Source organism: Balaenoptera ricei, chromosome 7, assembly GCF_028023285.1.
Source record: "Balaenoptera ricei isolate mBalRic1 chromosome 7, mBalRic1.hap2, whole genome shotgun sequence".
NCBI lineage: Eukaryota > Metazoa > Chordata > Mammalia > Artiodactyla > Balaenopteridae > Balaenoptera > Balaenoptera ricei.
In genome coordinates this window covers 42,818,054-43,394,769 of record NC_082645.1, presented here as the reverse complement: position 1 = coordinate 43,394,769, position 576,716 = coordinate 42,818,054, and the positions used below count along the sequence as shown (strand labels likewise).

General features: G+C 39.2%; 3 protein-coding genes and 1 pseudogene across 17 annotated transcripts; 2 read left to right on the top strand and 2 right to left on the bottom strand.

Annotated features, from left to right (window-relative positions):
• Positions 1-3,413: 3,413 nt before the first annotated feature.
• Positions 3,414-4,213, top strand: LOC132368492 (polycomb group RING finger protein 5-like; annotated as a pseudogene).
• Positions 4,214-114,968: 110,755 nt separating this feature from the next.
• ARL6IP6 (ADP ribosylation factor like GTPase 6 interacting protein 6) lies at positions 114,969-151,375 on the bottom strand. Of its 6 annotated transcripts, XM_059927884.1 has the most exons (7): positions 150,795-151,375; positions 150,351-150,651; positions 148,812-148,865; positions 136,286-136,418; positions 121,906-121,930; positions 118,895-118,939; positions 114,969-116,390 (listed from the first exon to the last, which is right to left on the bottom strand). In XM_059927884.1, exons 1-7 carry the CDS (start codon positions 151,089-151,091, stop codon positions 116,355-116,357), a joined length of 891 nt encoding a protein of 296 aa, XP_059783867.1. In that variant the 5' UTR covers positions 151,092-151,375; the 3' UTR covers positions 114,969-116,354. The 6 variants fall into 6 exon arrangements, with proteins under 6 accessions (XP_059783867.1, XP_059783869.1, XP_059783868.1 ...); XM_059927886.1 differs by lacking the exon at positions 118,895-118,939 and having other exon boundaries at positions 150,795-151,373; XM_059927889.1 differs by lacking the exon at positions 121,906-121,930 and having other exon boundaries at positions 116,309-116,390; positions 150,795-151,373.
• PRPF40A (pre-mRNA processing factor 40 homolog A) lies at positions 150,979-206,122 on the top strand. 8 transcript variants are annotated; one of them, XM_059927879.1, is made up of 26 exons: positions 150,979-152,152; positions 153,297-153,428; positions 166,108-166,188; positions 167,382-167,412; positions 169,232-169,248; positions 182,966-183,076; positions 184,455-184,575; positions 184,809-184,862; positions 186,457-186,481; positions 187,142-187,513; positions 189,986-190,094; positions 190,590-190,654; positions 191,017-191,181; positions 192,237-192,345; positions 193,204-193,354; positions 194,342-194,475; positions 198,913-199,027; positions 199,184-199,287; positions 199,398-199,514; positions 199,832-199,969; positions 200,181-200,276; positions 202,504-202,590; positions 202,677-202,773; positions 202,857-202,918; positions 203,563-203,694; positions 205,070-206,122. In XM_059927879.1, exons 1-26 carry the CDS (start codon positions 151,751-151,753, stop codon positions 205,160-205,162), a joined length of 3,120 nt encoding a protein of 1,039 aa, XP_059783862.1. In that variant the 5' UTR covers positions 150,979-151,750; the 3' UTR covers positions 205,163-206,122. The 8 variants fall into 8 exon arrangements, with proteins under 8 accessions (XP_059783862.1, XP_059783865.1, XP_059783859.1 ...); XM_059927882.1 differs by having other exon boundaries at positions 150,980-152,152; positions 199,196-199,287; XM_059927880.1 differs by having other exon boundaries at positions 150,981-152,026; positions 199,196-199,287.
• Positions 206,123-211,883: 5,761 nt separating this feature from the next.
• FMNL2 (formin like 2) lies at positions 211,884-519,366 on the bottom strand. 3 transcript variants are annotated; one of them, XM_059927874.1, is made up of 27 exons: positions 518,811-519,366; positions 341,606-341,689; positions 315,141-315,221; positions 309,804-309,880; positions 300,418-300,501; positions 296,860-297,012; positions 280,196-280,304; positions 276,668-276,744; positions 274,924-275,017; positions 247,722-247,796; positions 243,862-243,972; positions 241,147-241,296; positions 239,425-239,526; positions 237,415-237,727; positions 236,875-237,072; positions 231,712-231,836; positions 230,871-231,073; positions 229,185-229,419; positions 228,046-228,114; positions 227,845-227,925; positions 226,268-226,397; positions 224,117-224,280; positions 223,090-223,191; positions 220,331-220,429; positions 219,506-219,629; positions 215,909-215,955; positions 211,884-213,963 (listed from the first exon to the last, which is right to left on the bottom strand). In XM_059927874.1, exons 1-27 carry the CDS (start codon positions 518,925-518,927, stop codon positions 213,925-213,927), a joined length of 3,243 nt encoding a protein of 1,080 aa, XP_059783857.1. In that variant the 5' UTR covers positions 518,928-519,366; the 3' UTR covers positions 211,884-213,924. The 3 variants fall into 3 exon arrangements, with proteins under 3 accessions (XP_059783857.1, XP_059783855.1, XP_059783856.1); XM_059927873.1 differs by having other exon boundaries at positions 213,878-213,963; positions 215,862-215,955; XM_059927872.1 differs by lacking the exon at positions 215,909-215,955.
• Between the last annotated feature and the right edge of the window lie 57,350 nt (positions 519,367-576,716).

The following is a 576,716-nucleotide window of genomic DNA, read 5'->3' as shown; positions in this document are numbered from 1 at the left end:
AGACTTTACAAGGATGGAGACAGAGGCCGAAGGGTCAGGTTAGTCGAGCAGAGGGCTCAAAAGAGCATGACTATAAAGTTTGGTCAAGGAGAGAATCGTCACAGTCACTCATTTCACCCTCACAATAATACCTTAAGGCATATGCTGTTAATTTCCCATTTTAAAGATGTGGAAACTGAGGCACAGAGAGGTTAACGACTTGCCCAAGGTCCCATGCCTGGTAGGATGTAAAACCAGGGTTTTTTTTAATTGAAATATAGTTGAATTACAATATTATATTAGTTTCAGGTGTACAACATAGTGATTCGATATTTTTATAGATTACGCACCATACAAAGCTACTACAAAATTATGGACTATATTCCCTGTGCTGTACATTACACCCATGTGACTTTTTTATTTTATAACTGGTCATCTGTACCTCTTAACCCCTTCACCTATTTCGCCCATCCCACCCACCCCCTCCCCTCTGGCAACCACTACTTTGTTCTCTGTATCTGTGAGTCTGTTTCTGCTTTTAAAGCCGGGATTTGAATCCCGGCAGTCTGGTTTTAGACTTTGTGTGTCTTGCAAGGACGGTACTACTAATAGTGACATTTATTGAGCAATGACCATGTTCCAGTCACGGGGCTAATTGATTTGCATGCTTGATCTCACAGAAGTCTGAAAACAACTCTGTAAATTTGGTTTTACTATTATTCCCATATTACATATGACAAAACTGAGGCTTCAGGAGGTCAACATAGGTCATATAGCAAGTAGCAGTGGTCATATAACTATTGGGAGCAAAGGTGGGATTTAAACCCAAGGGTTTTTCTTTTTTTTCACTCCAGAGCCCATATTCCTAGCTTTCTCTTTCTAATCTTTTTTTTTTTCAGTTATTAAATATGTATAGAGCTTCTAGTAGGCACTGTGCAAGCAGTAGGGCTATAAGAGCAGGAAAGACCAACCCTGCCTTCCCAGAGTTTAGTCTATGGGAAAGATAAGCAACCTTTGGCAATTGCAATCTAGAAGAATAGATGCTGAATAGGACTAGTTACAGGTGCTGTGAGAGTAGAGAAGAGGCACCTAACCCTGGTTTGAGGGACTAGAGTAGGCATCTCAGAAGTCACAGAAGGCATGGAGAGCAAGCAACATCTAAGCACAGGTCTGTCTCACCAAAAAAAAAAAAAAAAAAAAAATGTGGAATGGGCAGGGGTTGGCCAGGTGGCTAAATTGAGGGAAATGTGTTCCACGCTGAGGAAAGAGCCTATGCAAAGACTTCAAGGTCAGTATGAACAGAGCACAGGGTGAAAAGGAACACACTGTGATGTGCTGGAGAGGTAAGAAGGGATAGGATCACGAAGGGTCTTGTTGGCCACTGATGAAATTCACACTTAATTCTAAGAGCAGCAGGAAACCAATGAAGAGTTCAAGCAGGAAAATAACATGGTTCAATTTGCATACTGGGATGACCTCTCAGACTGCATCATGAGGACTAGTTATCTGGAAGGAGAGCTAGACTGATAGAAGGAAGGCCAATTATGAGATGGTCAGGAATACAGACAAGTGGGCAAGTGGAAGTTACAAGAGTGAGACATAAGTGGTTTTGAAAGTGATTTCCCAAAGTAATTCAAAATTTCTAGGACTTGAGACTTCCCTGGTGGCGCAGTGGTTAAGACTCCGCCTGCCAATGCAGGGGACACGGGTTCAAGCCCTGGTCGGGGAAGATCCCACATGCTGTGAAGCAACTAAGCCCGTGAGCCACAACTACTGAGACCGCCCGCCACAACTACTGAAAGCCCGCACGCCTAGAGCCCGTGCTCCGCAACATAGAGAAGCCACCGTGATGAGAAGCCCGCATGCCACAACGAAGAGTATCCCCCGCTCGCCAAAACTAGAGAAAGCCCGCACACAGCAAAGAACACCCAATGCAGACAAAAATAAAATAAATTTATTAAAAAAAAAAAATTTCCAGGTCTTGGTAATTGGTAGGGCTGTCAGAGAAGGAATCAGATGACAAGCAGATATGCAGCTTGGAAATCTATTCAAAAAGGAAGGCAATATAAGAGAAACAGCAGGCTTAAGAGGGAAAATAATTATTTCTGTTTGAGAAATGCTGAGCTGTATGTGCTCATGAGACACCCAGATGGACAAGTTGCTTGCGTGGATGGTAAGATTGGAGCTCAGGAAGTTCTGGAGATAAAGATGTGGGAACCATCCTCATGCAAATAATAGTTAAAGCATTAGGGCTTATGGGATCACCCAGAGAAAGTGTGCAGAGGAGGGAGGAAAGTAAGAATGGGAGACCAGTCTTTAAAAGTTAAAAGAGAAGATTTCCAAGAGACTGAGAAAGACTGGCCTGAAAGATGGGAGGAAAGCCAGGTGTGGGCATCACAGGGGTCAGGAGAAAAGATTTCAAGAAGGAAGGAGGGGGGCTTCCCTGGTGGCGCAGTGGTTGAGAGTCTGCCTGCCAATGCAGGGGACACGGGTTCGAGGCCTGGTCTGGGAGGATCCCACATGCCGCAGAGCAACTAGGCCCGTGAGCCACAATTACTGAGCCTGCGTGTCTGGAGTCTGTGCTCCGCAACAAGAGAGGCCGCGATAATGAGAGGCCCGTGCACCGCGATGAAGAGTGGCCCCCGCTTGCCACAACTAGAGAAAGCCCTCGCACAGAAACGAAGACCCAACACAGCCAAAAATAAATAAATAAATAAATAAAAATTAAAAAAAAAAAAAAAAAAAGGAAGGAAGGAGGGACCACCATGTCAAATGCTGAAAGGACAAGTAAAAGAGGACTAAAATTAGGTCCCGTGGGTTCACCAAAAGAATAGATTTTTGTAGCTTACAAGAAGCTGCTAGAAGACAACTACACTCTTGTCTTTTATAGAGCTTTGAAGAATTTATGCTCATCTCCTGAGTTTGGGGGATGTGTATGACTGAAGGCCTCAGGGAGCAGCAAGAGGAGAGAGTGAGAATATTCAGATTAAAAAAGAGTTTGGAGGTGGTCCAGTGGTTAGGGCTCTGGGCTTCCACTGCAGGGGGCATGGGTTAAAACCCTGGTCAAGGAACCAAGATCCCACATGCCTTGCAGTGCAGCCAAAGAATCACGAGACAGCTTGCTTCCTCTACTCTGCTCTTCACGTGTGTGAGGATACAACCGTGGTCGGCCACCTGCAAACCAGAAGAAGGCTCTCACCAGCACCCAACCATGGTGCCTCCCTGATCTCAGACTTCCAGCCTCCAGAACTCTATGGGAAAGCAGAACCACCAAAAGGAGTGATGACCAGCGATCTCATGAGAAGTCTGGATTTTATTTCTCATGCCTCAGGACATCCAGTTGGGAATGCCATACCAGCTCCTGGGATCAGACTTTCATCCACTTAATACCCCTGTTTGCCTGAACTACTAGAGCCAGTCCTAGCTAACCACGAATGGCTACCCAGAGGAAACACCTGGTGAAAGATTTCAATCCTTACATCAATCCTTACATTTCAATCTTTACCTGCTATATCTGTAGAGGGTATCTGATCAAGCCAACTACAGTGACGGAATGCCTCCATACCTTCTGTAAGACTTGTATTGTCCAGCACCTTGAAGACAGCAATGATTGTCCAAGGTGTGGCAACCAGGTTCATGAGACAAACCCGTTAGAAATGTTGAAGTTGGATAACACATTAGAGGAAATTATATTTAAGTTTGTCCCTGGACTACAAGAATAAGAACTTGAGTGGGAGTCTGAATTTTGGAAGAAAAACAAGCCTCAAGAAAATGGACAAAATAATACTTCAAAAGTTGACAAACCTAAAGTAGATGAAGAAGGTGATGAAAATCAAGATGATAAAGACTATCACAGAAGTGACCCACAGATTGCTATATGTCTAGATTGTTTACAAAATAATGGACAATCAGGGGACAATGTAGTAAAGGGTTTAATGAAGAAATTCATTTGGTGTTCTACACATGTAACTGTGGGAACTATTAAAAAATTTCTAAGTTTAAAACTAAAACTTCCAAGTTCTTATGAGTTGGATGTGCTGTGCCATGGTGAAATTATGGGGAAGGATCATACTATGGAGTTCATCTACATGACAAGATGGAGACTAAGAGGCAAAAACTTTCATTGTCTGAACTGCTCAGCTTCACAAGTCTGCCCTCAGGATGGCCCTTTGTGTCAGTCATACCCCCATACCCCATAGTATTGCAGTATCGACCAAGAATTGATTTTGGTTAGACCACAAGGCCTAGATCCCACTGAACGAATCCTGCACTATGTGTTTACTCATCGACAGACTGCACAGTGAATGGTGTGTGGACTGGAGGGACACAACCAGATTTTCAGCATGCGAATAAGGCCGTTGTCTGTCTCTAGATTGTCAGTTGCATTTATGTTGTTTCTATTAAGAGCAAACCAAGTGCCATTCTGCTACTGAACCATCTGCATTAAGGTATCTGTGCTGTCTCACAGTGTACAAGTCATGGTTGAAATCAGTTAGGTGTGCAGCCACGATTCAGTCTTCTGAATATTTTGCTTGCCTGTTCTAAGACTGTTCTAATGCTTGATTACACTAGTAATATGGCTCAATCTTTGTGGTGTTGCTGTTTTCACATACTTACTATTTGATTAATTCTTGTTTAAATAGAGTACTGTACAAGGAACTAATAATTATTATAACTTGAAATTATTCTGTATGGGAAATATATTTAGAAAAGTGGTCCTTGAGCCACTGTCCTGTTTTAAAAAAAAGGAGTTTGGAGGTCAAAGCAAGGACACAAGCACAGCCTGGAAGCAAGCTTGTGTAGAGGCTAATACTGTGCGGTTGTCTAGATTGGGTTTACCTTCTTTGCCTCATCAATAAAGCAGGTTGTTGTGAGGTTTAAGAGAGCTAATTGGTGTAATAGGTTTAAACAATGCTTGGTACACAATAAGCATACTGTGTTAGCGCCTCTTAATATCTCTTTATTTTCTGGGGTCTCTGTAAACCTTCAGAATTCTGATGAAATCTTTGAGAAGATGAGCCCCTAGTACCAACTGAGATTGGATTCTCTCCAATCTGGCAAAAAAAATTTAAAAAGTGTTTAGAGGTAGACTTATGTTGATCCAAAAGAAAAAGGGGGGAAGGGTAGAGAGGACTGGCTATGTCACTACAGGAAGCAGTGAAGTCTGTGAAAATAGACCAGGCCTTGGAAACTACCTGTGGCCCACAACCTAGTTTATAAATAAAACAGCCACACCCATACTATTACGTAGTGTCTATGGCTGATTTCATGCTACAATAGCAGGGTTGAGTAGTTGCAACAGAGACAGTATGGCCCTCAAAGCTTAAAGTATTTAGTATCTGGCCCTTTACAAAAAAAGTTGCCAACACTTGGTATAGTCAATACTTTCAAAATATTATGAAAGCACTATAGAGAAAAAAGTTAAAGCACTTGGTAATTTAATTTACTGTAAATTCTATATAAATTAGTTGTATGATTTGGCTGCTCAAAAGTGAAATTAAACCATAGTTGGATTGCTACAAATATAGGATCCAGAATGATGGAGGAGATAGCTGACCAAGCTGGAAATATTATGCTGAGCTAGAAGCAGTACTATTGCAATCTAGAGCAGCACTGTCCAAAAAAACTTTCTGCAAAGATGAAAATGTTCTTAAATCTGCACTGTCCAATACAGTAACTGCCAGCCACCTGTGGACACTGTTTGAATAAGGAACTGAATTTTAATTGTATTTAATTTTAACTAATTTAATCACATGTGACTAGTGGCTACCATATTGGATAGTGCAGATATAAAGTGTTCAGCATCACAGAAGTACTTGTGTAATAAAAAGAAAACAATTTAATTCAATAGACCTTTTTAGTCCTTTGTTCTGGGGATACAAAAGCAAGATTCAATTAAAATATAGCAAGTATATAGATGCCCACAAAACTAAAATACATGAATATAAATGCCATTATGATAGATAAAAACTGAGTACCCAGTATGTGCCAGGATTTAGGCAAAGTTCTCAACATTTACTATTTTATTTAACCCTTCAAGATATCGGTGAAATAAATAATTATCATCCTAAATTTCATATTTTAACAAAACACTGAGCACTAAAAAAGATGAAATATGCAAGATCACAAGTGATAACTGAGTTTCAAACATAAATCTGCCTGACTCTCACACCAAAGGTTCTTTCTACATAACAAAGAATGAATTATATATCGTAGGAATACAAATAAGGGAGAAATGTATTCTGCTTTTAGAGGGTCAGACTTCTGGGATAGGGAGAGCCAAACATAGCTAGGGAGGATAAGAGATATTTAAGCTGAATCTTGAAAGAGAAGGAGTTCTCCATAAAGATAAAAGGAAAAGACCATTCAAGGCAATGGGCAACAGCATGAGGAAAAGACACAGAGCTGTTGAAGGGCCCAAGAGTTGTGGGTAGAGCATGGGATCATGACCTTCAGTAGATTACTTTTTGTGTTCCTTCTATATGCTACATACTGCTATACTATATACACACATTATCCTAAGCATTGTGGAACGTAAGATAAAACAAATGATCAAGACACAATCCCTGCTTTTCACAAACACATAATGTAATAGAGGAGACTAACAAATATACAACCAGGCTGGTTGAGATACTAGAGTTACAAATTACCCTGAGAGATCAGGGATTGAGCCTCTAAATCATTGGAATGTGATAAAGCCTCAGATTAAGTAAGCTTTAGGTTTGTATCAAGTATAAGACACTAATAAGGATGGCAGGGGAAAAAAACCAACCAGAATGGTCAATGTAATGCTAACAGAAGGAATTTGTGAGGAATAGGGAGATGTCTAGTCTGAAAAAAGTCAAGGTGAGAAGCACATGACTTCTATCTTTCAACGTATGAAGGAACATCATGGAGCAAAAAGACCAATCTTACTCTATATGACCCTAGATAGTTCCACACAATGAAAATTTTGCTAGCAGATGACAGGATTCTCTCCTTGACCGAACTTTGGTCTGGCTTCTCTGCGTTTTCTTTTTGTCTAGATCCAAACTTGGGCTCTATCCTTGGCCCATTTAGTCCAGTGTTAGCAAAAATAGTGCTGGGTCTGTTTAGTGAAAATTCCCCACCCTTGACAGCTGATCAAATTCCTGACCCATCACCCCTGTAGGGGTGGAAAACTTTTCCCTTCTTCCCTCTAGGTTTGTTGGCTGGTCTAATAATAAAATTGACATAAGACAGATTAACAGGAGAAAGACAATTCTAATTTTGCACATACAAGAGCCCCATAAAAATATGAGACTCAAAGATGGGACCAAAGCAGACAACTTTTTTATACCTTTCACACAAAGAAACAGTAAATCTGTGAAGAATTGAAAAAACAAAGTATGGGCTTGGGGTAGTAAATTAGTGAAGAAGTTAACAGTTTGCTTTTATAGTCTTCTCAGCCCTTAATTCCCTCTCTCTGGTGATGAGGACACCTTTACCCTCCTGGTATAGGAAGGGCACCTTTCACATGGGAGATTTATTTCCTTTTTTCAGGGGGACAAAGAAGGGTCAGAGTGTGTTTCTTGCACCAACTGTTTCTCAAGTAACTTTAATTCAAAACGATCAGTATGCCCAAAATGACATATTTTGGAGTGGCATATTCTGCTCCCCTTTGCCCTCAATATATTATCACCCTGCCTTGCCTGCAGCAAGAATCCTATCAAGTCAGTTTAGCCAGAATCCCCCTTATCCTTGATGTTCCCTGTTGGTAACTTTTATCCACTGACCCCCACTCTGCTCCTTGTCTATAACACCTATTTGTCCTTCTTATATCTGGAATTGAGCACAATTCTATACTGAGGTCTGTCTTTCCCTATCACAATAGTTCCTGAATAAAATTTGCCTTCACCAGTTTAATTTCTGTTCAGATGATTTTCTTTGACACAGAACAGTCTGGAAATGTCACGAGTTGCCTCAAGAAGACATCTATCTCTAGAATAGTCCAAGAAGAGACAGTGGAAAGATAGTAACCATAGAGGTTGTCCAGAGACACTGCTCTAGATTCAAAGATGATCTTCTGCCCCTGATATTCTGGGATTCTAGCATAGAGCTGGCATCAACATTCCACTAATTTTTCTTGTAGCTCAACTGCAATCACTTTTCTGATCAGTTCTTCAAATTGATTCGGAGATTGTGTATATTTATTTGCAATAATTTAGAAGTATAATTTGTTATTCAGGAAAGAAATTCATTGTATTCTCCAAATTTTTTATCCTGGTGAATCTCATTCTGATACTAAAAAAGAGTTGCTCTAACTTAAATGATGCTGTCAGATTCTATACTTTAGAAAGCAGCACCCAGGATCTCTGGACTTCAAACCCAAGATATTGGCCTTTTTAGGACAATCTCAGACCCCCTAAACAAAATGTCTAATATAATATGCATTCTGCAGTAATAAATTAGCATTTCTTTTCAAGTACTTTATAATTCAGACTTTTCACTAGTCCATAATTTTAGCCTTCTCTCATGTCCCCACACTCCCTTTGCTGATTTATCTGCCTGTCTCTAAGATCCATTCAGCACCCTTCCTCTGCCCTGCATGGAGGCTGATCCATGCAATAGTACTTCCCAGGTTCCCTTGACAAGGTTCTTGTTAGGTTTAGCCAATGGGAGGCACTGGTGGGAAAACGGAAAAAACTTTCTCTTTGTCTCTCTCTCTCTCTCCTCCTTCTTTTCTTCTCTCCCTCCTTTTCCCTCTCTCTGATTTGGATCGTATTTCCAGCAGCAACTTGTCTCTTCTGTGGTCCTAGCTCCTGCCAGTCTGCCTCACCATGGTTACTGCTCCCACCAGGTTGCCTGGCCCCTGGAGTCCCGTACCCACTACCTTCTCCCTTTGTCCCTCCAGCAGTGGGGTGACCAGGATACAGCTCCTGTTTTTGCTAATCTCTGGCTTGACTCTCTGTCCCTTCCACTCTGTGTGTGTTTGGGGAGCAGAGGGGTAAAATATACAGAACATAATGTCCACTTTATTCTTTAACTTCTCCAATAACTTCGTATCTGAAAACTTAGTTTCCTATACTAAATTCTGTTAAACTACCTCTGTGTTTCTATTTTCCTGGCTGGATATCACCCCATTCTCTAATTTAACAGAGGTTTTGTATAATTCTAAAGTGTGGGTTTAAATATTGAGTAGAAATCACCAAAAGAAGCTGTACTAATTTAAAGAAAACCTGTTTTTTCACTTGGTCTACATCTTAAGTGATGGCTTTTGTAGCCTCCTCTCTTCCTACAAATCTAGTTTAAAGTACCTCTCCACAACACAAAAGTAGCCATTGCATCATCTTATACTTGAACACTTATTACACCTTGAAGTGTCAGATATTTCATTTTGGATTCTCCTATTAGACTTTAAATCCAATTGAATTAATACAAATCCTTCAATAACAAAATCTATTTGGAAAATCACTCACAGGAATCCCTTTATCTCTTTTATTTTATTTTCCATTCTTATTTTTTTCCTGCCTATTGCCTTTTTCCCCTTTCCCCCATGGAAATAAAAGACATGATCAGAGCAACGTTTCAACAGCCCACCAACATGACCTCTATCTTCCTTCATGTTATAAGAAGGAGGTGTTGCCGTGGCAACTCTGGAAGAAACGTGCTTGACTTTCTGGACTGCAATCTCCAAAAAGAACTGTCTTTCAGATCTTAATCTATCCTCAGGTGAGAGACCTGATATTGTTTTAGATAGGATTTCTTTCTTTAATGTGAGACCCATATTTGAAGGACAATTATGGATTGTCCCCGGCCCAGAGATGTTTGTCAGGTGGGCACTGTTCACCTGCAGACCATTTTGTGCTCAGTTGCCTCTCATTCTGCTAAATGCCAGGACCATTCTACTGCCTCAGAATCATGAATTTTGACAATTAACAATTACCGAGCCTTTATTATGTAAAATGTTGCGAAAGAGTGGCCAGTCTAAAACTCTCTCTCTAAATGGATAGTATTCTCTTATCATTTCCTTTTCTCTGACCATTGTGGTCTTTTCTGCTTTCTTTTTTCCACTTTATATATTCTTAATACTAGACTCCTGTCTCTGTGAACTCACTGTCGGACCTGAATTGAAGAATAGTCCATTGGCCCCTGTGTCAAGCATGTCTGTATGCATCAGGGGGAACAGATGAGGTGAAAAGTCACCAACTTTGGGAGTGGAGAAATTGAGAAGCGGGGACAATCCATGCCATGGCAGACAAATTACAGTAACTTCTATGTTGGATGTACCTCGCCCTCCCTCCCAGACTGCTACTAGTTCAGGAGCTAGAAAAAAATAAGGAGAAAATGACAGACTCTTTCTTAAGGAAACACTGTTTTTGCGTTGGCCTCCTTAGCAAGTTGTAAATCCTAGGCTACATGGTGCCCTCACTTTCCATCAGCTGCCTGGCTCCAGCCCTCTCCTCTTTCTTCCTTTAGCTCTAAACTGAGAGCTAAGAGATGTACCAGCACTGTTCTCAATCCTTTATATACATTTTTCTTCTCTCATCTTCACAAATCCTGGCCATATTCCTGATGAGGACAAGTAACTTGTCCAAGGTCTCTTAAGTAGAAAGCTACAGAGGCAGAATTTGAACCCCAGATGGTCTCGTCCAAAGATTCTTTCATATACAACACATTGTATCCCCAAAGGAGAAAATCGGAAACACAATATGAAAAGTCTGTTTGCTTGTCTAATTTCCCACTGGCTTATAAGCAATGTGAGTGAAGAGATAATTCATATTCACTTCTGTAGCCCCCATGCCTGGCATATTGTAAATACTCAATAAGCATTTGTTGAAGGATGAATGAATTTTTAAATTAATACCCACCTCTCTTCTTTATCCTGAGCCAGAATAGTGCCAAAACCTCTAAAATGGCCTATTCACCTCTATTCTTGAGACACCTCTGAGATTCCACAGCAAGACATGATTAATTTCACACTATTATTTTAAAATTTCTCAATAGTCCCCTCATCAAAAGGATAAAGTGCAAGTTTCTCTTCTCTTATCTAAGAGTTTTATCTCTTCCCCCTCCTTCCCACAGCGTACAACTTACCATCACCCCTTTGCTGAATTATGATGGAAGTTGGAGTTATTGACAGCTTTCCTAATAAAGACCTTTGAGCTTTTGTGCATACAATTTCCTCCACCAGGAAGACCCTAGTCTCCCCCCACCACATACACACAGTCCTCCCTCACCTTATTTGCCTGGCAAACCCCTGTCACCCTCTTATGAACTGAATATGTGTCCCCCCAAAAAAAATTCTTATGTTGAAACTCTCCCCCACCCCACCCCAATGTGATGGTATTAGGAGGTGGGGTCTTTGGGAGATAATTAGGATTAGATGAGGTTATGAGAGTGGAGCCCTCATGAATGGGATCAGTGCCCTTATAAGAGTCACAAAAGAGTTTGCTTCCTTTCTGCTCTCCATCAAGAAGTTAGCAGTCTGCAACCCAGAAGAGGTTCCTTATCAGAACCCAACCGTGCTGGCACCCTGATCTCAAACTTCCAGACTCCAGAACTGTAAGAAATAAATGTCTATTTTTTATAAGCCACCTACTCTACGGTACTTTGTTATACCAGCCCAACCTGACTTAGACACCCTCCTTCGAAAATTAGCTCAAAGCAACACCTCCTTGGGAATCACAAATTTCCTGAGAACTCAGTGCTTTCTGCACCTTACACAGATGTCCACTACAGAAATGTTATATTGTGTTTTCACTGTCCACTTTTTCACTTTTTTGTAAGCTTGCTAAAGGAAAGGACCATGCCTTTTCATCTCAATGACCCCAGGACTTAGTGTAGTGTTTGGTGCTGTGAGCCTACAGAAATCAGTATTTGTCCAAAATAAGAAAGAAGGAAGGAAAGGAGGAAGGGAAGGAGGAATGACTCTTAATTTGGTTGATAAGAGGAACCTATGGGAATAGTTATGTAGTGAATGCATTTTAATCTTTGAGGCAGAGGTGGGCAAGACAGTTGTGAGGTTTGGAACACTGCATGACATAATTAACTCAAGGACTATGTAATGTCTCCCTAATCATAATAACAATGATTAGGGAGACAGAAAATCAGGAAAGGCAAAGGGCAGCAAGACAAATTTTTATATACAACTTTATCTCAAGCTGTCCCTATCTGAAAGATTCATCTCCAAACCCAACAGTATGGCAATACCTCTGAAATCATTAAATTTATTGTTTTGTATGTTTCTTTTCAAGTCAAAATATTTTGAGATATAAAATCATGCCTTTTGCAAAGAATGTGATATTGTCTTGTCAACTGGTTTTTCTTACTGCCACTAATCAAATAACTCAAGTACATATTTCTTAGGACCCGAAGCACAAAATATATTAGATTTAAAGAAAATCAGAAATTAAAAATGCTTATACCCTCTGGTTCTAGGAAAGAGGAATTACATTTTGCCAATTATTAAAGGCTTGGCTTATTTTACTATCTCCCATTTGTAATGTTTAATATTAAAATAAAATGTGGATAACATTAGCAGAAATGTGGTAATACTAAGTAAAAGACAACAAACTTAGTATAGTAAAAGCAGGTTTCCCTGGCAAAATCCAGACTCTGAAACATTGTTCAAGAATGATATTTTTTGGAAATAAAAACAAAAATACACAAATGGGACCTAATGAAACTTCAAAGCTTTTGCACAGCAAAGGAAACCATAAACAAGATGAAAAGACAACCCTCAGAATGGGAGAAAATACTTGCAAATGAAGCAACTGACAAAGGATTAATCTCCAAAATTTACAAGCAGCTCATGCAGCTCAATATCAAAAAAACAAACAACCCAATCCAAAAATGCACAGAAGACCTAAATAGACATTCCTCCAAAGAAGATATACAGATTGCCAACAAACACATGAAAGAATGCTCAACATCATTAATCATTAGAGAAATGCAAATCAAAACTACAATAATATATCATCTCACACCAGTCAGAATGGCCATCATCAAAAAATTTACAAACAATAAATGCTGGAGAGGGTGTGGAGAAAAAAAGGGAACCCTCTTGCACTGTTGGTGGGAATGTAAATTGATACAGCCATTATGGAGAACAGTATGGAGGTTCCTTAAAAAACTACAAATAGAAGTACCATATGACCCAGCAATCCCACTACTAGGCATATACCCTGAGAAAACCATAATTCAAAAAGAGTCATGTACCAAAATATTCATTGCAGCTCTATTTACAATAGCCAGGACATGGAAGCAACCTAAGTGTCCATCGACAGATGAATGGATAAAGAAGATGTGGCACATATATACAATGGAATATTACTCGGCCATAAAAAGAAACGAAATTGAGTTATCTGTAGTGAGCTGGATGGACCTAGAGTCTGTCATACAGAGTGAAGTAAGTCAGAAAGAGAAAAACAAATACCGTATGGTAACACATATATATGGAATCTTAAAAAAAAAAAAAAGAATGACATCTTTGAGACTAACGCTAGAAAATGTCATAAATACACATGACTCAACTCGAAAGAAGGTAGAAAGGAAATTCAATGTCATGAAGAATTTATTACTACAAACTGGATAATAAATACCATTTGTTCTTTATCAATATTATAACTTTGACAGTTTTATGTGGATATTTATGTTGGCGGTATTAACACCAGGCTTTTCTTCCTCTTGGTGCTGTGGTGTTTGTTTTGCTGTTGTTGCTGTTGTTGTTCTGGTATTGATTAGAGCATTTAGTATAGCAGGTGGTACAGCTGTTCGTTAAGTGATGATTATAGTCATCTATTAAGAAACTACCACGTTCCAGTGATTTTCTCAATACTATTTCTGACCTTTATAACAATTCCTGATGGGAACTATAGTCAGTGCCTCTGTGTTATAGATGAGGAATCAAGGGTTCAAATAGATTAAGTAATTTGCCTGCAGTTCCAGACTTCATTAGAAAGGACCTGGAGCTTGGGCTTCATGGAACTCATGGGACATGAGACTCTAAATCCTATGTCTGTCCCACTGCCATTCACTCTGGGATACCACCACTGCTCTGGATGGAATACAGAAGAGCACGTCAGCTGTTTAGTGAAATATGTTTGGAGAGAAAGCCTCTTTCCATCACAGAATTGAACTGGAGAAGCCCATTTTGAAAGTCCAAACAGGTTTTCAAGGGGGTAAAAAACACTAAAGTTAAGATAAGCTATTTAACATAATCTCTTTAGAAACACTACTTTTTATTTTCAGAATTATGAGCAAAAGAATAATGAAAGAGACCAAAGGGGTCCTTGAGACTAAACACAATTAGTGACCTTTTCTAATTAGACCACGCAGGGGGCCTGGACAGGAATGATTGGCACCAAGCCTGCCTTGGCTGCTTATAAAACCAAGAAGGGACACGATACTCTTTTTGATATGTCAACTTGGCTAGGCTACAGTCCCCAGTTTCTCAATCAAACACTAGTCTAGGTGCTGCTTATGAAGGCATTTTGCAGATGTGATTAAAGTCCATAATTAGTTGACTCTATTCTTTTAATTTATTTATTTATTTATTTTTGGCTGCGTTAGGTCTTTGTTGCTGTGTGTGGGCTTCTAGATGCGGTGAGCAAGGGCTACTCCTCGTGGTGCGCAGGCTTCTCATTTCCGTGGCATCTCTTGTTGCGAAGCACGGGCTCTAGGCCACGTGAGCTTCAGTAGTTGTGGCGCACAGGCTTCAGTAGTTGTGGCTCACGGGCTCTAGAGCACAGGGTCAGTAGTTGTGGCACATGGGCTTAGTTGCTCCGTGGCATGTGGGATCTTCCTGCACCAAGGCTTGCACCCATGTTCCCTGCCTTGGCAGGCGGATTATTAACCACTGTGCCACCAGGAAAGCCCAATTAGTCGACTTTAAATGAAAGATATTATCCTGGATAATTTAAGTGGGCCTGATTCAATCAGTTGAAAACCGTAAGAGCAGGACTAGCTACCATGCCCAAAGCTATAATGGTTGGTAGTTTTTTTATACCTTCTTCATGCAATAATGGCAATTGTCTTTAGCCAAGCCATATACTAATCTTAAATACCACTAATTTCACTAATGAGGGATTGATTGTTAAATCCAGCATGCTAACTAATTAAATACTAATTTTATCTATGAACAATGATTTCTAACATTCATAATGCTGATTAGCAAAATGTCTAATGTCGACCAGAGGTTGCAGTGCTTGCAGTAGCCACCTATGGAGAGCAGCCATTCTGACTAAATGCTAACTAAATGCTAACTCACCACTCTACTGCTGAAACATAGCCTAAACTAACATAAGCCCAAAACAACAATGAGGGCTTCCCTGGTGGCACAGTGGTTAAGAATCCACCTGCCAATACAGGGGACACAGTTTCAAACCCTGGTCTGGGAAGATCCCACATGCCACGGAGCAATTGAGCCCGTGTGACACAACTACTGAGCCCGTGGCCACAACTACTGAAGCCCGCGTGCCTAGAGCCCGTGCCCCGCAACAAGAGAAGCCACCACAATGAGAAGCCCGCGCACCACAACGAAGAGTAGCCCCCGCTTACCGCAACTAGAGAAAGCACGTGCAGCAACAAAGATCCAATGCAGCCAAAAACAAAATAAAATAAAATTAATTAATTAAAAAAAAAACCACTGCTATGCTGAAATATTTTGGACTAAATTGTAGACATCATAATAAGTACGTTAACCAAATATCTAAAAGGGAAACCAGGTTTCCCTAAGATATTGTGCTGCTTTTGGTGTCTTTCATGTTGTGAAAGACATTACTAACCAGCAAGCTGGCATGTATGGGGAAACCCGTCTACATCTAATTATTTCTTGAAAAAAAAAAGAAAATTCCTACTTCTGGACCTTGACAGGTTGAGATAAGCAAGGATGACACAACTCTCTCCCTTTGAACAAGTTCAGATTGTCATTTGGGTGGAGTTTTACTTATATCATTTTTAAAGTTTGCACTCTTTCACATGAGAATATATAAACCACTGAAAATGTATTTATTAAATTAGATCCATTTCACATTCTTAGGGAATATATATATATATATATTAACTCAAAACACAAAGCTAGCGTGACAACCCTCAACCACCAGAAATACGAGAAAAGAAAAAATGAATCTAGAGAAAAGAAGTATAGGAGGATCCTTTCTGTTCCTGAATGTGAAAATAAGATAGACAAAGAACTGCCAAGCTATTCTATCATGGGTACTGGCAGTCTTCCCCAAAATTCTCCATCAAACAACTCATTTCTTATCTTTACAAAAGCAAACCTCCACAATTGAAGACTGGGTTATTCATCAAGCAGAGAGCACAGAATGTCTTTCATTTGGCCAAATGTCTACAAAGCATATTGTTACATCATGAGCTTGGGCACCAAAGAGTCAGACAGCTGGTCTTACTCCAAGCTCTCTTTTTACCTGATCATCAAGCACTTGATAGGAACCTATTTGTGAAATTCCATGGCGAGAAAGACACAGACCCTACTGGCCATTACTTTCACCAGGCTTAGGAAGACAATCACAATATGCAAGGGCCCTTGAAGATTTGTTTGCTAATTTATCTCATTGACATTTATTGAGCAGCTGCTACTTGGCAAACTCAGGACTAATAGGTGGGAGCTCAAGCATGTGGAAGACTAATTCCAGAAACCCTCAAGGATTTCACAGTCAATTGGAGAAGATAAACACAAAATGACATTAGACTAAATGAATAAGTATATTAGATGTGCATAAACAAAAGTTGTGTTTGTGAAGATCAGGCAAAATGAGGCTGGAAAAAGTGCTAATTTCTTCCCCACTTTGAAGAATATGGCCTAAGGAATGTGGCTCTGAGTTCCCTGTAACCTGTGAAAAATCAGTTTTTGTCACCTATCCTTCTTCTGTCTTCACTGTCACCCTTTTCTCCTTCATACCCAATACCAATGCCCTGAAGCAATCTCTCTGGATTCCCAAAGCATTAACCCATTCCATTTCTCTACTGCATCAAAACCCCCATGAGCTTAGGGAAACTAACATCAATCAATTAGAACAAATCTCCTAAGACCAATTCTCACCAATGATTAAATTAGTGATGTGGCATGTTAATCCTCTCAGGAGATGATGAAGTATTAATGCAGAAAAAAAATTTAAATCAATGGAAATACACTCAAAACAGTGGAAATATTGGTTACCCTACAGACTGATAGTTCAAAATAAAATATATATTGAATATCTAAAATATCACAAAGTGTGATACACATCCCTTTTGATGTAACCCTAATGGTACATAAAATTATTTCAGGTGTCACATGGAAAACATTTTTATTTTAACAGGTATGTTCATGTATACATATGTATATGTGTATATGTTTCTGCTGTTATCTATACTTATATGTAATTATGTTGAAAATAGAAGTAACGTACTAAATGATGCTAGCTTTGTATTTTAGGGAAATAAAACTGAGAAACTGCATATACAAATGGATAATGACCAGACCATATATAAAAATAAAACTCTGACCCACAATCTGTACCAAGCAGCACAAGAAGCCTACCCATTGTCTACAGTAACCAGCCTAGGAAGTCAACTTACTATCTACAAGTCAAAACTAAGAAGTCAGACCACCATCTGCATCAACCAGTCCAGGAAGCCAAACAATAACCCCTGTAAACAATGGGCCCAAAATGGCCAGAACTTGTTTAATAACTGAGAGCTTCCCTAATTTTTGCCCCCATTTCCAACTTAGGACCAACCAAAGAGAGCTAAATATGCACCCCTGATCAATCGCACAGAGTACCCAAATTCTAGTTAGTCTACCTACAGCTTCCCCATGCCAACAGCCTCTAATCAACGCATACCTGATTTTTTCCACTTTTCCATTCCCGTCTGACTTTGAGTCTGTGCCAAACACAAGTGATGGTGGCTGACTCCCTTGCTATAGTAAGCTCCAAATAAACAGTCTTTGCTTGTTCTCATTTGAGTGGTCTTCATTTATTTCCACAAAACAAAAGTCTCCTTCTAAAACAAATGTACTTAGCCGTGAAAAGGGAAGTTAATTAAATAAAAATATAATTAAATAATAGTACAGATGGTACATGAATATTACAAAAAGTATCACAGTGGTACATAAACGAAGGAAGTTTGAAAACACTGCCTTCTGTGCAAAGCTTATGCTAGATGTTACATTGCGCACAAAAACTTGCAGGGAAATGCTATGACAAGAATACCAGGGGCATGCTCCCACCTCAGACCTTTGCACTGGTTGTTTCCTCTACTTGGAATGGTTTCATCACACACCCATAAGACATGCGTCTGTCTCTTCTTTGGGTCATTGCTCAAATGTCCTCTTCTTTGTGAGTTCTTCTCTAACTATTCTGTTTTTAATAGCAATACCCTCTATCCTATCCCTCCCTCGTATACACACACAGTCTTCACCATCCTTTATGTTTTATTTTCACCACAGCACTTATCATCATCCAATATACTACATATTGTATTTCTTTCTTACAGCTTGGCCCCAAGGTAATTCCCTAAGGGCAAGGATGTTTTACTTTCTTTTTCTTTTCCTTCAATGCTGAACCCTCAACACCTAAAAAAGTGCCTGGCACTAATAAAGTCTTTAATAAATATTTATTAATTGAATGAAAGTGTGAAGGAATACCATCAGCTTTGGAGTCAGTAGAACCCAAGCTCAGTTTTAACTCTGTCACCTACTAGCTGTGGTAGTCATGGAGGTGTGTCCCCCAGATCCCCTTCCAGGGGCAACATGTTATTCCAGCTGTCAGCTCCTCAGGGTTTGCCTCAGCTGCAGAAAGTCACCTTACTTAAGGATACACCCTGAAAAGGCAGCCAATATTCTGTGACTGCTTGAGTATATAGGCTCAGCAATTTCATCCCAACATGAGCTACTACTCTGATGGGTAGAATATGCTCCAGAGCTCCCCCTAGTGCTGGCCACAGCTTAGTGGTGCCTTTATCACGTATCAGCTTCTCCCTCTGCCCAAGCAATCCTATTTCCCCCCAAGCCTCCTCCCTTCCTCAGGTGTTACTCCCTAATAAATACCCTGCACACCAAATTCCATCTCAACATCTTCGTCCAGAGAGCCAACCTGCAATACCAGCTAAGTACTCAAGAATTCAACCCATGACATCAACTAGGAGCCCAAATTTCCTCAGCTTCCTTATTGCCCAGATTCTTCAAGGAGGCACTGACATGTTCTCAACAGCCAGCTCAGAAGCAGCTTGTGCCTCTCAAGGCTTCTACACACTTCTGCAGATCTATGTGGAGAAGACCTAAGAATCATTCAATGTAGCCCAGACTCCAGAAATGAAGTCTGAACCTGCCCCAAGTTTCCTGCCATGTGGGGACTCTAGTCAAAGCTTTCCTTCTACCACAGAGAAATAAGGGATCTTTGCCCTGCTGCTATTTATCTTCCTTCCCAGTTGCCACACTCAACATGAAAGCATTTGTTTTTATTCACAATGTCTGTCTCCAGGTTACAATCCCCACAGGCACCCTCATGAGTTTATAGCTAACAGAGCTCAGAGTCTGGCTTCAGGACTCTATAAATAAACAACAGAGAACTGATAAGAATAATTACAGCAACTAATCCTTGCCTTTCTAGTGGTTCCCATCCATTAGAATGCCATAGGCACCAGGCTGTTACACTGTGGTTGCACATGTCCTATACCTAGCTAGGTACACTGGGCTGGGAAGCAAATTATTAATCAACCATTGGATGAGTACAGTGTACATTCAGTGCAAATTTCTTCCAGGTTCAGTCCAATGACCTAGGAGTGAAAGATTTAAAGGCCTACTTATGAGTCCCCTACAATAAAAAATATCAAAAAATACAGCTTTCTCCATTCAAGGAGACAATTAGATTTTAAAATATGTTTCAGTGGGTATTAAGCTAGATAAGGAAAGGAAAGTGCAGAAAGCACTTTTTAATTAAAATCAAATTATATGGCTGATGACTTTACAGATAAATTGGCATGGCATATTATGGCTGTTCTCTCATCACTGAGTTGAGAACAAATCTGAATGAATCACAAGAGTCTAAACTAATCTCTCACAGTAGAAATAAAAAGAAAAGAAAAAGAGGCCAAATTATTTGTGAAAAAAGCATTGTGCCTTCTCAGGGCTTTTTCCTGTTTTGTGCTCTGTGTAAGGTACTAATGCCAGGTTTGCATGTCCCAGGAACCTTTGAGCTGACACTGGTACATTTTTGGAGAACCTTATAAAGTTAACTACAATGTTAAGTACTCTATGAGTAAGAAACAATAAATAGCTTTTCTCCACAACTTGCAGGGGCAGACAGCCTCAGTGCCCAGTTAGGGACATCCCAAATGCAACTAACTCACTGACATGAATGGGCAAAATGCCTTGATATTGTCATCACTCCTTTTTCATTTGAGAGCCTCTATCATCCATTTGTCCCCAAGACAGAGAACCTCCTTTTCAGGCACAATCCAAATGGCTGGTGAGGATGATGTGACTTGACTGTCTAGGGAAATGACTGAAAAGGAGTAGTACTCCAATCCACAAAGGATAAAGTCATGGCATCCTAAGACAGGCAGCTCTTCCATTCCAGGAGCTGTGAGATGGGAAGACTGACATAAAACAGCAAGAGGACAAAAGGTTTCAGGAGCCCACACTCATGCCAAAACAAATAAAAACATGTGAAGAGCCACTTCCTACCAAGAGACATCAAAGACCTAGTTATTTAATCAAAATTCATTCTTAGAAAAACTACAAACTCTTTGTGGAGGAAGTCATGGTAACCTTCTAAATGTTTAGTTAAGACAGAGACAAACTGTAAAGACGACAGCCTGAAGTCAATGAGAAAGGAGAACTACTGGATTTTCCATCCAGCTCCCTTTTCCTACATGGGACTAATAATTTTCACTGTGTGAAAAGAGCATTACAGTGGTTTTGCAATGTAATATATTTCACCTCATATCCTCAGAATCTATTCTTTTCAAACTGAAGATGACAACCTATTAGTAGATCATGAAATCAATTTAGCATATTTTAATTAAATTATAGAATAAAGCAGGATAGAATAGAATAAAAATATCAGAATGCATCCCAGTAAGGTATCATCTTGAACACTGTTTGCGTTATAAGTATACATGTATGTATGTATGAAACCTGCGAGTATATAAGTATATGTGTATATTAGGTAACAATGTAAAATGTATTTATTACTCAAGATCTTGATTTTAAAATATTAAAAGCCACTCTAAATCAATTTGGATAAGTTACTAACCCTCACCCCTTTGCCACCACACGAATATCAGGGCCTGGATTTCATCTTCACAACTCTCACATACAGCCCATTCACAAGCCGATTGAAAGTCCCTTGTGGGCTGCACACCTTACAAGGCACAGTGGCGGGAAGGCCTATGACCAAATCATTAGAAGACATGGTTCTCTGTACTTCAGGCATTTCCATTAGAAGAAGGAGGCAGAGTGGAAGAGAAGGCAGAGAGAAGAGGAGGGAACTGGGAAGGAGGAGGAGGAAGGGAAGGAGGAGGAGGGGGGAGGGGAAGACAGGGAAGAGGGAAAAGGGAGAGAAGAGGGAGAAAGAAGAAACAAACACTCCCCATGATGCACCTCATACTTCAGACACTTTCAACTACACCCTGTTTATCTAACATCTAGACACCCAGTGCCCTTATACAAATACCTCCTATTTAAAATGCCTAACACGAAGAGTAGCCCCCGCTCGCCGCAACTAGAGAAAGCCCAGGTGCAGCAACAAAGACCCAATGCAGCCAATAAATAATAAATAAATAAAATTAATTTAAAAAATAAAGACCAATATAAGGTCTTTGTAAAAAACAAATTGTATTAAAAAAAAAAATGCCTAACAGCACATTTGGAACTGAGACAATATCTGGACTTCTAAAGTTTGTCTGATTTTTGGCCATGTATCCATATGAAGAAGAAAAGAAGTCTGCATATGTGCTCTGAGCAGAGCAGAGGTCCTTAACTGCTCAAGAAGTCACAGGTCCATGAACTTGGATGGGGGAAGTTACATCTTTATTTGCACAAATATCTTATTGATTATTTAGCATGTACTTCTATTGTAAACGTAGGCAATGAACTACAATAAAATTAAGAGAGTCTGAAACTTTGTCAACAATAGAAATCATGGATAGTTTCATAGTATATTACAGTTATTGCAGATTTCCAGAAATATTGTTTATATTCATCACTACTTCAAAATTAGAGTAGTTATTATTTTCTGCTACATCTTGTTATTTAATGTGTTAATAAAGGACATAAGTTGTAATTTTTTTATTTTGATAACTGTATTTCAATGTAATTGGTTTCTTTTGTAACCCTGGATATTTTATTTTATGCATTTATAGCATTATTCTGTGGAGTCTATAGGCTTCTGCAGACTACCAAAGGGATCTGTGGCATAAAAATGGTTATGTGATTAGAGACTTATTAGAAAGAGCAGTGCAGAAAAGTACATAATTATAATCCAGAACAATCAGCCTTTGGTGGAACCGGAGTAAGTTATTAGGGCTATTTATACTAGAAACACTTGAACTGCCTAAAAGTTCTTAAGAACACTTCCAAATTCTCCCCACTGGCAAGGCTAATAAGACACTATGGAGAAGAAACTAACATTTAGAGTCACCTTGGCTGCCTGAGACAGAGCTCCCAGCACTCAGGTCCCCGAGTGGGAATAAGCTGGTCCTGGAGAACAAGCTTGCATCCTGAGTGGCAACCATGGCCACCAGTTTGTTAAATCAGCGGGACAAAGGCCATAAATGCAGTAGCTATGATGAACCTGTAAACTGCCCCCTGATACCTAGCAAACTATAGTCTCTATGGGGCAGTTCCACAGGCTGCCAGGAATTCAGACTTGGGGGATACCTTCAAATATGTGACAGGCACTACGCTTCACGTATTATCATGTAATGCTCTAAATTCACCCTATAAGAAAGACTCTAAAATTATAACTTCCATTCCATACTTTGAAAAAACTGAGGCTTAGAAAGCTTACTTAGATTACCCAGAGTCACAAAGTCATTTACAGGTAGAGTCAGACACAGATTCCTGCCACCTTCTCCAGACCCTGCACTCCACTAGTGTCCACCCTTCAACTTGAGCAGGGGCAGACATCTGGAGGCCAGTGAAGTAAAACTGCCTACCTATTTAATGTGGCTGTGGACATTGCAAACTATATGCATGCTAGAAATTCAGTGTTAGTCATCTTGGGTTGTTCTAATAAAATGCCATAGCCTGGGTGGCTTAAACAATAAACATTTATTTCTCACAGTTCTGAGGCCAAGATTATTTCTAAGATTATACACAATTATTTCTAAGACCAAGATCAAGGTGCTGGCAGATTCAGTTCCTGTTAAGAGCCTGCTTCCTGGCTTGCAGAGGGCTGCTCTCTCACTGTGTCCTCACACGGTGGAGAAAGAGCTCTGGTTTCTTCTTCTTCTTATAAGGACACTAACTCCATCATGAAGACCCCACCCTCATAATCTCCTCTAAACCTAATTACTTCCCAAAGGCCCCATCTCTAAATATCATCACATTGGTGGTGAGGACTTTTTGACCTGGAATAAATAGACTACCAGATATTTCTCCAGCAAAGATGGGTTTATTAAGGATCAGTAGAGAATTACAATTCAGAATCTATAACCATGGTGAGCCATGTCCAAGTCCCCTCCCTCACAGCAAGGGAAGGAGCATGCTTTTATAGAGCAGAAAAGGAAGTTGGGAGGGCCATAGTAAACAGAGTCCATGGCTTTTCATTGGCTGAGTTCTTGCCAGGAAAGAAGTCTTTCTTCTTGGTCGGCTATTATCACAGATTTGAGAGCTCCCCCTTCTGGTCTCCCAACTCTTCTTAACTGAGGTTTTTTCCTTAACTTTTTTTACAGACTTCAACATATGAATTTGGGGGAGACAGAAACATTCAGTCCACAACATTCAGCTAAGTAAATTTTGCCTGGGAAAGATCAGAACACACGAGCAGTGGAGCAGAGATATTCTGTCCTGACCCTACAAGTAAACAGGCTTAATTTCCAAGCCTGTACCTTCTCCTCAAAGGAGGCAGAGATCCTGGAAAGAGAAGACAGAGAGGAAAGACCATCTACCCAAGAACTCTCTGAGTGTGTGCTGGAGGGGGAGGGGAGGGGGTTGAGGACATAGAAATATAAGAATAGGCCCTAGCGCTGTTCGCCATAATCCTTTTGGTGGTTCTTTCTCACGTCTCAGGTAGCTTCCTCATACACATGTTCTGATGAGTACAATGCTGACCCCTGCGTGGCTCTTTTCTGGTACTCTCTCCTGGAGCTCCCACTCTGCCTCAGTCTCCCTGGACATTCAGCTCCATTTCTTCAACTTGGGGTATCTGCCAGGCTCCACCTGGGTTCACCCTCTCTGTGCTGCCGCCTGGATACTCTCTCAGCACAGTAAGCTGGGGAAATCATAGGGCTCAACTTACTTGTTTTTCAACTCTCAGAAATCACTTTTCTTCACTGCCTGAATGAAAACTTGAAAACTGTTCTTTCATATATTTTATCCGACTTATTTCAGGTGGGAGGGTAAATCTTTACTCAAACTCTTTAGTCAAAATTTCTTACTGGATACCAATGAAAATTGCTTCCTGTGATTTCACTATAATCTTTACTAAAAATGAATTCTTAAAACTGGGGTCAAAGAGACTTTGTTTCCTTACTGCTCATCCTTACATTAAACCTCCATTACCTAAGATAACCTAAGAGAATGTCCAACATAGTAGGAATTAAGAAACTGTAGCAGGTTGGTGGGGAATATACACAGTAATTTTTGCATTCTTGAATCACACTCATTTGTGCACTGGAGTTAAAGTAGAATGACAAAAAAAAAGAAAAAAATTTAAAAAGAAAGAAGGGAAACTGACTCTAGAAGGAAGAGTCCAGCAGTCTGCAATCCATAACTACTAGCATATGTTGAGTCACAAGCTCCTCTTTCTCTTTCTAAGTCAGTGGGGTTCTATCAGTAGAACTGATACAGCTACTTACTAACCAGGGATGCTGAGAAGATAAATCTGGATTAATTAATCCAATGGTTTCAGAAAGAGTTACAATCTTGCTACATCATAAAAATTACCCAGAAACCACACTAATGATGGGCTGTTGAATTCAGAAAATGAGAATGTCAACGCGCAACACAAAAATGAAAGATACTGCTTTACAAAATGTATTGCGTCCATTTATTCTGTCAGGCAAAGTTGGGTTCCTCTCATTTAGGACAGACTGCTTGGTAGCATACCAGCCCAGTATATATTTTATAGGTAGCAATAAAGTCTTATTAGTATAAAATCTCATTACAACTAATGATGCTTAAATCCCTTTTGAAGTAGGTGAGGTTGTCTGGCTTTAGAGGGAGTTGGCAGGTAGATGGATTGATAGTGAAAAGAACTCAAAAAGGTAAATCATGTCATCAGGGCCTGCATGGTTCCTAGTCTCTGCAGCCAACTCTCCTCACAGCTGCAGCCACTTGACCTTCAGCTTCAGGTCCTCTCTCTCTCCAGCCTTGAAGTCAGTGGTTCTCGAAGTGTGGCCCCAAACAGGAGCCTCAGCAGCATCTAGGAATTTGTTAGAAATGCACATGCTCAGGGGGGAAGACCATGGACCTAAGATGGAGCTGACAAAATGGAGTCAGTGTGGTCCAGCCACACAATAATAAATTCCCTCTTTCCACATTCTCTTATTTTATGATTGTTGTTCTTTTATAATTTCTTTAGATCCTGAATTCCTTGTTTTTTAGTCTTTCTTCTTTAATAGTAAACATTATTGAGATTATATACATTTTTTCTGAGTTTGGCTGTATTCCAAAGACTTGGGGTTCATTGTTATCCTTTTTATTGTTTTTCCTATGGTCTGTAGTCTATAATCAGGGGCTTGTTTAACTTAATTTTCAACGTTGAGATTTTTTTGTCTTTTTGTTTACTTTTATTTTATTGATTATGATCAGAAATATGGCTTACAAAGCTCTGCATCTTTAAATTGGCAAAAAAATAGTTAAGGAATGAAATGAGAAAGTGACTGGCCCTGAGCACGAAGTAGGGGTTCAATACATGATTGGGCTGAAAGGAGATGGCAGATGATGGAAAAAGATAGAAAATGACTGTCTTGCATCACTTTCTACTCCAAAGCATATAATACTTGAAACTCAGGCTGGGGCTGGGCCTTGGGCTGAAAGGAGATGGCAGATGATGGAAAAAGATAGAAAATGACTGTCTTGCATCACTTTCTACTCCAAAGCATATAATACTTGAAACTCAGGCTGGGGCTGGGCCTTGTAACCTACTGACAGATTTCTCAAGGAATGACAGCTTAATGCCTGCCTGGACTACTGAATTCCTCGGTTCTAGGCTCCCCATTATTGAGTTGTCTTTACTTGTCCTGAAGGTACTATTCAGAGGTAGTTTAATTTAGCAAGAAAGAACTCAGGCTCTGAGGTCAGACTGCCTGCTTTCAAATCTTGACTTTGTCCTTACTGGGTATGTGTAATTTCTTGCTAATTTATCTAACCTGTGTCTTAGTTTCCTTTTCTGAAATTCAAATGTAACAATAGTAACTTCTTCACAAAGTTAATATGAGAATATATGAAATAATATGTGTCTTAGCCAGAAATCTTTGAAATCTAATTCAAGAAATAAAAAGGTGACCCATAAAAATTGCTGATTTTAGGTACAGGTGGGTCTAAAGTTCAAAGACGTCACTAGGCTCTCTCACTTTTTGCCTCTGATTTTCTGAGCTCAAACCTCATTTCTCTTACTATAGAGGAGTCTCCTCCATCTACCTGTGGAATATAGCCACAGGCAGCTACAAACTTAAATTATTCCAGTTTAACAACCCAGTAAAAAATAGAGATTATCTTTCTTCAAGAATTTCTATATCAATCCCAATTTAACTGGCTCTTCTTGGATCATGTATGCACCTTTTAACAATCAGTAACAAAATAAGATCCTGTTTAATATGCCTATACCTGTGCCTGACAGGAGTGAGAAAAAAGCACATGGACTGTGAGAGGAGCACTTACCCTAGGAAAGTTACCAGAAAAGGGAGGGAAAGGGCATACAAAAACAAGCAAAAACAAGGACTCCCATTATAATTTGTAAAACACTTAGCACAGTGATTGGATATAGTAAAGACTTAATTCATATTGTCTCTCTTATCATCCATATATTGAAACTTCTCGATGGTACTGGATACCATGCAATACCTGTGGCTCCAGCCTAAACTTCTTCCAGCACTAGAGTTAGCATTGTTCCCCTGCCTGTGGTCAACCTGCCACTGGGTCTGGTTCTAGTTCTGAGTCTCTTCCAATCTGCTCTGCCCCATGCAACTAAGTCCTGCTAAAAGCATGTGACTGTTTTCCGAACAATGCTGTATGTGGTACTTTAAAAAAAAAAAAAAAAGAGACTTCCCTGGCTGTCCAGTGGTTAAGACTCTGCGTTCCCAATGTAGGGGGCACGGGTTCCATCCTTGGTCAGGGAACTAAGATCCCACAAGCCATGTGGCCCGGCCTACAAAATAAAAAATTTAAAAAATAATAATAAAAACTACCTTCCAAGAAAAAAAACTTTCTAACATGCACTCTCTCCATGAATCTGCTTCATTAATATTAGGATTAATTAATAAATTTTAATTTACTTCTATTTATATTGAAAAATATACTGGTACTGGTGTTATCCATCCACCATAAAGAACTAGAAAAACTGAAACAGAAGAAACAGATGTTTTCAAATTTTGGAAACACGGGACTGAGATCTTTTAGAAAAAGGAGGTAAATGAGATGAGCCCTAAGACCACCCTGCCTGTCTGTCTAGGAGTACTTTTTTGAACATGACAAAAAGGAAAAACCAAAGCAGATCACAGCAGTCATGCTAAATTATAAATTGATAAGACAAAGTTTGGACTTTGAGGAGAATGACACAGCTGAAATATTTGGGACAGAGTACAATATGAGGGAGGACTTCAAAGAAAGTGCTCCAGAAATCGACATAGAAATCCCCTTGAGTCTGCTGTTGAGTACAAACTCCATCAGGCCAGGTAAAGAACTACCAAGAAGCTGTCAGCTAAACCATTCCCAGAGCTTACACAGAACTCAGAGATAGTCAAGTTCTAATCAGTCAGAGTGGAAAAACCTTGCTGAACACTTGGGACATGGAGTAGAAATCTCTGGAGAGTCATGACTTGTTACCAAAGTAACCCAATCCTAATGTAAAGACTACCCCAGAGGTACCCTAAAAAACTTTAAAACAAGACTAGAAAGGACAATGCCAACCTACCAGTCACTTAACTTCCTAGTAAAATGAAGTTTGACATTCTTTAAAGAAAGACAAAAATCCAACACAACACTAACATTCACAATGTCCTGGATTCAATCAAAAATACCTGGACCAGGTTTCCCTGGTGACACAGTGGTTAAGAATCCACCTGCTAATGCAGGGGACATGGGTTCGAGCCCTGGTCTGGGAAGATCCCACAGGCTGCGGAGCAACTAAGCCCGTGTGCCACAACTACTGAGCCTGCGCTCTAGAGCCCGTGTGCCGCAACAACTGAAGTCCACATGCCTAGAGCCCATGCTCCACAACAAGAGAAGCCACCAAGATGAGAAGCCCATGCACAACAATGAAGAGTAGCCCCCGCTCACCACAACTAGAGAAAGCCTGTGTGCAGCAACAAAGACCCAAAGCAGCCAAAAATAAAATAAATAAATTAAAAAAAAAATACCTGGAGTGGTGAAAAAGAGAAAAGTGTTACCCATAATAAGGAGACAAATCAGTAAATAATTACAGACACAAAAATGGCAGAGATGATGAAATTATCAGGCAAAGATAGTAAAACAACTACTATAGATATTCACAGGGATTTAAAGAAAAACATGACCACAATAAAAAGAGAAATGGAATTATCTTAAAAAGCTAAATGGAACTCTAAAGATGAAAGATACAATTTCTGAAAAAAAAAATTCATTGGATGTGAATGACAGCAGATTAGGTACTGCAGGAGAAAATATCAGTGAACTTGAGGACATAAAAATAGAAACTATCCAAAATGAAGCACAGAGTAAAAAATACATATTTTTTAAATTAACAAAATCTCAGTGACCTGTGGACAATAACAAGCAGTCTAACGTGTGTGTAATTAGAGACCCAGAGGGGAAAAGAGAAAGAGGGGAGCAGAAGAAATATTTATGAATGAATGAAATAATTGCAAAAACTTTTCTAATCTTGATGAAAACTATAAATCTCAGAACCAAGAAACTCAATAAACCATAAGCAGGATAAAAACAAAGAAAACCACTTCAACGCACATTATAATCAAATTGCTGAAAATCAAGGATTAAAAAAAGCTTTTAAAGGCAGCCAGAAAGGAAAACATGACACATACACCTTAAATATATTTTACATATATGTTTGTTTATTTGTATTTATTTATGTATGTATTTATTTATTTTAGGGTTATAATATTGGATTGGATATTTTCCTTTAGCTCTTTTTTCAGCTTTACTGAGATATAATTGACACATAACATCATGTAAATTTAAGGTGTACATGTGGTGATTTGATAAACACATATATTGAGAAATGATTACCACAATAAGGTTAGTTAACACATCTATCACCTCACATGGTTACAATTTTTTGTGTGTGGTGTATACAATTTTTATTTGTCAATTATACCTCAATAAAGTGGGGAGGAGGACAAAAAACAGTAGATGGGGGACATACAAGATGGAGAAACAAATATAAGAGTGACAGTGGACTTTTCACCAGAAAATATGCAAGAGAGAAGATATGCAATAATGTATTTAAACTGATAGAAACACAAAACAGAAAAAGACCCATCAACCTAGCATTCTATATCTATTGAGAATATCCTTCAAAAATAGAGAAATAAAGACATTTCATTCATTTTATTTTCATTTTTGTCATGCAAACAAAAACTGAAAAAAATTCACTGTAAACATCTGCATGTCAAGAAGGATTTAGGTGGTAGGAAAATAACACCATATGGAAACACAGATATACAAAGAGCAATAAAGCATGCTGGATATAGTACGATGTGGGTAAAAATAAAATTATTTTTCTTTCTTTAATTGAGATATAATTGACATACAAAATTGTATAAGCTGAAGGTGACATTTATATATCATACTGCAATATATTTTTCTCGTTTTTTAATTTTTTAAGATTACTGACTAGTAGCAATAAGAATGACAAGGTATTGTGGAGTTTGTAATACATGTAGAAGAGAAATGCAAGAAAACAACACAAAGGATGGGAGAGGGTAAATGGAATTATATCTTTGTAAGATTCTTACGTTATATGTGACATGGTATAATATTATGAAGGCAAAGTGTGATAAGTTAAAGTAGTGGTCCCCAACATTTTTGGCACCAGGGACCGGTTTCGTGGAAGACAATTTTTCCACAGATGAGGGCTGGGGGGAATGGTTCAAGTGGTAATACAAGCAATGGGGAGCAATGGGGAGCAGCAGATGAAGCTTTGCTCACTTGCTTGCCCACTGCTCCCCTCCTGCTGTGCAGCCTGGTTCCTAACAGGCCACGGACCGGTACCAGTCCGTAGCCCAGGGGTTGGGGACCCCTGAGTTAAAGGTACATACTATAAATCTTGGGAACCAGTAAAAGAATAGAAAAAAGAGACAGCTAATAAGCCAATAGTGGAGATAAAATGTAAGACTAAAAAACAGTCACTTAATCCAAAAGAAGTTAGGAAAAGACGATAGAAGGAACAAAAAGCAGAAAGGACAAATATAAAACAGTAACAAGATTATAGACTTAAACTGATAAATCATATTGATAAATATAATAAACGTAAATGGTTAAGTACTCCATTAAAAGCAGAGATTGTCTGGCAAGATTTCTTAAAAGCAATATTCAATTTTACATTATCTATAATAAACTCACTTTAAATATAAAGATGCAGGTTAAAAGTAAAAGGATCATAAATGATATGCTATTTTACCATAATCATGAGAAAATTAGAGTGATTCCATTAGCATCAGCAAATTAGGCTTCGGAGACAAAATGTTACCAGTGGTAAAGAGGGTTGTTTCATAATGATTAAGGGGTTAATTTGTCAAAGAAGACACAGTAATCCTAAATGTGTCTGTACATAATTATAGAGCTTTAAAATACATGGAATAAAACTGACAGAACTGAAAATAGGAATAGACAAATCCATAATTACAGTTGAAAATTTAAACATTCCTGTCTCATAGTTGATAAAACAAGTAGATAGAAAATTAGAAAAATATAAAAGACTTGAGCAAGACTATCAATCAACGTTTCTTAATTGACACTTACAGGACACTATAGCGAAAATCTGCAGAACAGACATTCTCTTAAAGTACATATAAAGATTCACCAAATAGCCATAAATAGGTCATAAAACAAGTCTCAATAAATTTAAAAGGTAATAAAAGTATGTTTTTTGACCATAGAAGAATTAAATATTTTTAAAATAGTACATAAAAACACCCAAAAAACTAGGAATAGAAAGGAATTTCCTCAACATGATGAGACCATCTATGAAAAAAACACAGCTGATACTATACTTAATGATGACAGACAGAAAGCTTTCCCCTAATATCAGAAACAAGACAAGGATTCCCTTTTTTTTTTTTTTGGCTGCATTGGGTCTTTGTAGCTTCGCACGGGCTTTCTCTAGTTGCAGCGAGCGGGGGCTGCTCTTCGTTGTGGTGAGCGGGCTTCTCATTGCAGTGGCTTCTCTTGTTGCAGAGCACGGGCTCTAGGCACGTGAGCTTCAGTAGCTGTGGCTCACGGGCTCTAGAGCACAGGCTCAGTAGTTGTGGTACACAGGCTTAGTTGCTCCACAGCATGGGGATCTTCCCAGACCAGGGCTCGAACCCGTGTCCCCTGCATTGGCAGGTGGATTCGTAACCACTGCGCCACCAGGGAAGCCCCCCACTTTCATCATTTCTATTCAACATTGCTCTCGAAGTTTTAATCAGAGCAATTTTCCCCAAAACAAAACAAAACTAGAAGTTAAAGGCATCCAATTTGGAAATTAATAAGTAAAATTATCTCTATTACAGGTGACATGATTTTACATGTAGAAAATCTTAAAGAACCTGTAAAAATCTATTAGAGTTAATAAGCAAATTCATCAAAGTTGCAGGATACAGATCAACATGCAAAAATCAGTTATATTTCTATAGCAATAAACAGTTCAAAAAAGAATTAAGAAAACAATTCCATTTATGATAGCATCAAGGAAGATTAAAATGATTTGGAATAAATTTAACCAAAAAGCTGCAAGACTTGTATACTGGAAACTACATAACATTGCTTGAAGACATGAAAGAAGACCTAAATAAATGGAAAGATGTCTATGTTCATGGACTAGAAGACAATATTAAGATGGCAATACTCCTCAAAGCAATCTACAGATTCAATACAATCCCTATTGAAATATCAATGGCATTTTTTTTTTTTTGGGAGATGGAAAAGCAGATCCTAAAATTCATATGGGATTTTAAGGGACCCATATGGCCAGAAAGACTCTTGAAAAAGAATAATAAAGTTGGAGCACCAAAACTTCTGGATTTCAAAATTTACTACAACGCTTCAGTGATCAAGAGAAAGATACTGGCATAAGGATAGACATTTAGACCAATGGAATAGAATTGAGAGTCCAGAAATAAAGCCATACACCTATGGCCAACTGATTTTCAACAGGAGTGCCAAGACTATACAATGAGGAAAGAATAGTATCTTAAGAAAAATATTTGGTAAATCTTTATAAACATAGATTTGGCAAAGGATTCTTATGTATGACACTAAAGACACAAGCAAAAAGAGAAAAAAAACAGGTAAATTAAATTTCAACAAAATGTAAAGCTTTTGTACATCCAAAGACACTATCAAGAAAGTGAAAAAACAATCCACATAATGGGAGAAAATAATTACAAGTCATATATCTCATAAGAGTTTAGTATCCAGGGACTTCCCTGGTGGTGCAGTGGTTAAGAATACACATGCCAATGCAGGGGACACAGGTTCAAGCCCTGGTCCGGGAAGATCCCACATGCCGCAGAGCAACTAAGCCCGTGTGCCACAACTACTGAGCCTGTGCTCTAGAGCCCGTGAGCCACAACTACTGAGCCCACGTGCCACAACTACTGAAGCCCGCACGCCTAGAGCCCATGCTCTGCAACAAGAGAAGCCACCACAATGAGGAGCCTGCGCACCACAACAAAGAGTAGCCCCCGCTTACCCCAACTAGAGAAAAAAGCCTGCCCGCAGCAACGAAGACCCAGCACAGCCATAAATAAATAAATAAATAAATAAAACTAAACTAAAAAGAAAATTTAGTATCCAGAATGTATAAAGGACTCTTCCAACTCAACAACAAAAAGACAAAAAACCCAATTTAAAAAAAGAGCATAAGACTTGAATAGATATTTTTACCAAGAAGATATATAAATGGCCAACAAGAACATGAAAAGATGCTCAATATCATTAGTCATTAGGGAAATGCAAATCAAAATCATAATGAGATACCACTACTCATCCACTAGGATGGCTATAATCAAAAAAGTAGAAAATAAATGATGGCAAGATGTGAAGACATTGCACACACTGCTTGGTAGAAATGTAAAACAGTGCAGCTACTGTGGAAAACAGTTGTGTAGGTCCTCAAAAAGTTAAACATAGAATTACCATATTCCCATCAATTTCACAACTAGGTACATGCCCACAAGAAGTGAAAACAGATATTCAAAAAAAAAACTTGCCCACAAAGAGCTATAAGTTGGAAACCACCCGAATGTCCTTCAACTGCTGAATGGATAAACAAAACTATATCCACACAGTGGAATATTACTCAGCCATAAGAAGAAATGAAGTACTGATACATGCTACAACATGGATGAACAGTCAAATCATTGTGCTAAGTGAAAGGAGCCAGACATAAGAGGTTGCATATTGTATGATTCAATTTTCATATGAAATATCCAGAATAGGCAAATCCATAGAGACAGAAAAGATTAGGGGTTGCCAGGTGCCAGGAGGAGGGGAGATTGGGGAGTGACTGCTTTAAGGACGCAGGGTTTCCTTTCAGGATGATCAAAATGTTTTGGAACTAGAAGTAATGATGGTTGTACAAAATTCTGAATGTATTAAATGTCAGTGAACTGTACACTTAAAACTGATTGATTTTATGTTTATGAATTTTACTTCAATAATAAATCAATAGAAAAAAGAAAAGTAGAAAATCCTCACTTATTTGGAAATTAAACATAAAACCTCTAAATAAGCCTGAGTCAAAGAAGAACTCAAAGGAAGATTAGAAATATTTTAACTGAGTGATAATAAAAACACAGCATATCAGAATTTATGAGATGCATCTCTAGAAGTGCTTAGAATAACACTTATAATTTTAAATGCTTGTATTAAAAATGAATAAAAGCCTAAACCAATGATCTAAGCTTCTAACTTAATGAGCTAGAATAAGAGGAACATATTAAATCCATAGTAAGGGGAATATAGAAAATTATAAGGAAAATCAATAAAATTTAAAAAAAAGAGAAAATTGGTGAGAGCATAAAAGACTTTTTTCTTTGATAAAAATCAATAAATTTTATAAAATTCTAGCTAGTCTAATCAAGAAAAAAGAGAGAAGACACAAATCAACAGTAATAAGAATCAAAGAAAGGATGTTTTTACAGATCCTAATATTAAAAGGGTATTAAGATTATCATGAATACTTCACACCTAATTCGACTATTTAGATGAAATAGACACATTTTTTAAAGACACTGGATTGTCTTTTACGTATTTTACAAAATTGGTACAACAGTAATTCTCAATCCTCATGCTCTTTCAGAACTTTCCTGTCCCCATCAAGAGATGGAGTCCATGTTTCATAATCCTGAAACTTGGCAGAGCTTTGCAACTGCTTTTACTAACAATACCACAGAACTGGTGCTATGTAACTTCAGAAGATAGGTCATAAAAGGTAAATACAGCTTCAACCTGACTCCATCAAAATACTAAAGTTCTGTTATTTAAAACATAGCATTAATAAAATAAAAAGACAAGGCACAAACCGGGAAAAAATATTCACAATACATAATATTTGGCAAAGGATTGGTGTCCAGAATATTTTGAGAACTCCTACAACCCAGTAAGAAGATAATCAACCCAATCTAAAAATGGGCAAAAGATTTGCACAGACACTACATAAAATAAGATATACAATAAGCACAATAAGATATACAATAAGATATACAAGATACACAATAAGCACATGAAACCATGCTCACAAAAAAGAATATCATATTCCATTTATGTGAAAGTCTAGAACAGATAAAACTAATCTATAATTTCAGAAAACAAATGAGCTGTTCCCTGAGGCCAAGAGTTGCAAAGGCAATTGACTGCAATGTGACATGAGTAAACTTTCTCGGTTTGAACACCTTTTATATCTTAAATGCAAATAATTTTACACTTAAAAATGAGGCTCTATTGTTCTATTGTTACATTGTATTGTTATGTTAAATTTACCTCAATGAAGTTATTTGAATGTTTACATCATTAAAGTAGTTTAAAAGATAAATTTAGGGATTTGATATTTAACTTTTAAAATCTAATGAACTATTATAATGTTAACATGTAGCACTGACTACATATGGATAAAGCTTCTAATATCTAAGGTATTTTTTCCTCAGTGCAAGATCTATATTTTCCCATAAAATGAAACACAAAATAATTATCTACAAAGAAATTTAAAACCTTAACTGTGTTTTTATATGTCCCTGATTCTTCCTGTACATAAAAAATTGGGCACGTGATCTAAAAGGACTTGGGGAGAAAGAATAACTTTCTACACTAAGCCATGAAACACATTTGGTGTCTTCCCCTGACACTGCAGTACTTTAGATCCCAGAGAAATTGAAGGGATGGCAGGCAGGGTATTTTTTCATTAGGTTCATGCATCACAAACCACCAATACTACTTAAGATCTATTTTTCCCTCTTCTTCCCTTTCTTAGAATTTTCCTAGTGGTGCTAACCATGAAACAAGCTGGCCTTACAGCAAACCCAGAAATGAGAGGGAACTGTGCAATGACTTAAGAACAGCAGCTTCTGAATAGATGATTACTTATGTTACTAAATGGAGAGACACCAAAAAAATGGATATCATTAAACATGGTTTTATTTGAATAGTGAAAAGATCAGTGTATTACATTGTTGTAATAATAATAATAATAGCTAACTCTAATATCACTCTTATTATGAGAAAGACACTATTTTAAGTAATTTATGTATATTAACTCATGTTAATTCTCACCATAACTGCAGAAGGCAGGTACACGCTTCTTATTCCCATTTTATAAACAAGCAAACTGAGGCACCGAGAGTATAAGCAACTTGCCCAAGGTTATACAGCTAATAAATAGCATAGCTGGGATTTAAACCCAGATAGTGTGACCCAAAATCTGAACCCTTAACCAATATTCTATAGCGTCTCTTGATGTTTATCATACTAGCATTTGACATCTATTAAAAGCAAGGATCTAGATTCTGACTTGTGTTATTATGAGATGAGTTCTAGATTACTCTCCTGGCCCATTCTGTGTATGTAGGTGTGTATAAACAATTATATCTTAATCTATTTCTATACACACATACACATTTGGACAATATATGTATCAGCTAGAGACCTGAGAACACAGGAAGAAAGCAAGATAAAAGGTGAAAGCCAATAACCATACAGTTCACCCAGGAGTTCAGGCTACACATTCTGAAAGATTTCTTCCTTCTCTCATCTTCTGTAGCAATTTCTTTCTACCACAATCATGATACATTCCATATACTGCATTTAGTATTGTAGTTATTTGTGCATTTCTCTTAATGCCTCTACTCCACTTTAAACTGGGGCCACATCTAAGACATGTAATCTAGTTCATTACCTTTCATATAACAGCTGCTAATAAACATTTGTTGATGTTTCCTCTGATACTTATAGATCTGATGCAGCTGAAAGATATCTGACAACAAAACTCACTACCAATAGTAGTCAAAACAGGAAGGAAAATATGTGAGCGTGCAAGAGGGCTGAAGACATTAGTTTAACTCCAGTCATGATCATACAATAGCAGAAAGAGCCGAAATAGATCTTGATTTCCTCCTGCCTCTGCCATGAGCTGTGCGACCTTGGTGGACTTACTTATCCTCCTGAATTCCAGTATTCTCATCTAGTAAACATGGTTTGACAGTTTTAAATAAAATAAAGACTGGAAAGGTCTTAGCTTCATACATAAAAGTCAATGCTTATGGTACCAAGAATAGAATAAAGACGGGATAAATTCATCCCTCCCACGTATCACTTCTTCATTTTATCCCCCCAGAACAGGCATCACAAATTAAATGCAGGTAAAAGAATAAAAAGGCCTGAGCATGCAAGACAGTATGAGTGCCATGTAGGAACAGAGATTAAATGTTGCCATTTCTTCCCATGATGAAAGTGAAACAGAAGTCTGGGATTTTATGTGGAATTTCTCCACCTTTAAGTGTTAATAATGAAGTCAACATTATTCAAACGCTGTATTCACCAATATTGTGAGGTCAAATAAAATTTGTCTGCCATCCTGTGCCACGCAATAGGCCACAAATGTGCTACCTTTACTCATCCAAAAAGACAAAAAAAATGCTAACATCTGCGAGACAAACTGAATTTAGTATGCATAAACAAATACAGTTCATATCTATGCGAGCACACACACACATTGTGTGGCATTCACATGGTTCTTGGGACGTATTGTCAGAAACCACCTGCCTCACTTTATTTCTCTTCTGATTATTTCCCAACATGATGACATGAATTTAGCTAACCCCAGCAGGGGGAATTATTATAAGTTTCTCCTCCATTTAGCTAGATAACAACTCTTCAACACAAGGTCAGAGTCATTCTGCCTTAGCCGCTCTCCCATGTTTTTAACAACTGCCTTCGTGCCCAGGTGGTCTGAGTCATAGCCTTCCTTCCACACATACGTGCTTTGCCATTTTTTTTTTCTGGCTCCTTTCTTCTTAAGAGTTGAAGTAACAAGATAAGTGACAATTTTTTAAAAGCTAATTAAGAGCCTTTCTGCCTATGTCCTACTTAATTAGCTTCTGTCAACCTTGATTATACTCAAATTTTAAAAATTACACTTTACTTATATTTATTCTGCTTGTATGCATAATGTGAAATAACAGAGGACATTTATCGTTCTGAGCTTTTCCAGTGAACGACTACTATGTTGTAATAAAGGAATTATCAAAATAATATAAATGCTAACCCAGATACTCTTTAACGTGAATATATTTCATACCAATGAACTCCTATAATTGCTGTGCACACTTAAAGGCAGAAAGTTAATTTTTCTCTGGCATAATTGCTCCTGGTGACTGCTTTGGAATTTCTTAGTGTGAAGATGACCAATGCGGAGGGAAGTTTCTCTGCTGTGTACTAATGCTTCTCAGACTCTGGTGTGTATAGGACTCCCCCATAGAGCTTGTTAACAATTCAGATCCCCTTTGGGCACCTGTGGCTCTTATCCCGAGTGTCCCTTATCTTCTCTAATCCTCGGTATTCTCTTGTATAAAATGGGAATTACATTCACATTAAAAGTATTTGAGAGTTTAAAAGAAAAGAAAGAAAAGCCTTAGAACGGTACCAAATATAGAACACCTTCATAGTCCCAAGATTCTGATTCAATAAGCCTCCCTCCCCGTGGTAATCTCCTGCAGGTAGTCTGGGAACTGAGTATATTTTGAGAAACTCTTCCCTTGTCTCTAAATTGTGACCCCTTGGCGTGGCTCTGTCCCCAGCAAAGCCCATTAACAATTCGTGGGAAGGAAAAATAGAATCTGGGTAAGAAAATTAAGTCTAACCTTTTTCTTTTTCCTTTGTGCTTGGTCTAGATGCACTTGCTCATAGGGGGCTGCGTGCAGAGGCCTCGCGCCCAGCCCTTCACACCAGAGTTCCTAATGCGAACTGGCTTCTGCCGACACTGTAGCTTCAAGGGCCATGTGCAGAGCCACAGGCAGACACGCCAAGCACCTCACAGCAGTTCAAGATGGCGGCAGCAGGCCGTGTGCAGAGGGACTGCGCTCCGCCCCGCGATCTGGAACGTGAGCACCGCAGGCAACTCGCGAGAGCCCCGCAGGCAACTCGCGAGAGCACCGCAGGCATCTCGCGAGAGCTCACAGCCATCCCACCCCACCCCACCCCACCCCACCCCCCTGCAGCGAGATCCCTATAAAGTAGCCCTGACCACGCTTTGTGCGGGTAGGGTGTGGATGAGCCAGCTGGGACTACTCCGTTCTTTGATCAAAGAATGAAGCTTTCCTTTGCTTCCGAAACAAAAACTCATTCTATAGGCTTGAGTGACACCAGGAAGAAGGACCCTTGCTGGGGACGGACTCCAGAGGGTAGGTAACAGCTCTACCTCAGAATTACCTGCGGAGCTTTTCAAACTATTAATCCTTGGGTTTCATTCCCAGAAATTCTAACACTGTATGTGTGACAAGGAGCCCAAGCATTATAAAAGTTTTGAAAAAATGATTCCAATACTAGCCAGAGTTGAGAAACATTACTTCACAGCAGTGATCTCCAAATATTTTTCTCCAGGTCCATAGTGGAAAAAAATCCAGCATATATCTGTAGTATATGTATATCTGTTTATGAAATATAAGCCAATTTTACTGTATGATGTATTATATACTTTAAAAATATACAAAAATGGAAATTTTAAAAATACAATAGAACAAAAATATCTTAAACTTTGTTTTTATTTACTAATGGCATCAAAACTCTTTTGCCATCAGTTAAAAAATTATTTTTAATAAGATTCCAGAACCTTAGTTCTTAAATGTTTGCTAACCATGATGGCTTTATCATACTACTAGCTATGATTTCATGGCATAATATATATATACTCTTACATCTCAGAATAGCTGAAGGCCCAGGAGACGCTCAATATATAAACATGTATCTGAAAAACATACATCATTAGTAATAGTAGATTTAAATTCATATTTCAAAGAGTCTTCTTGATAATTTTTCTAATCTTTTTCACTGACTGCTTACTAGACTTAACTAGATCTGGTTAGTGTCACTGTTTTTATCTTGCAATGTAGCTGATGAAGAGCTTGTACCAGGAGGCAAAGAAGTATTGATACTGACATTTTCTTCTTGTTTGCTTGTGTTTGTATTATTTCTAATCAGTGAGTTTTTTGCAGGAATCTTTTGAGGCTATTGCAATGCCTACTAGGGGGTCTTAAGGCTCTACTGAATATTCATATTCTTTAACTATTTAGGCCACACTTGGCTTCAGATTCATTCAGAAGGATATAGGCTAGGAATACAGCTTGCCAGAGGTCAGAGCTAAGCACTCCTCTTCTGTGAGAGTCCTTCAACACTTCTTGCCACAGTCCAGGGAGTGGTCTCTGCCCTTCCTATATGACAGCTCAGGTTCAAGTTTATGAGAGCCTCTATATTGGCTTGTTTCAGGATCTACCCTGGTAGCCAGTGTCTCTTGAAGCAACTCCATAGGCATAGCTTCTGGGCTTCTTATGGGGACATAATCAGCTCTAAGATCACCACTCTCAACCAACAGCTATGATGCCCCCATTAGGAACTTACAGTTCCCTCAGTTCAGCTGTAGCCTTTTACTTAGTCGTTTTTACCAGTAAGCAATGTTGCCTAGCAACCTATTTGACTTACTACCTTTATCAGGACTCTAAGTGAGGAGCTAGAAAGCTAACAAAAGGGCAAGTTCTTATGCAGAAGGAGAAAAGTGTTGCTAACCTTTTATTCACATCACTGAGAAATCCAAATTTGAGGCAGTTAGTTTAGGTAAAACCAGAAGATATAATCTTTAAATTCACTTAACTGAGTATACATGGTACACATCAAACTGCAGTTTTCAAAAAGCCAACAAACAAGTGAGGGTGCCTCTGTTATCTCTGCCTTGGGGACGCTCACATCCAAATAACTCACATACTATACACAACATGGGAACACTTGGTGCTTGGATGGACTGAGGAAGGATGGTGTTATTCACATATTAAATACTATATTTTCTTATGTTTTAATAGACTTCATTTTTTTAGAGCAGTTTTAGGTTCACAGCAAAATTGAGAGGAAGGTACAGAGATTTCCCATATACCTTCTGCCCTGATACATGCATAGCCTCCTCCATTATCAGGCTTTCCCACCAGAGTGGTGCATTTGTCACAACTGATGAAACTACAATGATACTTCACAGTCACCCAAAGTCCATAGCTTACATTACAGTTAATTCTTGGTGTTGTACATGCTATGGGTTTGGACAAATGTATAATGACATATATCCACCACTATGGAGAACATGGTAAAATTCTTTGTCATGTGAGGCTTTGACCAACATTGTAGGACATTTAGCTTCTCTTGTTCTAGCTTACTAAAACTGATAGTATCCTCCCTCTATGGAACAACCAAAAACATGGTGGATACTATTTTCTTATCTTTTGGGGTTAAAAAAATATAGGTAGATAAATAGATAATAGATTTTTAAATAGATAGATAATAGATTATAGATAGATGTAGATGGATGGATGAATAGGTAGATAGACAGACAGACAGATAAGAATACTAACATTTTGTTTCTTAACTCCATTACGTTGCCTCTCACTCTCACTGAGTTAAATCATCTCCTCTTTGGAGACATTGTTCTTAGCTCTACATGATCTGAGCTCTGCTTGCTCCACCAGCCTCATCCAATCACTCTTACCCTTATTCTTTGTGCACCATCCTTAGTGCATGTTGGCTTTTTCTTTTTTCAAGTTCTTCTAACCCAGTGCTTCTCAAACTGTAATGTATATATAAATCACCTGGGGATTTTGTTATACAGACTTTGATTGAGACTTAAGGAAGTCCCAACAAACTTCTGGTGATGCTAATATGGCAGAGACTAGGACCACATTTTGAGTAGAAAGTCTCCAGCCCAGTTATTCATATTCCTGGATCCACATCAGAATCACCTGGGGAGCTTGTTAACCTGCTGATACCCATGTTCTACCTCCAGCAAGGCCATCCTCTTTCTCCTCTGAAAACCTCCTCATATAGACTTCTTTCTCCTCTAAGGCACTTCACCCAACACTCCCACCCCACTCTTTCAAACCACAGTTTAAATGTCGCTTCCTCAGATGCTCTCAGCTTGGATAAGACCCCTGTCTTATTCCATTTGGGTTGCTGTAACAAAAATACCATAGACTAGGTAGCTTATAAACCACAGAAACATATTTCTCACAGTTTTGGAGGCTGGGAAGTCCAAGATCAACGTGCCAGCAGATTCAGTGTCTGGTGAGGGCCCACTTCACACAGTGGAAGGGGTGAGGGAGCTCTGTCAGGCCCCTTTTTTTATGAGTATTAATCCCATTCATGAGGGCTCAGCCCTCATGATGTAATCACTTCCCAAAGGCCCCAGTTCCAGCACCATCATCACATCAGGCATTAGGTTTTAACATATGAATTATGAGGGGACACAAACATTTGATCTATAGCAGCCCCTCTGTTACAGTCTCTCTTAGCACCTTAATCTTTACCTCATGACGCTCATCAGCATTCCACTTAAATAACAAAATGTGTAAATCTCTGTTTGCCTTCTGCTGATTTCCTTTACAGCTGGAATCATGCCTGCGCACTTTGTTCATTGTTATATCCCCACTGCCTAGCACTGTGCCCTGCACATGATAAGAACTGAACTCATATTAAGTAAACAAATCAGTCTTTTTTTATATACATCTGAGTTTGCCAGTGTAATGCCAAGTAAACTAAAGAAACATGATTCCTACATTTCTAAACTATATAAGGAATATATAGTCTTATTTTTTAATCTCAAAGATGACACTGTTAACAACATTACTACTATAGTAATCAAAAGTCAAATATTAGGCACCTAATTTGTCAGTCAATAGTTGATGGTAAAAAAGATAGATAGGACCCCAGACCTAACAAATATTGTAGGGAATACAGATATTCAAGGGTTTAGGGTCCAAGCAGATCTCAGGAGACTTACGCCAAGCATCCTCTTCTTTTCCATAGTGGGGAGGAGGCTGAAAATAACAAGCACCACACACTGATTTAAGCCAATTCTTGTAATTAATGATATGCATTAAATCAAATAATTTTGAATAATTAAACGGGGTATTATGAAGCATATAATGAGGGCCCTAAAGCAAGTCTAGGGGAAGTGGAAGCTTCCCTAGGGAAATACATTGGGACTAAGATCTGAACAATAGTTGATCCAGGCAAAGGACGACAGGTATAGAGGTTTCAGACAGAGGGAACAGCATGTTCTAAGACCTTATGGCAGGAGCCTAAGGAAAAAGACCTGAGTGAACAGAGTCCAGTGGGGCTGGAGCAGATGTGTGAGATGAAGCTGGAGAAAGAAACAGGAAACAGGTCATGCAGGAGCTTGTAGAGAATTTTGAACTTTACTTTGAGATCAATGCAAAGTCCCTAAGGAGTTCTAAGCAGGGGAATAATGGTGTTCTGATGGCAATGCTGGAAGATCATCCTGGCTCCAGTAACTATAAATATGTCAGAATAAACCAGATAAGCCTTTCCTTCTCTTAATGATTATTATTTCATTTTTATTTATTTATTCTTCTGCAGTTTTCTGAACCATAAAATATCTCTGTCCTTTGTAAATTTCTTGGTGATTTATCCTGAACCTTAAAAAGCTTGGCTAGAGCATTCTGATAATTATGGTCTTCAGATTTTCCCTGAATCTAATCAGAAAGCCATAATTCAATCTTTGTTTCCAGTAGAGCATACTACCTTAAAATATTATTTTATCCATTTTGGTAGCAATATTTTAATTAAATATTAAAGTTGCAGAAATTAAAGTTATACATCTATCTCAAAAGACACAGAAAAGTTATCTTAGTGTCTGGGAAGCATTACAAATGACTATTAGGTTTGAGGAGAGAAGGTGTACTTATTAATATCAACACCTGAATTGTGACAATGTTTCAGGTGTTTTAGATCATCAGTGCTGTATATCTCCTCTTCCCCATACAGAGAACATGTACTTTGATTAAATATGGATTTAGATATTAAAAAAAATGAAGAAAACCTGTTTCTTAGCAGCACAATTTTTTGTAAGGAAGATTTTTTTTTTAATTGAGAGAACATTTATTTAACTATTTGAGTGGGTAGAGATGGGGATAGTAAGTGTGAGACCCTTTGCCCCAGGAGCATGTTGTAGTCAATAGGTAGTTCTTCCTTTGCTCTATCTGTTTTGCACTATACCAGTAGTTTTAAATTCTATCTAGCTCCACTGGTCCCTTCTTATGTTAAACATTGGGTAATATCCCTTTAACCTTCAAAAATTAAATTATTAGATAATATTTCCAATCCACACACATTTCAAGCAATTCAATAAAATTTCCTAACTGAACTATAAATAGGGTTGCCAAATAGAGTGACAATTTAGGACATACTTATACTAAAAATTTATTTGTTGCTTATCTGAAATTTAACTGGGCTTCCTATATTTTTATTTGTTACACGTGGCAACCCTAATTATAGAAAAGACAATATTTGAATAGTATTTGAGTGTGTAACTGCCCAGCCTTGACTACACTGTAACGCTTAAGGAGGTAGTCAGATGCTTGTGCCAATGTTGGAATCACCAGATTGCGGTAGCTGTAAATGCAGACTGATATTGGTAGGTTTCATTAGGTTCTTAAATGCCATAAGTGGTATAGGCATTAATGATGTGATTATCTGAAATGACAAGCACTCTCTTAGAAAATTTTAAGACTAAGCCATCAACTTCTTTTGATTTGCATAGTAGTTGCATTCCTGAAAAACATGGTGTGTATTAAAATCATGCCACACACCATACACACAAACACACATATGCACACACACATTTAGGTAAGTTCTAGCCTCAGATAATTAGAGCTTCTCACATACATGAATATCCAGCAGGACAGTCAAGAGTCATGGAAGACATGGTGCAATTCTTTGTTATGTGGGACTTTGCTGCATATTGTAGGACATTTAGCTTCTCTGGCTCCAGCTCATCAAAACCAGTGGTATCCTCCCTCTATGGAAACAGTCTAAAAACACTCCCACAGATTGCCCCTAATTGATGGTAGCAGTCTCACTGAAGCTACTAATTTAAACCATACATAAAGAGAAAGTTAGAGGAGAGTTTTTCTAGGGCAAATGAGGGAAGAGTTTGGAGAAAGAACAGAGATAAGCAGTTGGAATTTAATCAGTTCCTTCTCTTGGTACATCCTGAAACCACTGGTTAGCCTATAAAATCTTTAGTAAAATATCCATTTCTCTGTTTCCGAGAGCTTGAAGTGAGGAGAAAGAAAGAGGCTCTGAGACTTATATTCCCTCTTCCTCTTCCAGGACCTATGCTGTGAGGACAGGGAAGAGGGATGGGAAGGGAGAGTTATGGGAAGACTACTTGTCAATATTAGAAAGGGGTTTCCCACCACCTTGCTCTGGTTCTACCAGCTAGGGCTGAAAGCCTCTGCTGATGCAGCAGTCACTGCATAATCATGGTGCATGGTTTTCTTGGAATGATGTAAAACTTTACTCTGGCCCCCTCTATCAAGGAGGCCCCTTTTAGAAATGATAGCTGTGTCTCTCATGGACCTTCCAAGGATACAATGCCCAACCCCTTCTCTAGCCCACAGCTCCTGCCCCTCCTGTAATCTCTGGGTTCCTTCCTTTGGAATCCTCTTCCACACTGTCCAAGGATCTTGGATAATTGGACGTCTTAGCAATTACCCCACCCACCTCCACTTCCTAGACGCATTGTAGCAGAGTTACTTCAGGAAGCATATGTTACTCCATTGGCCTCCCTGTGTTAGAAATCTCCAGGCCCCAATGAGCATTTATCCCCAGGTTCAAACGTACCCCCAGATCTCAGAGGACTAATGTCAAGCATCCTCTCTTTTTCATAGTGGGGAGGAAGCTGAAAATGACAAGTGTCACACACTGGCCTAAGCCAATATGGATCTTCATAGAAGATATCTGTAGTCTCCTGTGGTTAGAGGTAAGTAAGGACTAAATAGGTCCTTCCCCTCAACTTTGCTACCATGTGGTATGCTACAATAAATTTGCTACCCATACAGGCAAGTGTTATAGAAGGCAGGAAAACAGTCTTACAACCTGTACTGCAAATCTAATAAAATTCTAGCTTTCTGTCCAACCATGCATGAAAGGTTCTCTTGAAGCAGACCCAATGATATTCAGTTAGCCTTCTGGTCAGAGTCAAGTAACAAAATCTTCCATTACGAAATTGAAAACAGTCTCTCTATTTCCTTGGAATCCTAAATCTAGGGGGCCATTCCAAATAGTGTAGGCTCTTGAATTTCCTGAGTAGTTATATCCTGTTCATACAAGGGGGAAACTGGCTGTACAGTATTACTGGTCTATCCACATATCTTGAGCACCACTGATTTCACTAACGAAAATTTTCTAATATTCATTATGCTAATTAACGAAGGTAAGTGAAGCCAATGTGCCTTCTGAGAGTAGTTTCCTGATTAGTCAGTCATTCAAATGTTAACTAACTACTCTGGGAGTGTGCATGCCCAATTAGAGGACTTCAAATACTAACTAATCACCCATAGGGTTAGTAGATTAAAACTAATTAGCATACATATGTCACACTCTTTGTGATGAAGTATGTTAAAGTAAATTTAGTTAGAGTAATCAGACATCCTGGTTGACGTATTTTACAACTGTTGTTCAGAGATAATTATGGTATCCCCTTTCACTTTCAAAAGTGTCTCAGGTTGGGCAAAAACTGTAATCACCCTATAATATAAGGGAATTCCTAGTTTCACAGTACATTCTCCAAGAACTCTCCCTCCATATAACTCTGAAGACATTCAAGTTGTGCCTGAAGGTTCTACAGCACATTAAGCATTCTGTGGATAACAAAATGCTAGCTTGCTCTGCTTGGAGGATACTCCCAACAGCTATGAGGAACTCTCTAGGAGACCCCATCCCTTGGCTTTAGAGAGAAGAGATCATTACCCCATAAGAAGGAAGGGAAAGTAAACCACTCATAACATTTCCTCCATCTCCTCCATGTTCTACTTACTTTGAGTTGGGAGACCTGGGCAAGGCAGATAGTTGGTGGTACTGCTGGTTATACACTGTCCCCTGGTTGTAAGCCCTGCAGGCAAGACACTGACCCTAATTGCTGGCGCTCTTTAGGAATATGCATTACTTCCTATCTTTGGTCATCAGCTTCAGACATCCCAGTTTTTAGCCAGCAGTTCCACAGCTCTTGCTCTTTCTTTAAATTCTGGGCTCTGTCACACCTTCCTTGGTATGCTATAAGAATGCTGAAAACGAAACCTGAATGCATAAGGGTCTGAGGAAACAGGAAAAAACCCTGCTCTATTTATATAGACCCATGGCCTCCAAACTTCAAGTGAAGACATTTCAATTTGGTAGACTGCATGCTCATTTAATTCCCAGGTTTCTGGTGACTATACAGGGAGGGAGGTACCCTGGAGCAACTGAGAGGTCATACCTCACCTCTCAAAAACACTGTTCAGAAACCAGATTTGAATCCACTCTTGGTCTCACCGGTGTGATTGGGTTCCTCAGCTCTCTTCCTTTGAATATTTTATCTGTGGGGGAGTGGTGGCAGTGGAAGTAGAGGTAGTAAGGAGGCTGCTTCACAGAGTCAGCTGGAATTTGGGCTTTAAGCTCATATTTGAAGGTAACTGGGGTCTTCACAATGGGTCTCAATTTTCCTGCATTTTTTGCACAGTTAGCCATTATAGTTCTTCGTTTGTTATGGTTGTTGTTTTGACCATATCATATGTAGATTTTCACCCTGGGCACCCAATTCTTTTACAACTGTCCTTAAGAGTAAAACATTCGATGCAAACATTTTAGTGATAGAAGGGACCATAGAGATCATGTGTTCAACTCCTTTATTTGAGGACCACTGTGATATAGAGACAAAGGAATGAGGATCTAGTATCAGAGAACTTGTGTTCAAATCCCCATCTATCATTTATTAATTCATTGTTAAAAGTTCCTCCTCCAAACAATAATATCATACAAAGTTATTTGAGGATTAAGAGGTATAAAAACACATCACAAAATTATGTTAAAAAAATAGAAAGAAAAATAGAAAAATGTAAATGTACTTTGCAGATGATTAAATATCAGCACAAAGAAATGATATAAATTGTCCAGAGTAACACACTACTTAGGGGAATAATCCAGGTCGTCTGACTCGAGTAATGATAACTGACATTGATTGCTGACAGTGTTTCAGGCATTATGCTAAGCCCTCAATACATACATTTAATTTCATTTATTCTTAATAGTGTTATTAATATACTCATTTTCTGATGAAGAGACTAAGCTTAAAATGGTTAATACACTTATCAATGCCCCATACATATAAGTAGCAAACATGTATTCAATGAAAGTTTGCCTAATAGAGAAGCTGAGCTCTTGTAGCTAAGTCAGCAGGTCTCAAATTTCCATACCAAGAATCAAATTAAAAATACTAACCACATGATTCATCTTTAGGTTTGAGAACCATTGTTAGGGGCAATTGCCTCATTTAACATATGGAAAACACAGTAGCACAGTGCCTGGAACAAAGTAGCTATTTCTTAGTTCTTTCCTCCTAATATGGTTTATCAGAATTGTTCTGCCATCCCATGTGGGGTGGGGGAAAGAATGAGAGGGATTGCAGGTGGGAACCAGACATATGGTTAATATGCAGTGAAGTAAAAGTGGTAGAAGCACAAAGAGAATGCAGTGGCATTTGTGATGGTGGAGGGAGGTGGGAGTTCACACATACAATCAACCCAAAACACTTCCCATCAAAGCTAACCTTTCCAATGGCCATGCTTACATAAATATAACCACAGACTCACACAGAAATTTACCTCTTTGTTCTCTTAAGTCTTCCCTGGCTGTTAATTTTAACCTTATTTCCCCTATATCAAAATAGGATCAGGGGTTTGAAGAAACCTATCACTCTCCATACATGCCTTATAATGTCCCATGTTGCCTTTGAGTTTGTGTTAGACAATACATTTCATAATCTGTAGTCACTTTTAAAATAAAAACATTTCTAGGTTTCTTGCTCTACAGGGAGGAGTGTGAGAAAACTAATAAGTTCTTTTCCCAACACTGATGAAGAACACAAGTAGAAGTGTTACCAAGCAAAGGGCTCGCTACCTGACATGCATAGAAACCAATACTATGGCACCCACCAGCTTTTGAGAAAAGAAAAAGCTTTATTGCTAGGTCAACCAGCAAGGAAACAGGAGGCACAGCTCAGATCTGTCTCCCAGATCTGGGGTTCAGTCAAACTTTTCTGAGTTAGGGGAGGAGGAGTGGTATGCGGAAGCGCTGGTGGGGCAGGTTTCCATTGGAGGGCTTTGGAACTTGGCTCTTTAGGGTAAGGTATGGTGAAGGGGCTTCAGCACCGGATCTTCCTGGACAGCGGACCCTTCGCTTCTGAAAGGGTTCTGGCTTGTTCCGGTCATGTCCCAGTCCTTTCGCTCTGGGGGGTTAGACATGCTGGTTCCAGGTGCTGTTTGAGGTAAAAATTTTCTCTTCTGTATATGCTTTGGCTGCATGACTGGTGGTTTTGTTCTGTTGTCTCTGAAAAACAACTCAGTATCTTGTTAGAAACAGGCCAGTTAGGGGCTGGTTCTGAGGTTACAAAAGGACCTCTGGTCTTAAAATGGATTTAATTAGCTGAAGTAGCTCACCCTGGGAATGGCCCTCTTTCTATCCCAATATGAGGGCACTTTCCTGCCTCACACATGAAAAGACTGCTGGGATACTCCCTGAGACAGCATTTCCTTGGCTAAGTTGGTATCACTGTTTTCTTCTGAGTGAGTTTTAGTTAGATACATGTATCCCTAAAATAATGGAATAAGAGACCTCTAGGGTGAAAAGTCTTTCTTTATACAATTCTCCAAATTGACACCTAATGAGATACATATTTCTCCTATAGAAGCAAATCATCAGTTTTAGAACAAGCATCCTGGTTATGCAACCTCCCTCAACTGTACAAGGGACTGTGTCTCCAAGGCAGCTGGCTAAGAGTCAGAGACCAGGATGCCCATAAACTCTCCTGCCTTCCTGACTAGATGAAAGTTTGTTAAAGCAACTTTTAGCGGTTGACTCAAGAAGGAAAGAAAGCATGATCACAGAAGAACTTGAAAAGGTTATGAATGCTCTACCCCTTAAAAAGGCATCAAACATCAGGCTTTAAGTGGATGTTCTTCCAAACATCCAAAGATTAGGAAAACTTTATATTATATATACAGGGCATAGAAAAGATAGAGTCTTAACCTATTCTCAAGGCTAGCATAATCCTCTAGTTTCATAACACCTATGTACATAGATATAAAAGTCCTAAAGAAGATATTAATAAATTTAATATATCACTTTATTAAAAAGAACAATACGCTCTGACAAAGTAAGGTCTTTCCAAACAGTGGAAAGCTGATTCACCTTTGCTCATTAGCAAGCCTATCAGTACAATTCACTACATTAATATAGTAAATTAATGTATATATATATGTATATATAATATATTCTTATATAATCATCTCAGTATATGCTACAAAGGATTTGATTTTGTTAAATTTGATAAATAGTAATTATAAGCAATTATAAGCATCCTATTTAAGATTGAAATATTAGAAATAATCCTACTAAAATCAAGAATAAGCACAGAGACTTCCTACCCCCAGCACTCTTTAAATTTGTGCTGCAGGTCCTCACCAGTATAATAAAATGAGAAAAAGAATTTAGAGGCATAAATATTGGAAAGTGACCCAATCCTAGACCTACCTGTGCTCAGATCCACGCCTGAAACACCTCGTGTTTTCTCTGTGTCATAGGTGGACCAACCCCTGCAGGGTGTGTTTCCTATGCTTCCTTTTCAGCTGGTGTCCAGCTAAATCCAACAGGTGGGAGGCACTGGTAGGAGACTGACGGTAGGGTGGGGAAAGGGAGAAGGCTAGGGATTTCTCCCACTTCCTCTCAGCCTCGTATAGCTTCTCTGGCAGCAGCTTTGACTCCTACATGACTCCCAGCGGACTGGCCCACCAAGCTTGCAGTTTCTTTAGGGTGACCCTGGTCCCTAGGCTGTAGTAACCCTGCCTCCTCCCTTTATCTCTTCAGTCTAGGGCTGTGGCTTCCTGCTGTTAATAACCCCTGCGTTATCTCCTTGTTACTGGTGTGGTTTTTCAAGGACCCATCACCTCTGTAACCACCTTCCTGTTTTAAATTCCCTTTGTGGTAAATACTTAAAGTGGCTTCTATCTTCCCAGTAAGAATGGCTATACAGAAAACTGTTAGTGTTTGTAAATTCTACAGTTTTCTCCTAGACTATCCAAATGAATCAAATGAAAAACTGTTAAAACCAATGTGAAAATTTAGGAAGCCAGTGATACAAGCTCAATAACAAAAATAAATTAAAGTTTATATATCAACAATATTAGGTAGTGGGAAGCAGCCACATAGCACAGGGAGATCAGCTCGCGCTTTGTGACCACCTAGAGGGGTGGAATAGGGAGGGTGGGAGGGAGATGCAAGAGGGAGGAGATATGGGGATATATGTATATGTATAGCTGATTCACTTTGTTATACAGCAGAAACTAACACACCATTGTAAAGCAATTATACTCCAATAAAGATGTTAAAAATATATATATTAAATCAGAAAATGTAATGGAAACATTTATTCTATTCAAAATCATAGTAATTAACTCATTCATACCTGAGAATAACACTGAAAAGAAATATGTAAGACTTACGTAAAGCAAAGTAACAAACTTTACTGCAGGACAGAAAAGTAGATCTAAATAAATAAAAGATATATCATGTTCCTGAATGTGAAACTATGGTAGTATGAAGTTGTCAATTCTTCCCCAATTAATCAATACATCTGGGGCAATACTAATAGAATAGTTTGTGGAACTTAAAAATCAGATTTAAAAGTTCATAGTGAAAGAGCACAATATTGCCAAAAATATTTGGAAAGAGAAGAACAATGAGGGAGGATCAATCCTAACTGCTATTAAGTCATACAATAAAGCTATAGTTACTAAAACAGTGTACCAATGCCAATGGGGTAGAAAATAGTCTAGAAAATTGTGTGTGTGTGTGTGTATGTGTAACTAAGGTCAAAATTCCAAATCAATAATTGAATTTGGACCAAGTGACTACTCCTTTAGGGAAAGATAAAATTAGATCCCTACCTTAGATCCTATGCAAAAGTTAATTCCACCTTGTCTAAAAAATAAACTATGAAAAGAAACTTAACAATTAATAGAATAAAATATAATTATTTTTATTTCAATAGGAAAGATATTCTGAATTGACATACAAAATTCAGAAGCCATGAGAAAAGACTGACCAATTTGAATATATAAAATTTTAAATTCTGTATTAGTAAAAGATACCATATATAATATTAAAGAGAAGCAAGAGAGTTAGAGAAAATACTTGCAACATATATAGTAAATAATTGCTATTACAATATTTAAGGGCTTTTGCAAATCAATAAGAAAAAAATCAACAATCCAACAGGAAATGAGCAAAAGATATGAATGATCAGTACAGAAAAATAATGTACAAATAGTGAACATAAGAAATTATTCTCTGCTTCTTGAGTAATCAGGGAAATACATACTAAAGCAGCCATAAAATTTTATTTATTTTCCTAAGATTAACAAACATTTAAAAGATTGGTAACTGGAAGTTGTGGAGAGGATGCAAGGAAACATACATTATTATATACTGTTGATGGGAGTAAAAATTGGTAAAGCCCTTTTAAAAGGTAATTATTAACATCTGCAAAACTTTATAAATGAACAAACACTTAGACCCAGCAATTCCACTTCTAAGGTTCTAATCTAAATAAATATTCTCATATGTACTAAAAAAAAAATGTCCACTGCAGCACCATTTGTAAGAAAAAAAAATTTTGAAGGAAAAATACTGTGTTCATAGGGAGTATTGAAAAAATTATGCTATAGTCATAAAATGGACTAGATGTACATGTGTCAACATGGATAAATCTCTGATACATATACTTAAGTGAAAATGAAGTATAAAACACACAATTTTGTATGCAATATAGTTTCTTTTACAATATAGATGTGTGTGTACATATATGTATACGTATATACATATATATTTATATATATGCTTTTACATATATATATGATTTCTTTCTTTTATAATATAGATGTGTGTGTGTGTATTGAGAGCAAAGAGAACAGAGAGGGGCTTTGACATTACATCCTAAATGCTTCTTTATTGTTTGACACTTTTAGAAATGAGGAAAATTAATAACATGTAAAAAGTACTAGTTAAAGTCACATATGTGACTTTAGTTACCATGTATTCCCTTTCTCCTACTGTATAACAACTGAGGTCTAGTGAAAGACCTTGGACTTGGAGCCAGTTCATGAATGGGAATTGTGTGGGAACAGAGACCATACGGGCCTTTTTCACACAGCAGATGCTCAGTAAACGCCTGGGTTAGAATCCCAGCTGTGTTAGGGGAGCTGCAGCTTTCAAGTGCTTGTTATCTGCCGGACAGTATTCCTAAGTGCTTTATACACTCTCGGTCATACCTATGTTGCTGCTGAATAAACCAGTGTCCAGGGCTGGTATCACCCAAGAAGGGAGCAACAAAGAGCTAACAAGACAAATCTAGTTCCATGGTCTCAACCACTGCGTTATACTGCTGCCTGCTGAGAAGGTTACACTCGCACATGATCATTGCTACCATGCCTAGATTTCATCCTAACTCTAGATTGGGCAGGAGGAACAGGAAAGGCAACGTTATAACAATTTCTTGGTTAGCCTGCTCCCTCTGAGGAATGATGTGTTTCTGCCCGAGTCCTGAAAGAGGCCCAAGGCCTGGTGGCTGGGACAGATGGCTTCAGCTGGCTTCGGACTTTAAGCAGGTGAGAATTCTACATACAGGATAGGCTGCTACAATGAATCCCTCTGGGTTTATGGAAAACCCTTCACTTCCTTGCTACTTCCTGACAAAGTAGCAACCAGGCCCAGAGATTACAGAGGAAACCAGTTATTTTTCCTACTTCATCTGTACTTTCTAATTTTCAATTAAATGCAATGCATGTAAAAGAAAACTAATGACAGCAAACATTTTTTGAGTGTTTACTGTCCATGCATTATTATTTTTAAAACTTAAAACTATTATCACATTACTTCTCAAAAAGATCCTATCAAATGGTTGTTATTATTATCCCATTTTTACATTGAGATAATTGAATAACAAAAGAAAATCATACCAATACCAACCCAAATCCACAGTTAAATCAACTTATTCATATTTATCAAATCTACTAAATCTACCCCAAGCCCAGGCCCCTAATATCACCGAGCAAGTAGTAGCATACCAGTCCTTAGAGCATTTTCTGGTATTGTCCCCAGGACACCAGTTTGACCTCTGCTAGCATTGTGACTCTGTACAGGTCACATAAACCTCCTGGGCTTTAATTCCCTCATTTGTGAACTGGCGTAAATAATCCTGAATTTATAGGATGGTGTGAGGGTTAAATGAGACAATATTTGGACACTGTTCTAGGCTACTTCCCTTATGACCAATTAACAAAGTGGATTTATTAATTTGTTCATTCAAGGTAACCAGCAGTAGCCCTCCTAAGTCACACCTTTCTCACTCCTTGCCCCTAGATGGAGTTTCATTGATAGCCTGTGGCTTCCCAGTACCTAGCTCAGTGCTTGGCATGTAGTAGGTGCTTAATAGTAATAATGTACTACAATAATAATAAATACTATTATTGAGAGTCTATCACGTGCCTGCCAGCCACTGTACCAGTCACTTTATATATTTACTCACACACAAATAATCTCATGAAATCCTTCTTTATACCTATAGAAGGGTATTTGTGACAGTCTGTGTGTTGTTCACCAGGTTTTTCCAGCTCTCATGGTTAGTAACACAATTCCTGGCCCCTTGTGGTTGGGTGGGGTCGGTGACTGGTTCTGGCCAATGCGTTGTGGGCAGAAATGATAAAAATGCCCCTCCAGATCTCTTTTTCCCTCTCCCAAAGCAATGGGAAATGTTCCAAATATTCTGTCATTCTGGAGGGCAGCCCGTGTGGTGTAGAGAACACAGCCAGCAATGACGGACACGTAGCATAAGCAGGAAACAAACTTTTGTCATTTCAGGCTACTGAGATTTGGGGGCTCTTACACCCAAACGTATAATGTAATCTATCATGACAGTATTATCATTTCAAATATATACAGATCAGGAAATTGAGTTGCAAAAATATCCAACAGAAATATAAAGAAGCTTTCTGGGCTTCCCTGGTGGTGCAGTGGTTAAGAATCCACCTGCCAAGGCAAGGGACACGGGTTCAAGCCCTGGTCCAGGAAGATCCCACATGCCATGGAGCAAATAAGCCCATGGGCCACAACTACTGACCCTGTGCTCTAGAGCCTGTGAGCCACAGCTACTGAGCCCGCACGCCACAACTACTGAAGCCCGCACGCCTAGAGCCAGTGCTCTGCAACAAGAGAAGCCACCGCAATGAGAAGCGCACGCACTGCAACGAAGAGTAGCCCCTGCTCGCCACAACTAGAGAAAGCCTGCGTGCAGCAACAAAGACCCAACGCAGCCAAACATAAAATAATTAATTAAAAAAAGAAAAAGAAATATAGAGACGCTTTCTAAGGTCACATAATTAGTTAATAATAGAATCCAGATCATAACTCATATATATCTGACTCTCAAGCCTTTGGCCTTAACCCTTAATTTGCAGAGGTTCTCAATGACTGTTGAATGGACACATGAATGAATAAATGAGTAAAAGTGTAATTTATTTTATAAACTTGGCTATACATATTATTTTAGTATTAAACTCTGGATATAGTTCTGCATGTACCATAACTGTCTGATAGCAACTTGGAAAAGTCAGATAGACAGACTATTGGTGCCACAGGCAAAGTGCCATCTCTGCCTAGGTCTGAATCTAAACACGGCTACTATCAAGGAGACGATCCCTCCTTATTCCGCTTGACCTAGGGAACGAGGGAGGTGGAGGGAGAAAAGAAAACAGAGAAGCTGTACCTGATATCTTGCCTTCTGACCTCCCCCCAGAGCAAGCCTTGACTTTGACATCCGCAGCCTGACATGGCAGGAGCTGCTTCAGTGGTACTGACACAATTCTACTCATGGGCATAATCCATGTGGCATAGTAACCACTGTCACAAGAAGTATGGAGAAACAGGCTCTCATTGTATTTACCCAAAAAAAATGCTGTGATATCAAGGAATAATAGTCTTATAATATGTGCAGATAATTCACAATACCAGCAATCCACATAGGACATCAAAAATTACTTGTATTTGATAAACAATCAGAATGTAAGGCTCTTTCTGACATTGAGTGATGAGCTCAGTAAACTGTCAGATCTTATGATTGTGCTACTGGTTCAATACTGTGAAAAACTTTTTGAAAACATCTTCCAGTCATCATGTGCTTATGCTTTGATCAAGTCATGCAGAAGATGTCTAATGAGTGATATTCTTTTGGGCTGAATTGTGTCCCCCAAAATTTTATGTGTTAAAGTCCTAACCCCTAGTACCTGAGAATGTGACGTTATTTGGAAATAGGGTCATCACAGATACAGTTAATTAAGTTAGGGTGAGGCCATATTGGACCAGTATGTCTGGTGTTTTTATAAAAAGGAGACATGTGGGGACAAACAGGCATATACAGAGAACACCATGTGAAGATGAAGGCAGAGACTGGGGTGATGTGTCCACAAGCTAAGGAATACCAAATATTGCCAGCCAACCACCAGGTGAGAGAAAGATATGGAACAGATTCTCCTTCATAACCATCAGGAAGAACTAACCCTGCCAACATCTTATCTCAGACTTCTACCTCCAGAACAGTGAGATGATAAATTTCTGCTATTTTAGGCCACCAGGTTGTGGTACTTTGCAATAGCAGCCCTAGGAAACTAGTACAGATATTATTATATAAAATTTCATGCCATGTTAGTTTTCTCATCATAACTGAGAAAGAAAAGGGACAGCATCTTACCAGTCCTAACATTGAAAAGACAAAACACTTATTAGAGTCTTTCATCTTGAAAATACCATGTACACTTCCAAGGACAGCTCTGTACACATCAATTGCAAACATTCTTTAATTTACTCAAATTGCTGCCTTTATCATAAGGAAAACACAGCTGGCACCCTCAGAAACTATGATAGAGTGAAAGTAATTGGGTAAAGAGTTCTAAGTAATGGATTCGATTTTTTCATGCCCCTTTTTAAATAGAAATTTGCATCTTAGTTAAGATTTCTATGCTTATCAAGCATGTCTTTAAATTAGACACAAAATTCTAAGGAAAAAGGAAGAGGAAAGATGTTTTTGTTACCTTCAAGACAGATGTGGGAAATAAAGAGAAACATTTTGTACAGATTACACAGGATTGCTTACCCTTCTGCCCCTTTGAAACCAAGCAGAACCCTGGGGGGACTTCCAGGGTACAAAAGCCCATAGGCCTTCCCCAAGTTCCAAAGAGCAGGCTCAAGCAGTTAATGATTAGGACAATAGAGTCACAGGACTCCTAGTTCCTCCTGAAAGGATATAGATAACAACTGATGCACATCTCTGAGCTGTTCTGCAGAAACTAAGACCCCCACTGGTAGAGGATGGTGACTCTATGCTGACCACAAGCACTATATGTGATCCCAGACTACTTGGAACCAGAAGGTTGATGACTGACATTCCCTAACCATCACCCTGTTACCTCACCACCAATCAGAAGAAGGTCCACCAGCTGATCATGCATCCTACAACCCTCTTCCCTAATACTGTCTTTAAAAACCCTCACCTGTAAGCCATTGGGGAGTTCAGGTCTTTTGAGCATGAGCTGCCTGTTCTCCTTGCTTGGCGCCCTGCAAATAAACTCTTACTTCTTTGCGGATACTCACTGTTAGAGTTTGGCTTTCTGCACTGTGGGCACAGAAGCCCTTGCTTGGTAACACCTTTGTGTTCAATGGAGGGGGAGTGGGGATTGCACAGGAGTAAAGTATAAGCATTCTCAAGTTTGAGAAAAGAAAAATCTAACATGTTTTAATTTATCAGATTTATTTATTTTCTATAAACTTAACATTTTCCAATGTAAGAGCAGAAACTACATATATATGTAGTTTATATATATATACACACACACACACATATATATCTAATATGTATGTATATACTGTATTCAGTTTAAGTTAGAAAATCCAAAGGAAAGAGTTACACATGTCTAGAAAACTGATTATAGTAGAGAAGGTTGGAGAAAGTGGCTTTTCTCCTGCTGCTGCTGTCAGGAATGTGTTTAGCCCCTTTATTCCCCCTCTCAAAGCTTAATCACATTGCATGTTAGAGACTGCTCTCTGGTATTTCATTACTATAAGTGTTGAGATGACATTAACTGTACTATTTTGCCACTTCCTGGGACAAGATCAAGATTGAAGGGCCCCTGTTCCTGAATATGCAATTTTAAGTGCTAGTTCTTTACTTTTGAGTGATCCCAGACCCCTTTGAGAAGCTGATAAACATTATGGACCCACTCATGAGAAAAATGCACAAGCACAAATATGCCCAAAATTTGGGAAACAATTTCAGGGGTTTTCTTAAGCTCAAGCATGGATCCCAGGCTAAAAACCCTTACGTAAAACGTTAAACCCCCACCACGACACAGATTTCTAATTTCAGTTCATCTTTCAATACCAGCTTAAGTATCACTCCTACAGGAAGTCATCCCTTAATACTGTAGCCCATGCTGATTACTCCTTTCTCCAAACTTCTACTGCATTGTTAGTATCCACCAACTTAGTCTTTTATTGATTTCTATTTTCTTCCTCCTTAATTTTGTTGCCAAAATCTTGGCTCCCTGTACACCGAGGCCGAAATGAGATATGGAAACAGTTTTGGAGGAGAAAGAAAGGGTGGCTTTATTCTTTGCCAGGCAAAGAGTGGAACACAGCAGGCTAGCACCTCAAGAACTGTGCCCCCCTCCCTGGGGAATAGGGAGAGGTCTTATAGTCAGGGCTCCTGGTCAGGGGTATGCAATAAGGCTCAAGGCAGTAACAGTCTTGCACTCTTCTTTCTTCTGCAGAGTTTCAAAAGGGTGGGGCTGCTGACAAGATTAGGGTGTGTGCAGGGTCTCAGGTGGTCAGTCTCCTAACCTTGATGGTCCCTTTAATCTTGCCTCAGTTGGTTTCCTGGCTGCTCCTCCCTTGATTTGCAACTATTTGAATCTGCCCTTTGGAACTCAGGGAAGGTCATGGAGGCTGGAGTCTTGCCTACAAGAAATGGGGGACAAAAAGTCCTCTGTGCCTGGGAGTCCCATAGGGCCCCACTCAGTTTCAATTTCTTCTTGCCAATTGGATCATAAAGTCATTGAGGAAAAGCATCTTGTCTTAATTACAGCAACTTGCCAAGACCTCAGCATACACTAGGTGCTTAACAAATGTTTATTGCATTATGACTCGCTTCCTTGACTAAGACACACCATAATTCTTCTATCATTTAGGAAATAAAGGGGCTGTAATATTGTAATATAATAAGAAATGTATATTTGGTTATCCAGGCTCCTGGCCAGAGCTCCTACAACACATGTAATTTCCTAAGTGATAAGAGTTAAAGGAGCACCTTTTGTTATAATACCTGGGTTTTGTCCCCAGTTCCTGAAATAGCTCCAGAGTGTTAAATGTGAAAGGAGGGTCTTTCATTATTTATAACAAGCCCCCTTTCAACCACATCAGAGTTTATGTTAATGAAGTGATTAAAAAAGCCCCTAAGAATGGGGGGTGCTGGGACTTCCCTGGTGTCGCAGTGGTTAAGAATCTTCCTGCCAATGCAGGGGACAAGAGTTCAAGCCTTGGTCCAGGAAGATCCCACATGCTGCGGAGAAACTAAGCCCATGCACCACAACTATTGAGCCTCGAGCCACAACTACTGAGCCCGCATGCCACAACTACTGAAGCCCCCGCACCTAGAGCCCATGCTCCACAACAAGAGAAGCCACCACAATGAGAAGCCTGTGCACTGCAATGAAGAGTAGCCCCTGCTCACTACAACTAGAGAAAGCCCAGGCACAGCAACGAAGACCCAACACAGCCAAAAAATTAATTAATTAATTAATTAATTAAAAAGGAGGTGACCGTTAAAATTTTTTTTAAAATAAAAAATAAAAGAGACAACACGCCCAAAGTGGAGTCACTTGTGCTAAGCCCATGTCACCAAACCAAGACGTAATACCTAACCTAACTGCAGATTCAACCTCCCTCAGGAATGTAATCTTAACCAGCCTGGTCAGCACTTATGAGGCAATCCACCTCATAGACTTCTTTCATCCCCTAAAGGAAGATGACCTTGTCTGAAACAGTCCACTCTTTCTTCTTCCTCTTCTGCGTATAAAAGCCTTCCATTTGGTGTGGGTCCTCAGAACGTCTTTCTTTTTACTACATAGGATGCTGCCTGATTCTTGAATCATTGAATAAAGCCAATTAGATCTTCAAATTTACTCAGTTGAATTTTTTAACAGATTTAGTGGCAGTGGTGGGATCAAAGGAGACTTATGCCAGCTTTGGGAAAATGCAAAACACAGTCATGGTAGCCATGAACCCTTTTGAGTTCTCTGTTTTTCTTGCTGTTTCTGAGGTCTGGCTGTTAAGTTCCTCTCAGTTCTGAGCTTAGCTCTCTGTGTCTAGCTCCCAATCTAATTGGCTTTTCACAGTTCCCCATTTCTTGGAAACCCAAGTCCTTGGTTCTGTCCCAGATTCCAAAGTGGGAACTACTGGGGGCAGCTGTAGTTCCCTATTTGTTTGGAATTAGCCCACAGTCCCCATTCTTTGGGGTGTGCTGGTTCAGTTCTTTTCTCAATCCCCAGATTCCACTTTGGAAACTATTGGTGATAACTGGCCAGAGTCAGACTGGGTCTGATTTTAAAACTGGGCTGGGTCCAACTTAAAAACTGGACTGGGACCAGAACTAAACTGTGGTCAGACTGGGTTTGACTTGAGCTGGAGTGGGTCCAGTAAAGGCTATTGCTAATGGGAACATCAGAAGCCAAATAAAAAGGTGCAAAATTGGTGGGCATGGGTTGAGCATTTAAAAGCTGTTAGAGTGCTTGCCACCTAACTCTAAGACACCCCCATGTTAGGGTAAGTTGATTACAGAATGGGTTAAATTGACACTAGGTCACCTGTCAACCTCAAGAAAATTTCTGTGCAACAAGATACACTGTGAAACCATGCACAATTCCCAAACCATTGGCACATCCCTTTTAGGTATTAGTTTGGCTCCAAGAGGCCCAAAGCTTAGCTAAAAGAGATAGAATCCTCAAACAGGATAGGATAGAATCCTTCCAGCATACTTGCTTATTTTATGTTTAAGAACTAGAGTCCTAGAAGCCATAAATATCTAAAATAGCACAGTCTTACAGCCTAGAATTAAAACAGCCTAGAATTAGGCAAGATCATTAATTTGTGTGCTGAGAACGTAGCTTGGTAACTGTTAGTTTGGGGGCCCTCAAAAATAGTGAGGCAGAAATGGGGGTTGCATCCCATTTGTGGTTAGAATGGCAGGACAGAAACATCGGTTAAACTCCATTTGCAGTTGAGGGTCCTATCAAACTGTTGCCACTCCCTCAAGGAAATAACCATGGCTATTCTGAGGAATGATTCAATTAGATAAGATTATTTAAGAAATGGGCTTGAAAGTAAAGTTTCTCAAATTAAGCAAGCAGAATGGGATACCTATTTTAATTGGTATGCAGAAAACTCCAAAAGTTTTCAGAATTCCAAAATAGCTTCATTAAAAGATTCAATGCAGGAGGAATTTCAAGATGGCATAGGAGTAAGATGCAGAATTCACCTCCCTCCCCACAAATACATCAAAAATATATCTACATGTGGAACAACATCTACAGAACACCTAACGAATGCTGGCAGAAGACCTCAGACTTCACAAAAGGCAAGAAAATCCCCAAGTACCTGGCTGTGTGGCTGACAGGGTCTTGGTGCTCTGGCCAGTGTCAGGCCTGGCCTCCAAGGTGGGAGAGCCGGGTTCAGAACACTGGTCCACCAGAGACCTCCTGACCCTACATAATATCAATCAGCGAGAGCTCTCCCAGAAATCTCCATCTCAATGCTAAGACCCAGCTCCACTCAATGACCAGCAAGCTCCACTGTTGGACACCCCATGCCAAACAACTAGCAAGACAGGAACACAACCCCACCCATTAGCAGAGAGGCTGCCTAAAATCATAATAAGTTCACAGACACCCCAAAACACACCACCGGATGTGGTCCTGCCCACCAGAAAGACAAGATTCAGACTCATCCACCAGAACACAGGCATAAGTCCCCTCCACCAGGAAGCCTTCACAACCCACTGAACCAACCCTAGCCACTGGGGGCAGACACCAAAAACAATGGGAACTACAAACCTGCAGCCTGTGGAAAGGAGACCCCAAACACAGTAAGTTAAGCAAAATGAGAAGACAGAGAAATACACAGCAGATGAAGGAACAAGGTAAAAATCCACCAGACCAAACAAATGAAGAGGAAATAGGCAGTCTACCTGAAAAAGAATTCAGAGTAATGAGAGGCAAGATGATCCAAAATCTTGGAAATAGAATGGAGAAAATACAAGAAACGTTTAACAAGGACCTAGAAGAACTAAAGAGCAAACAAACAGTGATGAACAACACAAAAAAAGAAATTAAAAATTCTCTAGAAGGAATCAATAGCAGAAGAATGGAGGCAGAAGAGCAGATAAGTGACCTGGAAGATAAAACGGGGGAAATAACTACTGCAGAGCAGAATAAAGAAAAAAGAATGAAGAGAATTGAGGGCAGTCTCAGAGACCTCTGGAACAACATTAAATGCACCAACATTCGAATTATAGGGGTCCCAGAAGAAGAAGAGAAAAAGAAATGGACTGAGAAAATATTTGAAGAGATTATAGTTGAAAACTTCCCTAACATGGGAAAGGAAATAGTCAATCAAGTCCAGGAAGCTCAGAGAGTCCCATACAGGATAAATCCAAGGAGAAACATGCCAAGACACATATTAATCAAATTACGAAAAACTAAATACAAAGAAAAAATATTAAAAACTGCAAGGGAAAAGCAACAAATAACATACAAGGGAATCGCCATACGGTTAACAGCTGATGTTTCAGCAGAAACTCTGCAAGCCAGAGGGGAGTGGCAGGACATATTTAAAGTGAGGAAAGGGAAAAACGTACAACCAAGATTACCCAACAAGGACCTCATTCAGATTTAATGGAGAAATTAAAAACCTTACAGTCAAGCAAAAGTTAAGAGAATTCAGCACCAGCAAACCAGTTTTACAACAAATGCTAAAGGAACTTCTCTAGGCAGGAAACACAAGAGAAAGAAAAGACCTACAAAAACAAACCCAAAACAGTTAAGAAAATGGTAATAGGAACATACATATCGATAATTACCTTAAATGGAAACGGATTAAATGCTCCAACCGAAAGACATAGACTGGCTGAATGGATACAAAAACAAGAGCCATATATATGCTCTCGACAAGAGGCCCACTTCAGACCTACAGACACATACAGACTGAAAGTGAGGGGATAAAAAAAGATATTCCATGGAAATGGGAATCAAAAGAAAGCTGGAGTAGCAATTCTCATAACAAACAAAATAGTCTTTAAAATAAAGTCTATTACAAGAGACAAAGAAGGACACAACATAATGATCAACGGATCAATCCAAGGGAAGATAACAGTTGTAAATATTTCTGCATCCAACATAGGAGCGACTCAATACATAAGGCAAATGCTTACAGCCATAAAGGGGAAATCGACAGTAACACAATCATAGTAGGGGACTTTAACACCCCACTTTCACCAATGGACATATCATCCAAAATGAAAATAAATAAGGAAACACAAGTTTTACATGACATATTAAGCAAAATGAACTTAATTGATATTTATAGGACATTCTATCCAAAAACAACCGAATACACTTTCTTCTCAAGTCCTCGTGGAACATTCTCCAGAATAGATCATATCTTGGGTCACAAATCAAGCTTTGGTAAATTTAAGAAAATTGAAATCATATCAAGTACCTTTTCCGACCACAATGCTATGAGACTAGATATCAATTCCAGGAAAAAAACAGTAAAAGAACACAAACACCTGGAAACTAAACAATATGCTACTAAATAACCAAGAGATCACTGAGGAAATCAAAAAATACCTAGAAACAAATCACAATGAAAACAAGATGATCCAAAAGCTATGGGATGCAGCAAAAGCAGTTCTAAGAGGGAAGTTTATACCAATACAATCCTACCTCAAGAAACAAGAAACATCTCAAGTAAACAAGCTAACCTTAAACCTAAAGCAATTAGAGAAAGAAGAACAAAAATATCCCAAAGTTAGCAGAAGGAAAGAAATCATAAAGATCAGATTAGAAATAAATGGGAAAGAAATGAAGGAAACGATAGACAAGATCAATAAAACTAAAAGCTGGTTCTTTGAGAAGATAAACACAATGGATAAACCATTAGCCAGACTCATCAAGAAAAAAAGGGAGAAGACTCAAATCAACAGAATTAGAAATGAAAAAGGAGAAGTAACAACTGACACTGCAGAAATACAAAGGATCATGAGAGATTACTACAAGCAACTATATGCCAATAAAATGGACAACATATTAAGAAGAAATGGACAAATTCTTAGAAAAGCAAAACCTTCTGAGACTGAACCAGGAAGAAATAGAAAATATATACAGACCAATCCAAGCACTGAAATTGAGACTGTGATTAAAAATCTTCCAACAAACAGACGCCCAGGACCAGATGCCTTCACAGGTGAATTCTATCAAACATTTAGAGCAGAGCTAACACCTATCCTTCTCAAACTCTTCCAAAATATAGCAGAGGGAGGAACACTCCCAAACTCATTCAACAAGGCCACCATCACCCTGATACCAAAACCAGACAGAGATGTCACAAAAAAAGAAAACTACAGGCCAATATCACTGATGAACATAGATGCAAAAATTCTTAACAAAATACTAGCAAATAGAATCCAACAACACATTAAAAGGATCATACACCATGATCAAGTGGGATTTATCCCAGGGATGCAAGGATTCTTCAATATACGCAAATCAATCAATGTGATACACCATGTTAACAAATTGAAGGATAAAAACCATATGATCATCTCAATAGATGCAGAAAAAGCTTTTGACAAAATTCAACACCCATTTATGATAAAAACTCTCCAGAAAGTGGGCAGAGAGGGAACCTACCTCAACATAATAAAGGCCATATACGACAAACCCACAGCAAACATCATTCTCAATGGTGAAAAACTGAAAGCATTTCCTATAAGATCAGGAACGAGACAAGGATGTCCACTCTCACCACTATTATTCAACATAGTTTTGGAAGTCCTAGCCATGGCAATCAGAGAAGAAAAAGAAATAAAAGGAATACAAATTGGAAAAGCAGAAGTAAAACTGTCACTGTTTGCAGATGACATGATACTATAAATAGAGAATCCTAAAAATGCCACCAGAAAACTACTAGAGCTAATCAATGAATTTGGTAAAGTTGCAGGATACAAAATTAATGCACAGAAATCTCTTGCATTCCTATACACTAATGATGAAAAATCTGAAAGAGAAATTATGGAAACACTCCCATTTACCGCTGCAACAAAAAGAATAAAATACCTAGGAATAAACCTACCTAAGGAGACAAAAGACCTGTATGCAGAAAACTATAAGACACTGATGAAAGAAATTAAAGATGATACCAACAGATGGAGAGATATACCATGTTCTTGGATTGGAAGAATCAATATTGTGAAAATGACTATACTACCCAAAGCAATCTACAGATTCAATGCAATCCCTATCAAATTACCAATGGCATTTTTTGCAGAACTAGAACAAAACATCTAAAAATTTGTATGGAGACACAAAAGACCCCGAATAGCCAAAGCAGTCTTGAGGGAAAAAAACGGAGCTGGAGGAATCAGACTCCCTGACTTCAGACTATACTACAAAGCTACAGTAATCAAGACAATATGGTACTGGCACAAAAACAGAAACATAGATCAATGGAACAGAATAGAAAGCCCAGAGATAAACCCACGCACCTATGGTCAACTAATCTATGACAAAGGAGGCAAGGATATGCAATGGAGAAAAGACAGCCTCTTCAATAAGTGGTGCTGGGAAAACTGGACAGCTACATGTAAAAGAATGAAATTAGAACACTCCCTAACACCATACACAAAAATAAACTCAAAATGGATTCGAGACCTAAATGTAAGACCGGACACTATAAAACTCTTAGAGGAAAACATAGGAAGAACACTCTTTGACATAAATCACAGCAAGATCTTTTTTGATCCACCTCCTAGAGTAATGGAAATAAAAACAAAAATAAACAACTGGGACCTAATGAAACTTCAAAGCTTTTGCACAGCAAAGGAAACCATAAACAAGACGAAAAGACAACCCTCAGAATGAGAGAAAATATTTGCAAACGAATCAACGGACAAAGGATTAATCTCCAAAATATATAAACAGCTTATTCAGCTCAATATTAAAGAAACAAACAACCCAATCCAAAAATGGGCAGAAGACCTAAATAGACATTTCTCCCAAGAAGACATACAGATGGCCAAGAAGCACATGAAAAGCTGCTCAACATCACTAATTATTAGAGAAATGCAAATCAAAACTAATGAGGTATCACCTCACACCAGTTAGAATGGGCATCATCAGAAAATCTACAAACAACAAATGCTGAAGAGAGTGTGGAGAAAAGGGAGCCCTCTTGCACTGTTGGTGGGAATGTAAACTGATACAGCCACTATGGAGATCAATATAGAGGTTCCTTAAAAAACTAAAAACAGAATTACCATATGACCCAGCAATCCCACTACTGGGCATATACCCAGAGAAAAACGTAATTCAAAAAGACACATGCACCCCAATGTTCATTGCAGCACTATTTACAATAGCCAGGTCATGGAAGCAACCTAAATGCCCATCGACAGACAAATGGATAAAGAAGTTGTGGTACATATATACAATGGAATATTACTCAGCCATAAAAAGGAACGAGATTGAGTCATTTGTTGAGATGTGGATGGATCTAGAGACTGTCATACAGAGTGAAGTAAGTCAGAAAGAGAAAAACAAATATCGTATATTAACGCATGTATGTGGAACCTAGAAAAATGGTACAGATGAACCAGTTTGCGGGGCAGAAGTTGAGACACAGATGTAGAGAACAAACGTATGGACACCAAGGGGGGAAAACCCCGGTGGGGTGGGGATGGTGGTGTGATGAATTGGGCGATTGGGATTGACATGTATACACTGATGTGTATAAAATTGATGACTGATTAAAAAACAAATACTAGCAAACAGAATCCAACGACACATTAAAAGGATCATACACCATGATCAAGTGGCATTTATCCCAGGAATGCAAGGATTCTTCAATATACACAAATCAATCAATGTGATACACCATATTAACAAACTGAAGGATAAAAACCATATGATCATCTCAATAGATGCAGAAAAAGTTTTGACAAAATTCATCACCCATTTATGATAAAAACCCTCCAGAACTAGGCATGAGGGAACAAGACAAGGTTGGCTACTCTCACCACTATTATTCAATATAGTTTTGGAAGTTTTAGCCACAGCAATCAGAGAAGAAAAAGAAATAAAAGGAATCCAAATCGGAAAAGAAGAAGTAAAACTGTCACTGTTTGAAGATGACATGATACTATACACAGAGAATCCTAAAGATGCTACCAGAAAACTGCTGGAGCTAATCAATGAATTTGGTAAAGTAGCAGGATACAAAATTAATGCACAGAAATCCCTTGCATTCCTATATACTAATGATGAAAAATCTGAAAGGGAAATTAAGGAAACACTCCCATTTACCACTGCAACAAAAAGAATAAAATACCTAGGAAAAAACCTACCTAAGGAAACAAAAGACCTGTATGCAGAAAAGTATAAGACGTTGATGAAAGAAATTGAAGACGAAAGAGACAGATGGAGAGATATACCATGTTTTTGGACTGGAAGAATCAACATTGTGAAAATGACTATAGTACCCAAAGCAATCTACAGATTCAATGCAATCCCTATCAAACTACCAATGGCATTTTTCACAGAACTAAGACAAAAAATTTCACAATTTGTATAGAAACACAAAAGATCCTGAATAGCCAAAGCAATCTAGAGAAAGAAAAACGGAGCTGGAGGAATCAGACTCCCTGACTTCAGACTATACTACAAAGCTACAGTAATCAAGACAGTATGGTATTGGTGCAAAAACAGAAATATAGATTGGTGGAACAGGATAGAAAGACCAGAGAAAAACCCACGCACATATCATCACCTTATCTTTGATAAAGGAGGCAAGAGTATAAAATGGAGAAAAGACAACCTCTTCAATAAGTAGTGCTGGGAAAACTGGACAGCTACATGTAAAAGAATGAAATTAGAACACTCCCTAACACCATATACAATAGTAAACTCAAAATGGATTAAAGACCTAAATGTAAGGCCAGACACTATAAAACTCTTAGAGGAAAATGTAGGCAGAACACTCTATGACATATATCACAGCAAGACCCTTTTTGACCCACCTCCTAGGGAAATGGAAATAAAAACCAAAGTAAACAAATGGGACCTAATGAAACTTAAAAGCTTTTGCACAGCAAAGGAAACCATAAACAAGATGAAAAGACAACCCTCAGAATGGGAGAAAATATTTGCAAACAAAGCAACTGACAAAGGATTAATCTCCAAAATATGCAAGCAGCTCATGTAGCTCAATATCACAAAAACAAACAACCCAATCTAAAAATACGCAGAAGACCTAAATAGACATTTCTCCAAAGAAGATATACAGATTTCCAACAAATACATGAAAGGATGCTCAACATCACTAATCATTAGAGAAATGCAAATCAGAACTACAATGAGGTATCAGCTCACACCAGTCAGAATGGCCATCATCAAAAAATCTACAAACAATAAATGCTGGAGAGGGTGTGGAGAATAGGGAATCCTCTTGCGCTGTTGGTGGGAATGTAAATTGATACAGCCACTATGGAGAACAGTATGGAGGTTCCTTAAAAAACTAAAAATAGAACTACCATATGACCCAGCAATCCCACTACTGGGCATATACCCTGAGAAAACCATAATTCAAAAAGAGTCATATACCACAATGTTCATTGCAGCTCTATTTACAATAGCCAGGACATGGAAGCCACCTAAGTGTCCACTGACAGATGAATGGATAAAGAAGATGTGGCACATATATATGATGGAATATTACTCGCCATAAAAAGAAATGAAATTGAGTTATTTGTAGTGAGGTGGATGGACCTAGAGACTGTCATACAGAGTGAAGTAAGTCAGAAAGAGAAAAACAGATACCATATGTTAACACATGTATATGGAATCAAAAAAAAAAAAAAATGGTTCTGAAGAACCTAGGGGCTGGACAGGAATAAAGACGCAGACATAGAGAATGAAATTGAGGACATGGGGAGGGGGAAGGGTAAGCTGGGACGAAGTGACAGAGTGGCATTGACATATATACACTACCAAATGTAAAATAGATAGCTAGTGGGAAGCAGCTGCATAGCACAGGGAGATCAGCTGGGTGCTTTGTGACCACCTAGAGGGGTGGGATAGGGAGGGTGGGAGGTAGACACAAGAGGGAGGGGTATGGGAATTTATGTGTAGTATGGCTGATTCACTTTGTTATACAGCAGAAACTAACACAACATTGTAAAGCAATTATACTCCGATAAGGATGTTAAAAAAAAAAAAGATTCATTGCGAAAGCTAACGAAAAATTAGACACAAGAGGTACCTAAAAACAGTAAGACTGACATAACTCCTACTGCTTCCCTATATCCTCCTTTGAGTATTCATTCTAGTAATCTTCTGTCTGAATTGCCTTTGCACGAGCATAAACAAAGTCCACCAAGTTAATGACCTTATAGACATCTCCATATCTACCCTTAAAGAGGGCCCCCATATGAGTTCCTCCCAAATTTGATGGGACTCTGTGGGATTTTATGGTAAACTGCAATGTTATTCTCCTAAACAGCCAAGGGAAAACTAAAATTAAAATTAAAGGAAAACCTTGCCAATTTCTGGTAGATACCAGAGCTGCAGATGTGAACCCAGGAAAACTGGCAGAAGCTGACTAAGGGTGAGAATTCTTACCATAGTCAGCTCTCTTAAATGTGTAGTACCACTATAGAAAGAGGAAAATGAAATATCTTCTGCATCTATCCTCTTTGGGGATGTCTCTTGAGTCCAAGGAGTTGTTCAGTACTGCTGGGAGTACTTACTGTCTGCCCCAGCTGAAACCTGACAAGATATTTTAAAGGTTTTTTTGTGTGTGTTTTTTTTTAAGTATATCAGTGGTCAGAAGTTGGTCAGAAATTGGAAGCTGATATTCACAGCCTGATAGGAATTTCTTTCTGTCCTCCTCCCTTTAGCTAAAATGAAACTACATACCCAGAGAAAAAGAAAAACCTTCTAAAGCCTTTATGAACGGATTTACTAAAACATTCCAAAGGCAAACAGTTTCTAAATCCAGAATATAGAAATCTTTTGATTTCCATCTTAGTTAGAACTCTTTTCCCTAATATAAAACAGCAAATTAAGGATAATGTTGTTGGATGGGTGGATCAACCTACAATGTCATTTAGGCCACAACCCAATTTTTTGAGGAATTGAGAGCAACTGTCTTCTTACAAATCTTTGCAAAACTAGAAATGCAACTCTAGAGGCAGTTCAAAGTTCACCGATTCCTTTTTACCAACTCCAAAACCTTCCCTAGTTATCTCAAAAGGCTTGTGAGTATTGTAAAAATTCTGGCCTTAGGAAACCAAAGTCTTTCTAGCAGAAACTTGCATTCGTAGCCTGTGCCTTTGAGACGTAAATGTTCTACAGACTTCAAGGGGTAACTCTTATCAGAAGAAAACTGAAAGTGGGAAAGGTCATTTGAAACCTAGGCTACTGAAGAATCTTTTAAAGGTTCTCTCCACAAATATTAGTAAAAAACTTCAGCTGTCTGAGCAGGTAAACTTAATTTATTCTTTCTACCAGAAAGACAATTTAGATCAAACTTCTCTTAAAGCTAATGAGTTTTATGCCTGATTCATGGCAGTAATTTAAAAACAGAACCTATAACGTCTCTGTTTACATCTGTCTGTATGTTTATTTGTATATATATTATATACGTGTGTGTGTGTGTTGTGTAGATATGTGGTATTTAACTCCACATGTTATTGCCAAAATTAATTTGTAAACGAGCTATTTAATTGTCTTTTAAAAAAGTAAGCACTTGTATAAATTAAATATTCCAAAAACTCTCAGAAATATAGAAACTAACCCAAATGTTTTTTCAAGTTCACATGATTTAAAATAATCTTTAGTAAATAGAAGCTAGTTTAAGTTTGTTGGTTTAATTAAAACAGGTTATCTGCATTCTACCTAGGTTTACTAAAAGCCCAGTAAGTTCAAATTGTCTCTATTACAAAATTTGTCAGTAAGAAAAATAGCTTGAAATGATGGCTGACTTTGTCTAATGTCACATGAAGTTTTTGTGGGTAGTTTAACATAATTGTTAAGAACAAGTCAAATATATGTAAGTAGAATAAAAGGTTTTTAGGTGAACTTTTCAAATAGTTTCCCCAAATCTTTTTGGTAACCTGAAATCTTAAAATTTTCCTTAAATTAAATAACAGATAGTTATTAAATATCTAGATGATTTAGAAATAAGATAAAATATTGAAACATTAATTACTGAACATAGGTTTATCCATTTGGGGGTTAATTTTACAGAGAAACTAAATATATTTGGGTCTAGTAGTAAACATATTTTGTGCCACACTGAGAAATTTACTGTGAGATCATGTAGAGAATGGACCTGTGGACACAGTGGGGAAGGGGAGGGTGGGATGAACTGGGAGATTAGGTTTGACATAAATACACTACCATGCGTAAAACAGATAGCTAGTGGGAACCTGCTGTATAGCACAGGGAGATCAGCTCGGTGCTCTGTGATGGCCTAGTTGAGTGGGATGGGGGTGTGGGGAGGGAGGGGATGTGTGTATGCATATGGCTGATTCACTTCGCTGTGTGGCAGAAACTAACACAACATTGTAAAGCAGTTATACTCCAATAAAAAAAAAATTGCTATGAGAACACATATGTTCCTAAAAAATATATTTTCTGCTCTTTATAAGAGATTGTGAAAGATTCCTTACTTTTTAAAATAATCTGCCTAGGGACTTCCCTTGCAGTCCAGTGGTTAAGACTCCGCACTTCCAATGCGTAGGATGTGGGTTTGATCCCTGGTCAGGGAACTAAGATCCCACATGCCACATGGCACAGCCAATAAATAAATTAATTAATTAAGTAAGTAAGTAAGTAAAATAATCTTCCTAGAAAACAAAGATTTTGTGTTTTGTCAAAAATAATTTTCTGTGTTGTCTTAAATTTATTTATTTATTTATTTATTTTTGGCTGCATTGGGTCTTCGTTGCAGTGCGTGGGCTTCTCATTACGGTGGCTTCTGTTGTTGTGAAGCACGGGCTCTAGGCGCATGGGCTTCAGTAGTTGTGGCATGCGGGCTCATTAGTTGTGTCTCGCGGGCTCTAGAGTGCAGGCTCAGTAGTTGTGGTGCATGGGCTTAGTTGTTCTGTGGCATGTGGGATCTTCCCAGACCAGGGCTTAAACCTGTGTCCCCCTGCATTGGCAGGCGGATTCTTAACCACCATGCCACCAGGGAAGACCTCCGTGTTGTCTTTACCAGGTCTTTGATTACTTAAGGAAGCCGAATCTTCTCTATTAAAAAAGCTAAGGTGTTTTTTTTTTTAACAATTATTTAACTTTCCGCATTTACCTGCAAAGTCTTTGTCACTATGGTTAAATGGATAATTAAGTATTTTTTCACAATGACCTATGATCCTATTTGACCAAGGACTTTAAAACCATTTTGATATTTTTGACAAATTTCCCAAAAACCAAACTCTAAATGAATTTGACCTTGAACTAATTTAGGGATTTTCCACAGGGCCCCTGGAACATCTCAAAAGATTTGTTATCTCTTCTTATAAAAAGGGAGATGTTAAACTCATTAGGCTTACTTGACATGTTAAATTACATGGAAAGCATTGTCAAATAAGAAGTAATGCTAAGCCTTCTTTATGTTGTATTTATATTGGTATATGTTGTATGTGTTCCAGAAATTATGTGAAATTCCTGGGAATCTGATATGTCCTGGTATATTGTTATCAGTCATAATTCCAGTTATTATCTTAAAATGTTACAGAAATAACCAGATTTCCTTGTCCATTCCATTATAATGAACTTGCATCAGATCTTTAACAATGGGCATCTTTAAGTCTTATGTTATTTACAGAGAGTTACTGTTTTACTCTGATGCTTTGCAAAAGTGTTTCTGCAAAATTATGTCATCTTCAAGGAGATTCATGGAAAGACTTTACAAGTACAGGTTTCTGATAACTTTAAGACCAAAAAACTGAACAGGGTAAGAATTTCAACTACAAAGCTACATTAATCAAAACAGTATGGTACTGGCACAAAAACAGAAATATAGATCAATGGAACAGTATAGAAAGCCCAGAAATAAACCCATGCATCTATGGTCAATTAATCTATGACAAAGGAGGCAAGAATATACAATGGAGAAAAGATAGTCTCTTCAATAAGTGGTACTGGAAAAATGGACAGCTACATGTAAAAGAATGAAATTAGAACATTCTCTAACACCATACACAAAAAATAAACTCAAAATCTATCAAAGACCTAAATGTAAGGCTGGACTCTATAAAATTCTTAGAGGAAAACATAGGCAGAACACTCTTTGACATAAATCGCAGCAGTATCTTTTTTGGATACACCTCCTAGAGTAATGAAAATAAAACAAAAAATAAACAAATGGGACCTAACTAAACTTAAAAGCTTCTGCACAGCAAAGAAAACCATAAAACGAAAAGACAGTCTACAGAATGGAAGAAAATATTTGTAGATGAAGGGGTCGACAGGGATTAATCTCCAAAATATACAAACAGCTCATGCAGCTCTATGTCAAAAAAACAAACAACCCAATCAAAAAATGGGCAGAAGATCTAGACATTTCTCCAGAGAAGACATACGGATGGCCAAAAAGCACATGAAAAGATGCTCAACATCACTAATTATCACAAAAATGCAAATCAAAACTACAATGAGGTATCATCTCACACAGGTCAGAATGGCCATCATCAAAAAGTCCACAAACAATAAATGCTGGAGAGGGTGTAGAGAAAAGGGAACCCTCCTACACTGTTGGTGGGAATGTAAATTGGTGCAACCACTATGGAGAACAGTATGGAGGTTCCTTAAAAAACTAAAAATAGAGCTACCATATGATCTAGCAATCCCACTCCTGGCATGATATGAGGTGCATAATCCAAAAAGATACATGCACCTCAATGTTCACTGCAGTACTATTTACAGTAGCCAAGACATGGAAGCAACCCAATGTCCATTGACAGAGGAATGGATAAAGAAGATGTGGTACATATATACAATGGAATATTACTCATCATAAAAAAGAATGAAATAATGCCATTTGCAGCAACATTGATGGACCTATAGATTATCATACTAAGTGAAATAATTCAGACAGAGAAAGACAAATATCATATGATATCTCTCATATGTGGAATTTAATCTTAAAAAATGCTACAAATGAACTTATTTACAAAACAGAAACAGGCTTGCAGATATCAAAAACAAACCTATGGTTACCAAAGGGGAAACATGGAGAGGAGGGATAAATCAGGAGATTGGGATGAACATACACACACCATTATATATAAGATAGGTAACCAGTAAGGACCTACTGTATAGCACAGGGAACTCTACTCAGTATTCTGTGATAACCTATATGAGAAAAGAATCTAAAAAAGAATGAATATATGTATATGTATAACTGAATTACTTTGCTGTACACCTGAAACTAATGCAAGATTTTAAATCAACTATACTCCAATAAAATTAAAAAAAAAAAAAAACTAATGGAAAAACTGGATTCAAGCAAAACAAGTATTATATGGGACTAAATGAACTGAAGAGGATGACTATACTTTTTATGACTTTTTGTTTGGAAAAATTGCTAGTTCGTTAATGTTTTGTTTTTCCAGATTTAAGGAAATCTTTTATCTTAAGCTATCTATGACATGCAGCAATTTGGTAAAGTATACCTTTGTAAACAAAGATGAAAGATTTACTTTTTCTCCCTACCTGATCCCTCCAGAATTTGGAAACTCTTAAATATTCTTTTCATGGCAATACATGAAAAGTTATTTGCATAAGTTATTAGTTATTTGCATAATTTAATAAGAATCTGTTCTCCTTAGGACACAATTAAAAACTTTGGCCATATTCCCAAGACTTTGACTGCAATGTCATATTTGAGAGAGATGTGCATAGACTCAGATATGACAGTTTTAAGAACTAAGGTTGACTTTACAGAGCCAATAAAACCCCTTGGAAAAACCAACCTGGTACCTTGCTTACAAAGTTGCAGGGAAGCAGTCTTAAAGTTTATATGGTTAATCACTGTTTTTGCTGCACTTTCATAAATAATCAGGCCAAGTATAATACAAATAAATTAGTTTTACTGTGATTATCCTGGAAAAAATAAATGGGGATAATTGTAGAAGAAAAATTATGTTTGCACCTTTGTAGATATTAAATTCGAATCCTATTTTGAAATTTTGTTATATACCTGTAAATTGGACTGGATCCCGAATTCTTTCAGTTTCCTCAAATATCTGGCTATGACTCTCCAAACTAACATTTCTGATTTTCTCCCACCTTTTTTCTTGGGATCATTAAGAACAAAGTCTGCACTTGCAAGGGACTATACCAAGTCCTCCTTACTACCCAGATGGCAGCTAAACTTCAGGGACTTGAACCTTGGAAAAAGGATCCACCTGACATCTGGCCCTAAGCAAATGTTGGAGACCTCTAAATAAAATTGACTAGGAAGAGAAGTAGTCAACATCGAGGTAGACTGCTTCCTCCCAAGACACTGAATTAAGACTTCATACTGGGGCTACCCTAGTGGCGCAGTGGTTAAGAATCCACCTGCCAGGCTTCCCTGGTGGCGCAGTGGTTAAGGATCTGCCTGCCAATGCAGGGGACACAGGTTCGAGCCCTGGTCCAGGAAGATCCCACGTGCTGCGGAGCAACTAAGCCCGTGCACCATAACTGCTGAGCCTGTGCTCTAGAGCCCGCGAACCACAACTACTAAGCCCGTGTGCCACAACTACTGAAGCCCACGCGCCTAGAGCCCATGCTCCGCAGCAAGAGAAGCCACCGTAATGAGAAGCTCGCGCACCACAACGAAGAGTAGCCCCCGCTCGCCAAAACTGGAGAAAGCCCGCGTGCAGCAATGAAGACCCAACGCAGCCAAAAATAAATTAATTAATTTAAAAAAAAAGAAAGAATCTGCCTGCTAAGGCAGGGAACATGGGTTTGAGCCCTGGTCTGGGAAGATCCCACGTGCCATGGAGCAACTAAGCCTGTGTGCCACAACTACTGAGCCTGCACTCTAGAGCCCACGAGCCACAATTACTGAAGCCCGCGTGATAGAGCCTGTGCTCTGCAACAAGAGAAGCCACTGCAGTGAGAAGCCCGTGCACCACAATGAAGAGTAGTCCCTGCTCGCTGCAACTAGAGAAAGCCCGCGTGCAGCAGTGAAGACCCAATGCAGCCAAAAATAAATAAATAAAATAAATAAATTTATTTTAAAAAAAAAGACTTCATACTGTAACTAAACATGAAATCCTGTCTTCTTCTATTTCTTTCCTTTACTCTGGCATTGGCCTGGAAAGATAATGCCATCTCCCAGGCCATTGCCAAGGGGGGTAATCTTTCAGACTGCTGGATTTGTCGTCAAAAATTCTGATCTGTCCAAGATGGTAGAGACCCCCTTGTCCATTTCCCTGTCTTTGATTAACAGTCCCAAACTTGAGGAACTTTATATCCAGGCTCTGTGCAAAGAAAGGGACACAGGCAAAAGTAACCAGAATAAAACTGCCTGTTTGGCCTACAAATCCTTAAAATTTTACTGGCCTCCATGACTGTCAGCTTTCTAGTCCTGAGCCACAGATTCAAACGGGAATTACCTGGAGGCATTCATCACCTGGGATCGCTTCCTTTGGCAGGACCCTACTTCCCTAATTAGGAGTAAATGTAAATGAGGCCATCATCAGGAGCCACTTCCTAACTCTTGAGAGTATTGTGGAATTTGATGTAAAAGCAATAGCTGCCCAACAAAAATCCTTAGATTCTCTGGCCAAAGTTGTTCTTGATAATAGGATAGCCCTTGATTATCTTTTAGCTGAGCAAGGTGTCTGTACTGTGGCCAACAACATTCTGCTGCACCTGGATTAACTCTTCTGGGGAAATTGAAACTCAGTTACGTAAAATCATTGAGCAAGCTACTAGGCTTACAAAGGTGATTCCTTCAACAGAGTAATTCTTTGACTTATTTGACTCAGATTTGTTTGGGTCTTGGGGACCATGGTTCCAAAGTGCACTCCAAACATTGGGAATTATCCCACTTATAATAATCATAATAGTCTCCCTGACACACTGTATTGTCTGAAAGTCTTTAAATGCATGCTTGCAGCCACAAACCACCAAGCAAATGCTCTCCCTAAGACTGGAACGTCAGAAAAGGAACAAAGAGAATGACTGACTTAAAAATTGTGAACCTGAAATTATGGCCTGTGAATATCATAGAGATTAAGCAAAAAACATCATGACCTGTGAATACCACATGAAGGATCAACAAAACCTGCAAGAACGTCAGAGCAGTAGCACCTTAAATTTTGGTCACATCTCTCAGTTAATCTGAGAGTCTGATCAAAAGGGGGGAATTGTTAAAAAAAGAGGCAACAGGCCCAAGATGGAGTCACTTGTGCTAAGTCCATGCCATCAAACCAAGACTTAATACCTAACCTATTAACAGTTTCAACCTCTGCCAGGAAAGTAATCTTAACCAGTCAGTCTGGAATTTCCTGGTCAGCACTAGTGAGATAACCCATCTGATAGCTCCCTTTCATCCACCAAAGGAAGGTGACCTTGCCTGAAACAATCCATTCTTTTCCCCTTCTGCCTGTAAAAGTCTTCCATTTTGTAGAGCTCCTTGGGGTTCCTTTCTATTTGCCCAATTCATGAATCATTGGATAAAGGCAATTAGATCTTCAAATTTACTCAGTAAATTTTGTTTTTTAACAGTTCTTAGACTAGTGTTAATACTCTGTTTTATTATTGTGTAGTCTAATTTCTTGAATATATTTATAATATTTTACTGGCTACACAGGTTTTTTTTTTTGTTTGTTTTTTATCATTTAAAAAAGTGACTATTACTCACTTCCAATTTCTTGAACTTAACTCTGTTCACAAGCTATTTTAGATTAAAACTGTGTATTGGGACACACTGAATGGTGCAGAAATTCAGGCACTATGATTGTATATTTCCTCATGTGATCATTTATTTCATATGGGATCTTGTGTTTAATTGCTTGACTCTGGGTACCAGCTAAGTCTAAAGATGGGAGTACACATCCAGATGTTAGCACATGGAGAAAAAGAAGAAAATCTTGCTTCTTTTAAAGCAGAATTGCCTCTCTCCTTTCTCCCCAACCCTCACCCACATACTATTTTTGAGTGTTAATACTTTGCTTCCTGGAGTACAGAATTTGCTTCTGGGAAGGGAATACTGGACTAAAACTTTAGGGACAGACTTGAGTAACAATGGATAATTCCTGAACCTGAATTGATTTCTCAGGGGCAAAAAGCTGGCTAGCCAGCATGCTTTGCTTTGCAAAGTGAAGTGTGGACAGAGCTGAAGGGCTCCAGAAAACAGATAAGGTTTTGGAGGCTGTGGAAGAGATTAGGGCATGAACGTAAGGATACTGTCGGCCAGAAAGAACCTTTGGGAATAGATTAAAAATGTATTATAGAGATTTTACTAAGTATCACTGTGGTATATGCAATCTAAACTCTCTTCTCTATTCCCCACTAAATCTTCAGTAAAAATCTACATTATTCTGGGGAGAAGGCCTATTTTTTATCATGTGACATCTTGCTAAAAAGAACAGCTAAATGGGTGTGGGCAGTAGATGTCCATGAGCCTTACCAAGGTTATGTACTAGTGATAAGTTACATTGGGAGGGGACAAGCAGAAGGAGTGATACTCTGCAGACTTTTCTGAAATACTGGTACAGTGTGCATTGATGAGCACCTGTTGTCTTTTTGGAGCTTTTGATCAGGTTCTTTGTCATATTCATTTTGCCTAGTTGAAGAGATTTACAAGAGCTTAATCTCATTCTCCAATAACTCTACACTCTATTGAATAATCACAGTGCTTCTTCCTTTCAAAAAGCACTTTATAAATATTAATCCCCATATCATTCCCATAAATTCCACTTTTTTTTTTTTTTTTTTTTTTTTTTAAATTAATTTATTATTTATTTATTATTTTATTTTTGGCTGTGTTGGGTCTTTGTTTCTGTGCAAGGGCTTTCTCTAGTTGCGGCAAGCGGGGGCCACTCTTCATCGCGATGTGCGGGCCTCTCTTGTTGCGGAGCACAGGCTCCAGACACGCAGGCTCAGTAGTTGTGGCTCACGGGCCTAGTTGCTCCGCGGCATGTGGGATCTTCCCAGACCAGGGCTCGAACCCGTGTCCCCTGCACTGGCAGGCAGATTCTCAACCACTGCGCCACCGGGAAGCCCAAATTCCACTTTTTAAATAAAAGGGAAAAGACAGTTGCTTCCCATTAATTATCATATCAGAAAATTTATTGGACATTTTCTGAAGAGCTTGACTATGTATGAGGGAAAAATAATTTTCCCTTTACCCTTCTGAGTTCTTAGCTGAAAACCCTGTAGTAAAAGATTAGCCAGAGAAAAACATAGAAGTTTATTAACATGTATTCATAGGAGATACTCAGGAAAAATGAGTTACGCCCCTAGGTGCCTTTAGAATTCAGGATTAAATACCATCTTAACAGGGAAAGCCGAGGAGGGATGTACAATTCTTAGGGGACAGTAAATGCTTTTTACAAAAGATAAAAAGATGAATGGGCCCTCAGAAGAATACATGGGAGGAATGATAGTTTGTGACAAAGTTTGTCTGGGTGTGGTGTCAATTTTTTGTCTCCTGTCCTGTGATAAATTAATCTTCCCTGGTTGATGAAACTCCTTCCTGGGGAGGGGATTTATGACAGTTAAGTTCCTTTTGGAGGATTTATCTTTAGACAGATAAGGGGAGTTAGAAAAAACCCTCTCCCTGTGTTTGTGGTTTTCCAAGTACCTATAGCTCAAAATAATCAAAATACCAAAGTGGCATATTTTGCGGGAGAATGTCCTGAACTCCTACCGTCATATTTTGGGGTGACATTCTGCTACCCTTCAACTACAAATACAACTTCTACCTCTTGGGATAGGGAGCCCCAAAGCTGAAAAGCCCCAAAGCTCCAAGCCTTCATTCATGGTAGTGGGCTCCACTTGGCATGTGGAATTGAATGAGTCATCAGTTCTAGTCCTGTTTAGGACACGCGCCCAGTTATGTGATCCTGGGATGTTGCCTTACTTCTCTCATCTTAGGAGAGAAAAAAATCTCTTCTTCTACCAATCTTACCCCGTAAATTAGACTGGCCGAAATTAGATTAACAAGAGAAAAACAACAGAAGTTCATGAACATGTATGTTGAACATGTACAAGTGGGAGCACCCATTGATGAGTCACCCAAACTGGGAGTTAGAACTTGAATTTAAATACCAACAAAGGACAAGGGTTTGGGGTTTCAGGGTGGTGGTAGCAAGTTTGGGGAGGGTGACCAAGAAAAGTATGGTAAACAAGAATCATTTAGTAAGGTTTGTTGTGCAGATTTAAGTCTGGCCTTCTCCATTCATATGAGTTGGTAGAAGTCCTCTTCTTCCTGTATGGGTGAGAAAGAGACATTTCTACAAATGGAAATCTTGTTTATAAATCTTATGTATATTTCCTTTACAAAAGAAACACTGTGCCCTGTTTTAGAGCTTTTGCTGAGTCTACTGGTTCTCCACAGCCTTTAGCTCAAAATAATCCACATGCCAAAGAGGTATATTTTGGGTGACATATTCTGGTACCTCTCACTACCCCTCTTCTGTGACAGAGACCTTCCTTTGTATCCATTTTACTTAGGGAACTGGATGTAGAACAGTTCACTCAGAGAAATATTTTAATGAGATATTAAGGTACGTTCATGGGGAATTAGGAGATTCTTCTGCATAACAGGAGAGAGAAAAAGGGAAGTTCCCTGGAGAAAATTCAGGGAATTCCCTGGAGGAAGACAGAAGCCAGAGGGTTTGAATGTTCTTGCCAGAATGGAAAGCAGAAAAGAAGACTATGATGGTGAACCTCTACCAGTCTGGGTTTAAAGCTCAGCTTTACCCCCAATTAGCTGTGTGATTTTGGGCAAGCTACTTACTCATTCTGGGCTTCAGTTTCCTTATCTGTAAAATGGGAATATTAATAGTATTCATCTAATAGAGTCAAACATACAAAGTCCTTAATAAGTACTATATAAACCTCCCTTTACTGTAAACTTTCCTCTTCTTGAGGCCAGAATTTAGATAATGCCAGAGAGAACAAAATTTTGAAGGCAAATTTTAAACTTATTAGCTGAGAGGATAGCAAGTAAACCTTATATGTCTCTATTGTGCAATTTTCAGTGGAGTCCATATAATTCACTGATGTTTTTGTGCACAGTTACTTTATTATGTTTGTTTTAAAAAAGAACATTTATAGTATTGATGCTGAATGTATAGGCCCTTTTTATTTCATCTGAAAGTACCCACTTGTGGAAGATACCTTCTTTATTACAGATAAATATATAATAAAGTCCAAGAGATAACTTCTGGGGCTGAGTTTCACGGGGTGTCTGTCATTGCTTTAAAAGTAAAAAAATCAATAAAATAAATATAAATTGCATTTTAAAAGTCATGATTGGATCTGAGAAAATCATTTGTATTAACCAAATTCATAGGAGGCCAATTTAAGTGTTGATAAAGGAAAGTACGTCTGTCAGAAAAGTCTGGGGCTTCCCTGGTGGCGCAGTTGTTGAGCATCTGCCTGCCAATGCAGGGGACACAGGTTCGAGCCCTGGTCTGGGAAGATCCCACATGCCGCGGAGCAACTAGGCCCGTGAGCCACAATTACTGAGCCTGCGCGTCTGGAGCCTGTGCTCCGCAACAAGAGAGGCCGCGATAATGAGAAGCCCGCACACCGCGATGAAGAGTGGCCCCCACTTGCCTCAACTAGAGAAAGCCCTCGCACAGAAACGAAGACCCAACACAGCCATAAATAAATAAATAAATAAATAAATAAATAAATAAATAAATAAATAAATAAATAAATAAATAAATAAATCCACAGTTTAAAAAAAGAAAGAAAGAAAGAAAAGTCTGTCACGAGGCCCAGGATCACTCAGCAAAACACATTATAGATCGGAAACTAATGTACTGATTCAGAGTCCAGAATTAAACATAAGAGAACTGAATGAGCAAAAGTGGTATTTTCAGCAAAGTACAGCAATCTGCTTAATGAATTGCTTTGTAGGCTCAAGGAATACTTCTTTCTCCAGAAACAGGACTGGTAATCAGATCACCCTTCTCCCAGAACCGTAGCAGAGACACAGAATGGACACATCTTTGATTCTTCAGGTTAGAGGAGAATAGGGTATGTTACTGAATGAATCGGGTCCCGCTGCTTGCTGCTTACGAAATCTATTATATACTCACAAATGGTAGAAAGGAAAGGTGCCTTTAATCAGAATGTTGGCAATCTGGAGAGATGGTGGACTCAGTGTCCCCCAAAAACCACCTCCAAAGATTCTGCTCGGCCATGAAAGTTTTTAAAGGGAAACAGAAGTAATCTCAGTTAATCACTGATACAGGGTCAGAATTGTCGCCATCCCCCACTGCAGGCAGGCTTGTGTGCAGGCTTGTCGACTCCTCATGATCTTCCTCTAGATCTTCTTGTTCACACAGTTTGGTCACACAGTATGTTTGCGAGATTACTGAAGGGGAAACTAGAGAAGAGATCCAGTCATTTGTTAATTATTCTCCTTTCTACTTCCTTGATCTACAGAAAGAACCGACAAGTTAGGCAAGGTGTTGTACAACATTGTAAAGTAATTATACTCCAATAAAGATGTGGAAAAAAAAAAGAAAGAAAAAAAAAAAAGATTTGAAAGGTGTGCTTGGGCCGGAGATAAGTAGAACATGGGAGTGCCAGGTTTAAAAGGTGGTCCAGTGGTTAAGAATCCACCTGCCAATGCAGGGGACACGGGTTCGAGCCCTGGTCTGGGAAGATCCCACCTGCCACGGAGCAACTAAGCCCGTGTGCCACAATTACTGAAGCCCACGTGCCTAGAGCCCGTGCTCTGTAACAAGAGAAGCCACCGCAATAAGAAGCCCGGACACCACAACGAAGAATAGCCCTGCTCGCCGCAACTAGAGAAAGCCCGCACGCAGCAATGAAGACCCAACACAGCCAAAAATTTAAAAAAATAATAAAACTAAATTAATTATAAAAAAAAATTTTTTTTAAGTTAGTTACAATATAGCTTTGCTAAAGGGACAAGAAAAGGGGCTTCTTGCTGAGGACAGTTTCCTGTAAAGAGCTGCTTACAGGTAGTGGAAAAGAATTCACTGCAAACAGGTTAAAACCTATGTTTGAATCTTGACTGGACTACTTACTAGCTTTGTGAACGGGCAATTGAATAACCACCCTGCCCCCCTAGGTTTTTAATGCATCAAATGGAGAAGGTATAGCAGTCACTTTATAGGGACTGAATGAGACAATAAATGTAGTGCTTAGTACAGTGCAAGGTACATATGTTCAAAAAATGTTAGTTGCTATTGATCGTACTCCAACTATGACATATCCTTGTCCATAATAAAATTAATTGTATCATGGCCTTTATTGTATCATTTACACTTTACTCTCCATGGTAGAATTTTGAAGACTCCTTATTTCCTTAATAAGCATTGGACAACATAAGTGGTATTTTTTCAGTTCATCTTAGCCAGGTAACTTCAAAGAGATGAACAATCTCATCCATTTTCCTTTCTCTTTCTTATGAGCTTTATACTATTTTAAATTTTAATCACACTCATTATCAAGTCACTTTTTCAGAATGGCCTTCCCTTTTATCATTCTGAAGTCTTTTGGCTCCAGGAAGGCAAAGTCATGATTTTCTTATTGCCACTTATCTCCAGCACTTAGCATTGTGCCAGGCACATAGTATATATATTTTTCAAATGAAAAATATAGATGTATCATTCTTTCCTGGTTACATAAATAGCCATCTTCTCGTACAAGTCCCATATTGAATTTTTTATTTAGAAGTTATGTTTTTTTGGTTTTTGATTTTGGGTTTCTAGGAAGTCTAGTTTGTGCTTTACTTGAAAACTTAAGAGTTCTAATCATTGCCTTGCTCAAGTTGTTCTCTATCTCATCTATCTATTTCTTTAGAGGCCTATTCAGATTGTTCCCTTTGTTTATCTCTTTTTACTATTAAGCCTGCTTAGATGTGCTGCAATTTTTCTTCATCTGCCCATTGGGACTTTGGGAACTTTGATGTGGCTGACACATTAAGTGAGGTTGATCACAAGAGGTGGAAGGTCCTGTGGGCTGGCACTGTATCCACAAGAAGGTTGTCAGTCCTCTTTCAAGGCATCAGAATGAAACTACTCTGCTGTTCTCTCTTCCACCTCAAGGTAGAGAGGATGATCCCACCCACCGTTCAGTTCCTCTTCCATTTCCTGGACCATGACCAGTTGACCCTCCCCTGGAAAGTCAAAGATCCTTAAGGCCAGCTCTCTCCAGGATACCAACATGGAGCATGCTGTGCTGATCTCAAGGCTCTCATTGGACCCAGAGGGAAGAAAGCCCTGTAACAATCTTTAGTGGGCACCTTCTGGACCCCAGTAGCTGCTAGGCTCAGGGTAATTGGAGAAGACAGAGTTAGAGGTCAACTCCAATTTCACAGAGTGACATTTTTTGATCTCTTGACCAAATTCTGAATATTAACCATATTTTACAGCTTTTTATGACTGCAAACCTCTCCAAAATTAATTATTCTCACTTATTTGGTTATCTTGAGAACAAGGGAAAAGAAAACTGTATAAGCTGGAAAAAGAGCATAAGAGAGAAACCTTGCAAATTGCCTTTTTATTTTCTCTCACTAGACACAAATTATTGCATCCTGGCCAGCTGGCTGTCGATGCTCTTGAGGACAGGGGCTTCTCTTTAGAGTCTAAGTTAGTATTTAGCACATGTATGATGCAATTGGTCATATTTACGCAGTTGACCAGTAGTTTTCAAAATTCGTTTTTAGCCTAAAAGGCTTTTGTTCAAACAAAACTTAGTGGGAAATCTCAGTTAGTAAAAGAGAAGAACTACTCTGGCTGAAATGAGCATAAAGTACCCAGACCACTCCTGTTTGGGTGTCTCTGGGCACTGAGAGGGCTTCCCAGAAACCCTTTTATTCTGGGGGTCACAACACTACCGTAGACAAATAAGGCTCTTAAATGATTGTCATACTTATTTCAGCTACAGTTACTTTCAATATCAAACCCATCAGCTGAACCACTGGATTCAATGAACTCATCAATACTTAGATGGATAAGTAAATGAATGGGTCATTACTTTTATGAGCAGTTTAATCTACTCATTAAATCAAAATGATAAAAAGTCAGAAGATTGAATGTAAAGCTGGGCAACAATTTCAAAAGAAATTTAATCAATTATTATATATTTAATGTATAATTTTTAAAGAAATTTAATCAATTATTACAACTTAACTAACCAGAATCCTTAACAAACTGAATTTTTCCCACATTTATTCATTAGCAAAGATGTAGATGGTAAGGAGATGCTAAAATCAGTCAAAATCAGTATTTATGTGTTATGCTGTCTATCCAACACAGCTCTTAGCACTATGAAGGATACAAAGATGTATAAAACATGGCTCTTAGAGTTAAGCTTTATACATATATAAGCTTTTACAATTTACCTGAGAAGACAAAACGCACATATATGGAATTATCTGGAAAGAACCGTGTTAAATTCTATGTAATTATTTTTTTCAAGTAGGTAGTTTAATTATTTTAGGGCTATTCTTTGTAATCCAAGCACCATTAAGTAAATAGATTTTCAATGCAAGTTCTTAGAATATACTCTGGAGTCAGTTAAGATTGAGTTCAATATATTATGGTTTTTTAGTAATATAACTGTACCACAAAGCATAAGATTTAGAGTAACAGACTTGGGTCATTATTTAATCCACAAACATCAAAGTTTACATCAGTTAAGAATTTTAGGCAAAAGTGATAGAGCAAAGCCAAATCATAGGCACCACACCTAGAAGGTTTTACAATCAACTCTTAGCAAACCTTCAAAGAAAGAATAATTCCTACTGTAAACAAATTCATGGAATTAAAAAAAGGAGGTGTTCCTGAACTAATTTTATGAGACTAGAATGATACTGATACCAAAACTACTCCTGGACAATAAAAAAATTTTAGGCAAACCTCACTTATGAAATGAGCTGTTAATATACCAAGTTAAATATTGTAGTATTTAACTAATCTTGCAATATCATGATCAAGTAGAGATTAACCCCAGGAATATAAGATAGCTCATCCTTAGAAATTCTATCCATGGGTTCTAGGTAAAGATGATGGATTAAACAAATGCATTTACTTTTATTATCTCTCAAGATCCCAGTAAAATGAGAGTAAAGAGGTTTTTTGATTTGTTTGCTTACTTATTGGGTTTTTCTTTCTTTTTTTAAAAATGTAATTACTCAGATAAGAACTGAAGGGGAGATACAACAATAAAATTATGGAAATTGGGAAGCAGATAGACAAGCAGTAACTAACTTAGCATACTGGAGAAACGTGAGCTTTAAGCAAACAGGAGAAAGCTGCGAGGCAACCAGATGTATATAATAGAACTGCCAAAAGCCTTCGAATCTGGGGCACCAGGAACCTCTGAAGATAGGGTGAAAGTAAAACTGAGTAACAAAAGATTATTTACGAATCCATTTAAGAAGACCCCTCCTCATATGGCCTCATAAATATAAATATAAATATGTCCTCATAAATATAAATATGTATATATTTAACATATATACAATGGAATATTCCTCAGCCATAAAAAGGAACAATATTGAGGTATTTGTAGGGAGGTGGATGGACCTAGAGTTTGTCATACAGAGTGAAGTAAGTTAGAAAGAGAAATACAAACACCATGTGCTAATGCATATATAGGGAATCTAAAAAAAATGGTACTGATGAACCTAGTGGCAGGGCAAGAATATAGACGCAGACGTAGAGAACAGACTTGAGGACACAGTGGGGGAAGGGGAAGCTGGGACAAAGTGAGAGAGTAGCACTGACATATATACACTACCAAATGTAAAATAGCTAGTGGGAAGCTGCTGCATAGCACAGGGAGATCAGCTCAGTGCTTTTTGATGACCTAGAGGTGTGGGATAGGGAGGCTGGGGGGAAAGCTCAAGAGGGAGGGGATATGGGGATATATGTATACATATAACTAATTCACTTTGTTGTACAGCAGAAACTAACACAACATTGTAAAGCAATTATACCCCAATAAAGACGTAAAAAAAATAAAAAGAAGAACCCTCTTCAATCACACAACCAGAGTACTTCCCGACTTCCCACCAAACTGGGCAGGAGACTGAAAGCTTACTCTCTAGAGAGAGAAAAATTGGTTTCTGGGCTGAGGAACACCAGACAGAGTGAGGGCGGGGTTATAGTAAGGGAAAAAAGATGATTAACTAAAGGTTTATGTACTCAATGTTGAGATTTCTAGCCCTTTTTTTTTCTCATTTGGGCCTAGAATGTTAGTGGACAAGCCTTTATTCTTCAGTTGGGAGATGGAAGCATCCTTTTCTGCAGAATTTGACTAGCCCCAAGAGGAAAGACCTGAAAATATTGATTTTGGCATTCCTTAATGAAATGGCCCAGCCAGATGACTGTAGAGTGAACCAACATTTGACAAGACACACACACACTCTCAGAGCTTCTAGGCAGCCTTTTTAAAATATACAATTCCATGGTTTTTAGTATATTCACAGCATTATGCCACCACAACCACTGTTTGCAGAACATTTTCTTCACCCCAGAAGGAAGCCCTGTACCCATTAGCAGTCACTCCCCATTGTCCCTCCCCCAAACTGGCAACCACTAATCTACTCTTTGTCTTTATGACTTTGCCTGTTCTAGGCATTTCAAATGAATGGAATCATACAAATTTTAAAAATTCTTTCACTTAGCATACTGTTTTCAAAGTTCATCCAGTATTTCCTTCATTTGTATCGCTGAATAATATTCCATTGTATGGGTATACCACATTTACTTACCCATTCATCAGTTGATGAAGATTTGGGTTGTTTGGCTATTGTGAATACTGCATTATTATGAATAATGGTATGAACATTTGTGTACAAGTTATTTTTGTGGGCATATGTTTTCAATTATCTTCAGATATATTCAAGAGAGTGGGACCCAGGTAAAATACAAAGTCTTAGGATTCAGAGGGGCTTTGGTGTTTTCCATGTCCACACTAGAATCCAGAAAATATTGGAACAAAATCTTCAAAGTTCTGAGAAAAAAAGTTTTTCAGTCTTCAGTCAGGTTATTGGTTGGTGTGAGAGTAGCATGTAGACATTTTTAGACAAGCATGTTTTAAAAAATAAATTACCTCCCAAGCACCCTTTCTCAAGAAGTTATTGGAAAACGTGCTCTACCAAAGTGAGGGGATAAAACAAAAAAAGTGAAGATGGGAAAAGGAAATAGGATATCCAACCAAAAGGACAAGCAAAGGGAATCACCATAGTGAGGGTGAAGAGAGATTCCAAGATGACAACTGTATCCCAGGCAAAGAGAACACCCAGCAGAGACCGGGGCAAGTCCAAAGGCTCCAGGAGACATCTCTTCAAGAAGACAGAATATCTGCCATATCAGAATATATTGAGACGAGACTGAGGTTAAATTAGTGATAAATATATAGAAACTAAGCAAATAAAATAAGGTAATTACGAGCTCTGGGGAATAAATATCTGTTTCTATGGTGGAACTCTAACTGATACAGATTTTGGTAACTATAATCCTTGTAGAAGAACAGAATCATAAGAATGAATTGCCTAAATTGGTTCAGAGTTTTCTTGAATTGGGTCTCTAATTTGATTCAATTTAAAATATTAAAGGGTATCCACTAGTAAAGAGGGCATTCGTAGTCCACAGGGTGAAGTGGCAATAAAGATATGCAAAATATCACCATTGACTACTCCTAAGCAAATACCTATAAAACTTGAGGTTCTAGGTGACTATGTAGTTGATAACTTAGAACATTTTAGTCAAACTAAGGAGTATAATGAGATTCACTGGTTGCTCCTAACTACACTAGAGAAAATGGGCAAAGAAAAGGATGAGCTCAGGGCTTCAAAATCCCAGCTCAAGCTCTGCTTAAATGACCTGAAAATCTCTGTATCCGATCTCAAAACAAAACAAAACAAAACACCTTATTTCCTATAGCCGCAAGACCTAGATTTCTGAAAACTAAACCCAGAGTTTCATCCTGAAAATGGCTGAATTACAGTGCAAATTGAATTTTCAGTCTCACCAAGTATCTTCTGTTAAAGTGAAGGCATTGATCGCTAAGGAATGGGGGTCCTGACAATTAGAATAAAGACGTTTGGAAAGATCCCAATGAAGCTGAGGACACAGAACTTTTTTTTTTTTTAATTTTTTAATTTAATTTAATTTATTTTTTTATACAGCAGGTCCTTATTACTCATCCATTTTATACACATCAGTGTATACATGTCAATCCCAATCGCCCAATTCATCACACCACCACCCCCAGCCCCCTACCGCTTTCCCCCCTTGGTGTCCATACGTTTGTTCTCTACATCTGTGTCTCAATTTCTGCCCTGCAAACCGGTTCATCTGAACCATTTTTCTAGGTTCCACATATATGCGCTAACATATGATATTTGTTTTTCTCTTTCTGACTTACTTCACTCTGTATGACAGTCTCTAGATGCATCCACGTCTCTACGGATGACCCAATTTCGTTCCTTTTTATGGCTGAGTAATATTCCAGTGTATATATGTACCACATCTTCTTTATCCGGTCGTCTGTCGGTGGGCATGTAGGCTGCTTCCATGACCTGGCTATTGTAAATAGTGCTGCAATGAACATTGGGGTGCATGTGTCTTTTTGAATTATGGTTTTCTCTGGTATATGCCCAGTAGTGGGATTCCTGGATCATATGGTAATTCAACTTTTAGTTTTTTAAGGAACCTCCATACTGTTCTCCATAGTGGCTGTATCAATTTACATTCCCATCAACAGTGCAAGAGGGTTCCCTTTTCTCCACACCCTCTCCAGCATTTGTTGTTTGTAGATTTTCAAATGATGCCCATTCTAACTGGTGTGAGGTGATACCTCATTGTAGTTTAGATTTGTGTTTCTCTAATAATTAGTGATGTTGAGCAGCTTTTCATGTGCTTCTTGGCCATCTGTATGTCTTCTTTGGAGAAATGTCTATTTAGGTCTTCTGCCCATTTTTGGATTGGGTTGTTTGTTTCTTTAATATTGAGCTGCATGAGCTGTTTATATATTTTGGAGATTAATCCTTTATCCGTTGATTCATTTGCAGATATTTTCTCCCATTCTAAGGGTTGTCTTTTTGTCTTGTTTATGGTTTCCTTTGCTGTGCAAAGCTTTGAAGTTTCATTAGGTCCCATTTGTTTATTTTTGTTTTTATTTCCATTACTTTAGGAGGTGGATCAAAAAAGATCTTGCTGTGATTTATGTCAAAGAGTGTTCTTCCTATGTTTTCCTCTAAGAGTTTTATAGTGTACAGTCTTATATTTAGGTCTCTAATCCATTTTGAGTTTATTTTTGTGTATGGTGTTAGGGAGTGTTCGAATTTCATTCTTTTACATGTAGCTGTCCAGTTCTCCCAGCACCACTTATTGAAGAGACTGTCTTTTCTCCATTGCGTATCCTTGCCTCCCTTGTCATAGATTAGTTGACCATAGGTGTGTGTGTTTACCTCTGGGCTTTCTATCTTGTTCCATTGATCTATGTTTCTGTTTTTGTGCCAGTACCATATTGTCTTGATTACTGTAGCTCTGTAGTATAGTCTGAAGTCAGGGAGTCTGATTCCTCCAGCTCCGTTTTTTTCCCTCAAGACTGCTTTGGCTATTTGGGGTCTTTTGTGTCTCCAAACAAATTTTAAGATTTTTTGTTCTAATTCCGTAAAAAATGCCATTGGTAATTTGATAGGGATTGCATTGAATCTGTAGATTGCTTTGGGTAGTATACTCATTTTCACAATATTGATTCTTCCAATCCAAGAACATAGTATATCTCTCCATCTGTTGGTATCATCTTTAATTTCTTTCATCAATGTCTTATAGTTTTCTGCATACTGGTCTTTTGTCTCCCTAGGTAGGTTTATTCCTAGGTATTTTATTCTTTTTGTTGCAGTGGTAAATGGGAGTGTTTCCTTAATTTCTCTTTCAGATTTTTCATCATTAGTGTATAGGAATGCAAGAGATTTCTGGGCATTAATTTTGTATCCTGCTACGTTACCAAATTCATTGATTATCTCTGGTAGTTTTCTGGCAGCATCTTTAGGATTCTCTATGTATAGTATCATGTCATCTGCAAACAGTGACAGTAAAAGAAGAAGTTTTACTTCTTCTTTTCCAATTTGTATTCCTTTTATTTCTTTTTCTTCTCTGATTGCCATGGCTAGGACTTTCTCTGTTGGAATCCTGTTAGTGTTTTTTAAAGAGAATTTTTCTGTCTTGGGTTTAATTTGCAGCAAATGATCTGAGAGAAATGTTTGTTTTTTTGATTGCTAAAAGTTTGCTTCATAATGTTGTAAAGAAGGTAACAACTTTTCAAAACAAAGCAGGGCTACCAGAAAAGGATAAGGGCTGTTAAATTTTTCAGCTTCTTTTATTACTAAGAAGCCAGGAAAACATCTTTGGTTTATTGGCAAAGTCCTTTTAAAACATTTTGAAATTATTCTCAATTCCCTGAAGAAAAAGACTTCTTTCTTTTTCAGATATCTTTCAAATTTCAAAAATACCAGAAAACCCCATGCCTATAGTCACTTAAAATCCTGTTGTTTGGGGGAATTCCCTGGCGGTCCAGTGGTTAGGACTTGGTGCTTCCAATGCAGGGGCACTAGTTCAATCCCTGGTCGGGGAACTAAGATCCCACATGCCACATGGCACGGCAAAAAAAAAAAAAAAAAAAAAAAAAAACCTCCTACTGTTCTTTTTAAAAAATTGTAAAAAAAGTATGAAAGATTCCTTCTGCTTTCTTCAACCCACTCTCCACTGATAATCACTGTTCTGTATTAATTCTTAAAAAATTTTAATATGCTTATACACACACATTCGATTTGTTAAATAAAATGTTTAAATTAAAAATCTATAAATACCTAACAGCCTTATCATGAATAATTTTCCCAGGTATGTAAGTACATGCCTAACTTATTACTTTTTGAAAGTTAGGGTCATATCCGTTTTAAGGATACTCCATAATTTGGTTAACTGTTTCCATATTGATAAACCCAGCCTCTTTTATTCATCTTTATATCACTGATCCCAAGCACAATATCCACTACATAGTAGGCCCAGAGTAAATGCCTGTTTACTAAATGAAGAGCAATGAGTATGTATCTCTTTTCTGACATCAGTGATCTTGCACTGGAGAGTGTAAAACTGAACAAACAAGTCCCATCTAAAACTGCCCAGGGTTGCTGCAAAACTACTCTAACTCAGCTCTTCCACCATGACTATGACCTCCAACCTCACAAAAGCATTACAGAAATCAACTCTGTCTCAAAAGAGATCAAAAAATTCTTTTCATTATTATTGAAACATAACTTCCCCTCAAACACAAAACAGCAGGAAATACTAATTTAATGTGGTAAGAAAACAAGAATTGAGTTATGAATATGTTGCACGGCAGACTCTGAAATGACAAATGGTGGAGTCACCCTTTTTGAATAAAATTAACGTCCCTTATTTCTCATTCAAAAAGCAAGTAAGAAAACCATCATGTGTCTCTTTTTAAAAACTTTTTAAAAAAGGAAATACTGCCACTGTGCTGTTTTTATTAATTTAGCCTGTTCTGCTTCTTTCCCCTGGGCTAGTGCAGTGCTTTTTTTTTTTTTTAATTTGATTAATTAATTAATTTATTTATTTATTGGCTGTGTTGGGTCTTCGTTTCTGTGCGAGGGCTTTCTCCAGTTGCGGCAAGCGGGGGCCAATCTTCATCGCGGTGCGCGGGACTCTTCACTATCGCGGCCTCTCTTGTTGCGGAGCACAGGCTACAGACGTGCAGGCTCAGTAGTTGTGGCTCACGGGCTTAGTTGCTCCGCGGCATGTGGGATCTTCCCGGACCAGGGCTCGAACCCGTGTTCCCTGCATTGGCAGGCAGATTCTTAACCACTGCACCACCAGGGAAGTCTCCTGAAGAGCCTTAAAACACATTTATGTCTGGCTCCACCCTCAGAGAGTCTGGTTTACTTTCCCTGGGGCATATCCTGAGCACAGGACTTTTTTGAAGGTCCCCAGGTGATTCCAATGTACGGCCAAAGTTGAGAAGCACTCCTTTACAAAAGGAGAAGCTGGAGTGGTGCCATTAGCCCTCACAGAATTGCCTATCGCATCGCTAGTAGAAGAAAAGGGAGGCAGAAGGTAGATGGAGTTTCAGGGTGAGAGGACTGAAGGAGCATGAGGAAGAAGAAAAATAAATCTGCATCACATGGTGGGGAGCAGGTTGAGACAACATAGGCACACTCACAATATAGCTTCCCAGCAAACCTGTCCTTTGGCTCTCAAATTGAGAGATGGATTGAAATTGAGGAAAATCTCTCTCCTTCTCTCTCTCTCTCTGGAGAATAAACATGAGAAATCTTCATTATCTTAGTTCAAGCTGCTATGAGAAGATACCAATGACTGGGAGGCTTAAACAATGGAAATTTATTTCTTATAGTTCTGGAGACTGGGAAGTCCGAGATCAGGGTGCTGGCAAATTCAGTGTCTAGTGAGAGGTCTCTTCCTCATTTGCAGACAGCCATCTTCTTGCATTCTCACATGGCCCAGAGTGAGCTCAGTCTTTCTCTTCTTATGAAGGCACACTAAGCCCAACATGGAGGCCACACCCTCATGGCCTCATCTAAACCTAAGTACCTTTCAAAGACCCTACCTCCTAACACTATCACATTGGTGGTTAGGGCTTCACCATATGATTGCAGAGGGGGATGGACACAAACATGCAGTCCATACTGGTCATAAGCTCACAATTTTAGATATTGACATTGTGACAGTCCTAGAGGTGTGCCATTCAGATCTTCCTTCCAGACAGAAACTGCTGTAAGAGTTGGAGTTCTCTGATTCCCACTAGTTAACGTTGGGATCCCCAGCAGTGACCACACTGAGACTACGTTCTTTCTGGGCTGCTTGTAGCTAATGACACAGCAGAGGTACCAAAACCAACCCATGGCAGGACTCTTCTAATGGGCAATCTTTGTTCTGAGACTCCCTGAGAACTTCTCAGAGCTGTGCTAAAGTCTGAGGTTTTTATTGCCTAATCCTTCTTCCTTTCCCCTCTTTTTTCAGAGGGCTCAGATGGTATCACTGTCTCTGTTTCCTCCTGCTCCTTCACCCCTTCACCTTTCACAGGCATTTCCTCTGATAAATTTCTTGCACTCAATACTTTCTTGGCATCGGCTTCTCAGAGAACCCAAACTGACACATGATGGGACCTCAAAGATCTTCTAGGATCATATAAATTACTTCTTAGCTCAGGAATCTGAGGTTCAAATGATTTGCTGAATGCCACAAGGCTCCTGTGCGGTAGACCAGGATTAGTGATAGGTTTCACAATCCACAATCAAATGCTTCTTCTACCAAAATAGGAAAGATTCAAAGTAAAGGTGACTTCATGGCAAAATAAAGAACTGAAGGTAATAAAAACAAAATTGCAGCAATCTATACTAGGTAAGAACGCTGAAAGACTCATGGGACTCTCTAACAAGGTATGCTCGCAAAATATAACAGACAAAGCAAACACAGAGGCAAGAGCAAGAAAGCAAAGAAAAACAATAGGAACACCCAAAACATCCGAGCACAGTTGCAGGTCCTGTCTCAGTCACACAGATATATTTCATCTCCAAAACGCAAACCACCAAAGTATGTGTGAGCTATCTCAGTCTCACGGAATCTAAGTATAGTGCGTTAAACAGTGCCCCCCACCCCACTCATGGCCACCTGGAACCTCTGAATGTCACCTTATTTGGAAGTAGGGCCTTTGCAGATGTAATTAAAGGTAAAGATTGAGATGAGATCATACCGGGTTAGGGTAGGCCCTAAATCCAATAAAAATATCCTTGTAAGAGACAGTTAAGGACACACAGAAGAGATTGGAGTGATGATGCATCTACAAGCTAAGGCATGCCAGGAACCACCAGAAGCTGGAAGAGGAAAGGAAGAATTCCCCCATGAGCCTTCAGAGAGAGTATGGCCCTGCCAGGACCTTGATTTTGGACTTCTGGCCTCCAGAACTGTGAGAGAAGGAATTTCTTTTGCTCTAAGCCAGCAAGTTTGTGATAACTTGTTACACCAGACCTAGGAAATTAACATGCTGAGGCACAAGTTTACTGAGGGGTCACAGAGCAAAAAGTAAACTGTGTGACCAAATATAAAAAGGAAAAACCATCAATCTGTATGTTGTCAGTAAACAAGATAGAGAAACTGGCACAGGATACCCCAGGGGAGTTTTGGACATTAAAGACATTACATTATAGACCTTTAGGTAGCATATTCCATTCCCATGCTGGTCAGGAGTCAGTACCATGGCTTCAGGTGGCCTGAGATATAAGCACAGAGCTCCCACAGAACAGCTGCAAGTTAAACTGTCCTTACCCAATTACAAAGCCAGAGAATTATTCTATGCTCCTGTGCTGAGAATGTAAAGGAAGAATCAACCAACCTCAAAATGGCTGTCATCCAGATGCTTAGAGGTCACTGAATATAATTCCTTAATTTCCTCAGTTATAGAATGAGGTTGGATTAAATCACCCTCCAGTGGTAGCATCCTCTAATTAAGGACCTGTTGGCAAGTATATATGGGTCAAGCAGAGCTCCTTATTTGGGGGAGGGTGGTTTAACATTTATGTAGGTCTCAGGAAGAGGAGAGTATCTGTATCTTTTGACAATTTTTCAGTTAATTCTTATATCAGGGTCCCCAAGACCACCCTTAGGCTTGGTGACTTGCTAGAAGGACTCATAGGGCTCAAAAGATGTTATACTCATGGTTACAATTTATTACAGTGAAAGGATACAGGTTGAAATCAATAAAGGGAAAAGGCACATGGAGTGAAGTCCGGGAGAAACCAGGCATAAGCTTCTAGGTGTCCCTTTCCAGTGGAGTCACATGGGGACACACTTAATTCTCCCAACAACACATGTGAAATGCTACCAACCAGGGAAGTTCACTTGAGCCTTGGTGTGCAGGACTTTTATTGGGATTCAATCATGCATGCATGTAGTACCTGTGTGACTGACCTTGGCTACTCAGATTTCAACCCCTTCCACTCCAGAACAAAAACAGGCATTCACCATAAATCACAGTGTTAGGATGAATTTCTCTCATCAAACTGGTACAGCAGGCCCAAGGCCTCAGGCATATGAAAATGCTCTTATCAGGGAGAATGTGCCAAGACCTTTGTACTTCAGCCTGTTTCTGAGAGATTCCATAGCATCCATGTAATAAAGTAGCTCAAGTACATATTTTTTACCTGCACCCAAAAGTCTTGACAGATACCTTAATCTTAGTAAGTTACTGGTGTCTTGCAACACTAATCTATCTAGATTATGCTGTTTTTAAAGTTAAAATCTTAAATATAGTTGGACACGTGAGCTAGAGGTGTTTTTCTGATTTTTAAATCAGATATTCAGCTATATCACCTGTTTAGTCCCTTAAAAATATTGCATCAGACCTATAAAATATAAGAATTTTTCCTGTTTTTGTCTTTGATGGAGCCAGGATTATACAGTAATTCTGTTTTGCAAGTTAGCTTTCACTTAAAGCTATATCATGGACTTCTTGGTTTTCAGTGCCTCCATTATCTACCTCATTCTTTTTAATGACTGTCTAATATCCCACTGTGGGATGAACAAATATATTTAATCAATCCTCTGTTGTGATCATTTAGGTTGTTTTCTGCTGTTCACTATTAAAATAATTCTTCAATTAATATCCCTGAAAATGTGTAGAGCAACAGAAGTTGATTCTATGCAGCAGGCAGGGACTTTTGTTACTGTTTTCTGACAATAATGCAAGCAACTGTGATTGCTAGATAGGGAAGCCACCTCTTCTCTTACTTGTGCTTCTAAGGAAATACTCAGTATATGCTAGAGAATTTCACATCCAGGATCTTATGTAATCCTCACAAGAACTATATGCAGTTAATTACTATTCCTATTTTTTAAATTCTTTTATTTTTTCTGATTATGAAATGATATACACTTATAGGAAATTTAGAAAATGTAGAAATCCATAAAGAAAATTAATGCCACCTATAATTCAGCTGCTCAGAAAAGACCTCTGACAATATTCCAGTGAACCTCCTTCATATCTTCTTTCTGTGCAGTATTTCACATAGTTGAAATTCAGCTTTATACACTTCTGTATCCTGCTTTTAAATTTAAGATTATAACATTTCCTATGTTATTCCTCTTGATGACCATTTTAAAAATGCTGTGTATTATTCCATTATGTTTCTGTACCATATGTTATTGGTCTTTTAGTTTGCTTCTTTTATTTCCCACTATAACAAATTATTTGCCTTGAAGGATATCTTTGGTGTATATTACTGATTTAGGATAGAGCCCTAGAAGTAAAATTAGGAGATCAAAGCTCTTATTGCATACTGCTGAACTGAAGGTTTCATTAGTTACTCATTGAATTGTTCCTACCAAGCCTTTGGATATTCAACCAGGAAGAAGGATGTCTTAACCTATAGTTTTAGCACTCCTATACCCCTCTAGCTTCATGGTGTCAACATCAGCCATTTACTACACATCTTTTCTTCTTGTATTATCAGAAAAAAATCCTTCATACAAGAATATATGAATAAACAGAACAATTATAGTAAGAGCTTTGCTATAATATACTTTAAAAGTATGTTCTTTGGTTTTTCTATTCATATTTCATGGGGGGTCATATTCTTTATATTACCTATATACTTAAGATTTATTTTTTAAATACCAAGAAATTTCCAATTGTTTAAGATTTTTATTGTTGGCTTGGGGGAGTCTCTGCCTGTTGCAGGTAGCAATAAGTTACAAAAATTAAAAAAAAATTTTATCTAAGATTTTTTTCTATGAAAAACTGCTTAATTTTCCTTTTATGCAGATGTTTATATTACTAAAATAAGCTTTTTTTCTTTTAACCACTGATGCTGTTTATGAAAAACTTCTACAAAGTAAAAATTCAATTCTAACTGGGAAACAGAGAAATAGGAACTATTAATGATTTTGATTTATGAAATACACTTCTGATTCATTTTAATTGTTTGTCTCTGTAGATTTCTACCTGCCATTAGGCTTAGTATAAAAATGTGTTTATCAAGATATGTTTTTAAGAAACATTTTCTGAAATTCATTCTAGTAGGTCCTTTAATTTAAAACAATTTATTCTATCAATTTTATAAAATGTTTCTTATTGGATACCTACATGATATTTAAAAGCATAATTCTCATTTGTTTCTCCAAACCTGAATACAAATGGAAATTTGCACAATCTGAAAGTACAATTTTATATAAAAACTGATACAGAATAAATGTCATGAAATCTGTATTTTATATCAGTAGGAACTTGTAACATCCAACAGTGTAAGCACTAGCTGTATTTAAGGCAAAATGGAAAATTATACTCTGATTACACTTTTAGACTCAGCATACTGACTTTCACCTTAGGCAGATTTGTACAGCACTAAGAATTATAAATGATTATAACTTGCCTAGAAGTTGTAGTAATTACTTTCTCAGTATCTAGCTAAACTACAGACATAAGAAGTCCTATCTTTTGACATACAAATTATGCTGATAGAATTTAAAACGGTAGTTTAAAAAAAAAAAAGGCTAGAGAGGCTTTGGGGAGCTGGGGCAGGAGGTCCCAGCTGAGAGGACTGGCTTCCTAGCGGATAGGGAGACCTTCAAGATGGCGGAGGAGTAAGACATGGAGATCACCTTCCTCCCAACAAATACAACAAAAATACATCTACATGTGGAACAACTCCTACAGGACACCTAATGAACGATGGCAGAAGACCTCAGACTTCCCAAAAGGCAAGAAACTCCCCATGTACCTGGCCTTGTGGCTGACAGGGTTTTGGTGCTCCAGCCGGGTGTCAGGCCTGTGCCTCTGAGGTGGGAGAGCCAAGTTCAGGGCATTTGTCCACCAGAGACCTCTCAGCTCCATGTAATATCAAATGGCGAAAGCTCTCCCAGAGATCTCCACCTCAATGCTAAGACCCAGCTCCACTCAAAAACCAGCAAGCTACAGTGCTGGACACCCTATGCCAAACAACTAGCAAGACAGGAATACAACCCCACCATTAGCAGAGAGGCTACATAAAATCATAATAAGGTCACAGACACCCCAAAACACACCACTGGACACGGTCCTATCCACCAGAAAGAAAAGATCCAGCCTCATCCACCAGAACACAGGCACTAGTCCCCTCCACCAGGAAGCCTTCACAGCCCACTGAACCAACCTTACTACTGGGGGCAGACACCAGGATCAACGGGAACTATGAACCTGTAGCCTGGAAAAAGGAGACCCCAAACACAGTAAGTTAAGCAAAATGAGAAGACAGAGAAACACACAGCAGATGAAGGAGCAAGCTAAAAACACACCACACCAAACAAATGAAAAGGAAATAGGCAGTCTACCTAAAAAAGAATTCAGAGTAATGATAGTAAAGATGATCCAAAATCTTGGAAATAGAATGGAGAAAATACAAGAAACGTTTAGCAAAGACCTAGAAGAACTAAAGAGCAAACAAAGGATGAACAACACAATAAATGAAATTAAAAATTCTCAAGAAGGAATCAATAGCAGAATAACTGAGGCAGAAGAACGGATAAGTGACCTGGAAGATAAAATAGTGGAAATAACTACCGCAGAGCAGAATAAAGAAAAAAGAATGAAAAGAACTGAGGACAGTCTCAGAGACCTCTGGGACAACATTAAATGCACCAACATTTGAATTATAGGGGCCCCAGAAGAAGAGAAAAAGAAAGGGACTGAGAAAATATTTGAAGAGATTATATTTCAAAACTTCACTAACACGGGAAAGGAAATAGTTAATCAAGTCCAGGGAGCTCAGAGAGTCCCATACAGGATAAATCCAAGGAGAAACATGCCAAGACACCTATTAATCAAACTATCAAAAACAAAATACAAAGAAAAAATATTAAAAACAGCAAGGGAAAAGCAACAAATAACTTGCAAGGGAATCACCATAAGGTTAACACCTGATCTTTCAGCAGAAACTCTGCAAGCCAGAAGGGAGTGGCAAGACATATTTAAAGTGATGAAAGGGAAAAACCTACAACCAAGATTACTCTACCCAGCAAGGATATCATTCAGATTTGATGGAGAAATTAAAACCTTTACAGACGAGCAAAAGCTAAGAGAATTTAGCACCACTAAACCAACTTTACAACAAATGCTAAAGGAACTTCTCTAGGCGGGAAACACAAGAGAAGGAAAAGACCTACAATAACACACCCAAAACAATTAAGAAAATGGTAATAGGAACATACATATTGATAATTACCTTAAATGTAAATGGATTAAATGCTCCCACCAAAAGACATAGACTGGTTGAATGGATACAAAAACAAGATGCGTATATATGCTGTCTACAAGAGACCCACTTCAGACCTAGGGACACATACGGACTGAAAGTGAGGGGATGGAAAAAGATATTCGATGCAAATGGAAATCAAAAGAAAGCTGGAGTAGCAATTCTCATATCAGACAAAACAGACATTAAAACAAAGACTATTACAAGAGACAAAGAAGGACACTACATAATGATCACGGGATCAATCCAAGAAGAAGACATAACAATTGTCAATATTTATGCACCCAACATAGGAGCACCTCAATACATAAGGCAAATGCTAACAGCCATAAAAGGGAAAATCGACAGTAACACAATTATAGTAGGGGACTTTAATACCCCACTTTCACCAATGGACAGATCATCCAAAATGAAAATAAATAAGGAAACACAAGCTTTACATGATACATTAAACAATATGGACTTAATTGATATTTATAGGACATTCCATCCGAAAACAACAGAATACATTTTCTTCTCAAGTGCTCATGGAACATTCTCATATCTTGGGTCACAAATCAAGCCTTGGTAAATTTTAAAAAATTGAAATCATGTCAAGTATCTTTTCCAACCACAATGCTATGAGACTAGATATCAATTACAGGAAAAAAATCTGTAAAAAATACAAACACATGGAGGCTGAACAATACAGTACTTAATAACCAAGAGATCACTGAGGAAATCAAAAAATACCCAGAAACAAATGACAGTGAAAACAAGACGACCCAAAACCTATGGGATGCAGCAAAACCAGTTCTAAGAGAGAAGTTTATAGCAATAAAATCCTACCTCAAGAAACAAGCAACATCTCAAATAAACAAGCTAACCTTAAACTTAAAGCAATTAGAGAAAGAAGAACAAAAATAACCCAAAGTTAGCAGAAGGAAAGAAGTCATAAAGATCAGATCAGAAATAAATGAAAAAGAAATGAAGGAAACGAGCAAAGAATAACAAAACTAAAAGCTGGTTCTTTGAGAAGATAAAATTGATAAACCATTAGCCAGACTCATCAAGAAAAAAAGGGAGAAGACTCAAATCAATAGAATTAGAAATGAAAAAGGAGAAGTAACAACTTACACTGCAGAAATACAAAGGATCATGAGAGATTACTACAAGCAACTCTATGCCAATAAAATGGACAACCTGGAAGAAATGGACAAATTCTTAGAAAAGCACAACCTTCTGAGACTGAACCAGGAAGAAATAGAAAATATAAACAGACCAATCACAAGCACTGAAATTGAGACTGTGATTAAAAATCTTCCAACAAACGAAAGCCCAGGACCAGATAGCTTCACAGGCGAATTCTATCAAACATTTAGAGAAGAGGTAACACCTATCCTTCTCAAACTGTTCCAAAATATAGCAGAGGGAGGAACACTCCCAAACTCATTCTACGAGGCCACCATCACCCTGATACCAAAACCAGACAAAGATGTCACAAAGAAAGAAAACTACAGGCCAATATCACTGATGAACATAGATGCAAAAATCCTCAACAAAATACTGGCAAACAGAATCTAACAGCACATTAAAAGGATCATACACCATGATCAAGTGGGGTTTATCCCAGGAATGCAAGGATTCTTCAATATACCCAAATCAGTCAATGTGATCAACCATATTAACCAATTGAAGGAGAAAAACCATATGATCATCTCAATAGATGCAGAAAAACCTTTCAACAAAATTTAACACCCATTTACATAAAAACCCTCCAGAAAGTAGGCATAGAGGGAACTTACCTCAACATAATAAAAGCCATATATGACAAACTCACAGCCAACATCGTTCTCAATGGTGAAAAACTGAAACCATTTCCACTAAGATCAGGAACAAGACAAGGTTGGCTACTCTCACCACTATTATTCAATATAGTTTTGGAAGTTTTAGCCACAGCAATCAGAGAAGAAAAAGAAATAAAAGGAATCCAAATCAGAAAAGAAGAAGTAAAACTGTCACTGTTTCAAGATGACATGATACTATACATAGAGAATCCTAAAGATGCTACCAGAAAACTACTGGAGCTAATCAATGAATTTGGTAAAGTAGCAGGATACAAAATTAATGCACAGAAATCTCTTGCATTCCTATACACTAATGATGAAAAATCTGAAAGGGAAATTAAGGAAACGTTCCCATTTACCACTGCAACAAAAAGAATAAAATACCTAGGAATAAACCTACCTAAGGAGACAAAAGACCTGTATGCAGAAAACTATAAGACGTTGATGAAAGAAATTGAAGACGAAAGAAACAGATGGAGAGATATACCATGTTCTTGGATCGGAAGAATCAACATTGTGAAAATGACTATACTACCCAAAGCAATCTACAGATTCAATGCAATCCCTATCAAACTACCAATGGCATTTTTCACAGAACTAGAACAAAAAATTTCAGAATTTGTATAGAAACACAAAAGACCCTGAATAACCAAAGCAATCTAGAGAAAGAAAAACGGAGATGGAGGAATCAGGCTCCCTGACTTCAGACTATATACTACAAAGCTGTAGTAATCAAGACAGTATGGTACTGGCACAAAAACAGACATATAGATCAATGGAACAGGTTAGAAAGCCCAGAGATAAACCCACACGCATATGGTCACCTTATCTTTGATAAAGGAGGCAAGAATATACAATGGAGAAAAGACAGCCTCTTCAATAAGTGGTGCTGGGAAAACTGGACAGCTACATGTAAAAGAATGAAATTAGAATACTCCCTAACACCATACACAAAAATAAACTCAAAATGGATTGAAGACCTAAATGTAAGGCCAGACACTCTAAAACTCTTAGAGGAAAACATAGGCAGAACACTCTATGACATAAATCACAGCAAGATCCTTTTTGACCTACCTCCTAGAGAAATGGAAATAAAAACAACAATAAACAAATGGGACCTAATGAAACTTAAAAGCTTTTGCACAGCAAAGGAAACCATAAACAAGACGAAAAGACAACCTTCAGAATGGGAGAAATTATTTGCAAATGAAGCAACTGACAAAGGATTAATCTCCAAAATTTACAAGCAGCTCATGCAGCTCAATATCAAAAAGACAAACAACACAATCCAAAAATGGGCAGAAGACCTAAATAGACATTTCTCCAAAGAAGATATACAGATTGCCAACAAACACATGTAAGGATGCTCAACATCACTAATCGTTAGAGAAATGCAAATCAAAACTACAGTGAGGTATCACCTCATACCAGTCAGAATGGCCATCATCAAAAAATCTACAAACAATAAATGCTGGAGAGGGTGTGGAGAAAAGGGAACCCTCTTGCACTGTTGGTGGGAATGTAAATTGATACAGCCACTATGGAGAACAGTATGGAGGTTCCTTAAAAAACTAAAAGTTGAATTACCATATGATCCAGGAATCCCACTACTGGGCATATACCCTGAGAAAACCATAATTCAAAAAGAGTCATGCACCCCAATGTTCATTGCAGCACTATTTACAATAGCCAGGACACGGAAGCAACCTAAGTGTCCATCGACAGATGAATGGATAAGGAAGTTGTGGCACATTTATACAATGGAATATTACTCAGCCAGAAAAAGAAACGAAATTGAGGTATTTGTAGTGGGGTGGATGGACCTAGAGACCGTCATACAGAGTGAAGGAAGTCAGAAAGAGAAAAATAAATACCGTATGCTAACACATATATGTGGAATCAAAAAAAAAAAAGGTTATGAAGAACCTAGAGGCAGGACAGGAATAAAGACACAGACGAAGAGAATGGACTTGAGGACACGGGAAGGGGGAAAAGTAAGCTGGGACGAAGTGAGAGAGTAGCATTGACAGATATACACTATCAAATGTAAAATAGATAGCTAGTGGGAAGCAGCTGCACAGCACAGGGAGATCAGCTTGGTGTTTTGTGACCACATAGAAGGGAGGGATAGGGCGGGTGGGAGGGAGACGCAAGAGGGAGGAGATATGGGGATATATGTATATGTATAGCTGATTCACTTTGTTATAAAGCAGAAACTAACACACCATTGTAAAGCAATTATACTCCAATAAAGATGTTAAAAAAAATGTACTAACAACGACAAAAAAACTAGGATAATTGGGTAGGAGATTACAATAAAGATAGTACACAACAACAACAACAACAAAAAAAGGCTAAGCTTTCAGCAGCAAAGCCAACACCTACAAAAGTTTGGAGGGTGTCAGGATTTTAACTTTGAATTGCTCTTAGTAATTCATATCTTTCCTGACATATCACAGTATAAACTGAATATCCAGGTCCATTCTGGAGCTGACCCAAAGCCACTAACTGGCTGGTCTTGCAGTCTTCTCTAAAGAGAAGGAAAATATGAGTTCACTGAGTCCAGGATGGGCCCATCTCAGCAGTTAGTTTCATGTAAGCAGCTGTAAAACAATGCCGATTTCTGGGAATAGGGGGAGGAACAGGGAGTATGTTGCTGGAAGAGGTGGCAAGGAAACTGTTTTATTTAAGTTTTGTTTGCAAAGAAAAGGCTGTTAGGGTAAATGGCAGTGATTTTCATTCAGTTTAATGCTCTCTCACAGTGGTAACACAAAACAGCTCTCACTTTCCAGAACCCTTTTTTCCCCACAAGATTAATTATATCTCTGAAGTATTCCACCTTCAAAAACTGCAGCATTCATCTTTTGTGGTTTTATAAACTTTTATCAAAGCTATCTAGATTTTTAGGCCATACTATTTATAGGTAGAAACTATCATAACTTTGCAATGCACTGAGGATTTTTCTTCTAACACTACCACTTACAAGCTCTAGGGATCCTTTATTATTTCTATATATATTGGGAATTTGCCCATGTCCATTTTAATTCTATTCATTTCTTTTTTTTTTTTTTTTTTAAACTTTGGGTTTATTTATTTATTTATTTTTATGGCTGTGTTGGGTCTTCGTTTCTGTGTGAGGGCTTTCTCTAGTTGCGGCAAGTGGGGGCCATTCTTCATCGCGGTGCGCGGGCCTCTCATTATCGTGGCCTCTCTTGTTGCGGAGCACAGGCTCCAGACGCGCAGGCTCAGTAATTGTGGCTCACGGGCCCAGTTGCTCCGCGGCATATGGGATCTTCCCAGACCAGGCTCGAACCCGTATCCCCTGCATTGGCAGGCAGATTCTCAACCACTGCGCCACCAGGGAAGCCCTTCATTTCTTTTATGATGTTTTAATAAACCACTAGTGACTACTCCCCCCCCAGACCCCCCCCCCCCAAAACATGCTCTTAAACTTAAAATTTTGGTCCATCTTTTCAGCATGGATTTGAAACATTTCTTTTTCTTGAGTAGCAGAGGCTACTTTAGCTCAAAGTATGTATTTCGATTTGTTTCTAACACTTTTCCTGGTGGTCCTTTATGAATACATTGGATTCCCCCCCTCCCCGCCATGTTACCAGAGTGTCCACTGTTAAACATCTGTCATTTTTCTGCCCACTTGTATATCTTTCTGGGATGTTCTTGTAGAGTTTTCCCAAATTCCAGTATCTAGGGGAGTTTAGTGTCATAAATTTGGGTGTTTTGTTGTATACAACTTTTTCAGATTATAAGTAAAAATATTATCATTCTAAGCACTGATGGTTGACTAACCATCTTATGTTGCTGGATACTTCTTTACTCAGAGAAGTGACCTGTAGTTCTGTACAATTCAGGTCTTTATCCCAGTGACTTAATATTTAAGACTAATTTACTGTGGAGGGTGGTTCTGATACATGAATTTACGAAAATCTAATTGCATTCTGATTTTCCTTTAATTATACCACTTGTCTGCTCAGTCCTATGTCACTGCAAATGGTTAGACCTAAAGGAAATCCAAGGGTATGTTTTATTTCAAATATCACGCTATTTATACATTCCTATTACCTTTCTTTGTATTTTTGAAAAAATTTTAGCATTGTATAAAAAGGTATTTGTGCTAGTATAAGGAACACTTATTTATGTTGTTTGTAGTAAGTTTGCTTATTGTCAATTTATGTATTTATAAGATATGTAAGATCTGAAGTCATTTCTTCCAAAATTAAAAAAATTTTTTTTCCTTTACCACTTTGTAATTCTACGCACAAATTGTGTTCAAAACATGTCATACACAATTACTGAGCACCTGCTGTATGTAAGCTTCAGCCTAAGTAGTGTATACATTTAAAAAGAGTCTAAAAGACTCTCTAGGAAGATGAGTCATTATAAAATAATAAGGCTGGATAGCATATGATAATTTTTTAAATTAGTAAAAGACATGAGTCTAGGTGGCTGAAATCATGGTGGAACAAAGTTTTTTCAAGAAACTTCATGGACAGGCAGTGATGGAAAGTTGATATATGAATTCTCAGTACTTGATTTTAAACATCAGAATCTAATTTTAGCTGGCTAGGAAGAAAATAATTTTATTATAAGGTTAGGGAGTAGCTCACAGAATTGAAGAAAAGATCAGAAAACCAGGATCATAAAATGACAGAAACCAAGGAAAGCCTGGTAGCAGAGACAGCAAAAATTATGCATCAAAACAGCCTGATTAGGATTCTATTACTGGCCCGATCACAGCAGAACGCTGCTAGAAACCATTGCCAATGCCACAGAATGGCACAACTACGAATGAATTCTAAGTTTTCTGTTAGTTATGGTGCCATCCATTCACAACTCAAAACTCAGGCAGGAGCGGTACAATTGGTGACACCAAGGTTACATATTAGCAATCAGTTTGGGAGAAAGAAAATATCTACTCTCTTTAGCCTTTTCTAATGCAACATGGAACCTTGCCTTCTAACAGACACTCACATTCTCCCAAAATAAAAATGGGTTTTGGGGTTTAGTAGTCAATAAATGACAAAATACCCACTAAAGTCCACTCCTTTTCCTGCCCAATATATACATACTCACTACTTCACATGATTACACTTCAAAAAATTATCTCATCTACCATAATGTACAACCATTGCTCGTTCAATTCAGAATGCACTGATCTTTCTTCACGGGAAGAAAATTAAAAGTCTCATAGGTTACTATATTTAGTTCCATATCCAGTATCACAGGGAATGTCCATTCCTCCCCAATCCTACAGTAATCCCATCACAATATATTCTGCAAACAATGCCCTGCATTGTAGTTATAGCCATTGTCAAAAATCTTTCATACAATAATGGGAGAAACAAAGAAAAAAAATTAAAAGGAAGTTAGTTAAAATACACGCATGCCACAGGAAAGAAAGAAATACGGGTGACGGCTCTAGCTTTTTGAAACTGGTTGTGAGACCCAAAATAATACCTAGCTGGTATTACTTTGTCTAATATCTATTTCATGTTCCCTTGCTTTCATCCAGAACTCTCAACAGGTGTAGGTTTTCAATCCAGTGGGGTGACCAAAACCTCGTTCTTGAGGGATTTGAGGCTCTGCCTGTGTAAGGCTGTCGTGATATTCCACTAACTTAATATGAGAGTCTAACATGGAAGCAACTCGGGGCCTTTGGGGTTTTGTCCATACTCCTCCTGGCTCCCGTTGTGTAGCAGTAACTCAGTTTCCCCTTGGTGGGTTCTCAGTCACTCCGGTCAGTACCTTAACATCCATTTTGCCTGTGTGCCCAGTGCTTAAGGAATTTTAAATGGCCAAATATGTTCTCAGCTTCCAATTCAACAATAGCATTGTTGTACATAACATCTGTGGAAGCATTTCTCCCTTGAGCACAATAGGCAGCATATGGAGATTGGAAGAAAATGTTTTGTGGGTAGGTTTTTTTATGAACCGAATTCTCTGACCAGGAGTAGTATCATGTGGGGAATCTTTAATAATATACAAGGCCATAGTAGTTAATGACTGGTGTCTGTGACAGACCTTGCCAATCAGAGGTCCACAGGGTTCTGGCACAGAGACAAGTTCTCTTAGGCTAATAACTTCCTTCTGAGAGATAGGCTCTTTGTATTTGGCCTTTTTGGAGAATGAACACCTGATCTTGAACTCCAAATACCCTATGACTCCAGCTATCCATTCTGAACAGGATATTATCTGATTCACTTAGTCATGAATATAGATCATGGTTTCTCAACCTCGGCACTACTGACATTTTGGCTGATTATTCTTTCTAGTGGGGAGCTGTCCCAGGCATTACAGATGTTCAGCAGCATCTCTGGCCTCTATCAACTAGTTGCCAGTGGCATCCCCCAATTATGACAATAAAAAATGTCTCTAAACACTGCTAAATATTTAGCTAAATTGCTAAATTTTGCCTCTGGAAGGCAAAATTGCCCTCAGTTGAGAACTACTGACTTAGGCCATATGTTGAATTCCATCATTCAGGAGAACTAGTCCTAAAGGCCTGAGTAGTTGTATGATCACATTCCCAGTATGCGTTCTCCTGTCACACTGCCTCTTTTCATTCAACTCAAAACTATGGCCTCATGAGAGTTCCTTATGGATAACTGACTGATTCGGAAAAAAACCCAAGCTTGACTCATAGGTGGTTTGGATATTATGTTACTACCAGTCAAAAATGAGGTGGTAGAGGGCATTAAACCCCCTGTTAATGGGTGGCAGTGAAGAACAGGGAAGGAAAATCCTCCTAGGGAGTAGAACTTCAAGCAGTTCATATTGTTGTCTCCTTGGCCTGAAGAGATATGCTATGAAATAAGGATTATGCATATTCATGGAGCATGAACTAGCAGTTTGGCTGGATTGTCAGGGGCTTAGACAAGAACTGGTGCCAACTTAAGAAAGGTTGGGAAGGGGTATACAGATGGATCTCTTAAAATGGATCCAGAATGTGAGACTACGTCTGAGCTATGTTAATGCTCACAGCAAAGCCCTCACTGTGAAAGAAGCTCTGAATAATCAGGTAGACAGGATAACATATTCTGTAAATGTTAGTCTCCTTCTGTCAAGCCAGTGCTTAATGGGAGGATAAACAAAGTGCCAGGATGGCAAGGATGGAGTCTACAGATAGAACTGCACTTTCAGAGGCTTTCCTGGCTACTCTCACATCCCCTCCCCATCTTCACCCCCATACCCCCACTTTACTAAGAGCCCTTTTATGGTATCATATATTGGGGGGTCAGCCCTGCGACCTGGTAGCCAACTAACTGCATTAGAAGGGGTAACATTTTAGCAGTTTTGTCCTCATTGGTAGACATATTATGGTCTAAGATTTGCTTTTCTTGTCTGTGATACTTCTAGCAGCACCACCATTTATGGATTTACTGAATAGTGTATACATTATCATGGATTCTCACAACACTGCTCTAGTCAAAAAAACTTACTACACAGAAGAGGTCAGATAATGTACTTAATTCTTGTTTTGTTAACCTATCTCTTATCAGCTGCTGTTTTTTTTCTTTCTTTCTCTTTTTTTTTTTTTGCCACGCCGTGTGGCTTGCCGTGTGGCTTGTGGGATCGTAGTTCCCCTACCAGGGATGGAACCTGGGCCCCAGCAGTGAAAGCGCTGAGTCCTAACCACTGGACCGCCAGGGAATTCCCATTAGCTGCTGTTTCTGAACATTGGAATAATCTATTGAAGACTTAGGTATGAAGCCAGTTGAAACACAACATTTAAAGTTGGGGTCTTTGTCATACAGAGTGAAGTTAAGTCAGAAAGAGAAAAACAAATACCATATGTTAACACATATATATGGAATCTAAAAAAAAAAAAAAAGATTCTGATGAACCTAGGGGCAGGACAGGAATAAAGATGCAGACGTAGAGAATGGACTTGAGGACATGGCGGGGGTAAGGGTAAGCTAGGACGAAGTGAGAGAGTAGCACTGACATATATACACTACCAAATGTAAAATAGCTAGCTAGTGGGAAGCAGCTGCATAGCACAGGGAGATCAGCTCGGTGCTTTGTGATCACCTAGAGGTGGGATAGGGAGGGTGGGAGGGAGATGCAAGAGGGAGTGGATATGGGGATATATGTATACACATGGCTGATTCACTTTGTTATACAGCAGAAGCACAACTCAGTAAAGCAATTATACTCCAATAAAGATGTTAAAAAAAAAGGGGGGCAGAAGAATTGAATAGACATTTTTCCAAAGAAGATATACAGATGGCCAACAGGCACATGAAAGGATGCTTATTATTGCTAATCATTAGAGAAATACAAATCAAAACCACGAGATACCACCTCACACCTGTCAGAATGACTACCATCAAAAAGAACACAAATAACAAATACTGACAAGGGTGTAGAGAAAAGGGAATCCTAGTACACTGTTGGTGGGAATGTAAAGTGGTACAGCCACTGTGGAAAACAGTACAGCTGTTTCTCGAAAAACTAAAACTACTATTGATCCAGCAATTCCACTCCTGGGTATATATGCAAAGAAAACAAAAACACTAATTCAAAAAGGTAAATGCACCCTAATGTTCACAGTATCATTATTTACAATTGCCAAGATATGGAAGCAACCCAGGTGTCCATCAATGGATGAATGGATAAAGAAGTGTTTTACATACATATATATATAAATGGAATACTCAGCCACAGAAAGGAATGGATTTGCAACAACATGGATGGACGTGGAGGGTATTATGTTTAGTGAAATAACTCACACGAAGAAAGCCAAAAACTGTATGTTATCATTTATTTGTGGAATCTAAAACATAAATAAATGAATATAACAGTAAGAAAAAGATTCATAGATACAGAGAACAAACTAGTGGTTACCAATGGGGAGAGGGTAGCAGGAAGTGGCAAGATAGGGATAGGAGTAGGGGATTAAGAGGTGCAAATTACTTTGTATAAAATAAGCCACAAGGATATATTGTGCAGCACAGGGAATACAGCCAATATTTCATAACTTTAAATGGAGTATAATCTATAAAAAATTTTGAATCACTATGTTTTATACCTGAAACTAATATTGTAAATCACTATACATCAATAAAAGTTAATTAATTAAAAAAAATTAAGTTGGGGTCTTTCTGGATGTAGTGTATATTTTTATCCAACAACTGAGTTTTGATGCTGTTTCTCCCATTCCTATATTACATAGGTCCAAGAACCAAGAGGCCTCTCACTATTACACCCAATTATACACTCACAAAGTTTTTGCCTTTTGTTCCTCTGACTCTGGACTCTGTTGTTTTTAAAGGTTTTAGTACTTAAGGAAGGAGTTCAAAAGAAATTAGTTCGGAAGAATTGGAAGTTCAGTCACATTATAATTTTAGATTCTTTATGCCACCAGGTAATCACGCAAAAAAAAGGTTGCTAAGTTAGTTGTGGCATTTTACCCCTATAATACAGTTGTTGCCACACAATATGAGCAGGGAAGAGTATAGAGGGAAAACTGAAGATTCTCAGGGGTGTGTTATACTACCATACATGGTAGCAAAGAACCAACAAGATGTTAGACCCATCAGAAAAAAATTTGGTCACTCTATTAGGGAAGAAACCTAATTTGCCAAGGTAGTAGCCAAAACAAAGATAAAAGAACAGCTGCAAAGGAAGGTCTCATGACCAGTATCTTAAATAAGACAGTAACTTCTATTTTCTTGCTGTCATATACAATATGTACTTTAATAAATTTCTTTTTCCTGTTGTTTGTATTAAAATGATTTAGTGTAATTTGTAGAGTATCAATAAGAGAATGTGGCAAAACTAGAGGAATGAACATAATCTGAAGTCCTGGCGTTGGATGTAGAAAATGATAGCTGCATTGTTTGGCACGAGTTACTTTTGGAAGCTTTAGGAAAGGAATAGTGTGTCTGTGTGGAAACTGAACAGTCAAGAGTGAATTTTAGTGAATATTTATCTTTTTTGGTTGCTTGATATCCATTTACCCATCCCAAAAGAACTGCAGATGCTGCCTTCAATTATAGAAGCTAAAAGGAGTAGGCACACGACCAAGTCTTGGCCAGTTAGGCAATCTCTCCAAAGACTCTGAACCTGGAGCTGATCTTGCAAGGAACAAGAACAAATGACAAGGATTCATTTTATCATCCTGACCAGGCTTTCCCACTAACAAATAGTCCCCTTGCTTCTTCCTCCTTGACCCTCTAATACTTTTTTGATTCCTGCCTACCGGTTCTGAGTCACTGGATATCCTTCCAATAAATTCCTTTTCCTTAAGTTAGATGGTATATGTTGCTTGCAACATAGGGTCCTGATATAATGAAGTAAACAGAAATGGAAAAATGGACAAATATGGAAAAATCTCTTTTAAGACGTTTTACTGGAAGTCTGTCTTTTTTTTAAAAAAAATAAGTAATTATCTTGGTGTTTTAGAACCTGAAAAAAAATTGTTTATTTTTATTTTTGGCTGTGTTGGGTCTTCGATGGTGCGCGCGGGATTTCTCTAGTTGTGGCGAGCGGGGGCTACACTACGTTGTGGTGCGCGGGCTTCTCATTGCAGTGGCTTCTCGTTGCAGAGCACGGGCTCTAGGCGCGCAGGCTTCAGTAGTTGTGGCACGCGGGTTCAGTAGTTGTGGCTCGTGGGCTCTAGAGCACATGCTCCATAGTTGTGGTGCAGGGACTTAGTTGCTCCGCAGCATGTGGGATCTTCCCAGACCAGGGCTCGAACCCGTGTCCCCTGCACTGGCAGGTAGATTCTTAACCACTGCGCCACCAGGGAAGTCCAAGTCTATCTTATCTTTTCAAAGACCCCACTTTTGGTACTGGATATTGTTATGGACTGCATGTTTGTGCCCCCCAAATCCCACCAAATTCATTTGTTGAAACTAACTCCCCACAGAATGGTATTAGGAGGTGGGGCCTTTGGGAGGTAATTAGGTTATGCGTTGTAAAGCCCCCATGGTGGGATTAGAGTCTTTCTAAGAGGAAGAGAGCTAGCCCTCTCTCTCCCCACCCAAGTAGGATACAATGAGAAGACAGCTATCTTCACTAGAACCCAACCATGCTGGCACCCTATTCTTGGACTTCCAGCTTTCAAAACTGTGAGAAAACCAAATTTCAAGAATCTCAGGGTCACCACTGGGCTTCAGGGACTAGAGGAATGTCATCAGTAGCATCAGTGTCAGCCTTATTCTTTCCCACTGAGTTTGGCTAAACCCTGGCTGCCAGCATCTCCTGGGCTTTTATCTTCCCAGCTTAATTTACCTTAATTTCAACTTGAAAAATCCTGGGAAGGGACTGGCCTAATTTAAGTCATGTCTCTATTCCTGTTGCAATCACTGTGGCCAGAAAAGATAAGAAACTAGAATTTGCCCAGCTTTGGTTAGGTACTTATCCTCAATCACTCTGCTAATGAAGCAGGACAGTTGTTTATATCTGGATTCTATGTTAGACTGGAGAGAGAAATTTCCTAAGAAAGAGGAGTGCTAGTCCAAAAGAAACAGAGTTCCAGAAGAAGTATCTTACAGATATATATCTATATTATATATAGGGTCTACTATATTTTTCTTAATCATAAGACACAAAGATCTGGAAGAAGCTATCCAAATTTGATGATGGGGGTGGGGTGGGGACGACCTGGGAGGTGGAGAGAAGAGCCCTTTAGAGCCAAGGTTAGGCGGAAAGGTGGAGGTTGGGCGAGGAAGGCGGGAAGTGAAAATAGGTTCATACGACAACCACTCTGGGAGGAATACTTAAGCCATGGGATTTGTGTATATGTATGTGTGTATATCTTACACCTCCTCCCATATTAATCTAAACACTTCAGATAATTTAAATTAGAGCAGCATTTGGCATTTCCAATAAAAGGTTTTTGAATAGTAAAAAAATGTTAAGACTTTTAGAAACATTATTAAATCATTTACTCAGTAACAACAATCAGCAGATAACAGGAACACACTGCAGATACTCATTTCCCATTTGGCCTGAATAAGCAGTTTTGCTACACAATGCTATCCTAATGTAGGTTTTTCTGTGGCCAGGGAAAACAGTATTTAAAATAGTCCATCTTTCTAAAATTGAAGTGACTATTCTAAACAGGTATTTAGAAAGGAAGTGGGAACAATTAAGGCTTAATTACTATGAAAAAACAAAACAGCACAATTACAAAAGAACATTTAAATAGGAAAACAAGGAAACTATACATTAAAAAATTATACATGTACACACTATATCAAAATACCTTTTCTATTTTGGTAACCAAATTTTGGAGATTAAAAACAAACTAGTTCAAGCATTTCTAAACATAAAAACTTCAGGCTTATATTTATTAAAAACAAGATAATATCAGTTTTGTTGAAGTAATCATATATACACCATGATAAATATTTGGAATTGTGAAAATGGAAATAGTGAATAGCTTTAAATTTCCTGAATATTTTCATGGCTTAAATAATTAAACGTTTTTCAGTTTTTTTTGTTGTTTTTTTTTAAATAAGTTTACTTAGTTTTAAACTCAGGCCAGTGTGCTTTTCTTAAAAGACAAAATACTTATTAAAAATGGTAGGTATTAAGGTTTGCACAAGCTAAAAAATAACATTCACATTTGCCTAGATGTAACAATTAAAAAACATACAAATTCAAGATATAGTAGGAAAATATGTAAAAAAACACATAAAGAACCATAGCCCATTAAAAAATATAAATGCACCTTCTATATATCGAAAACTAAATATTCTGATTTAAAAGTAGCTTCTGTAAAATGTCAAAGTAGTAGGCCTTGTTTGCTTTCCTAATATAATGAATAAATAAGAAATATTTCTATCTCAAACAGTACTATCAGTATTTCTTAGCAAAAATGTAGTATATACATATACATGGAAAGGCAGGCATTGATACAGGATGTTCTGCATCCAAGTTTTCGAGTTTGAGTTCCATTAAAATGTTTTCTACAACTTATAAGGACAATGCACACAAAAGTAAAAAGATGAGGTAAACATCTTACACTTTTAAGCATTACTTGAAACTTAATACTTAGATATTCCCAATGCCTAGGCTCTAGAACGATGCTTAAAAAGTCCTCCATAATGATGATGATATGACACGTATCTGAACCACATAATGAGCAGCAGGTTTCTTGGTCTTCTGAGTAGGCAATGATGTTCTTCCCTGTTATTACAAAGCAATCATGACTAAGTTTTGTCAAGAATATTGCTTCAGTGTGGGTTTACATGAGGCACCAAGCTACAGTAAGAGCAGCTACAATGCCATTCAAAATTGCCATACTATAGCCCATGTGGAAAGAATGTCCAGTCAGTTTCCTAGGGGGAGAAAAAAACAAACGAAAAAAGGAAAATGTAATTTGGTATAACGAAAACACCATCAGTTTTTACCGAATATGCTTACAATCTGGAAACATGTTTCCCAAATATCTTTTATACATTAATATACAAGTTAAAAAAGAGTATTAGACATCTTCAGAATTAGTAATAGATCTTAAGCTGTCAAATGTAAGTCTTGGTTATCAAATATAATTTTTTCAATTTCATTACTTAGAGCAAAATGCTCAGTTTGATCCCTATAACTTCTTTACTGTGCCTCATAATCACATGTGTGTACCATCACCTAATTTTCAGGTACATATCTTGTTACATTACAAGCATGTTCTTTCATTTAAATTAGCATTGTGTTTCCCCACTCTCTTGTTCTCACTTATAATTTAAAATACATATTATTTCAAGTATTTGTCCTGTTTGTACCATTTTTTTAGATTACATGAAGGAATTCTACTTTTTCTTTGAGCACTAAAAACAGCACTTGTCCATATGTGAGTCATAAATCAGATTATGTCTTTTATAGACATTTCAGTTCTCAACTTAATAGGTTACTTAAGTGGCTTTCAATGAGTTCCTAGGTGTCAGCAAAGACACTGTTTAATGGTTACTATGAGCGCCATCTAGCTCATGTGACATTTGTTCCCTCTATCAAGCAGCAATTTTACTTATTTTACTACATTTTCTTAACACTCCTTGCACTAATTGTATTGCAGTAATACTCTTTGCTTACCCTAATAAGGATGAGACATGCTAAAAAGAATAGAAGGTAGGGTCCAATTGGTGTCAGAGGCAGAAAAGAATCTTCTCACAGGAGCAATCCAAATCAAGGACATATGAGGAGGTATACACCAGCAGTAGTAACAATGGAAAGTCATAAGTAATAAGGGCCCTGGGCTGAGAGGGTTATCATTCCCTTTGTCCTCTTCTTTCCAAAGCACAGATCAAAGCCAGGGAAGTACTTAGATCAAAATTAACATCTGAAGACACCTCATTATAATGATTTCCAGTCCAGTAAGATCAGTGGCAGAAAGTAAAGAAGATACTCTCTTCGAAGAACAACCCCTTTGCATTCACCTGAGACTATAGAAGACCCTGATGTATCCTGATGGCCCCCTGTTCTGGTCCATGGGAATTATTATTTACTCTCTCCACTCAATCTTACTCAACTGGGACTAGTTTAAGATGCTTCTCATGTGCCATTAAGGGCTAATCTACCTAGCTGTATTACCTACTGTACGGTAAAATAAAATAGATACACTAAATGCTTTGCTCCTTTAAAAAAAAAGAATTCCTCCAAAAATTGATTAGTGAAAAGAAATCTAATCATAACTATCAGCATTATCATTCACTGTAAAAAAAAAAAAATACTACTGACCTGAGAACATTTAAATTCATACTAACAAAGTTAATCATGGAACAGAATTTCAGGAGTTAATTGTTCTCTTCTACTAGTTTGAGACCCTGCATTCCCACAAAAATAGAAAAATCTCTAAAGTACAGTTTACTGAACTTTAGGAAATTATAATAGCTACAATGTTGATATAATTGAACTTTACTGAGATATACAAACTCAAATGCTTAGTGACCGTCACAAACCAGGCACAACAAGGAATTCTAATGGCAATGAAGAAATACTCCAGAGCAGTGGTTCTTAGTCTTTCTACCACCTCAAACGCACCATACTCCCACTGGGAACGTTGTAGCCATTGTCACACATGTACTGCCAGGCAGGGGACTAAAAATCTTTGACAAATCGCTTGATTTAAAGCTCCTTTTCAAACACCCACCATGATTTTCCTCCCTAGGAAGATACAGAGAACCCCTGGTAAGTTTTCCCTCCTATGACTCTTGTGATCTTTGAAGTCCTGTAAAAAGCTGAAGGTATCTTGATTCCCCTTTGTCAAAGCCTTTCATTTATTTCTTGTAGACGGCATGTTTTGAATTGAAAAATTATGACTAAGTATGGTGCCTATTTTACTCAATCTCTCTTTATATATATATGCATTTTACTTTTTAAAGTATACACAGTAAAGTGCAAATGCCTAACATATATACAGATCAATGAATCTTTATTACGGTATACCCTCATGTACCTACCATCCAGATCAAATACAGAACAGTTCTAGTACCAGAGAAAGCTCCTTTGTTCCTCTTCCCTGTCAATATCCACTTCCCTCCCCCAAACCCTCAGATAACTACCACACTGTCTGCTATCATGATGACTTGTTTCACCTGCTGTTGAAACTCCATTTACATGGCATCATGATGTATTCTTTTGTGTCTGCATTCTTTCTCTCAGTAGTGTTTGTGAAATTCATCCACAGTGCTGTACGTAGCACTGGTGTTTTCTTCTATATTACAGTTTAGTACTCCATTGTATAAAAATACCAAAATTTATTTATCCATTCTATTACTGGGAATTCAGGTTGTTTCCAATTTGGTGCTCCTATAAAGAGAGCTACTATGAACATGATACTATGTACACGTACCTGTGGTGGGTGGTAAGCATCTGCACTCATTTCTCTTGGGAAGTCCTAGGAATGCAATTGCTGGGTTATAAGGTAGATGTATGGTAAATGTGGCTTTAGTAGAAAGCATCAAACATTTCCCCTAAATAGTTGATTACTTTACACTTCTACCAACAACATATAGGAGTTTCAGTTGCTCCAGTGTCACCAACATTTAGTATTATCAGTCTTTTTTAATTTTAATGGACCTACAGATTTTGTTGTTGTGGTTTTAAGTTATTTTTCTCATAACTAATGTACTTATTGCCCAATTATTATTTCATATATAAATGTGACCGAGAAAATAAATTCATGATGAAATTCTTTCCAATTCATTCTCTCCTTATACCTAAAACATATTGTACAGATTAATTTCCCTAAAATACCCCTTTGCTCAAAATGCTTTTTTGTCAACTGGATATAAAATACAAGTGAGCAGAGCAAATAACAGAGTTAACAAGGTCAACTTTCCTTGATGTCAATTTTCAAAGATGTGGCAATGGACTAGCAAATGAGATACTGTGGTATAAAGGGAAAAGGACAAAACCAGGAGAAGTGAACTTACACACTTAAGATTTCATGGTTATCAAGTAAAGGACTGGATCAGATAATCTTAAGATCCCTTACAGTTTTAAATTTCTATGACTATTCAAGTAGCAGAGACAGAATAAGTAAAAACACTTGAATGAGATTATGTAGGTTTTTTCCTACCTATTAAAATAGGTTAATTCATCAACATTACCTGTGCTTAAACTGAAACAATGATGTAGGGAGTATAACTATCAATACATAAATATTTTAGTACCAAAGAATCTATCAAAGAGACACATGAATATAATGAAAATTAATATATGACCTCATTTAACATACTAATCCAAAATATTAAGACCTGACTATTCAGTTGACCATTTAAAAATAGGTAGAAAAATACACAGAGAACTCAATGACAAAACCAGAATGTTTCCCAAAGTAAATGTTAGGATTCCTAAATGTGGATTTTATTATCCTGAGATAAAGTTCTAGTCCACTGCAATACATTTCTGAAATCAAAATGGAAATGGGAGATATTGTTTAATAAAAAATTACTAGAGAAAATATGGTTACAAAGAAAGGCTCATTATAATAGAACTATTTCCATATCCTAAAAGATTAGTTATAAAAAGGTACCATTTTCTTTTGGTTCTAAAGAACTCCCTTCTAATAATAAAGAACCCTACAAAAAAGGTACTCATGTGGTTCCTATTAGTGGTTAAGAGTTTGAGCTCTGTAGCTAAACAGAGATGGTTTGAGGGCCAAGCTTTGCCACTTACAAGGGGTATGAAGCCAGAAGAATTGTTTGACCTCTGAGCCTCAATTTCCCAAAATGGAAATAAAAATAAAATCTACCCTTATAAAGTTGTTATGAGAATCAGGTGTCTGGCACATACCAAATGATCAATAAATGTTAGCCACTATCTAGTACAGAAAAGAAAGCTTAGCTACAGAAGAGATTTTTAAAAATTCTTTTCATCTTCTACTTCAACTCTTCCTTCCTTCTAAGTAAAACACCTAAATTTAGACCCATCCCCAATCCAAAACAGAGAAACAAACAATAACATACAAGCAGACTCAGGAGGTGGAGGGAAGAACAAGACTGAAGAATTATAGGTTTGTGTGCATTTCTGCTTGGTATTACCCTCTTCCTATGGTTCATAATCACTCCTCCCTTTATAATTCACTAGAAAACTCAGACTTCCACTATTTATATCTAGATTTTGTAATCTGGAAATGTACTTTCTAGCAATATATTTATATTGATATTTAACAGAAACTTGTAAAGTGAATACATCATCATATACCTTAATTATTTTCATTTATTCAGGAATGGAATACATTTCAAATTTAAGATTCAAATTAATTCAATGATTCTGGCAATTTAAGTGACTATGCTCTTACTTTTGAACCACAAATAAAAGCACTGAATAAGCCACTGTCAAAAGTTTCAAATAAATTACCTTTGTTTATTTAAGAGAGAGACCAAACAGATTAGCAGCTCTTTTTTCATTTCATGTTGTTTATTGTTTTTACTCTAACCTTGGTTTGGTTGACTCCAAACTGAATCTCTGTACTACATACTAGACTCCACTTTCTTGAAATCTTCATTCCTTACCATATTAATTCCTGTATTTCCTTTCCCTCACATATATTCCCACATTTCAGACATGTTTTTATGACAGAACTCCTGCAATTGAATACAGTAGCATCACTGCCAACTGATTTTGCTCTAAGCAGAAAGCTCTCTGCTTGCCAGAATAAGAAATTATATTAAGGTCCTACATTAAGAACCAGCTGGCTATTTGTTTCTGTGTCTGACTGGCTCAGTAGGAGACAGGATGAACTAGCTGGTACTAATCTATTCCTTCTTCACACATCTGAGCTGCCTTTTATTTCTCATTCTATACCTAGCCAAGAAATCTCTAATTCCTAAAGAATTTTAAGCTGTGTGAGCTTGGTTGGAGTAACTATCAGTTCTTTATCTGGAGTCAAAAGTTCTTAACCCAAACCCAAAATCTGAAAGAAAATACTAAACCTCACCATATTTCAGTCTCTTACCAAGCATTTTTTATGTTGCTTTCAGAAACACAAAATGATACAACAAATTACTTACATAAGTTGCTGGGGAACTGTGTGTATTCCAATTAACTTTACCAGTGTTATTTAAGAAATAAGGGTTAGAATTTAAAAGAGAAAGCTTTCTTCATTGAGGAAATGCTATGTCTCTCATTAAGAAAAAACCAACATATATTACATTCACCCTTTATACTCTAAAGTTCTTTATTTTACAATTTTCTTAACTTTCTTTCCATTATTTTACTTCACCAAAATTTACAATATGAATTCTCTGTATCAGGCATTATATATGGGAGACAGAGAAGTAAGCAAGAATCAATGTTGTCCTCAAAGATGTGTCTAGTGACATAGTGCACTAAGTGAAGTTCTGCAGACAGCATTACCTGGAAGACAAAGGAGCCATTCGATCTGTAGAAGGGGAGAGATTTTAAAGAAGAGTCAATACCTGAGCTAAAACTGAGTATGACGAATTTAGAGTTCTAAACAAATACAATATGCGCAGAAGCAACACACAATGGAGAATGCAGGAAATGGTTAATAGTTTGGTATGGTGAGAGTGAAAGACTTGGAAAGCTAACTTTCCTTCCACAGGGTGTTTAAACATGGCTCTATTATTTACAGGACTACTTTAGCCTACCTGGAAATCTAATTCCCCATCTTTAAAATAAGGTTAATAACTCCTCTCTTTAGTGTTCCTGTGAAGACTAAATGAGATACTATTAACAAGCACTTGTTGCAGTGCCTCCCATTTACTGAGCACACGATCATAAACACAATAAATGTCAACCATTATTTTTTATCCTTGACTGGCTGGAGTTACTGGGGGAGAAGGAAGAACTGAAGGTGATGCCAGGTTTCTCATTTGAGTTACTGGCTGGATGAAACACCGTTCACCATGATAGGGAACCCAAGAGAAGACACAGGTCGGTGGGAAGTGGGAAATAATGAAGTCAATTTTAGATGTGCTAAACTGCAAATACCTGTGGGACACTGAAGTAAAAACTCCCGGTAAGCAACAGGAAATACAAATGAAAACCAAAAGGAAGATTCTCAGGACAGAGGCTCAAGATAGGCTAGACAGACTCAGAAATCTTTGGACAGACTTCTGCTACTCAAAGTAGTAGCTTATGAAAAGGGATTCCAAAAGTGAGAAATAGTGATCAGAAAGCTGGACAGAAAACAAAACAAAACAGGAGGGAGTGATGCCAGAGAAATTAAGAAAGAAAAGCATTTTGAAAAGGAATGATAAACCGTTTCAAATAATGGATTGAAAATGAATGTTAAATTTTGTAATTAAGAGTTCTGCAGTCAATTCAAGGAGAAAAATTGTAGTGTAGGAGTGAACGCACGACACACGTGGTAGCAACTACAGTCACTGTGAAACAGGGACTATCTCTTCTCTAGTCTTATAAGATATTTAGCTATGAAGAGATCTGGGCATGAGGATTTTTTTCTCTAACACAGGAGAAACTTGAATGTTTAAAAAATATCCTAACAAGAATATTGGATATAAAAGGAAAGGCTGAAGATATATGAAAAAGGGAGGTGCAGTGGGAAGGGGGGTCGGTGGATCTACAACAAAGGAAGTAAAATTGGGAGAACACTTTATTCTGAGATAAGAGGAATGGGTGGTATGATGAAAGTGGATGTAAATTTAAGTTTGTAATCATGAAAGGGGGAGGGAAGAAGCAGGAAGTTCTCTCATGATGACCTTTCATGAAACTGGAAGTGAAGTCCACTGAAAACTAAAATGCAAAGTGAAGATTTGGAATAGTTACAGAAAAAAATGGGAAAGGGATGTAAGACGGACGGATGGATGATGGATAGTGCTAGCTAGTAAGATTCTAGTTCAGACTACAAAGGTTGTGAACTCTAGTTATTCAGATCTTACTTTGGATGATTCAACTCTGCCTTTTGATCCTTTTTATATGGAACACCACAGCCCTTGGCCTACTTTAGAATGGATTTGAGGTCTTCTGCTGTTTCAACATTTCGCTAGTTCCAGACTCTCTCCTACCTGACCTTTCTTTGACCTCTATAACTTTGCAAATTTACAGGGCAGGCACTTCATCCTTCCTTCTCTGTACAAGGCCTGGTAAAAGGAAGCTAGTTTTACTTATAGTTCCTAGTCTATTTCTTAACCCTGAAAAATTCTTCCCATACTTGGCAAGGAAGTAACTTGTAGACTCGCAATCTAATAGAAGTGAGTAAAATACAATGGGTTTTTTATAACTGTCTCATTTATTTTGTTATAATTTTAAACATCCTCAAATTGTAAGCTTTCCTGTTTGTTCAAACAGCCTTTAGCCGACCTTTCATCACTACTTTATCATCATCATTTATTCATTAAAACTCAGATATTCAGGAAAAGTTATTATGTTTACCATTTAGGTGTGCAGTAATTATTATAAATTAGTATAAATTAGTGTAAAATGAGATTTTTAGAAATGTGTGTTATATCCTAACAACTATAAAACTAACCTGAACAAACAAGCCCACTCCCTCTTACATTGAATATATATAAACATATATATACTTTTTGACCAAAAATTAGAAATTTTTTACAAGCAATATCTAATTTCAGAGTCGTCTCCTAAAGGAGGTCTTGGCAAACTAAGATACACCTATCCTGCCACCTATTTCTTTTTATTGGAACATAGTCTCACTCATTCCTTTATGTATTGTCTTTGGGTGCTTTGGTGCTACAATGGCAGAGCTGAAGAGTTGTAACAGGGACCACATGGCCCACAAAGCCAAAAATACCACTTGGACCCTTACAGAAAAAGTTTGCCAACTTTTGTCCTAAAACCTTCCTCTTCAAAGTGTATTCCAGGCTTCCCTGGTGGCGCAGTGGTTGAGAATCTGCCTGCCGATGCAGGGGACACGGGTTGGAGCCCTGGTCCGGGAGGATCCCACATGCCGCGGAGCAGCTGGGTCCGTGCACCACAACGACTGAGCCTGCGCTCTGGAGCCCGCAAGCCACAACTACTGAGCCCGCGTGCCACAACTACTGAAGCCTGCACGCCTGGAGCCTGTGCTCCGCAACGGGAGGAGCCACTGCGGTGAGAGGCCCGCGCACCGCAACGAGGAGTAGCCCCCGCTTGCCGCAACAAAGACCATGCGCAGCAGCAAAGACCCAACACAGCCATAAATAAATAAATTAATTTTAAAAAAAAAGTGTATTCCAGAGATCAGCAATATATTGGCATTGCCTGGGACTTTCTTAGAAATTCAGAATCTCAGACCGCACGCCAGACATGCTGATTCAGAATCTCTCTTCAGCTAGACCTTCTGGTGATTCTAAGATCCTCAAAGTGAATACTACCACTATCTGGAAATATATAAATTAGCAAAGAGATTTCCCAGGAGATCATCACTTGAAAAATCTATCCCAATTGCTTTCCACATGAAAATTTCAAAAGCTACTATAGTTTTAAACCAAAAAAATATATGTTGAACAAACACTTAAAAAACTTGTTTGTTTCATTGTATCATCATGTTCCCATACAGATTTTGACTTCTTTAAAATGTTACATGACAGATAACTCAAATAAGAAATCAGGTAAGAGACTATGCGGGAATTAAAAAAAAATAAAAAATTCTCCCATTTGTCCCTCTCTTCTTTTTGTATATATTTACCTTGCTAGGACAGTGGCTACACATTGGATGTACTGTATAAGTGTGTATGCATATATACATTTGTATTTCTTTCTCTTTTTTTTTATACATTTGTATTTCAAAGTAACCTGTCAGGATAAAATACAGCAAAATATTTTTTAGAATGAAGTGCCAGAGAACAAAACTAAAACTATCATGTTAGCTAGTTTACCAGATTTTAAGGTATAGTTATATTTACGTGGAGTGATGTATTTCAAATGCAAACACCACACAAACCATATACACACATACGTGTGTGTATATATATACACACACACAGTCATAAGGTTTTAGTAATCAAGACTACAAATATAGAATTATTTTTAAAATATGTGCTATATGATTATACTATTATAAAAACAGAAATATTTGCATGTGTATAGATTTTTTAAAAATCTGAGGTATAATCCCCAGTCTGTTAACATTAGTTAGTTCAGAGTTATTTAAAATAAGATTTTGCAGCCTTTAACTTTCTGAGTTATATAATTCTGTGATGCATGTATTAATTCTGTAATCATTAAAAAAAAACCAGTAACGGGAAATTTTAAATCAGTCACTGTCCTAGCAAATAAATTTCTCAATTATTATTTGAAATAGAAAATGCTATTAAAATATAAAGTCGTTAGAAAAATGACTACTGGCTTCAAGGTGTCATGATAAATCTGAGGTAAAGATTATCTGGAGAAACATATACTTAAAAGATGTAAAAAAAAAGTGAGGAAAAAAGTATAAATGTATACACTTAATGTTGAGCTATAATGTATCATTCTTAATACCTAGAAGCTGATGTTGAACATTTTGAGCATTTACTCCATTGCCTCATTAGCCCTGTAATTAGGCTAATGATGTGCATTATGAATAAGTATCAGTTATAAAGTAGCCAGCATTTTAATGGAACAAGTTGATTTATCAATCTACACAATATGCTATAATGGAATTCAAAATTTCAGCTTTAAGGATTATCTCATTTTTATTTTGTTTTCCCCATATACTCCTTTATTATCCTTTTAATGTCCATGGGATCTGTAGTGATGTCCTCTCTTTAATTTCTTTTTTTTAAAATTTTTATTGGAGTATAGTTGCTTTACAATATAAAGTGTGTTAGTTTCTAATGTACAGCAAAGCAAAGTGAATCAGCAATACGTATGCATATATCCCTCCTCTTTTGATTTCCTTCCCATTTAGGTCACCACGGAGCACTGAGTAGAGCTCCCTGTTCTATACAGTAGGTTCTCATTAGTTATCTATCTTATACATGGTATCAATAGTGTATATATGTCAATCCCAATCTCCCAATTCATCCTACCCCCCACTTTCCCCCTTGGTATCCATACATTTGTTCTCTACATCTGTGTCTCTATTTCTGCTTTGTAAATAAGATTGTCTATACCAGTTTTTTCAGATTCCACATATATGTGTTAACATATGATATTTTTCTCTTTCTGACTTACTTCACTCTGTATGACAGTCTCTAGGTCCATCCATGTCTCTACAAATGACCCAATTTCATTCCTTTTTATGGCTGAGTAATATTCCATTGTATATATGTACCACATCTTCTTTTTCCATTCGTCTGCTGATGGACATTTAGGTTGTTTCCATGTCCTGGCTATTATAAATAGTGCTGCAATTAAGAATGGGGTGCATGTGTCTTTTTGAATTCTGTTTTTTTCTGGGTATATCCCAGTAGTGGGATTGCTGGGTCATATGGCAGTTCTATTTTTAGTTTTTAAAGGAACCTCCATACTGTTCTCCATAGTGACTGTATCAATTTACATTCCCACCAAAAATGCATGAAGGGTTTCCTCATTTTTAAAAGACTTTTTCCTTAGCACTAAGTTTCCTAGCTATACTGCCACTTCTCTGGTCCTACTTCTGCTTCTCAAGCATAAGGTTAGTCTTTATGATCTCTTTAATCCCTTCTGGATCTCAATTCTGCAATAATTATGCCTCCATATATACACTAAAGTCCTTCATCTAGAATTTTACCAACTAGAAATTTTAATTGAATCACAACCCTATGCTTTGCTGGTGTGATATTAATAACATAATAACTACAGGCTCTGAAAGATCCTAACAATGAACAAAGTTCTTTAACATGGAATTAAAATGTATACATTTGAGATATCTCTCATTGTACTACAATTCCCTGAAAATCAGTCAGAGAGAAATAAATGTATATCTGGTTGGATGAAACTGCATACTAACCTACAGTCTACTTTACTTATATGCAGCAGTCTACTTGGTTGCAAACTGAATTATGTCAGACATGTTAACTTTATTCACCAGTGTATCAAGGTAGCAAAATGCCTTAGGATATCTATCTGTCCTGGACACTACCTTGGTTAGACAAAGTCCTTATTCATTAGAAAGTGAGGCCAAACAGTACAAAAAGTACAAGAAAAATGGGGTTCCCAAGCCTTTAGATTTCATGAGTCCTTTTAAAAATGATTTTTTTTTTAAAAGGAAGTAACTGACACCATGTTTTGTTGTCAAACTTGTTTTGCCAGGAACAGGTTTGAAAACCACTACAATCTACTATCAGCATAATTTCATACAAGAAAGAGCATCTTATCAAAAGAACAAAAAGGGGAAAAACCAAAAGGATAAAAATCTCAAGATAAATAACAATTACTCAAGAAAAGATAATTGGCAACCAGTGGTAGGCCATAGTCAGATATCCAGCTTGAAAAATCTCAATTAAGGAAAGGAAAGAAAAGCTCTGGGACTATATCTGCTTTATCATCTGATGCATCTGTTGCTTTAACTAGTAAAGTTATACTTATTGCCTATGAGGGTAGACGTCATTGTTTTTAACCCATTTTGGAGAGAGGAAATTAAGGCTCAGAGACACCAACTGACTTTCTCAAAAGCTCTTCTGGCAGTATATGGTGTAGCCTGCATTTGGAAGTCACCTCCTGACTTATAAGCCCTTTTTAATATACCAGGCTGACTCGTAATATATAAAGATTGTTGAACACACATAAAGGGTTCCAAGTTCAACACTGCCACGTGCTATCTCTTATGTATTTCTTATCAGTGCTATTCTGTACATATGGATACCCGTGTCTTTTCAGCAGCCCAGACATAACACATTGTAAATTAGCATAAGCAAAAGCCATACCAAACAGGTGCAAACACTTACTAGCTATATTACTTTATTAAAGTAACAAAGAAACCAAGAATATTTAATATGAGTTCTTATAAGATTTTGTTACATCTATTTAAGTCTCCATTCAGAACTTTAATAGAATCTATTTTATAAGACACGCATATATTTTAACCCTTCACTTCAATAAGCCACAGTGTGGTGCCATCAATACATTCATTAATAGTGACAGCATTACAACTGATGGCTCCAAACAGTCCCTAGATAATGAATCTTCACGATACTCAAATATCAAGGCCAAGTTCTTGATCTATCTCTTTTGTCAGTAGTTTTTCTCTCCTACTGCAATTAGCCATCTGACATCTGTTTCATCAGTCCATGGCAATAAAGAATCTGATTTGACAAAGAGGCAGCCCTCCGAAGTCTGTATGAAAGAGTCACAGCATCAATTTATTGTGCTCAATGTTAAATCTAGTGTGCTTAGAAAAGAAACGTCTAATTTAAATACTAAATCACCCACTTTTCCTGACCTTCAAGACTTATATTACTGCCCAAGAACCCATAACCCCTTTTCTGATTTTACTATTCTGTTTTGTACTATATTTTAACCCACAAGAATTAAAGCCCCTAATGTCAAGAAGAGCAAGAAGTCAGAGAAGACCCTTTAATAACATAGAAAAATAAACGTAATGTTGAGTAGAAAAAGAGTATTATTATAATACAGCAATGCCAATCCTAAATCCTGAATCTGCTTCCCTCCTACAACAACAGTAACAACAAACACATTCATATACAAATGTAATGGAGATTTAAATATTTCAGCATCTGATTACATCCAGAACTTTACACAGAAAATGACACATGAAACAGTATCAGATCACATGTGTTAATTTTTATTCTGTAAAATAGTTACCAAAAACAGTTTACCAAAAAGCAATTCAAATGAAAATCAACTGTTCCCTTTTCTTTCTTACTTCAAATTTACTTTGCAAATACCAAATACCACTGTAAGAAAATACAATTTAAAAAAAAAAGCTGCATAAAAATAAATTTAAACTGAAGTAAAAGCATGTGTTTATTGACATTGAGTGTCCTGATATTTACCAAATACCATTAGTGGTTGGAAGAAGAAACATAAAGGTGAATAACTCAGAGTGATCTAGACAAAAAGACCAAGAGCATCAGCAGTAGATACCCCTGGTTTGTATATTTACTATGAAACACTGTAGATTGCCATTCAAATTCTATAAATTATATTTTAAGCAGGCTTTAGTGAAGACACTACCCTCTACCTTAGCACATCCCTAGAAATCATGACATAATAATAACCAATAATTATAAAGGTTCCCTGCATTTTGACCATAAGTCCCACATCAAGTAAGTCATAAATACAAGCAATAATACATTTAAAAGCAAATACCAAACTTCAAACTTCTCTACCAATATAAAAATGAATTTATGCTCTTAGTTCTATAAAACGAACATCCAACTATGCCTTCCAATCTGCCTCATTTTAGGAAATACACAGATGTGACCATCTCAGAGGCACTCAAACGACAAATACTAACTCTGATTTTGAGTCTAATTATAACAAAAATACAGTATTTTGCTTATTTCTGATAATTCAAAATGGCTACTTCAGGGATAATTTTGAGGGTTTAGGTCTCTTTTAAAAGCTATCTAAGAAAACTTAAAATGATGTCTACTTTTTCTTTTAACAAGTATTCCTATATCCTTAATAACTTGAAATACAAGCATTGGTGTTTCCTCCTTGGAAATGAGTCTCTGTGGGTATTACCAGCACAAAATAATAGTCCTATCCCTACAATGAAGTAACACCCTTAACTTATTTAAGAATACTGGCCCTTAAAAAAATTGGTCCTTGAACTCTGACTCTACATAAAAGTACTATAAGATAGACAAACTTAATGACTTATTTAACTATTTTTCGTATCACTTTTTAATGAATATTTTGACTCAGTTACAAAACTAATGAGCTGTCTACATTGTGCTTTTTGCTACACCCATCATATATATTATCATTTCCCCACTAAATTTATTTTTAGACTATAAAGTAACATTTTTACCCTAGCCAGGACCTATTATAATCACTGAGTTATTTATTAGCAAGCTGATAACTATAAACCTGCAGCCACATCACTGCACCACTAGATGGGGCTTGTGCACAGGTAGTGTGAAATGCGAGAGCAGTCATTCTGAAGTGGAGAACTCTGGTCACAGAGAAAACAGTAAAGGAGAGAACAAAGAGTGAGATTTTAAGAACAGATTTTAATTGCATTTGGCAATATCGCATAGGCAAAATTGTCATAGAGCAAAGGCCCACAGCAAGTGCCTTTAACTGTCAATAAAATGATGCTGTTTCAATTAGTGAAATTCCTCCTGTTGATTCTTTTCATAATAAAAAGGAGGTGGGCAAACAGAAACAATAAAAATAGAGTTAGATGCTAGCTATGCCACATGCAAATTATTTGGCTTTGTGCAAGGTACACATTCCTTGGGACTCCTTTAGTCCTTGGGACTCAGTTTCTTCATCTGTTAATAAAAATGATAACCCCTAAGGATGACTTAGCAGAGACTCAGTTCTCCCATAATCTTTAATAGGAATGTCTAAGACATCCCTAGAAATCCTAGAGTATTCACTAAAAAGTTGTACTTGTTAGGAAAAACGCAACTTTGGGGTACATCTCCTATCCATACCTATCTTCCTCCCCAACCAGGAGGACTTAAATAAAAGTTCTGGTGATGGGCTTCCCTGGTGGCACAGTGGTTAAGAATCCGCCTGCCAATGCAGGGGACACCTGTTCGAGCCCTGGTCTGGGACGATCCCACGTGCCTCGGAGTAACTAAGCCTGTGTGCCACAACTACTGAGCCTGTGCTCTAGAGCCCGCGAGCCATAGCTACTGAAGCCTGTGCGCCTAGAGCCTGTGCTCTGCAACAAAAGAAGCCATCGCAATGAGAAGCCTGCACACCACAACGAAGAGTAGCCCCCCCTGTTCACCGCAACTGGAGAAAGCCTGTACGCAGCAACGAAGACACAACACAGCCAAAAATAAATAAATAAAATAAATTTATTAAAAACTATATATATATATTAAAAAAAAAAGTTCTGGTGCTGCCATCAGCCCAGCCTGGAAAGAACCCAAAGATTCTTTCAAGCTCTGGGTTCTCTCTGAATGCAGTATCTTTACACGGGTAGGTCACATATTTATATGCATTAACTCCTGGAAACTATAATTAAAGCAGATCACCATAATGTGAAATATTGATTACATATACACTGCTAAATTTGCCTGCTTGGAAATCACTAACAACACCCAATGAGTAAACAGGGAAAACTAATGAGAAGTGAACTAAAGATGTTGATTAAATAGTGTAGGAGAACAGGATAATGAATTATAAAGTAGCAAGAAGTGGGCAATGCCTATATAGATACTCCAAGGAATCTAAAGTTACTGCCTCTGCCTCTTGTTATTAACACTTTAACAGATTTTCAGAAACAACTAAGAAAATAATTTAAAAGTACAATTGACCCAAATTTTCTTTTCCACAAAGTAACTGCATCCTAACAGAGAAGTTTGCATATTTGACATTGCAGTATACCTTCTAACCCAGAAAAGTTTGCAAAGTGAGCATGACATCCATCTTTCTTAAAATATGCCTTTGAAGCCCATTAAGTACCCGAATGAAAATACACCTTGCAAACTTCTTTAACCATCTTGTTATTTCCTAAAGGTCTGTGCCTATGTAAAAGTGAAAGTTTCTAAGCTGTATCTGTTATGGACTATGTTTGTGTCCATCTCCTTACCACCAAATTCATGTCAAAACCTATTCCCCAATGTGATGGTATTAGAATGTGGGGCCTTTGGAAGGTAATTAGGATTAGATGAAGTCATGAGAGTGAATCCCTCATGAATGGGATTTGGGATGAGTGCTCTTATAAGAGTCACAAGAGAGCTTGCTTCCTCTCTCTGCTCTCTGCCTTGTGAGGATACAAGGAGGAGGCCATGTGCAACCCAGAAGATGGACCTCACCAGAAACTGACCATGGTGGCAGCCTGATCTTAGAATTCCAGTCTCCAGAACTGTGAGAAATAAATTTCTGTTGTTTATAAGCCACCCAGTTTATGGTACTTTGTTACAGCAGCCTGAACTAAGATAATGTCTAACAAATATGAAACAGTAAATATAAAAATTTTTTTAATGAGTACAAAGGTTTTATTTCTCTTCTTTTTTTTAAATTAATTAATTTATTTATTTTTGGCTGCGTTGAGTCTTCGTTGCTGCGCGCGGGCTTTCTCTAGTTGTGGTGAGCGGGGGCTACTCTTCGTTGCGGTGTGCGGGCTTCTCATTGCGGTGGCTTCTCTTGTTGCGGAGCACGGGCTCTAGGCACGCGGGCTCTAGAGTGCAGGCTCAGTAGTTGTGCCGCACGGGCTTCGTTGCTCCGCGGCATGTGGGAACTTCCCAGACCAGGGCTCGAACCCGTGTCCACTGCATTGGCAGGCGGATTCTTAACCACTGTGCCACCAGGGAAGCCCCAAAGGTTTTCTTTCTTAACTCCCCTACTGAATTATTGATCCAAATTGTGATTTCATGAAATGTCTCATCTAATATTTACTACATATCAATAAAGATTATTATTTTCTTCCCTTGAGGAGTTTATGTTCCCAGGGAAGTACAACTAATTGATAGCCATAGTAAACATGGTCTTCTCAAATTTTTTTCCCACTTCTACTAATTAGTTTAAAAAAATGCCCCTGTATTTTAGTCTGCAAAGGAGAGCAAATGACTTTTTTTTAACAAACCAGTTAGACCTGATTATTTTATTCTCTTCATGCCTGATATTCATGGAGTTAGAAACAGGGAATATTTTAAATAATAATCCTAATCTTAAAAAGAAAAAGTAAAGAGAAAAGTCTCTTCATTTTATGTCTCAATTATCTTGCCTTTCTTTAGTTTCTAATTAGTTAAGCAGACCCCTGTTAATAAATTATCTTAGAACCTAGCCATCATTTGTATTAGATTTCCCTTAAAAGATATATATAATGATTGGTCTTTAAAATATATTTAAAACATTGAAAATTCCAAAGAAATATTCCAATAGAAAGAGAATAGAAATATTCCAACAGAATAGAAAATGTTCCAACAAAATGTTAAATAAAAAATGGATTACAAACATGTATATTGTGATCCCAGTTTTAATTTTTAAAAATATGCTAAGAATGGAAAGATATACATTAAAATGTTGTGGCACTTTCTCTAATTATGGGTTTTTCCATTGTTTTTCTTTTTGTTTTTTGAATTTTCAACAAAGAACTTATATTACTTTTATATAATCAAAGAAAATATTTATATTAACATCACTTTATTTTAGATAACAAAAGAATACATAACCTATTATAAAGATATTTTTATAAATGTATGATATTGCAAAATAATAAAATATATCAATCTGATTTCTAAGAAAATAAAGTCTGAAGATTTCAACTTTCTCAAAAGGTAGAGAAATTGTTTCCCTGTACAAGCACTCACTCTACTGGTGACAGAGAGAATGTACTTATATTCTGCCATTTCTGAAGTAATTGCATTATTTTCTACAAACACTAGAAGGCAGGGTTTTCACTGTAAAACAATTGTACCAATTATCACTATTATATGCCTTTCTGGGTCTGTGGTTTCTGCTAATATGTGATCAACTATCACTGTATTTATTATATGTCTTTTTTAGACTGTACTTCTATTAAGCATATGATCATTTTAAATTACAGTCTGACTCCCATGAGATATTTAATAGCTGATTTATCATATATAAAATTAACTTATCTCTACTTACATACTGAAAGGAATTCAAATATATATGTACACACAATGTACATATTTCAAAACTGCATTTTTTGGATTGTATTAACAAATATGTAAGTCTCTGATCTGACACCATCTCATATTCAATTTGAATGACTAATAAAGACGTTGAAAACTGAGGCCCATCTGGTTCTAGTCTAATAAAAAACGCAAAGATAATTTTTAAGAAATTAGTTAAATACCCTCAGAATTCCAGATCCTTAAGAGAACAGAAATGCTTTTCTCTAACTCCAAAAGCTTCTAACATATGAGTCTTAGGAATTCTGGTAGTAGTGGAAGAGAAGCTGAGAGGGAAAATGACATTCCAGGAAGAGAGAACAGCAAGAGTAAAGCCATGGCATCTCAAAAGTTCGTAGCTTATTTGGGGGATGTCAGAATAATCTGATATGTCGCTACAGGAGAGGGTACATTGGAGAAATAGCTGAAGATAAAGTTGGAAAAGTAGAGTAAGGTCACTTGGGGAAGGACTGTTAGGCTATACTTGGGAGTCAGACTTTATTTTGAAGGCAATGGGAAAGCTGCTGAAGACTTTTAAACCAGGGAGAGCTGTGACTAAGATCTGTTTTTAGAAAGGTTATAATACACAGGACAAATGAGAAGAGTGAAAGCTTGTAGTAGGGGACTTCAAGGAGTGAAGTACCCTAGCCAAGATCTTAAATAGAGCAAAAACACTGTGGGTGCTAAGACAAAGTATTCCAATAACACCTCAAAAGGCAAGAAGGACTAGACTTGGCGAAGGGCTATAAATACAGTGAAAAAGGGTTTCAAGCCTTGATAAGTGAGTGGATACTTATGTCTTTAAGACAAATTGAAGCTTTAACAATTCTAAGTGCCAGGTGCTTTCTGAACCCAGGTTGCAAAATCTACTTAATACCTGGAAATGTACGACTAGAATTCAGGGGAGAAGTGAGACATAAATAAGTAAAAGAAAAAAAAATAAAAGTAAGGTTTTTTGTGACTTATGAAAGTAGTCTCATTATGTCATCTATATTAGACTCATACCCCCTATTAAAGTAACTAATTGATGTCAATGAGCAGCAATAGAATATATATTTGAACTGAGAGCAAAATTAACTTAGCAAAATTAACTTTCCAACTGAATGGTACCCATGTAAACTATGGGATGGTACTGCACCGTTAGGTATAATTTAGTCAATTTAGATTATTAACTAATCATTATCCACTCAAAATACACATAAAAAAGGTATTGGCAAGTATGTGATTTATGTTACATTTACAGATAGGGATTTATTAAGATGTTTAAAATACACTTATGCATTTCATTTGAAGTGATTACACTTATTTACAGAGTCCCTCAAATAGATTTTATCTCCACGAGTTGTCCATGGGGTGGGCTGGAACTGGTAGTAACAACAACAGTAACAACTATAATACTCTTGATAACATACATATCATTAACAGAATTTATTTTCTACTCTTCATTCTCTCCCCCCACTCCTTCCACCCTTAGTTTGTAGAATAAACTAGAGGCCTTAGATGCTTTTATTTGGCAATTTATAAAACCTGAGTCTTCCCAATATAAATAAACTAGATTAGAATGCTGATTACTGAATTTTATGAAACTCTTTGAAACAGAAAATATAGACCAAAGAAATTTAATGTTTCACTATGAAACGCATCTAATCTGGTCTAGACATAGAAACTGGGTGCCATAAATGCTTGCTAATTATTACACAAAGTTTAAATCTGAGGAAAATTTCAATCCAATTATTAAGCTGTTGTAAGTCTGACTATCTATGCATGAATCTTATAAAACTTTCATACTGCTAACATTAATTAGGCCTTCATATACTGTTTTAAATGAAATTCCATCCCAAAAGGACAAATAGCCATCAAAGTTTCTTACTTATTAGATTATTTCTTGAATTAATTTTTTTAGACCACCACTGAATTATCTACATACAGAGTTTAAAATATTCTTCTCCACTTACCTAAAGGCTGAGCCAAGCTGAAAACTTTGAGTCATTTGTATTTTATAGATTAAAGACTGGGGCCTCAACATATTATCTCACAAGCAAGCAGCCTCTTGCTTCTATTTTAGTAGGTTTCAGCAGAATGGGTTGGGAAAAAAAAAAAGAAGAAACAGGAATACTTACTTAAACCTGGCAGGTGAAAGAGGAGTAGGAGGAAACATTCCTGGTTCAAAAGAATCAAAATAAGTCACTGTCCAAGAAAAGCTGCAGCAGGAAAATCCGGCAGTTAGGGATATTATAAGTAGAGTCCAGAATCCTTAATGGGACAAGAAAGGGGAAAACTTTAATTATTAACACCAAAGCAATTTAAATTAACCCAGTAGATCATGTTCAGAAGATCACACGTATTTCTGATCTTCTAAATTATATGTAAGTGATAGAATCCGGCAGTTAGGGATATTATAAGTAGAGTCCAGAATCCTTAATGGGAAAAGAAAGGGGAAAACTTGAATTATTAACACCAAAGCAATTTAAATTAATCCAGTAGATCATGTTCAGAAGATCACATGTATTTCTGATCTTCTAAGTTATATGTAAGTGATAAAAGAGATATGAGCTTAATAGAAGCTCTCCCATGTGGAAGTGTAAAATATTAAAGCACAACTAGAAGTCATATCATTGAATATTTTAATTCAATTATAATTTACTATGTGGAAAAGAGTACAAATTCAACTTAAAAATGTAACTTTTAGCTTCAGTTTTATAAAATTCAACTGTAGAAAAAATGGCAAAACACTTCACTGTTAAAATGTCTTGACCTTTTTCATTTAACTTTGTGATCATAGCTTGCTGCCTTTTATTACTTAGTACTAAGCAATCCCTTTCCATACCATGCACTTTTGACATATGAATCAATTCTAGAGTGTCTACTCTTTACAGCTTTCCTATAAACATTACAAACCAATTCTGATTATTTAACCTTGCTCAGTATATGAACAAAAGTTAATGTCCAATTTATAAATGAGTTGGGATCCTAGATTTTATTTTCAGTCACACTGGAGCTGCATTTTGTAAGGGATATCAAGTCAGAAGCACAGTACTACAGGAGCTGCGAGAGAAAAGGGTTGGAATAATGTGGGGAATAAACAAAGTGACAATAGAGGGAACAATTTAATTTGAAGGATTTTAGATACACACTCAAACTGCCTCCTTAAGACAGTTTACTAAGCCACTACTACTGATAAGTGTGTGTGTCCCAGGCCTCAGTAGTACACAGAGGAAGGAAGGTTGAGAAGACTACAGTAGAGAATGGCTTACGAATTACCAGATTTCCTGGCTGCACAAAATGCACAACCAAAGATAGCTTTATTTTAGGAAGAAGCAGGAAAGAAATATGTGCAATGGACCGTCTAAGCCATTTGAAGCTCAGTAACAGACTGAGCTGCTAAAAGATAAACTCAGAGGAATGAAGTATTAAAAAACAAAACCAAACAAAAAACTATAGCAAAGTATTTCTGAAAGATGAACCTAAATTTTTCTCCTGATAGTCCCCCTTCCCTTACCCCCTTTTAAAAAGATAATGGACTTTGTGTTCACTGCCCCAGAAGAAGGATGTGGCAAAGAAAGGAGAAGCAGCCCAGTACCTCTTTGGTTTTTATGTTGCAAAATAATTAAGGGAACTAGTAGGATAGATAGAAGCAGGAGGAGGGTAGATAAAGAGAAAACGTCCTAAATAGATAGCAAGGATCATCAATTGACTGGGGTGTAGAAAAAACGTTTGTGTAGAACAGGGAGAGAAAGTGAGGGTTTTATCTACAGGTGAGGAAGCTTCCCCATTTTGAAGAGTGTTGTGTGTGTGTTTGCACTTGTGTGTGTATATGGGGAGTCCGTAGTGCTGCTGGGGCTTCCTGGTGGAGCCATCAAGCCACACAACACCAGAGAGGAACTGGAGTGCTGTACAGTATCCTGGCAGATGGACCCAGAGCCAAGCTTGCAGATGCCTCTAAGATGGGGCATAGAAACAGCAGATGGTCATGTGCCTGGAAGGTGCTACACCTGAAAGGCCATCCTGACCAGAATGCAAAATGTTTCAGCAGTAACTCATTTGAGCAAATGTCTTGAGGACTAGATTGCACTCCTATCCCAATATCCTTGCACAGACTCTAGAACCTTGACCAACCTGTGACTGAGTAGAGAGAACCTTAGTAAAGACTGAGGTGCAACCTTCCTGCCAACCCAGAGACTATATGTTTGGGGACTGCTGTGGAATGATGGAAACTTCTCAGTATCTAAAAAAGTGAGAAAGACACAAAATATCCCAAAATAACAAAATGTGAGGCTCCCTAAAGTGCATCAAGCTTTTTCACATAGGTGCTTTAACAGAACACCTGCCAAATTTAGTACAAAAATATTCTTGAGTTTTCAGAAATGACTACTATTCCATGATCTAAGTGCTTGCCTTACTTTGGACATTTTAGTTATTTTATATTCATTTTGAATTAATCAACAGTTACATCCCTGATAAAACTCAGGTCACAAGGACAGGGCTAAAAAAGTACATTGCAATATTGTGGTCTAGAAGTGCTTATGCTTCTGAAATTACTCAATTCATGTATGAACAAGCAGAAGAGCCACAGAAGTTGGCAATTTGCAACTAAATTTTTAACGAGGCCCTACCTTCAGAATCCTGAAGCTAAAAATTTGATAACTTATGTTTTGTAAACCCATTTTACCAAGAGTTAACATAATTTTTAAAAGGTACCTAAAAATGAAGCTAGTCTTCCTTCCCCAATTTACCAACTCCATTCCTGAAAGCAATCATTTAAGAGTTTATTGTTCATCTTTTGTAAATTTATAGGTAATGTAGATAGTCATGTACAAGAATGGGGCCAGTTATATACAAGAAATGTATACTATGTATATATTTTCTCAGTTTATTTTATGCAAATGAGATTCTCAGCAGAAAAATCGTCCTGAACTTTTTCACACAATTTTGGAGACCTTTCATATCACTACACATAGCCACAATTCCATTGCATATTTTTAAATTAATTAATTAATTAATTATGGCTGTGTTGGGTCTTTGTTGCTGCGTGCAGGTTTTCTCTAGTTGCGGCGAGCAGGGGCTGCTCTTCATTGCAGTGCACAGGCTTCTCATTGCGGTGGCTTCTCTTTGTTGTGGAGCACAGGATCTAGGCACGCGGGCTTCAGTAGTTGTGGCACGGGGGCTCCGTAGTTGTGGTGCGTGGGCTCTAGAGTGCAGGCTCAGTAGTTGTGGCGCATGGGCTTCACTGCTCCGCGGCATGTGGGATCTTCCTGGACCAGGGCTCGAACCTGTGTCCCCTGCACTGGCAGGTGGATTCTTAACCACTGTGCCACCAGGGAAGTCCCCATTGAATATTTTTATTATTCCACTTTTTCACTATTAAAAACAATGCTGCAAGTAACATTCTTGTACTTAACTATAGTTACACAAGGATATCTGTAACAAATTTCTGAAGGAAGAACTGCTGTGTCAAAGGATATAGGTCTTTTAAATAAATACACACATCCTTCCTTCTTCTCTACAGTTCAGTTTTCATCAGTTGATGATATGATGGGAATTTATCTCTTCCATCCTCTTGAACTCAATATTTTCACCTAAAGCAAACATAAGGGTAGGTGGGAGGGACTTCCCTGGTGGCACAGTGGTTAAGAATCCGCCTGCCAATGCAGGGACACAGGTTCGAGCCCTGGTGCAGGAAGATCCTATATGCTGCGGAGCAACTAAGCCCATGTGCCACAACTATTGAGCATGCGCTCTACAGCCCACGAGCCACAACTACTGAAGCCCACGCACCTATAGCCCACGCTCCGCAACAAGAGAAGCCACCGCAATGAGAAGCCCGCGCACCACAACAAAGAGTAGTCCCCGCTCGCTGCAACTAGAGAAAGCCCATGTGCAGCAAGGAAGACCCAATGTAGCCAAAAATAAATGAATACATAAATTTATTTTGTAAAAAAAGGGTACGTGGGTAACTCCTATTCTAATCCCTTTACTGGAGTTGTATATTCACTTATCTAATTGGGGAGATCATTTTTCAAAATACATGATTTTTGTTTCAAAGTGTAGTTACTTTTCTAAAAGTATGGTAGCAGCTTTATGTATTTCTATAAAAGCTTCTAGGAAAGAAAGATTATGATATGTTCTAAATATTTTAATGTTATTTAGCAGTTTCAGGCTTACAGGGATGAGATGACTTTTAGAAGTTTTATGAAGTCAGAAATGTGGAAGGTGGTCAGCACATGTTACATGTAAGCAGAAAAAAACAGAAAAACAAAACCCTCCCATATTCCCATACTGGGAAAGGTTTCTTATTAAAACAATGTTAAACAATCAATTACACATTCTTCATAGGATGTATTCCTGCCATAAATAAACAATGGGATGAAATGTGACAGCACATTGCTAATTTCAAGGACTGTTTTACAGTTTGACATTTGAAATGTTTAAACAAAGTAGTATACTATGAAATACAATGCAGTAATAAAAAAGAATGAGGTAGATCTATATATACTGATACAGAATGAACTTCAAGATACTTTAATAAAGCTACAGCATATGCATGATTCCAACTGTTTTTTCTACAACACCGACAAAACCACATATTTTAAATTATCATATATATTCATATTTCTATATACCATATATAGAAAAAGACCTGAAAATATCCACAAGTATACTGTATACTTGTATATCGTGTACAAGTAGATTAGTGGTAACCTTTGCTTTAACTGTCGGAATTTTTTTTGTAGTGAGACTATATTATAACTTACATAACTAACTTATGAAATTAAAAATGAAAATTAAATAGGTCATTTTATGAGTTGTAAAAGCTATAACCAGCTGGCTACTAATAAGTTTCGATGTACTCATGCATAAAACTAATCAACAATTTTTAAAAATTTTATCTAAGCAAATTTTTGCAACTTTATCAGAAAGCTAGACAGACTTGGATCTTCAAACTTATTATTTCCAAGTACAGAAGCAGAGGAAAGAGGTCTTCCTCCCCTACCAGTGCCCCCTGAACACACAGTTGGCATACAGCAGCTACACTGACAAAGGTCTCCACCCAAGTGCCTGTCCACCTGCCACTCAGCTTGTAGGAATTCCACCCCCCTTCCTACTAAAAAGGGTAAAGAGTAGAAGGGGACATTCTGACTGGACCTGGTGAAACTTGAAAACTGAGTAACATCTGTAGTTTCCAACCATGTTAAATCATCATATTCACATGGGAAACTTTAAAGAAAACTTTTTTATTACAGACAATTTCAAACATACACAAAAGTAGAAAGAAGAATACAATGAAACTCCATATACCCATCACTCACCTTGCAACAATTAACTCATGGCAAATCTTGTTAAACCTGTATTTTCCCCTGAAGCTTGTAATCTTCATTATACTAGGAAAAATAGTTATCACTATCATCTTGTTCCAACATACATTTTCCCTTATTTTTTTTAAATAAATAAATAAATTTATTTAAAAAAAGACAATTGTATCATAAGTAGTCATTTATTAAATGTCAAATCAGTCATGCAGAATAGTCATCAAGTACTATTCAAAAAAGGGCAAGAAAACTGGGGTTTCAACTCATCAGGAAATTCTTCACGACTAAGCATGGTTTAAGAAAAAGTATAGACTCTGCATCAGACTCTGGGGCCAGAATTCCAACTTTGACATTTACTCCCTCCATGAATTTGGGTGAGTACTTCAACTTCTCCAAGCCTCCTTTTGCCTACCTGTAGAATGGGAATAATGATGCCTACTTCGAAAGGTAAGTAGAAAGGATTAAATGAGGTTATGTATGTAAAGTATCTGGGAGAATACCTGGTTCATGGCAGATGTTCAACAAAGAGTAGCTGTTATTGGTATAAAGGAAGAATAACTTCAGCTGGCCTTTGAAGGATGGCAGGGGTGGGGGAGGGAAGGTAGGCACAGCATGACCAAGGCCTGGAGGTGGAAATATCTATGTTGGGTTTTGCAGTAAATAGTTCAGTGAGTCTGGCAAAGACGGTGAGAGTGGGAGGCATGATCAGCAAAGTGGGCACATTTAAGAGGGTGCAGCCTTGAATGCATGGCTAAGGAGGCTAGCATTTATTCTTTTTTTTAAAATTAATTAATTAATTAATTTGGCTGTGTTGGGTCTTCGTTGCTGCACGCGGGCTTTCTCTAGTTGCAGCGACCGGGGGCTACTCTTCATTGCGGTGTGCGGGCTTCTCTTGTTTCAGAGCATGGGCTCTAGGCGTGCGGGCTTCAGTAGTTGCAGCGCATGGACTCAGTAGTTGTGGCTCACGGGCTCTAGAGCACAGGCTCAGTAGTTGTGGTGCACGGGCATAGTTGCTCCGCGGCATGTGGGATCTTCCTGGACCAGGGCTCGAACCCCTGTCCCCTGCATTGGCAGGCAGATTCTTAACCACTGCGCCGCCAGGGAAGTCCCCTAGCATTTATTCTTGTTGGCTAAGAAGACAATGAACGTGGAGCAGTCCTAGACACAACCTAGGTTAGAACCGAGTGCAGACAAGCCCAGCAAGAGGTACAGTCCTCACTGCTCTAAAGAGCTGTGTTTTGCACCAGGTGCTTCTCACACTGCTCTATGCCTCAGTTGAGGTGAACTGATGTAGCCTTGGACTGGAGAGCAGCCTGTTCAGTAAGCTGTGACTTATGCTTAAAAAACCTGTTAGCAAAACTAGCTGTGCTAATCCAGATTCTTCTTTCCGGAACAAGAACAAGATAGTAGCTGCTAGAGCTGAGCAGAAATGTCTTGAGGCAGACCTGGGGCCGCGGTGTCTGCTTGGGACCATAGGTACCCTGAGGCTAGGAGGATGCCGGGTGATAAGAGAGCGAGGAACCTGACATGGATGGATGGTTGGTCAAAACACACAAAGGACCTGCCAAAGGTAGATCCTAGCAGGAGCAGTCCTCGCACCCCTGGCCTCTGCAGCGTCCTCCAGCGTCGTGCCCATCCCGGGGACCTTCTCCTGGCCACTGGCCACTGGCCACCCGTGGCAAGCCTCGTCGGGGCATGCTGTGTAGAGACGTGTCCTCCGACGTGCAGCGCAAGGCGCTGGATAAGATGTTCCAGAAGCAGAAGTACATCAACAAGCCTGACCGCAAGAAGCTGGCGGCCAAGCTGGGCTTGAAAGACTCACGGGTGAGGGCAGTCTCCCCAAAGCCCCTCCCCCCACGCATCGTACAGATGGGAAGGTTCTCTGAAACCGCTTAGGTCCCACTGAACAGACGGGGTGGGGTAAGGTCTAGAGAGGGAGTAAGTGCACGAGCCAGCTTCGTGGAGGCTTCTCGCTATCTATTTTCCCTTATTTTTAATCATTTAATGAACAATTTACAAAAGAATAAAAAGCCTGAAAAAAACTGTTAGAAATTTTAATAGATATAGTAAACTCAAATTTTTATTCTGAGTTTCCCTGATTTAAAAACAAACAAACACACTATAAATGGGCATTTCCTCTAAGTGCAAATAACTGCTTACTAACTTCATGCATGTATCTGGAACATAACCATCCTGTAAATACTGATTTTAGACTTCAGATACATCTCTAATTGGTTATAGCTTATTATTACTTTTGCTTTTTATGCACTTGCATCATCAAAACACAATGCTTGAAGGAATTTTTAAAATCTTTCATGGCTTACAAGACATGGAAGACAACCATCTTTGCTCCATAATTTGTAAAACATTTTCACTTTTAGATTTATTAACAATTTGAATGCTCAATCCAATGATTTTTTTTCCATTCCTTTCCAGTCACCTGCCATTAGCATTTCTCCACTTACAAACAGTATCAAATAAATTAGCGTGCACAGATTCATAAAAGATAAAGACTGTTATACATTCTTTTAGCAAAAGGGGATGGTTCGTGTTTTTGTCTGAAGTCCTTTCTGTTGAATGACTAACTGGATGAGAATACTATAGTTTTCTGAAAAGAATCAGATAGAAAATTATCTTCAGCTTCGCCTGCCATCAGGTTTCTTTCACAACTACTCAACTCTGCTGTTGTAGCATGAAAGCAGCCATAGTCAGTATATAAAACAAGAGGCAAGGCTATGCTACGATAAAACTTAATGTACAAAAACAGGTAGCAGATCAGACTTGGCCCAGGGGCCACAGTTTGCTGACCTCTGCTCTGGAGGATTCCATCATGTTATTCTTTTTAGCATAGTTGAGAATAATTGATGAGTAATATTAAATGATTCCTAAAATAATGAAATAGCAAAATGTTTCCAGATACAGGAAAATAAGTTCATTAAAATCTTATAATATATCTTAGGTTTATAAAAGGGGCCAATACACCAATATGGTAATTTCAAGATCAAATATGCTTTATTCTATAGAAAAAAATATAACTCAATTTTCTCTTTATTCTCTGGAAGGTCCCCTAAGAAAGAGTAAATGATATGAAATAACAATTCTTACAAATAGAACTGCTCAAGAAAATTTAAAAATGAAGACTGGGTCCAATGGACCCTGATGGCATACTGAGCATGCAGCCCATTAAGTGACTTTAACTTTGATTCAGGAGATAAGGATAGGGTCTGAAATTTTATAAATGCAAAAAAAGAAAATCTTCAGGGTTTTTTTTGTTTGTTTGTTGTTGTTGATACACCTGGGGGATGGGAACTACTGGACCAGTAGTTCTTGTAAACTAGGAGCATCAGCATAACCTAGAAACTTATTAGGAATGCAAATTTCTGGGCTCTACCCCATACCTACTGAATCAGAAACTCTGGACCCGGTGAAGCCCAGTAAAATGAGTTTTAACAAGTTTTCCAGGTGATTCTGATGCTAGCTAAAGTCTGGCTTTGTTAGCCTCAGAAACATCCCTCCTGATCACCAAAGTTGGGCCAGGCAGTATCATACTAACAATAACAAACCAATTTCTTGAGATTTAGAGGTCCTAATGTCTGGTTCGCATTACTGCTTTTACGTGTCAAGAGGAGATTTGCAATGATTTCATGACTAATAATTTAGCTGCACACTGATAATTCTTGCTAATAACCTGTACTGCTTTTGCCTTGCTACCATGCCTAAACTATCTCATGGTTTAGAAGGGAATATTTTATACTGATGGATGCAGGATAGTTGGGAATACCAGGTGAAACAACACGTTTTTGGCATACTGTAAAAGTTCAGCAGTGTTGTTAATTGTTGAACGTGTCATCCGCACTTCCATAAACTTGTGCTTTCTTTTTAAACAAAGTTTTTCTCATTGGGAGTTACGGTCATTCATTATAAACAACAGAGATTAAAAAAAAAAAAACTAACTATAATTCCAAAACCCATTTTGGTTGTATCCTTCTAGTCTTTTGGGGCTTTTGTTTTTCTCTTCTTTTTTGCCTTGGTTCTTTTACTGATATGAGTAAGCAATATACACAATTTTACAAAGACTGTGCTGCAGAATAGGATAACATATTTGTAAATTTTTAAATTAAATATTAGAGTTACTCCACCCAGCTACAGATAGCACTGTATCATTTCCTTAATAGACTGCGGGCTCAAATTACAAGGTTCGTACATTCCCTAAAAAGCTCAAGTTCATGGTTTCAATCATCTTTCACTGCAAGGAAGAAACTGAGTGAGTTGCTCCCAACTTGTGCCTTTCTAAGAGAATGGGTCATTTCGCAACACACCCTTTCTCTTGGAAATTTTTACCATATTTCTAATGTTCTGTATCATGAAATTATGATGGTAAAGTCTCACTTATCACTCTGCAGAAGAAAAGTAATAAATCATCAACTCTTTAAATGAGCTGGCTTCATCTTTGATTGAACTCAGTATATGTCAGTCATCTCTTCTCTGTAAATGTGTAGAAGCCTGGAAACATCTCAGGCATAAAACAGGCAGTAAATGCGCAGCTAAAAAATGAGAATAGCCCTTGACACTGCAAGATGCTAGGAATCTACTCCTAGCCACAAAAGGGACTTAAAGGTAACTATTAACCAGTAGGTGTCAAGAAATGACAGGCACCAAAGATCAAGTTTAAAAGCTTTTTAGACATTGAAAAAACTCCATCAAATCTGATTACAATTTCTGTATGACGCTATTTACAATGTTTATTAAAGTACTAGGCCTACATTTAACTTGATAACAATATCTTAGATTAAGTACTTTCTGCTAAAGGCAATTCCTTCTATTTTTCTTATGTACTTATTTCAAGTTTGCCTCAAATAAAAGGTCATTTTATCATACTTTATATTGACTAGGAAAAAACGCAAAAATTGGAAATAGGACTGTGTGAAATGTGATAAAATTTGGGAAAATGTGACAGATACAAAAGCCAAGGTGCAAAAAAGAAACAACTCAATGTCGTATATGATTAGTGCAATCCATTTGGCCGGAAAATAACTTCAAGGAGGAATGATAGGAATGTGATTTTAACTAAATAATCAGAAGTTTTATTTTATTAATCTCCATGAAAAACAGGCTTACAATAGTGGATGGTTTGCAGGATAATTATAAAAGGAAAGCTCTAAGAACTCTGCAGTGTGACTCTAATGCCACCCAGGGAAGATTTGGGGAGATGAGTTCCAAAATCAGCTGATAGTATTAATCACACCTCCCTGGCTGGACTACCTCACTAGTGAAGATGAACACTGTGACAGCCTAATCCTGTTAGCCATTAGGATCAATTAACTCCCCAAAGGCACTGATACAATGCTCATCACGAACCCTTTTTTAAAAACTATAAACAGGGCTTTCCATGAATATTTCTTTCAGAGAAACAAGGATGACAAGAGAATAGCAGTGTCTCAGCTCCTTAGTTTCTTAACAGGCATTTAGGCTTATATATTGTTAGCCTGTTAGCTTATATACTGTTAGCCTGTTAGCCTGTTAGTCCTTAGTCAACTCTCAAGAACTTTTAAGTAGTTTTGAATACATTTTTAAAAACTGCGATTCTGGCCCTGCAAAAGTATTTCTCAAACTGTGGTTTATCAGAACTTGTAAAAAAATGAGGATTCTTAGGTCCTACCCTGGGGCTGAAACAAAGTCTAGAGATGATTTTTAAAAGAAAGTCTGGTGATTCTTACACATACCAAAATGAGAATCACCGCTATAATCTGCTTTTACTGAGCTATGCCAACCTTGGACTAGGATTAAACTGCAATAAAAAATATTTGTCATGTGCAAAATTTTTATCAGTCTGTCTAGAAAGAAAACTGTTTCATGGAGAGTAGTTACTGGGCTCACATTATTTGTTTCTAAAAACCAACCCACTTTCAAACGAGAATTGAGGCAGTATGCATTAAAATTTAAACATTAGTCACTGAAATATAAAGATAACAACATGTATAGACTACTAATTATGATCAAAAAAAGGTAATACACAATCAACATTACATTTAGCTGTGAGGTTCCTAGTAAACAAGACAAAATAAATACAATGAAATACAACAGTAAAAAAAAACAGTATCATCTGATAAAAGGCTGCATTCTGATTTTTCTGAATGGATGACTTCAACAATGTTTATTACAGATTCTGGATTCATGTGAAAACTTCTACATCAATTGTAAAAACGTAAGGATACAATTTTATAGGCATTTCCTCAGCTGTAAGTTGGTAATCTTGCCAACTATTAAATAGCAAGTTAGAATTCATGTCTAGTTCTTAAGATTCAGTTTCTACTGCAGCAAGAGTTGACAGATCAATAAATGCTATGAAAAGCCTTAAAATCTTGGTTGTTTTTTAGAGATGAAACAGTTTAACAACACACACTGACAAAATGGGTAACTAAAAAGTACGTGTTTTCTGATGCAAGAAGTTGAGACAAGCATAGACAAGTTTTCATGGGACATCTAGCAAACTAAGTTGTTGTAATTTGAAGATAAAGGTTCCCCTTCTGCAAAATCAGGTGAACTATACCTTGTATCACCATGAGGACCTTAGCCTTGAGGAGGCAGTTTAAATAGGTTAGGTAAGATTGGAGGAGGGAGTAACATGCGGCTTAGGATCTCAACCATTTCCCACCCCCCCCCCACCCCAATTCAGAGTGGTCAGCCAAAGAAATTACAGCAAACAGGAGCAAAATATGCCAGACAGGTCAAGTTCTGAAGTCTTCATAATCATTTCGGCGCAGAGAGAAAAAAAGATAAATAACAACTGAATTTTTCACTACAAACCTGTAAACTGCAGCATTCTACAGACATACTACAGAAACTCAGGTTGACTCTTTCCTAGTCATGATTAACCTGTGTAAATATGCCCAATGCTGTTCATATTTTTTGAAAAACCAAGTTGCTTATAAGGGGATCTGAACTTAAAACTTCTCATGAGGTCGGCTTAAGATGTTATCTTTGTTAAGTTTGTGAGGTAAGGTTTTTTTGTTTGTTTTTAATTCCTGGGAAGAAGTGTAGAGAGACTTTTCCAAAATGTAACTAAGAAACATTAAGTATTCTCTGAGTCTTTGTTACATACAGTTGTATTCAGAATGTATTCCTAGTATGTCTGGTATACACACAGAGATACCCCCATACACATGTAAAAAGAAAATCTAACAAAAGTTACCACACACAAATGCAAATGAAAAAGAGTGAAACAAAATTGCACAGGGAATATATTAAGTATTTAACCAAAATTCTGTATAGTTTAAGCATAATCTAGAAAAACAAAAGTGAGCTCAAAAATCAAATCAAGTGACAATAAAGTCCATACCTAACAGTCCAGTGTGTACATCATCTTCGTTCTTCAAATTTTCAGCATGTAACTCTGTAAGTACAAAAAGGGCTTGGGTTAAAAAGACGATTTTATAATTTGAAGAGTAGCTCAAAGACCAGAAAGGCATTGTGGAGTTGTGGAAAGTGCTCTGGAGCCCGAAACAACTGGGTTCAAATTCTGATTCCATTTACTAGCTAAGTGACCTTCAGGAAGCAAATAAGATGTCTTTATGAGTCAACTGCCATGTATATAAAATGGGAATTTTTATTCCCTGGACATTTTATGTAATGCGAATTACTAGGTTTTGAGTTCAGCTCCTTTCTCCACCCTCCAAAATAAGCACAGCTCAATGTATTCTGCAATGTACTTCAACTTAACCAGGTTTTGTGACTTTATGAACAAAGGCAATCTCTCAGAGCAAAAGAGAATTAAACTACCTACAAGACAAAACTCTGAGTTGCTTTGAAAAAATGGGGGAGGGAAGTGATAGAGGAATGAAACATTGGCACCCAAATATTTAACATTGACAATTTACACCCAATATCACTGTATGAAGAGGTAAAACTCTCACATTAACTTGCCAATCTGTCTTGTGCATGAAAATCAAGCATGGTAAAGTGTTAGATGCCATCTACAGCCCACTAGGGGCTTGGAAGCAATGAGGAAAAATAAAAACTGGAATTAAATAGATTTAATTCTACTTAGTGAAGTAAAATACTCGAGTGGCAATGTGTTGGGTGCTTTTCATACAACAGACTAAGGTATTTTTCTTGTTTAGCCAAAGTCACACACCACTGAGAACTGAAACTTAAACTGAGGTCTCTTTCCACTGCAACATAAAATATCCAACCACATAATACATCCATATAAGCACTGGAAAACATTGCAAGGCACATCTCTTTCTATTCCAACCTGGCCAATATCTCAACTTAAGACACGGAAAATAACACCATTAATCAGAGAGAGAACCTACTATCTTGCTCCTACAACAGAACTTCACCACTACACTGGGTTGCAAACCTAATTCAAAACCCAAGAGTGTCTATTTTACCTATGCAAGTAGAAATTTGGGTTCTGCGATGGAAATCTTTGTCCTTCAGCAATTCAACGTGTACAGAGGAATCGGCGGATTGTACATCTTTAACCATTTGTGGATTAAACTCTTTGAACGTGTATAGCCTAATAATTACACTTTGCACCGTCTTCCTTTAATGACGGTTGTTTTGCATTTTGCTTGATTTTGCCAATATTTTACCGCAAGTGTTCACCGACTTTAAGATATTTTTTCAAGACTACCCACTTATCAAAACCCTTTCTTAAAATGGGTCTCCTGATCACGGACCAAGGTCCTCTACCGTTAAGAAAAGAGAAGACAAGGGAGAAGATCAAAGAAAGGTGCGGACGAGGACTCTGGATGAAAGCGGCTACCAGCTTGCCGGCCTTTGATGGAGCGAGGGAGACGAAGGGGAGAGCCACGTCCAGGCTCAACTAAAGTAAACTCTGGACACACTTCAAGGCCCGGGCTTCATTCCGTACCTTTTACGATCAGGTAGGTGATGGCGAGAAGGAAGGCGAGGAGGATGGCAAACAGCAGCGAACAGAGAACTGAAAGGACCTGGACCGGCCAGCGCCGGGCTTGGACTCTGCCGCCCGCATCCGCCGAGAAAATGCCATTGCGTTTACCGGGCAGGGCGGGAGACCCGTCCCCATCTGGCCGGAGTAGCGAGTCCTTTCTAGGTTCCGACGACGCCCTAGCCGAGAACTCCGCCCGCAGGTCACGGGCCACTCGGTTGCATCCCTCCTCCTCGTCGACTTCACCCTCACCCCAGCTGTCTCCCTGAGTGAAAGCGGAAAACGCCGGTTGAGCAAACGGGACAGCAGTGCTTAGACGGCGGCGAGAAAGGGCTGAGCGCCTCCCGCTCTCCACGAACGACATGGCGGGAAAAACAGTCAGGTCCGCAGAGGTCAAGCGTCGCCTACCTGCCCCGCCCCGCGGTCGCAGCAGCCAATCAGCGGCCAGGCCCTCCACGGCCTCCACCACCTGGCCCCGGCGCGCAGGGGTGCACAAGGGTGCGTGGCTGGGCGAGGAAAGTGCCGTGGGGCCCGAGGAAAGGCTGGGCGCCCCCGGACCAGAGCATGACCCTCAAGTAGTACGAAGGAAGGCGCGCAGTGAAGTGCGCGGGGAGAGACAAGCCGAGGCCCAACGTAGCCGAGTGTCCTCTCCCTGCAGTGCTTAGTCCGGGCCAGCGATCTCCGCCACCGCCGCGTCACCTCCATGGAAGCTCGCGCCCAGGGAGCCCCAAAGCCGCACCTCCCCGACGCTCGGTCCTAGCGCCCGCCCATGCCCCTCTAATACACGTTCCCGAACCTATTTGCTTTCTCCCTTCTTCCCCTCTACACCTGCACTCGCCCCGGCTTCCCTCATTAACGGCAGCTCAGCTTCCCGCGCCCTCGCCTCCCTTAACTGCCCTTTCCTCCTTCCCTGTCGCGTTGTTCTCCCCGCCCCTACCACAACTTCCCTCCACACCGCTCGGCACGCCTCCTACCCCCACCCCGGCGCGCGATCGCCAGCTGGTGCGTACTGAGCTCGAACCCGCTCCTCACGACCCCTCCTCTCGCCTTCCCCGCCCCCTTCCTCCACCTTGAGCCCCACGCGCGCGCATCCGGCCCCGGCCACCGCTAACGCTAGAAGCTGCTTACTCCACCCCCACCCCACCCTACCCAACCCCTGGCGGCCTCAGGTTTGTGGGGCGTACGTGACTCGGGCGGGGGGTGAAGGTGGCAGGCCCCCACTGCCCCACCCCCTACGGGGTGAGGCTGTCTAAGCTCGGGAAGCTGGGACACAGTTGTCTTCCCTTCCCCGGGGGAAGTTGGTGGAGTTTTCCCGGCAGAGGAGTCGGCGCAGAAACTTCCTCCGTCCCCCTATTCCCCCCTCCATGCAGGCGACGCCGAGTGAGGCTGAGGCTGGGGGCGAATCGCCGAAGAGCTGCGTGTCGGCAGCGCAGTCTGATTGGATAGCGGGGAAGCCTGTCAGCTTATTGGCCCCGCTGATCCCGCCCCGTAGCGCAGGGCAGCCTTTAACCTTTAGCCCCAGTGGGCGCCAGCCACTCAGATCGCTTCTTGTTGGTATGTGTAGCGGCAGTGGCCGCCGGCGGAGCAGTCTGAGTCCGACGATGAGGCCGGGGACAGGAGCCGAGCGTGGAGGCCTCATGGTGAGTGAAATGGAGAGCCATCCTCCCTCGCGGGGTCCCGGGGACGGGGAGCGGAGATTGTCCGGCTCAAGCCTCTGCTCCAGCTCTTGGGTCTCTGCTGACGGCTTCCTGAGGAGACGGCCCTCGGTAAGGGATCGGTGGGGCAGGGGGAAAGCGGCACAATGAAAAACGGAGTCAGAGACAGGAAGCTTTCTCCAGAAGGAGGAGAAGATGAGAGTGGACGAAGGAAGAGCTCGAGATGGTGGGATATGTTCCGAGGGAGAGAACTGGGAGGGCGGGGATGCACAAAGGAAGGGAAGTGGGATCGTGGAAGTTCCCAGTGGGTTTGGCCTAGGCAGATGCGCGGTGGAGGTGCTGGGCCCTAGGCGGGGTGAGCGTTTTGGAGAGGTAGGCCCGATTAAGCAGGCGGGGGGAAGGCGGAGACTTGATTCGGTAGACTTTAACAGAGGCTGCCAGAATTTCTTCACTAGTAGTAGTGTTGTCTGCAGCGGGGGGACAGCTGGGAGAATTGGCAGGAGATAATTTCCTGCTTTTAAGACCTGTAACAATGGACACACAGGTAAAGAAAGTACTTGTCTTATAAAAGCGCGTTAAGATGGATGAATTAGTTGTTTGCATTTAGTGTTCGTGAGTGACAGACCTCATTCTTTGGGTTTTTTGTTTTGTTTTGTTTTTTGCAGGAGTAATTTTAGCTGTGTTAGAGATTCTCTTAGGAAATAATATGTTTGCTTGTTAGGAGGGAAGTGTCCCCGGGTACCCATACTGTTTGTTTTATGTAAGACCAGCCCTCATCTGAGTTAATTGGGTAAATTCAGCGTTTTAAAGCTTAAAATCATCTTAGAAATGAATTTAAGAATAAATGAAGTTATGAAATAAAAATAGTTGACTATCTGATATCTGTGTGAAGTAGGACAAAGTTGTGGTTTTCACCATAACAGTTAAGTTGGCATTCACATACATTTCCTCCCAGTTTAGCAAGCCAGTTGGTAACTGATTAAATCAGCATGCTTTTAAAAAAAAACCCTACGAATCAGGTGTCCAGTGATGATTTTAATTTTTCCTATTTTGTTCTGGAATTTGGTCAGGTGCAAGCTCATAAATACTGGTGTTGTACATTTTATTTAAGACAAGAAAGTATAAACTAATTCAGTAATTGAATCACACACATTAGCCAGATATTATGTCATGCATATAACTGATTTGTAGAAATCAGATTTTTGAGAAGCATTTATTGGTACTTGCTAATTTTTAAATTGTTCCTCTTTTTCAGATGGGGCACCCTGGCATGCATTATGCCCCAATGGGAATGCATCCTATGGGTCAGAGAGCGAATATGCCTCCTGTACCTCATGGAATGATGCCGCAAATGATGCCCCCAATGGGAGGACCACCAATGGGACAAGTAAGAATGTTTTGTTTTGTATTTCTTTTACTTTTGCCTGTGGTATTCTTGTGTCAAAGAATTTCAAAATCTGGGTCAATACTTACAGCTGTTTAAATTTCAGTTTATTCCAGAATAATGTTTTTAAATGAAATGTTGTATAATCATGACAGTAACCAAATTTTGACTGCAATAAAAAATCTGTATAAGAGATTTACTTTCTACAGCAACAAAATTGAGTTGTTTTTGTTTTGTTTTTTTAAATTTAAAAGTAGCAAAGTACATGTAGGCTTTTTAGTTTAATGATTTTCCCCCCAAGTATGTCAATTGAAGTAAATATGCTATGTCAATATAATTTTTGTTGGTGGACCTTGTACATGCATAGAATCTGAAAACAGCAGTTGTTTAGGCCTTTGACTTAGGATTAATTTTATTCCTGAAAAAGCTTCCTGGTGTGTGTGTGTGTGCGTGTGCGTGTGCAGTGGGGGTGGAGGTGGGAAGGTTCTACTCTGATTTGGTTCTTCATAGGATGGTGCCAAATAGGTAGTTTATTTTCCACTTATACTATTTTGGGTTTTTTTGTTTTTTTAAATGATTATTGTTTCTGCACTTCTGCTTTTGAGCTGTCCCTTCCATCTCCAACATAAATTGTAAACATTTTGTGGGAGTGATTTGGACCAAAAGGTTTTAATGCTGACTCAACGAATTCAATAGAACTTAATTCCTAGAAAAGCATCCAAGAAAGGTAACAGGTTCAGTTACCGTAAATAATTTTATGCCCCCTGTTAGGTTCTATAATACACATATCCTTTGGTGGCTGGGTTCTTTCCATTTAGTGTTTCAATAAATCATCAAGTATTTAGGCTAACAAAATATTTTGGAAAGCCAGTCAATTAGGTATGATCTTTCTGCCAGCTGGGGGCATCATTTGGTTTGGTAATCATTTAAGCCTTGGTTTGAGTTATTGGTGAAATTGTAGTGGAGAAAGGAGCTCGCTCTGTGTGTATGTTTGTTTTTTTTTTTCTTAAGAATAGAAGGGCTTAATGTCAAGTGGTTTTTTTCTTTTTTATTTAAGGTGTTTAAGAGTATAGCCCTTAATTTTGTATAAAAAGTTTTATTCAAAGGCACCAGGCCCAAAAGATTCTGCCTGTAGGAGTTCTTTAAATAAAAGAACTATTTATTCTGTTACTCTAGGATAACACAAGTTTTAAAACTCCCTAGGTGATGGAGAAACAACTCTGATTCCTCTTCTGTTTCTTTCCATCTCTAAGCAGCAAGGAGCTCTTCTTGTTTTCTCAGTAGAGCTGCTCTAACTAGATAATGAGCTTTAAAAAATATTTATTCTTTAAATGCTCTGGTTCTTATTTAAAATTAGTTTCTTTCCACAGAAAGATAAAATAAAACAATTTGCTACTGCCAGATGCTTCTCTCTTTTCTGGGGCCTTCTGTTTCCATTGGGCCAATCAAGGTAAGTTTTGCAAGGGATTGACCTGCTTACCCTTGCTGTGTTGGTGCTGTTGCACTACCAAAACCAAGATACCAGCTAGTCATTTTGAGTAAAATGCAGATTTTATTTTTTAAGTACTCATGTATCTCGTTGACATAAGCTGGTCACAGTTTGCTTTATGGCCCTTTCTCTTTAGCTCTGTAGTGACCATCTTCCTAGTAAGGTTATTTGCTACCTGGTACACATCCATTCAAATACTCTGAATTTTACCTTGTGGTTTTCTTCTGCTTCTTTCCTAGACCAGTATATGCCATGTGCCTTTAAGCGTACCTGACTATTTAGATGTTTAGAAGTCTCTCTGTTGGCTCCTGTTAGGATAACAATTGAATGACTTAAGAACCCAGCTCTGGGGAACTCAAGAGAATCCCCATTTTTTTTTCCCTTAGATTATTCCTTTTTTTCCTCTTGATATCTATCAAATATGGGGCCCAAGTCTTGGTAAAACAAATTCTTGTTTTAGCTTTGATAACAGAGTGGGAGGGCATGGATAATATAAACAGTCATGTATTCAGAAATCTAATTTAAAGCCCTATGAACAACTACCTTAAAATAAAAGTTGATAATTCGCAAACTTGATCCTTTTTTCTGCATCATGTCTTCTGTCTACCTGCCCTCAGAAGTATAAGTGAGCAGTAAGTGGTCAGAAGATAATGAGGAGAAGCAGGGTACCTATATAGCTCACTACAGTGACACAGAGTTGGTAGGGTTCTGTCATCCAATTTTAAAAAGTTAATTCACAAATTCTTTAGACTTTGCAACTGAAGGTTATGGAACCTTCATGTATATTGCCTAGTTCACATTAAGATCTCATTCTGGGACCAGCTGAGGACTAAAATTGGTGGCAGTCTTACTTGCTACATGATTGTGGTCTTTGGGATGTTACTGAACATGACATGAAATTTTAAAACTTGTTTGTAAAATAATATGCAGAATGGACATAACAGTCTACAGAAGCCAGAGTTTGTACTTTTTGAAATGCAGCAAATGATTTAGATTAGAGGAGTAGCATGTTTTGTTTTAGTTCAGGAGATAACCTAGAATGCCTTTTTAGAATTTAGGATGAATCTATTAGTAGTAATAGATATTTGGAAATTATCATATAGGTCTTAATAACACTCTTTCAAGTTTATCCTGTAGGTTAAACTTGCCTTTCTTATTGTACATTAACTTCAGATGGGAAAGTTGTGCTTCTGCTTTTACAGAGTTATAGGATCTTACAGTTGGAAGGGACCTTACAAGTTTATAAATGTTAATGATAAAATAATTTTTCTGCTTGGTGGCAGTAGAGATTTGTATTAAGATATAATTATGTATGAAGCTGTCTTCTTTCTCTGTGTATTGTAAATAATGTTTTGCTTTAAAATATTTTCACGTCTTATTCTTTTGTTGTCTTTTCTACAACATAAACCATCCTTTTCACAGGCAATTTGGCCTTCACTTAAGCCCAAGAGTCTTCCTGCCTGACTTTTTTTTCTTTCTTTAATTCTTATTTTTCCTCTTCTTTTAATGAGAAGAGTAGGGTAAAAGAATTAAGGTCCCTTTCAGCTCTAACAACCTATGATTCAATTTAGATCATTTGATAAGGATAGGTGATATGTATAAGATTTTATGGGTTGATGTGCAAGTAGAAACAGGAAATTCTTTTAGTAATGCCTCCCTAATTCTAATTATTCAGTATTTTTTTCTTGTTGCCTTTGTTCAATAAACTGATAAATGAATAATTCCTCTTTAAAAATAAGTCGGATTTTCGTGTTCTCGTACTAAGTAAGGCAGGTTTTTATAGACCTTATTTCTATTCCTGCTGCTATCTGAGCTTAAGTCATTACACTCTCATGCCTAGGATACTCTTTACAACTTTTGAGCTGGTTTTCTTGCTTCAAGCTTGTCCCCCAAAAAACTCTTTTTAGATTTCAATGAGTTATCTCCTTGCCCTAGAACTTCCACTGTTTTTCTGTGCCTATAGCGTAATGTCTACGTTCCACAATTTAACTTTCAATTATTTCCCATAGTATATAATTCAGAGCACGATTCTGAGCTGCATGTCTTCACATTCCCTAATATGAACGCGGGCTGGTCTTTTCATGGTATTTTGAGTAACTTTATTAGTTCATCACCAAGCTTGTGCTGTTTTTCTTGCTCTCCTGCCCCCCAGCTCTCTACTACCATGAACTTTCCTTTATTTACCTAAATTGTGCCATTTCAAGTCCTGCCTTCTCCAAGAGGTCCTCAGCAATAAATTTTCCCAGCATATACCTCCCCTTCAGATTATTAAAATAAAATCCTATGTAATCCACCCATAACTCTTACTATTTCACTTATTTTAGCACTTGTTTTGTTTTATTATGGTTTATTTGCTTTGCCTTTCCAACAATTGTAAGCTCTTAGGGGGCAGGGGCTATGTTCTGAACTTTTAAGAAGTCTATAGGTGCTGAGCACAGTTCTTGGCACATCATGGGTGCTCAGTAAATTACTTGTTGAATGAATGAAACAAACGCAGATACTCTTTCCTACAATATAAGCCAGAAAGTTAGTCAGTGTTACATGTGACTTTTCAGCGGTTAGTTATGACTTTACACTGTTACCACTTATTGTTGTTTTTAGAGTCTGCCTCTACTGTTGATTTTTCATTTGACAAAAATGGAAGATAAATAAGATGAAATAAGTAATTTTTGTTTGGTGAATAAAACTAAAGAACTTACTTCCATTTACTTTAAATTACAAGCAAATGTATTTCTGTCTGTATGACTTCATTGGTGATCATCTCTTTAAGTTTTACCAGATTTTTCCATACCCTAGGGAGAAATGATGATTTGGAATATAGGCCTTCCAGAGAAATCCAATATATTGATTGGTATCTTAGATTTATCTGACTAATTTGATAAATTGATAATGCTGTTGTTGCTTTTGAGTTATCCTCACTTTTGGGTGTTATAGGATCCTTGCCATTGAATTGGACATTAGCCAGTGAAAAAGAGATTTTTTTGTTTAGGTTATCTGCTCGTAGATTGTTGAATCTAGGTAACTTTCTTTATGCATTTATATTACCTAGGTGAGTGCATTTTAAAACATAGATTGACCCATACCTAATGTGTTGGTATAACTTTTGGGCTGTGTATATGGTTAGATTTTGATAGGTTTTAGTTTCATTATCTTTAGATAGCAACTCATTTAAATATGAACTCATCTATTCAAAAACTTCAGCTAGAGTAGTATTTCTGAGTATATTGGGATTACTTGGAGAGATGTAAAAAGACCATGTCACTTTGGAAGAATGAACTGTACCCCTCCACCCCTTTGAGATTTGCAGGGTGCAGTATTTTCTAAAGATGCTAAGAGGTCTTGCAGAAGCCTTTTAAAACTTTTTACTTAGTATTTTTCGGTTTTAGTTGGCCATCTTCCCCTCCCCCACTTCCACAGTCTCCTTTACCCCCCGTTATCTGTTTATTTTGCTTTGTCTAGCACATTGCATAGAATTAACATTGCCTATAATTAACATTTTGTGAGAAAAGCTGAATTGAGGCCACTTACCCATTTAGTCTGCTCTTAAGGAGAAAAGGGCAATGTGGAAATAAGTTAGTATTAACACACATAAAAGTAGCAGCTCATAGAGTTGTAGGAGTGCAACAAATGTATTCATTAATGGTGGAATCAGAAAGGAAAGAAAAAAGAAGGGACTTCCCTGGCAGTCCAGTGGTTAAGACACCACTCAGGGGGCACAGGCTCCATCCCTGGTGGGGGAACTAAGATCCGGCATGCCTTGCAGCCTGGTCAAAAAAAAAAAAAAAGAAAGAAAAGATCTCAACGGGTTAACCTGTTGGTTTTTATTGGGTTTGTTAGAAATGTTGATGACATGACTTCCAGTCATTATCAAGTGGTATATCAGTAGATAGTACACATTTGGCATCTACTTACATCCATAGCTATGTACTAGAGTTTTTGTTTGTTTTTTTACCTAGAGAAATAATTGGCCTAAGTTGTGAAGGTTTGTAAGGTAGAAGGAGTAGATATACACTGTCTCATTTAAAGTTGTCATTAGTCTTTCATTCTTATTTCCTATTTCCATATCTTCATATTTCCATTGTCAGGTCAATTTAGCCAGTAGACATTGCCCATTTTCGTCAATAGACATTTAAGCCTCTTCTTGACTGTGTATTAGTACAAAGATGAACACTGTATATATACCATACACTCAGGGAACTTACAGGTATCACTCAGATGCTTGGCCACACTTTTCTCATCTTTTAACTGCTGATTTGACTGTCACGATACTTGTAGACATTTGAATATTTAGTGGAGATGAATCTTTTATATTTGTTTTCTTTTTCTCCCTAGTCAAGTCATCATGTTTCTTCTACTTATTAAAAAAAGTTAAGTATAGTTAGCGGTTACTAAAGATGTGGTATTTTGCATGACAGGCTTGAAAGAAAATCTCCTTCTATCTGCTTCTTTCTTACTTGGGGCACTACAGTAAAAGTGGAAATCTGAATCTTCTCCAAATCTGAGTGTTGCTGTTAGCCATGTCTCTTAAAGGACTAAACATGCCAGCAAGTGAGAACTGAGCTGAAATATAGTTTGCTTTATCTTAGGCTTTCATTTTTTTTTTTTTTTAAACAAAATTTTCATCTCATTTATCTTAGACTTTTTTTTTTTAACAAAATTCTCAAATCTTATTTATTAGCTCCTGATCTGTTTGGGTTAAGACTTTTTAAATTACCTTTTGATTAATGAATGAGCATTAAGTTTCTGTTTGAGAACGTGGGCTTGGTATACTTTCTTTGGTCATTGGGTATCAAGAAAGTTGTTAATTCTCTGAAAGATGATTTTTTTTTAGTAGTTTTAAGATCATTACATATTTATGATCATATATTTGTTGAATATAATAGAAAATTACCCTCTCTTTCCTTATACAGAAATAAGGACTAGTCATAAAGTTGTCTACTACAAGTGTTTGAGTCTCTGCTATGTCTATGTAACTGTCTTCTGTACGAGTAATACTTATATAAACATGCTCTTTGTCCTAAAGGTGCCCACAATTGAGAAGGAGCTAAAAATTTTCATATGGACAAATATTTAATGATTTAGCTAGATATAATACTGAATCTAGTTTAAAGGAATTGGGGAAGAAGATAGTAATAGTCTTGTGTCCCTCTGTACTTGTGTTCTAGAGGGCTCATGACCAAAAGGAGGTTTAGATGATTTTTAGAGTACGTTTTATAAAATCTTTAATTCTATGTGACTTGAGACACCACAATTTGTGTGTGTATCCCCAGTATGTTTAGAGCTTTTTAAAAATCAAATGATACAATTCATTTTTATTCAGCTCCTTTTCTAAGTTTTTGTGTCACATATCAACACCCAGTGATTTTCTTTTTACATTTTCTGTACCCTCATTTAAGAAGTTTGGGGTTTAGCAAGAGACAGTGGACTAAATAATTTAAACTATTTACTTGCCTTTTTTTTCGCATAGTTTTGTTTTTTAGGGTTTCAGGGAATAGAACTGTGATACCTAATCTGTGTTATAGTTATAATTTTATCATCATGTTTGTATATAACTGATTCATATACCCTATTGAATTTGATCCTCCTCACTGAAAAGTGGATTGGCTAGATAGATGTCCAGTTTATAGATAGGAATAGGAAGGCCTAGAGAGTTGAGTGAATTGTAAAGCGACATTGAAGAGCCAGCACTAAATGTGATCCTTAATCTGGGATTGACTTCTCATTACGTGTGTTGATTCCTACTGAAGGTGATGGTTTTACAGTATTTACTAGATGCCTTTAAAGAACCAAAGTGCCTAACTAACAGATAGCTAGGGAATAGACGAGAGAAGGGGCAACATGAGAGATACTTTCATTACATGAGTTGAAAGAGAGCAGTGGTAATAAAACAGCTTTCATTTATTGAGCGCTGTTCTAAGTGCCTGTGTGTATTCATGTATTATTCCATTTAATCCCTACAACAGTCCTGTCAGATGAGTACTATTATTCCCCGTGTTGCAGGTGAGGAAATTGGGGGTTAAGTAAAGTTGCCCAAGATCACATAACTGGTGAGTGGCCAACTGGGGTAGGAATTCTGGCAGTCTGATTCCGGAATATACTCAATAGCTGTACTAGGCTGCTTCCCTGTATAGCAGTATGAGATTATGCCATGTTACACCTCCTTAGAATTTGAAGGAATAGTGTATACTTCAGTGAATTCTAAAGTCTCCAGGTTGAGAGAATTTAGCAAACTAAATAATTTTGAATACTGGCAGTTGACTTATTAAATGGTAAGGTTCTACTCCCTGTGGGAGCAGTTTGTGCAAATATTGTCTATTTTTTATCTAAATGTTTCTTATATAAGAAAATGACATGTTTTGAGTTTATATATAACTGTAGATGAAGAGGAAGTAAGGTTAAATGATTGTCCCAAAATTCAGCCACTTTGGGTTGTTAAGGACATGCTTTAAACAGGTATTTCCATTTATTTCCAATTGAATGAATATTTAGTTACATTCAAAGAAGTAGTTTTTGCATTTATTCAAAACTTAATTTTTTGCATTCATTTATGTATTTGTTTATAAGGTAAGTTAGTGATGTAGGGAATAGTTGTTTTTAAATACTGTGCTTAATGTTAATAGCCTCTGTAGAGTATATTTGTGGAATTGACTTTAGCACATTTAAAAGGAACCAAGTATAAAGGCAAGAATCAAACTTTTTAGGTAATCAATTTGTAGCTACAGGTTGGCAGCAAGAGTGATTTTTAAAAATCAACCAAATTCAAGAGTTAATATTTAGACAAAAGGTAGGTTAGATTGTGTGATTTCTTTCCAGCAGGAAAAACTTCAGGAAATAATTATGAAGAAAAGAACTTCTGAGGTGCCCACATGAAGATGTACACTTTTGTTTTCATATCCTAATAAAATTGGGCTGATGTACATTTTGTATAACTAATTTGCTGTAGCACTGATAGGATTGCTTTTATTACTGTACCTTTTTTTATAATTCAAATATCTAGAGTGATCAATGAATCATGCTTGTTTTTATCTAACATTAGACATTTTCTAAACTGGGATGCTAAGAATGACTGAGCAGATTGTGTGGTGCTCCCTAGTTTGTTTTTTGTTTTTTGTTTTTTTATAATAACCCTTTTTTCCCCCTACCCTTAGACTGCCCTTCCCGTCTTCCCTCTCCCCACCGGTAACCACTAGTTTTTGTTTTGTTTTAATTAATTAATTTATTTATTTATTTATTTATTTTGGCTGTGTTGGGTCTTCATTTCTGTGCGAGGGCTTTCTCTAGTTGCGGCGAGCGGGGGCCACTCTTCATCGCGGTGCGCGGGCCTCTCACTATCGCGGCCTCTCTTGTTGCGGAGCACAGGCTCCAGATGCGCAGGCTCAGTAATTGTGGCTCACGGGCCCAGTTGCTCCGCGGCATGTGGGATCTTCCCAGACCAGGGCTCGAACCCGTGTCCCCTGCATTGGCAGGCGGATTCTCAACTACTGTGCCACCAGGGAAGCCCTGCTTCCTAGTTTTTACTCATTTTTAATTTTCTTCAAATGGGTGATTCTTAGAATTTTCAAGAGATTCTTCTTGATTTAACTTTTATCATTAAAAGAAGAGAAATAGAAACATATCACAGAAATTGTTGGCCACTTTGAATAAAGCGTATCAAGTTGTATATCTGAGTTACTTTTTAAAGGTGCCAAAGTGTCCATTAAATTTAGATGTTTAATATTTTAGGCAATTTAGCTTACATCTCACATATATGTCTTTCACCCTTAACCATTCTTTCTCTGTCTCCTAACAACTGAAATGCTTAATTACAGCACTTAATATATTTGCCAAAGTAGCTTAAATGGAAATTTATGAAGCTCTACAAGGTTATTGTAATTTTATAACGTGCTTCACAATAAGCTTAGTATGAGCTACCACTTTGTAGCTTTAAGAATGATCTGGCTTGTGGAATTTGTTGTGGCATTACTGTAGCAACTATGTTAAGAATTTGTCCCTGTAACCATTTTGAACCAACATCCTGTTTTCATTGAATTTAAGATGTCATCATTGATGAGACACTCCATTATATTAGGTGCCCTGCGTGAGAAAAAACAAATGAGAAGTCTACGAATAAAGCTGGGATGCCAAAGGGCTATTCCCTCCGTGTGAAGCAAGAAGTAAATCTGCTATGGAAAAAAGGACAGCAAAGTAACTTGAATGTCTCAACTTTGTTTATTGGGCAAAAGGAGGGAAAAATCACTTCTGAGGATTTAAACCACACACCAATTCTCTCATAAGCTTTCAGTCTATATTCCCATTATCAGTGTGGTGTTAAAACAAGTAAATAAATAACTTAGACATTTTTAATGGTCTCAGGTTGATGGTGCTGCCAAGTGACTGGCTGAAGTCAACACAAATCCTCTGAAAGAATTCAACTTGAGTCAGATGGGTTGACACATGCATCTCCATATTAGGTGTATCCTAGAATTAATGAAAAATGGAAATCATAACATTTCCACAAAATAGATTCCTCAGGCTTTGGGAAACAGGCCAAATTCTTGTAATAGCTTTTCATAAAAACATAGTATTTTGCGTATTTATATTTTTGTTCTTTGGTTTCATGTTAATAACATCACAGTTTTGCTTTAGAATTATCTATTTACTTTTAGAATATTCGGTTGTACATAATTTAAGAATCTTGCCAATTTTCGTCAGGTTAAACAAGCTTAACTAGTTGCTACCCCTCAGAATTTACAGAGATACAGAGGGAGAATTTAGCTTTTTATTTGACATTAAATCTCATTATATAACTGATACCATGAGTTCTAGTCTAAAGGCAAATTTTTGAGATGTTTTAAAATTTGAAGTGTGGGAAGAAGAACAATTGAGAGAACTTTGTCAAATTCTGTTCTTTAATGATTTTCAAATATTGTTTGCTGTGTCATTGCCTGGTCTAGTAAACATTTGTTATATGTAAGCTCTTTTGTGCTTTGGTTTTGGATGGGCTTTGATCACTGTGTGTCTTATGAAGTAGAGTACTTTAATTTGAAATTACATTTATTTGTACAGCCATTTGTACTGCTATCGTGTGGAAATGCTCTGTTGCATGATGGAGATTTTTTACCCCCTTTTTAAATGTTTTTAATTCTTTTTTTAAGATTTAGCAGAGAATTCTTTTAATTTACATGTTTAGTTTTAAAGACATCATTCCAGAAAGTTTGAAAAGTAGAATGAAAAATAAATAACCCATATTCCATCTCCCTAATGTAACTATTATCATTTTTGGTCAATTTTATTCCAAATTTTATTGTATGTACATCTGTGTTTTAAAATTTTAATCGTAGTGTACACACAATTTTGATTATGACTTTTTTCTCTTAACATGGAGTCAGAAGCATTTTTCATGTTGCCGCAAAGTCTTTGTAGCCATAGTTTTGATATTTGCTTAATGTGGAATTTCTTTTTTTTTTTTTCTTTTAATTGGCGTATAGTTGATTTACAATATTGTGTTAATTTCAGGTGTACAGCAAAGAGATTCGGTTATACATATATATGTGTGTATCTATATTCTTTTTTTGGATTCTTTCTCATAGTTTATTACAAGATACTGAATATAGTTCCCTGTGCTATACAGTAAATCCTTATTGTTTATCTATTTTATGTATGGTAGAGTGCATCTGTTAATCCCATACTGCCAGTTTATCCCTCCCCCCACAGTCTTTAATTCTTATGAGAAAATACTTTGATTCATTTTTCTCTTAAGTTTTCAAATTTCAGGTTCTCCATTTAGATTAGAAGTCTAGGTTTTGGACATGTTATTAGCTTTTGATTTTATATGCAGACCATTTTAATAGCAGGCAATTTCTCTCTGTTGCCCACCATGCTTCTCCCCATAATTACTTAGTTCTTAAAAGAATTCAAACATATTTGCTGTTAGCCTAAAGCAGAATTGTGAGGGTGTATCTGTTGAGGGGAGAAGGGGAAAAAGCCTAGTTCTCATTCTGTTAGTTTGAGTTGTAGAGGCTTGTCACTGCTTTGTTTTCAAATTCTGTACTTTGTTTTTTTAAACTTATTTGACCTGTATTTCAGATTCTAGTCACACTTCTAGTCAAGTTCTTGTTCAGTGATGTTTAAACAGTTTATTGAATGTTTTGTGGAACAAAAAGGCTTTTTTGTTTTTTTCATCCATTAGTACCATACTACTTCATTTTAATGATAATTTAGCCGGTTTTGCTTCATGAGTTGACTTTCACAAGTAATAAACGTCAGTGTTCAAGTGTTTTCTACCTTTAGTAGGCTTTATATATTCCTGTTGACCAATATGCTTATTTCTTTTTTGTTGTTCCTATTTCTCAGATTGTTCATTTAATTTAAAACTGTTGAATAACTGGTTACCTTGTTCCAGTACCTATGATTGTTTTGTATAAGTTTATCTCCCTTCATGTTTTCCTTAAATTCGTTCATATTAAGATTAAAGTTATGATGTGAGATTATACAAATATATGTGAACATTGCGTCAGAATCCTTTGGAAATTTATGTTAATCTTCATGATTTTTATTCATACTAAGTAGTGAAGATTGATTCATAGATTTGGATAACAGTTATTGGTAGATGAGTTTAAGCCCCCAAATTAATATATTCTTTCCTCAGATATGCATGTGTGTATGTGCTTTATTAAGTTTTTCTTTATAAGAGAGAGCATAGATGATTTGAGTTAGAAAAGTCTGTTTTTTATGTATTTGTTTAAAGTCACTGAATTATAAGCACCTTTGAGCCAGAAGTTTTAAAAAGACCAGATGGCTATGAAAATTATTTAATCAGATATTAAAAATCAAAGGTGAGAAACGCTGAAAAATTTTTTTTGCCTTGCTCCCAAGAAGAGAGAAAAACATGGGTGTTGAGTTAAAATTAAAAGGAAATTAATATTCATAAATTTTAAGTTACAAATAACATAATAGTCTAAACTTTTAAATGTATTTGTTAAAATAATTATGACAATACATATAAATAATGACATAAGTATTAAAGTAGATCATTAAAAAAAATACTTCATTCATTCAACAAGCACTTACTAAGCATACTATTCATGTAGTATATAGTATTCACTGGGTTTTAATCCTAAGTTGTACATATTAGTTTTAATAACCAGATAGATTCTTAAAATCCTATTAGGTGCTTTGGTCTTATGTAGTAATCTTTTTTTACTTTTGTTCTAGATGCCTGGAATGATGTCTTCAGTAATGCCTGGAATGATGATGTCTCATATGTCTCAGGCTTCCATGCAGCCTGCCTTACCGGTAATCTTGTGAAAGTAACTGTTTTCTGTGATGTTTTGATTTCTTTTGTCTATGAGATAACATACGTATTTTGTAGGCAATGATGTTAGCTTTTTAAGTGCCTCGCAAGTACTACACGATGGGAATTACATGGACTTTTATTTTTAGTTTCTTGAATCCAGGCATTTACATTTTTTCCTATATTAATATTATAATTGTTGTACATCCTTAGTTATTAAATTAGTTCTACATTAAACAAGTCTAGAATTCTAAAAAGCATAATTTGTTAGCCAGAAGCATTTTATTGCTCTTGTAGCATTCTAATCTTAAAGAGCAGACATTTGCTTTACCGTATACTAATTAAAAATTGATAGAATGTGATTTAATACTAGATCCTAAATTTAGAAATGAGAAGATTTCATTTGAAATCCACATTTCATGAGACTTCAGCTGTGGCACATTACTTAGAAAATCTTTGATTACTCTTATCACCCTTATTGGGTGGTATAGCAATATAGAAATCATTATGATATTCAAATTAGCATGACTTATTTATTAGTTAGTTATAATGAACAGATGTGGCATACTCCACTGGGGTAGGTTTGCAGTGTCGTATCCAAAACCCCTAGGGCCAGATACATTTCAAAATTTTTTTTATATTATAAAGTAATACATTGCATATAGTATATAATAATTATGTAAAAATTTCCCACGGGATCTTGGGCCGTGCACTTTAATTTCTAACACAATATTTCTAAAGCAGAACTTAAAGATACTCATTCTCATGTGGGATAAATAAGACTGTAAACAGTTCATGTCATTCAGGATAGGTTTTGCCACTGATGAGTTTTGGTGCCAAACTTAAAAAAAAAAAAAAAAAAAAAGCTTGTTTTTCAGAGGTTTTTGGATCTTAGAATTGTGGGTAAAGGGTTGTGGATCTTTATATAACTGATAATTATATAAATAGAGCACTTAAGATTAAAGTGCTTCAGTAGGCCCAGATTACTGCAATTTTTATTTTTATTTTTTATTTTTTTTACAATTTATAACAAGCTCAGGGAACTGAGATCGCTAAAACTTAACCAAGAATCTTTGAGTCAGCGGCTAGAGAATTGATACATAGAGGGGACTGATTGACTATGCTTTAAGAGAATCGTATATAAAATACGGTTTAAGCAAGGTGAATGTTACTAATTTCATTTTTATTCTTACAGCCAGGAGTAAATAATATGGATGTAGCAGCAGGTATGTATACCATTTATAGTGATATATATTAGACTTAATTTGGACAGTAGCAACCGTATTATAGTGAGGAATAAAACAGTGTCTCTTGGGCACTATAATCAGCTCCTGATTTTTTATTTTTTTTTAAGCAATGGAAAATGGAAATCCATAAGAAATTATCATAATTTTAGATTAGGAGTTCTGAGACCAGATTTGGTCTTCAGATATACTTTGGCCCACGTGATGTTTTTAAATTTTATAATTAGTTGCTAACATTTAAAGTCTGCAGGCTTACATAAAAATTGAATTTATCATTCTATACAAAAATTGAATTTATCTTGAAAAGTTGGATGATCTGAACTTTTATTATTTACAATGGTCTTTCTCAACACAGTAGATACTCAAAGAATATTTGAATGGAAAATTCTGGTTGAGTCCATATTTGTACTCAGCAAACATTGTGGAATGGGTAGCAACTCCATACTTCAGATATCGAGCGTGTGCTCTCAGCCTTCTGGACTACTTCAGTCATTTTTCTGGTACCTGCTTGGTCCTTATAGTCATTGCAGTTTGTAAGCCCTGTGATAATATTTTTTTTTCAGCTGGTTACCAGTAAGTGTTTATTATGACTAGTGTGACTTTAACATATAATAATGCTTCAGTTATACAAGAGTAAGTAATGTTCCATGTAATTTAGTATTCCAGATGGTGAACTTTGTCCCATGATTATGCCAAAACATTTTTTCTTTTGAACATTATGGGTCGAAATATGTTTAAAATGCACTATGTGCTTTCCTGGAGGTTTATATGGGCCATAATTGATCTTTTTAAGATGTTTCACAGATTTCATTATTTAAGCTGTAATGTTGTTCTGATATATCAATACCTTAGAATAGTATTTTAGCCTATTTAGATATTTAGAGGTGATTACTATTACCCTAAATAATCCTGGAAAATTACCTTAAAGTTTTTTTAGTTACTTTTAAATGCTTTGACTCTATTATTGATGTTCCATACTAGCTTTTTTTTTTGATTGCTCTCAGCATATATGTACTTAGTTTTGTTTCCTTTTTACAGTCTCTTGGTTTTTTTACATATAGTTTTAAGCTACTAGTTTCCTAAGTTAAAGATTATTCATATGAACTTCGTGACTAATAGGGATTTCCCCTTATGTCTTAAGATGGCTTTGATAGTAGTTTAGGACAGTACCATCTAATAGAACTTTCTGTAAGTATAGAAATGTTCTGTAATCTGTAATGTTGTATACTGTAAACACAGCCACATGTAATTATTGTAATTATTGAAATGTGGCTAGTGCAAAGGAGGAACTGAATTTTAAAATTTTGTTTAATCTTAATTAATTTAGATGTTAGTTTAAACAGGGATATGTGGTGGCTAAAGGATTCTGTATTGTACAGCACATGTTTGGAACCTAGATAATTAAACTTGTTAGAAATCTAAAGCATAGAATCAGAGTTCTGACACATTACTGTACTTCAGCAGTATAGCAGAGAAACAGAAATTAGTTAAGATAAACACCTATTTAGCAAGAAAAGGAGAAACAAAAGGCAAGGGTGTGAATACTTCTCAGACAGCTCCCAAGTGAGTTTGCAGATTGAAACTTCAAAGTGCCAACTTAATTCTGAAAGTGCTTTGCACTATCGATGTTTTTCTTGTGGGAAAGAGAGCAAATACATAGGTGATATGGGACAGTCTTAGGATATTTAGTGTGATGGGATGAGGAGGAAAAAATAGTATGAATAAATATTTTAACACTGTTAACTCAAGGAGAGCATGATTTATCACATTGTAATACTGTTCCAAAAAAATTTTTTTTTAGGTACAACATCCGGTGCAGTAAGTACCTTTAGAATATATTTATTTCATTATGCTTCTTTAGCCTACTACGTTGATGCTTATTTCTGTTTTGAAGATTATCTACTAAGTTGAACCCTTTTCCTTTATTTTCTATGCCAAAGGTTGAAAATTTGTTTGAATGATTTATTTTAAAATCTAATTTTTGTGGGACTTAATCAGAGATATGGGAATCACCAAGGTTTTGTGTTTTTTTTTTAATTCCTTAAAGCTCAGTGAAGAGTTTATGTGTGTAATCTCATTTCATCAAAACAGTAGTCCTGAGAGGTAGCTGTTATTCTCATATGGTTGAGAAAATGCAGAAATCTGTGAATTAATTTTTAAGTATGTTAGTATTTTAAATTTGGGGTGAAAGACTTTTAATTGTGACCTGTATTTAAGTATTTTAAACTTTTATCTTTTGCTTTAAAATTGAATGGTTATAAAATATCCATTTGGTATTCTTCCATTATGAGTGTCTTTTTTTGTTTTTGACTAATAATAGCTTCATGTTTTTCCTGCTTAGTTAAATAATATGGGCTCACTGGGAGGAAAATGAAGCAGACTTAAGTTAAAAAGAAGAAAGTAAATTACCCTAAGTTTTTCTACCATGAGGGAACCACCATGATTAATATTTTGGTTTTGTCAGTTGTCTGTCAAACTATTTTTTTTCCTCACTTAATTGAAATATCTTTTTTGTCATATATTAAGTTCTCACATATTCTGACATCCATTTCTGGGTTTTCTTTTCCACTCTATTTCTAATTCAATATTACACCTTTTTCTGATTAGAGTAGATTTAATATTTAATAAGACAAGTCTTTCATGGTTTCTCTTTTCATTATGTTCTTTGCTATTTTCAGATATTAGCATATGAATTTCCCTGTCCCCCACCAAAAGCAGTCTTTAAATACACACACAGACATGCTCAAAAGGCAAAAATTGTGTTTTTATCTGGGATTAATTTATTTCTTTCCATTTTAAGAGAACTGACATATTTATACTTTTCAAGTAAACTTTCCCATCCAAAAATATTGTGTATTTATTTGAAAACTTGCTGTTGTTTTATTCTTTTTTGGTTTCACGTACACAAATTTCAGTTACTTGTGCTTTTCAGGCTTTGGTCATTATTATTGATCCATGGCGGTTCCCTCATTTTTTTTCCTTTATTCTTCCCTTTATTCTTTTTCCCTTTACTCCAGTCCACCCTCCCCAGTAGGTGCTTACTTCGATATATGTCCTAAGACACGTATATATTGGGAAAAGCTTATGAAATTTTTTTGTGTAGCTTTTTTTTTGTGTGTTTTTTCTTTTTTTCTTGATCTTCATCCTTATTTTATAATTGGCATACAGTATTATATTAGTATCAGGTGTATAATGCAATGGTTCAGTATTTGTATACATTACAAAATGCTTACCAAAAATAAGTAGTTAACCCATCACCACACATAGTAACAAAATTTTGTGTGCATGTGTGTGAGGAGGACTTTACTCTTCAAAGATGTAATACAGTATTATTAACTATAGTCACCATGCTGTACATTTTATCCCTCATGACCTACTTATTTTATAGCTAAAAGTTTGTAGATTTTGACCCTCTTCACCCATTTCTCCCACACCCCCAAAGCATCCTCCCCTATGGCAATCATCAGTCTGTTCTCTGTTTCTATGAACTTGGTTTTTTTGTTTCGTTTTTGAGAATCTACATGTAAGTGAGATCATACAATACTTGTCTTTCTCTCTCTGGCTTATTTCACTTAGCATAATGCCTTCAAGGTCCATCCGTGCTGTTGCAAATGGCAAGATTTCATTCATTCTTTTTTTATGGCTGAATAGTTTTCCTTGTGTGTATGTGCATTTTATATATATCTTCTTTACCTATTCATTCATCCATGTACACTTAGGTTATTTCCATATCTTAGCTATTAAAAATGATGCTTCAATGAACTTTTTATAGGAACTTACATACTATTTTCCATAGTGGCTATACAATTTACATTCCCACCAACAGTGTAGGAGGGTTCCAATTTCTACACATCCTTGCCAACATTTGTTATTTCTTGGTTTTTTGATAATGGCCATCCTGACAAGTGTGAGGTGAAGTCTCATTATGGTTTTGATTTACGTTTCTCTGATGATCAGTGATGTTGAGTATCTTTTTATATACCTGTTGGCCATTTGTATATCTTTTTTGCCCATTCTTTAATTGGATTATTTGTGGTATTTTGCTGTTGATTTGTAGGAGTTTCTTATATATTGTGGATATTAACCCCTTATCAGATATATGGTTTGCAAATATTTTCTTCCATTCCAGAGGTTCTATTTTCACTCTGTTTACTGTGTGGAAGCTTTTCAGTTTGATGTAGTCCCACTTGCTTTCTATTCCTAAACATGAGGAACTAGTTCAGAATTACTTTAACTTCCTTTTAGACTCCCTTACAATGAGTGGTGGTTTAAGGATAGCAAAACATGGTTCTAACCAGAACTCTAATGAACATTCTGTGTAATTCAGGCTATGAATATGTACCTGGCAAGAGAAATTCCTGTGTATTTAATCTGTGGTCAAGCAGATCCAAGAGAGCCACTTCCCTAGGTTTCCTCTGCTGTCCTCGCCATTCTTTTTGCCTTCTGGAGTCAAAAATTCAGGTATTAGTTGCCTTGACATTTATTAGAAGAAATTGACTGTTTGGATCTCTCTAATCAGTCATTCTGACAGGCTTTCTAAACAGAAATAGCTTTTTCTGCATAGCACCTGCTGCCAGTGCTCTGCAGGTTGAGGTGCGTACTACAGGCCTACCTCAGTTATTGGCTCAGTTCCACACCACTGCAATAAAGTGAATGTCAGTCACGAATTTTTTGGTTTCCCAGTGCATATTAAAGTTATGTTTACACTACACTGTAGTCTATTAAGTGTGCAATAGCATTATGTTTAAAAAAGCAATGTATATACCTTAATTTAAAAATACTTTATTGTGAGAAAATGCTAACCATCTGAGCCTTTAGCGAGTCATAATCTAAAGATTACTGATTACAGATCACTATAACAAATATGATAATGAAGAAGTTTGAAATATTGTAACGGTAACCAAAACGTAGCACAGAGGCACAAAATGAGCAAATGCTGTTGGAAAAGTGGCGCTAATAGACTTGCTCCACAGAGTGTTTCCACAAACATTCAGTTTTTTTAAAAGGCAATAATCTGCGAAACACAATAAAGCTAAGTGCAATAAAACCATGTAAATGTGTAAAGTTGCCAGATTACAGCAAATTCAAGTTTTGCTTTTTGGAGATTTCTGGAATTTTTAAAATATTTTCAATCTGTGGTTGGTTGAATTCACTGATATGGAGGGCCAATTGCTGTAGTTCGGTCTTCTTTTAAGTCTGTTTTATGATAGAGTTTTAAATGTTCTCCATTAAAGGCTTGTGCATTCTTCATTCTGTTAGATTACAGATACTGTATAAGATTTGGAGCCATTTTGAATTTGTTGTGCTTTATGTTATCATTTTTCTATGTGCTTATCCAGCAGGCTTGCTGAACTCTTGTTGCTTAGTGAGTTTTCTGTATAATACTACTACCCTCAAATGACAGTTTTGGCTCCTTCTCTTCTGGTCCTCATATTTGTGTCTACTATTATTGTTTCAGGAAGAACCTCTAGTGCTGTGGTGAGTGGTAGCAGTGGTAAACTGGCATCTTGTCTTCTTTCCTCTCCTAAAGGGAATAAGTTTAAAATTTCTCCATTAAATATGATGTTTACTATAGTTTTTTGGTATGCAATCTGTGTTAAGTTGAAGCTTTCTTCTATTCCTGGTCTGCTAATAGTATTCAATATGTACTTATTTTTTAAATTCTTCAATGTTTTTTTCCATGTCAACTAAGATGATCATATGATATTTCTTTTCTACTCTGTTAATGTGAAAGTACATGGATAAGTTTTCTGACATTGCCATCTTTACATCACTAACATGAACCCTAGTTATTCATTATGTGTATTTAGCGGTATGTATATGTGCATACACGTGTGTTTAATTTCTTCTGAATTTAGTTTGCTAGTATCTTTTCTAGGTTGCTTGTTTCTGGAGAATAATCTCTCTTTTCTGGTCCTTAGAACAACTTAATAAATAACTTATTTCTTAATGCTTGATAGAACACAACTAAAAACTGACCGGACCTAACACTTTTTGTTTTTAATTAAAGTATAGTTGCTGTATAATAATATATAAGTTACAGGTGTGCAATATAGTGATTTACAATTTTTAAAATTTATACTCCATTTATAGTTATTGTAAAATATTGGCTATATTCCCCATGTTGTACAATATATCTTTGTAGTTTACTTTATACGAAACAGTTTGTACCTCTTAATCCCCTACACCTGTATTGACCCGCACCCTTTCCCTCTCCCCGTTGGTAACCACCAGTTTGTTCTCTGTATCTGTGAGTCTTCTTCTTCTTTGTTATATTCACTAGTTGTATTTTTTAGATTCCACACGTAAGTGATATCATACAGTATTTGTCTTTCTCTGTCTTTCTTGATTACTTACTCTCTTGCTCTTTTTCTAGCATCTTGAGTCCTTAGCTCACTGGTTTTCAGACATCCTTAACTGTGCTGCTTAAGTTTTTTGTTTTTTTTTAATAAACTTATTTATGTATGTATGGCTCTGTTGGGTCTTTGTTGCTGCGTGCAGGCTTTCTCTAGTTGTGGCGAGCAGGGGCTCCTCTTCGTTGCGGTGCGTGGGCTTCTCATTGTGGTGGCTTCTCTTGCTGAGGAGCACAGGCTCTAGGTGCACGGGCTTCAGTAGTTGTGGCGCACGGGCTTAGTTGCTCTGTGGCATGTGGGATCTTCTTGGACCAGGGATCGAACCTGTGTCCCCTGCATTGCTAGGCGGATTCTTAACCACTGCTCCACCAGGGAAGTCCCAGCAGGCAGATTCTTAACCATGGCGCCCCCAGGGAAGTCCCTTAAGTTTTGACATAAAGAATTTTTGTTGTCATTCAGCTCTCAATATCTTGTTTTCTTTTTTCCTCATTTGATTTCTTTTTTTATTAGGTATTAAGTGGTTGGTTTTTTTGGTTTCCAGATGTCAGATTTTTTTTTTTTTTCCGAATTGAATTTTTTTTTTTTTTTTTTTTTTTAGAGAAATTTTAGATTGAGTGCAAAGTAGAGAGTTCCCAATACCCCCTATCCCACATACATACAGCATTCCCTTCTATCAGCATCTCTCCCCAGAGTGGTACATTTACTACAGTTGATGAACATACATTGACACATCATTATCACCCAAAGTCCAGTTTGCATTAGTGTTCACTCTTGGTGTTATGCATTCTATGAGTTTGACAAATGTTTAGTGACGTGTATCCCTCATGATAGTGTCATACAGAATAGCTTCACTGCACGAAAAGTCCTCTGTGCTCTGTCTCTTCATCCCCCTCCCCATCTCCACCCACAACCCCTGCAGCCACTGGTCTTTTTACTGTCTCCATAGTTTTACCTTTTCCTGATGTCATATAGTTAGAATCATACAGTATGTGACCCTTTCAGATTGGCTTCATTCACTTAATTTTCCTCCATTTCTTTTCTTTGATAGCTCATTTCTTTTTAGCACTGAATAACAAAATAATTATAATAGAGGTGAATAATATTTTGTTGTCTGGACATGCCACAGTTTGTTTATCCATTCAGCTACTAAAAGACATTTTGGTTGCTTTTAGGTTTTAGCAATTATGACTAAAGCTGCTAAAAACGTACAGGTTTTTGTGTGGACTTAAGTTTTCAACGCATTTGGGTAAACATAAAGGAGCACGATTGCTTGATCATATAGTAATAGTATATTTACTTTTGTAAGAAACTACCAAACTGTCTTCCAAAGTGGCTGTACCATTTTGACTTCCCACCAGCAATGAATGAGAGTTCCTGTCGCTTCACATCCTCACTAACATTTGATATTGTCGCTGTTGTAGATTTTTTTGCGTTTTAATAGGTGTGTGGTGCATCTCATTTTAATTTGCAACTCTGTAATAGTGTATGATGTTGAGCATCTTTTCATATGCTTACTTGTATCTATGTCTTTTTTTGTTGAGGTGCCCAGATTTTTTACTCTTTTTACAGATTTAATTTTATTTATTTTTGGCAGCGTTGGGTATTTGTTGCTGCGCGCAGGCTTTCTCTAGTTGTGTCGAGCGGGGGCTACTCTTCATTGCAGTGTGCGGACCTCTCCTTGCAGTGGCTTCTCCTGTTGCGGAGCACCGCCTCAAGGCACACAGGCTTCAGTAGTTGTGGCTCACGGGGTCTAGAGCGCAGGCTCAGCAGTTGTGGTGCATGGGCCTAGTTGCTCTCTGGCATGTGGGATCCTCCCAGACCAGGGATTGAACCCGAGTTCCCTGCATTGGCAGGCGGACCCTTATCCACTGCACCACCAGGGAAGTCCCTACTCATTTTTCTTAATGATAAGTTTAAAGAGTTTTTATATATTTTGGTTAACAGTACTTTAACAGATGTGTCTTTTGCAAATAATTTCTGTTTGTGGCTTTTTGCGTTCTTTTAACTGCATTTGGCAGAGCAGAGGTTTTTAATTTTAATTAAGTCCATCCTATCAATTGTTTCTTTCATTGATCATGCCTTTGAGAGACTTATTTTTTTATAAGGTATACCTTTTTGCATTATGATCAGAAAGCACAGTCTATAAGATGTTGATTCTTTGCAGTTTATTAAAGCTTCCTTTATGTTCTATGTCAAGACCAATTTTAGGATTTTTTTTTTTAATTTTATTTATTTATTTATTTATGGCTGTGTTGGGTCTTCGTTTCTGTGAGAGGGCTTTCTCTAGTTGCGGCAAGTGGGGGCCACTCTTCATCGCGGCGCGCGGGCCTCTCACTATCGTGGCCTCTCTTGTTGCGGAGCACAGGCTCCAGACGCGCAGGCTCAGCAATTGTGGCTCACGGGCCTAGTTGCTCCGCGGCATGTGGGATCTTCCCAGACCAGGGCTCGAACCCGTGTCCCCTGCATTGGAAGGCAGATTCTCAACCACTGTGCCACCAGGGAAGCCCCAATTTTAGGAGTTTTTTGTGCTGATAATTTAAAGTTATTTTGTTTTTCTGTATCTTGGCATACCTTTCATATAAGGAGAGGGGTATATTAAAATCTTTAACTTGAAGAGTGGGTCATCTTTTTCTCCCATATTTTTCTGTTTTTGCTCTGTATTTCAAGGCTCAGTTGCAAATAAAGGCATATATGTTGAGGATAATTTCTTTATCTGTTAACTCTTTATCAGTATACAACCCCTCTTTCTATTTAGGTGGGACAGATAGTTATAGTTATTTTTATTTCTTTTTACCTTGTAAAAACTTGTTATATTGTAAATAGAATATTTTTCCCATTTTTATTACAAGTTAGTTATTGTCATTCAAAAATTTTTGTATGTTTATCTTTTATAGTCAGCTAGATTACCAGAGGCACTGGATAATTAGTTGTTGGGGTTTTTTTTATTTGAGTCTTTAGCAGTAAAGACAAGAGAATTTATCTCATTCCCAATCTTTTTTTTTTTTTTTTTTTAATATTTATTTATTTATTTGCCTGCGTTGGGTCTTCGCTGCTGCGCTCAGGCCCTCCCCAGTTGCGGCGAGCAGGGGCCACTCCTCCCTGCGGTGCGCGGGCTTCCCATTGGGTGGCCTCTCCCGCTGCGGAGCAGAGGCTCTAGGCGTGCGGGCCCCAGCAGCCACGGCACGTGGGCTCAGCAGTCGTGGCTTGTGGGCTCTAGAGCACAGTCTCAGCAGCTGCAGCACACGGGCTCAGTTGCTCCATGGCATGTGGGATCCTCCCGGATCAGGGCTCGAACCCATGTCCCCTGCACTGGCAGGCGGACCCCCAACCACTGCGTCACCAGGGAAGTCCCCTCATTCCCAATCTTAATACCAGTCATTAATTTTATTGCCATAGTGTATTTGTCGAATTATAGTGATTGCAGACTTATGTTTTGGTCATGATTTTAATGGAAGTGGCTTTAGAATAATTTTTATTGGTCTTTGCTAAACTATCATTTAAATGTTTTTCTCTTTATTATTGTATTATTTGAGGATTTTTTGTTTTTATTTTTTGAAGACTTATGAATTGTCGTGATATTCAGGACGTAATTTGATCGTACCAAGTCTATTAGTGTGATCATGTGGTGTTTTCTTTTTTCAATTTGTTAATAGAAATACTTTCTTTTATAGATATCCCAATATTGAACTACCCTTGCACTTCTACAATAAATCTACTTTGTCAGAGTGTATATACTGAGGATTCTCTTGGCTTTTATTTAAATTCTTAACATTTATATTTATAAGTAACATTGCCTGCTTTTCTTTTTTTGATACCTTTTCTGTTGAGTTTTGTAACTGATAAAGAGCTTTTCATCTCTTTCTATGATCTGAAGTAATATTGTAATCCTCTGTTCTTTAAAGGTTGCATAAGGTTCTACTATAAAATCAACTGGTTAGGTATCTTTCAATTGCGTCTATGGTAATTGGAATATTCAAGTGTGACGTGTTTCTTCTGGGTGAATTTTGATGAAGTAGTTTGGGAGGAAATCATTTCCTTGAAGTTTTGAAATTGGTTGTGAATCTGTTCTATGTCTGTGGTTATTTTCCTTCTTTAGAGTAGTGAGGGGATTTTTCTATCTATCTTAGTGTTTGGATTTAGTCATTTTTTTCTCTTTCAGTTTTGTTCAGTTGAGCTTATACATTGTATAAATGTTTACATTTTGAGTTTGAATGTACTGAATTAATTCACAACCCAATGGTTGACTAGCTTTTTTGAATCTGAAAAGTATATTAGCTCTCTTGATAATTGCTCTCTTGATAATTATATATGTGCGTTTGTTTTCCTTATACCCAGGTTTTTGTTTTTGGGGTTTGTTTTGTTTTGTTTTTGCCTTTCAGATACTTTCAGTATGTATTGTGCTGCTACATCATTTGTTACAGCGTTTTGCTTTTTTTATTTAGTGCTGCATCTTAGACATTTTTCATTATATTAAAAATAGACCTGTATAAGAGAGTTTGTAGTATGAATGGACCGTAAGTGAACTGTCATTGGGGGGTTATTGATTTATCTCTAACTTGTCACCACTATTAGTAATCTGGTAGAGACTATCCTTGTACAGTCTTTGCAGCTATACAAATGGGATTTTGTAGAGTGAAACTTCAGGATCAAGAGATTATGTTTGCATTTTTGATTTGATAAGAACTACTAAATTGACCTTCAGAGAAATAATACTAATTCTATTCCCAACAGTAGCATAAGAGTACCCTTTTCTTCACACCCTTTTAACATTGCATACCGCTGCTCTTTGTCATTCATCTGATGAGCAGAACGTTTTCATTTTAATGTGCACTTTCTTCATTTACTAATGAAGTTGAACATCCAATTATGTTATCTGTATTGAGTTCTGTTAGTGGCCATGTTTATATTTCCATTAGAATGTCTTTTCTTATTGATGGTAACAGAGTTTTGTATGTTAAGGGCAATGATTTTTTAATCCCTTGTTTTGTAAATATATACTTCCAGTTTATAGTTTGTAAAAATGTTTACTTTTGGTTTATTGTCCAGAACTGCCATTTGTGTCATCAGTTTTTTATTAGTACAATAAGTCTGTCAGTAAGAAAATAGTTTTGGGAATGGTGTCATCTGTGATGAAAGTGCAGAGTAATACTAAGGCTCCAAAGCAATGAATATCTTAATAACTCCTGCAGTGCCCCAAAGCAACTAACCTTAAGGTTAAAAGTAATGTCCTGGCTTTAGCTCATTTAGAATATACATTTGTCTTTGTTAGGTTTTTCCCAGTTTTGCAAAGGCAGTCTAAGTCTTTGATAGGTAGCATTTGCTTACTGCTCTAGAGAGGTCTTATGTTTAAAAAAAAATAGTAATTTTGTAGGAAAATAAGTCTTATTAATAGACTATGCTAATATGACTATCAGTACTTAATAACTACTTGCATAGGTCATATTTTATACTATGAAGATAACTCTCCAGTTGTTAATTGTTGATATATTCTTTATGCCACTGTTCATCTTAAACTCAACATTCAGATACATTTGTTCTTAAATTTTTCTTTTAAAATATTAATTATTAGTTTTGGCCAGAAGCAAGACATATTATAATTTTACTTTATGTTGCAGATCAGATATTTCTAAGGAAAAAGAGTGAAAAATTTATCAGATAAATTACTTTGCCACTCCAAAATTGACTTTTATAAGTGAATTTGATGTATTGCTTAAGACATTTGTACAGAATTTATATTCCTGTCTGAAATGATTTCATTTCTATTGATGCAAACAGTTGGAGCCTTGATCCATAGTAGGACCTTAGTTTGGGCTAGGACAATGTTGTAATGAACTTAAGCTAGCTATGTTACCATGGTCATGTTACTTTACTTTCTTGTGCTCCATTTTCTCTTCTATAAAGTGGGGATAATAAATGGTACCTGTCTCATAGGGTTATTAAAAGAATTAACTGATAATTGATGCACAGCAATTAGTACAGGGCTTAATACTAAGTAGTTGGCCAGAATTCATCTGTTCTTATTGATAATTAGACTGTCCCTGAATACAAGCTTGAAACAGTATTTCAGGGTGGGTAAAATGTGTTTTTTTAGAGGCAGAAATTACTGAATTGTTCTAATTTTATCATTTATTTCCTGAATCACTATGAGCAAGTTGTTAACCCTCCTAAGCCTTGATTTTTTAATTTGTAAAATGCGGATAATGGTCTTACCTGCTTTGTAGTACAGTTGTAAAATTCAAATAAAGTAATAGATAGTGAATACTAAATTGCTTACTATTTGTTTTACTAGTTTGTATACTTCTCTTCCCGTTTTTGGTCAAGTGTACATAGTCCCTTTCTTTTTCATTCCATTATCTCATATGTTTATTTCTGGTGAACTTCCTCTTTCCTTGATGCCTTTAGCAAATGTGACTTGGGAAGTTTAAATATAATTTTGGAACTTATAGATCTCTTCTTAGTGCAATCCTGAATTGGTACTGAGTTCATTTTTTTTTTAATAAGAAATGCAGACCTCTTTATCTATCTTAATAACATCACTTAATTTATGAAATAAAGCATTATGCATACAATTGAAGAAGCTTCCATATATGTCTCTTACTGCACCACTTTTTCATTATAAGATGTTAAAATAGGTGAATAACAGCAAGCTAAATATTTTTCAGCAGTTACTTAATTTTTGCTCCAGAGAGATTATAGTTGTCATATTCTGCAGAGGTACTAGAACAAGTTAAGGAATTTAAATACACCTTTGGAATTATCTAATCATCCTTGTACATCATTCAGAAATCTGTTCTGTAAGATTCTGTAAGTGGTCGTGTCAGACTATTTACAGAATGGTCTTAACAAATCTCTATAGGAAGGGCCATTTTGTATTAAACAACCCAAATTTGGTCAAGTTCTTTTCTGTGAATTCTAATGGCGTCTGTAATTCCTTCACTTAACTCTAGTTCTTTTTTCAGAAATTACAGAAAATAATCATCTTACCTCATCTACTTTTGTTAAAATTACATTGATTTATGTCCTCCTTAAGTCGTCTATTCTTGTTCTCCATCCCCACAATTTGCAAATGTTCCTTATATAGTTTTCAATTAGCATATTTCAACATTTAACACATCTGAAATTGGAATGCATTCTATCATCCATGATGTCCTATGATCTTCATTCTCCAGGCAGCAGTTATCACCTAGTTGTGCATAACTGAACAGTAAAAGTGCCAACATCAGAAGACTGAATGTCAGTGGTTTGCAAGAAAATCCTAGAAATAATGGCACAACACTCTTTTATCAGCTAGGAATAAAATGATTATGTGAGAGAGAGTAGGAAAAGCGATGAATCACATGTGTTTAGCCACATTCCCAAAGCAGAAATCAGAAGTAGATCTGCTCCATTACTCAGTAAAGTTGATAGGGAGGGAAGAAAGGTGAGCCAGTTTTAAATAGGTAAGGAGAAAGTTAAGAACCAGTAGCAGTGGTTTTCAGTTATTTTATGGCTTGTTTTGTTTTGCTTTGCTTTTAAGAAATGCTGCATTATTAGTAGGATTCTTGGTACGCAACAGGGGATGGATGGTATTGTGTGGAAATATAATGGACATTAGCAACTTGGATACAATAAGGGGTCTGAGTGTAAAGTTTAAGGAATAGATTAATTATTTTATTTGCCTATTTTCCTTTTTATGTATACATAGGAGTGATAGGGGATAAAACCTAAGTCTAATAAGTAAGAATAAGTCCTTTCAAAAAGTTTAACGTAAATCTGAGAGATAAAAAATGTGATGGTTTGACAGTGATTTTACCTTTTCTTCCTTAGAGGAATGTACAACAATCTTTTGTTTTAGATTTGAAGAAATTTGGTATAGATCATTTTTATAACCCTTTTTTGAGCATACTTTAGTCTGAAAAATCTGGTGCCCAGAAGTGGGCTTAGTACCTTTGATCTCATCCAGTAATTCATTCATTCATGATTCTTTGTAAAACTGCTTTTTAAAAACCACTTTATTAAGGTATGATTGACATATGAAAAGCTGTACATACTAAATGTGTATGACTGGATGATTTGAGGAATAAATACACATCCATGAAACTATCACCAAGACCATAGACATCTATCATCTCTCAAAGGTTCCTCCCAACCCCTTTTATTATTATTATTATTATTTTGTGTTTGTGCACGTGTATATATGGTGACCTTATAAAACTCTTAACCAACCTTTTATTTATTTATTTTCTTTATTTTTTTGGCTGCGTCAGGTCTTCGTTGTGGCGCATGGGTTTCTCTCTAGTTGTGGTGCGTGGGCCTCCCTCTAGTTGTGCTGTGTGGGCTCTAGTTTGCAGCATGTAGGCTCTTTAGTTGTGGCCTGCGGGCTTAGTTTGCCCTGCAGCATGTGGGATCTTAGTTCCCTGACCAAAGATAGAACCTGTGTCCCCTGCATTGGAAGGCAGATTCTTTACCACTGGACCACCAGGGAAGCCCCTTAAGCAACCTTTGTTTGAGCTATCATGTCTGTTGATACTTGAGGTCTTACTAACGACTTTTGGTAGTTTCTTAGCAGTTCTTTTGGACCCCATTAGTGGATTTATATTCTGTATCAAACTAGTTTCATGTAAAACTTTATCTTACTCATCTTGTGTTGAGGCATTTGTATTCACATTTTATCCCTGTTAAATTTCACCTTGTTGATTATTAAGTTCTGATTGTCATGCAAAGGCATCCTTTCTAATTTTGATGCCTGCATCTTTATGGCATGTCAGTTTAGAACTTTGTCCAACTTGATGTAAATATTCTTTGGGTTAGAGTTGTTGAGCTCATGATCAATCCACCTATACTACATTAGCATCTCGTTCATATATTCTTTTTTATCCACAAGGCATAGATTTGTGTTGCTGAAAGATTTTCTTATGTGTAGTAGTTATAAGCAGTCATATCCTTATAATTCTGAGACTGTAGAATGGAGAGAGATCCTAAAACCTGAACTGATCCATGCTGCTTTTGAGGTACTTTAAAAATATTCTATTTTCAGTTACCTCCCTACTTGCATTGATCAGTTATTCTAAATAACTGTCAAAAGTATGCCCATTTTATACTTTTAATTTCTTCATATATTGCTTTGAAACTAATGATACTGATATTTACTGTCAGTGGCACTGTTAAATAATTTAAATCTTTTTATAATTATTTTTCTTTAGAAATCAATGTGGACTGAACATAAATCACCTGATGGAAGGACCTACTACTATAATACTGAAACAAAACAGTCTACTTGGGAGAAACCAGATGATCTTAAAACTCCTGCTGAGGTAAAAGTTTGAGGACTGGAATTTAGAGATTAAATAGATTGGGTCTTTTTTTTTTTTTTAGGATTTTGGTGAGTATTTGGCTTTCCAAAGAATACTACTACTTATATCAGAAAAGGATGCTACAAAGGCATTCAGAGGAGAAAAGGGTTTTTACAGTCACACCAATCAGCAAAAAGACAAAATTCATTCCCTTCTATAGGCAGACCAATTTTGTTTACTGATATTTACCCCTGCTCAGGAACCTTTGTCAGGTGGTATCAATTTAAGAAACGTATTTAAAGAATAAATTGGAAGAAAAAAATACTCTCTCTCTGCTTGCCCTTTATTTGTTTTCCTCTTTATAGCAAACCTGAGTGATTTCAGATATCTTCTACTGGGTTCTTAACATTTTTCCAGTGGGGCTAGGGTAATGGAGATGAAGTTAAATTACAAATACAAGTACTTCCATCTTTTAGAATGGGAAATTGTCTCTTTGGAAAATATCCCCCCCCAGCAAAAGTATGTATATTTCATTTTATGTTGTAAATTTTACCATTCAAAATATACAGATATGAAAATAAGATTGAAGGAATAAACTAAGTAAGCAATGTTACCTGTGGTTTAATAAGGAAGTCTGGAGTCCTAAGTAAGAGCTGATCTGGCATTTCAAAGCTATACTTGAAGGTTTTTCCTAGTAGGCAGCATATTCTTTTTTTTCCTCCTCTTAATTAAGAATTTGAGGAGGTAAAAATATTTTCCAGGCCACCACACTAATTATAGAACAGCAGTACTTGGGAGGGGAAGTTGGCAGATGATAAAATTTTTTATTTATCCCAATACTGACATAGATATTTGCCCAAGACACTGATTAAATTTGAGTTTTCAGTAGCATTCTCATTCCACCCTAACAGGTTCTGTATATTAGGTTTTAAGTATATCATACTTACAGTGCTTCCTTACATAAGGTAGTTCACATAGGTTTGTAATAAATTGCTTGTGAAACTGAAATCTAAGCATAACCAAATCAGATTTTGGTTTCTCCCAAATTTTATGTTTTTCCTACTTGTATTAGTATTTGAGAAGCCTGTTTGTGAAATATGGATGGTGATTTTTACCTATGGTGGGATGTAAATGGCAAGAGCACATAGGATTTGAAATTCATATAGACCTGGTTTTGAATCTTATCTTTGCCCCTTAATAGGTACATTACCTTAGACAAACATAATATATTCAAATAACTTAACATTAGTTAGTAAGTATCCTATAGTTGGTAGCTTATATTACCATCTCGCAAGCTTTAGAATTGTATGGGTTGATAATATCTAGTAAAAACAGTGATGTGAATGATGAAAGATGCTAAGTATATTACTGTTAACTGAAGGTTTTTATTTTGCTTTAGCAACTTTTATCTAAATGCCCTTGGAAGGAGTACAAATCTGACTCTGGAAAGCCTTACTATTACAATTCTCAAACAAAAGAATCCCGCTGGGCGAAACCTAAAGAACTTGAAGATCTTGAAGGTAAAACAGAGAAAGATAATTTTTAATGTTACTTTTTTATGTATATATGCCATTCACATTGGAACAGTCCTTCATAAATAGGATTGTTCAAAGGCCTTATATTTTTTAATTAAGTGATTAGAACGTTTTAAATGGTGTAACAGTTTTATGGGCTCTTATTTTCTTGTTGCTCTAGAACTCAGTTCTATAGATTTTAAATAGATTTTTATTTGATTTGATTCCACTGAAACTAGGATACCAGAATACCATTGTTGCTGGAAGTCTTATTACAAAATCAAACCTGCATGGTGAGCTGCTTTGATAATTCATTTTCTGTCATTATTTAACATTTTAAGAGTATGTCACGAATGTTCACTAACCATAATTGGATAAATCTGCAGTGAGAAATCTCTAATTCAAAGAATTCCTTTCAGTTAAGGGTTATATTATAAATGAGCTTGTAGCTTTTAACATTGTACTTTGACTTTCTTTTTTAAACAAAAAACCTCATTTACCATTGGAAAATTGAACAAAGACATCATCTACGATATTTGTAAAGACAGCTATGAGTGTTGGTGCACACATGGAATATGTGACTTAACTCAGCAGATAGCAGAGAACCTTGAACTCTTAGCATTTTAAATTTTGTTAATATATTGTGAGACTCTACATTTAATGCTGATTTTATTTTAGCACAACATTGCAAAGTAGCCTTTATGTTTATTATGGGAGAATTAAAGTAAATAAAATACCATGCCTCACTTACAAAAGGAGAATTTGCCAACATCCTCAACTATTCAGAATATCCCTGAGAATCTAGAAATACTACCTAATATAAAACCTAGGGCTTAAAATAGCAGGGATTCAGAGTAGGAATTGAGAATTTAGTTCTTTTACTCTTCTAATAGAATCTGGTGTCATAAACTATTGGCTTAGAAGCAACAGATTATAGGAGAATGGGGCTAATAAAGTAGTCTGCAACGTGTAACGACTTCTGACAGGAAAGAGAGAATAAAAATTTCTTAAAGGCACTGTGGTCTTACGTCTATTTACCTTTTCCTTGTGTCACCTCATTAGCTTGGATGGTCATTATCCAAAATATTTGTTAATTCGTAATGATAACCCCTTTAGTATGTTTTGTCAGCCATACTAAACAGATTTCCTTTAAAAGGGGATAAGTGTTAAAAATATTTTCATAGAGTTAAGCTTATATTATCATTTACATGGAGCACCTCATTCCCTAATAATGCTGAATAGATGAGATATCTTTGTTACCCCTAAAGAAAAATTTATTTTAACTAGAATGAAAGCTGAAATATTGAGTGCAGATCTTTAAAGCTCAATTTATACTTCTATACTAGCATTGGCTAATAATAATATTGTAGATAGGTAGATTCTGAGTTCATTTATGTAAGAAATATCAAGCTCATTTCTGATATAACCCTATTACAAATAGTTGGTGTGCATAACTATCTATCTACCTGTCAATGCTAGTATATATGTGCTGGAATTTCATAACATACATTTGACCCCATTTTGAATTTAGTATCTTTAAAAAAAACAAAAAACAAATAGTTTTATCCCTGGGGAAAATACTATTTTATTCCAGAATTACGCAGATACTTTCAGGGAGTTTTTGCAGTAGCCAACAGCCTTTGAGAAAGTAACACTGTTGGAAGAAGCTTTCCTAAAACTTGCTGTTATTTAAAGTTTGTTTTTATTCTTTAATTGCTGCCCTGGAATTTACAGAACCTTTGCTCTATAAATGTAGTGATTTTTTTTTTTTTTAAAGGGTGGTAAATCTTACTGTATAGAACTTTTATCTCCTTTTAAAGTCTGTTTTCATTGATTGTATTTAAAAAGCTATGTAGTACGTAACTGTTCTTTTTTTCTCTTTAATAGCAATGATCAAAGCTGAAGAAAGCAGGTAAGCAGTTTTGGACATCAGTACATATTTACAAATTTAGTATCTCCTATAACATCCTTGTTTTAACTGTCTGTATAAATAGTATTTTACATGGTAGGCCTGATAGTTTGATGTCTTCAGAGGATTTCGGGTAGGGAAAGAGATGTTTACTCAAGATACACACTTTATGCTTTCCTAGACAGTTATTAGAATTTGGACAGCATCCTTAACAAAAACTGTTACAGAAAAGTCCAAAATTTGATTTGAATTAATTTGGGAACGGATGAAGTATTGTATCAGTATATCTCCCTTCCTTTACTCAGGTTTTCCTTTTAATAGGTGAAATGAAATTAATGATATAGGTCAAATTTTATGGCATAATACAATCTGATAGGACATTTTGTAAATGAAAACAGTTATTGGACTTTTGGAAATGCAGATTGTTGCATGAGTGCCTATCATACATTATCACGAATGTTTGCTGAATTAAATCAAAGTAATTCAGTTTCATACTGTGGTTTTAATCTTTTTGAATGGCTTAATAGTTCGGCAGCACTGCCGTTTTTCCCTTACACTAGTTTCTCTTATTCATTTGATTTTATCATAATTTAAAACTAACTTTATTTGGCTTTGTGATTATTCATAATGAACTGACTAGCTTTCTCTTTTTTAAATATATAGTAAACAAGAAGAGTGCACCACATCAACAGCCCCAGTTCCTACAACAGAAATTCCAACCACAATGAGCACCATGGCTGCTGCAGAAGCAGCAGCTGCTGTTGTTGCAGCAGCTGCTGCAGCAGCAGCAGCTGCAGCTGCAGCCAATGCAAGTGCTTCCACCTCTGCTTCTAGTACTGTCGGTGGAACTGTTCCAGTTGTTCCTGAGCCTGAGGTTACTTCGATTGTTGCTACTGTTGTAGATAATGAAAATACAGTAACAATTTCGACTGAAGAACAAGCACAACTTACTAGTACCCCTGCTGTTCAGGATCAAAGTGTTGAAGTGTCTAGTAATACTGGAGAAGAAACGTCTAAGCAGGAAACTGTAGCTGAGTAAGTTTAGTAACTTGTTTTCTGCAAATCAGTACCAGACTTCATTAATATAAGAAATTGCTGGTTTAGTCAGTGGCCATTAAGTGTTTAATAAAAGCTTTTTGAGAATCAAAACATAAGCCTTTAGATAATGGATAATTTTTGAGATTTTTTGTGGGGTCATGCTTTCAAACTATTGCAAAACTAATCCACACAAGTTTAGGAAGCAGAGCTGGTGATAGGGTAAGAGACAAATTTGAAGGAGTGCCAAAAACCTTAGTAATCAAAATGCAGTATTTTAAATCAAAATCAATGCAAAAATCCCATGATTAATAAAATAAAATTTTAAGTAAAGACAGGATCAGAATTACTGATTTTCTTTCTATTTCATTCTGAAATGTGGCTTACTACAGCACTGCAGGGAAGTTGCTGTAGTTCAGTATTGAACAAACAAGCAAAAATCAAGTAGACAAAAATCAAGATAACACTTAACAGTGTATAGGAAAACTGTTAGTGAGGTTAAATTGGTACAACTTTTTAATAAGGCCAGATAGCTGCACCTCTAAGTTTACAGTTTGTATGTACCCTATGATCTAGTAATATTTCATATGGCTGTGCTTTTTATAGCTATAAAAAGTAACCTTGAGCTGTGCTTCTTGATTTTAAAGATATCCACATATATTAAAAACAATGTTAATCATGATGTCAAGATCCAAACACGATCACCCATCTTAATATTTAAGTATATTGATTTCATCTTCCTACCCCCTTTTATAAACTTTTTTGATTATTTTTAATGTTCATTTTCCAAAGTATGAAAATAGCTTTATAATTTTTTCTGATGTTTAGAAGTTCAAAAAGATATCTATATAGTATATTTGAAGGCATAAAAGAGTGACAGTTAACATTTTAATTATATCCTTCTTCCTATTTTTGTGCATTTAAAATATGTGCATATTTTAAATTTTAAAAATATATCAGAGACGTCTACATCAGTAGAGATCCATACCCTATCGTGTTGAATATTAATTATTATTTATATAATTCAACATAATATTATTTATATATACATTAATTTAAGTATTCTCCTACTGATAGACATTTAGCCCTTCTACAATAGTATTGTTTACATCTTTTCATACCTATTGTATTTTTTCACAATAACTTGTTTTTCACATTTTTAACAAACAACTGTTTTCTGCTTCCTTTTTTGTTTCCTTATTATAGTGCTTGAGTCAGTATAATAAACTTGATTTTAATTACTTTGAACATAGATCATTTACAGCTAGTAATTTTTGGCTGTGCTCTTTACAATATTTTTGATGATTTTAAATAAATATTCCAAAATAAGGTTACTTGATTCAGAGGGTATGAATTAATTGTATTTTTTATTAGTGTGTATTCCAGAATATGCATTCAACTTAAAGGTGGGGGATGGGGTTTGCTTTTTGATTTGTCTTTTCCTGCATTCTCTTCTATAAAGGAAGAAATGTTACGATTATACAATTTTTTCATAAAGATCCCTCAAACAAGTACAGTTGACAGTTCTTGGGTAATTCTTTCTGTTTGAGATCAGTGTTAGGCAGACTTTTTCATAAACCTTCAAAGAGTAAATACTTCTGGTTTTGTTGGTGATACAGTCTGTCACAATGACTCAATTCTGCTGTGGTAGTATGCAGTCAGCCATAGTCAGTATGCAAACTCTTGAGCAGGGCCATGTTCCAGTAAAGCTGTATTTACAGAACTTGGCAGCAGGCTGGATTTGACCCATGGGTTGTAGTTTGCCAATCCCGATTTAGATTGATCTCTACATCTTTTTTATATATATATATATATATATTTTTAATAAATTTATTTATTTATTTTTGGCTGTGTTGGGTCTTCATTTCTGTGCGAGGGCTTTCTCTAGTTCTAGCAAGCGGGGGCCACTCTTCATCGCGGTGCGCGGGCCTCTCACGATCATGGCCTCTCTTGTTGCGGAGCACAGGCTTCAGACGCACAGGCTCAGTAGTTGTGGCTCACGGGCCCAGTTGCTCCACGGCATGTGGGATCTTCCCAGACCAGGGCTTGAACCCGCGTCCCCTGCATTAGCAGGCAGATTCTCAACCACTGCGCCACCAGGGAAGCCCTCTTTTTTATATTTTACGCACACTTGTCCAAATCCTATTATTAAGACACTAAAATGAGGATGCTGAGTAAGTTTTATAAGCCATTTGAAAGTATTAACTTGTGGGCTAGTGAAACTAGTGTTGTAGTGTAAATGTTTATTTTAGCCTTTGTACAAGGTCTTAATAACCGAATGTTAGAGGAAAAAACTATATAGTACTTTTATTTCTTTATGTTGCATTAAATGTGTCTCATGGAGACTTTATTCAACTTGTCAAATAAGTTTAATTTGTTTACCTCAACAGCAAATAATAATAACACATTATTTTCCTAAATAAAGCAAGTGTTTATTTAAATTGTAAATACAATGTATAAATTTCTCTCTAGTTTTACTCCCAAAAAGGAGGAGGAAGAAAGCCAACCAACAAAAAAAACATACACTTGGAATACAAAGGAGGAAGCAAAGCAAGCATTTAAAGAATTATTGAAGGAAAAGGTATTTATAATAGAGATTTTTATTATAAGTATCTAATAAATGAAATTATCCTTCAGTGCAGTTTGTACCTTGATGCTTTTATTAAAAATACTAATCTTATAAACGGCTGTGACTGAAAATGAACTAAAGTTGTCTTTTTTCTTTTTTTAACTTTGAGAAACTGACTTTCAACCAAAAAGAATGTGTAAGGTACTACCCAGCACATTCCACCTCAGTATTTAATAGAAGGTTTTTTATTCATAAAAATTGTTCTGTCTTCTAATCAGTAGTCTGAGGAAGAAAGTATTCATGGTCTGTTTAAATTTCAGTTTTTCTTTTTAGTCTATAGATACATTACACAGATTTGCTTGCTTCAATAAATTATTTTTTAGACCTTTTTTCAAACTCCTGCAAAGGGAAGTGGTTGATGTTTGCAGTGAGTATTATACTTTGTTCCCTGTTGTATGACTTACTATATTTGTGTGAAATTTTAACTTTTCATTAAATGATTTTCAGCGGGTACCATCTAATGCTTCATGGGAGCAAGCTATGAAAATGATCATTAATGATCCACGATACAGGTAACAGTTTGATTTTTTTATTTACTTTCCACCTTGAGCAAACCAAGCCTAGAAAATTTAAATTATGTAAAATAATACAACTTTTCACTCCATGGTCTTCTGTTATTTTGGATACCAATAATAGAGTTGCTTTATGTCTGATAAGAACCAAAAAAGTTAAAAGGCTTGTCATATAGTCTGGGCACCCTGCTATAGATGTTAGAATTATTTTTAAAGTAGAAATTATTTTCTGTAATTATTTGCTATCTTTAATAACTTACTGACATTTTCTTAATTTGTGAATGAAATTTATTGTTTTTTCAAAGCACTAAGATTTGATCATCTTACCTTCATTTAGTCTTATACGATATTTTTCTATTTAGTGCTTTAGCAAAGTTGAGTGAAAAAAAGCAGGCCTTTAATGCTTATAAAGTCCAGACAGAGAAAGAAGAAAAAGAAGAAGCAAGATCCAAATACAAAGAGGCTAAGGAATCCTTTCAGCGTTTTCTTGAAAATCATGAAAAAATGACTTCCACAACTAGATACAAGTAAGATTTTTACTGATCATGGTGTATGTTTACTGTACTGTTTCTGTGTCAGACTTTTTACCAAGTGCAGTAACTAATCCAGATGTTCATTAAAACTAAATGATTGTGAATGTGACAGTTTCATAAGGTAAAAGATAAATCAGTAGTTAAATGTGGAATTTATAGACTTACTGAGTTATTAATTAGGGACTACAATAAAAAAGGGAGAAATACTTTATTTCAAAGTGAAAGCTTGACTCCTTTGTCCTTAATATAAGAATTCAAGATGCAACAGGGGGAGAGATATGGGAATATATGTTTATGTATAGCTGATTCACTTTGTTATACAGCAGAAACTAATACACCATTGTAAAGCAATTATACTCCAATACAGATGTTAAAAAAAAATTTTAAAAAAGAATTCAGATTTTTTTGTATTTGTGGAATAGAAATAGGCTATTTTCATTATGTATAGCATTTTTGAAAATTTACATTTATATAGCATTCTTATTTTTGGAGTGCTTTGTTATTTAAAATTGTGAGTAATTAATTATTAACATCTTTGCAATAAGCTATTACGTTCATTTTCCCTATATGTTTTCTTACTTTCCTCACTTTTCCAGAAAAGCCTTAGTGAAGAACTCTTCCATTTCTTTCAATAGTCCGATTTTATCTGTTAACTAAATTTCTTACAGTTTATTGAAGTCTGTAATTTAGTTCCATGGGCAGTTTGGTAGTCTCTGTCGCTACCCTGAGAAATAGAGATAGTCTTAATTACAAAACATCGCTCAATTGGAATTATCTCCTCTATCTCTAACGGAGAAATCAAGGCCTAAGCTGTTTTGTTCTTTTTCTTAATTATCCAAAAGTTTTTTTTTTTTGAACCAGTGAAATCACATCTTTTTTTGAAACAAAATCAACAAAATTTATACAAAAGTTTTCTCTTATAATACAATCATGAACTTAAGAGTGGGAAAGAGTGTTCATTTGGTGGTATTAAATTTAGAATAACATTAAAATGGTTTAACATTTTTATGGTATAGTATAGAGTAACATTTAATCTTTGTAACAAATAGAAAAGCAGAGCAAATGTTTGGAGAGATGGAAGTCTGGAATGCAATATCAGAACGTGATCGTCTTGAAATCTATGAAGATGTTTTATTCTTTCTTTCAAAAAAAGAAAAGGTATTATTCGCTCTTACTAGTGTTTATTGATAAAACAAGATGTTTCTTCATCCTGTTTAGGAGTTACTTTATAACATGTTCATTTTCGTTGGTTTATCTAGTTTATATGGTGCAACAGATCTATTTATTAGAAGTTACATTTAAAAACAGCTCCTATAATAATAAGTACTGATGTGAACATAGTAGGTAGAGATTTGTGCAGCTGATACTTAGATTGTCATTAATTGGCTGTCTTATGCCCACTTTGAAAAATACTTATATTTAGCTTGTTGGTTTGAAAAAATACTCAGTGTTTTTGCTTATAAGGCATTTATTTATGATTATTTTACAAGAACAGCAGTAATGTGTAATTGTTACCATTAAAATGTATTTGTAAGATAGTGTTTTAAAACACTAAAATACTATCCTACAAATACATTTAGTTTTGCTCGTGTCTGTTTTGTTATGTACTAAGTTGTATGCTATCCAGTCTTCCAAGAGACTTAGAGAAATGTAAGTATTATTGACAAAAATTTGAACATAGCTGAAAGAGGTTGAACACATTATCATTTACCTGTTGTGTGATTTGTAACTTTCGTTTGGACAGTGTCTACAATGCATAGTTGTGAGAGGAGAGACTTTGCGAGGGGGTGAGGGAGGTGGGATTCCAGCTTTAGAAGAGAGGTTAAAAAAAAAATTTGAAGGTAAGAGCCAAGCAGTTAGGCAAGAGCACTGGAAAGGTAAAGAGTGTTGATATTTAAAGTAAATGGGTAACATTTGAAATTTGGACATCAGAATGTGAAGAAACCTTCACTAATTGCAGTTTATATGTCATACTTTATTTGAAATTCAAAACATATATTCATATTTTTGATTTAGGAGCAAGCAAAGCAGTTGCGAAAGAGAAATTGGGAAGCCTTAAAAAACATACTTGACAACATGGCTAACGTGACATACTCTACTACTTGGTCTGAAGCCCAGCAGTATCTGATGGATAATCCAACTTTTGCAGAAGATGAAGAATTACAGAGTAAGAATGATGACTAAGTGGAAGGAACAGTTTTTTAAAAGTTGTCCAGCAGCGAAGAATGGTCACTTTTTTTATGCGATCACTAACTGAATTTTACATAATTGTTTGTCCATCCTTGAAAAGCTGTTTTGTTTGTTTCCAAATAAATAGGATACTTCTTTCTAATTGAGTTTTGTGATTCAGGACAAAATATTTTCCCCAAAATCTGAAGTTAGCTTTATCAGGTATTCTTGAAATATGTTTATTAGGTCAAGCCTGAAATTGTCCTTTGCCATTTATATGTGACTTAGTGGGAACCAAATTAATAACCACATTTTACTCATGTTGTCCTCTCGAGGTAATGACTTTAGAGATGTGCTTGCAAAAGGCAAAAAATGGATTAGCATTATTTTACAGTAAGCTTCCCCAAGTTCTTTTTCTGATCTACCTAGTTGCTTTTTAAATTACAGCTTTCTTGATTATCCTTCTGAATACCATACTTCAGTAAGTTTGAGGGAGGGCCTAGAATTCTGTATTTTGAAAAACTCCTTGGGTAATTCTGATACTGCTGACAAATTTATCACAACAGTTTTATTTTCATTTTATTACTTGTGTCGTATGTGTTGTCTCTGTTTCATCCTCGGATTCGAGGGCTGTGTTTTAATGAGGTCTTTTTGAAATTTTTCACATGGGAATTCCCTGGCGGTCCAGTGGTTAGGACTCCACGCTTCCACTGCAGGGGGCGCAACAGGTTTGATCCCTGGATCGGGGAACTGAGATCCCACAAGCTGCACAGCGTAGCCCAAAAAAAAAAAAAATTATAAATAAAAGAAAATAAATTTTCCTTGAACACTTCCTATTTAGATAATTAGAAGTCATATTTGAGTTTAAATATAAATATTTTGGTAAAACGAATTTGAACTTTGTAGGGAGTTAATGCAAATAAGTAAACTGCTTTCTTTACTGATATTTGACGTTTTAATTTTTTTTAACTGAAAAAAATTCTAGACATGGATAAAGAAGATGCGTTAATTTGCTTTGAAGAACACATTCGGGCTTTAGAAAAGGAAGAAGAAGAAGAAAAACAGAAGAGTTTGCTTCGGGAAAGGAGACGACAGCGTAAAAACCGAGAATCTTTTCAGGTGATTTTAAAAGCTCTGTTTTCTAGCTTAATTGTATAATATGGTTAATGACCTGTAACAGTGATGTAAACAATTTTGAGAATCTTGATCTCAGATCATTAACTTGGGCTGTTGCAGAGGATCCATACAAATTTAACTCTTTAAGTTCTATAGTTAGTTATGAATCCACTTAAGGAGAGTAGCTATTTCAGGCTAGGGGAACATAGAAGGCTGTAGCAGATTTGGTATTTAAAGTGAGCACTGATAGATAAGGTTTCACTTGGGAAAGAGGAATAGATATCATGAGGGGAGACTGAAAATAAAATATGTGTGATGAGTTATTAGTACTAATTGACTTTTAGGTTCTTGAGAATGGTTTTGCGGATGGGCCATAATTGTTAAACACTATACAGAGGAGCTAAAATTACATGTTCTTTATATAGGCCAGTGGCTTATTTTGACCTCCAATTATCACTTCTAGTCTGTCAGTAATGGAGGCTGTCACAGAGCAATGAATTTTTGCATTTTATATTTCACCAAATTTCCATTTCAATAATAATTATAATAATAGCAGTTAGCATTGATTGCTTATTGCTATGCTTTTAAAATTTATAACCTCTTAATTTTTATGATAGCCTTATTTTATGATAGTAGGTACTATTTTTGTTATGTCTTTTTATATAGGTAAGGAAATGGGCTTAGAGAGATGAAGTGACTTGCCCAAATTCAGCTACTGAGTAGTGGAGCCAGACTTTGAATCTATGCTGTGTTTTAATTACTGGGTCTCTTGCATTAAACACTGTATTAGGGTAAGTGCTAAGTTACAGTGACTTAAATAAGAGGTTTTATTTCTTGAAAGAACAGTTGTTTTGGTTTAGGGTAGAGCACATTGTCATCTCCTAAGGCAGTGGTTCTCAAAACTTAGCATGTATCAGAATCACTTAGAGGGCTTTTAGAAAACTCCCCATGGTGCCAAAGATCACTAATCATCTTAAATGCCACAGCCAATAGCATTATTGCAGTCTTCATTCCATAAAAACGTAACATTTACTACTCTCTATGGTTTCGTCTTAGTGGTTTCCCAAAGGATCATTCGGAGTATTGTTAAAACCAGGGACTGTTGAGCCTCACCCCCAGAATTTGATTCAGTAGGTCTCTTTTAAGTTGTGAATATACCTTTTAAAGGAAGTATAGTAGCAGAGGAAAATTACTGAGCTGAATATCTGAAGCAAAACATGCTAACACCAGTTATATCAATAGTAATCAGAAACGATGCCAGACACATAAAAGCCATATTTTAGGCTTAGCAAAAGATGCTTGTGGCCTTTATATTAGGATTTCTGATCCACGTTCTCCAGTTTCAGTATTGACATTGTACTTTCTCTTTTATTTTCTGTGACCCAGATTTCCTTATTTTTGTTGTGTTTTACCTTATAGTTCTCCTTATTTTAAACCATTGCAAAAGCTTCATAAGAGACATTAAAGCTCAGTGGTTGCAGAAGAGTATTAATCAACCTCCTGAAAATCTGTTCTCCCCTTCCTAGGCACATGGCTCCTTATTTAAAATCTAAGTTTTCTAGCCTCGTTTGTAGCTACTTGTGGTAACGTGACTAAATTTTCAGCAACTGAATGTGAAGGAGACGAGTAGAACCCCAGCATCATTTTTTAATTAATTAATTAATTTTTTCTTTTTCTTTTTTTTTTGGCTGCATTGGGTCTTCGTTGCTGTGCGCGGGCTTTCTCTAGTTGCGGCAAGCGGGGGTTACTCTTCGTTGCAGTGCACAGGCTTCTCATCGCGGTGGCTTCTCTTGTTGCGGAGTATGGGCTCTAGGCGCGCGGGCTTCAGTAGTTGTGGCATGTGGGCTCAGTATTTGTGGCGCACGGGCTTAGTTGCTCCATGGCATGTGGGATCTTCCCGGACCAGGGCTTGAACCCCTGTCCCCTGCATTGGCAGGCGGATTCTTAACCACTGGACCACGAGGGATGTCCCACATCATTGGTTTTTAAAAGAACTACCATTACAGCTTCTTCTAAGCTGAAATGTGGTCATGGGGATAACATACCCTAATCATGCAGAGAAAGCTAATGGCCTCGGGCAGTTCTCTAAGTATGGGCCAGCATATCACTGTCTCTTGGAAACTTATTAGAAAGGCAAGCTCTCAGAACCCCACTGAGACCTGATGAATCAAATTTGGGGCAGGGAGGGGGACTACAATCTGTGGTTTTGTTTTTACCATTTCTTCACATGATTCGTTGAGATACCACCTAAGGTAATTTACCAGAAGTGGCAAATGTTGAGATTCTTTATGAAATAAGACTGAAAGAATTATAGTTAGATGTAACATTTAAGGTCAGTGACTGTCGACATCTAGGGGAAGTTAAAGAGTTGCCAAATAGTTTAAAGGTAAATAGAGGCAAAATCAGACCTTTCTCTGATGTTTTGATAAGACAGTTCAAGAGTACTCTCAGGGTTAAGAGTGTGGCTTTTCTTTGATAAGAGAGAACCAGTCAAGAGGGAGAGAAGAAAGAATTGAAGGATAGGGGTATTCTGTTATTAAATAAAATCTTGGAAGGTTTATTCAAGCATATGTGAGTAGTTACATTATGAACCTTATATAAGGAGATAAAAAGAAGGAAGGAGATGAGGGAAAAGACATATTATTCAGTTGGCCTGAGGCAGTGAGTGGTGTTCAACTAGTGCTTTTGTTGATGGTCATGATTTGGGGAGAAGTTGCTACTAGCATCTAGTTGGGTAGAGACCAGAGGTATTGCTGAACATCATCCAATGTACAGGGCTACCACCCCCCCCCCCCCCCGCCGAAACAAAACAAAACAAAAAAGTTTACGAGCTCCAAGATGTCATTAGTGCCAGCGTTGGGAGCCTTCTCCTCTAAGGGAAGGAGAAATAACCAGCCTCAGCCATCTTTGAAGCTTGGTTTCCATCTTCTCCTCCCCTTCCCAAGGTGGGGTTAGTAAATAAAAGAGAGAAAGAGCCATACAGTTTTAGCATAATGGTTTTCAAACCTGAATTCACATAAAACTTACCTGGTGATTTTTAAGAAATAAATTACAAATATCTTTATTTTAATTCATATTTTCTTTAAAAAAATCTCAGATGATTTCTAATTTTCATTCAAGTTAGGAGATTCACTACTGAAATGGATTCAGTGTCAAAATTCTATGACTTTTATCAGCAACCTAGAAGTGAAACAAATACTAGCAAAGCAGGTATGATGAAGTAGATTTTAAGATCCTAGAGAGCATCATTGAAGATGGTTTCTAAGCTGTTTTAGGGACTCAAAAGAGGGAGTAGGTGAAGAACCTCGGTTATCACACAGCAGGGGTGGGTTGAGCTCCCATTTATGTTGAAGGGTAAGGACGAAAGGATAGAAATTAAGTTTGAGGAAAAAATTTTGGAAATAGAGACTGAATTGACATGCTTATTCCCATTTGGAGAGAAGTGGTATATTTTACATGTCTGGTGTCATTCAGGACAGTGCTACCCAATAAAAATTTGTATGCCACATACATTATTTTAATTTCTTACTAATTTAATTAATTTTAGTAACCTTTTATTTCACCCAATATATCTAAAATATTGTCTTTTAATATGCAACCAATATATTTTTTTAAATTTATTTATTTTGGTGATAAACCTTCAAAATCATTGTGTGTTATATACTGCTGGCGTTGAACAGTGCAGGTATAAGAATTTTAGGAGCAGAATTTGGCCCCTAATTTAGGGACATTTATAGAATTAAAACTCCCTAAGGATTTCAGGAAGCAGGAAATGTGGAAATTACTGAGTACTAAAGTCCCACTATGTTGCCCTGAAAGTTGGCAAATAGTAAAAAAGGATAAAGTGAGCATATAAAAATTTAAGTTATAACAGTAATATGGAAGAAAGGAAATAGGTTTTAAAATCAGACATGGGGGTTGAGTCCTAGTTCCCCACACTATATGTATGTTGCTTTAGTAAAATTATATATCTTCCTCTTAGAAAAGAAAATTAAATTAAAAAATCCTTCAGAACACATTAGGCGTTATGTTTAAAAACAAAAAGTATATTTTGCAGTAAATGTGCATGCACATTCTTTAGCCTCATCATTTGAGATAACATCCAGTGTTTTGACTTTATTTGTATATGTTATTTGCAAACTGGAAATGATGATCTATCTTAAGGGACAGTAAACTGAAGCCTGGAAAGGTAATGTAGCTTTTCAACAGTCCTTTTCTCTGAAGTCCAAAATAATTTTTTGCCTAAAAGCTGATTTTATTTTCATCAAAGAGCAAATATGCTTTGCACCTAAACATATTTGTGATAACATTGGTAGAGGAGTTTTAAATATAGCTGTTTTTAACATGTATTTTCATTCATGTTATACCAGTATTTCCAAAGTCCTTAAAGATGGCTTTTCAATATATAATGGGTTCGTTGTTGTTGTCCCCTTCCCCCAGATATTTTTAGATGAACTGCATGAACATGGACAACTGCATTCTATGTCATCTTGGATGGAATTGTATCCAACAATTAGTTCCGACATTAGATTCACTAATATGCTTGGTCAGCCGGGTGAGATTCTTCTCTTTCCTAATTTGTAGTTATGATAGTTGGAATGGGCCAGAGGGAAAGGAGGTTGTGTTGGGGCATGGGGGGTGCTTTCTTTTGTTTTATAAACAAAAAAGTAATTGCAGCTCTTTGATTAGAGCTAGCTTTTGACTTCTTTAGTTTTTTCATTAGGATCAACTGCACTTGACCTTTTCAAGTTTTATGTTGAGGATCTTAAAGCACGTTATCATGATGAGAAGAAGATAATAAAAGACATTCTAAAGGTAAATAGTATATACTTGCTATTAACTGTTAATCCGTGCCATATATTTTAAAGGGATACTGTGTTCCTTTGATTAGTGTTATTAATATTAACAAGATTTCTGTTTTTTAGGATAAAGGATTTGTAGTTGAAGTAAATACTACTTTTGAAGACTTTGTGGCAATAATCAGTTCGACTAAAAGATCAACCACATTAGATGCAGGAAATATTAAGTTGGCTTTCAATAGTGTAAGTTATCATATTTACTGTTATGAACAACTAATTAATAGTATAGTTTTTAATATATTTGGCCAAAAATACTTAAGTTGTATGTAAGCTACTGAAATAAGGGAATAAGAATAGTATTTTACAGAGTAGTGGACACTTTTCCAGGGTAAGATAACAGAATATAATGTACTTAGATGATGGCTGATGGTAAGCTTCCTTTCCTAAAAATAATTGGCTCTCTAACTTATAGATGATAGAATACTTAAATTAATTATAATGAATTATTTCAGTTAACACAGATTATACTATTATAACTGATTAAATATGTTTTCTAAAAGTTACTAGAAAAGGCAGAAGCCCGTGAACGTGAAAGAGAAAAAGAGGAGGCTCGGAAGATGAAACGAAAAGAATCTGCATTTAAGAGTATGTTGAAACAAGCTACTCCTCCAATAGAATTGGATGCTGTCTGGGAAGATGTATGTATACTTGTAAATTTTTTCCTTTACAACTGAAGATAAAAATTTTTTATTTCTTTCTCATAGTCACAGAGATAACTAGAGGAAAGGAAATAAACACTTTGAGGGGGCTGGGCTGTCACAGTTTTCGCTTGCTGCTATGATTCCTTTTAGTCATATTGGTATACTCTTCTCAGTATTCATATATTTATTCCATATCTGAATTTTTCAGATCCGGGAGAGATTTGTAAAAGAGCCAGCATTTGAGGATATAACTCTAGAGTCTGAAAGAAAACGAATATTTAAAGATTTTATGCATGTGCTTGAGGTAATTTTAGTTTTATCATAAGTGGCTGAAATATTACAAAATATATAAAAATTTTTTAAAAATTGAAGAACTTAGAATGTTCAAAGTATGTTTCTTAAATTACACTTTTAAGTAATTTATACAAATGTACTTACTACCTGGGATGATTAGGGAATGGTTTATTCTGTAGAAACTGCTTTTAAGTGAAACAAACTAAGCTTGCATGGGAATTTAAAGATCTGTTTAGTGGACACTTTTCATATTTGTTTCATACTTATACAGTGGTACAGAAATTCATCAATTTAGCAGTCAAATGGGGTGACTTAGTAAACCTAAAAAGAAATTAGAAACAGAAAACAGCTTTTAAGCACATTTCAAATATTATACTACATTAGATGTGTTGGAAGCTCAGAGATGTTCTGAAAAATAATGGAATAAGGTAGTAAGTTTTTGTTAAAATAATAAGTAATGATAAAATTGCAAGTTATTCCACTAGCTGAATTAAGGGTATTTTGATGAAGATTTCAGATGGGCACTTGTAGATAGTAAATACGCTAAATTGACCAATAATTTTTGAATAATATTATTTGCTGCCTATATGGGCCAGGCACTGTTCTAATTGTTTTACAGATATTACATATATGAGCTTAATCCTCATAACAACCCTATGAAGTTACAGATGAGCAAACTGAGGCAAAGAGAAAAAGTAATTTGCATGGAAGGGATTCCAACATAGGCTTTTGATTCCAGGGCCAATGCTTGTAACAAATATGCTGTGCTATTAGTAATAGACAAACCAATACTTTACAGCAAGCCGACGTTAGCACATACTTAATATTATAGTGCTGCCCATGGTCATTGGGCATAGCAGGTCACTTAATTGACTGTTGACTGTTGCATTGGATTTATTGTTCTTGTTGAATATCATTGTTGACAACAGTTTGCTCTGTTAACATGTCCCACATGTACCATATATTGTTTCCCAGCTGACTCTAGATCTAGTGCTGTTGGCCTATAGATCTTTTCTACTCAAAGTGTGTTTCAGACCAGCAGCATCTGTATTACCTGGAAACTTGTTAGAAATACAGAACCTCAGGCCCCATCGGCAGAAATCCTGTATCAGAATTACCATTTTAACAAGATTCTCGAGCACTAGAATGTACATTTAACTTTGAGAAGCTCTGCTCTAGGTAGTTTCTTAACATTTTCCCCCAATTCAGCAATCTCCAACAAGATTCTTTCATGATCTGTGCTGGGGGGTATTAGTGGTGAGGTCATAAATGGAGCAAATGATGGCAGCATAGGGAAGAGCTGAACATATCAGAATAGGATTTGGACCCCAATAATGTGGGCCTTGAAGTAGAAAAGGGAGAAGAGTTAACATTCAGTGACATAAAAAAAGAATGAGGACTGCCCTGGCGGTCCAGTGGTTAAGGCTCTGCGCTTCCACTGCAGGGGGCGCCAGTTTGATCTTTGGTCAGGGAAAAATCAACCTGTCAATCGAGAGAGAGAGAAAGAAAGAGTCCCTGAACCAGATTTTCTGTTTCCACTTACTTGTAAACTGAAGCAGAATTTATTTTCAAAGGCTTAGATATGTTTGGGGGCAAGGAGTTTTTACTGCAGCATTTCCCCTTCCCTACTAGCCTGATAATTATTTTAGTGAAAGAGTTAAAATCCACAGAGACAACATTTCCTTTTCTGATTTCATGTGTAGTTAGATTGCCTTTGGATATCTTAAGCTTGGTTAGGAAGGGAATGCTCCTTGGGTGAAAAGAGCTGATTTTGCATTTAATTTCTGAGACCAGCCTCCTTTATGGATGATTCTGAGGTAGTTCTTTATTTCAGTGCTGAGCCACGTTCATCAGAAAAGCCATGTATGAATATAATTATATTTTGTTGTTTTTGAAAGTAGTGTAACTATTCTGCAGATTATACCTTTATGGAGGGTATCAATTGTCCCTACTGTACCCACACCATTCTCATTGCTTAAAAAAAGTATTTTATTAATACTTTTAAACGTTGTGTTTAGATGTCCAAATGAGTGGGTACAGGATAGTTAAAATGTTCTCTTCTGTTCCTTGTTAAGTGATAGTAACTCTTTGCACCATTTCAAGGGGGGAGTACATCCTAAATATGCAAAATGAATGCAGTTTTACTCTAAGAACCTATTTGTAAAGCTTTTAAAAATTCTCCATGATCTACTGTCTAAAGTGTGAACTTCTGAAATTTTTTTCTTTTGCCCCTGTAGCATGAATGTCAACATCATCATTCAAAGAATAAGAAACACTCTAAGAAATCTAAAAAACACCACAGGAAACGCTCCCGCTCTCGATCAGTAAGGAAGTTTATTAAAAATGGCACCATAAGTGTATTGAAATATTTGTTAGCATCTTTATGAATGAAATTATTTGTATTGTGTAGGGGTCAGATTCAGATGATGATGACAGCCATTCAAAGAAAAAAAGACAGCGATCAGAGTCTCGTTCTGCTTCAGAACATTCTTCTAGTGCTGAATCTGGTAAACATATCTTTTAACTTGATTAAAATCATTGACACTTGGATGTCCTCAAATTCTGACACTTTTCTTTTTGTGCTGCTTAGAGAGAAGTTATAAGAAATCAAAAAAACATAAGAAGAAAAGCAAGAAGAGAAGACATAAATCTGTAAGCAAACTCTTAATTTTTACACTGTACCTAGACTTTTGCCCTTCACTTTCTTAGTGGCAGTAGAAATTTCTGTCTAGTCCGATGCAGTCAACAGAGTTTAGGTGTGTACCTAAACTCAAGAATTTCATAGTTGTTGTTCACCTTAATCTTTCATTAAAATCTTTTGGTGAACTTAGAAAAAAAAAATAACACAGTGTTAAGACTCCCACTCTGGTTTTTTATAGTAATCTTAGAGAAAGACCCAAGAGTGTGTGTTTGTATATATATATATATTGAGCTGTTGTTGAGAACCACAAGTTTAAATGTTTAAACTTTTTCCTCTACCCTCAGCTCTTAATCTTAGGTACACATCAGGATACACCTAATCTTAGTGATGAAGGCACACTTAATTTAGTGACGCTCTTTTAGTGGTATTTTACCCTATCAGATTGTCATCTTTCCCATAGGAAAGACCAACTTCATCTCATGAATCTTGGGAATGTTTTAGAGTCCTTGAGGTTATCGATTCACATTCCACCACTCTAGGAACACATACATACTCTGTTATATGTGGGTATTCTTAAATATTACCTATATAGGGACTTTTTTCTAATGGAATGGTTTCTTTATCAAAATGCTGACATTGTTTTTTATTTACACAGGACTCTCCAGAGTCAGATGCTGAACGGGAGAAGGATAAAAAAGAAAAAGACCGGGAAAGCGAAAAAGACAGAACTAGACAAAGATCAGAGTCAAAACACAAATCACCTAAGAAAAAGACTGGAAAGGATTCTGTAAGTATTTAGAATTCTTTCACCTCTGCATTTTCAAAGTACAAAAATGTCAGCTACTTTTCACACACAGTTTTCTAACGTATGTTATGTGATCATGAATGACCCAATTTAAGCATCCTAAATTTTATATTCCTTAAAAAAATAACATGGCATTCTGTAACAGTTGTTTAACCCACTAAGAAAGGATATATTCTTCTGCTTTGTACATTCTCACAAAGAAATACCAATGGACATTGTCTACCTAATTTAAGAATATAAATTTTAAGAGATTCAAATCAGGTTTTCCCTCCACCATGTCCACAGTTGTCATTGTTACTAAATCCAGTTTCAAAAGGTAGCTTTCCAGCAGCTTTTAATCATTGGGAGGGAAGAGATGAGGGCAAGTAGATAGGAGACTGTAAGCCAAATCTAATGTTTTATTATCAAATTACATAATTACTCTTCAGTTTCCCCTGTATGTGGTTTGTGTATGTATGCCAGAGCACAATAACACAAGCCTTCTTCACCTTGCCGTTCGTTCCACAAATGTTGTGGGCTTAGCAAGTATAATGCCTCTGAGTTACCAGTTGAGAGTTTAAATTGTGTAGGTAAGCCCTGGTCTCCCTCTGGATATTCTCATTCAGTGGGAATAGGGTGGAGGGGTTTTTTTTTTTGTTCTTGTTTTGTTTTTAAAGCTGCACTGGTGAGTCTGATGCACATCCTTGGTGAGGAATGATTATTTCCTCTATACTTACTTAGCAACTTAATAGTTTCTTCTTCACAGTAGGTTAAATGAAATCCCTGCAGGGGGAAGGAAGATAGGTGAAAAATCTACTTTTGAAAAGTTGCTTCTCACAGTTGTTTTGGTTTTTTTGTTTGTTTGTTTTAAATTTTTTCCAGCCAAACTATTGTCCTCATAAATCTGGAATGTTTGTTTATCTGGGCACAATAGTATGCTTAAAGCATAATACTTTCCTGTAATATAAAACACTTATAGGACAACCTAGAATCGGAAAAAATAGCAAGGAATATAATACTTAGGAAATGAACGCCCAGCTTCCATTAAATGGAAACAAGATGTTTCATATTCAGTTGTATAAGAGGAAGAAAAACTGGTACGTACTATTCCCCCGATCTACATATTAATGTAAACTGAAAGTAAACACCATATAAAAGTCTCATTCTAAGTTAAGTGTCTCCCCTAATGTAACCAAGGAGTACTTAGTTAACAACCCATTGGTAGGCTTTTAGGAAAGAGATCAGTTTTCATACCCTATGATGCATTTGTTTTTGTGGAAGAGAATCCACATAGATGTGGATTCTTTTTTCAAAGGTTCATTACTACTTAACCTTTTGAGTACTGACACAAATATAATTGTATTCGTTGTCTTTTCAGGGTAATTGGGATACTTCTGGCAGTGAACTGAGTGAAGGGGAATTGGAAAAGCGTAGAAGGACCCTTTTGGAGCAACTGGATGATGATCAATAAATTATACCAAATATGTTTACAGTATGATTTAAAGTCTAATTCAGACCAGGGATTCTATTTTAAGTTCAATTGAAATAACACTGGGTTTTAATTATATCACAGAAAAAAAAGTGCATTTAAGTATTGTTATTGTGGACTTTATAAAAAGCAAAGGAAATTGAAAATAACTTTTGATTCTGTATCAAGAATCATATTTTCATACAGTCGTAACTGTCTTTCTGTGACCCTTTCATAGGGCACTGCAGAATGGATTAAAGGTGGCAATTTACTGATAACTGCAGGTGTCTCTACTTTGTTCTAAAGTCTAAGTCATGAGGTGATTGATTTGATTTACTTTATAGAAGTTGGATTTTGAAGATATATTGAAAATTTTTTGATATCTAGTAGTACAAAAAAAGCACCAGCAACTGATAAAACTGCTTTTTTGTGCACTATCCAACTGGTTGAAGCCGATGTGATCTTTTAAGGTGAACTCAGACATAGGTGTTCTTAATGGAAACCTGGTAGACCCTTAACTAAACTATAGTGGTGCTATTGAGCACTACTATAATAAAGCCACCATTATTTTTTATGAAACATCTAAATACATTTTAAAAAGGCTATTGTGAGGGCATTATTTTGAAGTGATGTTTAAAAAGTTAACATCAAATCAAATTGTAAATTAGCTTAAATATATTGCCTTAAGGACCTACTAAAGAATGTGCCACCAAACTTTAAGTGATGGTTGCAATATCCTTGTCTAAAACAAATCAATGTTGACTTAAACGATTTCTTTAACAGTTGTCTTTTTCTTTTTTTTTTTTAAAATCCGATCTTTCTCTTACTTTTTTTCATTGAGGAAGTCTTTTACCTTCCCTCCTCACTGAGAAGTACTGACTTCGTGGTACACATTCTAAAGCATTTCTGATTTGAATATTTTTGTACATTTTTATCAATTATTAAATCTTCTCTTCTAGTGTGTACTAGTATTTATTTCTACTTAAACTGCTCAGCTCTAAAAAATTGTATGATCCTTTAAGGGTTAAGATACTAAAATCCCTGAAATTTTGCTTTATCTAACCCACATAGCTAAGTTACTTTCCTTTTTTAATATTTAAGAATATTATAAATCAATCAGTGCATTTGAGACCCCTGTATTTGTTTTTGATCTATGAATTTCCTACAGAATACTCTAAGAAAGGCAATGGTTTGAAGTTTAGAATACTCTTTACATGCTAACTTTTGAAGGTTGGTAATGTAATTTATACTATTTTCCTTCAGTGCAGGAGATTTTTTTAAGTAAATAAGTAAATTATCTTAGGTATTTTTTTATTTTGGACACTTTGGGCAATCCTATTTCAGGTTGGGATTCAGAAGAACAAAAAGTTTATTTTATTTTTCCTTCACCATCCTAATTTGAAAGTGGGACTGACCAGGATGACTCTTTTTCCATCCCTGCCTCCTTTGTTTCAATTAAATCTAGCATCCACTATTGAAAGGCTCAAGGCAGGTTGGTGGGGGGGCGGGGAGGGGGTCCTGAACTTTTCTCCCTGCCAGGTCATTTTTCTCCTGTGAAATATGACTGACATGACTTTGTAGAAAGTGAGAATGACTATCATCTATCTTTAGAAAATGTGAAGTAACCAATTGCTTGCTTGAGGTTAGTCTCCTATTGTATATTAGAACCAAAATATATAACAACAACTTTGGCAACAGGGAAGTTGCCTAGACTTAATTTTCATAGGTCCCTTCGTAATGCTAGTTAATATTGCTAATCATGTCAGACACTTGACATGGAAGTCAGAGTAAAATATGCATATGATATTGGCAGAAATATTAGTGATGTTTCACAAGAGAATGTAGAATCTTTTAATTACTTCCATGAATGATGATTTTTTTAAAGTACAACTTTAAAGTTTTGATTTTTCTATTTAAATAAAAAGCTATTGATGCGGTTTAGCACGTCCTCAAATTAGATTTCTTATTTCTTATAGAGATACTGTCTTATCACAACCTTAGATCCCTACAAGACAATACAAATTTGTTTCCTTATAGTTAACCCATGAAAACTATTTGACCTAAAAGCGAAACTGATAAATTGTAACGCAAAATACAACAACATCCTTGTTATAAAACAAGTAATTGAAGTGACTATAATCCTTTATTGATGCCATCAAATGATGCTTAGTTGCCAGAAAGATACTATGGCCTGAAGGTACAGGCAATGGGAAGATTTTTTTTAAAACAAAGAGTTGTGTGTGAATATTTTTAATCCATTTGATTAGGTTTCTAAATCTTCAGTCTGATAAAAGTTGAAATGTCTTGGAATATTGGTTCAAGTTGAACAGATATGTTCAAAGTGTGTTCAAACAGGAAAGCATTGTTTATATTCAGATAAGGGGAATTTCTGCTTTTCAGTTAAGCCTCAGACTTTTAGGTAAATGTTAAGGGCTTATCTTCCCTCACTATCAATCATTAATGTTAATGAACTCTTGGATTAAATTCACTAATACATTTAATAATATCATGCTTAATAGTCAAAATCCAGAGCCTCAAATATTTGATGTTTTTATTCCTCCCAGTACATAATTCCTATGTGGGAAAATTGAATTTGTATGAAAAGTTAATGAAGTATAAAGAATTCTTTGCACCTTTCCCAACTGTATTTAAACAACATAATACTTCTGAATAAAAGCAATGGTCCCAACATTTTTTTTTAACACAGTGACGGCATTTCATTATCATTACCCAAAGGAGCTTCAGCATATAGATTATTCATGGTTTTCAACAATAAAAATACTTTTTATGCCTCCCAGTAAATTTGAAAATGATCAAAGTATCACAGCTATTTCATCTCTTAATTTTTGCTAATTGGGCCCCATATTATACAGCTATAAAATGAAAGGGATTGGCCTAGAGTAAAGCAATCTTAATTCACAGTGTTAAGACTGTAAAACTTCTTGAAATATCTGTGTACATTTTTCTGGAAGGATGGTCCATAGTTTTCATTCAGTTACCAAAGGGCCTGCATCTTGTGTTAAGAAGCATTTGCCTAGATGATCCTGGTTTTCTTCGCATGTTAATGGTCAACTGAGTGCTGACTAGGCAGCCACTTTTATTTTTGCATCCAGAAAGGGGTAGCTTCTTTATATAAAGATTTTCATTTAAAACTTGGATACTATTTAAGAGAGAGCTGTTTCTAATCAGAGAGTACCCAGGGAAGAGTAATGAATGCTTTTTTTAAGAGTTTATAGGGTATTTAAGTATATTATGTAATTTAAATGTAAATTACAAAGCCAAAGAACTAAATGAGCATTTCTGAAAGCAAAATGAGGCAAAGGACGTTAATTCCTTATACCTTAAGTCAGACTTTTTCTCTTCCCTTGGGGATTTCTCTCTCTCAATACTAGGTAGAATTTTCTTTTACATTTTCTAGGACTCATTTTACATAAAGGAAAAGCAAAATAACGTCCTGAGTAATTTTCATGGAACTGTGTTCTAAATCTCATGCTATGGTTCTAGTAATGGCATATAGCAGTCTAATAATTCTTACCTTCCTTATTAATTTCTTACCTTGCTCTTAAGTTTTTCAATTGTTTTGATGTAAATGATGGTCAGATTCCTTGGGGGCACAGATTTCTGTTTCACTCACTGTTTTATCCTGTGAGTTAGAACAGTGCCTGGTACATACATAGTAGGCATTTACTGAGTGAATGTAAAATCTTAGTTGACAGATGTACTCATCCAGCATCCATGGTACTCGTCATCTGTTAAAGGGCTTGAAAAAGCATCGTTGCAATAAACCATACTAAACCCCAAACTAATTGAAGTACACTGAAGATAAGTTCTAGTGACTGTACCTCAATCTTGTTACTTCAGAAATGTCCAAAAGCTTGTTACGTGAAAACATAAAACTTTCATGTGGTTTTTGAGTAGGAAAGGCAATCCCTTGTGATGATTTGAAACATACCTTCTTTCATATCATATTCATACTACTATTAACATAGTAGTAGTTTCAAAGTAATAACTTTTGAGGAACTAACATTTAGCTAGATAAGAGTTGATCTAAAGGCCCTAATGGACAAAAAAACCAAAATTCCTATTTAAGTTCTGAGAACTAATCATTTCAGGCTATTTTTGACAAAGGGGTGAATAATGGTGACAGGGCATGCACTTCAGTGTTCTCGGAGCTAACTTAAAGGTGAGGTGAGAAGTGAGCAGATTTTGCTCCAGTTACCCACACACTCCCCCCTAGCCCTCCAAAGGTTACTTGGTTTCTCTCTACCCGGCTTAAGTTCCTTAACTGCAGATTTTCTGTGCTTTTTGAACTTGCTATATAAAAACTGCTCTTAGGATTCAATATGATCTCGTTCAAGGCCACCTCATTGTTAGTGACTGGTAATTGACTATTAATTTGATGGTAATTTGTGCTAGGTTTTAAGGTTGATGTTTGCATTTCACGGGAACTGGCTAACCTCGCTCCAGTTTTCATTCAGACTATGAAAGTGGCTGCCTAATCTCACATCAGATTCAAACTAAGCCATTTCTTGATGCCCTTCTTTCATGCTGTTCTTTGGAGGTATCTGAATGTGGTATTTAGAAATATCTTTTTTTTTTTTGGTCCTGCCTGCAAACTTTTTTGGTAGGTGTTGATCTCTTGCCTACCTCTGCAACTAAACTGAAGACTTGTTCTGAAAGGTGAGTAACAGTGGGAACAAGGTTTCTACTTTGTGTTTGTAATTACCAGATTTTCTCTTATGTTCATATATTGTTCTGATGTAAAGAACATCAATTACATAAAAATAGACCTTTTGTAAATAAATATAATTTATTAGAAAAAAACGGCATCTCTTACTAAGTTGGATTTGTGTCAGCTTTTTCCTTTAAGCACTGTCATATGCAGCAGTTCTGTGCTGTAAGATGATAGATGCCCACATTCTGTTTTCTCAGTGTAATATTTGCTTTTCTCTATAAAAAGATCAAAAAAAAGTTTGTCAACCTTCGTTCACACATTTGTTTCTTCAAGTTATTTTCTTAGGAATAGATGGGGTATTTTAGAAAAAATGGAAGATTAATCCTTTGGTATGAAGTGGGCTGATAGTATATTCACCTGTGCACACATTTCTGATAAAAACAACTATATTAGGGCTAAGAATTTCATTATCAAATTTAAAATTAATAGATGTGAATTATAAAGCTAATATTATGAAAGTATTACAGTGTAAAATTACATAATTCTACAAAATCCAATATGTTGAACTAACGAAGTCAGTGATGGATATCAAGTTCCATCATCTACTGAGCATTGTTGAGTCAGCAGGGTCGCCGGACATTCATTGCAGTGACTTTTAGTGGGTTAAGATTTATATTTTTAGTCACAAAGATTGGGAGAGGGAAACAAATGGGCTTAACTCTGAATCATTAGGAAATATCTTTTAAAGTGGGTGCTGGGAATTCCCTGGCTGTCCAGTGGTTAGGACTCCATGCTTTTCACTGCAGGGGGCCTGGGTTCATAAAACAATCCTTTGTCGGGGAACTAAGATCCCACGAGCCGCACGACGCAACCAAAAAAAGGCAGGGGGTGCTACTGATAAAAGATGTCCAAACCCAACCATATCCACTTCGTTTGACCTTATTTCTGTAGTTTGGGTTTGAAACATTCTGAATTTGTAGCATATTAAAGATCTTACTTCCTTTACCATGAGGCACTTCTCCTGGTACAAAGGAAACAATTTTTGCAGTCTTACTAACTGCAAAATTTAACTTTTTTCCCTTCTTATAAAATAAAGCTTCAACTATAAGTCTACCTTGGGGATATCACAATAAAGCGAATCACTCAAAATGTTTGGTTTTCTTGTGCATAAAAGTTATGTTTACACTGTACTGTAGTCTATAGTCTATTACACATATACAATAGCATTATGTCTAAAAAACAATTACATGCCTTAATTAAGGAATAATTTATTGCTTAAAAATGCTAACCATCATCTGATAACACAGGGTTGCCACAAACCTTCAACTTATTAAAAAAAAAAATTATCTGCAAACGCCATAAAACAAGGTATGCCTGTACATTGTGTAACTCTGGTGCAGTGGAAAGAGCACTGAATTGGGAACAAAGACCTAATGCAACAAATTCCTTAAAAGACTGATTTACACCCCTCTAAATAAGTTGTTTTTAACCACTTGGACAGTTTCCTAAAATAAATTACAAATTTCTCTGCTTCCCTAAAAAAATAATATACTAAGAAGAATATACTAAACTTTTCTGATAACTTGGAGTTATTACAAATACCAGTATGTGTTTGCAGTGGATCACACGGCTTGTATTTACCTTGCCAACCAATGTGGTCAGATGCTTGGTACTTCTGTGCAGTCCACGTGTAGCCTGTGTATATGCAACATCCTCATTACAACAAATGTGGAGAGACGCAATATCTCACCAAAAAAGAGTGCTGTTTCTCTGGAAGTAATAAATTCATAACTAGGATTTTGGAGATACTAAATCTCAACACTAAAATACTCAATACTATCAATAAAATCTATTTGGTTCCTACGTTCCATACAGCAAGTGATCCAGAGTTTGTAGAGGGAGGGGTTTTCTTAAAATTTACCAAGTATATTTAGATTATGAATTCAAGCAGCAAGACATACCTGTTTGTTTCTAGAAGATAAGAGTGTACATAAGACCCCCTAAAATATAACATTGAAAGACTGCAGCATATTACAGGATAGTAGTGTAAATAGTTTATTTGCTCATATGCCATGAAAAGACCAGAAAAGTAACATGAACTGCTTTTATAAAACATTTCTAATATTGCTAAGAAGCAGGCCCATTAACAGACAAACAGAAAAGAGCATGCCAACATTATTGTCTATTTGTAGATTAATAAATAGGCAATTATTTTAACATATGCTCATCAGTATTGAACTCTGGAAAATAGCTGCTTTGTGGTGAAGGACCACCTAATTTGTGTTATATCTTACGGTCAAATTGCTTTTTTCATCAAAATGAACGTTGAGTCAGACAAAATCTTGGCATGTTCTTTTTTAACGTACACATTATGAAAATGTGCTAGCAGGTGGCAGTTTAAAGTAACCTTTCTGTAAATATGCTAAAGTGAAAATGTAGTAACTGATCCCTAAACTGTCCTTGTAGTTAAATATATATTAAAAAAAAAAAAACCTATAAGTTAAAATAACATTCAGATTGTATAGCATAGGCTGATGCATTTTTAAACAATATTTACAATATTACCCAGAGGCTTAGGTGGGAATTAAAGAGAAGTGTAAAAACCATAAAAAACTGCACCAATCTTATAGCAAAATATCTGTACATTTAAAAAGAGATATATAACTACACATTATCCAAGGGAAATGGGACCTTCACCAGAGTTCACATAAGCACAACAAAATAAGAAATTCAGTGGTTAAATACTATACAATAAACTTTACAATTAATATATTGATGTCATGTACCAAAAGGTAAGCCAGAAGCAGAATGTATATTATGAAAAGTACAAATTAGCTTCAGTCCAGTTTTTGACTTTGGAATGGATCAAGTGCCCTGCCAGAGAGGAAGGAAAAATAGCAGTGGCTTTGTTGGCCATTTAGTCCCATTTCATATCACTTAAACTTAATCCTGATGTATTTCAGAAATTTAATTGCAATTTCCCATAAAGTAATCTTGGAAATGCAAGCATTTTTAGCTTTGATATATGATGCCAAATATATCTTCTCCAGTCTACAAAAAGAAGGGGGGGGGGTGGGGGGGAAAATACCCTGCGATTGTCAGGATAATAAGGCCAGGATTCTAACACTATGCTAGCAGAAGTAATCTTGAATGCTTGTTGATAGAGCTAGTGAACCTCTCCCTGGCTAGCAAGGCAATGATTTCTATTCTCAGGATTGACCCAAAATGGTCCTCAGAAATCCTAATACTGATTACTGAGATGTTAATTTTAGTGCTAATTAATAAACATTTGCATTATTTTTTAAAAGCTGCCTCTAGCTGAAGAACACAGTACTGCAAATAAAGTCTTATACAACATCTGTGTGCCATCATATCGTCGCATTCATACCAATGAATGTCTCTCATAGGGCATCGCACCCCAGGACAGAAGCAGAATGTGAAACAAGAGTTGACTGATTCTGTGCCACTGCAATTACATCATGTTTGTACTTTGCTGGGGCTTGGTTATGGACAGAAGGAGTTTATCGTGTGACTTTTTCCTTCTTCCACGTTGTAAGCCCTTAAAAATACCAAGTTGATGGGTATGGCTGAAACACAAAATTAACTCCTTAAAAGACATCTCAGCGAAGGAAGCCCACAGCAGATGCATCCATGTTATTTACAACTTATCAGGAAACCAGGGTGGGCCATCATGGGACAATCACAATGGCAGGTAATGAATGTAATATGAAATTTACATTTTGGTTAAAAATTGAATAACACACTGGTGTAAAAAGATACCTAATCAAATCAGATCCTATTGCTTTGATTAATCTGAGCAGGTACTTCCACTTTTAGGCACTTGTTAACAAAGGTTGAAAGGAGAGCCCATTATTTTTAAATTCCTATGTGTTTGCTAAATCTGAGCCCTTAGAATATTTTCATCTATGTTCAAGGCTGCAGTTAAATGATAGCACATAAAGTTCACATGGTCAGTTTCATTCACACACACCCTCTATTCATACAGGCAGGTCTCAGGTTCACATGGTTATTTCGGCACCATTAACAGAACGCAAGTTCTGATCATCAAAGCGCCGCCTGACACTTCTCCTCACCGCATCGGCTCGTCTGTATGGTTGGTTTCTAAGATCTGTGAAGAGGAGAGCACCAATAAGAGAAGTGCAACCTTTAATATGTTTCTAAGCAAGACAAAGGCCAGCTGGCAGCCCATCAAAGCAGCTTGTGTAGAGGAGTCAGCTAATGGGCCCTTCAAACTCATTGAGAATCTGAGCCAAAAACATGTACTTTGCCCTCAATATTTACAGTCAAACAAAACAGCATGTAATACTGGTGTGATTCTGGGCTCTTTTAGAAAACTATATGAGAGACTGCTTCTGTCACTGGCCAGAGAGTCTAGCTGAAGTCTTATTTTGAAATGTTTCTTCCATTGGAAATGGCTATTGCTTAGTAGTTATTTTTCTTTCCGGAAACCTGAATACCAACAACAACTGCAATAAATTTTAAACTGCAGAACTAATAAAACAAACAAACAAAAATAAACTAATAAAGCAGACTGCCCTGTCCTGTCTTATCTGAAATTTTTATCAAGGAAGGAACTTATGCATAGTTTGCAGACACAGCTTCCATTATTTTTATTCCATTAAAATTAGCTGAAGTCAGATTTTTATTTTGCGAATTAGAAACATAATACTCAACCACTGAATAAAAGTAATCACTAAATCAAAATAACACTCCATTCCTGAACATTCTTTGCTGCCACCCAAGATTTTTTGTTTTTCATTAGAGGGGCAAGGTGGTATGGGCCCTCCGGATTCTCCAATTTGTACTGCCAATGAACAGCAGGATACCTAACTGATGACAACAACAAAATGCCTTGTTGAATGAATGAATCAACCACTGCACATCAGTTCAAGCAGGCATTGTTCTAGAGGGATGAAGTGAGATGAACAGGATGAATTTTAGTATATGTAAGCACTCTTAGTCTGAAAGCATGCTTTCTTGATGAATAAGGTAGGTAGCCTAGCCAGCAGGTAGCCTCCATTTAATGGAGTCAGGACATGGTGAAAAGAAAAATAAAGCAGGCTTCATACTTCTTCCCCTTGTTTTGTTTAATTAGTTTGTATTTCCCTTTCATTAACTTAGTATTGTTGATCTCTGTTTAGAAACAGTCTTACCTTTAGAAAGGGAAACACAAATAACAGAATTAAAACAGATTTAATCTTTTTAATCCCTTCACCTACTCAGATTGAAAATGGATGGGCCATACCTGGTCCACAGAATGTTTGGCCCCCGACTTAAATTTTTAAATACGGTTTCCTGCTATTTAAATTGGTAATTAACATAAAAGCCAAGGTTTCTGGCTTCTCTTGGAAAACTGGAGGATCTTGCGATACTGGGCCCAAATTCTAACATGGCAAAAACAAGCCAGAGCTGAGTGAGTGCTCAGTTAGGCACAGTCCCCACCAGCTCCTGACTCGTTGGAATCTGTGACTCTGCCCTACTCCTAAATTCAAGCCAGGAATAGTTTTGCATGCCCTAATCCTCCTGAGCCTTTGCTTCCTTGCCCAGAGTGGTAAATGGAGGTCAGAATTCCATTTCTGGCTAGGGATATGCAGGGACCTGCAGTTCTGTGGTTCCTGAGCCCTCTGAGCAATTAGTTCTAAGAACCCTAATCCTTCTTCAAAGACTACAGATCACATTCCCTGGCCAGGACTTACTCTCAATTTCTTCAGATCAAAATGGGGTTAACTGAATAACGTGAAGGCCAAGAAGGGGTAGAAGGAAGGACAACCTAGCACCCAAAGCAAGTATAATCATCAGCAAGTACCCGTGCCCAAGCCATCACACTTGAGAACATGGAAGCAGACCAAAAAGTCCGGGAGAGAGGCTCAGCCTCACGTCATTGGAATGTGAGGTACAAAGACTTCTCCCTGGTCAGACTCTCACCAGTATTACCCTCAGCCATAGATTGAAATCATTGATCTGCATACAGAGAGAGGAGGAAGCTAAGTAAAAAGTGATGCTTGCCAGCTCTGTGTATCCTCCACCACCGGTGTGCTAGAAGAAATCCTTACCCTCGAGTGAACATTTGGAAATTTAGTGATATTATTCTTCTTTAAAGCTAAACAGAAAAAAAAACAAAAACACAAAATGATGGTTAAGTAAAAATGGGATGAAAATGGAAAGCAATTCAACTTAGTGAATAACATTCCCGGGCATGTTAGCCAACAGAAGAAGAAAACAGGAGGCCATACTACAAAAGGTGTTAGAGAACACAAGGGAAGGGTGAGCATGTCTTCCCACCCAGCTCTCTGACCACCCAGATCCAAGCTGCTTTGAAGTTTGGCTCCAGAACAATAGTTCAGCAGCAAAACTGACAATAAACAGTAGCCAAACAGATGACAGTTTCTAGCCTTGTTAATAAGTACTGGTGGGATAAGTACACTATAGAACAGGCAACAACACACCACATCCTTTGATATCTTCAGAGACACAGGAACATACATAACAAGTGCAATTCATAGAAGAGTTAACGCCACAAAATAAACATGTAACCAGTTCCATGTCAATCTCAGCATGGGAGTCAAACAATGGCTGTTTCACATACTCCAGTTAGAGTGTGTGCTTCCCTTGTCGCTATTCTAATCAACTGGGCACTACAGAGAAGTTTGTTCCTTATTTAACCATCAAGAACTAAGCCCAGGCAGTTACTTCTTGGGAAAGTTATTATTTCTGGTGCCCCCATCTTGACCAAAGAAGCAGATCCAGATATGATCTCATCACAGAAGAAATGCTCAGGGTTTGACATGGAACAGAGCCACCAGTGAAGAAGCATGAATGAGATAAGACAGTGGGAGCTCCTAAGCCTTTGTTCTCGTTTCTTGCTTTGCAGCCTTGCTCCAACATGGAATTGTTGATAGCTGAAATTTGGGCATGACACTCAGAGGGAAAAGAGGTGAGTATAAAGCTATAGATTGCCTATATCAGCTTATACAGGCTTCTAGGTCAAAAGAGCTCCCTGAGTTTAGCTTGTACCATGAGCTCCACCACACTGTGGATGATGGCTACAGACTATATAAGACAGTTAAGAGAGACCCAATTTACAGCTGTGTGTAGTTCACAGCTCCTTCTGCAAATCATTTTGCAACTTTAGAGCACCTTGTATTCCTGAGAGTTTGTATAGCAGCTCATTTTACTATCAAAGCATGCCGAGTACAAAAAGGCAGGTTTAATATCTGTAAATCTATTCGAACACACTAAGTGCTCAATAAATGTTAGGTATAGTAACTACTGTTATTAATGACTGTCATTTTGTGTTCAAAGATATTGGCCCCAAAATCTTAAAAGCAACCTAGTTGGTCCCAATCCTGACTCTCAAAGAAGTGCTCTATTCATCGTTTTCTGAAAATTTCTAGAAGTAATTGCATTAATTCAACTCGCACACACCATCACAGCCATGTGGATTCACAGATGTATTGAAAGTGCTAGTGAGTAAGCAGTTATGACTGAAATGCAAAACCATGCAGTGTGAAGACCACATAAAACACAACATGATGGAGATGGCAATTCCATGCTAGGATGCTGGGTGGCCCTGACACACAAACAGAGGGTCATTAGGGGTCAAAAAATCTGTAGCAACCTTTTAAGAGCATCAGGTGAGAAAGAGTAATAGTTTAGTAATGGTATTCCTCAGTGAGAACAGGTTCGCAGAAAAATCGAGAGCCACGCTTGGCGGTGCGAGCAGTAAAGGGCACAGTCTTCAGCACTGCATCGAAAATGACAGCCAAATAAGACAAACAGAAGAGAGTAAGAAGCCAAGATCTACTGCATTAGTATACGGTTAGTGCTTTGTTAATCATACCTGGGGTAAGGGTGGCAGAGGTGAGCAGGAAGGGTGTAAGGCAATATATACCCAAGTGAGCTCATAAAGCCCAGAAGAGCTACTCAGTCTTTACTCATTCTGGGGTAGAACATGGAAAATAGTCCAAGGAGGAGAAAAAAAAATCCGCTCCATAGACAGATATTCATTTACCTCCTATGGCATATCAGGTCAGACAAATAGAAACTGTACATTTCACCAGCCAGGTGTCGCTAAGCTGGAGAACAGACTGAAGAAAATGGCACTCTAAGTTCTCAACGTGCCACGGCTGGATGCTTCTCTACCTACAAGTCAATCTTACCGTGGCCCTGAGGCTAAACGGTGCTGCCCAAGGAGATCTGTTCCTGCTCTTGCTCATAGGAGAGCTGCTCCCTCAATGTGGGAGAGGCAAGGAGAGAGGCTAAACAAGGAAGCTTTATCTGGGAGCCCTCTGCAAGCCACTGCAGGGTGAATACAGATACGGGCAGGCACAAATGTACAGAACACCTGTGCACCCTATGTAGAGATCTATCCCACTGCTTACACTGGTTTACTCTGGGCAAGGAACTCTTTATTGACTTCCTTTTTAGGGATTTATTCACGTATTTTATTTCCTTGGGTCTGAGCTGATGAAAGAAATCTGATTTGGGCAGTTTGGGATCCCTATTTCCAAAGCTGACTAAGCTATTAACAAGAAATGAGAAGTCAAAAGGCTGAGTTATATTTTTTAAAAATTAGGACAGTTGAGGAAATGTGAATAATGACTAGCTATTTGATATTAAGGAACTCTTAGTTTTGGAGGTGTGTGATAATGGTCTTGTAGGTATGCTTGTTTGCTTTATTAAAGAGTCCTTATCTTTTGAAGGCATATATGGAAATATTTCCAGATGAAATTGTATGTCTTGGATTTGCTTCAAAATAATTCCAGAGGTTAGGGGGTGGGAAGTAGGTAGAAGCAGACGTGTAACAAGATTGGCCATGAGTTGAAAACTATTCATGGGTGAAGGGTACATGGGAATTCATCATACTAATCTCTATACTTTTGCGTAACATTTCCTACAAAAGAAGTTTTAAGTATCTTAGAAGCTGATAAGCAGTATTCTTATGCAACAAACATGAAAGGAAAGTCACCTGTAGCCACTGCCCCAAATTATTGCCCTGATCTTTAAGAGGGAATGCAGAAACTCGGAAGAACTGGTTCGAGCAGAAAGCATTAGGCTACAACTTAATCAGACAAGAACCAATCTGGGTTAGGCACCATTCCTAGCTGAGAGAATGACCATCCCCCAACCCTGGGCTTCTGGGCTGTTGGTCTATCCGCATGAAAGCACCAGCTCCTGATTTCCTAACATCTTCACTTACTTTGAGTGCGTAAAAAGGCTTTTAAAGAGCATGCTGGAAAAACATGTGTTGACTGTGCTTAGTACAGTATGGGTCCTGTCCATAGCAGTTATCAATCAGGCAGGTGGGTAGGAGTGGCCATGAGGGAGAAAATGGAGCATGGTGACAAATCTAAGACAATGGAACATCATTAGAAAAAGGAGCCCTGGTGAAATCTACAGGGTTCCAATGATATTGAGAAACAGAGATTTTTTTCAGAGAGAGTGTTGGGGTTCTTTGACAGGCAGTATACAGGCTACTATAAATATACTTCAAATACTAGCGTGGAGTTTCTCTGTAGTTCTGGATCTGAATAAAATCAACTGAAGAACTTGTAAACCCTGGACAAAAGCGGTAGCATAATCTGTAAATGGCCCAGTAACGGTGAGGCCAGTGGGATCTCCATGGGCCACAATGAGAAAATAGCCTTTACCTGTGATAATATCTTCAATGGCACCGTCTTTTCCTTCGTATACGTGTCTATTATCTTTAACTTGTCGCCTTCTTAATTCCGCAATTAATTCTTGCTGCTGCCTCTTTGATTTGTGGGAAGGAGACTGAGAAGAAAAAAGAATGGCAGAGATTAGTGGGACCAGCACCCACTGGAGGTTTGAGAAAATCCAAAATGTGTCTGAGCATTTTGTTACTAACAAGCAGCCTCAGTCCGAAGCACAAACAGCACCATCCCAAACATTCTGCTCAGCAGAGGAAAACTCAGAAAGCTTCTGGGAAGAAAAACTTTTGCACTAAAGAATGCACAAAACTGGCAGCAATGGGAAGGCTGGACACTATGGCAACAAGAGGCAGCTAGTAATAACCAGTGACTTGTTAACCTTTGGTCCAGAGGATCATGAGGAAGAATTCTTCGACCTGCCAGCCTTCGTGGTCTTCACCTATGTTGTTTCCCTCCATAGAATGCTCCCTCCCATTCCCAGAGAAGCCCTCCCACTGTCAAGGCCAGCCTCAATGGCGACCCCGTGAAGCCTTCTGGTCCCGGGACACTAAGCCGTCCAATCATCAGGTTACCCGGGATGGCCTCTCTGTGTATCCATCTGAGATTTAAATTCCCGATCTCTATAAACTTGGAAATGCCACACAAACATGCTCTTAGCCCCATTCCAGTGACTGCTGAACAAAATAATGAACAAGTGTCCATCTGCCAAGTTTCCAAGGCCTAGAAGGAAGCGGAAGGCATCCTGTGCAAATCTGGCTTCCTGGCCTCTTGACGGCTCCATCTCAGGAGCCTGGCACACCTCACCTTTGGGTCCTGCTGCTCCAGCAGAGCTTCCTGCTCCAGGAGTTTCTCCATCAGCGCTTGTTCCTGCTTTTTCCTCAGCTCGTTTTCCTCTTCTGCTTGCTGGGTAAAATCAAAAGTGGCAGAAGATGATGTCAGTGGAAACGCCAGCAGTCAAGATTTTTAAAAGCCATTCTTAGAGAATCCTTGGTTAGCCAGGAAGTAGAGTAAAGGGAAGGTTTGGAAGATCTACACTATATGCCTGATTCGAGGTTTTGCTGTCGGTCTGTATCACACCTCTTCATAACCTAGTAGTTGAGATTCACCCCTTCCAGAGAATTCCTTTCCTGATGGTTCTCTCCCCACTCAGCCTGCTTCTTAACCTCCATACCATACACGTCGGGGCACCTCCTCTTTTTTTTTTTTTTTAGAAGAATCCACCTGCTTTCTTTTTTTTTTTTTTTTTTTAAAGATTTATTGATTGATTGATTGATTGCTATGTTGGGTCTTCGTTTCTGTGCTAGGGCTTTCTCTAGCTGCGGCAAGTGAGGGCCACTCTTCATCGCGGTGCGCGGGCCTCTCACCATCGCGGCCTCTCTTGTTGCGGAGCACAGGCTCCAGACGCGCAGGCTCAGCAGTTGTGGCTCACGGGCTTAGTTGCTCCGCGGCATGTGGGATCTTCCCAGACCAGGGCCCGAACCCGTGTCCCCTGCATTAGCAGGTAGATTCCCAACCACTGCGCCACCAGGGAAGCCCCCGGGCACCTCCTCTTTTGGCAGCTCTGCTCAGTGATTCTCATGTGAGATTGTTTTTCTTCCAGAATCTCTCCCCCTCCCTACAGCTTCTCTGAAAGGAGGGGCTCAGATTCCTCTCCTTTCGCCCACTGTTAGAGGAAAACCTCCATTCCCTCGCCTCTTGCTTCCTCAGGGCCCTCACCAAGTTGACACTCTTGGGCTTTCTCCCCACAGCTCACTCACTTCCAAGGGAGGCAGTGACAAGTGTGATGAATTAGGGACAAGAAATCCAACAGGCCGACCTCAGCTCAGCCCCGCGGGGCATCCCCTCTTTTGAAGCCAGCCTCCTTAAAGCAACTTCTAATAGTCTAGCTGTGCACTGGTAAGTCATCTAATTCAGGGCCGAAGGGTAAGCTCACAGAGACACATCCTGTCCTCCAATCCAGATTTTATCAGTAATAAAGTTTACATTTTCATCTCTGTTGCTTTTGTCTCGTTTCATTTTGGTTCAAACTTAGGAAGGGAAATGACAGATGACATCCTAAAACCCTAACATCTGCCCATCAAGTCCCTGGGTCAGTGTCAGGCTGGGCAGTTATTCACTATGTAATATGTCAGGGCAAGGAGAACATCCTGTCACGTCCCTGCCTGATAAGCGCCTCACACAACCAGCGAACAGGACCCCGGGGAGAAATGATAACGTGGAAGGAGCACCTGATGGGCTCTGACCTGTGACACCCCACAGATCAGCTTCTCTTTTTCCTCTGCTCTATGCACGACCCCGCTGAAGGGCCAGACTTGGAGACCAAACAGGGGCACTTCCCAGCTTGTATTATACAATTTAAAAACAGCATATATTTTCTTTTTAGACCTTAGACTTACAATTTTCTTTAGTGAAGAAGCATGGTCCCAGCTCGTAACAACAGCCACCTTGAGCCATCTTGGTAGCACATCAGGGGACCCCAGAGTACCACAGCCAGCAGCTCTGGTGACCAGTGCTTCTCATTGCTCACGGCCCCCAGGAGCTCGCACATGGACTTGGTGCTGTATTTGTGTTCATCCTCGCTGCCGGGGACACTTTCTTTCTGCTTGTGATATCACTGCTACACTAAGCCATGCTGAGAGAAGATGGCTAAATATTGTAACCTTGTGAGTTCAGTAAAAGGCCCAAGGATGGCTCTCCAATGCCATCAGGTGATGGTGAAGTGACCCACTGTTTCCAATCACGTGTTTCTCAAAAATGTCCACAGCCCTGCCGCCTCCCTCCCCGCTCCACAATCACACTCCTCCTTCCTAGACCAACATTACCCAGCTTATACATAGACAAGCCTGGAGAATACAGATCGCAGTGTCTCCTAAGAGCACTGAAATCCCCTCATGCCCTGCCCTCCTTGTCTTCCTTTCTCAAGGGACAAATTCTTCTGACACAGATCTTTCTGGGTCACATGCTTTTTCAAGACCACGGTCCCGGATTATGTCATAGAGGGCCTCCCATTTAAAGGAAGGGCCATTATGGGTCCAGATGAAGAAACGGGGAGCAACTGTCCTTCCTAGAGCCATCTTTTGGTCCACACTGGAGAAACGTTGGTCCAGAGGCCCACGGGCCTGGGCAGAGCTACGACACAAGCAGGCTCTCCCTGACCTCAGCGACAGTGCCGCTGCCACAGGCCAGGGCTCACTCCTTCTACCCTTTACCCACTCAGCAACTCCACGGGAGGCCTAGGTTTCTCAGTCCTTCAACCTGCCTGAGAGGGTCAACAGTCAACGGGGCAGCAGTGGTCCTGGCTCTCACTTTCCCACAGTCAGCCAAGAGCTTTTGTTTGGGAGCTGAGCCCCCAGCTGGCCAGGTAGAGACAGGGAGCATGACGGGCTGAGGGCCGCAGGAGCAGGGCCAGAGACCGCTGTCTCGTCCTCACCACCCACATCTGCTGCCCGAAGGCACAGGGCGGGTCTCTGCAGAGCCACCGAGACCCAGACACAGCTCTAGGAGGGCACCCACTCAAGAAGTAATGCCAGGGAAGGCTTGAAAGAAACCAGGCTCCTGTTTACCTTATAGGCTTTCACAAACCGGACAAAGACGGGAAAGAAGACAGAGGGTGGTGTCGTCTTGGGGTTTTCTCCAAAATACTTCACCACATCATCGAAGGCGTCCTGTGAAGAAGCGAATTTCTCTTGAATGTCATTTTTCCAGCATTTGAACTCGGCACTCTGGGAAAAGAGCTGCAGCATCTCCCACAGGTCTCTGGCCTCCATCCTCCCTCACCTCCCACGATTCTCTACAGCCTGTGTTTCCTCCCAACACCCAAAGGCAACCAGAAGAATGCAACACTGCTACACTGGGACCTCCTGCCACCTCTACACACACACACACAAATGAGGAACTACTCCTTTCAAGAGCGTCCTAAAGCCATGGGAAGACTCCTTAAAGCCAACCAGGTTAGAAGGGACCTTAGAAGTTTGCTCAGACTCTAGATCCCAGCTCACTGCTTCAACGCTCCTTACAGTAGCCACTCACTCACTCAAGTCTCTGCTTGAACCTTCCCGAGACACAGAGAAACCAGCCTCACAAGGGAACCATCCCACCACGTCTGCTTCCTGAGTTCCCACAACCCTCTGCCTTCCCTTCTGGCGTACAGTCCATTCTGGCTGCTTCTCAGGTGTGTAAACTTGACCCCCAGTGTGATATCAGATTTCAAGGTCAAGGCCTCCTGGAACCCAACACACTGGGTGACACTGCTGTGCTGAGCACAGGCCTACCACACGTTGGTTGAAGTGAACACAGGACCCACAATAAAGGGAGCCCAGGAGTGGAAGGGGAGGGGGCGGGGAGGGCCTCTAGAGAAAAGGGTGAAGACCTAAAATTAGAAGAGACAATGAGCAGCACAGGGGCATCTCCAGGTACAAAATGCAGAAAGATCCCCATCCCCCTTAATAACACCTACGTAAGAAATCTACCCTCAGCAGACAGAGGACAATTTCCCCACCACCACCACCCAAAGCCAGGGCCAGCACCCCAGGTGGCTTTAAGGGATCCAATCCCTTCTTCTTCATGGGTGTTGGGGGCACAGACACTCACCTGTGCAATCTTGGCATCATCCTGCAGCTTCTTCAGCTTTCCCTCATTGTTGAGGATGAACTCCTTCAGCAGCGTGTTGTGGTCATGCATGGTGTACTCCCTCTTGGTCAAGTCCATGCCCCTCTGCAGCTCCTTGACGTCCAGTAAAACATTCTCAAGGGAGACTGAAGTAGAGAAAGCAATGTCCCCGTGACTTCAGGTGGGAAAGTCAAAGCCACAGTGAGTCTGGGTGATGAGCCAAGTTCTCAGTGGGTTTCTAGGGTTATGCAAGGCCCTTAGATCTAGTCTCCAGCCTTCAGTGCAGAGATCCATTAATAGGAATAATTTGCTAAGTGCTCACCATCAAGCACTGCATTAAATCCTTTACATGCACTAATTCAGTTGCACCATTAGCCCATGTTGCCAACGAGGAAAAGCAACACAAAGAGGTTACGTGGGCTGCCCTAGGTCACACAGCTAGGAAGTGGCAGAGACGGAGTTTGGATAACCACCACGGATCCCAAATCCTGTGCTTGTTCCCAACTATTTCATTTCTCTTACTGGAGATGATAACCTATTGGTTGGCCTGTAGGGTTAGAGGTTCCTTAACTGACAGGCCCAAGAGCTTATCCTCTATCTGACTCTTTGAACTCTTCTGCACTTCTGTGGCTCTCCAGCAGGGGGTAGCATTTCACCTACTGAATTTTTAGTTGTACTGTCCACAAGGACCCAAAGCAACTTTGACCAGCTTCTTTTTGCTAAACAACCCTTCCATGCGTCAGAAGGGGTTATTAGCACAAACCTTTCCATCTGCAGTGTGGCCACCCTCCCAGAGCGGATTCACTTCTGCAGCCTCCTGCAGGAGGTCTGGGCGCAACCTCTGGCTCCCCACTGCCTGACGCAGCTCTGCACATGGATGGATTACGGAACAATGTAGCATGCTTTTCCCTCACTAGACCCACACTGTGCTATTCATCTTTGACTCCTCAGTGCTTAGGCCTGTGCCAAGTACAAAGCAGGAACTCAGACAGGTTCACTGGATAAAGGAAGGAGTGAGTAAATAAATGAGTGAAGGGATAAGGTCCTGCCTCTCAGCCTCCTCTAGGGCTTCAGCAGCGTCTATCCCACTAACAGGGCATCATCTAATTCATTAATTCACTCATTCATTTGTTCCCAACCATCAATTTGCCAGGACCTAAGGAAATTATAAAGATAAATAAAATGATTATACCCATACATGAACAGGTTGCAGTGGATGTGCAAAATGTTGTGATAAAATTTATTAAATCTTGTATGAGAGGCTTGTACGGAATGCTCTTGAGTAAGAACACAGAAGCAGCAGCCATTTACTCTGCGGAAATCAGAGAAAGTCTTGCCCTCAGAGATTCAATTCGCTAAGTCTGGGGTAGGTCTCAGGAATACAAATTTACAATAAACACTTTGGTTGCTTAAGATCATAATTTGAGAATCACAGCATGTATCCAACTCTGAGGTCAATCTGCATCTTGTTCCTTTTTCTAGCCTAATGTTCTTTTGAGAGGACGTGGTACACTGGACAACACACCATATGAGAAGATTATCTGAGTTCAAGTTCTGTTTCTATCATTTTCTACCCATGTGACCTTGGGCAAGGCATTTAATCTATAAAAATGTCAGTTTTTTCATCTGTACCAGTACAGCCCAACTATCTCAGAGTAGCCAATGATTTAAATGAGAAAATGTGTAACTGTCATAACAAAGTAACAACCAAGAAGTACTGATAATTTAACTTGTGCTCAGGCTGAACACAAAATGTTTAGAACTGCCACACCTGAGCAAGTGGGACAGCACAAAATCTAATTAAAGTGTTTGTTGGGGGCGGGGGGTGAGTCTCAGATTCTCTCATTTCAAATGACAGCAACAGAATAAAAAGGGCAACAGATGGAAGAGGGAAGGCACATGAAGCCCAAAGACCTGGATCTTTACAAAGAGAACACTGCCCTCTTCATGTCCGTGTTTGTTATTGCTCCCAGGTACGCGCAACACCAGAGGCTATGTGTTTCAGCTCAGAGCCTCTGTTTTAGCCTCGCCTTTGTACAGGGGTTCTGAAGAGTGTTGTTTAAGCAGGAAAGGGTCCCCCATGATTCAAGGCATTCATACCCAAGAGTAACATTAAGAGCTGAAATCAAGTACCTGAGGCAGCTTTCTCCACGTAATGAAGCTCATTATAAAATAGGGACACTTGGTGATATTTTTCTTTTACGACATTGGATATATAGTGCAACAGTGTTTGCTTTCGGTCCGTTGACTTTGTATCTAAGAGCTGAAAACCAAAGGGGATGAGGGTTAGAGTAACAGATGATGGGAGAGTTACCTGCCAGATGATGCTCTCCCGCTCAGAATAAATACCTGAGCACAGGTGCCCCAAAGCGGAGAGAAAACATTCCCACAGGAGAGTCAGCTTTGGTCTCGGGTGAACCAGGCCATGGATTTTTTTTTTTAATTTTTTTTTTGTTAACATCTTTATTGGAGTATAACTGCTTTACAATGGTGTGTTAGCTCCTGCTCTATAACAAAGTGAATCAGTTATACATATACATATGTTCCCATATCTCCTCCCTCCTGCAGCCCATGGATTATTAAGTGACAAGAGGACTTCCTGACCAGGGGACACGCTCAACTTTAGGGGCGACTCTAAGCATGAGAGCTGTTCACACGTCTCTCCTCACGTGAACTCCCCGCCCCCATCTGCTCCACCACCTCCCTGGCTTACAAGCAGGAAGACTCCAGTTTCAGTGCTCTCCCAAGTGAAGGCCAGAGTAGGAAGTGAGGCTGGAGCCGCGAGTGTGCACAGGTGTGCACGGGTACACCTATGCCATAGTCCTCACATCCTGCTCAGCCCCACCTACTCCCCAACTCAAAGCAGATGTGCTTAACGTACGTACCAGGGCCTTCTGGGGGCCAGAACTGTGACTAACTAGACAGTCCCTATCAAACAACCATGTCCCCCCGCACCTGGGGCTGGGGGCTCCAACCACCGCCCAACCTGCTCCCGTGGAAGCCACGTCCGCCAGTGCAGCCCGGGGCACAGGGCTCCACGGAGCATTCTCTCTGGTCCTGTTCCCAAGTCAGGTGACTCTGAAAAGCAGAGCACCCTTCTTCATCCAGGAAAAAAAAAAAAAAATTTTTTTTTAGAAAACACAGAAAAGTATAAAGCAGCAGCTCAAAAAACCTTCCTAATTCCATTCACCCTCTCTGTTAATATCTTAATCTTCTTCCATTCGGTTTTTTTTTTCTCCATATTTTACCTAGTTAAAAATCAAACTGTACAGACAACTTATACCCTGCTTTCTTTCCTAAACACAAAATTACCTATTCCTTTGAAAACTCTTCACAAATATTCTAACAGTGGAAGAATAGTTCACCGTATTAACTATCATTACAGCATATCTAATCATTTCCCCAAATGTTGAATCTTTACACTGTTACTAATTATTTGCAATTATAAATAAAATATAGCACCCATAAGTCAGACCCCTGAGGAAAGATTCCTAGAAATGGAAATATCGGGTGAAAAGGTATGAGTATTTTTAAGGTTCGAAGTGCTTGCTGCCATATGGCGTTCCAGAAAATTTGTACCCACTAGCAGAGAATCTTCATCAAAACATCCCACCCCACTTCCAAGAGCAGACTCTCTCTGCTCCAGGACTTAATCTTTGCCAGCTGTTTTGTCTCTCATATAGCTCTTGTACTTCTTTTAGTCCACTCACCAGATCTAAACTCTGAAGTTTAAATCCATAAACTGCTCCTCGTTTACTGCTATTCATATAGTTTCCGAGGGCCAAGATGATCTGCAAAGAAAGAGAGAAAAGAGAAGCCCATCGGTACAGCAGCCCAGGCATTCCCAGGCTGAGGAATGCAGCTGACAAGTCAGCTCTTCCATACACGTATAAGAGGAAAACTTCACTTGCCTCCAGAATTTTCTTGAGTTTTTGGGACGACTTTATAGAGACAGATGCTGCTATAATTGAATGCAGTTGCTAGATTCCAGGCAAGGGAAAGAAGGAGGGGGAAAAAAAAGACATGTTAAAAATGGGAAACTCTGATTGAAAACTAAAACTTTAATACAGAAGAAAACAGGCCTGCATTTAGAACTTAAAGCCTTAATGCTGAGATTCTATTTTTTCCTAAACATAAAAATTTTAAGTTGTCCTGCTAGGTCTTAGGTAACTAGAGCATTACATGTAAGCTCTTCTCTAAATAGGAAGTATTATCAGAACTAGCTTATCATAAAATCTGTAAGCAATGAGACTTAAGTTAGGAGTCAACAGCGTCTTCCAGGAGAACTCAATAGCCTGCCCACCATCTCTAATCATGTAATACAATTCATATTTTTAAATCAATGGAGCTAGCCAAGAACAAAAACAAAACAAAACAGCAAAGAAATATAATCACCGTGTAGAAGTTCTCAGAACATATTTTGGACACACATGCTACTATAATCAGTAATTAACAAACACTTATTTAGAAACAGAATTGGGAAAGAACTATTTATGATATTCATAAGTCTCTACCAGATTAACACAAAGGAACAAGAGATGGCTGGTTATTATTTCTACGCCACCACAATGTACTGTAACAAACTTCCAAGGAAGAAGACCCCCGTGGCAAATTTAACACTTCCAATGAAAGTCAATAAGCCTGTTCACTAAAGATATGAGATGGTTTTTAGAAATAAAGTTAAATTTTCAGTCTTGGTAACCCAGCCAGAGGACTGGTACCTTGAGGAGGGGACCAAATTTGAGAAAATGATTCTCCTTGTCCTCTGTATTGAGGTGTCCTTTAAAATCCAAAGGACATCTGCAGACACAGGAAATGGCATTCTCTAGGGAGAAGAGCAATACGGAATGGGGAAATTCACCGTTTTCAATTTTACTTGGCATACACAATGAGAAAAAGATGGTAAAAATAAAAATGCCATGTCGAAAGTTCTGGGAAGAAGTCTTAGAGCCCATGACATTAAGTGCAATTCTGGGAGAAAGTTAAAAGAAAACAACAAAAAAATGCTATCTGTTTGGACCCCTTCCCTTGCCAGAGTTGGTCCACTCACAGGAGTCAGCATCTGAATGCTTTCGGCAAAGTTCCCAATGAAGGCCATGATGGTCATCTTCTGCATGAGCCGCTCAATTTTACTGAACTGCATCATGAACCGGTCTTCATCTGACAAGTTTTCCAGGGGCTTCCTTTCCCGCTCATAGAGCCGCAGCACTTTCACCTCATTCTCAGTTGGCAAGAACCTCATCAAACACTCTACAAAGTCTACAGGCAACGTCTTCAAGTCAAATCTGAAGACAGAGGTGGACATGTCAGTGTTAAAGAGACAAAAGTCAGTGTTAAAGAGCAAACCCCCTCCCCTCTCAGCCACACCGCCACCTGGTCCAGCTCATGAACCACCGTGTCGATGAGCTGATGTCTACAGCTGGACGGTGTCTACAGATGTGAACATGTCCCCTGGTGCTGGCTCTTGACTGTGCATCAAACACTCTCATCGGTCCTTCCTGGAAACCTGGACCTTATCACAACTGCCATGCTCAGTTTTTAGGCTATTAGTATAGCTCTAAGCCTCTAGAAATCAATAGTAAATGACAGCAGGTAGAAGCAGAAGGAAAGCTGAAGTATCTGGTGGTTAAGTGGTTCAAGGACATGTTTTTTTAGGCATGTGAAGTACTGCTAATTAAGGAGATATAATATTATACACACAATTACAGAATATCTGGTGAACTCTGTAAAGTATTTCAATTAAACCAGTAAGTCTGGGATATTTTTTCTCCTTTAGAAAAAAAATGCATCAAAATGCCTGTACTATATGGATGCTTTGGCTTCAATGCACACATCCCTTGAGGGAGTACTCAGTCTTTGTGGACCTATACTCAATCTGAACTGAAGAAGTATTTGCTACAATCTCTATTCTATTCTCTGGACAGTCTTTGTTCAGTAATAGAATTACACTTAATCATCATGACAAACAAGGTATGTGAAGATTAAAAACCAGAATTCTTATCAGGTTTCAACACCAGAAATCAGAACAGATGATAGGGTGCACTAAACTACTAGTTTACGATCCTGGCTGAGGACATGAAACTGGAACAAATGATTTCTCAGTGTCTTTTACTCCCCTAAGAATCTCTGATCAAAATTTATGAAATACCAATTAATGATGAATTAGTTCCTAAAACATCTAATAACATCCTTATCGTATCTGAAAGTCACCATGACTCAAAGAGTAGAAAGATTCTTCTAATAGAAGAGTAAATAAAATCAATGCCTTCTCTGCAGTTCAAGGATTAAAAAAAGAACTAAACTTGCTTTAAGATGCCCTGAAAGTGCTAAGCAGCAACAGGAATCACATTCCTATTGTTATGAATTAAGACATGCCTCTGTCTCCTATTTGCATTTGGCGTTGAGTTGAATCATTCCACAAATGCCATCAAATTTGTACTCAACGAATCTGGATAAAATTTAGATACTCCACAGAAAACTGATATTTTCTCCCTTTTCTTAGCATCTGCAATACTTCTCTCAACTTTCCTTTTATGTAAGCACTGCTGCAGGCATATATAAGAGAACAGACCAAGGTAATAAATGATGTCACGATCCAGTTGTTATTCTTCTAAAACAATTAATTACTCATTCTAATATAGCACCCCCGAAGGTCATTTCTGGTCCACCTCTTCAGCGTTACCATTTTTATTCTAAATTTACTAGGATATAATCTTTCAGAATGCCCTGAACTTACACATGAATAGCTTTACATATTTCGTCCGCGGTCTTTCCAGCTTTCCTTAAAGTTATGGCAAGATTTTTAGCCCTATTTGCTTCTAGTAATGTCACTTTGTTTGATCCCTTCTGCGTTATCTTCTGTTTGCTTGAAGAAAGATCAATGGCAGGACCTTGGGCTTTTGTCTTAAATATTTCCTCAAATTCATCTACATTTAAGTCCTGGGTTGGAGAGGAATGAAATAGGCAAATTAGATTATACTTAAAAATGAAGTCAGGAAGCCACCATTTAGACAGTTTCTTAAGCATCAAAGAAGTTACTTTTTCTACTAAGTACTGATACTTGTCTTTGGCCATGGCTTGCTCTATTTCTCTATTTGTGTTAGTGTTGTATGACTTATGCCACATATACAGACAAAAATGTCTAAAGTAGACAACTGTTTCCAACCAGTTAACTCAATTGCCTTTCAATTACTGCCTTGTAGAGATGGCCAGCACAGACTAAAACTATCCACCAAACCAGCTAGTAGGTGTGATTATTGAGTCCTTTTTCACTTATAGTTCAATAAAGGGTTTTTATGCCCCTTTATAAATTAAGGGCAAAGATTGTGTCAGATGTACATTTTGTGACATACAGTGAAGATGTTCAAAACTATTCCATTTTAATGGATAATAAGTTTTGAAATGTATTTTTAGAAGCACCTTACAAAATAGCATCCAATTTTATTCTCCTTTTCTTCTTTACATCAAGACACTTAAAACACTAGCTTTTATTGCAGAAACTTTCAGGTTAACACAGCACCCATTCTGGCTTTGCTGCATAGAGAGGGCCCCTTGTTTCTACCCAATGAGAAAGATACCTCCAGAATTCGCTCATCATCAATTTCATTGAAGACTGTGCCATTGATCTGATTTGGCTTCAGGGCAACCCAGTTAAAAACTGGCATTCTGAATTTCGTCTTGATTGGCTTCTTAATTTTCACAGCTACAGAGGTCAGACAGAATGAAATTAAGATTCCACCAAAACCCTCGAGAACAATCAGACAACAGTCCTTGCAGATGACACTCTAACACTGGAGGAAGGCTGGCAAGAGGTGGCCAGGTGTTTTAAAAGATGGAAAACATCACGCAACACTTTGGCCAGGGCAACTTGAGGTCATCATTTGATACAACAGTGTGTTACAGTTGCCTAAGAGCTGGGGTTTTTGCTTTTATTTTTTTAATGCAGGCAACTGGGTGGTTGAAATACAGTCACAGTGTCAGGACAATGCTTAGGACAAATAAAGAGTTGGGGAATAAAAATTATTCTTTACATTATTAGATAGAGAGGGCAAATACTCTGTGTCACTTAGTTTGACATTGGTAAATGTGAGTCGCATTCTGACATCCTATATTTCTGGTTCTCTAACACATATTTCCAAAACAAATCTTCAAAGATGATCAGAGACTGCAGATAGTGTCTGCTTAAACCACCAGGAATGAAATGTCAAGAAGGCTGACTTCCAGCCAGAGCAATACACTCCTGTGGATGATTTCAATAATGGGGATGATATTGGCTGTTGAGAGTTATGCCAAACAGACTAAGGGCCACAAATGGCCCAAAACAGAATGTTTAAGAAGACAAAAGGGGTACTTAGAAATCTGGGTTTGTATTGCTTTCTGGAGAAGGGCCACAGTCCCCTCCCCCTCTCTTTTAAGTGCAACCTCTCCCCAGGAATCAGCTACTATGTGCAACTAGAAGGTAAGAATGCACCCATTACAAATACTGAAAACCTCTTCATAGAGAGGAAGGGTCCCACCTTTGAGGGGATGGGAGTGGGGGGAGTGCCACCTCCTCTTACTTTGGGGAAATGAGCTAAAAAAGGCAATCCACTAAAAATTCCATTAATTAACTACACACCAAAAGAAGTCTTCCCAAACCAATTAGCTATAAATATTCACCGTCTTAAGTCTGTCTCAGGGATGCCCACCACACTATTTGGGAAGGGAGGGAGAAGAAATTCAGTGCAGAACAAAAGAAATGGAACACACAACTGGGCTTTTACCTGGCTGCCTGCCTTACTGAAAAAACGGAGACAGACAGTGCCTCTCGTTCCTCCAGAGTTACAAAGGCCACGTGAACAGCGGGAATGTCATCTGACAGATCCACACAGAAGCATGCAGGAACACAGAAACACAGCTTTTGCCAAAACAGGCTTTCCACCGCCAAATGTGACACTTTACTCTCCACTACCCAACAGTGTCCACTTCTGTCCTCGCTACCCAGGAAAGCCCATGTCCTCCAGGGGACCAAGGACCAGACCTTCCTCTAGTCTGGCACTTCTGCAGAGTTGAGGGAGAGGAGGTGGACGGGAGTGGGGGTGACAGGTCAGCGCCATCCAGTTCCATCATCCCTCCACAGACAACGCAGGCCTCAGGACACGCCCTACAAGCAACTCCCTGTGCAGTCACCCTGCTTTTAACTCTCTAAGCAAGATTAGGAATAAGCCTGCGATCAGAGCACAGGCCAAAAAGTTCTCTTCTGAAAGGCTGCCCTGACTCTGACTGGGGAGTTGGGGGGGTGGGTTAGCAGAGGCAGGGTCTATAGGTGACCACGATACGCACCACGTTCCCAGTGTTCAAGCTACAGGAAGTGGCTCTGCGTGGGTGGGTGGGTTTTCTGTGGAGAGAACCGAGCACCAGAGGGAGGGGACTAGGAAAGCAGCACCCAGCAGCTTTCCCTTGTTCTGGGGAGGAGCCTTCCTCTCTCCCTCAGGATAAATCTAAAATCCTTCTAGGGACTTCCCTGGCGGTGGTCCAGTGCTTAAGACTCTGCACTCCCAATACAGGGGGCACGGGTTCGATCCCTGGTTGGGGAACTAAGATCCCACGTGCCATGGGGTACGGCCAAAAACAAACAAACAAACAAATAAAATTTTTAAAAAACCCTAAAATCCTTCTAGAGTTGAGGCCTTAGATCCAACTTTAAAAACTAAACTAAAAAACATTCCTTTTCCCAGGGAGAAAGGAACAGGGCACCTGAAATCCAGGATGCCTGCTTAAAGGGCCATAACCTCTTCTACAGGTTCACCTAAAACATGTGGGCAACCCTGGAATCACAACAGCTAGCCAGCACCACACCTCCCCGCAGACACAGAGCAAATGCAATGGCTCGATGGGAGATGGGGTGGAGATGTCAAGGCACAGCGTGACCCACAGGAACACACGGCAGACACTCAACACACTTGGGGAGGAGCAACCTACAGAAAAGCTTGATGGGCCCGTCTTTTGTGGAAGCAGAAAGAACAAAGAAAATAACAAAAGAAAAATTAGATACGGTTAGTGTTCAGCGGCTCAGCAGTCCACACACTCTTAGCAGAGAATTCCATGCTTCTGGGACACATTTCACAAGGCAGCACAGAGCCAAAAATTCATTTCCATTCAGACCTGCCTTAAAGACACCCTTATTATTTTATTTTAAAAAATAACTCTTTCTTAGAAAAGGGGGAAAAATGATTTCATTATAGTGCTGCCAAAGAGCCATACTGACCTGCGCTAAGTATTCCATAAGATATAAACAAGTTTTTTTAATGAAAAAATAATCAGCTGAAGTCCCAGTTCTCACTGTGAAGTTCCAAAGCATATTCTTCCAAAGAGAAACAGCAAAGGTTACAGACTACCCAGGGGTCTGTCATTGATGACCTGACCAGGGAATGGGAACCAGGTTGGTCTAACAGATTCGAGGAGGTACGCCTTACACTTCAAATGCACATTTCACACTACTAATATATTCTGTATAAAATGCAAAGAAAAGTCCACAAGATAAACTCAGGGGACCTCCTCCTGGTCCCCTGACTTGGTCACCAAGAAGACACTTGCTCATTGCCTGCTGAAGAGATAAAACATCCAGTTGCCTGTGGATCTAGGGGTCTAGTGATGTCACAGGTTTCTGGCTTCCCAGGGGGCCCTTGGCATATCATCTCAGCTGTCTCTTGGCTCTATGGGGACATCCTGATGCTGTCTGGTCTCTTGGTTCCAGAGAGAGAGTGTTACTGAATACACTGGCAAAGCATCTCACAAAATGGGTTACAACCACTAAGTATTAACGGCCGAATTAAGGATGAGTAATGAAAAGAGATTAAAGGCCTTGTAGAAACTGCCTGATCTCAAGCTATCAAAGACTCGTAGGGATTTTATAATCCTTATGTCTTGTAAAACACAACATCTTGTAATTGTTTAATGGACGCTTACGGCACTGAAGAGGAGTTTCTTCAGTCCCACATACAGTCCTTCAAATTGCATAAGACACAAAGGGGACAACTTCCCAATGTAGGAATCCTGAAGGGAGCAGTGAGGGATCAACTGAACACAGTTTCACACTATAAAACTGAGGCAATCGATGGAGCCAACAAATTGTAAAGAAGAAGAACCCAGGAAAAAATTTAACCAGAGAGGCCAAGACTCGTTCAGAAAGGAGTCCTGGACGTGCACATCTGAGACTCTTGGCTCTTCTCTCCACCAAGGCAGTTCTGAGGTCCAAGTCAGAGCCCAGGTGAATGAAAGTAGAGGCTGTATCACACATTAGGTTTTGTCAGAGAGAAAGGAAGCAGGACCAAAGGAGACACGCGCTCATGGCGAGCGCTCCTGAGGGGTTACAGGGAAAGCCTCATCAGTGGGCCCACGTGCGCATGGCAATGACACTATCACTGAAAACAGCCTGTTGATGTAACAGATTCCTGGGGCTCCTTAAGAGGTTTTCTGTTTGTTTACGTTTCAAAATCCAACAGTTTCATGATGACGTTCCTTTAACTTTTGTCCTTCAGAAGCAATAAAAGTTTTAGAAGAAAGCAGTAGACGAGGGAGACCTTGAAAGGTCGAAGTAAGTCATTGGTTTACTGCCAACACGACTTTGAACAGGCATCTTGTTTGACAGTTTTATAGGAGCTGGGGTGGAAGTAAACACCACAGATCTGATGTGGAACATGTTTGTTACAGGTGGTTTATTGGTGTCGAAAAGGGCTTCAGTCACCAGGATAAATTAGTCCTAATGACTGGCTGGTAAAGCTGCTGATGGGATGGACATGCTAAGAGATGGAGACTGGGACATCGTTTACAGCTGAGACCATCATTTACACTTTGGGCAAAAGGCTCTGAAAACCACTGCAGCCTTGGAAATGAGACCATTAGAGTGCTAGTTCATCAGAAATAAGAGACCTCATGAAGGGACTGAAATGGTTGAGGCAGCAGAATTATCTGACGTCACAGGAACGGCTTGGCAAAGCTCAGAGCAATTCCAAACGCCAGGGAAACACTCCATGACTGGGAAAACAGCTTGCGGTATTTTAGAAAAGAGTAAAAATTCATTTTCGTGAGTCAAAAATAAGAACTTATATTTCAAGACATTAGAGCAACTCTCTTCCTCTCACCCACACCCGCCCCGTTTTATTTCTGGTGAGGGAGGGATGCCGCATTCTATCCTGGGCAGCAGAGCATTTCAAGGCAAGAAGGTACTGCTGGTGGCAATGCTTCCCTTTGAAGCTTAATTCCACTGTAGTGAACTGTGATGCCCTCAAATGCTCAGAAGAAACGCCTGGAAGCCTACATCAAGCAATTAACACAGAGAGGTATTTTCCCCTTTTATAGATGCCATCGAAAATACCTTCAAAGAAAATAGCCATAAGCACTGAAAGCACGCTGTGTCAGAGCTTGGACTGTCATGTTTGCTGAACCCATGAAAATGCACTGATCCCTAAGAAGGTAACCTGTCTCTCTTCCCTTCTCTAGGTGGGGAGAGAAAAGGTAGGAAGACAGTGTGAGATCAGAACTTCCTGTCACGGAAAGAGTGACAAAGGCTACTGAAAGAAAAATGCCTCCTGTGCACAATTTCCCCTTTACTGGCTGCATTAGCAGGAATGTTCTTATATCAAGAGGAGACACGTGATTTTACAAGAGACCTGGACTTTGAAAGAATGGCCTGGACCCTCTGGAGGTGAGACAGTTGAGTATTTGTATTAAATATCTGGGTCTTAAATCTGCGCTCTTACCTGCTAATCCTGAGTTGAAAACCACTGTGGGTGAAGACGTCCCGGGCAGCGGGGGTGCAGAGGGAGGAGGGGGGGGCAAAGGGGGAGCCGGCACAGTCTCAGCTGCAGGACCAGGGAGGGGAGGCGGGGGCGGAGGGGGAGGCGGGGGAGGGGGAGGGGGAGGAGGGGGCATAGGCGGCGTGGCTGGACCATTTCGCGCTAGCAAAAGAAAAGAAACAAATTGACTTTGAAAACAGGGGAAGGGTTTTTCCTGCAATATGCCATGTGTACATAAAGGACCTGAAAACAAACACTGAGGAGGACAAAGGGTTTTTTCCCCAAAGACTACAAAATGTCCTTGGTGACAAATGGGGAGGATTCTGCGCCATGTGTGAAATGAAGACGTATACCCTTCATCTCAAAAGGTAAAAAGTTCTTAGAATCAATCAATAAAAGAACATGCCAACAGAAACAGACAAAGGACATAGATGAACCGTAGGTAAAAAAAGAAGTACAGATATCCCAATGCTCTAGCTCAGCTCTCTCGCCAAGGCTTCTTACCGGCTTCAGGTGCGTCTGACGATAGAGGCAGGGGTGGGGGAGGAGGGGGCAAGGGTCCCGAGGCGGCGGCCCCCGTCACTGGTCCCACAAAGTCACCCACCGCCACTTCAGACCCCGTGGGCAATGTGCCAGAAGCCACGACCGGCAGGATGGCAATGTCCCCATCTCCTTTCTTCTGAATTTTAATGGTCCCTTGTTTCTCCAGCTCATGAATCTTTTTTTCTAGGGTAGACTGTCTTTGAATGGCTTCTTCTTTCTCTTTGACCATTTTCCTTAATGTGTGAACCTGGGTATTTGCATCTTTGTAGATTTCCTGCAAAAAAGCCCATGGTCAAGAGTTGGTCTTCACGTGACATTCGTGCCTATTACCGTTAAATTGGCAAATTGAAGATAAAGAAAATAACAAAAAAAGAAGGAAAAAAGAAAAAGGATACTTATATATATATATAGGAATTCTATGGAACTCAGCCAGAGTCCCATTCGTTATCAATTGTTCACTGGTAATGCATGCAATACATTCTAGCAGTTGTTACTGTTGAGGTAATTCTTTCCATTAATAAATACAGCTAAGTCAGTTTTCCCCACAGGTGAAGAGGAACAGGGCAGAGATGACCCAAAAATAATTTTATAGCTGACTTTGGAATATCCTGAGGGTATTCTGGTGGTGCAGCATGTTTTCTTTTCACTTTTGTTAAAATTCATTTGTTACTCCTAGATACATATCAGCTAACAGTAGACAAAAGCTCCCTAAATCAGACTTGGACAGAAGTCAGACTGGGATTAAAAATCTGCAAATCATGGAATAATCCACTCATGAGTAACCAGGGGCTGACTGTTTTGAATGGATTTCTCTGGCCTTCACAATGCCCCCTTGACCAAGCTCAGGACAGCAACTGTTGTAACATTTTCCCTTTTGTAATGCAGTTCACAAAACAGGCCAATGCTTCCCTCCACTAATTCCTTATTTCTGTCTAGGTTCTTCGCAGAAAACAAAGAAGTTACAATTTTCAATTCAAAGGCTGTCCCGGTTCCTTTTATAAGGGGTCCACAGAGGTTCCTGTGGAAGGATTTTATGGAACTCACTTGCTGGGCCTTACACACGTGATCTCTCACCACAAACCTCCAGCAGGTAGGGAAACATTCTTCACACCCTGTCTATTATTAATAATCTGAGAGTCTGAACTTGAATTGAGTCCATATGCTACGACTCTGTCTCGATGGAGTGCCAGAAAATAAATTTCCTAGAGTTAACTGTAGGACCTGTCAGAATATCAAGCAACACACACAGACATGATAACCATCACATAAAATGTGCCATATCATTAACGGTCATGTAAAGGCAAGCCATTTGCCTAAAAGCCCTCCAGGCATTTTGATGTTTTTATGTTCAAGCACATGGACGGCACTCCATAAATACCTGACCTGTAAGGTAAAACAATGCTAAAGCCAAACAAAATAGCTGGAATTATCTGATAATAAAATGGATTGATTTTGCTTTTGACTTTTTTCTTTCTCTTTCTCTCTCTTTTTTTTTTTTTTTTTTTTTTTGGTGAATGCCAGTAGGTCTTGTCTATGTTGTGATTTCACCGTTTCCATGGCAACTGCCAAACCTGGTTTCAAGCAGAAGCAAAGCAAAGAAATACGAAGAAGTCCAAGTCCTAAGAAAAATAAATAAGTGGCATGAATTAAATCCATGCTGTGTTTTTAGTTCCAACCAAATGGGTGATCCACAGAACTCACTCAGACTCATCCAGATGGGAAAATACTGTTGCTCCCAAAACCTGTGATAAGGAAGTAATGAAGCCCCAGCATCTGATTGCACACACATGTGAAGACATACCCTAACTATGTGTACTTTTCATTTGAGTTTCACCTCTGAAATGGTTCCAGTAAATATGCCGCATCCATGCCTCCCTCTGCTGTGAACATATGCGGGTCCCATCTACTAGGCTAAAGCTAGAGACGTTCCCTGCAATGCCCACCTGGGGCGGCTGCCATCATCACACTTACCCGAACAACATCCAGCTCCTTGTTCCTCTGCATGAGCTGCTTTTCCAGTTCCACGATCTTGGACATGGCTTCATTCTCTGTGTCTTGCAGTTTTTCCGACAACTGTAAAGTTTTGAAAGGGAAGATGTGTCACAACAAAGGATCATTCTCATCAGGTCCTTGGTTTTCAGAAAGTGTAGCTCAGAGACCACTAGGGGCCCAGCAGAGTCCTGCATGTGTTCCCCAAGTTGTTTTCTGGAAATGTTAATATTTATAAGATGGTGCTGAATACATACTTGTTTCTAAGAGGAATTCATTTACAAGGGATCCTTAATAAAACCCATAAGTCAGCTCCTTAGTGTTTTGACATACACAGTGTGTCTTTCTCCATTTCTGCAGGGGCCAGCAAGGGTAGAGAATAGTAGGTGAGGGAAGAGGACGACTCACCTTTCCCTCCCTAAGAAAAGGCCATTAGGCAAAAGCTTTTGAAAATTGTTGACCCAGAAAACTTGGTTTTGTTCTTATAAGTCATCAGTTGAAAAAATACTACTGCTTGTTTTGACTCAAACTATCCAAATAATAAAAGTCATTTTGGAGGGGTAGTTCAAATAAACAGGTGGTTACTACAATAGCAGGTTATGTAAGTATGGTCATGCAATGCCAGCTAAGGCTTTAGAGAAAGATGGGGTGAGCCATGAGTGAAAGTTACTTTTCACATAAGGCTCTAAAATTGGGCAACTTCTGATTTCTTACATCTCACTGAGAATAGTCACACATAAAGAAAATCAGGGAGGCAAGATGAGGAGGAAGAGTGGAGATTTACGCTGACCAAGTTCAGAATATAATATAAATATTTTAAGGGAAGAGAGAAAAAGGAAGAGCCTATAAATGCTCTCCCCAAGCAGGTACCAACTAAGTCAGCACAGCACTTACAAAGGGAGGGGTTTTGGCAACTTGGCCAAACCACAAGCCATGAAGATGCCCCTTTTCAGACTGATGGGAAAAGAGGAAGGACATTAAGCACAAGTAATACTCTTAACTAAGAAAATGCAGAGAAAAATAAATGGACGGTTCAAAGAGAAAAACCACGTCCCTCCAAAAAGAGACAATTCCTTTCACAATCAAGGACACTTTCAATCAGAATTCAGTAAAAGGATGTGGTCCTCACAATGTTTGGGTTTTAAGACACACCATATTCCTGTTCATTATACTGAGAGGACACTTCTTGAAAGAAGAGGATATATGGGAAAACTTGCCGATTTCAAATGCTACTGTTGAGATGAAGCTATTTAGAACTTGAGTACCCATGAGGCAGGAAAGTGAAGACCCGCCTCATGCGGACACTAGATCAGCCCGTCCACAGCTTGCATGGACACATTTGGTACAAGATGACTCACATTCAGAAGAAGATACTTCTTCACCAAACTGACATATTTTAGTTGCATTTCTCTTCAGGTAATGCAAATCTTCTAACTCTCTTGTACTTATAACTAAGGTGGCCAGGAAATCTGGACTCAGCAGAAACTGAGCAGTGAACGAAGGCAACGGGTTCCACTTAGTTGTAAGTAACATACCTGCCTTCGTTGAAAGAGCCCAGAATGGCTTCTGATCGCTCTCTAGCTCAAGTTGCATCTCATTCCTAGACTTCAAATCCTTTCATTCACTGCCATAAAAGCTAACATCTGTTCTGCCTTGCACCTAGCTGAAACGTTAGCCATTTTTCTGTTTCTGAGAGGTAGTTACATGAGAGATGTTTTCTTCCAGTTCTTCCACCCTCTCCAAAGCTGCATTCTTGGTTTCCGCGTCTTCCAGCAGAGCTCCCACATCAAACACATTGTCCAGGTAAGCCTGAATCTGTACCTGCAGCTTGTCACTCTCAGTATGTTTCAGCTTCTAAAAATCAAAATGCAGGAGAACGTGGTGTTAGCATATCTGTGGAAACACAACATAATTACCCAAGAGCCTACATGTTTTTGTTTGTTCCTTCCACGAGAGGTTTTTGTTGGTTGGTTGGTTGGTTTTTTTTTTTTGGCCACGTCACGAGGCATGTGGGATCTTAATTCCCCAACCAGCTATGGAACCCGGGCCCCTTGCATTGGAAGCACAGAGTCTTAACCACTGGACCACCAGGGAAGTCCCCCAAGAGAGGGTTTTGTATCTCATTCTCCTTAAGAGAACTCTGGAGTAACCATCTAAGAGGGTACCATCAGATTACTTTCTGGTGCTTACCCTCTCCCCAATATACACACATTTCCTCCCTAATCCTTCCTGTAGATATATTCCCCACGCAGATATATTCCAACCTAAAACATTTTTGATGCAGGTGAAATCAAGATAACAGAAAAATCAAAAGGGAACAACAGTCACAAGTAACATAAAACTTGAGGGGTATCTGTGTGGTAGAGGAGATTAGAGTGGGTGGTATCTTGCCTGGGTAGTGATGGTAGTTCCGGTTGAGGGTGAGGGGTACACGGGAGTCGAGGAAGACACTGATAGAGTATATTAGACTTGGGGATTATTTTAGCACTAGTTCCTAGAACCCATCCCCCCATAATTACTTGGCTAAGACACTCCCCCAACATGAGAAGCTCAGGGCTCCCAAAGCACAGATCAGGAACCTTTCCCCCATTCACTGCATTCTAGGGCCAGGCATCCCAAAGGAAGTCAACTAGCTCTAAGGTAAAATTAGAGGTCAAGTAAATCAGTCAATCCTTCTTACAAGGAACGTAAGTCATATCTTTCCCTGGGGAGCAGATGAGTGGCTAGAATAATATCTGGCACATGGATGACGCCAATAAACATTTACTGAACAAGTCAATGATGACGTACAAGGTTGGGTTTTTGTAAACTAATGAAGCATTTATATATTATATGCTTATGTTATTATTCTTCTAACCACTTCTATCAATGTCCGGAACCAACAGACCAGGAAGTTAGAGAAATACAGAGTTTTGGGAAAAAATCAAATTTTTAAGAGGAATTCTACTCTACAAATAAATTCTCAGGAAAACAGATTTTCTCCTAGGTTTAATCTAGAATTCTACATCTTAGCTGTCTTGAAGAGAGTATGTTCCATCTTAGTTTATGAGTCAGAACTGAAAAAAAATTTCTGAACAAGGGCAAAGTCTAGAAAAGAAAATGAAGAAGCAGCTTAGCGGGATTTTTCACAAGATTCACAGTGAGTAACAGGCGCTGATGTTACTACCTGTCATTGTATCCTGGCGCCTGAAATGAGCTCTGTGCAGCCACAACAAAACTGAACTAAACACCATTAGGAATACACCCAACTTTCATTCAAATATTGCTACTCTCAGGGCACGTGGATACAGACAAGAGAGGAACCCTGATTTCAAAGCAGGAACAAACTGTTGAATACAATATTCTGTCAAAGATATTAGTCATTCTTTATATAGGAAAGCAATTCAAACAAACTTTTCAATGGAAATCTTTCATGGCTCCAGCTGAGTAGAGTCTTTAGACAACATTAGGCCAGTCTACTCAAGGGCAGCCCAGCTGGTCTGATAAACAAGGCCATGAGCTGAAGAGTAACCAACTCTGCAACTCCACTTTGCGATAAACTGAGGGTACTGCCTGTGTAATTCCCTGGCTTCACTCTAAAGGAAGATGGGCAGGTGAACTCTGGAGATGTTCAAGGGAAGTACTTCTATTTTCTTCACTGTTAGAAACAGGCTTGAAATTGAGGTCAACAATTCTTGCCCTATTACTAGTGGCCTTTCAAATTCAAGTGGATCATTCCCTACACAGAAGGGAAAACAAAAGCCTGAGTCAAAAGACAAGGGCACATCCTGTGCACACACAGCTACTTAAGTCTGTTTATGATTTTCACATCAACTTTGTTTTTTAGGCAAAGAAGTTCAGGGAACTGGCTGAGCACTTCCGCAAGGGAGCAAGAGAAAGAGAAACTTTAGATCCCTCTTCTCTCAAGAACTAAAAGCAGAATTTCTAAAGACACAAACACTTTAAGCAGAATTTAACAGCTACATGAGGAAGTCTCTAGTGCCCACTTCCTCATTATTTTTTGATGCTCCAAGCATTTATTCATCACTCTATAGCAGTCTTGGTTTGACTTTCCCTGCCCAGATGGAGTCCACAGAGTAACTAAGAATGCACATTGCCCAACAGCCCGGATGAAGGGTACAGTGAGACTTGACCCAGACAGAGCTCAAAAGCAGAGGAAAGCTGTAGCAAGGCTCTAAGAGGTTATTTGACTCCAGTACTAAAAGGCTGCTGGCAGAAGACAATGTAAGGCCCTAGGAGGTCTGCAAGAATCCAGCTTCTCTGGCAGATCACATTACTCAGATTGGTTCTTTTAACTAGCACTACAGCACCTGACTGCATGGAGCCTTAAGTGTTCTTTGGTCATTATGGAAGTGCATTTCTGAGGGTAGGCAATAAATCAAGTCTCATATTGGAACGAAAGGTTACAGCTATACTTACATCCAAGTATTCATCCAGGCCTAACTTGGTAAATTCATATTGGAGGTGAACTCTGAAATTCATGTCTTCTACTGAATGGACTACAATATTAATAAACTGCATGGAGGCCACCTGAAATGAAATTGTCAACAGGTTAGATGAGCTCCAAACTTGTTTTCTCAGTTTAATCATAGTCATATATTTTCAATTTCACAAATCTAAGCTCACTTACCAATTTCCTTTTCCTTTGTTTCATTGGGTCTTTAAAAATATTTTACAATTTTTAAAAATTCAAAAGTTATAGAGGTACCACAATAAGATACCATTTCATATCCACTAAGATGCTATCATCAAAAAGAAAGATAATAACAAGTGTTGGCAAGGATGTGGAAAAACTGGAACCCTCATCCACTGCTGGTGGGGATATAAAATAGTGCAGCCACTTTGAAAAGCTTGATAGTTCCTCAAAATGTTATTCAGAGTTACTGTGTGACCCAGCAACCCCACTCCTAGGAATATACCCAAGAGAAATGAAAACATACATCTGCCTAAAAATTTGTACACAAATGTTCATAGTAGCATTATTCATAATAACCAAAAAGTAGGGGGAAAAACCCCCAATGTCCATGAACTGATGGATTACAAAAATGTGATTCCATTCATGTGAAATATCCAAACTGGGAATATCTATAGAGACAGACAGTAGGTTAGCAGTTGCCTAGGACTGGGGGTGGGAAAAATGACCGCTAATGGGTACAGGAATTCTTTGGGGGCGGGAGGAGGAGGCAACAAATGTTCTAAATTAGATTGCAGTGATGATTGCACAACCCCACAAATACGCTAAAAATACACTGAACTGAGCACTTCAGATGTGTAAGTTGGATGGTATGTTAATTGTATCTCGCTAAAGCTGTTTTTAAAAAGTCTTATAGGCATATACAACACACTCAGTTATTACCAGTACATTGTAGAAATGTGATAATTATTACAACGAAGAACATTTAAATCACCTGTAATCACACCACGAGGTAATCACTTCTAAAATATTACTGTGGGCCCCGCCATACCAACAGGACAGTAACAGAGCTTCTAACCCATCTTTCCATTTTAAACAATCAACCAGTTTCTATTCCATAAAAGCCTTGGATTTGCTACATTCTCCCACAACTGCATCAGTGGCTCTGATCTGCCACAGAGAAAACCAGTCCCCAGCTCAGTAAATAACAGAACACAGTTTAACGTATCTATTTTGTTTTCAATAGGGACAGTCAGTTTACTTACAGTGAAAATATCTCACTAATGCTTTCCCTCTACGGTTACCCAGAGACTTGCAAGGAGGTATGACTGTGGGACCCACATTCACACTTACTCTGAAAACTGCCTCGCTCTTCCTCTCTCCCCCAAACCCCACTTTTTTTATCTTGTTTAAATTGTTTTTCTCGAGTTCGATTCTTCTTTGAGTATATGTTACCCATTGGGTATCTGTGGAAGATGTGTAAACTCTCTAGGTTACATGAGGAATCTATCACCATTTACTAAAAAATTACGTCAGGTGCTATGGCTCAATAAGGTAAAAAAGATTTTGTCACTTTTTTGTTTTCTTTTGCCCACACAAAAAAAATAAATACATAGTAAGGTCTTATGCTACATTTGAAGCATTTATATTATGTTTTACATGGAATATGTTGTTAGGGAAGTTGTGCAACTTAATTGCATTCCCAAGACAGTTTAAGAAAAGCCTCATTTTCTGGAAAAAACAAATATGGCTAGATTTTGGCATCTTTCCATTTCTCTTCTAAAGCAGGTGTAAGTGATCTATGGAGTGTTATACTATGCCGAAGAGGCAACTATTTGCTAGATGGCACATAACTCGAGCACATAGTATCCATATACTAACAGCCTCTAAATAAGATTCTCCAATGCATGTTCATAGGAATAAATGAACCGACAGGAAATATGCTCTCACTTGTCAACAGTGCAGGTGTTGTAAAGGGCTTAACATCATTATAATTTCAGTAGAAACTCAAATGGCAGAGAGATCTGGTAGGTATGATAAATGAGTGAAGTGGGCCGCGTGTAATACAATAGGGAATGGTGTGGACTGTGACAGACTGGAAAGGCTATCTTCACACTTAAGGAACAGGGACAACTTGGCTCCAGCAGCTGATACTCTACGAACAGGGACCTAGCGTTACCAGAACTTTTTAGTTCTCAGGAAAATCAGAAATCTGTAATTTAAGGCACAGTTTTCAAATTTTTTAATGGAAGGACATCACTGTCAGACTAAACTCACAAGCCTGTATGTATGTTGGCTTCAGCCTGGGAGGCTCCAGTTTGCAAGGTCAGCTCTAAAGGAACAAATAAGTTCCCCCTATGAAGGCAGAGGAAAGATCCTGGTCAGGTGAGCCAGGGCATGACTTCTTTACATATTTGCCACCAGTGCAAATGCTAGCCTTAAACTCTCCAAAAAAATCCCAATAACAAGAACTAAAAGGTCAATGTAAAAGTATTCCTTGTTTCAAATTTATTTTTTACCTTTTGAAAAAGTATGTATACATATGCCTTATGGAACAGAAAATCTCTATAAAAGATTTCAACCGATACTGATTTTGGAAGGGGCTGAGGACTAGGAAGTGTATAAAATTTGAGGACCCAGAAAACATTTTTCATATAAAAGGGTTAGAAATCTGCAAAGCTATGGTCCATGTTTTATAATCACTGAAGCAATTCAAATGAAAACTGCCTGGCACCCCAAGCACAGGTTTTAGAAGACCTGACGACAGAAGAACTGAACGGAATATCTGCTCCAGGCTAGAAGGGATCTGGGAAATTAAGCCCAAGTAAAGAATCTCCTGGGTCCAGAAGTTTCCAAGGTCAACTGAATTAGGTCAATGAAAGCAGACCTGGGTGTACTCAAGGGTAATCTGGCTCTGGAAATTCTCTACAGTGGATTCCACCTTCAGTCCAGGATTAAGATTTAGGTACATAGATTCAGAAGTGCTCAAACTCCTTTTGCTTTTTGTACCTGAAGATGACAGTCCTGCTGCTGAATCACACATTTTTGCACGTGATTTACCCTGCTAAGGAGACTTGCAGCATGATCACGCCCTCACAGAATTACCAGAGCAGGAAATCAAGGGAGGAAAAAAAAAATCACTGCTATGTATTAATTTGGGGGATATACACCGTCAGTTCTACAAACCAAAGCACTTCAGTCTTTGAGAATACAGTCTGGAGAAAACCACTGGCTGGGGTGTACAAAAGGCAGAAAGGTTAACATTCTTGGTTTCTACTTTAAGGATTCTTATGAGCACTATTGACAGCTAAAGCTGGCTCTTGCAGGCATTTGTGCCAGGTGTTAACTTCCTTTTCCCAAATGCGTGGCTTCACCCTTTGCTATAAATACAGTTGACCCTTGAACAACATGGGTTTGAACTGTGTGGGTCCACTCACAGGCGAATTTTTTTCAGTAGCAAATACTAGGTACTACACGATTCACAGTTGGTTGAATGTGCGGATGCAGAACCGTGTAAGCAGACGGCCAACTGTAAGTTAACAGGCGGGTTTTCCACCGTAGGGAAGGTCAGCGCCCCTAACCCCCCGCATTGTTCAAGAGTCAACAAGAGTACTGTAATCAGTACTTTTGGCCTTTACTATAGTGTATACATATATAAGAATAAAACTGCAGATAAACGCCATAAAGGTAAAATACAGATTAAAAGAGCAAGTCTAAATTGGATCTTTAGCATATTATACTCAGTTTCCTATCCTTTATAACATATAATACATATGTATGTATAATATATAAATATAAATGGATTTAGGAAATAACTGCTAAAAACTGAGTTTGCTTTATTGAAAGTAGTACTGAAATAACTCACCATAAAATCTATGTTATTGTCCTCATTTCTGAAATGTTCCATCAACTTCTCAAAGCGCTGTTTTTCTCCACAAACCTGAAACACACATTATCATCATGCATGTGAAATTCCAAACATAAGCACTCCAAAATTAGATGCAGAAATTTTAGCATTAATAATTATTTCCAGAACATCTATTTTTTTTTCCCCTCTCTCGCAGGCTATTTACTTCTCTTCCTATAGTTAACACACAAACAGCAAAGTGAGCCAGGACCAAAGCTCACCCTTGGTCTCTCTTGCATGTTCTCTTGCTATTTTGAAATCCATACCGAATGTGCTCTTTTTTCACTGGTCATCTTTGTTTGTCCCACCAATCTTTTTAGCTGGCATTCAGAATCCCAGACTGTTGCTTATGGTTACAAAGAAAAAAAAAAAAAAAAAAAAAAAGACCATACTTTTCCTTTTTACAAAAGTACTTTTGAAACAGACATGCTAAAAGATTTTAATAATTTTGTATTTAAATTCTTTGAGAAGCAGATTCAAAATGTTCATATCATGTCTAACCAAATCAAATAATTTTAAGCATAAACTACAACATAAAAACTCTGGGAGGCTATCTAACCCATTCAAGGTGGGTACAGAAATTTGCAGTAATTTGTAAAGCAGCACTCCAGAGGCCTGAAATACACACATTCAGCTTGAATTAATGCTTTTGCTGAACAGGTGAAATAAGCAGATAAAATACTGTGAACTCCAGAGCCCCAAGGTACTCTGCCTATACGTGGAATTAAATACATGGAGTTAAGAACACAGAGTCAAAGAAAGATTTGTACCAAATAATGACTCTCTGGAGACTTATGCCCCAAAAAAATCAAAGGATGAACTTTAATTCTTTCAGTGTCCTTGTCTACCTTTTTTGGAACAAAGTCCTAAACCCATTGGTTGATTCATTCCACCTTCAGAAACTATTTACCTGGACACCCGTGGGCTTCTTGTTATGTTAGTAAGACACAGTCTCTAGTCTTAACATTTTTTGTGAATTTAATCCAGGTTTCACATGCTTAACGAAATTTTCTGATTCCCTTTGTGGTCTTAGGAATACTCAGGCCAATCCTAAATCCTAAAGATTTCTCCTAAAACGATATTTCATAATGCTATAATGCAGCCATTTAATTCTGTCATGTTAAATTCCGTGTGTGTGTGTGTGTGTGTGTGTGTGTGTGTGTGTGTATACACATACAGACACATACATTTTGGTGAAGAGAATGTCCAATGAAGGTAGGAATTTTATGTTTTGTTCCTTACTCTATCCTCAGCATCTAGAACAATGCTTAGCATGTTGTAAATTCTCAATATTTGTTGAATTGCACTGAATAGAGGATAAACAAGAAATTATGTTAAAATACTCCTTTCCATTATGGTTTATCACCTGATATTGAATATAGTTCCTTGCACTACACAGTAGGACCTTGTTGTTTATGCATCCTATGTATAATAGTTTATATCTGCTATATTCAATATCCGGTGATAAACCATAATGGAAAAGAATATGAAAAAGAATGTGTATATATATATAACTGAGTCACTTTGCTGTACAGCAGAAATTAACACAACATTGTAAATCAACTATACTTCAAAAAAATGAATTAAAAAAAAAGAAAAAAAATACTCTTAACGAACGGGTGAATGACTTACTACTACTCTCCATGATGTTTTAGAGGGAAACAAGAAGCCTCAGACCTCCGTAGCCAGGGACTAGGAGTCAATCTTTAGTAGCGGTTCCTGTGCCTTGACCGTGTGCTGGGAATGCTAAAATGAGCAGCTCCCACCTTTGAAGGACTTCTAGTCTCAAAGCAACTTAATTTTCTCAACAGATTCAGACCACAGTTTACTATATTCTGATGACAACTCCCCATTTATCTATACCCACCTAAACAAAAAATAATTATAGAAGATAGGAACAGTGCATGGGCTGGGTCTGGAGGAAGGGAAGGAGGCTCCAGAAGGCAGAGTTTAAAGGAAAGCCTTTAAAAGACATGTGTGTCGAATCCCACCCCAGACAGCCCAATGCAGGAGGCCCAGGTGGAGCTGGGGTGACATGGGCAGGTACATTTGCAAAGCACTACAGACCATTCTGATGCTCTGCAAAAGCTGAGAACCAGAGATTTAAAGGATGCCATGTTCAGCCCCGGGGCCCACCAGCCCCTCTGGAAAATAGGCACAGGTTCCTGGAAAAAAAGGCTTGTTGAATGGGGCACGGAAGTGCAGGACCAGCTCCCTAGACCATGACATCAGTGACATCTTGTGCCCAAAGGCATACGTGGCTCTAGCCTGCAAAAAAAAAGCCCAATGGGTGAAAACTGGCAAGGCTTGGTATAGAAAAGGTTAGAATTACAGCCTAAATTTTCTTTAAGAGAAACCTCAACATAAGAACTTGTTTCCCAGCAGGACAATTTACTTCAATCTGCTTTGGGAGGTGGGTAGTGACAGGAGAAAGGAAGAGAGGTGCTTCTGGATGTGGGGACAGCTACCAACTCTCCTGAGAAGCAGGCTGGGATTAACGTGCTGTTGAGCAGCTAGGCACTCACTGAACCAGGAGAGGCAGCGGCCATCAGTGAGCAGTGACGATGAAGACAATTCCTAGGAGGGCAAAGCTTTCCAAATCAAAGAATGTCAGAAACCTGCAAAGTACCCTGGGGAGTCTGGGGCCCTCAATATATGAATGAGACTGACACCCAGACAGATCAAAAAACTCCAACTTGATGAAACGTCCACACAGAGGTTAGGACCGGGTCCCCAACTGCCAGCCTGATGTTCCTTCCCTCACACAGCCCAGAATGTTCCGATAAACATATTCAAGATGATAGTAAAAGCACTCCAGAATTATCTGAGACACCAACAGAGACGGAAAATGTTATTATTAAAAACCGCAATCAGTGCTCTCTTCGGCAGCACATATACTAAAAACCGCAATCAGGGACTTACCGGGTGGCACGGTGGTTAAGAATCCACCTGCCAATGCAGGGGACACGGGTTCGAGCCCTGGTCCAGGAAGATCCCACATGCCTTGGAGCAACTAAGCCCATGCGCCACACCTACTGAGCCCGCGCTCTAGAGCCCGTGAGCCACAACTACTGAAGCCCGCGCACCTAGAGCCCGTGCTCCTCAACAAGAGAAGCCACCACAATGAGAAGCCCGCGCACCACAACAAAGGGTAGCCCCTGCTCGCCGCAACTAGAGAAAAGCCCACACACAGCAACGAAGACCCAACGCAGCCAAAAATAAAAATTAATAAATAAAAAAAAAAAACAAAAAAACCCCAATCATTCCATCAGGCATGCACTTGATGTCCGTGCACCTGAATCTCCCATGGAACGTCTAAAAATGGACGATTCTTAGGGTCTAAATCAGGACACACTGAATGAGAATCTCCATGGTTAGAACTAGGAATTTGCGCTTTTAAATAAGACTCAGATTTGTTGGACCAGCATTTAGAAACCAATGGCTTATACAATATTAGACTAGCTGATTTAACCCCCAGCCTTTCTGACTACCAACTGTAAACTGGATAGCTACATCATTAACTCCACAACTCATTCAACTTCCAATTTAACTACACAAAAAAGAAATATAGTTACTATAACTGGGTGTCATAGGAATGCAGCAGGGATTGGCCCACTGTCCCTGCACAGGTACAATGAATAATAAGGTAACTCCCAAATAATCAGGGATTGTGTCCAGGACATTAAGGAAAGTGGATTTTATATAGCCGAGGAAAGCACATGTGGGCAACAACAGAACTACTCAGATTGTTAATAGAAAGAGATGGCATCAACTCCAGAACAAGCAATATTAGATTAATATTAAGCTGAATTAAGATCCCAAAAGTCATAGTACTAGCCTGGTAGATAGGAATAGACATTAAGAGGAGCCTTGAATATATGCCTTTCTTTAGAAATCCCTCATTCCGTCAACAGACAAATGCATGCTGAGAACATGTGCTACGAAACAGAGTATTAAATATCTTTAATCTTTAAAAATAATAGACTTAAATGTCTTCCAATTTACAGCTCCTAGGAACTTGGTGAAAAGGATCCAAATACATAAAACAACACGTTGCCAACATAGATGCCAGTTTGGGGAAACTGTGAAAGATTGACCACTCTCCTCATCCACAGTAAGAACTAGAAGGGCCCCTCCTATCAGCTCCACCAAGCCCTTCTCTGTAAAGGTTTAGACTGCTCAATCTCAACTAATGAATTCAGGGTGGTACTTTCTGACATTGTTCTACAGGAACAGCATGGATTCCCAGGGCCCCCTTCACTTCTGCTGGGGAAAAAAAAAAAAGGAAGCATACGAACAAGATTCATATTTGTTTCTATGTTACTTTAGCAATCATTAAGCCAGAGTATACTACAATCCCACAGGAAATGGGAAGATGTGTTTGGGGAAGGTTGGTAAAAGTCGTGTCCCACATCAAAGGAAAGTTGTCCTAGCTCATACAGCTCACATCTGGACCACCCCTGCACACTTGTTTCAAATAAGATCATCATGGATGAACACGCCTCTTCTCTCCTTTGAAACTGGCCTCATTTAGAAAACCTGATGAGGATGAAAGGAACAAGACACTGATCCCCAATTATTTTCCGAATCTACACAATGGCCTTCGGGGGGGTGTTCTCAAGGCCTTCATCAAACGTACAGGAGAGCCAGGAGCATGTTTGCATGTATATATTAGTGTACATTATAAACTGCTGCATATAACTTCCATCTGCCAACAAAGACCAGACAATATATGATCTGAAAACTTTCAACTAAAACAACTGTACTATTGCAATTGAAACCTGTCATTTCTTGACTTTTCTCTTCACTGGTATTTCTCATCCCCCCACTAGCTTTGACATCGGTTTCCTATATCAATAACAAACTCCTATATCACTGGAGTAGGGAGGGTAGGGAGTGAATTTAAGAGACACAGCCATAGAAGGCTGAGCAGAGACTGGAGAGAAGTCTACTGCATCAGGAATTAGACTTCCACAGCCAGGGCCACCAGAAATGAAGTCAACAAGGCAGAAAGAAGTATATGCTTTGGAAAAGCATATATTCTACTGTAAACTTAAGAGGCACCTTCATGTATAAATCATTTATAAATCAGTCTCATGTGAATAAATTCACTGACCCTAATTAACACTAGGTCAAGTGAAAACACTCAGGCTGGGATCGATCCTGGACCACTTGTCTGCAAACACAGGCACACATCTACCCACCCCTGTGGGGTCCTGCCTAACACATCCAGCCCTCTTTGCACCTTTAAGCTCTAACACTGGTGGGGGTGATGGGATATGAGGGCAGAAATGAGTCTATGTGGAGTATTAAACAGGGGACCATAAAACCTAGGTTACAAGTCACGGTACCACCATTACCGCACTGTGAGCTTGGGCAATTCCGTGAACTTCCCTGGTTTTCACATCCATTGATTTGAGAACCTTAGATTATACTGTTGGTTGTGAAATCCTTTTCTAGGAAGCTGTAAGGGTTACAGAGGAAAGTGTTGGGGGTTCCAAGGATGGTGGGGCACCGAGGATGGGGGTCCTGGCAGGGGCAGGAAAAGCACAAATAAAGTTCTTGAGACTTCTATCCTCATTCATCCAACTCTGCTTTATTATATTGAGTTGCCTGGTAAGATTTCTTCTGGGGGACAAAAAAGATTCATTGAATGTTTTCATTGCTAATAAAAGTTTGAAAAAAATTCACTCGGTATCTTGAAGCTCTAAAATTCTAATCTAGTCATGGCAATATAACATGATATTCCCAAGCAGACTGGCCTGGAAGCTCTACACAAACCAAATTTAGAGAGATGCACTCGGCTCTGCAGGCCCTGAGTACCAAGCTTGAAGGGCAAAGCCCTATCTCACGGCATCTTGGCTCACTCTGCTTGTGAAGTGGATAAATCCTGCCCTGCCCAGATAAAACGGGCCACACCCAAGGCAAGCAAGATACATTTTCACTTCAAGGAGAGCTGAAGCAAAAGCACAGCTCCTGCGAAAAACAACTCAACCCTGTTTTCCAACATCTGTGAAAGACATTTCTGACCAGTGTCCCAAAAAACCATATGGATAAACCGGAGGCTCTGGATACAAAAGAGGCAGTGGCTTAAAGCGTCTCTAAAGGTGGGCAGAGTTTAGGGGATGATTTCCCTAAAGGCTAACAGCGGAGAAAAGATGGTTTTACAAAAGCCTTGTAATAAAGAGTATTATCTTGCTAGCCAGATGTTGAAATGAACAACAGACTGCCGTCCTTCAGCCATCTCTCCGTCCCCTTCAAGGTCAGTGACTGTCTTTGGCTTCCCCCAGCAACAGCTCCAGGGTACCACACAAAGTCTGCAGCCAGATTGAGGCCTGACTTACGAGGTGGCTATAAAATATGCTTCAGGGTTACTTACATAAAAATTAAAGGCCCCTCACTTAAGTGTTTCCTTCTTGCCCTGTTGCCTGGCGCCTGCCTCAATACTTTCTTTTTCTCTTCTCACAATAGGCCCCTATGATCCGCAGGGCTCCCTTCAGGAAGGCACCGTTTTAAAGGCACAGTCTATTATGACTGATTAGACTACCCCTCTCAGGGCCTGCCAGGGAACAAAAGTTCCGTTTTCTTTTTGGGGCCACATGAAGTGAACAGTTATTGCACCGTTAGTCCTAGGGGAAAGCATCTTTTACCTTCTATCAAGAGTACCAGCAGTCTATGGATTACTGACGCCATGATGGCTCAACAAAACCACTTTTCTGGGGTGTCTGTGGTGGTTGGGGTCTATTATCTTTTCCCCTGAGGTGACTAGACATTTCAAACACAGACACTGTGTGGCTGCCGTGACAGAGGCCGGCCACTCCGACCTGTTGCTGGCTCTCCCGTCTCCTTGGGATTTAAAAGCGGAAATGTTCATCAGATTGAAGCATTCTGAAACAAAACAACCTGATCTCACCCCACTGAAATAAAAACTAGCGAAAGCTAAACAGCAATGTATTCTACAATGGATCCTGCCTCCTCCCTCATAAATTAATAAAACATTTTTAACAATCTTGGGCTGGCAGACATCTGATTATGAACCAGAGGCTTCGTCCACATAATGCTAAACACCCTCATGAAAACTTCAGTTACTTTTCCAGATGTTTCCAAATATCCAGATGTTTGGCATCAGGTACACAAAGCATCCAGATGACCGTTTTACTTCCCATGCATATATTTTGCTGTACTGAATAAAGAATCCTGACATAGAAGCAAAGGGCTAGTAAAATCCCCAGAGGATAACTTGTTGACACACCACACCTTAAATGAGAAATGCATTTTTATCACTCCCCTTAAAAAAAGATGGCCTTCATTAAATTCTAGAGAGTAAGGCTCCACAATACAATTCCTCATCAGTGACCTCTTTCAGAAATATTCCTAATGTTGGACTTGAATCTCTCTGGCTTCACTGCAAGACTCACACCTCTTGGTCATCAGTAAGGATACAGATTCTTACAAGGCTTCTATTCCTACAGGAAGGCCAAAACACCTTCTAGTCCTTCAGAAAAGGCTGGTTTTTAAATTGGTAAATGACGAAGGCCTTCAGTCATCTCTGGGACAACATGCAAGTCAGATCCCTCAACAGTAGAAAAAGGTCTATTTAACATTGCTTTATTCCATTCATTTTTTTCCTCTCCACTTTGCCCTTTGAACGCATACTCAATTTGGTCAAGCAAGGCAAGGGAGGGGACACAACGACACATTTCTAGTGGTCATCACGTGTTCACTAAACCATAGCAACAGCACATGGTAGGAGCTGTGTAAATCCTGTGGCATTCCCACCACAGACCTTGGGACCTGCTCAGGAGGCAAACGTCAACCCATGCTCTCCTCTTGCATGAATCACAACAAATCAAATTAAATCAAACAAAGATGTGCTAAGAATTCAGAGCCTTTGAAGACAAGGACTCTTTGTTTGCTAGATCAAAGGCCTCAGTCCACAAATAGGCAAATGCCTGCAGTTTGTCCACTGCTCCCTCCTAACTCGCATTTCACATCTCTTCTACTTTCTTCTGTGCTCTGCCCCAATTCTGGGTCTTCATCAGGAGGACCCTGCTTTTAGCTTCCTGTAACCACCTCCACCCGGCCCAAGGTGACAGCAGACAACAGACTGGGGCAGCAGTTCTTAAAGTGGGGTGTTTGAACCCTGAGGGCCCCTGACACCCCATGACAGGGTCTGTGAGATCAAGACTATTTTTTATAATAATACTAAGATGTTACTTGCCTTTTTCACAGAGTTAACATTTGCACTGGTGGTGCAAAAGCAATGGGAGGTGAATAAAACTACTGGTGCCTTAAAAGAAATCAAGGCAGTAGCACCAAGTTATATCAGTAATCACTGTATTCATCACAGCCATGCATTCTCAGTTATTGTTTATTTTTTTAATTTTTAAAATTAAAAAAAATTTTTTTTTATATTTTGGCCGCACCGCTCATCATGTGGGATCTTAGTTCCCCGACCAGGGATCGAACCAGCGTCCCCTCCTGGAAGCACAGAGTCTTAACCACTGGAACACCAGGGAAGTCCCTCAGTTGTTTTTTTTAAAAAGCCAGTTTCACTTAAGAGTACCCTTGATAATGCAATAAAAAGTATTAATTATATTAAATCACAACCCCTGAATACACACCTTTTTAATATTCTATATGAGGAAAAGAGATCCCTGCATAAAGCACTTTTGCTGCATATAAGCATATGGTTGTCTTGAGGGAAAGCACTTCTGTAATTGTTCTAGTTGCAAGATTAACTAGCCACTTTTTCGTTTTTGTTTGAAAGAATGACTATTTAGACTCATATACCTGGCTGTTATTTCCTTCAAAAATCAATGAAATGAACCTTCTACTTTAAAGGAAACAATTGACAATATTTTCCAATGATAAAAATTAAGCTTTCAGGGCTTCCCTGGTGGCGCAGTGGTTGAGAATCTGCCTGCCAATGCAGGGGACACGGGTTCGAGCCCTGGTCTGGGAAGATCCCACATGCCGCGGAGCGACTGGGCCCGTGAGCCACAATTACTGAGCCTGCGCGTCTGGAGCCTGTGCTCCGCAACAAGAGAGGCCGTGACAGTGAGAGGCCCGCGCACTGCGATGAAGAGTGGCCCCCGCTTGCCGCAATTAGAGAAAGCCCTCGCGCAGAAACGAAGACCCAACACAGCTAAAAATAAATAAATAAATTTATTAAAAAAAAAAAAAATTAAGCTTTCAAGAAAAAATGAGAATTTGAAAAACTTGTATTCGCCATGAGCTTAACACAGCTTCCTAATATTTAAAGACTTTTCTGATAAGATTGGTGGCAATAATAATGAATGTGATTTTTAAAACTACTGCATTATGAAATGTGTCAATACTTAGATGATCTGGATAATTCAGTGAATTGCTATTTTCCAAGTGACCATTGCATATTGTTATAAAATTATGCATACATTCGACAAAGTGGAAGATAAGCAAATAAATTTTAATGGAAGAGAGTGTAAGAAGTTCATTAATATGGTTTCAGATTCTACTTTGCAACTCACTTTTAAGACACTACTACTTATCCAATGTTTGTATAGTATCAAAAATGAATATCCACTATTATCTGAAAATGCTGTTTAAAATAATTCCTTCTCCATCTGCATATTTTCATGGGGCTAGATTTTCTTTGACTACTTCAACCAAAACAACACAAGTGACTAAATGCAGAAGCAGACATGAGCATGTAGCTACCTTCTATTAAGCTAGACTCTAAAAGATGTATAAAAATATAAAATAATGCCACTATTATAGACTGAATTGTGTCTCCACAAAATTCATGTTAAAGCCCTAACCCTCAGTTCAACTCTATTTGGAAATAGGGCTTTTAGGAGGTAAGTAAGGTTAAATGAGGTCATAAGAGTGGGGCCCTAATCCGATGGGATAGGTGGCCTTATAAGAAGAGGAAGAGAGATCTCTCTTTACACAGACACACCTAGAAAAGGCCGTCTAAGCACACAGACAGAAGGTGACCATCTGAAAGCCAGGAAGACAGCCATGCTGGCATGGGGACTTTCCTCCATAACTGTCAGAAAATAAATTTGTCGTTTAAGCCATCCAGTGCACGGTATTTTGTTATGGAAGCCTGAGATGACTAAGACAACCACTATTCTCACTGATTACTGGTTTCTTTTTTTAAGTTTTAGAGAGCAGGTGTTTTTTTAATAGAAAAAGTTAACATGTAATGAGTTTATTATGTTATTTTAAATGAAATTAAAAGTTTATCAAAATTTTATTTTAATTTCTAATATGGTAAATACCAATGCATAACTTGCATTAACAAAAACTTTTGGGGGTCTTCGGTAATTTGTAAGGATGTAAAAAGGAGTCCTGAGGCCAAAAGTGTGACAACTACTGGACTAGAGAAGCAGCCTCTTTATTTCTACAAAGACAATAAATTGTTTTTTTAATTTTAAAATTTTATTTTATTTATTTTTTTATACAGCAGGTTCTTATTAGTCATTAATTTTATACACTTCAGTGTATACATGTCAATCCCAATTGCCCAATTCATCACACCACCACCACCACCCCCCGGCCGCCTTCCCCCCTTGGTGTCCATACGTTTGTTCTCTACATCTGTGTCTCAATTTCTGCCCTGCAAACCGGTTCATCTGTACCATTTTTCTAGGTTCCACATATATGCGTTAATATATGATATTTGTTTTTCTCTTTCTGACTTACTTCACTCTGTATGACAGTCTCTAGATCCATCCACGTCTCAACAAATGACCCAATTTCGTTCCTTTTTATGGCTGAGTAGTATTCCATTGTATATATGTACCACAACTTCTTTATCCATTTGTCTTTCAATGGGCATTTTGGTTGCTTCCATGACCTGGCTATTGTAAATAGTGCTGCAATGAACATTGGGGTGCATGTGTCTTTTTGAATTATGGTTTTCTCTGGGTATATGCCCAGTAGTGGGATTGCTGGATCATATGGTAATTCTATTTTTAGTTTTTTAAGGAACCTCCATGCTGTTCTCCATAGTGGCTGTATCAATTTCCATTCCCACCAACAGTGCAAGAGGGTTCCCTTTTCTCCACTCCCTCTCCAGCATTTGTTGTTTGTAGATTTTCTGATGATGCCCATTCTAACTGGTGTGAGGTGATAACTCATTGTAGTTTTGATTTGCATTTCTCTAATAATTAGTGATGTTGAGCAGCTTTTCATGTGCTTCTTGGCCATCTGTATGTCTTCTTTGGAGAAATGAAAGACAATAAATTCTTAAAATCCAAAACTTGAAGAAGCAAACAAATGGATTTCTAATAGTAAAATGTCTTGCAAGATTGTTGGGAGTCAACCACACTATATAAAGAACAACTCATCTGCCATCTCTCCAAGAAGATGAAGTCACACTATTCAGAGACAGGATAGGTTTCTCTATACAGAAAAGAGCTCTCCACCAGTTCACAAGGTAGGAAAAAAGAAAAAAGACTTTCCTTCAGTTCTTATGTTTAACAAGGCAAGGTGCAATCTCTGGCATTTACCAGGCTGGACTGCAGCAATCCCTAACTGTTCTCTGGTTGTCTCTGGGATGTGTCCACCTCTGTCACATGGAGGCTCATTACAAGGCTAGATTTTTTTCCCCAAAGCCAAGTAAATGTTACATTTCAAGCAAGAATATGAGAGAAATACAGAAACAGTGTTCTCCCACATGGTCTATAGGACATGCATTCCCCAAGTTCAGGGAGAACCAGACTCAGTGAATCTGCCCAAATAAACAAATTCGTCCTGGAACACCTGACATGCTATAACATCAAACAATCAAGAACAAACACGCAAGGAACCAAAAGATGATTATCTTTTACCAAAGCACTAACCATGCCCTTGCTACCTACCACATAGAATATACTCTTCCCTAGTTTTATACCTATTCCTGGAAAATACTTCAACATGGAAAATTCAGCATTGTTCTTAGTGTACGCTGGCATGAGTACTGCGGAAGGAACCATTATTTTCCATGGCTAAAACCAAACTGCTGAAGCTATAGCTATAGCTCGATGTTACTGTTATTGGCCATTTCCACTCTGCAGTGACACAGAGCTGAGGGGGAAACTCTGTCCGAGAGCTCAACTTCATGCTCATATATAACATGAAAGAGTTGGGCAGGAGCCACATGCACCACTGTGGCTATGGACCTACTGTGAGCAGGAGCTGAAGAGCCTAAACAGTGACTCAAAAGCCCAGCCTTTGAAACACTGCCCAAGCCAGGACGCTTTCACAGACTGGACCTTCCTAGGGGTAGGTACCCGCAGTGTGCCCAGCACATGCAGCTCACTTCCTGGTTAGGGAAGCAGCAAACTCCTTTGACTATGTAAGTGAGATCTGGGTTTAGAGACTAATGCAGCCATTTCCAGGCAGTTATAAAAGGGAACTGGGGACTAAAATCACAGTGTAGCCTAAAACCACAGTGATCTATTTCTATCCTAAGCTTGTTACTATCTTACCAAATGGCCTTGCACACATTACTTTTTGTTCGTGTTCATAAATTTTTGTACCTATCATTTTATTATCTAGGTACCTTGCTTTTATATTTGTAGTCAAAGAAGCGCTTTGTCTTTCTCAGCTGGAACGCTTTGAATATACATATTACATAGGCACGTGTAGGCAGAATTTTACATAGAATCATAAAACTGTAGAATTGGAAGGGATATAGAGATCATTTGACTAACTTGTCACCTAAAGCAAGAACTTGCACCACAAGATACCAGACCCACCAGGTATCCTCTTCTCCTCTTGACTATCTCTGTGTTGTGTGCTTCATAAAGCACAAAGACTCTTCTGAGCATCCTTCTAGCTCATTCTAGCCTGGTGCCCTTTGGAGTTCAACTCCTTAGTACAATCCTATTCTCTACTTGGAAAAAACACACACACACACAATTCCCAATCACCTCTGTCAAAGCCTGTTCTCTCAGTCATTATCTTCAGTTCAGAACTAAGAATCTGACCTTGGACATTTTACCATCACTAAAAAAAAAAATAACTTAATAAAAAATCAAAGTTAATTTTCTTCACCCGAAAAAAAATTCCCAGATCTTATTTGTTCATTGTGGCTATGCTTCCTTCTTCTTAATTAAATATATGCTGTTTGAATAGATTCCTGCTCTCCAATTATGTCCATCCCCATATTCAGTGGATCACTCTGTCTCTTGTTGACTTTTCTTCAATTTTAGGGTTTCATACCCATTGTCATGGCCACAAATTTGGTCCAGGGCCCAGTTGTTTAATGCCTGACCTGCCTATCTTCCAATCTCCAGCATCTCTCTGCTCTGTTTTTTATGCATATATTGATAGTTTTTAAGATTTATCAGAATTACATAAAATGCCCTTCTCAGGTTTCCACAGAATCAAATGGAGTAGATATAAAAGCACTTTATAAACTGTAAAGTACTACATAAGTATTAGTTGCTTCCCTTGTCATTTTTCTTTTCCCTCTTACTTTTATCTGTCTTCCATTTGAGATTCTTTTTTTTTCTTTCTTTAAATCACAGTGAAGGGACTTCCCTGGAGATCCAGTGGTTCAGACTCTGCACTCCCAATGCAGGGGGCACGGGTTCAATCCCTGGTCGGGGAACTAGGATCCCACATGCCGCACAGCACAGTCAAAAAAAAAAAAAAAAAAAAATCACAGTGAAGATTTTCTGAATCTCCACTCTTCATCAGAACCTTAATCGTGCTTGCCTCCTGTCGTGCTTTATTTTGTAACATGGGCCCCAGTCAAATATTTTTTCTTGTCACTAGCACATTTATTCTGACATATACTGCCCCTAGAACAGACTTCATGCCCATCTCTTCCTCTGTTCCCAGAGTCGCCTCCACCAACCAAATCAAGTCTCTTCCTTTGTAACTGTGCTCAAGACTGATCCTCTCTCTTTGGGCCCCATACAAATAGCCCAGTTTGTCCTGGCTTTTACTAATAACTTCAAACACTCCAATAATCGACCCAGTCAGTAACTGTTTTGTTTGCCTTTTAGTAGAAGATCGAGGGTGTGTATCAACTTGTGTAGAAGGTGTTTGATAAGTGACAATATGTTATGTAACACTGACTCCAAGTACGGAGCCTTGGAGTTCAATGGATCTGGGTAAAAACTCCAAACCTGCCAGTTACTAAAGTACGTCAGTAGGCCTATTTACTCTGAACCTCTCTTTCCTTATTCCTACTTCATAGGGTAGAGCTTATAATTAAAGTAATATACGCTAGCCTGTCAGCACTCAGCAAACAATAAATGGTAGCCTTACTCTTTCTATATATGCATATGTCTTTTTAATACATTTAACAAATACGCTAGCTAATGTTTATAATGTGGAATAAAATGCAACAGTTTCATGAACGTTGCTCGTGTTTTCTTTCTGAAGATGACTGTTTGCTAGTTTTAAAGAAACTAAACAAAACCCTTCTGTATTGACTATGGAGCCCAAATAAATAAAAAATATGCTTATGTTTTACAAGTATTTAAATTTCAAATGAAATTTGAACTTGACTCATACAGGGAATCAAGCTCAGTAAGCATATTCATTGGCAAAAGCAACTAAAACTTTAGCTTAAATTATAATAGGGAATAAAAATACACATAAACACGATTCTAAAAGTTTTGAATTGTTGTTAACTTTAGCACACATTTGGTCCTTAACTAAATACCTATTAAAGTCAGTCCTGTCTTTTTCAAGGCAATGGTAGTTTTGTGGGACAAAAATCATGCCTTTTATTTTCTGTCAAACTCTCCTGATCTTATAACAGTGCTTTTTTCCTGGTAACAAATATATTTGCTCAACAACTCCCTAGAACTTCCAAAGAATTCTGACCTTATTAGTTCTGAAAAGAAGTGGTAATGATCAGTGCCTTTATTTTTGGGGAGATGTTACACAAAAGATAACTGAACATCTTTAGAAAGTACAAGAGAAAGCAAGTCCAATGAAATGTTCCTGGAAGGGAAAATCTCACCCTGCACAATAGGAACATTTAGCCACGCTAGGCAAAGTGTTACTTTCCAAACATTACAAGCAGTAGAAATAAACACACATACAAATTAGAAGTAACACTGCCACTCCAAACCCTTTCACTGGTTTCCCTTTAGGGCATTACTACGCATAAATACATCTTTCCACTGTTACTCATAATACATGCACATACATATATATACACATAGATGCATACATATGATATACATATGATTTGCCTTATCATTTCCCTAGTTAACATATCTAGCACAAGCACTTTCATAATTATGTTAACGGCTCTATTTGAAACTAGAAGCTTATTTAGTAAGATGGTTGATGTGGTCCTGTGCCTTGGCTTAGTCGCTGCTTAGCACTGGGCTTAATAACAACTAAAATAACCTGTAACAATATAATAATAACCTATAACCTACTGATATTTAAAAACAATTCTTTCTATTTCCACTTATTTAAAACGACTTAGAAAACAGCTAGAACAAATACAGACTTAAGAAACATATATCCTTACTATGCAAGTCAGGGTGGAGTGAGGGAGACAGAGAGTAAGGAGGCAGTTCTTTCTCATTGAAAAAGAAACCAAGGTAATCCTACAGTTAAAGATCCTTTAGCCTTACTCTGCAGAAATAAAATGCCAGGATGGCAAAAATATCCTGACCGGGAACTGAAACTCTCATTCCAGTGGTTTCTGGTGATGATATTACCAAAGCTAGAAGAGTTTTGACCCCAATTCTCATACCAACTCACGGCAGAGTGCTTTATTATACCATCCTTATGTACCCGCAACCAGAGCGTCACCTAAGTGTCAAAGAAACACCTCCCAAGTGAAAGCTCCACGTGGAGGGCCCTGTGCCCGCCTCTGCTTCAGGTTCTCTGGGGCCTTAGAGTAACACACAGCTCTCGCTGCCTGCTCTCTAGGTCCTTCGTTGCTATCGTCCTAGAATATGATATCAGGGCACATAGGCCGACTGTTTTACAGTTGGCAGAGGGCACAGGTTTTAGAAATGGCATTTTTACATTAATAAAAACAAGGAGGTAACACCCTGTTTTAAAAAAAAAAAGAGTGGCTGCTACAAATGAAATGGAAGGGGAAGCTCCCTCTTGTGCAAAACTGCACTCAGACTTGTGGAGAGAGAAGAGGGCCTAATTAAAGTCAGGTTGAGGGGCTTCCCTGGGGGCACAGTGATTGAGAATCCGTCTGCCAATGCAGGGGACGCGGGTTCGAGCCCTGGTCTGGGAAGATCCCACATGCCGGGGAGCAACTAAGCCTGTGCATCACAACTACTAAGCCTGCGCTCTAGAGACCGTGAGCCACAACTACTGAAGCCCACGTGCCTAGAGCCCGTGCTCCGCAACAAGAGAAGCCACCGCAACAAGAAGCCTGCACACCGCAACGAAGAGTAGTCCCCGCTCGCCGCAACTAGAGAAAGCCCGCGCGCAGCAACGAAGACGCAACGCAGCCAAAAATAAATAAAATTAAATCTCAAAAAAAAAAAAGAAGTCAGGTTGAGAAGCAAAACATCTTTACAAATGCTCATCAGATAGCGTGATAATCTGCCCCAGGTACCATTATCTCCTGTATTTCCTGTATTATTATTATTATTATTATTTGCCTTTTTAAACAAAAAGTGTGTCATATGTTTTTATTAAATCATAGAAAACTCATTTGTATACAAATTTTTCCACTTTGGGGACACTGGAATATTAAACAGCTGGGTAACAAAACAGTTGTAAGATACACCTCACTTTAAGCAGAGACAAGTTTTAAGTTGTCACATTTATTTTTTTTTTAATGTTGAAATAATCAGTAACAGGTTATTGGCTTTTTTCACCTTTGGGTCAGAAGAACAGTATCTCTTATAACTCCCCCAATTCTCTTTAAGGATGTTTTTCATTACTCAAACCAACCATGAGTTTAAAAAGGTGATTAACTTGAAGTTTTAATACAAAATCCATTTCTTTTTCCCAACCATGGGCTTTTAGGGTATTGTAAATGCTGAATTTCAGGAGAGGGTCTCCTTTCACAGGACCTATTATGCTTCTTTTCTACAACAGCAAACATGTATAATGGTACAGAATATATTTCAGAATAAGTTAAATATTAAGACATACAGTATGGCAATAATGTCCTACTTTTCTTTCTACCATGTAAATTCAAAAGTTCATCCTAATCTTACACATTTATAAACGGGTGAAGACTGAGGGATCCAGTGATGATGAAAGCGCACGACAACCGTCAGAACCACATTTTCTAAACACTTTGGCCGAATATATACAAGTGGTCCTGTCAGAATCACACCTGCATTTGTTCCCCAGGGATCTAAATGAACAGACGCTGAAGGTCACCAAACGAAAACGGGCAGTGGTTTTGCAATTTAGGTTGTCACTCGTTCTGCTTTTGAGCAGAGACCCAGAGGTCACACTGTGACATGTCTGCACTCACCCCAAACACTCACATAACATAAACACAAATTAAATATTAGCGAACTTATTTTAAATTAAATTGAAGACCGCTATTTTTAAGCACGTGAAGTATTTCCCCCTAGCTTCTTGAATGCGTGTTACAGAGCAAGAACTAACATCCTGGGTAACATCCGTGTTCCTACATATTAGAGGTCAACCCGCTTCCTGTGAGAACTCCCTGGAGTAACACATGAGACCTTTAGGGGGAAGAAAAAGCAATTCTCCAATCTAAATGGAGGGATAGTCTCAAAGAGTCATTTTCCCAAACTCCAGTTTGGATTCAGACTCATTAAAGCAGGAACTCAAAAATGTGATCTTTGGGACTGGCTCCTGGTGTCACCCATGGTGACAGTCTGTGTCAGACTGTCAGGACACTCGACTGACCCTTAATACTACAAAGCCTCACTTCAAGCCGCCCCCAGGTTCTGGGCCCCTGCTGTCAACCTGTAGACCTGGAGTTCTCCCAGGGAATGTGTAAACAAATCTGGGGAAAACCACGTTTCTACAAGTTTTTGTTAAGTCAATGAAAAACCTCTTGGGCTAAGAAAAATAATAGGAAACACCACCCCAATGACAACTTCTCACAAGGCTTGTCTTCTGCTCATCCTGCTGTAGAAGACTATGAAGTCAACTCAAATATTCTTTGCCTCGCTTGCCCCAAATGGTAATTAAACAGAGAAACTTTTCATTGAAATACCTTATTCCTGAATTATGACAAATGCTTATCTGACCAAACGTGGTCCCCCATCTTGTTACTGGAGGGGACTTGGAAAGGAGGCTAGGCTTCTGTGCAGGTTGGGATTCTGGCTGTGTCTGTTTCGACTGCAAACAGACAAGAACATGCTGTTGCAGCCCGGGACTTTGCATTTGTGCAGCTGGCGGAGGTGCACAGTTTTGTAGTGGGCCCTGATCTCCTGTATTTCCTTTAAAAAAAAAAAAAAAAGGCTTTCCCGGGTCCACATCAAGGGAAAGTCCTGAAGATGCTACAAGTGAATGACTACAGCGGCTGAGGGAGCAGACGACTGTCAGTGGAGAAAGAGGCCCAAGGAGTGAGAAATATGAATGGCAAAATGTCTGAAAGAAACCTCAGACCCCAACCACAGCCTGCTCTGGCAAAGTGACCTCACGCTGGGCCCACCCAACGGACTTTTGCAGCAAAATGTAACAGCCATTTCTTTACTAACGGAGAGAGTTAATCTAAACAGCCAATGCTTGGAGAGGACTGAGGAATACCTTTCCTGCCACTGCCCCTTGTGACCATTAGGCCACTGGGCCATATAAAGACTCTGGAATAAGTAATGGGGTATTTCGTGACCTGCCCCTAACTTCTTATCCCACCTGTTCTCTTCCCACACCTCCCTTCTTTAAGACTGGAGAGGGCTTCCCTGGTGGCGCAGTGGTTGAGAATCTGCCTGCCAATGCAGGGGACACGGGTTCGAGCCCTGGTCTGGGAAGATCCCACATGCCGCGGAGCAACTAGGCCCGTGAGCCTGCACATCTGGAGCCTGTGCTCCGCAACAAGAGAGGTCGCGATAGTGAGAGGCCCGCGCACCGCGATGAAGAGTGGCCCCCGCTTGCCACAACTAGAGAAAGCCCTCGCACAGAAATGAAGACCCAACACAGCCATAAATAAATAAATCAAATTTTAAAAAAAGACTGGCGATACAAGGTAAACAAAGACATCTATGTCCTAAACCCTGTTACCTGTGAATATTTACCTTAAATGTAAAAGGCACCTTGCAGATATGATTAAGTTAAGGATCTCGACATGGAGAGATTATCCTGAATTCTCTGGGTGGGACCAATATAATCACGATGGTCATTAAAGGAAGGAGGCCAGAGGATGAGAGTCAGGGAAGGGGCCATGAGCCAAGGAATGTAAGCAACTTCTGGAAACTTGAAAGGGCAAGGAAATGGGTTCCCAGAAGAATACCACCTGTAGACTTATTTTATATACATATGACCAACAGAACTGTAAAATAATAAACTTGTGTTGTTTTAAGCCACTAAAGCTTGTGGCAATTTGTTACAGCAGTGATAAGTAACGAATATACCTGCTTAATTCTTATTCATCCTAAACTCAGGCACCCTTTCTTATAGGATGCCTCCCCAGAAAGCTCAGATCCCACATCTGCCCTCCTTCCCACTCCTCCTCTTGGTCAGCTGTTTCTCCTCTTTGTAAAGGAGAAACCTACAGCCTGGCATTACCTTCATACAGCCTAGTAGGATAACTATAGAAATATTTGTCTCCTTAACTAGATTGGGATGGTCCTTCTTAAGGGTAGAATTCTTAAGGGTCCTATTTATGTTCTTATTTCCAGTGTTTATCAATGTTTCTGACACATAGGGGCACTCAAATATTCATGATAATTTTTTCCAGTAAGTTAACATCACTCATCCCTTGATGATCAGCAGGATACCCGCCTTCATTTCTTTACTACATGATAAAGACACAGATGATAAAGAAGTAACTAGTTCATTACCAGGGCCTCATAAATCCTATGTAAATGGCTCCTTTCTCCTCTGAAAAGTCTCTCAAAATATTGTTTGCCCATTGTACACTGCTTCAAAGTAGTAACCATCCTTTCTATCACCAATGAAAAAGTTTATACGGTTTTCAGTCCTGAAGAGAAACCAAGTATTACGCTGGGTGAAGAAGAGAGAGAAAACAGAAGAGAAACAGCTAGAGATAAATAGATAAATTCTCAAAAAGTCACTGAGGTGAACTGTATCAGTATTTTCCAAAGATGACCACAGGAGTCCCTCCTACCTACATGTTCTTCTGCACTGTGACCCTCACACTCCACCGTCAAGAAGTAAAGTCATTGCCTTCCCCTTTGCATCTGGGTTGGCCTTAGTGACTCAGTTAAACCAACAGAATGCAGAAGTGACACTGATGACTTCAGAGACTAGTTCAGAAGACATGTTGTGATTTCTGTCTCTTTGAAGCTCTGCAGCTGCTCCTTCCTGGACACTCCCTCTCGGAAGCCAGCTGTCAGGCTACGAGAAGCTCCAGCCACATGGAGTCCTACGTGGAGGCACTCTGGTTAACAGGCTCCACTGAGCTCAGCCTTTAAGTCATCACAGCCCAGAAATTAGACACATGAGTGAGGAAGCCTCCAAGTGAATCCCTGCCCCTAGTCAATCAGATCTTCCCTGATGAGACCCTAGGTGCAACGGAGCAAAGACAATCATCCATGCCATGCCCCAGACTAACCTCCTGACACACTGAATCCATAAGCCTAATAAAACTAAGTTTGGGGGCTTCCCTGGTGGCGCAGTGGTTGAGAATCTGCCTGCCAATGCAGGGGACACGGGTTCGCGCCCTGGTCTGGGAAGATCCCACATGCCGCGGAGCGACTAGGCCCGTGAGCCACAACTACTGAGCCTGCGCATCTGGAGCCTGTGCTCCGCAACGGGAGGGGCCGCGATACTGAGAGGCCTGCGCATCGCGATGAAGAGTGGCCCCCGCTTGCCGCGGCTGGAGAAAGCCCTCGCACAGAAACGAAGACCCAACACAGCCGAAAATAAATTAATTAATTAATTAAAAAAAATTATAATACCCTAAACACACAAAAATTCTAGGAATAATAAACCATTTGAGTTTAAAAAGTTTAAAAAAAAAAAAAAAAAACTAAGTTTGGGGGCTTCCCTGGTGGCGCAGTGGTTGAGAATCTGCCTGCCAATGCAAGGGACACAGGTTCGAGCCCTGGTCTGGGAAGATCCCACATGCTGCGGAGCAACTGGGCCCGTGAGCCACAACTACTGAGCCTGCGCGTCTGGAGCCTGTGCTCCGCAACAAGAGAGGCCGCGATAGTGAGAGGCCCGTGCACCGCGATGAAGAGTGGCCCCCGCTCGCCGCAACTAGAGAAAGCCCTCGCACAGAAACAAAGACCCAACACAGCCAAAAATAAATAAATAAATTTATTTAAAAAAAAACAAAAAAAAACTAAGTTTGGGGTAATTTATTATGAACAAGTAATAACTGCCACAGTGAATACACAGTCCAAAAGATAATCATGGTGACTTTGCTTCCCAATCCTAGGAAGATGGACTGACTGGAGAAGAGTCCAGGTGAATTAGATCAATCTAATTCTGGCCTGATAAGGTGAAATACGCACATGCTCTAGAACTGTCACTCCCAGAGGCTGAGATTTGAGAGAATACATTGCTTATAGTTCAATGAGAGACTGAAAAAACTAAGTACCCTGCCCTCTATGTTAAGAATTTTACCACTGAATGAGTTATCTGGATGGCTTGTGCTGGATTTATAATCCTACACCCTTCAAATATTTCAGAGGTTAGATTAGATGGGATTAAATTCTGAGGGATGCTGGAAGCACACCAAAATGTCTGCTCTCCTTCCTGCCCAATTTGACCCACTGTAAATAAAACTTGACAGGCCTTCTTAAATCAACGTAATAATGTGTAGCACAAGTGCTTTCAGATGCCCAGTAGCTAAACCACATCAGCTTACTTAGGAAGCCTTCTAGCAATACGTGAAAAAAACAATGGCTCCTGCCAAGAGTGCTGTGTACAAGAGAGCTGGTTGCCTTGAGTGACTCATTTCACAAGGCTGCGTCTATCTGTGCTGGAAGGTCGAAAGTGGGAAGGCACTGGGCCTTTAATAACCAAACTCAGGCCTCAGGCTTATTTGTTAAAGCCAGATGCTGTCATTTTGGAAGCAGATGAGAACACAGTTATAATCGATCTGGAATCCTGATGAATTCCAGGCGCACCTCCCAGCTGCCTGGGGGAGCTGGTAGCTCAAAGTCCCCAGAGGGTTTTATTACTAGTGTCACAGTGAGCTATTCTGTTGCAGAGTCTACACAGCCTCAGTACTTTTACCCCTTGATTTCAAGCATTTTTTTTTTTTTGCAGACTTTTGGGGGCACTTTCTTAAAGGCAATTTCTCAGATATATCAAAGAATATAATAGAAAAAAGTAGGAAGACTAAGAAAAGTTGAAGAGAGTAAAGTCTAGGTAGGAGACCTCAAGGTTCTTAAGGGAAACTGGATTAAGTATAGTGTTCCTAACTCCAAAATGGGGCCAGTTGATCCTTAATCGGTAAGTGTAGTTTTATGACCCAGCAGATTGCAAGCTATGGCCCATGTCATTTGAGAGAGAAGAAAAAGCATGACCAGAACCCCAAATAGTGTTTATGGCGGCTAGGCTTCAAGGTCACAGCCTGAGAGTCCAGCCACATTTTAGGAATGCCTGCCCATTTTCTAGGCCTGTTTCTCCAGGCTTCTTGTCAGCTCTGTGCATTTCTTGACATCCTTCCAATCAACCCTTTCTTCTGTATGCTAGAGTCAGTTTCTGCTTTTTGCAAACAAGACCCTAACTAATGCAAATACCAACAGAGCGATCTTTACTTCCAAATGTATTCTTTTTTCTGTCTGGTAGACCAAATGCTCATAAATATATACTGCCAGGTAAGTAAGAAAGCATCAATTTAGGGAAGATGGTAATCTGTCCTTCCTTGTGGCTAAATTAGCCAATAAGGAAAAACAGATGGATGACTCCTTGTTCTCACCCTGGTCCTCAATTCAGGACCACAAATTTTCATGGGGAGATGTTTCAGCATCACAACTAGATACGCTAATTCCCTTTACTTTAAAAAAAACTTTTTTAAGGGAAAAGAATTCAAGGAGCATAATGGATGACTAAAGGTTTAGTCTTCAACTACTCACTACACTCAACATTTTAAGGCATGTTTCAAACCATGCTTGGTACAAGTTTACTATCTGAATTTATGTAATTAAAACTCATTTGGGGCTTCCCTGGTGGCGCAGTGGTTGAGAATCCGCCTGCCAATGCAGGGGACACGGGTTCGAGCCCTGGTCTGGGAAGATCCCACATGCCGCGGAGCAGCTAGGCCCGTGAGCCACAATTACTGAGCCTGCGCGTCTGGAGCCTGTGCTCCGCAACAAGAGAGGCCGCGATAGTGAGAGGTCCGCGCACCGCGATGAAGAGTGGCCCCCACTTGCCGCAACTAGAGAAAGCCCTCGCACAGAAACGAAGACCCAACACAAGCCATAAATAAATAAACAAATAAAAATAAAAAATTAAAAAAAATAGTCATTTAAAAAAAAAAAAAAAACTCATTTATCATCATATACATTGAGGTGATATATGTGCTTGCTCAGTGATGTCAGGCTTAGGCCCAAACCCCCAAAACCACCAAAAGCAAGGTCTTCGATTAATATCCTTCCCACCATCAGATACCATTAAATTGGAAGTGCTATTTTTCTAAAATATATACTACAGTTGTTATAAGATACATGGCATAAGATGTCTTTGCAAAAACACAGAAAACCACACTGGTTGGGATTCTGAATATTAATTGAAATATGAGAAATTAATGTAATCATACATTAAAATCTATCAAAAGCTAAAAGATACTTTCTTTTAATCTAAATTTGAATTAATTAGTGGTAGCCAAATAGGACAGAATGGATTTGTTGGCTCAAGAAGTAGAGAGGAAAAAAATCGTGCCACATACTTAAGATGTGTGGTCTTTAAATATCCTTTTAGCATCTGGTGCCACACTGCAGCAGTATGCTTGGCTACACTCTAGTGGTGATACAAGCCCAAAGGGTCTGGCACTCTAATGCACATTATTTTATCTGCCAAAATAGATACTGATATCTGATATTGAAGCCCACCATCACCCTACACCAGTCCCCCCAGTGAAAACAGGGATAATCCCTTCATCCTTCTTAAGGAGATGAACGGAACCCCACTTACTAAATGGGATAAAAGCATTAAAAACAATGTTCTTGAGGGCAAAGACTCTTCCTTGACCCTAATCCCTAGGATCCCCGTAGCTGGTATGGTGCTCTCTCGGCCATGGGCAGCTCAATGGGCATTTCTCACTGACCAAGACCCTATCTGCACAGGCATTTGAGATCGTAAGGACAACTTTTCCTAATCAGGAACAGCTGGCTCCCAAACCTCTCTAAACCCAAAAGATTCCACTGACATTTTGCTAAAATGAGTAAGAATATACTCTTCACTATGATGTATACGAAAAAAAAAAAACACATAAAGACAGGAGAAAAAGAGAAAAGGAAGAGATTCAAAAGATGCTAGCCTTTGTATGGCATTACATTAAAAAAAAAAAAGAAAAAAAAAAACCCAAGATCAATATACACTAACTTTTTTCACCCTCAGATTGAACAGATAAATAAGTGGATGTCTTTTGACCTACCCCTAAGAATGCAGTTTCTCAGGAGCGTGCTCCTGCCCTGGCCTCCTGCATATGGCTATTAGAATAATCCTTTTCCTGGCCTGTCTACATGAACACCACAGCCTGAGGTCAGTGCAAGCCAAGAGCACCCACAGAACCAGCTCTGTCCGTGTCCCCTCTCCCACGTGACATGGTTTGTCTTCTCTGAGATGCAATTGCCAGTCCAAGGAGAAATCAGAACTTAAACACCCACCATCATTCACAAGAAATTACAGAAATGAGGGAGATTTTGGTTAAAGCTCTAAATTCAAAGTCAAAATTTAGTCCTCTTTACTATTAAGCCAGCTATTAGATTTAGCAGGATTACTTTTTTTTTTCAACTAAGCACACGCAGTGGCCTAAATGGCTAAACCATATACAATTCTGACACCAGATAGTTAAAACTCAATCCTGCAAGTACTTTTGTGCCTATTATGCATAAGAAAGGCACTCTACCTTATCTAAGAGAAAACAAATTTAACATTCATCTCATGATTTACTGGCTTTAATGAACACTGATTCTATACAATTATAATTTTAGGACATAATTTGGCCTGCAGTATAATCAGTTGCTTGTTATAATATGACTTTTATTATAACAAGGGTCACTGATAACTGTATGGTAAGTGCTTCCAGTGTGGAAAAGATTTGGCATGTGATATGTTCAAAATGTGATCTAATGATAAAGATGTGGGAGTTATATTAGCTTCACATGTTGTTTTACTTTCATTTTAGACCCATCCACCCACATATCTCCTTATTTATAAATATGTTTTATGTCCCGTAAATGATATATAAAAACATTCACAGACAAGCACTCATACATTCTTATCTCTAAAGACTCTATTTGTTTTGGAAGCCAGAACATGAATTTAAAGAATCACTACTATTCTTCATCATTTTCTTAGAACCCAAATATTTTTCACTACTAAGGCTGAACACATAAAAAGACAACATTTGGTTCTGTCCATGGCTGGCATTAGCAAAATGGATAATATCAAAATCTAAAGGCAGTGACTGCAGGGGAAGGAGGCAATGCAAATAAAGGGGCAGGAGGACTGTTTTCCCTGTTGACTGAAGTATCTTTGAAGCTTGCCAGCCCACGTAAAGGATTATGGGTCGCTCACTAGTACATCCTTCAGCTGGGGTAGTGCGTCCAGTTAAGGGGATAGGGCAGGGGGATAGGCTCCTAGGTTCTGTCTCAGGAGATTCACACACAGTGGGGACCAAACGTCACTGGAAACAGAAGCTCAGGATGAGGAGCACCAAATCTTAATCCTGGCTCTGCTGCTTATCTGGCCATGGGACCATGAGCAAATAATGTATTTGAAATTTTATTCTTCTACAACATGGAGATATTAACATTTACCTGTAAGAACCAAATGACTTCATGTGTGTACCTGGCACAGCCCTTGGCACATAGGAGGTCTTCAATAAATACTAGCTGAGTTCTACTCCAGAGGTTCCCAGGAAAGATGAGAGGGAGGTTTGGAAGTCCCTCTGAGATCTAGATTTTAATCCAGTTTGGGTCTTAATCCAGAAGCATCTGGAATCAAATGGGATTGCCAGGGAAAGGCATAACTTGGCTGATGCTATTGTAATCTGGGGCTCCATGTGCCTTCAATTACTTTGGTCATGTCCCACCTCAAAGTAGCCTCAGATGTTAGACACTTAACAGGGGAGCTAGCAGGCACCCTCCTTGGCTATGTAAGGCTACACACCACCACCAAGAGAAACTGGCTATGAGTTCAGTTGTGATGCCTTGATATTTTGGTTCAGAATTCCTGGTGTCATATTATCTATGTGTAATTGTTTCTTCTTTTGCAGTCATTTAGTTTCCATTTCAATCATGCATGTCCATTGGTTTACTGTTTTCCTGTGACAAGATCACCTGATTAAGATTACAAACTGCTAAAATCAGTGTCTGTGGTTATTTGAGTGATTTCTCATAGCATCCAGCAAAGCAGTGATCACACATATGATTTGAGGAAAGTAACTATGATGAAAGAGTTCATAAAATTTACAAGGTGGATGCTCAAGTAACAATCATATGAAAACAACATACGTTTAACAAAACCAGTTTTCAGACTTGGCTGTTCTGTGTTCTCCAAAGGAAAATGAGTCCTGCAAATAGTTTTTAGCTCTTCTTGGAAATGAGACACCAAAAACAGCTTAATGCATCCATTTATTTAGACTAGGTTCATTACTTCTCCCTCAGTGACATCTTAGAAAATTAACTATTATACCCCTTAGGCCCTAAAATAAATAAAAAGGTAAATCATGGTGATGGATGTTAACTAGACTTACTGTGGGGATCATTTTGCAATATATACAAATATCAAATTACTATGCTGTACACCTGAAACTAATGTCATATGTCAATTCTATCTCAATAATAAAACACACACACATACACACACACACACAAAAGGCAAATCATTCTGTTCAAAGATGTCCAAATATGTTTGTGTGAGCATTCTTTTTAAAACTAGAATATCCTACCTCCTTAAAGTTGTCAAATGCTGATAAAATGATTTCATGCCCGCCTCTGACAAGACAAACGGCTGCCAACAGCTCTAAGACAAGAGCTTTTGTTCTGTCAAAACAAGAAGGAAAAAAAACACACATGAGTGAAAGCAAATGAACGATGAGTCCGCTGTTCCTTCCAAGATGAATATGATAATATTTGTCCATGTATTTTTTTAAACTTTTACGAATTAAGGCATAGTTATATTAAAGCACATACATTTTAAAACCTTTACGAACTTCTATACGTGTGGCTTATCTAGGGTAGCAAGTTTGGAAGGCATGTTTCCTATTCCCAAGATTACAAATTACTCACAAATGAAAATTAATTATGGGAAGATTAAGTCTTTTAGTCCTATCAGCAAGTGACTCAGTGTAATGTGGTTGAAAAAGTATTTTTAATGAGCTAAATAAAGACAACAGGAAACATGAGAATATTCAGTAAAACCACCCATTGGTTAAACACTTTCTCTGGTTCTAGAGTCAGAGATAAAACATTTGCTGAAAAAGTTCAAAATCAACGGAAATCAACACCTTACACTGCAAATCTGCTAATCTGCAATGGCTCCATAAAAATCCCCACAATAATGCAAGCTTCCATCACTTCTTCTTCCCACACAGGAGATCTGAAAGGAGATGGCTTACAGCTGTGCTAATACAAGAATATTTTCTCTGACTCAAGAAAATAAAACTCCGTCTGAAATATTTTTAGAAGGAAAACCTTAGAGATACAATCTAAGTTTTCAAATACAATGTCAAGGACAGCATTGTTACTTCAGAGTACGATTACTTCCGTATTTCATCTTTTTTCTGGAATAAAAGCTATTGCCAACCTCTAAACAAAGATCATTCTGATAATCCACAGTATCAATTGTCTTAAGAAAAATGAATAATGACTTCCCTCAGTGGAAGACAGTGACAAAGAAGCATGACTACTTGGGATTCTAGTAAACTAAGGAAGCAATCAGAAAGCTGCAAAAGCATTAATCAGGGGAAGTATGAATAATAAAATCCAACATCTAAATAGGATTTAGGGTTTGCATTGCAAGGATCTAATTTATAATCATATTTTTCAACTGAATTAACAGTTTTCACATATGCAGTTTTATCAGAGAAGTCTGGTAAAAGGGAGTAACAGTGTGAAATGCAGAAATGCACTAGAATGGAAAATGCATTACACTAACTAAAATAAATTGACGAAAACAGGCTTCTAGAGGTAATCTGTGAAATGAATAATATATGGCACTTGCCTTTATAGGAAAGTGAAGATGAAAAGAAATCTGCGAGCAGTTATTTTTGTTTTGTTTGTGTTTGTTTTTTTGGTTTGGCAATAAAAGCTACACGTGTAAAGGCTGCAAATGAAGTGTAGACAAGCGGTAGTAGTTTTAGTTAGCTTTCAGCAAAAAGTGGTGTGGCTAAGTCTGTATCAAGACTCTCCTGGCCCCAGTCCTGACAACCTGGAAGCTTCATGCTCTAAATTTGCAAGGATGCTGAGAACCAGGCCTCAAGAGGAATGAAAGCTTGAAGACAGGGCCAGAGTTGTCACCAGTTGTAAAACTGTAACATAGCTGAAAAGAAAATTCTACTTAGCCAGGGAGTCTATTGACAATCTTAATTTAAAAAGTCGTGCTTGAAAGTTTCTAAACTCTAATTTGATTGTCGATGAGCTCTCTGGTGTCCCTAGTTCGATTCAGATTTGTACATTACAAAGCCAGCTTACCTTGGATTCTTGTTGTTCAAGCTTAGTGCAATCTCGTTGACAGCATGTGGATGAGACATGACCATGTTGAAACCATACTGAAGTGGATGTGGAAAAAACAAAGCATTAGGACTTAATTGAGAGGACTGTCAATGTTGATTAAAAAACAAAAACCTGAAGTTTCTACCTAATGTGATTTTATACCATCATAAATGCACTTATGTCTCTAGCACATCAGTGTCTGCACATATTTCTCTATGAAAAATTTCAGGAATGATGTTATTATCAAGGTACCATATTCCTATTCTCCATGAATAAACTATATGTGTCTCTTCGTTAAAATGATGAAAAGGCTCCAGGCCAGTGATTCTCAATCCTGACCGCTTGGCAAAATCACCTGGAAAAGTCAACAAAACAAAACACCAATTCTCCAGGACCCACTTCAGGTCAATTTATTCTGAATCTCAAGGATGGAGCCCTGGCATCTGAATTTTTTAAGCAGCTTCACTGTGCAGCCGGGGTTGACAACCACCACCTCTGGTCCCTTCTCTTGGCAATGGTTATCGAGACCAAAAGCCTAGGAAAACCTTCCTTGCTCTGAGGCGTGGTACCTCATCCTTCTACAAAATGAAGCAAGTTCAATAACGGGATCAAGAAACATTCTTGATTCTGCCGAATTGAGGAATTATTCCTTCTCCTCCAAACTCACTCTCAGCTCATGACCTTATTTCCAATTACACCGAGAAAACATAAGCAATCAGGAAAAAAACTTCCAAAAGCTCCCACCACCATGTCAATCCACCCACACAGATCTGGGTCTTCCCTCCTCACTTCTTCCTAAAGATGAACTCTCCATGCTCCTATCTAAGGCCATTCCCCCCACTTGAGTTCTTGATCCCATTCCCTCCAACCTACTCAAGAACAGTATATGCTCCAGCGATTCTCCCATTCCCCCATCATTATTTTTCCCTCTCTGATTCACTACCATTAGCATAAAAACATGATGCAAATTCTCCTTAAACAACAAAAACAAAATCTCTCTTGACCCAACAACCAGTGTCCAGCCACTCTCTCATTTTTCTGCTATTCTTTTACAGCAAAACTCCAACCACTTGTTGTCTCCAATTCCTCTCCTCCCGTTCTCTCTTGACACCACTTCCGTCAGGGATTTCATCCCCAACACTACAATGAAACTGTACCGGCAATGATGGGCACTTTGCCGGAGCCCATGGCCAACTCTCTGCATCTTGCCTGACTTGGCAGCAGCACCGGACACAGCTGACCACTCTCTGCTCCATGAAATACTTCCTGTGCTTGGCTCCTACTTCCTGGCTGCTTCTCAGTCTCTCTAGCTAGTTTTTCCTCATCTCTCTGACATTAAACAGAGTGCCCCAGGGTTATTTGGGACCTCTCTGCTTCTCTGTCTATCCCCGCTGATCTCCTTCACTCCCATGGGTTTATATACCATCTACTGACTCTCAAACTTTTATCTCCAGCCCAGACTTCCAGACCTTGAACTCGTGACTGGCATATCCAACCACCTATTTAAGATCTCTATTTGGATATCTATGGACACCTCAAAGTTAACATCCCCCAAACTGAACTCCTAATCAGGTCTCCCAAATCTGCTCACCCTGCAGCCTTCCCCATCTTAGTAGACGGCAACTCCATCTTAGAGGTGCCCAGGACAAACACTTTGGAGCTGTCCTCCATTCCTCACCACACATACACTGCTACTGTCCTTACCACCGAAACGAAACCAGAATCTGGCCACCTCTCATCACCTCTACTTCTATTCTCCTGATCCATACCACCATCAACACTCACCTAAATTAATGCAACAGCCTCCTAAAAGGTCTACTTCCTTTTGTCTTTGCCCCCCAGGGTGATTCCTAACGCAGAAGTCAGAGGGATCATGTTAAATTCAAGTGTCAGATTAAGTCACACTTTTCCTCAGAACCTTCAATAGCTTTCTAATCATAGCAAAGCCAATGTCCCTTCATTGGCTTATAAAGCCCTGCATAATCAGGACCCCCTTGTAACTTCAGATTTCATCTTCTACTTCTCTCCCTCTTATTCATTCTGATCCAGCCAACCTAACCTCCTTTCTGTGCCTTCAGCACATCAGACCTATTCCTGCCTCAGGGCCTTTGCACTTGCCCTTCTCTCTGCCTATAATTTTCTTTCCTAAATATTCCTTACCTTGTTCCCTCATTCTAGTTGTTACATAAATGTTATCTTCTCCATGACACTTTTCTTGCTAGCCTATTTAAAACTGAACTCACATTTCCTGCACTTATTCTTATTTCTTGATTATTTTTTCTATAGTACTAAGTAGTAGTTCTCTGGAGGCAGTCTTCCTGGGTTCAAATCTGAGTCCACCATTTATTAGCTATGTGATCCTGGGCTTAACTGATCCTTAACGTCTCTGTATTTCAGTTTCCTCATCAGTAAAATGGCGAGGGTAATATTACCAATCTCACAGGACTGTTACGAGGCTCAAAGTAAGTAATAGGTTTAAAGGTACTAGACTGTAGGAAGCACTATTTAAGTGTCAGCTTTTATTTCATTTCATCACTATTATTATCTGGAATGCTATATAGTTTACCAATTTAATTGTTTACCATCTGTCTCCCCTCAATAGAGAGTAAGTTCCCTTGGGCACTTATTTATTTGATGCTGTATTCCCTGTGCCTAGAACAGGGTCTGTCTGGCAATGTTCAAAAAATATTAATTGATTGAAAGAATAAATGCATGTTTCCCTTCTTAAATTCAGTTTGGCATGCTTATGTTGGGTTTGAACTCTAATACTGACCTATGTATTTACCACCCATTTCTACTTGGACCCATCTATAGGATCCGTTTCAATGGAAATCAAACCCTATTTTCTGATGTGAACATTGTTGGTCTAATTCTCAGCCCTGGTTTGCTTTTACAACTATACTTTTGTCCCTGTCAGCTCACCCTAGACACTCCAGGCTCTAACTCCCACTTTGTGGTTAGGATTAATCCCACACACTGTAGTTAGTTGCTCCTAGTGTTTTTCAGAGTGGGGATAACCTCTAACGAGGACTCTGCACTTCTACCAAGAATCCTTCAAGTGTTTCTTATGAAGATCAGGAACCACAGGGTCCAACACACAGTAATTATAACTCCTTGCCTCCTTGCATATAACCCTTTGAGAAGCAATGACCTGTCCAGTGTGAGAGTCTATCATTCCTAGGGTCCTAAAGCTGTTCCATTATTGCCCACAACCAGTGGCTTACGCTGTCTTTAATAGTCACAAACATTTACCAAGTAATCTAGACAAGCTTGCCATTACAAGAGGAAAATGTCTTCCCTTAAATACATTGTAAATTATAAATGCTAATTAAAATATAAGGGCGATGAATTATGAGCACTAGAGTGACCTAGACCTTTCTTTTAAAATAGAATTTCATTAAATCTTGCTATTTACTTCAAACAGAAATAATACAAAGTCACCAAAGAGAACAAGATCTGAGCCTGATGAATTCAGATTTTTTTAAAGGATTATAAACAGAAACATACCTGATAATTCATGATGGCACGTAAACACATGATACAGACATGCACGTCATCTTTCTTACTCACTAATCTTGAATTTTTCAGGGTTCTTCTGCTTGGCAAAGTATTATATCTACAAATAAAAAGAGAAACTTCTATAAAGCTATAGATTACTTTCTTAGCATAAGCAGATGCACTTTAAAAATGGACACTGTTCTCTACTTGTACCTACAGCTAAATGCGGATTGCAGGTCAAACCACCACTAACTAACCCATCACCACCAACCACCCCATCACCACAAAGCTGTTTCTTTAGACTATGAGGCCTACACAGTCCTGTGTACTGGCTATCATCTTGTCAGGCAATATACCCACGGACAGTGAAACACCTCCACTCACTGCATATAATGAATCAGACTATACATGAGACTAACCAACAATCCAGGCTCTAATCAGCAGGCCAAGCCAGATTTGCAGAGGTGATTTGAGACAACAGGCATACAGATTGCATTTTTTAAACAAGTGAAGGGGTAGAGCTCAGCTAATAGGTAGACCTCCTATCACGTGACCCAATTTTAACAGCACCTTCCCATCACTGTTATCAGGAGTCCCTGCTTCAGAGTTTAAGCCTAGGCAAGGTTATACATTAGCAACTGCGATATCAGCCTGTGATACTGAACCTTAATAGTACGCAAAACCTAAATAGTATACAAACAAATGCCTCCACAGCCTGATCCCTCACCCAAAGCCTGGTATGGCAGCTGAAACTGAGATGGAAATATGCTGACATTTCAAAGGGTTAGGATGTTTCAACATTAGGGTTCATTCTGGAGACCCTACATTGCTAAGCCTTAGTTCTCCTTTCTGCAGATTTATGAGAACCTGCAAGTCATAAAGCAGTGACAGTAAGTAAGATGGGGCAAGTAGAAAGATGACAATACTGAGGGCTTCGTCATGAGCTCTAAATGACTGCTTCAGAGGGGAAACAGATAAGTTTTCTCTGCAACTCCAAGCCTGAAATGAAAGCAAATTTCAAAACTTGTCAACTACTTTCCCACGGAGTCAATGACAGAAATGTTCCACAAAAGAAGCTATAGGCCTTCCTTCTCCTTGAATTAAGCTAATTAAACATTTTTAAAGAAGGCGTAATTAATATTAACTGCTTTCAAAAGTCACACAGGTGCAGGCTAAGATTTGAAAACTGAATTGACAGGTCTCCAACTGTTCAGCTGAGCTGAGCTCTTTTACATTTTCTATTCAAAAACCATCAAACAGAAGAGAGATGATTCTTTCACACAAGATTCTTTCACTAATACGCCAAATGCATTTTTGAAAAGCACCTTGGTAAGTCACTGGCCTCAATATACCTGACTGTGCAAAACCTGGTTTGCTCACATGACTTTTAAAGAAGAATGCTTTGCTTGAGGACTCCTGCTTTACTCACACTGGAAAATAACAATTCAGCAATGGAAGGCGGCCTAATTCAGTTTTGAGTGCAAAACAAAGTTAAGGAAACACATGCAGATTTGGGTGTTATAAGCCCAATTTCAACATGTAAAATACAACTTTAAAAGGTGTCACTGCCATAACCCTAGCCCGAGCATGACGGCTAACACACCCGACAGAAGTCTCACAGGAACCGGTGCCCCTTCAAACAACTACATGACCTGTCTGACCCAAGAATCCCTGGTCTGCTTAATCTACACCCAAAGGTCTCTCCCTTCCTCCGCCCTTCTTAATTTATTTTAACCTCAGGTTTGTAGTTCTTTGATGAGTTCCTTGTCAAATGTTTGTATCATATTATCCCAACAGCGTTTTCTGCCTCGGTCCTACATAGGTATCTTTCCCCCACCCCTCCAATAATTATTTCACTTCACAGGATTAAGGCTTAGTTGGTTAAGAACAGCAGTATCTGAGCAATTTCTTCAGAACACAGTGGCTGATCCACTCGCTGAGCAAAATTTTCTTTTTAAATCTTTATCCTAAATCACTTATTGGGCAAGTGAGGATGTTTTCTAACTTAATAGGAAATTTTGCTCTATATTTTGGAATTCTCATCTAAAGAATTTTCCCCAATTAAGAAAATGCACTCCTAATTAATTCACAACTCTTTGGCAAACACAAAATATTTGCAAACAACTTAACTGAGGATCACCTTAAATCTCCAAGGCTAAACTTTAGGGACTGTGTCATGGGTTAGCACATACATTAATCTACTCTTCAGCATGAACATTTTGTGGAATTTGACAATTTATGTAATTAAATATTTGGTTTATTTGCTTTAGTTGTCATCTGAGTAATTTATTACCTTTTTTGGACATGTTTTAAATTCAGCTCCACTGCACAACGTTGATACTATCCAAAGAACACATCCCCACGGCGCTGGTTTTACGAGATCCCCCAACTTGACTAACAGAATTAGGACTAACAATTTACTACATATCCACTTTCCACAAGAACACCTGGACGAGGTAAGCAATCTATAAGAACTGGCCTCTGGTGCTCTCTACCAACCACAGGAAATCAAACCAAACCTAGTGTTTAAGGTCCAAAGTTGGTTTTACCAAGCATCTACTGTGCATGCTAAACTCTATTAAGTGCTAAGGGAAAATGAAAGATGAAGATGTTGCTTCTGCCACCATCTAGTTTAGGAAGCAAGAGGTTATATCGATAGCCCCTGTATTAAGATGTTCTCTGTCCACACCCAGCCCACCCCTTCTGCGGCATGCACATTCTAACGTGTAAAATGAATTCAGTAACAGTACACATACCTGCACAGCACAATATGGTGGAGTGATAACAGTCACACCTCAAACGAGAACACTTTTTTGCAAAGCAAGATACTTAAAATCCTCATATAACCTTTTCTCAATCAAGCCATATTTGACTGAGTTAATAAGACAGACCTACTCTTAGTAACTGTCTTTAGGCATATGAAAGTTTTTAAATGAGGCTCTAATTCAAGAAGTAAGTATAAAAGGAAAGGACAAAATTGTGGGATAAGTATCAGAAAGGTGACATACAATGAACATAATTGAACATGAAATATTACTAACGCAGATTTAAAACACACCATCTCATGAGTCTTTGAACAGTGGAATTACAAGACACTTCCATTCATTATTTTTATCTATATTTAAAATTTTCTACAATGAATGTATATTACTTTCCAAATAAAGAAAAAAAAAGTTACACAAAAAACACACCCTTACAGATGGTCTAGGTTTACAGTCATCTAAAGACAGAAAGCTAACTAGATCGTATGATGATAATGCTTTTCCCACTTTAGTTACCCCACAGAAGAATGTTTCCTAAAGGCCTCTTAAGGACAGAGCTGGTCCTTAAGTGGAAAGCCAAGCTGAGGGTTTCTCTGAAGAGCCCAATTTCCACCACAACACAGGCAGCAAAAGAACCAAGTATCATCAGAACAACTAAGCTTTTAAAATCCTATTCCCTGGTGCTGCACACATCCACCTGGATGCCAATTGACCTGAATACAATGATTAACAGTTTCCAGAGAAAACAGATGAGGTTAACTGATTAGTGCCACAAATCTCTACCAAGTGTATGAGTCACACTGACTCACTTAGGCAGGGCTGGAATTTCACAGCAATGATCCATCATCAATTAAAAATGCAAACAGCTCAGATGAGATGAGTCATCACAGCCAAACACTGTGTGTACAAGGTGCTGCTGCATGGTCATGTTGACACAAGTACATACGATGCAGTGCATTATCTTTAAAAGGGTAGATAAGGCTGCATCCGGTTCTATGCCACAGCCCTGTAGGCTAAGCTACCTTCACCTTTCACAAGCACTGATCATCCCGCTTTGGCTATTTGAATCAACTTTCCACAAAGACCTGAGCTTTTACAGGGATTACATCAGTGACTCAGTAGAAGATATGGGTGCTTCTGTGGAAAACGAATACCCTTGGCGTGTGTCCCATTACAGAATTACATACAGTGAAACCAAGTACTATGACGGTTTCTTCCTGAAGTTATTTGGAAACAACTAAAACAGAGCCAACAGGACAGTTGGAGACTGCCCCCAGTTCACTGTGATATATTCAAAAGGCTCCAGTGGGAGGCAGCACTAGTTGCCCTGTGGTCTACGGATGACTGAGGCAGATAAGCTCTGGTCCTGCCCTATCTAATATGTCTTGAGTGATCCTAGATGTTGTCAGCAGTTAATGGGGTATTTTCCCTCAGCTAAGACTTGAAATTGGCTTCTTCACTAGCAGTTCTCAAATCTCAGGGTACATCACAGCTTAATGTAGGAGGAGGAAGAAGAGGGGCTTAGAAAGACCTTCAGGTCCATTCTGCCCCCTCTCCACTGCCTACCACACTGATGGTTTGCACTGTGATTACGGAACTATTGGTTTTTGAGGCTACTGTGGATCTGGAGAGGAAAAACAGCACAAGTTAAAGTCTCACAAAGCTAGCTGTTCTGAGATTCAGTCGTTTTTCCTAAATAGATGCTCCCCAGATTGTTACAAGACTTTAATCTCTAGAGTTCTGAAAATGTTGATTCTCGCATGTTTTGCCAGTTTTCTCACTGCTTTTGTGGATCCTGTACTCCACCATTTTCACTGACATCCCATAACAGACACTTAGAGATCCTGAGTAACGTATTCGTTCTGAATACACGTAACAATTCCTTCCAGTTAAAGGGAACAGTCAAACAAGGTGCTGCAACAATTATGTTTCTCTGGTGATGGGGGGCGGTTCCCCAAGACGTCAGGATCAGAGAACTACCTCAGATTCCAAATGGAAAAACAAGGGAATGACATATTTACAGAGAGGTTGTGGCCCAACGCCTGGACAACGGGATGGGGGCACTAAATTCTGTCTGAGAACCTTTCCTCCGCCAGACGGGCAAGCAGAGTTTTGAGGCTCTGGATCCGTGGACACAAAAGAGGGGTTTCCCAGAGGCAGAAAACAGCCCTGAGTCTAACTTCTGGTGCTCCTGCCATTTGTAGGAAAAGTAATAGGGAAGGGATATTTAGGGCTGTCTTTCTGAGGTCTCAAGGGTTTTAAGGAAATCCTGTTCTTTGAGAGGTCATTTTGACAGAAACACCACCACATTTCTCAGGCCCTCTTCTCCATCGACCGTGAGAACTGCCTGCTATCTTGTCACTGAATGAAAACTAAACATTGCCCTCATAATTCAAAGATAAGGCACTATCTTGGAAGAGCTGCCAGGTAGAATTCACCAAGTTCTATGAATGTGGAAACAAACAGATGCCAACATTGACTTCAGACCAAAACCAGAGAGAAATGACTCTAACCACTTGTATTAATTTTATGCACCAGCGGTTATAAGTTACATGAAATAATAATAAATGAAGTTATCGTCAATGCTAGTAGGAGTAAGAGGCACAAAAAACTAAGCAATTGTTGCAAATATCTTTTAAGAAACCTATACAATGTGTCCTGTTTAGTACTATAGTGACAACTGCGCTATCTGCCCAGGAGCCTGTAGTGAGCACCTCGACCTGCACAGCACTGGCAGCAGGTGTTATGCAGAAAAAAAAGAATTATCTCTGTTTTGAAAACCTGTCAGAATGACTGTTTAGTGAGCTCCAACCAGTTGACTTCTTCTAAGAAATGTCAAGGCAAGTAAAATCTGAATTTTGGACTCTAGAAGGCAAAAAGAATAGCGAGGTCTGCAAAGGAAACCTGGGGAAGTAGCTCTCTTGGATCTGCTTGACCACAGATTAAACACACAGGAATTTCTCTTGCCAGGTACATATTCATAGCCTGAATTACATACAATGTTCACTGGAGTTCTGGTTAGAGCCATGTTTTGCTATGCTTAAACCACCATTCATTGTAAGAGAATCTAAAAGAAAGCTATAGTAATTCTGAACTAGTTCCTTAGGTTTAGGAATATAACAGACAAGTGGGACTATACAAAATGAAAAAGCTTCTGCACAGTAAAGGAGACAGAATGAAAAGGTAACCCGTGGAATGGGAGAAAATATTTGCAAACCAAATACCTGATAAGGGCTTAATATCCAGAATATACAAGAAACTCCCACAAATCAATAGCAAAAACAAACAAAAATTATCTAATTAAAGAATGGCAAAGGACTTGAACAGACATTTCTCCAGAGAATACATACAAATGGCCAACAGGTATATTAAAAATGCTCACTAATCATCAGGGAAACGCAAATCAAAACCACAATGAGACAGCACCTCACACCTGTCAGATGGCCATTATCAAAAAAGACAAGAAAAACAAGTGTCGACAAGAATGTGTATAAATTAGAACTCATGTACACTGTTGGTGGGAATGCAGGTTGTACAACCACTATGGAAAACAGTATGGAGGTTCCTCAAACAAAAGTAGAACTTCTATATGTAATGATCCAGCAATCCCACTTCTGGGTATTTATCTAAAAGAACTGAGACCAGAATCTAGAAGAGGTATCTGCACTCACCTATTCCTTGTAGCATTATTCACAAAAGTCAAGATGTAGAAACAACCTAAATGTCCATCAACAGATGAATGGATAAATATGGAAAAATATGGTTTAAAAAAATAGCAATGATGTGGTGTGATAGGAGTTTTAGCTGATGCTATGGTAGTAATCATTGCAATGTACAAATAAATCAACACACTGTACAACTTAAACTTACAAGATGTTATACAACAATTATATCTCAATAAAAAATTAAACTAACTTACATATTCACATACACACACAATATTAAAGTCATGAAAAAGAAAGGGTTGCGAATTCCCTGGTGGTCCAGTGGTTAGGACTCAGCGCTTTCACTGCCGTGGCCTGGGTTCAATCCCTGGTCGGGGAACTAAGAAAGGGTAAGGAACTGTTCCAATAAAGGACGCTACACAGACACAACTAAGCACAATAAATGATCCTTGTGTTAGATTCTGGACAGAATTTGAAAAAAAGGTTATGAAATAGACTGGGATAATTGATGAAACTAAACAAACTGAACTAAAAATTGTGTCAATATGTAAAAGTTCTGATTTTAATAATTATACCATGGTTATTTAAGAGCATGTTATAACTAAAATTTTAATTAAAATAATAATTTTAGTGTAGGTATATGTGTTCTTAGGGTACCTACACTAAAATAATTAGGTATAAAAGGGCATGATTCTGTAACTTATTCTCAAATGGTTAAAAGGTGTGTATGTTTACAAAGCAAATGTGCAAATGGTAGAGTAAATTTAGGTACAAAATGTTAAAACAATTGTTGAATCTGCGTAAAGAGCATAAGGGGGATCATTGTACTATTGTTGCTTTTTTTTTAAAGTTTTCAATGATATCAAAATTTAAAGTTACAAAAAGAAAAAGAAGAAACTGTGGTAAATACATACACTGGAATATTATTCAGCCTTCAATTAAAGGAAATCCTGCAATATGTAATAACACAGCTGAACCTTGAGGACATTACTCTGTGTGAAATAAGCCAATCACAGAAGGACAAATGCTGCATTATTCTATTTATATGAGATATCTGAAATAGTCAAACTCACTGAAGCAGAGAGTAGAATGGTGGTTGCCAGGGGCTTAAGACAGGGCAAAATGGGGAGTTATAGGTATAAAGTTGCAGTTATCCAAGGTAAGTAAGTTCTAGAGATCTGCTGTATAACATCTTGCCTATAGTTGACAACAATGTATTATACACTTAAAAATTGTGAAGAGGGTAGATCTCATGGTAAGGGTTCTTACCACAACAAAATAATAAAAAATAAAAGCAGTATGCTTAAAAAGAATAACAATGGGTGATAACATAAGAATGAATGATAAATAACATGTCTATGATAATTCTGGGCGTACAGGAGAAAGACCTACTCCTGACGAAAAGCTAGATGTGATCAAATCCTGGATTTGTTTAGAGATCTACATCTGCAAAGCACCAAGCTCTTAGTCAACACCAAATGGAAGCCACTGTTCACCCAGTGATGCCTTAAAAAAAGTCTGATCAGCCATCTATTATCTTCACAACATATGCTTATTTCTAGACATATTCTTATATGTGAGTTTTCTATATGTCTGCCTCTCCCTCTGAGCCTGTATTATCCAAGGACTGCAGAACCTTGAAAGGAATGTTTCCTGAACTGACCTAACCAGGTTTTCCCAGAGTCCAGCAAAAAGGTTTTCAAAAATATTCTGTGGAGTCTCCATGCCAACATTTGTGGGATTTGTAATATCTAGGTCCAAATGGCAACAGGAAAAAGACAAGGTATATATTTTTGCCTCTTACCAAAAGTGTCTTCAAAGGTCTAACTATTCAGAAATTAAACTAATATCTACCTATAAATAGATAAATTAGAACTCCCTTGGAAGCTAATGTGAGGGTTCAGCCCAACAGAATGCAACGCCAACTAAGTATGTCACATCGTTTGGCATAATTGTAATAGTCTTTTATGGTTCCAAGGTCTGGCTAATAGAACTTTACCAAGATTGGGGGTTTTAGGTTTCCTCTCCCTTACTGTTCAGACATGACATCACCTGGGCATATTTTTTCTATCAATTAAACTCATAAAATACTTGATGCTAAAAAAAAAAAAAAAATGAGCCAAGCACTTTTCTGTCTCTACAGCCAAAAGAAACTGAGCTGAAAGAGTAGAACCCAGATAGTTCAAAGTGGGGGTAAAGGAGGAGGGGAAACAGAGAGACAAAGACAGAAACAGAGACACGGTGGGTGGGAACACAAAACTCCTTATGAACCTTTTTTCTTTTAAATCAGTTACTGAAATTTTCTGTGGATCTGTATTTCCTGTTAGAGGACCAGGTGATAGCTAGAACACAATCTGTAAGTCAAAAGGTCTCATGACATGCTTTTTGAATGGAATAAGTGAATCAACAGACTCCATCATATGAATGGAGGGTCCATAGTCTGAATCTTCTGATTTTCAATTATATTCCTTTTGTCAAAGGCATTTGCTAGGGAGTGGCTAATTAATCAGGATATGACCCTATGTGAGAAGTGTCCAAGGAAACCATCTAACTCCTGTAACTTTTCAAAAGAAATAGTTCTATGTTGATCCAAATTTGGCCCTTCTTTTCGTAAATCTTCAATAAAATATTGTCGATGAGCTAAAATGACAATTCCACAGCCTGGCCTTCAACACAGTACATAAACTGGCTCTACGCTACTCCCAGCCAGACTCATCTATTCACTGTTTCCTAAACAACCCACGCAGTCTCTCCACTGACCCGCCGCTCATACCGCTCTCCCTTCCTCTCCCCTCTGCTACCCACTCCTCCCAGCCTTCCTCACGTTGTTTCACATGCAGACCAAGTCATGACTCTTCCCTAGGTTTGACTGTTCACTCTAGCCTCTAAGGTTCCATATCATTAGTTCTGGTTATACACAAGTGATACTTAACATGTGTTAGTGCGTATGTGCATGAACACACACACACTTACTTCTCAGTCAAATCATATAGAAAGACACTGACACAGTGGAAAGAAGTCAGAAGACTTTGATTATAAATCCCGGCTCTATCACTTACTACCTATGGATAACTTCTCTGAGCCTCCTCATCTGTAAACTGGGGCTAATAACTCTTGAACACCTCCCCAAGATTTCATGAAGATATAATGATATAAGTATGAAAAATTCTTTTATCAGTCATGAATCATGTACAAACATATTATTCCATGTATCCTTCCGTATCCTCAGCACTTGACAAAGCACCCTTCACATATTAAGTATGCAATAAATCTTGCAGATGAAGACACTAGACCACGGCTGTAGGAATTTGCTGAGTCATCTTTAGTATTTTCCTCAATTCTATGTAGTTATTTATTGACTACTCACTGTTGCACCAGGTTCTTTATAAGAATTGTTAATCTAATCTCACAACCTATGAGGCAGGTCCTAGATCTGATCTGAGAATCTGTGAGACAGAACCCAACAATGCCCTGGCCAGGTGACTTGTTTTTCCATTTCCACAAAGCCTCTTTTAGTCAGTTTTCTATCACAGAAAAGACCCAATAAAGAGGTGGAACAAGTGAATCAGTCTTTCTCACAGTGGGAAATGTCTGGCAAATCTGCCAGTATGGTGCACCCACAAGCTACAATTAAAGCTGTCATCATTTTCACAAGCAAGGCCCTTAAAATAAGTTCCAAGCTGAGAATGTGGAATGCATACTCTTAACCCAAGTACATTTTTCTCTGTTTACAACACCAAATAAAAAAGAAATGCACAAATCTGAAACACAACCACCTAACACTTTCGACTTGTTTCTGCTTACAAATGTGCTGAAAAGGCAAAGTGACAATTTGTAGTTACAGATTATTTTTGGAAAATATAGGACTTTAGAAAGTCTTTATTTTATAGATGGGTGCTAGGTACTGCATTTTCTGCGACCTTTGATCTTCAGGTCAACAGTCTAACAGGTTAAGGAACGTCTTCAACAGTTCTCCTTCCTCAGAAATAAAACTCAGGTGTTGGCTATAATGATCATCTCATTGTTCTTTTTTCTTCCACTCCTTTGCAGTATTTTCTCTCCTTCTAAAGTAAGTGTTAATGAAAATTTTAATCAGCACCTGCCATCTCATCTGGTGAACAGAGAGAATTCAAGCCTTGAAAATAACTGTTTAAATATATTTTTCTTTGTAGAGTTTCCCCTTTAAATTGGAAGCTAGGGTAAATTCTTCAAGATCCTTCCATAAGGAAATTTTAGAATAAACAAAGTTAAGGAAAAGGAATACACGTAGAATAAAATACAGATTACAACTCTCAGTCATGACAACTGTAAAAGATCTGAGTTGATTTTATAGAATTTGGGGGGAGAAGAAGGAAGAGAGAAGAGAATAATGATCGTTTCAGAAATTACATTCTTAATTTATAGAAGCTGGAAAATGAACAAAATTGAGTTCAACCTCCTTGTTGGGAATCAAGATAGAAAGTGCTTTGGCTTCTAACTATAGAATTTGAAGATATTTTTTATGTGATATTATAACAGTTTAAGTTAAGAGGTTAGGTGATCTTCTACCCCTAACAATTAAAACTCAAGGTAAAATGCTCCTGCTGAAATAAAAACTTGTAAGAGCTTAAAAGAACTCAACTCTTTCAAGATACCACTTACTTTATAAGCAAACTGGTACAGAGCTGGTGTTTCCATATGTTTAAATAGGATCACTGTTACAAAGAGATCAAGAAAACTGCTTTGAACAGAAGTATCTACTGTAGTGAAGGCCAATGAGCCATATGGGCCATACATGGAAACAGGTCTGCAGGACCTATTCCTTAGGTCTTAGAGAACAAGGTCTTCAAGCTGGGCCTCAAGTGCCTCATCAACAAAAAGAGTTGAACAAAAACCTGAAAAGAAAAAAGTTTATTCATAATCTCCCCTTCCGTAAAAATAGTCACTATCTTCATTCAATAAACTTTCCTTTCAATGCCTTCCCACTGCAAATAGGTGAAAATAAAACTATATTAACAGAGAACTTTCCATCTTACTCTTGTCATTCATTTAGGAAACATTCTTCATGTTTCTATATGACCTTATCTTCTAATAGTTATAAATATTCCAACACATTGATCATGGTCTCCACTAGAGCATTTGGCACCTTTGGATGAAGTAGAAAAAGGCACATCTTCTGGGAAGGATTAGCAAATCCTCTCCTGCACAGTACAACTTAACATAACTCCATGTGGACACGCTGATATTAAAACAATATATTTACTGGGGGAAAAAAATCATCCTGTGAATATACAGGCAGGATCACATGGTGTGACAGTTTGAGTCAGGGCACCTCACTTCAAATTCTACCTCCTTCACTCACTGTTTGATCCCAGGCAAGTTGCTTAACCACTAGAGGCCTCGGTTTCCTCAGAGGGATAGTAATAGTAACAGCTATTCATCTCATAGAGCCATTGTCAGCAGTGAATAATCACAGAAGGCTCTTAGGACAGCGCCTGGCACACAGTGGACACTCAACAAAAGCTTTTTTTCCCCAATAAAATTTATATCAATGCTACCAATATCTTTGTGCCCATTTAAAAATAATTTTTAAAAATTACTCCTATGAAAAACATTGCAAAGAATGGGATTACTGCATTAAAATGTGTAAACAAGGATGTAAACTTGAACTCTTCACGTAAACCCACTAAGTATATAAATGCTAAATAGTAGATGATGACTATTCAAGAGATGCCATTCCATTAAGATAATAATTTCAGGAAAAGCAATGAAATTTGTTCTAGGAAATCTTAGAAAGAAATATAAGTAAGAGTTAATATATTAAGGGAAATGTAGATCTTGGTTTCCTCACCACAGTGGGAAGGTCAGTTCGGATGGCATACAAGGCCTACCCAGTTGGGTATGTCTATGATCCAATCTCTCCATTAGACAGCCCTCCACCCCTCTGTCCCAGAAATGACAGGTTCTCCCCTCTTTCCCGAACATGTCTGATCTTTGATGTAAGATTTTGCTCATCTCATGCTCATTCACTTTACCTCTACCTGGAGCAGGCTTTCCTCACCCTGAGGAGCAACTCTGGCCATCACCCGAAGTCCCAGTTTAGATCTGATCCCTTCCTCCAGGCTTTTAGTGCCCTTTTCCTTTAAAATTTGGAACACTGATTTATTATCTATGGCACTGCTTATTTAAGTCTAATAGCATTAACCATGACATTCTTAAAAAATAAAAATTACTTTCTCTTGCATCTGAATTAATGCAACCCTTGTCTTCAAAAATCTAGTGTGCACATATATGCATATACAGCATCATTTAATTTAGCTAGATCTGTAGCCACGTTAACAGAAATCTATCTTAACTGAAGGTACACCAGACTCTCAGCTTATGAAACAGCACAATCCAGGTTTCTACTGCATCAACAAACATTTTTTACAACTGCCAACCTGACAAATTTATGATAATACAGAATCTAATAGTTGATACAACTCCAGGTGAGTGTCATGTCATAAAATACTTAATCATCTATTTTAAATAGCTAAAAAATAAAGTCTAAATACGAAAAGGAGAGTGTGCATCATTCGAATTTTGTTTAAAAACAGAGCGTTTTTCCTTTTCTTTAATCAAGCCCCATTTATAAAGTGTATGCTTGTTTAATGTATTTATTTTATTTATTTTTATTTTTGGCTGCTTTGAGTCTTTCATTGCTGCATGCAGGCCTTCTCCAGCTGCGGAGAGTCGGGGCCACTCTTCATTGTGGTGCACGGGCTTCTCATTGCAGTGGCTTCTCTTGTTGCGGAGCACGGGTTCTAGGCACGTGGGCTTCAGTAGCTGTGGCACGCGGGCTCAGTATTTGTGGCTCGCGGGCTCTAGAGCGCAGGCTCAGCAGTTGTGGCGCACGGCTTAGTTGCTCCACGGCATGTGGGATCTTCCCGGACCAGGGCTCAAACCCACATCCCCTGCATTGGCAGGTGGATTCTCAACCACTGTGCCACCAGGGAAGTCCCTATAAAGTGTTTTAAATTTCTTGAAATCTCATTTCTTCCTCCAAGTTTAACCAACCCTTTTCCTAAGTGATATAGGGTAAGATTACTGAATCTACATTATTATCTGGAGATAGAGATGAGGGAACTAAAATCTGTATTTGGATACAGAAGATATATTCTAATCAAACAAAGCTACCAGAATAAATCATCTCTACCGAACGTGACTTAGTATCCTTTTATCCGTCCAAAAAAAAAAAAAAAACTGTAATAGTTAAACTGCAATATAGCTTAAAGGTTAAAATTCTTTTTTTTTTAAATTAATTAATTAATTTATTTATGGCTGTGTTGGGTCTTCGTTTCTGTGCGAGGGCTTTCTCTAGTTGTGGCAAGCGGGGGCCACTCTTCATTGCGGTGCGCGTGCCGCGCCTCTCACTATCGCGGCCTCTCTTGTTGCGGAGCACAGGCTCCAGACGCGCAGGCTCAGTAGTTGTGGCTCACGGGCCCAGTTGCTCCGTGGCACGTGGGATCTTCCCAGACCAGGGCTCGAACCCGTGTCCTCTGCATTGGCAGGCAGATTCTCAACCACTGCGCCACCAGGGAAGCCCAAGGTTCAAATTCTTAAAAGGAAGAATCATAATATGATAACAGAGTGTATCAAAGTTTAAAAGGCACTGGGCTTTACCCCAGTAGAGTGATGGCATGAAGCCATGCAGTTATCATATTATAACACGGAGAGCAGCTGCCATACTCTGTCGCCATGCACTATAAGCTCTCTTGGGCGACATTTTCACCCATGACTTACGAGATTTTCCAGTTTGAAGCCTCAACATCAGTGTGTAAACTGAAGCTACTCAGAGGCAACAGGGAGAGAAGCAGCTCTGGCAGCATTTGAAATGAAGATACTCAGGCAGAGAAACCAATCTGGTGGTGATGCAAGAGATGAATGGAACCGGAGGAAGAGGAGACGGGAGGACAAGACGATCAGAAATGAGATGGCAGAATGAAAAAGAAGGCCAACAAAAAGAAAGCCAAAAAGTAGAGGCAGCAGAGGAAGAAAGGAGAGAGAGGAAGGAGGAGGAAGAGAAAAAGACGTAAACAATCTTTGGGTATATGAAAAGCAACATGTACCGTGCGCCTGCACTTCTGATTGCTGTTTTTATAAGTCAGAGATGCTATCAAATGACCAAATACAGAATTAGAATCCATGCACACAAGAGCTGGAATATCACTGATATACATCATTTAATAACAAAAATAAAAATCCAAGCTTCAAGTCAACAAGTGGCATGAAAGTTACTGCCATATTGGTTTTCTTGAGAGCCCATGACGGAGAGCCACAGGAATTTCAAATGTCCATTCCTGAGCTTGAAACTGTTTAAACACAAAAAAGAATGTGACGCTGGTTTCTTAGTTGGTCATCTTCGAGCACACCTGCCAACCAGAAATGTCATAACGGTTCCCAAGTTTCTCAAAACAGCATTTCCATCGTGTCTTTCTCTCTATACTTGGGGGTCTCTTTTTTTTTTTTTTTTTTCCAATTTAAAATGAATTCTAGCAGGATCTACCTTAAGCCAACCGTGAGGCAAATCAGGCCGGACACTGAAGTCCCTATACCATGCTGTCCAGGGTCCAGGATCACAACTCTCCTTGGATGTGAGATGTTTCCCCTATTTTCCTGACTCTTCCACTCTACCAGAAACAATGCACTCTCAATAACAGTCTTCAGTAAGTTGAAAACAGGTGTAATGAGTTATTAATCAGAAAAATGACTTCTTTTTAAAATGGTAGCTGGCCAATAATATATGATACTTTCCAGCTAAGAAATGATAAAGCAAGTTAAAACGTACTTTGCCAATTAAATTCCTTACACATAATTATAGCTAAACTAATGGTAAGAGTTTCCATTCGAGTTACAAGGTGATTAGGGAATTCTTCAGGCACAATTGGCCTTCCTTCAACTTCTCAATCAGCCCACATATTCCTCTGTCCACATGTAAAGTTCACGCAGACTAGCAGGTTATATAGCCTTTGGCCTATTGCAAATACTGTGAGATGAACTGAAACATTATTATCTTCATTATTATTGAATCACTCCGAAGCCATTAATATTTTTGGCATTTCCAAACAAGGAAAATCTGAATGCTTGATAGGAAGCATCATATTCAAACATCAAATCCCGGAACAGAACTGAACTTCATTATAAAGACTTTAACTTTCCATGACCAAAACCCAAGTCAAAGGGACAAGAGGTAATAAAAAGGCTACCAAATACAAAAGGTCTGAAAGCCATGTATTCACTGATCACAATGTGACACATGGACTCTACTACCATGACCCCACACCCATGGTGATCTTAAACAGTGACAGGAACCACGTCCACTTGCCAGATCAAGCCTGAAATAAGCGAGATAAAATTGTCAAGCTACAAAGAGTAAGCAACATTTGGGAATGAGGGGCTTATTAATAAAAATTTTTATTAAACTCCTGGAACACAGAAACCTTTATGAACTTGCTCTAGATGATAACTCCGTCTTGTCGGGCAGGAGTTTTGATTTACCCACCCATGTATACTAACTCTGAGTACAGTGGCTAGCAAAGTACAGAAGCTCAAAAGTATTTTTCAGTGAATGATTGTAGCTTTGAGTGAATGAACAATCTCAGTGATATTACACTCAGGTGTTCATCCCCCATCCTACCTTAGCATGTTGGTATTTCAGCCAGAAAAGACTGGAGAAGGAATCCTTACGAGGAAATAGAAGGTTGACAATGGAGAGCACACCCGACCAAAGGAGCACTGCTTAAAGGCATCTCCTTAATAAAAATGATCATTACAGCATCCTGTACCTAAGTCTAAGAACACATCCCACAGAACACACACCTGAGCTATCACGGGAGGAAGGGAAGAGAGGAGTCGGGTTTAAACAGCATCAAGTTCTTGAGATCCTCAGATCTCGACGTGCTGCCTCTACCCAGGAAACAGAGCCCAAGTCAGTATATCAGCATCTTCCTGGTTTCAGAAACTTATCTGCCTATGGAGACTACTCTGTTGTGTCATTTGGCAGCAGAATTTTTTTTCTGTGCTGAAGGAAGGAGTGGTATTTGCAGAAAGCTATTGAAAGTGACTGAGTATTGCCCAAGTGATGATTCCATGAACTCCCAAAGAAACTTGCATTTGCAATCATTGACAACACAAGTGCTGTGTGGCAAGATACAGCGATACGTGGCCCAGGATCCTCAACAGAAGCTGTCCTGACATATCTGCCTCTTTCCTGAATCAAGGAACTCACCGCAGTGCAGGATGTCTTCCCGAGCGGGATCCACTGTTGCCCACGGGGGAAGGCAGGTTGCTCCCTCTGTGCAGGTCCTCGATGGACCGACTCCAGGGCTTTGATTTGTCCACTGAGCTCTCCACAGTGCTTTCCACACTTTCAAAGTCAAAACTAAAACAAAAGAGAAATGCCACTAAAGACTTAATTCATATTCACGCAAATACGTGGATGTGCAACACTCACTCCTTCCAACTATACATCTGCACCTTAATATGGGTAGTTTTTGCAAACAAAGAAAACTGAAAATGGAATACAAACGAATTTTCATGGACTGAGCGTTAGCTTTGAAAATACAGAATGACAAATAGGGATGTGTTATTTGTATCTTATTATAAGGCTTGCTGACTTACCGATTACTAATGAGCTATGGTGGGACGGGGAAGAAAGATCTCAGAGCTGTCTTCATTTTGCTTTAACAAGTCAATATGTTAGGCTTATACTAATTTATTCCTCTCCATCAAGTTTCACTGAGCATTTTCTCCTAGTGTGTTGGCAAGTGTACTTTTCCAACCATATGTGATACATTACTTGCAAAGTTATGAATTTGCTTTGATTTTGGAATCTCTTCCCAATGTGGTGCTCTTTAAAGTAGGGCTGTTGTTTCTCTGACATTTTTTGAGGTTATTACTCATGTTAACCATGTTAGAATAAATGGCTAGTTAAACTGCTCATTCTTGTATAATTTTAGGAACAAATTTTTAAACAGACAGGCCTTTGTGTTCTATGCATTTTTCCCCTTCCATAGTCAGTAGCTCTGCTTTCTCAAAAATACATTTTATCAACTGTTTCTACCCATAGTTCCATCAAGCAACACCTGATCAGACAGAAAATAAACAGAATGCAGCTATAATTAATAGCATCTGGAAGATATTGGAGGATATCATGGGAAAAAAAATCAACAATACATATTGGAAATAGCAAGTATGACTTTTTATACAAGTATGACTGCCAAAATTAAATATTTGGTTAGAACTACCATCTGTAAACTAGGTGATGCTCTCCATTTATTAAACTGTAATCCAGATACCAGAGACTGATGCACAAAGTCATTGAATGGGTCTAACAATTCTGTCATTCCTTAGGATACAGGAAGCAGTGAACAGAAAAGGGGTGGAATTGAGGAATCAAACAGATCCTTAAGGACTAAAAATAGAAGCCTATAATTGACACTGGAAAAGGTAAGCCTAGGGGGCATCCCAAGATCACTCATGTCATTATGACTCCCGCCAAGCCACTCTGCAGCCCCCATATGTTCAGTTGTTTAGCATCCTTCTACTCCTCTCAGCTCACCCCCGACTCTCACTGAGCAGAAAAAAGAAACACACACCTTGGTGAAAGCTCCTGTTTTAGGGAAGACACATGAGTCTGTTATTTCACTTTACATGAACTAGAAAATTGTCACATGCTAAGGAATAGTAAGAAATTTTTTTCAGCCCATTTAGTTTCAAGAAAGTATGTACATAAATTATGTATCTATATATAAATTTTCATGTAATTAAAGTATAAAATTTCATGTAATTAATTTTGTAAGAAAAACAAAAATAAAACTAATAAGCAAGGAATGTAAAGCTAATGCCCACCCCATCCCCCACCCAAAAAAGTAGAAGATTAGGAACCAAAAGCTCTGAGTTCTGATCTTTTGTTGTCTTTGCTCTTGGACTGCAGACCAGAAGAATTCCCTCAGAGTAGCACTACCTTTTCCCATTGGTCTCGTGTGTAGGTGCATTTGGGAAAGCTGGTTTACAAGTTCTATCGTGATGGGGTAAAGGGTTAATTACAGCAAACATATTACAAACTGCATGCAATTCTTTTCCATTATTCCTGAAGTTTCTTAGCCCTTCCTTAATTCCTCAATAAATATTCTTCCAGATTTTAAAATATGCAGCAGGATAATATTCCTATTCTGTTCTGTCATATAATATAAAGTGTAAGGGAGATCAGCAGTTTTCGATGTAATGGAGGTAGATAAGGAACAAAGTTCGGAAGAGTATGCTATAAAAACTAGAATTATATTTCAGAGGAAAATTTCTCAGGAAGATAAGAACTTATCTACTGGGTTTTCTTATTATATTCCATATCATATATAAGAGTTATCAAAACTGAAACTCATCAGGCCAGTTTCAGTTAACACTTTACTTTCTGCAGCTATAAGGTAGGAATAATTATAGTTTTCTCTTCACAAATTCTCAAGGAAGCGATGAGGATTATAAGATAACATCTGGTTAGATCTTAAAGTGGGGCGATATAAAAAACAAGTTCCTTCTTTGAAAAGAAGAGTTGAGAAGAAAAAAAACCACCACCTAGGCTGAAATGTCTTCCAATCAAATTAAAAATACAGTATTGGGACTTCCCTGGTGGCGCAGTGGTTAAGAATCTGCCTGCCAGTGCAGGGGACATGGGTTCGATCCCTGGTCCGGGAAGATCCCACATGCTGCAGAGCAACTAAGCCCATGTGCTACAACTACTGAGCCTGCGCTCTAGAGCCCGTGAGCCACAACTGCTGAGCCTGCGCACCACAACTACTGAAGCCCGCGCATCCTAGAGCCCATGTGCCACAACTACTGAGCCCACGCGCCACAACTACTGAAGCCCATGCGCTCTAGAGCCCACATGCTGCAACTACTGAAGCCTGCGTGCCTAGAGTCCGAGCTCCACGGCAAGGGAAGCCACGGCAATGAGAAGCCCGCGCGGAAAAACGAAGACCCAACACAGCCAAAAAAAATAAATAAAAATTTAAAAAAGAATACAGTATTATTTCCTCAATCTGTGTGTGTGAGAGTGTATCTGTGGATACTGGAATAGTTTTTGATTAAAGAGGAAATGTGGAGAAGAGAACGTCTCATTCAAATGTACACTTTTCATTCCTGTTGTAAATCTTTCCAGAAGCCTAGCAAATGAGAAAACTTTATGAATCAACAAAGGAAAGGTGAAATAAGTAAAATTTTTTCCTGCTCTGCCCCATTTTTTCCCCTTCCCCCTATGAAGGGGAAGTCAAAACAATACAAATACATATAAATTAAAAAGGGAAAACCTCTTGCTGACTCCACTTCCTCCACTCCCACTGTGTTTGGTACCTACTTCTGCAATCATTTTCTCTGTATTTACTAGCACCTACAAATATACATATACAAGTTTTTTTTTTTAAATAAAAAGGGAATCACTCCTCTGTACTTTGCTTTATTCACTCAACAATATATCATATACCTCTTCCAATAATTGCTAGAGTGTTCTACCATATGGATATACATAACTTGAGCACTAAAGAAAGCACTTCTTTTTGAGATAAGCACTCCTCTAAGGGTGATTTTACTCCCCTGTTTTATTTCTGCCTTAAAAGCATTTCTAACAACAATTATGTGATTTGCTTTTAGTTACTTGAATATAAACAAACCTCCTTAAACCTCACCACATCTGCTTCTGGGTGTCTCCCCTCAGTGTGGTACCTAATTTTACCATTGAGATGCATCTTCTGTGACCACATAAAATTTAAAAGGAAACAAGCCAAGTTCTACTTACGTTACTGCGTATTGCGCAAATGACAGATATTCTACTAGAACATCAAGACCTTTATTTTCTTCATTCAGAAACTCTCTGACCCATCTGTTCAAAAAAAAAAAAAAAAAAATCATTGGCAAAGTTCATCGCATGTTCTACCATGAAAAGGACACAGTGAAAACTTGTTTTTTTCCACCAGAAACATTCACTGCCTGAAAGAAACTATGGAGTAAGGCCTAGACTATAACACATGAGGTAGGAGCTTTTAAATATGGCAACTAAGAACACCATAATATTTCAGCATGAGCGACGAGGGGTCAAAAAGTGTATGAGTGCCTTCCTTGTATTTTACTGCTTAGGAGACTGACGATAACCTGTAAGAAACTTTCTAAAACAGGAACTTGCTAACTGTCCTTTTTTTCCACCATAATTGATCTGGAGCCTGCTTGTTTAAGGAGCCAAGACTGCACGGGGAATCAGGCAGACTAGGGACATGACAACATAACCACTGAAATCCAGGCCGGATTCCAAATCCACATTCAACTCCTTCTTGGCACACTAAGCTGTAGAAAACACTCAACTAGCCAATGAGAGACCAGTGTTTATGGGCTTCTGGAAATTCAATAGGGATAATGACTTGCTTAATTTTTTCCATGAATGTTAAAACCTTTTAAAAAGTCGCAGGCACCACACACCATCATCAAAGCCAAGACGTGACAAATACCATGCTTTTTAAAATTCATTTTAAAATGATACCACTTTGCATTTGAATGGTGAATCTGAATGCAGTTCACTGAGAATGTTTACACATTTTTATTTGTTCATAACAACACCTAGAAGATGGAGCAGAGTGGTCAGGCACTGAGGATAAACACCTGTTACCCCATGTCACAGATTTCCTCCAGGACATCCACCTTCAAAGAACATGTGATACCCCATCAAGCCTTCACTGGGTTGGAAACTCCAAGAAGTAATAAGTAAAAAGCTGTGCTATTCTATCACAGAAATGAATCTTGGGGTACATCTGCCAACAGCATTGCAAAGTGGTTGCTTTCCTCCAGGAATACCAAGCCAACAAGGTCCACCAGCTATGCACACGATGGCTCCTACGGAAACCAGTTTTGAGAGCTATGAGTACAACAGTGGGGCAATTCTACCGTGTGTCTTTAAGGATAAGCAGTCCCTTGAGGTTTCTGTCTTAAAGGAAGGGAAAAAACCTGGTGGATTCAGAATGCCTATTTTTAAAATTTTGTTTTTAGGGGGATTTTGTGGTTGTTGTTTGTTTTATCCTCCAACTCATCCTTTCTTCTAGTCCTATCATCTGCATAATGTAACCTCAGGTCTTCAGGCAGTTCCAGAAGACAGTAAGGTGGAAAAAGTAGATAGCTTGCCTCGTACTTCCCCCAAGTGCCTCAGGCAGGCTGTGACAAAACGTATGCACTTAACATAGCCACGTGTAAGTATATAACATTTAATCTAGAAGAGACCTAGGACGGGAATAAAGACACAGACCTACTAGAGAATGGACTTGAGGATATGGGGAGGGGGAGGGGTGAGATGTGACAGGGTGAGAGAGCGGCATGGACATATATACACTACCAAATGTAAAATAGATAGTGGGAAGCAGCCGCATAGCACAGGGAGATCAGCTAGGTGCTTTGTGACCACCTAGAGGTGGGGGATAGGGAGGGTGGGAGGGAGGGAGACGCAAGAGGGAAGAGATGTGGGAACATATGTATACTGATTCACTTTGTTATAAAGCAGAAACTAACACACCATTGTAAAGCAATTATACTTCAATAAAGATGTTTAAAAAAAAAGAGAGAGACCTAGGGAATTCCCCGGCCATCCAGTTGTTAGGATGCCGTGCTCTCACGGCCAAGGGCCCGGGTTCAATCCCTGGTCGGGGAACTAAGAACCCACAAACCGCGTGCCCCCGCCCCCAAGAAAAAGAGAGAGACCTAGAGTGGAAACATTGGCAAAGAAAACACTACCTTTTGGGTCTCACGAAGTGGCTTTGTTATGACAGCTGACCAGAACTAAGGGGATGGCTATTAGGAGAGGCTGAAGTTTCATTTCACCACCACCACATACACGCTCTCACAGCATCTACTTCTAGATCCTTATTTTCATTTGATTTATTTTAAATTACTCCCGATATGGCTAGGTCTCAGAGGACACTGGACATTTTTAAGTGCTGATAATTAAAAGCTTAGAAATGGTAAAAAAAAAAAAAAAAAAAAAAAAAATTCCCTTTTAAAACTGGTAGGAGACTGAAGAAAGCTAGAACTCACTATCAAATCGGATGACTAGCTGTGCTCTTGAAATTCAAGCCTCTTAGCCTCTCTGAGGCCTCTCCATTGGTCGGATCTATGGGTTCTGACTGCATAATTTAAACTAGCCCTCCTTGGTGGCTGCACAAAACCACAGGGTCCAGATTTTTCAGAGCAATCTTGGTTTCACATATTCTATCTCAGTGACCCATAAGAACACTCTAATTTAGGAGCTGAGAAAAACAGCCATTATAGTTCCTTCTGGTTGATTTTCTAGACACTGCCTCTAAAATGTAGAGATGGTCCACGACATCCTAAGGACCTGCTAGCACCTTCATCTCACTTAGTTTAGCCACAAACTGGAGAGAAGGCAAATGACTCATGGATATTAAAAAAATAAAAAAGAGGAAGGAAGGAAGAAATGGTAGGAAATAGCCAAATACAGTCAGAGCTATGTATCTCTTGACTCAAAGTACTAATATGCATATATTTTGATGCAGTGATAAAACCTATTAATTGGCTTTTACTTCAATTTAGCACCCTTATCAGTGCCCCTGCCCTGACTTGCTGACTTTGAGTGAAAGTGCTTTAAAAATAAATTTCAGGACTTCCCTGGTGGCGCAGTGGTTAAGAATCCGCCTGCCAATGCAGGGGACACCGGTTCGAGCCCTGGTCCGGGAAGATCCCACATGCCGCAGAGCAACTAAGCCCGTGCGCCACGACTACTGAGCCTGCGCTCTAGAGCCCGTGCTCCGCAACGAGAAGCCCCCGCAATGAGAAGCCTGAGCACCGCAACAAAGAGTAGCCCCCGCTCGCTGCAACTAGAGAAAGCCCGCGCGCAACAAAGACCCAACGCAGCCAAAAATAAAATAAATAATAAATAAATAAAACCTTACTTTTAAATTAATTAATTAATTCATTAATTAATTTCAAAGTGAAAGTCAGGTGCCGGCTGCTCCGTTCCTAAAAAGTAGGAGACAGTGTAACACGTCCTGCCTTTGAGAGGTTTAATTTCATTTTTAACCTCTTTTTCTAAGCTGTGAGATCTTCCCTGGGTCTCTGATCTGGCCCAAACCCCTGCAGGTGGTTTGGGAAAGAATAAGATAGAGATCCATCACAGCTGACTACCTTACCCCATTTGTCAAGTGGTATCAGGTTAGTAAAGTCATCTCAGCAAAAAGGCTATGGATTACAAGAAAAGAACAGCCTTCACTCTTCCTCTTGTCCTCTCAATCCCTATCCCTTCTTCACTTAGGATATTCTGTATAGGAGAAAACAGAGGCGAGAGTGAACTTCTGTGGAAATCAAATAGGTAGAGATGAAAAAAGGGCAACTTTCCAAGCAGTATCTTTAATCTAAAGGCATAAAAAAAATGGATGCCCCATTCTGCAGATTTATGTACATGATCATGACATGTCATAAATGGAGGGTTCCTATAGTAAATTTCCATTTTCACCTCTGCGCATGCTACACACGCTTTAATATAGTGCCAATATGCAAACAGTTTCAAATTGGGTGATTACAGGTTTTGGAAAGTAGAATTATTTCTGACTCTGACAGCATGCATCACTTACTGAGTACCTCACAGATTCGATGTAATTACCATATGTTGTAAATTTGAATTTACGCAAATTCCAAATCAACTGCTTAGGAGCTGGAAGGCACAGTGATAATGAGAAATAGCTCTGGAAAAAAAAACTTATTCAAAGAAGGGCTCGAAATGCAAGTGCCAAGAGTTACTGTTTTACTGTAGACAGGTCAAAGCTTTGTTTCCAAATTGCTATTGTTTTCTCTCTGCCTCCCAAATCTCAGAATCTCATTGTTCTCATCTAGAAAATAAAGTCTCAAAGGACATTAATGGCTTTAAATTTCTAAGATCAAACAACAAAACAGACCCGAGACACACAAGATGAATGGACAGATGGTGAATTCCCTCTGCCAGTTTCCTTTAGAGAGATACTACAGGCATCCGGTAGGAACTGCAGTTGCTGACAAATCATGAAAAAAAATCACAAGAAGCGAGAGATAGAAGGTAAACATCACTCAGATTCATCATCAGCTACCAAATCTATTCTGTGAGACAGCATCTCAAACTGGTTCTCAAAGTATAGCCCATGGACCACCAGGGGTCCCTGAAACCCTCTCAGGGGTCTGTGAAGTTAAACCTATTTTCATACAAATATTAAGTAGTCGCTTTTGTCACTGTGCTGACACTTGCACTGATGGTACAAAAGAAATGTGAATGAAACTGCTACCACCAAACAATACACCTTTTTATTGTATTCTTCACCCCAAGCACTCAGAAGGGGAAAAAAAGTCAGCTTCACTTAAACCTGTCCTTAATGAAGTGCTAAAAATTACTGACTTTATTAAAGCTTGCTCTTTGAATATACGTCTTTTTAATTCTCTGTGTGACAAGAGGGAAAGCCCACATATAGCACTTCTGCTGCCTGCCCAAGCACCACGGCCGTCTTGAGGAAAAGCACTGGTGCAACTGTTGGAGCTGCAAACTGACCCAGCCATTTTCTACATGGACTGTCCAATGACAGACACATTGTGGTTATTCTGTCTTGGGTATTCGGCAGATATTCTCAAAAGTGAATGAAGTGAGCCTGCCATTTTCAGGAAAAGAACTGACAATATTTTTTGTCAATGATAAAATCTGAGCTTACAATCAAAAAAATTAGAATTTTGGAACACTTATATTTACCACCACGAGTCTGACAGCTTCCCAATACCTAAAGTAAATTCTGATGACACTGGTGATTATTAACAAACATGATTGTTTTTATATTGTAGAATAAAATGTGTTGATGTTTGAAAGATCAGGATAACTCAGTGAAACAATATTTTTCAAATGATTTTTTCATGATGTTAAGAAGTATGCATGGGTAGAAACACCCATTCAAAGTGAAAGACAGCACAATGGATTTTAGTATTGACGGAACAGAACACAAAAGCTCACTGGTACGGTTTCAGATTCTATCAATACATTGCAACTAACTTTAAGAAATTACCATCTTTTGGTGTAATATCAAAGAATAGCCACAATTATCTGAAACGGTTACTTAAAAACTCTTCATTTTTCCAAGTGTGTATCTGTGTAAGGCCAGGTTTTCTTCCTATACATCAACTAAAACACATCATAACAAATTGAACGCAGACAAAGATATGAGAATCCAGCTGCCTTCTATTAGTGAGACAGTAAAAAGATTTGTAAACGTGTAAATCAATGTCACCCTTGTCACTAAATTTTTTGCTTTGGAAAATAGTTATTTTTCATGAAGTATGTTATTTGTGCTATATTATGTTTATTATTTTGTATTTATATATTTATATTAAATATTTATTGTTAAATAAATATTAAATTTTATTAAATAAGCATATCTAAAATTTATCAGTTTAAATTTCCAATATGGTAACATTAACAGATAAAACCCACATAAAAACTTACTGGGGCTCAAAATAATTTAAGACAGTAAAGGAGTCCTGAAATCAAAAAATGTAAGAACTGCTGGTTTAGATAACAGGCTTTAGATTTGGACATCTCCAGGTTCAAACCTCAGTGCTTCTCAATTGTGTGGACTTGAGCAAGATATTTAATTGCGGACTCTCAGTTTCCTCATCTGTAAAATGGAGGTTCAGAGGAAAAGGGCAATAAAAAAAAGATTTCTGGAAGAAATAATACATCTAACTTACCTAATACAGTGCTTAGTAACAAATACAGTGTTTAATAAATGCCTAAATGGTTATGATCTTGAGGACTTCCAAAAAGCACCATCTAAGGATGAATTAATCGTAGGGTAGCTTGAGGCACACATACACGTGTTAAACCCCAGAGAAGACACTCACTGCACATTCCCCAGCATCTTCCTCCTTCTACAGATCTCCTCCTCTCCTTGCCAACTTGCACCTCCTGCCTGTCACCTCACGCCCATTCTTCTCATCTCCCCCACTGAGATACAGTGAAGCAAGCATCTTTCAGGACGTCCATGACCTTGCACTCAGGATGAAAAGTAATTTTCCATCATAATAGGCAGTTTTACTCAAATGACCTACCTGCAAGGAGGGCGAGCCTACACCTCAGTTTCATGGACTAACACCCGCCAATCTGTCCCAACCGCCAGCGCCTCTCGAATCTTACCACCCCACATCCAAGACATCCCAACGCCCGTCTCCCAGTAGAGCACAGCCAAGCCAATGTGCTCTAACAGTGCTCAGCTCCCTTCAAGGGTATTTCAAGTCATCGCAAGGGCTTGCATTAGTCATAATCCAATTCTCCTTGACTGTTATAGTTCCTAAGAGTAAGTGAATGAGATTATTTCTAGTCCAATTCTTATTTCAATTTGGCTCCCCCCAAAAATTAATTATCTTTCTCACATGACTGTTCCATTTATAGAGTTTTAGGCTGACCCTTTTGCTTGACAAAGCTGTAGCTTGGAATGTCACTTCAGCAAAGCCCCAGATTTTAACCTTGGAATGCAAGCATATGCCAAAAATAATTTTTTTTAAAGACAAGTAGATTTTAAATGTAATTCTTCCTTTTAATTTCTGCAAATCATAAACTCCTAGGTAACAGGGTCCTTTTAGACAGAGAAGATAACATTCTCTGCATGGTTTTCCTTAGGGATATATTACACAACACTGTCCAATAATTATTACATATAATATTATTTTCAACAAGCATAACAACAAATAACAGCTATCATATATTGAGAGTAATTACTATGTATTAAACCCTGTATTAGGTCTTTCATAAGTTATCTCATTTAATCCTTACAACATTCCTATTAGATAAGTATTATTATCCTCATTTTATAGATGAGAAGTTAACTTAGGTCACATGATAAATACAGAGAGTTTATGTAACTTACTTAAGTCTAATAACTGATAAGGGGGCATGGCAAAAATATGAGCCAAGATCTCTCTTTCCCTAAGGAAAATGGGCACCCAATTACCTTTCTAATATGGTACCCCAAAGAGTGCAATAAAAATCTAAGGATTCCCTATGCAGCACCTTGCATTCCCAGAATTCCTCACTGTAGTAATTGATTACTTTCACATTATTTAGTAATTCTTCAGAAGTTTTCCCAATCAAATACGGTCAAGCCAGTTAGTTTCCATCAAGAAAAGTCCAGTTCAGGTTTGGGTTTTCAGGACAGGCAAATCAGGTCAAATTCCTGGTGTGTGGTTTCACTCCATATAAGGTTATGCCAATAATTGGTTTCATAGAATCAGACAACGCACTTCCATGAATTTTTGTGCTGCTAAAGCCAAAGCTTTCCAAGTGTCTCACGTAGGTAGTAGACAAGGGGAAACTTCAGCTGGTGAAGATGAAAGAAATGCAAGAATCTTTCAACATGCCTAGAGTATCCTAAACAACAAACCACTCCAACTGCTTGCAGATTTGCACTGGCTTCCACCCAACCAGAGCTCTTCTACTCAGCCAACTTTATATTGGAAATGATCGTCTTGCCTTGGTATTTGATGGTCAATTTCACATTATTTCAGCAATGCTTGAAGAAATGCTTTTTGACAATTTGTAGAAATCCTGGCTGCAGCTCATGCCACCATTTTCAGTCAAGAAGAAGTGCCAAGAGTATGGGGTTGGACCCTACCAAATGGAATCTAGCTCCTGATCCACAAATATTGGAAAGTATTTGAATTTCCTAAGCTTTGGATGCCCAGCTATATTAAATCACCACCACTTTCACCCCCAATAGACAAACCTCATTGTTTTGATCCCAGAGTCCCGATTATCTTATTTCCTTGCAAGGAAAGAGCTGCCAGATTAGGCTAGATAAGAAAAAGAACATCGCATTTTGAACAAAACGTCTGGCTGGCTCTACAGCTGTAGACTTTGTGGAAGTCTCTCGCCTTCTCTGGTCCTTAATTCTTTTAATTTGTAAAACGAGGGTCTAGGTAATCCTAAATTTCTCTTCCAGTTCTATTTTCATGACACTCTGATCCACTGTTCTATAGCCCATTTTCTGGGACAAGGGTGATTATCAACCTTAGGTTAGAATCAGTTCATTTTCCAAATATTTCATTCTCAAGGTGCCAAACATGTGAAATTATCCTTAAGGAAATGAATATTCTCACCCAGGCTATGGAGCTATAAATTAACTTTGCATTTCTATGACTTAAAAAAGCTTATTCTGAAATAACTGCAGAAAACAACCATTTGAATGGCTTATACCAAACATACTCAGAAGTAGAAGTAAACTGCTACTTAGGTAATTATTTTACAAAGACGCTGAAAAACAAAAATGTAATATATTTGTAAAACTTCATTTCCAATAGACCTATCACAGGGGAAAATTCTAAAAGATCCAAAGTCTACAGTCTTTCCCTTGCAAATCTCAAAGAATCAAAATCCAGAGGGGTTAAATGATTGCCAGATGTTAAACAGGTACTTTAGGAAGAATTGAAGCTATAAAATAAAATACTGACATCATTCTGCCTTAGAGAGAAACCTTATTTGAAGGTACTGTACAATTCTGATGATCTCAGGAGGGAGAGAGTGTGTAATGAAGTTGTACTTGGCTTGAGGCAAAGCAACCATGCTGTTGTATGAAAAACTCTTCGAAATGCTTAGTGCAGAGATTCCCCAAACTTTACTTTCCAGTGCGGATTTACATTTCATGGTCCTGAAATTTGGGGATGTAGGAAGCAGAGACTCAGAACGAAGTATCTAAGTGCAAGGGGGTATGTCAAGTGACACCACTCCAGCTTCTGTCCCCTTCTGGCCAGGGAATTGAGAAAAGAATGAAGAAGCTTCAAGTAACCAGGTCAAAGACCTCCAGGGAAGGCTTCAAGATCTTCCAGGATCTCAGTCTACATGACTTGTTGGGGGTTCCTGACTTCCCAGGGAATCACTATACACACACCATCACTGCATCCAAGCAGAGAACTTTACAATTAGTATAAACATCCCAAATCAAGGACTGTCTGTCCTGCTTCTGATTCTTGTACAGTGAGCAATTCAAGAACTAAAACAAAGGTTCCACCCATCTAAACCTCAGTCTCAACTTATAACAAACAGTAAGGAAGCTTAATTCTTTGGATATGATTCAGTCACTTTGTAAAGTGTCCAAAAGCTTTAGAGCTAAAATGTTCAGTGGGCACACTTACCCAATATGGTTGGTTCTTAAAGAAATTTCCAGTTCTCTTAGCACTTGTGTGGACTCTTGAACACGCCGTCTGAATTTCTATAATTCAAGAACACATATTCTCACAAAACATATTTTAGCAAGTGCTATAACTGCAGCTTACTTGTAGTAAGTTTAACAATATGAAAATATCTCTGCTTCTAAAGTGGGCTTCTCACACATTTCTTTTTGCAAAGTGCACAAATTTTTCTCATCGTAACCGTCAGCTTATGTGAAAGGACTGGGGAAAATGACTTATTTCATGTACTAAGTGTCTCTGAGTAAGTAGCTTATTTTTTTCCCTACCCCACAATACAACAATACTCACTGACATACCTATGTTGGGGTCCCTAAAATCACCCGTTTCAATGATTCGCTAGGGCTCACAGGACTCAGCATGTAATTGTCCTTGCCGCTAGGATTTATTACAGCAAAAAGATGCAAGGTATAATCACCTAAGGGAAAAGGTGCGTGGGGTGAAGTCCAGAGGAAACCAGATACAAGCTTCCAAGAGTATTCGCCCATAGGAGTCATAAATGACAATATTCGTGAAATGCTGTCAACCAGGGAAGTTCATTAGACACTTAGTACCTGGGGTTTTTACTGGGGGCTCATCACTTGAGCACTCTCTGCCTAGCACATACCAAAAGTGCAGCCTCCCCAAATGAAAACTGGCATTCCGCATAAACCATGTAGTTGGAATCAACAGTTTGGGCACAGTGAGTCATTATTAACAGGGAATTCTGGGAACTCTCCCGAAATCCAAGTCCCCAGTTGCCAACCAAGAGCCAAACTTGCAAGCAGGCCTTTCTAAGGTGGCAATCTCATACCTACTATGCTTGTTCTTTTCTGCATGACCTCACGTGGAAGGTCCCTCCTCTAGACACCTCCCTTCTACTTGAGGGATGTCCTTCCTCATTCCCCTGCCTATCAAAATCCCACGTGTCCTTCCAGAACTCCCTCAGGTCTCCCTTGGCCCAATGAATCCTCCTCTGATAGTAAATGTACTCATTTCTCTATCCTCTCAACTGCAAATAACCTCCAAGGAATCACTGGGTTGCACTGCACATGAGTTCTTTGGAACGCAATTTCCTACAGAAATATTTCTTTACAGTCACTAAAGTCTTAGGCCAGTCTGGAAGAAGGCCATTTGATATGCAATGCCTTCTGAGAAGAGTTCTACGCTCTCTGTGCTAGAGACCCAAACCACCTTCAGGTTACACTGTTTTCAGGAAAAGCCTTTGAGAATCCTGGCCAGGATGTTGGGGATCCTTCTCCTCTGCTCCCATGACTGCAGAAGGAACCGGGTCATCCAGCTCCAAAGACAAAGGCATCCAAGGGCAGGAAGGACAGGAGGAAGGTTAGAAAGGAGGATTCCGGGATGTGGGGAGGGGAGAGCCCTGCCACAGGCAGGCCCCGGTGCCCCAGGGAAGACTGGACCCCTGCTCAGCACTGACGGGCTCCTGCTACCCTCTTCTCTCCTGGAGGCCCTTTACTTCTCCACCAGCTGCTTCTCACCGGAGCAAAAAGTCTCAGTTTCCCCGACTGCCATTCCGGAAGCACCCAAAGACCTTCTCAGGTGTGTAGCATCCGCGATATGTGAAATAAAAGCATCCCTGATGCCAAGAAAAAAGAGAGCCGCCCCCTCTTTTGTCAAGAAAGGCTTAAGAAACAACAAAGAGTCATCCATAGGTTGGAGGGACATCCAAGCCCAGGGCTTCCTAGAGAGCCTTCCAGCAATGAGGACTGCCAGTGAGGTAGGGTCTATGGCCGCACAGCTGAGGAAACCATTTCCAGGTGTGCCGGATGCTGCAGAGGGGCCAGTCCCATGTCAGGGTCACAAGTCTTGGGCTGTCTGCACATGTGGCCTTTAGGAAACGACTCAGCATTCCTAGCTATGCATTATGCATAGTTCTGATTCGTTCCCTGCAGCCTGTGCTGGTTCCCTAACTGAGCCTTATGCTTCCTCAGGGCAAGGTCATCCCTCACATACACTGTGAGCTACAAGGGCACCCAGTGTAGCACGGAGGACCTAACAGAGTGCGAAAGAGGATCTGCCGAAGGACTAAGAGGCATGTATCAAACCAAAATAACTCAAAACACTGAGATAAGAGAGGCGACAACAAGAGCAGATAACATTTATTAGGCTTTACTTTGAGAGGCACTACACTTTTGCAACTGCAGGAAAACTGAGGTAGAACTAAACTGACTTCGCCCTGTATTCTATTCTCTTGGCAACCGTTTGAATTTCAGCTGGTGGACTTTGGACTGCAGAGAAATCTTGGCATCCACTTCCCTAACACATAAACAACGGCTGCCAACACTCCGCACTTGTACAACGCACCCAGAATGCTTTAAAACACTTCAAAAGGGAAATCGTGCGACTGTGGGAACCAGCGAACAAGAGCTGGGTACCACTTATTAGCAGTGTTCACCCTTCCCCCAGCCCTCTCTGTACACGGCAGGCCCAGGGAGGAGCCCACGGAGACAGCTGAGCCCTGGAGACCCGTATAATAGGGTTTCTTTTACAAGTGCAGAGCCCACAGAGGACCAGACTCCTTTCTTCATGGCCTGTCACCTCTCCCCATGCCAGACATGAGCACATCCCCTCAAAGCACAGACTGAGAACCTCCTGGTATTAAATAAGGAGACTGGTTTGGAGAGATATCTAATTTAGGCTCTTCCTTCCCTGCCCTACAGGGTTTCACTTAAAACTACTTAGAAGAAAATCAAAATAGAAGATGCTTAAGAAATTTTTTTAGAAGACAGCAAATTAAGTATCTTCAATTCAATGTGAACAAAAGATTAATGAATGAAGTGCTTCAGGACTCCAGATGCAGTTAAGGGTAAACTGCTCAGCTTAGACTGTCTGGCTAAAATGGAAAGCCTGATTGGAAATCTCTTTCTCCCTGCCTCTAATTCAGCTGAGAATCGTAAACTCATTTTAACTGCAAGCCATGCCTTACTCCAAGCAAAATCTCCTTTTTTCCAGGCTTTAAGCATGACAGTTATGGTGAGTGGAACAGATCATTTCCTACTGCCAGCTCCTGACAGAACGCTTAGTAAAGCAGGGATGGTTGATCCAACATCCACTTTATTTTTTTCTGAAAGCTGAATGACTGATCTTTTTTTTTTTTTAACATTTCTTTAATTAATTAATTAATTTATATTTATTTTTGGCTGTGTTGGGTCTTCGTTTCTGTGCAAGGGCTTTCTCCAGTTGCGGCGAGCGGGGGCCACTCTTCATCGCGGTGCGCGGGCCTCTCTCTGTCGCGGCCTCTCTTGTTGCGGAGCACAGGCTCCAGACGCGCAGGCTCAGTAGTTGTGGCTCACGGGCTTAGTTGCTCCGCGGCATGTGGGATCTTCCCAGGCCAGGGCTCGAACCCGTGTCCCCTGCATTGGCAGGCAGATTCTCAACCACTGCGCCACCAGGGAAGCCCCTGAATGACTGATCTTGAAAGATGAGGCTCAGGCCAAACACGGCCATTCAGGTGAATACACATGGCTAGGGCAGAGATTTCAGGAATGAAGGTCAGCCCAGACAGACATCCTTTGTCTTGGGCCTCTTTATGAAGTTATTTGCGAGGAAGCAAAACACTTTCTGAGCAGCTGATCTGTTGTTGTTGTTCATTTTACATCTTACATTCCCAGGAATAATTGTTCCGAGGAAGAACTGGGACTGGGCCAGGAAGAATCCACCTCTTCTCTCCAACCATCTTCCTCCCCACGGGGCTTGGGGCTGGAGTCTAAGAAGCACTCTCTCGGAGTTTATGTATTTGCCTTTTTTAAAGAATTCGACAAATGCTGAGATAATTGTCAGGGGCTGGGACACTGAGCATACTCTCAGTCTTGTGTACGAATATGGCATTTCTGCCAGACTCAGCTCGGGATGAGAGTGCCTAATCCTGGGTCTGAGCTGTCCAGCCAGAAGGTTTACGAGTTGGGGGATTTCTGAAAATATTTCTCATACAGAATCTTGCTGCCCCTGTGCAAAAGAAATAGCCTGGTTTTTTTTTTTTTTTTTCCTGGGTTGTGTTTTGTGTATATGGGTATGCCTTCCTTTAACCCTCTCTAATGTGATGAAATTGCAAGGTGCTATATCGTTGGGGAGGGGGACAAGAAAGAAACTAAGAATTAAGCAGCTGTCTCACTTAGCAGACCTGACAGAAGCTCTTTTAAAAAAAGGAATGTGTGTGCCGTAGTTATAAGGAGGGTATTAGGATACTTTGATAGGTACATTCTTAGAAGAGGAGGTTATGTCACATATGGCACCTAGGCGACAGCAAAGGTCCACAAGCCATTTGCATCATCACTCCTAGACTTTATTTCCGCCTGTCTGCATAGTAACTTACAGGACAAAGGGCCAGGAAATGTCCAAAAGGAAATAATAGTTGTTCTCCTTTACTTGATTTCTTTCGGCGGGGGGTGGGCACAGTGTTTAGAATGTAAGCAGAAGATGCAGAAAAAGGAGCTTAAAAAATATATCTCAGAGCCAAGAGCCCTAGAAATAGTGGCTAACTAGGAAAACTGTGCCTTTCTGCTCTCATGAGTCACACACTGAAACAACAGAGGGAATTCAGCTCAAGATATTTTCAGGGCAGCCTTGAAAGCAGGAGCTGTGGAAGGTCAACCGAAAAACAAGTGCTGTCTGGTGACTAGCCCTTTATCCATCTTGAGCAAGGGCGGCTCTGCCCTGAGACATCCCAGGACTGATCCAGGCCCCAGGGCTGTGCCAGGCTACATGCTTTACCAGAAGGCATCAGTTTAAACCAATTGTGTGGCTGCACAAAGCAGGGCTTGTTTGTAAAAGGAGAGAGTCCGCTGAGAATGGAATCAGCTATTCTCTCCTTACCTTCTTGGGGCCAGGGGCACGGCTGGGGCGGGGGAAGCAGCTAAAAGCATCAACACAGGATGTGAGTGCACAGCTGGGATGACAAAGCCCCAGTGATTTTTCAAGGTCTCTGGAAATGCACCAAGGCATGAAAGACAAGTATTCCCTTTGCTAGGCCTATTTTTCTGGGGCCCTGAACACCTCTGGACTGAACCTACCGCCCTGTGTAATTGCAAATGGCAGCAACTCAATAACCATCAGAGGTACATGACTCCCAACTCAGGAAAGTACTTTTAAACACATTCTCAAGCGAGGATGGCTTTTTTCTTTGTCTTTTCATGTTGTCCGGCTCCAACAACTCCAAGGTTGTTTTCCCAGAGGCTCCGGCAGAGGCTATAATGGAGAGGAAGGAAGGTCTCCTCCAGGGCAGGAGGATTCTGCCTGCTAATGAGGAAGCAACAACACAAAGTGGAAACAAATCCATCTTACCTTCCGGGTTACAGCTGGATCCAGATAGCCTTTGAGCTTTTGAATGTAAGTATGGGGAGGGTTCTTCACCTGGAATCGTTCCTGCAGGAAGCACGAAAGTAAAGTAAAAAGCATGAAAGCTCTGAAGGCATGACGGTCAGCCATATTCACACAGATTTATACTGCTGACCCAAAGCCAAAACGCATCTGCCGCATGACCATGGCCCTGCAAAGAGTCACTGGTTTTGAATCTTTAGAGTCGATGTTCCTATCCCCTCTTTGCCTACGAGGAAACTGAAACTCAGAGCAGATCAGTCCTTCCCTAAGATGATGCAGCAAGTCAGGGGTACAAGTAGATTCAAACCCATGTTCGCCCAACTCTAGAGTCTGACCTGCTTTCTCGGTGGGGCTCTGCAGCTCTCTTTCTGGGAATAATGTTCTGCCCAACCTGTGTTCAGGGACCTCTTTTAGCAGGTCTTCCATCTATTGCATATTCTTTGAATATCTTCAGTGTTGGCAAATCTTTTTCTGTTGAATATTTATTTTATCTTTGAAAATATCAAAAATTTGTCTTAAACTAGATAAAACTAATTTGTTTCAAAAATGAGTAATGAGTCTATTGCTCAGAGACTGCGGTGAGTGTGTATTTGTGTGCATGTGTGTGACCATTAAGGTGTTCCTAAGGCAGTTTCCAAATCAGAAGACTTCAAAGTATTGTGAACAAAGGCACAATCATTGAAATAAGCATATTATATATATATATATATATATATATATATATACACAAAAAACACATATATGCCAAGGTGATATTTGAATGTAGATTGGGGGTGGGGCCCATGAATCTGCATTTCTCACAAGTTTCATGCTGACACTGTGGATGGAGGGACCACACTTTGAGAAACTCATGCCCACGTGTATCAGGTTTTACAGACCATAATGTCCAAAGCAGAATAAGCAGGAGTAAGCTGGGCAAAATCCAAAGGCCCACACTATAGAATGGTAAGTACTATATTATAGTCATATAATGATATATGACATTCTGATAAAAAAGAACACACTGTATTGCATGGTTCTATGTGGATGGATTGTTGAGACAAAAAAGAACAAATGATTTCTTTCACAAAAGAGGCAAAATTAAATATTAACTGTTAGGGACACATATATAGGTGGTTTATTCACATACACACACACACACACACACACACACACACACACATACACACACAGACAAGAGGTGGGGGAGATTTGCATTAAAATGATAGTCAAGGACCAAGGAGGGGGAAGGGAAATACAGTTTGATCCTGAGAGGCCGGCAATGTTCTTTTCTGATCCTAGAAGTAGTTACACGGATGTTGGTTTTATCTTACTTATTATGCTATTCTTAAGTTTCACAACCTTTCCTGTATATACACTATATTTAACACACCAAAAAAGTTTACATAAAGCAGCCCCAAAAGGAACAAAAAGATTTGTCATGAAATCAGGACAATTCTTATCAGGTACTTTTCTGCATACAACTCAAGAGATGTTTTCCTAGTAATTCTTTTTAACCTGATTATTGCTTATGCCAAAATGGAATTTTTTAGTATTTCACAACACTGACAATTGGTCAGTATGTTAAGCGTTTGTTTATCCCATATAAATTTGTATTTCTCCAATACAAGGAACCACAACATTCTTCCCAGTCCACTCAAGCCTTGTTCACTTACAGATTTAGAAATGCTTAAGATCGTCCTACTATTATCAAAAGATCATCTTGTTAGTGAAAATATACATTTTATTATTGCTTAACACTACTCTAAAATAAAAGAAAGTGGCTTAGAGTGAGACCAATACTTCCCCTTTATTTAAAAGTGATCATGGTAAATTTCATAGTATACAAACTGTCTCTCAACGGAGCTGTTTTAAAAAATGGTCAGCTTATTATTTCTAATTATTCCCCCAATTTTCTATCCCACAAGCAATTTCTAATTAATGATTCACACATATTCAACATCTCTGGTGCCATCACTGTGTATCAAGTCCTATGTATCAAGTCCTAATTTTTTTAAACAAACACTATCAACTTTACGAAGGGATCAGATAGGATCCAATGGTCACAGGGTTTTAGCAATAGCCCAGCTGAGGGCTAAAATAATCACAAAAAGTTCCCCAAAAAATGAACTGACAAGCTATCTAGAAACCAGTTACTATTTCCAACCTTGTGTATGAAAACAGCTGATGCCAGAGATATACTGGGATATAAATAAAAATGCTTTTTAATAATACAATCCAATTACCCCAATTTTTAAAAATCCCATGACAGAGACAACTCAACCTGTGCTCCATTCTACTATAGCAAATACTACCTACCTCTAAATATAAAGTTCTTAACACATGAAACTCAATGAATTTTAACTGTGGCTAAGGCAGCATTTGCTTGAGGACCTAAAATTTGAAATCTGTGGACAGTTACTGAGAGATTTCTAATGTTTGTTCTTGCAGGCAATGTCTTCACACCATAAGAGCCATATTTATTCCTTTAAAAATAACAAAATTTAAGTAATTCCCTGGCAGTCCAGTGGTTAGGACTCCACACTTCCACTGCTGGGGGACTGGGTTCGATCCCTGGTCAAGAAACTAAGATCCCGCAGGGCACATGGTGCAGCAAAAAATAAATACATAAATAAATAAAACAAAATCTGGATGACTAGCATATAGAACATATTGACATTCACTCAACTAGTAAAATCCCATTTTTGACAGTCATAAATATAGCTTTCTCTGTTTCTTACTTAACACTGTGGTCACCCAGAGGGGCTTTCTCAAACAGACACATTTGCTGGTCCTGCTGACTTGATTAATTTCCTTATAATTAATCCCTTGAAATTATGGACAAGGTCTATATTTAATAAACGCACACTTTTTCAAATGTGCTTAGCATTTGCTGTTGTGTTTTAGGCATTTTTTCTTCACGTGTTTGAGTAACTTACTAACATATTTCCAAGAAACAGAAAATGAAGAAAACTGATGCTTTAAAACACATCATACATCGTAGCTACTTCTCCAAACACTGCACCTACCTCCAGGGATTCAAGTGAAACCCTTATGGAGGAAAAATACAAAGCCCCAGCTATTTTCCTAAAACTTGGGAGTTGCTTGTGTAATCTCAAAAGGAGCTACTGTTTGAGTTATAAATCCAGCACCTGGCGCACCAAACCTTTTCAGTCTGTCTGTCTTCAACATGGCCATTTGCACAACAGAAACATTTGTCGGAATACACTGGAGAATTCCAGCACCTTGCCAAAACATTTATTTTGAAGAACTCTGGATGGATTACTGGCATTATACTTATTTAAATTAATAATTTTTTCCTCTAAGCATTAGAATTTTAGGTTTTTCACTCAAACCCAAAATTGCCTTGGCTTCTGGGACCGCTTCATATCCCACGTGCTATCTTCAATAACTAATTACCATCACAGCAAGATCTTTTTTGATCCACCTCCTAGAGTAATGGAAATAAAAACAAAAATAAACAAATGGGACCTAATGAAACTTCAAAGCTTTTGCACAGCAAAGGAAACCATAAACAAGACGAAAAGACAACCCTCAGAATGGGAGAAAATATTTGCAAACGAATCAACGGACAAAGGATTAATCTCCAAAATATATAAACAGCTCATTCAGCTCAATATTAAAAAAACAAACAACCCAATCCAAAAATGGGCAGAAGACCTAAATAGACATTTCTCCAAAGAAGACATACAGATGGCCAAGAAGCACATGAAAAGATGCTCAATATCACTAATTATTAGAGAAATGCAAATCAAAACTACAATGAGGTATCACCTCACACCAGTTAGAATGGGCATCACCAGAAAATCTACAAACAACAAATGCTGGAGAGGGTGCGGAGAAAAGGGAAGCCTCTTGCACTGTTGGTGGGAATGTAAATTGATACAGCCACTATGGAGAACAGTATGGAGGTTCCTTAAAAAACTAAAAATAGATTTACCATATGATCCAGCAATCCCACTACTGGGCGTATACCCAGAGAAAATCGTAATTCAAAAAGACACATGCACCCCAATATTCATTGCAGCACTATTTACAATAGCCAGGTCATGGAAGCAACCTAAATGCCCATCGACAGACGAATGGATAAAGAAATTGTGGTACATATATACAATAGAATATTACTCAGCCATAAAAAGGAATGAAACTGAGTCATTTGTTGAGACGTGGATGGATCTAGAGACTGTCATACAGAGTGAAGTCAGTCAGAAAGAGAAAAACAAATATCGTATATTAACGCATGTATGTGGAACCTAGAAAAATAGTACAGATGAGCTGGTTTGCAGGGCAGAAGTTGAGACACAGATGTAGAGAAGAGACATATGGACACCAAGGGGGAAAACTGCGGTGGGGTGGGGATGGTGGTGTGCTGAATTGGGCGATTGGGATCGACATGTATACACTGATGTGTATAAAATTGATGACTAATGAGAACCTGCAGTATAAAAAAACAAACAAACAGAACAACTAATACTAAACTTTCATTGGGTTATTTGTATGGAAATATGTTAATATAAATGTTTAAAAAAATAAAAAATAAAAAAAAAAATAACTAGTTACCTGCTTGTTCAACATCACTGATAAGGGTAGCTTAATTAGATTAAACCCCTAACTTGAGTTAGGCTATATAGAAATATTGTTCTTAGGGATAAATCATGGTGATATGTCAATAGGGATGGATAAGCCATCTGAAAAAGCTTTAAAAATACAAATTTCTTTCAAAATACCTAATCATACAGCATCACCATCACTCTGACCTCTTGCCATTTATATCTTTGTGTGACCAAACTTTCTTCATGAAATGTTTCTGGATGGGAAATAAAAATGGCTTTGAGGGTTTTAATTATTCTCCAAAAACATTCAAAGAACGAAGCCCAAAGCCATTTCTTAACATTCAGGACACTATGCTGACAAACTGCACTGAAAGAAGCGTGGAAGGAAAGAGAGGGGGAGAACAGACTTTAATATCTTCATGAAGCGTCTGTGTCATTTGCAAACAGTTTAATAAATTAGAGTGTTAGGAATTCAATTTCTCTGGTAACGACCAGAAAACTTCTTCTCATTGCTAAAAGCGACTTAATTTATACAGGCCCAGGAGCACAATTACCCTTGCATCTGGGGCAGCACTTCTTGTTTCTCAAAGATTATTAACTTATCTTTTAATAACACTTTACAGTTTACAATATTCTTTAGGCCTCTTAACTTACTCAAGCTTCTCTATCTGCCAAGCATATGTAAAATTCCATTTTATAGATGAGGAAACTGAGGCTCAGAGAGTAAATGACTTGCCTTAAATTTCACACTCACACACACATATACACACCCACACCACCCCCACTCCCGATCAAGGATTAAAACTCAAGTTTTCTGACTCTCTAATCCTTGTTCTTTTCACTACACTATAATAAGTGTACTCATCTTGCTTTTGATAGAGTAAGTTTTTATTTTTTTTTAACATCTTTATTGGAGTATAATTGCTTTACAATGGTGTGTTAGTTTCTGCTGTATAACAAAGTGAATCAGCTATACCTATACATACATCCCCATATGTCCTCCCTCTTGTCTCTCCCTCCCACCCTCCCTATCCTACCCCTCTAGGTGGTCACAAAGCACCAAGCTGATCTACCTGTGCTATGCGGCTGCTTCCCACTAGCTATCTATTTTACATTTGGTAGTGTATATATGTCCATGCCACTCTCTTCGTCCCAGCTTACCCTTCCCCCTCCCCATGTCCTCAAGTCCATTCTCTACGTCTGCATCTTTATTCCTGTCCTGCCCCTAGGTTCTTGAGAACCATTCATTCATTCATTCATTTATTTAAGATTCCATATATATGTGTTAGCATACAGTATTTGTTTTTCTCTTTCTGACTTACTTCACTCTGTGTGACAGACTCTAGGTCTATCCACCTCACTACAAATAACTCAATTTCCTTTCTTTTTATGTCTGAGTAATAGTCCACTGTATATGTGTGCCACATCTTCTTTATCCATTCATCTGTCAATGGACACTGAATTTGCTTCCATGTCCTGGCTATTGTAAATAGAGCTGCAATGAACACTGTGGTACATGACTCTTTTTGAATCATGGCTTTCTCAGGGTATATACCTAGTAGTGGGATTGCTGGGTCATATGATAGTTCTATTTTTAGCTTTTTAAAGAACCTCCATACTGTTCTCCATAGTGGCTGTATCAATTTACATTCCCACCAACAGTGCAAGAGGGTTCCCTTTTCTCCACACTCTCTCCAGCATTTATTGCTTGTAGATGTTTTGATGACGGCCATTCTGACTGGTGTGAGGTGATACCTCATTGTGGTCTTGATTTGCATTTCTCTAATGATTAGTGATGTTGAGCATCCTTTCATGTGTTTGTTGGCAATCTGTATGTCTTCTCTGGAGAAATGTCTATTTAGGACTTCTGCCCATTTTTGAATTGGGTTGTTTGTTTTTCTGATATTGAGCTGCATGAGCTGCTTATAAATTTTGGAGATTAATCCTATGTCAGTTGCTTCATTTGCAAATATTGTCTCCCATTCTGAGGGTTGGCTTTTCGTCTTGTTTATAGTTTCCTTTGCTGTGCAAGAGCTTTTAAGTTTCATTAGGTTCCATTTGTTTATTTTTGTTTTTATTTCCATTTCTCTAGGAGCTGGGTCAAAAACAATCTTGCTGTGATTTATGTCATAGAGTGTTCTGCCAATGTGTTCCTCTAAGAGTTTTATAGTGTCTGGCCTTACATTTAGGTCTTTAATCCATTTTGAGTTTATTTTTATGTATGGTGTTAGGAAGTGTTCTAATTTCATTCTTTTACATGTAGCTGTCCAGTTTTCCCAGCACCACTTATTGAAGAGGCTGTCTTTTCTCCATTGTATATTCTTGCCTCCTTTATCAAAGATAAGGTGACCATATGTGCGTGGGTTTATCTCTGGGCTTTCTATACTGTTCCATTGACCTATATTTCTGTTTCTGTGCCAGTACCATACTGTCTTGATTACTGTAGCTTTGTAGTATAGTCGGAAGTCAAGGAGCCTGATTCCTCCAGCTCCATTTTCCTTTCTCAAGATTGTTTTGGCTATTCGGGGTCTTTTGTGTTTCCATACAAATTGTGAAATTTTTTGTCTAGTTCTGTGAAAAATGCCATTGGTAGTTTGATAGGGATTGCATTGAATCTGTAGATTGCTTTGGGTAGTATAGTCATTTTCACAATGTTGATTCTTCCAATCCAAGAACACAGTATATCTCTCCATCTGTTTGTATCGTCTTTAATTTCTTTCATCAGTGTCTTATAGTTTTCTGCATACAGGTCTTTTGTCTCCTTAGGTAGGTTTATTCCTAGGTATTTTATTCTTTTTGTTGCAGTGGTAAACAGGAGTATTTCCTTAATTTCTCTTTCAGATTTTGTCATTAGTGTATAGGAATGGAAGAGATTTCTGTGCATTAATTTTGTATCCTGCTACTTTACCAAATTCATTGATTAGCTCTAGTAGTTTTCTGGTAGCATCTTTAGGATTCTCTATGTATAGTATCATGTCATCTGCAAAAAGTGACAGTTTTACTTCTTCTTTTCCAATTTGGATTCCTTTTATTTCTTTTTCTTCTCTGATTGCTGTGGCTCCAACCTCCAAAACTATGTTGAACAATAGTGGTGAGAGTGGGCAACATTGTTTTGCTCCTGATCTTAGAGGAAATGCTTTCAGATTTTCACCATTGAGAATGATGTTGGCTGTGGGTTTGTCATATATGGCTTTTATTATGTTGAGGTAGGTTCCCTCTAGGCCTACTTTCTGGAGAGTTTTTATCATAAATGGGTGTTAAATTTTGTCAAAAGCTGTTTCTGCATCTATTGAAATGATCATATGGTTTTTATCCTTCAGTGTGTTAATATGGTGTATCACATTGATTGATTTGCATATATTGAAGAATCCTTGCATTCCTTGGATAAACCCCACTTGATCACTGTGTATGAGACTTTTAATGTGCTGTTGGATTCTGTTTGCTAGTATTTTGTTGAGGATCTTTGCATCTATGTTCATCAGTGTTATTGGCCTGTAGTTTTCTTTTTTGGGGACATCTTTGTCTGGTTATGGTATCAGGGTGATGATGGCCTCATAGAATGAGTTTGGGAGTGTTCCTCCCTCTGCTATATTTTGGAAAAGTTTGAGAGGGATAGGTGTTAGCTCTTCTCTAAATGTTTGATAGAATTCGCCTGTGAAGCCATCTGGTCCTGGGCTTTTGTTTGTTGGAAGATTTTTAATCACAGTTTCAAGTTCAGTGCTTGTGATGGGTCTGTTTATATTTTCTATTTCTTCCTGGTTCACTCTCGGAAGGTTGTGCTTTTCTAAGAATTTGTCCATTTCTTCCAGGTCGTCCATTTTATTGGCATATAGTTGCTTGTAGTAATCCCTCATGATCCTTTGTATCTCTGCAGTGTCAGTTGTTACTTCTATTTCATTTCTAATTCTATTGATTTGAGTCTTCTCCCTTTTTTTCTTGATGAGTCTGGCTAAAGGTTTATCAATTTTGTTTATCTTCTCAAAGAACCAGCTTTTAGTTTTATTGATCTTTGCTATTGTTTCCTTCATTTCTTTTTCATTTATTTCTGATCTGATCTTTATGATTTCTTTCCTTCTGCTAACTTTGGGATATTTTTGTTCTTCTTTCTCTAATTGCTTTAGGTTTAAGGCTAGCTTGTTTACTTGAGATGTTTCTTGTTTCTTGAGGTAGGATTGTATTGGTATAAACTTCCCTCTTAGAACTGCTTTTGCTGCATCCCATAGGTTTTGGGTCATCGTGTTTTCATTGTCATTTGTTTCTAGGTATTTTTTGATTTCCTCTTTGATTTCTTCGGTGATCTCTTGGTTATTTAGTAGTGTATTGTTTAGCCTCCATGTGTAAGTATTTTTTACAGATTTTTTTCCTGCAATTGATATCTAGTCTCATAGCGTTGTGGTCAGAAAAGATACTTGATATGATTTCAAGTTTTTTAAATTTACCAAGGCTTGATTTGTGACCCAAGATATGATCTATCCTGGAGAATGTTCCATGCGCACTTGAGAAGAAAGTGTATTCTGCTGTTTGGGGATGGAATGTCCTACAAATATCAATTAAGTCCATCTTGTTTAATGAGTCATTTAAAGCTTGTGTTTCCTTATTTATTTTCACTTTGGATGATCTGTCCATTGGTGAAAGTGGGGTGTTAAAGTCCCTACTATGATTGTGTCACTGTCAATTTCCCCTTTTATGGCTGTTAGCATTTGCCTTATGTATCGAGGTGCTCCTATGTTGGGTGCATAAATATTTACAATTGTTATATCTTCTTCTTGGATTGATCCCTTGATCATTATGTAGTGTCCTTCTTTGTCTCTTGTAATAGTCTTTATTTTAAAGTCTATTTTGTCTGATATGAGAATTGCTACTCCAGCTTTCTTTTGATTTCCATTTGCATTGAATATCTTTTTCCATCCCCTCACTTGTAGTCTGTATGTGTCCCTAGGTCTGAAGTGGTCTCTTGTAGACAGCATACAGGCGGGTCTTGTTTTTGTATCCATTCAGCCAGTCTATGTCTTTTGGTTGGAGCATTTAATCCATTTACATTTAAGGTAATTATTGATATGTATGTTCCTATTACCATTTTCTTAATTGTTTTGGGTTTGTTTTTGTAGGTCTTTTTCTTCTCTTGTGTTTCCTGCCTAGAGAAATTCCTTTAGCATTTGTTGTAAAGCTGGTTTGGTGGTGCTGAATTCTCTTAACTTTTGCTTGTCTGTGAAGGTTTTAATTTCTCCATCAAATCTGGATGAGATTCTTGCTAGGTAGAGTAACCTTGGTTGTAGTTTTTTCCCTTTCATCACTTTAAATATGTCCTGCCACTCCCTTCTGGCTTGCAGAGTTTCTGCTGAAAGATCAGCTGTTAATCTTACGGGGATTCCCTTATATGTTATTTGTTGCTTTTCCCTTGCTGCTTTAATAATTTTTTTTGTATTTAATTTTTGATAGTTTGATTAATATGTGTCTTGGCGTGTTTCTCCTTGGATTTATCCTGTATGGGACTCTCTGCACTTCCTGGACTTGATTGACTATTTCCTTTCCCATGTTAGGGAAGTTTTCAACTATACTCTCTTCAAATATTTTCTCAGACCCTTTCTTTTTCTTTTCTTCTTCTGGGATCCCTATTATTCGAATGTTGGTGCATTTAATGTTGTCCCAGAGGTCTCTGAGACTGTCCTCAATTCTTTTCATTCTTCTTTCTTTATTCTGCTCTGTGGTAGTTATTTCCACTATTTTATCTTCCTGGTCACTTATCCGTTCTTCTGCCTCAGTTATTCTGCTATTGATTCCTTCTAGAGAATTTTTAATTTCATTTACTGTGCTGTTCATCATTGTTTGTTTGCTCTTTAGTTCTTCTAGGTCCTTGTATGTGCCTTGTATTTTCTCCATTCTATTTCCAAGATATGGATTATCTTTACTATCATTACCCTGAATTCTTTTTCAGGTAGACTGCTTATTTCCTCTTCATTTGTTTGGTCTGGTGGGTTTTTACCTTCTTCCTTCATCTGCTGCATATTTCTCTGTCTTCTCATTTTTTTTAACTTACTGTGTTTGGGGTCTCCTTTTCACAGCCTGCAGGTTCATAGTTCCCATTGTTTCTGGTGTCTTCCCCCAGTGGGTGAGGTTGGTTCAGTGGCTAGTGTAGGCTTCCTGGTGGAGGGGACCGGTGCCTGTGTTCTGGTGGGTGGGGCTGGATCTTGTCCTTCCGGTGGGCAGGGCCGCGTCCAGTGGTGTGTTGGGGTGTCTGTGAACTTAGTATGACTTTAGGCAGCCTCTCTGTTAATGGGTGGGCTTGTGTTCCTGTCTTGCTAGTTGTTTGGCATGGGGCGTCCAGCACTGGAGCCTGCTGGCCTTTGGGTGAAGCTGGGTCTTAGTGTTGAGACAGAGATTTCTGGGAGAGCTCTTGCCAATTGATATTATGTGGGGCTGGGAGGTCTCTGGTGGTCCAATGTCCTGGACTCAGCTCTCCCACCTCGGAGGCTCAGGCTTGACACTGGCTGGAGGACCAAGACCCTGCTAGCCACATGGCTCGGAAGAAAAGGAAGAAAATAAAGGAAAAAAAAAAAAAAAGAACAGATAGAACCCCAAACCAAATGGTAATAGCAAAACTCTGACATGTCGACCTCCACATGGAAAAATCCTTTCTTTGTGTGAAGAAAGGCGGCCTTCGAGGTCCAGGTTTTAGGGAACTGTCTCCCGGTCCCAAGGACAGTCACGGCTTCGGCCAGTGGGGGCCCCCTCCAGAGCTGGCAGCCTCAGTGAGGCCACCCTCCCCTTGGGCTCTGGGGCAGCTCGGTGATGGCGGAGGGGAGAGACCCCAAGCCAGGAGTTCCAGCCTAGAGTAAGTTTTTAAAAGACAAAAAACATGTTCTACTTTTCCTTGAGTCTCAGTATGTAGATGAATACTCAGCACCCAGTCCTTAAAAATGTTCAAAGAATTAAACTTCTTTTAAATGTCATATACAAGTCACTTCTCACATAAATTACAAGTAAGTTTTTAAAGTTTAAAAGTACTCAGAGAGACTGTAAACACTCTGTACAAGGCATACACCCAGTGGATTCTGTGCTAGATATGTCAGCCAAACTCATGTCATAGTGAAAGGACATTTGCTGATAAGCTTGTGTTGTACCTCTCATGGCTCTGAAACTGCCTAGTAATTATACATTTCTCATTAACTCAATCCACTAAGGCTTACACCAGCCTCCCCTCTCCCTACTGGCCACTAGGAAAGTCACTCTGCCTATACACAGGCCAGCCCTGCAGATAAGGAAAAAAACAAAGCATTGATTGGATTCCATTTAATGACCAAGGTTCAAATCTACTACAACTCAAATTAGAAAACCAGGCCATTCATGTAATGACCTATATGGGAAAAGAATCTAAAAAAGAGTGGATACATGTATATGTATAACTGATTCACTTTGCTGTACAGCAGAAACTAACGCAACATTGTAAATCAACTATACTCAAATAAAAATTTTAAAAAAGAAAAGAAGAAAAGAAAACCAGGCCATTCTTAAAAGGAGCTTAAATGAAGGGCTGTGACAGGGAAGTGTTAGATTCGTTGGGTAAGTCACAGTACCTGGAACCCATCACCTATGCTACAACATGGCCTTCTCTATGAGACACAGGCAGGCAGTCTTGGTTCCTTTCTGACCAGCTGAACTGTTTTCTCTGGGGCCTCCCTCCACACCCCCCTTTCCCCATGTATATCTAATAAACTTTGTCACTGAAAGCCTTTTTGCATAAAGGTTTGGAACTGGACATTCCACTCATCTAGCACAACATTTCTGATCCTTTGCATCTTCTCTATCCATGTGTATAATTACAGGAGAAATTACTTAACTGAGGTTAATTTGGCATTGGCTGGACTTACAACAAGCATGTTATAAGCATTTCTGCTCCATAAATTCTATTTGGATAAGCAGCTCCAAAATCAAACAGAATTTCATTCAAGTTTATCTTATATCTTCATATTCTGAGGTTTAAGAAAAGAAGTTATAGTGAGTCTCTGGGAAATGAATGGCTTGTGGGGGACACACTTAGTGTTGAGTTTCTTCCCTGTTTGGGAAAGTCACAGGGTCACCGGCTCTATTTCAATAGTGGATTAAGCAAAGCTACACAAACTGCTTAAACACCCTTAGGGATGAATTAGACGTCACCATCATTATACCATTATTAATGTTTCATTATTCTGCTCCTGTAATAAATTTAGATGGTGAAAATTCAAAGGGCTTTGCTTTTGTGCACATAAGCTCACTAAGCTTGAATGATTTTTCTTCCTAGAAGCTGAAAGTAGTTGGCCTTCCTTTGCCAAGGCTGAGTAAGCAAACTGTTGTCTCTAAATGAGCTCTAATTACAACCAGCATCATTGCCATTAGTGAGTACTAATTTGCAGGACTTAGCTTGGTGCTAAATGCTCTTCAGAGCTACACTGACGGGAATAATCTGTGTCCTCCAAGGGTTTACCCTCTAAAATGGAGAACGCTGACAAGAGTAGATGAGGAGGAGGAAAGACAAAAATAAAATATTGCATTCATATTGTATATAGACAGAAGTGAAGTGATTTACACAATATGGCAGAGGCCAGGAAAGGGTGCATGTGTGGAAGGAGGAGGTGCCAAGACCAGAAACCAGGTTCCTAAGCAGGGGAACTAAGGTTAGCCATAACATCTCAGCTCTCACAGCGGCAGCAACTTATACACACATGAAGGAAATGTACGCAAACAGAGCCAGATTCCCCCAAGAAACTGAGAGTACCAAAGTCCCCAAGGGAATGCATATTCAATGTTTCCCAAAAAGACAAAAACAAAATTCTGACACTTTGGAAAGGCTGCCAGATGACTACCCCACCTACAGAAAGTATGAAAGAAGAGGACAATTAAGAGAAAATGAAGAAAAAGTATTAAGACTCTACCTACTTATAACAATTGATGGCCAAGAAAGCACGTTCAGATGGGATTCTAATTTTGTCTAACGACTACCAGAGGCAGCTAGTGCCAGCTGTGCTACTATTTAGAAGGATCCCTGCGGTTATTATTGGATGAAAACATTTTGCTAGACAAGTCCCTGCCTCTGAACATCTTGAATCTTGCTATCACATTTGGGTCTCCTGTTTCCAGGCACTAACATGAAAAATACCAAGATGAAAAAAAAAAAAAATTTTTTTTTTGTCGTTTCATTCTTCCATTCGTCCAGAACACATTATGCAAGACACCATGTAAAAAGCACAAAACGAAACAAATTCGATGCCAAAGCATTGAATCTCATCTCTGAGATACAACAGACATTTATGTAATACAAAGCAGAATATGATAAGAGCCATATGGGATCCTCTGGAAGTTCAAAGAAAGGTAAGGCTCTTTCCAACAGAGATGATCAAGGGAACTTCCCTGAAGAAACTGGCTTTTGAATTGTGTTTTGAAGGACAGGCAGCATATAGGTATCCTGGGACGGTGTGAGAGGCAGGAGTCAAGAGATATCCAGATGCGGGAACATGGGAACAAAGGCAGAGAAGCACAGGGCATGTGCCAGCAACTTCAAGGCTTTAGCTGGGTTCCAGTAACACAGTTTATGAAAGGTAATGGCACAAAGGACCTAAACGGTAAGTTGGAAAGGACAAAGGCAGATGTCAAATAATAAGCTAATACGTACAGAACAGACAACAGGGAGTCAATAAGGAATTCTGAATAGTGGAAGAACATACAGTTAATACCATGTAACTCCCCTTTCTCCATTCCCAACTTTAAAAGTTGGCCATTTCTGCACTTAAGACTAGTGCAGAAAAATCAGCATGTCAGATGCATTCCACGGCCACAGTTTCTTGGAGAGCCGGGAAGCATTCTTCAGCTCTGAATATGAAATCATTTTCCTAGTCTGAGAGGAGAGGACAACTTTCCAAGTGTTCCATTACAGCTCTCAGACTGAAAATAACTTTTGATGAGACTTTTCCAAATGATTTCCTTTATTTAGACTAGCAAAAGTCTCTTCTAGTTCAACAGGTCTTTCCTAATCAAAACATCCTATAATTCATTCTTTAATATTAATTTGGCTTCTTTAATCCTATTCATAGTTCATCATTTTCCCCTATTTAAAGTGTTTTAATTGAATTTGTTGAATTTGTAAGGAAGGAAGCCATACTAATAAAGTTAAACTAAAACAGCCTTCCACAGCAAAGATGATGAGTTAAATATCCAAGTGTTAAAACAACATAAAGGGCTTCCCTGGTGGCGCAGTGGTTGAGAATCTGCCTGCTAATGCAGGGGACACAGGTTCGAGCCCTGGTCTGGGAAGATCCCACATGCCACGGAGCAATTAGGCCCGTGAGCCACAACTACTGAGCCTGCGCGTCTGGAGCCTGTGCTCCGCAACAAGAGAGGCCGCGATAGTGAGAGGCCCGCGCACCGCGATGAAGAGTGGCCCCCGCTCGCCGCAACTAGAGAAAGCCCTAGCACAGAAACGAAGACCCAACATAGCAATCAATCAATCAATAAATCAATAAATAAATCTTTAAAAAAAAAAAAAAACAACATAAAGTAGTATTTGTATTACCTAGTCGAAATTCTTGGCTACTACACCTTAATAAATAATTTAAATTATTTTCTGAAGGACAGTGTCAAAGGTCAACCTCAGTCTAGCCTGTATGCCTTAAATTGGCTATATGGTTCGTCATTTCCTGTAACAGCATTCCCAAGTTTACAGAAGATGCTCATACAATAAAGTTTATTTCAAACAGCATAACCAAGTTGTCTGGGTCAGCTCAGGCAATTTAGCTGTTTTAAGGGGGGTTCGGGGGATCTGTAATTCCATTTGTATTACCAGGCAGGAAGGCAGGCAATGCGATGTTCATTTTGGCAAAAGATAACCTAAACTCTTCATATCAGACTGAGCCCCAGGCCTCTTGCTCTAGCTGCTAATGCCGAATAGCATTTCTGAGAGAACATTTACATCAAGCTGCCAAAAAGGATTCCTTTAAAAAGGAATAATTCCCCCCTTGTTTAGCTAACCTTCTCCCCATTTTCTGTCCCTCTCTCAGTCCCTGTGGGATAGGCCAGCATCTTTTCTCCCCACTATAAAAATTGTATGACAAAGGGAACCTCTGGAAGAGGAAAGACGTAAACTCACTTCTGGGTTCAGACTCAATTTTCCATGTCTCCAGAGACACTAAACTCTAGAAAGCTCACATATAGAGAGTTGGCATCTGCTCCTCTCATTGCTTCTCCAGCATTTTAGAATCAAGAAATTGGAGGCCTGGAGTAAGTCTTAATGGAAGAGAAACTTGCTTTCTGGAGGGAAACTAAAACTTGTCTTCTTTTTAATAGCAACTAACTCAGGTTTGGCAACTTCAAGAAAAGGACAACAGTCCCTTTAAACTCTCAAGGAGATTCTGAAGAACCTAGGGGCAGGACAGGAATAAAGACGCAGATGTACAGAATGGACTTGAGGACATGGGGAGTGGGAAGGGTAAGTGGGACGAAGTGAGAGAGTGGCAATGGATATATATACACTACCAAATGTAAAATAGCTAGCTAGTGGGAAGCAGCCACATGGCACAGGGAGATCAGCTCGGTGCTTTGTGTCCACCTAGAGGGGTGAGATAGGGAGGGTGGGAGGGAGACGCAAGAGGGAGGAGATATGGGGATACATGTATATGTATAGCTGATTCACTTTGTTATAAAGCAGAAACTAACACACCATTGTAAAGCAATTATACTCCAATAAAGATGTTAAAAAAAAAATCTCAAGGAGAAGATAACTCAGAGACAATTTTTTTTTTAATTTGGCAAGAATGCATGTCCCAAAGCCAATTCATGCCTGGCCTGGCCCCCCGCTGGAACTCAGAACAGACTGGTACTATCAACCATTTAGAGTCCTTTCCAGACTCCAAGTATCACAGGAGGTATCTGTTTTGGGAGAACTCAGACCCATACCCTCTCTCACTTTACTCTTTGCTTTCCCTCACCTATACAACTAAATGCTTATTCAATGAATAAATTAATGAATACATAAATAAAGGCAAGTTTTAAAATTGAATACAATCTAAAACAAATGAAACTATCAGACTATCAAAATTGGTAATCATAGCAGAGACTAGCTGTTTACTAACACTTTCTTCTCTTTCCTGGGTATTCAGCTAGCCTACATTTCTCATCCTCCTTGGCAGGCCTAGCCAAAAAAAATAAGACTATAACACATGCCACTTTCAAACCTGGCCCAAAAAACTCTCCAGGTGTCCACCTGCATTTTCTTTCTTCCTTTGATTGCAAAGCTGAAACTTTATGTTGAAAACAGCCTCAAGTGGATCCCTGATTAATTCTGTGTAATTTAACCCCCAATGATCAACAATACCAACTTGGATTGTTATGTGAACGACAAGCTTGTTTTGTAAATCATTATGTGTCTTGGCATCTATAGTGGGTTGAATGGTGTCCCCCAACCCAAAATATTTGTCCATGTCCTAACCCCTGAACCAGTGAATGTGACCATATTTGGAAAAAAGGGTCTTTGTGGATACAATGAAGTTAAGGATCTTGAGATGAGATCACCCTGGAGTATCCAGGTAGGCTCATATCCAGTGACAAGTGTCCTTATAAGAGACAGAAGAGACGGATCAGATACAAGGAGAAGAGTTTGGGAAGGCCGTGTGAAGACGGAGGCAGAGACTGAAGTTACACAGCCACAGGCCAAGGAACGCCAATAGACACCAGAAGCTGGATGAGACGGGAAGGATTCTCCCCTGGAGCCTGTGGGGGGAACACAGCCCGGCAGACAGCCTGATTCCAGACTTCTGGCCTCCAGAACTGTGACAAAACCCTTTCTGTTGTTTTAAGCCATGGAGTTTGTGGTCATTTGTTACGACAGCCCTAGGAATCTCGTACAGCATCTGTTTGTTATCTATCATTACTCTAACTTATACTGGAAGTTAATAACAGAAAAGGTATCAACATCAAGTGACTTTAAATGACAATACTAGGCACATCTTTAATAGGATGCACTCTGAGGACACAAAAGTACAAAAAAATTTATCCTTCACCTAGTAACTTTAGTTAGTAATGAAATATATTGGTAGGTGTTATTTTGAAATTTTTAATATTATAGGAAAAGAAAAATAATTGATGTTAGGAATCAAATATTTCAATGAAAAAAAGTGATAATTATAAAATCAAAAAAATAAGTGAATTAATATTAAAAATTGGTTTGGAAATACCAATTTGAACTCATAATGTTTAGACATACATTTTCAAGGTCCAGACACTTAAACTGAGACACAAATTCACCCAGCAGCTGTGACAACCTAATAATATGACAACTTCTAATACCATCCCCTGGGAAAAAGAATAGGGCTCCTTGAAAAAATGTCTTACTCTAGGTCAGGTGCAAGGAAAGTACAAGTTAAGCCTAAGAAATGATTTTTGCACCATACAACAAGCCTGTAAGGATTAATAGGGTCATGTCAAAAGGAGAGAAGAGGCAGCACGAAGGAGCTCCCAAATGTTAAAATGTTGTTAATGTGAGCCCCCCTCAAAAAATCTCCTATTGATTGTTGTAACACACTGACTATGAAAATCCATGGGTTCACAATGATATTCACAAAAGGAAGCTAAAGAAAACATTTGTCACCTTTTGAGGTATCTATTAAACCAAGCCCTTACTTTGAAAAATGACAATTGAGGGAAAGAATTACAGGAATAATTAATTCCAGGGTAAACCAGGACCAGGTGAAAGCTCTAGTTGCTGGCTTAATGTTGAAGGGAAATAAAATTAGAAAATCGGGTTTGTTTTTTTTCCTGCAACTCCTAATGAAACTGATTCAGCCAAAAAGTATCAATTGGTTTTAAAACTCACTAGGTACAAGGCTGATAGGTAACAAGACGTATATGTGATGCCAAAGTAACACCCCACAGATTCCTTTCTGCATAAGGGAAAAACATAATTATACAACAGAGGAATCAGGTTGTCATCTGATCCTTTGACCTTTATTATCTAATGGTGAGACATCAGACATTATTTGTCTCTTATATTCCAGACAAAGACGTTCAACATCAATCTATCATATCTTTACATCTAACTTCTGGTTAACAGGAAATTCAGGAGCTCAGACACCTCTAGGAAACAATCAGGTAAATACAGGAAACAAGATTTCCTACAAAATGGCTTGCCTGGTCGCTTTACTATATGAGCATCATGAATAAAAGTCTGTGCTAGATTAAAAGAGACTTAAAGAACATAACCGCCAGATGTAGTATGTGATTGATTCTGGACTAGTTTGAACAAAACCAGGTGGGAAGAACATTAAGAAAACTGAGAAATATGAACCGGGCAGTAGACGATATTAAGAAATTATTACTCATTTTAATTGTGATGACTTTATTTGGATACAAGAGAAAATTCTCATTTTTATAAGATGCATAGTGAATTTTTTTAAGATAAACTAGAAAACAAAATACCAAACAAAAAATCCAACTAACGCATAGTCAAAAGGAGGATTACACAGAAGGGAAAGACCAAATATCAAAACGATAAAAGAAAAACACTAAGGGTTTGAAAGATAGAATTTAAAAACAATTAAACAGATCCCAAAACCTAATAATGATTTTAAAATAAATAGCATTTCAACATACCACAGAACTATGGAAGTACAGTAAAAATGCAAACAACTTAACACCAAATAATATTAAATATAGTAATAATGTCAGCTAGCCAGAGGAATGAATAAGGGGGAGAGGGCAGGGGAGATGGCTGTCTGCTGAACCGACAGCTGGGAAAGCCTCAATGAAGTGAGCTGGGCTAAATGTAGAATCAAAGCCTGGAACTCGGGGATAGAGGCTAAAGGCAGATTAAATCGGGAGTCTTGGAGCAAGAGGAGCGGGGGTAGAGCAAGGCGAAGGCTACTGTTGCATCACCATCTTTTCCTTCTGCTTCTTTCCCACTATCTATGCTATCCATACACTGCTCCAATGACTAACATGGCAGCCGACATGGAAGCAGGCTACAACCACCCTTCCCACCTTCCCTTGTCACGACTCATTTATTTCCCCTGGGGCTCCAAGGACAGGCCCTCATTAACTGAATCTGATGGTCTACAAGAAATAATTTATCAGTATCCAGTAATATTTGCTTAGCTGGCAGAGAAGAGCTCTAACTGGCTCACAAAAACATGAACAGTTAAAAAAAACAAATCACAGAGATATATGTGTGCTCTTCAATATTTTAGGAAATTTGATTCCAGTGGCAAATGGGCTTATTAGTAAGTTATCCAGTAAGTAACTTTCTCGTCTTTCAGAAGAAGCAGTATTAGAAAGTAAGTGAAGGGTTTAAAAATAATTATATTCTTAATGATTAAATACATTCAAATGGTATGGGTCAGTTGTGTTGAAAAAGACAAGAGCAGCTCTCACTGTACTGGAGTATCTTAGTACCACCGGCCTGGCTCAGCTCTGGCTGAGTGGCAGCAAGGGCCTTCCCCTTTCCTGACTAGGACACGTACGTGCCAAGCCTTGAGAGCTGCAATCTGATCTCCCTGAAGTGCTGAACACAGGAAGCTGAGTCTAAGTGGGTATGATTTTCTGCCACCTCTTCACTCTCCCCTTTTTTGTCTTTGTTTTTAATCTCCTTCTCCCATATCATTCTATACAAGCAAAGGGAAGACACCCATCTCTCACGAGGCTACAATGCAAAGCAATGGCCAGCCATTAGGGGGCAAGGTCGAGCCGTGCCAAACCACCGCCCCCTGCAAAAAAACAAATTGTGCCATCACCAGCAAAGCCACAGGGAAGTTTTCTGACCCAGCTCAGGTATGCACTGCTAACATTTTGGGACGGGATTACGTACATTCGCGGAATCTACACCCATCAGTATTAGTCATCTACTATGTCCTGAATTTTTGACTAACCACTTCCACGTGTTCAGCTGAGGCACAGTTACGAACCAAGCCACCACCACCGCTAAGTTCTACAGACCCCATTCCCCCCACGCCAACATCACCTGAGAAGCCACAGAATGAAGCATTGGTGATAGCCCCTTACCTACCACAATTCTGGTTTCAATGGATTGTTTCTAGGTCCCTAATAATTGAAACGGCTCATGACCGGAGTTTGGAATTGGTGTTCTTGTCTAACCCAGGTGGCCTTGGCACTGGCCTAGTCATTTATGTTCTTGAACCTCCATTTCATCATCTATAAAATAAGGAGTTTAGTGAACAGGCAGGAAAGGCAAAAGGATTTCTGCTTTACTTCCTATGATTCAATACAGTTAAAAAATTTTTTTTTTGACAAGCATGCGTTGTTTTCCAGTAGAAAAATTTAAAGAGCGGCTTGAAATAAATGATCTCTAACAACCCTTCCAGATATAATTATCTTAAAGTCTTAAATTCATCCAGGATCTCTGAAGCTCCCTATATGCAACCTTTATCCTTAACTTGTGGGAAACTGCCAAGACCCCAAAGCCAAACCAGTGCAGCACAGGGTCTGTGTTCACGGAGCACTGAAAATTGAGGCAAAAGTGAGAGCAAGGGCTTTCCCTCTCTGCATAGATATAAAGATCATTGAAAGAGCCCTCTTATTGCTACACAGCTTGTGAGTTTTCATTTGCGTTTGGCAAAAGAACTTAGTATTTCCAGTTTTTTACTCTCACACTGTCATTTCATCTATTATAAAATTAGCCTCGGTGTCCCCACCGAGTCATCGAACGAATGTCCTCATGGAACTCTGCCCACTTACTACAGCACAGAAATAAGTTCCCTGGGATACACCTCACACTGCCCAAAACCCAGCAGGGAAGCCTCTTTCTTCGGCTTCTATCATCCCACTCAGAACAGACTTACACGGTTCTCCCATGTCGAACCTTTGAGACCCACTGGAAGCGCAGGTCATCTTTATATTTATGCAGTAATCTAGGAAAGGACTAAAGGACACTGCTGGAATACTGTTACTGTAGAAAGCTCTTTGGGATTTACTCTCTTAAAAACTTTTATTTTGCTCCTGAAATTAGCCAAAGAACTGGATTTTCAGTTGACCATGGGTAGGTGGAGATGGAGCTTCACTGCAGATATGCCCATATAAACTCCTTCTTATCTACATTAGGCACCCTGCCCTCTTTACCGTAGTTTCCAGAATTGAGAAGTGAAGTTTAGTTTCACTTATCACAAGCAAATTACACCAACAGGTAGAGGAAGGTGAAAAGAATAAAGCAGCAGCAAACCTCTACCTCCAGGCTACGTCTTCCACCTCCCTCTTTCTCCCTTCTGCCTTCTCCTCCTTGTCCACTGTCTCTCAAACATTATTTAGCTTTTTCTTCCATTCAACACACTTACGATAAGCACCTATTATGTTTCAGGCACTAAGCAACGTGTTGGATGTACACCAAGAAACATGGTCCATGCCCTTCAGTAACTTACTCTTGGTGGAAGAGACATATTTAAATACTTACAAAATAAGTGACAGACTAACAGAAACCACATGAAATTATGAAAAAACTGATGCTTCTAATTAAATGGTGAATTGTATTCAACTGAATTCATAGGTGAATAATGATGAAGCATTTATTCTGACCCTTTATATGCTGCCTTAAAGGAAAATAACAGATATGATGCAACGATTTGCATAATGCCCACAGCAGATAGAAAATTTTAGTATTGTTATCTGTGCAAACTTAATTTTTGTTCACCAATAATGCTGATATATTTTATGTTCATCTTGTTCAAAAAGAAGACTTCTGAAACTTTACAGCTTCATACAAGATTTTTTTTTTAAGTGACGAAATCAATGTGGAGGGAAAATGTGGGCAGGAAAAATTTGATGAAGCCACGGATGAGGCTGGTAAACAAAACGTAGGCTACTAAGACACTGTATACTCAGTAAGGGAAGACCACAGATTTGGCTCCGAGCATTCTAGCAGCCAAGGGAAAAAAGGAGAAACATGACCAGTTCCATGATTCACAGTGTCCACATGGTAATTTTTCATGGAACTGAAACCTGAAGTAATCTCTCCCTGGGTCCTCCAACACTCTTGTTCACATACTTCTTTTTAGAATTAAATTTCTTTAATATCCAATTTTACTTTGCACACCTTGCATATAACGTATATGTTAAGATAACAGATAATATATCTGCATTATTTGTTTTAAAAGAAATAAAATTAGGGCTTCCCTGGTGGCGCAGTGGTTGAGAATCTGCCTGCCAATGCAGGGGACACGGGTTCGAGCCCTGGTCTGGGAAGATCCCACATGCCGTGGAGCAACTAGGCCCATGAGCCACAACTACTGAGCCTGCGCGTCTGGAGCCTGTGCTCCGCAACGAGAGGCCACAGCCAATAAATAAATAAATAATAAAAGTGTAAAAAAAAAAAAAAAAAAAAAAAAAGAAATAAAATTAATATTTGTATTTAGTACGCTATTTGTGCACAAAGCAACAGGGGCTAGGGAATGGGTTGTGTGTCAGGGAGCAATGACAACACACCACGATCATTGTTTTAAGACTTCACAAAAAAGAGGTTCACCTTGATGTTTTCTTGGACTGAAACCTATAGCTGTGGTTTTTCCTGACAGCATCATGCACCATGTATTCAAAGCGCAAAGTATGTTTGGGGAACATATGATGATTGATTCAACAATAAATTTCCCTGAATCTTCTGAAGACAAGTTGACAAGGAAAATAATCATGATTCTAATACTTAATATCTGGGCCCCTCAGCCACAGCAGAAGCAGCCCTACCACTTATGAAGCACTTACTATATGCCTGGTGTTAGTCTACATACTGTACATATATTGCCTCTAATCTTCAAAATAATTTAAGGATGTTAGTATTAACTATATTTTACAGATGAGGAAAAAATGAAGGTAGTTAAGTAGCAAATATCTTTGTTTTTAAATTTTATATTATAAATTTTCCAAAATTCACAAAAGTTGAGATTTTACTATAATAGACCTCAACATATCTCACCAAGATTCAACAACTAAAGGTTCTTCCACATTTCCTTTATCTACCACTTTTTTTCGATGAAGTATTTTACAACAAACTCCAGTCATATCATTTCATCTTTGCACAAGTAAATGTTTCTTAAAAAGTAAGAACAGATTCTTATTTAATCCAATACCAAAACCAAACCCAACAAAGTCAACGATAATTTCTTGGAAATCATCTAATAATTACTTGGGAGTCACAAGTCAAATATCCCCAATTTTCCCAAAAAGTCTTTTTATAGTAATTTTTACGTAATTTGGTGTAATTTTTGTCACACTAAAGAGAAATCCACACCCATTAGCAGTCACTCCCCATCCCCCCTCCCAGGCCATGGCAACCATTAATCTACTTTCCGTCTCTACAGATTTTTGTATTCTGGACATTTCATATAAATGGAATCATAAAAACAAATGTATTTTGAGTGTCTATCAGTTTAGGTACCACTGACAGATATAGATAGGTACCAAATATATATATGACATGGTCCATGTAGGTAACAGATAAACAGTCAACAAACACCGATACATTATATTTACCATATAAATACATTATGAATGCTCTAAGCTCATGGTTTTTATCTTTTCCCTCACAAACATACATAGGAGAAACGATATTCATGTGTGTGACATACCAATGGGTTACCTATATGTGACAAAAAGCCCAGTTTTCTGCTGGCCACAATTCTCACAATGACTAATGGTTAACCAAAAATGGTAGTTCACCGTAACGGCAGCTTAGTGCCTGTGTTACAACTCCCCGGCTTTCTCTCCCTCTCAGGAAAGCACGCCAGAATGCAAGTCGGAGAAACAAAGATAACATGTATTTTTAAATTTATTTTTAGTATATCATTCACAAACTTGAGCACTTTATAAGGAAGGGAGCAAAGAGCTAGTGGTTAAGGGTACAGACCCCAGAATGTACATATTCTCCAGGATCAGACTGTGTACGCCCCTTTACCACATAACAGCTATGTGACCTTCGGCAATGATATCTCTAAGTCTCAGTTTTCCCTGTACGTCAAATGGAGATATTAATAAGTATGACTGCTTTCGAGACTTAACACAGAACTCTTATGAAGAAAATCTGCTTATTAAATGTTGGTTACTCGTAATAATAATTATTATGATTATTTCCCTGTTATTAACAAATCACACATGTCGCCTCAGAACTGATGGAGCCACTTCCGTTTGCAGCTGTCAGCATGTGTGAAAGTGACCACCAGAAAGGAACCGATGAAGTAGCTCAATTCTCCACATCCTGGCATATTAACATTTAAGGGCAATAATAACCTGAACGTTGAGGATTTGAGAATCAGAAACATAATCAAGATAACTGACTTGTTCCTCCCTCTGCCTCAAGATCCCCGCTAGACCACATCACCAACTCCATGAAGCTACTTATGGGCTGAGAAGAGCACAGCTGTTAGAAATGTCCATCATCAGCAGGCTTCCCTTTCTGGCATGTTGGAGATGCAAACCACCACCCAAGAAAACCTTCCTTTGCCTGAGCTCTGTGCTCCATCACAACCTGTCATACGCAGGATTTCTAACCACCCCTGGACCTCTCTCAGTTGTGTGGTTACCTTTCCTTTACACTAACTACCCCTATACTCTTTGTTCACTATCGTAAAATCATTTCTCTTGGCAGTAATAGGTTTAGGTAATACTCATTTAAAATTAAGTCTCAAGGAAGAAGACTGTGTCAGCAAAATTTTATTCCTTTGCATCATGGTCCTATAAGCAATAAGCTTTTGCTTCAGCTTGTATCTACTCGTGGTGCTCAATATAGCATGCAGAACAGAGGATGATGTCCCCACCACTGCTTTACTGTTTTAGTTCAGAAGCTAAAGTAAAGCAACACACAATGGGCACTTCAGAAGCTCCATGTGAACTGCAGGTATCTATTCCTTAGGGAACATGGACCATCTACCTCTGGGGAACAGAAAATGCCTCTGCTCCCCTGACACATTTGTCCCACAGCAGAGACCCAAGGGTTGGAAGGAAATTACAACACTACCAAGAATTTTCAGGGTGGCAAGGGGTTGGGGGGACATGACCACCCTGAAGACGCACATGGCACAAAATAAAAGAGTTAATATATAATATACAGAGCCTATCTTTACTTTACAGGGTGAGCCTTCTAAGCTTTAAACAATTAGGCTGTACCTGCCCAGGAGTGAAGTTCCCAAAAAATTACTACCAATTACAATGATATATTACATACTATTTTAAAAGAATGAGGTAGAGACATCCATACTGAAGAAAATATCAAGATGCAGAGGAGTATGTATGGGTATTCACATACTGTTTTTAAAAAACAAAAACAGAAGAAAAAACTAGATGGAAATACTTCAGAGTCTTACCAGTGGGCCTCTGAAGTGTAGAATTTGGAGGGTAGAGAGAAAGAAAATGGAGAAATCTCCTTTTTATTATATATCTCTCTGAAGAGTCTAAATTTGTTATGAGTTAATGATAAAATAAAAACACCTGGGGAATTGCTATAATATGAAATAATTTTTTATCAGCCCAAGCAATGTTTCTTTATAAACAATTCACCTTCTTGCATCAGTATACATCAATACACATGAATAAGAAAGCCAACTAAATTAGAGGACCTGCATTATTCAAGAAGCATAAACTGCTATGTAAGGTAAACAGAAAAACAAATCAGCTGAATTTGATTTGTCCACTTGACCAGAGTTACCAGAAATTTTAACTAAAAAACATTTAAAAATAAAGTAGAGAATTAAAATAATGCAAGAATAAAATGTCATTCTCTAACTTTTCCTTTGGTCATAAGCAACAGGAAGGCAAATCACAAGACAGAAATTCATGCATCTCCTGAAAAAAGTCTGATATATTTAGGGAGGAAATCCGGTTCTCTTCTCTCATTATTTCTTGAACAAAAGCATCAATGTTTCTTACCTGATCACAAATCAGTTCCCACTTCTTCTCATTGTCATATTGCCGCAGTAATCTGGCTTTGTCAGGGGGTAGGTTCATAGCATTCTGTGAGAAAAAAAGAGAAGAAATATGTCACATTCCACAACAGACTGCTAATGGGTAACTCATGGACAGACCAAAGAATACTACTGTGGTTCTTTAATGACTTTTCAAATCCTAGCATCTGATTAAACAGAAACTCCCTATACAAGTCATTTAAACATCAAATCGGTTGAATGTGAGGAGAGAGACTCTGAAGTCCTATGTTGGGACACTGAGGTAGTCTGCTCTGAACTACAGACTTGCATTTCAGGAAAGATAATGCCTTATTTCTTCATTTAACTGCAGGCTCCCAGTCTCCTCAACAAAAGGTCAGAGGTTATTATTGAGAAGGTATTGGCCCAATTTTTTTTCCCAGGCATAAGAGAGTCTTTCATTTTGGACAGTGGGAACTTGATCTTGTTATATCCTTACCAAAATTTCCTTAGAAATCACAAATCAGTCCAGGAGAAGACCTCAAAAGACCATATGTCCAGTTTCCTGCCCCCAGGGGCCTGTTTTATTGTCCCTTGCTTCCCCAGCCATCCGAAACTGGGAGCACAGATGCTCTCTTTGGCAGTCTTTCCAGTACTTCCTTTTCTTTTCCTAGTAGCCCTTTCTTTTTAATTGAAATATAGTTGACGTACAATATGAGGTTAGTTTTGGTGTACTATAAAATGACTTGACATTTGCATACATTATGAAATTACTGCCACAATAAGTCTAGCAACCATCTGTCCCTACAAAGTTATTACAGAATTGTTGACCATATTACTTATGCTGCATATTACATCCCCATGACTTATTATATAACTGGAGGTTTGTACTCCCAATTTCTTTAATTTCTATCTATCTATCTATCTATTTATTTATGGCTGCATTAGGTCTTCGTTGCTGCGCGGGCTTCCTCTAGTTGTGGTGAGCGGGGGCTACTCTTTGTTGCAATGCGCAGGCTTCTCATTGCAGTGTTTCCTCTTGTGGCAGAGCATGGGCTCTAGGAACACAGGCTTCAGTAGTTGAGGCACGTGGGCTCAGCAGTTGCGGTGCAGGGCTTAGTTGCTCCCCAGCATGTGGGATCTTCCCAGACCAGGGCTTGAACCCGTGTCCCCAGGCAGATTCTTAATCACTGTGCCACCAGGGAAGTCCCCCAATTTCTTTTTTTTTTTTTTTTAGAACCATTTTGGGGTTTTGTTTTGTTTTTATTTATTTATTTATTTTTGACTGTACTGGGTCTTCGTCTCTGTGTGAGGGCTTTCTCTAGTTGCGGCAAGCGGGGGCCACTCTTCATCGCGGTGCGCGGGCCTCTCACTATCGCGGCCTCTCTTGTTGCGGAGCACAGGCTCCAGACACGCAGGCTCAGTAGTTGTGGCTCACGGGCCTAGTTACTCCGCGGCATGTGGGATCTTCCCAGACCAGGGCTCGAACCCGTGTCCCCTGAATTGGCAGGCAGATTCTCAACCACTGCGCCACCAGGGAAGCCCCCCGCAATTTCTTTTTAAAGCACTACAGCCCCACCAAACACAGAACAGAAAACACCAAAAGAAAACTCAATGAACAGAACCACTGATAGACAGCGTCAACTTTGACTCGCTTTGATAGACAACTATGAGTAAAAAACAGATGAAAGAAAAGAAGAAAACAGTGCAACTGGTTTTTGTCCCCTCTGTGAGATGACAGCACTCCTTCAGGACATATGTTACCATCAGCAACCTCAATTCTCAGTTTAGCTATACTGGTTTATGACGTTGGGTTTGCAGTGAGAAATGTACCATGAGCTACAAGATGTCTAGACATCAGTCTTCATAAAACCCTCCTCCATCAATACAGCACACCTTCTATAGTGCTGATCATGATTTTCCCAGGTACATACATATGTTATTAGTCAAATGTCCCAAATAACCAATCATATACATTTTCAAGATACTTGGCTTGGGACTGAGGTGAGATCTTTGGGCACAGAACATGGCAGAGTGAGAGAGCCCCAGAAGGAATTCCTATCTGTTCCCCTGGTCTTCCTGTAAAGCTCCCATGCTCTAAACAACTGAGCCAAGTATTCAACTAATGTCTTACATGTTTAACTGCCCTAACCCCTTATATCAACACTCTAAATCATGCCTATCTCCTAATAAACAATACAGCCCCTTGCATGGGTGAATATTCGAGTAGACAAATGCAAAGCTCTTGAACTTACAATGCTCAAGCCCCTAGTTCTCTGGAGGACTTGTACTTACAGAGAAACAGTTCCCCTTGCCACCAGTACTGTCTCATGTCATCCAGTGAAACAAATTTAATAGAGGCAAGGGTGGGTGGGTTATTCTGACTTAATGGCGGAGAATTAACCTTTGATGATTTTGATAGATATAACTCAAGCATTTTCCCCAAAGCTCAATCTAGCATCCAGACTGGTATGCCTAAGTAGGTAGTAGATATCCCACTTACTGATTTGAATCTAATAATCTCTTCAGAATATTAATTTTTTAAATAACCCCCAAAGCTGACAGCATACTTAGAAAATCTTTGGACCCCAGAGATTTCAATGATACTGCCAAGGCTTCTCCAAAGAAATAATCTGAAATGGGAAAAAATATTTTCATATGGCCTATCTCCATGTAATATTTACTTGAACTAGAATAGAAAATAACTACTTGTATTTATTTGTAATTACAATTTTATAATGTTCAGCAACAACTCCTGGGATAAAGCAAAGGAGAATCCCATGTGTGTCTTTCCGAGGGAGCCCAACATTACTGACCATTAAATAACCAGTCTATCATTGCTTATGCACCCTAGAGATGGATCATTTCCTCTTAAACTAAATTTGACCCTCATGTTAGTGCCCATGGGTGTGATTATGCATTAAATAAGAACAATAAGATAATAAGGCAGGTGAAATGAGTTTTTCTTCAAGTTCTTATTAATCTCTCATGATATAAACGGGTAAGACAAAGAATGCCTGACCTCTTACAAGGTGCCAAGCCCTGTATAAGGCAGACTGCATACACAATTTCATCTAATCTTCATAACAAACCCATGGGATAGGTACAATTTTCCCCATTTTACAAATGGGAAAACAGGCCTAAGAGTGCTTGCTCAAGGTTGGACAGCTTGACAGAAAACAGGACCTAAACTTAGTCTGTTAGACTCCAACGACAAGCACTAAAAATGCCTCCAAGTTTTTTTTGTTTGTTTTGTTTTGTTTTTGTTTTTGTTTTTGTTTTTTTTTGCAGCAAAGTAAAATTGAAAATAACTGACCTTCTGTTACTACTCCGCAAGACACTCATGCAGAAGCAGTCTGCAAACACTGCTACGGAAATTAGATGCAGGCCCTGTTGTTACTGAAAAGAGAAAGCCAAGATGCTCCTTTCTGGACCAACTTTTATTTTAATAAAACAGTCTTTCTTTCAAATGTTTATGAAGCACCACCCTTGTACAAGCACTGTGTTCCACAGCACAGTGGGGAACCAAACAGATATGGTCCCCATGGAGCATTGTATTAGGTACATATGAAACAAACTAATCTTCTCAAACTCTGATAAGTCTTGATAGAGGTTATCAGAGGGCAACTTTATTATTATTTTTTTAAATATAAGCTGTTAAAGGAGTTTTTGGAGAAGGAGGTCGAGAGTTTTGTTTTGTTTTGTTTTGTTTTTTATTTATGGCTGTGTTGGGTCTTCGTTTCTGTGCGAGGGCTTTCTCTAGTTGCGGCAAGTGGGGGCCACTCTTCATCGCGGTGCGCGGGCCTCTCACTATCGCGGCCTCTCTTGTTGCAGAGCACAGGCTCCAGACGCGCAGGTTCAGTAATTGTGGCTCACGGGCCTAGTTGCTCCGCGGCATGTGGGATCTTCCCAGACCAGGGCTCGAACCCGTGTCCCCTGCATTGGCAGGCAGATTCTCAACCACTGCACCACCAGGGAAGCCCAGAGGGCAACTTTAGATTGAACGATCTGGAAAGACCTCTCAAGGAAAAGGTAACATTAAGATGAGACCTAGAAATGAGAAGAGGTGAGCCAGGTAAAGAGTGGATGGCAGCATTCTGGGCAGAGAAAACAGGGAAAAGACACTAAGGTAAGAAACAGCTGGACACATCAAAGAGCTGAAAGTGAGTCAGTGTGGCTGGAGAGAAAGTAAAAGAGAGGGAATGAGAGAAAGATAAAGTTGGAGAGGTGAGTCAAGGCTATGTCATGCCCAGCCACGAAGGACCGGGGTAAAGACTTTTCCTTTGACCTAAAGTGCAGTGGGAAACCAGTGAAGGCTTGTAAGCATGAGAAGACATAAACAGGTGAGTTTTACAAAGACTGCTGTGGGTGCTATATGGAGAACGGATTAGAAACAACACAAGTGGAAGCAGGGGAGCCAGTTAGGAGGCCAGGGCAGTAGTTCAAATGCATGGTGGTGACTGGGACAAAGCAGATGACACATCAACTGAAGTAGGTGGACAGATGTCAGAAACAGTACCTGAAATTGATTGGGTAGACTTAAGGGCTGAGGAAGGACGCCTGGCTTCTACCTTGAGTCACTAGGTGAATGCTGGTCTCCTTAATGAGAGGGGCACACTGCAAAGGCGGCGCAGATCTGGAGGAGGTGGTGAAGAATAAGACTTCTAAATGGCCCTGGTTAGGTCTAAGATAGCTAGGAAACATCCAAGAGAACAGTCAAGCAGGCAAGTACGTACACAATTCTGAAGGTCAGAAGAAGGGTCTGCATCTTTCTGAACGAGAAGAGTCTTAAGAAGTCTTTTTGAACCTGATGACTAGTTACTGTCAGAGAAGTTATTCAGCATCAATACACCAAAACTAAAACTGTACTTGGTAATCATTCACCAAGCATCTAAAATCACCCCTTCCACGGGTCAAGCCTCTGAGCAGTTCAGGCATACATTGCCCAGCTTAATAATTCTACAGGGACCGCAAGGAGGCAGCTCCATCTAAAATCAGACCCAGCACAGAGGCCTGGTTAAAGTTTAGGGCTGTTGTAATTAGCTGGCAAGAACTGCCCGTAGACTTTTTAGAGGGAACTCATTCCTTTTGTGCTGTATAGGGCAGGCCTCTGGAGTCCAAGCTAAATGTTTGTGCAGGTAATTCCTAAGAGCCCAAGCTATTTTCTGAGGAAACTATTGGCTCTCTTTCCAGGCACTATTACTGCCTGTATAAAAATGGATTGCCCTTCTATATGGCAGAAAATGTACAACTTGCAAGTTGTCCTAACACAGTGACAACTCCACCTCATCCATACTTAGTGACATCTTGACACAGGGCTCTCCTGTCCTTCCTTTCCTCTGTCAATCCATCCAATATGTAAGCACTGGGCTTTGACCACGTGCCAGCATATCTGCACTGCAGGCACAGGAGAGGATTTGATCACGAAGTTGCTGCACTCAAGTACACGCCAAAGGTCCATTGAAGACATATGATATTTGAGTTGAAAAGTTTAGTGGATGTTAATTATATATTTTCTAGACTGTATAAATTCCTAGCTCAAATAAATTAGATCATCCAAGAGCATTTTTTTTTCTGTAAGGAATGTCCCTTTCCTTTCCACCTGGCAAACTTTAAGAATCAGCTCAAATATCATTTATCACTATAACCTTCTCCCAACTACTCCAAGAAAACATACCCTCTCGTTGAGCTCTGACAGCAGTGTATACATCTCTCCTTTACAGCACCACACACACTGTACCCTAATCATCTGTTTGCCTACCTGAATTCCTCCACGGACTAAGTACTTCAAGGCCAACTTATTTTGTTAATCCCCAATATCAGGCACAGTACATGGCAGACAGTAGGCACTAAACAAGTTTCTCAATCAATGAAAAGCAAACTAACTCAGTCATGCTGTTCAGTCTGAAAATATCTTCACTGATTTAGCATTTATGCTTCAGCTACTAACAAAGTCTACACACTTAAGAGCATTTCTGTTTCTTATAAAACCTCAGTCAATGACAACGTCTATTACTTATTAATAATTATCTTTCAAACAGGAATTCATGGGGAAAAAAATCTTCAAGTTCAATTCTAGCAACATTTCCTTGAAAAGAAAAATATTTTAGGCATTCTTCTGTCACATATAATAAACCATGCAACCTGCACTTTTTGTTTTTGTTGCCAGTAAACTCAAATCAGTATCAACTGTAATAATCAGTCTAATCCAAGGGGTAGTTACCTTTATGGTCTATATTCTGGTTTTATCCTTACCTATACTATTTTACATTGCTTTTAAATGCGCTTTCTATCTTAGAAACTTTTAAAAATAGAAGATTTAATGACTCAATAACAACAGAATATGCACGTTCCTGGGTACTTCATGGAGAAATTAATTATGGTTAAAAGAGTCTCTGAGAGTCTATACATTAGAAGTGATACTTATAGATGAATTATCATATACAACACAGAGCAGAATGAAGGTATCCAAACCATTCAGAGCCAAATAAACCCATGCCCTAGAAATAGAGTTTTCTGGTCTCAGCTCTTGTCCTGGTTTCATGGGAACAACAAAAACTTGCAAAATATCCTTCTTTTCCCCTGATATCCTCAAGGCTCCTGTTGAGAAACCCACAGCCATATGCAGTTACAGTAGTGAAAGTGAATCATATCAAATACACCTTATGTAATATAGTTTTGTTCTTATAATCTCTAAATTAAAGCTTTCAAGTATTAAGTCACCAGACTCCACAATGGAAACTCTTCTGTTACACAACCTCACCTGCATACACTTTACAAGCAGTGTTGCTTATGGAAGTAGGGAAAAGATGGCACTAGAGTAAGAGCTGAGACCACCAATGGCAGTTCTTGAACGATAAAGGTACAAACACTTTACAAGAACTCAAATGAAGGAGCCATTACTCTTTTTTTAATGTGTGGTAAAAAACACATAATACAAAATTTGCCTTTTTAACCATGTTTAAGTGTACAGTTCAGTAGTGTTAACTATATTCACAGTGTCATGTAACAGTTCTCTACAACTTTTTCATCTTACAGAACTGGAAATCTATACCCTGAATAACTCCATACCCTGAATAACTCCATACCCTGAATAACTCCCCTTTCCCCCACTCCCTGGAACCATTATTTTTTGCTACAAAAAGCAAGGAAATGTGATGGATTCCAACTGGACAGTTGGGCAGCACAGTAAAGAACTGCATTTAATGAGGCAGCGTGGGGCAGGGATTTACTAGTTGGGCTTTGGAGTTAGACTAGCTGGATTCCAACCTTGACTTTATCACTTATTACTGGTGATCTTGGGCCACATAACTTGAATCAAAAAGCAAATCCAGAGTTGAAAAAGCCAGTAAATGAAATTCAAAACTGAAGGTCAGAATCCAGTCAGAATCAAAGCTAAGGGTTAAAAACAACAAGATGTGACGTTTATTGACAGTCTGATACATCTCAGGCCCTTAAGCTCTTTGCATTCATTACCCAATTTAATCTGCTTTAAAATCATGACAAGCAGGTATTATCTTCTCCATTCAACAGAGAAGGAAACTAAAGGGCAGGAAGGTTAAAGTAGCTCTTCCACACAGGAGACAGGTGAAAAATTCCGAGGCTCAAAAGAGAGGTCTGTATGATCACCCTCTTTCCGTGACATTTAAGCTATAATGTGTCTAAAACATGACCTGAGTGAAGCAATCCAACAATTCTACTTGAATAACCAGAGACACAGTCATTAGCATGCAAGGGTAAGGCGAAAATGCACATATTTATTAATATTTTTAATAAGCTATTAACATTTTCAGACAAAATACTGGCATTTCAACCGAATCCTTCAATTTCTTTAAAAATATAAACTAGAAAACACCTCTCCCTCCAAAGTTAGTAGATCAAATCTGTAGATAGCCAGGTACTGTCTCAATTTCACAAACACTTAATAAACCCTGTAAAATATCAAATGAAGGCAGAGATACAAATATGAGGTGAACTCAGGCTTCAATGATGTGGAAGGAGAGAAGATACACCAATACGCAACTGAACATGTTATGTAATATAACCGAACCGCAGAGAAGAAGCCATTACTTTTTGTTAAGGAAAGCAAGAAATGCTATGGACTGGTCTTGGATGTGCAGGGAGAGCATAAAGATTGGCATTTAACGACATAATATGGTTTTTAATATTTGGGCTCTGAAGACGGGCCACTTGGGGTGCGATCCTAGGTACATTATTTAAACTAAACCTCAGTTTCCTCACTCGAAAAAAATGAAGATGGTGGTGGTGATGATCCTACCCGTCTCACAAAGTTTGAGAAAAATTAAATTGGATAATGCTCATAGTTAGCATAGAGTTAGTACATGGAAAGCAGTCAATATATTAGATGTTATGATTCTCATTATTTTAGGTGAACAGAGGTATGAATATAGCGTGAACAGAGGTATGAATACAGAAGGCAGAGGACTGTGAACCACACAGAATAAATCAGAGGGTAAGGAGAGGGTCCTGTGAGACCAAGTTAGAAAGGCAGAGTCCTGGACACCAGAGCACAGACTTTCAAATTTACTCGACAGGCAGTGGTAAATCATCAGCCAAGGAAATGTTTAGGAAAAGCCAGCCTTGGGGACCTCAAATCACACGAGGTAAAGGGTTGCTCCTCCTCTGTTAATTCTTCCCAGATTGCCGTTTTTCCTTATTCCATAACTGGGACATCAAGTTGAGTCACTTGATACTGAATAATGCACCAATTCTCCTATGAGTTCACTTAAAATTGCAACATCTGAGGCAGCAGGAGGGTGGCTGCAAATTCAATACATGACCCGCCCCTCCATTCAACTAACCTCAAAGCCATTTCCTTCCATGCCCTATGTTCTTGTTCCAAGCAACTACCTGACATCCTAAATTTTAATATACTCCTAGCCTAGAGAATGCTGCTGAAATACAGTCAGCTTCTTTCCTGGCACAGGACTCAGGCAGCCAGCCAAATAGTTCCCCAAAGCAAACCATCAGTCAGTCATCTTTCATTGTCACTGTTATTTTTATTTAATCATCGAGGGTATTAATATCATTCATTTGCCAGCGAACCCCACAATAAGAGAAATCAGCCTGCCCCCTGATCTAGTTACATCTTCAAAATGAAATCTGACTGGAAAGCTGTCCTTTCTGGGGAACCTGTGAGAATGAGACATTTCTCTTATCTCCCATTCACAATTTTAGCTACAGCCTGCTTTCCTGGAAGGCTTTCTTTTAGGACTGACCTAAATACGAAGGACTCCTCCATAACATTTTTATAATGTAGAAAGTACAGAGCTGGAAGCTTGTGATATTTTAGTCCTATTCTGTTTTTTAGAGGTGACCAAACAGACTCCAGAAAATGAAGGCAATGTTCAAGTTCGTTTAACTGGTTATTACCAGAGACAGAAAAAGAATCTGGGCCGATATGCCTTCTATTCTTTTCTCACTCTCAAGAAAGAAAGCCCACTTACATCTGTCACGTGTGTGCGTGCACGTATGCACATATATTTTAGAAAATCCAATCAGATAATGCCCGTAGAGTAGTTAGCACAAAGTTCTGCACACAGTAAGCACTCAGTACATGTTTGACATTGCTACTCTTGTTATTATCATTTTAAGGAATACATGGAATTACTATTATGCTCTCCTCCTACTTTAGTAAGTCTCCATCCTTCCTGGCTACACAAGTTTACTTATACCATAATAATAAGTACCAGCACTTGCCACTGTCTCCACCATTCCTCCTTGACTTGGGGCTTTGTATTCAGAGAACAATTCATTTTATTTGTAAAATTATAAACCTCTACAAACTTACACATTTGTTTTTACCGATAAACACAAACTAAAACAAAAATTTCCCGAAGTCGCTTATGAATTACCTATTGTTTTAAATTAATCACACTTTCACTATCCTTAGTAAATGGGAATGAACAAGTGTTGATTGTATATGTATGTTCATATTATTTATATTTAATTGCAAGGCCAGAGCATCGTCAATAAGGGTGAAGTGGATGGGAGAGCCCACGTTATCTACAGAATAGGAAGGCATAGCTATAGCAGTCTAGGCCAAGTTTTCCTGTGGCCCATCTTTCTGCTACTCCCTATATCAGTAGCTTAAGTGATTCAAAACCCAGTAGATGCCAAAACCACACATCCCTCCTCTGGCCATCATGCCAACTCCTGAAATACAGATTCTTACCATATTCAAACACAAAGGGAATAAATGGAAAGAAACACTCATTCAAGCTCTTTCAAACCTCATATCTGATTTCCATTAGAGAGACCTGATGTCTGATTCCTTGACACGTTCTGGAAGCCAGTTGTTTACCACCTGTCTGCCAACTGCTATTCCAGGAGCAGTGTCCACCTGCACACTTCTGTGTACTCGGATGGGGAGTTACACAAGAGGCCACATTTAAGATGTGAGAAAACTATTTCATGGGCAATCATTTGGCAATATAAGAGCGAATATAAGGTTTGCTGGCACAGTCAAAATCCAGAGAAAGGGTTCTTAGTCTATTGATAAATATCAACACCCTATGACATAAAATTCTTTAGAGTAAAAATGTTTTGAGAATCGAAGATACCAAACTCAAATTAATTGCAACATATTAGATAGCTGGATTCCATCACAATCAAGCCATAAGAATGGGATCTCTGTCACCTGCTGACCTGAAACAAGTGTATTTTTTCACCCTGCCCAATTCCCCTGAAAGCCTGGCCTCCTTCTCCCCTAACCCTTTCCCAGCAGCAAGCCTCCACTTCCCTTCTTAGATCATTAGGATCATCAATAGTCGCTTCTCCCCTTTCACAGCAATCACTCTGGAAGACTACTGAACCTGGGCTCCATATTCAAGGCTGGCGCAACTTACTGCCTCACGCTCTTCCATTTCACGATGTAGATAATCAAAGGAAGAACACAGTTCAAGTTTATGCTCGACTAACATCACATCTTCTGAGATAACAGGAGAAAGATTATACTTTGATTTAAAAATAAAGATTTCTGGGCTTCCCTGGTGGCGCAGTGGTTAAGAATCCGCCTGCCAATGCAGGGGACACAGGTTCGAGCCCTGGTCTGGGAAGATCCCGTGTGCCTAGAGGCCGTGCTCCGCAGCAAGAGAAGCCACCGCAATGAGCAGCCCGCGCACCGCAACGAAGAGCAGCCCCCACTCGCTGCAACTAGAGAAAGCCCGCGCGCAGCAATGAAGGCCCAACACAGCCAAAAATAAATAAATTAAATAAATTAAAAAAGAAAAGCAATTAGGATTAAAAGTTTCCATTTAAAAAAATTAAAAATAAAAATAAAGGTTTCTGCCATGATCGTGACCAAAAATTACAGCCTCAAATCTATAGCTCTTCATTTGTAAACAGCCACAACTTCAAGGGCAGACTTGCTGTCATAGACAGAACAATGGCCCCCAAAGATATCCTCACTAATCCCAAGAACCTGTGAATGTTTCCTTACATATTAAAATGATATTTGTAGATGTGGTGGGGGGGGGGGGAGGGAACCGATGTAATCACAAAGGTCCTTAAAAGTGGAAGTATAATAATTTTCTTAAAAACCGGAGGTTGGTGAAGACATAGAGGTATTGGAACCCTTGTATATACATTATTGTTAAGAATGTAAAATGGTGCAGCCATTGCAGAAAACAGTGTGGTGGTCCTTCAAAAAGTTAAGCATAGAATTAACAGCTAACCCTACACAATTTCCCTCCTAAGTATATAACATATCCAAAAGAATCAAAAACAGAGATTCACACAGATACTTGTACACCGATATTTACAGCAGCATCGTTCACAATAGCCAAAAGGTGGAAACAAGCCAAGTGTCCATCAACGGATGAATGAATAAACAAAATGTGGTATATATTATATATACAACAGAATATTATTCAGCCACAAAAAGGAATGCCACTCTGATACATACTACAACATAGACGAACCTTGAAAGCACACTTTAATGAAAGAAGCCAGACACAAAAGGTCAAATACTGTGTGATTCTATTTATATGAAAGATGTAGAATAGGCAAAAACAAAGACAAAAAGTATATTAGGACTTATCAGTAGCTGGGGGGAGTGCAGAATGGGGATGATTGTTTAATGAGTACAGAGTTTCTGTTTGGAGTGATGAAGAATTTTGGAAACAGGTAGTGGTGATAGTTGTATGACACTGTTAATTACTTAATGTCACTGAACTGTACACTTAAAAAATGGTTAAAATGGTAAACTTCATGTTATGGATATCTTACCACAATAAAAAAAATAGTTTAAAAAATAGTAGAAGGTGGCAGACCAGAGACAGAGGGGAGAAGTCAGAGTAATACAATGTGAAGGACTTGACCAGCCAATGCTGGCTTTGAAGATGAAGGGGCCCCAGGCCAAGAAGTATGGTCAGCCCCTAGAAGCTAAAAAGGGCAAAGAAATGGACTCTCCCTTAGAGCTTCTAGAAATGGAGCCCTGCTGAAGGGCCTGATTTTCACCCAGTAAGACCCCTGTCAGACTTCTAACCTACAAAAGTATCAGATAATTAAATTAAGTTGTTTAAAGCCACTATGTTCACAGTAATTGGTTACAGAAGCAATGGAAAACTAATACTCTGGCTGACAATATTTTGGCTCCCCCAATGCACAGCTTCCCTCTTTCCGCAACACCAAACTCCAAAATTTTCATGTCCGCATCTCACTGCCAATGATCAGATGCATGGTTTCCATTTCATATGTTGTAGATTTAAACAGATAAAAACTAGTACTTAATTCAATTACAGTAGGAAATGGAAAACCTTGGGGGACTAGACAATGTCCTAAGATTAAATTACTGAAAAACCTAAAAATAAAACTACCAGCGCATGAAGACGACATGGTAGGAAATAAAACTCGACACTATCCACACAACCAGAACAACATTGGCACAATTTAGGTTTCACCGCAACAAATGTTCATCAGACCCTATTTCAAAAGATTCATAGCATCTCTGAAGACAAGCCCCGTCAACACAAGCAGGAAAATTAAGTCTTGAATGGCAGGGCTTCTGACATGTGACGAGTCTTTGCTGTTCTGCTCCTGATTTTCCCCTCATTAACCTGCTAGGTAGCTTTTTGGTCCTTACCTCATAATTGTGGAAAAGACCACCAAGTAAACTTTTGTGTCAACGTGAACAACCTCCCGGTATTAAAAGCACTACTTTAAGTACAGTTTATTATAAATCAGTTAATTCGAAAAAGCTGTTAAAAAATAAATTTTAAAAAAAACCTTGATAAACAAATTTGAAGACTTTAATAAGTAAACTCATGTGTGGGCAAAACACCCTCTACTGTTTTGCATTACTATTTAAATGCCTTTGTTTACTATTAAAATATCATCCTGATTTTTAAGTTAAAGAAAAAAAAAAAGCACTACTTTAATGCTGCTGGTGTTTTTGTGGTCGGTACCAACAATCAGCAAGTTAATTCACACACATGATGTCTAATGGGAGACTTTCCTATTTAAATTTTTAAAAAGCACTTAACTGTCATAAAAACTGAAGAACTCCCCAAATAACTGACATTAAGAATAAAAACATTCAACAACTTCAAAATATTTTTGAGGGTACCACTGGTCACATTCTACTTTACTGATTTATCCTTCTGTCGCTACAACACTGCAAGTCCTTGGACAGAAGTCCTCTGTATAGCCCCAGCCCCCAGCAGAGAGCCTAACACTCAGGTGGTGTATAATAATTGTGTGCCGAATTCTGCTCAGCCACACAAGCCATACTTTAATAAACTAAAGACATCACTCCTCCAAAATCTTTTAACTAATAAAAGATTAGGGCCACAAGAGAAGTGTCAGACTCAGCCATCATCTATTTGCAGGTGGTTATTAAACATTATACAATACTACCAACAATGCCTATTTAAATCCTATAAAGCAAAAAATATATATATATTTAAATATATATATTTAAAAGGTCCAAAATGTATCTTCTCCTCTCATCCTCCAGCTGGTACCTGATCTGCCCATTCTACAGCCCCTACTCCATCCTACTCCTCCACCAAAATCTATGGGTCTTCCATATATGGGTCTTCCATATACCATGCTTAGAGTTGCCTTTTCTATGTATTATCTCCAGTACTACAGTCCACCCTTAAATAACACAGTTATTCAAGGGGGGGGGAACCCTCCCCACAGTCAAAAATCCATGTATAACTTATAATTGGCCCTCCACATTTGTGGTTTTGCATCCATGGGTTCAACCAACTGTAGATTATGTAATTCTGTGGTATCTACTATGAAGAAAACCCACGTATAAGTAGACCCACACAGTTCAAACCCGTTTTGTTCAAGGGTCAACTGTACTTGTTTTGGGGATCAAACATGACTGTGTATGTTGTCCTACCGTTTCACACATGTAGGCTTTTTCTCCAATGAGAAGGAACGTTTCCCAGCATACTGTGATATCTTCTACAGTACTTAGGACATGGGCAGACACATAAAACATTTAATAAACATCCATGAGTTAAGTAAACACTCCCAAAGTACCAGCCAAACCAAAACCTTCTGATGTTTGGTATATGGTACTTTAGATTTTACACATGTACTGCAAAACAACTATGACAGTAAATAATAGAGTATTTATTAAACAGCTGAGCTAAATCATATATCACAAACATGAACTCTCAGATACCTGGGGAAGAGGTATTTCTTGTTTGGGGTGTAGGTTTTCAATCTTTGTTGTTTCTAACTAGGAGAGTGTGAAATAAGATCCACGTCATTTGATTTATTCCTGGTTTTATATTCTCACAATACAGCGATATGTTCTAGGCATAAAGTGCTACCTAAGTGTATGATCTGGTCTCAGTCTAAAATGAGGAAGAATGGTCACATTTGCACTGCGTGCACCAAGAAAAGCAACAAGAACAAAACACCTTCCAGGGAATGCAAACACCTACATTTATAGACAACGGATTTCTGGGAAGCAGCCCCCAGGGTGTGCACTACTCAATTCTAAGTGCTAGGCTTGGGTGTGTGCAAGAAAAAAGAACGAGAAAGCACACAAGCAAGAGGGATGAAGAAGCGGAGGAGCAGGGGTGGGGAGGACCCGACTGTATGGATACCCTGTGCTTCTCAGCTGGGTAAACCACAACAGTAGGCCTGGGGGACGTGACCCTGGCTGCTGAACTCAGCACACCCCCTCAATATGTTCTGGATGTAAACACTTTTCTGTTTCCTACAAAGCAGTGTTATGCTTCTCCAAGAGAGCTAGAAGTATTTGGAAAAATGCCAAAATATGACAGTGGCCATTTAATCTTTGCATTCTTACATTCTGTAACAACTCTACTCTCCTGACTTGAGATAAACCGTACCCAAGTCACCGCGAACCAATTTATCCTACTGCAAATTAAACCTCAAGTTCAAGTCCTAAGGATCCCAGGGGTAAAGCAATACAATGTATTCAGTAATCTCCACCCAAAGAGTTTGCCAACTTGGAGCGCGACTCTGATTTGGATTTGTCTTCTTCCAGAGAGAAATTCAACTCCACATGAACTCCAGGGTAAATGAACCACTGTTGGATATTAAGCTTTAAGGAGAAGTGACAGGATCAAGAGAACTTCCAATTTGTGACTTGAAAAACGACCTAGTACTTCCTTTACTTCCTAAATGAATCTTTATAACCTGGTCCTGAGATGCAGCCCTCCACACACGCTCCTACCTCAGGGGTCTGTAGGCCTGTGCCACTGCAATGCTGCATCCTAGCCAGCGGGCCCACTGACAAACAGGTCCATTCATTCTCCCTTTTTCTCTTCTATACATATATTTATAAATGGTAAGCACAATATATTCTCTGTTATTCCACATGGTTGGCCAATAAAGACACTGTTTAATTGAGAGGTGCCACGCATACCATGCATGATTTTAAAATGAATAGGATTTATCAAAATATATGAACACAAAAGCCATATTACCATAACTTAATCTTTCTTTAATGACTCTGAAAAAACTCCAAGATTTTACAGTGTTTTCTGGTCATCCCTATAGATAACAATAATAAGCTTTGTGGTTGGAATTACTGAGGTCTGGGTTCAAATTCCAGTTCCCAGCAGTTCATTTTGGCAAGTAACTAAATTTCTCTGAGTATCAGCATCTTCTTCTGAACGTGAGGACAGAAGAACCTCCCTGTTAGGGTCACCGTGAAACACGTATACCTCTCATAGCAGGAGACACAAGGACAGTAGTGTGGTGTCTATGGAAGAGACTGTGGCTGGGGACAAAGACTCCGGCCTTCAGAGCTCAAAAAAAAAAAAAAAAAAAAAAAATAGAACTTGCGTTTATATCCTAGAAGCGAACCTACTTGCTGTATGTTCACTAGCAAGTCACTTAACTTTTTTTAACTTTAATTTCCTCACTTGTAAAATGAGGATGCTATCTGCTCCAGGGGTATTTCCAGAGGAGGCGGACAGAAGAGGCTTTATACAGTAGGGTTGCTATGAAAACTAAACATTCAATGAGTGAACACATGTAAAATGTGGCATTAAGTTCAGTGCCTGACATAAGGGTTCAATAAACTTGTAGCTATGTGTACCAGAATCCAATACAACTAAATTCAAGGAGAGGGGTGGGGGAGATGGGTGCATCCCAAAGACATAATGTCTTTGAGAGCTTCTCAACACACTTGTAAGAATTTCTGGCACTATAAATACAATGCATTTTAGCTAATAGTTCAAAGGATGAACTTAAGAGAAATGTCTATTTTTGTGGTTCCTAAACTGGGTGCCAGAGCATCCCAACACACTATGACAATCCCACAGGGAAACTGCAGAATTATTTTAAATTTTTGAAGGAAGCAACAAAACTCAAACTCTACTGACACCACTACTACCCTGAAGTAGCTCAGTTTTTATTTTAATTGCACTATATTCCTTCCCATAATGGCGTACCTTTGCCAAGTTGATTTTCTTTTAGCAGTTGCTGTGATAGAAAGCAAGTCTTGGGAAAAAACAGAAATTCAACAGGAAAAGAGAGTGACAGTATCGAATCGGAATTCAAGGTTAGAGAAGTCATGGAGTGCCCCACAGATACATACATCATATTTATATGTAACTGTGTGTCTTTTTTTTAAGGAATACAGTTAAAGTATTTTTCCTTCAATTTACATGTAATTATTTTTTTCAAACAGCCACTAAGTCATTAGGACATAAACACTTATTAAGTTGCTTGGATATACACACTTATCAGAGTACCATAGGTATTCCTTTTGGCCTCAGGCACCATGAAAAATTGCTGAGACACCAAAGGCACTGTGAACCGATAAAGTGTGGAAACCTCTGGTCTAGATTACATCCACGCTTTCCCTCTATCACACCTGATTACAGCTTTCTGGAGGTATTCTAAAATAAAAGGAACCTCTATAAAGAATTTTAAACTTTCATCTTGAGCCATATATGTGAAGTTGACTTGAGAAAAATATACATAAAATTTTTTCAACTAGATATATAAAATTTTATCATAAAGAGATTTCTCTGGTGGTTCCATGTAAACAAAGTATCACATGATATGTAGCACCCTAATCACCCTCATAAATAAACTCCACTTTAGATCATTTTTTTTTCACATGTAGTTTCTAAAGAAATCTTTCAGGCTAAACACTGTGCTTCAAAAACCACAGAACTTAGTTTTGTGATAGAGTATTATTCAGAAAGCCCTGTGGTCCTGGCATAATTATTAACAGTGCCTTTCACTCTTAAAAGTACTCCAATGTGGAAGATTAATTTATGGCCACCCTATCTTAATCACCCTATGATTGTTTATTTGGAACTAAGCAAGAGTGAAAATTTTAAGACTGGATTTTAGTTTTTAAAAAACCCAATAGCAGACACTCAAAAGACCAGGCTGGGACCAGATGACCCCTAGTATCCTCCTTCTAATCCTGCAATCCTGTGACTCTGAAGTCACTGGGGGTAGACAGTGAATCAGTACTTCCAGTGGCCATACCTACTGATGAGTTCGTCAGGCTCTGCACTTTGCACATTCTACACAGGTTTTAATAAGTTGTTAATAATAATTAATGATTTGTAATAATAATCTATAATAATAAGTCAAGTAATAACTTGGCTTTACTTAAAGGAAATACCCCAAGAAAAGCAATTTATTCTAAATTCTCATTTGTTCAAAGGTTTTTCATATTTCACTTTATTTATCCAATTCACTGCAATTGGATCTTTTCACTAATTCCACCAATCTTTTTTCTTCTAACTCTCCAACTTGCCCTTAAGCAAATCCTAATTGTTTTTTCATACAAAGACACACTTCTTATACACCAACACTTTATTTCCTTCCCAAGAAATTCACTGACTGGAAAGTTTTCGTGTTGTCTCCTGTTCTCTAAAAATGAAAGACAAAACGATTTTTTTTTCTCCTCACAAAACCTCTTATGCCTCAGGGTGAAAAAAAAAAATCTTTTTTTTTTTTTTTAATTATTAGCAACTTTAATTATTATTTATTTATTTATTTATTTTATTTGACTGTGTTGGGTCTTCGTTTCTGTGCGAGGGCTTTCTCCAATTGTGGCAAGCGGGGGCCACTCTTCATCACGGTGCGCGGGCCTCTCTTGTTGCAGAGCACAGGCTCCAGACGCGCAGGCTCAGTAGTTGTGGCTCACGGGCCCAGTTGCTCCGCGGCATGTGGGATCCTCCCAGATCAGGGCTCGAACCTGTGTTCCCTGCATTAGCAGGCAGATTCTCAACCACTGCGCCACCAGGGAAGCCCAAAAAAAAATCTTTTGACTTAGTAAAATACAGACTCCTAAAGAATAAGCATACTCATGTCTAACTGTCCATAACACCCAGGCCAAAAATACTACAAATAATTTCAGCTAAATAGAGGGAAATATCATGAGATATCTTCACTCCATTTCTGCTGAACTGTGCTTCAAATGTGACGGTATTTCAAGACAAAGTTAATTCACTGGTTTCATTCTTGCTTTCCCCTACAACTTAGTACTTTCCACATTTAAGGCCTAAGATGAAGGTAAATAACAGGGGCATTTCCCTGAATGTCCTCAGTGGTATGAACATGCAGATATGCACATTCCTAGGCCCCAGCAAAGTACCAACTCGGGAGCCCTGGGATCCAAGCCCAGGAATCCACACCTCCTGCAAATCTCTGGGGGAATCCTCATATACATAATGTTTGAAGACATGATTTAAAAAAAAAAAAGTACCTCCGTGCATAACAGAGAGGCTTAGATTCAGTACATAGCCCATTTACTCTTTTCTTTTACAGTTTTGAGCATGAATGCATTTATATATTTTTTTAACATCTTCACTGGAGTATAACTGCTTTACAATGGTGTGTTAGTTTCTGCTGTAAAACAAAGTGAATCAGCTATACATAAACATAGATCCCCATATCTCCTCCTTCTTGCGTCTCCCTCCCACCCTCCCTATCCCACCCCTCTAGGTGGTCACAAAGCACCGTGCTGATCTCCCTGTGCTATGCGGTTGCTTCCCACTAGCTATCTATTTTACATTTGGTAGTGTATGTATGTCCATGCCACTCTCTCACTTCGTCCCACTTACCCTTCCCCTCCCCTGCATTTGTATTTTTAAAAAGCATAAAATAAGAAGCAGCTATGAAGGAGACAGACAGGTTGTTAAGAAGTCTCCCTGCATGAGGATAGGAGGAACCAGGGGAAAGGAAGTATAAATCAGAAATGGACCAATGGCTCCTCACTGTGAAAAATGTACAAACAGATCACCTACCAGAAGCAAGGGTAGAAACTCATTTGCAAGGGAGCATCTTGGCTCTTATTTTAAGGATTTTTCCTATCATACTTTCATACTTTCATACTTAGTATGAAAGTAGTATCATACTACAGTATAGTATGATAGTATCATATCATACTTTCCCCAAATTTGCAGATCCTTAGTAAAGAACCCCATCAGCTCATTCCTACCTGCATTTCCCTCCTTATGAGAATCTATGGTCCAGGTAAATAACATTCTTGATAACACACTAAAGTATTTTGCTCCACTAGCTGTCTTCTCAGCACAGCCACCTAACAAACCCCGAAATCTAGACAAACTTGGTTACCAAATCCGCCCATCCAGGTATGTAAGCAGCATTGCTACAGGGTACCACCAACAGGTTAACCTGTCTACTACAGAGTGACAACCACCACTCTTCAATGGCACTCAACACTGCCCATCCAACCGTCCTCATTTCTCTGACCAACTCACTCTGCATACACACTGCATCAACCCTTTCCAGTCTCTTCAAATCTCTGTCCCCTCTCCTCATTCCCTCGTCAATCCAGCCTCACCTGCTATGCCTCACAAAGGAAATGAATGAATGCCTTTCCACCAGAACTCTCTCTACTTCCTGCTATGAAATGTACAAACCTACCACACAGCTGTACCCTCCTCTTCCCTCTCCTCACTGTAAATAAAGGAAGTATTTCTTCCCGTCTTTGGAGACCATCCTATCCTGTATTCTTTACTCATAGGGCCATTGTGAAAAATAAAGGTTAGATCCATGCACAATGAGTGGCACATTAAAAATTATTCAGTAAATTGTCATCGTTTTCACTAGTAAGGTTTCCAATAGAGATCTGTACAAGTGGGAGCTCCAAGGATGAAACAATCCCATATTCAAATAGCGAGAGAGAATCAGGTAAACATGTACTTCAAACAAAATTCTCACTGCTACCACCTTCCTCCAAACCTGGGAAATAACCCAAATATTCATCGCCACGAGAAAAACTTACCTCACAGCTCAGTATGAGAAAGAAAAGGTGAAAAGTTAAGGCACCAATATTTTGTTGCCTTTGCTGATTTTAGAATTACTCTGGACTACTTTTAAATGGTGGGATACAATAGTGAAAACTAATCCTATACCTTCCTCTCCATACTTGTTATGATACACTCACCAGTTTCTCTTTCGGGAAACCGTAACTTATGAAATTTAAATGACCTAGAGCATTTGGATCACATTCAAAGTATACACACCATACCTTGCTGCCAATATCTGAATCACAGGGTGCACAGGACGTCAATAGAGAAACAGTACAGCACACACATTCATAAGACCCACATGGTAATCTTCCTTCTAGATGGAGTCTTGACAATTAATCTCTCAAAAAGAAAGAAAGAAAAAGGGAAAAAAAGCTAGACAAATGTATACAGAGTGAAACAGAATTTTCAACTTGTTAAAGCCAGAAACACAAATCAGGCTCTTTGCTCATTGCTGTGTAAATATTCCTAAAGCCCTCTCACTCAAAACCCTGGACAGCCTAGGGATTTCACTTCTCAGGCATCAGAGTAAGCTGACTGGTTCAGGCTGGAGCCTCTGTACTGGCTGCCCATTCAAGGTAATTTGAAAAAATGAACAGAGTCTTGGTTACCGTGTCCATCAACCCACCTGGTGCCCTCAATATCAGCTCATAAAGACTTATGTTTTTAAGTTACAAACCATGTCTTTTAGAAAAACCAGAGGTACATTTTCCAAGCTACCTTTTAGGAAGGCCATCCTTCAAGTTTCACTGAATGTAGGGAAAAGCTACCTTCTTCCCTGACCCCCACCCAGTCATTGTATGAAAGCAATTACAGTCTTACATCAACAATATAGTAAGGATAAAAATCTCAGAATAAAAAAAATAAGTCCTGAGTTAAATAAATTTAGCTTTAAGAAATCATATTACACCATGAACTTCTATTTAGGAACTACCTACCTACATGGTTTGATTGCAGGGGCACTGCAGACCTAAAGAGGTGTTTTTATCGCCCACAAAACTCTTAAAACTGTGAAATGCTATGAGATGGGGAAGATTTCATGTAAGAATCCAAATTTCTGCCTTCTCGTAAAAATCTGGAAGGCCCTGCGACTCTGGCCTGCCAGCGTAGGCTAACGCTGAGTGGTGCTGGTCCCATGGTCGGGCATTTACTCTCTGGCTTACCAAGGACCCACCACTCCCTTCTGTCTTAAATCCAGGCAGTTTTACCAATTTAAGGAACCTACCCTATCCCTGTAGAGTTTCAATCCCTGTTTTAAGGCATTGTTAGGGGCCTGAGGTATGGCAGAGGGTACGGGATCTATTTGAAACATTCAGCGGCTGTTGATTCTTCAGCAGAACAAACCTCAGGTGGTTTCTGAGGAAAGGTTTTGAGGGAGTAGATGGGAAGGTTTTATTAACAAGGTACTCAGGGCCTAAGTGGAAACAAGGAGGGGAAGTACAATAAAGTTTATCCCCCAAGTCAATTTTGCCCGGGAAAACAACAATCTGTTTTCCTTTTTGATAAAAGACATGTTGTAGAAAGAACATCAGACTGATTTCTTTAAGTTTATTTGAGAGGACAATTTAGTTCTCACTCTCTGGCTCTCTTGGTGGGCCAGAAATAATCCAACGATCGTTATCACAGTTTGTCAATCTTCCTCTGGGTGTTGCCTATAACAACATGTTATCTTCAGAGATTCCCCACCCAAGTGGTCCTGCTCTGAGGTCAGCACTGTCTGATTTACTGTTCTGCTTTTATTAACATCGTGTGAGCTCTAATAACATTAGACATTGCTTCAGAGGTCACAATTCTATCCCAACTGTGCAAAAGAGAAAGCAGCAGTAAAACTCAGATGAATTCTGTAATCAATCCAGAGTTGGGTTTGGGGTAACACAGTACAACTTAACTCTCCAGAAACCAGTATCAAGAGAACCAAAAGCGCCAGATTACCAAAATAACAAAAACAAGAACTTATAACTCAATATGCTGCTAGCTAATATATGCTCACACCAATATATTCTTCTAAATCACACATTTTCTAGGCTTGTGCCACAGAAGAGAATCTTATTAGAATCACAATCCTGGAAGGCTGATGGCCAAATCTGCCCATCATCCACTGGTAGAAACTCATTCGTACCCAGGCTTCCTCAAATAGATTAGAACCTACTCAGGATTAAAAGACACACACCTTGAAAGAGCCTGTATTAGGGCCAGAGTGATCTATAACCAAGTCAGGAAATCCTTTCACAAATTAGGTATTCTCAGTTCTCTCCATTCTAGTGATTTCTTTGATGTAGATTTTAGGTGGCCTTGGTTATTAACTAAGTCATGGTCATGAAAAATTCTAGAGCTGTTATTATATAAGGTCCTAGACATCAGGAACCCCAACACTGCAAACACTCGGCTATCCTCCAAAACAGCAAGTCAAAGCCCTGTAGACCAGGAGGCCAGGCTTCAAAGCAGTCATCTTCAGGATTCCTGACCACTATTTAGAAAATCCTATCAGTGCAAATTCTGACCATTCATTTGTTCATTTCATTTTTCTGAACTTCAACAGCTTTTCAGCTGTCGAATTCCAGTGAGCTTGAAGGAACACCCTGAATACTGATCCTCTACGATCTACACTATCATCACTAATACTCTCCACTGGGCAGACATTCACTCCCTAATCAGGCTTAATGGGAAACATAGCTTACCAAGCTCCCGGAGAAGAAAAGTTGTTTATTAACTCTCACTTTTTCTATTTAAAGAATGCCATTGGTTCCTCCCATTCTGCTTAGGTTATAAATAGCCAAAGGTCCCCCCTCCCTCATGCTTATTGCCTTACAGAAAGCCATATATTCACCATTAGGCCCTCTATGTTTACAAAGATGCCAAATATCTGCATTAATTAAGTTGATTAAGGAACCATTCCTTCTCTTTCTAAAGTAATGACCATTTGCCATGTTTTTAATAACACACATAAACGGTAGAGTCTTTGAACTTTCAGGTAAGTTTACCTGTTTGTTTTCAGTATTTTTTTCTTTCATCATCTCCAAAACTCAGTATTCTCAAGATTTTAAAGAAAAAGAGGGGGGAAAACACTCCTGTTATAAGAATAGCCATATATTTTACAAAAATTATGCAGAACGAAAAGAAAAATAAGTCACAAAAACCATGCCAGCATCAAAATTGAAAACAAAGAATGAAATGCAGATCTGGAAGACTAATGTAATAATGCTGTATGTTGTGTCAACATAGAAACAATACAACTAAAAAAAAAAAAGGAGGAAGGGAGAGTAAAACAGGAAAGCAGAATAAGTTCCTAGATTGTTGTACAGGAGATAGGTAAGAGTTAAAGAATACCATTAAAAGCTGACAAACCAGATAATATAATGTTAAATAAGAAACCAGTGGCTGAGGGCTTTTTTTTTTTTCTTTTTATAAAACAAAGGCATCCACTAGAACAGAAATTCAGACCTTCCTAAGTACCAAAAATAATCTTTTAATAAATTAAAGAACAAAGACAATACGTGTCATAGAGAAGCATAGCAAATATAACAATTCTTTTTTCATAACATCTCATTATATTATGTAAAGTGCACAAGAGTACCTACTGTATGCTACCTGGTAAGGCAGAATTCTAAGAGAGCCCCCAAGACGCCTGCTCTCTGGTGCACATGTCCTGTTATCATTTCCTCCTCTAGAGTGTGAGCAGGAATTAGGAATATGATAGAAGGTCACCTGTGATTAGGTTACATTATATGGCAAAGGTGGAGAGAGGTTATCCTAGGTGGGTCTGATCTAATCAGCCAAGCCCTTAGACTCTACAGTGAGAGAAAAAAAAGTAGAAAGAAAAATTCAAAGCAGCAGGGACACTCTCCTGCTGGACTTGACGAGGCCAACAGTATGTGTAGAGAAGGCCACGTGCCAGGGAGTGGTGGGCAGCTTCTAGGAGATGAAGGCTTCGTCCCACAGTCACAAGGAAGTGAATTCTGTCAACAACCAGTGAGCCTGGAGGAGGACCCCAGGCCTCAGCTGAGATCATGGCCCTGGCCCACACCCTGATTCCAGCCTGGTGAGACCCTGAGCAGAGGACCCAGCTAAGATATGTTCAACCCCCTGACTCAGGGAAACTGTGAGATAATAAATTTGTGTGGTTTTCAGCCACTAAGTCTATGGTAATTTTTGTGCAGCAACAGAAAACCAGGAAATATATCACCTTTCATATAAGAAATAAGGAAATACCTATGTGTCTACTAATTTGTGCAAATATATATATATATATATATATATATATATATATATATATATACACACACAGGAAGGATAAGCTAGGAAGTAATAAGATTATTTACCTATAGAGAAAGGGTGGGAAAGAGGGGGGAAAGAATGGGGCAATGGGAAAGAGGTAGAAGGGATGAGGAGAAAATGACACTTTCTGAATACACTTTTTATATAATTACAACTCTTAGAACTAAGGCAATATTTCACATAGCCTAACAATAAATAATTAAAACCAACTAGGATTTGGCAGGAATCAAAACAGTAATAAGTGAACCTGACTGTATTACAAATGAATAACAAAAGCCCACCGAAGTGGGTAGAGAAGAATTAACCCAAATAACTTTGGAAAACACTAGTCTGACTAAATATTCTAATGCTGAAAAAAAAATTTGTCCACAAATATTGTATCCTAGTGAGTAAATTTTTTTCTCCCAGGAGTATATGTTAGCATTCTGAAACTACTTTATGTGTAGTTTAGGATTGCACAAATAAGTAAATATACTGTGGCTAATGAAAGCCAGGTTTCTCACTTTCAGAGAAAGGAGTTACAAATAAGGGGGAAAGCTAGAATGAACCCTGTGGTTTATGATACACAGATACACATGTACGTGTATACATATATATTTCCTAACTCCATCTGCTGAAAGGGCCTAGAAGTAATGATGTCTCAGTAGAAATGGACATACCTAGCACCCAGATTTTGGTTTCTATATATTATACCTTTCTCCAATAAAAGGAACTAGAGGGGCTTCCCTGGTGGCGCAGTGGTTGAGAATCTGCCTGCCAATGCAGGGGACACGGGTTCGAGCCCTGGTCTGGGAAGATCCCACATGCCGCGGAGCAACTAGGCCCGTGAGCCACAACTACTGAGCCTGCGCGTCTGGAGTCTGTGCTCTGCAACAAGAGAGGCCGCGATAGTGAGAGGCCCGCGCACCGCGATGAAGAGTGGCCCCCACTTGCCGCAACTAGAGAAAGCCCTCACACAGAAATGAAGACCCAACACAGCCATAAATAAATAAATAAATAGATAGATAGATAGATAGATAGATAGATAGATAGATAGATAGATAGATAGATAGATAGATAGGAACTAGAGCTTCTTGGAGAAATGGCTGATCCCAGAGCTGGAGAAGGAAAAATTCAGGATGAGCCTGGAACATCTTAAAGTGTCAGAAAGTTAAAAATGGCTCCTAAAAAATGATGGGATTATGTCAAAAGGACACAGGAGCTAAACTGAAGGCGCTCCTGATGGCCAAATCTGGAACAATCTGAGCAACAAAAAAAAAATGACAGTAACAGATTATAACTCATAGAAAAATATCCCCAAGTCTGTACTGATATAAATAATTGAATACATAATGAGGGGAGAAGGAATAGCTCTTCCTCACAGTAGAACTCCAAGTAATAAAGGAAGGAAGGATGATGGAAGTTTAAAAATCACTACTTGGCAAGCACCACAGCAAAAATTGTTTCAGACAAGGAATCAATGGATGCTAAAATTAATGAGCAAAAGTAACATAGCTTCAGAACAGCTACCCATGTCAATCTTTACTTTATTTATTTATTTTTAATTTATTTTTGACTGCATTCGGTCTTCATTGCTGCGCATGGGCTTTCTCTAAGTTGCGGGGAGCAGGGGCTACTCTTTGTTGCAGTGCACAGGCTTCTCGTTGTGGTGGCTTCTCTTGCTGTGGAGCACCAGCTCTAGGTGTGCGGGCTCAGTAGTTGTGGCACTCAGGCTCAGTAGTTGTGGCTCTTGGGCTCTAGAGCACAGGCTCAGTAGTTGCGGCGCATGGGCTTAGTTGCTCCGCAGCATGTGGGATCTTCCCGGACCAGGGCTTGAACCCCTGTCGCCTGCATAGGCAGGCAGATTCTTAACCACTGCGCCATCAGGGAAGTCCTCAATCTTTAGTTTAAAACAATAAACAAAGCATCCTGGTCAACTGGCATTTAGTATATGCTGCCTACAGGTGTGTTTGTGTATGCACATGTGTGTATTGGGGTGCGTGTGTCTGTCCTGTCACTTCACCTAGGAGGTAAAGATTTTTAGGGCATGAACATCTATCTCATCAATCTTCAAAGTCCCTCTGTCTGGTAATGTGATCTTCACAGAGCAGGAACATGATAGAACTACAGGTGATATGTTCCCATTACATCAAAGGAATTGCCTGGAATAACAGTGGTACTCAATGATTCTTTAACCCTGAATGGCTCTCCTGCTGTCTCTTAGTATTGCTTTTAATAAAAGCTTTTTCTAAAAGAACTCTGAACTCCCCTTTACATTAGGAGACTTTGTATAGAATGATAAAAGTAGTGGGCAGACAGCACAGCCAAATAAGGTGTTCCAGTGGAGAATTCCCAACTGTTCCGTGTATTTCCTCAGAACAAATTTTTTCCTTCTGTTAATCAAATTGAGCTAAAACAGAAGAGCTGACTTTGTAGGAGTGACTCATGTGTTCCACACACACTGTCTACAACACAGTAGGTATACAGTAAGTATTTGTCAAATATCAATAAATAAAATCTATATGACCCTGATCATGTGTTTTCAGAGCCAAGAAGCCCAAAGCATACCACGTCACTGTTCTAACAGGCTGATAACCTAGGACTTTCTTTGACAAGAGCCAAGGGACTTGAGAAAGCGCACTTCATAAAACTTTTCATTCTGAATCAAATTTCACTCTGAAATCATTGTGCAATTGTTTGGACAAAAACTCGTTCACCACAATGAGGTTAACATCTTTAAAACAACTGTTACTTAAACTCAAATGATAATTCTCAGGTCAAATTAGTATCCTTTCTCTCTAGAAGGAGAGAAGCTAGCAGCAATTTAAGAAGTTTTTGTTTAATACCATGTGTTTCTGAAGCCAAATGTAAACACTACTGAAACATGAGAAATGCAATTACACATCAGGTGCGAAAACACTGCAGCGTTATTATCATGGTGGTGGTTTCCCTATAAATTTGGCTCCCATCTCACTGTGCAGTTTATAATCCTCATTTTACAATCAGGCTCCTTCTATATTTGATTGCTTTTTATCAGCTTTGTCTCTTGTTTCTAAAAAGACGCTTGTTATTTGGGGTCAGATCTTGACAGTGAACTAGGAAGTACAACAACACAGAGGTCAACGGCCCTTTATAATTTTGGTCCAACAAAACACTCTACAAAAGGAAAAGCTCACAGCTTCCTGAAGATGGCCCCCTTCCTCCTGCCTCACACTGGCTGGCCCTTGTTTATCTATCATTCGGCTTTCCAGAGGCCTCCGTCTGACTTACCCAGTGCTACATCTGTTCCTGGGGTAGACGGTTAAAAGAATTCACCAGGAACTGCAGCTGGCTTTCTTTTCTTATAAATCAACAGTATGTATTCTCTTTTGTTTTTAACCAAGCCTGTGTCCTCACCAAGCGAGCAACCTGTGTAAGTCAAATGATTTGGTAATTCCTGAAATGGGTATTTATGATTTTCTAAGAAAAACTGCAAGATTCTAACTGCCAGCTATCTTACACCCACAAATTAGAAGTGACTGAGACCATTCATTTTATCAGCACCTTAGTTTCTTTTCTTTCCCCAGTACACATTCTTCTAGAAAGGACAGCTGAGTTTTAAAAGACTCTGCTATCTTTCCTTATAAAGAACATTTTCAGAATTCTCAGGCATTATGTAAAGGGGGAAAAAGATATTAAATTGGAAGCCTATCAAATGCTCAATTTAAAATGAGGACAAGTTCGGTGAGAAAATAGTTCCAACTCTCAACTTCCTCTTTCTCCAGAACACTTTCCATAATTGCACAACAATCTCAGCCTTCTTGAAATTCTTGTAGCTCTTACAGGCTGCACCATACCATCTATAACCTATTCTTACAAAGCCTATTTTAATCATTAATTGCTTCTAATCATCTAATCACTACTTCATAATGTACTTCTTGTTAATCTAACAAGATTATACATTCTTTAAAGCTAGGAAATAGACATCTACTCTGCTACCCATGATTATGGCTGCTATCAAATTGGGCAGTAGTAGGTACAGAATTCTTGTTGACTCTGTTTTCATGAAAACTGTTAGAGAGGAAATGAAATAATCTTCCACAACAATGTGATAGGGAAGAAAAAAAATAGAACAGTCACTAACATCTCGGCTATTTTCTTTTTACCACCAACCCACGAAAACTGCTTCTTGGTTAAAACAAATTTTAATTAGGAAGTTCAGTAAAGGAACAATATCTGATTTGTTTAGGTCCTGAGAAAAATTTAGTGTCAGTAGGAACAAGGGGATGATTAACACCCCAAAAATGCTAAGACACCAGATCTTTTAAAATACTAATTTCTTGTCTAATTCAAAGCTAATTAAGACAACACAATTATGGAAAAGGGTGAAAGATAAGGGGAAGAGGATTTTCCTGATTCCACTCTGTACTTGAGCATCCCACTTACAAAGCATTAGATTAAAATGGATGAAAAAATTGGTCATTTCAAAGCACTTAAACTAAAATTGTTCTCCAGCTGATAAAAGCCAAAACTGTAAAGACAACAGAGCATATCTATTACTGAGATGACAAAGCCAAAAATATTGAACTAATTTCCTTGCTAAAAAGCATTACTGAAATATTTCTGATACTCTGCTATTTTAGCAAGTGATCTTAAAAAAATCTTCCCCGAAATGAAGTTCCTGTTTTTACAGGCTGACCATGAGCTTCGATTTAATCTATCCCAGTTGCTTTTGAAGGTAGAGATTATTCTAACAAGAAATTACATAAAGCAAGGAAAGTGTTCTGAGGGCAGAATGAAGAGATGTGTTACACAATGACCATGACTTAAATAGGCAGGAACATCCCTAAACCAGAATTTATTAAACTACTGATCCCCAAAACCCCTTCGATAGGAACAATGTTAAGTCCCTATTCCATTAAAAAAAAAAAACAAAAAAAAAAACAATGGCTTGCTTTTCATGATACATAAATTATTAAGTAGACATATGTACTTTAGATCAGTATCATTCTGTCTTATTACAGAGTTCATTTTTAAAATGACTCTTAATAGTCATTATGAAGATAAAATATTTCAAGGAAAGGCGGTAAACAAAGCAAAATTTGGGAGATGAGCAAGTGAGATTTACGAGACTGGAATTTCTTGTGGCCCATGTGGCTTAACTCTGGTGAATGATCAAGAGGACAAGAGCTTTCAATTCACACCCACTGTCCTTTCCCAAAACTGAATCAGGATAGAAAACAACAGCATCCTGGCAGGCCAGCAGCCACTCAGCTGATGCAAAATGTTTTTCCGGCCTAAGCAGTAATCCCAGTGCCCCTACTCACCCCACCCCGGCCCCCTGACCCCTGAATAACTGTGCAGCAAATTCTCTCTCCAGTTTATACTTGAGCAGAAAAGGGAGCTCATAAATCCAGGGAACTTCCTCCTTAAATCAGGACAGCTTCTTTGCCAGATGCTCGTTTTTACTGGCTTTTTTTCACAAAAAAAATGGGAGGGGTGGATGGAGGTGGGGAGGAGATGAGAACACAATCATCGTACAAGTGATTTCCAAGAGAGAGCAGGAGGCAAGCACAAATATCACCAAACCGCCCCGGGCTCCCCCGAGCAGTACAACAGAGCAACACAGTGAGCTCTAGAAACAGCAGCATTATTTGAAGCAAATGGCAAGCAAGATGGAAGGAATAAAAATAATGTAATGCATTTACGATGATTTTTTCCACTTTTGGACATAGCCAGATATTACTTGGCCAGCTACGTAACACATTTGCCTTCCCATCCCCACCCACCAGTAATTTTTTTTTTAATCTGATGTTCTGTTCACACACTGGTCCATCAACAACTTGATTGGAGCCTGATGATTTTCCTTTTGCTTATTTATTTTCAAGCCTAGGAATTGTCTCCTGAAAATAGTTTTCTCCAATGTGGAAGGCAAGGCCGAATGTGATTCCCAAATGTAGGCCGTGGCTCGTCACCATGGCATGGAATCGACAGGTTTTCTAAGTTACACACACACACACACAGAGAAGCTGAAGAGACGCATCTGTGGCCTGTGCATGTACCAGAGCCCCCCTTACACTCTTAGCTCAAAAACAGGTCAGCTCAGAGGCCAAAGATTTCCAGGAAAGTTTATGTTCAAGTACATCATAAACTGTGGTAGTAAAGTCCTCACAGAATCTGCCTGAGCAGGGTGGTAGTAAGTTTTTAATTTTCAAAGAAAAAAAGGAACATAAACACCACGGACCTGCATTTTATTTTCCCTCATCCTCCCAACCCCTAACCCCCTCCTTGCCCTGACCACTTGTTTAACTCATTCCCTACTGATGCTTTATGTTTAATTCCATCGCACCCATTCCTCCCCCGCTTCCTTTTTTGTAAGTTTCCTCATCACCTCTGTCACAGCAAAATTAACAATTTAAGACATTTTTAGTACAAGTTTTATATCTCTCCCACTAACAGGCAAAACTAGAGATACGGCATCTGGTTTTCTAAATTAGGGAGATCTAAAAGGGTCTATCACACATTCTCCTCGCTTATCCATAAGTAGCAACAAGATGCTAATTTAAAACCCATTCTATTCCTTGTGGTTTACACTAAAATACAGGAAATGTTTTTATATCCCGTAGTGGTAAAATTTTCAGTTCCTATGACTAAAACTCTCGGTATATTTTGACTGACAAAATTTTTTATTAAAATTATCAATCATGCAAACTTTTCTGACAATAGAATCTTTGCAGGTCATCTTCACAACATCATCTCTCTCCTAAGCTCAAGATGCAAACTACGCATTTTTTAGAAACTTGTTCAAGTTTAAAATGTTCACTGTAATCAATGAAATAACCTCAGTGCATAGGGGTAAGAAGTTTAGTTTCCACTTCCCACACCCACCTCCTCAAAGGAGATCGTGTGGCAGGCATCCTTCCCCAAAACCTCTGCTCTACCCTGACAAGCATTATGGTTGATACACAGGAAGCATAGAGGATCCACAGCTATCCTGTTTGCTCTGGGGTCAGTCAGCTGTTGTGTTCATCTTGGTCCTTCTTCCATGCTGTTCATTTTCCTTAAACGTCACATCCCTTTTGGTACAGGCAGCCGGAGGAGGGCTTCCTCCACAGTAGTGTAAGGCATTTCTACAGCTGGCCCCTCCCTACAAGGGGGAGGCTGTAAAACAAACTCTTCTAGAGTGGCACTTAGAAGGCATGAAGCAGAGGACAGACAAGCTGGGGCCCCAGAACTGCCAAATAAGGCAGGCCTAACTGCAGGTGCAGTATCTCCTTCCTTTGCGGATGCTGCCTTTCTTTTTCCCTTTCTATCTGTTTTGACAGCCAGGAATTATTTTGCTGCTGCTGTTCCTTTCCCTTCAATTCTTCCCCACTACAAGAAAAACACCTGCTATTCCTCCTCCCCACGCCCTAAGAGTTTCTTTTAGTTGGAGAGATCTTCTTATGGTTTTGGCCTGAGAGCAAGTATCAAACAACAACTCCTTACTGGGCGGGAGGGCAAGTGCCCCCCAGATTCTACCATTCACCATCTCACAGCAACCTTGACATTCTCCATCCCAGTCTCTGACCACTCCACTCCCTCCCCGTGCACCCTGAACTCACACACTGTTTGGGGTTTGACAAGAAACTGCTTCCTGTTTCTCCAATGGCCTCTTCTTCTCTTTATGGGAAGGAATATCATGAGTGTTCTTTGACCCCAGCTGCCAACTATTTTCCAGAAATTCCTCAGTATTTCTTGCCCTCTAAGGATTCCTTTCCTATTTCTTATGGATTTATTCCTTTTGTGTTGTTCAATGGGAAGAAGAGAGAGAACCCACGTAAGTGGATGCATTGTAAATCCATCCACCCTATAGAGTTCCACAATATCCACAGTCCCCCACCTCATTCTCCAACTGACACCAAAACCTTGTGCGAAGATCCTGCAGATTGTTTCAAGCCAATCTAATTTAACTTATAGGCATTAATCTGGCTACTAGGTTTAGAGATAAATTATATAGACTACAAGAAAGTACTGCGATTAAAAATATATATGCACACTGGACTTCCCTGGTGGTCCTGTGGGTAACACTCTGTGCTCCTAATGCAGGGGGCCTGGGTTCGATCCCTGGTCAGGGAACTAGATCCCACATGCATGCCACAACTAAGAGTCCGCATGCCGCAACTAAGAGTCCACATGCCACAACTAAAAGTCCACATGCCGCAACTAAGACCAGGCACAGCCAAAATAAATGAATAAAATTTTTTTAAAAAGATTGTTAAAAAAAAATATATATGCATATATGTGCATATGTGTGTATATGTATATGTGTATATATGTGTGTGCATGTGTATATAAATATAAATGCATTCTGGATCCAAAGTAGATATGCAATGAGGAAATTCTTTGAGTGCTATCTTAGTATCACTCATTTTTCTTGTATGACCAGCATCTGTCTTGGAAAAACAGCACTTTTGATTGAGCAAGTGTTGCTGGTGTGACCAAGGTTTCAGTGCCAACAATACAACTTGGCTTAAGCAACTAAAAAGCTTATTTGCTGACCTGCTAGCTCTATGGGTTCCACCAATAGCCTGGCCTTTCTCTTGCCCTCAATTGTCAAATAATAAGATGATACTTGCTACTACCACCCACAGGCAAGTTCTTTTATAAAGACCTGATAGACATAGACTGCTTCATCTTGAAAGTGTGAAATTTACTTTAACATCTATAAATCACAAACCCCAACAAGACACAGCATACGGTCCATTCATTCCACAGTACTAAAACACTTTTGCAGACATGTAAAAAATAAATTTCTAAAAGAAATGATTCACCTAAAAGTGTTTTTATTATGTTTCAAAAACACATACGTATAGAGAATTTAATGCATTCCCCATGAACCCTGACTAACCTCTTGTCAAAACTTAACCTTTACTACATCTTCTTCAGATTTTTCTCAGATAAGTTTTAAAGATTATTTTTTGATAGTTACAATATGACTAGATCAAGAACTAAGGGGAGAAGCCATTAGAAAAGGGCTCCATTTTTATATAAGCCAAAATCTAGAATATAAACTATTACTCTTAGCTTACTTCCTAATATTCTTAGCTCTCACTCATTATCAACAGATGATGTAAACTCTATCTTTATCTGAAAACATTCAACTCAAAGACATACTTGAAAATCAGTATTAGATTTTAGATGAAATTAAAGCAATCCTTTCACCTAAGTTCCCTACCTATCTCCAGGAAAAATTTCTATGTTCTTAAATATCTGTAACTTATGATTAATGAAAATGGCAGTACTTTAACTTTGGGAATTAAATTTCTTTTTAAGTGCAAAAGAAAAAAGCAGGCAAGTTTAACAATATTTCAAACAAGGAAATCAGAACTGCTATGACCACAAAGTCCCTCAGGGACAAGTTTCTCTTGCTTTCAGAAAATAAGATTTAGGCAAAGGTTATCAGAGGTTGATACATTTATGCTCTGACATCATTACTGACATTAAAACTCCCTAACATGGTATATAAAGAGCACTGAGCAGGGGCCTGCTAAATAGCTGGATGCATTTATTGTCTGGATTATACAGAAGAACTACTCAACAGCCTATTAAAGCAAATACAACTTGACTTTAATTAACTCACACTGAAGAAAAATCAATACCTTAAGCAGTTTGTTTATTTATTTAACATCTTTATTAGAGTATAATTGCTTTACAATGTTGTGTTAGTTTCTGCTGTATAACAAACTGAATCAACTATATGCATACATATATCCCCATATTCCTCCCCTCTTAAGTCTCCCTCAGACCCTCCTTATCTCACCCCTCTAGGTGGTCACAAAGCATAGAGCTGACCTCCCTGTGCTATGCAGCTGCTTCCCACTAGCTATCTATTTTACATTTGGTAGTGTATATATGTCAATGCTACTCTCTCACTTCGTCCCAGCTTACCCTTCCCCCTTCCTGTGTCCTCAAGTCCATTCTCTACGTCTGTGTCTTTATTTCTGTCCTGCCCCTAGGTTCATCAGAACCATTTTTTTTTAGATTCCATATATATGTGTTAGCATACGGTACTTGTTTTTCTCTTTCTGACTTACTTCACTCTGTATGACAGACTCTAGGTCCATCCACCTCACTACAAATAACTCAATTTCGTTCCTTTTTATGGCTGAGTAATATTCATTGTATATATGTGCCACACCTTTTTTTTTTTTTACATCTTTATTGGAGTATCATTGCTTTACAATGGTGTGTTAGTTTCTGCTGTATAACAAAGTGCATCAGCTATACATAAACATATATCCCCATATGTTCTCCCTCTTGCATCTCCCTCCCACCCTCCCTATCCCACCCCTCTAGGTGGTCACAAAGCACTGAGCTGATCTCCCTGTGCTATGTGGCTGCTAGTGGGAACACTAGCTATCTATTTTACATTTGGTAGTGTATATATGTCCATGCCACTCTCTCATTTCGTCCCAGCTTACCCTTCCCCCTCCCCATGTCCTCAAGTCCATTCTCTACATCTGCGTCTTTATTCCTGTCCTGCCCCTAGGTTCCTGAGAACCATTCATTCATTCATTCATTCATTTATTTAAGATTCCATATATGTGTTAGCATATGGTATTTGTTTTTCTCTTTCTGACTTACTTCACTCTGTATGACAGTCTCTAGGTCCATCCACCTCATTACAAATAATTTCGTTTTTTTATGGCTGAGTAATATTCTATTGTATATATGTGCCACATCTTCTTTATCCATGCATCTGTCGATGGACACTTAGGTTGCTTCCATGTCCTGGCTATTGTAAATAGAGCTGCAATGAACATTGTGGTCCATGACTCCTTTTGAATTATGGTTTTCTCAGGGTACATGCCCAGTAGTGGGATTGCTGGGTTGTATGGTAGTTCTATTTTTAGTTTTTAAAGGAACTTCCATACTGTTCTCCATAGTGGCTGTATCAATTTACATTCCCACCAACAGTGCAAGAGGGTTCCCTTTTCTCCACACCATTTCCAGCATTTATTGTTTGTAGATTTTTTGATGATGGCCATTCTGACCGGTGTGAGGTGATACCTCATTGTAGTATTTTTGTTGTTTTTTTTTTCACACCCACACACACTGTATTTTATTTTTACAAGAGATAAATAGACTGACATCAAGCATTGTACATGGATGACCACAACAAAAGCCACAATGATTGCAATTACCAAACATGAAACACACTCATATTATGTCATAATATTGACATTCAGTCCAGTAATCCTCTACTGTAGCAGCTCCTTTACTTTGCAGTGAAAATTGATTTGTATATTCTTTGCCTCTGAGTCCTTGTGGGATTTTTTTCTTTTAATTCAAACAGAAAGTCACAAAAATTATACTCATCCTCATCAGTTCACTCAGTCCCATGTAATTAATTTTTTTTTATCTTGATCTTTTGTTAGCACTTTTATGAGTTCATCAGTTTTTCATTAGAGTTCTGAAAATGCTTATTCATTCAGTTCAGCAGTACAGTCAGTTACCAGAAACCTGTACTTGTCAGAGTCTTTTCCATGAATCTCTTGAAGATGAAACCCTTTTATAGGAACATATTTGCAAAAGCATCAGAGTACACCCAGAACTGTCTGTAAATGACAAAAGACTTAAAAAATGACCACAGTTAAAGATTTGATGAAAGTTCATAATAATGCAGTTGACAAGAAAATTAGTTATTTCTGAGATACACATTTTAAAGTTATAACTAGGATTATGACTTATAACATTATACCAGAACATATAAGATTTTTAGAAATTTCATGTAATGTCTGAAACATTTATATTAACATATTTCCATACAAATAACCCAATGAAAGTTTAGTATTAGTTGTTTTGTTTGTTTGTTTGTTTTATACTGCAGGTTCTTATTAGTTATCAATTTTATACACATCCGTGTATACTTGTCAATCCCAACCGCCCAATTCAGCACACCACCATCCCCACCCCACTGCAGTTTTCCCCCCTTGGTGTCCATATGTCTGTTCTCTACATCTGTGTCTCAACTTCTGCCCTGCAAACTGGCTCATCTGTACCATTTTTCTAGGTTCCACATACATGCGTTAATATACCTCATTGTAGTTTTGATTTGCATTTCTCTAATGATTAGTGATGTTGAGCATCCTTTCATGTGTTTGTTTGCAACCTATTTATCTTCTTTGGAGAAATGTCTATTTAGACCGTCTGCCCATTTTTGGATTGGGTTGTTTTTTTGATATTGAGCTGCATGAGCTGCTTGGGTATTTTGGAGATTAATCCTATGTCAGTTGCTTCGTTTGCAAATATTTTCTCCCATTCTGAGGATTGTCTTTTCATCTTGTTTATGGTTTTCTTTGCTGTCAAAAGCTTTTCAGTTTCATTAGGTCCCATTTGTTTATTTTTGTTTTTATTTCCATTTCTCTAGGAGGTGGGTCAAAAAGGATCTTGCTGTGATTCATAACATAGAGTGTTCTGCCTATGTTTTCCTCTAAGAGTGGTTTCCTTTTACAGTGTCTGGCCTTACATTTAGGTCTTTAATCCATTTTGAGTTTATTTTTGTGTATGGTGTTAGGGAGTGTTCTAATTTCATTCTTTTCCATGTAGCTGTCCAGTTTTCCCAGGAGCACTTATTTAAGAAGCTGTCTTTTCTCCATTGTATATTCTTGCTTCCTTTATCAAAGATAAGGTGACCATATGTGCGTGGGTTTATCTCTGGGCTTTCTATCCTGTTCCATTGATCTATATTTCTGTTTTTGTGCCAGTACCATACTGTCTTGATTACTGTAGCTGTGTAGTATAGTCTGAAGTCAGGGAGCCTGATTCCTCCAGCTCCATTTTTCTTTCTCAAGATTGCTTTGGCTATTCGGGGTCTTTTGTGTTTCCATACAAATTGTGAAATTTTTTGTTCTAGTTCTGTGAAAAATGCCATTGGTAGTTTGATAGGGATTGCACTGAATCTGTAGATTGCTTTGGGTAGTATAGTCATTTTCACAATGTTGATTCTTCCAATCCAAGAACATGGTATATCTCTCCATCTGTTGGTATCATCTTCAATTTCTTTCATCGGTGTCTTATAGTTTTCTGCATACAGGTCTTTTGTCTCCTTAGGTAGGTTTATTCCTAGGTATTTTATTCTTTTTGTTTAAGCAGTTTATTGACAACTCATTTCTGTTATTATATTTTGCTACAATATCTGTAAACCCTCAAACAACAGGCTTATATAAATAACTAGGCCTACTGATGCTGGGTGTGGTGAGATAGCTTTCTCATTCAGAACTTTAAGATACAAGCAAGCAAAACAACACAAAAAGGGATTTATTCCCACCCCAAAAACTTACAAAACTCAGTAGCCACACCCTGTGCCTCTTCAACCTCTGTAGAAAATAAAGCCTGAACATTAAGACTCATAACTCATAAGGACATTCCAAAAACTAACTCAAAGAAACCATTTTCAAAGTCTTGACGTCTGAATTCCAAAAGCCAAAGAAAGTAAGTTAATAGTAAAGACTGAGAAAAGGTAAAGTGTTTAACCTTCAATTCAAGAGAAAATTCAATTAACCAGAAACTGCCCTTTCTCCAAGTAGTCCCAACTAATTGAGGTTTTATTGTATAGCACAGTTCATAATAACCAAAAGATGATTTCTGAGTTAAAACACTTAGAGCCCAGTACCCACCTCTCTATTACCCAGCCCCAGCTATGTAAAGAGAGCATCAAATATTGTTAAGAACATGAAAAGTTCTCCTTTAATAAAGGGTAGCAGGAAACTCGAGTCTTGTGACACACACAAGTATACAGTGTGGCAGGGAACATCCTGTAAATTAGATTAATTTTACAGCAATTTGCTGATTCCAGAAGGGGAGCAAATCCTAAACAGCTGAAAGGTGATCACACAGGCAGAACTGACACAGGTCAAGCAGGACAGCAATCCAATTGAGCTGGGCTCCTTGTAACCATGGGGCCAGCATGACCCATTGATACCCCTGTATCTTAGGTTTCACAATATCTATGCCTTTTCCATGAAATCAAGCAATTATTCCTAAAGATGAGAAGTGTACCAATTACACAATAAATTCCTACCTCTATATACTCTTTCAAAAGTTGCATGTTCCTCCCATGTCCCTGCACAGCCTGGGGTGTAGTTTAACAAGCAAATAAGTATGTTTGTAAAGCTTTCTCTTGGCAGTGAATTCACTAAGCTTCCTCTCAAACTGTTCTTTCCCTGTAGGATGGGGGTGGGGTAGTCTCTTGCTTAAGACAGTGAGGCAAATGCAGCGTCTCCCTGTACCCGCCAAGCCCCCTCTTCCCCACATCCCAACCAGAAAACAATATCCTTATTCAAAGACTCACTGGATTTCCCCTTAATGGAATACTCTTACCACACTTAAGTTAAATATGCTTGGGGTTTTTTTTGGTTTTTTTTTACATTTATAAAGTTATTTGTATGGAGGAAGTATTTTCAGATTTCAAACAACCATCAGACAAATTTTCAAATACACACACACACACTCTCACTTTTAAGTTGAAAACTGCCCATTTCAGAATATTTTAAATTCTAGAATAATTTTACTTTAAAAATAAAAATAACCAACAGCAAACATCAAATACCTATTCTTCTACCACTGGTGAGCGACCTTGAACATGACAATTTCTCATGTCCAGAAGCTACCAGGAAAACCAAAAGACACTCTTCCACAACCAGCTATTTTTTTTTTCAAGACAGGAAGCATTAATGCACCAGAGACTCCCAATTCCCTAAGAACATCTTGTTTTCCTTCAGTTAAGCAAATCTCTTCTGCATCACTGCTTACAGCCTGAACCCTAAAGCCATTGATCTCTCTTTTTAATTAGGCTTGTTCATTGAGAAAACAGCAACACGGACTTTCAAAATTACATGCGCAAGAAAAACGTACTGGGTGCCAAGACCCAGGACTGAAGCAAATATTTAAAGTCATTTTGTAAATGTTGGGTATCTGATGGAAAAACTGAGAAATTCTGGACCTGCACCAGTGGCACTGTTAAAATTCAGCATGTGAGGGGGGAAGGAGGCCAAAATAAACCACATGTGAAGTGACTGGAGCCATTACATTAGAAATTGCTTACCCGGGAGCTTCTGGCAATAGTTTGATTCAAAACAAGTGCCCAGTGTAGGGGATCCATTATCTGGCCCCAACTCTGCGGATACATTAAGCACCAGTGACGAACACCTGCACCCTTTACAAATATATCATAAGCATCTTGCTCATGCAAACTGCATCTTCCTTACACAAAAACAGGAACCTGGATCATGGGTAGTTTTTCCCCCTCTGCACGGAAAACAGTGTCTGTGTATGCATTTCTCAAGAGTCACCAAATTTTTGTAGCTATTAGCTATTAGCTACAAAAATAGCTTCAAGAGATGAACAATCCCTATAGTAAGGAGTCTAGAAACACATGTGTACAGTCGCAGTGCTGGAGCCTTGGCAAGCTCTCTGCTAGTAAAGGAGAGTTGGAGAGCGTGGACACAGTAATGAGCTATTAAGTGCAAATAATGTCGACGCGGAATCCTTCCCTGGGCTCGGCGTCAGGGGAGGAGGGCACAACAGACACAGCAGAGGACAGCAGTCTGACCGGCCATCTGCTGTTCAGCTCCTGATGACAACTCCTAAGGAGTTGTCCGTCCCTGGGAAGAGTTCTGAGCTTCCAAGACTAGGCTTAGGAAGTCTGCCATGCATGTCATGTACCAAGTTCAGGGACAGAATGCAATTGTAGTTAGCTGAACTGGGTTGAAAACCTCTTGAACCCACAAGCAAAAACTAGTAGAGCTGTCACTTTTTTTTTTTTTTTTTAACTTGTCTGTAGTTCCACTTATGGAAATAGTTGATTCTAATTTTAACCAGCACCTACTACTGTTTCAGCACATTCCTCTGGTTAAAGGCAACGATGACTTTCCAGTCAGTGACTACAATGACACAGACATGAACTTGGAGAATTAAGCTTCCAGTTTTCAGCCACTCCAAGATGTTATTTTAAGTATTTCTTTTTAAAGTTAATGTATCATGAGGAAACGTTGTCTGATCTTTATGGAATTCCTATTGCTATAGGATTATACCATAAGATTTATATTTAATAGCCTCATATACTCAAATACAGCTGATACACAAAAATTTTGCATCCCCTGGCAGGGAGAGATGGATTTCTTTTTCTTTCTTTTTTTCAAATAGAATAAAAGATTCGTACTCTCAGTGAGCCTGTAACCACGGAGAGATATGCTTCTGACTCATGAAACAGAAGACCACATGAGAGAACTCACAAAAGAAGGCCTAGAGAAAGATAGCTGATTCTTTTTCTTAATAATTCATCAATGACCTCAGTCTATCTGATGTTTTATAAGACTATAAAAGAGTAAAAACTGGAACAGTACCAGGAAGAGGTTGCAGCGGCAGCCAACATTTATAGACTGCCAGAAACTTTCAAAGGCTTTAAAACATATCATTTGTCACTACTACTCTATGAAATAGGTAAGTGCAATTATCCCCATTTTGTAGGTGAAGAAAATAAGGCTTAGAGAAGTTTAAGAAAAAACAAACTAACTACCTAAGTCACTCAGCAATTAAGTGGAAAAGCCAGAATCCAAATCCAAAATGTCTGGGTTGAGAATCTATACTCCTCATCACATGGTCTTACACGCAAAACCCATCGAATCCAGTCTTACGAAAAGGATCATACACATTTCTCCAAAGATGACATACAGATGGCCAATAGGCACATGAAAAGATGCTGAACATTACAAATTATTAGAGAAATGCAAATCAAAACTACAATGAGGTACCACCTCACATGGGTCAGAATGGCCATCATTAAGAAGTCTACAAATAAACGCTAGAGAGGGTGTGGAGAAAAGGGAACCTTCCTACATAGCTGGTGGGAATGTAAACTGGTGTAGCCACTATGGAAACAGTATGGAGGTTCCTCAAAAAACTAAAAATAGAGTTGCCATATGATCCAGCAATCCCACTCCTGGGCATATATCTGGACAAAACTATAATTTGAAAAGATACATGCACCCCTATGTTCATAGGAGCACTATTCACAATAGCCAAGACATGGAAACAACCTACATGTCCATCGACAGATGAATGGATAAAGATGTGGCATATATATATATACAATGGAATACTACTCAGCCATAAGAAAAGAATGAAATAATGCCATTTGCAGCAACATGGACGGACCTAGAGATTATCATACTAACTGAAGTAAGTCTGAAAGAAAGACAAATATCATATGATATCACTTCTGTGTGGAATCTAAAATATAACACAAATGAACGTATCTACGAAACAGAAACCAACTCACAGACATAGAGAACAGACTTGGGGTTACGGGGAGTGGTTGCTGAGGGATGGACTGGGGGTTTGGGGTTAGCAGGTGCAAACTATTATATATAGGATGAATAAACAGCAAGGTCCTACTGTATAGCACAGGGAACTATATTCAATATCCTGTGATAAACCACAATGGAAAAGAATTTTAAAAGAATGTATATATGTATAACTGAATCACTTTGCTATACAGCAGAAATTAACACAACATTGTAAATCAACTATACTTCAATTTTAAACAATTTTTTAAAACAAAATCAACATTTTTTAAAGCTCTAAAGAGAAAAAAAATGATCATAAACTTCCCCCCAGGCTGATGAGCGTCAGAGAAGAGCAAGAATGAATAAGACTCAGTGCGTCACATTATCACTAATTACCGTATAGTATGAGTCCTGCTACTTGTGGAACAAATATGCTGCTTCAGATACGAATGGAAAGGAATCCATGTACATGCAGTTAGTCTGTAACCAGAAGACAAATATTAACTGGAGGAAAAAAAATCCTATCCTCTTCTAAAAAAGATTTATACGGTAAAAGAAAATACACAGTTCCAGTTCTGTGGATTTAAGTATTAAAAAAAAAAAAAAAAAAAAAGGCACACATGCTAAGGTTTGTATTTCTTCCTTTCAAAGCTTAGTATTCATTTAGGTATTTGAGACTTCTACAGTGACCTGTCATTGACTGTTTACATAAGCATCTGGCAGAGAAAGGTAAGATGCTGCCTCCTGGGCCCTTAACAAGGCTCTACTGTGCTCCGTGTAACTGAGGTCACCTGAGTGAATCCACTGGGCTCCTCTCCATGGTGAAGGAAAGTTCACAATTGAAATCAGTTTGTGTAAAGTTGGCTGAGGCAGTGTGATTTAAACAACAAGGTCCTACTGTATAGGACCCAAATGGATTACCATTTGGGAATTACCCAAATGGCGGAAAGGAGTCATAAAGGAAGGCAGTGATCCCCCAGACTAGCATTAGGCTTTATTTATGCAACTAATTTTCCTCCATCCGTCTATCAAGAATGGTCCAAAAGCAGTAGATTGAAAACAGGATATAAATAAAACTGGTTCGACATGATGCTAATTCCCTAGAAGATCTGACAATATCAGATTGATCTGAACAACAGAGATGACCTAACTGGACAATCCTACATGTAAAACAGATATCTAACCTGAATTGCTTAGTTTAGATAATACAGTTTGCAGGAAGGCTGTATCTATGTCAGTGCTTGTCAACTCTGACTACAAGTTAGAATCACCTGAGAAGTTTTATTAAAAAATATCAATGCCTGGGCCCTGCCCTAGCAATTAAATCGGAATCTCTAGGGAAGGAGCCTGACCATCACTGTATTTTTAAAGCTCCCCACTTGTAATTCATATGAAACCAGGGTAGAGAAGTACTATTAAAAAGGCCAATATCTTGCTTTTTGGCTGTTGACAGTGCTACATTAGTCAGAGGCATGAGCAAGTTAATCATATGAAAGGAAATGGATGATTATGAAGGAGGGAGAGTGTCAAAATTTGGTCAGTTAAAAATCAATATTTTAAGAAAACATAGCACAAACTGGCTTTTTTCAATTAAATTATCTACTGGGGGATCTAAATCTCTTGAGTAAACTGGGTAAGCAGGCAGATAAATGCAGACAGAGGTATTTTATCTAGAACTGCTCTCACTGAAAAGAAAGTTTTAAAAACATAAACCTAAACTTTTTATACAGGTAGTGTTTTGTTTAGAGAGCAATAAAAGAGTACATACAATAAACTTATTTAAACACCCATACAGAGTCAGACTGGCTATGCAGAAACACATACTTATGCTTAAAACCTGCCAACAGATATGGGAGATGTTCCTGGGTATACGTGCATGTGTTTTACAAAATTCGATGAATGTGTACAGACTTTGAAACTGTGCCTAACACTAAAGTCAAAATTTTGTTTCTACTATGCTCAAAAATGAGTCATCCAGGAGGAAAACACCAGGCTCCTATTCATAGACCCTCTGGAGGTCTCCCTGGAAAAGTGACACTCAAGTCTGGCAATATTTTTTTAAACTGCATACATCTGGTTTTGCTGTATGGAGTATTCTTGAAAATGCCTACTATCACGAATCCTAGGTCACTGCATAGACCAATTAGCCCTTGTTAGATGGTCAACATAAAGTTATTTTCGATATAGAAATTATCTAAGTAAACCATCTTGGGTGCAACTCCTAGTTCTAATTCAGACAAAAGAAGAGTAGAATGTTATACAATTGGTGAGTTGTGGTAGTCAGATTAGATCTGCTAGGCCAACAGGTAGTTGTAGTCTGATGCATCCTCAAGATGTGAGTCTGTCTGCTCAAGGTCAGCTACACCACCTGGCTTGACTCATTGTGGGATCCAGGCTCAAGAGGCAGTACCTAGCTGGAGCATATTTTTCTCATGACAATCATAGGAGCACAATAGCCCAGTTACACTTAAGGCATCTGCTTGCGTCATATTCATTTATATTCCATTGGCCAAATAGGTTACAGCCCAAGCCCAACATCACTGGAGCAGGAAAAATACTCTTATGCAATGTTAAGTCACCTAGCAGAGGAGAGAAGAGAGACGAGAAAATAATCTAATCTACAGTATCCATGATCCATGAATCTGCCAGTTATACAAAAAACAGAGGGTTAGTGCAAAATTGACATCATCATACAGACTCTAAAAGTGCCATATTTTTAAAAGTTAGGTGGAAATGAAGATGAGGTGCTCTAGAACTATAAGAGGAGCCAAAAAGTGGCTCTGGTGATGAAAAACTTGTTGTTGAAGCACATGTAAGACAGTTTAAATAAAACAGGTTCATGAAAACAGAATGGAAAATGCAGATTTTCTAAATTAATGTGTTTTGTGTATTATTTTATATATATCTAATCCTTAATATACTTTCCATTGTTTTATCTATATTCTGAGAAGCTTATATATTCAAACTCAAAACTCTGGATATCCTTCTTGAGAAAATAGGATACTGCCTTATTTGAGGGTTGCCTTATATTCAGACTCAAATGGTTTTTACCTACTATATTTGCTTTAAAATTTACCAGGCCACATATTTTAATCTGGTCTTTCTACTTAGCCCACATGAACTTTTTAGTAAAACTCATCTTTGTCTTTATGATACTTTTATCAGTAAGTACAAGGCAATAAAACTTCCTGAAATTCCACTCTCATGCTGCATCTGCCTTTATATAATGGATATTTGTTCCAACCACACAATGTTAAACACACATGATTTTTAATGTAGAGGATTAGTTCTTAGTATACTAAAAACAAAAACAGTTCAACACCATAATACTGGAATGATGTTTTGTAATTGTGTTATTTGGTGTATTTTTCCTCCTTATAATGATAACTGAGAGATATTTCCATCAGGTTTTTCAGACAATGTAACCTCAGTCCTTAAGGTCCCCTGAAGGCCCTAAACGAGCCTAGGGAAGTAGAACTGTTTTGCTTTTAAGTAGTTTATATACTGTGGTTCTGTGTAAGTTTTAATTTGGGAAACAAAGGTTATATTTTAACTTTTTTAACCACCAATTATGAATTATCAATAGTGTTTAGACCAGTTTAAGCAAGGGTTCAAGTTTCCTGAGGCTTGGTTTAGCAGACTGTGCTGACTCAATAAAAATTACATGTGGTATGAAGGTATGAATCAACAATGGGGCATTCAATTTAGAACCTGCTATGTTTACATGTATATATTTTGTGTGTATATATACACCATGCATCACTTCATTTAACCAAAGACACCTTTACTGGAACCATGTCAGACCATAATTATAAAGGATCCAAGTCATTTTTATATTGTTGTTGTCCAACCTATATTCAACATCCATCTTCTGCTTCCCTCTGTCTTTTTAAAAAAATTTTTTCAGTGTAAAATTATTTAAGAACCCCACCTATTTGGAGTGGTCAGGACCTGAGAGGCTCCAAAAACCTCATCAATCAACAATCTGCTCAAGACTCCAATCTTGTTTATTGCCCTTTTTAATTTTTTTCTGAGACCCTAATTTGTCATGATCTCAGATCTACAGCAAGGAAAGTGGAAAGGAATCAGAGAATCAATACCCAAGTTCAAGACAGGGTGGGTAGCCCAGCACCAGAATCTGGACACCATGGTTTGTTTTTCTCTGGGAGATTTTTCAATGGTCATCTAATCCTAACCCCTCATTTTACAGATGGTGAAGAGACTTTCCTAGTTCACACAGGTATTTCTTTAGCTCCCACCCATCCCAGAATTTACTAAGGAAAATTTTAGTTCCACAAGTGAAAAAGCTAGTGATGAGTAGACTTTTCTCTAGTAAGTTTTTTTTTTAATTTTTTTAAATTGGAGTATAGTTGATTTACAATGTTGTGTTAGTTTCTGCTGTACAGCAAAATGAGTCAGTTATATATACACATATATCCATGCTTTTTTAGATTTTATTCCCATAGAGGTCATTACAAAGTACTGAATAGAGTTCCCTGTACTGTTCGGTAGTTTCTGTGGGTTTAAGGAGCTCACTATTGGCCTATAATCCCTGTTAACTAAGGCAGCGAAATATTTCCTTAATTGTGCAGGATCAACATGACCAACTTTCTGACTAGAGAGGTATCAAGCTACTTGCCATATCTTTTCAGAAAAGTTAAGCATTCCCATACCTTGTGTTTCTAACCAGGGGCATTTTCATGTCCTGGGAACTAAATGGTGTTTATAATCGTGCTGTTTGAAGACTGCAAAGGTTAATAGCATGTTATACAAATGATCAGTGCAACTTCCCAGACAGGAAATTCTGCCCCCAAATTAGTCAGACAAGGGACTCACCTCTCAGCCCAGACCTCTTCCCATGAGCTCTTACTTCTTAGAGGTGAGGATTTCATGGTCAGCACAATTATTATTTTTCTAAAACCCCATAAACATCTGTCAGACTAACTTCAGGCAGGGTGTTCAGTCTCAAGTGGAGAGTTCTTGTATAGTCTGTTATTTAGGAACTGGATGACCTTTGTGCAAGTCAAACTCCATCCCTCATCTATAAAATGTTGGGAATACTTTTCCTTTATGGGAAAATAAATAGAAAACAAACACAAATGGCTAATAAAAATATATCACCAAAGAGTAAAGATAGCTGGTCCTTTAAGTACAGCCATTCCTGGAATGGTGAAAGCTTGGGTATTTCAACCAGCTGCCACCAAATACTCTTTGAAAGGAAGCCACATTGTTGACATTATTTACAGGCTCCTTCGGCTACCATTTAAGGCAGAAACTTTGAAATGAACTGTTGTTGTGTTCATAAAAGAGAAGGGACTACCCCAGCCCCCAAAACCCTAGCATGGCAGGCGCCCTACTCAAGGGATAGTTGGCTTTACTAGAAATGTATAATCACCCAAGAGGTTAAATCTAAGACTGAGTCCATTTTCAGTGTCAATACCTCAGTCTAAGAGGTTGAACATCTATCCTCATCCTCTTGGTATTCACATCTAAAAATTATAAAGAGAAATAAAACTAACAGCTTTCAGAGTCATTCAGAGGCAAACTAACATCCCAGAATTTACTCAACAGCTACAAGGCATTATGTTAGCTGTATTTTATATGGATGTGAAGATGAATCAGATGCAAATACTATCTCAAAAAACTTCCAGTATTCTATCACCATGCATTTTACATGTGAATAGCAGTTACCAATTTTTGAAAATGATTTCACTCACTTTTGCATAATTATTCAAGGTGAGTTACGTACATAGAGTTTCCTTCATTTTATAGATAAGCAAACAGGTTTCAAAAGATTAAATGACTTGCCCATAGAGAGGAAGCTGTAGGGGTGAAGCTCCAAGTTTTTACTCCACCCACTATGTTATGTAGCCCCCCAAAAAGACAAAAATCCCTGCAGTCAATTAGTGATACGCATAACACAACGCCTGACACCCCTTCAAATGTCTGTGACTGTTTTCCTCCGCTTTCCAGCCTTCAGATCAAGAACTGTTAAGTAAAAGCTCCACAGCTACATAGGTCCACTCAGACCCAACTAATGGTCATTAATCCTTGTCAACAAAGCTCAGTCTACACATGCATCTGAAATAAGTGCTGACTGCACCTTAATTACATCAAGTTACTTAAGCTCATTTTCCACTTAATTAAAATGCTTTGCATTTAGAGGTAGAACTCTTCAGTCAACATTCAGACCAAAACGAACTGTGAGTCACAGAGCTAATGGCCTTTCCTGATGTCGAAGTAGAGTGGCATAGGGACACGACCACAAGATAACACTCTGGTTGGGAAAGCAACATGGGACAAGAGCAAAGACAGTTCCCTGGTTTGGTTTTAAGTAAATTTGGCCTGTGATGAAACAAACTCCTGAGGGGCAGAAAATCCCAAATGGGATAAAATACACAAATATTCATGGTCCAAGAAATTCAGTATGTGCCTTTCCTACACTAAGAGTTTCCTAACAGAAGAGTAATGTCAATATTTTCTATGGAGACGTTTCAATGCTGGGACTGCACATGCAGCATGAAATGAGTGAAAGCAACTGTTCAGACAGTCAGAAACAAAATGCAGTCTTTGGCCTTGATTTTTTGGATATTATAAGCAAAAGGAACTTCGACTCATATCATCCCCATAATTTTCTCAATTCTCTGAATCACCATGTGAGTATTACATGTGTATTAGACATCTCAGTACATTACCAAAAAACAGACCACAAACAATAGTTTGGGGACTCCTGTATCCTCTGTTTGTTTTCCATCCCCACAATTCAAGGACGGTGACTCAAAACACACATATACAAACGTACAGGTATTAAAAAAAAAATTCACACACAAAAATCGCCTTGACTTTATGCTAGGCACAAGTTCTTTTTATTCTATTACTGTATTTCTTTCCTATACCAAAGTGGTCACAAGATCACAACCTACTACACGTAGATTCCAAGATCCAATCTTGACGTACAGCTTGAAAAAAAAAAAAAACACTTCACTGGGTCTCACTACAATACACAGTGGCCCCCCACCTAGAAGGAACCTATATTTGAGGCTCTGCCATGTGCCATTATAGTTCCCAAAGAAGGAACTCGTGGTATTCGCAACTTCCTTAAACTTCTATGTACATTATTCCTCTTAATCTTCACAATAGCCCTTAAAGCAGATACTATCATTTGCATCACTTTATAGATGGGAAACCAAGGCTCAGAAAGGTCAAGTAACTTGCCCGAAGTTACATAATCAATAGCAGAGCTGGAAGACACAGGCAACCTGTGTGACTGCAAAGGGGACTCTAGGAATGGCATAAATCACGACACGACACAGATCCACAATCCCTTATCTGAGTCAAATGGAATTCAGAATTCACAATTCTTTCAGAATTTAGGAAAGTAACAAACAGTGCCACATCTTCTTTAACCCTCACAGTGGTGTCTGGGTTAAAACAGTAGTCAAAACAGTAGCAGAAGAAATGTGCACACCGAGTGAGATAAATCGAGACTGTAAGTAGCTTCCCTTTAGCTGAGGTCGGGGTGACTGCCAGGCGAGCTCAAGTTTGGCCAGGCTCTGCCAACCAATGAATTATTGTAAAAGAAAAATTCTTTGTTGAAGCTTTTAATCTGAAATACGTACCAATACAGGGTTGCAGACCTATACAAAAAAACACAAATTGAGATATAGGTGACTGAAGTGGTTTCACGTGCACTAACCGGACATAGAGAGCCTGTTGATCTTTTATTACCAGGAATTAGAAGGTACTACGTCAGGTAACTGAAGACACTTCAGGACACCACTGGGAGGTTTCTATTTCAATAAAGGAAGATTATGATATGTCTGATTCATAAAGCCTCCACTACTGTAATGTAGAAAGGCTAGATTAATCAGAGCAATGAAATCACTCAGCTTGACCATATTATCATAAGAATGTCGCTATTATACTGTCACTTTGTATTTGAAAGGAAACTCATCTTCCTTCCAGTGGGTAGTGCACAACCCAATCTTTAGATGACATCAGATCTGATGACCTATTCTCAGTGTTGGCTGTGCTCTGGAATCCCCTGGGGGGCTTTAAGAAATCTCGAAGCCAGGGTCCCTCTCCTGAGATTGTGAATCAGTCAATATGGGCTCAGTACAGGGCACAGCCTGGTGTTTGAAAATTTCAAATGCTCCCCAGAGAGCTCCTATTATGCAGCTAAGTTTGAGAACCACTGGGTTAAAACACATGCCAAGGTGGGCTCCTTGTCTCAAAGAAACGACCTGGCGATGTCATAGGCAAAGAGTACTATTTCCCAAAATATCATCATCCTTCAGAACCCCAAACTAACTAATAACCGGCCTCCAAGTGATCCAGCATAAGAAGAGGTTCCTACTTATAAATTTCAGGGAGTATGAGAAGACAGGGTTAAAAGTTTCTAAATCTAACCACAAGGAAACAAATGCTGGCTCCAGCTCTGGAGCGGGGCTGCTACAGAACCAGACCCAGGCGCCGACCTCCACACCCACGTGGATTGTACTGAGAGCTCATTCTTCTGCTTATTTTTGGTCCCTTGCTTTTTTATGGCACCCTGCAGTCAAGTGCTAGGTACAGGAAACTAAAGAGCTTTCTGGTAAATAATTTGGCTTTCTTTGTCCAGAAGAATAAATATATCTTACTTGCTCAATGTAAACAGCCTTTCACTCCTCAGAGGATCAAAATAAGGGGCTGAACAGCCTCACTTTGTTTAGTGAAAGACGTGATTTGTAACTGCATTTTCCCGAAGGCAGAATGTGGTCCCAATTGCCAAGGGAGTTAAGCTCATATCCCTTGGATGTTCAAATGGAACAAAGGGCAAAAATGAAAGGCCAGCTCAGATAAAAACTAAGACAACAGCCTCCAGGACTTCTCTGCACGCTCTCTCTTTTTTCTTTTCTTTTCTTTTTTTTTAATGGCACAACTTGGAAAATTAAACCTTCCCAACAACTTAAAGTTACATTCCTTGCCTCTTTAGACATGAAAGGGAGGTCTCTTATGTGAAGCCAAACATTCTCTAACACTTCCACAGAACAGGGTTTGGTCATACCATGAGAAATCAAGGGCAAGGCCAGTTAACTGTTAGTAGGAAGCCAATCCTTCACTTTTAAAAAACAATTACATTAACAGCTTTCATTAAAAGAACATGTGGCTCTAAAGTTCCAGCTCTGTTCCCACTTTCAAATGAGAATTGTATTCATTACAGTTTCTCCAACTAGATGTCAAATTAGCTAACTGAACTCTTGGGTCTTCCATTCACATAATAACCAGAATGTATGATTCACTCCTTCCTGGAACTGTATATAACCATTATAATCACTTTGATTCCATAATACAATTCAAATGCTGCATATAAATCTGAAATTAAGCCTGCAAAGGGAATCTAGAAGTGGCACTGTGAGAAGACTGTATTATAAAAACCTTTACTGGCAAGACTGTATTCATTACGGCCATAGGAGGAAAACAGGTTCATAGGGATTGTTTTTTCATTATAAAGTATTATCTACAGTTTCTAATTTAGAAAAAAGAAATTTTCTATCTCCTTTACCAATAATATTTTCATCTTCACCAGCTTTTCCTCTGCTTTCTTAACACCTAAGGAAAATGTCTTGATTGTAAACTATGGTTGACAAGACATAAACAGCAACCTTTCAAATACTTTCATCTAAATCTTCAAGCGATGGTCTAAGAAAACAGCCAATCATAGTGACTAATATTTATTGACCAGTTACTACATAACAGACCTGTTCTAAGGGAAATATATATCATCTGAGATTAAGGAACATGCTCAATTCACACTATTACTGAATAAGCAAAAATGGAAATAGAACTCAAGTCTCTCCACTTTCCAAGCATATGCCCTACACACTGCATTATTCTGCCTCAGGTACCACCTACCTATCAAACAGCCACCTTCATCCTCTACCAAAGGGACGGGAAAAGGCTATCTTTAAAGCTAAGAGTTATTCACATCTACCTGAAACTTTTAAAGTAATAATGCAGACACAAAGCAAGGGTAAGGGTAGGAAAGAGGAAAGAAACAGACAAATTAAGACATTCATCTTCAAAAGATTATTAGGAATAAACTCTCATTGGTAAATTCAGTGTCTCGATTTACTGCACTGTTTCAAATCCAACAGCAGGTAGCTAATCTGAAATTCAGCACAGAGCCGAATGTAAGGTGTCACAGATTCACTGTGGTTCTCTAGGATGGTGCAGTGCTGCTTCAGGATATCCTTTGGATGCAAATACTGCTCCCATTTTACAATGGAAGAAATTCAAGGACTGAGACATTAATAGCAAAAAAGATTATGACCAGAAAAAAAAGGAGCAGGAAACATTAGAACACATATTTTCTGACTCTAAATTGCATGATCAATTAAGCATAGAATTTGAAACCGTTGGTCCCTCCAAGAGGAGTACAAGGACACATGAGGTTCAGCACTTCCCCCCAGTTTGACCAGCCCCTGGGAACCCAGGCGAAAGGAGCTGAGGCTATGAGAGTGCGTGGGAAAGCTCAGGAAGGGTGGAGAATGAGAGAGCAATGAAATGGGGAAGAAGAGGGCATACGGGGCATACAAACATTTAGAGGGCGTGTAGAAAAAGACATAATGACCAAGACGGCTAGAGAAGAGTAGTCAGAGGTAAAGAGTTACTGAGGAAGGGTAGGGAAACAGCTCTGCGTCATCACTTAGGGCATATGGCTTCCCAAGGCAACACACTCAATTTTGATTCAAGAGACACTGTCTACCTGCCTCCTAGGTGTCACACATGATAACAAGGAGGGCTGAAATAGCATGTGTGTAGGGATTCTCAGATCACAAGAGAATTGGTGAACAGCAGGGGAGATGGTGGGAGAAGGCAGAAGAGGCTGGCAAGAGGCTGGCCATGAGAGCTTCATACATTTAATTGCCAAATCGGGTCAAAGGGAAGGAAAAGCAAATCAGGTGCCACAGTGAAATGCAGCTCACAGCAGAAACAGGAAACTCCTCTTAACCAAGAAAGTAATTGATTCATATTAAATTTCTTCACCTTAATTTTATCACATGATATTCCAAGTGGCAATTTATTCAAAAGGCCATAAAGCATTACACATGGATGTCTAGCTTATTATGTATCATTATTATTTCATATATATCCTAAAATAAGACACCAATTGCAACAAAAGTCATTAGGTTACTTTAGCTCTCCCCACTGAATCAATACTCTCCGACAGCTCCCACCAACAAATTACCCATTCACTAATTATCTTTCAAGCACTTGCATTAGCAAAATATTATTCTATAGGGGAGCATTCACATCTATGCTTCAAAAGAGCACTGCCAAGCAGAATTATAATATGAGCCACATATGGAATTAAACACTCCAGTACCCACATCAAAAAGTAAAAAGGAAGTGAAATTGATTTTAAGAATAATATTTTAGATATGTTGGTTTAAATAAGGCAGATCATTTTAACATGTAACCAATATAAGTTATTAATGAGATAATATGAAAAGAGAATACAAAATTTGTTTTCAAAATCCTGAGTGAATTTTACACTTAGAACACATTCCAACCCAGATGCTAAATTTTCATCAGATATACTTGATTTATGTTTAGATTTCATAAAACATACAGTTGAAAAAAGTAGATTCACATACCCAAGTTGTTCCAAACATAAAGTTTTCCATTAACTGAACTGGGTATCTGTTTTTAAATTTAAATTATTTAAAGTGAAATAAAATTAAAACATTTGCTCTTTAGTTAAACCAGCCTCATTTCAATGCTCTGTAGCCACATGAGGCTACCGGTTCCTGAACGGGATAGCACAGCTCTAGATCCATGCAAACTTACTCTTGAGGAAACCAGGCAGGAATCTCATTATATATCAGGGAAAGTTGTTTCTGATAAAAGTCCTCAAGGGAAGTAATGAAGTCAGAATTCTGCAGAATCTCTCAAATAAAGACATCACTGTTAAATTAAAGCCATGACTATTCTATGTTTTCTCATTCAGGGTCTAAATCAATTCCTCGCAATGATAACTTGACTTAGCAATTTAAGAGTAGCAGTTTAGATCTGAGGGGAAGCATGGGCTCTGGGTTTAAAATCTGCCTGGGTTTAAAATCCAGACCACTAGCCATGGGACCTTGGGCATGTAGCTTAACCTCCCTGTGTCCTGGGTTCCTCACTGGGAAAATGGGATGATGATGATGATGATGATGATAGTATCCACTAAAGAAGGTGATTTTGAGGATTAAATGAGCTAAAACACATAGCTGAGCACAGTGCCCAGCACACATTAAGAGCCCAATAAAAAAATGCTATTGGTTTGCACCCCCTTTCACCAAGAAGTAAAGCGCTCTCAGAAGTAAAGTGCTAAACCCATTGTGTGCACATGCACATGCCATGCACACACTGGAAAAAGACAACAGCTCTCTCACTACCAAAATGCCAAGCAGAATAGACCTTATATATACTGTTAACAACTTCCACAAAATAACGTGTACAGAGACAGTTCCTTAAACAGTGTATACAGTCAAAACAGGGTGCAGAGGATCAAAAAAGATGCAGCATAACTACACAGACGTGAGTCACTGGAGAAGCTCTGTCAGCCTTCCATCTGCAGAAAAGAGGGAGGCAGGGAAGAGGCAGGAGAGTGGGAGAAGTACCACTTACCGAAGAGAACAAACTAAATTCCAAGTGTAAGCACATGTGGTCTTCATTAAGTTTGAGGAGTCTGGTTACATCTATTTTGAGATTTTTGTGTTGCTGTAATTTCAGTTTGCCAAAAGGAATGACAATCCATCAAGAATTACTGATGAGCAGGTTAAGCACATAGAGAAATATTCTGGCACTTCCAGGAAAAAAGAGTGGAGTGGACGGGCAGGGTCCGTGATCTCACCTCTTGCTGAGAAAAGAAAAAGAGCCAAATTACCAGGAAAAAAGGAGACATGAGATTTTGCCCAGGCACCAGGCTTACTCAAGGGTTAAGGTAAGGTGGGTGTCAGTCCAGGGAAGAAATAAATACAGGGGTGAGGACCAGCTATGGCTTCTCTCATGACAGGAGCAGCCCTGCCTCACTTGGCCCCTCTGGCTCGAAGTGAGGCTTCCCAGGCTGGAGGAGCAGGATGAAGAAGAAGGAATAATCCTCTGCAGCGCCAGCAACTTCAGAGACACAATCCGAGCAGCCTGATACTCAGGAAGAGAAGCCACAGACTCAACGGCACCAACCCAACTCTACAGACAGATGTGACTAGTACTGCTGGCCTCCCGTTACAGCACCTCAAGGGAACAGCAGATGTTGCTGTTTCTTTGGATCAAGCTGAGAACAGAAGATCTCTTCTATCAAGTACAAAGGAGGAAATCGGTACAAATTTATAATGCTTTAGATACGAGTTCAGGAATACCACAGTTATCGGACTGTCTGCTCCACCACCTCCTTTCCCCACTGCCCCTCAACGCTAAGGAATACTTGAGGGGTCTTACGAGGGAGAAGGACAAAGGGGGCCAAGTGTTAACAGAATGGCCCAGGGCCATTTTCAGTTCATGAGGTGACTTCAGCTCAACACTCGAACTCCACTTACTGGCCGGACTCTCAGTTTGATGACTCAATCCCAAGTGGTCCAGACTGTATCAACCATTACTCAGAGATACTGAAGTGGTAACTGGGGATAGAGAGGCTATAAATGGTGAAGAGAGAAAACAGAATTCCAGATTCTTCTTCGAAATCATCTCAGTCTAAGAAAATCCCGAAGAAATTAAGTTTTACTGGTAGTGAAAACGTTTTCTTCAAGATAAGGTGGTTTGCAGACCAGGGAGTCACCCAGAGGCTGGTCCAGCCCCGGCTCACTGAGGGGTATCTCCTCCCTCACCACAGGCAGATGGCACACAGGGCGGGCAGATGGAGGTGTCAAATGACAGGAGTCAGTCAGGGCTCACAAACTGTAAAGTGCTGTGTCATTTTCTAGGCTTGCTTGGGTATTGCCTGTCCTATTTCGTAGAGAAATATGCTCTTTCAGATTCTTCCAACTCTATTTTCCTCCTTTGTCTATTAGGAAACTAAGGCTCAGAAAGACCTAGGTCATGGGACTAGTTAGGATAAAACAATGATTAGATCCCAAGGTTCCCAAACCCTTGTCCAGTGCTTTTTTCCACAACACCAAGCTGCTTCTTGAAAACAACAAACCATAATTCTCTATTTAGCAACCTTCCCAGCAGTCATTCTGGTCCCTGTTACAAACCCTCATCTCCACCATTAACTTATGCTTTCATCAAGGATAGTCTTCCAATCATACCTGTATGTTCCCAGAACAGAAAGGAAATTCCAGGGAACCCCTTTCCTTTGCTGTGGGTACAGGGCCACTAGTGTCCTGGGGCCCGGGCATTAAGATAAATTTGTTGACGTCTTTCTTGCATGGGAGAAATGTGACCTCTCAAGAAAAGCAAGCACTTCCAGTCGACGATGCGGAGCTTTCTGCTCCCTACGCAAGCAAACTGTTTAATTTGGGCAGCGGGAGGATAGGTCCATTGCCACAATCTGGAATCATTCCTGGGGTTGAAGTTAACAAACAAGTCCTTAAAGAAAGAGGAGCAAAAACAATCAAAATAGAGCGCTGTATTTGAACTCATATCTAAAAGACTCATTCAGGACACTAAAAGGGCCACATGTCTCCCCTTCCCTCCATAAATTCCTTCCTATCCTATGCCTTTATCCCACTTTAACCACTTTGTCCATGCAGCCTGCTGATCTGGAACATTCCAGCAGTATATTTCCAAATCTGGCTAGCTTTGCTCTTGGGCTCCTCTGTACTGCCTACCACATACAGAATAATACGTAAGTCTTCCCCTACTCTTATGGTACATTCTCCAACACACCAGGCTGTCTCATACCTCAGTGCCTTTGCACATGGTGCTCTTGCCTCCAAAAATGCCCTGTCCCACAAGTCTAAGGGGAAACCTTTTCAAAACTCTGCTCAACTCCACCTCTGTGAAGCCTCCCTGACTGTCCTGACGGAGTTTACCGCTTGCTCTGGGCCCTGAGCCCTCACTGCTTCTTGTTCACTCTTCTGCGCTGCTACTGATCACACTGTTACACAGGTCCTGGAGGACTTCTCTACTAAGCGGTAAATGCAAAGAGAGTAGCAACTGTGGCTCTTTTTAACCTTTGTACGTCTTGTGCCTAGCAGAGAGGAGCTAGATGAGTGTCTAGCAAATAAGGTCGTCTTCCCAATTCTATAGGCTTCCTGAGGCCGGAGATAAGAACACTTTTTTTGCATCCCTCACGGAACTGAGCACAAATGTCAAAGGCATAAACAGCAACTGCATGCACATGGTAGTGTAATTCTCTACAAAGTAGGACAGGCAATACCCAGAGCGGCTCTTAGGGAAATGCTTTTCGACCCCACTAGACTAGAGGACTTAGCGTCTTAACATCCTCCTCGTGGACCGATCTGTTTCCGCTTCATCTGTGCTAACTCATTTTACACTCAATAGAGTCTGTGCTAAGATCCAAGCTTATCCTCTAGGGGCAAGGACAGTGAGATGGAAATAATAAAAGCTCATCAACAGACGAATAGCAGGGGAAACCTTCTAGAAAGTGTATTCTGCTCCCTTTTCCCCTAAACAATTTCACTGGAGTAGACAAAGTTGAGTTCATAAAGATGCATTCCCAAGGAGCAACAGAAACCTTGAAAATGATCATACCCAGTGAACGGGAGCCAAATAAGAAATGTCTGCATCAAGCTTTTAGAAAACTTACAAAGCTAAAAGAAGAACATGTTTAAAGCTAGCCAAAGAAGAAGATAACAAAAGGACTGGGTAATCAACTACACTCCAATAAAATTAAAAAACAAAAAGGACTCGGCTTAAAGCAAAAGAGAGGGGAAAGAAAATACATACGGTATTTGAACTTGAACCATCATAGAAGGCAAATACCAAATTCTAGATTTAAAATACCCTTCTCCAAGGGGAAGAAGCCAGAGAGAATGGAAAACAATATTCAATTAGTTATTAACTAATTCAATTCAAATTAAATTCTGGATGAATGGTACTGGTATCTCCAAGGATCCCTATTAGAAAAAGCTGGAGGGAAGGGGACAGTGTGAAAGCTGCCTTTGCACAGCAAGCTCACTGCTCTTAAAGTCTGAGCCATATGAAGAGCAGTATTTTCTGAAGATGCTTTTATCCACATTTTACTGGAGACTGAGGAAACAGCCACCATCTATTTCAAGCCTAAGTACAGGAACTTCAAAGTCACTAATGCATCTTGCCACCTCTTGGTACCACTAATATAGAACACAGTAGGCACCCTATTGAAGGCAAACTGCACTCAGGCCACAAGGGTATGACTTAGTTCCCTGGAGCAGATGTTACCGAGGGCTTTGGAGCAAAAGCACCTCGGTTCGAATCCCAGCTCTGCCTCTCCTAAGATGTGTGACCTTGAATGTCACTGAATGTCTCACTGAATGTCGATTTCTTCAACAGTAAGATGGGGTAATAAGCTCTATCTCCCAAGGCTGCTGTGAGGGTTGAGTTAATTCGTCTCTGGAAAATGAAAAATGCTCTTTATTATTTAAAGAGAATGAAGGAAAAATATATTTTACTCTCATAAGCATTTCAAGGACAATTTACAGAAGTATAAATAGTCTTTCATTCACAGCAATGACTTTTTTTTCATAGCAATCCTTTAAGTTATAAAACTGGCAGGTTTGATAATTCCTGTTCTGGCAACTAGAAATCAGATGCACCAACTAACTAACTGGCTGGCTTAAGGTCATCAAGCTCATATGTTGTACTAGGAAAAGAGCAGAGATCTCCCAACACCCAGCACAGTGCTCTTTAGAGGATCATGAATCTGTTGGACTACAAACATCCAATTGTTAATGAGATTTTTTTTCCTAAATATCAAAGGAAACATTCTTTATAAATCTAAGCACAAGGGCTCTATTATGAAGACAGAGAAAACAAGTCGTGAATTGGAGGAAGCTGGATACTCTATATTGCTCTGCTCATGTGGCGGCAGAAACACAAGATACAGGTTCAAGACACGACATTCGGACCCCCAGCTATGTGACTCTCAGCAAGTGAGCAAACTTTTGAGTCTTTTTATTATGCAAATGGGAATCATTTCTGTTCCATCTAATGCACAGGGTTTTGTATGATCAGCAAGGAGTATATATTCAATAGTCTTAGGAACCTAGAAAATACCAGGTACTGATTTGGTTTCTTCTTTATTTGTGCTTGTTTCTAGCAAACTTATGTATGATATGAAGAGAAAATAGATTTAAAATGCAAGCACAGATCTGTTCCTAGGGAGCTCTGGAAAATTTTAATAACTAGGTCACCTACACCAATTAAATCAGCACGTCTGGATGTGGTAGGTGAATACAGGGTTTTTTTTTTGCAAGATCCCCCTGTAATTGCAATGTGCACTAATGTTTGGCAACCATTGGTCTATGCTGTTCCCCACTCAGTAATGTCTTATCCTTTTCTCACTGCCTATATTAATTCACGCTCATTTATGAGACTTTAGTGCAGCACTATCCAATATGGCAGCCACCAGCCCCATGTGGCTATCTAATTTTGAATTAATTAAAACTAAAATATAGTTTCTAGTTGCATTGCCACATTTCAAGTGTTCAAAAGCCGCACAGGGCTAGTGGCTACCTTACTGGGCTGTACCTACCTTACTGGGCTGTGCCAATATAGAGCATTTTCATCATAGAAAGTTCTATTGGACAGCACTGCTCTAGCCCACACTTCTCTTAATTATCAAATACAAATACACAGGAATTCATTTTTCTAATTACATACCATCTGCAATTATTTAAGTATTGAAGGTGCATAAAGTCTTGTCTCAACATCTAAATTTGTGCTGTCCAGTACAGTAGCCACAAGCCACATGGGGCTACTGGCGCTTGAAATGTGGTTAGAGGGACTGGTGTACTGAATTTTTAATATTAATTTTTAATTCAATTATAAAACAGATGTTCACTTCAGTTGCTGGGCAACTTTAGTATGTGACTGTACTTTTTCGACTCTGCCTTTTGTGGTCTAAATAAAGATCAAGTACTTCCAGCAAAAATTTAGCATCCAAACTGAGATGTGCTTTAAGAATAAATCAAACACCAGATTTTGAAAAGTTAGTATTTTTAAAAGAATGTAAAATCTCATTAGTAATTTTTATACTGAGTACATGTTGAAATGATAATATTTTTGATATTGTGGGTTATTTATATTAATACACAATTAAAATAACAAAAATCTGGATTTTTAACATTATTAATTTCACCTGTGTCTTTTTTATCCTTTAATGTGGCTACTGGGAAATTTAAAGTTATGTGGTTCACATAATATTCCTATTGTATAGTTCTGTTCTAAATTATCAATTCTTCGAAGGCAAGGATTACATTACTCTCTTACTCTCTACAGAGAGTGCCATTGTGGGCAGGAAAGATATTACACAAATATTGACTCAATTTAATTCAATACTAGGCCAAAATACCTTGATCATTCCTAAGTTTGGTTATACAGGAGTGAATTTTAACTGTGAGCTTTGTGTCAAAGTGCAGATTTCCATCCAGAAGAAACAGTGTATGCAGGAACAACTTAGTGATAACTTCCTTCAGCCTTTCATTTTATTTCATCTAGAAGGACACTGTACACATAATCGCTGCTTTAAAGAAAAAAGAAACTGAAGCATTTGAAACCAAACAATTGCATTAATTATCAATATTTTAACTTAGCTCTAGATGCACAGCACATGCTTCTCCTTGCCCCTGTTATTCCCACATGGTTATTAGTTCAGTCAGAATCAGAAATCATCACAGAACCAACTGAAGAGAAAATGACCATCAGATAGGCAAATGAGCCCACTGAAAAAATAATGAATTTTCACGACTTACTCAATTTATGGAATATTTTAAAAATTTAGATAGCACATAGAGAACTGGCTTAAATTGAATCAAAACTGTTATTAAAGTGCCTAGCCCAATTCATCTTAAAACATAGCTCTTTTCCTCTAAACAAAAGATAGTAATATAAATGCTTCTGTTTTGTCTGGTGACTAGGGAAGCAGAAGGAAATTTTGGTAATTTCCAATTCAAGTATATCACCTCTGTGACAGCTTCCAGCTCACAGAAACATCTGTTATTTTTAATACTGCCTCTTCTGATCCAGGTTAAATTCATTTAATTATTTATAATGGGTAGACTCCTATTATAATAGGAACTATAAAATAGCTAGTTATTTAGAGCTCTACTCTCAATGAAAATTGATGTCTTCCCTTTCTGCCATAAAGTTGATAGAAAATTAATGAGAAGTAGAACACTGAAAGAAACAAAAGATATTTTTGCTTCATTAGTTTGTTAATAGTTTCAGTTTATGCTATAAGATCCCCCAAAATGGGAAAAGGCAAAAATCAATTTTCGTAAAATAAATCTGCTCATTGGATTTAAACTCTCCAGGAGGTCTAGGAAATAATGTAAAATAACAAAGACTCCATTCCAATCTTAACAAAAGCAGAAATTAAAATCATGGCATATTCATGAAGGGCCTCATTCCAAAAATGCTTGGTTCAGTGGGAATTCAGATTTTTGGGTATTCTTTGCATTCCAGGCATCAAGAAGAACTAGTGATCAGAATGGGCACTAAAAGCACAGAGTTCCCTCTGCATATTCCCATGAATTAGCCATCTTTCCTTTTTCAAATCTTTTCCACAACAGAATTTCTGCTTCTGATACATCACATTAGGTCCCTGAAACACAGACAAGTTAAAATAAAGTAAATCTAGAGGTATGGCAATTTTGCCATGTTAACAGGTTATTTCCAAATCACAACTGTACTGTTGATCTTACCCATTTCCACCAGGGTGCACAGACTGACTCTCTCTGTCCATCACTGAACTTTCCAAAAAGATGGCGCACAGTTTGGTGCCCTTAACTCTATTATACACTTCCCACAAGACCCTCTCTTTCTCTCTAAACTCACCTGCAGAAAACTGGCATTCATGTCCACAAAACATCATCATCTCCCCCTCCAAGGACAACACGACGTCCATCGCTATGAGAGGACAGATCATTCACCCCCGCTCTCAAGGAGTTCCCAGCACATGTTGCATGTGGGCTGCCTCTATCAGCATCACCCACAGGGTCTGTTAAAAAGCCAAACCCCTGGGCCACATCCCAGGCCGTTCAATGAGTCTCTCACGGCGAGTCCCAGGACGCTCACTTTCTAACAAGCACCCTAGGATGACTAGTCTATATGGGAAGATCAAATGCACTCACATAAAAGTTAAATAACAGTAATTATGATAAACTCCAAATGTGGAATAAAGATGACCAATGTCACAGGATTTTATAGGAAGGATGGGCAGAGATAAAAGAGGGTGGTCTGGTTTGGCAAGGACAACTCAGGCAAAGGCGTGGAGTCAGGAATGTGTAGAATGGAACAGGGGACAGAGGGCAATGGCAAATAAACACATCCAACCAGAACACGGAGTTCTCGCTCAGGACCAGGATGGGAAGGGGTCATTAAGGACCTCCTGTGGAGTGACCTGAATGTCTGGCCAAGGAGTATTCTGAGCCAAGGAATGACCTACCAAAGAGGACTGTCTAGCAATTATGGCAGTGGTGTAAAAGCTTGAAGGAAAATTAATCTGGAGGCCCATTCACCCTGGTTAAGAACCACAGGCACAGTAGAAAGAATCCAGGCCTCCTCTTCTGGTAGACAAAGATGTCCACACTCTCATCCCCAGAAACTGTGACTATGTTAACTTACATGGTGAAAGGGACTCCGAAGTTTTATGATTAAAGTTAAGGACCCTGAGTTGGGGAGAGTCTCTTGGCTTATCTGCATGGGCCCAATGTACAACATGAGTGCTCAGAGTTAGAGAATGTTTCAAGGCTGTGGCCAGAGAAACAGAGAGATGGCAGCACGAGAAGGACTCAGACTGACATTACTTGCTTTGAATATGGACAAACAAGGCCAAGAGCCAAGAAACATGGGCAACTGGAAGAGGCAAGGAAACAAGTTCTCCCCTAGAGCCTCTGGAAGGAACACGGCCCTGCCAACACCTTGATTTTAGCCCAGTGACATCCACATCCAACTTCTGACCTCCAGATCAGATTATTATTAAGATAATAAATCTGTGTTGTTTTAAGGCAGTTAAGTCTGTGGCAATTAGTTACAGCAGCAACAGAAAACTAATGCATCTTTTGATCCTTTTTTCTTACCAAGGCCTTCACTATATACCATCCTCTCAGGCCTATACCCACCCACCACAAACAGTTATGGAGAGATCTCTTGAATTGAATACAGACTCCCAACTCTGTGTAATTGTCACTAGTTTTAGAGACTTTTAAAGTCACAGGTGTGAGGAAGGGGCAGTTAGGCACCACTCTAGTTCATGTACCTTCCCCTAATATCAGCTTTAAGACTTCTTCCTTAACTACAAACAAGATGAAAAGACAACTCTCAGATTGGGAGAAAATATTTGCAAACGAATCAGTGGACAAAGGATTAATCTCCAAAATATATAAACAGCTCATGCAGCTCAATATTAAAAAAACAAACAACCTAATCCAAAAATAGGCAGAAGACCTAAATAGACATTTCTCCAAAGAAGACATACAGATGGCCAAGAAGCACATGAAAAGCTGCTCAACATCACTAATTATTAGAGAAATGCCAATCAAAACTACAATGAGGGGCTTCCCTGGTGGCACAGTGGTTAAGAGTCTGCCTGCCAATGCAGGGGACACGGGTTCGAGCCCTGGTCTGGGAAGATCCCACATGCCACGGAGCAACTAAGCCCCTGAGCCACAACTACTGAGCCTGCGCATCTGGAGCCTGTGCTCCGCAACGGGAGAGGCCGCAACAGTGAGAGGCCCGTGCACCGCGATGAAGAGTAGCCCCCGCTCGCCGCAACTAGAGAGAGCCCTCGCACAGAAACAAAGACCCAACACAGCCAAAAATAAATAAATAAATAAATAAATAAATTTATTTTAAAAAAAAAAAAACTACAATGAGGTATCACCTCACACCAGTTAGAATGGGCATCATCAGAAAGTCTACAAACAATGAATGCTGGAGAGGGTGTGGAGAAAAGGGAACCCTCTTGCACTGTTGGTGGGAATGTAAATTGATACAGCCACTATGGAGAACAGTATGGAGGTTCCTTAAAAAACTAAAAATAGAAGTACCATATAACCTAGCAATCCCACTACTGGGCATATACCCAGAGAAAACCATAATTCAAAAAGACACATGCACCCCAATGTTCATTGCAGCACTATTTACAATAGCCAGGACATGGAAGCAACCTAAATGCCCATCGACAGACGAATAGATAAAGAAGATGTGGTACATATATACAATGGAACATTACTCAGCCATAAAAAGGAACGAAGTTGAGTCATTTGTAGAGACGTGGATGGATCTAGAGACTGTCATACAGAGTGAAGTAAGTCAGAAAGAGAAAAACAAATATTGTATATTAACGCATATATATGGAACCTAGAAAAATGGTACAGATGAACTGGTTTGCAGGGCAGAAATTGAGACACAGATGTAGAGAACAACCAAGGGGGTTGTTGGACACCAAGGGGTGAAAGTGGCAGGGGGTGGGGTTGGTGATGTGATGAATTGGGAGATTGGGACTGACATGTATACACTGATGTGTATAAAATGGATAACTAATAAGAACCTGCTGTATAAAATAAATAAATAAAATAAAATTTTTTAAAAAAATTTTAAGAAAATAAAGATCTTTAGAATCGAGAGGAAAAAAAAGACTTTTTCCTTTCTGTCACTTCTCCAAAAACAGTGGGAAATCTTGGAGCAATCCATATCACTACAATTATGGTAATGTTTAAAAGCATCTATGTTGAATGGATAAAGAAGATGTGGTATATACAATGGAATATTACTCGGCCATAAAAAAAGAATGAAATAACGCCATTTGCAGCAACATGGATGGACCTAGAGATTATCATACTAAGTGAAGTAAGTCAGACAAAGACAAATATCACACATATCATTTATATGTGGAATCTTAAAAGATGATACAAATGACCTTATTTACAAAACAGAAACATACTCAAAGACACAGAAAACAAACTAATGGTTACCGAAGGGGAAAGGGGTGGGGAGGGATAACTTAGGAGTTTGGGGTTAACAGATATACACTACTATATAAAAAAAGATAAACAACACAGGGAACTATATTCAGTATCTTGTAATAACATATAATGAAAAAGAATCTGAAAAAGAATACATGTAATCGAACCACTCTGCTTACACCTTTAACACATTATAAATCAACTATACTACAATCGATCAATCAATCAATCAATAAGCAAGCATCTGTTCATGTTTGTCATCCCATTTTATCATGGGCTCCATGAAGAACTGTGCTATATTCACCTTTATTTTGCTCGATCCTAGCACAGTGCCTAGCCTATAGTATTTGCTTAATGAATAAACTGAGACAAGTCTTAAGTTCTCAAAGTTACCTCCTACTCTATCCAACTCTTACAGTTTCTTCATTTCTTGCCCACAACTCTTCTAATTTATTTCAGATATTTACCAGACTCTGATTAATAGCTAATTCCATTCCTTAGGCACTAAAAGCTACCTTTAATCATAACCAAAATATGGTAGCAAGTAAACAGTGTCACTCGAAAATATTTTAATAACGAAACCACCATCAAATGGTATTCCCTACTGGCAAGTGCTTTCAAAATCACCACTTCTCTCTAAATTCTTTGTAGCAAGAGTAAGCTGAAGGGCATACTATATACAAAGGAGTCTTAACTCAGCACATTCTCCAGAATCTAGTGTACACACAATGTATTAAATGCAACATTCTGGTATTTCTTCTTATTTCTGACTTGCTGAAGGGTAAGTTAAGAGATGGAGCCACTCATTTATTGGACTTCTTCAAACCTCATTTACCAGATCTATGATTCTAAGAAATGAGGTTAATGAAGTCTTCCTCTTTCTATTCATAGGATAGTTGGAAAGAAAATTTGATTAATACAGGAATTTACCAAAGAAACAGATCTACAGGGAGCTTAGATAAAGAAGAACAAAGTTCCTGGCTCTCCATGTTCCTCATCTCAAAACCTTCCCTTCCTGCATTTATCTAATGTTCTGCCTTTACATTCAAATGCATCAATCAATACATATGATGCCCCAAAATACAGGGAGCCTACTGGGCATTATCCAATGAAGAAAACTATGACATGAAATATACCGATGGTCCATCTCCCAATGATGTCCCCATCTTCCAAGGCCCAATCTTTTAAAGCACTAGCCTCATTTTCAAACATGAGCTTCCCTCTCTGCTATACACTAGCTGGAACTCTCCTCTGCCACTTCCACCAGTGTTCTTGCCCTCATTTTCTGTCTATAGATTTGCTTTAACACCATCCTTTCCTTAAAAGAACTTCATCTGATTTGATCCCATTTCCTTATTTGTTTTCTCTCCCTAAGACCTTGTTCCTCTTGCCTTTAAAAGGTAGTAAATCCCCACTCCCATCCCTTTTAAGTGCATTTTCCTCTACCTCTACGCTTCATTTTTTTTCTTTTCTCTCTGCCTTCTGGTACAAGGTTTCCCCTTGCCCTCCCTCCTGGGCCTCCCTTCTGGCTGTCCATATAAAAGGAGGGTTCTCTCCCCGCTCCAGGGGTCCCCTCCAGGGAATCTCATCAGAAGAGAAAACCTTTGAGGTGGGCTTTGAATACCAGGCCCTTTGTGTGCAACAGCTTCTACCCCCATATCTAGGGGGTATCTAGGGACTCCCCACAAAAACTTGGAGAATCTTAACCATCTCTCTACTTCAAAGGGAGGTATCTGGATAGGGTTTTCCCGCCCTGCAGTAGCATGGGATGCAAGCTTCTACTCAGGGTGTGGAGCTCCTTGAGGGACACTGCTTCTTACATCCCAGTAGAAACAGCTACAGGTGGGGAGTGCTTCCCCCCCAGGGGTCAGTCCTTGCTCTGATTAATTCAGTGGCATTAACACCCACCTTAGTCCCTTCCTCATGCACGCTGATTAAAGTTCCAATCATTCAGTGGCCCTTGAAGACAGGGAGCCTGAGCTTAATGAAAAGCTCCTGGGATCTCCTTAATGCCCACATTCTTTCACAGCAAGCCAGCAGTGAGCAAATCTGTGTGGATGGCAGCAGGAGTAAGACAAAGTTTGTCATCTGACAAGGCTCAGAAAGCATCTGCAGTCAAAACCCAGCTTTTTCTGTGCCTTTTGCACTCTATTTGTTACCTGTGATCCCGCAGGACTTTAACAGTTCTTTTTCAAGTGAAACATTACACCCACTCAAAGAGAGATATTTTCAACTTGATGTGTGAGGATTTTCACCTAGGTGTCTCCAAGAACTAGTGATAAGTCCACAGTCTTAAATTTAATACAAGACCAAAAAAGATTAAGAAAATACTGAAAATGAGCCGTGTTTATCAGTTTACTGCACATCCTCTTCCCAGCTACAAAGAAAAAACCAACTCTAATATTATTAACTTGTTCATTTCCTGCCACACAGTATCTGAGCTATTTAAGCTTTCTTAAGTATTTTTCATTGCATTTTCCTATTCAAGTTTTTGAAACCATTTTCTTGGCTACTGGAGAGCACACTTTAGACATGCGTAGTCTCTAATTCTGTTCCCATGCCTTGTCTCTTTGTTACAAAGAATCTCCCTTTTCACTTTCTACTCCTAATGGCTCTGTCTCCGAAGAGAGCATGCAAGGGACAGAAGGGCAGACCAGTCTAAACTAATCGATAACCCACACGGATCATTCAGATCTTCACCTTCCACACTCCCCACCCACCCAGCTAACCTTCAATGCAAGCTGCTCAACCAGAAGCAAAACCAGAAGATGAGTTTTAACTCTTTTTGTTTGTTTCCTCCTCTAACAAAGAGGCTTATAAGCAGTAAAACAGCCAGAAGGCTGGGCTGCAGGGGAGGAAAAGAACAAAACAAGCATCCTGCAATCGACAAACTGGACTGTCCCCTCCTCTGGGACGAAGGGCTGATGATTCTAGACACCTACCCCTCCCCACCAAGTGTTAATAATATCCAGTAATTCACCTTTCAAGTGAGACAGAGAAAGCTCTTTTAAAATATATACACAAGGGTTATTTCTTAGCAGATGGCTCCTAATTAAGGAGTCTGTTCGTGACCACACAGGGTCAGCCAGGCCCCAGAACCCAATCCGGACCTTTCATCCCGCCATATTTTCTTCCTAATCCTGCCCCACACTGAGGCTAAGCTCTAGTTTATACTTGGGACTGAGCAGCTGAGAACCCAGCCCTGCTGATTCCCCCGCCTGCGATCAACCACTAATTGCAGCTCACCTGGCACAACACCCCTCCCATCTGGTCCCCACAAACGTCTGCAAAGACAGCCCTGGGCCGGAGGCAGACCCTCCTCTGCACTTAAAACAGTTTCTCCGTTACTTCTCCCACATCCTCAAACTGCCCCTCACCTGAGAGAGAGAGGTAGAGAGAGGTAGAGAGAGGTAGAGAGAGAGAGAGAGAGAGAGAGAGAGAGAGAGAGAGAGAGAGAGAGAGAGAGAGAGAGTGTGTGTGTGTGTGTGTGTGTGTGTGTGTGTAGAGAAAATATATTCTAAAGGGCCCATGTGGGAACGATATGAGCAGTCACATTTGTCCCATTACAAAAGTGCTTTTTAAAAGACTTTTTTTTTTTTGCACAAATTCCTACCAACCCACATTTGTCTTTGTAAAGAAGTTTTTGCTCCATCAACCCACTGCGTAGTGGCTTCTGCCCACAGAAATAAAGTGGCAGCCTGGCTTTGTCCTCCAGTGGTGACCCCCAGGATCAAAACGTGTGTGACAGAGGCAGACAGACCGACCAACCGACCGTTCTGAAATGTGACCAAAGACAGGAGGGGCACTGGGCACAGAGGCTGCCTTCTGCCAGCCTTTCTGGTGGTGCTTCTGGTGGTTCAATGAGCCATGCTCCTGAGAATCTGATTTCAACGATCAGAGATTTTCCTCCAGCGTCTGCGAGCCCCTTAACCATCTCTCAGGATGTGGAGAGGAAAGAAGATCCAACACCTGGAGCGACCAACACAGCAAACCTCCTCACTGAGGAGTGAACAGAGTGAAGGGCACACGGGAGCCCTACACTGGGTCAAGGGACCATGGGCACTGTCCTGACCTCAGAAATTGATGGTCCAGAGACTTCAGATCAAGGCTGGGGAGCACACTGGCCAGAGTCCTTCTGGGCTGGGGGGAGATGGCCAGTGGCCTCTGTTTTCCCGACTTTGTGGCCCAGTGCCTCCTGCTCCCATCTTCCTCCCTCTGCCCACTCCCGACTTGCCCCACGCAGGCCTAGGCTCAACAATAATGTGAGGATACATTTAGCCCCAAATTGAAAGTTCAGCCTGTAGACAGAAGTGTCTGATGGCTGTGCTTCTTCCAGATAAGTCCCTAAAAGCCACGTCACTGTGTTAATGCACCGAGTGTTTGAGAGTGTGGATTCTGCAGGAAGTCTCTGAGCTCAGAATCCTGGCTCTACGCTTACTAACTATAATACCTTGGGCAAGAGAGTGCCCCTCCGTGCCTCAGTTTCCCCATCCATAAGATGGTGCTAAATAATAGCACCGACATCAATCAAGAACAGATTGAATAAATTAATATGCATAAAAGCCCTAATCACAAAAAACAGTCAATAAACATGAGCCCATGAACTGGAGAACTGCGAGCGATTTGAACATAAACATACAATGTATTTTGGAAGCTTAAAAAAAACAGAATGCCAAAAGTCAAAGTTAGCACCTCCAGCAGAATATGGGAGAAGATGCAGCGTTTTCGTAGTTATCTGATCCCAAAAAAGGTTTGCAAACCTTTTTTTTTTTTTTAAGTCCTGGAACATTTTGTTCAACAAAATCCTACTCCAAGTTCAAAAGGCAGAACAAAAGTGAAGCTGCTCCAGCTGAAGCTGTGAGGATGCGGGTAGGGGGAACGACAACCTGGGAACTCAGTGGCCCAGCCACGTCCGAGAAAAAGCTTTGAAAACCTTCACCATATGCAATGGACACACAGAGCAGGGACCAGAGCTCATGATCTTGCCCTGTTTTTTGACATGACAACAGTCAATGATTTTGAAGTGTGGAGCAAAGAGGTAAGAGGCTGAAGACAGAGACTGGCTATGAGATTTTTGTGAGAGCTCAGGCAGGAGACAGTGAAGTCAGGCAGAAGAGGAGACTCGGGGCTGACTTATTCAGAAGTGGGGTGGGGGAGGAGGACAGGGAAAGGGGGAGAGCTGAACATGACTGCTTTCTGGCCTAACTCTATGTATGTGTGTGCTATGGGTTGTTATGGATATGAAAACTGACCAATCACTTTTTAACAGTAAAGTTTTAGGGGAATGGTTTTTTGAATAATCAATCTAGTTAAAAGCAGAAAAGATTCGGGGTTTTTATCCTTAAATATAACACCAACACGTATAACTAAAGTTTCTAGCTATCATAATTACAATATATGGAAAGTGTGTAGAACCTTAAGGTACTATCCAATCAATTCTCACTGTAGAATACCACAGAAGTAAAAATTTAAGCTGTTCGTGTCTTCACGACCTCATTAGTTTACTCTAAAGTAAGCGTGAGTTCTTATTAAATCTTTCTTTCAGCTTTTCTAATATCTTCTCTTTCCTAACAACACAAAGCAAAAAAAAAAAAAAAAAAAGTGACTTTAACTGCAAGTTCTGATTAATACAGGTTTTATGTATTTGGTTTTGAAACGTAGATAATCATCTGTAGTATATTTGTCTAATTGTTTTGCTAAAGCAAATACTAAAATTAGTTTTTACTCCCTGAGCACTTAGTTATTGAAACGCCTCATGGGGCGTTTTCCAAGAATTAGATTATTTCCACATGGGTAACTGAGAAAGAGCTACAGCTACAGAGGCCTTAAAATTAGAGGAAAGAGTACAGAAGTGGCAATGGGCAGATATGGAATAGGGTATCAATCAGCCTTGAAATATGCTTGAATGAGGAAAAGTTTACATCTGGGTGGTGATAATTCTTTAGACCACTGTAGGAAAATACAGGGATTTTAGGTGGTCTATCAAATGTGCTTTAGCAAATAGGTTCGACACCGTATCAGAGAAGCTTCTTCTATGAGCAAATTTCATTTTTAAAGCCTTTGGATTTTTAAATGACTGTCTCTATTCTAAAAAGCCACAACTCTTAAACAAGTCTATTTGCACTAGGTGACCAGGCAATTAAAACAAGACCTAAGTAAGAACATTCGCTCTGTGCAACCCCAAAGTCCCACCCAAATGGTGTGGACCTCACTGGAAGGTTTTCCCTCAGCTCTAGAAGCTAACAGCAGGTAATTTCAAACATCTGAAAGAGACATTTACCGTGAAAGCCTTGATAGGTCCTTCCCTGCAGGGTTGAGAGCCCCACAGTCCTGCCATAAAACTACAGATTATTTGGGGAGCGGGGATCAAGAAAGGAACTAATGGGGAGATTGGGATTGACATGTATATGCTAATATGTATAAAGTAGATAACTAATAAGAACCTGCTGTATAAAAAATAAAATTTAAAAAAAAGGAACTAAGAAATCCTACACTTATTAATTTTGCAGAAATCTTTAAGATGGCAGGGAAATCCTGAAAAGGGATCTTATATCCCAAAGCCTATGAGTGAAGAAAAAAGAGAGAGAGAGAGAGAGAGAGAGAGGAGAAAGTAGTACCAGGCAGAGAGTCTGCTCCTTGCGTATAACCATGGATTAAGCTTAAAGGTTACACACCTAAGAGGCCTCCTGCAATAAACATCCCATCATGTGGGAGAGAGAAACCAGAGTGAAAGAAGAAAGAAAAGAAAGAAAAAGGGAGGGAAGATATATGTCTATAAAATAGATGGCATCTAGTCCTTTCTAGCAACCAAGAGGCACAAAGCATTCACAAAAAGAGACACATTTGACAGCCCCCCTCTGGTGCCCTTGACTGGTGAGTTCAATGTTGAACTTGACTACTGAGTGCCATCTGACCCAACGACATTGAGGCTTCAATGTGCCGTTGTCAGGCACAGGTCTTTCGTTTTTTTCCCTCACAAAGCTAAAGAGCAAGGCTTAAAAGCACTAAACAATTCTGTATTTCAGACTCTTCAAGGGACAAGAGCATGAGAGAGAGAGAAAATCTAGACACGTGCATTGAATCAGTTATCTGGGGGCAAGCTTATAGATCTTATCAAAGGAGCACTCCCCAAGGATCTACTTTTTTCAAAATTTTTTCTTACCCAAGTGGTCACTGACCTACTTCTAAATTCATCACTGAAAACGGGGCAAGGCTTCAAGAGAATTGCACAGCCTAATACCGAGGTGTTCAACAAATGCTTTGGTGAATGCATCCAGGCTCCGAGGGCATGCTCAAGGTATAAAAGGTTTCCTCTTACATCATACTAAAAACCCCCAAAAAGAGGAAACCCCCAAGAACTGTACTCCACGTTTTGCCTGTCGTTCCAAGATCAGTCAAAAAAGGAGAGGTTTCTGAGCAAGCTCCTGGTCTCGTTGGTTTGACTGAGGGGCAGTCTAGGCTTGTTCTGACAATTCACATTTCGTGTCCCTGGGCGATTCTTGTATGTTATTCTTGTATGAACATTACTAAAACTCCATGCAAGAGACAAAGGTGCCACGTCCTTTAAAAATACACACACACATACACACATATCAGGTATAAACACTTGCTTGACTAATGCTTTGCACACTCCCTTAGAAGCAGCTCCATAAAAGAGCAATACAACCAACAGTATTATCCAAAAATATGAAATCAAGCAATAAATACTTAAACACCAAGGACTCCTGAAACAACCAAATACAGAACAGCCTTTTTGTTATTATATGTTTTTTTTTTTCCAAGCTCCAAATGCTAGGTGCAAAAAACTCTGCTGCAAAATATTTATTTGAAGCAGCTCCCTTACAGATGAAATGGTGTGTTTCAACGAATTCAACAGGTATAGGAGAAGGTCTAGAATTGCATTTACAACCACTAGTACAACCTGCAGGCTTGGAGGCAATGCCTTATACTGACGAAGATGCCACCTTTGAAAAATTTATTCTCTATAGAATTACAGGTAAATAATAAGGTAGAGGTAGAGGCTCTAGGTAGAGCCTGGAAGTTTTATTAGATTTCACAGCTATTTTCTACTGAATACCAGCAGTGTCAGGTGCTTTAAGAGATATCCCACTGTTATACACAGGCATACTACCTGCGTAATTGGAAAACAAAGGTGGCGCACATGTCATAAAAAAGCAAATGAATGCTGAATCATGTGGTCCAAGTAGAGAAGACAGTCAAAGAAGACAGAAATCACTGGAGAGAAGGAGGGAGGGGGGACAGGGCACTACTTACGGGCAGTAATCGAGGCAGAGGGTGATATGGACTGAACTAGGGGGTGAAGGTGATGAGGGATAGAAATGGGATGGAAATGCAGTAAAGGGATATTTCAAGTGGGGAAAGATGGATGACAAATTGGCTGTATCAAAGGGAAAGAGTAGGCCTAGGTTATATACTATAAACTGGCAAGACACTCACGGCTATTTTATAAACCACTTCTTATAATTATCAAGATAATTTTAAATACTCAACTCCAACTATCATCTAGTTAAAGAAAATCTAAGACCATTTCCTAAACCAAAAATAAGTTGAATTTATTCATACAGCCTTTTGAAGATCAAGAAAAGTCTTAAAAAAAAAAAAAAAAACTCTCCTCTCCTCCTTCAGGGTATCATCACTCTACTGGAAAAATGTAAACTCAGCCATCCAAGAAGGCTTAGCCGCCTACAAACCCCTGTGATATGATCTGCCACCACCTCTCCTCCTCCCCCACTTCTTTTTAAAGCTTTTCAGAAGTTTACCTTTGTCCAAATGAAGGAAAACTCTGACACATCAAAGTGAGCACCACGGTGCTGGGGATGTATGTTTGTAAGAAGAGTTATCTATGGTGGTGTGCAGAAAAACTAGCAAGGGTGTAGTTCCCCCTCCTAAATACCACACACACACACACACACACACACACACACACACACACACACGAAGTACCTCACTCATCTGCAGTTTCTTTGTTAATGGCGGTCTTTAATCCCCTACACTGCAACTGCTAATTCTCTTCCATCTAAATTAAAATTTTACTCCAGTTGCATTCCCTAGAGGAAAACCAACGAACTACTTTTCATTTTCCGCTTCAACTGTTCACCTGGTACTCCATAAAAATGCTATATTTAGTTTCTCTAAGAGCATTTTTTCTTATTATGTAAAATTGCAAACAGTCACAAAAGTAGAGAGACTAGTGCAGTATACTTCACCTCCATGGCCCTTCTACAATCATCAACATTTTTCAATCTCGTTGCATCTACCCTCCCCCACACCCAGTACTCTAAAGAGAATTTCAAACAGCATGTCATGTCATCTGTAAACACTTCAACATGTATTATGAGAAGGATCTTTTTATAAGCAATTACCCACAAGAGAATGCTTAGTTATTACAGAAACTGTTATTTTATTTGATGGCATTTCTGAGTACTAAAAAATTACTATCATTTGCTTAAAAATAAAGGTTACTGGTTAAAACAGGATTTTAGGGAAGTTCATCTGAGTCCAGTCCAGCCAGCCAGAATGAATGCAGAAATCATTCACTATAACGCCAAGTATGAACTTGGCAAAAACAAAATTACACTCTGCATACACCATACACATGGTCTAATTTCTTACAAGGTTAGAAAATGAATTAATAAAGCTGGAATGAAAACCAGAGTCTGTTCAAGACTGGAACTTCCCCAGAAGGCCACTGTTTCAGCCACTGTGGCAGCTCAGAAAGTGGCACGAGTTAGCTTGAAAGGTGAGCTGTACTGATTTGGAAAAAGGATCTAGTGTGGGTTTTGGGGGGAGGTACTGGGCTGCTTGTCAACTAGCTGACCAGTGGCCCTGAGGACGGGCTGATGGCATTGCTATCTGTATTAATGAGTTGAAAACTAAACGCTGGAAACAGGTCTGCAGTGGTGGTCCTCCCCAGACCAGCAACAGCAGCACCTGGGAAACTTGTTAGAGAAGCAAACTCTCAAGCCCTAACCAGACTTACCGAATCAGAGACGTTCAGGGCCTAGCAATCTATGCTTTATCAAGCCCTCCTGACGATTCTGCTCTACACCAAAAATTTCAGAACTGCTGGCCTAACATGGTGGCCACTAAGCACATGTCACTCTCTCACTTTAAATTTAAAGTAATTAAAATTAAATAAAATTTAAAATGCAGTTAGCTGTGGCTACCATATCAGTCAGCACAGATGACAGAACATTTCTACCATCGCAGAAAGTGCAAACGGGCAGCAATGGTCTAGAGCGTTTAAACTGAACTTTAATTTATAACCCATAGACTGCAACGGCTTCTCTAATTCTGAGGGACCCAAAAGTGAAATTTTGAATCTGGCTGGATCTCAAGAGCCTATAGCCTCCAGGTATCTATTGCATGACTGGATTCCACAGTGGAAACATCAAGAGAATTGGGGTAAAAAGGAAAGCATGGTGAATGTTGGCCACAGAGGCCAGGTCTGGGTCCACGGAAAACAGATGTGGCTACAGGCAGCTGCTGAAGCTACTGTTTTCACCAGGCACTTTGTGAAACACAGATTGGAGCAAGTAAAGCTCTTTGTTTCTTTAAAGAGATAAGACTCTGACATACCGGGACCAAAGGTATCCATATAAATTGGCTCTGTCAAAGTTTTGCAGATAGGGATTCAATGAGACTCCTGGGAGGTTTCTCCATCCTCCAGAAAGGCCCCTGCAGCAGCAGCGGAGGTGAGAAACCTCCCTCCAGTGCCTTTACCAGAGGAGAACATGGCAGGACTGTTTGTGTCTCTGTCCTGATCCTCCTAAACCCAGGGCTGTCTGGCTTCTGCCTCTTCCCAGTCATTGAAAAATCTAGGTCATGTGTGTGTCTAGCACAGAGCCTGACCCCAAACAGGCTCGGTCAACACTGAATGAATGCATGGGGGACTTCCGTGTTGTTAATCAAATAGACCCCCCTCAGTGCTTACTTTCCCGCATTCCCAGCAGCATTTGACATCGTTTCTACACCCCTCCCTCCTGAACCACATTCATCTCTTGGCCTCCAGGAGAGAAAGCAGTGCACACCCCTGCGTTTTTTCACCTCTCTAGCTGCTCCTAATCTTCCTCCTCTAGCTTTCCTTGATTACTGTGACCCTCAGGGTTCTGTCCCAGGCTCTCTTCTCCGTACTCATTTTCCTACCAATCTCGTCTACTCCCATGGGTCAGCTCTCAATCCCACACTGATGACTCTCAAAGCTGTATCAGCAGCTTCACTCCCCTCTGAGCTTAAGGCAGCGTCCCAGCAACCGACTCAGATGTCTCAAAGGCACAGAATCTCATCACCATCCTGCCCCTTGACCGCCCACAAAAAATCTGATCATTGTATGCTTTCTAGTGAATGGCACCACCATCCACCTGGCTGCCCTTGTGAGAAACCGGGGCTTCAGCTTTTCCTTCATTTCTCATATGTAAGCAATCACTATCTCTTAAGCATCTCTTGACAGACCATCTTCTTCTCTTCATCCCCATATCCTTATTTCTCATCTGAAATAGTGATACAGCTTCCAAATTGTTTTCCCTGCGTCCTGTCTTGCCCACCCAGCCCCATTCATTCCCACTTCAGTCTGAGTGGTCCCTCTAAAAGGATAATTCTACAAGTGGGGTCCTCAGACCAGCAGCAGCAGCACCTGGGAACTTGTTAAAAATGCAAATTCTCAGGCTCCACCCCAGACCAACTTAATCAGAAACTCTGGGGGTGGGGCCCAGTAACCTGTGTTTTAATAAGCCCTCCAGGAAACTGTGACGCACGATAAAGTTTGAGAACCACTGCTTTAAAATATCAATCTGCTCACGTCACTTTCCTGATTGAAAGCCTCCAGTGGCTTGTGACTGTCCCTACAATAAAGATCAATTCTTCAGTAACATTTATTGCCGAAACAATTACCCCCAATATGAGAACTGAGGGGTAAATAGGGACTTAACAGACAAATGAACAGATAATCGGTCAGCCTACGGGTGGGGGTACAAGAAAGGTATTCCTGGCAAAAGGAACAGCGTATGGAAAATGACTAAAGAGAGGAATACGGCACACTGAGGAAACTGGCAACACGTAGAATGATCAAGAGATGAGGCCGAGAGGACTTCCCTGGTGGCGCAGTGGTTAAGAATCTGCCTCCCAAGGCAGGGGATACGGGTTCGAGCCCTGGTCTGGGAAGATCCCACATGCCAGGGAGCAGCTAAGCCCGTGCACCACAACTGCTGAGCCTGTGCTCTAGAGCCCACGAGCCACAACTACTGAGCCCATGTGCCACAACTACTAAAGCCCGTGCGCCTAGAGCCCATGCTCTGCAACAAGAGAAGCCACCACAATGAGAAGCCCGAGCACCGCAACGAAGAGTAGCCCCCGCTCGCTGCAACTAGAGAAAGCCCGCGCGTGCAGCAACAAAGACCCAACACAGACAAAAATAAAATATAAATAAATAAATAAATTTATAAAAAAAGGGATGAGGCCGAGAAGGTAAGCTATCTAAACACAGTGGCAAATGATACTTTCTTTCCTTCCTTTCTCAGGTGTCAAAATGTTACCTGTTCCTCATCCAGTCCTCCTGTCCCCCTTCACCAACCAAAAAATCTGCCACAACAAAGATTTACTATACAAAACTCCCGAGTCACTATTTCCTGCTTAAAAACCCTACGTGGTAAGAACTTACACTCTCAATATCTGATCTTATAAATTATACACACACTTCAAATTGGACTTTAAGGTTCTCACCAATTACTGTTTTCCCATCACAGTCCTACATCTACTTTAACTCTACTGCCCCAAGTCCCTCACCTTTTGCTAAAATTGGTTCAAATCTCACTCCTCCTAGTAAATATCCCTACAATCAGGCAACCTCTTATCACTTCACAGATTCTCAGTATTTAAATGTGTTGTATGTGTCTGCATAACTCAATCACTTGCTACACCGTAAAACTCAAGACTGTTTATAGACACATGTATCTGTTCAATAGTTTGACTTCTTCAAGGGCAAAACTGTTTCTCTTCTCAATTGCCTCATTTTCAAATTAAGCAGGTTGAATAAAATGACAATGAAGGTCAATTCCAACTCTAAAATTTCATCACCTATAATCACATTTAGTGCTCTGTATATATTATACAGTCCATAAATGGTGTTGATTAAGGCTCCAGAATTCACACTTCTAAAAAGTCACAGAGGACCTTGCCTTCCCGGTATCTCCCTCTCTGAAAAAAACAAAGTAAAGGCATGGGACTTCCCTGGTGGCGCAGTGGTGAAGAATCCGCCTGCCAATGCATGGGACACGGGTTCAATCCCTCGTCCGGGAAGATCCCACATGCCGTGGAGCAACTAAGCCCACAAGCCACAACTACTGAGCCTGCACTCTAGAGCCCGCGAGCCACAACCACTGAACCCATGTGCCACAACTACTGAAGCCTGCACACCTAGAGCCCGTGCTCCGCAACAAGAGAAGCCACAGCAATGAGAAGCCCGTGCACCGCAACGAAGAGTAGCCCCTGCTCACTGCAACTAGAGAAAGCCAGCGCACAGCAACAAAGACCCAATGCAGCCAAAAATAAATAAATAAATAAATTTATTTTAAAAAAAACAAGGTAAAAGCAGTTTTTCTTTGATTCCCACCTTCTGAGAAGTTTAAATTTCAATTACCTCTTTGGCTAGTAAAATTTGGCCGTATTTCAGATTTAAGTAAACAAGAATTTAATAACCTTTCCATAATAGCATTTTTATCATTCCCATAAAAGTAGTCTCCTATCTCTGGTGGGGAAAGACTAAAGAAAACACTTTGAAGGTAAAGAATGAAAACCTGTCAGCATCTTCTACATGCAGATTCTCCCCTAAGGACTCACAGCTTGATAAAGAATGTATTCTCCACATGGCTCTATCTGTAACAAATTATTCTTTTTTGTTTGTTTTTTAACCACAAAGTTAGTCACTGTTGTGAACTACAGATAACATTATCAAGGAGTGCTTCTGAAACGGATGTGACAAGAATTGAATCCTGTGAAGACAGTTTCAACTTGACCTTCCAAGAAAACACTTTTTACTTTAAGGCAAAAGGAAGAATTCCTGACCCCAAATACTGTCAGTCATGCTGTTTCCCTTGTCCTTATCAGCAGTATGTTTGTCAAGAAGAAGGACATGGCAGTATTTACAACCATACTAACAAGCGGAAGATTTTGGTTCTTTGCAAGCACGAAGTCACGGCACGCACATTTATCAAACGTTTCTCTTTTCCACGTTTTCCAACAAGCAAGCAACTTCACAGCTGAGTTTGGTACTAAACGCCACATTAATACCCAATAAAGCCCTACCTCTTCCATCTGGGAAGCCAGGCTGACCCAAGGGTCTTACAAGCCCACTTCGCACCTTGCTCCTCTACCTTAGATGTTCTCAGTAGAGAGGATACACTCAGCAGTATTGCAAGTTCATCATCTGCTTTCTACTAGTGGTTAAGATGCCAACTCTTCTGTCCAATTCTACAAAGCATGTGATCAAAATTTATTTATGGTAAAAAACACTTTAAGTACCCACTATATGCCTATAACTTCCAAGGAGTTTAGGAAAAGAGGTCAATGTTGCATAAAAATTATAGTCAAGGCACACTAGAGCAAACAAAGTCAAACATGACCCCCCCCCCGCAAAAAAAAGGTCCAAGTTATATTCCTTCCCCAGCTAGGATCAGTATGGTAGCCTCCTTAGAAGTCAGTGCCCTGATATCTTTAACCGTAAAGACATTGAAAAAAGGAACGAGTCCCTATTATGTGCCAAGTACTGCAACAGGCACATTATATAGTTACTCATTTAATGCTAAAGAACAATCTGCAAGATACAGGAAACTATTCCCAATTTACAGATGAAGGTTCCCAGAAAGAGACAATGACTTAGAAAGGTCACTTTCATACATTCAACAAAACACCTGTTAAAATAAAAATGCTTGTTTTAAAAGCTGTTTTCTTATTTAATTTCAACACCCATTACGTAAAATAAAATAAAGTTCGGCTTAGAACGAAAAACAAAGCGCAAAGACACACACACACACACACACACACACACATAAAGACTTTTCTTCTCTTAAGGAAAAATAAATCTTGAACCTAACATAGCATTCAGTTCCTGACTTGAGTTGTTTTCAGGGTTTATTTTTTATGAAGTAGTTTGTTAGATTTTCAATCCTCAAACTAGCAGTTTTTAAACAGACACACAACACTCACTTTCTTTCTGATTATATTTCATCTTTGTCAATTTCCATATGTTACATGGTAGTTTCCTTTTTTTTCTACACTAAGGAAATTTTTTCCCCTAAATGCCAAACCTCCTAAAAAGATAGGGATATTAAACCTAGAACACTTAAATTAGCTATGACAACTCACATACACAAAAAATTAAACTGAATTCCATCTACTTTATAGACCAGCCAAGAACTTAAATGCTTTTAATTTTACTTTCTTTTCAGTAACTGAAGAGATTTTAAACTGGTTATGCTTTCAATCCCAAATAAACCTTCTTTATTGATTCCCAATCTCAAGTACCAGAAACTTAAGTGTGGGCAACTGATGATTATGGCATTTCTACACAGTAAATAAAATTTCAGTTCATGAAAGAATATCAAATAACAGCACGTTCCCCTTACAGCTCTATAACCTTGTATATTCAAAATAACATTAGCACCCTGAGGGCATGACGGCAAAAACTGAGCCTGACTGTTTACTCAGAGAACATGCTGCTAAACCGGGGAGCCTTCCCTGTTCATCCCATGCCCTGAAGCAAATACGGCTTCCCTTGCCACTAAAATGGAAGCCACAGCCAAGCGGCTCTCAGGACAATTAAGACATGCAGATCAATTTTCACTCACCTACACAGTACATGCCTCCCTCAAAAAACCCAAATTCCGGGCTTCCCTGGTGGCACAGTGGTTAAGAATCCGCCTGCCAAGGCGAGAGACACGGGTTCAAGCCCCGGTCCGGGAGGATCCCACATGCCGCGGAGCAACTAAGCCCGTGTGCCACAACTACTGAGCCTGCGCTCTAGAGCCCGTGAGCCACAACTACTGAGCCCGCGAGCCACAACTACTGAAGCCCGCATGCCTAGAGCCCGTGCTCCGCAACAAGAGAAGCCACCGCAATGAGAAGCCCGCACACCACAACGAAGAGTAGCCCCCGCTCGCCGCAACTAGAGAAAGCCTGCGCGCAGCAACGAAGACCCAACACAGCCAAAAATAAATAAATAAATTTATTAAAAAAAAAAAAATTCCCAGCTTCTCTTAAAAAATCTGAAGATTTTTGGTCCTGTATTTCTGTAGAAAGTTTCAATACCTACTTTCTCTCCCTTCCTCCAAAGATTTGATCTCTCCCCCAACCCCTCTCCTCCAAGCCTGCATCACTCACTTAGGTTAACTGCATGGCCCCTACACACCTGTGAGTTTGTGACCCTTTTGCCTCTAGATACAAGAGGAAGCTGTACAAAAGCCAATTGCTTTTGATTTCTGAATGACTGTGTCCAGAAGGAGGATGAGTCAACAACGCATGACACCATTTCCTATTTACTCTACTGAAACCCAACGCTGAACAGGCTGTCTCAATCTCCCTAATGTCTGTGTGGTCTAATTTGAGCACATTTCCCACTTTCTATCCACACTTCCCTTTCAATGTATCAAATGCTAGCATTTGGGCATTCTGCCTTCTCATTTTGGCACTAAGAAGAGAGAAGACAGACTTCAAGGGCAAACTTCACTAAGAACACCTTCCAGAATGCCCATGTAACTCTCTCTCATTTGTCATGGCCAAATTTGAGGCAGACAGCTCTCTTGTTTCAAGTATACATTTCATACAACCTCTGGATTTTTCCTGCCCCACACATTTTACTATGTCTTTTACAACAGATTTGAGAGGTATAGAACTGAGTCAACGGTCTCAAATTGGCCTCTTCAAATAGATAAATCCAAGAAACGGCCAAAAGGCAATGATACTTAGGGACCAACTGTGTGACTCTTGTAGATGTGATGAAGAATGGCCAAGAGGGGACTCCTGTGTCATTTTTGTTTCTACTGTTTGAATTTGGGGTTTTTACTAATGGACCATGGTATCCTAGCTGTTCTCACTGTCACTGGGATTACAAAGAGTTTCAGACAAACTGATAGACTATAAAAAGGCATAATCAAGATTTATCTGTTTTCAAAAAAGCCGCATTAAATCAATCCAGCAATCTGCTTCAAGTCAGGAAAGGTTTCATGAAGTCAGTGTCATTTTTTTGCTGGGCTAGAGCATCTTCTACACCACAAAGAGGGCTCACTGTCGTCATGCCACCGCTGGGCAGCTAGAGTCAATTTCCTCTTGTCAATATACTCGCTTTCTCTCTCATTTGCAACAACCTGTGCAAACAGGCATGGCAGGTAGTAAAATACACCCTAAAAAGTTTAGACTTTGATTCCATCTCAGATATATAATGACAAATCTAATGCCAAGGCCCGTGATACCCAAATACTGTCCAATCTAGATTCTTGGAATGTATAAATGTGGGCAGAGGGGACAACCTGTCCAACAAGATTCCTACTTCCCCTTCATACTGTCAGCTTGGGACGTGGGTTTCTAACCAGGGCACTATTTCCCAGGCCCTTTGCATCTAAGTGGCATACTGGGATTATTCCTCGGTACCAGAGACAACAAGGGGAAGTGATGTACATCACTTCTGAGCAAAGGTGGCAAAGAAGTGCAGTGTCTTCACCCGCTCTTTCCCATCTGCTAGCTAAACTCTGAGGAGTCCAAAGCTGAAGGGACAGTAACACAGAAAAAGAAAGAAGTCTGACAGCCCTCCCACCTAACAAGAATACCGACACTGAGCTGTAACTTGAGCAGACTAACAATAGGCCCGTGAAATTCTGAGATACGGTATAGCAGAGAGCATTCAGGTCCTAACTTCTATATTAGGTTTGCAATGGTGTGAGGCAGTTGGGAAAGGTCTGAGTTTAGCAAGCATGGGATTGCAATATTGCACGGTGTTTTCTATTGGAGAAATCTTAATTGAAAAAGATGAGAGGGAAAAAAAACAAATCGGTCTTCTGGTGGTAGGGACATTTTTCGTACACACTGGTACAGTGGAAGAGTGGAGGGAAGAGAATGTGGAAGGAACAATCTAGGGGCTCCAGCGGGTGGAGGAAGCATGGGGTGGCGGCAGCCTCTTTAAGTCTCTGCTCTCTGGCTTACTTCTAGAAAAGGAAGAGTCAGGCTCCCTCTAACTCCAATCAAGTATCACAGTCAAATACTAAAATATCACAGTGACTTGCTGAGGACATCATTACCAACTTAGTTTGTTAAATTTCTCTCAGTCCCAACTAGGTATACCTCTCGATCCCACAATGAACAAAATTAAAATGCTGGAAAATCTATATTCAAGAGGCGTAGTCTAGATCAACCCACCCACCTCACCCCACCCACCTCTTTTTATCACCTTTACAGACACACAATGCACCATCACTTGTTAGGGCTTTTTTTTTTTTTTTTTCCCCTCCCTCACCCCCTTTCCCCTTTGGTAACTATAAGTTTGTTTTCTATGTCTGTGAGTCTGTTTCTGTCTCATAAACAAATTCATTTGTCATATTTTAGATTCCACATAAAAGTGATAGGATATTTGTCTTTGCCTGACGTACTTCACTTAGTATGATAATCCCTAGGTCCATACATGTTACTGCAAATGGCATTATTTCATTCTTTGTAATGGCTGAGTAATATTCCATTGTACATATACACCACACCTTCTTTACCATTCATCTGTCAATGGACATTTAGGTTGCTTCCATGTCTTGGCTATCGTGAATAGTGCTGCCATGAACACTGGCGTACATGTATCTTTTCAAATTACAGTTTTCTCAAGATATATAGGACGCTTTTTTTTAAACTATTTATATTTGGTCTCTGAGGTTCTACCTAATAACAGTTTACATCCCACTAACTAGTACGGAAAATTATCTCTTCTGTGATAGTACTTAGGAATTTACCACATGTAACAACAAATCCAAAGCACAAATGATGGACTGGAAAAAGATGCCCAGGTATAACCCATATGGGATATCTAAATATAATTACCTTGGATGTATAGAGAACTTAAATCCCAAAAGATTTTTACATAACCCATCCCATTTCCCCTTAAACAAGTGTGTGAGGAGAGCCCAGTGAAGGGTGTGTATGTACAGGTATTTGAGTAAAGAAATCAAAGCCACATGACTCCAGTGTCTCCGGAGACATGCAGTATAAGAACACCTTCCAGACTGCATCTCTGATCTCTCTTCGAGACTGACAAATGTGCCAAACCTCCTAGGCCATAACCACGCAGCCTAGATATTAAGTGCCAGAGCTTGTTCAGCACTGCTAAGCATGTGCTTGTGAACTCTGGATGGGAAAAACAGGCATGTGGGTGCACTGCTCAGAGGGACCGTCCCAGGGATTAGTATCACATTCATGCTAATTCCGCAGCTGGCCTGGCCAAAGAATTCCCACTCAAATCCAGGCCCCGGATCTCTGAATAGGCAGTTTATGCTTTCCCAAAGTGGCATGAATAATTAAAGGAGCTAAGCCTACCTGCCTAATGACAGCCAATAACAAACCAATCGGCCACCTAAAGCCAAGTTCCAGCCCACTGGGGCAAGCAGGGCTTGGGCTGGTTAATACACCCACTGCTGTGTTCTGCAGGGGCCCTTCAGCTTTACGGGAAGATTCCGCCATCACCAAGGTGCCACCTAATCACTGCACCCAAACTAAAATCAAAGGCCATCAGGGATCCGGATCATGTCGAAGCTGAGGAAGCACCAGGGTTCCCGTGTATTGGATAAGATACAGGAGATCAAATGTCTAATTCTTACACTATACCTAGTTTGATTCAGATATTAAAATCTCAAAATCAGATTGAGCTGCGACTAGAAACATGAGCCCCAGACATGCAGTTTTCAAAGAGCCACCATATACAATCCTAATGCCTTCATCCACCTACAGCCCCTGGCATTTGTAAATTTTAAAAGGGGCTGTGAAAAAGGGCTGATCTAATATGGAAATTTACTGTACATACTTTCCTGCTATACAAGCCGGTCTGCACAAAATTTACATACCTGACCCTTTCCCTTCCCTGCTGCTCTAGGTCAGAGCGGATTTTTGTTAACGGCTACTATGCTGATTACTAGACAACTTCCAACAGTTTGAGGAGTCCTTCTAAAAAAATTCAATGGAGTGATTATAGTTAAATTTCCTACTGCTCAGTTTTGCCACCACCAGCCGACTTTTCCCTCATAAACATCCTTCTGTTTCTACTCAAAATGGGCTTTCTCCTTCATGACATTAATAGTACCAGTTTCCTCTATCATGTTAGTAATAATGCACTGTTTGGCCTTGCATTTGAGATTTTTCAAAGCTAGGGGAAAGTAGGGCGGGACACAAATTTTCTCCAGACTACATCAGACTAATTTTCTCCCACTGCCATCTACAGAGCTTTTTCTTTAGAAGGGCAGAGCCAACAGTGGGGAAGGACCAGAAGAACACAGTAATGAGAGGAGGGGAAATGTCGACCCTGCTTTAACCACCACCCTCTGATCCCAGGCTTAGTCAAGCAGTCATAGCCGACTGAACGTGGTGACATGTTTTCCTCGAGGACTCCCAGGCCATTATTTCCTCCACAACCTCATTGACTTTTTCCAACTTTTCCTGTCATCTCTCAACCAAACGTCTTACGCAGGAGCATTTAACTTTACGGTCAGACCAACCTTGATACCCTTACTGCACTACATCAAGAGTCAACCCCTGCATGAGACAAGACTTCCCATTCTCAGCCAACCCCTCGGCCTGGTGGCAGGAAGGGAAGAAGTTGGGTTTATTTTCTCTCCCCCAGAATGAGCACATCAATGTCCTTCATTCACCTTTAGGTCTTTTGTCTATGGACACATGTAACCTATATGATTCCTCCCCATAAAATGAGTTCTCACAAACAAGGGCATGCCACTGCCTTAAGACAACCTGTATTCTCTGTTGGTTGGGTTACAACAGTTAAAAAGCGCCTAAGGCAATGAATTACACAACAGATGAAAAAGGAGCTAATAAAATTACTTGCTTGATTCTTTTTCCGATTCTCTGCTGGTAGCACACAACGTCCCTCCCCTTGATTAGCTCTAGAGCCCCCTGTTCTTGAATACAGAGATTTAAGAATGAGCTCTTAGGAGACGATGTTAAGTGACCTACCACTTACTGAGCACCCCTTAGGTCCGATCAGCTCTGGGCTGTGCGTATACATAGGGCCTCAATTCAATGCTAACAGCTCTACAGGGTAAGGTTGGCTAGCACACAGCAGAGGCAGAACTCAAACCCAAGTCTGCCTGACTCCAAAGACAATGCCAGGCAGCCTGAAAGCTTCTTTTAAAGCCAGCCCTCAGCAGAAGCTTACTGAAGCTTCTCCTATATGCTCTCACACTGCAGGACTCAGGAACTACCACGGAGCGTTCTCCAGTTTCATCTCACTCATCTTTAAATTTGTTACAGTCCCAAGAAAGCCTATGCTGTGTAAACCTCAGAAGGAACAGCCAAAGAATTGAATGTATTTATGACAACTGACAACAGATCTACTGGTGATGGCCTGGAAGTCTACTCCCAGAAGAGATTTGCTTTTCTCCAGGCTAAAGGTCACGCAAGGTACAAATTTAGAGCTTTGGACAGCCATCTGCTGATGCATCTGGAAAACAAAGGGAGGAGACAGGAAAAGAACAGAAGGCAGCCAAGTCCCTTCAGATGTCTCACTGGGCTGTGTGTGTGTGTGTGTGTGTGTGTGTGTGTGTGTGTGTGTGTATTTCCTGGTGCATCTTTAGAACAATACTGTGAATTAAGATGGGTGTGTCAAACCTTAAGAAAACTGGCATGATTCTCATAATGCTTCCGCTACACTTTGCATTACTGCAAAATCAGAAAATGACTGAATCATGATGTCAAGCTTTCACATGCTCACTCAACAGAGGCAGTAACAGAATGAAAGTAGAGATGAAAACTGAATCATCGCAGACACTTTAAAAAACACAACCACTGATCCCTATTTACGAGAAGAAAACACATATTCAGCATAGGAGGTTCCCACGTCCTTCTACACAGGTATTAGCCAAACACTGATAACAAACGATAGCATAAAGCCCATTTCATAAAATTTCATACACATACAGATGGGGAGGGGGAAACTTCTCAAAAATATTCAAAATACTTCTCAGATTTAATTTTTCAGATGTAATCTTTAAAACAGCACATGGCATATTAATTTCTATTTTGTCAAGGTACTCCAAATTTTACATAATAACACAAGTTATGATACTAAACCTAAAAATGATATATTTGATGTTTAAATCACATTAGCTTCAAAAACATGTTGCTCATTTACTGTGGCAGCTAGAAAAGAATATGTTTCAACTCCATAAAAAAATGAATCTTTCTCCATTTGCTGAAAAGCAGAGTCTCTCAGATTAACTGTGCACAGGCAACAAGTTGGTAGACAAAACACCTTTTAAACTTGAGGTTACTGAGACATTGATAAGTAAAGCTAGATTAACTCAATTTCTCTTAAGTATGATTTTCAAAGTTTTCACACCATTATCTCAACTGAACTTTATAATGAGCCTATCAGGGTACGGATTAATTTCCTCCATTTTTGGATGAAACAACAGAAAACTAACACTCAAGGAAGATGATTTAAAGCAGTAGTTCCTAAAGGTGATCTCTTTTCCTTTGTGTGATAAAGAAAATAATAATTGACCTTAAAAAAACATTATTTTCCAGATCCCTGCAGAAACCAGAAAAAAAAAATCAGCTAAGCTTTCAGCCCCCAAAGTCACTTTGCTCTTTGTAAAGCCAAACACAAAACATAATCATTCAAAACAGATGCAAGGCTGTGTGGGAAATGCATTTTTAAGGTCCACATTTAACGATCAATGAGCAAAAAAAGAAAAACCCTGGAGATTTGTAATGCCAGGATTTGCTGAAATAAATCCAGAATCAAACCTGTAAAGAAAGATGAGGGATTAATGGAGCTGAAAGTAGGTATATAAACATTAACTTGCCCTACAACGTTCCTATCTTCAACCTACCCCATAGACCTGGGCTCTAAGCCATCCCTAGGGCCATTAGGAAATGATATTTCACTTTCACCTCAACTAAATGACTTGAGTAAAGCACACGCAGCACAACGTTCGTTTAGCCCAGAACAGAACATTAACAAGGGGTGAGCGCACGCCCACGTGCATATTGGTGAAGGGGTGCCTTTCGCCAAGGAATAGACAAAGAATTTCATGGCCCCAAGATCCAAAGAGGGCTAATATGAGGACATTTCCTAATCTCAGGCAGATGAAAATCTCTCGACTCCCACATGGAAAATAAACACAACTGTACTTTGCCAGTGAGAGGATACCATGTCATTGTTTGATAAAACCAGTATTTAAAAAATCCCCAAATTACCAACTGTTCAGAGTACACATCTGCTGCCACATTTTTTTTTAAAGATTCAAGAAAGATATGTAGATGCAATACATGCACGGAACTGCTGAGCTGAATGAAAAAGATGGAGCTAATCGAGTCCAGTACCTTCATTTTAGAAGGTAGAAGAAAACTACAGAGAGGAAAAATAGACATTTCAACCTGATTAACATAGCATTCATGGCCCTGGGGAGCAAAATCCGGTCTTGGATTCCTATCCTACTGTGTCAATTCAGAGACAAATCTTAAAGAATCAATTTCTAAAAGCTTAAGAAGTAAAAAATGAAAGAGAATTCGACCAAAATTGAAGGCAAGTTGAAGACAGGTACCATGTAAAGTCTTAGAAGGGAAAGAAGTAAGAGAAGTGGGTCATCTAAGGGATCTGTCAACAAATACCAACCACACTGATTTGGCAACAGTTCTTCACAGCAAGTCAGCAAAAGCTGGCAAATTCGAATACTGAACTTTTATCCTTTTCTCCCTTTAAATTTCGATAAAGCCTCTATCTCTGAAAGGGTGTGGGAAAGAAAAATGAATCACTAGAGGCAGGACGTTATTACCAATTCATGCTCCAGTTCTCACAGTAGGCCCTTAACCAGATTCTAGAAAGGAAGGGAGCAGGGGTTTAAAGGCAACAGAAGTCAGGCGCATTGGCTCAGGAGGGGGCAACTCTGCATGGGTACATTTGCATGGATACTGCACCCTGCCTTGGGCTTTAACCATTTTCATACAACAGTCATTAGGTAGGTCTCTAGACAGACCAGAAAAGTAGCATCAGACATTAGATTACGCTGTATGTGACATACTGTAATAACTAGGAACACTTTCTACACCACAACTTGATTTTCATCCGAAGTTATAATGATTTAAGTCCAACAGCCATGTTACAGAATTATAAAACACAATTTAGTTAAAACACAGGGTTTCTATAAACTCTTGTTTCAGATTACTAGATATTTCTCAGCTTCCCAACACAATGTATAGTAGCCCCCTAAAAAATGGTATCATTTCAGAAAAGTTTTAAGAGTCTCTAAAGACTTGGTATCTACTGTATATTCGATGTATCTGGAGTGAAAGGAAAAGGCTCTTGAATTATGGAGATAAGATTACTTAGAAGACACAAGAAGATATCAAATGGAAAACATACTACAAATAAGAAAAACAATGCAGCAACATAAGCAGCAATAAGGCCTATTTCTGTGACATTTTTAGCTTTAAATTAAACCATACAGATTACTACAGCTGCCCCTTTGTTTCCAGGGTAAATTTATGCATAAAGTTTTCGTAAATTGTGATTTGCTTACTTTTCTGTCCCTCCCTCACACTAAACCATAAGCTTCTATAAGAGCAAGAAACATGCCTCTGATGTATAGAGCACACAGCATAGGGCACACAGAAGTCACTTAAAACATTTTTGGAATGAGTATTTTATCAAACAATTGACAAACATTTGATAAAATACAAAGTTGGCAAGAATGGAGGGAAAATAACAGTTACTCACATACACCGTTGGTAATGTAAACCAGTACCACCTTTTAAAGGGTAATTTGGCAATATGGCAATACAGTAATACCATTTAAAAACAATCGCAAAGTTTCCATTATATATACTGTTAAATGGAAAAGACATGGGATATAGCACAATACACTGCGTGAAATCCTATTTCGTTTTGTTTTAAAGGCAGTGTATACTTACTCTGCATATGGGGCAACCACAGAGGGCAGGGGGAGTCATTCAAAGCATAACCTAAATGTAATACACATATCCAATCCCAGGGGCCCTGCCTGAACACATATCCAGTTCTGGAAGGATTTACGAAGAAGCTTCACAGGGGCTACCTGGAATGGTAATACTGGGGAGTGAAACTGGCATCATAAAGGAGAAGAAGTCTTCTTTTTCATCATCATCTACCCTTTTGAAGTGTCTTCCCTTCCCATATTAAAGTTTTAATCTCTTTTTTAAGAGAGATGTTATGTTGCTATAAAAGAAAGAGCACGAGAGAGAAAGAGAGAGAGAGAAAGGAAAGAAAGAATTATAGAAAGGAAAACAACAAATGATTTTAAACCATAACTTTTCCCTGCTTGTCTTCCCCCTCGTCCACATAATATATTTTAGGAGTCAGTGGTTAGAGCACTGGTTTTCACTTTACGCTTGTTTGGGGCCTAATCAGAGTCATTTCCCGTTTCCAGTCACTCCAACATCAGAGTGGGAGAAAAACCTGGTTGACACAAACCTCCCCAACCCAGGGTAAGAAAAGGTCCACTGAGGGGTTCTATAATACAAACATAGGCCTGCTACCTATGCCACCTGACCCCGTGGGGTGGAGGCCAGGAGGCCAGGCACAAGAGTGTACCTGCTGGGCAGCAAGTGCCTGATTTTTTTGTGTCTTCAGATGGATCAGTTGTGCTTAAAATTTTACTTTTCTTACAAATACCTTCTAGGTGTCTTGAAATATTACCTAAATGTGAACAGGTGATGAACTCGACCATTAAGTATATTTCCTTACCATAGTTCAAACTAACAATTAGAATGTAGGCTTTTCTAAAACTGTCTAAAACAGCTTTTCTAAAACTATCCAATAGTGAGCATATGTAAAATATATCATTGCTTTATACGCCTCTTTGTGTTTTCTGAGGAAAATACATCTCAACTTCAGCTGCCCATTAGAATCACCTTGGGAGCTTTGAAATAAAAATCCCTATACCTGGGCCCCGTGCTTCAGACCAATGAAATCAGAACCACTGTGTCTTAACTGATGATCAAAGAACACGTTTCACATCAAAGCTGAGTATGTAATCATCCTGTTCCTTGATAAAGTGAGGAATGAATTTTCAAAAATTATACACACAAACAATTCTTGGCCTCTTTGAGTGTCCAGTAACATGGCCTTTGTCTTTGGGGCTAAATGCTAATGGAGGAAGGGATAAAACAAGCGACACAAGATACTAAGATGTTACGGCAACCACCATTGGCGGGAGTTTGGGGTGGGGAGGATGGGTTGCCATTTTAGGTCTCTTTCCACTACCTGCTTGTCTGTGCTGCTAGTGATGCTTAAAAGGTCTTCTAAATACAGAAGCGCCTTGCCTCACTGCTGTTCCCAATGCCTACAGCTATTCTGGTGAGCGTTTCCGCCACAGACAACCACAAAAATGAAGAGCCCTTAACTCACAGCTCAAAGCCCATTGTGGCCCTCGGTATATTGAGATGCCATAACACTTGAATTGTTTTACCTGACAGCAATGAGGCAGGTGAAAAAACACTTCATCATCCTAGAAATGATGTGCCACTACCATAAACCTTCTACATGGTATAACCAAATGCTGACAGAGGCTAATGTTCAACCTGTGAAGTTAGACTCCTCCAACCAAAAATTGCTAAAAAGACTTGCAACCCTCTCTGTGCGTTCTAGTCAAAGATTATTCAGTTTGTTTCTTGGAACGCCCATTCCAAGGAGATGGGGGTGGAGGGAGTCATTTGGAAACTGCCAAGGAATAGTCATTGGAAAACCACAAAAGGCATTACCTTGACTAACATGAGCCTAAAGGGTGGGTTCACATCTCTTACCAATGTTACAGACATGCCCTAACTAGAATGCCATTCAAGATGTCAAGGGAGGGGGACACATTTCACGATAAAATACCTGGTAAAAATGTGACAAACTCTCATTGGTTCTAGCATATTAGGATACAACAGTTTTGTTATTTTATTTCCATTATAAATAAGGAGTATCATCAGTACAATCATAAGTAGGACTCCTTATCATTTTTACTTTTGGTTTCTGTTTGGAAATTAAGCCAAGGAAGAATTCAAAAAGAATTTTTGGAAAAATATTGTGTAATAAATTAAAATGTTCCATAACTATCATTTACAGGAATTTTACCAACATTTCTGATACATGCACTGGAAATCTTTATTAAGTCTGACTTAGCATTAATCAGCAGCAGAGAATGGAATGAAACTGTAAGACTATTTGCAGTTACTTGATTTCAAATGGGTCTGTCTCCAATCCCATTTTTTCAGTAGCACATGGTGCTCTTACCTAGAAAGTAAGCTCTCACAGGTCTGTGTACTGAGCTTTTTAATAAGGGTCTATATTGGATTTTTTTGGATGAAGAAGCACCAGAAAATGAAGTCAGAAAACTGTATATAAAATGAGCAGGTTGTGCTTGAAGATTTGCTGAAGTTCCTTTCAGCTTCAAAAATTTCTTCTATTTTTAGTTTTTTAAGGAACCTCCATACTGTTCTCCATAGTGGCTGTCTCAATTTACATTCCCACCAACAGTAGATTTTTGATAATGGCCATTCTGACTGGTGTGAGGTGATACCTCACTGTAGTTTTGATTTGCATTTCTCTAATGATTAGTGATGTTGAGCATCCTTCATGTGCTTATTGGAAATCTGTATATCTTCTTTGGAGAAATGTCTGTTTAGGTCTTCTGCCCATTTTTGGATTGGGTTGTTTGTTTTTTGATATTGAGTTGCATGAGCTGCTTGTGTATTTTGGAGATTAATCCTCTGTCAGTTGCTTCACTTGGAAATATTTTCTCCCTTTCTGAGGGTTGTCTTTTTGTTTTGTTTATGGTTTCCTCTGCTGTGCAAAAGCTTTTAAGTTTCATTAGGCCCCATTTGCTTATTTTTATTTCCATTTCTCTAGAAGGTGGGTCAAAAAGGATCTTGCTGTGATTTATGTCATAGAGTGTTCTGCCTATGTTTTCCTTTAAGAGTTTGATAGTGTCTGGCCTTACATTTAGGTCTTTAATCCATTTTGAGTTTATTTTTGCATGTGTTGTTAGGAAGCGTTCTAATTTCATTCTTTTATATGTAGCTGTCCAGTTTTCCCAGCACCACTTACTGAAGAGGCTGTCTTTTCTCCACTGTATATTCTTGCCTCCTTTATCAAGATAAATCCATGCATATATGGTCACCTTATCTCTGGGCTTGCTATCCTGTTCCATTCATCTATATTTCTGTTTTTGTGCCCGTACCATACTGTCTTGATTACTGGAGCTTTGTAGTATAGTCTGAAGTCAGGGAGGCTGAATCCTCCAGCTCCATTTTCATTCTCAAGATTGCTTTGGCTATTCGGAGTCTTTTGTGTTTCTATACAAATTGTGAAATTATTTGTTCTAGTTTTGTGAAAAATGCCATTGGTAGTTTGATAGGGATTGCATTGAATTTGTAGATTGCTTTGGGTAGTATAGTCAGACACTATAAAACTCTTAGAGTAAAACATTGGCAGAACACTCTATGACATAAATCACAGCAAGATCCTTTTTAACCCACCTCCTAGAGAAATGGAAATAAAAACAAAAATAAACAAATGGGACCTAATGAAACTTAAAAGCTTTTGTACAGCAGAGGAAATCATAAACAAAACAAAAAGACAACCCTCAGAATGGGAGAAAATATTTGCAAATGAAGCAACTGACAAAGGATTAATCTCCAAAATATACAAGCAGCTCATGCAGCTCAATATCAAAAAAAACAAACAACCCAATCCAAAAATGGGCAGAAGACCTAAACAGACATTTCTCCGAAGAAGATATACAGATTTCCAACAAACACATGAAAGGATGTTCAACATCACAAATCATTAGAGAAATGCAAATCAAAACTACAATGAGGTATCACCTCACACCAGTCAGAATGGCCATCATCAAAAATCTACAAACAATAAATGCTGGAGAGGGTGTGGAGAAAAGGGAACCCTCTTGCACTGTTGGTGGGAATGTAAATTGATACAGCCACTATGGAGAACAGTATAGAGACTCCTTAAAAAACTAAAAATAGAACTACCATATTACCCAGCAATCCCATTACTGGGCATATACCCTGAGAAAACCAATAATTCAAAGAGAGTCATGTACCACAATGTTCATTGCAGCACTATTTACACTAGCCAGGACATGGAAGCAACCTAAGTGTCCATCAACAGATAAATGGATAAAGAAGATGTGGCACATATATACAATGGAATATTACTCAGCCATAAAAAGAAATGAAATTGAGTTATTTGTAGTGAGGTGGATGGACCTAGAGTCGGTCATACAGAGTGAAGTCAGAAAGAGAAAAACAAATACCGTATGCTAACACATATATATGGACTCTAAAAAAAAAAAAAAATGGTGCTGAGAACCTAGGGGCAGGACAGGAATAAAGATGCAGATGTAGAGAATGGACTTGAGGACACGGGGAGGGAGAAGGGTAAGCTGGGACGAAGTGAGAGAGTGGCATTGACATATATACACTACCAAATGTAAAATAGATAGCTAGTGGGAAGCAGTTGCATAGCACAGGGAGATCAGCTTGGTGCTTTGTGACCACCTAGAGGGGTGGAATAGGGAGGGTGGGAGGGAGATGCAAGAGGGAGGGGATATGGGGATATATGTATATGTACAGCTGATTCACTTCGTTATACAGCAGAAACTAACACAACATTGTAAAGCAATTATACTCCAATAAAGATGTTTTAAAAAAAATTTTCTTCTAACTCAAAAAGACACCTGAAAGGTTAAAAGTGAATAAACATTACAGACTCAGCACTCTCACCAATGCTGTCTTTGATCAACATTCCCTGTGGGTGTCTGATGTATGCATGTTATACCAGACATGATGGGAAACAGAAAGGAATGGATAGCTTCCTAACCTCTACAAATCTGGGAAGATATTTTATAAACATAAATATTTACACACACATATATGAAGCAGTTGAGTTATGGGGCAAGGCAGTATGAGACTACGGGACAGAAAGAGTCATACAGACCGAAAGAAAGGTCAGTGTGAACCAAGAAACAGGTCAGCAAGTAGTCTGGGGTGGAAATGTGGCAGGAGGAATTACCTATGCAACTACCAAGCACCAGAAACTAGTGTTTTAGTTTCATCTAATTTAAACCACAGGGCAATCCAGGAGGTGGCTAGTGACATTGCACAAGTGGGAACACTACTAGCTCTCCATGTTAAAGAGCGTGACCAAGGCCTCTCACGGAGCTAATAAAGAAGGCCCACTCAAAGGAAGGGAGAGTTGAACTTAGTCCTATAGATTGGCCTTTTGCTTTACTGGAAACTGCATCTGTGTAGGGGCAAATGCCAAGAAAGTCTCTTAAACCAGGTGCCTGACCCATTCTGCTTACCAAAGAATGTCCTTAAATCAGTGAGGCACAAACCCTGAAAGAACTATTTCATTTGTGTGCAAACTCAGAAGGGCAAAGGCAAGAGCTTCCCACAAAGCTTCCCATCACCCGATCCACACCATCCCTTGAAAAGAGGCGACTTTCACGCTCCTGAATCCTCCCCTCTTCTAGTTCTCAAAGCTCATCTCTGTGGCTCCACAGGTCAGGCCAAGACTCTACACCTAGGACTTGAAGGTTCTAGCAAACACTGGACCAAACTGTGGTTCTAACAGATACAAACCCTCTGAGAGCTACAGGGAGAGCACAGGCCCAATTATCTTCATTTTTTCAGATAAGGAAGGTTCAGAAAGGTTGACAATTCAAACTCCAAAGCCACACTGCTGGTGAGTCAGTACCATGGACCCCTATGGTCTTAGAGCAGAGGCTGCATAACCAACAGGAAAGGCCTCTCCACCAAGGCACATCGTCATCAATGTTACTTAACCTCTACAAGCAAAACAAGGCTAAGCTTGACACCTAGCTCATGAGTTCGACAGAAAGCTGATTAATGCAAGACAGAGAAGCCAGACTAAAAACTCAGTGATCAGGAAAAAAGGTTTCTATTACATTTCAGGTATTCTCAGCACCTAGCACTCAACAGAGGTGCCCAAATGCTGCTGCTGTTGTTGAATTTAGAAAACTAATCAATAGAAATTACTTAAGACCTATGTTCTCATTTGAGTCCCAGTCAATGTACAGTCCTATGTCCATATTTTGCTTTTAAAGTCTATATAACCCAAAACAAAGCCACATGAGCTGGTGCAAGGAAAGAAAAAAAAAAAGCAGTGGGGTTTCAAGTTGAGCAGTTTTCCAAGTTTCAATACATTCAAACAGTTCTGACATTACCCTGCATTCCAAATACTATCTGATTCCCTCTTGGGCATGTTTTTGTGATTTTTAATAAGTTAAGATACCCTCAACTGATGAAAATCTGCCGACAGCAAGATGAGGGCTGTACCTAGCAGAATAAAAAGATGGTAGCCCCTCCCACCAAACAAAAAACACCCAAAAGCCAGTATATTTGAAATGAGCAAAAATTAATTATTGAATCCCAAGTACATTACAGATTAAGTATGAAGAGCCAAATTTTTCTCCCATCGGAATGCACTAATCAATTAATATTTATTAAATATAAATGTGAACACACACCCAGCATGGGGGTCTCGTATATACTACCTAATACTTCCAAAACCTTTCTGTGCCCTAAAGACACGGGGGAACGCTAAGCAAAAATCAGATTGGCAATTTTCCCTTTGAGGCTAAATTACTGCCATGGTTGGCATTTTCCAGATTCCCCCATTTCCAGAGTTTGTTTCTGGTGGGCAGCTGAACTCAGTCACTACCATCCTTATGGGCTTGCCTTCCCAGAATTCTGGTACCCTGAGAGACCCAGAGACCACCCCCTTAACAAAGAAGGGGTCCCAAGCTTCAAAGTAAGCAAGGTTAATGGGTAGACCCCCAACAGCCATAATATAACCATTTGTAAGAGAAGAGTGATGGGACCAGACCAAGGACAGGACACAGGGCAACAGACTGGGCACAGTTCCTCCCCCAGAGCACGCCAAGCCAGGCGTCTCAGATCCTCATCAAGGACCTTTTCACCAGAACACAGACCCCACCTCCAATCCTTGCAACATACGCCCCTCTCAGGTAAGGAACCCCTAGCACAACACTCTCTTTGGTGCCCAGTACATAAACTAAAGTCCGTGAAAACATGTTTTGCTCCCTGTGACACCAAGGCAAAAGGGAGAGTGAATGGAAGGAAGAATCCTAGATGACAGACAGTGCTACAAAGACCACTAGGATAGATTTATGTGGCTCATTCAATACCTTACACTAAGGCTTCTAAGAGAAGGGTCTGACTAAAGGCCTTGACTCTTTCCTGGAGGGCACTGGCTTACTCTTTCTGATGTTTTCCATCCATCTGGCTCACCCCTGCTTCCCCTACTCTTTCTGGTCTCATCAGGTGCTTCAGAATGTTTAGAATAACATGTCTGATTCCTGACTCCACCGTTAACTAGTGCTGTGACGCTGGTCAAGGTATTTAACTTTTCTGTACTTCTGTTTCCTCATCTGTAAGATATAAATAATAAGAGTACCTATCTCAGAGGGTGTTATAAGGAATCAATGAATTAAATAAGTTGATCTTCACAAAGCACTTGACCTTCACAAGGCACTTCAGAACAGTGCCTGACGTGGCAAATGCTGTATTAAATGTTTGCTAAAACTGAAAGATCATTTTTAAAAATGGTTTCTTCCTCTTCACAGCCAGCTTTTAGAAAACCTGATCAATCCAGTTTTCAAATCAGAAGAGGGTACCACAAATGAGAAGTTAGCAACTGAGACAACCAGAGCACAGTTTCTTTTAGGGGCAATGAAAATGCTCCGAAATTAGATTGTGGTGATGGTGGCACAATACTGCAAATCTACTAAAAATCATTAACACACTTTAAAAATTAGCGAATTTTATGGCATATAAATTATGCCTCAATAAAGCAGTTTTTTTTAAAAAGTGGAGTAAGACAACCACATATCCACCTAAGTCAACTATTTAGTCAAAATAATGGAAATCAAAATGCTGAACTCAGTTGGGGACTGAATCCAGGATGCAAACCGCTATTCCTGGTACCTCTTCACAGGACAGCATGAACACATGTGACCTCCCCAAACTGGGTATCCACGACTCAAATAACTGGCAAACATGGGAACAAGAGAAGCCCTAGGAAGCTTTCGGATTCTGGGAGGAATGTTTCACGCAAGCACAAAACAATTTAAGCACCTGGTGACTAAGAACACATGCCTCAACAGGAAAGTAATTTCCCTGAATTTAAGCTTATTCCCCTAAACATGGGAGGCAGCACAGTATGACCTACCAGCTCAAGCCTTCTGAGATTCACAAAGGTGATTTCAACCCAGCCTGCTTGGCCTAGAAAAAGTTTATTTTTACCTTTTCAAGCCAGTTTCCTCATCATTAAAACCACCTATCTTGCAGGTGTTACTAAGGATTGGAGTCAATCAGCGACAAGCACCTCGTGTATGGCACGTGGTAGGTACGCAGTAATAGCAATTCATTATAATTACACACAAACATAATAAAATATACATGAAGGTACCATCACACAAAATAACAAGGCAACTCAACCTTTCCACTTACCTACACTTACACTATTCCTGTAACCTTATTCCTGAGTAATCTCTCTGTACAAAAGGTAATGAGGGCTTCCCTGGTGGTGCAATGGTTAAGAATCCACCTGCCAATGCAGGGGACATAGGTTCAATCCCTGGTCCGGGAAGATCCCACATGCCGTGGAGCAACTGAGCCCGTGCGCCACAACTACTGAGCCTGTGCTCTAGAGCCCGCGAGCCACAACTACTGAGCCTGCGTGCCACAACTACTTAAGCCCGCGTGCCTAGAGCCCGTGCTCTGCAACAAGGGAAGCCACCGCATTAAGAAGCCTGCACACCGCAACAAAGAGTAGCCCCCACTCGCTGCAGGTAGAGAAAGCCCGCACGCAGCAACGAAGACCCAACGCAGCCAAAAATAAATAAATAAAATAAATAAATTAAAAAAAAAAAAAAAGGTAATGAGCTCCACGGTAGCTGAGGTTCGGTAGCAGCAAGGCATGCTGAAAGCAGAATGAGTCCTCTTACATTTCTAGAAGTTTCTAGGTGAATTAATGGTCCTGTGAATAGCACCTGGGGGAAATCCTAAGAGGAAGAGTTGAGGGAGTCTGAAGGTACCGACCATGCACTCTTGGCCATGTTTGTAGATTTCACAAAGTAAGTGGCCACCCCTCCAGCCCCCCCCTTTGCCGGCCCTGTGAATGGACACTTACATTTCACAGGTGCACCCAAGTTTCCCAGCCACCTTAGCACTGACCTGATGCCCCAATGTGGCTGCACATTATTAACTGTCCAGAACAGCATGACGAGGCTGTGGAGCTTAACACCTTCGCAGAAAAAGGAAGAGAATTAATTCATGGCTGGTTCAGGTACCTCATGTTATTGGTGATGTGATTAGGTAAACCACAATAAGGTTCGTACTAAACCAACAATCTGTTTTTTGAACTCTGAAGCCATTCATTCAACTCTGACGTCTTCTGAGCCAAAGACTTTAATGGGAGCTTTGCACCTGCTGACAAGAGAACCCTAAGTGATGCCAAAAGAGGAAGTGTGTTGGTGAGGGCAGGGCAGTTATTCTTTCATTTCAGTTTTACTATTTGACTTACTAATAACAATGCTTATCGTATTCTACAATTGCAAAATGATCCATGTACGCGATGCCTCCGACAGTTGCCAGCAAACCTTGCAGAAAGATGAAGCAACCAACACCAGATACCTCAGGCCAACAACAGGCAAACCTGAGTCAGGAACCCATGCCTAGTCTTGAGCTCAATCTCATGCTGCCTCTACAACTGAGATACAGAGAGGAACCTGGTCAAGCTCCTTCCACCAGTGGGTTTCTAAGTATCTTTACAGAGGCACTGTTACCATGGAAGTAACCCCCTGCAACCACTGCCATGGAGCTGAATTATGCAGACATGGAAAAAGTCCCTCGGGCCCATTCAATTCATTCTTCTCTTCACTCTAGTCTGCAAATCTCCACATAATCAACTGGAATAACTATGCAGCTCTGAGCTGACAGTCTGTCTGGCAATGTTTGGACTCAGGTGAATGGTCAGCTACTTCCTGAAACACAGATGAACTCGCCACTGATGCCCAATGGCCCAGTGTCAAGTGTGATCCCGGTCACCTCTGCCTCATAGGACAAGTATCTAGTCTCTGGGAGGGACCTGATTAACAGCTGGTTCTTTCAGATAAAGACTGAGAAATAGATGCTTCTTTCCAAAAACCGCAGGTTAAAAAGCAGTCAGTAAAAAAGTGTTTTCCTACTGGCATTTTAAGTAATATTTAGAATTGGTTTTAGAAATGTTTACAAATGAAGCTCCGTAAGTAAACATTTTTTTTAAACTCAGTTCTACAAAGAGTTCCATTTCCCTTACAAGCATTCTCTGTATCTTCTGAAAGTTTCCATAATTTTTGGTGACCAAATTAGTCTTCGCACAAAGCACTCATTTTTGCTTCACGATTCTCATTTAAATACTCTGGTGTTTAATAACCATACTCTGTCATCGTTCCGAATGGGATATTTTAAGATTCTTTCTCAAAGGCTTTGCTTAATCACAGCCTTAGCCTTTTGGTAAAATTGGTCTTTTAACAAACTGGCCTGTAGGGGACAAGTTTTTAAATTACTCTCAAGCTTTCCCTCCCCCTTCAAAGTTTTCCCAAACTACTTAAAAGCCTCTCAGCCCTGGACTTCCCTGGTGGCGCAGTGGTTGGGAATCCGCCTACCAATGCAGGGGACACAGGTTCGAGCCCTGGTCCAGGAAGATCCCTCATACCATGGAGCAACTAAGCCCGTGCGCCACAACTACTGAGCCTGTGCTCTAGAGCCTGCGAGCCACAGCTATTGAGCCCACGTGCCACAATTACTGAAGCCTGCGCACCACCTAGAGCCCATGCTCCGCAACAAGAGAAGCCACCGCAATGAGAAGCCCGCGCACCACGACGAAGAGTAGCCCCCGCTCGCCGCAACTAGAGAAAGCCCACGTGCAGCAACGAAGACCCAACGCAGCCAAAAATAAATTTAAAAAAAAAAAAGTCTCTCAGCCTTGGGGGAAGGATGATAAATTAGATGATTTTGCTCTGTCTCTGTTGCTTGGCATTGCCCTGGTCTAATCCCTTTTTGTCTCACCAGGAATTTCCTTCTTGCAAGCAGACTCCCTCCTATATCCTGAAGCATCCAGCATGTAGATTTACTGGTAAAGTTGCTCAGAGGCCCAAAATGGGCATAGGAAACACTTCAGTTTCCTCCTAGTGTGGCTACTCTTTTACTCTGCCCTTTCCCTTTCTGTAGTGAAGGCCACGTTTGTATCGTTGGTTCAAATTCTAATTCTTCAGATACCTGGTAACTTCCAGGTGGATCCAGAAAAATGCAATTAAAAACAGTCGTTTAAAGGCAACACATGATAAAAATAGTAACTAATAAGCAAGGGTGCAAAATGACATATATGCTCTGTTGAAACTTTTTAAAATTTATGCACACATGCAAATCAAAATCACAAGATTCTGTGTGGGATACCACTTCACACCCATCAGGATGGCTATTATCAAAAAAATTAAAAGTAAGTGTTGGCAAGGATGTGAAGAAATTGGAACCCTCATGCATTGCTGATGGGGATGTAAAATGGTGCAATCACTGTGGAAAACTAAACGAAGATTTACCTCAAAAAGGTAAACATAGAATTATCATGTGATCTAGCAATTCTACTTTCAAAAGTAATGAAAGCAGAAATGTAAACACATGTAAAGCACTATTTTCAGAGCAGCATTATTCACAATAGCTAAAAGGCAGCAACAACCCAAATGTCTCCCAATAGATGAACAGATAAACAAAATGTGGCATACACATACAATGGAATATTATTCAGCCCTAAAAAGGAATGAAATTCTGACACATGCTACAACGTAGATGAAGCTTGAAGACTCGATGCTAAGCAAAGTACACCAGACACAAAGGACAAATATTGTATGATTCCACTTATATGAGGTTCCTGAAACAGGCAAATTCGTAGAAACTGAGAAGTAGAACACAGGTTACTGGGGCTGGGGGAAGGGAGGAATGGGGAGTTATTTCTTAACGGCAGATCCTCAGTTTGAGAAGGTGACAGTTCTGGAGATGCACAGTATAGTGATGGTTGCACAACAATGTGAATACACTAAATGCCACTGAATTTCATACCTAAAAATAGTTTAAATGGTAAATTTTGTCTTATGTATATTTTGCCACAATAAAAAAATATGGCCAAAAAATTCTATGTACATAAATGAGGAGGGAAGGGAAATTACCCCATGAAAAGCAATGGAATAATAAAGGGTTATTTTTCTAGGTTCCAACTGTTCCAAGAGCTGTTGTATTTTTTTAAAAAAATCAGTGCATTTATTCACACACTCACTGGTGCACAAAGAAACAGATGGGGCAGCTCAAAATAACAGTTCTGGTTCAGCAAGATTTTAGCACTGACTCAATGAGTTGCACGGAAGGTAACGTTATATGTGAGGGCAGCAAACGTAGATGGGAGCAGAGCAAGAGAGGAGGTATATCATGTGTGGCATGTTTTCTTTCTTCTAATTTTTTACCTTGAAAGCCAGCCTCTCAGTCCTGAGGCTCAAGGCCCTGGTTCTCTTGGATATACGGGCACAGATCACAGGAACACTTGTGTCTGCACATCCAACGGCGACTATTGCCTAACGCCCTCTCGGTCCCACTGTCAGCCCACTGCACTGACCAACGGCAAGGACGTTCCCCTACCCCAACGGTCTATCCAGCTGGCAGATTCAGCTGCCAGGAAGCCAAGGAATTTTCTGTGTGTCAATTCGCAGAAAAGAACTCCTAAACTCTTCCAGTTAAGCCAGAATCTTGAACTTTTCTATCTGGAAACTTCAAGCACAAGTTCAACACAAACCTTAGTCACCTCTCAATCACTGGCCTCTGAGGGGCAGAAGAGGGATATGAATCATCCAGATTCACAGAGAAACTCACGTATTTTCTCCTTAGCTTAAGGAACCTCACACCTGTCAAATGTGAGTGTCTATGTTTGCTCAGAAGACTCTGAGTCCCCTAATGAGACTGGGATGACAAATGGCGATGTGGCAGCCAACACAGGATTGCAATTCACTGCAGATACCCATAGAGAACAACCTATACCTGAATCATTAAGGCTTAACTACCCAGATCTACAGATCCAAGTCAAGTCCCCTTGAAAGCAGACTGCCAATCTGGGAGACACTGGGTCTATTTTTCCAGACTCGTAAAACATTCACACAGGTTAGAAACCACTGGTTGCTCTAATTAATTGCCTGAGACACACTGGTAGATTTTAGGGTTTGTTATATTGTTGTGGGTTTTTTTTAATTCTGTTAGTTTACTTGACCCACATTTTCATGCCTTGGTTGTAACACTTGGGAAATTAAAACTTATCCCAATAGGGTATAATTAAAAGTTAAATATAGCAACTAAAATCTCATCTCATCAAAAGTCTCCTCCAAATCGTAGAAGCGTCACTGTGTCGGATTGGCTAGAAGTCAGCATGGACAAGTCTGGATTCAGGCACTTGCAACCACGATGCATCTGAAAAGGCTGCAGCTGAGCAATGAGAAGCCCACATCCAACATATTCGATTAGAGCTTCGGTCTTTCACTTCAAATGCTTGAAAAACTGAGATTTCATGGAAGTTCTGCCAACCATCCAGTCAGCCCTCCATGGTGAGGGCTAAACAGGTGCAGTTTCTTATGGAAATTAGAAAATGAGTTCATTCCTCATGAAAGTTGAAGACAAAGTACTAGTCACTAGTTACCGCCACTATCTACTAAACTTGCTTTGAAAAATGAAGTGAACATCACTCCTCAAAGTCAATTCCAGGAATACGCTAAGTACGCCCAACCCCATACCCTGTCCCAGGCAGTGGCCTAGCCTCGCCATCCTTCTCCTGCTCTCACAGAGGTACCTGATAAGAGAACAGCTCTGCCTCTTCTCTCCTAGTTACCTAACAGTTTTTCAATAGTGCCTCGGAGTCCTGAGCAGAACATCTATACAACTATCCCTCCACTTATCCAGTCTCTCAAGAAGTAGTTTTGTAATCCTGAAAAACCTTCTTCCATCCATGTCTGGCAGATGCTCCAATAAATAGGGTTTTCCAACACCCAAGGAAGCTGCCACTGAACATGCATTTTCTGCACTCCAAACTCCAGACCAGCTGGCAGCCCTAGGAAGGGGCACCTGAATTCAGGACTTGCACTTGTCTAGATAAAGACGGCTGCTATTGTTGCCCCTGGTGACCACATTCACTTTGGCAGAAGCAGTGGCGGTAAATATTTCTCTGGAGAGTCAATTCACATCAACCGGGTGCCTTTGTTTCAAGAAATAACTTCTTGGTAATTTATCTTGAGAAAACTCTTCTCTGAAAGTTTACAATGCTTCAAGGCAGCACTCTCTCTCTCTCTCCCCTCTGACTTCTACATATCTCAGAGCCCAAAACTGGCTCATTTGAAACAATATCCTTGGGAGTAGATTTCAAGTACAGCATAGTTAAGAGTAGGAAAAAGATTCTCTTGAACTCAATATAGTAGTTAGTGGTTTCAATCTTCCACCACCTACCTCAAAAGTACATAAATCAACATTAGCAAGCTCTACCTGAGTGGTGCCTGTATTCTAAGTTGCCCAAATGGAAAACGCTTAGAGAAAACAGCATGCACAAATCGCATATGTAGAGGGACTCAAAGTCTTCAGAAATACTTTTAGGAACCAATATATAACTTTAGCCTTACAACAAGCTGAGTTTCATTATCCCTACTGTACAAGTTAAGCTGACAGGGGTGATGTAACTTGCCCACAGGTACTCAAAACCTGTGGCAGAGCTGGATAGTGAACTTAGGTCTTGACAAATTCAAGCTACTTCTGCACAGACTATGTTGTCCCCAAGGAAAGAACGTGCATGATCCAAAAACTCCTCCATCATTGACAAGTAGGTTTTCACTTCATCATGATAAATCTCTGGGGTTATTTTAAAAACCAGTAATATAACAGAGCTGACAGAAAGCTGCCACAGGGCAACAAGGTTCACAGCCTGCTGCTGTAGGCTTTCCTTATCACAGCTTAAAATAACCGAAATATTACTGACCTACATCACAGCTGACTCTCTGTTAAGACATTTTGTACTGGGATTTTATAATATTTTATATGCTTCAGGCACAAAGCTCAACAAGTCCAAGAGAAACTCTAGGATCTTTCCACACAATATTTCCATGCATATGGCTCACATGTCCCTGAAAAACAATGGTAGTTACTAGATACTCAGGGAGCTCTATCACCTTATTAAAAATTTTTGTAATACTATTATAGGTAGCAACTAGTGAGTGAGTATGGGTGAAATGTACTGTGTGTATGAACCAGAGTGACATTAGAGATAAAAAAAGATGTAAAGAACAAGCTTGATTCAACTGAAACAAACCAGCTAGATGAGACTGGTAAAAGCTGGTAGAGTTTTAAAGATTAGAGCTCACCTAAAATGGGCCAAAACCCCCCAGCTTGCACCCTGACTCTGAGGTGGGCCCTGGTATCTGGTTTCCAGGAGTCTAGTCATTGAGATTTCCACTGATAATCTACTGTGTGCCAGATATCATGGTACAAAGGACAGGAAAGGTCTTGCTATGGGAGAGCTGACAGCCTCACCGGGATACTAGAAAGCTTCCATCCCTATTCTAGAGAGCCGCAACCCAGCAGTGGGGCTGCCTGGAGCATGTCTCCGCGGGCAGGTGATTCTGGGCAAGAGCTTTGATGACAGTTATAAGCAATTTCAGAAAATAAGAGCTACTATGGGACGGATCCAAGCAGGAAATAAGGACAAAATCATTCCACTGCCAGTGGCATTCATTAAGAGTCATGAACTTTTCCAAATGAAAGCAATGGACCAAAACAAAGAGACAAAAGGAAGAGTTTGTATTAGATTGTAATAAGTCAAGGATGCAACCCTGTAATCTCTAGGATAATTACTAAAAGAAGAGCAAAAGAATTAACACGTCAATAAACAGAAAATGGAATAACTTTTTGCTTAACCCAGAAGAAGTCAAGAAGGAGAAAAAAAACATCGAACAGACAGGTCAGATGGAAAACAAATTGTAAGATGGTAGATAAAATCTCAAATACATCAGTAACTACATGAAAGGTAAACTGAAAGCTACCCAATTAAAATAATATATAAAAACAAAAGTTGGGAAGAAAGGAAGGACCCAAGTACGTTTCAAAAAACATGAAAGAGGAGAGATGCCATCACTTGGGTCTGTCTTGTTGCCCACAGTGAAGATCCTGCCAAGTTTTCTAGTCCTGTGTGCATCAGCTTCCCTATCTTTCACAGCTCATTTGTTCGCCTCCTTGCACTGTTAGGAAAGCAAATCACTTCATTGGAAAAGGCCATAGAAAACTCTGCTGTCTTGCTGATTCTTTATTGAGAAAGCCCTTGTTCTTCCCTGCTAGGAAAAATTCATTTAGTGCATCCTTGCATATGCATATTAAACCCTGCACTGTATCCAGATTATCACATTGTTTTACTGGAAACTGCCTAACAACTTTTCTGGGGGTCACCACTAATCATGGAAACGGATTCTTTTTTCCTGCCCACAATCCTTGCCCCACTTTCTCCCCCTCCCCCAAGCCCCCGCCTCCAAGTACCAGGCTCCATTAGTACAGTAATAAAACCACTGCTGTTTGGTTAGCAGTAATGAGTTCTAAAAGCATCAATGCAGTGTTTCATGGAGAAGGGCTATTGTTAGGTGCAGCAAACTTTTCCGGCATCAATCAACTGCCGTAGATCGTAGCAGCCTTTTTTTAAGCTTGCCAGGAATGCAGTGAAAAATTGCATAATCCATGCTCCTCAAGGACAACACGATGTGGCTCATACACAATCAAACGAAATGACCAGTGACTAAATACACTCCTTTCTATAGAGGCTAGCTCTATTGCACGCTTGTCTTAAAATCTGGGTATGGTGACTGTCCTAGTGTTGAGTGGTAGTGTGCCTACTGCTGTCTGCTCACCCCGCCCCCCCCAAAGTATCAGTCATCTTGATTTCCCAACAGCTTCTCCTACAAAGATACCCTTTATTCCTTTATATCTGTTATCTTTTCAAGACAGATAGATAGACAGATGAAAAGGAGAAATAGAAAAAGAGAAGGGAAGATTGGAAGGAAGAAAGGGAGAAAGAATCCAGTAAAATAGCTTTATCTCAGTTTACTGCCTCCTGGGTTGAGGCCAGGATGAGGGGATTAGCTGATTAGCCTTCCTGGGTCTCCATTTCCTCATCAGGTTCACTGGGCTGATTCATGTAAGATTGCTGTTATTCAACTATTTTTGACCTATAACAACAGCAAGTTCATATGATTCAAACAGATGGCATTAGACACACTTAATTACTTGGTTAAGCTAGAACATGGAAATAAATTTCCATTCCAGTTGGGCCCTCTCATCATCTTCTTAAGAGATTAATTTCTTCACCTTTAAAAAAACGAGTTTTTCTTTAATACAGCGACTAGCTAGAAGTATTCTGATAACTTTAGGCTTTGGTCAATCCAAATTCCTCCATTTTTGGCTACCAAAAATGTCGGTGGAGGTGGTAGGGGCTTTATTTTGTTTTGTTTTTTTCTTATGTAGGTACAAAGGGACTCCACCTATGGATGAAGAAACACTAGGAAGACTACTCCTCATCCCTTCCCTAAAGATGCAAACCACCTCAATCTCAGTACCAAGGCCAGTCAAGGGCTGTCTTGCCTTCTGCACAAAAAGGAATAAGGAGAAAAAAAGAAGAACAGAAACACATCAACACCTGAGTGAGCAAGGAGAAGCTACAGAAATGAGGAAAAGAAGGCAGGCTGAGAGAGGAAGTGGATATAAAAGAAGGAAGAGTGACAGAGGAAATGGACAAGCTTAAAATTTTCCATCAAAGTTTTTGTTTTGATATGTGTCAAAACTGAATCTGTTACAAATGCCTGTTCTAAAATTGCTGCTTCTTGATGGGAGATTAAATATCTTTAAATACCTAATCATTTAGCCACAGAATTTATATCAGACTAGAACTGAAAATTCTTTCTTTCTTTCTCCTGCCCCATATGAGTTTTATTGTCATTAGAAAGACATATGTCTCTTACTAATAGGGGCTCTAAAAATAAGTTAATCCAGGAAACAGTTAAACTAAAATAAAATTTAACAAAAGTCTGGCATAAATTTTGCTCCTAATTTAAAAAAAAAAAAAAAACTAATATATACATACCTGCATGGAGGAAAGGAAGGAAAGAAGAAATATAAGACTGAAGAGAAGACAAGACAGAATCAGAAAATATTCTCTTCTGAAGGGCACTCAAATAAGATTCACATGTAAACTGCAAACTGTCCTCCCTTTCCCTTCTAGCCCAGGAAGAAAGTCTATATTTTGGTTTTCTTTCTGTGCCTTATTTAGCTTATGAAAACAATACACAAGGACAGCCTTCACAGGGCTCCCAGTGCCACCTGCCATGAGCTGAAAGACAATACAAAAGAGCAAGAACCAGTTTCATTTATATAGGTGAGACAAAGAAGAAAGATTTTAATGAGTGGTAACACTGTAAAAGAAATGCAAGTTTACAGTTAGCAGTCAAGCTGATAAAGAATCACTGGGTACAAAATCTTAGAAAGGAGGAGATTAACCACCACCCCACCCCACCCCCCGCCGCAAAAGACTATGTAACCCAGCGTTTGACTTCCAAGTGACACTTGGGATGTTTTTATGACCTCAGCTATGGGGCCGCTATAATGGGGTCACCTCCCCCGACCGCAAAAGCTACACAAGTAGGGCTAACACATACCCCTGCTCCCCTAAAACGTCCACCAGGGAATTAGCTGTAGGCTTAATTGAAAGCTCAAAGTCCAAAGGGTACAAAGGTTATCTTGTGACATCAACAGGGTACCACCACGTGCTCAGCTTGCCAGGAGCTTGGTCACAGCGGAGTCCTTCAAGTAAAAGAGACTGTTCAGGGTGTTGGGAATTGGCTGAGATTTAACATGAGTGGATGGAGGGGGAAATGGAGGGTTAGGGACAACACCAAGCCCCAGTGCATGAACTGAGTCATAATCCTACCTAAGGTAATGGAGAAAAAGAGCTGGCTGGCCCTAGACCTAGCTCAAAGTGGGTTAACCATAAAGAGAGCCTATTAGGAAGACGGAAGGAGTGGATATACGACTGACTTCATACATTATTTCTCTCTCCTGAAGAATACTGTCAAAGAAATGAAAGAGCACTATGAGTGAAAGGCGGGCAACGGGCAGATCCCTAAGGGAAGGGTTTATTTCTTGTCCCAAGCAAACATCTACCTCTCTTTCACCACTCTTCTTCCCACTGGCGGTAGGTATGTCAAATACTCACCACTTCACTGAAGCACATAACCAAATACACAACCAATTACGCCCGCTATTTATTCTGGTTTTTATTAGGGAACGCAATGTCACTTTCCCTTCCCAAAATTTCTCTCCTTTTCTCAACTCTTATCAAAAAACTTACCTGCCGGGACTTCCCTGGTGGCACAGTGGTTAAGAATCCGCCTGCCAATGCAGGGGACACAGGTTCCATCCCTGGTCCAGGAAGATCCCACATGCCGCGGAGCAACTAAGCCCGCAAGCCACAACTACTGAGCCCACGTGCCATAACTACTGAAGCCCATGCACCTAGAACCCGTGCTCTGCAACAAGAGAAGCCACCGCAATGAGAAGCCCGCGCAACGCAACGATTCCCGCTCGCTGCAACAAGGGAAAGCCCGCGCGCAGCAACCAAAACCCAACGTAGCCAAAAAAAAAAAAAAAAAAAAAAACCTTACCTGCCTATATATCATTTTCTCTGGACAGCGTATTTGGCTGACTATCCCTTAGGAAAGGAATTGCAAATTATCCGATGGCTTCAAATGTTTCTCCTAATAGCAAAAATTTGGTGGAGGTGAGGAGGGAAGGAAAGGAAAATGTTTCCTTTAAAGAGAGTGTTGCTTTAAGTAATCCAGAGACCATCTGGGGGGCAGGTGGCTTACTCTTCTTTAACTAGAGGTAATTAATAGCTATCAGTACATTGGGTGATTTTGTAGCAAGCAGGTGGAAGAAATCACTTTGGACAAAGGGCACAAGGACATCTCTAGCAGCCGGCCAGCTGCCCATAAGGCCATGTTGCACACATTAGTATTCTCTCTGAAGGGGAGGCTTATTTTAATGAAGGAAATACTTCATTGGGAAAGATTCACTTTTTCACCCAGAAGACAGAAGCTTGCAAGAAGGCAATAAAAACACTTAATGATTCACAGTGAATCCAAAGAGCCACGCATGTACAGACGTGGCGGGGGAGGGATGGTGGTCAACCAGGCTCGGGCCCTTGACAGATCCACTGTTGAAATCACACTACTGAAGTCGAGATTTAGCCAGCATTCTTCCTGAGACAATGAGAAATCTGATCAGCCACAGGTTGCTCACTCAGGCCTGAGAATCCTGGGGCCTCAACACAATGGCTTTCAGAATGTGACATCCACTCAGTATGAACTGTGACCAAGGGCTGACTCTCCTCATGGTCCTAAAAGGGCTGGCCTGGAGACGTCAGAATAAATGTCATCCTCTCGAAGGAGGGTCTTGTCAATCAGTCACTATCCCTGTCCTGCTGCAGTGAGATGCACAGGTTAGCTAAGTCAGAGGACAATGTGATGGTGTCATGTGTGAACCTGGGCTCCACTGCGAAGGGGGTATTGGTCTGCTGCTAGACTCAACACCCACGTGTGACAGGAGGTTGGCACAAAAGCACTGTGCTCACAACTTGTGTTCCACGTTGACAGCCAGCACTTGGAGTGACAGCTGTTTCCCTAAAGCCAAAGATGAAATTAACACAGATAAAAGGCTACTGGCTGTTTTCTAGGAAGAAGAGTCCATAAACATGGCTGAGACAGAGCCTTAGTCTTCCCACCCCCATCACTAGCACTATGATCTTGCTTGCTCTCCAAAACTGTAATTTTAAAATCATCTTTCTCCTTCTCATTTGGCCTCAAGTTCACACACCTAGTCTGTTACTAAAACACTGTGGCTTCTGTCTGTGAAATATTTTCTGGTTCAATTCTTCTTTTGAGAATCTTGCCTTCACCTACAGGTGCAGTATTGCATAATGGCTTCGGACCCAAGCTCTACCCCTAACTGTATAACCCTGGGCAAATTATTTACTCCTCTACGCTACCACCTGAAAACGGTCACTGTTAGGATTAAACGGGAAAGAGCGTGTAAAGTGCTTGGCACGTGCTAAGTCCTCAATAAAGCATCAATACCAGCAGCAACGTCAAAAACCAGGTTTTGATCTCTGCTTAAATGAACCGTACCAACACGACCTAGAGCCACTGTCAGCAGCCTTGTTGGTGCCAACTCCAATGAACACTCTCAATTACATCCCACGTGAAACAGGAAGCCTATACCACAGACTGTAAAACCCTCCACCACCACCACCAACTGCCCTTCCCATGACCTCCATCCACTCCTTTCCTTCACTTCTTCCATAGTCAGGAAAACTTAGTTCCAGCCCTTGGTCTTTTTTTTTAAGCTTCTAGAAAATGCTCTCAGACCACAGTTTAGTCCAGAGCAGGGGCCATGATTTTGCTTCACTTCTCTACCTCCTTACTCAAAAAAAAAAAAAAATTGCTATATATACAAATGAATGAATAAGTGGTATTATATCACCTTGGTTTGTGCCAGCTGCCATTTTCCTAATCCTCCACAGAAACTGAATTGTTTAGGCCTTGTACATGGCAGTGGAGTTAGGGCAGAAAATAGCTAATCATTTGGGATAATATTTTGATTTCCTTGGAGCACCTTAGTATCTCATTATATAAATGAAATAAGGGATATGAAAGTAAAGGATGTACCTCCTAGTGTTCCATCAAAGCTTCTTCTTGACTCATGACTTGAAAAGCCTGAGAAGAACTTTATGAAGTTCTTAAGTGGCAAACTTCTAATTTTTTTTTTAAGCATCTGCTAAGGACTGACTTTAGAAATCACTGCACAGCAAGCATTTCTCCCAAGTCTGACAGTCAGAGCTAACAACTTCAAGGAAAAAAACACAAAACTCACACACAATTACCAAATTTCATTTGATTTCTGATTGATAGAGTCTACAGCTTGGGAAAAACAAACAGGAAAAGAATGCTAAGCCAGCAGTTAACCAGCAAATGTGAAGCTGCAAATTCTGTCATTTCGATTCTCACTCCCCAGAGACTTTAAATTCATAAATGTTTTATAAACCAATCGGCAAGGCTTACTCACTCATCCTAAGAAACATAATACAACAAAGACACGGAAGAGAACATTAGGCTATGATAAAGAACACAAGATAGATTCACTGTTTAAAGTATTTTGTTTTTTTCTTTTTTTTTTTTCATTTTTTTCTTTTTTTAAGTTCTTTGAAGATAAAAAGACCTAAGTGGTATGCATTATAACCTATCACAACTATTCAATATCTGTCAATTACTCTATAAGGAGAAGCTAATCCAAGGCTCTCTGTTAAGTAATTTTCAAATATGTATCTTATTCTGAATTGGGAGCTACAGCAATCCACTTACCCCAAGAAACTCTCCAAACCCCTCCCTATTCCCTGCCACCCTCCCATCTTCAGGTGTCACTCAGAGAGATGAAAGAGTAATTTTCCAACCCAAGTTACTGAATCGAACTCTCATCCTTTGTAAACCACAAATATTGAACAGGGACTGTAGTTGTCCAGTTTCTTTCATCTACGGAGCACATACTGTGTGCCAGGTACTGCACTGGTGACTGTTTAATTAACTCATTCCTGGGATACATCTTCTCTGCCTAGAAAATCCCTTTCTCCCAGGAAGCTGAAGGAAAGGTACGATAAACAGGTTTGTTTCTAAGATAGATGGAACAGAGCAACCCAACCCATGAGAAGTACACCCGAGTGACTTCTGAACACAGAAAAGAGATGGTTGGTGACATCAGCAGTAGGAGCCAACGGACTCAGTGTGGTAGATAAGAATTCACGTGCCAAAATGCTGACAAACAAGGGAAGAAACATAGGTTCCTCTCCATTTAGTGCACAGGCTACTGTCTGGCTACTGGGCCACACTTCAGCAGAAGAAAAGCTTTGAGGACTTTTCCAGTGAACTGAGATATGTGAGAGGGAAGGAAAGCATGAAGAAAAGAGACTGATTACCATGATGCAAGCTCCATCCACCCCCCTGGAGAGGGGCCCTCCAGGAATCAGCCAGGCAGAGCTGTAGCTAACACACTGCGGTGCCTCAGGCTACATGAGTTTTCCCTGAATGACTGGGGAAAAAGGGCATCAAAAGAAATGGTATCTGATAACATTAAGCCCTCATATTCCATGGATGATATGTTCATCCTGTTACTGAGAACTCCCTGAGGGTAGCAGGCATTTAGGGGAAATGACATGCTCTACCCTTAGGAAGTAAAAAAAAAAAAAAAAGTGAGAGCAACATCTTAGGTTTTTATTAATTTAACAGCAACAAAACTGTAACAGAGACCACGCGTTAATTACCTATTATGTGCTAAGCACTACACAGTGAGTTTAACGTACTCCGTTTCTAATGTCACAATAGCCCAGTGCAGCAAATAGTAGTTTCCCTACGTTTTCAAGTGAAGAAACTGATAGAGAATTTTTTTTTTTTTGCTCAAGATTACAAAGTGACAAAGTATAAATAAGTGAGTGACTCAGAAGCCTCTGCCTTTCTTTTCTCCTTCCAGTTCATCATTCGCTACCTTTAAATCATTAATATTTAAAAATGCTTCTATTATGGTCCTATGCCAGGCACTGGAGAATAATGTGAAAAAAAGAGAACAATGAACTTCAAATCAGTAAGAAAATAAGTTAAGTGAAACATATACTAAAAATGAAGCAGAATGTGGCACCTGGAAGGTACTATGGATAAAAGCATGAACCCTGAAGTCAGGAAGACTTGGGTCTGAGGACCCATTGACACCAGCTATACAATTTGGGGCAAGTTACCTAAGCTCCCTAAGACTCACATTTCTCATCTGTCAAATGGAAGTAATAATGGCAAAAGCAGTGATTCAATCTCCAACACCATTCAGACAAAAATTATACTACCATCATAAAGTCAGAATCTAAAAGGAGAAAGTGTGGGCTGTGGACGGAATTCCGAGTGTCATGGATACAGAACTTGCAAAGTATCTTCAACCACAGCATTTAAGACACCTGAAATGGGAAATCAAATGATGGGTCCATAACTCACACACACTGATTGCTTTCTTCCTCTTCCCATGGCTCTTCCCCCTCCTGTCACACCACCCCGAACCTAACTGACCTCTAAGCTGTTAGAGGTCTAACAAGAACCCAGTGGCAAGCTTACTCTGTACCTCTCCTCACTCAAATACTACCAAACACGGTAGAAAACCGTGGGAACTGAGGTAGCCCCTTCTTTGACAAAAACAACATTATGCCAACAACATAAGCCCATGTTCTATAATACTGGAATTAATGAGTAAGGATTTACCCACGTTGCAGGTATTCTGTATCATCATTGGATAGATATATAACATACCTTTATAGAAACATAAAATCGAAAAATTTCAGAGCTCGAAACAGCAAAAGTAACAGTCTAATCCAGCCCCCTTCTGAGTAAAGTCCCATGAGGTAGGAATTGCCCAACATCTATCTTGAGACTAAATTGTGACAGAATGCCCTGACTCTCAGAACAATTCTTACCCCTCCCCATCCCCTTAGCTTCTGAGTAACAGCAATATATGATGCCATGTATTCTTAAAGATTTTACTATATTATATGTGGTTTTAAACATCCACCAACATCGGGACTTCCCTGGTGGCGCAGTGGTTAAGAATCCGCCTGCCAATGCAGGGGACACGGGTTCAAGCCCTGGTCCAGGAAGATCCCACATGCCGCAGAGCAACTAAGCCTGTACGCCACAACTACTGAGCCTGCGCTCTAGAGCACGTGAGCCACAACTACGGAGCCCACATGCCACAACTACTGCAGCCCACGCACCTAGAGCCCGTGCTCTGCAACAAGAGAAGCCACCCCAATAAGAAGCCCGTGCACCGCAATGGAGAGTAGCCCCCGCTCGCCACAACTAGAGAAAGCCCGCGTGCAGCAACAAAGACCCAACGCAGCCAAAAATAAATAAATAAAATTTAAAAAAAAAACATCCACCAACATCAGCAGCATTCTACAAAGACAGAACTTCTAACTAGGCAGCCAAATGAACAGTTCAAAATCCCAATATAAACCACAAAGTCAAGGTCACAGAACCAGGAATCAGGAGACTCGGGTACTACTTAGTCCTGGTTATCACTGACCAGTTTTCAGATCTCAAATCACTTTGCTTCAACTGGGCCTTTGTTTCTAGAACCATAAAAAGGAGTTGGACGAGCTGGTCTCCAAGATCCTTCCCACAGCTAAAGCTCTCCAATTCTCAATCTCCTGGCACACACAGCAGATACAGGAAAGCCCAACAGTTTCTTTTTTTTTTTCTTTTTTTTGAAGTCGCACGCACGCATGCACACACACACAAAATCACAGACATCATATAAGGACAACTATGTGTCAAAGCAATGCTTGCTTTGGGGTTTTTCCACAGAGGTGAGCATTGCGTTTTCCAAAGGCAAACTGTTCCCTCTCTCCAGAACAAGGACAGGATGTTGGGGACATGAGTCATTCTGTTGATATGCTAGGTGCTGGTCAGTGAGAGGACAGGAACCAGATCAGCTTCCTAGAGAGGACAGAAGACAAACTCGCTCCAGAGAAAAACAAAGAGATACTTTGAATGTCAGAAGGATCTTTGCTTCCCGAGCCCTTCCTAATCCAGCCTTCCATTTAATAGTAATACTCAACCTCATGTTGGCAAAAGGAGTGAAAGAACTTACTTCTAGAACCCCAGAGCCCATACGAGCAACCAGATGCTCTAGGGAACATGCAGCTTTCCAAACCAGCAAGACCACCAACAATTTACTCCTCACCTTTTGTTCCCAAGCACCTACCCTTTCTCCCAAACATGTCAGAAGATAAATGTGCCCTTTACCACCCACTCTCTTCAGAGGCAAGAATGAACAAAGACCAGTAAGAATCCCTGACAGGTTTTTTTAAAAAGGGGGAGGAAGAGGATGAGCAACGGCCGCGGTACTCAGCACTCTGGGCCGGTCACGTGGAGGGAGGGCCCCGCTTACCTTGTCATCCAAAACTCAACCCTTTGGGAATTCCCTGGCGGCCCAGTGGTTATGGCTCAGCAATTGCACTGCCAGCGCCCGGGTTCAATCCCTGGTCGGGGAAGTAAAATCCCGCAAGCCGTGTGGTGCAGCCGAAATAAAAATTTTTTTAATTAAATTAAAAAAATAAACTCAATCCTCTGAGAAACATCAACATGGAACATCCTCCATCTCATGTTACTTTGGAGCATATGTTAGAAAATATCACATCTGACCATCTCGCCCTCCTCAAAAAATTTTTTTTAATTTGTATATAAAATATATATATTTATTTATATGTTTTTATAAATATATATCTATTCCTGCACCTCCTCTAGGACAGTGGCTGACCACACCCTAACTCCTCACTGGATTTAACAATGCAAATAGGGCTTCCGTCCTGCCTTTGCCATGTTTAATGCCACTGCTGTGTTTAATGCCACCACCACGTTGCAATGGAGAGTCTAGGATGACTTGCAGATGAAATACCCAAAAGATACTTCCTCTGAATCCCTTACCTCAATCAGAATTCTATGTAGTTCCCAAAAGGCATTCATTCGCCCATCACTGGTAACCTCATGGACACAAGCCCTTGATTACAAGTAATGGAGAATTTGAAAAAGAATAGATATGTGTATACATATAACTGAATCACTCTGCTGTACACCTGAAACTAACAACACTGTTAATCAACTATACCCCAATATAAACTACAAAAACGTTTTTATCAAAGGAAAACAAAATTAAAAAATAAAATTTTAGGGCTTCCCTGGTGGCACAGTGGTTAAGAATCCACCTGCCAATGCAGGGGGCACAGCTTCGAGCCCTGGTCCTGGAAGATCCCACATGCCACGGAGCAACTAAGCCCATGCACCACAATTACTGAGACTGTGCTCTAGAGCCCACGAGCCACAACTACTGAAGCCTGCGCGCCTAGAGCCTGTGCTCCGCAACAAGAGAAGCCACCGCAATGAGAAGCCCGCGCACCGCCACGAAGAGTAGCCCCTGCTCACTGCAACTAGAGAAAGCCCGCACACAGCAGCGAAGACCCAACACAGCCAAAAATAAATAAATAAAATAATTTTTTTAATTCAAAAAATAATAATAAAACTTTTAAATTTTTTAAAAATAAAAAAACAAGTAATGGAGATAATTTTAAGGGTTGAGCTAATAAGAACAATGAGGAAATGACACTATCCCAAAAGCTTATTTATAGTTTTTGTTTTTTCTACTTAAATTCAGTTTGGTGTCCACTTTCTCCATTCTTTTCTTCTCAGCAGATGTAAGTCAGTACCTGTGAGCCAATGCTATGCTATGGGAAGTGAGGAGATACAAGATAAATAACTCAGAAGACAAAATGTTTATGTAGGAAAGGAAAAGCTCCTCAATTAATATCCATTAAACTGGTCAAACAACTGACAAAATGCAGTGTAGGAGTTGCATTCACTGAACGAGCACCAGTTCATTCAACAAACACATACTGGAGCCGCGGGAAGACCCAGAGACAAAGTCGAAGATGTGCTTCAATGACAAAAAGATACTGGGCATGGATTGATAACTAACATAGTAAAATTCTCTTACATTCATTTGATTTTTACTGTAGCTAGAGACTTGTGGTAAATTTATTCTAGAGACAAGAGAGTCACACAGGTGAGGAGAAGTGATCAGCTGAGCAGAAGCCAATCCTGGGCTTCCAGGCCATCGAGCACGTGATCTGTCACTACTCCACACAGGGCAGAAAGCATCACAAGCGCACATCAAGAGCCAGAAAGGAACCTGTAGTGTCAGAAGGTAAGGAAGAGCTTCCAAAAAAAACAAAACATGAGGGTATGCTAAAGGGACACAGTAGCCAACCGAAAAGCTCCTAATGGCCAAAGCTGGAACAATCTGAACAAAATAATGTTGGATTATAACCCAAAGGATAAAATAAAAATCCACCAGTCCATACTGACATAAATAAACTACTGAATAAACAAAGGATGGAGTGGAGGGAGAGATGCATCTCCCATGCAGAAGAATTCCAAATAACTTATGTAGATTCTCCACCCTCAAGGCACTGGAGCCCAACTCCCCGCTCCTTCGGTGTGGGCTATGCACAGTGACTTCCCTCCAAAGTGCGCAGTGTTCAAATGGGGGATGGAAGGGGGCAGGTGGGCGTGTGTTACAGTTTACAGTGGAGAAATCTGGCAAACACTACCTCTGCCAGGTGAACAAGGTCAAAAGCAACAGTGGCTAAGTCATGTTAATCTTGACAGGTGGTGAAAATGGCACTTTACCTCTGTGGCCTTCCTCCCCCCGAACCCATAACCCCAGTGTAACCATCAGAGAAAAACCTCAAACAAATCTGAGTTGAGGGGCATTCTACAAAAAGCTGATGAGTACTTCTGAAAATTGTCAAGGTGATCAAAAACAAGGAAAGTCTGAGAATGAGAAACTGTCACAACCAAAAGGAGCCTCAAGGAGACATGACGATTAAATATCACATGTGTGTCCTGGATGGGATCCAGGAAGAGAAAAAGGACACAAGGTAAAAACTAAGGAGTAAAGTATGGATTTTAGTTAATAAGAATGTATCAACATCGGCTCATTAATTCTGACAAATGTACCACACTAAGGAAAGAAGTTAATAAAAGTGAAACTGGGTGCAGTATATAGGGGAACTCTCTGTACTATCTTCTCGATTTCTCTATAAATCTAAAACTATTCTACAAGAAGAATTTTATTTCAAAAAAGAAAAAAAGTTACAGAGGAGGGAATGAGAGAGTGGTGTGCAAGGGAAAACAGAGAGAGCCCTGCCAGCTCACTGCGGAAGCAACCGCCCACCTCGCCCCTTTCCCCCTTCGCTCTCCTATCTTCAAGGACTAAAAGACACCGCTCAACGTCTTGAAGGCAGAACCCTGTTGGGGTCTAAATCGGCTTCCGCTAAGAGCTGGACCACACTCAGAGGGCAGTCCAGATCTTATTCGCTGACCAGAGGTGTAACAGGCACTTCCTGTTCTTTTCTAAGAGAGAGGATCCCCAGAGCCTACTCCCCAAAACCCCACCTGGAATTACGGGGTCTGCAAAGCCCGCTGAGGCCCACCTTCGCCCCCAGCGCCCCGCTGCTAAGAGCACACCCATTCACATCTCCTCGCTTTTTTTCACGACTATTTATAAATGAGAACAACTCTTCGCATTTGTGGGCTTTTGAAGGATTAAACACAACGACGGAAACTACTTAGAAATAGTTCTCTTTTACCCTGTTTGCTTCTCTTTTCTGACAGCTTCTTGAGCCCCATGAATAGCTTAGCAGGCCAGACAGACCCCAGTCACCACTTCTTCATCAAGCACCTGTCAGAAATCAATCTGAGGTTCCAAGGCAAAAGAGGAGCACCTGCAGAAATGCAGGGAGGGGAGGAAAGCCCCAACTTCAATATGCATCCTCCTCTCTGCCGACCCAACAAGTACCCCCGGATCCACAGGCAACCTGAAAATACAGGTTTCACATGAAAACATGGACACTCCCGACACCCTCACGAACTTGGCCTTTGATGTCTTGCATTGATGAAGCTATCACTCTTTGCCTCCCAACACTACTTCTTCCTCTTTCAAGATCAAAAAGGAAGACTCCCTCAAGCATAATGGACAGCCAGGATCCCAATTCAACTCCAATAACTCATCTACAGGTAAAAGGTAGTGTTCTGGGTACACAGAAACCACTGGAACCCCGCGTGCCTCTTGTGTCAATTCACTTAGTGAGGCGGGGTGTTCAACGTGAACTTTTGGGGAACTTTATTAGGACACATGTCTGTTTTCTTTGATAGGACACACAGAAATGAACGGTTTTTCCTAAAAACACTGAAGAACTGCACAGGGACTTCTGTAAAATAATACACTTTTTGAAACTGATAAATTCCCCAAACTTCCAGAGCTGAAGTTCTCCCCCCACCCCAATGTCCAAGCGTACAGTCACATTACAGGCCCGGGCCTGCTGACAGCTGAAATGAAATCGTCTTGCAAACCACGCCTCCTCTAGTACAGGAAACCACTTCACAGTATAGGTTCCAATGTTTTTCGATGATTATATTGGGAACCAAGTCACAGAACACCTACAGCCCAATAAAGGTTCAAGCCTTCTGCTGTCACTGTCTGCCCCATCATTCCTCCCTGGCTGTGGTTTGGGAGGGATATATATGAAAAAAAAAAAAAAAAAGACAAACCTCCAAAGCCATAGCTCTCAATGATGGGTGACTGTGCCCGTCCCCTGGCACATGTGGCAACGTCAGCAGACATTTTTGATAAACATAACTGGGAGGAGAAAGTGCTACCCAATGCTACCCAGTGGCAAATAACTAATGTGTAGAGCCCAGGGATGTATAAACATCCTACATACGATGCACAGGACAGGCCTCCACAACACAGCAGCAGTTATCCAGCCCCAAATGCCCAACTAGCACTGAGGTTAAGAAACCTTGTTCGAAAGCCTTACAAGAAACTTGGAAACTGCCTAAGAAAATATCTGTGGAGAAAAATACAAGTTTCACTGATTCCTCCTCAATCCTCTTTGCAGCATCTTCCTTCTGCCCCCTAAAATATAAGCTTTGCTCACAAGATCCTGTCTTCTGTCCTCTTCCCTTGAAACTCTACATGTTTCTGATCCACTTTCATCAACTGCCATCTCCAACCTCAGCCCATGATGCCTCATTTTATAATTGATTATTTGCTATGATCAACCTCAAACTCAACTCATCAAAAATTTCATCACTGGGGCCTCTGAGCCGAGTCTTCACTTCCTGCCCTGTTTCAGTAAATGTCTCACCACTTTCTCCATGACAGAGGTTCAAAACCTCAGAGCCACTTTTCCCTCTACTCCTCCCCACCTATCCAGGCACACAGTTTTGCTCAGCACCGTGTATACAGTACCTAGCACTTCGCCTGCCACTAGAACTCGTGCAAATATCTATTAAATGAATAAACCCAGTATTAAAAACATGAAGGTCATATTTTTACTCCTTCCTCATCTCCCACCCTCCAAATCAACTGCAAAGCCTTATGAATTCCACCTCCAGATATAAAAGCCAACTCAAATGCCTGCCTGAAAAATCAAAACGATGTCACCCATCCCCACGCAAATGCCAGATTCATCACCCTCAAGCGTCATCCCCATTTTGTCACCACTTCCCGCTCCCAAAACCCCCCAAAAAGCTTTCAACTGCCTATCAGAATCTCCCAGTCCAAATTTGACACTGGCATCTGGGTTCCATGTTTCCAACATAGGCACCTCAAGTTAACTATCCAGCCTTGTGTCTCCTACTTGTTGTCAAGACCACGAAGAGAACACTGAATAAATTACTCTCACCCACGTCCAGAATCACCAGAATCTATGAAAAAGACACAGTAGAGACCATCCTTGGCTCAGAGAATTCTCTAGGTTCCCCTTACAATCACTACTTCAAACAGTCTCACTCATGTCCTGTTTTGCCACTTTCCACTCCCCTGTCAGGTTCACAGCTTTTCTTTGGCATGGTCACTTGGTTTCTGATTTGACTCGGTCTCTGCCATGGCCACACCGCAGCCTTAGACAGGGGAAGCCTTGCCCCCAAACCCCATATCAGGTCTGGGATCCCGGCACCAGTGCCCAGGGGCTGCCTCATAAAGCCAGCTAAGCTGTCTGCTGTTCCTGGGCACCACGCAAGCTTTCCTATCTCTGTGACCATCACATTCTTCTCTCTTTGGCTCCATCTCTGCCTCTCCACAGCACACTCATTCCTTCTATACCCAGATCAGTGACACACTCTTCCTGAAGCCTTTCCTAAGTTTCCCACCCAAGCCAAACAGAATTGTTTGCTCTTCTAAGTCATCCGGTCATTTTCACTTTTTTTAAAATTGGGATCGAATTTGACATACAACATTAGTTTCAGGTGTACAGCATAGTGATTTGATATTTTTAAATACAGTTGACCCTTGAACAATGCTGGGGTTAGAGATGCCGACCCTCTGCACAGTCGAAAACCGTATATAATTTATAGTTAGCCCTCCACATCCACAGTTCCACATCCATAGATTCAAACAACCATGGACTGCATAATACTGTAGTATTAACTATTGAAAAAAATAAGTGGACCCATGTAATTCAAACCCACATTGTTCAAGGGTCAACTGTATTTCAAAATAATCACCACAGTAAATCTAGTTAACATCCATCACCACGCAGTTACAAAATTTTCTTGTGATGAGAACTTTTAAGATCTATTCTCTTAGCAACTTTCAAATATACAGTATTGACTAAAGTCGCCATGCTGTACATTACAACACATGACTTATTTTATAACTCGAAGTTTGTACCTTTTGACCCTCTTCAACCATCTTGCCTACCCCCTGGCCTCTGTCAACCACCAATCTGTTCTCTGTATCTATGAGCTCGGTTTTACATTGTTTTGTTTTTTAGATTCCACCTATATGTGAGATCACACAGTATTTGTCTTTCTCTGCCTGACATTTCACTTCGTATAATGCCTTTAAGGTCCATCTATGTTGTTGCAAACGGCAAGATTTCCTTCTTTTTATGGCTGAATAATATGCCATTTGTGTGTGTGGGTGTGTGTGTGTTTGTGTATATATATATATATATATATATATATACCCTACATCTTCTTTATCCATTCATCTATTGATGGATGCTTAGGTTGCTTCCTTATGTTGGCTATTGCAAACAATGCTACAATGAATATATAGGGATGCATATATCTTTTTGAATTAATGCTGTTTGCTTCAGATCAATACCCAGACGTAAGATTGCTGGATCATATGGCAATTCTATTTTTAATCTTTGAGGAACCTCCATACTCTTTTCCATAGTGGCTGCACCAGTTTACATTCTCTCCAACAGTGCACGAGGGTTCCCTTTTCTCCACATCCTGGCCAACACCTGTTATTTGCTGTCTTTCTGATGACAGTTATTCTGACAGGTGTGAGGTGATATCTCACAGTGCTTTTGATTTGCATTTCCCTGATGATTAGTGATGTTCAGCATCTTTTCATGTACCTGTTGGCCATCTGTATGTCTTCTTTGGAAAAATGTCTATTCAGGTGGTCTGCCCATTTTTTCCCTCAGATTGTTCGGGGTTTTTGCTGTTGAGTTGTAAGAGTTCTTTATGTATTTTGGCTATTAACCCCTTGTCAGATATATGATTTGCAAACATTTTCTCCCATTCAATAGGTTGCCTTTCATTTTGTTGATGGTTCACTCTTTCTTAGAATAAGTACAGTATTGTGCCTTGTATAACACTCATCAGTTTCTTTTTGCCTCATCCAACCTCACCTCTTACTAGCTATGTGACCTCAGGTAAATTAATCCTCTACACTCTTTCTTCATCGAGAAACTGGAAATAATGATGCATATTTCACAGTCATGTAGAGAAAATTAAACTTGATAAAATGTACATGTAGCTTAGAAAAGTCTTACACTGTAATTGCTCAAAAATTATCACTTGAATGTGAATTCAGTCATCCAAAATTACAATTATTAAGGCCTGGCAGGAAAGAAACTAGTATTTCTTGAGGACCTACCATGTGTACCATGCAATGTATAAAGCACTTTACTTCCTATTTAACTTACAGTTCTCACATCTCTTTGAACTAGATATTATTCCTATTTTACAGATAAGGATCAGAGAAATTAAGGATCTTGCCTAAAGTCATATAAATAGTCTAACTACAAATGCCATGTTCTTTCCACTCAGCCCACTGCCTCTATAATGTGAAATTTTCCCCATTCACAGACCAGACATTTATGTAGCCCAGGGAGACAACAGTGATTAAATACCAGGCTCCCACCGGCAAGTTCTCAGGCCACAGGACAAATAGGCTGAGGCTTTTTACCAATGCCAGCTCTCGGGGAAGAACAAGAAGGTAACCAGAAGCTTACAGATGCTGTATTGTGGCCACTGTTCCCCAAACACCTTACCTTGATGGATGGGAGGACTAACAGAAGTAAGTGAGGGAGAAAAGGGGAGGGAAAAGAGAGGAGAGAAAACTATAAGCTGCACATCTTGGCCAGGAAATCACCTGAGGTTCACAGCCTGGAAGTGCTCTATCACTTTCCCCAGCACGTCTCAGTTTATTTATTGTCTTATACTGGAAAATTAAACTTCTCCCTTGTAATGTTTATTCTGGAAAGCTCACATACAATTCCAGCAGGTAATTCTGACACCCCAAAACCCAATTTACTCTAAATGGCTCAGAGAGTTCAAGAGAAAGCCAGATTACACAGATAATTTCCCTAAATCTCTCCCCACATTCTGCCCATCTGGTTTCCACGCAAATTATCCAGGTGAACCATCTGTGCTTGTGATTTTTTTCTTTTTTAATTCTCCAAACCCAGTCACCAAGTTCTTCCACTGGTAATTTATGAATTAAAAAATATACATTCTCACTTTTCCTTCCTGAATATCCCAGGTGAAGCAGGATTAAGTCAAATCTAACATGCTTAAGTAATGTTAAATCTAAAACATACATAACCTTGGTATATCATCTTCCATCGGCCAATTTTAGAACAGTGCTAATTGCAATTTTAAAGGATGACAATGTCTTCTGGGTGAGTCACAGAAATAATACATTTAGTCTAGAAATTTGTGGAATACTAACCATGCCAAGTACACTGCGCCTCCATGGTCTTATGATTCCTTAAGTGAGACAGGTACTAAGAGAGCTTCAGAAACAACGATGGGGGTGGTGGGCAGAGGGGGCCACAAGTTTTTTTTAAAACGATGCAATTTAGGTAATACTCTTTGAACAACTGCTACTCCAAATGGCGACTGGAAATGTCACATGAGGATGAATTTAAGACAAAAGAACATCCTCACAAAAAGGCATTTCCCAGTTATTTTAAATCTCACTTGAAAAGATGCTTGGAAAATGTTGATGAGACAGGAGTTAAGGCTTGACTTAAATGAAAACATACTTGTTAATTGGGTAAATAAAAGAAATAAGACAATGTCTGAATGCTGAAATACTTGCAGAGGCACCAAAATCTGCCCATAGCAGGATCTATCTATGCCAGGACCTACAGGCACTTGGTTATACTTTATCTTCATAAATGAGCAGGATATGTAGAAATGAATTATCAGAGCCACAGAGGGTTAAGCAGCAGACTTGGATTTCATTCTTAATTGGCAAGCGTTGAAACAATGAAATGGTCAACGACAATACTGCCCACTGTATAAGATCAAGAAATGATGAATCAGTTTCCTAAATTTAGTAGCTAGACTCATTCTTGTTTGACTTTTCAAGCCAGTTCAGCCCAAATAGCAAGTACACAGTATACGACTACTAAAGCAAAAAGGGAAAAATAATTCCCTCCCATGAAAATCAGAACTGTCCTAGCCAAGTTCCTCTTGTTTTCCAATGTGGAAATACTTAGTGATGGCTGTTCAAATGCTTAGTCTAGATCTAAGACACTAAAAGAAATGAGAGGGTGAGATGCAGGCACAGGAGTTCATTTTTGCAGAAATGCCATGATTAAACAACAAGGCTTACATTTACAAACCACATTAAAGACTTTAGAATCCCATTTACTCTCTGTAGTGACAAATATGCTTAAGCAATGACTTTGACTCTGAAAGCAGCTCATAAGAATTATTAAAAAAAAACAAAAGATTCCACATGACTGTTTTGCTTTCACATTAAGAAAAAAAGAGACTTTTTTCTTTTACTTCCCAAATTCATTTTTCCTATTCATCTCACAGTTGGGTCTTTGGTTGAAGCAGATTTGAAAGAGGAGGACAAAGCCTGGGTCAATTATCCAAAGAAGAACAAGCTGTCTTCCGTTAAAGGCCTATAAAAATAAATTTGGCTTACAAACAGGAATTCAAGGAGATTTCCACATTGCCCTCTCATTTCAAGTGAGTCTGTTGATTTTTTACTCATCCCTACTTTTCTCCAAATTTATACAGGATGGGGGATGTTGAACAATTCTAAGTTTATCATTGTAGTCTAGCTAAACACAAACACAGGTTTCAAATTTCAAACTGAAAGATCACATCTAATTTTAATTTTAAGAGATCTGTCCAGATGGTAGCTGAAGACCATTGTAGAGACACAAAATTGGAACTAGTTACCCAAGTGAAGCTAACAGCCCATCTGGGGCATAATCACACAATGAATCTCATTTAAACCCAAGGCACCTTGGAATGGAGTTCTTCCTCTGTCAATTAAGACATTTCATTCAACCTCTCACCTAGAACTCGTTGGCAAGTTGTACTTTCCGTCATCTGTATCCCAAGCACTACTCATCTCTTTAAGTCTTGTATGGGGTTTGACACCTCATGTCACTCAGCACCATGGCAACTCGGCTTGAACATACAGACATGCCTGAGTGTGAAAGAACACTCAAACTGCTAATACAGGCTGATCAGAGGACGGCTTCTGCAGCAGGGTTTTTCTTCTGCGAACCAAAGAATCAGAAAGGCATTTTAACAGATTTTGTAAAAATTACAGCTTGGTGGGAAAGTAAGACAAACCCATCACTGACACTCTAACAACATTTTGGTTCAGCAGGAATAACTTGGTGCTATCAGAAAATAAAAGCATTATATCTATTCTTCATAGTCAAGAGAATTGAGAACAGTTGAGGGTTTTTTTTTTTTTAAGTCTTACGAATACGAAAGCCTCTCCTGAAAGTTTGGTTTTGCAATTTTCAGTGCAAGAGGTTTTAGCTTATCCTCAAATTATATTTTGAGTCATTTCAGCACACCTCTAAGGACTAAATAAAAGATAATTCCTACCAAACCTCACAGGGTATCCTGTGATAAGTTACTTTACTTACAAATTTAAGTACAGTATTTTCCAAAGGCAAAAAAAAAACAAAAAAACTAACAGATAATATTTTGTAATATGAACTATTAGTGGAACGTTTCTTTCTTAGTGTGGGAGATGAAGTTGTCATTCTTAACAATATATATCTATATAAGACCAACTTTTTTTAAGAGAACAACTATTTCCACATGTATTTACTATGCCTACAGGGGTTCCAACTGACTATCCTATAAATGCCAGCTCAAATGGAAAACAGATAAGCCAAGAAGAACTAAGTGGAACTTATGTCACAAGCTGGTGCCATACTTCCAGCACATAAATGAAAAGTGGGGACGTTATCACCGTGCAAGGCTGAGATCAAAAGCACCCAAAGCATAGCTGGGGAACCCAATATTAACTGTGAGTATTCAAAAACAATCCACAATCGGCTTGCTACTTGAATAAAACCAAATTGAGACCTGCAAATCCCACTATACATCAAAATTAATTCCAGATGAATAAAAGTTAATTCTTTAAAAAAATAAGTTTCTCAAACTAAAATAAGTCAGGTGTACTTTGGGTTCCTTCTTTAACAAAGACACTGTTTCAAAATAATGACAAATGATCAGAAATTTAAAAATTCTTGATTATGTAAAAAAGTTATATTTCTGCAGGTCTGAAATGCTGATCTAAAAAGGAAAGTGAGAAAAACGGTCAAAAATTAAATGAGTTATCATCTATTACAGGGGTTGGTAAACTATAGCTCAAAAGACCAAATCCAACCCACAGCCTGTTTTTGCACAGCCCATGAGCTAAGAATGGTCTTTACATTTTTAAATGGTGGGAGAAAAAAATCAAGAGGAAGATTATTTCAGGACATAAAAACTACATGAAATTCACATTCAGTGTCCCTATTGGAGCACACCCACACTACTGCTTCTCCTAGTGTCTGAGGCTGCTTTCGCCTAAAACGGCAGGGCCGAGTAGCTGGGATTGAATGTACAAGGCCCACAAAGCCTAAAGTATCTACTATCTGGCCCTTTGCAGAAAAAGCAAGCTGATCTCTGATCTATTATACAAAGGGTTTATGCACAAGAAAAACCATGAGGCCAATAAATAAGTGAAGGAGATTAAAAAAAAAAAAACTTAAAAAATTTTAACTGGTTAATAAACTAGAAAATGTTCATTTTCACAGCCAAATTAAAAGAATCTCTCTGGCCTATCAAATTAGGAAAGGTTTTTGGAAATAACATACAACGTGAAACATACAATGAAACAAGAGCTAACACTGCTGGTGGCGCTCTAAGACGGTTCCAACCTTCTAGAAAGCCATGTGGCGGAAAGAAACAAGTCTCAAAAATGTCTGCTTCTCATGTATCAAAGGACATAACCTGGAATATGGGCAAGTTTGTACACAAAGATAATTATTACAGTATTAGTAATACAATAAAAAAAACCCAGTAACTTAGTAAGCTTCCCTCAATTCCGAGTCTTTTTTTTTTCAAATTTTAGTTTCTCCGAAATCACGATGTATCTTATCATACATTTAATGCACTATTTATTTCCTGATACTAAAATGGTGATACGCCTTTTAATCAATGGTATCTTATGTATGCTTGATTACTACATAGAGGCAACTTACAGAGTTCCAAAGAAGAGACTTGGTTGAAGGACTGACTTACAAAGATGTGGGGAGGGTGAAGGGAACCAACAGGGGATGTTCGGGCAGAAAGTGACCTGAAGACACAAGGGGAGGAAAGCGTGCTGCTAGAGCCCTGAGGAGTGCCCACCTGGCAGAGTGCTTCCTTGGTGGACACAGCCTCTGCTCAAACTGCAGCAGATAAGCAGGGAGGGCGCAGGGTCGTGATGCCTGCTGTCTCTCTTTCCTCCCACCTTCAGCCCTCCTCACGTGCTCCCACTGGCTGATCCAACTGAAAGCCTGAAGGATACAATCAGCACCACTGCCCACCCAAGAGGAGGGCAGAGAATAGATTTGGGGATGGAAAAAAGGAATAACCATCTCAGTTACTCCCCCATTCTTTCACCTGTGTTTGTTGTCAGCCCTCAATCTAACAGAATCTCCCAAAAGGCCATTACCAGTTTCCAGAGGGTTTATTTGGTATTCTCTAAGTCACACCCACCTTGAGAGTTCAAGGTCAAGTGGCCCAAAAGGCACAAGCCTCTGAATCAAATTTAGACACTAATGTCCACCTCCAGACATAGTGCTAGAAATCAGGCTGGAAATTTGGGAATCTTCTTTAGCTAGAGCTGCAAGAACAGATGGTAATTGAAGAAATAAAACACAACAAGAGTGTGGTTACCACTGCTACGGTATTTATTCATGCCTCAGCTTAGCCAAGAAAGGGAAGTAACAACCCTTTCAAACTAGACTGTGAAAATTGTCAATATCCTATCTGCTTCTGTCTCCTACATGTCACGTATTTTCATGCCTCAGCTGAACAACTAATTACCTTAAGCATTATAATTTGGTATCACACAAGAGGAAATAAATCAGTTCTAATTTCCAAGACGTATGTAAGAATTCAGAGTTAAAGACCTGAGTGTCTTAAGACAAGATAAGTATTTCCCTCATACCCTGTGAGCTGTTTTGGGGGAAAAAACAAAAAACACCCCATTCATACCACCTCCCAGTTCAGTCTGAATTGGGAAACAGCACTTAGACTCTAACCAAAGATGCCCTGACCATTCATACGTTTACTTTACTCATGACTCAGTTTCTTTAGTGTTTACTGCCTCATACTTCTGGCCACCTTAACTTTGATACAATTCCTGTTTTTAGTGGAGACTGAAGTGATTATTTTCATTTAAAAATACATTAAAATACAAAGTAGGCACCCACAAAGTGACATCCAAGTGACAACCTCAGTAATTTTCAATATCTGGTTCACTGGTTCTAATGGCACTTTAATTCACAAACCTCTCTTAAAAAGTGACACTAACTTCCTTTATTTTGAACACCTGAGGTCCTTCAATGGCATTAGAAAGTCAGCAACTTGAAAAAAAGGAAACTGTGGTGACCTTAGGTACTTGAATTATTCAGCTGTTATTATCAATAGCCTTTTAATTCATGCAGAGTCAAGTGAAGATAAGTGACCCAGGGAATGTCATCTTGAGACATTTAAACTGATCCCTGGCCCCACCAGCATTTTCCTCCTCTGAGGACACTAAGCTCAACCAGGGCTTTCCAGCTCTCGACACCAGTATCAGGAAGAATACCAACTCCACTAGAATCTTTATGAATCTTCGACATCAAAGTAAAGATGATAAAGGAGAGGCTTCCTAATTATTAAAATGTTAGCTCAATTATCAGCAGCACAATGAAGCTTTTTAATAAAGAAGAACAAAATTTTTTTTGAGAAAATATTCAAAGTCACAGGCATTCCAGGCAGATATGAGGAAGGATTCCTTGATGGTAAACACCAGAATGACTTTGAAGGGAAGGTCGAGAATGTCTGTCTTAGTTTAAAAACACAGAGGTTACCCTGAGTGCCCTCAATAAGGTGTGATGGTAGAAGTTCTAGAATCCTATCGTAGCTCTTGGCTCTACAGATAGTAATATTTACAAAGCTTATCTTGGAAATCATGGATCTCTAGGTTTACCAAGATAGGAGTAAGAGTACCTAGCGCAACAGGCAGATTCTAGAAACAAACATAAATGAAAGCTCTTCTTTTAAGATTACTTAAAAATTAAGTAATCTCTTAAGTACAACAATAATTTGTTTAGCAGTAAATTGTTTTAGTTGTATTGGGCGATTGTTGGAATCAGTCCATGGCCCACCGAGAACACGAAGTTCAGACTTCTAGGAGACAGGGCTCTCCACGCATGTCAGAAGAGCAGGAGAGAGCCCAGGGGAACACACCATCAGAAGAGCAGCTGAGTTTCCAACAGGCCCAACCCAAGAGATCTGCTTGTGAAGGGCAAAGCCCCCAAGAACAGAGCAACACTGCTTTCTGAGGGCTGTTCTCACTCAACCCATGGGGAAGTGAAATGGCCAGCAAGGAGTTTTCCAACACACTCCTCAACGTTATATTCTGTGCACTATGTCCAAGAGAAACATATTTCACATGGTGCATTCTGCCCTGTTCATCAAACCTCCACTGGACAGGTTCCATGAAAAAATATTTTAAAACAACTATGCACGGAGTTCAAACTCAAACATTAACATGAACTGAACCTTAGCTATTGAATGCAGCATCAACAGGCCACCCAGGTTTCTCCTGGTAAGTCACAATCTTCCTCCCCTAGGCTTATTTTATAACCTTGTTTTATACTTCATATATTTTTAGAATAAATAAAAGAATTTTCTATTTTGTGACTGAATGACAGTTCTCAGTTACAACATATTAGGCTTAAAGTAATCACACCTCAGCACTCAACAAACTGGCAAGCAATTAAATTTAACAAACATTTATCAAAGGCCTGCTACAAAGCAAAGCCCTGGGCTGGTGCCTGTCATTAAGAAAAACAACTGCATAGAAACTCATCCAATAGGGATAACACAAAAGCATCGTTTTCAACCTCAGCGTGGTCTGTTCAACTACAGCTTTACTGGGAGCTTGGCAATGACACAGACTTCACAGGTAACAGCTTGGGCTTTAGTATTTAACCCAGACCTTGGAAGGCATTTACATGGTGTGTTCACCTACAAAGCAATAAACAGCCCATTCCCACGTCCCAGGAAGGGCTTAACCCCAAGACAAGCCACAATTTTCAAGAATATCTAGGAACCAGTCCTTCCCTCGTGACCTTTTTCTTTTAACTATACTATCCCTCAAGCTTCTTGGACAAATGGTGAAGAGGGAAGATGACTCAGGAAAAAAGAACAGCAAACTCTGTCCAGGAGAGTCCTCCAGTCTCATGAAGCAACAAAGTGTATCTCTACCTACTGTTGAGAGGAATTAAACACACTCTGAAACCAGAAACCACTTCATTCTGTATTACTATTAATACTTACTGTATTTAATTAAACTATGGTGAATATTTAATACAGAAATGGGGCATGAGGGGATGTCAAAAGTCAATGATTTAAGGTAATTTGCTTCTGAGTTTACCCAGGTCAATGGAAAACACCTCTGTGTAAAGTCCCCAGGCCTTGAAGCAATAATATTAAATCAGACAACAAACTGTGGAAAGAGCAGGATCACCAAAGTCCTATAGGGAAGAAGAGTCATATTTAAGGTCAAGGGCATGAAAATCAAAGTAAGATAATTAGCAAAGGAGACTGATAATTAAAAAGTGATCAACTGAAGCCTAAAGTTCTTTGAAGGAGTTAACGAATGGATGGCCAAATTACTTCCCACACGCACAGACCCCACCAAGTTGAAGTATTTAAAAATCACACAGCTTACCAACTACCAAGGTGTAACATCCTCAGGGAAAAGGCGAAGACACGAGTAGCAATAGCAGAGATCTCTGAATAAGGAAGCATCACACAAGTGAGCTAAGGTAGGTTCTAAGCAGACCACATCCAGGGTCCTCAGAAGAGCCTTACATTCGGTGACACCTATGCCACACTCCCACTTACAGATCAAGGAGGAAAGCACCCAGCAGAATCACAGGGCATGGGGAGAACTCCGGGCATTACTTCTTCCCTTTTGTTGAGACCACTGGTGAATAAATACCGAGGCAACCACCCACAATGGTGTTAGTAATAGGTCTCAGCAAGCTCATGTCATTTTGTCATTTCCCTAAAATTGTCCTGCCTTCTATTGTCACCAGCTATGGAACCTTTCCTGATACTCTTATTTATAATTTCTTCTGATCTATTAACAAGCAAGCACCGTCCCTCCCAAGAGAAGGAGGGGACTTATGAGACCTCCACCTCTGAGATGCTGACAGGCTGTTGCCTGCAGCGCCGAGCGAATGCCACTTAGGCTTAGAGAGAAGAGGGCAGATCCAGGAAGGGTCCAAGAAAGATAAGACACTACTGACAGCCTTTCCTTACAATTTTGCAGCCATCCTGCTGATGCATTTTCACCCGGTTTTAAGCTGGTCATTTGAAGCAAATCCACAGCGTAAGTGCATATACTTCAGGCCTTCAGAGCAACCGTTTTGACAGTTCTCATAAGTCATTTGAATAAAAACTTCATGAACAAACCATAAAGCAGGGGACTACAACTCCAGTTAATAGTGAAAAGCAAAAAAATACTGACAAACTGCTACGGTGAACTTTTGCAGAGCTCAGATCAGTTGAATGCAACTCTGGCCCTCAGACAGATCTATTTTGCTTTACCCCATCTTTTCCCAGCCAAGGTGCCCCACCATAGGGTTGGGAAACGGGGTCCTCCTTAATTCAAACTCACCAGGACAGTGCACATTATGCGACCATCTGGTCTGACAACATCTTACACATTCTCAGAGTATGGTTCTAATCACAGCACAGTTTAAACAGCTACCCTAGATCCCAGCAAGATGCTCCTAAATGAAAGAATTTTACATTTTGCCTTTCAATTTGTTTTTCCTGGAAGCATATTTGTGAGAACACTAAGAAGTAAAAGGCCTGAGCGTGAGCTTCAAAGCTGCAAGCATTTCACAAACCCACCAAGCTCATTTTCCCACCCCCAGCCTTCCTCCCTCCTGCCTTCTATGGACGGGATTCTATTTCATCTTTACTCTCTAAGAGAGCATGTACCTGCCAACCAACAGCAAGGGCAAATTGCTTCATTCCCGATTTAGATGCCGCTTCTTGCGCACTTGTGTGCTTTTAGCACCAAAAACAGATGCTTCATTGTTCAAGGGTCACTGTTAACTCTTCCAGCAAATAGGCATTAGCAGAACACATGAGCAACCCCAGGCTCTGCGGGGAGGGGTGTCTCCGGAGCCTCTGGATTAAAATTCTCATCACTAGAGTCACCAGCGAGTTAGAGTATGGCCTTTGGAGTTCACTGCTACAAAAGAGTTCCTCCTCTAACACATTTTTATTAGCCCTATTAAAATGGATTCGTTTTTTAGGTCAGTTGATTACAATTTTAGGACTAGGAGATAAAGGAGTGTCGTTGAAGAAACAAGAAAACAAATAAACCTCGGGTATAGCTTTTTTTTTTTTTTCTTTCTATCTTTGGTGGGCGCAGCAAGGAGTTTAAGATTTTAGAACAATGTGCAGGCCCTGGACCAGGGAAGGCCAACCTTAGCTGAAGGTATGATGGCCCCTGCACCAGAGGTCTCTGCTTTCCAAAATCTAGATACAAGCTTCTTAAGGATTGAGACACTAGGGCTGAAAGAGAACCTGAGCGACAAGGCGGCCTCCACTAAGCCAAGGAGAGAAGTACCCTTCTTTCATGCTTGAAGGATGCTCTCACTACTTCGTTAAGCCTGAGATGAAACTCTGCTTCCATACTGAGGAACCAGCCACTGGGCAAGAGGACTCTGCTGCCCTCTCATTAATGTCAGCCATCTATCAGACCACACCTCCCACCAGCTGACTTCAACCCACGATGATTCCCTGGCCTGGCCAGCAATACTGATGCCTATACCCCACTGCCCAAACCCTACCCTCGACATTTCCACCTTCTACTGTACTCCACAAAGGCTGGTAACCCACACATGATAAAAAGAAATATGGGAAATGTGTAAGCTAAATCACTGTAGTAAAGAGAAAACGGGCTTTGGGATCTTTGATTCCAACCTGGGTGCTGTTATTAATGTCACAAGACTTCGAGTAAATTATGTCACTCCTCAGAGTCTGTTTCCTCATCTGTAAAAGATTAAAATGCCTGCTTCGCCAAGCTGCTATGAAAATTAAACAAGTATATGCAAAGTAGGCATTCAGTAAGCGGTAATTAATATTCCTATTTCTTTATGATATCAAAGGGCAATTCCAAATGCACACCAGCCAAGACTGAGATTTTACTAGACATCATTCTGACAATACAACTCTAGAAATGTAAAGGATGAGATCCGTATAACATATGGTTGCTATCCTGATGTAAGAAAAAAGCCACACACAACAGTTTTACAAATTCCTAGTTTATGATGTCAAAATTCTCTAACAAAACAGATGCTAATGATCAAACTGCATGATAACTTCTGCTCATTTCTTCAACATAAATAGTCAAGACCCTGGAAGATGAAGTAAATGTCCTAATTTACTTTCTCTAAGTTTGGGGATGGCTAGGAGGTCTTCAACGACCTTGGTCTCCAAGGTTAACTGTCATGGTAATTTTCAGAAAGAAAAGAGCACCAAGTCTGCTATAACCATTCAGGAAATATAATAATAACACATTGTAATTATACTGTTATTAAGAGCAACTCTTACAAAGTATTTACTGCATTGAGAGCTTTATAGGGGTAAGCTTCTAACACTATGCACAAAAAGCAAATAAATGATTATCACTGCAAGAAACAAATTCCAAAGGAAAAATAAAATGTATTTCATAAACGGAAGTTGCAAAACCCAAATTTAGAGACTAACAGTATTGGTTCCCAAATATGGAGGGAAGAAAGGGAGGAAATATTACCTCTCACGAGTTTACACCTAAAAATTTTCCTCTAGATTTCCAAAGCCCACTTGCTTTACCCCTTCCCAGGGCTCCTAAGGGAAGTAAACTTAACATCAGCATCTCTCCTCCCAGAAATTAAGACTCTTCCCTTTCTCAGCCCTCTTGGTCCTCCCTCACCACACTCCTATTTTTAAGAGCCTTAAAGAATGCAGTCAAGAGTTGAAGCCTAAAAAGTGACTCTTCAGCCAGCCTCTGTTGGCTTCGGGTACTCTGTGCAGGTGGGTGGACCCCCTTCTAGCCTCTGCTAAGTCCTGCTTTTCATGCTAGGACCCTAAAAGCACTGAAAAGGGTCAGAAAAGACCTTGCACACTTTATTAACAGGAGCCTCCCAGCATCTCCTACTGGAGAATCCAGACTAATCCACTTCAGGAAGTCCAGAGGCAGCGAAGGCAAAAAAGCCCACACACTTTCCTTAAAGGCAGCCTCCCCTACATCCTAAGGCATGTTGGCTGCAGCAGTAAACGCAGTTGGCTGGCACAAAACCTCTGTACAAAACTGGAGCACAGTCCTCAGGGTGAGTCAACTCTTTAGGAACCATTCATGTGCTTGGGTTTCCACTAAGCATGTCATTTCCAAGTACATTCATCTTCTATTAAGTGTTTCAAAAAGCAGGACAAAATCATTAAAACTGCCATGTAAAGATCTATTTTGCTATTTGTTATGCTAACTCATCAAGAGTTATATGGCTTCTTGACGTGGTCCGTTTAAAACAGTACTTTAATTCTTTTTTTAAAAATACCACAACAACTGTGTTGAGTACAGCCGTCTGGAAGTTCACAGAGACAGTTCTCACTTTCCTAAAACCCTGACATGCATTTTCAAAAATAAAACAACTGTTATTTCAGAATCCAGAATAAAGGCCATGACTCGTGACCGCACGCAGAGCGGGAACCCCAAGGGCAGGAATATTAAACCATTTTCCATTCTGCCCTTTTTGCTAAAGAGAAGAACTTCAAATAAGATCTCTGCTGTGAACAAAGATGTTCAAACAAGAAGCTCATCTCAGGGCTGCCCCCGTAGCGAGCATCCCTGGAGATCCGGCCCCTTCTGGAAGAGGCACAACACAAAGGACTCATGTGAGTTCACGTGTCACGAAACTCCTTCAAGGAGCCCTGGACACTCACCTGAGATTTAGGAAAAGCACCATGGCCGAGACTGCAAAGTCTCCTGCTCTCATGATCATTTCTGCTTCTCAGGCTACCAGTCTTCTGTGAACTATAATCTTAGGTAACATCAATCCCAGGTACTTAAAGAAATCCCACAGCAATTCAGAAAACAAGTCAGACGTTACCAAACTATAACAACAAGTATGTAGCAGTCAATATCTGTTGACAAGACTTGGTGAGATTAGCAACCCTGGTTTCAAAATAAGGCTCATTTTACACCATTTGAAACAAGGGGAAGGGAAGAAACCTCCACCTATCAGGCACGTACTAAGAGCCATCCTTAAGCGTCATGTTCATTCTCCCACTTAGTCAGGCTAAGTTACCATTCTGCTTGTGAGAACACAGAGGCTCAGTTTAAGTAATGCGCCCTAAATCACACCAGTAGTAACTGATGATGCCGATGTCACCTCATTGTTGCTACCCTTCGTGCTCTCACACTGGCGTGTTTCCACAGACACTATAAACTAGCCACAGTGCAACAGACCCCATATAAACTAACCTACACATTCGTCTGCAAACCAACTATATTGAGTACATGCGGCAGCAAAAAAGTTTTTCCCTCAGTGATCTAAAAGATAGTCTTCTCTGGGAGAAAATACTTGCAAATGATGAGACCAACAAGGGCTTAATTTCCAAGATATACAAACAGGTCATAAAGCTCAATATCAAAAAAAAAAAAAAAAACACCAGACAATCCAATCGAAAAATGGGCAAAAGACCTAATCAGACACTTCTCCAAAGAAGACATACAGATGGCCAAAAAGCACATGAAAAGTTGTTCAACGTCACTAATTACTAGAGAAATGCAAATCAAAACTACCATGAGTTATCACCTCACACCTCTCAGAATGGCCATCATTTAAAAATCTACAAATAATAAATGCTGGAGAGGGTGTGGAGAAAAGGGAACCCTCCTACACTGTTGGTGGAAATGTAAATTGGTACAACTACTATGGAGAACAGTATGCAGGTTCCTTAAGAAACTAAAAATAGGGTTACCATATGATCTCACTCCTGGGCATATATCCAGAAAAGATAAACTCTAATTTGAAAAGATACATGAACCCAAATGTTCACTGCAGCACTATTTACAATAGCGAAGACATGGAAACAACCTAAATGTCCATTGACAGATGAATGGATAAAGAAGATGTGGTATATATACAATGGAATATTACTCAGCCATAAAAAAGAATAAAATAACGTCATTTGCAGCAACATGGATGGACCTAGAGATTATCATACTAAGTAAGTTAGTGAGACAGTAAGAGACAAATATATGATCAATTATATGCGGAATCTAAAAAATAATACAAATGAACTTATTTACAAAACAGAAACAGACTCACAGACATAGAATCCCACTACAGCAATCCCACTACTGGGCATATACCCAGAGAAAACCGTAATTCAAAAAGACACATGCACCCGAATGTTCATTACAGCACTATTTACAATAGCCAGGTCATGGAAGCAACCTAAATGCCCATCAACAGACGAATGGATAAAGAAGTTGTGGTACATATATACAATGGAATATTACTCAGCCATAAAAAGGAACAAAATGGAGTCATTTGTTGAGACGTGGATGGATCTAGAGACTGTCATACAGAGTGAAGTAAGTCAGAAAGAGAAAAACAAATATCGTATATTAACGCATGTATGTGGAACCTAGAAAAATGGTACAAATGAGCCGGTTTGCAGGGCAGAAGTTGAGACACAGATGTAGAGAATGGACATATGGACACCAAGGGGGGAAAACTGCAGTGGGGTGGGGATGGTGGTGTGCTGAATTGGGCGATTGCGATTGACATGTATACACTGATGTGTATAAAATTGATGCCTAATAAGAACCTGCAGTATAAAAAAACAAACAAACAAAACAACTAATACTAAACTTTCATTGGGTTATTTGTATGGAAATATGTTGATATAAATGTTTCAGACATTACATGAAATTTCTAAAAATCTTATATTTGTATTTGTATGGAAATATGTATGGAAATATGTTAATATAAATGTTTCAGACATTACATGAAATTTCTAAAAATCTTATATGTTCTGGTATAATGTTATAAGTCATAATCCTAGTTATAACTTTAAAATGTGTATCTCAGAAATAACTAATTTTCTTGTCAACTGCATTATTATGAACTTTCATCAAATCTTTAACTGTGGTCATTTTTAAGTCTTTTGTCATTTACAGACAGTTCTGGGTGTACTCTGATGCTTTTGCAAATATGTTCCTATAAAAGGGTTTCATCTTCAAGAAATTCATGGAAAAGACTCTGACAAGTACAGGTTTCTGGTAACTGACTGTACTGCTGAACTGAATGAACAAGCATTTTCAGAACTCTAATGAAAAACTGATGAACTCATAAAAGTGCTAAAAAAAGATCAAGATGAAAAAAAAAAATTAATTACATGGGACTCAGTGAACTGATGAGGATGAGTATAATTTTTGTGACTTTCTGTCTGAATTAAAAAAAAAAAAATCCCAAAAAAAAAAAAAGAAAACAAATTATGGCTACTAAAGAAAACAAATTATGGCTACTAAAGGGGAAGGGTGAAGGGATAAATTAGGAGTGTGGAATTAACAGATACACACTAATATATATAAAATAGATAAACAAGGATTTACTGTAGAGCACAGGGAACTATATCCATTACCTTGAAATAACCTATAATGAAAAAGAATCTGAAAAAATATATGTGTGTATAACTGAATCACTTTGCTGTACACTTGAAACTAACACAATACGGTAAATCAACTATACTTCAATAAAAAATAAAAATAAAAGACAGTGTTTTTTGTACAAGCTAGATATGAGCTCAGCCTAGGATGGCTATAACCTCGAGAGTAATCTATTAGGAGACAGTCAAAGTGGAGGCAAGAGAGGACGGGCATTCCAGCTAAGAGGGAACACTTGGGCAAAGGTGCACAGGTGGGAGAGCCCAGGCTGCGGAAGGAAGAATGAGCCATTACTTCAACCTTACTCCGACTTCTCCCTGCCAGGATTGTGAAAACTTTTAAGGTTACAAGCACCTCATAAACTTCTGAGAAGTTACTATATACAATTAGGAGAGTGTGGATACAATATTGCTGTCTTAATAAAGATCAGAAAGAGATAACTCATTCGAAGGTGTTTTCACTTTTTACAAAAGACCTCTGCTGCTAGATGGCTGCACAAGCAAAACGCTTTCCCAGCACTGTGCTGCCAAGGTTGACAATGGGCTCCTTTGGCTCAAACACAGGGATCTGATTCTGCACGTACAAATGGTTCATTCATTCAATCCACAGTTACTGAATGCCTTCTAGGTGCCAGGCACCATGCGAGATGTTAGGGATACAAAGATGAACTGATCTTATTCTTGGATGCTCAAAGCCCAGGAGACAGCTACAATAATTAAAAGGCGATGAGTGCTATAAAAACAGCAAATACGGAGTGACTAGTACCAATTAACTAGGTCCATGTTCAAACAGGAACAGCAGAGGCATTTTTTAAATTCCCCCTTTGTCCACATCTAGGCTGCATCTATTTCTAGTTTACGTATTTGCAGACACTTTCATAAAGCTACTGAAATCTCACCCACCTCTCCATTTTTACAGATTTTATTACTTTTTTCTGTGCCCATAACAGCTAAGAGAAATAATCAACTTGATCAGGTAAGGGATTAAGTCTTTCAAACAAATGCCTTTATATCAGTTATGTATCACTCCCCACCTTTGTGTGCCCTATTATCTATTTAAGAGAGTCAACTAAAAATTGTCAACTCAGAACGCATAATAATATCGTCATCCTCCCAAATATTTAAGACTTCTCTTTCCAGTCAGTGTTCCTAGCATTCCATTTACCAACGCAAAGCTTGGAATATGGCGTGTGCGTGCATGCATTCGCGTACGCATGCACACATACACACGGTCCTGGGAACAGACTAATATTTTTTAAACCTGATGCAAAGCATTCCTTTCTAACATTACTGCATCTTTAGCAGGTTGTCAAAATATTTGGGTTTTAAAAGGAAAACTAAGTTTAAAATGACATGTTAACACCCTTAAAAATACTAGATACAAGTTTAAAAGCAAAATTAAAGGATGTAGAGCTAAAGAAACAAATAATGGACTTATTAACCATATCCTGATATGAACTTCACTTAAGCACTGATCTATACTGATCATATCAAGATGGCCCAGATATCTAACTCTGAGACCAGTAAAACAAGTAATTTGGAAATATATATGCCTCACCACAGACATTCTTAGTTTTAAATGAAGTTATTGCAAATAGACTATCCAACAGTCACAGAGGTCACTAACATGGTGGCACTGATAATGGTTTGTGGGATAAATCAAGGCAGTGCTGTAATTGTCCTAGCTCCCACATCCCAGCACCTGCCCTGAAGCAGGAGACTGGCTTCTGACTTAAATGGCTCGTGTCTAGTACATCGTCTCACTGCACAGACCTTTAAAATATCAGTCTCTAAACAAATCTCCCTTCCTCATCCCCAGGGCTCAACATCACTCTGCTGACCTTAGTTTCCATTTCTCCTACACTAGAGCCAAAGAAAACACACAGACAGCAGGACAGACAGCTGGATTTCACCTCCTTTCCCCTGCCCAGGCTTGTTTCATGGCTGTTCCATTCCATCCTTCCCTAGTCATCCCTCACACCAGGAATAGGTTCTCCTCCCTCACCTGCTCCCAGGCACACCTCTCTCCAGAAAACCCACTCCATGAAGACTCTCATTAATAGCCCACATTTCCACCTATCCTGCTGATAACAGACGATGTCTGTGTAACCATAAGCAGTCTACGGCATCTCACGTTTAAGTTTCCAGTATATCCACTGACAAAGCAAAAAGCAGACAGACCATGCATTACTGTCCCCACTTCACACATGAGGGGACTGGGAGCCCCTCCAGAACAGAAACCACACTGAGATCATTTTTGCATCCTCAGCAATTCACACAGACAATGCTTAATAAATAAGAAAGCAAAAAAAAATAAATAAATAAATAAATAAATAAATAAATAAGAAAGCAAGAAAGGGATTTGGGATGGTGGAATAGAACAAACATGAGGTGTTCTAATTACTAAGCCGATGCTGAAAAGGAAATAGAAAAGAAAAACAGAAGAGTAGGTTAAACATGAAATCAAATACATGTTACAAATATCTAGTTACTTACATCCAAACGTGACCAGCCTGACAGATTTATAAGCCCACATTAGGATATGGGTATATAGTTATTCCAGGACTAAGAAAAACACTGGAATTCTGAAAATGATGTATCATGTTAGTTTAGATGTTTCCACAATTGCAAAAAGATAGTAAAGTGTTAAATACTACTCACAGCAAACCCAATTCAAATACATTCTTTTTAAATGATCCTACTTGAAAAGATGCTTGCGTACAAACTTTCATTAGGATATGGGTATATAGTTATTAGGATAGGATATGGGTATATAGTTATTAGGATATGGGTATATAGTTATTCCAGAACTAAGAAAACCACTGGAATTCTGAAAATGATGTATCATGTTAGTTTAGATGTTTCCACAAATGCAGAAAGATAGTAAAGTGTTAAATACTACTCACAGCAAACCCAATTCAAATACATTCTTTTTAAACGATCCTACTTGAAAAGATGCTTGTGTACAAACTTTCACCCAAAAGCAAATCAATCCCTATGACTTGGTGGAGGTCTGGAGAGCTGGTGAGATTGTTTACAGGGTAAATATGGGCTAAATGTATCTTGTAGCTTTAAGTTTGAAACTTTGAGGAGACTTGAAAAACGTGTCTGAACAAAAACAGTATTGTGGGTCATTACTGCAGGTATCAATCATTCTGGCAATCCAAAGTGAGGGGATGAGAGAGTTCTAGCCACAGGTTGATACAAACAAATATAAGAATGAGGTTTTATTGAAGTTCCCACTTCTTACTCTACAGAATAAGAACAGGCCCGAGCAACAGAACTTTCTGTGATGACGGAAGTGTTCTATATCTGCACTGTCCAATATGGTAGCTACTAGCCCTATGTAGCTCTTAGGTGCTTGAAATACGGCTAGTGTAGTTAAGAAACTGAATTTTCAGTTTTATTTAAGTTTCATTAATTTACATTTAAATAGCCACATGTGGTGCATAGAAAACAGTACAGAAGATGAAAAGTGCATTAAATTTCAACAAGAATTCTTTTTTAAACAGCATAAATTCACTCCTACAAAGTCTAAAAATAATACCAGAAGCCTGTCTAAGAATTTTAATACTAACGCAGACCTTCAAGATCTTGTGAAGGGAACTAAAGTCTTGTCCAAGGTCAGATAAAGTCTAACAGTTACAAGCTAGGCTGGCCCTCCACCCCAATCTCTCTCAAGAAGACAGTTTGCCTAAAAGCTCAGCAATGGACCAGATGAAAAAGGAAATTAATTTACATTTACAAATCATCTATTGTGTCAGCCACTATGACAGTTCTTTACAGTCACTGTCTTATTTCATCCTTGCCACAATTCTAACAAGGAGTCATCACCACTCTGATTAATTAACTCTAGAGAGATTGTCAAAAGCATGATTCCAACTCAGATCTATGCAGCTCCCAAGGGCATGTTATTTCCACACCACCATCCTGCTTCCTTCTCAAGGTCTCTATCAGTCCTCTGACCCTCAGACTTTCATTGAAATTGTTGCTCACATGCCTCTAAAGTTTCCAACATCCAATACTCTCCACCTAGAATGCTGGACATTAACTGGTGTCCTATCCAACCAAGCACAGGGTAACCCCCCATTCCCAAGAAAGCAATGAGAAGTTGCATCTGTCCAGCCTTGTTATAGATCTTCCTATTTTCGGCTCTTTAGCAGGGCTGCCTCTGAGATGGAGAGCAGTCAAAGGAAGAGCTTAGTACAGCCAATATCTACTCATTAATCCTCACTAGTGTCTGGAGGAGGTCATTGCTTTCAATAGTAATATCACTCTTCCCCTCCAGATAAGGCAGCTGGCAGGTTGATCACCTAAGGCCACACTGCACCTGTGCCTGAACTCTCCATTCCTCAGACACCCAGGCTCAAAGCTCTTTCCTCAAGTCCTATCTGACCCCTAGTAGAATTCCCAAGGGCAGATCTTTCTGACTTCAGAGAGACCCTCCCCTCTCCTCTAACAGTACCAGAGATACATGCAGAGCTTAAAGCATCCGAGCCCTGGAAGCCTCAGATAGAAAGAAAGCAAGTAAAAGCTCCCAAGAAAACATATGTCCACACAAAAACATATCCATGAGTATATCCATGAATGTTCAGAGCAGCGTCATTCATAATAGCCAAGAAGTAGAAACAACTCAAATGTCCATCCACTGATGAATGGATAAAGAAAATGGGGTATAGTTATACAGTGGAATATTATGCAGCTATTAAAAGGGGATGAGGGCTTCCCTGGTGGCACAGTGGTTGAGAGTCCGCCTGCCAATGCAGGGGACGCGGGTTCGAGCCCTGGTCTGGGAGGATCCCACGTGCCGCAGAGCAGCTGGGCCCGTGGGCCACAGCTACTGAGCCTGCACGTCTGGAGCCTGTGCTCCGCAACAAGAGAGGCCGCTATAGTGAGAGGCCCACACACCGCGATGAAGAGTGGCCCCCGCTCGCCGCAACTGGAGAAAGCCCTCGCACAGAAGCGAAGATCCTACACAGCCAAAAATAAATAAATAAATAAATTTAAAATACCTTAAAAAAAAAGGGGATGAAATACTGGTAACACACTACAACATGGACAAACCTTAAAAACATCATGCTTGTTGGAAGAAGCCAAGTCACAAAGGGCCACAAACTATGTGATTCCATTTATATGATATATCAAAATAAGTAAATTGATAAAGACAAAGTAGAAGAGTAGTTGCTAGGGGCTGGGGTGGGGAGCAGGGAATGACTGCCAGCTGGTAAGGGATTTCTTAACAGCAATAAAAATGCTCTAACATTAATTACCGGTGATGGTTGCACAACGCTGAATATACTAAAAACCCCTTAATTCTATATTTTAAAAGAGTAAATTTTATGGTATGTGGATTATATCTCAATAAAGTTATTTTTAAAAAACTCCTAAGATAATCATAACAAAGCAATAGCAGGAGCCACGTGGGATATAACCCAGCCCAGGTGTGTTTAAACTGTTAATTAAAATGAGAAAGCCAAATGGTGATATTTTCAAGAAGTCTCCCCTAAATTCACCTAAAGACTTCACAAAGTGTCTTTCACTGAAAGCTTAAAGACACAGAAGTCAAAAAAGAGCCGGGATCATCTCCAACTGATGGGCAAGGAAACTAAGCCCCAGGTATACATGAATTTAGATGACCCACACAGAGTGGAATACCAAAAAAAAGAGGTGTCAGAAAGACCTTGTCCAAATTAAACTCGACATTCCCAGCTACCATTTTTTCATCTGAAATAATATGAATGGATTAGACTGGATCATAATCAGTCATTGAGGACTTGCCGTGTGCCAAGTCCCGTTCTAAGCACACACACACTCTTCTATAACTTTATCCTCATAAGCCCCTATCTTCAGGGGAGAGCATTTAGGGTTATGTAGGGTCCTGCCCCAGTGCCTCTGTCCATTCCTTCAGAGTCTGAAGAGCTACTGCTTGTCGGCAGTGAATAGCGGACAGGACCCCAACTGTCAGGCCTCCAGACCTAGTTTACTGCTTCTTCATTAACTGCAAACAGACAAGATCTCAAAGCTCTTCCTCCATGAGAAGTTTCTGTAACAAAAATAGGTAGCAGTATTCTTGGGCACTAGAAAGTAATAAAACTCAGTCCTCCAGGGACTTAACATATTGGAGAAACAATATAAATATATATGTACTGATAAATATATATACAGTTATATTATATATTATATAAAACTGTAATAACATCTCACATTCACCAATGAAAAACTATAATTCCAGTTCTATACCAACAGTGAAGAGTGGTGACCACCTCAAGGCATAAAGGCAGAATAGCCTAGCAGGGAGTGGAGCAGACTAAATGCTGGTAACTCACTCTTTTTTTTTTTTAAACATCTTTATTGAAGTATAATTGCTTTACAATGGTGTGTTAGTTTCTGCTTTATAACAAAGTGAATCAGTTATACATATACATATGTTCCCTTATCTCTTCCCTCTTGCATCTCCCTCCCTCCCACCCTCCCCATCCCACCCCTCTAGGTGGTCACAAAGCACCTAGCTGATCTCCCTGTGCTATGCGGCTGCTTCCCACTAGCTATCTATTTTACATTTGGTAGTGTATATATGTCCATGACACTCTCTCACCCTGTCACATCTCACCCCTCCCCCTCCCAATATCCTCAAGTCCATTCTCTAGTAGGTCTGTGTCTTTATTCCCGTCTTGCCACTAGGTTCTTCATGGCCTTTTTTTTTTTTTCCTTAGATTCCATATATATGTGTTAGCATACTGTATTTGTTTTTCTCTTTCTGACTTACTTCACTCTGTATGACTGACTCTAACTCCATCCACCTCATTACAAATACCTCCATTTCATTCCTTTTTATGGCTGAGTAATATTCCATTGTATATATGTGCCACATCTTCTTTATCCATTCATCCGATGATGGACACTTAGGTTGCTTCCATGTCCTGGCTATTGTAAATAGAGCTGCAATGAACATTTTGGTACATGTCTCTTTTTGAACTATGGTTTTCTCGGGGTATATGCCCAGTAGTGGGATTGCTGGGTAGTATGGTAGTTCTATTTGTAGTTTTTTAAGGAACCTCCATACTGTTCTCCATAGTGGCTGTATCAATTTACATTCCCACCAACAGTGCAAGAGTGTGGTAACTCACTCTTGCTCTCTGACTTCCGCTGGCTAAACCCAACTGGTCGTGAGAGCACGGCACCCTATGATATAGTCTATAAAGGTGAACCAGGTTGGGGGGAGGGGTGCACAGAGCAAATGGAGAATGAATCTGAGTGCAAAGGAAAATAATTAGCACATGGGATCGCAGGCCCAAGAGAAGATGGTGTGGCAGCAAACTACCTTATCTAAAACCATATTCAAATGGAAGGAAAGTGGGTTTCAACAAATGGCAGTGATGGGGTTCCCATAGAAAATCAATTGTAAAGTATATTTTCACAGTCCCTCCCCTCTGGTCTGTGTCTGTAGTTATTAAATATTCTGAATTAGGCCTGAATAAATGTAAAGCCATTAAAGACTTTGCCGTTATCTACCTCTTTTACAAAAACCTTGGCTGAAATAACCCACTGATACAACACTGTCTTCTAAACTCACATATTGACAACTGACAGAAGATCAGCACTCAGTTTTCTGCAACTGTCAAGGTACTATCTGATCAAGAATGTCAGAGTGCTAAAGACGACAATAAATGATTTTCATCCACATATTTGTAGCAAAAATATTACCTGGCCCTGATGACCAAGACCCTCACCCATATGCCAAACAGGATAGTTAGTCTCCCTTTCAGGACTTGGAAAATACAATGCCCCAGCCTCAAAGAGGTTCGTCCTTCATCCCAGTCTTCAGAATTTAGGGGAAGGGTTCCCCTTTGCCTCCTGTCTCTTTATTTTTATTTATTTATTTATTTTTTTAATGCTAAACCAGTTACTAAGTCTCTTCATTCAAGAGGTATTTAATGACTGTTACATACATAATTGAGATATTTTCTACCCTGAACATCACCCCAAAGGGAAAAAGTACCTAGAAGCAAAGCCTCTATATGTCCACAATCACGGTTAATATAGATTAACCATTGTTTCAAATATTCGTTCCCACTGTCCACATAACTAATCACAACATCTAGGAAATTCTATAATTTTGTATGCAAAGAACACCTCCTAGCCTACTTCTCAAACCCAGAAAACCCTCATTCAATCATATGTCCTGATTTTTAGTCCAAAAATATACTATAGGGATTAATCATGCTTCATAAACTAGGTTGGACTCCCATATTCCAGATTTCTAAGAGTGAAAAATAATCATCTCTATCTAAGGATTTCTTTTAAGTCCCACTGAGTTAAAGTGCTTCAGAAACACCAAACCCAATTCTACCCTTCCATCCACATTTTGGCACATAGTCAAACTCTCCTAAACTGTTCATGGAGAAAATCCTGGATTAACTATACCTATCATGAGGGACCAGATTTCTCCCATCACCATTAAATGCCCAAAGAACTTCTTTTAAAAGACTGATTCTCAAAACCTCAAGTTGAAGAATTAAACTTGATTAGTCTTGTAACATTTCATATCACCCATGAGGAGAATAGCCCATTTTTAACAGAATTTTAGCAGCAGAGGGGTGAAAAAGATAACTTACTTTAAACTCTTTATTTTATGGATCAGAACAGTTATGCAGAGAGAGATGAAATGATTCATTCCAACCCACACAATCAGTTAGCGTCGAGGCTGGAACTAGAACCCTGACCTCTGACTCAGGTTCAGGGCTATTTGACCTTACCATGTTCCCGTATATGCCCAACCCAGCCCGAAGACACTCGCAGTAAGGTAAGAACAGAGCTCACGTCTTCCAATCCCCAGACACCTCTCCTCGAGATCAAAATACCCCTCCTATCCTCAAATGAGCATTTGCCTCTTTTTCAGATTTTATCAGCCAACAACCACGGAAAAAGGAGCTAAACAGTCTTCAATGAAACTAGAGGAAGCAGCTCCGTCTCAGATGACTGGAATATGGGCTGTAATTAATCACAATCCATTGAGAGGAACAGCCCTTGCATTTAATTGGTATTAAATGGCCACAGTTCAGGCTGCCCAGAGGAAACTGGAAAGAAGTTCTCAAAAGTGCAAGGTCAGCCATAAAAACCTTGCCAAGGTTAGAGCACAATGGATGAATTCAAGATCTTTATCAACTGACTGAGCACAATTCAATGAAAACGTCACTAACATGTAGAAGGCACCCCAAAAATAAATCGGTGAGATGAGACTCATTACCAACACAGGTCCTTTGTCAGATGTGGTAATAAACTTTCTCCCATAGGACCCTATGCCAAACTAGAAATCTAAAAATAAACCAAAAGCTCCAATTAACTATAAAGAAAATAACAATTCACAATGGGTAGCTGTAAGAATTTATTTCAGCTATCTGAGGGCAGGCAACTAACCAAATTTCCACAAAAATCTCCCATGTAATGAAGACATTATAAACCATAAATCTGCCTCAAATACTAAATTAGACTCTCCATTGGTGGACCTCTAACTACAGTTCATCCCTACAGAGTCACCTTAAGCCTCAAAAATTTAACAGGCTAGTCACGTGTGCTAATAAGTACATGCCTTTGTATTACCTGAAATACTTTGATTAGCCACAGGAAAATCCTTACCCTGAGGTGTATGATTTTCCCCCACTGAACTGAGAACTCGTCTCCCAAATACTCCACTCCATGTGTGAGCTTACAGAAGCTGTAAGTTAGTGTTATTGACTCACTATTAGAAGGAAAAAGGCATCTAAGATTTAAAAAAAAAAAAACAAAAAAAAACGTCCTGGTACAGTTACCACCCACAATGAATAGGGCTGACTTGTGTTACCAATGGGATACCACAGAAGTGGTAGTGTAGGAATTTCAAGGCTAGGGATATCAAAAACATTGCAGTTTCCAAGTCTCTCAGACTGCTTACTTGCTCTGAGGAAATCCAACTGCCATGTTGTCCCCAATGGCAAGCAGTCAACGGAAGTGCTTCTCCACTGAGAAGCACTGACGCCTCCTGGCAACAGCCAGCAGCAACTTACCAACCATGTCAGTGAGACACCTTTCAAGCAAATCCCCCAGCCCCAACCAAGTCTTCATATGCTGGCAGCCCCTTCATAGGATTACCACCTCATAAGAGGCCCTGAGGCAGAACCACCCAAATTCCTGACCCACAGAAACTTAGATTATCAATGTTTACTATTGTTTTAAGCCACTAGGCTTTGCCTAATTTGTCACACAGCAAGAATCCTAATATACTTTTCAACTCAACCCTCAGGAAATGAAGGACAGCATCTTGTGTTTTTAAATGATTTTTAATTTTGTCCTTTCCAATCGTTCAAAGTGACCTGTGTTACTTCTTGATCAGCTCTTCTCTGCACAGAACGCATCATTCCTAGGTGACCAACACAGGTCCTATCATTTACTAGCCATCCTCTTTACGGTATCAATAGATGCTGGACGTTATTTCTGAAAATCCACTTCAATCAATACAGTCCATCCTAATGCTAATAAAAGCTCATATTGTCTGAAGGCATGTTAAGGCCGTAACTATATATTCACAAAATATCTTTAGTCACCTAACTTAACTAAATCAAATCAAATGCCTGTACTGAACTTCTAATGCTTCTCCATCCACCCTTCTTCTCCTAAGGCTTCATGCTCTACTCCTTACTCATAATATGGAGAAAAGAAGAAATGAACAAAACTACAAAAATCAAAAAGACCCAAAGAGATGCACATAAATAACCAACAGTCCAGCATTTGTTGTAAATGCCCTATCATCATGAAGTTTTTATTACTGATTTTTACAGTGTCCCTAGAAAATAAGCTTCTTCTCCCATCTTGAAAAAAAAAGGGGGCGGGCAGTGGCAATGTTCAAATGAACACAGAAGCATTAAGAAACTTGAGGTTCCACATCCTTGCATTCTTTCACACTAACTCTGACGCCATGTGCTTGCCTAGGGAAAGAGAGAAATGCTTTCATGTTAACTATGTACATGTCCAGTCATGGAAGGTAAATTACATGTCTCAGTGGCTTAGACAATCAGCATTCAGTGTTTGCACAAACGAACTTCTACCTTCTTCACCTATCAGCCTTCCTAAACCTAAAAATTTTGAGGATTAACAGGGATGCAAACAAACTCAATAAAATGAAATATCAAAGGCAGAACGTAAGCAAGTAGACATCACTGTACAATGAAAGCCACACAAGGTGAGGAGACCGTAATTTAACAGCATGGCAAGCACCTCCATGTCTTATTTGCCAATCAGGCACATGGCTTTTGTAAGTAGTAATCTGAACTTGAGTAAGATAGAGAGACTTTTCAGGTTCATTAAATTATAACCCAGCAAGTAATGTTGAACTTACAACCCTACGGAAATGTAATAAATAGGAAGCAAATAATGAATTAACCACTATTGTCTCCTCTCTTTGTGACAAGATGGTAAAATAAATCCTGAATATGCCAAGGTGTCTCCAGCTCTTATGTTTTGAAACTACACAAAATCCTTTTTTTAAAAAAATGAAGCATGATTTAAATAATCACCTTAAGATACTTGCCTAGAATATGGTCCCCTTCTCAACTGGATACTTTATTTCGGAAAACTAAGGAGCATTTCATTTAGAGCTACAACTAAATTCAAAGATGCCCAGACTACTTAAAAAAAAAAAAAAAAAAAAAAAGCCCAGACTAAAAACATACAAAAGGAAAAGATTTAGATATATCTCTGAAGCAAAAGGAAAAAAAAGGCCACAGCAGACACAATTTTAAGACTTTTTTCTTCACCAAAATTGAACTTTTTATATAAACAGGAGGTGGATAAAGCTATGATACTCAAAAATCAAGAGAAAATGCTAATTCTTCAAGGAATTCTCCTTTGAATCTCAAAAACAAAAAATTTATAAAACCATCACCAACAGCAAACTTCTCACTTCCCATGTGACTGACTTTCAATAGTTCTGCTTTGGATTATCAATTTAGTTTCTTTCCCTCACTTCTTGCCTCCCTGTATTAATTTTATTAATTTCTTCTTTCCTTTCTTTCTTTTAAAATAAGCCTAAAGAACCAACCCAAAGGTAGTCCAAAGACCACGTGTCAATTTGTTCCATTCTTAAGAAACAAGAGAAGCCAGTACTTTTGGGGTTTGAAGTTCCCTCAAGGAAGAATTAGTTGTTACTTATTACTGCTTAAAAAATAACCTTTCAAAATGAAAGCAAATGTCCCTAGATCTTAACAGCAGGAACATAAAATCATGGATTAGGAGTTACTTTGCTCACTTAGTAGCAACCAGACCCTGATAAGAGTATTTTCCCCATTTCAGAAAAAAAAGTTTTTAATCATCTAGGAAACAGTGACCAGAAGCATTACAGGATGAAAGGCTAAAAGACAATCTTCTCTACGAGGAAAGAGATTATACAAGCTTCAGTTATTAAAGCTTAAGAGAAGGCTAAAAGGCATCTAAATCATCTTTAATTCCACAAAAATTTATATATGAAAAATGGCAACTAGATGTTCCCCATCACTTCTGAGTAGAAAATAAATGGAAAAAGCCTTGAACTTCAGCAAAAGGGCTCTAAGAGCCCAGGTTCCTATACAGTAGGTAAACTAGTCCAGGAAGCCTCAAACTTTAATGTGCATATGAATCACTTGAGGGATCTTGTTAAAATGTAGACTGGAGCAGGGGCTGAGAATCCGCATTGAGTTCTAACAAGTTCCCAGGTGACGCTGGTGCTCCTAATCCTGGCACCACACTCTGAGAAGCAAGCAGCTAGACCAGAGTGGTGTGACAGTTCATTCTGGCTGTCAATTCAGTTGAACAGGGTCACCACAGGACCACTTAGGCCACAGTCATTGGGATGAATCAGGAAAGTAGACCAAAGGGAACAGATCCCATAAATGTCCCTCATCAATGAGCTTTAAGATGAAAATCACAAAGAACACTGCAAAGTAGCTGCTGAATAACCAGAATACGAAATCTCTTTGAACCAGGTGCACAGTCAGCTTCCCAGAGCCCTGAGGTGTGGCTTTAACCTGGTGAAGTTTGGAAGCAAGATGAGATGATCTCACAAACCTGGAAGACAGACTGATTTCACAATCCCTTTCCAACCCATCTTACAAATTCTCAGTGCTCTTGGGGGTCCAAGAAATACTCCAGTGACTCCTCAGATGTTGAAACTGCTGCTTAAGAACTTCATCAACTAAAATATGGCACATCTGAGTGGAAAGGCATTAAGTGTGTAGAAATAGGACCTGCTTAGATGTGATAATCCATGTTTTTTCCAGACTCATTTCAACTAGTCTCCAGCAATGAACCACATTTTCATCAAAGATTAAGAACACACATGCCTACTAAATGCCTGAAGTCAAAACCGACAATACAGAATAGGAGTTAGCCTCCTATACTAAACAAGCAAAATAAAACCATTGCTTAGAGCATTTTAAACCAGGGCGCACTATCCTTGAAGCTGCAGCTCTACTAGTAGCCATACTTGTCTGTGTGTCTAGACCTTGCATCTAGTCAGGTATGTGCTGTTACGCTTAATCCAGTAGGAGGCAGTCTCTATCACAAAGTACACGCTCAACAAACACTTTAACAGAGGCAAATGCACTATTCTAACTCTAAAGGGGAAATCTCAATACATTCTTGCCCTCTGTGACATAAGATACTCTACCCAATGGGCCCAGACCGTTGGCTGTACTAATAATCTTCCAAATTCCCAGGCTCGAGGAAACATGGAGTTATTCTTTTCTCTCTACCATCTACCGATCAAGGGTTCTGAACCTGGAATCCACAAACCACCAACACTCTATATGAATAGGTTTCTGGAACTGCATGTTAATCTTTACTTGTAGATATATCTATGGACTTCTCTTGGGCTAAGGATTCACAGCTTTCCTAAGAATGTCAAAGGAGTCCCTGACCCAAGTAAGAACCAATTTGAATCCAAGTCCTTTCTTCTCAGGCCTCCCCTTCTTCACTCTTACAGACTCCTGTCTGGTCTATTTCCACACTCATTCACTGCCTGATTATGGCACAGACTCGTGACTGGGCTTTCTAATTCTGACTTTGTCCACTTTGAGCCATCCTAAGATTGCTCACAGATAACACTATAAAACATAACTTGTATCACAACTTCTCTTGTCATCTCTACAGGCACCCTATGTTCTAGCCATATTAACTACATGCTGTCCCTCAAAACCCACCACACCTCTGTGCCTTTCCCTAGAGTGCCTGCCTCCAGAACTGCTCCCCACCTGTCCCTAACCCCAAGCCATCCAACTCGTCATTCACTCTCCAACTCGGGATTTAACTTTTCTTCAGTTTATTTGCTACTTCCTTGTCGATCTCTGCCCCCAAAGACCATACACCGCCTCCGGACTGCCATCTAATAACTATTTTTATTACAGTATTTAGAATATATAAGTACATTGTCTTTTCATCTCTGTATACTCCAGTATACTGCCCAGCACACCATGGCCACCCAATAAATCCTCCCTGATGAATAAATCACATGTTATGTGCTGGGCACATAGTAGGTGTGCAATACCGTATGTGGACTGAAAAGTGTTCAAAAATACTTGTACTTCATTTTATATCTCAATTCTCTGAATCCTTACAGCTTAAATAAAATATTTAGGGTTTGCACGAGGGATGGTCTAAATGGGAGGAAAAGACCTCTCAATCTCCCAAGAACCTGTTGTTCACAAATGTCACTCAACACGAGAGACAACTTGGAACTCAGTAACAACACAGAAAACAGTCCAGCTAAAAACTTTCTTGAATAAAGCTGGATTTATTTCAGATACTAAACAAAAACATCAATGAAGACACGCATTTATATAAGATCAAAGTCACAGGCTAATTCCAAGATCTGAGTTAGTCTTCTCTGGTTGCACAATTGACCATTTTGCCAGGAAAAGTACCCAAACTATATCTACATAGACTAATTTATTGGAAATACTCATCATGGAATTGCTTCAGAAATTCTGCCAAATTTGTTCTTGTTGTATTAGATTGTCTCAAGATATATTTTATGTTTAATGTTTTGGTTTAAAAGCCTGGCTCTCTGGCCGCTATCATAAGAATGTGCAATGGGAGAACAAGAGAGGCTTAGGACAAAACTGTCAACATTTTCTTTCATTCACCCCTTAGGTAAATCTTCTGTTTAGTAACTCCATGCATATCCTGTAAACCTTTGTAAGGAAAAACAAAGTTGCTGACTGAATTTTAACCTTAATGTTTATGGATCTGGTAAAGACTCCTAAAGGACGTGAAATTTTCACTGAAAATGACCAAACACGGTCTAAATTTCCAAGGAAGCCCATTTTTACCCCTATTTCTGCCTTCCCTGGCTAAACTCACTTTTCCATGATTAATACACCTAAAAGGAAAAAGTACCCAAGTAGAGGAGCAGTATCTGAGGCTCTTCAGGCAACTACCTCATGAGCAACTCATTATTACCCTCAGGCAAATAACCTAGAAAACCCAAGGCTGTGAATTCCAATGAAACAGCATTAAGAACAACAAAGATCAAGAATTAACTCCAAGCTATTTGGAGTCTGCTATGGCAAAATTAACAGTATCGTCTATCAGGTATCAGATACCAAATATAAAACACAGCCCACCACTGAAGCTATCAAAATATTGACTTTTCAGAAGCATCCAGAATGAGTATTTCCTACAGGCACTTCAGAAACCCTGAGAAATAAAGGTGACAGTTGAGAAACTGCTGGGATTAGTAAGTATCTTAGTAAAAGCCCCCCAAAAGAAACTCCAAACGGGAACAGCAGAGCCTTATAATTCAGTCTTCCTCCTACACTAAGATTCAAACAGATTCTCAGGAAAGGAAATAACACATAAGAACATTAATATCAACTTCCATTTAGCTATAATTCAAACATCTAGAAATTTGAAACAAAAGGTTTTTAGGATCTGACTTTTCATGTGTGTGGGTTTTTCTTGGTAACAGCTTTACTGACATCAGTCACATACCACACAATTCATTCATTTAAACCATACAATTCAACAGTTTTTAGTATATTCAAGAGTTGTGCAACCATCACCACAATCAATTGTAGAACACTGTTATCACCTCCACAAGAAACCTTGTCCCCTGTAGCTGTGGCCCACCATAACACCGCCCTCCCAGGCCGCCACCTCGCCCAGCCCTAAGCAACCACTAACCCACTTTCTGACTCTATAGACTTGCCTATTACAGGCATTTCCTACAAATGGAATTCTATGACAGGTGGTCCTTTGTGGCTGGCTTCTTGGACTCTGCATAGTGTTTCCTTGGTTCATCCATGTTGCAGCATGATCAATACGTCAATTCTTTTTACAGCCAAATAATATTCCACTGTACGGATATCCCACATTTTATATCTCCGTTCATCAGCAGAGGAGACTCTAACTTTGAAAGCAATGTTAAACTAAGCAATAACTTAGTAAGTGAAATTTTGTCAATGAGGGGGTTTCCTGAAGTCAGAATAGGCTTAGCTTCAGACACAATTAATCATAATCAATTATTGAAGATTATGACTCAAAGCACCACAGGCTGCTCAGTACCTCCTATATCACTAAAAAAAAAAAAAAGAGTAAACCACCAAACAGAATTCATTAGAAGCAGAGACAATGGAGTCCATTTTAGTCCTAGTTTCCTTCGCTGTAAAATATCCCAAATGACTGCAGTCAGAATTAAAATTCCCTTCCGGAGTTAGCTCATTTTACCTGCTACTGAGAAAGAAAATGAAGCCCAGGAAAGAAAAGTGATTTAAAGGTTACAGCAACAATTAGTGGCAAAGTTAAAAGTCAAATCTAATTCTCCTAATGCCCATTTTATTTTTAACACCCTGAACTGCCTCTCTAAACTGTATTCAACATCATCCTAAGGAAATGATTTAGAACGTATGCCAAGACTCAGCTACATGAATATTCATCACACACCATACAATGAGTGGAATTTACAAGAGACAGAGACAGACCATCCTGAGGCTCAAACAATAAGCAACTAGTTAAATAAACTGTGACATGCCTATCACCCTAACAGTCTGCAAGCACACAGAAATTCTAAGTAAAGAAAAGATGTTCACGCTGTGGAGGCACACAAGAAAACAAAGCATACTGGAACAATACACACCAAAGTAGTTAATAGTGCTTATCTCTGGGCAATGGAATTAGAAATGTTTATATTTGTTTATAAACTGCATTTCCTAATCTTCCACATGAGAATGTATTATTTGCATTAGTAGAAAAAAATTACTTTTAAAAGTGTGTAGCATTCACATTGAATGTAAACTGTTACGTTCTATTTGATAACGTTACAGTAACAAGACTTTGGATGTAATTCCTCTCTCCACATGATTACATATAAAAGAATTTCCTTCTACCCGAGGCTCTTTGCAAAATTTATCCCACATCAATGCTCTGAGATGCTAAGAGCGGTATATATTTCTGCTTGCAGATGATGAAGTTAAATTAAATACAGGAGATCTTAGGGATGTGGCTGGCATAGCTGGGATTAAAATCCCTGAGTTTAAGTCTCCGGCCCTCATAGTTAAACTGTGAAACAGAAACCCAGGAAAGGTAATGATTTTTTGAGAATGGTGCTACCTTGTGAGATCTACAAATGTAAAATTTAGGCACACAGAAACAAAGTATCAAAGCACCTTCCATTATGATACATTTTCCTACTGAAGTCAAGAGGAGCAGATGTGAATAGCAACACAGAGGTAATAAATGAGGACAATTATCTATAAAGTTATCAGAAACTTTAAAAGCATACCTGAAAGAAAGCAAAAAGTATAGCCCCAGAAATCACCTACAAACAATTTAGCACAGACACCCCAAAAGGCTGACATGTGATTTGGTTTTTCATTTTTATTTTAGGGGAAGCATTTCACTGACTTAAAATTAAGTCAAAGATATCAAGCTAAATTTCAAACAAAAATGTGCACAACTGTGTTATCATTATCCAGATTCCCATCACATATGCAAAACTAGGAGACATATATCAGAAGTTATCAGAATAAAAAATGTTTCTTTTACTTTGTAAGTACAGTATTTTCCAGAGACATGTGTTTCTAGGGGGAAAAAATGAGGCTACAGATCCAAAGATATTAACATACCTGCTAAAATTAAGGCCTCTTCTCAATACCCTCTTGAGTCTTAATTCTTCTCCACTGTTTATTATGCAGTCAAAAATTTTATAAAGCAAATGTTTCCAATCTCAGCATAACCACAAGGAATAGATATTGGCAACTCATCAAGGACCTAAGGAAGAGACTAAAGATCAAATCTAAAGAGCAAACAGGGCTTCCCTGGTGGCGCAGTGGTTGAGAATCCGCCTGCCAATGCAGGGGACATGGGTTCGAGCCCTGGTCCGGGAAGATCCCACATGCTGCGGAGCAACTAAGCCCGTGCGCCACAACTACTGAGCCTTGCTCTAGAGCCCGCGAGCCACAACTACTGAGCCCACGTGCCACAACTACTGAAGCCTGCGCGCCTAGAGCCCATGCTCCGCAACAAGAGAAGCCACCGCAATGAGAAGCCCGGGCACCGCAACGAAGGGTAGCCCCCGCTCGCCGCAACTAGAGAAAGCCCGGATGCAGCAACGAAGACCCAATGCAGCCAAGGATAAAAAATAAATAAATAAATAAAGAGCAAACAATTTCTTCGGTGTGGGCTTTAATGAGGTAAGGAGGTTAAATGATACCTGACCAGGTTGCTTCAGTATTGTATTACAAACAATTTCTGGAATTTAATTATCACATAACAGATCTTTTCCATCTAAAATAAGACAACCATGTTTCAAAAGAATAGAGTGGTATAAAAACTGGAAAATAATTGTTATTATTTTTATTTTTTTTTAATTATATTATTTATTATTATAATTGTTATAAAATAATTGTTTTTTTATTTGGATGTATAGAACTTGTATATATCAGGTCATGAACGTAAAATGTATTGTAGCTTCAGTTGCAGTCAAAAGTTAGAAAGACAATGATTCAAAGAATAAACTTAACTCTTTCAGAGTCGGCCATGAACATTTACTTTCAGAAGATAAAGTATAGATGATTTATTAATAAGAAAAAAGTCACTGATTCTAAGAAATGACATCAATTGTTCTCATTCACCTTACTGTGAACTGAGTCTCATTCGGTTCATTCGCCTTCCTAGCAACAAGTGAGATCTCTCTGAAGAATGGTGATGCTATTGGTGGCTTATAGAACCCCCTTTATTATGCGTTAGTTGCAGTTTCTCCTTACTGATAATGAGAAATTAACACAAACAGTGGCATTCCTTTTCAATAAGCGGTCCTTTGGGTTCACTGCCTGCAGCTTGTTATTGAGGGATGGCACCTTCGTAAGTGATATCTACTCCAGGCCCACTCCATCCTCACCCCTAACTCTCCATCTTCACCAAGAGCGTACAGAGCAGAATAGCTGAATGTGTGCTAATGGAAACAAGAGTGCCTAGTTCAAATCATGCTCAACCATTTATTAGGTAAATTATTAAAATACCACAGGATGATTCTCAGAAATACACATGGAGCACTCACAGAGGGCTTGGCCCATAGAAAGCCCTCAAACAGTGGCACAAATTATCATTGCAGCTCTTGTAGAAGGAGTGAAATCCTCACTTGAGCAAATACGCAAGGTCAAACAGAATCCACAAATTTTCCCCTTCTTCCAAAACTATTCAATGGCTTTGGAAATGGTGATAAAAACAGCTGGATATTAAGAATTCCTCCCACCAAAATCAAAGATGAATTGGAAATTCATTACTGAAGCCAAGATGGTCCCCTGTACATCCTACAGGGGGTTAGGTTTCTGTCCTACCACTGGTTAGGTTTCTGTGAGCCTCTGGTCACATCAATACATAAAACTGTTATGTGCGTTTCTGTTTAAAGTTACCGTAATATATATTGTTGATTCATTACCACTGAACTCAACCCAACAGCTCTCTAAGGCATGTCTGAACAGAGCTTATCCAACAAGCATACTTCCTCCATAAGCACACTTCAGTCTGCTTGCGCTCAGGAACACCAGCACTCCGGCTGGAGGACATTTTACACAGCAAAATCACCAACAAAACACACAAAAATGTGAAAAACATGGCACTAAACAGAACTCAAAAGGCCACTCGTAGACAGAGAGCAAAAACAAGAAGCAGAACGTCAACTGTTCAACCTCAGCTGGGAAACTGCTCATCGGGTGACTCAAATTTTTCACCATCCTGTGATCCATGAATGACCACAAAAGCGCCACAGTACTGACTTTGGGATTATAAATAAGTGTTTATCAAATAGGCAAATTTTCCAATCTAGAATCCACGAATAATGAGGACCAACAGTAAATAATTTATGGTACATTCATTCAATGAATATGACTCAAAAGTTAATTGACCTAGAGCTACATGCATCAACATGAATACTTCTCCAACCAAATGCATAAAGATTCAAAAGGACACATGGGTTATGATACCATTTCTATAAATTCAAACAATTGGAATTTATTTTTGCCAAATGTGCATAGGAAGGACACATGCCAATTCAGGGTATGTTTCCTCTGAAGAGAGAAGGAAGGAGATGAGGAGAGAGAAGCTTGGACTGTATTTCTTCAGGTCTTTGGGTATTCCATCCTACTATTCAGTAATGTTGGGACTATTTCATTAAGAACATACCCATTAGGACTATTCCTCATAGTGAAGTACACATAATGCAAAGTACACATGCACTGCACAGCATTAAACTGCGTGGAAGGAGATCTCTGCATGAAACTGCAGCACATATTTGGAGCAGTGATGCAAACCACTTAACAGCAGGATAGATGACAACGATCACAAGGGTCTGTTTGCACAGAAGGAAGGATGCCTGTAAGAGACAGAGATGAAAAGGAGAGAGACAAAGGGTCAGAGTTTTATTTCTGGATACACCCTGTATATCTGCTGCTCCTTTGAAGTGCACGGAGTTTCTTCCCAGAAGGACGACATGCAGTCCAGGGTGGAACAATCCCAAAGCAAGCTTAGTCACCGGGACATCAGGAGAAAAACCTTAAGCCCTAAAAGAATGATTCCTAGCGTAGGGGAGAGGACTTGGGAAGGAAAACTCTTGAATGGAAACTATCATAAGAAGCACAGTTGCAATAGCCAAAGACGGGATGACCCATCAGAGTCTTATTTTCATTGGGATAAAGCAGTGGTTTTCTTGGGGGGGGGGGGGGTGATGGACAAGACATCATCTAACTCCCAATTCTATTTCTGCTCAAGAAAAAACTAAATGTTTGTGATGCTATTATGTTTCATTTATAATTTTCCTCTTTGTTCACTTCTGGCAGTTACCATTATGAACATTAGGCTAAAGTCTAGCACTCCGCCAAAAATACCAACATGGTGACTGATGCATGTATCAAAAAAGCTGTCAAAGTGGATACTCGAAAAGGAATGAGTCACATGGCTAGGTCGGGCATGCTAATATTTTTGTACCATGTTATAATCCTTTTCATCTGGACCTTCTTAAAGTTGGCTTATTACTTCCTTTCATGCAATCCTAAGCTGACTAAGGGCTACAATAAATGGCCTAAGAAGCCTGACAGATTGGGTTCATACTTTCATTACTAAAATCCAAAAATTAAGCCTATTTGATATGGAAATAGGCCACCAAGAAAAATACGCACATAGCTTCAGCCCACGAGACTTAAGAACCCTCAAGGGTCTGGGAACACAGACAAAGTTATCATACTAGTCTGACAGTTCTATCAAACATTCTTTTATCTCAGTAACTTTAAAAAGTAGAATGCCACTGTAAAATTTAGGGCAGAAGTGACATTTATCAGCTGAGAGAAAAAGAGCAATTTTCCTCACTGGAAAGTGAGGAAGAAAGAAAAATGTGTAAAAGCATCTTCAGAAAATTCTAGGCTCTCATTCCAGGATGGTGGTAGTATATTGATCTGGTTTGGGACTGGCCTCAGTTTCATAAGCTCTGTCTGATTCAGCAAGATTTACTGTGTAGAAAATAGATAATCAAATAGATAATAAGGAACCTTCTAGAGAAAAAATACAGCAAGGGGTTACTGGGGTAATGCAACGTGTAATGACTTATGACTTTGTTTCCTAGATGGAGTCAGGTGGCACTGTATTCTTGATTTGAAACAAGGACACAACTTTTATTGGACAATGCTCTTATCTCAAACAGAAGGCCATCTACACAAGTTACACAAATCTTTTTTTTGCCACTACTGGAATCAGAATAAAGTCCGAATGACTCCATCCATCCCAGATTGAAGCTGGAGCCAAACAAAACATCAACTGCAGTTTCTTCAAGGCCCAGATGGTCACGACCTTGAACAAAATTCTCATCTGAACTAGCTGCCTAGTGGTCACACTGTAGTACACTGCATGTTGGTCCTCTGCTCCAATTATGAAGATACTAACACCTCCACTGGCTCTGAAATGGAACAATCCAATGCCCTGAAACAACAGGTTTTTTTTTCCTAGATAGGACAAAACATGCAGGAGTCAGGATAAAATACCCAAGTAGAGGCTGCACACCAATGGACCAGACCTTTGGAAACATTCATTTGTGAAAGAAGGTCAGTAAGTGCAATCTAAGGCGGAAAAGCCAACGTAAGCCATCATCAGTTCAATTCCAGGTGCTCTTCACATTTGTGGCTGATAACGATTTCACTAAAGTCATCCGTGAGATTCACAGGAGCCCTGTTAAGAGTCCGCAGCCTAGCCCCTCAAGTCAGGGCTTTAATAAAGGCAGATTAAAAGGGTACAAAGTAATCAGAGCCACCACTTTTTGGGAAGTGTGTCCCCGAGTGCCACAACTTTACTGGACTAAGCAATGTCACTTAATAGTCACAACAATCCAAAGAGGTAGGTCTGGAGCTCATACAACATGCGTGTCTACCCAGGCTTAGAAAGGTCACCCAACCAGTAAGCAGCCAAATCCTGATTCCAACTCAGGTCTCGTCCCAAAGCCTATGCTCGGAGACAAGCACTGTTTAAACTAAGCCTTTTTTTTAACAGTTCAGTCAAAGGCCCAATTCTGGGTCCTGATGGTCCAATGCCATCCCTTCCTATGATAAGCTTTGTAGAGAAGGCTGCCAACTTTCTAGCAAAGCGAGTGTAGCGGACGTTTCCTTGGTTTCCAATGCTTGCAACCGAGAGGAGGAAGAATCCTAGTCTATTGCTCTTCAGAGTAGGATCCTCTACCACCTTAAAGGTTGTCCCTGGGAATTAGGACTTTTTACCAGATTCTTCCAAGTGGTTGGCACGCTTACACACACCTGAATCTTTAAGCATTCAGGCACAGAACAGAATTCATTTCGTCTGTACTTTATGAATTACGACTTTTGGCCTTATTAATTACGACTTTTGGCCATATTAATTAATTTAATTGGCCAATTAAATCTTGTCAAGATTTATCAGCTTACCTGAAATGTTACAAGACTAACCTTAACATGCCCTTCTATAGCCCATTATATACATAGCACATACGTATATGATAAATGTTTTTTAAAAAGGCTATTATTTTCATTTTCTTGCCTATCTCTCCCACTAGGCAGTTAATCCTCAAAGGCAGAGATGATACTTCATGCATCTTTGTGTCCCAGCATCTTAACAGTGCCTGGCTTAGAGCACACACCCAAACAAAACATTTGTTGAATGAATGAATGGGATTGCATGGGCTCTGTTTATTACAAATAAGCAACCCCCCAACATAAAGCCTACCAATACAAGATAATAAGGGTTGTTCCCTCACAAGGAAGTCCAAGTCTGTGGGTTATCACTGAGGGCTGATCAAAAGGCTTATTCCACAGCCTCCAAGCTGTAACAACACAGCCATTTTACTAGGGACATTTTTTAAAAAAAACAAAGGTTCAGAGACAGTTGTCTGAAAGAGAGCCTTCAGAAAGCCTTCAGAAGACAACTGTTATTAGAAAAAGCCAATTGGATCACAAGCTTACTTGGTTGGCCTTTACTATTTCAACAGTGGACAGTGGCTTATTCATCCAGTTCTTATTTTATTTTCAATTTTTTTTTTTTTTTTTTTTTTTGGAAGGACATATAGTTACTGTTGGTTCTGGGTATATACGAACAAAATTAAAACAGCCTGAAAAGTTACTGAACTTATCCTCACAGGGCTTGCAATTTACTCTGAACCACTATGTTTATACGTATCATATTTGTATTGTATTCTCCTAGCTGAGAGTCAAAACAGTATGTTAGGAGCATAGCTTTAGAGTCAGCAAAGTTTGATTTTCAGCTCCAGTACCTCCTAGAAATGTGTGTCCTCAGGCAAGTTCCTTTACACTTCTGGAATCCTGAGTTCCTCCTAGATGAAACAGGGGTGATCCCTACCTTTCAGGTGTCCTGAGTCACCTTTCGTGTTTACGGAAATGATTAAAGAAATGCACAATAAGTGACCTCTACTGTTCCTACTGCTGTCCGTGCATCCAACCCACATTTAACTTGAGGCCTGCCTTAAGATCCTCGCAAGAAACAAATTCAGTGATATGTATTAAAAGGCTTAACGTGATACTGAATGGAGTAAATCTAAGGCAAGAAGAAGGTAGTGTTCGCACCCATTTTCCGGTCACTGCTGGAGGTTTGAGAGCCAAATGGTTGGGATATCCTGACATCTGCACAGAGACTTTTCTTCTGTGGCTGCTCCTTTAGTCAAGCTCAAGAGGTTTTTAAACTTTAACACGCCTGAGAATTACTTTCTAGGGTTGTTCATCCAGAATTGTGCATACTGCACCTTTATGAGCAACTTAAGGGACTTCAGGGATAATTTTATCTAAACCAACTTTTATCTTATTCTTAACTTCTGATTCAAACCTCTATATAAAATTCTCATATGCCCCTTAAAATTAAAAAAGAAAAAATTAAGGAAAGAAAGAAAAAGGGGAAAGATCTGAGCAACAAGCTAGTAGCAAGTTATAACAAAGAAATGTCTTTTCAACCAATGGCTTCAAGTAGATAAAATGGGCCATTCCAAGTACTGGATGCCTTCAGAGAGCCTTTACTTAGAAGGGCACTGCTACACTAATCAAATACTCCATTCCCCAACTGGATGTCTCATGGGTCCAGAACAGTGACAAGACTGCAATTTGCTAAAAGATCTTTTGAATTCAACAAGTGGCAGAGCTGTGACTACACAGAGCCACTTACAAGAAACAGCTCTGCTATGACAAAGGAAACAGACTCCTGCACCCCTGGTCCCGGCCTCCTCCAGGCTTCCCCGTAGGTGAAGTCTGAAGCCTTCGGGGCTGAGGACATCCCCCTTGCTGTTGCCTTCAGTTGCTCCGGGGTCCAAGGAATCCCATCCTGACCCAGCAGGGGAGAAACAAATCAAGCCCTGGTTACTCCTGCTTGAGGGCTCTTACCTGCCTGCTCCCCATCACTCAGATCTTAAATGAGAGCCATCACCTCACACTGTCCTATTTTATTCTCCTCACAGCACTTGCCAGCATTGGAAATCCAGGTCCATTTCATGTCTGGCTCCGCACCGCCCCCCCGACTCCCTCCCACCGCTGGAATGTAAGCTCCTTGAGGGCAGATGACTGGTGGGCCTCATGCAGCACCACATCCTCCAGGGCCCATGACATTGCCTGGCACACAGTAACTGTTAGATAAACATTCTGGACTGTTTGATTAAAGTATAAGCCCTTCTTAAGCAGTGACAAGTGAGTAAAACTGTACAATGCAGAATAAAAAGTGCAGTCTAGCAGTGATTGGGACCAAGCTGGCATCGCTCTACTTCCTATTCCAAGGAAGCTGTTTCTGAACACTCAAAATACACAAATGACACTTTCTCTCTGAACCCTCAGAGTTTGGTACATCTATCACTATATTGATGCAAGACTCACAATGGATAGCCATTGTGTGAATGAATTTAGTCTAGAGGGTATATGAAGAACAAAGAACAAAAAGCCAACATTTAATGACATCTTATAACTAACTTGAAAGTATACACAGTGCAGAAGAAACAAGTGAGTTCTCTCATCGGACAGGCCTGGATTCAAATCCTGCCTCCATCCTTTGGGAGCAGCTACCTTACCGCTCTGAGCCCCACCGCCACATTTGGAAAAGGAAGATAGTATCTTCCTCCGAGGGTGGCCAAGAGCAAAGATAATGCTTATAAAGCACAGAAAACATAAACAGTGTCTTATTTGACACTGGAATGCCCCTGGAGTTTTAGTGACTGAGGACCTAGCATGGGCTCACCAAACCTCACCACCTCCTTCTGTAACTTCAAGCCACATACCTTCAAACCCTATGTGCCTCATTTATTAAGAACTCTTAGAATCACAAAAGATCATTTGCAAGCACTTTGCAAACAGCAAGGCACTAAAATGTCAAAATAAGGAATGCTGTTCACTGAAACTTGCCTCACTCCCAATAACAAAGGGACTATCGTGAAGGACGTTTTACTTTACGAAAGCCCCATGGTACAGTGCTACCGCTCACTCACTTGATGACAGGACATCATGACACACCAATCTGGCTTAGTGACAGTGAAAAATCACGCATTTCCTTTGGCCACTTCCACTGCCCTCTCCCTCTTCTCCTAATTCACCAGTTTTCCATAAGGAGTCAGGCAATAGCACGATTCCAACTTATTATCTCTGAATGCTTAGTGTTCTTGGGCACCTACTAAAGTCAAGTGATATGGGGAATACCAAGGTGAGTGACAAACTGCGACAAAGTGTCATTTCAACACAAAGGCAAGCTATGTGCAATTAACAGTCAGCCCAGAATGACCAGTTAGATAGGTTCTTGGAGCAGCTACTCAATTCCCGGGCCTGTTTCAGGGGGCACCATTCTCTGATCAAGTCATTAATTATCTGCTAAGACCCGTCCCTGGGCCAAGCACTGTGCTGGATAAGGAGAAGCTGCCAGGGCCTTTAAGGTGTGATCCTTACCTTCCAGGAGCCCACAGTGCAAACTGGCAAATAAAACAGGGACATAAACAAATGGCTGACAGTGTAATGAGTGACTACAAAGCAATACATAAAAGCATCCCCTTATTTTATACTCACACCTCCCACAAGGTGATATTTAATCCAGGGCCTCATGAGTAAGAGAAATAATTCATACTATAAAGAGATCAAAGAAGAGTCATTTTTCCCACCTCCTCCAAGCTGATGTGGGTCTAAAAGGACACAAGAAAAAAGTGGGATTTCAGAAGAGCCTTGAAGGCTGGATATAAGTTCAATAAGCAGAGAAGCCAAGGGAGCACATCATATGTAAGAGAATCACGTGAGAAAAGGCATAGTGGAGGGAAGTACAAGCCTGCTCTGTGGACAGATATAAAGCAATCTCCACGTCGGGGCGTAGGAAGGAAACAGAAAAGAAGATGGGTCTGGCCAGACTGTGGACGGCTTCAATGAGAAAGTGGGTGGAGGGTAGGGGGGTGTACAGAAGTTACAGAGGAGACGATGGAAGGTAAACCATTAACAACAAACACAGCCAAAGAGCCTCTCAAACTGGATCGACATCTGCAGTAATGTAACAGGGCTTTGATGGGACAATGGAACCAGAAGATGAAATTTACAATCTTATACTTTTTAATATTTCAAAAGAATCATCAAGGTGACAAAACCTAAAGGCTGAAACTTAGGTGTAAAAGGGAATACACAAAACCTGTGCCCAGTGCCAAGCACTGAAACCCAAAAGGGCCAATGCTCATTGTCAACTGCGGAAATCCCTCCCCGCTTCACGCTTTATTCTAGGAACACAAATCAAAATATGTTCTTCTCACTATTATGAAAAACAGAGATACTCTACAAATACAAAAAAATACCATTAGGGTTATCAATGATGATGTAACTAAAAGCAGCAGTAAGCTGCTGTAATGTCAATATTTCCTAACGGTTAGGCCTCCTCGGACTGAGGAAATCTCTGGAAGGAAGTGGTGGAAACCTCACGGTTAGAATCATTTAGAATCAGACCACAAGGCACAATCCTGTGGCCTATTTTCTTCCACGTAAGTCGGGCCACTTGGAAAGTAAGTGCAGGGGAGCAACTACAGCTGGGGAGGCAAGGAGCCAAGTGAACCCATGTTTGAAGAAAAACAGGGAGACTGAGATTCTGATTCCTGAACTCGGGGCTGGTTACAGCAGTGTGCTCAGGTTGTGACAGTCCATCAGGCTGTACACTTACGATACGGGCCCATTTCTGTTTGTATATTATTTGTCAGTTAAAACAACTTTAAGGATAATTAGGAGATATCATCCCAGAGAACAAAAAGAGGAATTTTTAAATTTCTCCATTATCGATAGAAAAATTAAGGGAACTTCTGACAATTATTGGTGAAACAAAATATAGATGTCTAATGTTAAAGAATTACTCCATTAAATGAAGACCACGACCTAGTAAATTCACAGGTGATCTGAAGATTTCTAATCCAAATAAATGCTTTCCAAAAAGCCTATCCCTAGACTCAAAACTTTTACAGCGAAAGGACACTGAAGAAGCTGAACACTGGCAGGCTGAATGGTTCCACAAACCCAGGAGGCCACACAGTTCTAAATGGTCTCTCCAGGTTTGCATCTAGGTGGCCTGATTAGTTGGCAATAGCATCATGATTTTGTGTTAGGCCCGGGGAATCACCAATTCCAAGTTTATAGCATCCTAGTCCCAAGACATCTGGACTGAATTGGCTTCCTAGGTTCATCAGGCAGAAGTCCTTGGGGATAAAGAATCCTAATTAGTCAAGATTGTCACTAAAGAGGAAAAGCTTCCTTAGAAGGACCATAAGGCTAACCATATTGGGGACTGAGAGGGCCAGAACTCAAAGTGACCTACAAAGCTATTCACAGGATTCATCACCTTTCCATGTAGGTTCCCCAGCTTTCACAAATAAGACATTTAGTGGTACTGAATTCACAGAGCAATGTTGCCATGGTGCAGGTCCAATCATGTTCTATCCAACTTCTCATACTATTAGTTATCCTAAGGCTTCCTTCTATACACACACACACACACACACACACACACACAAAGATCACTGTTCACTGAAGGCAGATGAGATTATTTTCAATCTTTCTGCCACTGTAAAAGTCATCTTCTTAACCTTCCCCACCAAAGTAAAACTCCATTATTCTTTAATATTCCCATCTAAATCCATGCCTTCTTTTGCCCTGTCCCAATTACTAGAAAGTTTCATCTGCTCATAAACCAACTACCTACATTTCCTAGAAAGATTTATATTTCTAGATGAAAATGAGACAAGAATTGCTGCTATCCTCTCAGTTCAGAAAATCACATATGCTGTCCCTCTAACCCCAAACCACAAGTGTTAAAGATTATGAATAAGGGGAATGTCTATTTGCTTATAACTATTAAAGGAATAACCAGAGTCTTGCACTGAGAACAATCAGCTCATTCTTGACCTAGCAACCTATTCATCTTTCTATTCTCAAAGCTAATTGCTCATATAAGCATGCCAATTTGCCTTGATTATAGGATTCTTAATAAATGAATGTTGTTTACATTTCACAAGTGTATTTGAATTTCACTCCGGGAAGCCAAGCTTATCGAGTCTTTGTAAGTGGTAAAACCAGAGATCAAAGCAAAAGGCCTGCACTGAACCAACAAAACAGTTAGGCTTGAGAATAGAGGCCTAAGCAAAAATACAAGTGATTTATTGATTGTTCTGCCCCAGAAGTACACTTCAGGGCCACTGATCACTCTTTAGCTATAATATATAGAACTTTCTCTGCAAATTTTCATTATGGTCATTTCTTAAATGCATAGTTAAATAAATCTAACATTCAACAGGCTTTGATCCATCTCTTCTGTATTTCTCATCTTGGTGCTTTTGGTTGGATCAAATGTCTTTAAGAGCTTTTTTTTTTTTTTTTTTTTTTTAACCCTTCTCAACTTTGCTTAATTTCTCTAAATTTGTGCTGTGGTTTTAACTCTTATGCTTGGTCTTTGGGGCAGGTAGGGAAAGGGGAAAAACTGCTCTAGCACATGGCTTCTCAATCATGGCTGCTCGCTCACATCTCCTAAGGAGCTTTAAAATATCCTGATGCCCAGGTCACACTCCAGACAAACTTATCAGAATCTCTGGGAGTGGGACCCAAACATCTGTTTTTGAGGGTTCCAGGTGATGCTGATATGCAGCCCAGTTTGAGAAGCACCACTTTAGCCTGTCAATCCCTTCATCACCTACCTGAATAAAGTGCTCAGCCAAACTTCCACGGGAAAAAGAAAAACAAAAGAGACGGCAGGTTCCTGAGCAAATCCTCAACTCAAGGCAGGACCTGAGATAGGTGACTGACCAGCACGGGGCAAGGGGCCAAAGTGTGAACGACTTGACACCTTTCCCAAAGCCAACAAGATTTTAGGATAAACCAGGCCAGGCGCACCATCTACCATATGGAAGTCAATCAAGGGAGATTACCCCTGGAGATAGCAAGGTGTAAACACCTCAAAGTTTTCAGCTTCTGTGGTGATGGATGCAGCAGCTTATCAATGCAACAAAGCTTCTTCAGCAAAGAACAAAAGTGGACTAAGGTTACATGTGAAATAAGAGTCACTGAACTCAGTTCCAGGCGGCACAAGAATGCTGAAGATGTGACCAGGGCAACAGCTTTGGTGTGCCCTAGAAACTATAAAAAGTTTGTGATAAGGGGCCAGACCATGAGCTCTGATGCCACTGGTCATGTTTCCTTGGTCAGTTTTTTAAGAGTGTGAAAAGAAAGTCCACTGCCATCTGTTTACAACATATACCACCATACCTCCAAGTAGGGAGTTAGCGTTTCCCAATTTAGGGATTCTGAGCCATCCTGGTCCACATTTGTGGGCCTCGGTTGAATCACAGTTCATGAAACAGCTCTCTGACCTACCAGCTCTTCCCTAGACATCCCTTCCAAATTGTATCCACCAGAAACTGCACAGTCCTTGATGTTGTGTTGAAAGAACGGGGTTGGGGGGAGGCGGTAAGGGGTGTTGGAGAAGAGGATGCAGTGACTGGAGAGGGAAGATCACCCTGCAGTCTGAGCAGACACCGTCTTAAAGGGAAGACAAGAGATGAGTTACCTCTGCCTGCAGCGTTCAAGTAGGTGAGAACCAAGAAGGTGCATGAGCCTGTCTACAGAAACCAGGTCCCCCAAAGTCTACAGATATACTTCCTGCAATGGAGGAAGGTAGGAAAGGTCCCCCCATTGTACAGTGGAAGAGCCACTCTACAAGAGCGGGTCCACCAAGCAGCGGCACAGCTGGGAACCCACCCTCCCTTCTAAGCAATTCCAGTCTGTTCTTTTATAGGGATTCACTGCCTTGTTTCTAAGAGCAGCCCAAGTACCAGTGCTCTCTTGCAATGGAGAGAGTGTCTTCTGGAATCAGTGCCTCTTTAATTAGCCACTTTTTTTTAATATTACTTGCTCAGATACAAGGGCCAGGGAGCCCACTTCACCTTGTCCTTATTCCCCAAGCCCTAAGGATGAAAAGAAGAGCATAGTTCATGAAGACCAAGCCCTTCAGGCAACAGTTTTTGTAAAGTCGAATAAATTTCCAGAACAAGCATGAGCCTACACTACTTTTTCTCTTCCTTGAGCCCAGGAGGAGCCTCCAAGGAGACCCTTCCCCATTCTCAGGGGCTATAACTCTTTTTCCAAAACCCGCATGTGGTAGACTCACCTCAAGAAAGGCACCGTGCAAGCCATGAACTTGCTGGATCCTGGGCTTAGAAAGACCTTCCAATTATCAGCATTTTTCATACAACTTCTGTCTAAGCGACTCTAATGGAAAGCTCAGTCTCCATTTTTTGACAACTCTAAATATTAGAACACTTTTTCCTTACGCTTTATGTGACTTTCAGTCACTGACGCTGGAAATTCTACTCTCTAGATCAGACAGATACAGCTACACACTTCTTTACACAAAACATCTTCAAGATGAGAAGTTGGCTAATGGCTCACAATATATCACGTTCCAGAAGTTTTACACTTCCAAGTGCTATGATTTCAAAAATCTCATGACTATCCTAACAGTTCTGTCAAACTGTATTCCCATTTACAGAGGAAGAAAACCGAGGGTCACAGGAAAGAGTTGCCCAAGTTGATGCAGATTATGATTCTAGAAACTAGGTCTCCCGCTCCTGGAGTCAATGCTGTTTGCTAAATGAAAGGTCACAGGTGAAAGTAATTCTTATCACTTAAGGGCATGCATACCTTCCCTCCCCCGCATCTCATCTGTTTACACGGCTGCCTGTCTCTCAATGGAGCCAATCATTTGCAATTCAGAGAATAGCCTTTGATCAACTTCTATCCTAAATACCCAAATATATCTTCACACTTTTTATTGGTATTATTAGGGGGGAAATGCACCCTGATAATGATGAAAGGCACCGTCCTAAGCATATATTCCCACTCTGGAGAGTAAAACAACTCAGGGGTTACTGCCTAGATGAGACTGTAACAGCCCAAAGCGCAACACTCCATCCATCCCCCTTCTCCATCTCCCTTCCCCCTCAACTAGAGACAAGTGAGAAAACAAATCCGCGCGCACCTGATGACGGCCTAACTACACACCTACCCATCCAACTGCTCAGCAGACTTCATGGCAAAGGCTCTCCTTGGAAATGGTTGAAAGGGAACAACACCTTGCAGAGGGAAATAGATTTAAATGTGAAAACTTGACCTTCCTCGTCCTTTTCACAAGTAATTACATTTGGAGCTTGTGCACTATACTGACGGGTTGTCTCTCCCCTCTGATGTGGAAAACCTGGACTTCCCAACCAAGGTAGTTCAAGATTGCCTTGAAAGGAAAAACTGAAGAGTACACTTTTGGACCAAATCAATATTTAACTCCATGCCTGAAAATAGAACAGCACAGTGAAGATGCCAAAACGGATGTCATCTAAAGAGAAACATCAAGTACAGTGCACTTGGGTCGCTTCGAAGAAATTTCTGCCAGCTTTATAGTTTGAAACTTGCACTTACCAGATTTAGAATTTTTTTTTTAAACAGCTTTATTGCTAGTTCCAGACCTTTTTTTTTTTTTCTTTCAGTCTTTCTTTCCAGTTCTAAGCCTAAGGAAGCATAATATAATGGGGGCGGGTGGGGGGTAGGGGAGGAGATCTCCAAATCTGGTTAAAAACCCTAGACTGGTTATCTAATAACTGCATGGCCTCAGGCGACTTAGGGAATCTTTATTTCCTCATCTATAATGTTACTGATAGCTGGAGTTACTGTGAGGATTAAATGAGAACATGGAAGCATAAGGCATACTCATAGTAGATGCTCAGAAAATGTTCCCACTTTTTCCTAAGTACAGTGACTACATTCAACCTCAGGGCAAGAAAAAAAACTGAAAACTGACTCAAATTAATCAAACACCAAAGTAGTTCCCGGTGTTAAACATAAGATACTACGGCCCTAAACCATCACTTCCTAGTCTTTTTTAATCTGTTTGCAGAGCATCCTGACATCTGCTATCACACAGAAATGGCAGCCAGGATGGGGGGCTTACAATTATCTTTTCCTCTGAAACTCACAAAGGATCCTTAGGACAGCTCCTCGACAATGGGATTGAGGGGCTTACATTTTAAATTGTAAAAAGTGACTGCAAGCCAAAAATTAGTGAACAATATACAGAGCATCTAACGTCCAAAGAGGTATTCTTGGACAAAGACCATCAATTGTTCACCACACCCAAAATCACCTTCATAGCATGATCTTTAAGAATAAAGGACATGGGAGTATTTGTGTGTGTGTGTATTCCCAACAATTAGACAATATTTAACAAATACAATGGAGAGCCACTTAGATAATTATAAATGTGTGGGACCCAAAAAACACGGACAAATATTACTTGTAAAATACACAAAATATATACACCTCAAAGGAACAAAGATTGAAGCAGATGACTGAATTTATAATTTATGAAACACTTCCATGGAAGAGTGTAACAGAAACATCCTACACACACAAAGGCATATCACCTTATAGCTCTGATAGGCAGGTCCAAGGATGCAAATAGTTAAGTGTATACAAGGAGTCAATAATCTTTTCCCTTAAATATAAGTTTTATAGTTACTATTGTAATGATGCTGAAGACAAGTTCAGGGAGGGAGAAGACTCCTCAGGAGAATGAAACTCCTAAGATTTGGATCCAATTTTTACTAGTCATTAATTACAGGAAGTTCAGTAACTCAAATCTCTACTCAAAAATCTCATTTTCTTTCCTATTTAAAAAAAACCTGTTTTTAAAGTCTATCCCCCTCCACTGATCTTTTTTTTTTTTAATTATTTATTTTATTTATGTATTTTGGGCTGCATTGGATCTTCATTGCTGCACGCGGGCTTTATTCAGCAATCTTTTACTCCCTCATCTTTCCATTCATGCCCACTAATTTTTTAGATACATACGGTTTAACTCACGTGGACCGATGGGAGTGGTGGGGGACAGTCATTGAGTAGGTTTCATCTCTTAAGATTTTCCAGAAATAGATGGATTTCTGTCATTTAAAGTTTTATTTACTCTTCCCCAATGCTTTAAATAATCTAGAGCTTGGTGAGGTGAGAGGAATTGTTTTCCATGCCTGAAATGGCCCAATTATTGATGTAAGCCATATTTACAATGTGCTTGTATACTTTCCTGTACAGTATTACTATCCTGTTTTCCTCCCCAAACACTTATATGATCTTTATCATATAGGAAATAAAACTAGTATCAATAATGCCCACAGGATTCCCATTGTCTCAGGGCAGAGAATTCCTCCATATATATATACTTTAAACGTTACCACCTATAATCTGTCCTTCAAGCTTGATCTTCAGAGTTAAATGGTTTGATCTATTTCTTAAGCAATTCATGAAGAAAAGCACAGTTGAGAGCATCACATGTACAGCTTTAGAAAAAAACTGACCACAAGAAAAGTCACCATAACTCTGTACTTCTATCAGCCCATAAAGATGATTCCTTTTAACTCCTCCTACAGCTTACTCCAAAGAGCAGCTGGAGCTGACTAGGGAGTGTTACATGAAACACCAAGTCAATCGTCCAAGTGCATCCCTAGCAAGAGGGCCCCCAAGCTGAGACTTTCCCAAAAGCTTTGTTTTAATCCAAAAAAGGTCAGCCTGGTATTTTTTGGTTTTGTTGTTTGTTTGTTTGTTTTGAAAGGTTTAAAATATTGTAAGCAATTAAGAAAGGAACCGCACCCAGTACTTCTGTGTGACACAGTAGAGTAAAAGTAGCCACACGACCAACCACTGCCCCAAAGACCTTGTGATATAGAATCACGAATTTCTACGTACTGAATTTGTGACTTCTAGACTTAATAGTAACACAAACCCACCATGTTAATGATGGGACTTTTTTTCCTAACGAGTAATTCATACCATGTGTCATTAATCAGCAGGGTAACTGAAAGCTCATGCAAAACATGCTATCCCAGTTGAGAATTTAATTGCATTATTGTTATTATCTGGTTTTCCTGTGTCACTGGCCCTCCCACTTCAAGTGTATACACACACACACACACACACCAGCACAGCATGGATGGAAACACAGAAAACCCAGAGCTAGGAGGTAAGAACTAAGTTGTAAGTTGTCTGGTAGGAAGAGGATTTTGAATTAAAAAGGTTTGTCCCTGTAAAGACAGGTCAAGTATGCACCCAGGCTGCCTTGAGAAGTAATTAAGCCTATGCTGTTTCATTTCAGAGTGTCTCATTCTCCACAACAGTGGGAGCAGCTGCGGGAGATCACAGACCATGCAAAGCAAGACAGGCAGCCTCATCTATCTCCCGACTGCCACACCAGAGTTTCCAGGTGGTGTGAAAAAGCTTGTGGCCTCTTCTTCCACAGAGCACAAAGCGAATCTGCCATCCAGAACCCCCATATCAAACCAGCCCCTTTTAAAGGCCTGAGGAAAGGCTATTTAAACGTCCCAGTGTTCAGACTCTGGTCGATTCCCAAAGTTGTCAGGTTACATGCCCAAAACCTGCACACAGATGCAAAATTCGACTGACTTCAGCACAAGTTTCTCTTGCTGCCTAGCACTGTAGAATGTAGAGATTACTAGCTAGGAAGAGGCTACAAGTGTAAGTATTAGGAACGCTTCCAATCTCGCCTGTTTCCCTCCCAACACCCCTTCAAAGAGGCTAGGACACTAAAAATCGAAGTCTGGGGACCAACTGCAGTACAGACTCTGGCTGGGTCGAGGGGGGGGAGGCCGCCACACCCTCCTGAGCTCACAGCACTGACAGGCTCTGGCTGGGAAGGGCCCAGAAACTTAGTCCCAGCAGGAAAGGGAGAAAGAAGGGAGTCTTCAATGTCTCAGATTTGCGAAGCTGGAAAGCTAGGAGAAGCGGATTTCGGGAGGGAGTCAGAGACTTGGCTGGGTGTGCTGGGGGAGGGGAGGGGAGGGGTCGCCCCTGGAGTCAGGACAGCTCGCAACACGTCCCCGCAAAACTGCACATTTTTGTGGTTTTAACATTTAAGACCAAAAGGAACGCGCCGCGACGAAGCTTCTCTCTCGCCTGATGTTCCCCTCCTCGCTTAGGGACGAGGGTGCCGCACCGCCGCGCGCGGGTTTCCTTCTCTTTCCCTTTTGGGGGAGCTCCCCTCGGCCAAGCCGCGACGTCCGCCTCCAAGTTCGCCTTCCCGCACAGCGCAGCACAGCGCGGCACCTCTGGCCGGTCACATGCGCCCATCTGCCCCGCACCCCGCAGGACCCGGGCTGGGCGCCCGCTGGACGCCCTCGAGGACTCGGGGTTTGCGCGAATTTTTTTTTCTTAAACAAAAAGCCTCAGCGGCTCCCCGCCCCCTCCTCCCCGGCCCGCGCCACCTTCCCTTCACGCCCACGCCACACCTCCCGGGCACACGCGCTGCGAGGTGCCTCTCCCGCCAGACAATGGGTTCGGGGCCGACCGGCCAGGCAGCCAACCCCGAGCCCCCGGCCCCATCCCGGGACGCCGAGAAGGCTGAGCGCGGGGGGCTCGGAGGAGGGCGGAGAGAAGGCGGGGGAGGCCACAATGGGCGAGGTGGGAGCCTCCCCCTTGGGACAGGAGGCTCGCTCCCGGCGCCGGGAGAAGGGGAGGGGGCGGGGGTCAGCTGCACCGCCTGGTCGGGGCCCCGGGGCCCTGCTCCCGGCCGCCGCCGCGCACTCACCAGCACGATGGCAAATCGCTCCTCCAGTTCACCTGGCTCGGGCATCGGCAGCTTCAAAGGCACGTTGTGCGCCCTGAAATCGGTCTGCTGCGAATCCATGCTCCCGGCGTTGCCCATGTTGGCTGCACACCGGGGCCGGGGGCTGCTCCGGGCCCCTTGCGTCCGCGTCGGAAATCAGAACAGCTCCCGGCGGCCGGCTCCCCCAGCTGGCGCGACCTGCCCGGCTCCCCGCCCTCCGCTGCGCCCCGGCGAGTGTGCAGCGCGCGCCGCTCTCTAGCAGCGCTCCGAGCCAAGCCGCCCCCCGGCCTCCCTCATGCTCCCCGCCGCCCCAGCGCCGCCCCGGCCTCCTTTCCTCGGGAGGGGTCGTCAGGGCGCCGGGCGCCTATCTGCATGTTGCTGCGCTGGCACGCCTCCCCCTGCCAGTAATAGCGGCCAGCGGGCGCGTGGTTGCTCCGACTCAGTCTTTCGCCTGGACCGTGGCCGCCGCTGACACTTCCAGCTCAACGCCGGCGAAGACGACGCTCGCTCCGCCAGCACCTCGAGCAGACAAACGCAGCTCCGCGCTCCCGACACAATGCCCCCTCTCGCCCGGCCCCCGCCCCCGTCCCCGCCCGGGCTCCGCCCATTCGCCCCGTGGACTGCCGGGACCAGTAGTTTCTGCCCAAAGTGTCCGCACTCAGAAACCACCCCGCTCTGGAGGGTCAGGCGGGGTTAGGGCCGCTTGCAGCAAAGACAATCTGTGCACTTCTGGAAAGAGTTTATGTCACTTTTGACCCCCCTCTCCCACTGCAACAGAAGAAATAACTACCTCGTCTACATCGATTCTGACGCTTAGTAGACACATTTGGCAAATGAATGAATGAGCCAATCAGTCAATGATTGAATGCACGCATTCTGATTTAAATTTCAGGAGCTGTTCAATAGGATCTAGTTCAACAGGAGACCTCAAGGGTATTGGCAACGTCCTGTCATAAACTGGGATGTGGGTCCATGGGTGCTTGTTTTAGTATTGTTCTTTCTTCAGTGTGTATGTTACGTATTCTTTTGTGCGACTGAAATGTTTTATAAACAAATGTATACTTTTATGGATATTTATAAATATCCACTATGGATATATGCAAAAATATCCTGGTCAGACCCCAGGATTTGGATGAGAAGAATTCAAAACAAACACCTGTCAAACAGCTATTATGTGTGGGTTACTGTGTTCCTTCACCAGAGAAAGAAAGAAGAGTGCTCCTGCTCCGGAATACTTTCCAATCTAGTGAAGGAGAAAATTTACACAAATAACCGTATTTTGTGTGAGATAAAAATAAGAACAGAGTGTTTGCGAAGACTTTGAAGATGGTCTTTGGCTATAGCTATCTTATTCCTCTATAGCACTCTTGTTCCAAGTGTTTTACAGAGAAGATTGGGCCCAACCTTGTTCTCCAGGATGCTCTTCAGATTATAACTATCCATTCTGAAGCAGTGGAAATAGAAACACCCTTATAAACGACTTTAGCCAGCTGCTCACTTTGTAGATTTCAAGGGCATCCACCTGGTTTACTTGTGGCTAAACTCCTGCAATTAGTCCTTTCTTAGTTTAAAGCAGTGTTTCTTAATCCTGTTTTGTATATCAGATTCATGTGGGGAGCTTGTTGTTAAAACTGCAGGCATCATGGGCCCTGACTATTATCAGAATTTCCCTAAGCTAAGAGCTGGGGCCTGGGCAGATGTATTTTTAACAAGCTCAGCAGGTACTTCTGATATGAAACTAGGGTTGTTACCCTTTTGTTAAAAAGCAATTGCTTCCGGATAAGATAACACACCAAGGCTCAAGCGTGAAGGACCACGTTTCATTCAGCTTTATAAACCCCAAGATGACTTGAGCATAGCAGATGTTCAATGACTGTTGAATTTTTACCAAAAGCCTATGGAGCAGATACACACAAATACATCATGTGTATGTACGGTCTCTTAAGCAAATCACCTATAGTTTTTTTTAAATAAATTTATTTTTTATTTTTTATTATTGGCTACGTTGGGTCTTCGTTGCTGCACGCAGGCTTTCTCTAGTTGCAGCGAGTAGGCTTCTCATTGCGGTGGCTTCTCTTGTTGCAGAGCACGGGCTCTAGGTGCTCGGGCTTCAGTAGTTGTGGCACGCGGGCTCCAGAGCACATGCTCAGTATTTGTGGCGCACAGGCTTAATTGCTCTGCAGCATGTGGGATCTTCCTGGACCAGGGCTCAAACCTGTGTCTCCTGAACTGGCAGGTGGATTCTTTTTTTTTTTTTAACATCTTGATTGGAGTATAATTGCTTTACAATGTTGTGTTAAGTTCTGCTTTATAACAAAGTGAATCAGCTATACATACACATATATCCCCATATCCCCTCCCTCTTGCATCTCCCTCCCACCCTCCCTATCCCACCCCTCTAGGTGGACACAAAGCACTGAGCTGATCTCCCTGTGCTATGCGGCTGCTTCCCACTAGCTAGCTATTTTACATTTGGTAGTATATATTAATCCATGCCACTCTCTCACTTCGTCCGAGCTTACCCTTCCCCCTTCCTGTGTCCTCAAGTCCATTCTCTATGTCTGCGTCTTTATTCTGGCCCTGACCCTAGGTTCTTCAGAAACTTTTTTTTTTTCTGGATTCCATATATATGTGTTAGCATACGGTATTTGTTTTTCTCTTTCTGACTTACTTCACTCTGTATGACTGACTCTAAGTCCATCCACCTCACTACAAATAACTCAATTACGTTTCTTTTTATGGCTGAGTAATATTCCATTGTATATATGTGCCACATCTTCTTTATCCATTCATCTGTCGATGGACACTTAGGTTGCTTCCATGTTCTGGCTATTGTAAATAGAGCTGCAATGAACATTGTGGTACATGACTCTTTTTGAATTATGGTTTTCTCAGGGTATATGCCCAGTAGTGGGATTGCTGGGTCGTATGGTAGTTCTATTTGTGGTTTTTTAAGGAACCTCCATACTGTTCTCCATAGTGGCTGTATCAATTTACATTCCCACCAACAGTGCAAGAGGGTTCCCTTTTCTCCACACCCTCTCCAGCATTTATTGTTTGTAGCGTTTTTGATGATGGCCATTCTGACTGGTATGAGGTGATACCTCATTGTAGTTTTGATTTGCATTTCTCTAATGATTAGTAATGTTGAGCATCCTTTCATTTGTTTGTTGGCAATCTGTATGTCTTCTTTGGAGAAATGTCTATTTAGGTCTTCTGCCCATTTTTGGATTGGGTTGTTATTTTGATATTGAGCTGCATGAGTTGCTTGTATATTTTGGAGATTAATCCTTTGTCAGTTGCTTCGTTTGCAAATATTTTCTCCCAGTCTGAGGGCTGTCTTTTCATCTTGTTTATGGTTGCCTTTGCTGTGCAAAAGCTTTTAAGTTTCATTAGGTCCCATTTGTTTATTTTTGTTTTTATTTCCATTTCTCTAGGAGGTGGGTCAAAAAGGATCTTGCTGTGATTCATATCATAGATTGTTCCCCCTATGTTTTCCTCTAAGAGTTTTATAGTGTCTGGCCTTACATTTAGGTCTTTAATCCATTTTGAGTTTATTTTTGTGTATGGTGTTAGGGAGTGTTCTAATTCCATTCTTTTACATGTAGCTGTCCAGTTTTCCCAGTACCACTTATTGAAGAGGCTGTCTTTTCTCCATTGTATATTCTTGCCTCCTTTATCAAAGATAAGGTGACCATAGGTGCATGGGTTTATCTCTGGGCTTTCTATCCTGTTCCATTGATCTATATATTTATTTTTGTGCCAGTAACGTACTGTCTTGACTACTGTAGCTTTGTAGTATAGTCTGAAGTCAGGGAGCCTGATTCCTCCAGCTCCATTTTTCTTTCTCAGGATTGCTTTGGCTATTCGGGGTCTTTTGTGTTTCCACACAAATTGTGAAATTTTTTGTTCTAGTTCTGTGAAAAATGCCATTGGTAGTTTGATAGGGATTGCATTGAATCTGTAGATTGCTTTGGGTGGTAGAGTCATTTTCACAAGGTTGATGCTTCCAGTCCAAGAACATGGTATATCTCTCCATCTGTTTGTGTCATCTTTTATTTCTTTCATCAGTATCTTATAGTTTTCTGCATACAGGCCTTTTGTCTCCTTAGGTAGGTTTATTCCTAGGTATTTTATTCTTTTTGTTGCAGTGGTAAATGGGAGTGTTTCCTTAATTTCTCTTTCAGATTTTTCATCATTAGTGTATAGGAATGCAAGAGATTTCTGTGCATTAATTTTGTATTGGCAGGAGGATTCTTAACCACTGTGCCACCAGGGAAGCCCATCCTTTAGGTTTTTTGTTTGTTTTTTTTTGTTTGTTTTTTTTGTTTGTTTTTTTAAGGAAGGGAGCAAGTATAAATACATTCAACTTTAAATCTGAATAAATGCAATCTGTATTTCTAAAATTACACTATATCAAAGTTAATAGTAAATGTGTTACTGATCAAAGAAAGAAAAACAGGGATACACACACACACATACACAGACACACACACACCCCAACTAGCGAAAAAAGAAAACTAGAACTAGAAAGAAAAGCAGTTAGTTCAGACTAACTAACTAGAAAGAAAAGCAGTTAGTTCAGACCAAGTGAGACATTTCTGACCCACAAATGTGTTTATTTTCTTTGTAATCTCTAGACATACACTTTGAGTCTGATTGACTCACAAAATCAGCACACCCAGGGGGTTGCCCCTATGGATGGAAAAGCTAGAATTCTTTTCTGCAGTTGAGAAATCCTTTTTCATTACATTTATGGCTCCATCCAGCCATATTTCTGCCAGTAACCAGGACCTTTTTCCTCCCCTTAAGTCTTATCACATCTAGTCTCTCTCATAATCTCACCCTTTGAGAGGAGCCAGGACAATGTATGCCAATCTATGAACCAAAGAACCTGCCTGCCATTTCAAGGTTTAGAGTCTCTAATATTTGGTTATTATTTATAACTGTTGTTAAGTGCAAAAATAAATAAAACACTCATATTATACAATTTCTCTAGGAATTTCTACCAAAGTCTCAGGAAAATGTTTGTTTGGAGGAGAGTGTGGAGAGAGAAGACATTTTTATTCCTTTAATTGAAGACCTCCTCATCCCTCCCCACAAAATTAAAATCAGGCGATCATTTTTAAATATGTATTTCACTTTCTGATCACTAATACATATGATTTGCTATTTTGCAATGTTGCAAAATGTTGACAAAAAAATGTCTGTTGAAACTATCCATGCATCGCCCATGGAAAATGAAATATTAGAACTTTATCTTCCCTGTGCCAGGCATTTGCAAGCTATACCAGGGATAGCTTGATCAGGAATTCCCCCATAATGGTGTAATTGCTTTCAAAGAAGATTTTCCATCATTCACAACAAATGCTCCTACAAGATCAGCTGAGTTTCACTGATATCTCCTCAGGTTTTAAATGTAAGGTCATGCTCTGTAGCTAAGTTCAGTTAGCTTCTTTAAAAGCCACTGGTGTTACCCTAAGAAGATCCTCCTTATGTGTATAATTATATAGAAATGAGATAAATGCCATGTGATGAACTAAACCATCAATAGCCCTGAATCAAAATTGCATAGTAGTAGTTGGGATTTTAGAAGGATTGCTTCATGTCAATTTACATCCATACAAGTCCTGCAAGATTCACATACCCATCCATATTTGTTTTTTAAATATTTATTGAGCACTTACCATGGGCCAGACACTGCTGTTGATTTTAAACAAAATTTAAAATTTGGTTTATCCAATTTCTGCTTCATACAAACTTCCTCAAACAGTTAACTTACAAAGATACACCTTCACTCTTCCTTCTCCTCCTGAATCAGTTAAGACTGAATATTTTTGCCACCAAATAAAAGAGAACCCAAGGGATAATTGCTTAAAAAATACGTCTTTCTCATAAAACAAGAAATCTGGAGAAAGGTGGATTCTAGTGTTGTTCAGCAACTCTGTAAGGCTAGGACCAGTATCTGTGAGATAGCTTGGTCTTTCCCACATAGTACTTACAAAATAGCTAACAGAGTGCCATAAATCAAGTCTGTATTCAGGGCAAAAAGGAGGGGGGAAGAGGCAATGTCAGTTAAGTCTGCTCCTTTTATCAGGAAGTCAAAGGTTTACCCAGAAGTACCACTAGCAGACTGTCCAGTTTTCCTCATTCTGCAGATCTGAGTTACATAGCCATTCCCAGCTACAGGGAGAACTGGGGGAGTGTGATAAAACCTGCGCCTGGACACATTTCCTCACCTGGACAGAATCAAGATTCTGATAGCAAGAAGGGGAAGGGAAAAGACATGGGTAAACATTGGGCAGACAACATCTTCTAACCCTCCCCCACATATTTTGCATCTTTGAATATTACTTTACATTTGCCTACGGCTTCAGATTTTACAAAATACTTTTACTTACTTTATCTTATTTTATCCTGTCAGTACAACAACGAGAAATTTAAGGCTCAACGAAGTGATTTTTTTCTAGTTTATACAATAAGTCATAGAATTAGAACTTAGGTATTTTGATTCCCAAACCAGTATCCTTCACTGTCTTTTTAAAAGAATAGATCTCTGAAATTATCATTTAGAGGTAGAAACATAATGAAACCTATGCTTCTGATCAAGATAGAGTAATAGACACCAGAGTTATCTTCACATTTGAAACTAATAAAAAACTGGACAAAATAATATGAAACAATGGCCCTCAGACATTGACCATCAGACAATGAAGAACACTGATCTCTAGAGACGGGAAATAAATGAAGTGAATGAATAAATGAAGTGAATAAATAAGGGGAATTACCCCAACTTACTGCCTGGAGAAAGTTTCCAGGCCACGGTGCAAAAAGGGGGAAGCCAGACTGAGCCTGATGGAGTCCCTGCCTTGAGAAGGCAGAGCTAGGAGTCCAGTGACCCCAAGGAGGCTAGTATTCTCAGGACAGAGTTCTGGAAAAAGAGAGATGCAGGAAGAGAGAACTGCAGAGGTCTGTGGAAGTTCCCATTCCAAATTTTAGTTGAGTACTGATTAGTAAGTGCATGTGAGGAAAAAACCCAAGGCTGGTCATTTTATAATAATAAGTGAATGAATTGATCAAGAGAACATAACACCCCCAAAACAGTGCTTCAAAATACATGAACTCCAAGGACAAATACACAAATCCACAGTTATAGTTGAAGAGCTCAACACTTCTCTCTTAATATTTGTTAGAACAAGTAGACAGAAAATCAGTAAAGATGCAGAAAACTTCAAAAACACTATCAACAACTTGATGTAATTGATATTTATAGATCACCTCACCCAACTACAGCAGAATACATAACTTTTCAAGTGTACAAGCAACATTTACCAAGATTAACCATATTCTCAACAAATTTTAAAAGATTCCAATATTACAAAGTATATTTGCTTACCAAAATGGAATTAAATTAGGAATCAAGGACACAAAGATATCGGGAAAATACTCAAATATTTGGAAACTACATAACACACTTCTAAAAAAACATGATCAATTTTTTAAAATTAAAGAAAATTTGTGGGTGCAGGTAAAGCAGTATTTAGATAGAAATTTAGAACACTAAATGCCTATATTAGAAAAGAATAAAGGGCTCAAATCAATGTCCTCAGTTTCCACCTTAAGAAACCAGAAAAAAGAAACAACTGAAAACCAAACTAAGCAGAAAAAAGGAAAAACAAAGATGAGAGCAGAAATCAATGAAATAGCAAACAGGAAAATAATAGGAAAATTGATGAAACCAAAAGCTAGTTCTTGAGAAGATCAGTAAAATTGATAAACCTCTAGTCAGAGTCATCAGGAAAAAAAGACACAAATAACCAATATCACAAATGACAGAATGAACATCACTCTACATTTTACACATATTGAAAAGGATAATCAGGGAATGTTTTGAATTTTATGTCAACAAGTTCTATAATGTAGGTGAAATGGACACACACATCCCTTGAAAGATACAAACTACCAAAGCTGATTCAAGATGAAGTAGATAACCTGAATAGTCATATACTTATGAAGGAAATTGAATCTGTATTTAAAATCTTCCCGCAAAGAAAACTACAGACCCAGATAGCTTCACTGGGAATTTTACCAATCACTTAAGGTAGAGAGAGTACCAATTCTACCCAAACTATTCCAGAAAATCGAAAATGGGTGAATATTTCCTGACTCATTCTGAAGGCAAACATTACCCTGATACCAAAACCAGCCATTATGACATTACGAGAAAAAAAAAAAAAAAAAAAAAAGCCAACATCTCTCATGAACATAGATGCAAAAATTCTTAAATTTTAGCAAATAGAATCCAATAGCATATAACAAGGATAATACATCATGAGAAAGTGAGATTTATCCCAGAAATGTAAGGTTGTTTCAGCATTCAAAATTCAATCAATGTAATTCACCATATCAGCAGACTAAAAAAGAAAAACACATGATCATCTCAACAGATGATAAATAATCATTTGACAAAAATCCAACATCCCTTCCTGATAAAAACCCTCAGCTTCTAGAAATAGAAAAAAAAAAAAAAAAACTTCCTTAACTTGATAAAAGACATTGACAAAAAACCTACTGCCAATATCACACTTAATGGTAACAGATGAAATGCTTTCTCCCTAAAATCAGTACTAAAGCAAGAATATCTTTTTTCACCATTTTAATTCAACAATATGTGGGAGAGTCTAGCCAGTGTAATAAGGTAGAATACAAACAACCAAAAAGGCATCCTGTTTGAAAAAGAAGTAAATTGTCTTTATTCACAAATGACAAGATCTTCTATGTAGAAACTCTTACAGAATCTAGAAAGTAGTTAGCAGAACTAATATGTGAGTTTAGCAAGGTTTTAGGATACAAGATTGATATACAAAATTAAAATATATTACTATGTAGTAGAGATAAGCTTTCAAAAATTTAAATTTAAAATACAATTTAAAATAACATAAAAAACATAAAATATAAAAATATAAAATTTTTCCTTTTCCCAGGGATAAACCTGGCAAAAGATGTGCAAGGCCTGTACACTGAAAACTACAGTATACTGTGTACATGGGTCAGAAGACTCAATATTTGTAAGATGCAATTCTCCCCAAATGGATCTATAGATTTCATGTATTCAAAAACAAAATCCCAGCAGACTTTTTTGTAGAAATTGACAAGCCACTTCTAAGATTAGTGTGGAAATATAAAGGACCTTGGATAGCCAGGACAACTTTGAAAAGCAACAAATGGGAGGACTAACTCTACCTGATTTCAAGATTTATTACAAAGCTACAGAAATCAAGGGAGCATGATCCTGGTATCAAGATAGGCAGACACATCAATGGAATAGAATGGAAAGTCCAGAAAAAGGCCCACACGTATATGGACAACAGATTTTTGACCAAGTACAATGGCAATTCGGTGGAGAAATGATAGTCTTTTCAACAAATGGTTGAAATAGTGATTGTGGAGGAATTCAATATCCATATGTGAAAAATGAACTTCAGTACATACCCTACACCAGGTTCAAAACAACTCAAAATGGGTCAGAGACCTAAGTGCAAAACCTAAAACTATATAACTTCTAGAAGAACACATAGGTAAAAATCTTTGCTACCTTGGGTAAGGCAAAGATTTCTTAGACATAGCAAGAAAGAATTGATAAATTGGACTTTATCAAATGTTGCAACATCTGCTCTTTGAAAGGCACAGTTAACAGAATCAAAAGACATACTACAGACTAAATGAAAATATGAGTAAATTATATATCTGATAAAGGACTTGTACCCAGGATGCATAAAGAATTCTCAAAATTCAATAAATGGAAAACAATGGACAAAAAAGATCTGATCACTTAACACAAAGGAATATATTCATGACTAGTAAACACATAAAAAGATGCTCAACATCATGCCTCATCAGGGGATTGCAAATAAAACCGCAGTGAGATACCACTATACATCTAGTAGAACGGCAAAAATTTTAAAGACCACGCCAAATGTTGGCAAGAGTTTAGAGTATCTAGAACTCTCATTCACTGCCGATGGGATTGTAAAATGATATAACCACTGTGGAAAACAGTTTGGTGTTTCTTAAAAATTTAAACATACACCTACCATATGATTCAGCCATTCTATTCATGGGTATTTACCCAAGAAATATAAAAATATACATCCAAACAAAAACTTTTACATAATATTCATAGCAGCTTTATTTGTAATGACCAAAACCTGGAATGATTTCACGTGTCCATCAACAGATGAAGGAATAAGCATGCCGTGAAATACTAATTGGCAATGAAATTATGAACTATTGATACAAACAATGTGGCTGAGTCTCAAAATAATTATGCTGACTGAAAAAAGCCAGACCAAAAAAATTGTATATACTATATGATTCCATTTATATAAAGTTCTAGAGAATGAAAACTAACCTATAGAAGGAGAAAGCAGACTAATGTTCGGGAGAGGGAGGGCAGGCAGAATTCCAAAGGTCCTGAGGACACTTTTGAGTGTGGTGAATATGTTTATTAACTTGATTACAGTGCTGGTTTTGTGGATGTATACACATGTTAAACACATCAAATTATAAACTGTAAATATGTACAGTTTATTGTTGGTTAATTATATCTTAATAAAGCTCTTACAAAAAATAAGTCAAGTCAGTCATTTTCTCGCTCCTCTTCCTTCAAGAAATATAGAACACTTTAATTCAAATTTCCTCCCTCCTACCTCCCATGTTAATGTTGTCTATTATCTTAATTCCTCTTTATTTATTCACATCAGCCATTAGTAGTATTAGTATAGTATTGCTAGCATAGACAATCATTATTTCAATTTACCAATGTGCTTACCAATTCATTTGCTTTTTTCTCCTGGATTAATTTTTCATTGCCCAGAAGTACATTCTTTAGTGTTTCTTTCAATGAGAGTTTGTGAACGGCAGAATTATCTGACATTGTCTTTTTTGCCCTCAGTCTTGAATGTAGTTTATTTGGTTATATTATGCTAAGATGGAAGTTCTTTTCCCTCCCCATTTTGAAGATATTATTCCATTCTCTCCTAGCCTCTATTGTTGGTAATGAGAAATCTACTGTCACTATAATTGTCAACTTTTTGAAAAATTGATATTGCATCTTTTTCTCTCTGGCTTCTTTTAATATTTTTTTCTTTGTCTTTGATTTTCTGCATTTTTACTACCAAGAGACTACGTGATAATGAATCTATTTATCCTGTTCAGGGCTTGGTTTGGTTCCTCAGTTTGAAGACTCATGGGTTTTGGGGTGGTTTTTTTTTTTTCAGTTCCAGAAAATTCTCAGACATCATCTTTAAAAATATTGTTTCTCCCTCATTCTCTCTTTTTTTTTCTTCTCCTGAAACTTATCCATGTGTTGGCCTATCTATGGTCTCTTAACTCTTCTTTCATATACAGCCTATCTTTGTCTCTGTAGCAGTCTAGCTGATTTTCTTCAATCTTCCAGTTCAGATACTCTATAGTTTTGTCTAATCTACTGTTTCCTTAATCATTACTATTTAAAATTCATGGTTGATATTTTGGTAGAAGTTCCAGTACTTTGTCAGATGTGCCTGTTTCATTTTAATTCTGCTCCAATCCATCATTTTAAGAGATTTTCTGGGAGAAAGAAAAGATAGACATATGTTCTGCTCACCATTTTGCTAGAAACGTATTACCTGCTTCTTTTTTGTTTGTTTTAATAGACATTAGGACTTTTAACTGTATCTTAATTAAATAACGCCAATTTTATAATTTAAAAATTTTAGTAGATTCTCCAACAGTGTTCCAGAGAATTATTAACTACTTATAAGTTTTAAAATCCCAGCTCTTATCTTGCCTATATCTCTGAGATACTACCTTCTGTAGGCCCCACAAAGTATAACTTGTCACATAAACATACGTTCACATATGGCAAAAATCCATCTGCATAATTTTTGAATGATATAGAAATAGTAACACAGAAACTTAATTTCATTTATATAAGTTTAACACACATTTGTAAATATATGTACATATAGAGAGAACATGCTGAAACTTCTTTCAATATAGCTGATATACTAAACATGTATATCTCCATAGAAATCAAAACAACTTCAAAAATTATAAGTCAGTGGTAAAGAAGGAAAAACAGGAGAAATACTGAGGCTTTTTGAATGGACTCTCAAATATTGGTACCACCTTCCCCCACTGCCTTGCTTCACCAATTGGTCATTTAAAGGTAGCTGAACTGGGTGAAGACTATCTTCTAGAAGTCATTCGTGGCACTCTGGCTGCAACTCTTGTGTGAAAGAAAGGAAAGAAAGAGAGAAAGAAAAGAAAGAAAGAAAGAAAGAAAGAAAGAAAGAAAGAAAGAAAGAAAGAAAGAAAGAGAAAGGAAGGAAGAAAAGAAGGAAGGAAGGAAGAAAGAAAGGAAGGAAGGAAAGAAGGAAGGAAGAAAGGAAGGAAGGAAGGAAGAAAGAAATGAAGAAAGAAAGAAAGAAAGGAAGGAAGGAAGGAAGAAAGGAAGGAAGAAAGAAAGAAAGAAAGAAGGAAGGAAAGAAAGAAAGCAAGAAAGAAAGAAAAGGAAAAAATATCACAAAATTCAGATAGCCTTATATGAAAAGTCAAGTTCAGACTATTTTTCCTCATTCTCTCCACTTTTTCCCTTCATCCTGACCTACTTTTCCCTTCATCCTGCATTCCTCTACTGTATCACCACCTCCAAAATCGTCCTTAGCCTACTTTCAAAATGACTGGATGGGAGGGTCTTTGCTTGTGATATCAGCCACAGAGCAACAACAAAGGAATGTGCTGCTGACTTACAGTGTCTGCTTTTATTTCAGGGAGTCCTCATAACTTCCCCCCCTTAATATTAACTGTCATCCAGGAGGGCCAGGGTTCCTAATCTGGGCTGCGTGGGAAGCCCAGGATGCCCCATGCACGCCTGCCCTCCTCTGCAGATAAACACAGCCCTCACGGCCTCCAAGGCCATCCGTCTGGCACCTTCCAACAGCTTCGAAGTCTAAGAAAACAAACCCTTTAAAAAAAAAAAAAAAAAGGGTTTTTTAAACAAGAAAGCCCAAAGGGGGCATTTTCGTTTCTGGCTGCAACCACTTCAACCAGAAGAAACAGCATGGGGAAATAAGAAAGAGAATGAGTGGGAGTAAAATCCAGTTCCACAGTTATATATCACACATGTTACATATCTAGATTTACAATTTTATTAATTTTCTCATTTGTTCTTCAGAGAGGTAATTTTTAGGGGAGAACTGTAGATATCTTTCTGATTACAAGAAGAAAAGCGGCTTCTCTTCCTAGAAGAAGCCATCAGATTCTGAAATCTGTCCTTTCCTCCCTCTTTGGCTCAGCCCAAATACCAAAATATGCCCCTTTTTTGGCCTTCGGAGAAGAAATGTTCACAAACCCATGATTATTCTGCTTAGGGAATTTGAATTCCTTGATTTGGAATTGGAACTCTAAAACCTAGTATGTGGTAAGAACACGTGCTTGGTGGATTTGACCCCTGTCTCTCTGCTTACTGAGTGACCGCGGGAAAATTCGTTAACCTCTTCAAGCCTCAGTTTCTGCATTTATAAAATGGAAATTAATATTTACCCCACCAGTTAATCGTTAAGATTAAGGTAAATAACTTACATAAACCAGCTATCAGGATCATGCCTGATGTATGCTGAGATGTTCAATAAGAGATATTTCCTTCCTTGTGTTCTTTTTTTCAAGGTGGTAATGAATTTAATCTTGGGCTTATTATTGAAGGAATAAAACTTTTTGCAGTACCTGAATGATTAAAGGGAAAACATGTAAATCCACGGTATTTGTTTCAAGTAAAAAGATGTATTTATAAAGCAGAACATGTGTTGGTTTGTAATCTATGAGCACTTTCTAATGTCCCAGTTCTTCCAAAGATAAAGCTCTATTCTAGTCACTCTGTATAACAGTAATTCAAAAAATTTATGCCACTGTCAAAGGAATCCAACGTTTTTCCCAAACCTGTCTGATAAAAAGATCCACCTGGGATGGTTACTGAACATACAGATTCCCACACGCCTTCCCTAGAAATTCTAATTCAATTGGTCTGGGGTGGGCTCAGGAATCCGTATATTTAGCAAAAGCCCCAAGTGGTTCCTATTTTAGGCAAGTTTAGGAAACACCGATTAATTGCTTGGGGCTGGGGAAATGACTCATCTGCCATTAAACAATAATGCCTCTACTGAAGAAACAATGCCAAGTTATTTTAAAGCCATTGAATAATTATAACATATATACTGCTCTAAAAATTGAATTAATTAGCTATTATTTCAATCAGAGTGATTGTTCCTTTTAAAATACATTTACACGAATTTTTTTACTTTTAAAAATGGAAATAAAAACAAAAATAAACAAATGGGACGTAATGAAACTTAAAAGCTTTTGCACAGCAAAGGAAAACATAAACAAGACGAAAAGGCAACCCTCAGAATGGGAGAAAATATTTGCAAACGAAGCAACTGACAAAGGATTAATCTCCAAAATATACAAGCAGCTCATGCAGCTCAATATCAAAAAAACAAACAACCCAATTCAAAAATGGGCAGAAGACCTAAATAGACATTTCTCCAGAGAAGATATACAGATTGCCAACAAACACATGAAAGGATGCTCAACATCACTAATCACCAGAGAAATGCAAATCAAAACTACAATGAGGTATCACCTCACACCAGTCAGAATGGCCATCATCAAAAACGCTACAAACAATAAATGCTGGAGAGGGTGTGGAGAAAAGGGAAGCCTCTTGCACTGTTGGTGGGAATGTAATTGATACAGCCACTATGGAGAACAGTATGGAGGTTCCTTAAAAAACTAAAAATAGAGCTACCATACAACCCAGCAATCCCACTACTGGGCATATACCCTGAGAAAACCATAATTCAAAAAGAGTCATGTACCAAAATGTTCATTGCAGCTCTATTTACAATAGCCAGGACATGGAAGCAACCTAAGTGTCCATCGACAGATGAATGGATAAAGAAGATGTGGCACATATATACAATGGAATATTACTCAGCCATAAAAAGAAATGAAATTGAGTTATTTGTAGTGAGGTGGATGGACCTAGAGTCGGTCATACAGAGTGAAGTAAGTCAGAAGGAGAAAAACAAATACCATATGCTAACACATATATATGGAATCTAAAAAAAAAAAAGGTTCTGAAGAACCTAGGGGCAGGACAAGAATAATGACGCAGATGTAGAGAATGGACTTGAGGACGTGGGGAGGGGGAAGGGTAAGCTGGGACGAAGTGAGAGAGTGGCATGGACTAATATATACTACCAAATGTAAAATAAATAGCTAGTGGGAAGCAGCCGCATAGCACAGGGAGGTCAGCTCGGTGCTTTGTGACCACCTAGAGAGGTGGGATAGGGATGGTGGGAGGGAGACGCAAGAGGGAGGAGATATGGGGATATATGTATCTGTATAGCTGATTCACTTCGTTATACAGCAGAAACTAACACACCATTGTAAAGCAATTATACTCCAATAAAGATGTTTAAAAAAAAATCACCAGTTCTTCACATTTGAGTTATTATTTTTTTAGGTTTTGGAGGGGAAGAAAGCATCCTTGCTTCTATTGTATAAGCTGTCCATGACTGATAGAGGGGCTGATATCACATGTCCAATTTTGAGGTGGAATTTTGGTTAGGCAGATTTCTTCCTGCCCCCAACTCACATTTGTATGCAAAAGTAGACTGAATAAATGCCAAACATTACATTATGCATAGAAGAAATAAAATCGTCCAGAGTTACTGAATGCTACTTACACCATTTGACTTTACCAAATTAATTTAACTAACAAATGTTTATTGTATTATATCATTTTAGTTGCAATCATTTTCCATACACAATTAAGATCAAAGAATAGTTCGCTGATGGAAGGAAGGGGGAGAGGGCTGGGCAGCTAATTAGAACTAAAAGATCTCCCTCAAAGGATCAAGCCCTTTGCCTGCTCTGTAATCACTAGTTACAAACACCTGCAGAGCTCACCTCTCTCAAGAGAACTGAACTCTGCTAACCTTATCCAACTGTACTAGGAAAGTGCTTACAGCAGGGGCCAGACAGGCCTGTCTCAGGTCCAATTCTCATTGCCTGGTTGCTTTGTTTTTGTCAGTTTTAGGGAGTGGGACGTGTTTGTTTAAATTCTTAAAGAAACAATCCAAAATACTGAATTGAAATCTATGAGAAAGGAGAAAGCCCCCAAAGCAAAATCTTTTTCTTAAATCTCTATTGTACTGAAAATGATTAAAAATGGGAGGTCAAAATATTAAAAATGCAATGAGGTTGTGGGGAATGCATAGCCCAGACAGATGCGGTAGACACCTATTTTTTCGTCTGTTCTACACCCCTTCATCTTGGAAGAGCACCCCCTTCTTCTAGGAACTGTTCTTCCCTCCACTCCGTCCTGTTATTAACAAAAGAGCTGCCATATTTCCTTAGGTCTCTTGGCCACAGTTGATCTATTAAAGGGGGGGATTCTAGCTCAGACTTGGCAGTAATCCTTCCTGCTCCCCTTTCTTTTTGACTTTGGACTAAAAGTATCAGGTTACATTTTCTCAAAGTGGTTGAAGCTATATGCTGTAAAGTTTATATGTGGTTGATGACAGTGGTGACTGATAAGCAGAGAGAAAAGAAGTAGATGAAAAATGAGATGCAAAGATAGGAGATGGAAAGAAAGATCTTCCTGGAAATCGTACTTATGCAAGAACAAGGCAGTTGGTAAGTTGGACACAGTTTTTAAAATTCTGTTTCCTTGTCTGTAAAATAAGGGCAATAGTAGTTTTAATACAAGCAGTTTTTGTGAGGAATAATTGTGATAATTCATATAAATCACTGACTACTGGACGCAACACAGAGAGACAGCTCAATAAACATCAGCCACTAAGCACCCCTAGCCAGGGGTTAAGAAATGGTTAGCGGCAGGAGTGCAACCCACATTCAAAGGATATGATGTGACAAGATTTCTGGCACTGTTCATTAGAAAAATATCCCCAAATTAAAGTGACAGCTGACTAAAATTTTAACAAAAGTGCCAGAAAACCCCAAGCATGGCAAAAAGTGGTCTATGATTGCTCAGGTCCTAAGGGAAGCCCCAGAGCAGGGTTAATAATAATAATAAATAAATAATTTACCCTGAGAGCTAACTGTGGGCTAGGCAGGAAGCTAAATGGTTTACCTCTAATATCCTTAATACTTACTGCCACTAGATGAGTTAGGTTTTATTCTTATTCCTATTTTACAGATGAGGATACTGATGCATAAGGTTGAAATATGCCTTCAAGAAGACTACTCAACAAGGGCCTGGTATTCCCAGCGCCTTGAGGGTCAATGGTCAGTGTATTTAAAAGAAGTGGCTATTTCTCACTTTTCACTGTCACCTCTGTCTATCAGCTTGCTTTGGTTACTGGTCAGTTGCTAAGTCAGTGAAATGGCCATTCCTACACTAAAGGGAGTTAAACTCAGGCCAGAGAAGCATATGTATTTCACTTTCCCAGGCGACTTTCCTTCTTGCTCTCCCAATGTGAGCATGCTCGCTGGTTCCCTTTCAGCCCTTCACTTTCCTCTGGGCACCACTCCCCTACTTCCGCTTGCAAGCCTAGCCCTGGAACTGCTTTCTTTCCCATTGGGAAGCCTGTAAGGAACTTTTGAATTATCACCCAAATCATCTTGTTATTTCTAGTCTTTTTAATTAATTAATTTATTTTGTCTGTAATTTTTTTTTTTTTTTTTTTTTGGCTGCATTGGGTCTTCGTTGCTATGCGCAGGCTTTCTCTAGTTGCAGCGAGCAGGGGCTACTCTTCGTTGCAGTGCATGGGTTTCTCATTACGGTGGCTTCTCTTCTTGTTGAGCATGGGCTCTAGGTGCGCGGGCTTCAGTAGTTGTGGCACGCAGGCTCAGTAGTTGTGGCTCGCGGGCTCTAGAGCACAGGCTCTGTAGCTGTGGTCCACAGACTTAGTTGCTCCGTGGCATGTGGGATCTTCCCGGACCAGGGCTTGAACCCTTGTCCCCTGCATTGGCAGGCAGATTCTTAACCACTGCGCCAATAGGGAAGTCCCTGTCTGTAATTCTTGACTGCCCTTGGTTCCTGTGGCCTTCTGCTTAGTCTCAATTATTGCTTTGCCCTGACTTGTGGGATTATTATATGTTCTAATTGGGACTGTTTATTTGTCTAGCTGTAGTTACCTGTGATCACAGCTTCCCAGAAAATGTCAGGTCCATCTGCCCCCCAAACCAGCATACTCTGATTTTTTTTTAAAAAATATTTATTTATTTATTTTTGGCTGCGCTGGACCTTAGGGGCAGCATGCAGGCTTCTTAGTTGAGGAATGCATGTAGGATCTAGTCCCCCGACGAGGGATTGAACCTGGGCCCCCTGCATTGGGAGGGCAGAATCTTAACCACTGGACCACCAAGAAAATCCCTCTGGTTTTCCGCCTCTGCCTTGGCACCCTTCATCCTGGTCTGTTATCCTGTATCCTTGACCTCTTGAAATATATATATTTGTTATTTTTCCAACTAGGTTATAGGTTCTAGCTGGAGAATAATGTGCTTCACAGTGTGATTTTCAGTCCATCTGCCCTTGAATCATCTGGAGTGGTTGATGAAAATTTTTAGCCCCATTGTCATGAATCAGAATTTCTATGGTAAGCCCAAGAAGTATGCATTTTTAACAAGCTACCCAGGTGATCCTTATGCATACACAGCTTGGGACCCATTATATTGGAAGAGCAACAGGTCCCAAAGATAATCATCTACTTTTTTTTTTTTTAATACTCCAGGTATTTCCGGTTCTGTGCTTAGCACCTGGAAGATGCTCACTAATTGCTTGTTGGATTAAGAATGAATAAATCTAACTTTAGAAGAAAATCCAGTCACAGGAAATCTTCCCTACTGTAAGGAAATATTTGCAGTTTTCACTAAATGTGCTCATAATACCAACTTCAAATAGTTTAATCCTCATTCCTTCACACTTAAACTGCTTAAATCTCCTTTGGATTTTGCTTCTTCCTAAAATAATGTAATTTTAATTATTTTGGTCGTGATGAAATATCACATCAAATTGGTTCAAAACTCTCAAGGTGTTCTTCAATTCAGTTTAGACCTCCTCCTGGGTAGAAGCAAGATGTTTTCTCCAATTATAACTGGAAGAAAATACCAAAATGATTTTATAAGCCAGGTAAATATTGTTATAGGAACTACTAAAGAGATTTTAATGTTCTAACATATCATTAATTCAATAAATATTTACTGTAGTTAAACAATCAGATTATTACAAGCAGTACAAAGAAACCCATGATTTCCTATTGCCCCCTAAAAATATTAATATTTTGACTTCTTTATTCAATTAGGTTTGGAAGTCTTTTTTGCTCCCTCGCTATAGCCCATTTAAGGCTGGGTGACTCTAGGTAGGCACTTCAGATTGCTGAATTTAGGAGACCTTTAATTCACAGAACTTCTATCAGCATAACTCATTAAACCCAAGTTTCCATTCTATCTATGTCTTTCTAATAGAGGTTGCCTTGATTTCTTTGCTAACCTTACCTTGGCTCTGAACATATGAAACAGCAAAGGTGATATAACTATGAGTTCTAAATATGCTATTGCTTTTAATCTGTACAGTGACCTTGTGAGGAAGACAATTTCCTTCCCATATTATAGAAGAGATAGTTGAGGCTAAGAGTGGTTATATAATAGGACTAAGTCATATAGCAGAAAAAGTTGCAGAGTCAGGAACTCAATTTCCCATTTCTTTTGTCCCTAAGCTCATCTGCTTTCTATTACACCATATTGCTTCCTCACTTTATTTTGCCACTTCTTTTTTTTTTAACTTTTAATTTTACATTAGAGTATAGTTGATTAACAATGTTGTGATAGTTTCAGGGGTACAGCAAAATGATTCAGTTATACATTTTCCCATTTAGGTTGTTACATAATATTGAGCAGAGTTCCCTGTGCTATACAGTAGGTCCTTGTTAGTTATCCATTTTAAATATTTTGCCACTTCTTGAAGAGCTTTCTACTCTCCCCCTGGGACATGGGTCTTGCCCTTGGCTGTGTGTTGATATCTCTACTCTAAACTGGTATCACCCAGGAGTTCCCTAGCAATAACATGCTCTGTTGGTTCCCTGTCTCTCAACCACTCTCCTTTTTGCCCTCAGTCATTTCCCCCTTCATGCCAGTCTTTCCTAAGCTTAGGCACCAGAGCACCACTTGCAGAATCAAAGCAATAATGTAGCCTTCTTCGATGACTTCCGTATGTCTTATTATGGATATGACATGAAATCAGTTGAAAACAGGTTTGGCTGCATATAACATAAAACCCAACTATAGTGGCTAAACAAAAAGTGTTTTATTTTTCTCATATAACAAGAAGTCTAGAGGTAGGTGCTTGCACAAGATGCTGTAATGATTTCAGAGGTAATGTCTCTGCAATTCTGGCCTTTTCCTCCCTTGTGATGGCAAGACAGCTGTTGTAGCTCCAGCTATCACATCCACAATTTAAAGCCAAATGAAAGAGGGAGGAGCAGTGTTGTATTCCTCCATGTTTACCAAGAAAGTGAAATCCTTCCCAGAACATATCTCACTACACACATCTAGCAGACTTCATCTAAGACCATGTTGAACACGATGGGTCACAAGCCCCCACATCCCCCCCACCAACCAGCCATTAAAAAGGCAGAGAAAGCACTTGAAAATCAATTAATGTAATCTAATGCATCAGCAGGCTAAAGAAGAAAGATCATGTGATCATATCAATAGGTACAGAAAAAGCATTTGACAAAATCCAACACTCATTCATGATAAAAATCACAACAAACTAGGAATAGAGGGAAACTTCTTCAAGTGGATAAAGATCATCATCTACAAAAAACCCCACAGCTAACATTATACTTAATCGTTAGAAGATCCTGTTAGGATCAGGAACAAAGCAAGGGTGTCCCCTCTCACCACTCCTTTTCAACTTCATACTAAAAGTCCTAGCTAATTCAATAAGACAAAAAAAAAAAAAAAAAAAGGAAAGAAAACGTATACAGATTGGAAAGAAAGAAATAAAGCTGTCTTTGTTTGCAGATGACATGATTATCTATGTAGAAAATCTGAAAGAATCAACAAAAAAACTCCTGGAACTAATGTGGAATTATTATAAGATTTCAGGATAATAGGTTAATATACAAAAGTCAACTGCTTTCCTGTATACCAACAATGAACAAGTGGAATTTGAAATTAAAAAACAAATATCATTTACATTAGCACCCCAATGAAATATTTAGCTATAAATAATGAAATATTTAGGTATAAATCTATCAAAATATATACAAGCTCATTATAAGGAAAACTTACAGAGTTTTCTCTTATAGAGAAAACAAAACTCTGACGAACAAAACCAAAGAACTAAATAAATGGAGAGCTATTCTGTGTTCATGAATAGGAAGACTCACTGTTGTCAAGATGTCAGTTCTTCCCAACTTGATCTATAGATTCAATGCAATCTCAATCAGAATCCCAGGAAGTTATTTTGTGGTTACCAACAAACTGATTCTAAAGTTTATATGGAGAGGCAAAAAGATCCAGAATAGCCACCACACAATTGAAAGAGAAGAACAAAGTTGGAAAATTGACACTACCCAACTTCAAGATTTATTATAAACCTACAATGATCGAGACAGTGTGATATTGGTGAAAGAACAGACAAATAGATCAATGGAACAGAATAGAGAGCCCAGAAATAGAAGCAAAAATAGTCTTTTCAAAAAATAGTTCTGGGGGGCTTCTCTGGTGGCACAGTGGATAAGAATCTGCCTGCCAATGCAGGGGACACAGGTTTGATCCCTGGTCCAGGAAGATCCCACATGCCGCGGAGCAACTAAGCTCGTGTTGCACAACTACCCTGAGCCTGCGCTCTAGAGCCCACAAGCCACAACTACTGAGCCCGCGTGCCACAACTACTGAAGCCCGCACGCCTAGAGCCCGTCCTCCACAACAAGAGAAGCCACTGCAATGAGAAGCCCGCGCACTGCAACGAAGAGTAGCCCCCGCTCGCCGCAACTAGAGAAAGCCCACACGCATCAACAAAGACCCAACGCAGCCAAAAATAAATTAAATAAATAAATAAATAAATAAATAAATAATAGTTCTGGAACAACTAGACATCTTCATGCAAAAAAAAAGAGAAAATGAATCTAGACACAGACTTTATACCCTTCACAAAAATTAACTCAAAATAAATTATAGACTTACATGTGAAATGCAAAACTATAAAGTTCCTGAAAGATAACATAGGAGAAAACCTGGATGATCTTAGGTATGGTGATGGCATTTTAGATACAACACCAAAGGCATAATCTATAAAAGAAATAATTGATAAACGACTTCACTGAATTAAAAACTGCTCTGTAAAAGACACTGTCAAGAGAATGAGAGGACAATCCACAGACTGGAAGAAAATACTTGCAAAAGACACAACTGATAAAGGACTGTATCCAAAACATACAAAGAAATCTTAAAGCTCAACAATAAGGAAACAGGGACTTCCCTGGTGGCACAGTGGTGAAGAGTCCACCTGCCAGTGCGGGGGACGTGGGTTCGATCCCTGGTCTGGGAAGATCCCACATGCTGCAGAGCGGCTGGGCCCACGCACCTCAACTACTGTGCCCATGCACCGCAACTACTGAAGCCCGCATGCTGCAACTACTGAAGCCCGCACACCTAGAGCCTGTGCTCTGCAACAAGAGAAGCCACTGCAATGAGAAGCCAGTGCACCGCAATAAAGAGAAGCTCCCACTTGCCACAACTAGAGAAAGCCCGCACGCAGCAACGAAGACCCAACACAGCCAAAAATTTAAAAAAAAAAAAAACCCAATAAGAAAACAAGCTACCTGATTAAAAAAATGGGAGAAAGACCCTAACAGACACCTCACCAAAGAAGATATACATGGTCAGTAAGCATATGAAAAGATGTTCAATATCATATGCCATTAGAAAATTAAAAATTAAAACAACGAGATACTACTATACACCTATTAAAATGGCCAAAACCTAAAACACTGACACGACCAAATGCTGTCAATAATATGGAGCAACAGGAACTCTTACTCACTGCTGGTGGGAATGCAAAATGGTCCAGCCGCTTTAGAACATGGTTTGGCAATTTCTTACAAAACTAAACACACTCTTATCATGCAATCCAGCAATCATGTGCCTTGGTATTTACTCAAATGAACTGAAAAATTATATCCACCCAGAAACTTAACAAATGTTTATAGCAGCTTTATTCATAATTGCCAAAACTTAAAAGCAACAAGATGCCCTTTAGTAAGTGAATGTGTAAACAAACTGTGGTACATCCAGGCAATGGAATATTATTCAGCAATCAGAAGAAATGAGCTCTCAAGCCATGAAAAGACATGCAGGAAGTTTAAATGCATATTGCTAAGTGAAAGAAGCCAATCTGAAGAGGTTGCACACTGTATGATTCCAACTATGACATCTGGAAAAGGCGAAGCTATGGAGACAGTAAAAAGGTCAGTGGTTGCCGGGGATGGGGGTGGGGGCAGAGAGATGAATAGGCAGAGCACAGAGGATTTTTAGAGCGGTGAAACTACTCTGTATGCTACCGTACTGCTGGATACACGTCATACTATTTTTTTTTTTTTAATTATTTATTTATTTTTGGCTGTGTTGGGTCTTCGTTTCTGTGCGAGGGCTTTCTCTAGTTGCGGCGACCGGGGGCCACTCTTCATCGCAGTGCGTGGGCCTCTCACTATCGCGGCCTCTCTTGTTGCGGAGCACAGGCTCCAGACGCGCAGGCTCAGTAGTTGTGGCTCACGGGCTTAGTCGCTCCGCGGCATGTGGTATTTTCCCAGACCAGGGCTCGAACCCGTGTGCCCTGCATTGGCAGGCAGATTCTCAACCACTGCGCCACCAGGGAAGCCCTACACGTCATACGTTTGTCCAGACTCATAGAATGTTCCACCCCAAGCATGAACCCTATTGTAAACTATGGACTTTGGGTGATAATGATGTATCAGTGTAGGTTCAGCAATTGTAACAAATGGTACAGGGTGTCAGTAACTGCGGAGGCTGTGGGTGTTGGGCGCGGGATGTATATGTCAAGCCTCTCCGTCTTCTGCTCAATTTTACTGTGAACCTAAAACTGTCTTTAAAAACAAAGTCTATTTTCTTAAAAGGCAGAGAAAGGAGGAAATAGGATTGTTATTATTGACTTAGAACTATCGACTATTTGCCTGGGACTGGGAACACTGATGCTCTGAACTAAATTGAAGTTTGGTTAGCAAGGAAGAAGTAGAGAAATCTCCTCCCTGATGGTATTTCCCAGTTAAGATGAATTTTCTGGATATAAATTTGCTTCCTTGCAACATGTTGTATTTACTGTATGTTACTGCATGTTTACTAACAGTGTCTACCATACAGGTGCTTCCCCATGATTTCCAGTCTTGGTACTGAAAGGACAGCCGAGGGGCTCTAGCCTGGCCTCCCTGCCACCTGCTCTGACAGCTTCTCTCTCTGCTTCACTCTCTAGTGCGTCAAGGGTTCTTGTTTACAAAGTGTGCAGCAAGCGTTCCAAGTGCAGCCTGTGGTCGAGGGACCACAGCCACGGGCGAGAGTTGCAGGTCAGGGAATTCAATAGAAGACTTTGTCCTTCATAGCACTGGGGCATAAAAACCTGTTCTTATCTTTGGATGAAATCTTTAAAGGGAGTGTAAACAAATGAATCAGATACCATCAGAGCTGCTTGCCTGAGTCTAGAATGAGGTCTGGGGTAGCTTCCCTAAAACTCTTCTAGAACAGTTAAAACCCCTGGCTGGAACCGAAGGCCTCCCAGAGCTGACTTTTAAACACTGCTCCCATGGCCTGAGAGAGTTAAAAAGGATGTTATCTCTGCCCTCTAATAGTTAAAGAATGGCCAGCAATGTTATTGGAATAGACTTACATAGGTGATTATATTAAAAAGTTCATGTGTGTGAATTATGTTCAGCTGAAGTCAGAACTTAAGTCAAAAATCCTTTAAAAGGAAGGAACTGTTACACATTAATTAATTAGAATTTATGTTTACACCCTTATTACAACAAAGTCTGGCTGCTTGTCTAAACCAAAGTCTTTTAAGTTTATTACAGCCATCAGAGTAATGTGCTGGAATTTCATGTGTGTATGTGTGCGTGAATAATGCGAGTCTTGACATTCCTCAGCGGAGTCCTCTTTTTAGGTAGTGCTTTCGCAGAATGGCAGTTTTCACAGTAGCACAGTGTTTTCTCTTCAACAAAGAATCCCAGACAGAACTCTAATCAATGGCAGTCCTAATATCCCTTCTTTATTTGACATTAGCCTAAGTTCAGGATTTAACCTGTAAGTTTTAATTATGTTTAAACCAATACGTAAATTGATATTGTTGCCCTCCTATCCACTTCGGATAATGGACCATCGAAAACTGTAAACTAGAGTATTATGCTCTCTCCCTATGTCCCACTTCCATTTTCCACTCTCCTAGTTTCTTCATTTCCTCATGCCTTAAAAGATCCAAATGGAATTAAAGCCATTCAAGAAATATCCTGTTTGGTGGTGTTTCCTAATTAAAATTGTGGTGGGGGGATATAAATATGCCTTCTCACAATGTTATTGTAATCATTAATGTATTTATTGTTTGTAATAAGAGTGCATTTCTTACACAAAGAAAAAAGAGAGTAAGATTATATATGTGCTGCTGTCAGAGGCGTCCTTTGCAGTGCAGGTTAATTTGTTCATTTATCCTACAGGCATTGATTGAGTGCTTGTTATGTCCCAGGCACCCTGGGAGCTGAACCCTTATTCTCAGAAGTTCACAAAGCAGTAGAAAATAAATAAGTAAATAAATAAATAAGTAAATAAGTAAATAAACTTGTAAGTTAAGTACTATGGCATGGTGTACTAGCCATGACAGAGGTCTATATAACACAGTATGCAAACCTTAATGAGGGGCAAGCACGCCCCCGCAGGACATGCTATTTGAACTGAAATTTGAAGGCTGCTTAGCTCCCAACCTCCTCCTGGTTGCGATTTTGGACTAGAGATCTAGTTCCGAGGTGGCAGGAGAGCTCACCTGAATGCCAGTTCTAGTGGCAAGCTGAGATGCCAAGCCTATTAGAGAAACAAAACTCAGACTGGGGCAAAGATGGTTAACTTCACATGACACACAACTCTTCAACCATCCAAAAAAAAAAAAAAAAAAAAAGACCACGTCCTCCAAGCACTCACTCAACAAATGTTTGAGTTCTAACTATGCTTACAGCAGTGTAATATTCACTGGAAATATAGCACTGAACAAAATTGATATAAATCCTCACCCTGGTGGAACTTATAATGAGGAAGGAAATAATATTAAAGACTTGGGAAAATGTCATGTGAAAAAAGCTGGTTATGGAATAGTATATGGTATAATCTCTATTTTGTTATACATAAAAAGACTGAAGGATTATTTTATTGGTTAGCTTTTGCTGCATAACAGACTATAAAACTTAGTGTTTTGTTGTAAACAGCAACCATTTATTTAGCTGAGGATTTGATGGGTTTGCACTCTGGGCTGGGCTTAGCTGGTGGTTCTTCTGCTGATCTCAGTTGGATTCACTAACATGTCTGTGTTCAGCTACCACTCATCTGGGCAGCTCTGCTTCTGGGGATTTGCTGAGCGTTGTCCGATAGGACAGGGGCCACTGGGCACATTACTCTTGTCATTCAGAAGGCTAGCATAGGCTTATGTACATGTGGCAGTATGTTCCAAGAGCAGCAAGAGAGGGCAAGCACAATCATAAGCATTTTCCAAGTTTCTGCTTGTGATCCACTTGCTATTGTCCCACTGACCAAGCCCAGAGTTAGTGGTAAGAGAGGAGTACCCAAGCGCATGGCTATAGGAAGGTATGAACAAATTTGGGATCCCTGTTGCAACAATTTACTACAGATGTATGCCAAAAAGTTGAGGGTGGTTGTCTGGGTAGTGGGATTACAGTTTATGGTTTCTTCTCTACTTCCCCTTTAATTTTTCAAATTTCTTTTGGTAATCACATAGAACTTTTATAATAGGAAATTGAAACAATAAACAGGGAGAGGCTTAAAACCCAGTGGTATGGCCTAGGGTAGAAAGGAGGAGTTAGGAGAAGGAACTCAGGGGCCTATTATCAGATCCTGAGGGTGCTAGGGGACTTGCAACTTGGAGCATGGTGAAAGCGCCCAGGGTTAGCACTGGGGCACCACGTCCTGGCTCCTAGAAGTTCATACTACACTATGCCTGGCTGAACTGGGGAAGAGAGGCCTTAGCGACTTGCTTCTTGGCTCAGAAATAAACTAGATTATGTATAGTCTACATATATAAGAAATTAGAAAATCCAGGCAGGAGGAATAATGATGGAGGGAGCCCTCTTACGCAAATCTGAACCTCCTATTGGAGTGGGATGAACTAGGGAAAGAAAGAAAGAAATTAAAAGTCTCTTTGATAATCCTGGAATTAGATATTAGGATAATATATGCTGGTAGAAACTCAAACATCATAATGTTCAAACTCTTCATGACATCAGACAGAGTTCCAGAGAAGTGAGTGGTAGGACTTGACAGGGCCACTGACATCTTGTGGCAGAGGCAGAACTAGAGCCCAAGTATCCTGAGAGCCAGTCTGGTGTTTTCTGCTTGCTGCACTGCTGCTGGGAGGGCAGCTGGTCCACTTGTGAACAATGGAATGTTGACTGCCTCCCTCTCTCCCCCTCCCTCCTTCCCTACCCCTCCCTCCCTCCTTCTCTCCCTCCCTCCCTCCCTCCATCTCTCCTCTCTTTCTCTCTCTCTCTCTCTCACACACACACACACACACACACACAGACCTTGGGTATTAAGATGATCCAAGTGTTACCATTAATGATGGCCACCATTTCTCTTCCTGTGCCCTTAAACCTATACCTGGAGTTTATGAGCTAATACACTAAGCAAGCCATTTTTTAAAGACTTACAGTTAATGAGCACTTGAAAAATATAGGCTGATTTGCCAGGTCAACACTGGTCTCGAGCGTGGGATTTTGTCAGGGGGATAATTGTCTGCTGCATTGACGGAACTTTCTTGGCTTTGCTTGTCTTGAGCCTATTAGTATGCCCAAGGCTGTTACCTTGAAAGGAGCATAAAAGAGAATAAAAGTTATTGTTGGTGCAATGGATGTTTTGTTATTTATCAAGTCCAATGTTGCTCCTTTTTTGTGATGGTCAAAACCAGATATTTTGTCATTAAAGGAACACACACAATTGCTTCACAAACACAAACCTGGGTTATAGCATCTATCTAAATATATTCAGGCTAAGGGTGTGAGATGGAAGGAACAAGAAAAGGAGGGAGAGATGGAAGAGCCACCAAGTAGGTCACACCATGTGCATGATCCACCTAAGTTTTTGGTAGCTAATGAATTTTTAAGTGAGCATCTATTCCAAACACAAGGCATTTGGTTGAAATGTGTTTGGCTCTCAACTCAATATTGCATGAGGTTTCAAGATCTCTAACTGACCCTCTGTTTTTTATGTAGTGCAGCTTTGAGAATAGATGAGGCTGCTGGTCCCTAGGATCTCCTTCACCTATGGGCCCCTGAGCCACATCTAAAGCTCTAGCAAATGGGTAGAACCATGACCTGCAAGCTTCTGCTTTTCTACTCAGCTCTCCTCTGATCGCAAACAGCGCCATAGAGTGAGAGGAGCACAGGTTTGGGAAACACCATCCAAATCCGAACTTCAGAACTTCCTTTGGTTTTGTGCCTGTCCAGAGCTCTTCTGACCCAAATGGACAGATAACTCAGGGGAGAAATAATCTAGGGACATTCCTGAATCTATTCCATTCACAAGTAATTAAAAAATAACTTGAATGATTTATTAACAAACATTTATTGAATATCTACTCTAAGCCAGGTTTCTGGGGTTATAGAATTAAGTAAATTAAGTCTCTCTCCTCTAAGAAGACCACAGCCTAAAAAGGGAGACACATATATAAAGAAATAAATTATAACATCTTGTCCTAAGTACATTCAACAGGAATTTTTTTTTTTTTTTTTTTTTTTTTTTGCCGCGCCATGTGGTTTATGGGATTTTAGTCCCCCAACCAGGGATTGAAACCAGGGCCCCGGCAATGAGATTACTGAGCCCTAACCACTGGACCACCAGGGACTTCCCTCAACAGGAAAACTGAGTGGAGGGTATAGTAGTAGCACAGAGGGATAGGGATGTATTTCCTCTTGGGGCAGAGATGCTCAGGGAAGGCTTCTGATGTCTCATTTCAGTAGTGCAGGCCTAGCAGATCTGTCAAGGATCCATGAGATTTATCTAAGGTACATGGAATCAGAGAAGATTTGGACTGAAAAGTATCTTAAGAAACCACACTAGTCTATCTTTCTACGTTTAGTCAAGACTGCATTTATAAAGCATTCTCCGCAAACAGGGAAGGCTACATAATCTCTGAACCCTTTGTTCAAAAAGTAGGAAAAAAAAAGTGGTATCATACTTACTAAAATATAAAGGCTTTTCCTTTCTTCTCTGACCTCTCTTTTGACTTGTGATATTTTTTATTTGCTATTTAATGTTGTCCTAACTAAAAAAGAGTTTAAAAAAATTATTAGCATGAATTTTACATCTCATCTTTATATTTTTCAATGCCAGTTTTAAACATAAGAGCACTAACTCATATGTGGAATCACTGAAATTACACAATTCTTATTTCATAGTGCGAACATGCACCTGCATTTCATTCTTACGGGACACTAGAAGAGCTGCACAAGATGAACTCAACTGTTTTAATTGCACTTCATGATATGGGCACATTCTACCAACACTCCACTCTGGCTTACTGGTAAGTTAGCAAGAATGGAAAGGAAAAGGGTCTATGGGTTGCCTTAGCCTTGCCTTTCCTTTGATGTCATCATTTTCAGCGTTAAGTGGCTGGGTAACTAACAGGAGTGAGAAAGTATGTGATAATGCTCCTTGGCTTTCAGGCTTTTGAAGCAAATTCTAGTTTGAACAGAAAGCATGGCCTCTTGGGCTGTCAGCACCTCCACTTACTCAGTCGTGGAGGTAACACTTACTTACCTCTGCTTATTTTGAGTCTCACGGTGGATTCACCAGAATTCTGTGCTCGTGGGGCGTTGAGAATGCCAGATGCAAATGGGGTGTGAAGGGAACAGTGGATGTGTGTTGTGCATATCTCCTCTACTCATGTACGTGCTCCGTTGTCCTGTCAGACTTCATTTAGAAAACACAAGTTCAAAGACAAAATCATTAAGACTTTTATGATACCAGCAGAATATCAAACCAAGCACACATCTCTGTACACAAAAAAGGCTAAACTGATGTTTCGGCTTCAGAAATATATATTGAATTATTACTTTTAATGATTTTATGATTTGCCACCATTGCAGTTTCTAGATAAATTCCCTGTGTCTATCCACCTTGATATATTCATGATCTCGGTTCACAATCGTTCCTCAAAAATACTACAATGTTATTATTACAGCCATCATTTACGCCAGAATATTTTGCTCTGCACAGAAAAGGGCAACCTAATCAGTGTGGTCTTTCTTCACCTAAAGCTTCACAATCTAACATAGGCCACAATGATAGGAATAGATGTACAAAGTACACAGACAGTGGTTTAATACTGAACACAATCCCTTATTAATAAATTATTTACCTTATATAGTCTCTGAGGGATAAGTTTTTCAATTGTACAGTAAAGAACGAGTCATTAAGATCGCATATTTAGAGGTCAAAGCACATATCTTGTTTACACACAAAGGGTTATTCATATAACTCTGCACAGGAGAGTGTTGGTAGTAACTTTTCAGTGCCTGTAACATGAAATGTTTTACTATTCATTTTTTGTTTTTTGCTTTTGTTTGGTTTTTTGGTTTCTTTTTAAACAGACTTTATTTTTTTCTTAATTAAAGTATAGTTGACTTACAATGTCATGTTAGTTTCAAGTGTACAGCAAAGTGATTCAGTTATATATATATATATATATATAACTGAATATGAATATATAGTTATACAATATATAATATATATCTATTATACATATATTCTTTTTCAGATTCTTTTCCATTATACGTTATTACAAGATATTGAATGTAGTTCCTTTTGCTATACAGTAGGTCCTTGTTGTTTATTTTATATATAGTAGTGTATATCTGTTAATCCTGAACTCCTAATTTATCCCTTCCCCCATGCTTTCCCTTTTGGTAACCATAAATTTTTTTTCTATGTCTGTGAGTCTGTTTTGTAAATAAATTAATTTGTATCATATTTTAGATTACACATACAAGTGATATCATATGATGGTTGTCTTTCTCTGTTTGACTTACTTCACTTAGCATCATAAACTCTAGGTCCATCCATGTTGCTGCAAATGGCATTATTTCAATTTTTTTATGGCTCAGTAATATTCCATTGTATATATATGCCACATCTTTTTTATCCATTCATCTGCCGATAGATATTTAGGTTGCTTCCATGTCTTGACTATTGTAAATAGTGCTACTATGAACATTGGGGTGCATGTATCTTTATGAATTAAGAGTTTCTGTCTTTTCCAGATATATGCCCAGGAGTGGGAATGCTGGGTCATACGGTAACTCTATTTTTAAGGAACCTCCATATAGTTTTCCATAGTGGATGCACCAATTTACATTCCCACCAACAGTGTAGGAGGGTTCCCTTTTCTCCACACCCTCCCCTGCATTTATTATTCACAGACTTTCTGATGATGGCCATTCTGACTGGTAACTCATCCTGGTTTTGATTTGCATTTCTCTAATAATTAGTGATGTTGAACATCTTTTCATGTGCCTGTTGGCCATCTGTATGTAAATACACGTTATTCTTAAAAGTAGTTTTAGATTTACAGAAAAATTGAGCAGAAAATACAGAGTTCCCATGTATTCCTTGCCCCCACACATGCTATTATTTTTCAATTATTTTTCACAGCATCCTTAGAAAATAGATGAACCTCTTAATTCCTAAACTATTTTTTGAGGACTCATGGCACAGAATTTTACTGCTTTAGACCAAAAGTATCTTAAAAATCGAGTTGGTGTTTCCTAAGCTTCAGCCACTCAAGTTCCACCTCACAGATTCAGTGATATTCACGTTGCATGCCTACTTTATCAAAGTAGTGTTTTTCTTTAAACTTATTCACTTTTTTACTTAAATGCATTTATTTTTTAAAAACTCACTGAAATATACACTTTATTTATATATTTTTATTTATTTATTTTTTATACAGCAGGTTCTTATTAGTTATCTATTTTATACATATTAGTGTACACATGTCAATACCAATCTCCCAATTCATCTTACCACCACCACTTCGCTTTCCACCCTTGGTGTCCATACGTTTGTCCTCTACATCTGTGTCTCTGTTTCTGCCTTGCAAACCGGTTCATCTTTACGATTTTTCTAGATTCCACATATATGCATTAATATACGATATTTGTTTTTCTCTTTCTGACTTACTTCACTCTGTATGACAGTCTCTAGGTCCATCCACGTATCTACAAATGACCCAATTTCCTTCCTTTTTATGGCCAAGTAATACTCCATTGTATATATGCACCAGAACTTCTTTATCCATTCATCTGTCGATGGGCATTTAGGTTGCTTCCATGACCTGACTATTGTAATGAATATTAGGGTGCAAGTGTCTTTTTGAATTATGGTTCTCTCTGGGTATATGCCCAGTAGTGGGATTGCTGGGTCATATGGTAATTCTATTTTTAGTTTTTTAAGGAACCTCCATACTGTTCTCCATAGTGGCTGTATCAATTTACATTCCCACCAACAGTGCGAGAGGGTTTCCTTTTCTCCACACCCTCTCCAGCATTTGTTGTTTGTAGATTTTCTGATGATGCCCATTCTAACTGGTGTGAGGTGATACCTCATTGTAGTTTTGATTTGCATTTCTCTAATAATTAGTGATGTTGAGCAGCTTTTCATGTGCCTCTTGGCCATCTGTATGTCTTCTTTGGAGAAATGTCTGTTTAGGTCTTCTGCCCACTTTTTGACTGGGTTGTTTTTTAATACTGAGCTGCATGAGTTGTTTATATATTTTGGAGATTAATCCTTTGTCCATTGATTTGTTGGCATATATTTTCTCCCATTCTGAGGGTTGTCCTTTCATCTCGTTTATGGTTTCCTTTGCTATGCAAAAGCTTTTAAGTTTCATTAGGTCCCATTTGTTTATTTTTGTTTTTATTTCCATTATTCTAGGAGGTGGGTCAAAGAAGATCTTGTTGTGATTTATGTCAAAGAGTGTTCTTCCTGTGTTTTCCTCTAAGAGTTTTATAGTGTCAGGTCTTACATTTAGGTCTTTAGTCCATTTTGAGATTATTTTTGTGTAGGGTGTTAGAGAGTGTTCTAATTTCATTCTTTTACATGTAGCTGTCCAGTTTTCCCAGCATCACTTACTGAAGAGACTGCTTTTTCCCCATTGTATATCCTTGCCTCCTTTGTCACAGATTAGTTGACCATAGGTGTGTGGGTTTATCTCTGGGCTTTCTATCCTGTTCCATTGATCTATATTTCTCTTTTTGTGCCAGTACCATATTGTCTTGATGACGGTAGCTTTGTAGTAGAGTCTGAAGTCAGGGAGTCTGATTCCTCCAGCTCCGTTTTTTCCCCTCAATATTACTTTGGCTATTTGGGGTCTTTTGTGTCTCCATACAAATTTTAAGATTTTTTGCTCTAGTTCTGTAAAAAATGCCATTGGTAATTTGATAGGGATTGCACTGAATCTGTAGATTGTTTTGGGTACTATAGTCATTTTCACAATATTGATTCTTCCAATCCAATAGCATGGTATATCTCTCCATCTGTTTGTGTCATCTTTGATTTCTTTCATCAGTGTCTTATAGTTTTCTGCATACAGGTCTTTTACCTCCTTACGTAGGTTTATTCCTAGGTATTTTATTCTTTTTGTTGCAATGGTGAATGGGATTGTTTCCTTAATTTCTCTTTCTGATCCTTCATTGTTAGTGTATAGGGAGGCAAGAGATTTCTGTGCATTAATTTTGTATCCTGCAACTTTACCAAATTCATTGATTAGCTCTAGTAGTTTACTGGTGGCATCTTTAGGATTCTCTATGTATAGTACCATGTCATCTGCAGACAGTGACACTTTTATTTCTTCTTTTCTGATTTGGATTCCTTTTATTTCTTTTTCTTCTCTGATTGCCGTGGCTAGGACTTCCAAAACTACGTTGAATAATAGTGGTGAGAGTGGACATCCTTGTCTTGTTCCTGATCTTAGAGGGAATGCTCTCAGTTTTTCACCATTGAGAATGATGTTTGCTGTGGGTTTGTCGTATATAGCCTTTATTTTGTTGAGGTAGGTTCACTCTATGCCCACTTTCTGGACAGTTTTTATCACAAATGGGTGTTGAATTTTGTCGAAAGCGTTTTCTGCATCTATTGAGATGATCATATGGTTTTTCTCCTTCAGTTTGTTAATATGGTGTATCACATTGATTGATTTGCGTATATTGAAGAATCCTTGCATCCCTGGGATAAATCCCACTTGATCATGGTGTATGATCCTTTTAATGTGTTGTTGGATTCTGTTTGCTAGTATTTTGTTGAGAATTTTTGCATCTATATTCATCAGTGATATTGGTCTGTAATTTTCTTTTTTTGTAGTATCTTTGTCTCGTTTTGGTATCAGGGTGATGGTGGCCTCATAAAATGAGTTTGGGAGTGTTCCTTCCTCCACAACTTTTTGGAAGAGTTTGAGAACGGTGGGTGTTAGCTCTTCTCTAAATGTTTGATAGAATTCACCTGTGAAGCCATCTGGTCCTGGACTTTTGTTTGTTGGAAGATTTTTAAACACAGTCTCAATTTCATTACTTGAGATTGGTCTGTTCCTATTTTCTATTTCTCCCTGGTTCAGTCTTAGAAGGTTCTACCTTTCTAAGAATTTCTCCATTTCTTCCAGGTTGTCCATGTTATTGGCATAGAGTTGCTTGTAGTAGTCTCTTATGATGCTTCGTATTTCTGCGGTGTCTGTTGTAACTTCTCCTTTTTCATTTCTAATTTTATTGATTTGAGTCCTCTCCTTCTTCTTCTTGACAAGTCTGGCTAAAGGTTTTTCAATTTTGTTTATCTTCTCACAGAATCAGCTTTTAGTTTTATTTATCTTTGCTATTGTTTTCTTTGTTTCTTTCTTTTTTAAATAATTTATTTATTTTATTTATTTATTTTTGGCTGCTTTGCATCTTCGTTGCTGCATGTGGGCTTTCTCTGGTTGCAGTGACTGGGAGCTACTCTTTGTTTTGGTGCATGGTGGCTTCTCTTGTTACAGAGTGCGGGCTTCAGTAGTTGTGGCACATGGGCCTAGTTGCTCCACGGCATGTGGGATCTTCCTGGACCAGGGCTCGAACCCATGTCCCCTGCATTGGCAGGCAGATTCTTAACCACTGCACCACCAGCGAAGCCCTCTTTGTTTCTATTTCATTTATTTCTGCTCTGATCTTTATGATTTCTTTCCTTCTACTAACTTTGGCTTTTGTGTGTTCTTCTTTCTCTAGTTCCTTTAGGTGTAAGGTTAGATTGTTTATTTGAGATTTTTCTTGTTTCTTGAGGTAGGATTGTATTGCTATAAACTTCCCTCTTAGAACTGCTTTTGCTGCATCCCATAGGTTTTGGATCGCCATGTTTTCATTGTAATTTGTCTCTAGGTATTTTCTGATTTCTTCTTTGATTTCTTCAGTGATCTCTTGGTTATTTAGTAACATTTTGTTTAGCTTCCATGTGTTTTGTGTTTTTTACATTTTCTTCCCTGTAATTGATTTCTAATCTCATAGCGTTGTGGTTGGAAAAGATGGTTGATATAATTTCAATTTTCTTAAATTCACCGCGGCTTGATTTGTGACCCAGGATGTGATCTATCCTGGAGAATGTTCCGTGTGCACTTGAGAAGAAAGTGTAATCTGCTGTTTTTGGATGGAATGTCCTATAAATATCAATTAAACCTATCTGGTCTATTGTGTCATTTAAAGCTTGTGTTTCCTTATTCATTTTCTGTCTGGATGATCTGTCCTTTGGTGTAAGTGAGGTGTTAAAGTCCCCCACTATTATTGTGTCACTGTCAACTTCCTCTTTTATAGCTGTTAGCATTTGCCTTCTGTATTGAGGTGCTCCTATGTTGGGTGCATATGTATTTATAATTGTTATATCTTCTTCTTGGATTGATCCCTTGATCGTTATGTAGTGTCTTTCCTTGTCTCTTGTAACATTCTTTATTTTAAAGTCTATTTTATCTGATATGAGTATTGCTACTCCAGCTTTCTTTTGATTTCCATTTGCATGGAATATCTTTTTCCATCCCCTCACTTTCAGTCTGTATGTGTCCCTAGGTCTGAAGTGGGTCTCTTCTAGACAGCATATATATGGGTCTTATTTTTGTATCCATTCAGCGAGCCTGTATCTTTTGGTTGGAGCATTTAATCCATTCACATTTAAGATAATTATCAATATGTATGTTCCTATTACCATTTTCTTAATTCTTTTGGGTTTGGTTTTGTAGGTCCTTTTTTTCTCTTGTGTTTCCCATTTAGAGAAGTTCCTTTAGCATTTGTTGTAGAGCTGGTTTGGTGGTGCTGAATTCTCTTAGTTCTTACTTGTCTGTAAAGCTTTTGATTTCTCCATCGAATCTGAATGAGATTCTTGCCGTGTACAGTAATCTTGGTTGTAGGTTCTTCCCTTTCGTCACTTTAAATATACTGTGCCACTCCCTTCTGACTTGTAGAGTTTCTGCTGAGAAATCAGCTGTTAACCTTATGGGAGTTCCCTTGTATGTTATTTGTCATTTTTCCCTTGTTGCTTTTAATAATTTTTCTTTGTCTTTAATTTTTGTCTATTTGATTACTATGTGTCTCAGAGTGTTTCTCCTTGGGTTTATCCTGCCTGGAGTCTCTGTGATCTCTGGACTTGGGTGGCTATTTCCTTTCCCATGGTAAGGAAGTTTTCGCCTATAATCTCTTCAAATATTTTCTCGAGTCCTTTCTCTCTCTCTTCTCCTCTGGGACCCCTATATGCGAATGTTGTTGTGTATAATGTTGTCCCAGAGGTCTCTAAGGCTGTCTTCATTTCTTTTCATCTTTTTTCTTTATTCTGTTCCATGGCAGTGAATTCCAGCATTCTGTATTCCAGGTTACTTATCCGTTCTTCTGCCTTAGTTATTCTGCTATTGATTCCTTCCAGTGTATTTTTAATTTCAGTTATTGTATTGTTCATCTCTGTCTGTTCTTTAATTCTTCTAGGTGTTTGTTCTTTAATTCTTCTAGGTCTTTGTTAAACATTTCTTGCATCTTCTTGATCTTTGCCTCCATTCTTTTTCCCAGGTCCTGGTTCATCTTCAGCATCATTATTCTGAATTTTTTTTTGGAAGGTTGCCTATCTCCACTTCATTTAGTTGTTTTTCTGGGGTTTTATCTTGTTCCTTCATCTGGTACATAGTCCTCTGCCTTTTCATTTTGTCTATCTTTCTGTGAATGTGGTTTTTGTTCCACAGGCTGCAGAATTGTAGTTCTTGCTTCTGCTGTCTGCCCTCTGGTGGATGAGGCTATCTAAGAGGCTTGTGCAAGCTTCCTGGTGGAAGGGACTGGTGGTGGTAGTGCTGGGTGCTGCTCTGGTGGGCAGAGCTTAGTAAAACTTTAATCCGCTTGTCTCCTGATGGGTGGGGCTGGGTTCCCTCCATGTTGGTTGTTTGGCCTGAGGCGACCCAGCACCATATAGCCTACCGGGCTCTTTGGTGGGGCTAATGGCAGACTCTGGGAGGGCTCATGCCAAGGAGTACTTCCCATAACTTCCTCTGCCAGTGTCCTTGTGCCTGCAGTGAGCCACAGCTGCCCCCTACCTCTGCAGGAGACCCTCCAACACTAGCAGGTAGGTCCGGTTCAGTCTCCCATGGGGTCACCTCTCCCTCCCCTGGGTCCTGATGCACACACTACTTTGTGCGTGCCCTCCAAGAATGGAGTCTCCACTTCCACCAGTCATGTTGAAGTTCCGCAATCAAATCCCACCAACCTTCAAAGTCTGATTCTCTAGGAATTCCTCCTCCCGTTGCCAGACCCCCAGGTTGGGAAGCCTGATGTGGGGTTCAGAAGCTTCACTTCAGTGGGTGGACTTCTGTGGTATAAGTGTTCTCCAGTTTGTGAGTCACCCACCCAGCAGCCATGGGATTTGATTTTATTCTGATTGTGCCCCTCCTACCGTCTCATTACAGCTTCTCCCTGTCCTTGGATGTGGGGACTCTTTTTTGGTGAGTTCCAGTGTCCTCCTGTCAATGACTGTTTAGCAGTTAGTTGTGATTCTGGTGCTCTCGCAAGAGGGAGTCTATACATTTTAAATATGTGCACTTTACTATACATAAATCATAACACAATAAATTCAGCTAAAGAGAGAAGATAAAATTCCAAATATTTTCTTTCAAAAATTATATTGTTAGAGTTGAGTTATTAATTAGTGGTGATTTCTTAGTTTTTAACCCTTCAATGTATTTTTAAAAAGAGTTCTATGTTCTAATTCTTATCTCCTAGCAAATTTTGATTGAAAATGTAATTTAATTCCTTTGGAGAACAGGGGAAAACAGATATTCATGTGAATCAGGAAATCAAAAGCTATTTATTTCCTGATTCAAAAAAGCTATATAAGAATTTTAAAATTATCTTCCAAGAAGAAATGCATTCATTTAAATAGAAACTCTGACTATTCCATAATTAGGAAGGCAATTGTAAAATCGATGCAGAACTATTACAATTAAGAATAAATCTGCACATGTCTACCACCTCAAATCAATTCACAGAAGTATGCCTGTCACAGTTCGGGAATAATGATTTAGTTCAGCATTCCCAGCAGTTTTTCTGCTACAATACTACTGATTGATGGTGTCCACAACATGGCACTTTCCCATGGTTATAAGTAGCCATTTTAAAGGATTTGACATAGACCACATAGAACATGGGTTAGTCTCAATATCTACATCCACTACCTGTCATTTCACCTCATTTTCTCCCACTGATGGTAACACCTCATTTATAGACAAAGCAACTGAAGCTAGGAAAATCAGGGGTCTGCCCAATTTATGCAGCCTGAAGGAAAGCTAAGACCTCCCCTCCTTCTATCCCAGTGCTCTTTGTGGTTTACCACAGCACCTCTCCAACCTTCAAACTGAGATCATCAAACAATAGGTCATGGACATTAAGGGAAACAGGAGATTAAAATGTAAAGTTGGACTATTCTCTTGAAAATGAGCACCAACATACAAAAATTGAGCAGTGCCTTCTCAAATGGCCACCCTACTGACAGCAAGAATTAGGCCAGTGTTTCCCAAAGCCTAGGACATATACACAGATGATTTGGGGGAGTACACAAATACAACTTTAAAAAGCATAGACAACCATAGTGAGGAAGTCACTCCCTTTTGAATTCTATTTTAATCTTTCTGATTATGTCAGGAGAAAAATCTTTCACATTTTAAAAAACTTTTCTAACATTTGCTAATTTACTTTTTTAACCTACTTTTTTTTTTTTTTTTTTAAAAGAGAACAGGCATCACACTCAAGGCGTTTATCAGGTATTTATCAAGCTAGTACTTAATTAATGAATCGTTTTTAGTTGTGTGTGTGTGTGTGTGTGTGTGTGTGTGAGTGTGTGTGTGTGTGTTTTAGTCTGATCAGGCTGCTATATCAAAATACCATAGACTGGGTGGCTTAAACAACAAGGATTTATTTCTCACAGTTCTGGAGGCTGGGAGGTCCAAGATCAAGTTGTTGGCAGATTTGGTTCTTGGTGAGAGCCTTCTTCCTGGCTTGCAGAAGGGTACCTTCTAGATGTATCCTCACATGGCAGGGAGGGAGAGAGACAGAGAAAGAGAGAGAGAGAGAGCAAGAGAGCACAAGCTCTGCTCTCTTCCTCTTCTTATGTGAACACTAATCCTATCTGGGGGCTCCACCTTTATGACCTCATCAAAGGCCTCACCTCCAAGTATCATCACATTGAGGGTTAGGGCTTCAACAAATGAATTGGGGCAGGGGGACACACAAACATTCAATTCATAGCGTTATGTTTTATGGTTACTTTCTATTTATAACTGGTGATTTAAAAGGTTCTATTTATGGTAGATACATACAATTTACCATTTAAATAAAATTATTTAACTAAAAAAGTGAAGTGATTTAAAGAAAACTCTGAAATAAATAATAGTTCTGATGACATATAAATATGTGAAAGTTGCATGGGAGTGGCTGCAATTTGAGAAACACTGGCAAAAGTAAATGGAATTGACACTGGTGTTTGCTATGTGTTGAGTATTCTCCCAAGCATTAGGCATTTGTGATGAAGATGGGGAAATTGGACAATTAAAACCCAAACTAATTATAGGTGCTTTTTCCTTCTGGAAAATTTTTTACTGGGGGAGGTATCATAATTTATGTTAGTGAGAAAATAAATGTCTGTGTTGTTCATTTCCACAAGCAGAGACTAGTGAGAGATAGAGAAGAAAGAGAAAAGAAGGAAATTTCAATCCTTTAGCAACATTTCTGTGCTTCTAGAGAGGGGGGCAGGAAGCAAATCAACCATTGTTGGGCAGAGCATGTTGGTGGCTCTGGATATGGAACACGAGAGAAGGAGCCAACTAGGAAGGAAAGAGTAATTGCTTAGCAATTAATGGGAGGACCCTGAGGGTAGGAGCACCAGCAAATGGATGGAGAAGAGAAAAAAGATGTGGCCGCATCTTTCCATTACCCCCAACATACAAACACTTTGGTTTTTTGCTGCTGTTTACCAGGGTGGAGGGTAGTTTTGGGAGGGAGGGGAGGTTAGAGAATGATTGGAGAGTGTCTGAAATCCCCTATTTACGTATTTATTCGATCAACAAATGTATTGATCTCCTTTTATGGGCAAAATGCAAGTGCCAGGCCCTGGGGACAGCAGGGGGCAGACAGAAATAGTGCTGATATCACAGAACTTACAGCCAAGTAGAGGAATGGCTGTTAAAAAATACTGACATATATGAATGCCATGGAAAAAAACAAAAACAAACACTGGGTGCTGTGGGACAGTGAATGAAGGCTTTCTCAGGTACTGGCTGCTTGCCACTTCAAATCCGTCTGGTCTCACTTCCTATTCCAGTGACTACTGTGGTAACCAGTCCCACACGAGTGCAATCCGACTGCCCCTCACCCAGGTTCGTACTGCTGGCATCCAGGCTCCTGCCCTGAAGCTTCTCGGACTGCATGGTGTGGTCTAACTTTGGGAATCCACTCAACACTCACACAGGTGCAACCCAGAGTGTGGGAGAATTAAGGTCACGTAGGAGCCACTGCACGCCTGCCTCCACCTTTCTGAAGTCCGCTGGCATGATAGTTTAAGACACATTTCATAAAGCCTCTCAGAAGGTCCTGTGAGATTGGCCACCCAGTCCCTCATAACAGTGGCCAACTCCATAGCACATCCCTACATTGTCTCTCCCTCATTCCATGATTCACCTCCCCCCACTGGTGTCCTGAACTGGCTCCAACAGGCTGGCGAGAGCTGATTGTTAAATTTCAGATATTTTGCCATTTGGTAGGTAAATAGAGTCATTATTTAAAATTAAATTGTATAAACTTAAAATTAAATTATATTAAAAACAAAAAAGTAAAAACTATTCAAAATTGATCACTTCCTATTTTACTCTATTTTATTATTATCTGTGCTCTCAAGGTTATCTACATCTATCCTATCTGTTTGGTGGGAATACCACAAGTTGTGTTACATTGGATCCCTTCCCATGGGCATATCATTTCAGTGACATTATGTTAGTAGCTTGATATCAGCCATGAAGGAAGTATCTATATCGCAGAAATAGGCAAATGCTACAAATTAGGATTTGATTAATTATTTTGTTGATTGTCCAGACTTCAGAAAATGATGGAGAAAATGTTAATAATGTAGATTAAACTTAGAAGTGTGTCATGTTTCTAGAAATTACATTGTGAATGACACAAAAATTGTGTTCTAAATTATTATTCAATTCCGCAAAAAAGTCACTCACATCATTTATGAATGAGTAAAGTTGACACACATCTTCCTAGTTTTACTTTCATTCTCCTTGTTAGTATAAATGAATCAACTTTTATATTGCAACTGTACTTTTTTGTCAGTCTCAAACAAAGGTTGGCTATGGTTATAAGACTTCAGCAAAAATCAAAGCATTCTGTGAAATCAGTCAGCTATATGGGATTTACTATGAAGAGCACTGTATATTTTATTATAATTTGAAAATTATGTAACATACATTATTCATGTCAGTAAAAATGTGTAATAAACTTTTGTACAGGTATCTACATGCATACGTTTTTCCTGGAGAGCTGGTGGTTAAACATTCACCAGCACCTCATGGCTTCTTATTCATGTAGAAGTCTTTATTTTAAATTCCACTTTGGGAGGAACCAGTGCAATCAGGTATGGCTCTAGAAAGCCGACCCTCAGAATGGAAATTTGGAGGTAGATCACTCATAAATAAGATGGCAATTGGCACACTGTTGTTGGTAGTGTGTTGATGAACTTTGGCATGCAGTAGCATCACAATCACCAAGACTGTTACTTGTGGTGATTGGGTTGAAATAAAGATGGAAGAAGCAGCACTGGGTCACGTGATAGGTGTAACACTTGAGCAGTATAGGGATACGGTAGTTATAAGGGTTGTGGAACTTGAAGTTTTCTTGGTTCTACCCATTTGCTAGAGCTTTATTTATAGCTTAGAGGCTCAAAGGTATAGGAGATTCCAGTGATCAGCAGCCTCACCTGTTTTCAAGATTGCACTATATTAAAAATAAGAGTGTTGTTTAGAGACCTTTAAACCTCATAGCATTGAGCTGCCAGCCAAACCTCTTGCAACCAAATGCTGTACAGGAGCCAATGGATACATGGCCAAAAGGTTCTGAGATGCAGTTCATAAGATTCTCAGAAGGTCCTGGGTGACCAAGCAACTTGTTGCCTACAGCAGTGGTCAACTCAATCATGCATCCTGGTTGGCTCACCCTTCTTCTCTTTCATTCCCCAGTCCTCACTCACACAAAAGCCTTTGTTTCAGGCTCTACTATGGGGGAAACTTGAACTAAATAAGACATGGGTCTTACTTAGATTGGGAACTAGAGACATGTCAACAAAACCTGAAAGATCAGGTGAGGAAGGCTGAGGGAGTAAAGGAGGCGTCCAAGTTAAGCAAATAGTTTATGTGAAAGTCCTGAAGGGGGAAAGAGCTTGATCTATTCCAGGTGTGGAAAGAAGACCAGTGAGGCTGGAGGAGAGAAAGCAACTGGGGAGAATGCATGAGATGAAGCTGGAGAGTGGGCAGGACCTTGTATTTCTCTCGCACTGGATGTTTCTTTGTCACTAGAAAAACCTCAGTCCACTAAGCTGCCTCCTTTTTTCACCCGTATTCCTATTTGCAATGTCTTCAAAATCAGAGTTGCGACGAGAGCAAAACAGTGAAGATGAAGAAATCCTAGTTCATATTTTGGCTCTTTCATTGACTTAATGTGTTACTTTGGACAAATTATTAAAGCTCTACTTTAAAGGGTATGGAGACAATAAATATCACATGGATAAATGCGCTATGTAAAGTACATAATATTACTATTATCATCACAAGCTATGAAGCACTGGAGGTCAAGGACACAGTCCATGTTTCACAGATAAATGAAGTAAAACCTGAAAGCATTGTCAAGGGCTAAAAAAGACACCTTTGCTCGCAGCAAAATCACAGAATTAGTGATAGAATTTGGAAACAAACTTTCATGATCAAGCAGAGCTGAAGGAACCCCAGCCCAAGGCCAGAGGAAGGGAAAACCTTCGACTTCTTCATATTGATAAAGCCAGATCATTGTTATAGAACAAGAATTTTCCCCCATGGAATGAAATTATCTGTTGTCAGTGATACGAGAAGTGGGATAAAGAAAAAAATCAGCATTTATAATGCTCTCTTTAAAGCAGTTCCCACCTACACAATACATGTTAAGTACCTGGTAATTATGGCCTCCCACATGTATACTTATGGTGGTGTCACTATTTTTGAAAGCCTGCTTTTCTGGCTTATATTTCAGTAGTAGAAATTCATGTGGCCTGAAATATGATGCCAACTAGTACTACCAGGAAATAGGTCTGTTTCAGAAGCAATTTCATATGCACTGGGTTAAGTAATGCAATGGGTTCAGCCCTGTTCCATAGTCTGATTGCTTCCCTGGTAAGCCCAGATGATTAAAGAGACTTTAAGAATTTGCTTCACTTTGGGAATTCCCTGGTGGTCCCGTGGTTAGGACTTGGTGCTTTCACCCAGGTATGATCCCTGGTTGGGGAACTAAGATCCTGCAAGCCACACGGTGCACTTCATTTAGACAGTCTTCTAATTCTAAACAAATGCTCACCTATGATGAACAGTTCTACTTGTTATGATTAACACTGATCAATGTCTATCACATACCTAGAAACCATAGCAAAAGCTTGGAAGAAAATTATGTAAAGGTTCCCAAAGCATTATGCTTTTATATTTTTCCTCCAGGTTAGAAGAATATCAAAATTCTCTTGTATTCCTATACCCTGCCAGATACCACAAGATTTTGGTTTTTGTTGTCTCTTTAGTTTTCATCAGTTTGACTCTACCGTGCCTGAGTGTGGATGTCCTTGTAAATGCTTGTTCTGTACATATTGAGATGATATTTTTTGTTTCCTTTTTTGGTTTGTTAATACAGTGAATAACACTGTATCAATATTTCAAATGTTAAATATACATTGCATTCATAATTATAATAACTATTTATTATAATCATAATAAATTTTTCTCTCTATGGTAGAAAAGTGTTTATCACTTTTCTGAGATGTCCAAAATGTACTCTTCAGAACATTAGCTCTGTGGCATGTTAATGGAAGTTGTGCAAAAAGAACAGATCAAATTAGTTTGGCAAATGATAGGCTAAATAGGGGACTACTCAGGGGTTTTAATATCCTAGAGTGAATTGTTAATCTATAAGAGAAGGGATATGTTATACATGACTTTCCACATACTTATTTGACCATGGACTTATCTTTTCTTAGATCATCTCTCAAGACCAGAGTTCCATGGAACACACTCTGGGAAATGCAACTTTCTATTAGGTAGACAGGATGTGTCTGATTTTCTACTTGGACCATGAGCTTTCCAATAGAAACCATCATACTGAACTCATGTTTGTAACATCTATCACCTGCCCAGCATTCTGTCACTTATTCATTCATTTTTTTCAACAAATATTATTTGAACCCCTTTGTATGCTAGATTCCATGCTTGGGGGGAAAGAGATGAAACATATGGTTTCTGCCCTCAAGGAGCTCACATTCAAAAAGAAACCTCAGTGAATGTTGGCTGAAGCAACATGCAAATGAAAGAGCACCTAGTGGTTTAACTCTAATCATAAGTCAGGGCACTTTGAGAGGAAAATAGAGACAATTCCTAAAAGGAAACTTATTTCAAAAGTCCCAATTGCCTGTGAGTTGCCAGACCCCATTCTCCTTGCAGAGTCTATCACAGAAATATTGAAATATTCAAAATCCCAGAAGAGTTAACATGCAGTACAATTTTTTTTTCATAAAACAATAATTTAATAAGTTAACGGACAAAGATTTAGCACGTTGGCAGCATACAACTGCCTAGAGAACATTAACTTTATTAATTTCATCAAATTATTTCTCTGTGAACTCAATTATATAGGTCCTAGCCACCAGCAACCTATTTCTCAACTAAAGACAACAAATTTGAGAAATCCTAAGTCCCTAAAAATGACTCTTCAATAACATGCAAAACTTCAGCACCGTATAGACCAATTGCTACATAAAACACTATGAGATGACAGTTAAATTTAAGCTTAGATGTCAATTTCCATATGTCTCACATATTTAAACACATTTCAGCTCTGCTCTTAAAGTTCCAGATAGGAGTTGTACGTTGCAAACCAAATACGCCTATCAATATTCCAAGTTAATGCAGATCCAACTGAATTTCAGGGACAGAAGCTGGAATTGTAAGTGCTTTCTGTGCAGTTTCAGAAAAGCAGTAAAATTAGAAAGACAAATAATAAATATATACGGTGGCGTGTAGCTTGCAGTAAACTGTTTTAAATCCTACAGCTTTTGCATGTGTACTGCCATCAAGACATTGTTCTTAACACGTCTTTCAAATTCTCACCCCACATCCAATCAGTCATCAAGTTGTAATGCTTCAGTTTCCCAAATGTCTCTGCGAACAACAGGCAGTACAATTTTTATACATCATATATCTGAGTGAAAATTACATGAAGTGCTGTTTGAGGTGTACCCATCTGTTCTGTACTGCACAATCTTGCCATTGAGAACAGCTGTCCAATTCTCTTTCAAATGAAAGTTACAACTTCTGCCTTTTGATTTTGACCCTTTTTAAACTGCTAGGAATGTTTGAGGAAGGTTTTCCCAACACCAATGTTGAATATGTACCCTTTTATGTGTTCACAAAGCGTCTTGTTCTTATTCTATCACAGTTATTTTGTCACAATTTCATAAAGTTGCCTGTTTATGTGTCTTTATTCCTCAATGGATAGTAAAACTATGAGGACCAATCATGTGTTCATCTCTATGTTCCCAGAACTTAGCTTCAAATAGAGTCTGATACATAGGAGGTCCTCAATGAATATCTGTTGAATGAATCAGCCCCTTTGATCTGGGCACCCACTTACATTTCCAGCCTCATCTCCTGCATTCTTTGCCTTGTACTTTTCCTTCAAGCAACAAAGTGTGTAGTTCTCAGTCCTTTGGCTTTGTCCATGCTGTAACATTTGCCTTAAATATCCTTCTTCTTCCATCTTCACCTTTACCCCTTTTGCCTGACCTGCTCATACCAAGCCTTCACGACTCAGTTCAGGGGACTTCCCTGGGGTGCAGTGGTTAGGAATCTGTCTGCCAATGTAGGGGACACAGGTTCGAGCCCTGGTCCGGAGAAATCCCACATGCTGCGGAGCATCTAAGCCCATGCGCCACGACTACTGAGCTTGTGCTCTAGAGCCCAGAAGCCACAACTACTGAAGCCTGCACGCGTAGAGCCCGTGCTCCGCAACAAGAGAAGCCACCAGATGAGAAGCCCGTACACCGCAACGAAGAGTGGCCCCCGCTCGCCACAACTAGAGAAAGTCCACGCGCAGCAATGAAGACCCAACACAGCCAAAAATTAATTAATTAAGTAATTAATTTTAAAAAACCGACTCAGTTCAGGATTGACCAGAAGCCCTTGGTGAAGTGCTCTTCCCCTGTGTTCCCTGTACTACTTCTCCACATTGAACTGACATTACCTGCCTGTTTGTTTCTCTCAAGCTAGTCTGTGGGCTTCCACAAAACAAAGACCATTTTACTAGCCCGGAGTCTGGTACGTAGGATGTGGCCAATAAATGCTGTGACATCCAATCAAATTAACTACACAGAAGTTCTTATTACTCTCACCAAGTTCCTAAGAAACTTCAGCAAAATAGTTAACACAAAAGCTCAGCATCCTCTGAACAAAATATGTACTCAGCATTAAGCTGTGTTGTTGGTAGGATGGCTGGGTACTCCTGAGAGGGGTAATTACTAACACCCTGGGCTGTGTTGTCCAATATGGTAGTTGCTAGTCATATGTGGCTATTTCAATTTTAAATAAAAATAATTAAATTTAAATAAAAATTAAACTTTAGTTCCTTAGTCACTCTAGCTACATTTCAAGTGCTTAGTAGTAGCTAGTGGCTATTGGATAGGCAGCTCAGAATAAACATTTCCATCAATGCAGAATGTTTTGGGGCATCACTGGTCTAGCCTGTAAGACCCAAAGAAAATAAAAAGCACAACTTTCAGTAATTGTTTAGGAAACAATTCAAGGTTGTTTTGTAGACCTAATGCCCAATACTGCTCTTCAGAGGGCGTGTTAGAAAGTCATTTCTGGCTTAATGAACAGCCCAGGTGCTGAAGCTAGTTTTAGAAAATAATGAAAAGCCTAAGGATTATGTTTATAAAACACTGAACCAAGATGACTGTGGGACAAATTTAGATTGTGCCTAAAGCAATAACTTGGGAACTTGGTTACTTACGCATAGTCTGCAACCAAGTATCATTAACGGTTTGTTTCTGATGTCTAAAATTTGAAATTCCGTAACTTCACTTAAGAAGCATTTTACAAATCTTGTGGGTTCCTTAAAGTGCTTGTCACGTAGAAGATACTTAAATACATGTGGGTTGAATGAAGAACTTTTGGGGGAAACAATCCTGACTCATACATCCAGATGAATCCTTTGGAATTAAACACAAGGATGTTTGACATGTGATGACTCTTGGATTGTTTTTGGAGATTCTTTCCTGCTCAACTAGTTTGTGGGCCAGAACACTTGAATTTGGCAACACTAAAACTGAAAGCAGAGTCAACCCCTGGTCTACTTGGAAGCAGTGAGGGGAAGTCTTAGCCACATGCTGTCCCTGTCATGATAACAATCAAAAAAAAATCTTTATGAATACCTTTATAGTCAATGACTGTAAAAGATTGGAGGAACAACCCTAAAAATCTAGGAAGATTCTGCATGTGAGATGTTTCCAAAGTGTATTGAAGTTCCTGCTGCTCTTTAAAAAAACTAAATGTGGAAATTGTAGTCCATTAATTATGGGTGTTGTTTATAAAAGGGAAACAAACAAAACAAAAAGCAAACAACCCCTGCCCAGAACTTCATTCAGCAGACCTATACTAAAAGAAAAGATGTTGACTAAACATCAAAAAAGATTGGCAGATGAATATAATTTCTATGTTGTAAGTTAAAACAAAATGTTTAAAGGTATATATGCATCATTTTTGGGTGATTCTCCACTTTAATGAACTCCCTGATTTGTTGATGCACAACCAGTCAACTCAACTGTAGTTGAAAAGCTGCCATTCACTTTGATCAACAGAAATGCAAATTAGAGTTCGTTGCTCAGCAAGTGACTGGCATACAATAAAAACTCAAAACATCAGGTAGTATTATCACTATCTGCATTTGATGTCAGCTAGGACTAGTAACTGCTGGGACTTGACTTTGACAAATAAGTGTCAAATGACAATTATTAACCACCCCAAATTAATTCAAACTGGATGTAGATCTCAGATTCTTGACCAAATATAATGATGCTAATTAGATCATTGGCTTTTCCCTCATCCAATATTAAAGTCTAGGAAAGCTTTGATTGAGCAGAGGAAGGTTTTTGTTTTTTGTTTTTTTGTTCTTTTTTAAGAAATCTCATAAAATCTAGTGTGCACTGGTTTACATCAGATCCTGGCAGAGTTAACAGGGAGGGAAAACAACCTCCTGAAATAAGTGACTTCAGTCAGAAGCTACAGCCCAGGAATGTTTTTGTAAGAATGCTGTTATAAGGACAATGTGTCTCATTACTGCCTCTCCCTACAGTCCATTTTTAATTATTGATGTCACTCTTTCCTTCTCTCTCTGCCCAAACAAATATAACATTTAAACATTAAAGAGGCTACAGAGTCAGTAACTGAATGGAAGAAAGAATGAATGATTTAAAGAAAGAGATTTCTAAACGAGGTTACCCCCGAGGTGTGACTTACTCCCTCACTTTCCTCATGGGCAGGATTTTGGGGACTTTGTCATATCAGAACACAGTTCATTCAAGCCAACTCTAAGGGCCACAGCAGAGAAGAGCAGCAAAAGGAAATGTATATATTGGTGGGTGTGTCCCTGGGTCATCAGCCTCACCTCACTTCTTTCTCTTGTCTTACCCAACAATTCTCTGTACATTTTCTTATAGAGTCAGAGCTAGAGTTTATCCTTAAACGTATGACAACATTATCAATATATGTTTTCCCTGGGGCACGTAATGGGATAGTCTAGCCTTTGTATGTGTGTCTGGTGTTGAGGAAAATGGTAAGAACTTTGTATACGTGTAATGTTGATGGACCCTTGAGGTCCTGTGTTACTTTTTTTGGAAAGCAGAAAGCTATCCTACAAGTGTTTACCAGAAGATTAGATATCTAGATCAAACACTTAAATTTTACAGACATTAGCACCCAAGCTTCAAATCAGATGCACAGCAGTATCATGGAGGAGGCTCTGCCCGGAATCTGCCTGCCACACTTAGGCACACACACACTCGTGGGCACTCTGGCAGGACTCAGAGAACACAGGAAAGTGAATGAACCCATCAACTAACAAGGCCAGCTTCCTGGGCTCCTGACTCTTCTGACTGCTTTCTTCTCTGAGCACTTACTATCCTACAGCCTAACACCTGACTACGCACCGTGTCCCCAGCTTGGAGTGCATGTGCTTGAGGGTCTCTTACACAGCCAGACTATAAACTTTTTGAAGGCAGGATCACGCCTTACATTTGGCTTATCTCCTCCTTTGTGCCCAGCACAAAACTCAACAAGAGATTGCTAGGTGCTGAAGGAGGATATAGCAAATGCACAGAAATGACTGTCTTATGCTTAATCCAAACAACAAAGTCCTTCTTGGCTCAGGTTACCAGCTATATCACCCTCACAGGGTTTTAAATGGCCCATTGGATAAGTCTCTCTGCTCCTCAGACATTGTATTTATGTTTATAATACAAACAGCCATAGTGTAAAGTGAAGGTAATTCTATAAATTTTCACCACTGCCAGAGTAGGACCAACTGCCTATATCTTTTTCCAGAATCTAATTCATTTCAATACATTTTATTATTACCTGGGCCAGCTGCCAGTGGTGCCAACTGAAAGACCCAGGTCTGACCATGAGGAGTTAAGTCAGCTCAGATATGGACCAGTGGCCTCTTTAACTGAAAGGCCCATGAATAGGGTGAGAGTGAGAAAGCTGGCAGTGGAGAGCTTAACCAAGTGTTTAGGGTCTCAGGATCAAAAACCTAATGACGCATTATATTCCAGAGATATTGTAACCAGAATTAGAGGATTGATGTTGCCTTTTATGCTGGAGAAGCTCAAGCAAACCTGTTCAGCCTCACTCTGATTCCTGAAAATAATAGCTAATATTTATTGGACATTTAGCTATATGTGTTAGTGCTTGAGATATATATCTCTTGGAAACTTTCTAAACTTTATGTGTTGGGTACTACTTTTAGTCTCATTTGCCAAAAAGGAAATAGATGCAAAGATTAACTAATAATATCCCCATGCCACATGGCTGGTTAGTAGTGGAGCTGGCATTCAAACCCAGGTGGTTTGACTCTACGGCTGCTCCTCCTTGATTGGCTGCCTCCAGTGAATACAAAGGACCCTCATCTTTCTCTCTCCTTTCACCCTCACTGTCAATATTCTCTGTAAGGGGCACTTTCAAACGGTTTTGGGTCTTCTACACTTAGCCGAACTTCCTAGCCTCTCAGAATTCCTTGCCATATCCTGAGGATGGGATGGGGAACTATTCAAAGACCTTGGCCCATTTACAGGGCACCGCTCATGTGCTTAGAATTATTAAGGATGTAAAAGGGGCCTCGGACGATGGGCTCCTGCCCTCAAGTTATATACAGCCTTGCAAACACAAGTTTCCTCAAATAACTGGAGGACAAACCAATATATAATCACATGATAGTATGATCTAGTGGTCTAGGAGAATGGGAGAGTAAGTGGAATAGGGAAATATAAAAAGATTGCCAGGCAGCATTAAGAACCCATTCAAAGTTAGTGTTCATGTATTCAAAATGAGACCAGTCAGCATGGTAACAGTTTTCTAGCCATGCTCAGTTATGTGAGTGCAGTTACCCCACAGGCAGGAGTTAGAACTATACCTGGATTGGGGTTTTGCTCAGCAAGTATCATAGTAAGAGTTGAAACATATTCAAGGGAGTAATAATGATTGATCATGGAGGTCACTTATACCAGGTATAGAGGGAAGACATGAGGGATGTGGGGACAGTGAAAAGGTGTCAATGGGTTGTAGATCCCAGGGCTATGAGGATTGTTGGAATCAGGGTATGGGAGGGGCACCACGGGTCCTGCAGACACGAGTGCTGTGGAAAATCAGAAAAGGTACAACTCATATGGGCCAGAATAGTTGGGGGGAGGTTTCTTTGAAGGTGGTAGGATTTAGTCTGAGAATAAAGGACAGAGAAGAACTCAAGTTGATTAGACAAAGGATAGAAGATGGAATATTTCAAATTGGGGGCATATCTGAGCAAGGTCATGAAGCCTGCTCTAAAGATAACAGATTTAGGAAATAGCAAGGAAATCAACTTTACTAGGATGTGAAGTTTGGATTGGAGAGTTGGTAGGGCATAAATTTTGATAATAAGTGTTGCAAGATAATGACTCAGGTACAGGGAGTACTAGGACAATTTCCATCTTCCAAATATTACCAAAAAATCTGTACATTTTATTCCTTTGTTTGCAGTGAGTGTGGATAAGGTCTCTGCAATTTAAATGGACAATATTGCCCCTGTTTGAAAACCTTGTCACACTTTATCAGTAACTTTTCCTCCTGTTTTTAACACCTTTTATTCGCTCCATACGGTGAATTTATGTGTTTGCCTTACAGTGTTCTGTGTTGAATAATTCAGTACAGCTAAAGCTGACTGAGGCAGAGATTCAATATACATTTCAAGGCTTCTAAAAACTTAACCAAAAATGTCCAACTAAATAGATTTACACGATGACCTAGATGGTGGTTGCCATTGCCAGTTAAAAACAACCAAACACAAATGATTAAACTTTATATAACTAAAACCAATTCTTCATGTTCCACATCATTCATTCAACATTTTTGAGCACCAACTATAAACCAAGAACCATGGTAGGTAATGGGGATACAGGAATTAAGAAACAACCCTTCCCCAGTTAGTGAGCAAGACAAGTGAAGAAGATACAAAGTGCTATGAGAGCAGCAAACACAGGAGCAGATAAGAAAAGTTTCCTTACCTGGAAGCAGATGGGAAGCCAGGAAAGATGTCTGAGAAGCATTTGCATCTGAGTTAAGTTTTAAAATTCCAGCAGCAGCTATTTAACCAGCTACAAAGCAGCAGAGTGGGTTCCTGGTGGAGGAAGCTGCAAATGCATAGGCTCAAGTGAGAAAAGCTTACCAGAGAGAATTAAGAGAGCTCCTGAGTAATTCAGTATCTTGGGGGATCAAGTAGGGGATAGTGAGAGAGATTAGCAAGACCAGATTTAAAAGATCATATGTGTTCTGCAGCGGAGGCAACTGGGAGCCATTAATCAAATTTAAGCAAAGGAAATTACTTACAATAACCAAGACATGGAAGCAACCTGTGTCCATCAACAGATGAGTGGATAAAGAAGATATGGTATATATACACTACAGAATATTACTTAGTCATAAAAAAGAATGAAATATTGCCACTTGCAGCAACATGGATGGACCTAGAGATTATCATACTAAGTGAAGTAAGTCAGAAAGAGAAATACAAATAACATATGATATCACTTATATGTGGAATATAAAAAAAATGATACAAAGGAATTTATTTACAAAACAGAAACAGGCTCACAGACATAGAAAACAAACTCATGGTTACCAAAGGGGAAAGGTGGGGAGGGATGAATTAGGAGTTTGGGATTAACAGATACAAACTACTATATATAAAATAGATAAACAGCAAGGTGCTACTGTATAGCACAGGGAACTATACTCAATATCCTGTGATAAAACATAACGGAAAAAAATGTGAAAAAGAATGTATGCATGTGTATAACTGAATCAATTTGCTGAACACCAGAAACTAACACAACATTGTAAATCAACTCTACTTAAATAAAAGTATGTAAAACATAAAAATAAAAATAAATTTTAAGCAAAGGAAGGACACTTTAGAACATGGAATAGAAAGAGCATTCTTGTGGCAGGGTGGAAGATTGGAGCAAGGAAACAAGTTAAGACACTTTTGTAGTCATTCAGTTGAGAAATGATAGGGCCTTGAACAAATGGGGATGGAGAGGAGCAAATCAATATGACAATCCTTTAGGAAGGAAAGTCCATTAGGTCTGGTGAATGATTACAGAAGAACTAACGGAGAAAAGGTACCAAGTGATATTTTCTATCTTCCAAAGATCTCACTGGGGTACAAAGCCCACTTATTCCCTTAAACATATCACTCTAGCAGTGTGAAATTCAACTAAAAAGTTCAGTCATGAAGCTTCTCTTTTATCCAGGTGGGGACGTGAGTTTCCCTGGGTTTGGGCTTTGGTCTGTGGTCTCCAGAGAAAAGTTTGGACAGACTATCTTTTTAAAAAGGTCTAAATTTACAATTAAAAATATAGCTGACTTATAATTAAAAATAAATTGCCAGCAACCTTTTATAGATTTATTTGCTTTCTGTTTGTCGGATCTTTAAAATGCTGTGCGGCCACAAATAGTCCACCTATACCCTGACTCCGTACTTCCTTCCTTATCTGATTAGCATGAGGCAGAGTACTAAGTAGCTCAGCTCTCTTCGTCACCTTTAGCAGGATGGAAAAATAAGAATGAGCCGAGTTTTCTAACATGTGTTTGATATGATGAAATCACATTTGTCTTCAAAAAGGGAATATTGTTGCCTTTTTTATGGTTTGATTTTTTTTTTAAACTAAAAATTCATCCAGATGTGTGCAGATTCCAAATGACAAAAGCCATTCGTTTCAACCCCTTCAAGCGAAATGGAGTCATTGTTTGAAGAAAAGATTACAGGATTATGGCTGTGAAGTCTTCCGCCAGGAACTGAGTGGCAGTTTGGTGGTAACTGAGCGGTTCCACCGCATGGCTGGGTCACACCACCACCACCTCAAGCTGAGGGCAGAACTGACGCAGATGGGGTTTGGGGGTGGGCAGGAATCACAGGCGAGGCAAAGGAAAAGAGCAATCTGTCATCTTAAAGAAAGAAAACTTCCCCAATGCCAGCTTTTAGGTTTATGGAGACAGCGTGAGATGCACAGCTGTGGGAAAAGCGGCTTACTTCTGTCACAGTTGCTACTTGAGTCCTGCCGACTCAGCTCCTCCTTGTCTGGCTTTTCTCTGGAAACCCCAGGCAAGATGCTGCAGTGCCTGACTGGGAGAGTGACTTCCGTCCCAATGCCGAACGGATGACTAAAATAAACATAGAAAAACAAATCATTGTTTTTGGACTGAAACACCCATTTTCTTCATTTCGGGCCTCTGACTTCCTTTTGGAACCACTCTCTTGAGATGCCCAGATGTGGCCTTCTGAGTCTCCTTGTATGAGTTTGTTTTTTAAAGCGATATGTGCCATATGTTTGAGAGTCTAATAACAGTTCTTGTTATTGGCTGCAGCTAGAGGATGAATAGAAGTCCAGTGTAGGAAAAGAAGATAAAGAACAAACTTAGCTGCATCTCTTAAGGAACTGAAGCTGCTTTAAAATGAGTGCTTATAATTCCTTGCCTGATCTGTGATTTTAAAGTCTTAGTACTGTTGTCAATTTTTCACATGTGGAAAAGAGACTGGTTAAGTAAGTCTGGCATAAAATTTAAAAATATATTAGGGCCCATAGAAATTTTTTTCAACCATTGTTGACCCTTTAATTCTTCATTGAGTTTTCACTTAAAGTCTAAAGTTATTGTCTTTGTTTCATCCCACTATATTAAGCTAAGAATTATTGTTCTTAAGCCTTCCTCAGCTATTGGGAGTATATAAAAGCTATCTAAGGTCCAGCTGTATCAATTAGAACACTTTTGGTTGCAAGTGACAGAAACCCATCTCAAACTGGCTTAAGCAAAAAGTAGAATTTATTGGCTCATATAACAGATAAGCCTAGGAGTCTCCAACTTCAGGCATGGCTTGATCAAGATGCTCAAACAATGATGTATGGAATCTTTCTATCTCTCCAAGTCATAGATCTGCTTTTCTTTATGTTGGCTTCATTTTCAGATGTGGTAGAAAGATGACTATCAGCAATCCAAGGCTTGGCAACATCAGTAGAAAGAGATTCTATTTCTATATAATCCTTTCAGCAATTTTAGGCAAGGCTCTCTTTGTCCTGACTTAGGTCATGTGCCCAGTCTTGAACCAACCACATTGGTCAAGGACTTACAATGTGGTTAACCTGCTCTCACTAGAGCCAAGGATGGGTCCTGCCCCACTCAGATCACAAGGATAGTTTGAGAAGGTGCATGGTTCCCCAAAGTAAAATTGGGTTACTAATACCAAGATGGGATTGGGCACTGTAGCAGGCAGTGTTGGTTGCCTATCCAAAATCCACTTTCCTGGTCCTCCCTGCTAAACTGAACCCTGGTTATGTTTAGGTATTTACTCCACTCCATGCAGATGTGGGCTCAGAAAAGGGGTAAAGAGTTGGGGAGCTGGCCAGGCACACAGTGTCACAGTCTAGGTAGGACGAGGAAGGCATCCTGTTCACAGAACAACACTGACAGCATGTCACAGCCCAAATGCAGTGAGGTTGGCATCCATGCAAGGATGGGTGGTGATAACTTATGGGAGATTGGTTACGTTCAGAGGAATTGATCAAAGAAGTAATATACTACAAGTAATTGGGACCAGGTTTCTCACTGTCAGAGAAGGGAGTTAAAGAAAAGGAGGAAAATAGTGAGCCCTATGGTGTTTGGATTGGAATTGGAGGTATTGTTGTGAATTCATGGTTTTCAACTTATATAGATACATACAGAAATAAATATAGAGGAAAACAAGTGTGTGCGTGCGTGCGTGTGTGTGTGTGTGTGTGTGTGTACACACATATATATAGCCTAGCTCTGTTCATAGAGAGGCCTGGGAACAGTAATACCTCATGGCAAAGAACAAACCTAATGCTCAGATGTTATCTTCTAAATACCTTTCTCCACTAAAAGGAACCAAGCTTCCTTATCAATGGCCGATTCCTGGGCAAGGAAAGTATAAGATGAACCTGGGATATCTTGTAATACCAAAAATTAAGGAAGTGCTCCAAAAATGGATGAGAGCATGTTGAAGGGACACAAGGACCAATGTTAAGGGGTTCCAAATGGCCAAACTGTGACAATTTGAGCAACAAAATAAATAACCTTAGCAATGAATTATAGCCCATTGAATAAAATAAGAATTTGAGTGCATACTAATACAAATAAACAAACAAGGAAGAAAAGAGAGTTCTCCTGAACCATTAGCAGAATTGCAACTAATAAATGTTGAAGGAATGTTGAAAACAGAAAATCTCCATTTGGCAAACACTGCAGTAATAATTGTTTCAGGCAAGAGTCATCAATGAATGCTAAAATTAGAGAACAAAACTGTAATAAACTTTTTGCTTACATAGTCTCATAGTATCTCCCCATAAGTTAGTAATTTAGTAAATATAAATAACTTTACAGTGGAGAAACCTGGCAGACACCACCTGAATCAAGTAATTAAAGTTAAAATTATCAAGGCAGAATCTGGGGATAGGTGAAACGGGTAAAAGGGCTGAAAAGGTACATATAAGTCCTGGGGATGTAATGTACAGCATGGTGACTACAGTTAATAATACTGTATTGTATATTTGAAAATTGCTAAAAGAGTAGATGTTAAAAGTTCTCATCACAAGAAAAAAATTATACGGAGTTCCCCAGTGGCCTAGTGGTTAGGATTCTGGGCTTTCATTGCCATGGCCCGGGTTCAATCCCTGGTGGGGGAACTGAGATCCCACAAGCTGCATGGCGCAGCCAAAAATATATATACAAATATATGTGGTGATGGATGTTAACTAGACTTGTTGTGGTGACCGCTTCAATATACACATATATCAAATCAATATGCTGTATAACTGAAACTAATATAATGTTATATGTCAAATATATCTCAATTTTGAAAAAAGTTAAAATCACCAGTAATAGGGCAAATCATCATATGT

What these genes read in the sequence shown, in the direction of transcription:
- FMNL2 (XM_059927872.1), bottom strand. Translation starts at nt 518,927, where the DNA reads ATGGGCAACGCCGGGAGCATGGATTCGCAGCAGACCGATTTCAGGGCG. An exon ending in ACAATAACATAGATTTTATG is followed by an intron (nt 243,973 to 247,721) that starts GTGAGTTATTTC and finishes ATTTCATTTCAG; the next exon opens with GTGGCCTCCATGCAGTTTAT. An exon ending in CGTGGAGAAAGCTGCCTCAG is followed by an intron (nt 224,281 to 226,267) that starts GTACTTGATTTC and finishes TCTCTACTTCAG; the next exon opens with TCTCCCTTGAGAATGTTTTA.
- PRPF40A (XM_059927879.1), top strand. Translation starts at nt 151,751, where the DNA reads ATGCAGGCGACGCCGAGTGAGGCTGAGGCTGGGGGCGAATCGCCGAAG. An exon ending in TAATATGCTTGGTCAGCCGG is followed by an intron (nt 199,028 to 199,183) that starts GTGAGATTCTTC and finishes TGACTTCTTTAG; the next exon opens with TTTTTTCATTAGGATCAACT. An exon ending in TTAAGTTGGCTTTCAATAGT is followed by an intron (nt 199,515 to 199,831) that starts GTAAGTTATCAT and finishes GTTTTCTAAAAG; the next exon opens with TTACTAGAAAAGGCAGAAGC.
- ARL6IP6 (XM_059927884.1), bottom strand. Translation starts at nt 151,091, where the DNA reads ATGGAGGTGACGCGGCGGTGGCGGAGATCGCTGGCCCGGACTAAGCAC. An exon ending in GCGACCGCGGGGCGGGGCAG is followed by an intron (nt 150,652 to 150,794) that starts GTAGGCGACGCT and finishes GCTTTCACTCAG; the next exon opens with GGAGACAGCTGGGGTGAGGG. An exon ending in ATGGCTCCTTTGTCTTCCAG is followed by an intron (nt 118,940 to 121,905) that starts GTAATGCTGTCT and finishes TTGCATTCCTAG; the next exon opens with GACTTCCCAAGAGAAATGAG.